We start from the raw sequence: 494,148 nt of genomic DNA, 5'->3' as shown, positions 1-494,148 counted from the left end.
AAAGAAACCAAACTTCAGCCTCACCTCTTAAAAAAAAAAAAAGAAAGAAAGAAAAAGAAACCAAGAATCAAGTCTCTGTGGGCTTACTGGGTTTTCTGTTGTTATTGTGCCTTTTCTACATTCATTGATATTTTTATTTTTTTACATTCATTGATATTTTTAATAGTTCATATATAAGTGGTACAAAATTCAAAAAGCATGAATGGGTATCTAGTAAAAAAACCGGTCTGCCTCCCTCCCCTCCCCTAGCAGCCAATAACCCTCCGCAGAGGCAACTATTTGAATCCGTTTTGCATATTCATTTCCAGAGATTCTCAGGCCACATAAAGCATTAACACACATATAAAATCTTTTTTTTACATAAATAGCCTATTATACATACTGCCATGCACATTGCTTTTTTCACTTAATGTTGTATCTTGGAGATTTACACTGGATAGTAAAACTTCTTCAAGTGAGACTATGAATACTTTATAAATCCAAATGCACACCTCTGGTCTGCTTGAGCTAGGAAATGAAAGCCCTCCCCGGGAAGGAGGGAATGCTGCCTAGACAGTGATCTCAAAAGTTGAAACTGTGATCTAGTGGGTAGTAGTTGGGGGTTAGGGGTATGTTACCAGAGACATTCCCAGGCGGCCTCTGAATTTTTTTTTTTTTTTTGAAAGGCGTCCTTTAGATTATTATGCTGAATGTGTACCGTTTGATTAAGTTTTCATTTGTACATATAACTACGGCTACTAATTTGTAGTCGACTAAGAAAGTACTAATGGTTACTAAATACTGTGTGGATTCTGCTACAAGCCTAGCAATGCTCCTCTGTTCTATCAGAAAACTTCCATTTCCCATGTGCAGACCCAGAGTTGATGTGCCCAAAATCTGGGAGAAGGCTCTTTATCAGCACTTCATCAGTGTGGCCTTGAGTTGGTTGCGATTTGCAATGGCTACAGTCAGTCCTTTCTAATTATGAATTACTGTTAGCTTGGCTTTATCATTATCAGTTTATTTTGTTGTGGGTTGCTTGGTTAACCCTACATAGCGTACTGAAAGTTATTTGCATCAAAAGTCTTCTGGAACTATAATTGTCCGATAACCAGACTCTAAGACATGTATACATTGTGGTCCAAATATGAATTGTCCATACTCCAGTGCTAAAGCAAATGTATACATAATCCACTTCCCCCAAATTATCACTAATTTATTTTTCCACTGGAAAATGAGACTAGATGGAGTCTGTAGGTCAAGCAGTTTTGCCCTAAGTAGGGGCTGATCAAAAATACTTTGAGACCCACTGCATCTACTACAGCTCCACCTCAGGAACCCTACCTACATAAAACATCCTAGCTATTCAAGAGGGATAGGTCCTGAAGCCTCCACACATGCTAATATGGCATGCAATCACCGCCCCCCCCCCCATAAAATTCATTTAGGTCTATTGGAAAATTCAAGAGAATACTAAGAACAGGAAAACTGAATTGAAATGAAATGCCATGTAGGAGGTAGACTCTCTCAGCCACTAAGGGACCCGTGTCCACCCACCAGCTTCCCAACACCTGCAGATTCAAGTCTCAGCAAAAGACAAGTTCATATGTGCAGGTTTCTCACTGTTATAACTCCAAAGACCGTATCTGCAAACACCAAGTTATATCTGCAAATACCAAATTTAGATTGTTTTTTCCTCTCTTTTCCCTGAAAAATCTAAGCCCAGGCTAGCTCCACAATTTGCTCGCGCCCCCTGCTTTACTAGGGTGGTGAGTGCGGACGCGAATACTTGCCTGGGCATCCATGAGGGTGCTCAGCGCAGGATGAGCAGCCCCCACACCCAAGCCTGACAATCTGGAGTTTCGGACTTCCCAAGTCCAAAGCCACCAGTGAAGCATGTCTTAAAGTACATTTGCAGGATGTTAGTAGATATTAAGTGAAAAAAATGTCACATTCAAATACGTTTGGGAAATGTGAGGCTAAAGAAAAGTAAACTCGCTTTCTACAGCTTTGGTTTTATTTTTGGCTTTTTGTGTTCTAATTGGAGCGCATCTCAGTTTCCTGCATGGACGTATATTATGACCCTCTACAGGGAGACAGACTAGGGCACATCCGGATTGCATCTGACCCTGGGACCTGTTTGCCCCCTGAGAAATTTGCAGAATGAGTGCTCTGTGGAACTCCTCGGTTCATAAAATTTAGCCAGTGGGCCTCTATGACGTCTTAGTCGTTCTGTGCCCAAGTGGTGAAGGAGGCTCCCTTGCGGAGCTCACTCAGAGAGATGCACAAAAAATCATCACAGATCAGCGGTACTACAAATGGTGATGGCCGCTGAGAACAAATACAAAAGTCTATGAAAGAGGTCTCATTCAGGTTTTGAGGTCAGGAGAGGTCTCTGGCAAAGTGAGGCTTTCAAGGGACACCTACACAAGAGAAGAGCTCGCCATTCAAGGGAACGACGGCTCAGGTGAGGATCCCAAGCCAGGATAAGACTTGGCTCCCTGGAGGAAACTGCAGAATGGCAGGATGGCTAGAGGACAAGGAATGAGGCAGGGAGAAGAGGTACCAGACTGGAGGTAGCAGAGGCCTGTGGATTTTATCAGAAAAATGGCAAGCAATGTATACATAAAAGCCTTCTGGCCCGTGTGTGAGAAAACTGGAGAAAGCAGTCAGCGTAGGGGGTCTGAGACTGGCCTTCCATCTGCAAACCAGGATGACAGTTGGAGAACAAAGGAGACCAGGAGAGGGGATGGAGCCCCTGCCCAGCCCCAGTCTGGTCTCCAGCCCGAGCTGGAAGCCTGGGTGTGCTTAGGAAAGGCTCACCCTCCTGGGGCTACTGGCAGGGCAGGAGGACCTAAGCCATCTCCAAGCCTCCTGCATTTTGCTCCGGAACCAGAAGACAGGATGGGGCTGTGTGCATGAAGCAAACGGAAGGACTTAACAGCCAGAAAGCAGATCCCTGGGGCCCAGTGCCCCCAACCTTGTCACCACAGAGGACTGTTGCTGTTTGGTCCCTGTGCGGATTCAGTGAGGGACGGGGTGGGGAGGGAGAGGGAAGTGGAAGGGGACCGGGGGAGGCAGGAATGCGGTCATCCAGCCTGGGGGCAGGACAAGGTATAGGTATAGGTTTCCTGGAGGTGGAATAATAATTTCATTTTCCCAGTTCACATTAGTCAGCATGAATTACTGTTAGCGTGCCCACCACGTTATATAAAGCCACCAGAAGTGGATCACTTAGGCTTCACGGTTAGGGTCTTGTGAAATACCTTTCATTCCTATGGTACGTTATTTTCACTGGGAGTTTTGAAATCCCGGAAATAGCCCTGGAAACCCCCGCTGGGGAGCAGTTTGGCGGGAAACCAGTGCCTTGGGTACCTGCCCCCGAAGGACACTTCTCAGGAGGCTTTTGTGGCCTGAGCAACCCAGGCCTTGGCGCGTAGTGCACGTGGGCCCTGGCTTTGACGCTGGCATTTCAAAGGGCACTTAGGAAATTCTGAGAAGCCCCTCAGATTAAGATAAATGAGGTTTTATCAGTGAAACAGCCTTTTCATTTCTTGTTATCGATTTTCATGTTTTCACATCTTCAGATGCGATTTGCTAGCCCAGGGCCACATTCCAAGACACACAAACGTCATTAAGACAGCCGTTTTAAAGACTGCCATGTTTTATCGAGAAAGACAGGACAATAGATAAACATTTAATCTGTTACACATTGGCCTGGTATGGGAGACAGGGTTGGGACTGCGCGACTCTGAGGCTCTCACATGTCTTTCCGGAAACCCTGACAATGGCCTCGCCAACTGCCCACAGAAACACAGGGCCCGCCCTTGGCAAACACTTGCCAGTGTTTCTGAAAAGCAGCTTCTGGAAGCCTTTTTCCACTCCAAAACTTCAGAGGTTACCCCGTCTTTCCTCATTTGTCATGATATTGGAGAATACAAATTCTCATGGAACTGGGGGCAGTTGGCTTGAAATAATGGACAATAACAATGGTGACCAGGGAGCATGCGCTAAGCTAGGTTCCCGAGGCCACAGAACCCTCATCTCATCCACGCTCTGAGTCTGCAGTTAATGCGGTGCACTCGTGGGTGGTGGCTTTCTATGTGCTATCCCTGAGCCTCGACTTCTTGCATCTTCAGTTCTTGCAGCTCATTCCCATAATATCCCTCTCTCACATTTTGGAATTACTTGTTTTCCAGACCCATAACCAGGTCTGTCATTGCCTGTGAGAGACCAAGCTCACCAGCAACCACCCTGATCAGGGGACCTGCCAAATTTATTTCATTCATAAAATTCACCCATCCGGATTAAATGGCTTCCTGACCTGCATGCCTTCGGTGCTATTTGTCAGTAAGATAGAGAGCTTTCTCTCTGGTTCTTTTCACGAGGATTCCCATCCCCGCACGAGGAGTATGCCCTGGCATTGTTGAGTGGGACACCAAACACCAGAGGACAATAGGAATCCCAGTCAACTCCCTGGGCCAGGCCCCAAACTGCACAGGATCAGAATGCAATCAAGTCGGGGAATATGTGTAGAATCCTTGTTCTGAGTTCAGCCCCTTTCCATGCACAAAATGGAATCGGGATGTACAGGGTCCCTTCTCACATGGATTCCTCCATCCCAATGGAGGTGGGCGACAGATGCAGCTCATTTAAAATAATTCAGCGACATGACAAGACAGGACCAGATAACTCTGAGTAGCCCTAGGTAGATTCTCCCAGAAAATAACCCAGCCCCAGCTGCCATATAATCTTTAGGGGCATCTGCCCCCAGGATCAGTAATTTCATGTTCCAGACAGATTTGTTGCTACAAGAGAACACACAACTCACCCTAAAGCCAAATGGAGATTTAGGGTCATTTGTCTAAAGTCATACTTGTTGCTGAGAAATCATTGTCTTTATTCTGCAAACAGCCAGTCAGTCCCCCAAAGTCCAGGCCGGGCTCCATTGCCAATCATTTGAACTCTGTCCTTGCACTCAAAGCTTCCTTGCCTCTCCAAATCACCTTCTGGTCAGCTCCACTAGTGGACATTTTTATTCTTGTTCCCCAGCATAGAATTGCTGCAGCAAATCACAGAATGGACACATACCAGCAGACTACGCAATTGCCATTAGATGCTCCTTGCCTTCTCTGAGTCCTCTGTCTCTCTCATGGATTCCCTTCACCTCCCCCAAACACCCACTCCCTACCTTCTCCCCAGACCCCTCCTCCTACTTCCTCCCTGCACGAGGTCTTCACCTCTTCCTTTACTGAGAAATCAAAGCCGTTTTCTTCCTGTGTTTTTCAGAGCATCCCAACATCTCACTGCCTCTCACGTCTTCCCGTCCCAGTTCTCAGGCTGCTGCCCCTCCTCCAGGCCTAGCCCCCCTTCTCCTCCAGCATCTGGGCTTTCGCTCCAAACCATGCAGATTCCTACAGCGAAAATCAACCGGCACTTGAGCCAGTTCTCCAGGCAATTCCACCGTCTGCCCCGGTTCACGTCTTCTCTGGGACACTCCTGGAGGGATACAGATCCAAGCTGGTTCCACTTCCTCCCTTCCCCCTTCCTTTTATGAACCCCGAGAATCCACTACTAGTTTTTCAGCGGCTGAAATTGCTCTCTGCGTGGTCAGCTCTTCACACCCAGGGCTGGCCGCGACACCTCTTCTCTTGGCCCTGCAGCCTCTGACCTTGCTGGCCGTTACCTCCTTCCAGGAACTCAGCTACAAAGGTCGCACAGACTATACTTTTCTGCTTCTCTCCCGCTCTCTGTTGCTCTTTTGGCTCCTAGCTGGGCTTTTTTCCATCTCTCCGGCTCCACAAATGTGAATGCTGCCTAGGGGCATCCTCCATACTTTTTTTTTTTTTTAAAGATTTTATTTTATTTATTAGAGAGAGAATGAGAGATAGAGAGCACAAGAGGGAAGAGGGTCAGAGGGAGAAGCAGACTCCCCGCCGAGCAGGGAGCCCGATGTGGGACTCGATCCCGGGACTCCAGGATCATGACCCGAGCCGAAGGCAGTCGCTTAACCAACTGAGCCACCCAGGCACCCTCCTCCATACTTCTTATGTCTCTGCCTGGCTTCCACTATGGCCTGTCTCCTCCCCAGCCCCGACATAGTCACCCAGCCGGTTGGGCATTTCCAGCTTCACATCTCCCCTCCGCACACCCACACTGAATCTTTACCTGCCCCCCACCCCCATACCTGCTCCTTCTCTAGACATCCCTTATCTCTTCCAGAGGTGCCATCTCCTTCCCAGGTGCTCTCAGATACACAAAGGAGTTCTGAGTTTTCTGCTTCTCCTCCCCTGATCTTCCCAACCCCAACCACAGCCAATCCGTTCTATCAATTGCTTCTTCATGAACCACCTGTTTTGCATTGCTCTCCTCTTCAAACCCCGAGTATTCCCCTAATTTAGGCTTCATCCCCTCATGCCTGGATTTTGCAATGACCTCTTAACCAGTCTCCCTTTGAGCTTATCCATCCTGCACCCGTTCCCTGCCTCCAGGTCTTGAAAACCAGCTCAGATCATCTCACTCCCCTCTCCAATAATACTAACAGTGGTACTTATTGCACGCTTACAGCGTGGACTTTCTACAAATAATCCCATTGAGTCCCCTCTGCAAGACTGTGAGGTACATCCTATTACCATCCTCATTTTACAAAGGGAAAACTAAAGGCCCAGAGATTCAGTACTTGATACAGGTCATGTGCCCCACGGGTGCCAGAGCTGGGCCATGAACCCGGCCAGCCAGGCTCTAGCGTTCAGGTTCTAACCTCTTGAACTCAGTAGGTCTTCCTCGGTCCCCTCAGCGGTTTGCCTGTCCATAGACCAGAATTCCTTTGCCCTGCTCAAGGCCTCTAGAACCCGCTTCTATGCTGCCTGACCAATCACTAACTCCCTGCATCCAGACAGACCCGTCTGTTTGCCAGAGGACCTCTGTTTCCTGCCAGGAGCTGTTCTCCTTTGCCTTGTCTCTAGAAGGAATTCCTGAGGCAACCAGGCTCTGACTGATAAGGCTGTCATTCATTTATTCATTTGTTCAATAAAGATTTAAATATTGCCTGCGCCACCAGACACTGTGCGAGGTGCAGAATACTGCAGATAACAAAACAGGCATGGCCTCGTCCCCATGTGCCTACAGTCGAGTGACTTCCAAACCCTGCTACTGTCCTCTGACCCCCCGATTCAGACCCCACACAGAACCGGGCTACATCTCCTCCCAGGCTTCTGCGTGACCCCCTCCAGTCACAGTCCCTGCTAGGGAGTTAGGGGGCTCAGACCCTCTTTGCATGTCAGGTACAACCCATGTTTTGCCAAAGCTGTGAGGGTGTTGCCAGGGGACGGATGCTCCCTCTCAGGAAAGCTCAGCTCCAAGCCCCTTTGTGGTCAGGAGGCCGTGAGTCAGAGATGAGCTCCAGAGGTCAAGCAAAGACTTGAGACAAACTCTTGTTGTGTTGCCACCCTGTGTCTAGGCAGAGGGCTGGCTTTTGCAGAAAACTGGGCAAGCACCCTCTCAGGGAGGGGCAGCTGTTATCCCCATTTTACAGAAGAGAAAACGGAAGTTCACTAGCTGGGACTCAAACTTGGTTCTGACTCTGAAGGCTTTATTCTCCCACAATTCCCTGCTGCCTCCATATTCCTAGCATCCTAGATTTCTGGGGCCACAAAGGCTAGAGATGGGGGTCAAGAGCAAGATCAGTGGAGTTTGACTCCAACTGTGGATCAGTGTTCCTTTTCACATCTCAAATACTGTGTTTCCTCTTGACTTTGTTTCATGTATTTATCTAGTTGGTTGGTAGAGGGGGGAATGGTGCAGCGTTCCTTAACTAACTCTAGGAAACTCTGAAAGAAGAAGGATTTAACAAAACTCTAAAGGTGTTCTTTTGAAGGTCCGTTCTGTGTCTTTTCTCGCCAAACACCTGGTTATTTGGGGTGCTCTGTGAAGGGGCGCAGGTGTTAATGGCTGAGGGAGCCTCATTTTCTCTCCAAAGAAATGGCCTGCCTCTGCCCTGGAGTGGGGATTTGGGGGGCTGTCTGGCCTTGGGCAGAAAGCCGGGGACAGGCTGAGCATGAGGCTTGTGTCTGGAGGGAGGGAAGGGGCCTGGGGGCTAGGGCAGCTGAGCACTGCTGTGCCCAGGAGAGCAGCCAGAACCGCTGATGTCTCACAGGTGAGGCTCCCACGGGCTGGACACGGTTCAGGCAGGAGGACTCCGGCAGATAGGGCTGAGCCCGGGCAGTAAGCAAGGCTTGAGATCAGAGGGCATCGTTCACAGAGGGGACGGACAAGCTGGTCTCGGAGCCCCACCGTGGGGTGGGGTGGGGTGGGGTGGAGAACCGCAGTGCAGGGCAGGGATGGAGGCAGGCGCTCAGCCTGTGAGCTGGACAAAAGAGCCAGGGAGGAGGGCGCTGCCATCAAGGTGCCCAGGTGCTCCAGCTAGACTCTGGGTCTTTAGCAACCAAGCCTCTCCAGGGCTGCCAAGCTGCTGCCCGTGAGCCCTCTCTCCACCCTTTCCAACCTCCCTCCCTTCCCTGTCCCCCCCACCCACCCCGTGGTCAGGGGGTGGCTCCTGCATCTGCTTCAGGGAATGCGTGTGGACCCAGCCGCAGGCAACCAAAGCAGCGTGGTGACAGCCATCCTGGCACACCATCCAGGCCGGGCCCGGCCACCCTGCATAGAGCGCACAGTTCTGTCGGCCTGGCCTATGCCCCTCCACCGAAAGTCTCTGCTTCCTCCATTCACAACCAGGATTACTCACGCTGGCCTCTGTGTGAGTGCTGGTTGTAAGCTGAAGGTGCCACGACCATGCATATTTACAATAACTCCATGAGAGATTTCGAAATGGAATTCCAGGGAAAAGCAAGCAAGCCACTGAGCAGCCATCTTCTTCGACATTTTCCCCGAAGTGTCAGGGAATCAAGTTATACTGCCCCAGGATGGACCCACGTGAGAGTGCAGAAGCACATGTTTTAGGTACAGTCAGAAGCCCTGGAAACTTCTACTTAGAACATAGCACCTGGGCTCAAGGCCTGGCACTCGCTAGCTGTGTGTTATTGGGCAAGTCACTTTACCTCTCTGAGCCTTTCTTTGTAGTGAGATAATAAGGGGGTCCTATCACATGTTAAGTATGGGGTTTGGTTCTGCTTGCCTGACTCAGGTGTCTCCTTCCCCCCTCACCCTCTTCGGGCTTGAAGCTGTGCTCCAACTCTGACAGTGACCATCCCAGCCTGAGCAGGACCATTGTATCACCCAGTGCTTGTTGAGGGGACCGAACGAAAGTGTTGCTGTGGACATTGGGTAAAGCTGAGAGTTCGTGTCACATATGAATTCTCACTGCTGTTATTGCTCCAAGCACAGGACCAGAGTTGGCAAATAGCGGCATGCTTACTGTGCTCCTCACACACCTGTGGCAGACATTACTAATCAATCCAGCAAATCCAGCACTCTTCCTGGCCATTGATGTCTGCAGTGGAGTGGAGGGAAGTGAAAATGTAGAAAAGAAAGCTATTGGCCATTGTGCACAGTATTTATAGCTTAGGATACCAACGTGGGGCTCCAAATAAGAGCCTGAATGCTAGCCCTGTGTGGGTCAGATGCTCACCCCTGGGCCAATTAGCTGCAACTGGGGATAAGGGTAACAGGCAGAATCTGTAAGAACATAGTAGCTACCATTCAAAGTCGAGAGAAACAGCTACTAGAAAAAAGCATGTTATTCTACTCAGATTTTGCTCCTCTAGAAAAGACACTACCCAAAGTTCTCAGGGGTAGCGAGCCATGTGAGAGATGAGCAAAAAACCCGGAGAAGTTAAGTGGTGTGGCCAAGAAAGGGCTAGAACTGCTAACTTCAGTTTCTGTGCTTTTTACCTTGGGGCAGGCAGCAAGGTTTGCAAACACCCACGCATTACTCAGCCAACCTTACAGAGGCCCAGACCCTACAGCCAGAGGCCAGCCCTGAAAAGTGAGACCCAGGGAGCCCTTGGCCAGGATCTAAGAGCTGAGAAGCAACCACAATGAAATCCAGAAGGCTCTTTAGAGAAGCCTGCAGTTTGGGAACAATCCCGCTAAGTCATAAATGCTTCGAATTCCTCAGCTTTTGCCTCCAGAATTTCTGGCAGCCCCGTGCAGAGGGCGAGTATTCACGGACAGACACTGATTCTCCTCTGCCGCAGAAGGCCAGGCCAGGCCAGCCCCGAGACCGGGAAGCCAGCACACCAAGTCTCTCCTCTAGAAATGACCAGAGGAGGGCAAGGCTGTTGCTGAGGGTGTTGGACGCCCACCCAGATCTCCCTCCGGACCTGGCGCTGATTCCCCTCTTCTCCCCAACCTCCCCCAGGTGCTCCCACTGCACCAGCGACCTCAGACAAGGAAGCCTCCCCACCCCAGGGACACAAGGACCGGTACCTTGCTTCCATCCATCCAGGGCGTCTCGGCGCTCCGGTGAGAGGGTTGAGTCCTTCTGGCAGGCGCCTGGCAGGTTGGCTTCTCTCCCCGGCCTCACCGCAGCTGCCTCCTCATAGGGGCTGTCCCTCACAGCTGCTGGTCCTGTGATCGGTGCTCCCGACAGGTGTATCTCATTCGCTCACAGGTGCTCCTGCCATTGTGCCCCTGTCTGCCTCGTGCGGCCTCCCTGCATCTCCAAGCCTGCTGCCCGGGACCCTGGCCCGCTGCAGCCAGGGCACCGAGAAATCACCGCATCCAGCCCTGCTGGCTCGCAGGTGGACAGCCCCGCCCAGGGCCACAGAGCCCCTTGGTGGCTAAGCTAAGGTGGCCCTAGGGGCCTCTGACCTCACTGCCCTCTGCTTCTGTGGGATGATATTCAAGTTGCTAACATGCTTGACACCCACTCTGTCTATAAGCATTTCTGCTAATCTTCACGAGCCCATAAGGGAGGGGTAATTAGCATCACATTTTGCAGATGTCAATGAGCTGCCCCAGGTTGCACAGCCCAAAGTAGTAGAGCTCAGGTCTGCACTGCTCTCCAGCGCATGTGCTTTGCACTAGCCACACTGCTTCTAGCTCTTGTGGGACAATGGAGTCTTCGGCTTGTTCATGACCCATGCAAGACCCACATGGGTCCTGGCCCAAATGTGGCCCATGGGCAGAGTCGCTCCTTCTGCAGGTCAAGTTCTCGCCCATTCCTCGGGGCAGCCCTGCCCACTGCCCTTCCAGCCCAGGGGAGCCAGGGGTTGCAGGGTCAGGATTTAAATCAAATGCCCAGCAGCTCCCTAGGGATGTCCCCAAAGGGGATAGAAATATGTCACACTCATGCTCTATCTACTAGACTAAGTCGGAATTATTGCAACTCAAGACGGGGCTCGATGAGGAGGCAGTAGGATCCTTCCAGGATGACATTTGATGAGGGAGATATGAATATAAAAGCCCCATTGATAGGGGCGCCTGGGTGGTTCAGTTGGTTCAGTGTCTGACTCTTGATATCAGTTCAGGTCTTGATCTCGGGTCATGGGTTTGAGTCCCATGTTGGGGGCATGCATAAATAAATAAATAAATAAATAAATAAATAAATAAATAAGTTTTTTTTTTTAAAAGCTTCATGATAGACCAGCGGGGAAAGAGAAGGGAGGGATTACCCCTGCATAGGGGAACAAGAGAAATGGGCAAAAAACCAGGTGGGCAGGCCCACCAGTCCCTGTAGGCCACTGCTGTGCTCCCACACGTGCAAACACACCCCTGGACCATGTGCACCTCAGACAAGGAGGCCTCCACGCACACGCTCAGCCTCCTTCAGGCCCAGGGCCCACAGGGGGCACCCTCAGCGCCCCAGTGACATTATTTTACTCATGCCTAGTGGCCAAGGCCTAAGAGGCTGTGATCTGAGCAGTGGCCGATCACCATTCCCCCAACACACCCGAGTTCTGCCTCAGTTTCCCTTCCTGGCACTCTTATTTCCCCACGGAATTGTTACTGATTATGGGTCCACACGGCCTGACTGAGATTCTGACAGCATGCCCAGACAGGGCTCCCTTCACTAGTGGTCAGGAGTAAAGGATGTCGGTATCTGCTCCAAAATCTGGCCATTGTTTGTGGTCCTCCTCAAGGAGACAGAGTTCCCAGAACTTCGCCACTGTGGATGACAGCAGGGTTCTGGCGATCAGTAGCCCAACCATGAATGGTGGTCAGAGGCAGCAAGCACTGTGGCTTCAGAAGCTCAGACAAGATTTAGGTGGGGTGGGCCTGGGAAGAGACAATCGTGGTGGCTAATATCCAACATCAGGCAGAGAGGGATGGTTCTGACCCCCTGCCTAGCTAGTGACCAGGAGCTTGGCAGATTCAAAGCTTCAGGGAAATCCTTAAAGGGCTGAGACCCGGGCCAGGAAAGGCCCTTAAGGGCTGGGCTCTGACTCCTAGGCTAAAGGACTGAACTATATCTGGGTCAGCAATGATAGCCCTTGAGAAGGTGGGGCCAACCAGGGGGAAAAGTGAAGGGTCTTGACCCAGGGGTATTCTTGCATTCAGTAATGTTGACCTAAGAAGAGCCAAGGGTAATCAGTCCCCAAAAAGTAACCCAGAGTAGGCAATGGTATACCCCAGGAATGCACGCAGGAGACCTGTGCTCGGTCTTGGGCAGAGAGGGTTCAGGCTGGAGAGCATGGCTGGCCCAGGTATAAGCAGTCCTGAGCCCCGTGTTCAAAAACCAACTCCACCTCTCAGTGGCCAAGAGACCTTGGGTGAGTCACTTCACCTCTGTCTCAGGTGAGTCCCTGCAGGAAATGGATGGACCACTCCAAAGGAGTGAGCAAGATTAACAATGAGATGGTTCATGGGAATTTAATGAAGGAATGATTTTCAAAGTTGGGGGCAGGCCTGAGGGAATCACTGAGGGGTGGTGACATGCTGGAGACCAGCAGCCCTGGGCAGCCGGTACCATGCCAGGGCCAGGGGCACAGGGGTCTTGTGGGGACCCAGTGAGACTGATAGCTGCAAGGAAGGGGCCGCTGGACAGGAGCTCTGGCTTTTGGTGAAGGAATCTACTTACCACCAGCAAACTGAGGCCAGGCAGGGAGGAAGAAAGAGAGCATGAACAACCTCCTTTCTACTCTAGTCTCCAGTCTTCCAGCCTCCTGCCCAGAGGCCAAGGGAGGCCAGCTGTTGCAGCCTCCTGGAGCACAGAGAAGGGTAGGGAAAGTTTGAAAGCAGGACTGCAGGGGCAAATGGAGAATATCACACATGCCCTCTCTGAAAACATTTTCTTACTCAAAAAAGAAGGAAACAATACCTGTCCTGCCTACCTCCAAGGAAGCTGTGAGGATCAGGCAAGAGGTTCAGGCTCCAGGGGAGGGGGCACTGGTTGACTTCTGAAGGCCTGTTCAGCTCTCAGAACCTAGGATTCTCAGCAAATAAAATCACTAGGAAGAAGGACTGAGCAGAGCACCTGGGGCAGAAGAGTCTGGAAGCTCAGTAGAGCCAGTCTGGAGCCATAGCAGAGGTCAAGCTTGAGTTTGAGTTTGAGTAGCCACCAGAGTAGCAGCCAACCTCCTTAGGGGACTGTGGGTATATGGGAAAGTATAGGTGGGGTTAGAAGGCCAGGTTCAAATTCTGGCTTTGCCCCTTACTAGCTGTATAAGGAAAGGTACTAAATCCTTCTGTCTTATCATCCTGAACTGTAAAAACGGGAATGAACTCTCAGAGGCTTGTTATAAGGATTAAATTCAAAGAGATGATATGTCACCATGCCTGGCATATGAGGTATTCTCCTGAAATAGGAGCTCTTTCCTTTCTTAGGGACACAGGTTATGGGAGGAAACGGCACAGCCGTAATGAGGAGCGGTGGAAATAAAAGTGAAAAAGCAAGTGAGCTCAGTAGGGGTTGCCTATGAAACTGGTCCCCCAAAGGAGGTTTGGGAAGGTCCACAAGAACCCCAGAAATGCTATAAATCAAGTAACATGAGGCCGTAGAGTGACCCGATGTGACTGTCTGCAGATGACTCAGCCTGGGGTGGAACAGGACTGTCCGTCGTCCAAAGCATGTACCAGCCAAAGCCCCAGGTCCCCTGGCGGCTGGCTCATCATGTCTCAGTGACCACATGCTTTTTCAAAGGGCAACCAGTGGCTTCCAGGTATCCTGGCGGTTGGGCCAGGCATGGAGGGCAAAGCCTGGAGCTTTTACTGTCCTCTGGGTGAGGAGCCAACTCCTCATTAGTTGGATGAGGGACACAAGTACCAAAGTAGCAGCTCTGGACAGAGCCTGCGGTTCCCGATTCAGCTCCGGCTTCTCCCTGAGGCTCCTTCTGTCTTCTCTCACCTGCAGAATAAGAGTGATAATAGCCTCCCAGAGGACTCAGAAAGAGCACAGGGACCATGGAAGAGAGTACGCCACCGAGGGCGTAGCTTGATCCAACGGCCATGCCATGGCTCTTAGCGCTCCCCGAGGCTGCAACCACAGAGAAGCCACAGTGGAGAAATGACTTCTCCTACCAGAGGCCCCGGCGAAGAGCTAACTCTTGCCCAACCCAGAGCAGGAGGGAACACACATGGTTGGAACTGAGAACACAAACATCCAGGCCCCCAGACTCTGAGGGCCATGGTCATGGAAAGAAAAGAAGCCCCTTCCTACTCTTTGTCGGGGAAAAATGACATCTGAGTTAGATTGGTTCCTCTCTGGGTGTGCTTCTTGGGCCACCGGCTCCCAGAATGATTCCTGGCTCCTTGCCAGCACTCAGGAACTGCTTGTGCTCTCATTCCTCAGTAGGATGCACTGGCATCCGCACCCGGGAAGACGGACACTCACAGTCTATTATTTGTGCCCAACTCTTTGGAGAAGGACTCCTGGAAACAGCCTGGACCTAATGCCCTCGACAGCACCAAACTCCAGGCGCTAGAACTTAACTTGAAGGAGAGAAGATCAAGCATCCCAGGCCCAGGATCTCTTGAACTCAGCCCTGGAGTCAGAAGGGGCAGTCTGGACCTTCCTCTGTGTGTGGCCTCCTTGCCCTACGTCCTATGCCCCATCTCTCCTGTTCCAGCTCTCTGGACCCAGTTGACAAGAGGCAGTTCTTCTGGCAGTTCCTGGGCATCACAGCTGCTCTGGATGCTGGGCCAGGACCTGGGGGCCCCAAAAGGCCTAAGATTCGATCCTTGCCCTCAAAATGCTATCCTGGCCCCTGGCAATAGGTGTGGGTGGGAACAGAAGGTACAGAAAAGGAGTAAACGTTGAAAGAAGAGCAGGAGTTCGGTCATGAAGGACCCCAAACGTCAAGCTAAGGGACTATCACTGTCCCCCATTCAGGGACCGGAGAGGGTCTCTAAAGTTGTCTAAGTGGGGAAGGGATAGGATCAGAGAGGAAAGGAGGGGCCCCACCTGCTCTCTGAGCCCGTGGCTCCCTAGCCACCAGGGCCGCGCCAGGTCAGCTTCTCCAGTCCAGAGTCCAGGGGCCAGGCCGGCTTTGCCCTTGCTCTCCGACTCAGTTTACCCCCCATCACCCTCCTTGCCAGCATGACCAGGGGATTTGGATGGTCTTGTTGAAGACCCAGAAGTCCACTAGGCTTCACAGTGTAACACAAATGTGAGAGTCCTGGCATGGAGATAGGTGAATTGGGTTTGAGAACCAGATTTCCCCTCTGAATGACCTTGAACAGGCCGTGACCCCTTTCAGAGCTGGGTTCTATTTCCAGAGGATAGCCGTGCCCATTGCTGTGAGGGTACAATGAGATCATGTGTGTCAAGGCAGGTAGTATGTGGCCTGGGGACCCAGAAGGAGGTCAGTTCATGCTTGCTGCATGTGAACCTGACTAGCAGTTCAGGCTGGGGTCTCTGCAGGAGGAAGCCCAGCCAGGCCCAGCCCAGCAGGAGAAAAGTCCCTTAACTGGGAGAATCCCAGGGGTCACCAGGGTTCTGAGACCGTATCAGGCAGCGCTCTGACCCCTCTGCTGTCCCGGGGGGTGGCAGGGGCCGGGGCTCCACTCCAGAGGTTTATGGGCTATTAATAGTTGGTAGCAGTGGGGCTGCAGGCCACTGTCCAGGGATTCCTCTTCCTCGTCTGCTCTCAGCTGTACTGCTCTTTAGAAGCACTGAGCAAGAGTGGTGTTTGTTGGAAAAGCTGGTGGGGGAAAGAGCATGAAATCTTGCCTGGAGAAGACCATCATTTTCCTCAAATTGTTTCCCAACAAATGTGTTTATATTTCACTTCTCTGTTTCCAGTGAGGTAAACAAAAGCCTTTCGTTTCTGCTCTTTGTTTTGGCTTTTTCTTGAAAGTAATTATCTATAAATAGGAGTTCACGAGGAAAGGCACTTTGATGGTTTTCTCATTTAATCCTCATCCTGAGGTAGGGGCTAATTTTATCCCCATTTTGCAGGTAAGAAAACTGAGTTTCTGAGAGCTTACGTGATGCAGCCAGAGCTGCAGGACTGGTAATGGAATCACCAGGATGTGCCTCAGGATGTCTGCCTCCAAACCCCGCACTCCTCCTGCCCCCCACTGCCTGCCATCTCCCTGAGAAACTCCCTCCAGAGGCTGTGCAGAGTTCCTCTCTGCAGAGCACAGGAACAGAGAATTCCAGGGTTGGAAGGGACCTGCTGCATTTCCCCACACAAGGCAGGAATCGCTCCGACAATATTCCTGGCGGATGCATGTCCTGTTTCCCGGAAGAGGAAGTGAGGGGAATCAACATTAACAAGGCCAGGAAGGAGTGTATTATCTAGGTGGCATTCACCTACAAAAAAGTACAAGTTCTGACCTGACTGGACTAAACCATAAGGAAAACTCATCTACGTAACAAGAAGTCCAGCGCTGGTTAATTCAGTGGCTCCATGATGTCGTCAGCAACCCAGGTTCCTTCCCGCATTAGGCTCGGCCCCCCATCAGGGGGTCGGTGTTTCTCCACATGGGCTTTCAATGGCTGCTTCCGTTCCAGGCTTCATAGGCAGCCTCAGCGATAGCCAGTGGAGGGCGGACAGGTTTTTTTGGTGTTTTTTTGGGGGGAGGGGGGGTGAGAGTTTGTTTATCCTATGTGTCTTCTTCTTCCTGGCATCCTTTAGTGACGTTCCCTCCCCGTGTCTCCTTGGCCAGGACAGAGCCTCGTGGCCACCCTGAAGCCACGACTCACAGGCAAAGGGAATGAGATCACCAGAAAGACTGGCCTGAAGAGTGAGGATTGCTCCTCCCTGAATTATGGAGAGGGGGCCTGGAGCCCTAAGTACAACCGGGATTCTGTCTGCGAGGAAAAAGGAGAGGGTGGCTGGGGAGGTGACCAACTCTCTCTGACCCTGGGGGATACTCTTTTCTCGAATTTGCAGGTGAAAATCACCAAAATTGAGAACTCCATGACTTGAATCCTTGTCTATTGGACTTTGTCCTGCATCTCACTCACTGCTATAATTCCAAGAGGGTTCAAAACCATGCATGTAGATGGTGCTCAACCAACCAGCTTGGTTTAATGCAACAAACATAGGGGTTGCCTTCTACGTGCCACGTGGTTGGTAGCGTGCTGGAGATACAGCGGTGACCAAGGCAGAGCCTCTGCCCTTGAGCTTATCATCTGATACCTTGTAGTTATCACTATCATCATCATCATCATCATTATTAAACAGTACTATTCTTGTTATTTTCAACCAACATTTACTCAGCACACATAACATGCTAGACATTTTGGAAATATAGAACATTCATGCCGGGGCTCGGGATAATTTTTGTAACCTGTTTGGCAGATAGGAATGCTTAGGGACAAGGACTGACTTGCCCAAAGTCTCACAGTTCATGGGTGTCAGACCCAAGAACAAATTCACGTATACCTAAGTCAGAGACCACCTTCTTTCTACCAACTGTATTCTCTGTGCCTCTCAACCTACTAAATGCTCTAGTTTACTAATTAAAAAAAAAAAAACATAATATTAAGCCAGTATATGGATATGTAAATCCCAAAAGTTATCATAAGTCCGATTTTTGTTTGTCTCTCCTTGTCTTTTTTGCTCTACGCAGTGGAGATTGCCCCTCCCCTACCAGGACATGCAAAATTGGGCAGTTTTATTATTTTCTTCTGACTTCTAATACCTCACATTAAGTTTCTAACAAAATAATCAAGAGATTAAAATATCTCCTCTCCCTTGGCTGGAGACTTTGCCAGGAAGAACTCACCATCAGGGAAGTGGGACTCTTCTTCTCTCTTTACTTTTTAGATAATGAATTTTCCTCAGGTCATTCCATTTCTGGAATTGAGCAATTCCTCCATTTTGAATGTTAGACCTTTGTTACCAGCAGCCTTCTGGAGCTGCCTCAGCATGATCCAGAGAACATGTTCGAAGTTGCCACAGGTGAAAAAGAAAGTCATTTATTAACCAGCTTTGCTCAGAAGTGTCCTTCTTGACACATCATGTGGTTCAGGATCCCCCAGCTCCACTATGAATCCACCCTCCTCTTTGTCACCAACACAAGTTGCTGGGTGTTGCTGAGGTGCACTCTGCTCAGAGTCCATCTCCCTGTCTGAGTTGAGGATGCTTTTTGCCCTAAACCAGATTTGCTGCCATCCTCCTGGGAGCCCAGAATTTAGGGGACAGGCAGTGAGCCATCTAGCCCAGGAAGGCTGTTTCAAAGAAATTATAAGAAATTCAATAAAGGGGCATCTCGGTGGCTCAGTCGGTTAAGCATCTGCTTTGGCTCAAGTTGTGGGATCGAGCCCCGCATCGGGCTCCCTGCTCAGCGGGAAGTCTGCTTCTCCCTCCCTCTCCCCTGCTTGTGCTCTCTCTTGCTCTCTCTCTCTCTCTCTCAAATAAATAAATAAAAGCTTAAGAGAAAAAGAAATTCAATAAGCAGTCCTTCCTAAGCCTGTCATTTTTTCCATATACTGTACCCATCTACCTCTACCTTCTCTCATCTGGGTCTGTTTCCTCCCTTTTGTTTGCCTTAGTTTTTCTTGTCCCAGTCTCTTTTCCTGGACTCTAAATAAGACCTTCTTGCCCACAGCCAGTGCTATAGCCTAGCAAGAATCAGCAGACGCCTGAGATTCAGGTCACAGGTTCAAATTCAGCTGTGAGTCCTAAGGTAAGAGACTCAACCTTTCTAAGACCCAATTTTCTCTTTAGTAAAATAGGGATAATAGTTCCTAGCTCATAGCGCTAGGTGGATTAAGTGGGATCTTTTGTGTAGGAAGCCTGGCATATTGTCAGATATACAATCCATAGTAGTCAGCCCCATACCACATAGCCCACCTAAGTAGACTCACTCAATAGAGGTTTCTTGAATTAATCTGAAATAAACATTTCTAGATTTCCAGGCTGCCCTGGAAGGTTTCCTCTACCACCCTTATCTTGGCTTAAAAAAAAAAAATCAGAAGCAGGGTGCCCAGGTGGCACAGCTGGTGGATCAGGTGACTCTTGATCTCAGGGCTGTGGGTTCAAGCCCCAGGTTGATTGTAGAGATTACTTCAAAATTTTTTAAGAAATTAAATTAAAAAAAAAAAATCAGAAGCTTGAAAGTGGAGGAAGGACTGGAGAGAGGGCAATGAAGTAAACCGGATGCTAGAAGCCCGGATTGCCTTTGGCTCAGTCTGGATTTGAGGGAAACCTGGAATTACTGCGATTTCATCACAGCAGCTGGTCCAAGATAAACCTGCCAGAACTGCTCAGAGGCCAGATCTGGATTGCAGTGATAGCTGGGGCCTGCTGAGAAGCAAGGAAAAACTATTTATCTGACATTTTTTTCAACCCCAACCAAGAATTTTCTTTGGCTCGAGATGTCGCTGGGACCGGTTTTCATTTGCATGGAGCTCATTTGAGGATCCGCGCCTCTGACGGTGGAGACTTCTTAGAAAGACTTCCATTCCCCTGCCTCCTTTCCTTGTGTGCTTTCTCATGATTCAGAAATAATTACCCACCCAGGAAAACTAATCCCTGAGTCTTAGTTGTGCATGGATTGTGCCAGAACCTCACATATAGGTTCTCTCTGATTCAACTCCACACAGAGCCTGTGTGGGCCTGAGCATCAGCAAAGATGGCCACCAGAGAACATTTGCCCTACTTCCAAATTGGCAGCCTTCATCTCATTGAGGCCATGTTAACTGATGTGGTACATTTTAATACATTTCACCGTCTCAAGCTGTGGCAGCAAATTTAGAGTGTGAATCTTCCTAACAGCTGCTCCTAGACTGGCTGTCTGGAATCTCTGCATCCTTGACCTGTTGGTGTCAACCAAAGAAAAACTTGTCCCTGTATTATATATCTTGGGGGGAGAAGGGGCTTAAGACAATCCTGTCTGAGCTAAAATACCACCGTTCTTATAATATTATGAAGACTCTGCACTTTTCGAACAGGTAGCATTTGGGGAGTGGTATAAATATTCTAGGAATTAAAAGAGTAAGTTTTTTTTGAGAAAACGATCCAGAATGTGTCCAATCAGATCAGCATTACCTGCCTCCAATCAGGTACTTTATTCTGATGATATTGCCTTAGGAGCCTTTTGCATGCCTTTGGTTTATCATCCTTAGTCAGAGCTAGGCACACGGATGGTCTTGGCTGCATTGTTGCCATGGCCAAAGATTAGACACAAGTGTTCATTGATGGGGGACTAGCTAAATCAATTAGGATACCACATCCAGTCAATAGAATGGCATATAATCATTAAAAAAAAAAGTGATAATCTGAAGGGGCACCTGCACCCCAATGTTTTTACAATGTCCACAATAGCCAAACTGTGGAAAGAGCCCAGATGTCCATTGACAGATGAATGGATAAAGAAGATGTGGGATATAGATATACAAAGGAATATTATGTAGCCATCAAAAAAAATCTTGCCATTTGCAACAACATGGATGGAGCTAGAGGGTATTATGCTAAGCGAAATAAGTCAATCAGAGAAAGATAATTATCATATGATCTCACTGATATGTGGAATTTAAGAAATAAAACAGAGGATCATAGGGGAAGAGAAGAAAAAATAAAACAAGACAAAACCAGAGAGGGAGACAAACCATAAGAGACTCTTAATCAGAAAACAAACTGAGGGTTGTTGGAGGGAAAGGGGTGGAGGGAGGGGGTAAGTGGGTGATGGACTTTAAGGAGGGCACGTGATGTAATGAGCACTGAGTGTTACGTAAGACTGATGAATCACTGACCTCTGCCTCTGAAACCAATAACACATTATGTATTGATTAATTGAAAAAAACAAAAAAGTAATTAAAAAATTTTTCTAAAGTGATTCACCAAGAATAAACAATAAGTGTTATTGTGAAATAGTGCCCAAGAAATATAGTTAACAGTTAAATCTGGAAATACACAAGATCCTGGTCGTATTGATCATCTCTGGGAGGAGAACCAGGGCCAGAGGCTCAAGAAGAAGTTTATGTCATTTCTGTACACTCTTGAGTTTTGTACCTTGTGTTACCCACATACATGATGATAAAATGGTTGATTTTTCAAAAACTGCATTCAGGGTCTAGCCCGAAGAAAGATGGTCCAACTAACTATATCATTCAAACAGTTATAATCACAAGAGCTCTCATTTGCTGAGCAATTACTCTGCATTGGCCTCGTGTTAGGGTTACTTACACATTTCATCTGATTTTCCCTTCAAAGCAATCTTAAGAAGTAGGTTTTACGGTCTTCATTTTAGAAACAAGGATACTGATGCAATGAGTTTAGGAAGGTTGCTTGAGGTTACACAACTCGCAGCAGGCTAACCCGGGATTCAAACCTGGGTCAAGCTAACTTTTTCCTCTGGTCCCTGAGGACCTTCTCCTATCCAACACTCAATGAGAGTGCATCTCATCATTCTGTCCCCAGGGCCTGGCAGAGTGCTTGGTACACAGGAGGTGTCTAATACATGCTGAACAAATGATAAACAGAAAACAAAACAGTGAGAGCAAGACTCAGCCAGTAATTCCTTAAAAGGAATTTTATACATGTCTGAGCATCTTGGAATTGCAGGATAATGCCCCACTGAGATTACTTGGAAGGCAACAACCTTTATTTAGATGGCTCTATTCTGCTGTGTTGGCTTTAAAAAAAAAATTAGTCACGTTGTTTTTAGTCACACCTCACAAAGCCTCATTACTTCAAAATGCCTTTCTGGTGGAAGATGATTTCACAACAAGGAGAACCAGAGAATGTGGTTTTCATTAGGCTACCTTTAAAAATAGCTGTTTTTCAGATGGGACCATAAGAATAAATAAATACTTCTCTTTTGTTTTATCTTCTGTGTTTCTGTATGATTGTAGGAAGAGGCCAACAAGCTTGACCATTCATTTCAGGGTGAGTTTGGGACCCAAACGGTTAAACAACCAGCCAATTTGGCTTCCTTGCTGCCTCCCAGCCAAGGAGATGAATGGAATGTTCATGAGGTCGCTTGGCAGGGGGCCACATTCCTATGGGAACGTTGCAGCAGTGAGAGCTTTGGGACACGAAGAGGCAAATGTGTGGGAGTTATGGAGCAAACTGCAAATGATCCAAAGTCTCAGAAAAATGCATGGAGCGCCATTGGTCCAAGGATGCTTTGCAGAGGACCAGCAAAGTCTCCGCCTTTGCTCAAATTGAAAATAGAGACAGGAACTGGCTTGTCCAGTTCTTTCCTACAGCTGCCCAGGCCTTGAATGGTACAGGCCACTTCCAGCACCGCTGCGGATATGAGTTCATTAAAAGAATCTCATCAAGGAGTCCCACTTCTTCAGCTGATCTTTAGATTCGGTTCCACTTTCTATTTTCTAAAGAAAATGACTTGAAGGGAATTGGCCCAACCCCCCCCTCCACCCCTCCTTTCCCCTGCCCCACCCTGCAGCTGTCCCTAAGGACTCAAACCCAATGCATTTTCATTTTCTTCAAGGACTTCCTTGTATCCTTTAACACGCACTCCAGAGACCAGGTGAGTCACTAAAATTCCACATTACAACTCGCTCGGGCTTTTAGAATGATGATGATGATGGATGTTACTTTCCATTTAAAATTAGAAACCTAGGATGTTCGCAGTCACCCTCAGAGAGCAGCTCACAAGAAAATTTCTTGTCACCACACTAAAAGAGAAGCTCAAGCCTAGAGACTTCTGTGTGTACCCCAAAATATCTCTGGTACCAGTCATCTGGAGAAATTCTCCAGCTCAGGGAAGGGAGCCCTGTGGCCTGATATCCGCCCCCTACTCCGTGGCATTGGTACCAGTGAATGGTAGCACTTGAACAGACTTCTCCGTAGTAACTCGGGCTGTTGAGAAAAGACTGTGTTATCCCAGCACCATTAGGCTAGGATATGGGGGAATGGAGATATTGGAAGCTGTTTGCAAAATGACCATTCCATATCCAAAGGCTAAGAGACAAACCAATAGGTCACTGGCTTTGTTAGTGAAGTCTTACCTAATTAAGTCCCCTGAAAGTAAAACTAGCAGTCTCTCCCAAAGCCAAGACGCCAGGCTAAGAATCTTACAAGGAAAGGACCATTTTGGGGAGAAACAGTAGCATCTAGGGAGGGAAACAGCATCCTGACTTTGTTGGTACCTCAGGGCACCAAAACCTTATAAGCCTTTTAGGACCAGAACAGAAAGAATCAAGGAAATATGATGGCATGGAAATGACATCAATGAGCTGTAATGATGAAGTCCTCTGCTCTGCCCATAATCTGCCTTCCAGAGAAGCTGCAGTCCTTTGGCCACAAAAGTAGCCCTTGGCTATAATATTATCTGAACATAGCCCTTGCTCCCCACCCCCGAGATAATTGATCATAAGTGGACACCTGACCCAAACTGAGTAATGAGATTCTCTCTCACAGGAGTTTAGATTTGGGGTCCAGAGATGCTAGACATACCAGGTCATCATTTGAATTAAAGAGATGTAATTTGGCAGCCATGGGGAATTCGTCTTCTATCCTGTAGATAGGAAAGCCTAAAACCCCTCTCTGTGGAGAGAGAAGGAGGGAAATGAACTGACCAGTGAACAGAGAGAGCAAGAGCCCCTGAAAGACCCTGAGCCTGGCTCCTAAAGGCATCTTTGTTCAGGCTTGGTTACATCCTTGGATTCTTCAAGGATTAGATTCTCCACCTATTCTTATAATAATCCCTCTCCCCGTTTTCTTTGGTTACGCTAATATGAGTGGGTTTGGGTTACTTATAACCAGAAGAACATTGCCTAAAGCCGAAGTATAAGGCCCACAGGCCAAGGTAGGAAGAGAGGGAGTTCAGGTAAGATTTGCAAGGTAAGGTTGTTCATCTGAGCATCGGGATCGTATTGCAACACTTTACCTGGTCTGGACTGCCCTCCTCAAACCCCAACAGGTTTGTTGTTGTTGCTTTCCTACACAAGTAAGTCACACACGCACTCTCTTAGTAAAGTTTCAAACAATATAAAAGGATATAGAATAAATACAGAAGTCTCTTATCATCTTTACCCAGCCTTAGGTCCTGCCTCCAAAATAACCCTTGCTCGTGCCCTATTTTATGCTAGCTGAAATGCCGTCAATTGTAAGACACATCCCCATTTTGGAGATGTGAAAAGATGGAATCAGATGTAGCAGTGTGTTGAGTATCTTTCCAAATATTTTCTCAGCGTTCCACGTATCTGTCGACTTTTGTATGGTTATTAGTTTTGATCATTAATAGATTCATTCTAAGCACATGGTTCTGCAGCTGCCTTCTGAACAACACTCCCCAGAGCATTTTCCTTTTCAGTAGAAGACTTTGTTCCATCCACTACTGGATCTCCAGCGCTGGAACTGTACCTGTCACATAAGTAAGAACAGTACCTGTCACACACTCAGTAAAGAAAGATTTAACTAATGAATAACCAGCTTCTTTGTTCTTCTAATGCCTACAGGTCTTCACTAGTATTTATTCAACCTTTCTCCCATTAAAGCAACCATTTTGGTTATTCCAATTTTTTTACCTTTATGAATAATACTGTTGTGAAGGTCCTGGCTCCATTGTGTTTATATAACAATAGTTATCACAATTGGGGGCTAACTATGGTAATATAAGCACTTCATATGCATTAACAGACTTAATACCCACAACGGCCATTTGAGCTTGGTGCTATTGTTATCATTCCCATTTTTTAGATGACAAAACTGAGAAAGAGACTGAATGACTCGCCAAAAAACTCAGCAGGGAATAAGCGAACAGGCAATGATTTGGACTCCAGGCTACCTTGCTCCCAAAGGCAAGGTCAGACTCCTATCACTGGGCTCCTCCATTTGGATGAATATTCTAAGGTTGAATTGTTATGTCTGAGAGAAAGAACATTTCACTCCAAAAATTCTGCATCAATTTAATTCACTCTATCATCATTTGAGAGCACCTGCTCCCCAATACCCTTGCCAATAATGGGTGTTATGAGTTTTAAAGTCATTTAAACATATAGGTAAAAAAATAATATTTCATTATTCATTTAATTCGTGCTTCCTGGTCTACTGGGACATTGCGCTTCTATCCATTGATTACTGTCCATTTGTATTTTTCCATGAATCACCAGCTCATTTTCTTTGCCCATGTTTTCTATTGGGTTCTCTGTCTTTTAGTTATTGATTTTTAGGAACACTGAATATTATTATAAATGTGGCAAAACGTTTCACCTAGGCTGTTTTTTTGATATGTTTTGTTACTCCAAAGTTTTTTAAAATTTGACATAATCAAATCCATCAGTTTCTTTCTACATATGGCTTCTGAATTTTGTGTCCTTTCCTACTCATGATGATAAAATATTCTTATTCTTTTCTTCTAACATTTAATTTTTATGTTTAACTCTATATTCCATCTGGAACCTATTTTAGTTTGTAACTTCAGCTCTAACTTTTTTAAGTGGAGACCCAGTGTTCCTATCACTATTCTTTGATGTGCTATGTTTGTCATAAATTAAATTTCCATAAATACAAGAGTCTGTTTCTAGACTTTCTATTATGCTTCATTGTCTTAATGGTCTATTCCTGAGCCACAACATGTGTGTAAAGCAGACAGGCACAGTTGGCACATAATTAACATCAATTATCTTCTTCATCTCTTCATAACCTCCCTGTATTTTTTTCTTTTTCACAGTTTCAATTTATACATTCATGCCTATGTTGCTTTTTATCTATTTAGAATCTTTCACCCTGAATTTTAGGGTACACATCTGACTACCCTAATCTCTAATGAAGTGAGATAACATGGTCACTTGACCAAATCATTTTTACAGCGTTATGGCTATATATAACTTGGCTTCCTCCCAGTCCCATTAAGCCAGCCAATCTCGCCTCATTGATCAGAATAAGAAACAGTTGAATTTCTTAGAATTCTTGGAGATGAATTCATTCACAAATCTGCTTGTCAGTCATCCTGCTGGCAGCTGAATGTGAGGTTGTGGGAAAGGATGCAGAGAGGTGATTCCCTCCCTATCTTGGCTACATGTGCCACTTGTGTCCTTTCTGTTGGTTGGGTCAAATGGCATCATTCAATGTCTCCCCATGGCCATGTGGCCAGCCACAGACTCCCACAGATATCCTCACCACTCCCAGGCTCGCTGATTCTCACCCAGATGACCCACATTCCATCCCTGCTGTCTCCTGAAATAAAGGTGACTCTTCTGTCACCATATTCTATTCTAGTCTCCACAGTGTCAATGATACCATGAGGTCCTCTCAAGTTCTGAAGAATCATATCAAATTTGTTCTGGAAGTTACCTCTATACATTGGTATTTCAATATTTGGGGCCATAATGATCCAGTCCCCATTCCAACTGTTTCTCCATATAATGCAGTGAGGCATCTGGTGAAGAGCATGGCCCTGAAGGTCAGTTGGCTGTGCCTGAACCCAGTTGCCCCCTCAACCAGCTCAACCTCAAGTTTCTGTCCACTTTAGTTTCTTCATTGGTAAAATGGGGGTGATAATGATAATATACCCATTTTTATGGAGTTGTTGTAAGACTCAATGGATTAATAATTCTAAAGTACTCAGGACAGCCTGACACATATAGTAAAGCCCTGGAAGTATTTGCTAAAATAAGTAAAATGATCCATAAAGCCTTTCCTACATTTTCATTAATCTCCCCACATCATTCCAAAATTGATTTGTTATTTATGTTTCTCTCTCTTTAAATAATTATGTGAAAATATTTACATCAATTAGGCTCAGAACATACTTTTTCCCATCTTCCATAGATTTCTGAGATTGACAATCTCAGTGAAAGAATAGTAGTAAAAATAAAAAAATAATAAAGAAACATGTAATGCCTATATGAAGAAAACTTTAAAAATCTCCTAAAGGAAATAAAATATTTGCCTAAGTGAGTGGCAAGACTCAATATCATAAAGATGTCAATCATCCCTGAGCTAACTTGTAAATTAACTCAACAAAACTTTCAATAAGTTTTTCAGAATCAGATAAAGAGACCCTAAAAGTTTATGTGAAAGACAGAAACAAACATATCCTGGAAAAGAAATGAGGCAGGAGCTATGCTAGGTTTTTAACGAAGCCTAATGTGGTCTTGGTACATGAACTCACAGACTGACCAACAGAACAGAGCAAGAAATGAACCTCTGATGCACAATAAAGGTGACATATCAAACCAGTAAGGAAAAATGAACTATCCAGTGGAGGTGTTGGGGCAGTTAGTAGTCATCTGGAAAATCCACATATAGTTAATTCTCATTAGCAGTAGTGCTATTCTATAAAGACGCTGCAAACACTAAATTAGTGAATACTGAAACATTTTCACTGGGAGAAATAAAGGGTTAGGTTTCTGCAAGCCTCTGGTCACAACGTTTTTATCAACTGATCAATACACATCTTGTTTTAGGTGTCTCTGTTTAAAGACACCTTGTTAATACACAGTGTCTACTCATGGTCTCATGGCTAACAGCACGGTAGCTCTTGCCTGAACAAAGCTTATCTAACACACATATTTCTCCATAAGGCACATCATAGCCTTCTAGGCTTGAAAACACTAGACAGCACTTCAGTGCTATACTTGGGGGCCATTTTAAACTGCAAAATTTACCAACAAACAGTGCAGAGATGTAAAAATTGTAGCACTAAATAGACCACAAGAAGGACACTTGTTCACAGTTCAAAAGCTGAAATACGACGGCTGAGTGTCACCTTGTTCAGCCTCAGCTGGGAACATGCATGTGTCAGGCAACTCAGATTTTTTATAATACTTGTCAGCAAATGACAGCAAAGGCACTGCAAGTATTAATTTGGGGTTACAAATGAATTTTAAAAAGGAAGTGAATTTGTATATACTGTATCTGTGAGTAGTAAGAATAGACTGTAGTTAGATCCATATCTCACACTATATTCCAGAATAAATTCCAAAAGATCAGATAATAAAATAATCATAAAGTTGTAGGAAAAAACTGTGATTTTTTTTTTTTAGGATCTTGGAATGGGGAAGGCCTTTCTAATTAAAGCATAAAATCTAAAAGCCAGAAATAAAGATTGTTAAATTTGACTACAGTAAAAACTAACAAACAACAACAACAAACTACTCTAAAGCAAGAAAAGAATTACTATAACGAAAGTCAAATTTAACTTACTAAATAATCAAAATAGCAAAAGATAAATGACAAGGGCAAGATGGTGGAGGAATAGGGGGCCTTGTTTCACCTGGTCCCTTGAATTTAGTTAGATAACTAGCAAACCATCCTGAACACCCATGAATTCAGCCTGAGATGTAAGAAAAAAATATCTGGAGCTGTACAAGTTGAAAAGCAATTGCTTTTTGCAAGGTTGGAGGTGCAGAGAAGTGAGTCTGATGGGAGATATTGGAAGATAAATGGAGGGGGGAGGAAGCCTCCCTAAGCTGGCCACTGGAAAATGATACAGCTCTGGAGGGCAAAATCGGAACCCTTGGAAATCTGCTCCAGCGAGAGACATCTGTCTGAAAGGGGCTCAGGGGATGAAATGGGCAGATGAATGGTGTGTCAGTGTGGTCTCAGGACCCCAGGAGTTACAGAACTAACAGGGGTGTCTGAGCCGGTGGAGTGCCCAAGCAGTGGATTGAGGAAACTGGTTATACCATGAGGGGACTCTCAGCTTGGTTCGCCATAAACCGCGAGCCAGGCCAAATCCAGTGACCATTCTCTGCCTGAGCATCCAGAAGCAGACTGGAATTCAGGGACTGTCTGCCATCCCCCGGGATTGGCAGAGCGGGTACGCACACCATCCTGCAACTGCTGTCAGCACCAGGGCCCTACAAAGGGCAGTAACGAGTGACACTCGGACTCCTTCTGGGAGGATGGCTGTGGGCATGCATCACAGGAGTCTGCAGAGTTTGGCACACACAAAGGTGAAGACTGTTTGTCCCAGAAGGTTCCCTGAAGTTAGGGGACCTCGATCTTTTGGCTCTGGGGCTGGAGATTGGGGCAGGGCCATTTTTATTTTGATCCTCTAAAGAGGTGTGGAAAGCCTTCAGGGAATAAAAGCCACACAGAGGACCAGCTTACACTGAGCCCAGTCCCCTGACAAGGGGCAGTGCAACTCCTCCCAGGCAAAGGTGCCTGAGAAGCTGCACAGCAGACCCCTCCCCCAGAAAAACCAACTGGAAGAACAGGTGCACAAGTTTACGGATCCCACAAGACTGTAAAACTCCAGCCCTAGGGGAAAAACAGTATATAGAACTCAAGGTTTTTTCTCATGATTCATTTATCTTTCAGTCTAAAATTTTCCATTTCTTTTTTTCTTTTTTCCCCTTTCAACTAGTTTCTTATTTTATCAACTCTTTGTTTTTAAGTTGCTTTTTAACTTTTATTTTTACATCTACCATTTTATAGATATACGCTTCAGTTTTGGCTTCCTTTCACTCTGTTCAATTTTATTTTTGTGCAGATAGATATAAAACATATATGTATATATAAAACATATATATATAAGTTTTCCTTTCTTTGCAATTTTGGGATTTAGCATCTTCTAACACACAGACAAAATTCACTCAGGAACAAGTGGATCACCCTATTTTATCCACACTGTAAGATTATATCCTCTCTTCTCTCCCCCCCCCTTTTTTTTTGGTTTTGTTTTGTTTTTGTTTGCTTTTCTGCTTTGGTTTCTGACCTCTTTGGATTTGTCTAGTGTGTATTTTGCTTGGGTCGTGGTTGATATTTTTGATTCTGCTCACTCACTAATCCATTCTTCTCTGGGCAAAGCGGCTAGAAGGAGGAATTCACAACAAGATAAAGAACCAGAGGTAATGTTCTCTGCCACAGATCTAATCAATATGGATATAAGTAGAATGTCAGAGGTGGAATTCAGGATAGCAAATATAAAGATAATAGCTGGGCTTGAAAAAAAGCATAAAAGATACGAAAGAATCTCTTAGTACAGAAATGAGATCTAATCAGGCCATAATTAAAAATGCTATAACTGAGATGCAGTCTACATTGGATGCTCTAACAGTTAGGGTGAATGAGGCAGAAAAGAGAGTAAGTGATCTAGAAGACAGGTTGATGGAAAGGAAGGAAGTTGAGGAAAAGAGAGAAAAACAACTAATAGCTCATGAAGAGAGGCTTTGAGAAATCAGTGATGCCATGAAACATACCAACATCAGAATTATTGGGGTGCCTGAGGGTGAAGAGAGAGAGAAAGAGGGCCAGAAGGTATATTTGAGCAAATCATAGCTGAGAACTTCCTTAATCTGGGGAAGAAAACAAGCATTCACGTCCAAGAGGTAGAGAGGACCCCTCCCAAATCAATAAAAATAGATCAACACCTCAACATATAATAGTGAAGCTTGCAAATTTCAGAGACAAAGAGAAAACCCTGAAAGCAGCTTGAGACAAGGGGCACCTAAACTACAGACAGAGGAACATCAGACTAACATCAGACTTACCCACAGAAACCTGGCAGGCCAGAAAGGGCTGGCATGATATATTCAGGGTACTAAATGAGAAGAACATGTAGCCAAGAATTCTTTATCCAGCAAGGCTGTCATTCAGAATGGAAGGAGATATAAAGAGCTTCCAGGATAGACAGAAACTGAAAGAATTTGTGACCAACAAGCTAGCCCTGCAAGAAATATTAAGGGGTTCCTGTAAGCAAAGACAGAGCCCAAGAGTAATATAGACCAGAAAGAAACAGAGACCATATACAGAAACAGAGAGTTGACAGGCAATACAATGGCATTAAATTAATATCTTTCAATAGTTACTCTGAATGTAAATGGGCTAAATGCTCCAATCAAAAGACACAGGATATCAGATTGGTCTACAAGAGACTCATTTTAGACCTAAAGTAACTTCCAGACTGAAAGTGAGGGGGTGGAGAACAATTTACCACGCTAATGGACTTCAAAAGAAAGCTGGGGTAGCAATCTTCATATCAGACAAATTAGATTTTAAACGAAAGACTGTAGTAAGAGATGAAGAGGGACACTATATCATACCTAAAGGGTCTATCCAACCAGAAGATCTAATAATTGTAAATATTTATGCCCCCAACATGAGAGCAGCCAATTATACAAACCAATTAATAGCCAAAGTAAAGAAAAACATTGATAATACTACATTAATAGTAGGGGACTTCAACACCCCACTCACAGCAATGGACAGATCATATAAGCAGAAGATCAACAAAAAAACAAGGGCTTTGAATGACACACTGGACCAGATGGACTTCACAGATATACACAGAACATTCCATCCTAAAGCTACAGAATACTCATTCTTTTCGAGTGCACATGGAACTTTCTCCAGAATAGATCACATACTGGGTCACAAATGAGGTCTCAACCAACAACAAATACGTGGGACTATTCCCTGCATATTCTCACACCACAATGCTTTGAAACTTGAACTCAATCACAAGAGGAAATTTGGAAGGAACTCAAACACTTGGAGGTTAAAGAGCATCCTACTAAAGAATGAGTGGGTCAACCAGGAAATTAAAGAAGAATTTTAAAAATTCATGGAAACTAATGAGAATGAAAACACATCTGTTCAAAACCTTTGGGATACAGCAAAGGCAGTCCTAAGAGGGAACTACATTGCAATACAAGCCTCTCTCAAAAAATTAGAAAAATCTCAAATACACAAGCTAACCTTACACCTAAAGGAGCTGGAGAAAGAACAGGAAATAAAGCCTAAACCCAGCAGGAGAAGAGAAATAATAAAGATTAGAGCAGAAATCAATGAAATTGAAACCAGGACAACAGCAGAACAGATCAGTGAAACTAGAAGCTGGTTCTTTGAAGGAATTAAAAAGATCAATAAACCTCTAGCCAGACTTATCAAAAAGAAAAGAGAAAGGACCCAAATTAATAAAATCATGTATGAAAGGGGAGAGATCACGACCAAAACCAAGGAAATACAGACAATTTTAACATTTTATGAGCAATCATGCCAACAGATTAGGCAATCTGGAAGAAATTGATGCATTCCTAGAAACTTAAAACTACCAAAACTGAAACAGGAAGAAATAGAAAATCTGAACAGACCAATAACCAGCAAGGAAATTGAAGCAGTAATCAAAAACCTCCCAAAAAACAAGAGTCCAGGGCCAGATGGCTTCCCAGGGGAATTCTACCAAAAATTTAAAAAGAAACAATACCTATTCTACCGAAGCTGTTTCAAAAAATTGAAATAGAAGGAAAACTTCCAAACTCGTTCTATGAAGCCATTACCTTGATCCCCAAACCAGACAAAGACCCCAACAAAAAGGAAAATTACAGACCAATATTCCTGATGAGCATGGATGCCAAAATACTCACCAACATACTAGCCAATAGGATCCAACAGTACATTAAAAGGATTATTCAGCACAATCAAGTGGGATTTATTCCTGGGATACAAGGGTGGTTCAATATTCACAAATCAATCAACGTGACAGATCACATTAATAAAAGAAAACACAAGAACTATATGATTCTCTCAATTAATGTAGAAAAAACATTTGACAAAATACAGCATCTTTTCTTAATTAAAACTCTTCAAAGTATAGGGATAGAGGGAACATACCTCAATATCATAAAAGCCACCTATGTAAAGCCCGCAGGAATATTCTAAATGGGAAAAAACTGAGAGCCTTTCCCCTAAGGTCAGGAACACAATGGGGATGCCCACTCTCACCACTATTGTTCAACATAATACTAGAAGTCCTAGGCGTAGCAATCAGACAACAAAAAGAAACAAAAGGCATTCAAATTGGCAAAGAAGAAGTCAAACTCTCACTCTTTGTAGATGACATGGTACTTTATGTGGAAAAGTCAAAAGACTCCACCCCAAAATTGCTAGAACTCATACAGCAATTTAGCAATGTGGTAGGGTATAAAATTAATGCACACAAATCAGTTGCATTTCTATACACTAACAATGTGACTGAAGAAAGAGAAATTAAGGAATCGATCTGACTTACACTTGTACCAAATGACATATCAGATAAAGGGCTGGTATCCAAGATCTATAAAGAACTTATCAAACTCAACACACAAAAAACAAATAATCCAGTCAAGAAATGGGCAGAAGACATGAACAGACATTTCTCCAAAGAAGACATAAAAATGGTCAACAAACACATTTAAAAAAATGCTCAACATCCCTTGTCATCAGGGAAATACAAATCAAAACCGCAATGAGATACCACCTCACACCTGTCAGAATGGCTAAAATTAACAAGAGAGGAAACAACAAATGTTGGTGAGAATGTGGTGAAAGGGGAACCCTCTTACACTGTTGGTGGGAAAGCAAACTAGTATAGCCAATCTGGAAAACAGTATGGAGTTTCCTCAAGAAGTTAAAAATAGAGCTACCCTGCAAACCAGCAATTGCACTACTGGGTATTTACCCCAAAGATACAGATGTAGTGAAATGAAGGGGCACCTGCACCCCAATGCTCATAGCAACAACGTCCACAATAGCCAAACTGTGGAAGGAGCCAAGATGTCCTTCAACAGATGAATGGATAAAGAAGATGTGGTTTATATATACAATGGAATATGACTCAGCCATCAGAAACGATGAATACCTACCATTTACATTGACATGGATGGAACTGGAAGGTATCGTGCTAAGTGAAATAAGTCTATCAGAGAAAGACAATTATCATATGATTTCACTCATATGTGGAATATAAGAAATAGTGCAGAGGATCATAGGGGAAGGGAGGAAAAACTGAATGGGAAGAAATCAGAGAGGGAGAAAAACCATGAGAGACTCTTGACTCTGGGAAACAAACTGAGAGTTATGGAAGGAGAGGTAGGTGAGGGAATGGGGCAACTGGGTGATGGGTATTAAAGAGGGCACATGATGTGATAAGCACTGGGTGTTATACACAACTGATGAATTATTGAGCACTACATCTAAAACTAATGATGTACTATATGTTGGCTAATCAAATTTAAATTAAAAAAAACATAGATGACAAATCAGGAAAATATTTGCAATTCATGAGAGCAGAAGGCTAATCTCTCTAGAATATAAAATATCCAGATATAGACAAGAAAGAGGCTAAACTCTAATAAAAAAATTTTTTAAGGGACATAAAAATTCACAGAAAAAATATATAAGGGGTTCACAGAACACATGAGAAGATGCTCAACTTGAGCATCTCATAATAAAAGGAATGTATATTAAACCTATACTTAGATACTATTTCTCACCCATCACACTAGCAAAAATCCAGAAGATTTTAGAATAGTGTGATGCTGCTGAAGAAATGTGTATTTTCATATATTACTACCAGAAATTTTAAATGGTACAACCTGTAGAGAGGACAAATTGCCTATAATTATGAGAATTCAAATGGACACAACCTTTGCTCCAGAAATTCACTCTTAGGAATTTATCATGTGCTTAGGCACATGTAAAATGACAAACAGACAGGGTTATTCGTTGCAACATTATCAGCATTAGCCAAAGATTAGAATGTCAATAAACTGAGAATTAAATATATCATGATTATTTATACAATGGAAAACTGTACAGCTGTAAAAACACATGATAAAGCTCTTTATGGATTAACACAAAAGGATCGCCAAGATATACTGTTAAGTAAAGAGTAAGATGCAGAAAAATATTTATGTTGTCCCTTGTGTAATAAAGGGGAAAAGAAAAAAAAATAATTAGGTGCTCCAGCTTAAGTACAAAGAAAAATTCAATGAAAGGATTATTAAGAAACTAATTAAAGTAGCTACCTATTGTGGGAACTGAGCAAATATAAGAATGAACTGGGAAAGGGATTGTTTTAGAATTCCTGATCTTTGGCTTGTGGGAATGTATCCCATATTCAAAAAATTAAATAGAAATTTTTATTTAAAAATGGAAGCTAGATAGATTGTATTCTAAGATAAAGGCACATTATCCTCATGTCAACACAAAAATAGAAATTAGAAACACAAAGACAGGTAATTAGAAACTCTAGGAAGGAAACAAAAAAGCTGTATAAGAAAGTCCGGGTCCAAACTGGAAGCAAACTAAAATTCACACTGCTCTCTGTAAATGGTATACTATATGCACAGTGACTCCATTTAACCTTGTTGCTTAGAACAGGATTATTCTGGACCCATCTCTTCTCAGAGTCCTAGATTCTTGAGCAGCCAAGTCAGGTCAGTGGATCCCAATTTGAATTCAGCCCAGCCTGTTACACCCCTGATGAAACTAAGATCAGTGACATTCAAAAGTGAATTTATCATAACTAGAAAATCACTCTTCGGCCTAGCCACCTTGTCTTTTTATAAAATTACTAAGCTAACTATTAATATTAAAACTAAGTCTAACTATTAAAAAAAGACTTTAAAACTTACACACTTTTCTAACGTATAATAAATATAAACTATAATCTCACTTTGTCATTCTACCAGGCCCACCAGGCTCTGGGATGACAAGGATGATTCCAAAAGTCTATGGAATATTATCATTATCTTTATGAAAAGCTCCCTGGCCAATACCAATATTTTTCACCTTCTCTCTGCAGTCAGGCTATGATAAGACAACAACTCTGGTGTGTCAGAGTTCCATCTCACTTTCTTTCAACTCTCTGGGAGCTCCAACAGTTGCCATCTACATTCTCTCTACCTGACTCAGCCTCTGAGAGTTTCATGTGTGCAACGGAAGCCTTGGTTTATTAATGCATGTATGTGATCATCGCATTTCATCATGGAATAGACTTATGAGCAAGGGTCAGCAAACTACAGCCCATAGACCCAAATCTGGCCCATGGTCTAGTTTGTAAATAAAATATAATTGGAAGATGACTACACCCATTCATCTGGCTATTGTTTATAGCTACTTTCATGCTACAACAGAATTGAGTAGCTGTGACAAAAGAACACATGGGCCAAAAAGCCAAAAATATTTACTATCTAGCCCTTTAAAAATTCTGCTGAGCCCTACTCAAGAGTGCTCAGGCCTGGCATCCAGCTGACTCCCACTAACAAAATCAGACAGACATGATAGCACAATGTTGCCTGGATCACCATGAAAAATCCTGCTTTGGAGATATAGAAATATAGATACAGATAAAATTATCATTATTATCATATAAATAATAAGTATCTATGTATATATGTATGTGAACACGTATATACATATATATGTAGTGTTGGTTCTTGAATAATGCAGGGGTTGGGGGACTGACCCCTCTTGAATAATGCATGTTACTTTTGGCTCCCCCAAAACTTAACTACTAATACCCTACTATTGATTGAAGCCTTACCAATAACATAAGCTATCAATTAACACATATTTTTTATGTTTTATGTATTATATATTTTATTCTTAAAGTAAGCTAGAGAAAGGGAAATGTTATTAAGAAAATCATAAGGGGGCATCTGGGTGGCTCAGTCGTGAAGCGTCTGCCTTCAGCTCAGGTCATGATCCCAGGGTCCTGGGATCGAGCCCCACATCAGGCTCCCTGCTTGGCGGGAAGCCTGCTTCTCCCTCTCCCACTCCCCCTGCTTGTGTTCCCTCTCTCGCTGTGTCTCTCTCTGTCAAATAAATAAATAAAATCTTTAAAAAAAAAAAAAAGAAAATCATAAGGAAGAAAAATACATTTATAGTACTATATTTATCGAAAAAATCTGCATATAAGTGGACCCACGCAATTCAAACTTGTGTTGTTCAAGGGTCAACTATATATGTATGTGTATTATGTATAGTAGCATACTCTTATTACAAAATTACAGTAAGATTAGGAACAAAATGTTCATTCAAAGAGAATATAATAATCTTACCTTTATTCTTCTTTCTCACAAGAATCCAATGTGCTCTACACACCTGAGAGGCAGCACAGTTTAATAGAAAAAGCAAATGGATCCAATTAAAATCAGCTCTCTTACATTCTGGTTCCCTGGGCTCCAGTTCCCTTCTCTGGACCCTGGGGTTACCATTATCTTCCCTAAAGGAAGTGTCAGTAAGACACCACATGTAAAGTGCCCTGCACATAGTCGGCACCCAATAAATGGTGATTATTAGGTTTACTACACCTATATCCTCATCTGCCTGACCCCATTCTTCTGTTCTTGCTTTTTTCATTCCCTGGTACCATTACCCAATCACCATTTCCTTTAATTTCTAGCAATATCTTTATTAATATCCTTTCTCTTACCTGTATTTAGATACTTGTTCTTTAACTTCAAATTATTTAAGCCTGGAAGCCTCAATAAGTCAATAAGTTTTGCCAATAACTAGCAATCAAAATATATAATAGAGTTATCTGGAAAAAAGATAAGAAATACAGTTATCTATAGAAAATATATAGTTATCTGGAAAGTGTGTGTGTCTGTGTGTGTGTAGTTAACACTATAAAATAGTTTCAAATGTATATTTTTTAAATAGCTAACACTATAAGAAATAAAGAGAAATTTCTACATCTTAGGAAACTGCAAATTGGAATAATAAATATGGAAACTGACTATGCAAAGGTTTTAGAGGAAGGAAAGAGATGTTATTTTTAGTAATCTAGGGATTTGGGTTTTAACTTTCTGTGAGGACAGAAAAACCCCATTAATACTAGGAGTTATAAATAAAATATCCACCTTCTAGCAAACAAAACAAAACAAAACAAAATATCAGCATGCAAAGATCATAAGAAAGTTTGTCTGTGTTGTCTTAGGCTCTGGATGGAAAAAAGAAAAAGTTTCTCTTGGCAATGCAAAAATGTAGGCCCACACCATACATGGGTTTGGACTTTGACTCTACATTCTCCACGTGATCTGAGGACACCGATGATGTCCAATGTCTACAAATGATTATTTTGCATATTTTGTGAGTCCATCTTTAATGGGTTTTTATCTGTGGGAATGCTGTGGAGTTGAGAAGTTAACATAATCTGGTAGAAGGGAACACAAAACTATCTGGAGAGAGATGCTCTCAATGCAGGCTGCACAAGATTCTGACCCAAAGAAAAGAAAAACCACAACTGAAAATGAGCTCCTAATAAAAAATAACAATACTAAACACTCGAAAACATAAATCATCATAATTGAACAATAGTATGCACCGCCTAGAATACAAAAACCTTAGATATGGTGTATCCATAAAACAGATACTTCTAAAGTTATTAAAGATAAAAATTTCCACTTAGGGCCAATATGGAGTAACAGAAAATTGGATTTGCCCTTACATCTGAAACAACCAAAAAAAAAAAAAGGACAGAATAATAAACAATGGTTTTCTACATTGGACATTAGTTCTGGACAGTGACACCGGAGAGAAGGGGAACATAGAAAAGGAGCCCAACAGTTGCCACAGATTATGGCTTGGAGGGAATTTCCAGGCCACAACAGAGGAAAGGAGAATTAAGGTGGAGGTTAGCAGACTCTGTGAGTTGAGAAGAGAGAGCTGGGAGAAAGGGAGGCTGAGTGGCTAGAGCACACAAAACAAGGAACCAGAGAAGAGAAAGACACACCAAGAGTGAGCTCCAGAGATCATCAGAGCCTCTTAAGTCTTCAGCTGAGTACATTTGTGCTTGTGAGGAATCTACCCAAAAGCTGGGGAAAGAATCAACCAAAAAGAGCAGAGAGATCAATCCCCAAAGCTCACAGAAAGCCAGGAATAGTTCATTTTCCTGCCAGCCAGCATGAAAACCCTCACAATTCAGGGCATTGAGTAGAATACTAAGAAAGCTGACATATCAGTAATGATATCAAGATTTAGAACAAAGACTATTGCCATGGATAAAGAGGGACTAAAGGGGTCAGTTCATCAAAAGGAAATAATCATTGTGTTAAGAATATTTAGCTGAGAGCCTGGGGAAACTAAGGTGGCTTGCATCTGTGGGACAGAGTAAAGAGAAAATGGAGTATCACAGAAAGAGAACAGCAGGGATCTGCAGAGGGTTCCCTTGAGTTTTCAGCTGAGTATAAGCACACCTGTGTGACAAAACTAGCCATGGCTGGGGAAAGAACTTCCTAAAAGATTTAGAAATAACAGTAGCCAGTGCTAACTTATAGCTAGGAATGGTGCCTGATCCCACCACCTAACCTGGGAGACTTTACGATTCTCAGAATGTGAGATAAAGTATACAAAAGTCTCTTATCTCAATAGTGGGGAATTATTAGTCTTCTATTGTGCACTACTTCAGTTTTGCCTAATAAATTTTAAAAGCAATACCTGAAAGGATCTAATTGTTTCAAGTATCTTAAGCATGCCCCAGAACAAAGGGGAAGAATAAAAAAATTCAACATGCATTAAGGAAAAATTCATAATGTGTAGAATCCAACCAAAAGTTCCCAGATATAAAAGAGAAAGAAAATAAGACCTGTAATGAGAAATTAATAAGTTAATAGAAACCAACCAGAACTGACACAAATATTATAATTAGCAAATGTTAATAGTTACTACAGCTATATTCTTCATGTTAAGAAAAATTAAATGGAAATATAAAGATTAAAAAAAAGAACCAAATAAAACTTCTAGAGAAGAAAATTGCAACATGCGTGATAGAAAATACACTGGATAGAAATAATAGCAAATTAGATTTTGCAGAGGAAAAAGCCAGTGACCTGAAGATAGAACAATAAAAAGTATCCAAAAGAAGAAACAGAGAAAGAAAAAATTTTTATTGAGCTATGGGAAAACTGTAAGTTGCTACTGTGCTTGTAATTAGAGTCCCTGAAAGAGAGAAAATGTGATAGTAGAAAAATATTTAAAGAAATAATGGCCATAATTTTTCAAAATTTGATGAAAACTCTAAGTCCACAGAGACAAGAATTTCAACAAACTCCAAACACAAGAAATATGAAGAAAACTATACCAAAGCCCATCATGATCAAATTGTTCAAGACCAGTGATAAAACTAAATAACTTAAAAGCAGCAGTTTAAAAAAAATAATAAATAAAACAGAACAATATATAACTTATGTGGAAACAAAGCTAACTTGCTAGGAACAATGTTAAGTGAGAAAACAACAAATAATATCTTTAAAATGTTGAAAGAAAATAAACTGTCAGCCTAGAATTTTATACCCAGCAAAAACATCCTTCAAAAATGAAAGTGAAATAGATTCTTTTCAGATATTGAAAAGTTGAAAAAATTCTCTACTAGCAGACCCACACTACAAGAAATATTTTTAAACACCCTTCAGGCAGAAGCAAAGAGATATCCGATGAAAATACAGATGTACACAAAGGAAGCAAGAGTATTGCAAATGGTAACTACATACACAGATATATAAGATTCTTTTCTTAATATGAATGCCTGTAAAGGTAATTGACTGTTTAGACAAAAGCCATCACTATTTAATGAAAGTTTAACAACATATGTAAAAGTAGAAGATATGAGAAAAATAGCACAAAGCTTAGAAGGAAAGAAGTGGAAGCTTATTTTGAAATGTTATTTTTCTATATATGAAATGGTATAACATCACTTGAAGCTAGAATATGATGTTAAAGATGTCTATTATAAACCCTAAAGCAATCTCTAAAACAATAAAGGGTCATAGCTAATATTCTAACATAGGAGATAAAATGAAATTACAAAAATATATTCAATTAATCCAAAAGAAGTTAGCACAAAAGAAGAAAGGTAACAAAGCATAGATGGTAGAGATAGGGGAAAAAAGGGAAGATAATAGGCTTAAACCTATCTGTATGAGTAATCATATTAAATGTAAATGGTCTAATTGTCCTAATTAAGAGGCAAAAATTATCAATTTGGATAAAAACATGTGAAATCCAGCTATGTGCTGCCTCTGAGAAACTCACTTCAAATATAAAGAGATAATAGAAGTTAGAGTTTAGGGTGCCTGGGTGGCTCAGATGGTTGGGCATCTGCCTTCGGCTCGGGTCGTGGTCCCGGGGTCCTGGGATCGAGTCCCGCATCGGGCTCCCTGCTCAGCGGGGAGCCTGCTTCTCCCTCTGCCTCTCTCTCTCTGTCTCTTATGAATAAATAAATAAAATCTTTAAAGAAAAGAAGTTAGAAATTAAAAGTTGGAAAAATATACACCATGTAAACACTAATTCGAAGATTGTTGGAGTGGCTTTTAACAGGGTAGATTTCAGGCCAATGAATGTTTCCAGGAATAAATAAGTTCACATTTAGTGGTTGCTCTAGGGATTACAATGTACATGACTAACTTCATAGGCTCCTTAGAATACATATTTCACCATATCAAGTAAAATGTAGATGTCTTACAACCATTACCTTTCTATCTTGTTTACGGTTGTCATATGTATTACATCTAGATGCACTGACAATTTTATAATATTTAATTTCAGCAGCCAGACATTTTTTTAAAAATTTAAGAGAAGAAAAAAAAAATACTTACAGAAAGAAAAATCATCTAGTCCATATATTGAGATATTTACCATATTTACCATTTCTGTTACTCTCCCTTAATTCCTGAAGTTCCAAGGATCTCTCTGGTGTCATTTTCCTTTAACCTGAAGAACTTCCTTGACACTTCTTTAAGACCAGGTCTAGTAGTGATGAATCCATTTTCTTAGTTTTTATTCAAGTGAGAATATCTTCTTTCACCTTCCTCCTTAATGAATATCTACTGGATATAGAATTTGGATTGACAGCTTTCTTTCCTTAAAGATTTCATTCCACTGTTTTTTGGCTTTCAAGTTTTCTGGTAAGAAATCCACAGTCTTAAAGATTATTATTCCCTTGTTTGAAATATGTCACTTTTCTTTGGTTGCTTTCAAGATATTTTCTTTTTCTTTGGTTTTCAGAAGTCTTGCTATGATGGATATATGGGCATGGTTATTTCAGTTTATCTTGTTTGGGATTCAGTGATCTTTTTTTTCAAGATTTTATTCATTTATTTAACAGAGAGAGAGAGAGAGAGAGAGAGAGAGAGCACAAGCAAGGGGAATGGCAGGCAGAAGGAGAGGGAGAAGCAGATTCCCCACTGAGCTGGGAGCCTAATGCAGGGCTCAATCCCAGGGCCCTGGAATCATGACCTGAGCCAAAGGCAGACGCTTAACTGACTAAGCCACACAGGCACCCCTCAGTGATCTTCTTGAAATACAAATTTATGTCTTTCACCAAGCCTAGGTAGTTTTTCACCATTATCTCTTCAAATACTTTTTCTGAACCCATCGTTTCTCCTCTCTTTCTGCAATCCAATGACATAAATATTAGACCTTTTGATATCATCCCACAGGTGCCTGAAGTTCTGTTCTGTTTTCTGTCAATCTTTTTTTCTTGTTTTTTAAACTGGATAATTTCTATTGCTCCATCTTCAAATTCACAGACTCTTTCCTCTGTCATCTTCTCATCCAGTGAATTTTTTATTTCAGATATTATACTTTTCAGTTTTAAAATTCCCAACTGGTCCTTCTTGCAGTTTCTATTTCTCTGTCTGAGACTTTTACCTTTCTATTCACTTCAAGAATGAATATTCAAGGGGCACTTGGGTGGCTCAGTTGGTTAAGCATCTGCCTTCGGCTCAGGTCATGATCCTGGGGTCCTGGGATCTAGCCCTGCATCAGGCTCCCTGCTCAGTGGAGAGCCTGCTTCTCCCTCTCCCTCTGTCTGCTGCTCTGCCTACTTGTGCTCTCTATCTCTCTGTCAAATAAATAAATAAAATCTTTAAAAATAAAAGACTGAATATTCAATTTACCTTTCTATTCATTTCAAGAATGTTTACCTTTACCTAATGTAGCATAGTTATAATGGCTGCTTAAACATGTTGGGATTAGCATCTGTTGTTGCCTTTTCTCTTGAGAATTGACCACGTTTGTCTGGTGCTTTGTATGTTAAGTAATTTAAGATTATATCCTGGATAATTTAATATTGTATTGTGAAGCTCTGGGTTCTATTAAAATCCCCTGTAGAAAATCAATTTTGGAAATCCAGTGAGATTCAGACGTAAATTCATATCATTTATAATTTATAAAATTATAAATTTTAAAAGCAGTTGAAAAATTACAAGAAATCTACCAACTGAAAATGGCGCTAAGTCCAAATGGGTTTAGAACTGAGCAAACAAATTATAACAATTCTATTCAAATTATTTTTTAATTCAAATTATTTCAAGCCACATAAATATATAGAGAACTCTCCAATTCATCTTATTAGCAAACATTGTAATAACCGAATTGGTTAAAGATAGTACAAAACAAAGAAGATCAAGATTGCCTGTTTATTTAAAAAGAAAAATTCTAAACAAAGTATTAGCAAATAAAATGAAGGAATATATAAAATAATAATACAATATGATCAATTGGGGTTGCTTCTAGAGAATCAAGGATGGTATGCTAGCAAGAGCTTGATTAACATAATCCATTAGAAAGAAATCAAAGGAGGAAAACTGTATCGCCATTCAGCATCCATCAAGATATTCAAGACTGATAAATATTTAAAAAGGATAGGGGGGAGAGAGAGAGAGATCTTTTCATTATCTTTTAAGTCTCTGAATTCTAATTGTATATGATCACTTCGTTTGTCCTTATTTACATAAACCAATACATTTCTTTTTTTTCCTTAAGCTAGTTTGAGTTGGAATGCTGAATGATGAACTGCAATTCTCACTTGCAATTGAGAGTATATACTAATACAAATGCCAAGAGAAAAACTATCAGGAAGTAAAAGATTATTCAATAAGGTAGTCACATACAAGATAAATATTTTAAAGTCAATAGAGAACGTTCATACATTGCTAGTGGGCATATAAAATAGCGTAGTCACTTTGGAAAACAGTTTGGCAACTTTTCAAAAAGTCAAACATGAAATTACCATACAACCCAACAATTCCACTCCTTTGTATCTACCTAAAATAAATAAAAACATATGGCCACACAAAGACTTCATGCAAATGTTCATAGTAGCATTATTCATAATAGCACAAAACTGAAAACAACCTAAATATCCATTGTTGGTGAATGGATAGAGAAAATGTGATATAAATACACAGTGGAATACTATTCAGCAGGAAAAAAAAAAAAAAAACAATAACACAGGCAACATCATAAACGAACCTTGAAAAAAATTATGCTAAATGAAAGAAAGCCAGACATAAGAAACTACATATTTCCATTTATATGAATTATCCAGAAAATTTATAAGGCCAGAAAGTAGATTACTGTTCACCTGGGACTGAGGATGGGAGCTGGGATTAACTGTGAATTGGCATGTGAGATCTTATTGGAAAAAGGAATGTATCTAATTTATGGCAACAGTGGCATCACTCAGCAATATTACTAAAAATCATTGAAATGCACACTTGAAAAAGGTGAATTCAACAATATTATAAATTTAGCTCAGTAAAGCTGCTTAAAAACCAATAACTAAAAGTTAATAAATTTTTGATATACAAACAATAATCAAGTTAAATATATGATAGAAGAAAACATTCCATTCACAACTACAGAAAATTATAAATTATCGAGGAATAATGTAATAAAAAATGTTTGGGATTTATAGGAAACCACAAGATTCTACTAAGAAACATTATGTCTGGAATAAATGTAGAGCAATATTTTGGTTTCTTTAAAGTAAATCTTATCATCATAAATTTTCCTTAACTTAAACCATAAATTCAATGTATTCACAATCAAAATCCCAGCAGGATTTTTTTGGAAGAAGGAATTTGAAAAAATGATTCTTAACTTCATCTAAAATTATAAACATGTGAAAATAGCTGGGAAAATCCTTTTTAAAAAAAGAAGTGCAGAAATGGGATCATGTCCTACAATACATTATCATAAAGCTACAATCCTTAAAATAGTACAACAGAATGTATAGACATGTCAATAGAAAAAAATTAAAAATTAGTAAATTAGAAAATAAATATACGAATTTAATATATTATAAATCAAATTTCAAAGCAAAGGGAGATATACAGAATATTCAGTGCATGGTGTTTGGACTGGTGTCAAGTCATTTGGAAAAACATAAAGCATGATTCTGACCTCACTTCGTGTGCCAAAATAAAATCCAGATGGATGCTATTTTTATCATGGCTGAGTGGAGAGGACTTCTCTGAGCATTTCACAAAGATCAGTGCCTATGGAGAAAAAGATGATAAATTGGATTGCATTTTAGCTAATAGTATCTGAGACCTCACTCTATACCAGGCACTTTGTTAAGCATTTTACAATTAGTAATGTATTTAATCCACACACTAGCCCCATGATGTAGATACTAGTAGTAGCCCTATAAACTGACCTATTTTTGTACATCCTTATAGTATCTCAGTCTCACCTGTCTCCTGGGCTCCCAGACATTTGCTCTGCTTCACTCACCACGCCAGCCAAAGAACTTCAGGCAGGACCTTGTGGATCTGCTGCTTGGGGCTGGCCAGCCACTTACCTAGAGTCTATGGCTCCTCCCACAACCTGCAGACTCAGATGAAATGCCACTCCACAGGCTATGGGATCTGACTGCCCACAGCAGCCAAAAAGCCTGATAATGCAACCCAGAAGTGAGGGAAAGTGAACTTCCAGTGGGGTAAATGTTGACTAGTAAAAGACAGGAAGCAGGAGGATAAACATGAACAACTTATACCTTTCATAGTCATGGACAACAGGACTATAGCCAGATAGTGGCAGGATGTGACAAGTGTAAAATTTGTAAACACAGATTAAACTTCACACATTACCTCTAAGTTTAATCAGGTCTAATAAAAAAAGAATCCCATCATCCCATCTATAACTACTTAATATGAGATTTCTCCAGCCCCTAAAAATTTTTTACCAATTGAGTTTATATTAAGAGTGTATAATTTCTACTTCATAACTGCATTCTCATCAGGACATCTATACCAAACATTTCTGTTGGTAAAATACTAAAACCCCATTCCTCAGCCTTCTGAGGGCTAGCTATCCCAAATAACAGAGGGGAGCAACCACAGGCAACTGCAGTTTTGTTTGTTTCTTTTTAAATTTCAGTATAATGAACATACAGTGTTGTATTAGTTTTAACTGTAGAGTACAGTGATTCAACAATTAAGTGTGCTCTTAATGCCCCTTCATATGTTTCACCCATTCCCTCTCCACATCCCCTCTGGTAACCACCAGTCTGTTCTCTATAGTTAAGAATCTGGATTTTTTTTGTCTCTTTTTTTCTTTGTTCATGTGTTTTATTTCTTAAATTCCACATGTGAATGAAATCATATATCTGTCTTTCTTTCACTGACCTGTCTCACTTAGCATTATACCCTCTAGATCCAACCCATGTTGTTGCAAATGGCAAGGTTTCGTTCTTTTTGTGGCTGAATAATATTCCACTGTATATATATGCACCATATTTTCTTTATCTGTTCATCTGTTGATGGACACTTGGGCTGCTATTGTAAATAATGCTGCAATAAACATAGGGGTGCATAGAGCCTTTTGAATTCGTGTTTTTGTATTATTTGAGTAAATACCCGGTAGTGGAATTACTGGATCATATGGTAATTCTATTTTTAATTTTTTGAGGAACCTCCATATCTGCTTTCCATAGTGGCTGCATTATGACCAACAGTGCATGGGGGTTTCTTTTTCTCCACATCTTTGCTGACACTTGTTGTTTCTTATCTTTTTTATTTCAGCCATTCTGACAGGTGTGAGGTGATATCTCATTGTGGTTTTGATTCACATTTCCCTGATGCTTAGTGATGGCAGTATCTTTTCATGTGTCTGTTGGTCATCTGTATGTCTTCTTTGGAGAAATGTCTGTTCATGTCTTCTACCCATTTTTAATTGGATTATTTGGTTTTTTGGTGTTGAGTTGCATAAGTTTTTATATTTTATATATTTTGTATAGTAACCCTTTACCCAATGTATCATTTGCAAATATCTTCTCCCATTCAGTAGGCTGCCTTTTTGTTTTGTTGATGGTTTTCTTTGCTGTGAAAAATCTTTTTATTTTGATGTAACCCTAATGGTTTATTTTTGTTTCTGTTTCCCTTGCCTTAGAAAAGTGTTGCTATGGTGATGTCAGAGAAATTATTACCTGTGTTCTCTTGTAGGATTTGTATGGTTTCAGGTCTCACATTTTGGTCTTTCATCCATTTTGAGCTTATTTTTGTAGGCGGTGTTAGAAAGTGGTTCAGTTTCATTGTTTTGCATGTAGCTGTCCAGTTTTCCCAAAACCATTTGTTGAAAAGATATTCTTGCCTCCTTTGTCAAAGATTAATTGACCATATAATTGTGGGTTTATTTCTGGGCTTTCCATTCTGTTCCATTGACCTCTGTGTCTGTTTTTGTGCCAGTACCATACTGTTTTGATTACTACAACTTTGTAGTATATCTTGAAACCTGGAATTGTGATACTCCCAGGTTTGTTCTTTTTCAAGATTGTTTTGACTATTCAGGGTCTTTTGTGATTCCATACAAATGTTAGGATTATTTGTTCTAGTTCTGTGAAAAATGCTGTTGGTCTTGATAGGAATTGCATTAAATCTATAGACTGCTTTTGGTAGTATGGACATTTTAACAATATTTTTTTTCTCCCAATCCATGAGCATAGAATATCTTTCCATTTGTTTGTGTTTTTATTCTCTTTCATAGTTTTTTATAGTTTTCAGAGTACAGGTCTTTCACCTTCTTGGTTTAGTATATTCCTAGGTACTTCATTATTTTTGGAGCAATTGTAAATAGGACTGTTTTCTTGATTTCTTTTTCCAGGCAACTGCAGTTTTAATCATTACTGTTCTTTTGCTTTTGACATTGGCTTTGAACTTTGCCCTTTTCCCAGGGATTAAAGCAATAGTGTCCTCATAAATGTTTGACAACCAGATTTCAGGAGGGCAGAAGCTGATTTGTACCATTTGTTGACTTTCATGGTGTAAATACTCCACAATAGGCCACTGCAAGAGACCTCCATAATATCACTGAACACAGAGTTAGGAAGAGAGGCAGAGTGGCACATCACTACATGTATTTTTACCATTCTGTTTCAATAGATACAAATAATTCAAAAGCATAGATAATAGAAAATTGTAGTAAAATAATTAGGAAGTGATGAGTTTCAAGTTTATATTATCTTCATTGTTAATATAGTTTTAAATTATAACTTTATAAAATTTAATTTTTAATAAAGGCTACAGCTAATAATCAGCTCACAAAGTTCCTCAAAATTTAACAGTCAGTTCTTATGAGCTGGCACACCACTGAATTCAATCTGCCAAGATATTTCATGGTTCCAATTTGAACTTAACTTCCCAAGATTTCTCTTGACTCTTTGCAGGTGGGAGACCTATGTACCCCACACTGGATTCCTTGGAGGCTGCCATACTCTGCACAAACAGGTGCCTTCATCACTTACCTTTCTCATCCAAGCAATAAAGTTCCCGAAGACTCTATTGTACTCATAACTTAGGTCATTTCCCTTTTTTCCCTTGAATTAGAAAAAAGGGAGAAATATGCCTACTAAATTAAGCCTAAAACTAGTTATATAGAAGTTGTAAAAGTTAATTATATTGGTTGATTAATACAAAAAGACATGGGTCTTAATCCTTATTCTTCTACTTATGAGCTATGGGACATCATTCAGCCTCCCGGAGTTTTAATATCCTCATTAGTGAAATGGGAGTAGTAACAACTTCACAGGTGGTTGTGAAGATTAAATGAGATAATGTCTACAGAGCAGCACAGTGTCTGGTACTGAGTAAGTGTTCAAATGGTAAATTGCTCTCATCCATTTTATCCATTATCCAAATTGCAATCATCCATTGCTATTATCCACCAGCTTTAGGTAGGTACACTCACGATTCAACATATGAAAGTTTAGAATATCAGCTCCTGATTAACCAGCTCATTACTAAGGCAAAGTGCCTTCCAAAAATCACATTCTTTTTTTTACGTTATTTCAATATTCACATGCAAATATTAAAAGCAGGAACTTGCCCTTCAGCCACCAAAACACCCAGCTCGCTTTTTCATAGAAATGCAATGGAAAGGTACACCCATTTATTACTCTAGTTTCCCAGGCATGGGAAATACAGCATTTAACAATGTTGACAAGTTTTGCCCTCATGAAACTTATGGCCTAGTGGGGGAAAGGAACACAGATTATAATCAGAGAACTATATAATATCATGCTGAAGTTGAAAAGCAAGGAAAAGATGTTATGAGGAATTACTTCAGGCATATCTTACCTAGTCTGGAGTGTTAGGGAGCTTTCTGTTAATAAGAGACATTTGAGCTAAGATCTAAATGGTGAGCAAGAGTTAACCAGCCACAGATGGGGAAAAGCATTCCATGGTAAGGGATCAGCCTTTACAGAGACCTTGAAGTGGGAGAGAGCTTGGTGTGTTCAAGGCCCTGAAGGATAGGAGCCACATAGCATAATAAGCATAAAAGAAAAACTACATTTGTTATTAATAACAACTATATTTGCTATTTCCCTCACATTCATTCCCTACACCACCTCTCCAACTCTTTCTAAGAGGGTAGATCCTATACCCTAAAGAACCCTTTGTGATATGTTTGACTTGCACCAGTTTGGAGGTAGAAATTGGAACCAAGATGAAATCAAACTTAATTGTTCAGGACATTAAAGGAATGGGAAATTTAACAGTGACCCAGAGGGAGAAGCTGAGAGCCAGTGAGGCTGCATGCCATACTGGGGAAGGTACTTCAAGCTAGTAGAAAAAGCTTGCAGAAGATCAGAGGCTAGAAGGAGGGCATAAGCCAGGGCATTTATTTCCTATCTCTCTGCCTCCAGCTGGGTCTCCAGCAGCAGCTGCATCTCCACTGTAACTTCAGATCCTGCCAGATAACCCCTCCCCCTTGATCCTAGCTCCCATCAGGAAGGCCTGACCAGGTTGCTAGCTAGCCCTTGATGGTACAAAGTTCGAGGCTTTGGAAGCATTGTCTCCTCCCAGTTTTCCTTTCAGTTCTAAGGAAAAGTATGTCTTCCTGCTATTCCTAATCTCTGGTTGCCTCAGCTTCCCCTGTTTCCTTGCTATTCATAAAGTGGTTAATGGGCCAGCAGCACTGACTTTGGGAACTTCTTAAAAAAGCAGAATCTCAGGCTCTACTCCAAACCTATTGAATTTGAATTTGCATTGAAAAAGATCCCAGGTGATTTGAATACTCATTAAAGTTTGAGAAGTAGTGGCCTATTTGCGTCTTCAAGAAGACCATCCCCTAAGAAACGAATCACCTGTATTAAACTCCCTCTGTTTGAAATGCCTAGATGGTTACTGCTTCCCGACAGGACCCTAACTGACAAGTCAAGTTTTTATGCTCAGTGTTTTATGTTCAACTTTGTTTTTAATGCTTACCACCTATCCTATTGTACAACAATTTAACATTCTTGGATTATTTTAGATTCATCTCTCACTTGGTTTCTCTGACAAAAACGTGGTTAACATTTTTCCCTTTAAAACTATGCAGACATTGCTCAATTTTCTTAAGTTAATCAGTGCCGCCAAAGAGAAATCTGCTTTTGGTTCCTTTGTAGATAATCTGGGGTTTTGTTTTATTTGTTTATTTTGCATGTATTCTTACAGAATTTTTTTTGTTTTCCTTAAAATTCAAAAAATATCATCAAGAATGAATATTAATGTCACCTGGAACATACCAAACCATGTTGATCTCCAATCACTTGTCTGTCTTCCCACTGAAGAATAGCTTCTTGATTAAAAGTTAGATTCTTCACAGATCTGTACCTCTGAAACAAATAATGCAATATATGTTAAGAAAAAAAGAAGAAGAAGATAGCAGGAGGGAAAGAATGAGGGGGGGGAATCGGAGGGGGAGACCAACCATGAGAGACGATGGACTCTGAAAAACCAACTGAGGGTTCTAGAGGGGAGGGGGGTGGGGGGATGGGTTAGCCTGGTGATGGGTATTAAAGAGGGCACGTTCTGCGTGGAGCACTGGGTGTTATGCACAAACAGTGAATCATGGAACACTACATCCAAAACGAATGATGTTATGTATGGTGATTAACATAACAATAAAAATTTTTTTTTAAAAGTTAGATTCTTGGGCCACCTGGGTGGCTCAGTCAGTTAAATGTCTGCCTTCGGCTCAGGTCATGATCTCAGGGTCCTGGGATCGAGTCCTGCATCGGGCTCCCTGCTCAGTGGAGAGCCTGTTTCTCCCTCTCCCCCTGCTCTTCTCTCTCTCTCTCTGTCAAATAAATAAATAAAATCTTTTTAAAAAAAAAGTTAGATTCTCATTTTTGTTTCATTTGTTCTCATCTTTTCTTCAGGAATGATTTGATTTTATAAAATTATGTCCAACACTGATATTATTCTTAGTCTCACTTTTGGAGTTGACTTGCAAGCTCCGTTTTTATCCCCAACCATTGCTGATAAAACTCACTTATCTCTTTTCAGAGAGACCATGACTTCTTGGATCTTACTGAAAATAATAAAGGAATGTCTTTCAAAACCTTTTCCAACTCCTGTAGTAAGTAATTTTTAGAGTTATGATTTTCCTCTGTGCCTAGAGAATAATTTTCCATGTCTTTTATGCTATAATAATTTGTATAGGATTCCTTTTTTACTGTTGTCTTATCCTTAGACAAGGCCCAATCTTTGCCAACAGGTGGGAACCATGGAATCTCCTTGATTTCTCTCCATATGCACGTGAGTGCTAGAGTGTTCCTCTTTAAGATCTAGACTTTTTTTTTAAAGATTTTATTTATTTATTTGAGACAGAGAGAATGAGAGAGAGAGAGAGAGAACACGAGAGGGGGGAGGGTCCGAGGGAGAAGCAGACTCCCCGCCGAGCAGGGAGCCCGATGCAGGACTCGATCCCGGGACTCCAGGATCATGACCTGAGCCGAAGGCAGTCGCTTAACCAACTGAGCCACCCAGGCGCCCTAAGATCTAGACTTAAGACAGGGATAGATGTACACAGCCCCTAGTCCGGGGCTGGGGAAGTGAGCCTCTCATTGACCGAGCAGGACCGAGGTGAGCTCTCCTCTCTCCCTGATGTTTGGGTCAGATGCTCCCATTAATTATTTTGTCAGAGCATAAAAGACTATATCCTTTATCCTGCCTTTGCCTCCACCACTACCCCAGCTCTACCTACCACACTGTTCCCCAAACTCTACCATTTCTACCAGAATGTTTTTTCTTGGATAACTACTCATTTTAGGAAGAAATATATCACACATCCTGAGAATTGTGGCTTTTGGATATGTGTGGGGTGAAATTTATGGAAATGAGAGGAGAGGACCACATTTATCAAGGTCAAAAGATAATCCCCAAATGCAGGAGGGGTGTAGCTGCGTGGTGTTTATTGATATTTGGGGTCAGTTTAGACTCCTTCCCCAAAGGAGGTTCCATGTTTTCTAAAGGAGAGTGTAGTCCAGATGTGTATCTTTATGAACAGTACAACGGGGAAATTCTCCCTCAGATATTGGCATATGGTCTTCTCTTTAGCTTCCAATGTTTGTCTTTTTGCATATCTCCATGGATATTTTAATGGAAGAATACCAGAAAATATGCATGACCCTGCTAATCTGCTGCCATCACAACAATCATAAAGGCTAACATTTGTTGAGTGCTTACTGTATGCCAGGCATTGTGTTTAGTATTTTGTAGATACTATGTCATGCTCATCCTCACAATAACACTTTGCCATAGGGGTTGGAGGCAGCCTCCCCTTCTGTGGCTTCATGTTTTCATGTGGAAGGATCTCCATTAGAATAAAACTTACGGCCTCTTGCTCACTCCCTCATCTCCCTGGGGAAAGTCACTCATCCCATTGGCGGGTTGGGGAAAAAGGAACTAGACACACATGGCTCAGCCACATCCAAGACCACACTTTGATCTGCCTTCCTAAAGAAAGGATGTATTTTGGTCTGCTTGGGAAGCCTCAGAGTAAGCTTAGTGGAGCAGATCTGCCATAGGAGAAGGTCTGGTAGTTTCCTTTTCTGCCTGTGCCTAGTGAATATGTTTAATGTTGGGACACAGTATTAGGAAGCCCTTCATTTCTAAACATCCAAGTTTTTGAATACAGTTTTATTAGTATAAAGCAGCATTTGATATTTGCCTATCTAATTTCTGCCCTTTCAATTAGCTCAACCCTATATGGGAAAGATGGGAAATTATTAATCTCTTAAAATCCCCAAAGTAGGCATTACTAGTATCTCCAGTTTAAGTTGAGTAAACACGAGCACTGAGCCAACTTCTCCAAGGTTTCCCAGCTCAACAATGACAGAGCATGGATTCTCACTCATTTCTGTTTAATCTAGAGCAAACATTCCACTATCATGCCCAGCTAATCCCTGCAACTTCATTGTTCCCCATAGCCGACCTTCGTAAAATCTCATCAGGCCATTAAGACTCAGTGATAGCATCATCTGAGAAAAACCCACCTATCCTCCAAAACTCTTCTGTAGACCCTTCCCCAATTCACCTGGACAAAGTTAGTGAGTCCATCTGTGCTCTTTGTATGGCCTTCTGTTGGAGAGTGAAGGTTCATTCAGTTACTGATTTATTCATTCATTTATCTCCCTAACCATAGCATCTAGCACAGAGGAGATGCCAGTTCAATTTTTGTTAAATGATACTCATAGAGGGGTATCTGGGTGCTTAGTCAGTTAAGCATCTGCCTTCAGCTCAGGTCATGATCCCAGGGCCCTGAGATCAAGCCCCACATCGGGCTCCCTGCTTCTCCCTCTCTCTCTGCTGCTCCCTCTGCTGCTCCCCCTGCTTCTGCTCTCTCGCTCGTGCTCTCTCTCAAAAAAATAAAATCTTTTTTAAAAAAATGATACTCATAGAAACCGATTAATACCAAATTCTCCAAAGCAATCACTTTTAAGTACAGGGTCTATACAGCTTCCAGGATGGATTGAGCAGCCCTCCAGCATTATTTAAGTTACAGGGCCTCCCTCTGTTCCATTTAATTTGGAGGAAGGTTTTTTGTTTTTGTTTAAGTTCCTTCTGTCCTTGCCCATAGAAGTTGTTGTTCTGGGAGGCAGTAAACTGGCAGCAATATGATGTCCATTTGCATTGCTTTACTGCACCTGGTTTAATCTCACCCTGAATTGCCACAAGAACCCAAAATAATTACAACATTTGCAAACACGAAAATAATAACTACCATCCATCAAGCACCTAACAGGTGCCAAACATATGGGTTGTATGAATTAGCTCCAAGCACCACAAGCCTGTGAGGTGAGTGTTATCACCACCATTTCACAAGTGAGAAAACCGAGGCTTGATGAGATAAAGATATTTGCCCATTGCCACCCATCAGTAAGTGGTTGAGCAGAAGCTGAATCAGTGCTGTCTGGCTCCAGCTGGATCTTTTTCCTTTATTCAGTGCCCTCCAGAACATATAGCAGCTGTTGTGATGGTTGGAGAAGGTAATGGGTGGGAAGGAGCTTGGAAAACAAGAACTAAGCACGTGCAAGATTATGAAGTTGAGAGCTTTGGGAAGGGCACTGTGACAGCAGCCCCAGAAGGGGAGCACATTGATCTGGCTGGAGTTGAGGGGCATCTCCTATTATGTAATTGCTCTGGATTCAGTATTTCTGAGATAATGGAGATGCAGACCCTCCTTTTTTTGTGAAACAGTCCTCACCTCTGGGAACAAAGACAGGAGAGCTTCAACATCGCTTGGCATCAGGGAAATCCAAATCAAAACCTCAATGAGATACCACCTCACACCCGTCAGAATGGCTAAAATTAACAAGTCAGGAAACGACAGATGTTGGCGGGGATGCGGAGAAAGGGGAAACTCCTACACTGTTGGTGGGAATGCAAGCTGGTGCAGCCACTCTGGAAAACAGTATGGAGGTTCCTCAAACAGTTGAAAACAGAGCTTCCCTACGATCCAGCAATTGCACTACTGGGTATTTACCCCAAAGATACAAATGTAGGGATCCGAAGGGGTACGTGCATCCCAATGTTTATAGCAGCAATGTCCACAATAGCCAAACTGTGGAAAGAGTCAAGATGTCCATCGACAGATGAATGGATAAAGAAGATGTGGTATATATACACAATGGAATATTATGCAGCCATCAAAAGGAATGAGATCTTGCCATTTGCAACGACGTGGATGGAACTGGAGGGTGTTATGCTGAGTGAAATAAGTCAATCAGAGAAAGACATGTATCATATGACCTCACTGATATGAGGAATTCTTAATCTCAGGAAACAAACTGAGGGTTGCTGGAGTGGTGGGGGGTGGGAGGGAGGGGGTGGCTGGGTGATAGACATTGGGGAGGGTATGTGCTATGGTGAGCGCTGTGAATTGTGCAAGACTGTTGAATCACAGATCTGTACCTCTGAAACAAATAATGCAATATATGTTAAGAAAAAAGAAGAAGAAGAAGATAGCAGGAGGAGAAGAATGAAGGGGAGTAAGTTGGAGGGGGAGACGAACCATGAGAGACGATGGACTCTGAAAAACAAACTGAGGGTTCTAGAGGGGAGGGGGGTGGGGGGATGGGTTAGCCTGGTGATGGGTATTAAAGAGGGCACATTCTGCGTGGAGCACTGGGTGTTATGCACAAACAATGAATCATGGAACACTACATCAAAAGCTAATGATGTAATGTATGGTGATTAACATAACAATAAAAATTTTTTTTTAAATTAAAAAAAAAAAAAAGACAGGAGAGCTTCATTTAGTTTCAGCCAGTTCTTTTCTATCCAGACCAATGAAAGGGGGGCGGTGGTGGTGTCCACTTGCTGTTGGGTCCCAGGCATTGATTGATTCCGGACCCTGCTCTGAGTGAGAGCAGTAACTTACAACATATGCTGAATGTTTTTCCATTTAAAATGCATTTCAAAAATACAATAGGCCTGCATGCTTATCCTCTGAAATATAGCACAGCAGAATGCACAGATTGTTACATATGTTCTGCATGTTTCACCAGACTCCGGAGGCAGAGGAAGGCCTTTTGTTCTCTCATTTACCCAATAAACACTTATTGAGTGATTTCTATATGTCAGGCACTGTGCTAGGCCCAGAGGAACAAGACAGGGGCCCTGCTGTCAAAAAATTAAGACTAGAGTAGGAGACAGACTTATAAACTAACATTTTAAATATTATGATACAATAAAGAAAACTGAATGAGAGAATAATGCTCTCCACCAGTAGAGTCTGCTTCCAAGAAGAGATGTTTGGGCTGACTTTTGATGATCAAACAGTAATATTAAGCCCAAACCCTCTTATATGCCCTGTCCTCCACCCATTTGTATCTGGTGCTTGGAAACACACTGAAATATTATTTATTTTAATAATTATTTATTAAGTACCTACTACATGCAGAACATTACATTAATATTTGTGCAGGATGCAAAGAAGAATAAAGTATAGTTCTATCTATTAAATCCATCAAAACAGATATTAGAGTAGACAAAACAAGACATGTTCCAAAATAATAGGAGAATGAGCAATAGTGGGGAAAATATTTACACAATAATGGAGATGAAAGATCAAGCAAACAAAACGTAAATTTTCTAGGCTTCCACCTTAAGAAGCTAGAAAGAGAAGAGTAAATTAAGTCCAAAAAATGCAGAAGGAAAGAAATAGTAAAACCAAGAGAAAATGGTAAAATTTAGAACAGATAAACAACAAACAAAACCAATGAAAATAACAACTGGTTCTCTGAAATGATCAATAGAATTGAAAAAACTCCAGCTAGACTTCCCAAGAATAAAAAAGAGTAGATACAAAGTGCCAATTCAAGAATGAAAGAGGGAACATCACTATAGATATTGCAACTATTAAAAAGATAATAAGGAAAGATTATGAACAACATAGTATCAACAAGTTCGACAACTTATGTATGAAGTGGACAGATGCCCTAAAAGAATGCAACTTACCAAAACTGACCCAAGAAGAAATAGAAAATTTGAATAGACCTATAGCCTATTTTTAAGAATTAATTTATAACTAAACACTGCTCTGAACTGAAGGTCTATGCCCTCCCAAAATTCATGTGTTGAAGTATCAATATTGTATGATTCCACTTACATGAAGTTCTAGAAAAGACCTCATCTAGAGTGACAGAAAGCAGGCTAATGGTTACCTGTGCTGGGGGTGGAAATGACCACAATGGGGCACAAGGGAACGTTTTAGGATAATGGGAATATTTTTTTTATTTTGATATGGTAGCAGTTACAAGGTATATCCATTTGTCAAAACTCATCAAACTGTACATTTAAAATGAGGATATTTTATTGTAAGTTAATTACATCTCATTGGAGTTGACTTAAGAAAAAAAAATATTTTAACAAGAAGGTGTGGTATAAGAGAGATTATAGACTGGTATTCAGACAGATTCGGTTCAAATCTCAGCGCTTTCTATCCCAGAGATGTGACCTGGGCAGACCATTTTACCTCTAAGATCTTCAGTTTTCTCATCTGTACTAGTGGAAGTACTGATAGTTGTGATGAGGAATAAATGTATATATATTTGTCCCTCAGAATAGGATATTTAACAGTGTTCCAATCACGTTAATCCTCTTCTATTTAACTTCTACCGGGGAGATGAAAGAACCGGAAAACTGTGGTATTTCTTTGAGATGTTTAGCAAGCCCTTTGGACCCAAACAGTCCAGAAGTAATTATGGCCCCAAGTCACGGATCAGGCCAGCAGACACTACTCTCGTCCCTGGATAACAAGACAAAACACAGGAAATTGTGGCTTGGCAGCAGTTCTTAGATAAAAAGAAGGCGTGTAGAACAAACCAGAGAGAGGGAGGAAGATGGGCAAGAGCAGGGAAAGGAGACACAAGTAGAACTGTGGATAATAAGGCTTTTCCTCTCTGCCGCGATTCCAAGCTTTTTATTCAGTTCTGTGATTGATAGCGTCTGTAGGTAACAAATAATTACTGTGTTCAGTGCAGGGTAGCCTGGTGGAGAGAGAACAGTCTTTGAAGTTGTCAGCGCTGCCCTCGAACATCAGCTTTTCCATTCCCTGGGTGTGTGATCCTTGGCAGGAGAGGGAGGGCTTCTGAATCACAGTCTCCTCATCTCGAAGACAGGGATAATGGAAGAACCAAGCTCACAGGGGTGTTCTCGGGGATCAAATAGCACAGGTTTCCACCAAAATTGAGTGTTAGAGACACGGTTCTCAAGGACAGGAGTTTGCTTGAATGCTGACCTAGAAAAGGCAAAGGCAGGACAGGGCTCTGGAGCCAGTCCCCCAGGGGCAGGTCCAGATTGGATGCGAATGTCCCTTAAGACGATTGGTGAGGCATGGAGACCCTGAGCAATATGGGTGAGCCATGTGAGATTTGGAGGGGTCACAAAGGCTTTGTCCTCCTCTGCCCTGGTCCTCAGCTATGTGTCTCCAGGAAGACCTCAGCTCAGTCCCCTATCACTGTTTACCCCCTTAGCTCTGGAATCCGAGAGCAACAGGTGAGTGTACCCTCCCCCTGGGGAAGCACTGCATCACAGCTGGGTATGTTCTGCGAAGGGTGTTGAGCTTAGAAAATGATTTCTCTCTTCCACGGGCCCCAAGGCCTCCCGGCCCATTGGGGACTGGGCCTGCCTCGCAGCAGCCACTAGGGGGAGCCTGGGCCGGGAGCTCTGGGGAGCTGGACACTCTGGAGACATTTTCCACACAATGGGAAAATGGAGGTGGCCGGCATCAGTTCCTGCGAGGACCTCATTCTACATAGACCAGGATTCAGAGAAGGTTTGAGAAAGGAAAATTGTCCAGTGCTGAAGGGAAAGGAATTAGGGAACATCCTGTTATCTCCACAATCTCCCCTCCCTGGCTGAGAGACTATTCTGTGTCTGCCCCCTGTGTCCTTTTAAAAGAGTCATTTCAGAAGCTGTGTAGTGCAGTGGAAAGGACAAGAGGCAGAAGTCATGCATTCAGGACTGTTCAGGACTCTCCCTACATAGGAGAACTCGGGCATGTCTCTACTTTTCTGAGCCTTTGTTTATTAATGATGACTATTACCATTCACTGGCTCTGTTCCATGTGTCATGCTGCCAAAAATTATCTCATTTAATCCTTACAGTACATGAAGCAATTGTTTGCTATCCCCATTTTATAGATTAAGAAACTGAGGCAGAGGAAGCAACTTGCCCAAGGTTTAAATCCAGTAGACTCGTTGAAATCATTCTGACTCCACAGTATATGCTGAAGTATTTTCCTATCTCCAATATAGTCTCACTTTTCAAATAAGCCTTGGTAATGATGATGGTGATGCCTTTGTCGGATATTTTGCCTTGCAAACTTGAAAGTAATTCAAATGATTATTTACATCCAAGATTATATCAAGAGAGGGGTACCTGGCTGGCTCAGTCAGGAGAGCAGGTGACTCTTGATCTCAGGGTTGTGGGTTCAAGTTCCATGTTGGGTGTAGAGATTGCTTAAAAAAATAAAATCTTTAAAAGAAAAAGATTATATCAAGGTCACAGAAAGACCCCGGGTTTCAGGGTCTACGGTCCCCTCCAGAGAGGGCAGTGTGTGATAGGAAGAGATCTGTGGAGAGGGCAGGAACCAGGACCGTGATCATGAGCATGGCATTGGCTGGATCAGAGCCCAGCGCAGGAGCACTCACAATGGCAACAGCCATTTGCCCCTGCCTTCTCCCCTCCCCGGCGCTGGTGCTGAGGCAGGAGGCCCCATCTCTTCCAGGCCATTCCTCTGCCCCAGGCAGAGGACTGCAGCCCTCTAATGGAGAGTCTAATGAAACAGTTCCCTCTCCTTGGCTAAGCTATGCAGGTTCAAAGTAGCCCATTGCTGACTTTGTTCTTCTTTTGAAATTCACCATATCTCCCTCAAAACAAAGCCTTTCCATTTCTGTAAATTCTTCATCCATTCTCCTTCTCCCCTTGGCCCCAGAAAGTTAGAGACTTAACAGCTCAAATGTGGAGCAACCTAAATGTCCATCTATAAAAGACTGATTAGATTAGTTATCCTTACTTTGTTAGATTAGTCTCCTAAAATTCAACTGTAGTTGAAATAAATACAACTCAAACTGCCCGAGGTCGAAATACAGGTTTATCCTGTAGCTGATGCAAGGATATATAGCTTCAGGTACAATGGGATCCAGGTATTCAAACAATGTTATCAGGGACCTGCCTCTTCCCATCTCTTGTCTCTGCTTTCCTCCACATAGGCTTCGTTCTCGGGCAGCAAAGACAGCCAACGGCAGCTCAGGATTTATTCCACAGAATTCACCACCCCAAAAGGTAAGGAGCCTCTCATGCAGTAGTCTGAGCTGTGGCTGCCCATTGCTGGACCAATCTCTGTGATTCAGACCAGGCCAAGTCCTACTCAGAGAGAGAGAAAACATAAAGCCTAGACCATTACACTTCTGAAAGAGAACATGATAAAATCTTTACAGCCTCGGAATAGGGAAAGGTTTCCTTAAAACACCAAAAGCGCAGTAATCATAAAAGGAAAAAAAATGACAAATTGAACTTAATCAAAGTTGAAAGCTGTGGTTTGAAAGACACCATTTGAAATGAAAAGGTGAGACTCAGACTAAGAGAAACAATAAATATCCCTTAAACAGTAGAATAACTTTGCTAGTGTTAAATGACACAGATCAATATGGAAAAATGGACTTCTGTTGTATTCTACATCTCTTTCACCTAAAATAGTGCACAATTAATATTTGTTAAGGTCATGAATATTATTAGATGAAAAAATAATGCTATGTACAGGTTGATCTCATTTATGTAAAAAAAATATTTTGTAGACGTAAATGCATAGAAATAGGATTCAAAAGGGGGAAGAGAGATCTAGGCTTTTACTTTTCACTTCTTAGGCTTATGTAGATGTTAGATTTTTCACTGAAATAAATAGAAAAAATAAAAATCATAAAGCTGTCTTATTTTGGGGCCTGGGCTTTCAGCCCTTAATCTGTGTGCTGCCTAGAGCAGAGGAGCCGTACCTCCTGGTTCTGGGAATTACTCCAGACTCTGCCTCCCAAGGCCACTTCAAAGTTTTGCTCATGATTGATTTTTCAAGTTTTAGTCCAGTTTGTACACAACCGAGCCTCTTACTTTTGACCCAGCTCCTTTGAATTGACAGATTGACTGCCTAGCTTTTAATTTGCTTTTCCTGTAAGCTGATGTCTCTCTAGCCCTTCTTTCAGACCATCCATTTCAGCTCTTTTATGGATGATACTTCAACATTGACCCAAGTTCCTGGACACTATATCCCCATCTAGCAAGGTCCTCAGCAGAAGAGGATGCAGAATCAAGCTGGGTCTCCTGCTAGGGCGAAAACTTTGCAGATGCCTTCAAGTCACTGGAATACTGTAAGATAAGAGTGTAAGGAATAACTACAGGTGTTTGGTGCATTACTGTTTTCACAGCAGATGAGCAGAACAAAGTTTCTTTATTATTCCCCTTTTCAAGAAAGGGGAAACCCCAAGTTTATTTATTTATTTATTTTAAGATTTTATTCATTTATTTGACAGAGAGAGACACAGCGAGAGAGGGAACACAAGCAGGGGGAGTGGGAGAGGGAGAAGCAGGCTTCCCGCGGAGCCGGGAGCCCGACGCGGGGCTCGTTCCCAGGACCCCGGGACCATGACCTGAGCCGAAGGCAGACGCTTAACCACTAAGCCACCCAGGCGCCCCTGAAACCCCAAGTTTAAAAACATGTCCTAGGTCATACAGCTAGTGAGTGGCTCCATTTCAAACTGAAGTTTCTTTGATTAAAGTAGATTCCCTCTTGTTCCAGTCTACCAAGTTGCTACCAAGGAATATGCACAGATAGCAGGATCCTCCTTTTCCCCAAGTCTCCTCATGAAAATTTGGAACAGAATTCACCCAAAGAATGAAGCAAGTTTCTGCCCTAATCTTATTGCCCCTGCCTATGCCACAGATGATGTTGCTTTGAGAGAGCCCAGGTACTAACCACCATGAGCAGATGGACATCGCATCACCTGGAAGGTGTCCCAGGTTGGCCTTAAGAAAACTTCTAAGTCTGTGAAGAAAAGAAGCTGATGATCCAAAAGAGCTTGATCGGGGCACCTGGTAGCTCAGTGGTTGGGCACCTGCCTTCAGCTCAGGTCATGATCCCAGGGTCCTGGGATCGAGCCCCGCATCAGGCTCCCCGCTCGGCAGAAGCCTGCTTCTCCCTCTCCCTCTGCCTGCCACTCCCCCTGCTTGTGTTCTCTCTCTCTGTGTCAAATAAAAAAAAAAAAATCTTAAAAAAAAAAAAAGAGCTTGATTATTTCCTCACTCACCCAAGTCAAGAGGAGTGGTTTCTCTGGAAACATAAAGATTTCAGAACTTTCAAAAGTGCTCCAAGGAAAGCAAGCCAAGATGTAAAATGTGCCTTATGAATAGTAGGCTCAGTACAAAGTGGCAGCCCTATATGCTATGTGACCAGGTGCCCCATCACAGCTGATTGGAAAATGGACACCTAAAATTGAACTGGTCAGACTCTACCTCCCGGTTCAGGTAATCTAAACTCAGGAACAACTCAAAAAAGTGGGGAAGAAATGGACTGAATATTGAAAAAATAAGTGAAAAGTCATTAAACTGAATGGTGAGACTTCTCAGGACATTGGAAGCCAGGAGTGTAGCCCCGCTCAAGGGAAAACCTACATATACTGCCATTCTGATGTCCCCTCAAGAAAATTGCCAGGTTACCCCTGATCAGTGAAGAAGCCTACTAACAATATCTCTCTCTCACACACACACACAAACACACATGCACACATGCATCTCCACTACATTTAGTGCCTTGTTTTAAAAATACATATTTTTTAAAAAAACAATCTCACCAGACATTTGGAGAAAGCTTATGTTTTAACATAACAGACTGTGATAAAACAAAGAAACAGGAGGAAGAACAAAGGAAGTGAAAGAGAGTAATATAGGGAAGTTAGAAACAATCCAAGAAATGAATAAACTTTTAAAAATTATAATACGCACAAGAAAATGGCAGGTGAGGTTAGTGTGGGACTAGATAATAAAACCACACTTCTGCTGAGAACATATTTAAAAGCTGGATTTGTAAACAAAAAAAAAATTTTTTTTGGCGAGAGAGTGCGTGCAAGGGGGCAGAGGGAGAGGGAAAGAGAGCATCTTTAAGCAGACTCCATGCCCAGCATGGAGCCCAATGGGGGGCTTGATCTCACAACCCTGAGATCATGACCTGAGCTGAAATCAAGACTCAGACACTTAACTGACTGAGCAACCCAGGTGCCCATGGATTTGTAAAAAATTTTAAACCTACTTAAGATTGTGAAGAACCAAGAACTGCTAGACAAAGATGCAGGAGAGGACAGAAACATGGAGGCAGCAAGGACCTCGGGGCCTCTTTAACCTAGAGACACCAACTCCAGAAGAAGTGTCTTAAAATAACAAAAGTTCATTCTCTCACAGTTCTGGAGGCCAGAAGTCCGAACTCCATTTCACTGGGACAAAATCAAGATGTCAGCAGGACTGCATTCTTTCCAGAAGCTCTAGAAGAGAATCTGTCCTCGCCTCTTCCAGCTGCTGGATGCTGTTGGCATTTTTGGACAATTGGTGATGTCGCTCCCATCTTCAAGGCCAGCATCTTCAGATCTCTCTGACTCCCATCTTCCTATGACCTTCTCTTCTGTGTGCCTCGTCAAACCTCCCTCTGCCTCTCATATAATGATACCTGTGATGGCATTTCTGGCCCATCCAGATAGTCCAGAACAATCTCCTCACCTCAAGATCCTTCACCTAATCACATCTATGAAGACCTTTTTTCCAAATAAGGTCACATCTGTGGGGATTAGGACCTGACATCATTGGGGGGACCATTTTTTAGCCTACCAAAAGTAACATCGAGAAACATCAAGTATCTAGTAATAAGTATAATGAAAGGTGTGCAAGACCTCTACACTGAAGACCACAAAATGTTTTTGAGAGAAATGAAACTAAATCTAAATAAATGGAGGGATATATCATTTTCATGAATGGAGAACTTAACATTTTAAAGACACCGATACTCTCCAAATTGATCTGTAAATTGCATCCAATCCTGACCAAGGTGTCACCAATGTTTTATTAGGGAAAACTGACAGGCCATTTCTAAAATGTATATAAAGAAGCAAAAACTGAGAAGAGCCAAGAAAAACTTGAGAAAAAAAAAAAGAACAATGTTGGAGGAATTAAACAACTAGAGGTCAATAAAAAGCCACAAATATAAACACATTCATAATACAACAGAATTCTTTTTTTTTAAAGATTTTATTTATTTATTTGAGAGAGAGAGAATGAGAGATAGCACGAGAGAGAAGAGGGTCAGAGGGAGAAGCGGACTCCCTGCTGAGCAGGGAGCCCGATGCAGGACTCGATCCCGGGACTCCAGGGTCATGACCTGAGCCGAAGACAGTCGCTTAACCAACTGAGCCACCCAAGCGCCCAATACAACTGAATTCTAAGGCAGCATTTTAAAAATTTTACTGCGTGTAGGGGGACCTGATAAGCATACCACTTAAATTCTATCTTTCTCCCTCACTGCCCCTCATTTCCAGAGGAAGCACATCCATTGCAGTGAGGGCTTTTGCTTATAATCAGCAGAAAAAGTAGGTGCTCAGAAAGTATTTGCTGAATTGACTCTCATAAGCCAGTTCTCTTTGCAATTTTTAAAATAATAAATATCATGTCCGCAAAAGGACTAACACCTTCCCATACATGTCCATTAGTGATTTGGGGACGTGACAAGTGATCATATACTAAACTTAGACACCGGATATTGGATATCAGATGAGTCTATGAAGACTTTTTCCCAATCTAATTATCTACAGACCAAGAAGACAGCGGGACCAATTCTGTATTTCAGCTGATATATGGAAAGCATGTGGCTCATTCAGTAATTCCCTCAGGTTAGGTGTGTATTTTACATCAGTATCTTTATCTACACAAATGGCTTTGGCACCTGACTCTATTGTGATTCAGCAAACAGTACTAGCTAGTGATCTGAAATCAGGTGCCTAAACCAATAATGGCTCCACTGGACATTATCTTTCTACTGTGGCTCCTAAAATTAGTATTTCTTTCTGTTATAATGAAAAAAATAATCTCCATTGATCGCAAAAAGCAATGCCTGATATTACAGCATGATTACCTGCAGAATAAATTGAATACTGTATTATCCAGTAATAATTATCATGTTAAAGAGATTTCAGTCTACAAAATAGGAAGAAATCCTATCAATTAGATAATATCCAATAAACCAATAACCAAATTGTACCAGTGCATTAAACATAATTAGCCTTAGATTTTTAAAAAATATTCAGAGGAAAAGTCAAGTCTTTCCCTGGGAAGATGTTGATTGACAAGCAGAGCTATAAGTCACCTCTGTTTCTAAGGCTGACTGAAGCCTAAAAGAGAGCAATCTTCGGGGCGGCTTGATTCCCACATCCCTAGATCTTGACCTGAGCCGAAACCAAGAGCCAGGCCCTTAACTGACTGAGTCACCCAGGTGCCCCCTGTTTTATTTTTAACTCCTTGTAATAGTTGAAAGTTCACATATTCTCAGACATATTCACTGTCTAGGATGATATCCATAATTTTATCTTTACCAACTCAAATTTTACTAAATCAGATAGATATTTGAGATAGGAAGGAACTATCTGGAGTGGTTTATTATTTCACCTCTCTGCTCAAAACCTTCAGAATTTCCATTAGTTATCCGTTCAGATTTAAATTCTAATGTTTGGATTGGCAAAGGTGACTAGCTCTCTAACAAAAATTTAAAAAATCCTCTTTCCCCTTTGAGAGTGTGGAGTTGCCACTAGGAAACAGCTGCCCAGCTCTCTTTGCCGCCAAGTATAGAGCAGGAGTACATTTTTTTATACTATGATGGTTGTTATTGTTTACATTATTTAAAAAACACTTATAAGCAGGGGCACCTGGGTGGCTCAGTCAGTTAAGCATCTGACTCTGGGTTTTGGCTCAGGTCATGATCTCAGGGTCGTGGGACTGAGCCCCGCATCCGGCTTCTCACTCAGTAGAGAGACTGCTTGAAAGATCCTCTCCCTCTGCCCCTCCCTCTCCCATTCGTTCTCTCTCTCTCTCTCTCTCAAAATAAATAAATAAATCTTTTTTTTAAAGGAAAAGAAAACACTTATAAGTACATACTATGTGCAAGGTATAAATAAGTGACAAACATTAACTCATTACTGCACATAACAATCCTATAAGGTAAGTTCTTCTATTGTTTCCATTTTACAGATGAAGAAACTGAGGGTCTGAATAGTTGAATAATACAGAAGAAAACTGCCAGTAAGTCAGAGGTGGGATTCCAGCCCAGGAAATCTAATCCAGAGACCATACTCTGAACTACTGCACTATCTTTCCTCTTGGGTCAGGGCCTTTAAAGAGCAGGTGGGGCTTCTCTGTCCAGTCTGCAACCCCAGGGGTAATAGAGCCACACCATTTCTTCTAGGATCCTGAGTTTCCAGTTAGCCCCAGGGAAGCAAACTACCCACTGACCACAAACTCCCATACTGGACTACCACATGAATAAAAAATAAACTTCTGTTGAGCTAACACACTGAAATTTTGGCGTTGTTTGTTACAGTACCTAAAGTTTTCCCCAACTGATATACACAGCAACCAAGACCCACCACAATTTGTCCTCATCCAGAGTCTGGAGACCTGGATTCTAGTACCAGCACAGACTCTGACTTAATCTATGACCTTAAGGATGCACTTGTTTTTTTTTAAGATTTTATTTTTTACTTGAGAAAGAGCAAGAGAGCACGAGCAAGGGGAGGAGCAGAGGGAGAAGGAGAAGCAGACTCCCCACTGAGCAGGGAGCCCGATGTGGGGGTTGAACCCAGGACGCTGGATCATGACCTGAGCCAAAGGCAGATGCTTAACTAGCTGAGCCACCCAGGTGCCCCAAGGATACACTTCTTTCCCTCACGCCACATTTGAAAAGTAAGAGAGTTGGATTAGATCAACATCTTACTGTCTGTACTTTATGGAACATTGTATCTTGACTATGTTGCTTGAATCTTCTTGAAAATAGGACTCCATGGCCAAATAAGGTAGAGAAATATTGGATATTGCATCTCCCTTCAGAGATTCATAAAGCATATTTGCTTAATGAAGACTTTGAGACATCCTGCCATAAACACTTGTTGAACAGTATTCACCATGTGGATTTGAGCACAGTTCTTAATTTTTTTTAATTGGGAGACATTTATTACTATTTAGTGGGATACAAGTGTACTAAGAAATGTAGTTCAGGGAATGGTGGACTAGAATTCTAAAGCCATTCCAAGTTCTAAAGATGCTCTGCATGGTTCCCTAAATTTTCCATGCACATCTCCAATCAGGTTATCTCTCCAATGCTACACATATGCAACATATATCTACACTTAGGTCTAGGAACCTCTTACCTTGTTTCTTAAAGCTGGAATGACCCCTCCTTTCCTCTGCAGGAAAGTTTTCCCTATACGTCAAGGCTCAACTCAACTCTGTGCCTGGTCCATGAAATTATACAGTGTGATTCAGCATAACTTACTTCTCTCTTACTCAACACCCATCAAACTGTCCGCACCCTCCACAGATATTTTAGGCTTGGACTCTCCTGAAAGGTCTCCTGAAAGAAGACATTTGTAGGGCAAGAGATAACTAGAAGGTGAGTTCCTTGAACCATTTCCATATGCACTGGTTGAAGAGAGACAAAAAAATCAGACTAGAAACAATCACAAACAAGAAAGATGTGTGTTGACTCAAAGGGGGAGAAATAGAAGAACAAGCTCGGTGGTCTATAGCCAAGAGAATCCAAAAGGATCAAACAAGGAGTGAGATATAGTTCAAGTTGGAAGTTTCCCAAAGACAGTCTGCAGATGGGAAGAAACTATGTTTGGAGATTCCCTTATAAGTAATTGCAACAAGATGGGTTTTCTGTCTAAACCAGGCTAAACATGCATTATCCGCATGGGCTTGGCTCTGTACTCAATGTACCTACTCTACATTATGATGGCATCTTCTTTGGCACTTTGGAATATCTGATCTTGTAGATATACCTGGGTGCCAGTTATATTCCATGTATTGGCCCACCATGCGTAAAACAAAGTTCTGTTTTTAATCAATTACTGGCTCCCCAAAATACATGAAGTAAAAACTGACAGATTTGAAAGAAGAAATAGATAATTCAACAATAATAGACGAGGACAGAGCACTTCCTAAATCATTCTTTGAGGCCAGCATTATCCTGATAGCAAAAATAAACAAATCACAAGAAAGAAATTATATCCTCCACAAATATAAATACAAAAATCCTGAACAAGACACAGGCAAACCAAATTCAGCAGCATAAACCATGACAGAATGAAATTTATGCCAGGAATTCAAGGTTGGTTCAACCTATGAAAATTAATCAATATAATACACCATATTAATGATGGGACAAGACCACATTATCATCTCAAAAGATGCAGGGAAAGCAGTAACAAAATCCAACACCTTCTCGTGATAAGAACAAAGTAGAAACAGAGGGGAACTTCCTCAACCCAATTAAAGGCATCTATAAAAAACTCACAGCCAACATCACGGTTAATGCACAAAGACTGACTACTTTGCCTCTAAGGTCAAGAACAAGACCAGGACCTCTGTCTCACCTCTCCTAGCCAGTCAGCATTGACGTGGAGGAGCTTGTCAAGGCACAAGGTGAGAGTAAGAAAGAAAAGTCAATCACATTGGAACAGAATAGGGAGCCCAGAAATAAACTCAATCATATATGGTAAATTACAACAAAGGAGTGGAGAATATACAATGGGCAAAGGATAGTCTCCTCAATAAATGGTGTTGGGAAAACTGGACAGCCACACGCAAAAGAATGAAACTGAACCACTATCTTACACCACACACAAAAATTAACTCAAATGGATTAGACTTGAATGTAAGGCCTGAGACCATAAAACTCTTTGAAGAAAAAAAATGGGCAGTAAGCTCCCTGACATGTCTTGACAATGATTTTTTTTAATCTGACACCAAAAGCAAAAGCAACAAAAGAAAAAAATAAACAAATAAACATCAAACTAAAAAGCTTCTGCACAGCGAAGGAAACCAACAGCAAAATGAATGGGAGAAGATATTTGCAAATCATATACCTGATAAGGAGTTAATATCCAAAATACATAAACAATGCATATGGGGTGCCTGGGTGGCTCAGTTAGTTAAGTGTCTGATTCTTGATTTTGGCTCAGGTCATGATCTCAGGGTTGTGAGATCAAGCCCCATATCAAGCTCTGTGCTGGACTTGGAGCCTGCTTGGGATTCTCTCTCTCCTTCTGCCCTTCCCCTTCTCTCTCTCTCTCTCCCCCTCCCTCCCTCTCTTAAAAAAAAAAAAAAAAGAACACATAAAACTCAATAGCAAAAAAACCCCAAACAATTTGATTTAAAAATGGTCATATCTGAACAGACATTTTTCCAAAGACATACAGATGACCAATAGATACATGAAACGGTGCTTAATATCACTAATCATCAGAAAAATGCACATTAAAACCACAATGAGCTGTTACCTCATGCCTCTTAGAATGGCCTTTATCAAAGAGACAAGAAACAACAGGTGTTGGTGAGGATGTGGAGAAAAAGGAACCTGCGTGCACTGTTGGTGGGAATGCAAACTGGTGCAGCCACTGTGGAAGACAGTATGGAGGGTCCTCAAAAAATTAAAAATAGAACTACCCTATGGCCTGGCAATTTCACTCCTGGCTATTTATCTGAGGAAAACGAAAACACTAACTCGAAAAGATATATGCACCCCAATGTTCACTGCAGCATTGTTACAAGAGCCAAGATAGAGAAATAACCGAAACTTCCATCGATAAATAGATAAAGAAAATGTGATATATATACACACATACACAGAGCCACAAAAAACAAATGAAATCTTGTCATTTGTGACAACATGAATGAACCTTGAGGGCATTAGACAAGTGAAATAAGTCAGAGAAAGACAAATACCATATGATCTCACTTATCTATGGAATGCAAAAAAAAAATGCACAAGCTCATAGATACACAAAACAGATTGGTGATTGGGAGTCAGGGGATACAGTGAGGGTGGGGGAGAAGTGGGTGAAGATGGGAAAAAGTACAAACTTCCAGTTATAAAATAAATCAGTCATGGGGATGTCATGTACAGTATGGTGACTATAGTTCATAATATGTATTTGAAAGTTGCTAAGAGTAGATCTTAAAAGTTCTCATCACAAGAAAAAAATTGTAATTCTGTATGGTAACAATGCTGACTAGACTTACTGTGGCAATAATTTCTCAATATATACAGATATTGAATCATTATGTTGTACACCTGAGACTAACATAATTTTATACGTCGATTATTCACTCTGGGAATTAGATAGTTATATAGCGGCGATGGTTGCACTTCTTTGTGAATTGTAAACTTCAAGAGGTGAATTTCATGGTATGTGACTTTTTTCTCAATAAAAAATTGTAATAAAAACCTAGAAGTCACGCTCACTCCTTGGAGAGCGTCCCGGCCACATGACTTAGGGCAAGCTCCTTGGTCTTCGCAGGCATCATTTCCCCATTTGACAATTCGATTCAGTCCCATCGTCCCCACAGCTTGTGGTGAGGTCAGTGTATGTGCACAGCTGAGCCCGGCGATCTCCTCCTGTTCCTACTCCTGGTTGAATCTGAACCTTTCTTCTTGTTTATAGCATTCCTCCCTAGCCAACCTATCATCCAACCTACCAGAAGTTTTCAGCTTCTTCGGTTTGGTATGGTTTTTATATACCCTCTCTCCTCTCTCAAAGTCCTGAGCAGGGAGAAGAAGAAAGAGTCAATGAGGACCTATCATGTGCCAGAGTCTGGTAAAATACCAGACTTAACTTAGAGCTCCAGACAATGCCCAATGCTTGGTGTGTTTATTTCCACCTTAAAGGAAAGGAAGCTGAGGCCTGGCTTGCAACAGCCTCTCCACATCATGCCATTCAGGAGACCGGGGATGTGGATTTAGATGGGCCTCAGCTCAAACCTGCCTCTTAGTAAATCTTATGAGATCTCCAGTGGGTTTCCTGTCTTTGAGCCTCAGTATCCTCATCTGTACAACAGGGAAAATGGGAGGACCTTTGTTGTGGAGTGGTTTTGAAATCCAAATGAGATCCAGAAGATGCACTTAGCACAGATCCTGAAATACGTGTTAGTTGTTGTAGTTGTTGTTAGTTTTATGTGAAGCTAAGCGGTGGCTAAATTTGGATTAGGAACGAGATATGTGGCATTCCAGCTCCTCTCCTAATTCTCCACGTTGCCTCTTCCCCATACCTACCCAGGTCAGCAGGCAGAAGGATGAAGAACAAACTGTCAATAGGCGTATACATCCCATTTCCCCCAAACTTGTCAATCACAGCAAATCCCTCACAGATGCGCGCGTGCGTGCACACACACACACACACACAACTTTCTTGCTATTTCTGAGTAGCCAGCCCTAACAAAGTCACAGAAAAAAAATGGACGTAGCTTAATCCAGCGTTTCACTGGAACATCCCCAAGGTTTCACTCGCTTGGCCTTTCATAAAAACTCTTGAGACACAATCAAAAAGCTTGCACAAACCTCTCCACTCCCTCTGTGTCTTCTCGTAAACTGGCTTCTGGCCTCTCCCAGCTACATCTGGTCTCAGTGGAATGTGCTTATCAATCTCACTCCAGGGGAATGAGACCAAACAGCCTGGTGCCCTGGTAGCTGAGGTGGCTTGTACAAGCTTGTGACATGTCATCAAGAGGTTTGACACAGGATTTCAACTTTTTATCTTCTGGTAACCTCCCTCACACTCAGAATTCCTCCACACATGCACCCACCTTCCCAGACTCATTCTCTTCTTCAGTGTCAAGCCTTCTCTCCTGCTCCCGTCTCATAACATACATTGAGCATTAGCTCTATGATTGTTATTAAGTACTGATATTATGGCTTACAGTAATCAGTGGTCCAGTCGGACCCCCTGGTACAACTCAGCCACGGGACTCGCCATTGCCTGGGAAACGGCACTGAGTGTGGGGAGAGGGCTTCAGTGTTGGACAGGCCTGGCTTTGAACCCAGCGCTCTTCTGAGAGAACCTGAACCAGGTCCTTCACTTGAACCTGTCTTCTCATCTGTACAACCCAGCTATTCAGACCCACCTAGCCAGGTTTTGGGTGGGAAATAAATGATATGAGTGGCACCAAAGTCATTATTAACAGTGTCATTGTCTTCATTGTTGTTGCCCTAAGGTTGCCAAGAGCCACCATTTCAAAACATGCTCTCCATGCAAACTATTAATCGGTTGTTAAAAAAATTAACCATGGGATGTCTCAACCTCACGAGTGTACTCACCCTTTATATCCGGACACACAACTTCTAGGACTTGAAGTCCTAGACATAATCATGGATGTGGGGCAAAGATGTAGCTACGGGAAGGACCATCACATTATTGCTCATAATACTGAAAGATTGGAAAACCTTAAGCTTGAAAAATGAATTCTTATACAGATAATTCAAGTTCAACTCAATGGGCAACTAGCAGCTCTTTTTTTTTTAAAGATTTTATTTATTTATTTATTTGAGAGAGAGAGAATGAAAGAGAGAGAGAGCACATGAGATGGGGGAGGGTCAGAGGGAGAAGCAGACTCCCTGCTGAGCAGGGAGCCCGATGCAGGACTCATCCAGGGATTCGGTTCAGGGATTCCACGATTAAGACCTGAGCCAGTTGGTTAAGCAGTCACTTAACCAACTGAGCCACCCAGGCGCCCCAACTAGCAGCTCTTTAAATGCTGTGGAAGAATGTCAATGACATGGAATGCTGGCTACAATGTATATAGTTGAGCATATAACCGACCTTGCAAAAAGCAGTTTCAAAACAGCATCTAGAACATGGTCCTGATTTTATCTGAAGGAGGATCTGGAGAGAACATCTGTGCATACACAGAAAAGGTGAAGATCATCATTAAAATGTTCAAAATGGATAGTCTTTTTTTAGTCTATTCTTCTGAATTGTTGGTAATGAAAATATTGGGGAAAAAAGTAAAAATCTGGGTAAATTTTACCAAAACATTTGCCAAAATATTCCTCCAGGAAAGTTGCACCAAGCTTAGTACAGCTTGATGACTTTTGATAAAGTGAGCCACCTGTGTAATTAGCACTCTGATCATGAAACCTAACTTGCCACCACCCCAGAAGCCACCTTCTTTGTCAGTCCAACCACTGTTCACCCCCCGAGGATAACCACTCTCCTGATTTCTAACAGTCTGGACGAGTTTTACAAATGGAATCACCCCTTACACTCTGTGTGTTTCTTTTATTCAACGTGGTCTATGAGTGTCCATGTTGTATGTCACTGTAGTTCATTTGTCCTCACTGCCATATTCTACTGCACGAACATACAAACACAGTGTATCAATCCATTCTTCTCTCAATATACATTTGCATCATGACTTACTTTTGGCATTATGAATAGTGCAGCCAGGAATGTTCTTACACCCTTTTAGCGAACTTATGTACACACAGAATTGTTGGTCATGGGAAATGTGTATATACAATTTAGTAGATACCGTCAAACAGTTTTCCAAAATAGTTACTCCAGTATACACTTCCACCAGCAGAGTGAGAGTTCTAGTTTCTCGACTCCAGTGACTTGTTCATACTTGGTATTGTCTGGTGTTTTCATGTTAGCTGTTTCTAATGGCATCACACTGAGGCTTTAATTTACATTTTCCAAATGACTAGTGGAGTTTAACATCATTTCAAATGTTTACTGACCACACTGATATTCTTGTGTGAGGTCCCTATTCAAGTCCTGTGCCCATTTTTCTATGAGCTATCTCTGTACACAAGTCACATACATACAGATGCATGTAAATATCTTTTCCCATTGTGTGGATTTTATTTTTTCAATTTCTTAATGGTGTCTTTTGATGAAAGAGGGTCTTGATGTTAACGCCCTATACTTCATAGGACCCTTGCTGTGTCCTCTGGCAAGAGCAAGCCCCAATCATATCACTTACCACACCATCCAGAGGCCAGGAAGGCAAACCCACATGCAGAATTAGGCATCTATGCCAGTGAGGACAAGAAGCCGCTCGTCCCAAAATGAAAGGGGCCGATAGTGCTATTACCCCACTCACTGTACTATTTTTGTTAGTCTGGGTCCTTGAGAAAGAGATGCCAAGATGGAATTAAATATGCAAAGATTTTCATTTAAGGAAATGGAGAAGGAGCTGTGAAAACCCGAGAGAGCCATCAGATTGCAAACGCAAGAGACACCTCCCGCATGCTGGAGTGAGGGAGCGAAGTTTGGACAAAAAGCATTCAACGGCCATGCAGTCTATGGGAGACTCCGCAGGGCCATCAGGGAGCCCGTAAGCCCAGGTCAGTTGTCAGAGATGTCCCTCGGCAAGCAGGAATGGATGTGCCCTAGTATCTTTGCCACGCTCAGTCTCCCGGGAGCAGCCCACGGGGAGCACGGTCACCGGGCGCACACAGCGGTGGACTCCAGAGTGCAGAGGCTGGGCCTTTGGTCCATTACAGCCCCTGTGATTGGAGTTCTGCTAGGCACACGCAAAGCCACTGCACCAAGGAGAGCAAATATGGGAGGAGGAGAAGGCAGAGGTAAATGAGGAAGATGACTAATGCAATCACTTGGGGGGGGGGGAATACTGAATTCGATACATCTTCTCCTCGAGGATATTCGGCAACCAGCAAAATATACAGGGCTATAGAATTCAGCAAGCGGGTTTCAGGTTGCTCAGGTAGAACATCAGGGTGCGAGCCCTAGAAGAGTTTGTGAGAGAAGGAGTTTTAGGTCTCTCCTTAAAGGAGATAGAAGGGCACCAGGGGAACCAGGCATTTCTGTGACTCTCTGCTCCTTCTGCTAATAATACTGAGGAGGTGGAGAGCAAAGAGAGAAGGAAGGAAGAAACAGGCCTTGCGCAGTGGGGCCATTTCCAGACCTAGGGCCCTCATTACTAAAACTCCTTCCCAAACATGGCAACCCACGGTTGCTGACACGTTTCAGCTGTATTTATCTGAGCAAAGCAAACTGGCTTTTCCCACCTTGAAACTGAATGTGGCCAAAAGTAATTTGTATCAGTGTTTCAGTGAGAATTTTAGAGGGGAGCCAATATGCATTCATTATACACACGAGTGAGCTTGCACGCATGCTTGTACAAACACACATACTCACGGTGCAAAGGATGTGAGCAGTCAGATGTGGCCAATCACAGAATCTATGTTCTGCAATCTGGGAGGGAGCGCATGTGTCCGTGAGTCAGGATTAAACACCATAGCGACCAAGTTACTGAAGCTTGCCGAGTCAGGCAGCAATTTCTGCTTAATAGAGCCCCTAGGTCTCAATAAGTGCTTTGAAATCCACACATCAGCATGCAGTTCTCATGACTGGGGAAGCCAGAACTGACAGCTTCTCCCATGAACATTCAAAGGTGCAAAAAAGACCCATGGTTCTGCCTCCTTCTCAGCATTTGTAAATATGCAGCTGAAACTATCTTTTTACTGATGTCCAGTCACCCAGGCTCACCTCCAGGAGTTTCACAGCAGATTGGGCTGGTTTGTGCACAAGGGTGAGAGGTGTCCCCTGAATTAAAATTCTGCATTTGCTAACAAGGCTGCTACTGACCCAAATAACCAACTAGAAAAATGTGCCCCTTCTCAAGACACTTTTCTTCTATATGCCTGAAAATTGTCATAATATACTAACTTTGTTAAGCAATTTACAGCCAAAAAAAATTGCTGTACTAAATATGCAAAGTAATTATATCTACTTCATGAATGGAAGACAGGCACTCTACAACCTAGACAACAGTTCATGGCAGCCACCTCAGATTAGTACCCAGGAATTGTCTTTCCTCTGCCCTTTGTTTTCACGCTGTTGAATTTAACACACTACATTTAAATGGCTGCTATTCGATAGAAAAACAGCTATTCCAACCGGCCAGGGTTCTGTGCCAGGAATTTCACATCCGAAGACACTCATGGTCTGTGGAAGAACCCTGGGAAGATGGAGCAGGCAAAGAATTCCAGAATGGGAGATACTCAAGAAACTTCAAGCAATCTGGGAAAGCAAAAGAGCATGAGTTAGGATGAGTTCCAAGCAGCCTAGAACACTACACCCCAGATGTTCAAAGCCTGAAACCTGCTCTGTGCCTGGATGTCTCCCTTGGCCCCTGCCTTTCTGGCTCCTCCCACCTCTCCCCCCAGCTACTTCTCACTCCCAGGATCCCTCTGCAGCAGCAAATGTGGGCTGCTTGAACAGAGAGGTCGTTGCTTGGGAAACAGTGGTACCCAGCACTGAGAAAGGGAGAGCTCTCTCCCCTGCTCTCCAGGACCAGTGGGTAGTCCCCAGGTGGCCAAGCCCAGTCTGGCCGGAGACTGCCAGGGATGGGAGCCTCTCTACAGGGCACTGCACAGCAGCCCCAAACATAGTTTTCGAATACTCTGATCCAGGGTTCCAAATTAGAGTTTTTAAATCTTTTTTTTCTTTCACATTTAAAATAGTACAACACCATTATGAAAAAATAACAAAAAGAATGATAAAGAAAATAAGTTTCCTTTAATCTCATTAACCAGAGATAAGCTGTCTTCTTTTTGTTCTGATTACAGAAATAATATATGTAGTCATTGCCTAAAATCTGGAAAATAAACAGAAATATTAAGAAAAAAAACTTCACGTATCATGCTGTGTCATTTTGGTGTGTTCCTTTCAGTCTTTTTTCTATGTTCATTATTTTAAAAACAAGGGGTGCCTGATTGGCTCAGTCAGTTAAGCATCTGACTCTTGATTTCTGCACAAGTCATGATCTCAGGGTCGTGAAATCCCTCTGCATTGAGTGTGGAGCCTGCTTAGGATTCTCTCTCTCTCTCTCTCTCCCTCTGCCCCTCCCCCACGAAAACAAAACAAAACAAAAAAACAAATGAGATTATACTATACATATGGTGGGGTTTTTTTTTTTATTTTTATTCTATGAGCATTTTCCCAGTGATTTTTAAAGATATTTCTATTTCTTTTTTGCTTTTAAATTTTATTTTCTATTAATTTCTAAATGGCTTATCTGTCTACATGGTACACAACTTGAAAGCTATCAAAGAACCTAATGCGAATAGTAAGTTTTCCTTTCCTTCCTATTCCCCAAAATAGCCATTAATAACTTTTTATGTTATTCCTGAGATAGTCTATAACTTCAAACACACACACACGTGCCATACTTTTTTCATTTAGTATATTTAGAATAGAGAGCTCCACAGCAGTCGTGAACTAAATGAACTCCCTCGTTCTCATTAACAGCCGAATAGGGGCACTGTGCTTCCTAAGTGTACACACCGTATCTACCCACTGCTCTCCTGGTAGACGCTTGGGTTGCCCCCCAGCTCTTGCCATCGAAATACAAATCTTTAGACACAAATGCAAAGGTATCTGTAGATAAATTCCTAAAAGTAGAATTGCTGAGTCTAAAAGTTTATACATTTAAAAATTTGGTAGAAACGGCCAATCATCTTGCAAGAAGGCTGTGGAATTTTCCCTCCCACTTGCAGAGTCTGTGGGCCTCCTAGATGGCCCTGATAATCCTCACCCGGTGCTCGTGTTCACATGCTCCCGCCCCGCACTGAATCAGAGCTTTTCGTGTTTTTAAGAGGAACTGTACTTTTTTCTCTGTGAACTATGTATTTTCTCTAGATAGGTCGTTTTTTGTGGAGAAATAAGACGTGAGTGTATGTGACTAATTTAATGTTTAATGTGACTGATTTACCCATTCCTTTATAATTAGACACTGAAGTAAATTTCCGTATTTCAGCATTCATGATACTGACAAAAACATCACAAATCTTTGTCCCTACAGCTGATCATTTCCTGAGAGGAGACTGTTACAGAGGGGATTACCTGGTCAAAGTGGGACCTGAGACAGAATATGTGTAACAGAGCTGTCTTGAAATCTGCCTCATTTTTTTGAGGCTTCTTCCTTATACAAACTGGCAAATTCCTTTTCATAAAAGTTTCATTAACATATACTCCTACCTGCAGTACCCACCTCACCTTCACCCTCCACCAAAGCAAATATTATCATTTAAAAAAATATATTACTGGGGTGCCCGGGTGGCTCAGTTGGTTGAGCATGTGACTCTTGATCTCAGCTCAGGTCTTGATCTCAGGGTTGTGAGTTCAAGCCCCATGTCAGGCTCCATGCCTAACGTGGAGCCTACTTAGAAAAAAAAAAATTATATATATATATATATATGGCTAATCTAAAAGACCGAACATGGTCTCCCGCTGCCAACACGGCTTTTGGGAAGCATCCTCACTGAAAACCCTAACTGATGTTGGGGTTGCATCAAGGCTTGATTATTCAATGGGCCCCCGCAGGGCCTCTGGCATCGTCCACAGATGCCCATTGTCACGTGATCGTCACCTGGACGACAGCATCAGCAAAGGCAGCAGTGAGGGCCGTGAGGACCATCACAGCGGGATCTCACTGCTCCAAGCACTGGCCACAATGGATACCAGATTTCTGGGGCAGCTCTGATTACACGCATTCTCGTCATAATCCCACAGGCACACGCCTGCTTGTCAGACCTGGGGCCCCCAGGTGGGGTGAGGAAAACATGGCCACAAATCTCCTTACACATGCCTTTCCTTGGCCTCCACTCCCTAAACCGGGAACAGCGGGGCAGGCCATGGGGGACAAGCGAGACGTCCCTCTGAGCGGAAGGGTGGCAGAGCCCGTGGCCCTCTCTGCTAGCTGAGGGGCGAACGGCTCCCGAAGGGAAATCTCAGGTGGCGAAAGCTGTGAGCTTCCCCTTCGTGGAGGTTTGGAATTCTCCAGGGCTCAGGCGGCTTGGAGAAAGCCTCATACCAAGAGAGAGTTCGTGTGAAACCAGCCGCCCGTCCCGTGCTGCTGAACACCCACGATCCTATCCTCTTATCTGATGTTTCCTTGCAGTCCTGCCCTGGACATTCTCACCGGCTCACAGCCAGCCCACCGCTTGCTCGCTCTGCTGTCGGCACGTCTCACTTGGAACGGGTGCCTTAGGGGCCTTCCCCGGGACCTGGGGGTATTAACGGAAGTAGGGAAATAGCCTTCTTCCCACACCTCAAGTTAGTTCGGACACTTTGGGCCAAGGCATACCAGAGGCCCCTTAGCAAAGGCTCAGCTTTCCTGAGAGTGGTTGTGAGGCAGCACTTCCCCAAACCCACACAAGGAGGAACCATGTTGTCCACGCAAAACCAACTAGGACACCTAACAAAGTAGGGTTATTCCTTTCCCTTTTTATTTTTTTAAATCGGGTTATTTCTGATTGTACTATTTCAGAAATTCCACTAAAGGTAAGAAATTATTTAGCAAGTTGCTTTTATGTGAGTAGGGAAAAAGTTCTCAAAATACTGATTTTTTTTTAAGATTTATTTATTCATCTTAGAGAGAGCTCGCGTGCGTGCGCGCGCGCACACACACACACACACACACACACGTGCAAGTGGGGAGGTGGGTAGAGGGAGGGGAAGGAACCTCCAGCAGACTCCCTACTGAGCTCGGAGCCCGATGTGGGGCTCGATCTTAGGACCCTGAGATAATGATCCGAGCCAAAACCAAAAGAGGGGCACTTTAACCGACTGAGCCACCCAGGCCCCCCTCAAAATCCTAATTTTTATCTTTCTTTCCAGGAACTTCCTGACCTTCACTTAGTAAGCAAAATCATCCATGCTGCCTTAAGAAGAAAGGTTCTGGGCATGTCTAACTCAGTTGGTGGGGCATGTGACTCCTGATCTCGGGGTTGTGAGTTTAAGCACCACATTGGGTGTAGAGATTACTTAAAAATAAAATCTTCAAAAAAAAGAAATAAATGTTTTGAAGGGGACAGATTCATAGAGCATTAAATATTAACCTAAGTAACGGTGCCAACAAGAGGTTCCCCTGCACCGCCCCCACGTGTGCATGAGCTTGCACGTGCGCGCACACACACACACACACACACACACACACACACACGTCATTGGCTTCTCCCCAGACACTCCAAATAGGAACACAATTTAAGTCAAAATTGAATGGTGCAAACTCAGTTTCTAGACATATCCCAGTCGCCCCTTCCTAACAATAGCGCTTCCTCTCTAGAAACCTCGTTTCTACCACAGGTCCCCACTCACCCCAAAGCAGCAAAGCATGACTGTACTGTTTAGTGATTCTATTTTCCGTGGGTCAAACAAGTCACGTAGGCCCCCAGGAGTGTTTGTTGGATTGAAACAAACCTTTGTGCATTGGTCTTGGTTCTGCCTCATAAACCTGTTGAATTTCAAAAACAAATGAACAAAACCCAGAACTTCAAATATGCGAAGAAACTATCACATTTTATCTAAATGTTCTCTAATCTAAAATTTCCAACCCCTTCAACTATGCTCCATATGATATTCATTTGTTTATCCATTCATTCATTCATCCAACCATCCCTCCATTCATTTGATAGTTGCATATTCCCGGCCAAGCACTGTGACAATCAACTGAGCTACAGCATAGACCACGGAGTGACAGATAAACGAGAACTGTTACAGTGGCATTGGCTTCTATATTTTATGTTTTTCTAAAAGACTTACTTATTCATGGGGCGCCTGGGTGGCTCAGTCATTAAGTGTCTGCCTTTGGCTCAGGTTATGATCCCAGGGTCCTGGGATCGAGCCCCACATCAGGCTTCCTGCTCAGCGGGAGGCCTGGTTCTCCCTCTCCCACTCCCCCTGCTTGTGTTCCTGCTCTTGATATCTCTCTCTCTGTCAAAGAAATAAACAAAATCTTTAAAAAAAAAATCTAGTCTTTAAAAAAAAGATTTACTTTTTCATGTTCGTGGGGGGTGGGTAGGGATAGAGAGAAAGGGAGAGAGAAACCCAAGCAGACTCCCTGCTGAGCGTGGAGCCTGTTGCAGGGCTCAATCTCACAACCCTGAGATCACGGCCCTGAGATCATAACCTGAGCTGAAACCAAGTTGGACGCTTAACCAACCGAGGTTCTGTATTTTATTAAATAATAATTTTAAATGGAAAAAGAACAAAAAGATCAAGTAAAGAAAGCCTAAAGAAATTACGTTGTTTTGGTATCTTAGCATTACACAGACGTTCCAAAAGTTCACTTGTAAGTCAGTTGTTTAGAATGCAGATCTTGTCTCCCATAGGCAGAAACAATGGCACACAGAGGTTACAGCCCCTGCCCCTGGTAATCTAATGAAGTGAGAATCACATACTGAAACTAACATGCTGTACATTTCCCACTGAATACTGTTAGGAGGCATTCTGTGGCTATACCTGTGATGATTAAACAAAACTAAAGCAACAAAATACAATAAGAAAATTCTTACTTTTTTTTCCCTTCCAATCCATGAGCATGGAATGTTTTTCTATTTCTTTGTGTCTTCCTCAATTTCTTTCATAAGTATTTTATAGTTTTCTGAGTACAGATTCTTTGCCTCTTTGGTTAGATTTATTCCTAGGTATCTTATGGTTTTGGGTGCAATTGAAACCTTGCCATTTGCAATGACGTGGATGGAACTGGAGGTTATTATGCCGAGCAAAATAAGTCAATCAGAGAAAGACATGTATCATATGATCTCACTGATATGAGGAATTCTTAATCTCAGGAAACAAACTGAGGGTTGCTGGAGTGGTGGGGGGTGGGAGGGATGGGGTGGCTGGGTGATAGATATTGGGGAGGGTATGTGCTATGGTGAGCACTGTGAATTGTGTAAGACTGTTGAATCACAGACCTGTACCTCTGAAACAAATAATACATTATATATTAAAAAAAAAAAAAGAAGATAGTAGGAAGGGAAAAATGAAGGGGGGGAAACTGGAGGGGGAGACGAACCATGAGACACTATGGACTCTGAGAAACAAACTGAGGGTTCTAGAGGGGAGGGGGGTGAGAGGATGGGTTAGCCTGGTGATGGGTATTAAAGAGGGCACGTTCTGCATGGAGCACTGGATTAAGTTATACGCAAACAATGAATCATGGAACACTACATCAAAAACTAATGATGTAATGTATGGTGATTAACATAACGTAATAATAAAAAAAAGAAAATTCTTCTTACTTATTTTGCTAGCCACTGAGGTTATGCAGGTATTGTTCATTCATTCATTCATTCATTCGACCACCATTTATTGGGGTTTATTTAGAAAAGGACAAAGAAACATGTTGGCAACATTTGCAGAGAGTCTGAAAGGCACTTCTGGGCACTGTCAAGGCACTCAGTGAGTTACACTACTTTTATTTGTAAGTAATTTCACTTCTGAATGCACTGTTTCTCTTTTCCTTGATATAGGTACACTACCAACAATATTTGGCACTGACTGGCATGGGCATGGCCATTTGGGAGCTGTGAGCTTAATAGAAACAAAATTATTATTGAGGAATTTTCCAGACGTAACTGGGAAAGAGCTAGAAAACAATGGGAGGAACTCTAATTGCCCACAGCTATGTAACTGACTAAAACAATTATCCATGTACTGAAAAAGAAATAAAAAGATGTATTAAGTGTCTACTTGTGCCAATAAATAATACAGATATGTTTTCATAATTCTACATGAGACAAAAGGAAGGTGGGGCTGGGGAGGAGACATGAGTCAGCATATTCCCTGTGTTGGCCTCCACAAGTTTCTTTCAGCCAGGATGTCTTTGATTTCAGAGAGAGACCGGAAGAAAAAAGGGAAGTGGAAAGTTCCCTGTTTGTGTTGGAATTACTAGAAGCAGCATCCTACCGCTGTCTCATTGACTTAAGGGTGCCTGAACTGGGCATCCAAACTCCAAAAGAATCTATATGCCCTGACAAAAACATAATTGCCTTAGAATAATTGCATAAATAGTGAAGAGATGAAAAGTAAAAAATAAATATTAGTAACTGTTGTATTCTTCTCCCGCTTTATAATACAGGATAATCTAGCATTGTTCTCTGTGTTAAAAGGCTCTATAGAAGATCGCTCAGTTTATCAGTCAAGTCTTTTTTTGAGGTCTTTGGGAATGCACAAGAGAAAACAATTCCTCGGGGAACTTACAATCAAATAGAGACGGAAACGTTATTGAATAATAAACAACTCATAACAACAAATTAAAGTATTACAGGTGTGGAAAGGAAAGTTCTAGGTTCAAGTGGAGCATTCGACTTACTCATGTCAGGACACAAAGAGAGGACTTTGCTGAAGTGTGGTGGCTTAGGCTGAATTCTCAACAATGAATAGAAATTAGCCAGGTAAAGAAAGGCTGACACACCCAGCCACAGAAATCAGAAAAGAAAAAGGAATAAAAGGCATCCAAATTGGTAAAGCGTAAAACTTCCACTATTGGCAGATGACATGATATTATATATAGAAAACCCTGGAGATTCCACTAAAAAATTACTAGACCTGATAAATTCAGTAAGTTGCAGGATACAAAATAAATGTACAGAAATCCATTGCATTCCTATACACTAATAATGAAGCAACAGAAAGAGAAACTAAGAAAACGATCCCAAAAGCAATTGCACCAAAAATAATACGATACTTGGGAATAAACTTAACTAAGGAGGTGAAAGACCTGTACTCTGAAAACTATAAAACACTGATTAAAAAGATTGAAGACAACACAAGCAAATGGAAAGATACTCCATGCTCATGGACTGGAAAAACAAATATTGTTAAAATGTCCAGATGACCCCAAACAATCTACAGACTTAATGCAATCCCTATCCAAATACCAGCAGCATTTTTCATAGAACTAGAACAAATAATACTAAAATTTGTATGGAACCACAAAAAAAAATAAAAATAAAAAATAAAAAAATCTCTGAATAGCAAAAGCAATCTTGGAAAAGAATAACAATGCTGGAGGCATCAAAATCCCAGATTTCAAGTTATACTACAAACCTATAGTAATCAAAACAGTATGGTACTGGCACAAAAATAGTCACATAGATCAAAAGAACAGAATGGAAAGCCCAGAAATAAACCCACAATTATGTGGTGAATTAGTCTTCAACAAAGCAAGAAAGAATATCCAATGGGAAAAAGATAGTCTTTTGAACAAATGGTGTTCAGAAAACTAGACAGCTACATGAAAAACAAAATTGAAACTGAACCACTTTCTTACACCATACACAGAAATAAACTCAAAATGGATTAAACATCTAAATAAGAGACCTGAATCCATAAAAATTCCCTAGAAGAGTGCACAGGCAGTAATTTCTCTGACATCAGCTATAATAACAGTTTTCTAGATGTCTCCTGAGAAGAGAGAAACAAAAGAAACAAAATAAACTATTGGGACTACATTAAAATAAAAAACTTCTGCACAGTGAAGGAAACAACCAAAAAAACTAAAAGACAATCTACTGAACAGAAGAAGATGACATTTCCAATAAAAAGTTAGTATCCAAAATATATAAAGAACTTATACAACTCAATGGGGTGCCTGAGTGGCTCAGTCAGTTAAGTGTCTGCTTTCAGCTCAGGTCATGATCTCAGAGTCTTGGGATCAAGCCCCACATCCTGGCTTCCTGCTCAGCTGGAAGTCTGCTTCTCCCTTTCCCTGCCCCTCCCTCTGCTTGTGCGCTCACTTGCTCTCTTTCTCTGTCAAATAAATAAATAAAACCTTAAAAAAAAAAAGAACTTATACAACTCAACACCCCCAAAACAATAATGCAATTAACAAATGGGCAGAAGCAGGGTCCCTGGGTGACTTATTGGTTAAGTGTCCAGCTCTTGGTTTCAGCTCAGGCCATGATCTCAGAGTCATGAGATCAAGCCTTGCATCAGACTCTGCACTCAGTGCAGAGTTTGCTAGAGATTCTTTCTTCCTCCCTTTCCCTCCCCCCCTATTTCTCCCTCTGCTTGAGCTCTCTCTCTCTCTCAAATAAATAAATAAAATCTTTTTTAAAAATAAAATTAAAAGTAGGCAGAAGACATGAACAGCTATTTCTCCAAAGAAGGCATACAGATGGCCAACAGACACATGAAGAGATCCTCAACATCACTCATTATCAGGGAAATGCAAATCAAAACCACAATGAGATCTCACTTCACACCTGTCAGAATAGCTAAAATCAAAAACACAAGTGTTGACAAAGATGTGGAGAAAAAGGAACTTTGTACACTGTTCGTGGGAATGCAAACGGGTACAGCCACTGTGGAAAAGAGTATGGAGGTTCCACAAAAAATTAAGAAATACATATACCCTACATCCAGTTGTCACACTACTGGGTATTTACTCCCCCTCCCCCCAAAAAACACCACTAATTTGAAAGGATATATGCACCCCTATGTTTATTGCAGCATTACTTACAATAGCCAAATTATAGAAGCAGTCCACATGTCCACTGATAGATGAATGGATAAAGAAGATGTGGTATATATGTACAGTGGAGTATTATTTAGCCATAAAAAATGAAATCTTGCCATTTGCAACAACATGGATGGAGCTAGAGAATATAATGCTAAGTGAAATAAGTCAGTCAGAGAAAGACAAATACTAATGATTTCACTCATATGTGGAATTTAAGAAAAAAACAAATGAACAAAAGAAAAAAAGAGAGACAACAGACTCTTAAATATAGAGAACAAAATGATGGTTACCAGAGGAGAACTGGGTGCGGGGATGGGTGAAATAAGTGAAGGGGATTAAGAGTACACTTAACTTGATGAGCACTGAGTAATATATAGATAGAATTGTTGAATCACTATATTATGCACCTGAAACTACTTTATTTTTTTTTTAAGATTTTATTTCTTTCTTTGAGGGGGAGAGGGGCAGAGGGAGAGAGAGAATCTCAAGCAGACTCCATGATGAGTGAGGAGCCCGGAATGGGCCTTGATCTCACAACACTGAGGTCATAACCTGAACCAAAATCAAGAGTTGGACCCTTAACCAACTGAGCCACTCAGGAAAGGGAGAAAGGGAGGAAGGGAGGAAAGGAGGAAGGGAGGGAGGGAGGGAGGGAGGGAGGGAGGGAGGAAGGAAGGAAGGAAGGAAGGAAGGAAGGAAGGAAGGAAGGAAGGAAGGAAGGAAGGAAGGAAAACACAGATTTCCAAGTACATGAAAGGTATATGGGTAGGTCCTAAGGCAGAAGAGACCTTGACATGTTTGAGGAACCGGGAGAGATCTTGTGTGGCTAGTGGGACACAATGGACTCAAACTGAGGTTAGAAAGATAGGCTAGATCACATAAGTTGGTCAAATTAAGAGTTTTAGATTTTATTCTAAAAGCAATGAAAAAATCCATAAATTCATGAAGCTGCTTTAAGTTAGAAAGAAGGAATAGTTTCAGAGCAGGAAAATCACTGATAGTTTTCCATTTTTAAAAGATCATTTGGAGGTGGGACTTCCAGAATGGCAAAGAGCTCAGTGGACCCTCTCCCCAGCAAAACAACAATTTAACTGGAGAGAATTATTTTAAGAAAACAACCATTTAAAGTCTCTGGAAATTGTCCTAAAGACATATAGCAAATGGAGAAACATTCATTTCAGAAAATCCATTAAATCTTGGTAAAAATAGTGAGCCACCATTCACTCTTTTACTCACTCCCAGCACCATGTTATATAAGCTCTACCCCAGGTTTTCAAACTCACACAGAGAAATACCTGTCAAGAAGCAGTCAGGAAAGTGAGGAAACCCTCTCCCTGCATTTCCCAGTCTGGGATTATAGGTTCAACCCAGTAAGGGCATGTTGCTGGGGTTTCTTATCCACCACGACTGACATCCCCCTACCACCAATCTTGTATTGCAGAAGCTCTATTCCAGGCAGGCATAGCCGCGTGGCTCAGACTCCCTTTTTCTATCCAGCACCCACTCACAGGATAGAAACTCTACCCCAAGCAAGGCTGAGAATACTGGTGCTCCATTCACCTCACACATTCACTTAACTACATGTACTCAATAAGCAGAATTTCTATGTCTGGAGGGTCAAGCTAAGAAGACAAGGGATTGACTCTCCCCCATTCCGCCCCTCCCCGCCCCAGTATCCTCTTGCACAGCAGGGTGTCAAAATAAAAGTAGATCTCTATCCCCAATTCCAGCGCAGCGGCACAGGGGTTATGCCCGGGGGAGAGGTAGGCTATGAGATAAAGAACTCCGCAGGTCTGCCTAAGGGAACTGAGTGCTTGCAACAGAGTGGAGAATGCTATGCCTAAGAAGGTTGTTGAAAATCATGAAGATCAGGTGGAGAAAAAAGAAGAGGAAGCTGGTAGCTCCATTATACAAACCAAAGAGCAGAGCAGATGAAAGTTTAATGGGGAGTGCCAGGGAAAGAGCTAAAAAGAGACCTCTGGGATCATAATCAACTCTGGTGTCAGGAAGGCTGTGGGCATGTGCACCATTGCACCCCTGCAGGAGCAATTGAAAGTAGACATGTGGCAGACAAGAAAGCATTCCCCAAGTCAATAGACCCATTGACACAAGGTGAAACTTCAATGGAACAAGGGGAGTGAATAGAACATCTGATCAAACACTGACTGAACAATAAGCTACTCTGCCCCAGAGTCAACTCCTAAGAAGCCAAAATTAAAAATAAAATGACACTCATCCCTGGCAATCTGAGGAATGTGTGGTGCACACAACAACACTCTCCCAGGAGTGATCAGAGAAGGAATTTCTAAGTTACCTGTCCCTGGCTGAATGTGGTAGAAAAATGTAAACTTCCTGAATTGTGATAGATTACAAACCACACACATCTATTAGTAAAAGTTAAAAAAAAAAAAACAACTAAGTGGCTAAGGGAAATAAAGCACAACCTTTGACCAATAAAGTGACTTACAGTGGCCAAGAAGTGATCCTTAGGAATCCAGACTAAAAGATAAAAACCAGGGGTGGGGGGAGGGGGGATAAGGGAAGATCCTGAGTAGGTAAATTAGAGGCTGCACCATACAGGGAAATATAAACTTTGCACAATTAGTTCAGCCAACTCACTAAAGAAATAAACAAACAAGCAAAGAAAAATAAACAACAACTCCCTGGGAAGGGGGAAATAAGTACCCAAATTGCTACAATATAATATCTAAAATGTCTAGTTTTTAACAAAGAACTATAAGATATGAAAAGAAACAGGAAAGTGTCACTCTATATATAGGAAAAATGCAGGCAATAAAATCTGCCATTCAAAGAGGAACAGATGGTAGAATTAGCAGACAAAACTTCAAAGCAGCTATTACAAATATGTTCCAAGAACTAAAGGAAACCACAATTGAAGAATTAAAGGAAAGTATGATGACAATGTCGCATCAAAAAAAGAATATCAATAAAGAAATTATTTAAAAGAATCAATGGAATTCTGGAGTTGAAAAGTAACACTTTAAGTAACAATAACCAAAGTGAAGAATTCAGTAGAGCACTTCAATAGTAGATTTGAACTGGCAGAAGAAAAAATAGACCAATTGGCAGATGCATTAATAGAAATTATACAATCTGGGGGCACTTGGGTGGCTCAGTCAGTTAAGCATCTGACTCTTGATTCTGGCTCAGGTCATGATCTCAGGGTCATGAGATCCAGCCCCATATCAGGCTTCATGCTCAACAGGGAGTCTGCTTGAGATTCTTTCTCTTCTTCTCCCTCTGCCCCTCCTCCCTCTTTAAAATAATAATAATAGAAAAAGAAATTATGCAATCTGAAGAATACAAAAGAAAAGGGAAGAAAATTAACAGTCTCAGAGAAATGTGGGACATCATTAAGTTCACCATCATATATGTAATAAAAGTATTAGAGAGGAGGGAAAGAAAGGGACAGAAAAAATTATTCAGAAAATTAATGCAAAAATTTTCCAAACTTTGCTGACAAACATTGACCTATGCATCCAAGAAGCTCAACAAACTCCAGTAAGATAAACACAAAGAGATACTTATTCAAACACATCATAGTCCAAAAGTTAGGACAAAAAGAAAATCCTGAAAGCAGGAAGAGAAGATGTACTGGGCACGTATAGTTGACCCTTAAACAACACGGGTTTGAACTGCATGGGCCCACTTAGTCACAGGTTTTTTTTTCAATAAATACAGTACCATACTGTAAATGTATTTTCTCTGCCTTAGGATTTTCTTAATAGCATTTTCTTTTCTCTAGCTTACTTTACTGTAAGAATACAGTATATAATACATCTAACATACAGAATATGTATTAATTGTGCTATTAGTAAAGTTTGCAGTCAACAGTGGACTATTCATTGTTAAGTTTTGTGGGACTCAAAAGTTATATGTGGCTAAACAACCAAAGGGTCAATAAAGACATCAAAGAGGAAATTAAAAAAATACACGGAAACAAACAAAAATGAAAATACAACAATCCAAAATCTTTGGGAAGCAGCAAAAGCAATTCTAAGAAGGAAATTTGTGGTGCTTATGGTGTGGTGGGCCCATCTCAAGAAATAAGAAAAATCTCAAAAGGACAATCTAACCTTACATCTAGGAGGAGCTAGACAGAAAAAACAAACAAAACCCAAAGCTAGTAGAAAGAAGGAAATAATAAAGATTAGAGTGGAAATAAATGACAGACTAAGAAAAAAATAGAAAAGATCAATGAAGTTAAGAGCTGGTTCCTTGAAAAGTTAAACTTGATAACTTTTAGCTAGACTCATCGAGAAAAAAAGAGGACCCAAATAAATAAAATCAGAAATGAAGGAGAAATAACAACTGACACTACAGAAATAAAAGAATTATAAGAGTATTATGAAAAATTATGTGCTGACAAATTGGGCAACCTAGAAGGAACGGGTAAATTCCTAGAAACATAAAATCTTCCAAAACTGAATCAGGAAGAAATAGAAAATCTGAACACACCAATTACTAGTAACAAAATTGAGTCAGTAATCCAAAAACTCCCAACAACCAAAGTCTAGGACCAGATGGCTTCATAGGTGAGTTCTATCAAACATTTAAAGAAGAGTTAATACCTGTTCTTCTCAAACTATTCCAAAAAAGGAAAACTTCCAGACTTATTCTATAAAGCCAGAATTATTCTGATATCAAAACCAGACAAGATACTACAAAAAAAGAAAACTACAGGTCAATATCTCTAATGCACAGAGATGCAAAAATCCTCAACAAAATATTAGCAAACTGAATTCAACAAAACATTCCAAAAATCATTCACCACAATCAAGGAGAATTTATTCCAGTTATGCAAGCGTGGTTCAGTATTTGCAAATCAATCAACATGATACATCCCATTAAGAAGGGGAAGGATAAAAACCATACGATCATCTCAATAGATGCAGAAAAAGCATTTGACAGAATTCAACAACTATTCATGGTAAAATCTCTCAACAAAGCTGGTAGAAAGGGAACATACGTCAATATAATAAAGGCCTTATATAATAAAGCCACAGCTAAAATTATACTCAATGGTGAAAAGCTCTAAGATCAGGAATAAGACAAGGATGTCTACTCTCACCATTTTTATTCAATGTAGTGCTGGAAGTCAGTCACAGCCATCAGACAAGAAAAATTAATAAAAGGCAACCAAAGTGGTAAGGAACAAGTAAAATAGTCACTATTTGCAGATGACATGGTACTATACATAGAAAACCCTAAAGACACCACCAAAAGCTATTTGAACTAATTAATGAATTCAGTATAGTCGCAGGATACAAATTCAATATTCAAAAAGCCATTGCATTTCAGGGCACCTGGGTGGCTCAGTCAGTTAAGCATCTGTCTTTGGCTCAGATCATGATCCTGGGGTGCTGGGAATGAGCCCCACATTGGGCTCCTGCTCAGAGGGGAGTTTGCTTCTCTCTCTCCTTCTGCCCCTCCCCCACTCATTCTCTCTCTCTCTCTCTCTCTCTCTCTCTCTCTCAAATTAATAAAATCTTTGAAGAATTAAAAAAAAAGCCATTGCATTTCTATGCACTAATAATGAACTATCAGAAAGAGAAATTAAGAAAACAATCTCATTTACAATTACACTAAAAAGAATAAAATACTTAGGAATAAATTTAATTAAGGAGGTAAAAGATAAAACTATAAGACACTGATAAAAAACTGAAGGTGATGCAAAAAAAAATAGAAGATATACCATAATCATAGATTGGAAGAATTAATGTCATTAAAATGTCCATCCTAACCAAAGCAATCTACAGATTTAATACAATCCCTACCAAAATACCAACAGCATTTTTCATAAAACTAGGACAAGTAATACTAAAATTTGTATAGAACCACAAAAGACCTCAAATAACCAAAGCAATCTTTAGAAGAACAAAGCTGGAGGTATTACAACCCCAGATTTCAAGATATACTACAAACCTATAGTAATCAAACAGTATGGTACTGGCACAAAAATAGGCACATAGATCAATAGAACAGGATAGCACCCAGAAATAAATCCACCCCTATACAGTCAATTAATCTATAAAAAGGAGACAAGAATATATAATGGGGAAAAGACAGCTTCTTCAATAAATGGTGTTGGGAAAACTGAACAGTTACTTGCAAAAGAATAAAACTGAACCACTTTCTACACCATACACAAAAATAAACTCAAAATGGATTAAAGGCCTAAGCATGAGCCCTGAAACTATATAGCATTGTATGTCAATTATACTTCAATAAAAAGAAGTTATACATGGATTTTGGACTGTGGAGGGGAGGCACAGCAGCCCAACCCCCTCATTATTCAAGGGTCAACTGCACTAGGCAACACCAATAAGATTAAATGTTGACTTTGTATCAGAAACAATAAAGGCCACAAGACAATGAAATGACATATTCAGAGCACTAAAAAACTTTTTCTTAAAGAAAAACCCTGTTAATGAAATATAACAAAAACACAATTTTTCAAAAATGAAGGTGAGGTAAATATTCTCATAGGAACAAAAGTTAAGAGTATTCACCACTAGTAGATATGTCTTAAAAGAAGTATTAATGAGACAGTAAAATAAAAGAAAACGGACCAACACTCTTCCTCCTGGCTTCAGCTTTTCTTAAAGGTGAGGCCAGCCCAGATCAGAGTGACATGCAAAATGGTGGAACAGGGAAGTTCTAAGAGTTGGTCTTTTCACCAAAGCAATATATGAACTGGAAAGAGCAGCTTGAATAAACTATTGTGAAACTGTAGAACCTGACTGGATACTTAGAATAACCAGAAAAGTGCTTGTTTCAGTAGATATTTCTTTTAATCATAGGAGAATATGATGAACAAGTATATGTTAATAAAGTGTTTTATGTTAATAAAATCTAAATGAAATTAACAATCTAGCAATCTATATTACCAAGATTGACTCCAAAAGAAATAGAAAACCTAAATAGACCAACCTGAAAAACCAACAAATAGCCAAATAATCTCTCACACAAAAAACAATATATGTTGGGAGTAAAGTTTACCAAAACTTTAAAAAGAGAGATAACCTTCTTTTATATAATCCTTTAAAAGAAGAAAAGAGAGGAACCTGGCTGGAGTAGTGAGAAGGGCATGGAACTTGCACTACAAGAACGACTCAAGGGAGTTCTTTGGCCTGAATAAAAATGACCCCAGACTGAAGCATTGAACTGAAAAAAAGAAATAAATTACCACTGGAAAGAATAAAACATAGATGATATAAATGAATTTTACTGCTTAGAAAAATAATGTCATGGGATTAAAACATAGGTGGTAATAAAATATGTTACAACAACATAAATGATAAGAAGGAGGTAAATGGAATTAAACTGTTCTAAATTGCTTCATTATTCAGGAAATGGTAAAAGTATTAATTTAAGGTAGACTTTAATAAATCAAGGGACATATTGTCATTGATCTGGTAAGCACTAAATGAATAATTAAAGAACTATGACTCAAATGTTAATAGAGGAAGAAAAGTAAAAATAAAAATATCTTGTTAATCCAAAATATAATGAATAAGAAAATATCCTGTAAATTCAAATGTAATGAAACAAATAAGTAGAATAAACAAACAGAAAATAGAAGGATGTTAGTCTTAAACTCAATTATATTACTAAGTGTATACATTAACTATAAATGGATAAAAAACTGCAATTAAAATATAAGTACTAAAAACTATTTTAAAAGGCCAATCCTAAGTTACTTTTTAAAAAGATTTTATTTATTTATTTGAGAGAGAGCGCACAAGCAAGGGGGAGGGGCGGGGTGGAGGACAAAGCTGATTGTTGAGCAGGGAGCCGGATGTGGGACTTGATCCCAGGATCCTGGGATCATGACCTGAGCCAAGGGCAGATACTTCACCATAGGCACCCTTACACAAAATACTTTTAAAGTTAAGACAGATGGAGAGGAGAAGAAGAAAGGAGACATAAGATGCAAGTACTAACCCCAAAAAGCTAAGATAAATAGATAAATAGATATTTATATATTTATATATATTTATTTCATATATATATATGAAATAGTCTTATTTCATATATTATATTTCATATATTCTTATTACATATATATTATTTCATATATTATTTTCCTTAGAGTCTTCTAAGGAAAAATACTAGTAAAGGTAAAAAGGAAATTTCATATGCTAAAAAGATAAACAGGAAGATTAAAAACTCTAAATAGGTATGCATCTAATAGCATAGTTTCAAAATCTATAAAGCAAAATAGAACTAAAAGCAGAACTACACCAATCTACAATTACAGTTGGAAATTTTAACAAGCTTCTTTCAAGAACTGATAAAACAGACAGACAAAAACTTGGTAAGGATATGAGATTTGAAATGTATGATTAAGCATCCTGACTTAAAAGACATTTATAGAACAGCACATTGAACTGTACAATGTACATTTTCAACCACAGGTGGAATATACACCAAAAAAAGACAATATGGCGAATCATAAAGCAAGTTTCAACAACATTTCAAAGAACCGAAATAATATGGAGTAGTGCTTCTCAAACTTTAGATATCAGCATAGATATCAGTTAGGATCTTGACAAAATACAGATTTTGAATTTCGAACAAGCTCCCAAATGATACCGATGTTACTGGGCTCATAAACCACCCTTTGAATAGTAAGAATATAGACTATAAAATCTGATCACAGTCAATTTAAACGATAAATCAATTTTATAAAAGATTATTAGGCAATTCCTAGAGATTTCAATTTAAGCATTTACTTTTGAATAGCTCATGGATCAGAAAAAAAATCACAATTAATGTAAGAAAATATTTTGAACAGAATAATAGCAAAAAAAATACTACATAAAAGAAGTTTTAGGAAAAATAAAGCAGTGCCTAGAGAGAAATTTAAAATGTTAAATGTGGGGCGCCTGGGTGGCTCAGTCGTTAAGCGTCTGCCTTAGGCTCAGGTCATGATCCCAGGGTCCTGGGATCGAGCCCCACATCGGGTTCCCTGCTCCGCGGGAAGCCTGCTTCTCCCTCTCCCACTCCCCCTGCTTGTGTTCCCTCTCTCCTGCCTCTCTCTCTCTCTCTCTCTCTCTCTCTCTCTGTCAAATAAATAAATAAATAAATAAAATCTTAAAAAAAATAAAATGTTAAACGTATGATTTACAAAAAAAAAAGGTTGAAAATAAATTATGAAAGCTTCCAACTTTTGAGGCTAGAAAAAGAACAGGAAATCAAACCAAATAAAGTAGAAAGAAGGCAATCATAAAGATAAAAGCAGAAATTAATAAAGTGGGAAGTAAGCATATAATAGAGAAATATAACAAGGTCTAAGTCTCTTTGAAAAGATTATTAAAAATCAATAAATCCACAGAAAGGTTGATGGAAAAAAGGGACCACAAATTATGAATTCCAGGAATTCTTCAGATCCTATGACACAAAGGTAAGAGAATACTGGAGGTGAATTTACAGCAAAGAATTTGACAATTATAATAAAATGGATAAATTCTTGTACAAACAAAAGTTAACAAAACTGAAATAAAAAAAGAAATTTTGAATGGTTCCATATCAATTTTTTTAAATTCCATTTTTAGTTTTAAAACTTTCTCCACAGAAAACTCCAGGTTTAAGTGTTTTTTTTAAAGTGTTTTTAAAAGTTTTTAAAAAAAATCTCTCAAATCCTTCTATGCACATAAATATTAACAATTTAGTTTTTTGGTTTTGGTTTTGGTTTTTAATATTTTATTTATTTACTTGACAGAGAGAGACACAGTGAGAGCAGGAACACAAGCAGGGGGAGTGGGAGAGGGAGAAGCAGGCTTCCTGCTGAGCAGGGAGCCCAATGTGGGGCTGGATCCCAGGACCCAATGACTGAGCCACCCAGGTGCCCCTAAATATTACCAGTTTTGTAAAAACAAAACAAAACAAAACAAAAAACTCTTTGAGATCATGAAAAGGTGAGCATACTTCCCAACTCATTTTATGAGTCTGCATAATCTTGATCCCAAAACCTGAAAAGGACATTACAAGAAAGGAAAATTATAGTTCCCTGTCTCTCAGGAAACTAAACACAATGATTCTATATAAAATAATAGCAAATCGAGTACAGGGATATGTAAAAAGAATATTAAACTTGTTCCAGGAATGCAAGTGTGTTAGTTATCTATAGCTGCATCATAAATTACCTCAATACTTGGGTGCCTGGGTGGCTCAGTTGGTTAAGCGACTGCCTTCGGCTCAGGTCATGATCCTGGAATCCTGGGACCGAGTCCCACATGGGGTTCCCGGCTCAGCGGGGAGCCTGCTTCTCCCTCTGACCCTCTCCCCTCTCATGCTGTTTCTCTCTCTCTCTCAAATAAATAAATAAATAAATAAATTAATTAATTAATTAAATAAAATCTTTAAAAATATAGAAATAAATTACCTCAATATTTAACGGTTAAAACAAAAAATATTTATTATCTCATAGTTAGTCTGGATTAAGAGTTTGAGAATTTCTCAAATGGGTAGATTTGGCTCTCAGAGTCTCTCCTGAGGTTTTAGTCAAGATGTCAGTGGAGGCTACCGTCATCTGGAAGTGTGACAGAGACCAGATAATCTGCTTCAAAGATGACTTACTTACATGGTCATTGGCAGGAGGCCTCGGTTCTTTGCCATTTGAGAAAGGACACAAAAGGCCACATATTTTATGGTTCCCTTTATATAGGATTTCTAGAAATAACAAAATTGTACAGAGAGAAAGCATTTCAAAGGTTACCTAGAGTCTGGAATAAGAACAGAATGAACTGCAAGGGGGAACAAGGAAACCTTCTGGGCAACAGTTTGTGATAGTCATTGCACAAGAGTGTACATTTTATTTTTTTAATTGATGAATTTTTTTAAAGATTTTTATTTATTTGAGAGAGAGAGAGAGCACAAGCATGGAGAGCGGCAGGCAGAGGGAGAAGCAGGCTCCCTGATGAACAAGGAGCCCCATGTGGGACTCGATCCCAGGACTCTGGGATCATGAGCTGAGCTGAAGGCGGCTGTTTAACCCACTGGGCAACACAGGTGCTCCCAAAACTGATGAATTTAAGGTATCTAAATTGTGCTTCATAAATTTGTTAACACACAAGCAACATCATTCACCACATTAACAAAAAAATGAAAAGAATTAGTGTCTCAATAGATGCAGCAAAAATATTTGATAAAATTTAATACCTATGGTGGCACAGTGGGTTGAGCAGGGGACTCTTGGTTTTTGCTCAGGTTGTGCTCTCAGGGTCGTGAGATCAACATGAGTGGGGCTCTGCGCTCTGCACGGAGTCTGTTTGTCCCTCTCCATCCCCTTCTGCCCCTCCCCCCACTCTCTTTCCCCCTCTCTCTCTCAAATAAATAAATAAAATCTTTAAAAATAATTTAACACTTATAACAGCATAAGGAATGTAGTCAATAGTATTTTAATAGCGCTGTATGGTGACAGATGGTAGCTATGCCTGCAGTGAGCATAGCATAACGTATAAACTTGTCAAATCATTATGTTGTACACCTGAAAGAAATGTAACACTGTGAGTCAACTCTACTGAATTTTTTAAAAAGAGGTTTAAAAAATTTAACACCTATAAGTGATATAATCTCACAGAAATAGAGGAAAACTTCCTTAATCAGATGAAGAGTTTATTAAAAAAAAATAAAGGAAGGAAGAAGGAAAGAGAAAGAAAGAGAGAAAAAAAAAGAAAGAAAGAAAGCTAAATTTAAAGACTGACACCAAATGTTGTTGAGGATATAAAACATTTGGAAATCATATATTGCTAGTGGTAATAGAAAACAGAACTACCACTATGATAAACTGTTTTGAAGTTTCTTATAAAGTTAAACATAGACTTACAACAATTCTGTCCTAGGTATTATCTCAACAGAAACTAAAACTTAATTTCACAAAAGAACTTGTATAGAAATGCTGATAGCAGCTTTATTTATAATACTCCCAAACTAGAAACAGCTTTAATGCTCATCAAATAGGAGAATAAATAAAAATTTATGGTATTTGTGGCATAGTAAAAATATTCTGCTGAGCAAATAAGCCCAACATAAAAGAATACATGCTTTACAATTCCATGTGTACGAAATTTTAAAACTAAAACCATGACAGAAATTAGAACAATAGTTGCCTATGTGCTATGTGTAGTGATTGAAAACAGGAGAAATAAAGTTTTGGGGAGACATAAAAATGCCTTAAATCTTAATTAGGGTACCAGAGATATGAGCATAAAATTTATTTAATTATATACATAAGATCTGTACATTTTTCTCTGTACCTTTTACTTTGATTTAAAATACTTTAAAAACTTAATTTATTTAAACATTTGCTACATTCAGGTTGTCTGGGTGGCTCAGTCAGGTAAGCACCTGATTTGGCTCAGGTCATGATCTCAGGGTCCTGGAATCAAACCCCGCATCAGGCTCAGCACTTAGTGGGGAGTCTGCTTTTCCCTCTCCTTTGCCCCTCCCCCAGCTCATACTCAATCTCTCTCAAATAAATAAATAAAATCTTAAAAAAATAACATTTGCTGCATTCTCAGTCATAATCAAATGTAAATTACTTATTCTTCATTGGTTATGTTTTTGACTCATAGCTAGCCTCTGAATTTACAGTAATAGGTCTTACTAATTTACGTGAAGCTGAAGGATATATTCAAAAATTGGTTCTGAATTTTACACATGAAGAAAAACACAAAAATCTGTAGTTGTAATCCTACCCAAAGATCAAATATTGGATGTTTTCCCACTGATTTCAGAAATATGATAAGCGTGCTCACCATCCCACTTTTATTCAGTTTTGTACTGGAGATCCTAACCAGTGCCATAAGGCAAGAAAAGCAAAAACAAAGAGTAGAAAAGAAGAATTAAAATTGTCCTTATTTACAGAAACATGACTGAATACATAGAAAATAAAAAAGAATCTACAGAAAAACTGTTGGAATTGTCAAGTAAATTTAGCAAGTTGCTGAATAGAGTCAACATGTAAAAAACAACTATTTGCATACCACTAACAAACATTTAGAAGCTGAAATTATGAAATAATATCATTTACAAAGAGATCAAATACATAAGAATAAATCTAATGAAAGATGTTAAGATCTTTAAATTGACAATTATAAAATACTGCTGAGAGAAATTTAAAACATATACAGATGAATTCAATATTCAAAAATCAATCAGTACCATCTACCATATTAACAGGCCAAAGAAGAAAAACTATGTGATCATATAGTTGATGCAAAAACAACCATTTGACAAAATTCATTTCCCAGTTCTGATTAAAAAAAAACATTTGAGCAAGCTAGGACTAAAGGGACCTTCCTCATCTCAATAAAGAGAGTCTATAAAAAACTGGACAGCTAATAGCATACTTATTGGTGAAAGACTGAATGTCTTCCACCTAAATTCAATAACAAGACAAGAATACTTGCTCTTACCACTCCTGTTCAACAAAATACTAAAAGGCCTAATCAGCACAATAAGGTAATAAGAGGAATAAAGGCACACAAATTGGAAAGGAAAAAATAAAACTGTCCCTATTTGCAGATGACACAATTACATACATAGAAAATCCCAAGGAATAATAAAAAAAAAAACAACCTCCTAAAATTAATCAGTGGGCTCAGCAAGGCCACTTGTATAGAAGAACACACAAAAATCTATTGTATTTCTATATACTAGAAATGAACACGTGGAAACTGAAATTAAAAATACAGTATCAATTACAATCACTCTGAAGGAAAACATAATAAATGGAAGCTAATTAAAATTAAATATTTCCTATCAAAACACATCATCAAGTGAGTGAAAATTGAAAATGCAAGCCACTGGCATGGAGTAGATATTGGCAGTGTACATATCCATCAAAGGAATCCTGTGCAGAATATAAAATATGTTCCGGCAATCATTAAGTAAAAGAGGACTTTCCCAAAAATGAGCTAAAATTTAAACAAGCAGATCACAAGAAGGGATGACCAAATCACAAACAAATGGATGAAAAATTGTACAATATCGTCAATCACTGGGGCAATGCAAATTAAAACAATAATTGGATACTGCTACACCCACCCTCCAAAAAGATAGAGAATACCAAGTGTTGGTGCTAACGTGGAGGAACTGGAATGCTCATACATTACTGAGGAAGTTTAAATTTGCATAACCACTGTGGAAAAGCTGTTTGAAAATGTCTATTAAATTGGAGTAAATTTATACTCTATGACCTAGCAATTCAATCCTTGAGTATACACCCAACAGAAATAAATGCTTATATCCACCAAACACATATCCAGGAATATTCAAAGCATGATTATTCACGATGTCCCCAAACTGGAAAGCACACCAATGTATATCAACAGTAGAATAGATCAATAAATAGATCAAAACAGAATAAATCATACAATGGAGTTCTACATAGTAATGAAAAAGTACTATTAATTGCTAAATACAGTGAAATGGATAAATCTTAGGAAACACAAAAGAGGAAATTCTATCTGATTCTATACAAATGAAACTCAAGAACAGAGAAAAATAATTAATAATGATTGACATCAGTACATATTGAGGGTATTGACAGGGAAGGAGCATAAGACACTCTTTCACAGTATCCTGATCCAAGTGGTGGTTAGACAGGTTTATATATAGGCAAACCTTCATTTTAGCTGTAAAATCAAGATTTGTGTATTTTATGGTATGTGAATTACCATTCTGTAGGAAAAAAAAAAAACCCTCACACATAAATCTACATGAATCTATAGTAATTCAAACAATGTAGCATTTGTGTAGGAATATGCATGCAAACGGATCGGTGTCCTATAATAAAGAACTTAGATCCACCATTATGGGAATTCATATTATAAAGCAGTATTTTTTTACATATCAGTAGATAAAACAGGAACTATTCAACTATGTGTTTCTGGGACATTAAAGTAGCCATCTGGGAAAAAATTAACTTGAGTGCTTGCTTTGCACACCAGATGAATTTTGGATAGATCAAGTGTTTGAGTTGAAAAGTTAAAGCTATCTGGATAGTAGAGAAAGCTATCCTAAATATGATATAAAATACAAATGTCACAGAAGATTGATATATCTGGTTCATTAAAATATTGTCCATCACAAAACCTTCAGAAACAAAATCCAAAGACAAAAACTTGGGGAAAACGTATTTGCAGCTCCTGTTACAAAGGATTAATTCCTCCAATGTATAATAAGCTCCTGCAAATTAACTGGAGTACAAATCCAACAATTCCGGAGAACAATGAGTAAAGGTTCTGAACAATTTTCATAAAAAGAAATACAGTTAAAAAAAGTAGTTAGCTATAAAACATATGACCATATTATTTAAACTTACTCATAATAAGAAAGATTCAAGGAGATAGCATTTTTTAACCCACTGGATTAGCTAAGATAAAAATGTTTAATTTTTAAGGCTAGGAGAAACAGGAATTTTCATATATAAATAAATATTTATATTTGCAACCTCTGTGAAATATATCTGCATATAAATATCTGCAACCTCTGTGAAAAGTAACTTGACAATATATCTCAAAACTAAAAATGTGCATATCTTCTGGTCCAATAACCCCATTTTTGATCATATATCTTGCATATATCCATGCATATATACTAAATAATGTTCAAGGTCATTTACTGTGGTATTGTTTGAAATCCAAAAGACTGGAAAGAATCTAAATGGCCATTAAATAAGCTACTTCCATACAACGAAATATGCAGCATGTAAAACAGATAATGAAGAGTTTTCTGTATTGGTGTGAAACAGTCTTCAAGGTAGAGTCATATTTTTTAAAACCTAAGCTATAGAAAGTTCATCAATACAAAACTGGATAAACAAGGCAATCAGTTGCAAGGTAACAGTTTAGAGGAGGGGTAGCAGACGGGGGGGTCAAGTGATAATCAATCCAATCAGTGGCATGGGGTAACAACTGTCCACAGCACAGACAAGAAGTTATTACCCTCACCAATACAGACACTATGGTTAACAACCAACGGCCTCCCACAGGGACGTGTAACATAATAAAATAAATAAATAAATAAATAAAATGTAAAGAAAGAAAGAAAAAAAGAAAGAGAGAGAGAGAAAGAAAGAAAGAAAGAAAGAAAGAAAGAAAGAAAGAAAGAAAGAAAGAAAGAGAAAGAAAGAAAAAGAGAAAGAAAGAAAGGAGTCAGTAACCTTGGGACGCCTGGGTGGCTCAGTTGGTTAAGCATTTGCCTTAGGCCCAGGTCATGATCCCGAGGTCCTGGGATCCAGCCCTGTGGTGGGCTCCTTGCTCAGTGGGGAGCCTGTTTTTTCCCTCTGCCTGTAGCTTCCCTTGCTTGTACTCTCTCTCTGACAAATAAATAAAAATCTTTAAAAAAAATGTCATCAGTCTTTACTAAAACCATTTATTCTGTTAACATGACAAAAGATTGTATGTATTTTCTGTTGGTCATAGTTTTACATCTGATTTCAGAGAGTGGATTATTAACTTTTTTTAACTTGTGACTTAAAAAAAAAAAAGATCTTTATTAGAGATGTGATGTTTGCCCGGAATAAATATTCCCCTAAAAATGTGGATTCTATTGCTTGACTTCTACCTCAGATTCTTCTTTGTTTCATGACTTAATAGTGCTTTGAACTTGGTGTATCTTTTCCTTGTTTGATCTCCAGGAGTTCAGTCTTTGTTTTACACAGAAATAAAAATTTTGAAGTAGAAAATGCTTGCTTTTACTTTCTAAGATAAGGGAATGTCCATATACTCAGATGGGCTCATTCCTAAATTTATACAAAAATTAGTACAATCAACTCATGAATGCACAACTATGCTTACTTGTAACGTATTCTATGTAACATCAGCAGTTGAAAGTTAAACAATTGTAGGATTTTTTTTTTTTTGGCTTTTGTTGTTAATGACCGTGGTATTGTGTAATTACTTACTCCAGGTGTGACTCAGCTCCACAATCGTTTTGGTCTCTTTTTAGAGGATTATCAAGAATAAAGCTATAACATGAAGAAGGAATCCTCAGTTTCAGTGTCTTGATCTAGTGATGGGTGGGATTAGGGCACACAATCATTTTATATAAACTGGAAGGCTTTTTGCTAACTTAATCTTTCATAGCAGGTCAAAATTCACCTGTTATAGTAAAGTTTAACTCTGTAAAGTTTCCCCTTTTGTAACTTTCTATTCTCTAAACACAATGATGCTATAAATTCCTTTTAGAATGATCATTTTATTTCCAATCATTTTAATGGCCATCAAATGGTTTTATTCAAATAAATATTTATAAGATAAAAACCAAAACTGGATAAACAAGATATGAAAATATGATATAATCCACAATGGAAAGAAATTAAATAGACCACCATATCAACATGGCTAGATCTCTGAAATTTAATTTCAAAATGCAAGTCACAGAATAGGATGTATAGTATAATGTCATGTTTAAGAATTTAAAATCATACTCTGAAGGCAATACAAATTTTTTTAAATTTTTTTAAAGATTTTATTTATTTATTTGTCAGAGAGAGAGAGCACAAGCAGGGAGAGTGGCAGGCAGAGGCAGAGGGAGAAGATTTCCCGCAGAGCAGGGAGACCGAAGCGGGACTCAATCCCAGGACCCCGGGATCATGACCTAAGCCAAAGGCAGACACAACCAACTGAGCCACCCAGGCACCCTGAAGGCAATACAAATATTATCTATGAATATATATATGACAAATCCCTGGCACCACACATACCAAGTACATGATGGAGAATGAAATTGGAAGAAGAGATTTAAAAAGTTTGGAATTGGCCAGTAATCTTTTGTTTCCTTCATTTAGAAAACAGAACGAACAGTATCACACTCACACCCAGGGAACATTTGTCTCTCCTTGGCCTTGCACTTTCAACTTTCTCACATAATCACAAACACAAAAATAGCAATGTATTTTTAAAACATGCACACAAGTCTTTCACTGGCATTTGGACTCAGTGCTATAAGATGCAACAAGCATAAAGAATGGCATCGATTCTTTATATTATTACCTGAAAATATTTTATGAGACTGTGAGAATCATCATATGAGTGGTAATACAAAGATTTTAAAATATCTTATGTTTTATGATAATGATTATTTCTTACATAACAATCTTATTACATGAACATATGTAAAATTTTTGGGTTTTTTGTTTTTGAAATTCTAAGAATTTTAACTGATAATTCCAGTGGAATCTGTCTGAAGTTGCCTAAACTGAAATTAACCAAAGAAATGGTCTAAGAACCCCAAAGACCGAAGAAAAGTTTCATTTGGCTTTATGATCAATAGAAGACAAAGTATGTGAAACTTTTTTTTTAAGATTTTATTTATTTATTTGAGAGAGAGAGTGGCCTGTGAGGGGGGTGGGGAGGAACAGAAGGGAGGGAGAGAGACAAGCAGACTCCACACTGAGCAGAGACCAACATGGGGCTTGATCCCAGACCCTGAGATTCTGACCTGAGCGGAAACCAAAAGCTAGTCACTCAACTGACTGAGCCACCCAGCCAGGCGTCCCTGTGAAACCCTTAACTTTACAACACTATTAGTGATTTTGCTGAAATGAAGGCAAGAAAAATAAATTTAGTGGAAAATATATAATTATTCATACATTATATATGTATATATACTTTAGTTTATTATCTAAACATCATAAACTTATCAGCAAACTCCTATACATGAATAGTAATAATTAAAATTAAATTTCCTTGTTATTGACTAAATTTTTAGTTTAAAAAAATATAGCTTTAGGGGCGCCTGGGTGGCTCAGTCATCAAGCGTCTGCCTTCGGCTCAGGTCATGATCCCAGGGTCCTGGGATCGAGCCCTGCATCGGGCTCCCTGCTCAGCAGAGAGCCTGCTTCTCCCTCTCCCTCTGCCTGCCACTCTGCCTACTTGTGCTCGCTATCTCTCTGTCAAATAAATAAATTAAAAAATATATGCATCTTTAAAAAAGTATAGCTTTAGGCAGCTCTTTCTGCCCATGGGTCCTGTCTCCGTGCTTTAATAAAACCACATTTTCGCACCAAAAAAAAAAAAAAAAGAAAAGAAAACCAAAACAAGTATAGCTTTATAATTTTTTGTCATAAAAATACATCTATCAGTGTAGGAGGCTGAAATATAGTTGAATAGTTTATTGGCTTGATTTAGATCTTAAATATTTAGATATAACATATGTGGGCCTCTATTTGTAATCTATCCTAGACTATGAAAATGTAAGGAAATGTCTAGAAGTAAATATGACAAAATGTTATCAATTTTCAGTTCTCAGTGGTGGAAACACAGCTACTTTACATTAAGCTATTTGTTGCATTTTATGGTCAGTTAAAAAAATTTATTTTATTTTTTTATTTTTTATTTTTTTTAAAGATTTTATTTATTTGACAGAGAGAGACAGCGAGAGAGGGAACACAAGCAGGGGGAGTGAGAGAGGGAGAAGCAGGCTTCCCGCGGAGCAGGGAGCCCGATGTGGGGCTCGATCCCAGGACCCTGGGATCATGATCTGAGCCAAAGGCAGACGCTCAACGACTGAGCCACCCAGGTGCCCCTCAGTTAAAAAATTTCAAACACTCAGTGGTTAGTTTTATGATATCGTACAATGGGTGATAACATTTTCTTCTTTATAATTTTCTCAATTTTAATGTAATTAACTTGTGTTATTTTGTGAATCAACACACAAAAAAAAGCATTCTAAAATGTAAGCAAACAGTTTGGAATGAAAGCAGTTTTAAGAACCTGATCCTTGTATGGGCCTGTTTAAGCTTTTTAATATTTAAAGGAAAAACTGCTCCAACAGGCCTAGTCAGTCCCTCACTGACATGTGCCAGTAGCAACTAGGACAGGGGGTTGGAATGCAGGAGTTAAAGGGAGAAAGTTAGGAAGGATCTGGTCAAGTCAGTGGACTTACAGGAAAACAAACACAATCTAATAGGATGGACAGTGAAAGTGGTGAGGTGGGGGACCAGCAATGAAGGATATTGTTGCCCAGTGTTTTAATTCCAGCCAGTATTCCTCCATAACTGGACATTATTTTTTAAATTTTATACAATGTTTACTTAGAGCTACTTGCATATTTATAAATACATTAATCGTTAGTTGATATTCCACACATTTCTGTATGGGTTCATTTTCCTTTTGGGAGAGGTAAATCCCTCAAAATTTCCTTTTGTGAAGATCTGTGGGTGGTATAATCTCTCATATATTTGTATCTGTCTAAAGTTTCTTTTCTTGGACGCCTGGGTGGCTCCGTCGGTTAAGCGACTGCCTTCGGCTCAGGTCATGCTCCTGGAGTCCCGGGATTGAGTCCCGCATTGGGCTCCCTGCTCGGCGAGGAGCCTCCTTCTCCCTCTGACCCTCCCCCCTCTCATGTACTCTCTCTCTCTCTCTCATTCTCACTCTCTCAAAATAAATAAATAAATCTTTTAAAAAAATAAAAATAAATAAATAAAGTTTCTTTTCTTACTTCTAACCTATTCTTGAAATATATTATATATATACATATATGTAGTTAATTGGTTTAGAATTACAGTTTATTTTCCCTCAGCATAATGAAGATGCTTTTACTGCCATCGGATCTTCTGCTGTTGAGAAGTCAGACAATAATCAGTGTTGCTCATTTATAGGTGATGTGTCTTTTGTCTCTAAATGCTTTTAAAATCTCTTTTTCTGGGGCATCTGGGTGGCTCAGTTGGTTAAGCATCTGCCTTCAGCTCAGGTCATAATCCCAGGTTCCTGGGATCAAGCCCAGTATTGGGCTCCCTGCTCTGTGGGGAGTCTGCTTCTCCCTCTCCCGCTCCCTCTCTCCTCACTCCTGCTCTCTCTCAAATACATAAAATCTTAAAGAAAAGTAATAAAATAAAATCTCTTTTTCTTTGGTGTTTTTCAGTTATCTGATGATGTGTCTAGATAAGGGTTTTATTGTTATTCATCCTGCTTGGGATTCATTGGAATTCCTGCATTTAAATATATGTTTTCAACACTTCTGGAAAATTCTCAGTTATTAGAATTTAAATATTGTCTCCTCATTTTCTTTATTTCTTTTTAAATAGCTTTAATGATACATAATATATATACCACAAAGTTCCCTTGTTTAAAGTGTACAGTCCTTAGAAGGACAAATATTGTTAACATATCTACTGCCCAAACAATCTACAGATTTAGTAAATCCCTATCAAAATACCAACAGCATTTTTCACAGACCTAGAATAATCCTGAAATTTGTATGGAGCCACAAAAGACCCCAAATTGCCACAACAGTCTTGAAAAAGAAAAACAAAGCTGGAGGTATCACAATTCCAGATTTCAAGTTATGCTACAAAGCTGTAGTGATCAAAACAGTATGGTCCTGGCACAAAAACAGGCACTAAGATCAAAGGAACAGGATAGAGAGCCCAGAAACAAACTCACAGTTATAAGGTCAATTAATCTTTGAACAAAAGAGGCAAGAGTATGCAATGGGGAAAAGACAGTCTCTTCAACAAATGGTGTAAAAGAAAAACTGGACCACTTTCTTACACCATACACAAAAATAAACTCAAAATGGATTAAAGACCTAATATGAGACCTGAAGCCATAACAATCTGAGAAGAGAGCACAGGCAGTAATTTCTCTGACATGGGTTGTAGCAACATTTTTCTAGTTAGGTCGCCTCAGGCAAGGGAAAGAAAAGCAGAAATAAAATAAAAAGCTTCTGCACAGCCAAAGAAATAAGCAAACCTAAAAGTCAACTTACTGAAAGGGAGAAGATATTTGCAAATGACATATCCGATAAAAAGTTAGTATCCAAAATATATAAAGAACTTATGCAACTCAACACCAAAAAAAAAAAATCCAATTAAATAATGGGCAGAAGACACAAACAGACATTTCTCCAAAGAAGACATACAAAAATGGCCAACAGACCCATGAAAAGATGCTCAACATCATTCATCATCAGGGAAATGCAAATCGAAACCACAATGAGATATTACCTCACATCTGTCAGAATGGCTAAAATAAAAAACACAAGAAATAACAAGTGTTGGCAAGGATGTAGAGAAAAAGAACCCTCATGCACTGTTAGGGGGAAGGCAAACTGGTGTAGCCACTGTGAAAAACAGTATGGAGTTTCCACAAAGAATTAAAAATAGAACTACCCTATGATCCAGTAATTGCCCTGCGTTATTTACCCAAAAAATACAAAAACCAATAATTAAAAAGATATGTGCACCCCTGTGTTTATTGCAGCATTATTTACAATAGCCAATTATGGAAGCAGCCCAAGTGTCCATCAACACACGAGTGAATAAAGAAGATATGGTGTGTGTGTGTACACACACACACACACACACACACACACACACACACAGAATAGAATATCATCCAGCCATAAAAAAGAATGAAATCTTGCCATTTGCAACAACATGGATGGAGCTAGAGAGCATAATGCTAAGTGAAATAAGTCAGTCAAAGACAAATACCATAGGATTTCACTCATATGTAGAATATAAGAAACAAAACGAAGGGAAAAAAAGAGAGAGACAAACCGAAAAACAGACTCTTAACTATAGAGAACAAACTGATGGTCACCAGAGGGGAGATGTGGGGGTGGGGTGGGGGTGGGGGTGGATGAAATACGTGAAGGGAATTAAGAGTACACTTATCATGATAAGCACTGAGTAATGTATAGAATTGTTGAATCACTATATTTGTATACCTGAAACTAATATAGCACTGTATGTTAATAATACTGGAACTAAAATGAAAAACTTAATAAACAAAGAAACAAAAAAGTGTGTAGTTCTATGGTTTGGAGAATATTTAGAGTTGTACACCATGATCATAATTTAATTTTAGAACGCTTTACCTCCAAAAGAATCCTTGAACCTGTTAGTAATCACTATGCATCCCCACCCCACCTGCTCCTGCCTAGTCCAAGGAAACCACTAATCTACTTTCTTTTCCCACAGACCTGCCATTTTGGACATTTCATAGATTGGCCTATTCTGGAAATTACATATAAATAGAATCCTACAATATGTGGTAATTTGTTAGTGGTTAATTTCATTCACCACAATGTTTTTGAGATTCATTCATGTTGTAGTACATATTGGTACTTCATTCCCTTTTATGGCCAAGTAATATCCTATTGTATGGATATACCACATTTGTTTATTCATTTATCTTGTGGGTTATTTCCACTTTTTGGCTATTGTGAATATGTTGCTATGAGCACCTGTATGTAAGTTTTTGTGTGGATGTTTGTTTTCATTTCTCTTGTGTAAATGCTTAGTAATGGAATTTCCTGGTCCTATGTTGATTCTATGTTTAGGACTTTTTGAGGAGCTATTAGACTGTTTTCCAAAGTGGCTGCACCATTTTCCATCCCCAGTGTCCCAGTGTGTGATGGCTCCAATTTTCCATCCCCATTACCCTTTTTGGAAATATGACTAGATGGATACTAGACATTCTCACTATATCCAACATAACTCATAACCTCTCATTTTTCCAATCTCTTTATATTCCATATAAATCCATTCACTGTATTATCCAGTTGACTAATTCTATCTCCAGTGGAGGGAACCCATCTTTTAAATGGGGTTTTTTACTTCCAACTATTAAAATTTTAATTTTGAAAATTTCTATGTGGACTTTTTTCAGATCCGCCAAGTTATTCCATGCACATATTTTAAGCTTGTCATATAGTTATTTAAACATATCATATCCAGCTGCCATAACAATGTACCATCGATTTAAACAACAGACATTTGTTTTCTTATAGCCTGGAGGCCAGAAGTCTGAAACCAGAATGCCAGCATGGTAGGGTTCCTGGTGAGAACACCTTCTTCCCAAGGGCTCAGATGGTGGAGAGAGAGCCAGTTCTCTGGGGTCTTTTCCTCCGAAGACACTAATCCTAACAGGGTCCCGCCCTTATGACCTCATTTAGCTTGATTATTTCCTTACTCCTAATACTGTCACATCAGGGCTTAGGGCTTTAACATAAAATTCTAGAGAGACAACTTGGTCCATAACACATATTGAACTTAGTTACTTCAAAGTGTTATATATAGTCTAGTGTCTGAATACATAAAGACTCTATTTCTGCCTCGTGTTTTTTTCTGCTGGTTCTCACAGATGATGCCTTGCTTCTTAGTATGTTTTGTGATTTTGTTTTACAATGAGTTTCCCATTTTTATTGGAAATTCATCTGTAAGAATTTTTGGAGGCCTGGATTGAGTTTGAATTTTTTCAGGGAGGATTTACAGTTTGCACTTCTCAGTCAACTAGGAGCCTAACAATAGGGGATCACTTTAAATAACACCATCAGCTTGCTTCTCTCACCTCCCCGCTCCCCCACCCCGATCAAGAAAACTGTGTGAACCCATTTGATGATCAATTGGTGGTTACAAATTTTCAGGTGATTCTCGTTTCCCTGACATCCAGCACTCAGGACAAGTCATGCAGGCAAGTTTTTCCTGCTGTCTCCTTTTCTTTAGTAACAGTGTTTTTCTCACTCCCCTCACAATGAGTGTAGGGTCCCAGCCTTATGTAAGGGTCTCACATTTGATTCCCTGCTTTTTGTAGTCCCCAGCTTTGCCTTCTGTTTCCCACATACCACCTATTAAGAGGTCAAGTTCTTTCCAGTTCAGAGAAGCATTTAAAATAATGTTTAAATATATATATAACTGACATTTTTATCATTTAATTAGGAAAGTGTGGCAAGTGCTCATACTAATGGCCCCAGTGAATTATGCCTCCCTGTGTCAGTGCTCCTTTGCAATGTAACTCTGCTGGTCAAACTCCTGCCATCAAGAAGTGAGGTCTGGATCTGAGCTGTCCTGTGACTTGCTTTAACTAATAGAGTCTGGTGTAAGTGATGTTGTGTGACTTAATAGGCCCCTTTGCTTTTGCTTTCCTGTAATACTTCCAACATCACTTGAAGTCCTAGATGAAAGAGCACACGAGGGGAGAGTCCAAGCCATCCTAGTCATCTCAGCTGGGACCTCAGACATGTGAGTGAGGACATCTGAGAATGGCCATTCTCCACCCAACTCACTCATTGAATATAGTCATATGAGTGAACTCACGGGACGTAGGCAAAACCTCCCAGCCCGTCCGTAGAATTTTAAGAAATAACAAATTATTTTGTTTTAAGTCACTAAGTTTTGGGGTGGTTTGCTATACATCCAATAGAAAACTGATGCAAAGGGTCATTTAGGATATCTAATCTACTAATGATGTACTATACAGTGGCTAACTGAACATAATTAAAAAAAAAAAAAAAGGATATCTAACCCACTGTTTTGCTGGAAAAGTATGTCCCCAGTGTGGAGTGTAGGAACCTCAGAGGAGTGAAGAGGGCAACTATGTTGGGGGGGAGGGAGGCAGGAAGTGGTGAAGAGAAGTTGGTTACAATAAGGGGATTGATCAAGTCATATATTAAGAATAATGTGAGCCAGTTTTCTCACAGGTCGAAAAGGGAGTTACAAATATGGGAAAAAAAAACTAGAATGAATCTAGGGGTATTTGACCAGAGTTGAAATTCATGATTGTAAGTAAGAGATAGAGAAATATAGATTTAAGTATATGTGTGAATACATACATATATTACCTAATTCTGTCCATTAAGATATACTGAGAAAAGTAACACCCCAGGAGCACTGAACCAGAAAGTTGCAATGTCCTCAAAAAATGATGGGACATATCAAAAGGACATGGAAGCCAGTTGAAGGGACTCTGGCCAAATACAGCATGATTTGACTAAAATAAATGATAGTAATGGCTTATAACCCATTGAATAAAATAGGAGTCTAAGCATCTCTATAGGTAGAAAAAAGTAATAATGAACAAAGTGAAAGTTTATTGAGACACAGTATAGTTACATAGTATCAAAGTATCTCCCCATAAATTATTTATTTAAACAGAGTGGCTTAACAGTGAAGAAGCATGACAGACATCACTTCAATCAAGTGATCAAAATTAACATCACCAATAACGTGACAAATTGCGATCAGGCATGACATAACAGGATGCAATGAGAAGAACACAGCATGACTACTGTGGCATGCCTGCCCCAAATGGGAAGCTTGTATCTAATCATGAGGAAACAGACAAACCTGTATTAGATGGCTACTGCTGTGTACAAAATTACCCCTAAACTTTGTGGATTAAAACAATATTTATTATCTTTCACGGTTTGTATGGGTCAGGAATTTGGGAGCAACTTGGATAGGCAGCTCTGGCTTAGGCCTCCTCTGAGGTTGCCAGAGAACTCACTTCCAAGATGGCTTATTCATATGGCTGGCAGGTCTGTGTGGCCACTAGCAGGATGCTTTAGTTAATCTCCATAGAGGCTTCTCTGCAGGGCTGTTTGAACATCCCCATGATGCAATGGCTGGCTTCCCCAAGAGCAAGCAATCCAAGACACCAAAGCAGAAGCTGAAGTGTCTCTTATGACCTAGCCTCTAGGTACATGTTACTTCTATAGTGTTCCACTGGTCACACAGGTCACCCCTGATTCAAGGTGGGCAAGAATCAGTGCGGCCCATTTGGGAGTCTGGCCACCACAAGCCCCAATGAAGGGACAAAATAGCTGACCTGCAATCTTCAAAAGCATTAAAATCATGAAAGTTAAGAAAATGCTGAGAAACTGACTCAATCTTAAAGGAGATGAAAGAGACATGACAACCACATGTAACACGTGATTGGGGATGGGGTCCTTAGCTCCCTATTAGATAACTGGGAAAACCTGAATTCAGTTTGAAGCTTAGAAGTGTCAATTTCCCAATTTAGGTGGTTGCATGTTCTTGTTTGGAGGAAAGACACACTAAAGAATTTGGGGGTGATGGGGTGTCATGTCAGCAACTTCCTCTCACCTTTTCTGAATATTTGAGATTATTGAAAGAAAAACATACATTCTGTTCAACCCAGAGAAATAATTCAAACTACCTAAAACAGATACTATATTGTAGTTCTTTAACTCAGATAATTTTTAAAACAGACCTTCTTTATAAAAGTCACAGTGCTTTAAACTTGAGAAACACAGAAAAGGCCAAAGAAAAAAAGAAAATCATCTATAATCTATAATATTTTGGCATGTAGCTTTCTGGTCTTTTTTCAGTGCATACATTATATATACTTTTAAAAAAATTATAAACACAATATCATGCTCTTCACATTTTTATCATAAACCTCCCCTCAGGCCAATAATATTCTGCCACAGCATAAAAAGAGATTACTTACCCACTTTTATACATCAAGTCAGCAATGAGGCTGAGATTCAGGACAAGATTTGCCCGCCTCCACAGCCTATACTTTTTCTCCCTGTCCCCCCACCCCACACCCTGCCTCCTTGCCCTCCCCCCAACCTGCACTGCCTCCCCACCCCACACCCTGCCCTCCCCCCAACCTGCACTGCCTCCCCACCCCACACCTTGCCCTCCCCCCAACCTGCACTGCCTCCCCACTCCACACCCTGCCCTCCCCCAACCCTGCACTGCCTCCCCACCCCACACCCTGCCTCCTTGCCCTCCCCCCAACCCTACACTGCCTCCCCCCCACACCCTGCCTCCTTGCCCCCCCAACCCTGCACTGCCTCCCCACCCCACACACTGCCTCCTTGCCCTCCCCCAACCCTGCACTGCCTCCCCACCCCACACCCTGCCTCCTTGCCCTCCCCCCAACCCTACACTGCCTCCCCCCCCACACACTGCCTCCTTGCCCTCCCCCAACCTACACTGCCTCCCCACCCCACACCTGCCTCCTTGCCCTCCCCCAACCCTGCACTGCCTCCCCACCCCACACCTGCCTCCTTGCCTTCCCCCAACCCTGCACTGCCTCCCCACCCCACACCTGCCTCCTTGCCTTCCCCCAACCCTGCACTGCCTCCCCACCCCACACCCTGCCTCCTTGCCCTCCCTCCAACCCTGCACTGCCTCCCCACCCCACACCCTGCCTCCTTGCCCCCAGACAGGGTAAGAAAAAAACAACAGCACAGATTTTTTTTCTCACCCACCAAAATGTATCAATAATGGTACTGGTGCTTGCCAGCTGTGTAGCTCTGCAGTTCCCAGCACCCATTCACTCCTGTCTTCCCAGCCTTTTCCAAAGAGGTGTATTATTTTTTAATGCATCAACTTCATCCTCAGGGCATTTACATAGCTAATTGCTGTCACAGTCCCCATTTTATGATCTCTTTTCAGGAGGTTATTTGAAATAGTGCTGCATGGTTTGCCACTGGCCCGTTTTGAATTGATGATGGGATATGTCTGGGAATAAGTCAATCAACCGTTATTTGAATATCCACTGTGCACAAGATTCTGCGTTTTTCTAAAAACTCCGGAGTGCAAAGATGTGAATGCTAATTCCTTGCTAGGAAGTATACTGAAATTCAACTGGAGAGAGAAGAGAAATGTCCATACAATAGCACACAGAAGCATCAGGCTGCCTGGGCTCAGTGATGGGAGTCAGACAAGCATGACGGGCCTTTATTGTCAGAAAGATGTCATCAGGAAGGAAGAACTTGAGCTCAGTCCCCGTTGGTGGAGGAATGTATGTGGAGCAAGTATTTCTGGCAAGAGAAAGAGTAATAAAAAAGATACAGTGGCAGGAATGTTTTAGACATGTGTGGGGGGTGGTGAAGAGATGAATGTGGCTAGAAGGTGACAGAAAAAAATGGGTAAGAAGTTAGGCCGGTGGGGGGGTGGCGGGACCTGACTGGCTCAATTGATAGAACATGTGACTCTTGATCTCAGGGTCTTGAGTTCAAGTCCCACATTGGGCATAGAGCTTACTTAATAAAAAAAATAAATAAAAAACAAGATTGGTTCAAAAAGGGGCGCCTGGGTGGCTCAGTTGGTTAAGCGAATGCCTTCAACTCAGGTCATGATCCTGGAGTCCTGGGATCGAGTCCCACATCGGGCTCCCTGCTCAGCAGGGAGTCTGCTTCTCCCTCTGACCCTCTTCCCTCTCGTGCTCTCTATCTCTCATTCTCTCTCTCTCAAATAAAAAAATAAAATCTTTAAAAAAAAAAAGATTGGTTCAAAAAAAAAGTTAGGCCAGGGACTGATTGTGGAAAGCCTTGAATGCCACATCCAGAACAAATTTTATTAAATGGGAAGCAACTGTGTTGGATGAGAGCCTGGCCCTAGGCGGGAAATGAGAATGTAGTCTTTTTTGTAGACAGCTCCCTAGAGTCAACTGGTAGGAAAAGGAAGGGGAAAATGGGATGAGTCTAAAGGGCCAATTAAAATTATTGACAGCACCGGGGAAGCCATGCCTACTTGAATGCTGGAAAAACAGTGCTGGTGGAGGGAAAGATGGAAGACAATGAAGGGGGAGAGAATAATTAGCAAAGTGAGTTCTCCAGTGAGGTGAAGGGGAGCCGAATCCAGAACACACATGTTGATAGAGAAGCTGGGGGAGGGCTTATCTTTGAGAAGGAGGGAAATCACATACTCTGAGAATGGAGGGTTGGAGACTGGCCCAAGTATGGAGAAGGAATGGTTTGGAGTGAAGAAAAATGTTAAAGTTGTCCTGGGCTAGGCCTAGGCTCAGTGGATTAGGGCAGCAGGCAAGGAGTGGTCTGGTTTGGAGAGTGATGGTGATTATTTAAAATGAGATCAGTAGGGATGCCTGGGCGGCTCAGTTGGTTGAGCGTCTGCCTTCAGCTCAAGTCATGATTCCGGGGTCCTGGGATCGAGTCCCACATTGGGCTCCCTGCTCAGAGGGGAGCTTGCTTCTCCCTTTGCCTACTACTCCCCCTGCTTGTGCGCTCTCTCTCTCTCTGACAAATAAGTAAATAAAATCTTTAAAAATAAATAAATAAAATGAGATTGGTAGCTCAGAGGTTGGATGGGAAAGAGGCAGAAAGCCTGATGAGAGAGTACAGACCTGCAAAGGCATATCCATGATCAGGGCCCATTTCTCACAAGTGAGTTGGGGCTGTCTTTGGGGTGGATAAATTCCTCCAGCCCTGGTTTTGTCTTCTCCCATGGCCTTGGAATTCCCTGGGGTTAGGATTACCCAGTTTCTCTGGCAGCACTGTTTTATAGAATTTTCAGTAACGATACAAATGTTCTATATTTGCACTTTCTATTATGGTAGCCACCAGCTACCTGGTGGCTTTTGAGCACTTGAAATGTGGCTGGTGCGATTAGGAACTGAATTTAAATTTTTATTTAATTTTAATTAATTTAAAAAGCCACAAATGACTAGTGGTCGCCTCATCGGACAGAGCAACTACTACTGAACAGTCGCTTTCTTCTTAGTGAAGGAGATAAGACAGGAGCGGAGGATAGGGGATCAGATAGGAGATTTTGCTGTTGAGAAGCACTAGCTTTTCCAGGAACTACTCTGGTTGACCTTCCCAAGAGTAGCTTTGCAGTTTCAGAAACTCCACATTCCCTTCTTTTTGCTCTTGATAAACAAACTCACAAGGATCAGTTATTTTGGAGAATTTCTTTTTCATGACCAGATTCTGGGTAGGTCTTTAAGGATAGGTCTGTCCTTGAATCCATACACCTGGAAAGCAGAATTAGCTATCCCAAGGCTTCTGGATGAAGAAATGTGGAAACCAAGGAGATCATTTCACTCAGGCCAAAGTAGCTTCTGTGGTCCTAGGAAGAAGTCTGGAGTCCTAGAAAGAGTTCTGACTTAGTGACAGAGACCTAGATTCAAACTCTGGTCCTTAAACATGTTATCCAACCATTTTAATTCCACATCTATAAAATGGAAAGAATGCTACCTACCCGAAAGGGCTGTTGCGGGTGTTACATATAATTAATAACATTCATATTTATTCTTTTTAAAAAAAGATTTATTTATTTGAGAGTGAGTGAGCATGTAGGTTGAGGGGAGGGGCAGAGGGAGAGTCTTTTAAGCAGACTCTGTGCTGAGTGCAGAGCTTGATGTGGGGCTCAATCTCATGGCCCTGAGATCATGACCTGAGCAGAAATCAAGAGTTGGAGCTTAACTGACTGAGCCATCCAGGCACCCCCACATTTATTCTACATTGATTGCCATCTAATGTGCTAAGGACTAGGAATAAAATGGTAGGCAAGGCAGATATGATTCTTGTTCCACTAGCTTATTTCACTGCCTTATGTTCTAGGGTGCGAAGATAGGCATTAATCAAATAATCACAAAAGTATACACTACATCTTTATAATATGTAATATAATATAATATAATATAATATAATATAATATAATATAATATAATATAATACAATATAAAATTACAGACTGTGGTAAGTCCAGGAAGGAAGAGTACAGGTAATATGACTTCTAAAATATATTTGCAGACTTTTTGACACTATCCCTCTAAAAGGTAGTATCTAATTCTTCTCCCATTGGATGTGGGCCAATCTTAGTGAATCACTTCTAATGAATAGAATGTGGTAGAAGGGATGCTATTTGGCTTTTGAAGCTAGCTCATAAAAAAGAAACAGCTTCTTTGTCTCTCCTTCCCCCTACTTCCCCTCTATTTCTTCCCACTTTTTTTTTAAGATTTTATTTATTTATTTGACAGAGAGAGAGAGACAGCAAGAGAGGGAACACAAGCAGGGGGAGTGGGAGAGGGAGAAGCAGACTTCCTGCTGAGCATGGAGCCCAATGCGAGGCTCGATCCCAGGACCCTGGGATCATGACATGAGCCGAAGGCAGCTGCTGAACCGACTGAGCCACCCAGGTGCCCCATTCTTCCCACTTTCTTAAAGTTCAGCTTTGACTTCAAGTCACCATGTTGCGAGGAGGATCAAACAATATGGAGAGGTGTATGTACAGAGAAAGAGAGTCCTCTTACCAACAGTCAACACAAAGTTGCCTGTGATATGAATGAACAGTCTTGAAGGGGAAACTGCAGTCCCAATCAAACCTTCAGGTAATTGCATTCCCAGCTGACGCGTGACTACCATCACATGAGAGACCACAAGCAAGAACCACCTAGCTGAGCCATTCCCAAATGCCTGACACACAGAAATGATGAGAGACAATAAGTGATTCTTACTGGCTGAAGACATTAAGTTTTGGAGAAATTTGTTACCCAGCATTCGATAACTAATACAATTAAAAAAAACCATGTGATAAAGTCTGGGATATTAGGAAAAACAGGGGAAAAATTAGAAAGAGAGAGTAGCAGAAGATATTCTAAGAAGCTGTACTAACACAAACAAGGGCCCAGTGGGCAAATGACCAGTTTGAGGACTAAAAGTTATCCAGGGTGCTAGGAGCACACAGTGGGATGGGAGAGAGGCAAGATGGCTTAAAGGGCAGGGAGGGGTTAGATCATGCAGAGCCATAGAATGACTTTTTCTAAATGTGGTAGGACACTCTTGAAGAGTTTTTAGCAGGTAGAGATGCATCAGGCCTGAAAACTTGGTTTCTGGCATTTTCCCTAGAGATGGGAAACACCTGATGAGGATCATACTCATAGTGGAAGACCATGGTTTTGGATAGGTTGTTTGACATGCTTTTGAGATGCCCAGATGATGGAGTTTCAAGGAGAGATATGGATTGCATGTGCATGTTTGAAAGACAACAGCAAACACACAGTGACTGAAACCACTGGAGTAAATTAGCTAGAATCAGCTGGAGAGGGGATATAAATTAAGAGTAGTAGAAAGCTTAGGATCTAGAACCACAAAATTTAACAGCTAGCTAGAGGAGAATGGGTCAGCGAAAGACAATGAGATACAGCAGAGGAGTGGGGGAAACCAGGAGATTGTGCCAAAGAGAGAGACTGTTTTAGATAATCAACCACGTCAAATAATCCAAGATAATTTAGATAATCAACCACATCAAATAATCCAAGATGGGGTCAATGAAAGGCACACTGAACGAACTAAACCGAGTCATGAAGGCTAGAAAAACATCTGCTTTGAAGGAAGAAGTGACGGAGACAAAAGATTGAATGGAGAGTGTCGAGGAATAGTGGGAGTTAAAGAAACAGAGGAAATAAGGTCAGACAACTCTTTTCAGAAGTTCTGTTGAGAAAGGGAGAAGAAGGCAGAAGCTTCGGATGAGGTTGGGTTTGTTGTTTTTAAGACGGGAGGAAGACCTCTGTTTAAACGCTGATGGAAATGATCCCATAGAGAGTGAAGTTTGTGATCTGGATGAGAGGGAATAGTGTACCCTGAAAGGATTATGAAAATGGGGGGGGGCGATAGGATTCAGAACCAGCTCAAGCCCTGGGCATGTGGGAGGCATTGGAATATTAGTGGCTCTCTTTAATATTTATTTTTAACTTAAAAATTGTGAAATACAACAGATGCATAGCAAAGAGTGTCTAAAACAAATACAGTAGCTCCCCCACCACCCCCACCTGATCCACGGTTTCTGTGTCTGGTTCAGTTGCCCAAGTTCAAATGTGGTCCTGAAGCAGACAATCCCATATTCAGAAGATCAACAGTAGCCCTAGCACTATGTCCCAATACCTGTGGCATTCACTTTGCTTCATCTCATCATGGGTGTATTCTACCTTCTTACACCATCACAGGAAGAAGGGTGAACGCAGTACTAGATATTTAGAGAGCTAGAGAGACCACATTCACATAACTTTATTACAGTGTATTGTTATAATTGTTCTATTTTATTACTATTGTGAATCTCTTATTGTGCCTAATTTATAAACCAAACTTGATCATAGGTAAGTACACAAAGGAACAAATATAATATATATAGGGCTCAGCACTATCCACAGTTTCAGGCATCAACTGGAGTCTTAGAATGCATCCCCTCAGATAAAGGGGGACTTCTGTGCAAAGTTTAATGGATCATTATAATAAACATCCATGTAAGCAGACACAGATATAACATTGTCCACATTTCAAAAGCCCCCTCTCCCATGTTTCTCTCCCTTGTTCCAATGCCCGGTTCTTGCTGGTAAGCACTATCCCAGATTTATTGGTAATTTATATTTTTCTATTTTTTCCCAGTTTTACCACTTCAGTATATACCTAAGTATACTTCAAATAATGCTGTTAAATTTTGCTTGTTTTTGAACTTCATATAAATACAATTATACTATGTGGATTCTTTTATTTCATGTTTCTTTCACTCAATATTATATTTTTAGCATTCATCCATGTTGTTGAATGGATCTCATTTGTTGTCAACCCTGTATACTATTCCATTGAATGATTATATCACAATTCATTTATTTTTTCTGCTATTAGTGGACATGTGGATTGTTTCTTGTTTGGTTATGTGTTTTTTTTTTAAGTTTTGTGAACCTCTATTTTTAAAAAATATTTTTATGTATTTTTTATTGTTTTTAAGTATTCTCTACATCTAATATGGGGCTTGAACTCACAATCCCGAGATCAAGGATCGGATGCTCTACGAACTGAGCCATCCAGGTGCCCCTCCTATTTGGGTTATTACAAAATGCCCCAATAAACATTCTTGCATGTGTGTCCTGGTGCACATGTACCTGAATTTCTCTTGGCTCTACCTCTAAGAAGAACTTCTGGGTCATAGAGTATGCATATCTTTGACTTCATTAGTTAATACCAAACTTTCCCAGAGGTTATACCAATTTACACTCCTGTAAGTTACTCCATTTCATTAGAAATGAGACAAACTGTATCATTAATATTAATAATACATCTTCACTTATTTTCCAAAGCAGTATCTTCCTGAGCCAGGTGCTTCCTTAGGGTAAATTCTAACATGCCAGCTCTCCTAGCTTCAGGCCGACTGAGTTCTATCTCAGAATGATGTGTTACCATTAAGTGGATCATTGTTTCTCTTATGTGTTACAAGTTAGGTTCTTCCTTGGTTAAGACTTGGAAGTAACAAACTCTCTTGCATTATAGGTGATACATATAATTGTTACATCTCAGGGTAGATCACCCCTGCACATGGTTGATTTTTTGCTATCAGTATAGTACTGCATTTGGGCGGCTAAGTGGAAGGTTAAGAGCATGAAATATGGAGCTGGACTGCCTGGGTTTGAATCCTCACTCTGTACTTTCTAGCTGTATGATCCTGATCAAATTATTTCACCTCTCTGTCCTCAGTTTTCTCATCTAGAAGATGAGAATGAGTACCTACCTCATATAGGGTGATGGTGGGGGATTAAATGAAGTAATGAGTGGAAAGTACTTAAAAAAGTGCCTGGCATTCAATTGCTTTATTATAGATCTGTTATAGTTTTGGGGGCAGTAGAGGTCAGTGGTTACGAACATGGGCTGAAGTCAGAGGAAATTCAGGTCTTGGCTCTACTCTCTCTGGACTGTGAATCATTGAGTGAGTCATATAATCTTCCTATACCTCAGTTCCTCACCTGTATAAACTGAGCTAGGAATCATTACCTTGTACAGGTGCCATGAGGATTGGAATGGCAAGTGCAAAGTGCCAAGTGCTGGGTGTGGGAGCAGTACATGCTAGTTGCTGTCATTTTAGCAGATGGCAGCTACTGTTCATGCCCTCAGATGCTGGGGGTGAACAGCTGCTGGGCCCTGACATCCATAAGTCCTATGCACTGTCCAGTGGGCAGATGAAGAGAGTGGAGAGACCACAAAAGTTATTCCCATTTATGTGTAGGTCCTGGGTGGTGTACACTTAGCTAAATGAGACCCAGTCCACTTGGGCTCAGATATGGGGGCATCCCAGCACACCAGTAACTACAGAATACAATAGTGTGCCTGGAGCAAGGCATTTTGAGGGTCCTAAGGAGGAAATATCTAGTTGAGTAGTGTTTTTAGAAGAGGTTTTTAAGATAAGTCTCAAGAAACATCCATGTAAATGGGAGAAGTTGGAGAAAATACTGGTCATGAAGAACTCTGAATCCCAGGCCAAGGTATTTTTCCTCAATTCAGTAAGAAATGGGATATTTTATATTGCCAGGTGGCCGTGAGATGAGAGCAGGAGTCTGAAAAATGTTCAGGTGCACTGGGCCAACAAACTGTGGTTTAGCAACCCTACTGTCTGGCTTGCACTGCCATCAGACTCTGGTGCTTTTAGAAGATGATATTTGGAGAGGGATATGCCTCGTTCAGTTTTAATGCCAAATTAATTATGTTTTTCTAACACATTTTCCAAAAACCAATGTGAAGGTGGCTAGTTAACCTCATTGTATCACATTATTGCATGCAAACTACAGATAAAATGCATTAGTATCTACCTGTGGTGGTGGATACCTACATGCATGAGAAAATTGTATAGAAATACAGGTACACACAAATGAGTACAATTAAGACTGGGGAAATGTCAATAAGATGGGTGGACTGCATCAATGTCAATATCCCGATTGTGCTATATTATAGTTTTGGAGGACTTTACCATTGGGAAGAACTGGGCAAAGTGAACAAAAGACTTCTTTGTACTATTATTTTTTACATGTGCATCTTCAATTATCACAACAAAAATTCCAATTAAAAAACATTAGTAAAAGTTATGTTTTGTACAAAATGTGCCATAGGAAGTCACATTCTGCTACCCTCAATTATCCATATTCAGGGGGTTTAGGGACACATAAAATAGGAGCCATTATTTATCTTGGGGCTCCAATTGGAAAGGAGAGCAAAGTGCCTAGAAGGAAAGAGGTCAACAGTACAGGAATTCCTTTGCTACTTTTGATCTCCGTGAAACTGCACATGACAGTTACCGTACACTTTTGACAAGTTCTGCCACAGAGGGCTGACTTTACCCTGCTGTTTTCTGATTTACCTACTGAGTCTACTATGTCACTTTTGCGCCTTCAAAGGTGGCGTTAAAGTTATTCTTTTATAATGGAAGAGAAGTTTATCCACACACACAAAAGGAGTGGTCTGAAGTTGCCGGATGTAGCACTTTAAAATTCGGGGAGTTTTTACCTAACCCATTACTTTCGAAAAGTACAAACCACACGGATGAGTGAACTTAATTTCTCGAGCAAGTTGGAGAAGACCGTGCTAGCAGGGCAGGATTATTATTAACTCTGTAATTATGCTTTCTCTGCTATGTTAAAGGTTTCCCTTCCCAACAAAAGGGCCGACTTCGACTTGAATGAGCGCCGCGAACTTTTATAAAGTGGAAGAGGGGAAGAAATGGCAGGCTGGGAATCGGCCCCGGGAAGGCTTCCACGGCGCTGGAGAACCACCACTTGAATTTCCAGAAAAAAAACTTCTCTTCCCCGAACTTGCCGACTTCCGCGAGTCCGGGAGCGCTCTAAGCGGTCGGCCGAGCTTCCGCGTCCCGGATGAGGGAAACTGAGGCAGGGAGGGCGCGGGGCGCGCCGCTCTGGCCTCGGCGCCTGCCCCGGAGGAGGGAACCCAGGCTTCCAGAGCTCTCCGCGCGGACGCAAGCACCTCGGAGCCGCCCGCCGCCCCGCCCTACTCGGGACAAAGCCCGAGCCCGCGCCGGGAGGCGGGGGGGGTGGGTTGGGGGGGGTAGGGCGGCTCCCGCGCGCGCCCCGCTCCCCCGTGGGCGCTAGACTCCGCCCCGCCGCCCCTGCGGGGGGAGCCCGCGCCCCAACGGCGAGTCGGCCGAGCCGGGCCCGCCCCGAATCCCCATGACGTCACCGGCGGCAGCAGGCCCCGCCCCCGGCCCCGGGCGGCAGGCCGCATGACGTCACCGAGGCCCCACCCCTCCGGAGCGAGTTCGGTCCTGGCGTTCATTTCATTCCTGTCCTCATTCCGAACATTCTTAGCATCGCTCGCGCCGCGCCGCGCCGCCCGAGCCGAGCCGAGCCTCTGCAGCCGCCGCCGCGGCCCCGCCGCCCGCCGCGGGCGCCCACCAAGCACTTTGCAGACTCGCTTCCACCCTGCGGGCCAGTCCGCGCGGCGGGGCCCGGGCCCGGGGCGGCCGCGTCCGGGGACAGGCCATGCAGTGAAGCCCCCCCACCCCGTCCGCCTTTTCCCGGAGCCGCGGGCAGCAGCCCAGTGCGCCCAGCTGGCCCCGGGGCAGGAGCGGTGCTAGACAGGGGTGGGGTGGCCCGGCCCGGGGACCGGGAGCCGGGGAGGGAGCCGGGCACCGAGCTGCGGGCGGGGGAAGCGGCGCCGAAGTTTGCCTCGGACTCGCCGGGCGCTGCGGCGGCTCCCTTCGCCGAGGTAAGTTGGCGCGCGGGGCTGATGCTGGGTGCGGGCGGCGCACGGGGCGCCGGGGGCTGGGGGCCGGCGGCGCGTTCGGCTCGGGCCGCTCTTTCTCTGCGGGCTCCGCTTTGTGTGCGGCGGGCGGGCACGCGGAGGGCCGGGGCCGGGGCCCCCGCGCCCCCTTCAAGGTGAGCGGCCAGGCGCCGCCGCGCGAGTTGCCGGGACGCCAAGTTGGGCCGCGCGCTGAGGAGCCCGCGCGGCAACAGGCGGCCCCCGGCGGCGGCCCTGGAGGCGCCCGGCCGGCCGCGCCGCGCCCCCCGCGCCCCCCTCGCCTGCCCGCCCGCCCGCACGCGCGCACACGCACACACCCTCACACCCTCGGGCAGTTTTTACGGTTTGCTCGGGGAAGTCAGAAGTTCGGAGCGGGCGCGGGCGGGGAGAGCCGCCGGCGCCGCCTTGGTGCCGGGAGCCGGCCGCCCCCCCCGCCCCTACCGGCCCCCCCACTCCAGGCGCCGGGGCCCCCCGAGGCCGGCCCGGGGTCCGCGCCGACTCGTGCTGCCCGCGGGGGTCCGCTCCTTCTCAAAGATGAAAGAAGGCACGGTCGCCTTTGCCGCTTCTCCAGGACTGTTGCTGCCGCCGCCGCCGCCGCTTCATTGCACATTCAAGTGGAAAATTTTCAGGAGTCAGCAGAAACATTGTGTCCAAAAAAGACTGAGTCGCGGTTACCACCAAACCCTGGAGGAGACTCTCCCTGGAAAACTTCCCTTCGGTAGGAAATACTGGGGGATTTGTTTGTTTATTGGAAGAGAAATGATCCCCAGGAGAGGAGAAAATCAGGGTGTACTTCTAGTCTTTGTTCATAGCAGCAACACTGTTTTCAAAAGTCCAGAGGCCCGCTTTCAAGAAAGTTCAACTTCCATGAGTTTCTTTTTTCTAAAATGCATTTGTGTGTGTATATATATATATATATATATTTTTTTTAACTGAAGCAACATTTTAAATGAGTTGAAAACAATGGAGGGCTCACACTTCCCTTATTCTCCTCCCACGAAAATAAAATCCAGATCATAATTTTCTTTGCTTTTTAATTGTCTTTCTTTTTAAAGATTTATTTAAAGTTGAATGGTGTCACTGTATAAAAATATTTATGAAACAATGAAATAGCAGCCACCAGCATTTCTCAGGAGGCTTGTTAACTTCTTAGAAGCAAGTGGCTGCCTGTGATTTGCAGAAATGAAAATTGACCTCAGTAAGCACTGGAAACTTAGAGACAGATGATGTTCCAGGAGCGGGTAATGTAAAAAGGCCTGTTTTTTTAAAACAGTGCCTTGGAGGGAGCCCAGGTCCTGGGACAGAAAGGTCTGCAAAACCTATCACATTTCAAAATGGTTAAGAAAATTTAAAATGCTACAGATACTGCAAAGGAGCAGAACACTTAACAGTTCAGGGCAACCACATGTTTCTTCCTCCCCACCCTTCTCCTTGAGGGTTATGTGGAAGTTTTAGTGGTCTCATCGCTTGTGGTGTGCTGGGTGCATGCAGGTGGTTACCTGAGTAGACGGATCCCTTAGGAGCATGTGATCTGACTGCATTGTCAGAACAGGCAGTGGGCTCCTTTCTCTGCAGTGTGCAGTGGCTTTTGCTGGTGTGTCATGCGCGGGGTTTCTCTGCCAGGGTTCTCTGAGGCAGTGGTTGGGGAACATATCTCAGGCTGTGCCCAGTGCTTCGTCCTTTCACTATTGGGCTTGTGCCCTTTTGTAAATAGAAGGATCTTTGGGGTCAGACTTAGATCCAACTTTGATTAAGAATCTTTCCTCTTCAGAAGGAAATAGTAGAACTAATTACAAAGTGACTCAGGAAAGACAAATGGATTAGTTGAACCTTTGTCAACAGCGAGGTTTTGAATCGTTGATTATTTTTGGGGGGGGAAGGCTTATTTTTCTAATCTCACTATTTCCATAAATGGTCACAGATATTTTTGTTTAGTATTTCTTTGTATGTGCAACTCCGTGTTGAGCTCTCAGGTTTCAGATTTTAAACAAGAGTTTGTAATTCTTTTATTTGTTGTTGGTATAAAAAAATGAACTGATAAGCTGTATTCATTACGGGTTCTTGCCGATGGTATAAAAGTGCCAATGTAGACCATTTTATTTTTACTTTAATGATAAGTATTATTTGGCCTGCAGTTTTAGGGGAATATTAGAGTAATCTTTCTTTTCTTTTTTTTAATTACAATTTTGAAACAAAACCCATGTGACACTTTGCTTTGACAGTATGATTTGAAAAAATATAGGAAAGAATCTTTGTACAGATTCCTCCTCTCTGTGATCTTTCATAAAGTATCAAATAGAACTCCATCCAGAGAACATGCTTGAGAGACTGTTGGAGTTTTTTGTTTTTTTTTTTTCCTTTTCCCAAAACATAAACCAAGACTCACCACGACATATACTTAATTTAAAGAGGGAGGGCAACTTAGTTTAGTTCGAGCTGGATTGAAACAAATTTCTCACGGAGAGGCGGAGAGGCGGAGAGGCGGAGAGGCGGAGAGGCGCTTCCTTGCATTGTGGTACAACTTGTGCCTAGGCCCCAGCAGCAAACTAATTATATGTAAGGGCAGGTTTTGGGCGGGGTGAAGCGGGGTGGGGGGGGCACTCTGGGGGAAGTCAGCTTCTTCCCTTCCCCTTTTCCTCTACCTCTCTGTTACTTTATACAGCAAGACTTATGTATTCATACACTCACTTTGGGGACTAATGTCCCCTTTTATTAAGAACAAGGACAGGCAAGTCATAAGGAAAAGGGTGTTGGGGTTTTTTGCTGCTTGGGCTTCAGTCATTTAGAAACAATTTTGAATTCTGACGCTGCACATCAGCAAGTATAGGAGGGCATTTCTCAGTGGGAAAATTTGAGAAGAATACAGTTGTAGTGTATCATCCGTTTCTAGATCATATTTGTTATATCTTCAGTAGAAGAGTATGTAACAGGAACAGTTGGAGAATGTAGATCTCAAATGTTAGGCCTTTGAAGAAGTGAGCTGTGCCATAACAATATTTTTAAGGTTCCTTTTTTAGAAATGGATCGATCTGTCATACATGGTGGTCAAACCAGAGACTGTGCATCTGTGGGATTAACTTTTTTCCCTAATCTCCTGTACTATTACGTGTTAATTGTGAGCATAATTATACTGCCTGCAAATGATAATCGTGGTGTTCTATCACTCAAAAGGTTGGTGCAAATAACTGCGTGTAGGAGCCAGCGTCTGCAAAATGACTGTGTTCACATGCAGACAGTAGGTAGATAACACTTTTAAGCTTGTATTTTAGGCACGTTGTCTTGTTTCCAATAAAGAGATTGCGAAAGAATAAAAATGCTGCCGAGTGAAAGCTCTGCCTAGGGGTTGGATCCATTTAGTGATAAAACTTTTTAGGTCTGTTTTTTCCAAAGACTGAGGACTACTGGCCAGAGCAAGTGTCCAGCTTTCTCTGCAGCACTGCGAAGAAATCAGAGCCCACCTTTCTGTCGATCAAGGGGTGCACTGCAGCTTCCTCTTTAGAGTTCGGAAACTGGAACTGCAGCAAGTGCTAGAGTCCTACTTCTGAACTCGGCAAAAAAAGTATATTGTAAGCTTCCTGCCCTTTGACAAACTTGGGCTCTGCTGCTGGGCTATTGGGGACTGACTGATGGCTGGAATAATCTTTTATAGCTGCCTGGTGCTTTTTCTTATTTTATCTGTAGACGCCACAGATTATGCTGTGGTAAATTAAATTAGATCCCAAATCATGTTTGAACAATATCAGTGATATACTTTATTCTTTCGCATTCACAAAGGTGATAAAATCAAGTAATTCAGGTCCATGTTAAGCTCTTAATGTTTCCGGGTTGGGCTTTTTGACAAATACCGGCTTAGACCCCCTGGTCTTGCAATGACTGCATACTTCTGAGATTGGGAAGTTTGGGCCTTCCCTCTTCTGGGATAGTTTGTGGAATGCTAGAATATTTGGATCTAAATATCTGGAGTATTTTTGTGTGTGTTTTTATTTTGTTTCAAACCTGTGAGTTATAGATTCTCATCATCAGCTTCTTTGACCCTATCCCATATCGGAACTTAAGAGTTGAAATTCAGCCATCTCTTCAGAGAGCTTCAGCTTTCCTTTGTGGTGCCGAATAAGAGAATTTTGGAATATGTATTTTTATTTTAGTGAAAGCAAATGGGATGCCCTGAAGGGTGGGTTTTGAAGATGGTATTTCTTACAGGGTGGGTCCCACTCAGCTCTTAAGTTCTGTCCACTGGCTTTTTGCATGGTTGGGAAGATTCTCAGAAAATAGTTTCCATAGTCTGGGAGTCCTAGCTTACTGTGAAACCACTGGTCTCTCTTCTGATTGGAAAGGGGAGGGGGATCTTAGAGGCTGTCTTTTCTACTTTTGTGGCAAGCTAAGGGAAGTCTCCATCTTGGCTGTATCCTGTCTCCACCCCCTCCCACGCCCCCATATTTACTATCCCCATCAGTATTTACTATCCTGATGTAATTTTCTGCTCTTTTTGACATTAGTTTTTAAGGCTTTGTCGTAGGATTTCATTAGCAGTTTTAGTTTGAGGAACAGGGCCCAGCATTGGAAAATGGGTTTAAAAGAAAAAAGCAGCTTATTAATGAACAAGTTAAGCACCACCATCATCTCCAGTGGGGAATTCTGGTTGCTTTTAGGCATTTGACAGATTTAGATATATGTGTACAGTGACTGAAACACTATTGACTGGGAATATACAACAATGACGAGTGCTGTTGTTTTTACTGATACATAAACTGAAAAACTGCTGCTAATGGTGGGAAATGTTAATTATGTGAGAACATATTGAACTTATATTCTCTGGCATGAACTTTTAAAAAAAATGCATGAACTGCGCAGCTTTTTTATAGGCACAGCTTTCTAATTATCATAATTCAGTTCAGCTCCACTCTTGGATGGAGTTCAAGTGCAATCTCAATTTAACTTGAAAGGAGTTTTTTTTTTTTTAACTGAGAATGTTTAAGAAAATTTGAAAAGTTCATCCAAGAATGTTGTCTGCTAAGGTGTTGGTAATTGGGGGAGGGGTGTGTGTGAAATGAGTGCCTTTTTTAATAGTTAACTAGATCTGATTGTTAGATTGACTGTCCTTTTTTTTTGTTTTTTTGCTTTGCACTGTATCCAAACCTGCATCTTGTACATTTTTGCACAACCAGATGCTCTGTGTTGCTGAGTTCTCTTTGAAAACCAGTGTCTTTTCCCTAATAGACTGTAAACTAAATAAATGAATATTTTATTACCATTAATGATTTAATCTCTGTAAAGATAGGAACCTCTTTAGAGGGTAGCAGAAATCTCAGGAATTCATTCAACGAAACCCACCATTAATCTTGGTTACCAACCAAGCCTTTAGAAGGTAGAGCTCCTCATTTGTTTGCCTTTACATCTTGACTTGATGGCATTCTGTGACAGGAGTCGTCTTTGGCAGCATTCATTCACTGTCTTCTGTCCTTTAAATTTTCTATGACCTCCGTGCCTTTTCCAAGAAAAAAAAAGTTAATGAAGCCCAGGCGCCAAATCCTCTGCGGAATGGATTTTAATTGGAAGAAAGAACAACTTCAGCTGGACCTCCCGACTTTGTCCAGTCTGACTTCTGCTGAAATGCAAAGGGAGCCCGCAGAAACCAAATGACTTCATTTGCCCTGGCACTTAAGAGCCGAATTCACTTCCATGGTGGTGAAATAAAAGGAGCCAAGTGTTTTAAATAGCCACTCCCCGAGGCCCGCCCGCCCGAGTGTTTGGAGAAAAGCGCATTGTCTGCTTGCAGCTCTCGCTGGGAGCCGGCCTGACTCGCCCTCCCCCACCAGGCAGCTCCATTGGCGGAGGTGACATCTGGTTTTCTCTGTTCACCTGCTGTATACCTGCGCGCGCACACCCACACATCGTGTGCATGCGTTGTGTCCTGTAGGTAACGCACATTTTTGATGTTGAAGGTGTGTTGTGTTTTAACTCCCTCCTGGGATGGGGGAGGCACAAGGCTAATAGCACAAAATAAAATGTAAACACAGCAGCCACCCCACATGCCGCTGCTGCTGGGTTTCTGTCCGATGGTGCTCTCTGGGTAGGCGTGCCTATTGTTGTGGCCGCAACAGGCGGCAGAAGTTGGGGCACCATATGGCGGATGTGGGCCTCAGATAAGCTGTCTGGTAATTTAGCTTATCAATAGCATTTTGATATGCTTCATTTTCAGATCACCCATCACTGTGGCTGGGGATGTCCTGGGGGCTAACTGATTGCAAACCATTGAAACCATTGTGAGCGATGCTTCCTTTGGTGGAATCCCTTTCAACCCTTTCTCCCTTGGCTGTCTTTTCATCTCAAAGCCTTTGGGAGACCGTGGTGGTTAGAGTTAGAAAGAGCCCCATCAGCTGAGGGGACGGCAGCCCTGTCCTGAAATCTGGAACACTCGAAGACATCATCAGGTATTTTCATGGAGAGCGAAACAGAAAACAAGCTACCTAATAGCACTTTTTATATAGGCAGAGCTGAGAAATTCCCGTAATTCAAAATCTGCCTTTGTTTTAAACACTGGAGAGCTAAGGCCGATATTGTTCTTTTCTTGTTTTGATAAAAGGTTTCTAGTTTTGTTCTTTCAAAATAACCTCCCTAATTTCTTTTCACCTTTGAGTTTTACCTTAATCATAAAATGTAAAATTAATTGATTGATGTCTATGTAACTGGAAACCGGGAGAAGAGGCCTGTGATTTGGAGGCAGGAAGCAGCTTTCTTTATGACTAGGAATTTGTTAAAGAGGGAAATACTTCCAGAACACCTCTACTCAGGTGTCTAGTGAAGCTGAATGAAAATTACGCTTCCAGTGGGGAACCGACAGAGGGACTCTTCCCCGAGTTGCTGGAGCCGACTCAGGGATTCTGCACACAGTAGGTGGCTCTGTGGAAATTTGATGGTGTGCGTCACCATGTGCTTATCAGCCATGTGAATCGCATTCAGCAAATCTGTGTGTCCCCGATACGTGCCAGGCACTGGGGGAAGAAGCCAGGATCAGACCGGCTGCCCCTTTCCCAGCCCACCCTCCCTGGATGTTCTTGCTCACCTTTCTAGGCCCCTCATCTTTTCCCACATTTTGACTTCTGGGTTTGTAATGCATTGTACACAGATCCTTTTGCGTGGCTAATTTCAGGATGATTCTGACTCAGATCCAGGTCAGCTACTTTCCACGCTTGCCCCAGGGAGCCTCTGCCGTACCAGTGTTCTTCCCTGAGCATGTGCCCCGCGGCCTCCACAGATCTTTCAACAGCCTGGACATTACCTCTGCAGATTTAGGAGGGCTGGGCTGGGTGCAAAGTTTCAGTATTTTTAAGAGGTCCGCAGTGGTATCCGCCTCTGTTTGGGAACCCTAGCTCTAGATGTTCTACTTCTTCAGATCCAGTCAGTCAAAATTTGGCCATCCCTCCTAATTCTGAATGTGGTATTTTTCTCTCCCTGTATTTGTGAACAAATACTGAATCTTTATGGAATTCACTAAGATGGACTTGGTTGGTTTTAAAAATACAGCCGTATAAAGATAAGGCTGCACCTTTCTATGCAGGAAAAGCAATAAAATGAACAAAACCATCTTCCTCCTGTTAAGGCAATCATCTGCTACCCCTTGGGAGTGTAGCAGTTGATTCCAGATGTGATTATAGAGGTGAGGTGTGTGTCAGGCTTGCCGGCAAGGGGTTTAAGGGACTAATTCTTGTCTGGCTGCTTGCAGAGGTGGTTTTACTTTCTGGGTAGTGAGGCTGCTCACAGAGCTCCTCGAGTGGTGTCCCTTGATGGAGCAGAGCAGGGGGGATGGGGAGGCTGATCCTGATAGCGTCCAAGGGATGAGCCTGCTGCTCCTAAACCACACTTGGCTTTTCATTCCTTTCTTTCTTCTTCCACCTTGGGCACTTTGAAATCCAGATGCTCCCAGTTTTGTGTAGAATTGCCACTTGCCTCTGGATGTTTTAACATTTACAGGTACTACCGGGTGCCAGGGATTTGGTGATCAGCCAAAGGTGGTCAAAGAATGGTGATCAGTGAACACCCCTGCAAAGTTTGTAGTTTGGCGAGGGAAACAGGCCTGTAAAGAGATCATCACCATATAGTGGGGAAGCTGTATGTTTCATCTTTCATGGGTTCCAAGATGCAGCTTTTCATATATTTGAAGTTGGGATGTGTTCTGCAGTCGTGGCTGGCCAGGCAGTGGTCATGGTCTGCCATGAGGTTGCACACACTCATCAAAGCCTGTGGAAGAGATGCAGGGAGAGGAAGGGAATCCTGGAGCCTGCTCTGGGGCATTCCTAAGGATGCTCTTGACGCCACCGGTGCTCTTGGCACGAGGGTGATAGTATGTGGAAAAGCATGGATGTTGATCTCTCTCTGAGAAGTTGTTTTAGGTATATCGTACCCAATTTATTTTGCTTATTATTTTCCTCATTATGTGCAAGATTGACGTATGCTAAAAAAAGTTACAATGTGTATGAAATTTGATTTTTGAGAGATGAGGCAGCATTCTCCATGGTTTTTTTCACAGCAATATTTTTTAGAAATAAAATCATGTTGCATTTTACAACCATTGGCGTGCTAGAGTTGATGAAATGTTGAAGAACCATGTTTGCATCTCTATCCATAAGGATCTGTGAGATTTTATATTATTGACAGGGGTTGTTTTGAGGGAGTGGTTTGGGAAGGGGCTTTTATTTTTTAAGCAGGTGTAGTTTCTAGGAGCATGAATTCCCTTGTGTAACAAGGGAATAAAGGGAAAATAACTCTGTTGTCTAAGTGCTCTTGATAATAGCCTAGCAGCTGTGTTGCTCAGTGGTAGGGACTGAGGAAAACTTTTAGAGAAAGTGATGTTGGAGTTGGGTCTTGAAGGGAAAGGGTTTATTTTTTATTTATTTTTTTGCCAGATGCCATTTTGGAAGTAGTGTGGAACTAAGTCGTTAAGAAACAAATGACCCCCTTCAAATACTCTCCAGAGTAGTGACCTCAACCCTCAAACAGCGATAGAAAAGGTTTATTGCTGCTGGTCATGAGCTCCTCTAGATCTGAACCTATAGATCTGAAACTCAGCTATGAGCAATTAATTGAAAAAAGCAGAGGGAACTGGTTGACAAGGGGAGTGGAAAGTTTCCTGATTCTGGTTTGGAAAAAGGCAGGATAATTAGTTTAAAAAACCCAGGTTTGGAGTAGGGCACACCTTGGTTGGACTTTTGGCTCAGCCACTTTCTGGTTCTGTGGCCTTGGACAAATTGCCGTCTGAGCCTTGGTATCCTCATCTCTGAATTTCAGTAGAATGCCTCCTGTATGCCTGACATGTAATACATGCTCAGGAAATAGCAATTTCTTTTTTTTTTTTTCTTTTTAGAATTTGTTTATTTGTCTCAGAGAGAACAGGTGGGGAGGAGGGGGAGAGGGAGAAGCAGGCTCCCCGCTGAGCAGGGAGCCCCATGCTGGGCATGATCCCAGGGTTTGGGATCATGACCTGAGCCAAAGGCAGATGCTTAACCGAGTGAGCCACCCAGGCGCCCCAGTAAATAGCAATTTCAGATGTTACCTTGAATGCTAGGTCTTCACGGATTTCCTGCCAGGTCAGCCTGGACAGTGACTCTTGAGGGGCATCCCAAGCTGACGCAGTTACTTAGAAGAGCTGGGCTTCAGGTCTCAGACAAATGGATTCAAATCCACGAGTGGCTGAGGTATCCCATGAAGTCCGAGACCATTAATTGCTTTGAACCATACTTCTATTAATAAGTGATGGAGGAAACCTATCAGTAAATATGTGAGGTTATTCCTTGCCAAGTGGTAGTATGAATTAAATGGAAATGCTTGCACCTTTGTCCACCCGAAAGGAAACCTCTTTCTTAGATTCCTTTTTTTTTTTTTTAAGATTTTATTTATTTGAGAGAGAGATAGCGAGGACATGCTGGGGGAGAGGCAGAGGGGGAAGCAGACTCCTTACTAAGCAGGAAGCCTGATGTGGCGCTTGATCCCAGGACCCCTGAGATCCTGACCTGAGCCAAAGGCAGACACTTAACCGATAGCCACTCAGGCGCCCCTCTTGCTTAGATTCTTGCTTGGAAGCCACACTCCTAACTTTGAGATAGTATGGAACTCATCTTTTCATAGAGAAACTATGCTTGGGGCCCTGCATCTGCCGGGGAGACCATTGAGGAATCGTCCCTGGAGTTTTGAAGTTAGGTCAAGCTTCAGGTGTGAGGGAATAAGAGACAGAGAGGTACCTCTCCCCTACTTTTGCTGCCCCATTGCACTTTTTTTTTTTTAATTATTTTTTAAAGTAGACTCCTTTCCCAGCATGGAGTCCAATGCAGGGCTTGAACTCAGAACCCTGAGATCAAGACCTGAGCTGAGATCAAGAGGTGGACGCCTAACTGAGCCACCCTGGTGCCTCTGCACTTTTTTTTTTTTAAACTTTGTTTAGTATTTTATTTTATTTATTTTTTAGAGTAGGCCCCACACTCAGTGTGGAACTTGAACTCAGGACCCTGTGATCAAGAGTGTATGCTATACTCACTGAGTCAGCTGGCACCCTGCCCCACCCAGTACACTTTTTAATGCCTATTTGGGAGCAGGCTGCTTAACTTCTCTGCTCTCAGTTTCCACATCCGGAAGATGGAGCTGATGCTACCTGCTCTGAAGGGTTGTGGGAAAGTTTAGTTAGATCAGAGTTAGCTCAGTAGGTAGAGCTGCAGGTGTGACCGCTGCTAGACCCCAGGCCATCCTCTTATCATAGTGCTCCAAGCTCTGAAATGAAATCTTTGCACTTTGTATTAGACTCCTTTCTGTGGACCTGAAATATATTTCAAATAATGATTCACACTTGTGTGAATGACAGCCCATCCATCCTTTTGCCAGTATGTTTGCATATTAAAGAGGATGTTGGTTAATCCAAGATGAGTGTCTCTTTGGGTTCGGACCCAGGTACTCCTTGGATAGATGAGCTGGATCTCTTCTGGAAGCTGGTGGGTTGTCACCTGGATTTTCAGAGTCTTCTGCCCAAAGCTGGTGAGCTACACTTGAGCAGGGTGTGTCATTGTCTCCACGCTTTTTGACTGGGGCCACTCCCAGGGACTGGTCTGAGCAGGTAAGATTGCTTTGTGTGAGCCTGGGCTGGGGACCACCTGCATTTTATGGACCTCTCTGTTGTCTCTTAACCAGGTTACCTGGAACTGTGTGAGTGAATCTGATTTCCTAGCCTTTAAATTAAGAATTAAAATGAAAGATTTCTAAGAGGGATGAGTGGACTTGGGAGGGATAGAGGCTTTTGGAGGCAGGCAGGCTGAGCATTGAGGAGTGGAGAGAGACATGTTTAAAGACAATTCACAACCTGTGACTCTGCTAAAAGCCACTAAATTCTATCATTTTAAAGGGTAGATTTTATGGTATGGTATATTTTATATCTCATAGAATCAATACGGCCCTGAACCAGTTATCACGCTGAACAACATTGGCATGACCCCCCGCCCCCCCCATCCCCGTGTGTACATTTGTTTTGCTGGTCAGATGATTAAGGTCGATATGCAGAGTGATGTCCTAATACAAGTTTACATTTCTGCTTGTATACTGGTTTTAGTGAGGAGCCTACAGGTATCCATTAGAAGTATCTAAGGTGGAAGACTTAGAGTGATTTCAATAATGCGGAATGACTTGCTCCTTAATGATAAATGCTGACTATGTTAACTGCCCGTGTGGCTTACACTTTAGCCATCCAAGACCTCAGTAAATATCAACAAGGAAAGACTGGGGGATCAGGCGGTAGAGAGACCCGGAAGGCACCTGCGGCAGCAAGTCAAGTATCGGATCTGCTTTGTAAATTGACTTAAGATGGGGAAGAAAAGAACCCGGAGTCAGGTTAATTTATACCCCAAGTTTCAGCTTCTGCTCTGCCCAGTTTTTTCTTAATTGTAACGTGGGCTTGCTCCTGTGTCCTCCCAGATGCTCCCTGTCTTCCTCATAATAACTGTTTGTGGCAGTTTTTATCCACTGGTATTTTGTGAAGGGTTGTTCTCTTCCGTTCCCGGTGGCTGTATAGGTGCTTGTCTGGCACAGTCCTGCTCCTTGTCTCTGAGCAGTAGCTGATAGCACCCCCTTTTCCTCTGCAAATCTCCGGTTTGGACGGTAAACTATACAGTCATTCTACTATTAGGAAACTGTTGAGGAAACTGGATGACCTCCTTTAATTAGGCAGAATGGAGGGAAAATCTTTGGGCAGGAGGTCTTTGTGCCCAGGGCTTGCGCTCCTGACAGCATTATTCTGGAAGGCATGTCCCAGGCTGTTTCTGAGAGCAGAGGTGCAATAGAGGAGCTTTTCCCTCTAAACCTGGGCTACTTTTAACCAAATTGCTTCAAACCCTGTGCTGTTCTGCAGATCAGTTCATAATGTATTAAAAAAAAAGTGTCCATTCATAGGAATGATTCAGCATTGGTTCATTTCCTTTTAGACTAGCAAAGTTTAATTGGGAAGTTTTTCCCAGTGGAATTCTGAAAGGTTTGTATTGTGTGAAATTCGGGGATTTCAGATTATATTTTTAGGACTTGTGGTCTCAGTGCTCTTGACATTCTTAGGTTTCAGGCTTGCTTCTCTTTGTTCTTTCAGAGACTGGGATCATGTCCTATGACGTTCCTAAATCTATAAGGCAGGGAAAGTGGAATGGAATTTAAGGAATTTTAGTACTTCGCCTAAAACCAAAAGTAATTGTAACAACACTGCTCAGTTCCAGGTGGTTGTTTTGACACCATTGTTTAGTTATTTTATCATGTGCTTTAGGCAGTAACTGGGGCAGGTGTTCAGTGCACTGTGGTGTCTTTCAGGTCTGGCCTTTGCTGTTGAGCTTGGAGAACTGTTTCCTTGTTGGGGCCTTTCCTAGGGAGAAGGCAATTTTGAGGGTCCTCCACAGGCCAGGGTCCCAGGGTCTTGGTCCCTCCACTTGGCAGCTGTGTAGAAGGGAAGGCTTGGTTGGACAGCCCCTGCCATTAGCCCTCCCTGTGCCCCTGGGCAGGCAAGTCACTTGAAAATCTTTTGTTTCCCTCTGGGAGGATGATGCCGGGCCACCTTCCCCCAGCCAGCTTTTGAGCTGAGCTTTAGATGAAAGTGATAAGATGTGAGAGCCTAGGCAGAAGGGTCCTGGAGAACTGCATCCTTATCTTGATCGGAGCCCTTCCATCCCCAGCCCCACACTCCCCCCCCAAAGGCAGGGGTTGGGGAGGAGGCACGGTACCGCTGAGTCCCCTCCCGAACTTCTGGTTGCGCCCATCCCCGGGCCACTCTGGAGAATTTGGTAAGTAAAGGAGACTGGCCAGGTTCTGTCTTAAGCCCATTCTTCAGCATTACCTCATCTAAACCTAAGACCTCCATTTGTAGTTGAAGGAAGGGAAGCTTGGAGAGGTTTAGGTACCCTGCCCAACGTCACACGGCCAGTGTAACATGTCATAGGGGCAGCGTTTGAAGACAGTTCCTTGGTTGGGGGCTTCACGGCTGCCAGGCCAGAAAGATTGCGTATTAAGTCACCTGTCAGGTTTTATTATTATGGCATTTGATTGGAGTTGAGATAGATTTTAACACTGAAACAGAGGTCGACTTCCCCTCACTTGGCGTATTTGTGCAGAAATGGTAAAGTACACAATGACTTTGTTTTGTGTTCTTGGTGGCCTGTTTTACTCTGTCTTCAAAATAAACATGTGGCTAAGGTCCTGAAAAATTGGGCATGACCCGGTCAAGCTTTTCATCAGGGGATTGTCTCACCTTAGTTTTGTTTTCTTGAGAAGGGGCAAGAGTTGCCACTGCCCCCTTGTTTTCAGTCCTCTAAAGACTGTGGGGACCCAGTACCCCTCCCCTCTCAGACTGGGTATACTGGCCATTGAAAATGGGAGGGTAAGGCTCCTGGGGGCTGGACTGATCCGAACTCCTTTATGTATGTGTGTATTGTGTGTGTGTGTGGAGGGTGGAGGTGAGGCTGGTGTGGTTTGGAAGTCTGGGTTGATGATCCATATTGGGGTGTGTGTGTGTGTGTGTGCGCGCTCGCGCGCGCGCGCGTAGGCTGATGCTCTTTGAAAGCCTGGGACTGGACCTGCCAGTTTCTCTGGTTTTTCTTTGGAATGTGCTCTGTTGGCAGACTGTCAGAATAACTCCCCCCCGCCCCCCACCTGAAGGCCTAGATATGGAAATGGCCTCATGCTGGGGGTAGGATTTAGGCAAATGACCTTGACTTCACTCCTTGATAGTGAGGGTGCTTGGGAACCTGGGAAGATGGGATGAATTCCTTCCCTTCCTTGCCCAGGTGACCGCAGGTGAGCAGGTGGAAAATATGCCTTAGGCTGTGAAACGCGGTGGGCAGTAGAGGGCCTGAGGGGGGAAAAGGTTAATGGGCTTGCCCAGAGCCCTGAGTAATCAGGCCTCCAAAAAAGGCATTCAGGGGACGCCTGGGTGGCTCAGTTGTTAAGCGACTGCCTTCGGCTCAGGTCACGATCCTGGAGTCCCGGGATCGAGTCCCGCATCGGGCTCCCGGCTCAGCGGGGAGTCTGCTTCTGCCTCGGACCCTCCGCCCTCTCATGTGCTCTCTTTCTCAAATAAATAAATAAAGTCTTTAAAAAAAAAACAAAGAACAAAAAACAAAAAAGACATTAGGGTCTTCAAAATGGGATTGCTCATGTGGTTGCTACCCATCTTTGACACCTTGGCTGGTTTAGTGAGAGAGACATCGGGCTCGTTGCTATTCTTTTCCTCCTGTTCACCTGGTTCTGGTGACTCTGGTCCAAAAGGGCAGGTTGGGGCCACTGACGGCCAGTTCCTGGGGCTTGTGCTCTTGTCTTTCCCTCCTTCCCAGACCACTGGTTTGCTCCCTTAGAGTCTTCACACCTTTCCCTGTGCCTTTTGGGTACTTCTGCTGTTAGCCATTTTGGTCTTGCCCTAACTTCGTATAGTTCTCTGTAGCATTTGGTATATTTAGCAAAGGAGCTGAAAAGCCTGGCTTTGACATCAGACCCTGGTTCCAGCTCCAGTCGTGCTTTTACTGGGCATGTGATCTCCAGTAAATGATTCCGTTTCCTCATCTGAAAAATAAAATAATAGTATGATAAAGTGAAATATGATGAAATACAGTGAATGGCCCGCAGTGAGCCATGTTGTCTCCCCCAACCAGTTCCGTTCCGTAGTCCCCTGCTTCCTCTGCCTCCAGCCCCCCCCACCCCAAGTTTCTGAGGGCTTTGTCCCAGCCAGAATGGCCCCGGCTGACAGGAGCTCATTTATTTGTTTTTCCATCTTCCTCTATTGGGTTTAGTTTTAAGCTTTTTCCCAGCTTCCACTCTTGCTGGATTTCCTGTTCTGTTGTTTTTCTCTCTTCAGACAATTTCCCTTTTGCTTTCCCATTTTTACACACAAGACACGCATATACACACATGCATGCGGCTTGGACTTTTCCTCTTTTATCCTCTGCTCTTATCACTGTGAGCTCTTAGAGAGACTGCCCCTGCAGTTCCCTGAGTTTCACCAAAAATGGTCATCAGAAAAGCACCACTTCTCAATTCTGCGGCCTTTAACACTGGAGAGCATCGAATGTTTTGGCTTACAAAGTTATCAGCACTCTCAAGAGTTGTTACTATTTTGAAAAAACATAACGCATTCTCATTCTCATGTTTGTGAACTTGTAGAATTACACACATTTCTTCTACTTATCTCTCTGACCTTGGGCAACCTCTTTAATCTTTTCGAATCTCAGTTTCCTTACCTATAAAATGGACATAGTAGTACACTGCCTGGCAGAGAAATAGTGTCCATTACGTCACCATCACTAGGTGGTCACCATCTCTGGGTAATCACTCTCACCCAGTAGCTAAAATTAGAATGCCAAGTACCTCTTCGTCTAGTATCTTTCTGTGTGAGGGAGGGGGACAAGAAAAGTATGTTATATTTTATTTCAGATTTTTCAGAATTTTTATTATGGAAAAATTCAGTACAATAGAGGGCAATGACCCTCCCGTGTCCCATCGTAACTTAGCAACAGTCATCAACTCCTGGCCATTCTTGTTTCTTCTAAACCCCTGGCTCCTCTCCCACTGGATTTTTGTTCTGAAGCAATCCCAGATGTCATACCATTTCATCTGTAAAGTTTCCAGTAAGTGCTTAAAAACTATGACTCTAAAAAAATACTAATATCATCACATTTTAATAATAATTCCTTAATATAAAATATCTATAAAAGTCACCGTTCAAATTTCCTTGATTGTCTCGACAGTGTTTTCCCACGGTTGGGTTTGTTTAAATTCGGGTCCGGACAAGATCCACAGGTTCTTTTTGGTTACTGTGTTTCTTAAAACTCTTTAGAGATCACTCTTCCCTCCTTTATTTTCCTCTTGCTGTTGGTTTGTTATATAAGCCTCACTGGGTCTCTCTCGAGTTCCCCTCATTCTAGATTTTGCAGCCAACATCCTCAGGGTGCCCTGTATCATGTTCCACTGTCCTCTGTAATTCCCATAAATGGGAATTTAGATCTACAAGTTCGATCTGGTTCAGGTTTAATGTTTTTGTTTGTGGGTTTTTTTTTTTTTTGAGAGGAATATTTCATAACCAGTATTTCCACAAGAGGCATGTAATCATAACGTGCAGTCGTCTCTCGTGATATTGACAGCCATTGGTTTATGATCTCTGACCATATCTGTTATTTCATATGGGCTTTGTAAACTTGTAATATTCCAGTCCTCTGGTTCTTTCTTCATTTATTAGCTAGTAGACTCTTAGAGAAGTGTTCTCTTATCAGTTATTTGGCTAACCTGGTGTATCGTTTGTACAGGAGAGGCAGGTTTCTGGTTTTGTTTTTTGTTTGAGTATCATTATGCAATCGTAGATTTTAAATTATTGGATGCTTTTGACTACATTATAGTTCCTCTTATTGATACTCAAATTGTACCATCTTTGGCCATGAGGAGTTTCTTTAGTGGGCTCCTTTGTCCTTTTGATGTGACCTGGATAGTTTTTGATAGCTGCCTGCTATCCAGTCTCTTCCTGTGTATTCTTGACTTAGAATGAACCATTTCTGCTGGGTTTTTGGTTCCTTGTAGTGGAAAATGGTATTTCAAGGCTACAGTGTGAGCGCTTAGGTCTCTGCTCCCCACCCCCTTGTTCAGAAATGGATCCCACCTTCCAGGTCAACTTGTTGGCCCATGGTAAATCCTTTCTTGTGCACCTGTCTCATGTTGGCTCCTTTGCCTCTTAGTCGTCACTTCATGCCCTTGCTTGTCATCTTGTCCTTTTCTCCCTTAAGAAAAAAGGCCAAACCAAAGAACTCCCCAGGGACAGGTCATGGTTTGACACTCATCATGAAGGCCAAAGCTCACATTAATTTCGGCTTTACAGAAGACTTCAGTCAATGCCCATTGGTCATGTCTACCCAGTAGTTTGTTCTGCTCCTTGTTTAAATAACCAGAAGGTGAAAAATTCCTTATGTTATTACCTTTCTGGGCCATTCAGACTGCAAGCTATATTTTGATGAGATGGTTGCGGTCATTTACACACATCTGTTTGAATAAATACTCCTTGAATTAAGTTTTGTATCTTCCTCTCTTGAAGTGTTTAAAATAGAATATAGTTAATCTCTCAGTCATTTAAAGAATTTATCACTAATACATTATTTTTATAAGCAAAAAAACAACGTTAAAGCTTTGTGGTTTTAGGCAGATTTATGCAGTGGAGTCCTTAGAACACAGCAAGTGTGATGCTGTTGTGGGAACACCATAGTATGCCTCTAAGCCTAAAGAGTGCTTTTTTCTTTTTTTTTTTTAAAGATTTTATTTATTTATTTGACAGAGAGAGAGAGAGAGCAAGAGAGGGAACACAAGCAGGGGGAGTGGGAGAGTGAGAAGCAGGCTTCCCGCGGAGCCGGGAGCCCGATGTGGGACTTGATCCCAGGACCCTGGGATCTTGACCTGAGCCGAAGGCAGACGCTTAACGACTGAGCCACCCAGGTGCCCCGAGTGCTTTTTTCTTTAACGGGTCTGCTGTCAGACTTATTTTTAGCAATTCCTATCTTTGTTTCTTGGAAATTGTTTTGATACCCATGTCGGTTCATCGCGGAATATGCACTTAAGGAAAAAGTAAAAATTAAAAAAAAATTAAAAGCTCATCTTAAGGAGAAGAAGCTATAATGCTCTCCTTAGAGGGTCCATTCAGGCCTGGAGTTTCAGCTTCGGTAATACTTTTTTTGTTTTGTTGATGAAACAAAGCCACGTGCATTCACAATCCAGCCAACCCAGCCTCACAGCAGAATGAGCCACGAGTCCTGAAATTATTGTCATTCATGACATCCCTGAGAAATTAACCAGCATCCTGGCCTGTGAAATTTTGGATACTCACTTAGTAACTAACTGCCTGCCCTCCCTGCGTTTTATTTTCATTTTTTTTTTTTTTTAAAGGCAGTGAGCTTCATTTAATGGTTCCTCTGTATTAAAGCGAAGCACAGCATTGTAGGGGTTCGTCCCCTCCCCTTTCCTCCATGGGCACAGAGAGAGGGCAAGGAGCCCTGTAATTCACAGGCAGGCTGGCCTCTGTGCCCCGAGGTAAACCCGGTTTCGCAAAGGGAATTTTCATTGTGGTCCTGTGGCTCCCTGACATAGTGGAGGCTTCAGGAGGCAAGTGGTAAAAAGCTACCAAAGAAAAAGCTGGGCTGGAGCCACTGACGTCATGTCAGTAAATCTGCTGGAGGAGCCCCGCCGAGCAGTGCCTGCCAGCCAGCCCCTGCACTTTGGCCTTGCCTGGTCAACTGTTCTCACTGTTTCCTCCACCCCTCACCCCCCACCCAGCCTACATTGTTGTTTTCCTTTTCCCTGTGTGTGCTGGGCTGGTGTTGAAACCCGTAAACACTTTGAAAGCCATCCCTGAAGCTGGTCCTGTGTTTGATGCCCTCCACTGGGGAGAAAGGGAAACCCAGGGATCGGTGGGCAGGGGAGGATTGAAAAAACTGGTCCCTCGTGGGACTTCTCGATGATGAACGAATCTGTGGGGACCTCGTGGGAAGCAGCCAGAGGTGCCAGCTCCTGACTTGGTCCTTTTAGAGAGCTTTGCTCTTCAGTACTGGGTGCGTGTGTGTGTGTGCGCACACGTGCATGTATCCACCCCCATTCGTCCACTTGTGCATGCATGTGTGCATGTGTGTGGTGGAACGAAGAGAATAATGTTCAGAGGCAGAGGACGGTGGAAGTCCTGAACTGCAATGTTCTGCAGAGGGTGATTTAAGAGAATGAGTTCCACTAGGAGTCCTTTATTACCCATTACTCATTGGTCAGCTAACCCTGAACTCTCCCTGGTTTGCAGCTCGCACAGTTAAATCTAGAGCTACATGCTTCTTCACATCTTGGGTATTTCGAGTCACAACCCAGATGCGCCTGAATTAAAATATTGCTGTGCTAAATCTATTTTTACATCGAGGGGAATGACATCTAAAAATAAACCTTATCCCACCTGTTACCCACTTTTGGGAAGTTTGAATGCTGTCAAGTCACAGCCCACAGACTAGGCTTTTGATCATGGCTTCAAATGGGATGTCCACATACCCTTTTTCCTGCCATTGGCATGATGTTTTATTTTATTAACCATTGTCCTCCTGTTTTTTATGTTGCTGTGAATATTCATTTGCAAATAAGAGTGAAGCATGAGTTCAGGTTGGTTTTGAAGTCCCTGCATCTTAGGGTCAGAAACATTAAAAGCAGTATCTTCTCCATGAATCATTAGATGAGTCAGTTCCTGAAACCACTACAAGCCTCATAGTTCTTGGCTACAAGCAAAAGCAGGAAATCCAGGCTTCAATAACTTCCTTTCCCGGTCCTGGCTGTAGTTGCATTGGTGGTTAGGTTCTGCTGCCTGCCTTTGTAAGCGGTAGGAAGATGTATGTCTGAGGAACAAAGGCACTCGAGTCAATTTACTGAAACTGTTTATAATTTGTGGTCTTGATCTGAATGTGAGGCTGCACTGGCATACCCTGCTCGGCCGTGCAGCTCTGCACACTCCGCCTGGGAAGGCGCGGGCCGGGTCCCTTGAAATGCCCCAGCAAATGCAAGGCGAATGTTGCAGGGAGCTTTAATGTTCCAGTGAATCCTCAAACTTGTGGGCATGGAAGCAGACATGAGGCAGAAAGCTCTGGAGTCCATATGTACAGCTGAAGTATCAACTTCTTTTGTTCTCTCCGTTAAGAGAGAGGGAGGGTGAAGGGAGGGAGGGGAGAGAATGAGAGAGAGAGAGAGGGAAAGAGAGAGAGAGAAAGAAAGAAAGGAGAGGCGAGAACACACCCATGCCAGCCCACCCGAGTTCTGGCTTGTCTTGCTCTTTCTTGCAGTTTACTTCCTTATAAACAGGGTCTTTTCCCCGCCCCCCTTTTAATTCCTTTTGCAGTGTTTCAGGCCAGTCTTACTGACTTCAAAATCAGCTTGATAACTATTTTGTTAAACACTCGAAAAAGTAAAGGAGAAACATGAAGTGCTTATCTCCCAATGTAGTGGGTCCACTGCAACTTGAGTATCTCCTCTTTTATGAGCAGACTCCAACTTGTCTGTGTTCCTCCATCCGAGCAGACGCAGGTTGGTGTCTCTCCCCGTGGGGCGGCTGCTCACTGCTACTTTCTGCTTTGCTTGTGGAGTTATGGACTTTTTCGATTTGGGGAAAAAAAATTAAATTAAGTGTGATGCATTTTCATTTATCCACTCCTCTGTTCTTTTCCTATGCTAATTGGTGTTAGCTGGCAGTGAGAAAATGGGACTGAACTTGGACTTTTTTTTCCCCCACTGAGTATATATGGAGTCATTGGAAGTTCTGATAGAAGTCTAAAAATAGAGTGGGTAGGCAAACCCTGTGAAAGAGATAAGGAAAAAGAAGGAGGAAAGGTGAAGTGATGAGCAGTCATATATATACGGACGCTGTCTTTTAAATTGAGTTTGTTTCCAGTTCATAGCTGGCAATGACTCAGGAAGGCCCAATTCTATTTCAGCCTTTGTAAAGGATAAAAGCAAATGCAAAAGTTTGCCTGCCTTTTTAATGAAGCCTGCCTGATTCAGAGCACAGATAGGCTGGTGAGTGCCACTTTGTTCTTTCTTGTCATTTGTATTTTGTGTTTGGGTAATTCTCTGTTCAACCTCAGTCTAGACTGAAAGGTTCGGATAAGCTGTTGAGAAAGTTAGGCTTATTTTGATTTTAGAGGTTTGACTGAGAGTCATGATATCAGACTTGGGTTTTCCAGATTTCGGGCTTGTAAAACAAAACAATGCAAAACAAGACCCTTAGTCCTAGGTGAGTTTGTTAGGAAATCACGGAAAATATATTCTTCGTATTGACGTGTGAGGAGTTACTGTCTAAACTTGGAAGAGATTTTTCCTTATGTCATGAGAGATACAAACCCAATTATTTTTATTTGTCCTTCATTGATCTGAGAGTTAACTTATTGTTAATGTAGATTTCAGGCTGGGAGTACAGACCAAAGCTGGATTGCTTACCTTCTCTGGACCAGGTTGTTCAAGGCCAGGGATTGATTCATTAATTAAAATCAATGTAAATGGATTTGTAAGCCTCCTGTACAGATTATCTTATTAGCAACCACACAGAGCAGCCTGTGATCTGTGAGGAATGCGTTTGTTGCCCTAGGTGAAATAGACCCCAACTGATGGACTCTTTGGGGCTACTTTATGAAAAACCCAGTGGCTTTTGTGTGGAAGGACTGAGCCTTGCTTTAACCTTTACACTGAACTGTCTCTTCCTATGGAAAATTACTTTTAGTACGTTTGCCCCAGAAAGCTTCCGTTCTGTGTGTGTGTGCTGTGGTGCCCTGGCAATGGCTGCGTCTCTCTCTCACCTTTGTGTTCATGATCTCAAAGACGTTTTCGTGTACTGGCTAGGTCTTGCCTGTTTCCAGGTAAGATTCCTGCTGAGAACCTTCCTCTGAAGAGAAAGTGAAGAACCAGAAATAAATTTCCATTTGATAACGACAAAATACTTTTTTTCTCGACCCAAGCAACCAACAAGCAAGCTACAGAAAAGACATTTATCTGTTATTTGAGGATCTGGCTGTACAGCTGTGCTTCCTTGGAGTGAGGATAAGAAGACAAGATGGTACCTTTGGAAAACCTTGTGGCTTTAACAAAGGTCAGAGTTCATTCAGCTAACATTTGTATCGTTATTTATTTATTTATTTTTTAAAAGATTTTTATTTATTTATTTGACAGAGAGAGACACAGCGAGAGAGGGAACACAAGCAGGGGGAGTGGGAGAGGGAGAAGCAGGCTTCCCGCAGAGCAGGGAGCCCGATGCGGGGCTTGATCCCAGGACCCTGGGATCATGACCTGAGCTGAAGGCAGACGCTTAACGATTGAGCCACCCAGGCGCCCCTGTATCGTTATTTTTTATAATTGTGCCAGGCAGGTAGATATCCTTTACAGTTAGACCAGCTTGCCCACCTCCTCTCTGATGTTTGGATCAAGGGGGCACATCTCACCCAAGCTGAGTTAAACTGTCTCCTGAATATTTTGGAATGGGGATGGCAATCCTAGCTTGTCTTTTTTTTTTTTTTTTAAGATCTTATTTATTTATTTGAGAGAGAGAGCATGAGAGGGAAGAGGGTCAGAGGGAGAAGCAAACTCCCTGCTGAGCAGGGAGCCCAATGTGGGACTCGATCCCGGGACTCCAGGATCATGACCTGAGCCGAAGGCAGTCGCTTAACCAACTGAGCCACCCAGGCACCGAATCCTAGCTTGTCTTTGATGTTCACATTATAGTTCAGGGAAAATCTCATTAGGGAGATGGTTGACTCGTGAGTAGAGAGAAGCATGGAATAAGACTACTTTGTAGAGAGAAAAGAACAGAGCAATTGTGCAGAGCAGGAGATGAGAGACCTTGGGAAAATTCTAATATGTGGATGGTTTTCCATTTCCCCTGTGGGCGGGCTCCGTTCTTGATTCAGGGTCTTCTGATAGACCCCTTGGCCTTATAATGAACCCATGTTATCCTCTCCCCCCCCCCCTTAGGTTTGCAGGAGTGTGTTACTGTTAATTGAAACCAAATGGTCTCTGGCCAACTAGTTTGCTGGGAAATAGGCCCTGTGTGGTGTTCTGGAGAAGCCCTGCTCACAGAGGCAGCTCCTTGTGGCAGCATGTGGCTTCTGCTGGCTTTGCCACGCAGGGCTGCTGTTCTGGACCCCTTGCTCCAGTGTGGGTTCAATCGCAGGGAGCATTAGTTTGTTCCCTGGGTGTTAGCCAGCTAGGTAGTAACTAGTGGGTAGTAACTAGGGTGACCGCCTAATGTGTGTCTCCGACTGGAAAATTTCAAGGTCTTACCTAGGCTTTTCTGCTGCTTGATTTGCCTTGTGGCTTTTAGGTTGTATGGTGCTTCGTTCAGACGTGACTGGTGAGGAATTCCCCCCCACCCCCATACCCCAGGGCGCTGGGATGATCTGGTCGGCTGAGCACCTGGAAGGAGGCACACCGGGTGTCTCATTAGACCTGAGTGTCCTGCCTAGTGGCACCACCCCTCTCTTCCTCCCCTCCCAACTCTGATCAACGTGGAAAGCATGCCCTCCGTGGCCTTCGGCAAATGCTTCCTGATGATAAATCCAATGTGTATATTGTGCACGTGCTTCAAACTTCCTCCCAGGGAATCTTCCAAACTCATTGGATTAGCAAATGCATTAAGTGGCAAATGCCTTCTTGAGGAGACCAGTAAGATGTGTGCCCTTGGGGATGGTGTCAGATACCAAATACTGCTTCCTCCACTATTCCCCAGATTTTTTTGAGGGGGGGGGTGTGTGGCGGGCAGGCAGTGTAAATGAGCAGGGACGAAGATTTAGATGAGACTTAACATTTAGAAATAACATAGTAGAAGCTGTTAAGAAGATAGAATTTGTTTTGGAAAGTCCTTGTCATGCACATTATCGCAGACATATATGCAATATTTGTTGGCATCTTTTACAAAGTTGAAGCCATTTTTAGTTCAGGCTTGATATGACATGTTATGTTCTACTCATTTAGTTCGTAAAGTTTAGTCTGTATATTTAGAAAGTAGAAATAGAAAGTAGAAACCTGGAGAGTTTTTTTTTTCTCCTGTAAATTGAGAGGTGGCAGGGAGGGGAAACTTTGTAGAACATTACCAGGACGTGGATGTGAGGAGTGTGGATTTATGGAAGTGCATTCCCAAAGGTCCCACATCTAATAAAAAATAACATTCGTCTGATGCTTTATAGTTCACGTAGTTCTTTCAGTAGGCTAACTCGCTTAGCCCTCATGACAGCTTGCCTTTCATAGATGAGGAAATGGGGGTCTCAGAGATTAAGAGGCTTGCCCAGGATCACACAGCCAGTGAGTGGGCAAAGGGCAGCCAAGCGCTGAAACCGTCCCCTGATGCCGCTGAATCGTGCAGGAGACCTCCTTTGCTGTGCCCTCTCCATCCTGGAGCGGGGAGGGGGAGGGGGAGGTGTTAGGACAGGGCTATGGAAGCGTGACATGGGGATCGGGGAAGGCGGGCAGGTGGGCTCTGGGGACAGGAAAGAAATAGTTTGAAGCTACCAGTTCAAACAGGTCTCGGCAGTGTTCAGAGCACAGAAAAAGCAGGAATGGACTCAGATGACCTGCCCACTGGATTGCAAACCAGGCTGAATGTCTTTGTCAGGCAGGGAAGGTGTGTTTTGGTTTGTTTGTTTGTTGTTTTTGTTTTTAAATACGGATTCCTGCTGTTGACGCTGGATCTTCTAAGTCAGACTGCCAATGGTGATGCTTGGGCGGGGGGGGGGGGGTGTTCAGAAACCTTCCCAGGTGATTCTTGTTAAGGTATCTGAGTCCCTCTTAATTCTGGCCCCAGGTTTCTTTAACTAGGAAAGTTCCATAAAATTTAGCTACTTAACATCTCCAGGGAGTTTATTAGACTAGCAGAATCTGAGATACCCCTCCCCCGTCATCCCCAGGCCTGCTGATTTCCAGGTGAATGGTGAGCACAGTACCATTTGAGATGCACAGCTAATATCTCAGGGAAACTTCAGTGACTGTGGGATGGGGTAATTGCCCATATACTTCCTAGGGTTGTCATATGTCTTCTGAGTTTCCTTGTCGTATAATGTTTCCATTCCCAGAAATTGATTTTATTTTATTTATTTATTTTTAAATCTTTTTTTAGATTTTATTTATTTATTTTTTAATGATTTTATTTATTTATTTGAGAGAGAGAGAATGAGAGATAGAGAGCACGAGAGGGAAGAGGGTCAGAGGGAGAAGCAGACTCCCTGCCGAGCAGGGAGCCTGATGTGGGACTCGATCCCGGGACTCCAGGATCATGACCTGAGCCGAAGGCAGTGGCTCAACCAACTGAGCCACCCAGGCGCCCTCAGAAATAAATCAGATTTATCAACTATTCCTTTATGGCTTCTAGGTTTTTTATTTGCATGCAGACGATCTTGCTTTGAAATTATTGGAAGAGAGTCTTCCACTTTAAAAAAAAAAGGAAATCATGATGTATTTGACAGAGCTGACTGTGTCTAGAATTTTTTTGGTGTATAAAGAGTGAGGTAGGGAATCCAGACTATTATACCTAATGCTTGGCTTGTCCCAACACTGTTCATTGAATCTGTAACACTGTTCATTGAATCTGATCCATTGTATGGATCCATGGATCCATACATGTTTTATTATCTACCTGGAGCCTTGATTACCATAGCTCTGTAATGGGTTTTGATATCTAATACAGCTACTCATTTTTCATTACTCTCCATTTTAAGATTTTTTTTTTCCCCTTGCCTGTTCTCATCAGTTTGGTTATCTAAATCCATTTAATTTCAGAAACACTTCGTCTAGTTGAAAAAAAATTTCAGAAACTATTTTTATTGGGGTTCTATTAAGTTTATAGATGAGTTTAGCCTCATTCTATTTTTTAACATTTTTGTCTTTTCTAAATTATATGTATTAGTTATTCAGAACATTTTCCAGTAATTGTTATGCCAGCCATGTAACAGCTATTTTGAAAGTTTTAAGAATCTATCTTCTGTGGGATTATCTTTGGAGAGACTCTCCCTAACCCGATTGTCCTACCCAGTGTCTGTTCTCTTTTCTCCTCAGCCCAGCTGCTTGTTGATCTGAATCACTACGTCCTGTTCATTTCTCTCAATAAAATTAGTTCGCTGATTATGTGACTTACCCCCTAGATTGTAAGCCCCACAAGGGAAGGTTCCATGTCTGTTTTTGGCCAGTATAGTTGCTCAGTGTTTAGGAAATTTCTGGCAGTTGGTGCTCAGTAAATATTTGTTAAATGAGTTGGAATGAAAGAAATCCCAGTAACCAGAGCTTCTGGCCCTTTAGTTGAAGGTTAGCTTTGTGTAGAATTGTGTGGACTTGAATCTCAGTTTGAATTCAGCCTACCATTAGAGAAATGATGTATGTCATATATAAAGAGAATGTGTGGTCTTTGGGGGAAGCACTAGTTATCTGTCACGGAAAGGAGGACAGGCCTGCGAGTGTTTTCATCTCGGAAAGCTGACAAGGTGGTATGAATTCATTATGGAGAGTGGGGACTGGCGACCACTGGTGTCTAGCGTAGGCCTTGTCACCAAGCAGGTCATTTTTTTGGTGAATAACACCCTGACTCAGATTCTGCCACTTGGAATGTTGCAGCATCTCCCTTTTAGATTTTTCTGTTTATGTTAAATTCTTTTTTAAACTAGGGAAAAGAATAGATTACTGCACAGAACTTTGGGTCTTTTTTCTAAAAGTCCCTTAGAGAAATTAGTATCACCCATTTAGTAGAGCCTTTCGTTTTAGGCACGGATACTTGACTTGTGGGGTCCTTATGGACAGGGACAGAATCTTCATTCATTTTAATAACATTAACGTCCAGGTGCTTGAAAAAATTTGGGGAGAGTCTCTCCAAAGATAATCCCACAGAAGATAGATTCTTAAAACTTTCAAAATAGCTCAAGTAGTGAGGGGCACCAAAGTATAAACCTACCGTATATTTTTACATTACTAAAAAAGTGACATTTTCCTTGGGGGAGTACAGTGGAAAGAAGTTCTGCGTATATTTTAGTTTCTGCTAGCATTCTTAAAAGTCACACTGGTTATAAAAACTCTTCCTTTGGTGATGGAAGGGAGACTTTCTAGAAATTCTATTTCTCGACTCATTATTTCCCATCACTCTGAGGCGAGAAGGGTGGGGTATTTGGATGGAGTTGGTCAGTCACTTGAAATACTGCTGCTGTTGCTTCTTAGTCCATGATTTCAGGTCTATATTTGGAATAAATCGAAACTCCTGTAGCATTTGAGGCCTTGAACACATTTGGTGCCAAGGGACTTGGTCTTGCAGATTATAAGTAGTTCAGTTGATTGTTTTTTCAATAAAAATTATTTTGAAAATAGTCACTGTGGCCGCATTGCCGGCCTCTGCAGACACCTCCTTGAGCTCCGTTTGAGGGTCCGTGGGAGAGGTTACCCTGGGAAGGACAGAGCAAGGAGCCCGTCTCCAGCAAGGCCCACCTTCCAGTACAGCTTTGGAGCAAAACCTCAACAGTGCCCACCGGGGCCCCAGGCCCCTGTGGTCCCACCCCCTTTGAATTTGTGTTTGCTTCTTCATGTGTACACTGTACACTATTTGAAGAGTATGTGTAAGTCCGTTGTGTTTTCTTTAATAAAACTGCGTTTATCTTGTGTGGACAGATTGTGTTCTTAGAGTCCACATTCTTAGAGAACATAGGGAACAGTTTACTTAGATTTTTTTCCCCCTTTCTTTAAATAAAGGCTTCCTCTGATTATCAACTCTAAAACTGTTGAAAGTCAGCAGAAAAAGTTGGTTGAGGGGAAAAGGCACTATTCTGGAGTGTTTTAATTTAGTAACTATATTTTGGAGTGGCAAGGGCTTTTACTTTTCTAAAACCTGTATCAAACAAAGTACAACTAAGATCCCAAACCTGAATTGGGCCTTGCTTTTGATCTGGGAAATTGGATATGTGGAAAGACCAAACAGGGAGGTTTGAATAAATGAGGTGCCACTATGTTGAAAGCTGTTTTTGACTAAAGGGGAAATTTGAATAATTGGAGTGGGTTGTGCCTGGGAGTCCTCCCTGTCTTTTTTGAGTTCCAAAAGATGGTGTGAACTTTCGATTTATTGTATGCCAGCATCTGTGTTAGGTGCTGAGGATTCAGAGAATGAGAACTCTAGGTTAATTCAAGGAACATCGAGGAACCAGGGTAGGGGGAGAGAGAGCTGTGTTAGGGGGTGATTCCAGTCTCCTGTGGTGAGTGATGTCATGGGGAGGGGGAGGGTCTGCCAGAGAAGAGACTTGGGGCTGGGGGTCCTGAGTTTGGTACTGCCAAAGCTAAAATAAAGACAGCTTACGTAAGGAATGTGAGCTGCTTGTCTTTTCACTCCCCTGGACCATGTAGATGACACTCAACATAAACAAGATGAATTTCTGTATGAAATTCCAGTGGCTGACAGTATAATGCAGGAAATGTGACCTATCGCAGGGTTGCCTGCAGGATCTCTCTCTGGCTGGCTCCAGACCCTTCTTTTGATCTGCTCATAGGCTCTATAACTGGAGACCTGGAGGAGGTAGAGCCACGCTCTGGACTTCCTTTATCCCCAGTGTGCCCTGGAATGGTGAATTCTGCTGCCAGCACTGAGAGGCTGCCTCTTGGTCTGCCCCTTGAACCAGACCCTTTGTGTGTTCTACTCTGTTCCACGGCGGCCTCAGGTGTCCGTTGTCCTGGGCTGGTACCTGCCTGCAGCCACACAGGGTGCCGGTGTTGGAACTGACCCTCGGTCTTACCCTCTGGGAACATCACAGTTGGGTTAAGTAGTTTCCCTCTCCTTCTACTCATTCCCCAGACTGGTCCCCATCACAGCTCTGTACAGTGCTTTGTGCCTTAATGTCCTATTTGATCCTCAGAACAATGCTGATGTAGAAAGTGTAAGGCTTGCAAGCTTCATTTTAGAGAAGGAAGATTTGAGGCTCAGAGAAATGCATCCAGATATGTAAGGGGCAGAGTCCAGCAAGGAATCCTGAGTCTTTGTCAAGTGCTCATATGGCTGAGTGGCACCTCCAACCTGCCCTGCCTTTCTCCCAGGCTCAAGCCTTGATGAAGTGTCTCTCTTCCCCTTCTGAGAACCATCTCTCATATCTGTAACTTCCTTTCCATTCCCTCTGAAGCTACGACCATCTTTTCTTGCCTAGATTTCCCTAGCTGTCTCTGAGATCTTCCAGCCTCAGTCAGTGTTTGCTGTGGTTAATAAAATTGCTACAGCATCATCATTATTACCCAGCCATACTTCCGTTCTTATGACCAGCATTATACTTAGCGCTTTGCAATTCATTTAATTTTCCAATAATTCTGTGAAGTAGGTGGAGGGTGGTATTATCACACCCCTCCCTCATTTAATAGAAGAAGTGGCGGAGGCACAGAGAAATGAAGAGCCTTGTCCAGAGCGTGCAGCTAGCCGCTTTCAGAGGTGGGATTCAAACCCAGACTGACTGGCTTCTGTGGCTTTTAGCCGCCACACCTGATCTCAGACTGATTTCTCAGGAGTCCCCTCCTCCCTCTCTGCTTCATCACCCAGCCAGTGGACATGTTCTCTTCGGCCTGGTATTTGAGGGCCCGGCCGTGTGGTCTCAGTGTGCCCTTCCAGCCTGGCGTCCTACAAATGGGATGTTGTCATTTCCCACATGTGCCGTCCCCATGCCGTCCCCTCCAGCAGGAAGGCTTCCCTTAGAGAATGAGGACTTTGGTGCTTGGCTGTGCCACCGAGGATGTGTGTGACATTGTGCAAGTCACTCCTGCTGGCCGAGCCAGGCTTTTCCTGCCCAGTCCATGGAGATAATGTCACCTCACCCGCTGGTGTTCTGAGATGTAAGTGGTGCATTGCGCATGCTCAGAGAAGAGTACCACCTTTTTTGTTTGGTCTGTCAAAACCTCCTTGTTTTCTCTGCCACCACCTCTGTCAGGAATTCTTCTCCCCGTCCCTTCCTCCTTTACCAGAAGAGGATCTTGATTTCCTGTGGCCCATCAGTGTCTTCTTAATGGCACCCTTACCATCCTGCATGCTTTATACCATTCTTCATAGCTGTTCTTCCCTCCACCTCCGCTGTAAGCTCTCTCAGGGTGTGGACTGCGGCTTGCACACCTTTGTCTCTCCATAGTGCTTTGCATACAACTGGCATTCAGAATATATCCATGGAGTGAGTGAATGTGGGGCCACTGGAATCCAGTTACTGTGTCCCTTGGAGAGCTGGGTGAGTGGTGCCCAGTGTGAGTTGACCTGCAGGAGCGGCTATCTGTTGCATGGGCTCTGGGTGTTCTTTTTGTTAAAATTCTTCCTAGATACAGGGGCACCTGGGTGGCTCAGTCGTTGGGTGTCTGCCTTCGGCTTAGGTCATGATCTCAGGGTCCTGGGATCAAGCCCCATGTCGGGCTCCCTGCTCAGCGGGAAGCCTGCTTCCCCCTCTCCCACTCCCCCTGCTTGTGTTCCCTCTCTCGCTATATCGCTTTCTGTCAAATAAATAAATAAAATCTTAAAAAAAAATTCTTCCTAGATACAGCTGGAGATTTTTCCTCTCATTTTCAAACCAAGGCTTAGGTAGGGGTAGTGCAAATTTGCATAACCATCTTCTAAACAAATTAACTAAACCTCCAAATCTCTGGAAGCAGAGTGGCCCTGGGTGTGCTTTTATTTTATTTTATTTTATTTTATTGTTATTTGGTGAAGACTATTTAAAAAATTTTATTTTGAAATCTAGTTGAAATACGATATGATATTAGCTTCAGGTATGCAACATGGTAATTCAACAGTCATATATGTTATGAAATGCTCCCCATGATATGTATAGTCACCATCTGTCATCACATAGCATTATTACAATATTATTGACTATATTTCGTATGCTGTAGTTTTCATGATTTACTTATTTTATAAGTGGAAGTTGGTATTTCTTAATTAACCCTTCACCTATTTCATCTATTCCCCTTCCCTCCCTGCTGTGTCTGGTGACAGTTTGTTCTCTGTATTTATGAGTTTCTTTGTGCTTGCTCATTTTGTTTTTTACATTCGAGATATAAATGAAATCTCACGGTGTTTACCTTTGTCTCTTACTACACTTAGATAATATTCTCTAGGTCCATCCATGTTGTCACAAATGGCAAGATTTCATTCTTTTTTTAAGGCTGGGTAATATTCCATTGTATGCATACACCACAGCATCCATCCATCATCCATCAGTGGGCATTCAGGTTGCTTTCATGTCTTGGCTGTTGTAAATAATTTGGCAGTAAACATAGGGGTGCGGATATCTTTAAGAATTAGTGTTTTCATTTTCTTTAGTAAATACCCAGGAGTGGAATTACTGGATTGTGGGTAGCTCTATTTTTAACTTTTTTGAGGAACCCCCATCCTGTCTTCCAGAGTGGCTGCACCAGTTTGCATTCCCACCAACAGAGCACAAGGACTTCCTTTTCTCTGCATCCTCGCCAACACTTGTTATTTCTTGTCTTTTTGATGTTGGCCATTCTCACTAGCATAAGGTGATATCTCATTGTGGTTTTGATTTGTGGGTGTGCTTTTTAAAACACTGCATGGCTTTTAGAGCACAGAAAGAGATATGTTAGAGAAACCTGGCTTCTGCCGAGTCAGACACGTATTATATTTATCCTCTGTTACGGCTGCATCGGCTTTGTGGTTGCTTTGTTTTGGGAGCTCCCCTCCATGTACCGAGACCAGAGGAAGGTCATGTGTGTACTGGACGGGCCTCCCACCAAGCCCAGGGAGAGTGCAGTGTGACCACTCAGTTTGGCATGTGGAATTTGCTAGAGGAGCCACTCTTTCCCCCTCTGAGAAGTTATGGGTGACTGAGGTGTCTGAAACCAGGTGGCCTGCATCGTGCTCACTCTGTTGGAGGAGAAGGTCCTGGTCCTCTCTTCCACCCTCCTGGCCAGCCACTGCCACTCAGTATTCCTCAATTTCAGCCGTGCTCAGTGGTCTCTGCTGCCTCTGCCTCTCTCCTACCTGCGTCTCCGCTGTGATCTACTCTCGCCCTTGTCCAGTTCTTGTTTCTAAAGAGAAGAATGTGCATCATTTTACAGAAGCCTTCCTGTCTCCTATAGGGCGATATAAGTAAGCCTGCCTTCCTCTTCCTTAGGCCCCCGTCGATCACACTGACCCCTGTGTTGGATTTATCCCCTTCTCTCCCTCTGAGCCCCCTTGAGGACAGGAACTTTGTATCCCATCTGGTACACAGGAGCTCAAAGCAGGCTTGCACAAGTCAAAATAGAGCTAACATTTGCCAAGCACTAGAACTGTTTAATGAGCAGGTGAGTCCTGGTTCTGGTGGTGGTCACTCATTTTCAGTATCTTCAAGTTCTCTTTGAGGACACTGCAGAGCTGTCCAAGATGAAATATAACATTTGTGCTGACAAAAGCATACACCATGTGTATGCCCAGCCGTTTGCCTTGCAGAGTAGATATCCAGCAGGTACCTGTGGAGTGACTGACTGACTGAATGAATGAATGAATGAAAAGAGCCTCCATCTTCAGGGATGGAAAGAGAAGTGGAAAGGACTAAACTTCTGTACTGCTTTTGCAGCTGAACTTGATGCTTGGCTTGAGGGCTGAGGCACAAACTGAGCTGACAGCTCTCTGGGCATCCACGTTTCTCCCGTGTAGTCATTTCCGTTTTTGAGACCAGCGGGTTTTCTGTATCTTCTCACACTTTCCCAGACCCCATGTTTTCTCCCCTATTCTTCAGAATCCTAGAATTCTACCAGAATTTCAATCAGACACAGAAAATGTACCCATAGCTTCAGAGTCCTCACCTCACAATCCTCTGTGAAAATAGTTGATGTCATCGTGCGTGATGCAGCACGGAGAAGAACCTGAACACTCGCCCTGGTTAGCGCAAGTCCCAAGGCTGGATTCTACGTGCCCCTGCGATCCCCCGCTGATAGAAGAGGAGTGGAGGATGTAGTCAGCGTTTTGCTTGCATTTGTATGTGTTTATCCAGGCAAACGACGAGAAGGACCAATTCTTCGAAACACTTGACACGTACAGAAATGAAGAAAATCTTGCCTTATACTCTGAGAACAAGGCAGCACAGATTGCTGAAATGCTGGGTTGTATACCAGCTCCTACCAGAAGTTGTGTGTTGTCTAGATAAATTCAGCTTATTAAGTAGATAGCCTTTTAGAATGGTGCTGTAGGTGTAACATACAATGTGTACATTATGCTAGGATATCTTTTATGAGTTATTTAGAATGATAATAATTCTTAGGGGTTATCTTTTTCATACTGCAATTTGTGGACCCTTCAAGGAAACTTTTCGCTAAAATATATCAAATGAGGTGATAAATAATTTTTTTTTTACATTGGCTGATGAACTCCGTTGCCTGAATCTCTCAAATAGAATCTCACTTTTTTAAAAAAAAAAAGATTTTATTTATTTATTTGACAGAGAGAGACACAGCGAGAGAGGGAACAAGGGCAGGGAGAGTTGGAGAGGGAGAAGCAGGCTTCCCATGGAGCAGGGAGCCTGATGCAGGGCTTGATCCCAGGACCCTGGGATCATGACCTGAGCCGAAGGCAGACGCTTAACGACTGAGCCACCCAGGCACCCCTAGCATCTCACTTTTGCCCCTTGTGTATCTTGCTGAAACTTCTAAAATAAATTGAATGAGCTCCATTAGGCAATACGGGCTTGTGTTCTCTCCATGCTTATTTACAAAAGCTGGTCGAGTGTCAGTGATGAAATTGAAACTTAGTTTGAACTCAATGTGTGAAACACAATGAATTTGACTCTTTTGAAGTTTTACATAAATATCTGTCAGAGCCTGGTACTGAGTATCCAGAGATTTTTAGAGCTGACCTCACTGAACATTGAATTATATCATAGGAGATACATTTTAACAGTGTTTTTCTTTAGAAATAAGAGCTTAAATTGGCCAGTGAAAGTACTTCAACTCCCTCTGAATTGAACATTTTCTGATAAGAAATGTTACCCAACTTTAGAATAAAAATTTCCTCTTGCCTTACCTTCAGGTTTCTGGGTTTTAATTTAATTGAGTGGATTTCTGAGGCTGCGAGTAGAAGGTTAACATAGACAACATTTGCAACTATTTATGAATCAGGACTTTTGGTATATTGTAGGCAAAATAAAAGAGAAACCTATTAGGAGCTTCATTTGTGATTTAAACCTATGTTCATGAGAGCAGTTTCGTTGTATTTGTAATAAGTACTGCAACTTAAGAAATTCTAATCCCACTTTTTATCCATTTTGTTGCATATCCGGGTCATTATATGTAAGGTTCCCTGTGACAGGGGATGATTCTGCTGTTCAAACCGTCACGGTAGCTATTTCTCAAGCAGGCAGGGGGCTTTTGGGCTGCAGGGTGCGTGTTGACTTGGAAACTTGTCACTGAGCTCCTTTCCTGGTTGCTTCTAGGACTCTCCAGGTCCTCTGGGGTAGCCAGAGCAGATGGGACACTCCCAGTGTCCTGCAGCTCATGAACACTCCAGGCTTGAGCTGGAGGGTCAGCCTGGCTCATGCCGGTCAGGAGAGCAGTGGTCACGGTTGGACCTCCTGACATTCTCCGCCACAGTCCCCCACATCCCCATCTTACACTAATGGGAAAACCAAGCTAAGAAAGGGCATGTGACTGGCCCAAGGTCCTCTCTTGACCTTGACCTTGACCCCAGGAATCTGTACACCATGCGAGGTGTTGCGCTTGTAGATCTCAGTTGCTGTGTCTAGGAGGAAAGTTTTGGTTTATGAAACTGCCTCCAGATCATTGGCTAGTTGGAGATTTTCCAGAACGTTTAAGTCTGGGAAAGAAATGATGTCTGTGGCCCTTGTTCCTTAACAGAAGCATAATGCCAGCAGAAGACTTGTTTACTCGTGCTGCTGTACTTGCGTGACTGGATGTTTGTCTCATGGTTTGTGGAGGAAAGCAGTTGATGTGTTTGTTCTTTTGAAAACACTGGACCGAGACCTAGGATCACCCCTTTCACTCCTCCTCATGCTTTTGCTTTGGTGGCCAGCCAGCTGCCTGCTGGCTGTGTCAAAAACAAAATCCTTCTACCCACGGACATGGTGGAGCTATCTGCAAGCCATTTTAAGGCATGTATTCAGATGTAATGATGACATTTGAGTTAGTTTTCACAGAGTGTACACCAGAACTTGAGGACTGCACTCACAGGCGACCTTCTCAAGCTTAGCTGCATCACTCGTAGGTGATTTTCTCTGTGCTCTGCTTGTTTATTCTTTTTTTTAAAGATTTTATTTGAGAGAGAGCAAGAGCACGAGCAGGGGTAGGGGCAGAAGGAGAGGGAGAAGCAGGCTTCCCACTGAGCAGGGAGCCCAATGTGGGGCTCGATCCCAGGACCCTGGGATCATGACCTGAGCCAAAATCAGACACTTAACGACTGAGCCACCCAGGTGCCCCAATACAATTCTTTCCTTAAAGTAACTTCTGTGAAGTAGAACTGCCCATCATAGAGTATGCAGATTTGACACTCTAATCCCTATTGTCAAAACGGCCTCCAGAAAAGCTATACAATTTAGACTCCTGTCAGTAGTATATAAAATTTTCCTCCACCCTTGCCTCAGTCAAGGATGTTTTGAACAATGGGGTTATAAACCTTCAGCAGGACAGTCTCTGACCCACAAAACTGTCCACGGCACTAATCCATACTCACCTCACTGATTCTGTGTCTTCAAGAAAAAGAGGCAGGGTTCTATTCTTGCTCAGGGTTCAAAAGCCTTAGTGGGTCAACTCTGGGCTACACTGAGGCACAAAGAACTGCACATACCTCAAGTGAAGACAACCACTTAGTTCCACATGGAGGTCTTTAGCTCTGGGCTCTGACCATAAAGCAAATCAATCACAGGTAGGACCCCTTGCCAACCCTGCGAGCCTGCAGCTCCCGCAGACAGCTGGAGCGGAGGTGTACATCCCTGCTCATCATTCCTGTCCTCTAAGGGACACTGGTAACAGTGAGAGCAGAGCTAGGACTAAGGGCACATATTTGAACAAAAGGAAATTTTTTAAACTAAAACCCACTGCCACCAATCGGTGTAGCCTAAGATTTCATGTTGCCAGTATCCTTAGGGGAAATCTGTTCTGTTTTTTTTTTTTTTAAAGATTTTATTTATTTATTTGACACAGAGAGAGAGAGACAGCCAGAGAGGGAACACAAGCAGGGGGAGTGGGAGAGGGAGAAGCGGGCTTCTCACCGAGCGGGGAGCCCGACGCGGGGCTCCATCCCAGGACCCTGGGATCATGAGCTGAGCCGAAGGCTGACGCTTAACGACTGAGCCACCCAGGCGCCCCAGATCTGTTCTTCGTTAATACAGTTTCAGTATGAATACTGATCAACACTTGGAGCAGCAAAACTTTATAATTTTTTGAAGAATATTTCTACAACTCCTCCCTGTCTCCTTAAACAGAGGATGCGTGGGAAAGATCACAGCCATATTATGAACACAGGTGCCCCCACTGTGCTAGATATCATGCTGACCACTCAAAGCAGCAGGGCAACGAGGGCTCAAGAACTCCAGTTTAACAAGCTTTTTAAATGTGCCTACTCCTGTGCTGCCTTCTTCCCACATGATCGGCTCTCACCTTCTCTCTTTAGCAGATGCTCCTGACTACCTCAGAGCCATAAATGGCCCCCTCCAGCCATTTTTGCTGTAGGGAGAAATTAAGCAGATTAGGAATGCAAATACATTAAGAATAAACAAGTAGAGGGACGCCTGGGTGGGTCTCTCTCACTGTCTCTCTGTCAAATAAATAAATAAAATCTTAAAAAAAAAAGAAGTTGTATTATGTATGGATAGGAATGGACCTCACCATACTGTTTGGTGTAGTGACAACCTGGGACTTTAAAAAATTCATTGCTAAAGGAATAGCTAAGTAAACCAGTAAAACCATATAGTGAATATTATGAGGCCATTGAAAGTGATGAGGTTGACTTTTGTCCTGTGATGGAGAGATGGCGGAGGGATTACGTGAGAGTTACAGATCAGTAGGTCATGTGATCCTATTTTCAGTATATGTGTGTGTGTATAAAATGAGTACATCTTATATCATGTTTTTTATATTCATTAATTTGGGGGAAGAATCTATCAGATGCTAATAATGATCATATATTTAGGATATAGGATCATGTGAAGACTGTCATTTTCTACCTAATACATTATTGTTTGACTGTTCATAAATGGAAAACCAGAAAAATGAGATTTTTAAATTTTACAACCAGCTTGGGCCCCTTTTTGCAATCTTCCAGTTCTTTGACTTACTGGATCCTTTCTCATCTTCCTTTTCAGAAGGAAGCTTTTATACATTTTAAACTTCAACACCGCAACACGTCTCTCCCCTTCCCCCCCTTAAAACTTCTGCAACAGTAATAAGCAGAGAAATAATAAAGTATTAATAATTCGTTTAAAAAAGGGATGGTATTATGTATGCATGCTTCATGAAAATAATATGGCAACTATCACTGGGTGTCCACTATGTGCCAGATGTTTGGGTCACAAGGGTGAATGGGACATGGCTCCTTGTTCTTCAAAAAGTTCATGGTGAAGTGAGGAGTGCGGTGGTCCCAGTGGAAGTGAGTATAAACCAGATGACAGCCACTAGCTCACGGAGGGCAGCCCGGTGCCCACTGTGGGAACGCAGTGATCCTGGTCATGCAGTCCTTCAGGGAGGACCAAGCGCCTGGTCTGGCCAAGCACCGTCCTAGGACAAGGCAGGTAAGATCCTGCTCTCGTGGAGCTCCTGTGCAGCAGGAGAGAGAAACGGACATGTCTTGAAGATCACGATCACTGTGGTGATGAAGAGTCGAGACGTGAGTGCCGGCGTTTGTCCCACATGAGTAAGGACGGGGAGGTGCAGTGAGGCTGTGCAGGGGAGAGGGTGGGGGTGAGCAGCAAGGGAGGCTGTGGAAGTGGTGGGGCTGGCATTCTGGACAGAGGCTCCAGCTGGCGCAGAACGGGCGGCCAGCCTGTGGCGGGCTTTCCAGGGCTTCACTGCGAATGCCGAAGTGAGGAGTGTGGGTATGTCTCTTGGTGGCTGGCCGGCCGGCAGGATTTTCACCTGGGAAGAGATGCGATTGGATTAGTGGTTCAGAAAGTTTCCTCTGACTCTGAGGCTGGATTGAAAGGGGAAAAGAGACAGGAGTCTTAGGGTGTGATCTCCAGAAGAGATGGTCTGGCCGCGTCAGAGGGTGGAAGGAAGAAAGTAGTAGAATGAGCACGACTAAGGATTGTAAGCAACAGAGATCCTGTGTAGAGCAGGAGCTAGGAGGGACTGATGCAGTTGTGAAATAATATTTGTTAACTGGAGTCCATGTTTGTCTGACGCCACCTAAAGAGTCACCACTGACCCCCTAAGGCTGCAGCTGGGGTTTTGCCCAGCCTAGCTTCTCGCTGTCCTCTGCGATATTGCATAGCATGAACCTTCCCAGGAACCAGATGGACCTTTTGTGCAGAGGTCCTGGCTGGCAAAGCTGAGGTCTGACGGCTAGACCAGGCCTCTGCAATTCACACTTTAGTCCTTTAGTGTCTGCTCCCCCCTGTGTGGGGGAGGGCATGAGATGCAGCTTCCTGTGTCCCCTCCTCCTTGTCCCTTAGAGACGGCAGACAGGCCCTTTACCCTCTCAGGTTTTCCTGAGAATCACTACAAGGAAACTGACACAGAAGCAAGGGTAACAAAGTAATAAAGGTAAAGTAACAAAGACAGCAAGGTAACCAATTAACCACAGTAACAATGAAGCAAACGTGGGGTCTGTCACAAGGTTCTACTCCTGCTACAAAGTCATTGTTCTGAGCCTTGGTCCCTGACTCCTGGTTAGGCTGCACCAAGCTTGCTCATCTGTCCCTGGGCTTGAAGGTGCCAAACCGTCCTCTCTTCCGCAGGTCCTCCCTACCTCTTCCCCTACCAAGGGCCCCCAGCCCAGTGCTAGGCCCGAAAGCGTGATTAAGGTACTCTGCGCTAAAGGTGGAGTGTCCGTTTCCAGATCCATTTGGGCAATCTGTGTCTTTTGAGGGACATTCTGTATAGTAACCCTAGATAGGGGCAGTCTTCTTGTTTCTTCATGGAATCATACTGGTCCTCCTTAAAAATCTCCCATCCACCCGCCCACTTATCCATCCATCCATCCATCCATCCACCCACCATTCCTTCCTCCTTCCACCCATCTAATGTGAGCTCCTGGTTGGAGCAAACCCCTGTTCTTGGCTGCAAAAAAGTCCGGGGGCTCTCAGGTCTCCTCCTACCAGTCTGACCATTTCGCCTCGGGATACTGGCTGGCCATGCCTCCTCCTCTGAGGCCCGTTCACTTTTCTGCACCCACATAGCTTCAATTAATGCTCGCGTGTGGATGACACCTGAGCTCTGCTGCTTAACTTGCTGTGTGGCCTTGGGCAGGTTACCTGGACGCCATCTCACCATCCTCATTTGGTAAAATGGGAATAATAACATACTTACCTCAGAGGCTGCTCTGAAAGACGAACTGAAATAATGCACGTCAAGTACTTGGCACGTTGGCTAGAGTTAATTCCTTGCTGAAATACCACCACTACCACCACTGCTGTTAGTATCACCGTGTCACCGCCGCTGTCTTTTCTGCCCTGGGGCACTGCGTCCGTCATGTAGGGACACTAGGGACAAAGTGAAACGAGAGGCCAAGTTTTTCTCTGGTGAGACTCAGTCAAATCCAGTGTGCTTGGGGTTGATGATGCAAGCATCAGAGGGCAGTTTTGAACTGACGGCAATTGAGGGATGGCAGCTGGGAAGCCTTCATGGGAGGGGGTGAGTCCAAGTGAGAACTTGGACCCAAATTGACGAGAAGCATCAGCTTTGACGCAGACTGAATTGGAAAGGCCTTTGGCCTCTGTCCAGTCAAGAGAATTTTCATTTGGGGGCCAGATATTTCTCAGGGGTTGGGGGGGGGAAGGGTGCAGTTAATGCTGAGGGTCCTCAAACCCATATGCACACCCGGGATTGCCTGCAGGCTCATTTAATGCAATGTATGTTATCTAACATGATGCCCAAGTGTTTTTAGATGTGTTAGAGTTAGCTGTCTAAAATGTACATTCACTTTAGAAACATTACTGGAGGGGCGCCTGGGTGGCTCGGTTGGTTAAGTGTCTGCCTGTGGCTCATGTCATGATCCCAGGGTCCTGGAATCGAGTCCTGTGTCAGGCTTCCTGCTCAGTGGGGAACCTGCTTCTCCCTCTCCCTCTGCCTGCCTCTCTCCCTGCTTGTGCTCTCTCTCTCTCTGTCAAATAAATAAATAAAATCTTAAAAAAAAAAAGAAACATTACTGGAAGTTGTGGTCCTCTGTTGGCCTTTAGATATTGGATACTAAAATTACTACTGCTACTAGGTGGGTTGTCTGTAGAATGTTTTGATGTTAAAAAGGGTTCCCAAACTTGAAAAAGTCAGGATCTATAGATTTTGCCTGGTAAAACGAGAAAGTCGATACTAGCAGCATTCTAGCTCATGTATTATAGCTGTAGGCTTTTAGCTGCAAGTGACAGACAGACATATGGCTTTAGAATAAAGAGATCTATCTCCCGAGATTAGAAGTCTAGAGGTCGGGTGATCCTAGGGTTGGTTAGCTCAGCAGCTCAGTGACCTAGTCAAGGACCTGGTTCTTCCTATTTTTCACCGTACCATCCTTTACATGTCAGCTTCTCTCTTTCATGGTGAGCAAATGGCTGCAGCAGCTCCAGGCATCACATCATTACATTAATGCCCAGAAGTATTTGTTCCTAGACTCTGTTCTGTCTGTAAGGTTGGAACGTACATGTGGTAGCCAGTGGAAAACTCTGAAGTAATCGCCTCTGAGGGCTGTTCACCTGCCACTCTGTGGTCAAGAGAATAGATGCCTCCTGAACAGCTGGTCCCAGGAGCAGGAAGGTCTGGGAAGTGGAGTGATAGAAACTGTGCCCATATCTGTGTCCCCAGCAGCTTCGGCCTGGTCAGCCCCCAGTGGTGCTCTGGGGAGACACTGGCATAAGTACCCAAGAGAAAATGGAGAACCAGACAGGCATGGGCTCCTCCCACTCTCATTCATTCATTTATTCATTAATCCCGGTAGTACTTTCCCAGGGCAGCTATCACAAAATTCCACAGACTGGGTGGCTTAAACAACAGAAATTTATTTTCTTCTAGTTTTGGAGGCTGTGAGTCCAGGGTCAAACTGTTGGCAGGTTTGGTTTCTTCTGAGGTCTCTCTCCTTGGCTTGCAGATGGTCACCTTCTCTTTGTGTTCTCATGTGGTCTCTCTGTGTGTCCACATCTCTTCTTGTAAGGCCTCCAGTCATGCTGGGTTAAGGCCCGCCTTGCCAGTTCATTTACGCGAGTTCTCTCTTTAAAGACCCTGTCTGCAAACACCATCACATTCTGAAGGATAGGGCTTCAGTATGTGAATTTTGGGGGACACTGTTCAGCTGATAACAACCCCAGTTATCCACTGAGTGCCAGAAGGTGCCAGGTACTGTCCTAGGCACCAGGGGCGTGGATGTGAGTAAAATCCACGTGACAAAAATTGTGTCCATGTGACAAAAATCCTTGCCCATATAGAGCTTAACCTGGGGGTAGGGGTGTGGTTGTCCTCAGTTACTATTTCTGGCTCCTATTCAGGACCATCTAACATAATATGGTTTCAACTCCTTCGTCTCTTAGATTCCTTTAAATTCATGTCCTGGGGGTGCCTGGGTGGCTCAGATGGTTAAGCATCTGCCTTTGGCTCAGGTCATGATCCCAGGGTCCGGGGATCGAGTCCCACATTGGGCTCCCTGCTCCTTGGGAGCCTGCTTCTCCCTCTGCTTCTCTCTCTCTCTCCCCCCCCCTCTCTCCCTCTGCCTCTCATGAATAAATAAATAAAATCTTAAAAAAAAATAAATTCATGTCCTGGAGTCTTTCCTTCATCAGAGACAAAGCCCAGGGTTGGAAGAAACACCTTGTGGTCTAGCGAACAGGCATGAGGGAGAGAAGACATTGTTTCCAGTTGGGAAGGACTTTTTAAAGGATCAGAGAATGGAATTGAGCCCAGGGGCCAAGGAGGGTGAGAAGACGTGTCTCTTGGGTTCAGATGGTGGCTGGGAAAAGGGCTCGGGGATCATTGCTTTCAATCAGGCTCAGGGCACAGGTGCTCTGCTCCTGGGGAAGCTTGTTTCTGGAAGCAGGCCACCCCTACACTGGGGAGCTGCCATCCTGTGAGTGCAAGCAGGGCTCCCCGAGACAGGACTTGCCCTGCAGTATCTTCACCAGCAGAGGCTGGGGGTGAGGAGTCGCCTCCCCATGCACGATTTGGATTTTAGTTGCCAGCTAAAATACAGGATGCCCTGTTAAATTTGAATATCAGTCAAACGGCCAGTACTTTTTTTAGTATAAGTCTTTCTCATTATTTGAATTTCCAAAAAGCAACATTTGTGACCGAGTTACGATAAAAAATTTGTTGTGGACCTGAAATTCAAACTTAACTGGGCATCCTGAATTTTTATTTGCTGACTCTGGCAACCCCAGCTCTAGGAGTTCCCAGATTAACAGAGCTGGTGAGGTGTAGGAGGGCAGAAGGATAAGGAGCATCCTCTATCATTTGTTGTTTTAAAAACTTGACAAGGGAATATTGTACTCACTTCTAGTTCACCCTGCGGACCCTCTCTTCGCACCTGAGACTGTCATTTGCCTTTTTTGCACTAAGAAACATCACAAAGAAGTCATAGCCTAGCGACTGAGGACAGGCTCCGTGTCCTCTGGCTGTCCGCTTCCTGCCCAGGGCTGGAAGGAGGTGGGGGGTGGGCTCAGCTCTGGTGAGAACTTGCGCTGATTCTTTCCATCTGCCTCCCTTCTCTGTTGCATTGGAGCAGCAGGCCATGCCGAATCCCTGGACCCCCATCTAGCCTTGCTTTCTCTCTTAGACAGAGGGGTGTCTCTGCCGTGCCGAGGGTGGCTAGAAATGCACAGGGTTTTCTCGTAGCCCTTGGACTACCCGTCTCCTCCTGACATCCCTTCCCCTTCGCTGAGGACCGTCTGCCCTTGCCGCTGCCGAACCATTGCATGTCAGACAGTGATCAAGAAGCGACCATTCGTGTTTTCCTCCTGGATTCCTTTTAGGTTTTTTTTTTTTCAAGGTCTTGTTCCTAGCAATGCTTTTAAGTTGGGGGTCAGCAGGCTTTTTTCTGGAAAAGGCCAGATAGTAAGTATTTTGGACTTCACGGGCCCCATAGTCTCTGCGCCACTGCTCAGCTCTGCAGTGGTAACGTGCCTGTAGCCATAGACGGCAGACACTATGCAAACCAACGGACATGTTCCAATATAATTTTTTTATGGACACTGAGATGTGAGTGCTATGTCATTTGTTGTTGTTGTTGTTGTTATTATTATTTTTAGGTAGGCTCCACGCCCAGTGTGGTGCCCAGTGTGGGGCTCGAACTCACCACCAGGAGATCAAGACCTGAGCTGGGATCAAGAATCAGATGCTTCACCGGACTGAGCCACTCAGGCGCCCTGTCATTTATTATTATTTTGATTTTTATTTTTTTATTATTTTTTTTTATTTTAACCATTTCAAAATGTAAAGACCGTTCTTAGCTCCTGGGTCATACAAAAAGAGATGGTGGGTCAAAATGGGCCTGTCCGCTCTCGTTGGGCAACTCTGTTCCAAGTCAGCAGCAGAGTGCTCAGCTCCCTACTTGGGAGTCGGATGGCTTCTTGCCCTAGAGTCACAGCCTCTCTCGCTTCTGGGTGACCAACCGGGTTGGGATCTGAAGCAGGATCTTTCAGCTCTCTCCAGTGCAGGTACAGACCCACATCCCATAGTTGGCTTTACTGAATGGTTTCTGAGTGAATTTGTAAATCTTTAGGGAATGAGCCATTGCCAGTCAAGTCTGCCCATATGATCAGTATTATATTGAATGCAGTTTATAGTGATCATAGGCTACAATATCAGGAGTAATTTTGAGCTAATAAATAAGTAAGCAGCAGAACTGAATATGGGACAATTATAGGTCTCTGTGATCGTGCTGCCTTCCATATCCAGCTATGTGTGTACCTTTGGTATTATGTTTCCAAATGGAAAGATCAGATTAGGTTTGACTTTCTGTCACCAGATGGGGTCTGGTGGCACCTGCAGCATGGGTCAGGAGGCAGGGCCTTTCATCCCTGGGTGTCCTGACTGATGGAGGTTTCGTGTTTTATGGATGTAAGATGTGCTGGGTGAGGTGGACAATGGAATTACACTTTCCGCAGAAATCACTCCTGGCCCGAGAATCAAGTTTGCACGTGTGCCCTGTAGCACTCATTCTTGCCGAATGCTGGGCGATGGGGTGGTTATTAGGTTATGTCAAAGTGGTGCTTGCCTTAATACACGATCCTCCAGCAGTAACCCAATAACGGGAGGTGGATGGGGGGAGGTGACCTGCATGTTTCTGAAAGTTGGAAGCATCTGGAAGTCAAGGAGGCTTTGTGTGGTATTACCAGTGAGCTGGGAGGGTTCTGTACCTCACCTCTCACCCCAAGTCCATGGCAGGCTTGAATGCACTAACATGGGGATGTCTTTCGAGGCAGTGAGCAGCATCTGGACTCACATCGCCTGGCTCCTGTCTAACCACTGGTTTCCAGCTCGTTGCTTTTGGGCAAATTACTTAACCTTGCTGTTTCCAGAATTGTACGGTATGGGCATTAATAGGCGTTCCTGCCTCGTAGGGCTGTTGTAAGAGTAAAATGAGTTAATGTATATAAAGTGTTTAGAACCATGCCTGGCTCATAGGCATCTTTATTGAGATATAGGAGGAAGAAGTGGCTTTCTTTTCCCCCTAACCTCATGCTGTGTGAGGTAGGGTAAGTACGGCTCTGGTAGTCACAGCTCAAAATAAGCTCACAACCGTACCGTCTCCTCCCACTATCTCTCATACAGAGCTGCCTGAACATACCTGGGAAAGATAAATCCTTGTGCTTCATGGATGATGCTTGGCCCCGGCATGACCCAAGGCTGAGATGCTGCACCTGTCACCTGTTGGCTGTGGGGACAGATTCCTCACCTCTCCGGGTTTGAAACAGAGATAAGCAGGCATCCCCACCCCCCACCCCCCCACAGAACTGTCTTGGGTCATCAAAGAAGAGGAAAGTGGAAGTGATTTACGCTGCACGGTTCCTCTTCAGAGGGAAGGAACGGGTGCTGTTACCACCCTCTTCCTCACTGTCCTTGTGGAGCCTCTGGCGTTCCCCACCCCCCCAAGCTCTTGTGGGTCAGAGGCTTTGGTGTCAGGTTTGTAGAGTCATGTGGTTCTTCTGCAAAGATTTTGATGTTCTCCCACTTCCTTTTCGGGTAGCATTATCAACATAATTCACATGTGGAGTTGTGTAAGGATAACATTTTGATTTTGTGTAGGGGTATTTTTGAATCCTGTTTCTTTTCCTTTTTTTCCCTCTAAATTACACTCTCATCTTATCCCCGTAGGGTTCTCAAGTAGAGTCGAAGGCCAGCCAGTAGTCAGACGCTTTTCTACGTTTGTTTTATTGCGATCCAGGCTTTTTTAAAACAGACATTTCATCAAATCCCATTATCCTCTGCACTAATGTTACCTTATGTAAGTATCTTCCTCTATCTGAATTTGGGTTGAGTAGTATGAATTTTACTTCCATAGGCTTTACACGTATCATTATGTTCAATTAAGGGCAGCTCTCTAACTTTTAAGAGTTTGAAAGCTTTGCCCTGGGGCGTTCTTGGGAGTCCGAGGACGTTCTTGGGGGTTCTGAACGTCTTCTGAACAGCCACCTCTGAGTTGTGTGGTTGCTTTCTGAGATTTTCAGGGCTGGGGACAGCTACTTCCTGGCCTGGATCATCCCGCGCTTCCTCCTCAGGGTCTCTCCAAGAGCAGCAAACCCGTGTTTGCTGACTCTGAACAGAGTAAAATGAGAGCAGTCTGGGGAGTGATGAAGATGTCTGGGGGTCTTCAACTCTGTCTGGAGGAGGAGGAGGAGGGGCTGCGTGGCACATTCTGAAGGATGTCCTTGTCGCCCAGTGGGATGTGAGGAGAGTGTCAGCAGATACCACTCACATTAACGAGGGTAAGACATTACCCCACAAGCTCCCTGAGAGGGAGATACCACTGCTGAGGCAGCCTCAGGCCTTGCTGAGGGCAGGCTGTGGTAGCTTCCAGCCACGCTGCGTACCCGTCAAGCTCTCAGACCCTGTGGTACGCTGCTCATTCCAGATGGCTTCCCAGCACATCTCCTCTCCTCTCCCACTTCCACTTTTTTGGCTCAAAGTTCAGGCCAGGCACAAGGATTCTTTTGCGCTGAAAAGAACAAGCAGTGCTGAGATAAATCTTAGCAACCTTTTCAGAATTGCATCTGGGAGAAGCTCTGGGTTGGATACGGTAGGGTGGGGTATTGGTTTAAACTGCAAAGAGCTTGACCAGCTCTACCAGTCTTGAGCTAAGAGCTCTGAGACTCTGTGACTTGAAAATTATGCCTTGGGAAATAAACAGAGGATAGAGGCTCCCCAAAGAGGCGAGGGCACGCCAGGAGGGAGGAACGCGTGCCAGGTAGCATTGCCTACAGTGGAAATTCGAACCCTTCCGCTTCGCAAGCCCAGGGTGTTTTGGTGGATGGAATAGGCTGTGGTTTCCATAATCTGAAAACTCCTCAAGGCATGACTGAGTTTTTGCATTTCCAGAGCCTGTTGCTCCATGAGTGGTTACTGAAGCAGTTTGAATTATGGATTTCTCTTCTTTGACTGGAAAGGATCTTTGAAGTCTCACTTCTTCATTTTGCAGGGGCCCAGACAGGCTAAGTAGCCTTCCAGACCTCAGGCAGCTATTGGCTGAGGTGGAGCTCCAACCCCAGGTTCTCCTCCTAGTGAGGGGCATTTCTCATCATATCATGGTGCTCTCCTAATTAAATCCTAGGCAATGTCTATGGCCTGCTTAATTTCTAATTAGATGACTTTATGGATCAATTTGCATTTAATGTTAAATCTAATGTGGAAATCATTAAAAAGTTAGATCCCTGGGGAGAGGAATAGGTACTAACTCCATGCCTATTAAAAATGACAAGTCTCTGCCCTGTGTTAATATGTGAAGCTTTTTATGCGGAATGGGAAAACGTTGGTAGAGAATGCAGACCCTCCAGGTGGTCTTTGTGCTTGTGAATTGGGGAAACATGTCATGTTCAGATCAGATTTTACAGGGCCCGTGCTAGCTGTTCCAACAGGAATCCCTTTCTGCGCCTTTACCGTGTGCCCGCCCTGTGTTAGGTCCGTTCAGGGATTGTCCTATTTAGTCCTCAGAACAGCTCCACGAGGGAAGCTTTTTACTATTCCGCTTTCCAGTGGAGGACGCTGAGGCTCGAGAGATGAAAGTCTTGAGGTCAGCAAATGGTAAAGGCAGGACTTGAATCCAGGCCAGCTTGATTTCAGAGTCAGCCTTTGAGTTGCCTGTGACGTGGCCCCCCTGGGGGTGCTCAGCGATTCTACCCGACAGAATGCTGCAGGGCTCGGAGGGTGATGTCCATCTGTCTGTTGGATTCTGAAGTGTCTGCAGCTGCTGGTGATTTGGGGGCATTGTGGGTGCTGCCGTTACTGCTTGAAGGCAGAGAGATGGCAGAGAGACGATCACCCGGGACTATCCAAAGAGGCACTTGCTAGCAAGGGCCACCCCCTGTGCACACCTTGGCTGAGACCAGCCTGGCGCCTCCTCTGGAAGCACCTGCGATCTTTGTGTGGCTTTCCTTGGGACTGTGGCTCCTTGAAGGGACATTATTTTAGACTTACAGTTCTTTCATTCTCTGGTGTTCTGTGTTTGACTATCCTCTACTTAGACCGTAAAGAATAAGGTTTTGAATCCCGTGTCTCTTCCTTACTGCCGGTGTCTTAGGGCAAACCATTTAGTCCTAGTTCCTTGTTACTAGTCTACTTGATGTAGTTGTGAGGTTTCCTTGAGGACGCGTGAGTGTGGAAGCACTGGGCCCGGGGCACGGTGTGCACTCGGTTGAGAAGCTGCCTATTTCCTGCTCCTTGTAGGAACGGCATCCATTTATGAGCGAGACGACTGGATCTGGGAGCATTCACCTGTTTTTTTTTTTTTTTTTTTTGTCTGCCTCTTGCTGGTGCCTGCTGTTCATTTCCTCAACTACTGTCTACGAGTTCACAGGACCCCAGGCCCGATTTGAGTGGCTGGGGCCGCAGTGGCACTGCGCAGAACCAGAGGGAGGATCTACACCCACCCCCTGTGTCAGGGAGCTTACACAGTGTGGGCAAACAGATACTAAATACAGTGGGATGCAGACACTACATACTACCTGCTTATTTATTCATTCACTCATTTTTTCAGCAAGCATGTCAAACACTTAACTGTGTTTCCAGCATTATGCTAAACACAGGGCGTGTGAAATCGGATACTATCTGGTTGCTCAGGAATTGTTTTGCCAGAAAAAAATGTGTCTGAGAAACACAGGTCACTCTCTTGTGTTCTATCTAACACTTTAACTTTGAGGTTAAGTGCTCTTTGAGCAAGTATAGGCTTCTAAATGTTTTTTTCCCCCACATCCAGCAGATTTTCTTTTTCGTCTTAGGGGGAGATGGACATTTGAATTTGGGTGTTTGGACTTGGCAGGTGTTTGCATGATTCTTAGACTGATATTCTCAATTATCCCCATGCCTAAAGAATTGCCTGGGCGCCTGGTGAAATTCACATTCAGGTACTCCAGTCCCGGATACTCTGATTCGCTAGGTTTGGGTTGGGGCTTTAACCTGCAGTGCAGGTGCGTTGATCTATGAACAGGTGCAGGTGGTCAGATTCACAGCTTCACAGATTCACAGGGGCTCACCCTCCGAGCCCTGCAGCATTCTGTCGGGTAGAATCGCTGAGCACTTACCTGAAAGTAAGTGTTCGTCTCTTTGTTTTATTGAGGAGACTATTTCCCAGAGAAGGAAGGTACCTTGGAATTAGAGACCACAGTAGAGAAGATGGGCCAGGGCTTTCGAGCAAAGTAGTCTGGAGGCTCATCCTCTGTCTGTCATCTGGTAGTGTCAGACAGCCTTGGATCGGTCGTGTGGCTTCTCTGAGCATCCCTCTCCTGGTCAGCCTGCCTTGCCGGCTGAGCGATGTGATTGGAGAGCCCCAGGCAGAGCACAGGATATGGAGACTCTGTATTGTCCCATGCCCAAAACTAGCATTTTGGTTTCCCAGATTCCTCATTCATCCTTTGAGTCCGAGTTGAGCTGCATATACACCCCGTGATTTCTCTTTATTTCACAAAATAAAATGCTGTAACCACAATAAAGGAAATGAAACAAAAGAAAAAAGTTCACCCATAAGCTCACCATCCTAACACAACTGTTTTCGTTTTTCTTTCAGCCCTTGTCTGAATGCAGGCATACTTCTATATAGCTGTAATCATATGTAGACCCAATTTTGTATTCTGCTCTTTTCAGTAAACCTTAAGCAAATGTTTTCCAAATGGTTACAGAGTCTTCAAGATGATTTTTAATGGTCTTATAATGTATCATCTCACAGACTGAATTTATTTAACCATTCATCTATTACTGGACATTTAGATTTTTTCCCCCTATGGTTTTGTGCTATTATAAATAATACTTGGAGATATGGCTTCATCCTTATTGTAGATTATTTCCTTAGGGTGAATTCCCAAGAGCAAGATTTCTGGGTTAAAGGGCACATGTTTTTGGCTCTTGTAGGCTATTGCTACATTGCTGTCCAGGAGGGCTGTAGCAGTTCACAGAGCAGTGCCACAAGGTGCCAGTTTTTCAGCAACTTGGCCTGCGGTATCTACTGTCATTTTCACAAAGGTCTGGCTTAGTGGTGCTTCATTGTTTCATTGGAATTTCTTCAGTTAGAGTATAGCTTTATTACTATTTTTTAAGATTTTGTTTAATTTGTTTCGTTATAGGCCAGGCCTCGCTGTTTGAGCTCAGATTTTCTGCTTAGAATTTTTCAGATTCTTGAATTTTACAGTTAAAAAAAACCAAACCAAATGAACACAAAGCAAACCTAGAGCCTAGCTGTATTAACGAATACTTGGGACGTATTTTACGGTTGGATTAGCTGTTCGTGATTGAACTTCCTTGCAGGTCACCAGGTAAGGGGGTGCTATTTGGAGAGTAGAGGGGTTTTTCCTCTTCTCGGAGTGTGCTTTGCTCTTTCCCTCCAGCACCCCCCGCATCCTGACCCCCTCCTCCCCTGGAAGCACTGGTTTTGTCTCTTTGGAGATAAAACATGAAAGGATCAACTTTTCAGCCATGCCCCCTTCAGCATATAAAACGTAGGTTGCCTAAATTATGTAGTACTGAGCCCTTGTAAAGAAAATCACGGCATTGTAACAAGTTGCCTTTAACTGCTCTGCAGAAGCCAATGTCTCAGGATTGAAGAAAGGTGTGTTTGAGGGTGTAAGCTTGTGGTGAAGGGGAGTCCAACTTGTTTTTCAAGTTGGTCTTGAATAACTTTGTTCTTTCTGGAATGCTCACCATCCTCAGCATGACAGAGTTTGCTTGATGACAAACTCCTTCACTCTGGGCGCAGACCACGGCCACCCAACTGGTTTGTTCATTTGCCTGGGGTAAATGACTGCACCGCCCTCCCTTTGCAACAGCACCTGGGATTTGATGGGCGAGTCTTGTCCCCCAGGCACCCACCCTTACAGTGGCCCCTGAGGTCACCCCCACCTGCCAGGACTACAGTAGAACTAAAGGGCAAGACTCTTGCTCTCTTGGGCTGGAGACATGGTTTGTCAGGGTCCGGGCTCTCTCCTGGGGTGATGCTGCCTCAAATGGGCGGCAGCGTCTTCTTGGGGCAGGACCCAAGTGTATGTTCATAAGAGAATGGTTGCAGCTCTATTTCAGTTTAATTTGTTAATGAAACAAGACGGAGCGCATTTTCCCCTCCCGCACACCTCTTGGGCTGTTTGAGATGAGGCACAATTAATTTATTTGTACTGTCTGTGGAGGCGTATGCCAGCTAATGTGCAAGGGCTTTTATCTTTCTGTGTGTAATGAAGAGGGGCAGGCTGCTGGCAAATTGACAAGGATTACTGATGACTCATTCTCGGGCTGCAGAGTGCTTTCTTCTGAAATAATAAAATGCGTACACACACACATATGTGTGCGCGCACGTACATGCAGGCCTAGTTCCTGTTTGAAATAGGCATAACCAGTTCGGGAAAGTTCAGGGGGCTCCAAAACACTGCCGGAGAACGAGAGAAGAGGTGGACGAAGCCATTCCTCTGGCTCCCTGGCTTGGCCTGACTGAGGGCAGGACCCCTCGCTCAGTGGGGACCCTGCCCTTTTGAGACAGAAAGTTCCTATCTCATGCTCCAGTAGGCAGCCCTGCTCCTCAAGGAAGCTGGCCCTTCTGGGCTGCTTCCTGCCCGACATCCCTAGGCATCCCCCTTGGGGACTTGGCTTTGTGAAGCCGTGGATTCTGGGCCTGTTTGATGTTAGCCTGCAACTTCTCTCTGGTCTTGGCCCGAGTCCCCAGGCCTAGGCCCTGGCTGTGACTGTTAATGGTGGGTGACTCTGTCACTTGACTTTGACATGCTTCAGAAGAAACAGTTTACATAGGAGCTAACATCTCTTTGGCCCTGTAGAGTATATAAGGCGTTCTGGTGTTACAACAACTCTGAGCTGGTTATATTGTTATCCCCATTTTATGGATGTGGAGATCCAGGTGCATAGAGGTTAAATAACACGATGATCAAGCAGCTAGCTGGCAGAAAGGTAGTGGTGATGAAAACCAGGACTTTAGAGTTGAAAACCTGACCTTGTGATCTTTTTACGACATTGATTCATTAAGGACAAAATTGAAAATGTTCTTTGTAAGAAATAGATAACCGATCGGCCAGGGAAGGTATTTAAGAATTATATGAGAGAATATATGTATGTCTCTACTTCTGTGGAATAGCAGGAGGCTCCCAGGATACATTCAGAAGACCAGAAGGCAACTTACGTTGCCCCGTTTTGCAGAGCAAGAAACTCTGCAGTGTACCTAAGAAGTGTTCCCTCCGGTGTCAGATGGCTGGCCTGAGCTGGTTGTGCAGTGGAAGGCTAAACAGAATGGCTAGGGCCGCACGAATCATGGTTGACTTGCCGAGCTGGAAGGAAGCATGGGACTTCTACTTCAAGGAAGCTCTGGCCTGGAGAGAGAGAGAGGTTCTGGTAGGAGGAATACCATCCATTTATCCGACCATCCATCCATGCATCTGGCAAATGCTTGTCAAGCCTGTGCTGGGCTGGAAGATAAGGCGTGGGCTGTGAATGAGGCCGACACAGTCCTGTCTTCAAGGAACAGACAGTGGTGGAGAACACGGCCGAGCAGGCCCTCCAGTATGGCTGCTAGGGCTACGGCGTGTGAAGCCAGGGTGCCCGGCACGGGGGAGGGGTACACAGGACTGTTGAGGACATAGTCAGGGAAGGCTTTCTTGACGGAGCAGTACTTCCGGGGAGACTTGAAGGGTAGAACTGACTGTCCTTGAACACGGAACACTGGGCCTCCCCATTCTCAGGCCCAACAGCAGTCTGTGCCAGTAACAAGGCTCTGTGTGCTTGGAGACAGCAGGCGTGTGTAGGAAATGTGCACTTGAGGCCCTCATGGGGCAGCATGGTCGCCACCTGCCCCCTGTGCCGTTCAGCACTCGGCAGGTGGCATCTGAATTGAGATGGTCCCCGAAGCATATACACTGACCGCTGGCCTTCAAAGACTTAGTATGGAAGGAGAATGTACAATCTCATTAATGGTTTTTTAAATATTGATTACAGGTTGAAATCACATTTAGATATGTTGGGTTAATAAAGGAAGTTATTTATATTAATTTCACCAGTTCCTTTTTACCTTTTTTAATGAGTGACTCGAAAACATACCTTGATACGTGGCTTGAGTTCCTTCTCTGTTGGGCAGCGATGCTAGCTGCAAGGAGAGGCCTGGGAGGGGAAGTAGGTTGCTGCTGAGAACACAGATTTGGGGGGGGGGAAGTGGTGAGACTCAGGTCCCAGGGCATAATAGGGGGGCAGTCCTTAACCTCTCTGTACCTCCCTGCCCTTCTTCCTCACGTGGCCCTGACAGCTGGGGAGACAGTGAAGTCAGAATGCCCGTGGAAAGCACATCTCACTTTGAGCTGGGGCTCTCCTTGTGAAGAGACAGGTTAGGATGGAGACGGTGTATACCATACAGTATACTGATAGTTTAAAAGATTAAAAAAATTTGGCCGATTGCAGAATAAGAGGCTGGTGTGTGGGAAATGCATTCTGTACACAATGGATTACAGACTGGGGGTGGATCTGTGTGAGATGTCGTGGATGAGAAAATTCCATTTCCATCGCCCTTGGCTTGCTCGGCCCCAGGAATTCCCTCACCCCTCACACGGGAGTTTCCCTCCAGGCTTTCATAGTCCTTGTTTCGTCTCGAAAGGCCATTAAGGGCTCTCCCATTTCTTTCTTTTTTATCTTCCGGTACTTAGTACAGATTCGGCCCCTCCTGCACCCCCATCCAAAAGTAGAGTGTTTCTGTGAATTTTTTTGTAAGCAGAAATGGCACAAAGCAGAGTATTCCCCGATTTCCGAAAGTTCACGTTTTGCTACTTTGCTTTTAGGAAAGACATCAATATCTGTTTTCTCCTACCAAGCAAAAGAAATCCGAAGAGGATTTTCACTTTTACGAGAAGAACCGTTCCTGTTCTCAGTAGATCTTTCATAAGAGCGAAGTGGCATAACTTGAACTTTGGGAAGGTAGGGGATACCTGTATTGTAATCTTAAAACTCAGCACTCATTAAATGCTTGTTGAACGCATTGACCTTCTGTCGCTATTTATGGAAACCTGCATGTGTCATGTATCTGCTGGGCTCCAGAGATGCTGTGTTGAGCAGAGCACAGCCCCTGCCCTCAAAATGCTCACCATTGGGAAGGAGACAGTTACCTGGCCGAGGGAGGGGACTGTGGGAGACGCGGCAAGCATTCCTAACTGCTAAATCCTGTGACTCAAAGGATGACTTGATGAGAGATAGCAAAGGCGGGAGCTCAGAGTCAGCTGTTAAGAGACAGCACACCTTCTTAGGATGCCCCTTTGGGCAGGGAAATCAAGGAGCTGAGTTTGCCTGGGATCCTACCAGCCTCTGCAGTTTCCAGCACTGTGACAGTGTTTGAGATTAATCTTGCACCCGTATATACATCAATGATGCTTTTCATTGTCCATTTACAGACCCCCAAAGATGGTGTAGAGCGTGTGGCGTGAACAACCGTCCTCCATCAGGAGTGACCCAGGCTAATTGCAAGGTTCTCTGAGGACCAGTGGGGCAGAGGCAGTTTGGCAGGGCCAAGCAGGGGGTATTTGAGGGGCATGAAGTAGCTCTGACCTGGCATAGGGGTGGCAGGCAGGCAGACGGTCAGTTCAGCAGGAGATAGCATCTGATACTCATCCCTTTGGGCTAGTCTTGTAATAGCCGCACATAAATAAGCTGCCTGCAGTGTGTTCCCAGAATGTCTCTGCAAAATGTCTTCGAGGGGATGTTTGACTTGCAAGCATGTGGCTGATAAAATAAATACATTTTAAAAATGTAAACCTCTCTGTGAGTCTCCTCTCTCCTCTGGGAAAAACAAGGCCCTTCTTTAACCTCTCTTCTTCCTAAGTGTAGAATTCCTGCCATGCTTTATAAGAAGAAATATTTTGGGAATGTAGCACCTGCAGAAATAAAAAAGGGGCTCTGCGCAGACCACTGGGCCGTGGCTATTGCGTGGGTGGCTTCTCGGTGGTTTGTGAGGAGATACCAGCCCTGACACCTGCAAAGCATTTGAGGCACTGGGCCAGGCTTGGAGGAGCTGGGATTCTGAGGGACTTGAGTAGTTGTTAGCTGAATTCTGTGGGCAGGCAGCTGTAATGGAAAATTCTCCCTGATACCGGAGGAGCCTTACCATGCAGTTACACCTGGTCAGAACAGAACTTGGCACCTAGACAGGTTTCTGGCATGATGTAGCAATTTCATATATAGTTGTTGAACAAGTGAGTGACTGGGTAAATGAGTAAACGAATGAGTGAGGTCTTTTTCTGGGCCTTGGAGCTCTTGTGGGATAAACCTGCCCCAGGTCTTCCCCTGGCTTCTTTATGGCTGCATGCTTGTTAGCGTGTGAATCACCTGGGGATCTTGTTAAAAGCGCAGCTTTTGATTGAGTGGATCTGGGACAGGCCCCTGAGAACCTGCCTATCCACCACATTCTGAGATGGTGCCAGTGGGGCAGGTCCACAGGCTACCCTTTAAGTAGCAGGGCTCAGTGAGAGTTCGGTCAAATCATCAGTACGTCTTTCAGGAGTGCCCAGCAGCACTAGGGATCGTGGTGGAAGGCAGAGGCTCTGATCCTCCCCTTAAAAAACCTGTAGTCATAGTGAAAAATCAAGACATCCTCAGACGCTGGAGAAAAAGCAATTCATTATTATACGCTATGGGATGAGAAGTGGTCAGGGGAAGCGGCAGGACTGGAGGGCCTTGCCGTGCAGATGCTGCTTGAGCCACAGTGCAGTAGGATCATACGGTCTTGGCATTAGAGTTGTGTCTGCTTCCGGTGGAGTGGGATGCCTATAGCTGGCCCTATCAGTTGGCCATCCAGCTTGAGCTTGACAGACGTGTCATCTTTCCTTTGTACAGGTAACACTTTATTGTTCACAAAGCGGTCCCACAGGCTTTTTCTTGAAATGTTGGCAGAACCTCTTGAGATCGTGTACATTTTACTGCCATTTGGCAGATGCGGAAACTGAGGCTTCTAGAGTTGAAGTGACTCGTTCGAGGCCCTGTTCTTCTTTCCAATGGTACCGCTGGGACCCGAACACTTTGATTCCCAGTTGAACATCCTTTTAACTGTACTCCACTTGGCCCTGACTTGGTGAGATAGCAGAGAGGTAGATCCTACAATCTTGGTTGAACACTTGAACCCATAGGAGAGAAATCGAGGCATTGTGCGTTCTGGAGCACCGATGGCTCTAGCATCCGTCAAGGAATTGGAGTATATAGATCAGAGGGAACCTTGAGGTCATTTAGGAGGAGTGAGCCCTGCACTTATGGAGGCTTCCCCTACAGTGCATTCCCAAAGAGCCTTAATGCCTCCTAGAGGCACATTTCTTTTGATGGGGAGCTCACTCTACAACAAAGGGCCATTTATTCCTCTAACATTGAGCTCAGACAGGGTCTCCTCAATCCTTACCCCCTCTCGTGCTGGAGCCAGAGAGCCAGAGCCTAATTGCTCTTTTCATATGCTAGCCCATTTAGATTTTCTTTTTTCATATCACATTTTTCAATATATGTTTATCATATATTGAAAATATATCACAGAAAATATGGAGAAGCAAAAGGAAAATTTAAACGTGTCGATAATCTCGCCACTCTTCGTGTTGTTGGCTTCACACTACATGGTCTTCCAGACAGGTGCTAACGCAGTTTTTGATGTGTATATATGTTGTTGTTTTTACAGAACGAATAATATTTTGTGCATAATAATTTATGATTTTCTTTGTCTTGTAAATAGAATTTTATTACTGTCTTTCCTACCAATAAATATTTGACATTGCAGTTTGGGAACATGTCGTAATGAGATATGTGATTTATTCCCTCTGGAAATGGGATGGTCAAGCCCAAGACTAGTTTGAAGGTGCCTCTCGTGGCCCCCTAAGATATTCATTCCCCAGCCTCCTCATCTTCATCCCACTTGGGATGTGGCTTCACACTTCTGACTGATCTCTGAAATGTGCTCACTTGTGACCATTCATCCCTCTACAGTCTCTGGTGTCCAGATTTGAAATCTCTATTTTCTTACTCTGAATGCAGCATTTCTAATCAGGGCAGCCTGATACTGCATTAGCTTTTATAGCAGCCCTCATCACACTGAGTCATTGAGCTTGTGGGCAAAACCCAATCCCTTAAGACTTTCTCATGTGATTTTTCTCTACCCTATACTTGTGAGTTGGGGTTTTTTTTTTTGTTTTTTTTTTTTTGGACCTAAGTGCATGACTTGACATTTATCCTTATTAAATTTCCACCTCGTTAAAGTCAGCCGGTCATTATATCCTTTAAGATAGTATCAGGAGCAGACTCTATCATTCTTCATAGTCACTGTCCCTTCCAACTCCCAGTCACTGGCAAATTCCAGTGTCAAATGATTCAGCAAATCCCAGCAATCCTTTACATCTCCATCTTCCTTACTAGATTGTGAGTTCCTTGGGGCTGAGACCATTATCCTGTTATTTCTCTTAAAAAACACAGTTTCTGCTTGCATATTATTATATGTGACCTAGCAGGTAACCCAGAAAATGTTGCCATGTGAAAAATTGTTTTGATTTAACTCTGGGGAGGGATGGGGCATGGTTGTGGTATCACAGTGATGAGTATAGAGAAGTCTCAGGCTGGGTCCCCGGGCGAGGTTGAAGAGACAAAAACTAAGAAGCAGGTGCAATGAAGATAAGTTCAGACACTCTGCTGAGGTTGCTCGGGGGTTGGCTGTTTGGGCTTGAGCTGATTATTGAGATGGATCTTGATGTCTTCCAGAAAGGCTGGCAATGGAGGGATTCCTTGGGGCACCATGGGCATGAATACCTGAGACAGTGGAAACTTGAGTTGGGACCCAAGGGATGACAGGGGCGATGGTGTTTGGTGGGAGAGCTGAGGACAGAAAACCACCTTACCTAGCCTTTGAGAATTGTGTTGAACAGTGATGGTATAGAGGGTTCTTACCTGACTCCGTTCTGTGAGTTGTAGAACCAAAGATGCCCTCTCTTTTTCTTTTTCTATTGTCAGAGTTTAAGGCTCACACAGTCAAGACCTGCATGATTGATTGATTACCCTTCGATCAGAGGCTGAACTGAAACCAGAACCCAGGAGCTCACGTCCGTCTCCTGCAGCCAGTACTCTTGAAGCCAGATCTGCAGTGTGAGACAGCATGATGGCTCCTGCATTTACCTGCTCTGGGGCCTGCCTTGGGCCCATCAGTGTTTCTGAGTCGCAGACCCCCCCACCTGTGAGAGGGGAGTGATAACCACCCCACTTACCTTCTTGGATTGTTGTGAAATACACACGAAGTACGAAGTATGAGAAGTAATCTCTGAGCGCAGGGCTTGGGACACAGCTGCTTCTAGGTAAAGGCCCATGGAATTGGATGACCGTCAACTTTGCAGCATCTCTTAACCTCAAGAGAGTAAAGGGGCAGGAACCTTACTGTCCCAGCTCCCCTGGTGTGGCTGTGATCTTTTCTAGGCCTGAAGGCATCTCTGAGGCCCTTGCCTCCCACCCCTCAAGAGGTTTAGGGATCCAGGTTAGGACAAAGGCTCTTGTTTACTAAAGGGAAAGCTTTCTTCCAGGGAGAGAAGAGGGGTTCTTCAGGGGCTGGGTCCAGTCACAGGGAGGTTGAGCCCCTCCAGCATTGCCCCTCTAGTTGTCTTGGAAACTTAAGGGCTTCTTCATTGGTTGCAACCTTAGTTACTTGTGCAAGATGAGCTTGCAGGTGTTTGAGGTGGACACACAATTTAACCTGTCCTGCCTCCCTCGGCATACAAGCAGGATCTCTCACACTTCCCTCAACCCCGAGAAGCCTAGTTTATATTTATACACAGATGCATACCTACTTAAATAACACATGCCTGTGTGTGAATGTACATACAGACACAGCCAAACGTGCATTCACAACTGGCTATACAGAAATATGCCAACACACACCTACATTATTTTAAAATAGGAAAAGATCTGAGATACTTAAGCTTGGTTTAGCCTTTTCTCTATGTTGATCAAGTGTTAACGTGCTGCAGGCACCTTTAGTTAAGGACATTGAAATGAGGAGATGTGGGGGAGAGGAATAACCCCTGCTAATTGTCAAGAATTGTCTGGAGAAGGAGTCTAGCCAGCAGAAGACAGAAGTCGAGGTGCTTCAGGTGTCTGGTTTGGGAGTCCTTTCCCCCTTTTCCACTGTAGAACCACTGAGGGCTTTCATTCCAAAGGATGGTAGCCTCTTCCTTCTGCACCCCTCGCCCCGCGTCGGTTTTGGTTTGTTCACGCTGAGTCTTGTCTGAGTCAGTACTGGAGAAGGGGCTTTCTACAGGAGGGATTACAAAAGGGAGAGGAAGAAGAAGTAGGAAAAAAGATCTTATCCTACTGTGGTGGTTCTGTCCTGCCTGGTCCTTGTCCCAGACTAGGATCTGTCTTTACTGGTCTTTGCCATTCCAGGCATTTCCATGTGTGTTAGCTCATGACCACTGAAGGAGGGAGCACATGTGGATGCTGAGCTGTGGCAGCATTGAACGCGCAGCCTGGTGCCCAGCTGCAGAGCGGTGGGTGGGGTGTGCATTCAAAGCCAGGCTTCCATGTGAGAGCCCGGCTCCCTGCCACACTGCAGCTCTCTGGGCAGGCCTCTGCCTGCCCTCCCTGCCTCCAAACCTACTTGATATCTTTTGGGCACCTGCTGTGTGCCATGCAGTGTTCTGGATTCTGGGTTTGCAGCTGACATCTGCCTCTCACTGGACTGTGAGGTCTTTGAGGCAGGAGCATGGTGCTTACCCATTTTCGCCTCTCCAGCACAGAGCCTGGCCTGAAGTTGAAGGTTGATTGAATAAATGCTTGCATGTGTTTCCTGACACCCAACTAAATTATGAGCAGTCCGTGCCTACCACTTGGGGGGCTCAGTCAGCCTGACGGAAGTTTGCCATGCTTTATCTAGACACCGAGAGAAGTCAGTGAGGCCGTCCATCAGGTACTTTGTCAGTGTGTGTGAATTGTGAACAGGAATCGCCTTTAAAATATTAAGATGATTGTGATACTGGTTTACTCTGGCAAATAGTTTGCCTCTCAGATGTCTCTCTCTCAGTCACCACACAGTGTCCTGAAATTCCAAGTGCATCTTTTTTTTCTTCCTCTCCTTTATTATTTCTGATCAAAACCAGAATACGTGAACATGTTTATAGTTTATTAGACCAAAGAGCTTATTTGTTTTCTAGCCCTTTTTTTTTTTTCACTACCCCACCTAGAACAAACTATTCAGGAAAGACAGGTTTGCATGGTAGCAGTGTAAGTTAAAATAAAAATGAATTCAATTTAAAGGAGGAATATGAATTTTGGAAATATTTTATTTAGAATTTTAGAGATCTTGTTGAATTGTAGTTGTAAAGTGAGGTAGAGGTGATTATCTCTCTTCCTTTGAACATATAGTTTATCAGTGATTCTTTAAATCTAAAAAAAGTCTGTGCCTATGAATATTCACTGTATTCTGTTTCAGATGAAGGTGTAATCTTCAAAGCTTGTTGGATGATGCTTGAAGTATTAATTAAATACAGAATTTTTGTCAAATTTGTTGGTCCTATGGAATGTGATGGGTTCCAGCTGTAACCTGGATTTTGATACCATTTGCAAAGAAATACCATAGGTAAAGCAGGAAAAAAAAAAACAACAGGGAACATTTCTTTGAGATAGGCAAATGAAGCTTACTTCTCTTTTATTTTTTCTTTTAAAGATTTTATTTATTTATTTGAAAGAGCATAGGAAAGGGGCAGGGGCAGAGGAAGAGGGAGGAGCAGACTCCCCATTGAGCCTATAGCTGATGGAGAGATGCAGGTCTCCATGTGGGGTCCCATCCCAGGACCCTGAGATCATGATCTGAGCCTGAGGCAGACACTTAACTGTCTAAGCCACCCAGGCATCCCAAAAAGTGCCATTAAAAATTATAATCACCATCCCCCCTGCCCCCAGAGGCGGGGGAGGGGCAGAAGAAGAGAGAGAGAGCGAGAGAGAGAATCTTAAGCAGGCTCTACGCTCAGTGCAGAGCCCTACTTGGGGCTCAATTTCACAACCCTGAGATCATGACCTGAACCTAAATCAAGAGTCAGACACCTAACCGACCCAGCCACCAAGGTGCCCCAGTAATCACCATCCTTTCTTATTTTGTTAGAAATAGTCTATGTCTTCAAAAAAGAATGGCGTCAGAACATATATAATATGGTCAATATATGTATAATATGGCCTGTATATATAATATGGTCTATAGTATTTATGGCACTTTAAGAAGATTCATGTTTTGGACAATCCAGTCATGCATGGGCCAGAAGTCTGTTTTTCTGCTAGACAGCTGAATGGAGTAGAAAGAATATTACACATGAGAGCTACCAATAAAAGTCCTGTTTCAGCTCCCTTGTTGACAGATGAGGAAACCGAGGCCCAGGGTGGGAAGAAAAGGACTTGCTCAAGGTCTTATTATGGCTGTGTCTTGTCTTATGCAGCACAGGCTCAGCGTCTCAGAGTGAGGCTGTGTGTTGACACATTTCTGTCTCCATAATTCACTGAACTTCTGTAACAAGGATGGTTCTACTAAATAAGTGGAAGACTAAACAAAAAAATAAAAGGGGATAATCATTATCTCCTTTTAAAAATGCTCCGAGTCTCTGCTTCTCTGTGTCGGATCCTCAAATATCCTTTACCTATGGTATTTCTTCCTAAGGTTCGGGCATGGATTTTTGCTTACTGGTCAAGGGTTTCCATACAAGGCACAAGCAGCTGTGTCTCTTAACGTCTGTGTTTACTTTCCTTGTCATTTCAGCATGACCTGTTTGGAGCTGTGAGTCACCCGAATGTATGAATGTCCCATGTTGGGTTTCCCTAAAGCTGAATTCGAGTCATGTTGGAAGTCGTTTGTGCTCTTCAGTTGGAGTTCTGTGTCCTCTGGGGGCTGGCTGCCTTGTGGGGCTCTGGCACGGATGAGCCTGCCTTATGCTTGCTTCACTCTTACAGTTTGCTCAGTGATTGGAGAGGGAGGGGAAAAAAGGAAATGTACTTTGCTCAGTAGCAGATTCAAAAATTTGTTCTCCTATGTGGCGCACGGGCTGAGAGTAGACTTGGAGGTGACGAGCAGAACGGCGCTAGGGGCAATTAAGTAATTGTAGCAGAAACACATACAAGAAAAAATACTGTGCTTGTACCAGCTGCCTTAAAGAATGGAAAATGCACTATGCAAAGAACAAGCAATTACCGTCCTTGCCTTCTGAGCTGACCCCTCAGAATCAATAAAGATTTAGCAGCCTTAAAGAATGTTTTCTGATTTTAGCCCAAAGCAAAAGTACCTGACAAATTAATCAAACTGCCATTTAAACTTGACCTCAAGAGAATTTGAAGAGGTGACCTAAGCCTTTGTACTGCACCTGGCACCTGAGTCTCAGCCCAGGGCATCGGAAGATGGGCATGGACCTTTAACTCGTGGGAGCTGTCGATGCTGAAAATCACCTGTTCACACATAAATCCCCCAAATCTAATAGAGGTGGCAGGGGGCCTCTGGGAATCTCTGCAAGTGGACCCTCTTCCTTTTAGTTTTAGGTTAGAATCTTCCGGTTTTCTGCAAGCATTGACTTGTCTTCTTAATCACCCTTCAAGACAACCCTGTATGTGAGCTTTGAAAACCAGAGCACTATTCCAGCCCCTCCTTCTTCCAGCAGTTAATTAATTGATTCACTGTTTATTAAAGGTGATATGTGTTGCGCCAGGTCCTGAGGACACACTCAAATAAGATAAGGGTGCTGCCTTCAGGGAGCTCGACATGGGGGCACAGACCTGTTGATGGGCACTTCCAAGGGTGCTCTGGGACGAGGGCATGATAATGTGGGCGCATGGGACCAGCCTCCCCCAGACTGGGCTTGGGGATTCAGGAAGGCTCCTGGAGGGAGTGATATCCCTGCTGAAAGGGGAAGAGTCTTGGAGAGATGCATCTGACATTTGTGTGATGTGTGCAGCATTGTGGGGTGGTGAGTGCTCTAGCATTGAGAGTTATGTTTGGATTCCACTGTCGTTATGCTCTCATGTGACCTGATTTCTTTGCTTAGAGGTTCCATTTTACCTATCTGCCTACCTATCTATGTGCCTGCCTACTTACCTATAATTTTAATTGTGGTAAAATGCACATAGCAAAAATTTATTATCTTAACCATATTTAAGTGTGCAGCTCAGGGGCATTAAGTATGTTCACTTTGTTCTGCTACTGTCATTGTTATCCATCTCTGTAACCTTTCTTTTTTTTTTTAAAGATTTTATTTATTTGAGAGAGAATAAGAGAGAGAGAGAGAGCATGAGAGGGGGGAGGGTCAGAGGGAGAAGCAGACTCCCCGCTGAGCAGGGAGCCCGCTGTGGGACTTGATCCCAGGACTCCAGGATCATGACCTGAGCCAAAGGCAGTTGCTTAACCAACTGAGCCACCCAGGCACCCCATCTCTGTAACTTTTCATGGAAAACTGAAACCCTATGCCTATTAATGCTGCATGGGAGCTCCGCGGAAGGCTTTGCTGAAGAGGTGGCAAGTGAATTGGCCTCTGAAATATGTGTGGGTGCTTTGTAGGTGGCTAAGGGGAGGAAAGACATTTTGAATAAGATGTACCAGCAGAGCGGCGGATGGGAGACTTATCTACATACAGGCCGTCTAGGTTGGTAGTTATCAGTTTAGACTCCAGAGTCAGTCTCTGTTCAGATCTTGGCTTTGCCATCTATCTGAGTGAGGTTGGGCAATTTATTTTCTTTTTCTGTATCTCGGTTTCCTTATTTCAAAATGGGAGTCATGATAGTACTTTCCGCATAGGATTGTTATGAGGAGTAAATGAATCGACATATAAGGTGCTTCTGGTGGGGCCAGGTCCAGAATCCATACTCTGTTAAGTGTTAGCTATTGTGATTGTTGCTGTAATGGTAGGGGGAGCATCAAGTCCTCAGGTCTCCCTGAACCAGGCGATCATCTGTGTGTCTGTATTTGAAGCTTGTGACTAGACCTAGAAAGTTGGAGATTGGCCTCTGGTGGGTCCTGGAGATAGAGAGCATTCAAGTATCCACATATGTGTGACCTCTTAAGTTTTCTTTTTGCATTCACGTGCTCGAATGTCTCAAGTTGTAGCTGATTATTTAAATTTTCTTAAAAAAATTGGAGTCCTTTCTTAAAAATCACAGAAATAGAACATGAAAAAAGTGTAAGACAAAAACCTGTAATGTCACCCTCCTAAGAATAACTTTTTAAAAAATTTCAGTTACTTTATTTCTGTAGATATGGGCATAAAACTCCAGTAATTATAAATATACACATATACAATTTCATGTATACATAATACATATAAATATATTTTAAATCTATATGAATACATCAATGCATACAATTTCGTATATACTTATATATACAAACGTATATTTTATAATATATACATAGACACACAATTTTGTATTTAGCTTTTTAAAATCAGGAATCTTTGAGAAGCTTTCCCTAATGTTTCAGTCTGTTTTTCTGCATTTTTTCTTATAAATGGAGACAGTTTTCCTTTGCATTCACATACTGTGATTTTCTTAGTCATTCCACTGTTCATAGTATTAGGGGTGATTCTATAAGGTATATCTTTGTGATCCTGATGTTTTTCTTCATGGAATTCTCTTTTCAGTAGATTTCTAGGGTGAGGATTACTGAGTCCAAGGATTTAAGCCTTTGAGGCTCTTGATAAGTATAGCCATTTGGATCTTCATCCATTACTGTGCTGGTATATTCCCTGTATCCTATTCACTGCAGATCTTTCTACCGGCTTTACAGCTTTGCTGATGAGGAGATTTAAAGTCATACCTTCAGCTCGCTGGAATTTGTCCTTCTTTCCCTCTCCTCCCCAAGGGAGGCAGTCACATGCTTATTCTCCTGTGTGACTTGTCCATTCATCTCCTTTTCTGGTTGTGTTCTCGATATTTTCTAATACAAATTTGAGTCGTTTATATACTGTAAATACCAGCTTTGTGTTGGCAAAAAGTTCAGGTGCAGGGAATTTAGAAAGAGAAGGGCCAGAACTCTTTCCCTGTGCTGCAGTAGCTAGGCTTTGCAGCCTTGCAGGTGTCTTCTGGGGAGGGAGAAGGAAACGTGCTCGCCATGTGCCACTGGGCTCACCGTAACCGGAGTCTGGACTCTGCGGCCTTACTTTTCAGTTGCCTTTTGTTGTGAGCAGAAAAATGGAGTGGCTCTGTGTGCTCACTTCCTTCACAGGGTCTCCTAAACCTCCTGTCCTGTAAGCACGTTGTATAGACCCAGCATACAGTAGGCAATCTGTCTTCATCTGTCATGGATCCAAGGTTAGATTGTACCTTCCCTGACATCCTTCTCCCCACTCCAGTTTCCGATACGGCATCCCTGTTCGGAGATCTCTCAGCTGTTCCTTGATTACCTGCAACGATGGGAGTTTCAGTGTGTCATAGAAACAGACTTTGGGCTCAAGATGTGGTGGATCTGGGTTTGGAGATCTCTTGTTTGACAAGTGGACAAATGACTTAATGTTTCTAAACTGCATTGTTTTCATTATCTGAATAATGGGGTTAGTAATATACATCTTTACTTAACATAGTTGTGATGAGGATTAGGAGAAATAATAAAAATAAAAGTCGTCATGATCCCTGTGCCTCACACACAGTAGTGTTAAATAAATCTTAGCTGTGAATATTATTTTCAGTTACTACTACAAAGTATTTCCTTAAGCTTTTGCCATTGTGTTTGATATTGGGAGTCAAAAATAGCTCCCATAGTGACCTGAAATTTGGTGTATATTCTTCCATAGTGGAGATGTGTATGGGCCTTGCCTTTGAGCTGATTCCAGCTTGGGTCACCATCCCAGCGGCTGGGCTGGGCTGGGCTGGGCTGGGTGGGGCTGTAATACATCCAGGCTAGCTCTTTTTTGGTTTTCAAAGTCTGATTTACAGGCTTCTGTTTGTTCTTTTTCCCTTTCCTGGCTCGTGTTCCTTCCCAGGCATCTGCAGTAGAGGATAGAAAAAAAACATTCAGAGGAAATGAAATTCTGTTCCACTCACTGGTTATCTATTCCCTTACACAGAAAATAATTCAGGTTAGCAAGGAGAGATATAGTAGAGATCGTGCTTCCAACAGCATAGCAATATACCCAGCTCTAGAATGTTGCATTTACTGGTATCATAGGTAAGTCAATACCAGGGCGATTGGGGCACAGGTTAGTTTGTACTTGACTCTTCTCTTTACCTCTTGATTTTAGCATTTTGATACTTTTGCTTTAGCTTCGTGAGAATTACAGTTGATGATGTGAGAGTTCCTTAAACTCTCATGTGATTTAAGCAGATAGCTTTGCCCCTTGGGGAGCTCATGTCACGGGTGTTAGTACTTGGTGTATGGATCTTATGCTTATGATGTCCATCTTTGTCTAACCCAACTCACTGTGCCTGGTGGAGAACAACTTAGTGGAAACACCTCCCTGTTAGGCGTCTTGGTAAGTGCTTCTCATTAATTGTCCATTTCAGCTTAAAAAAATAAAATATTAGGTAATTTAATGAATTTAAGAAAAGACTGCTGAAGTGATGTTAATTAAGATTTTAACCAGTGGCCTCTGAGGAGCTGGTTGGAAGGGAGTGATGAAGCAAATCTAAAAAGCAAATCTTGAATTGTAGGTTGTCTGTGAACAGGAGTGATATTTTAGGTATTTAATGAACCATAGGGACATGGACACACAGGCAACCCCTGGAGGCCTCCAGGTGTGCCAGGCACTGAGCTTTACTTGGTTGGGGAGGAGGCCTGGGGCTCTGGGAGAGGGCTGGGAGCCAAGGGGGCAGGGGCATTCAGTGGGCTTGTGCCACTGACTCTTCACAAACTCGGATGAACGTATTTCAGTATTTTCAACAACCGGTGTGGCCGTACGTACCAGGGAGGTACTCGTGGGGGCAGTGTGGACAGTGCCAGTAGCATCCGAATCGCCTTTGACAGGTGTTCAGAGGTGTTAGATGCACCCTTTGTTTGTGGCTTCCTCTGTCTCACTGCTGAGGGGACTTCTGTAGTGCTGGCCTCGTGATCTCCCGGTAGGTGCTTGGAAAGTGTCACATTAGAATTTAGGGTTATTTGGAAAGTGCCCAGACACATTCCTTTCTTCAGAAAACACTACAGTGTGACAGGCCATCCCTGTCTTCAGGGGTCCCCAGTCTGCACCAGTGGCTTCATTTTTTTCCTGCTCTTGTGGATTCCAGGAATCTGTTCGTAGGAAATGATTACAAGGATGTTTGCCGTTAACAGTGAACAGTTGCGCAAAATATAAATGTGTGCCCATGGGGAAGTAGTCAAATAGCAGTATATCCACAACGTGGAATACCATACCTCTTAAAAATCACAAATGCAAAGAATGTTTCTGGACTCAGGATAATGCTGAATGTGAAATGTTGGATGGGTAATAACAGAACCCAAAAACTATAGGGAGTCATAGTAATAAAAAAATAGCGTTAATAAGAATAATGTTATTAGTGTAAGAAAGGACATCAGAATGTGTTGTCAGCACTGACTATGAGCACAGTTCATTTCCTCCTGTGTATGTTTCTGTAGGTTCCACTTTTTTGGTCATGTGTGGGTATGAACTTTACATTTAGAAGTGTTCCATGGATATGATGTTCTTAAAATCCAGTTTAAAGTTTTTAAAAATTAACATATAACCAGAGGCGGAGCATGTTGACTTCAAACTTGGAGAAACACACGTAGAGCTCGCGCCGATCATCTGTGAAGGAAGCTGCTGACTTGGTGGGTTAAAAATAAGAGCCGAGGTCAGCCTCCTCAGGCCCAGGAGGTGTACCCGGCCCCTCCAGGTTTCTAGATGGTGAGGGCCCAGAGGGGCCCTAACGGGCTTGTGGAAGAGCTCTCCTTGGCTTCTCATTAATGTCCCTCCCTGAGCCTGCACTGCCCTGCTGGCTAACCTTGTCCAAAGGTTACCCAGGGCTCTCCGGGGCTCGGCTAATTTTAAACCCTGCCGGCCAGCGCAGCGGCGTGGCATCGCCCTGCGGACACACGAACAGCTCCCTGGGAGACACAGCTGGAGAACGATGAGCCGCTCCTCCGGCTTTTTCTCCTCCTGTAAGTGACCAGGCACGCCGAACAAGCAAAGAGAGCTGGGCTCATAAGGAGAGCTTTTATGGTTTAAAAAAAAAAAAAAAAAAAAAAATCAGCATTATTAAAGATCTTTTAGCAGTGGCAAATGCCGGTTGGTAATTGCACGGTGTGATGTGTCCTGCATGAACTGTGTGAATTCTGACAGCCCAAGGAGGAGCAAGCAGATGAGATCCTCTCTTCCGGGAATTAGACTGTTTTTAAAGACAGAATGAAACTGCTGGTAATTTCACTGTTTATGTGGTGTTCTTCTCCACTTGCAGAACTCAGAGTCAGCTGGTAATAGGTTCCTTCTCTGAAGTTTTTATTGATGGGATTGGGAGAGGGTTATTTCTTAAAAGTTAAAAGAAATGAAACACAGAATCTGCCTGTCTGCATGTTTACCAGCTGGTCTGGTTGCCACTTAAGATGATCATTTTAAAGTCATCTGTCATCGTTACCCAGCCCCCCCCCCCCGCCACCTACCCTTTTAAGCGTTTGCAATAGAGTCCTGCTCCGAGCACTGCTTGCCTTATAATACTCATAACCCTGATGTTTTAACATGAAACATCAGTCAGTAACTACAAAATAAGGGGATGTTGGAGAACCTTTTCCTCATGAAAATGAACCTTTTTTTTTAAAGAATATTGTAGAGAATCAGTCCCGTCCCCCGCTCTCCCCCATTTGGAATTTTTTCTTTCTTTCTCTTTCTTTCTTTCTTTCTTTCTTTCTTTCTTTCTTTCTTTCTTTCTTTCTTTCTTTCTTTCTTTCTTTCTTTCTTTCTTTGTCTTTCTGTCTTTCTGTCTTGTCTTTCTTGTCTTTCTTTCTCTTTCTTTCCTTCCTTTCTTTCTTTCCTTCCTTCCTTCCTTCTTTCTTTCTTTCTCTTTCTTTCTTTCTTTTTCTTTCTTTCTTTTTTTTTTATCTGCTTCCTTTTCAGCACCTTCGGGGAATCTCCTGTGCCCGGGCATTGACAGTGGAGGGGTTACAATGGGAAACACAAATCCAGCCCGACATGGCCGGGCCTCGGGGTTTACCTGCTCAGCTGGAGAAGGGCATTTCTTGTAGCTGGGTCTGTACCCACCCTCTTATAAAACAGTTGCTAGGAGCACATTAAAGAGGCATGGTCTACAGAGTAAACCCAGATGAAAGAACAGTGGATGGAGAATCAATAACCTGTTAACTCGCTGCAGTGATTGAAGTTAACTTTGTTTGAAGTATGCAGCCTGGGTCAGCCCACATCAAGCCGGCACTGTTCCCGCACGAGGGTAGCACGGGAGTGACCTTTGATTTCATTTTAGGGGGGGAAAAATGTGTGAGTGCTTTTTATTAGCCTTTTCTTTCTTGAAGGTCTGCCCCTCCTTCAGCAGAGCTAATTAGCTCTGTCATGTTTGGATTTAGTTTTGAGAAAACTAAAGCTGAATAATATCAGGGATTTGTTGAATGGGAATACTTGTTAAAACCTTCATTGACCCAAATCTGACTTTTATAAAATAAGCAAACTAAATAAGCAAACTACAAAAAAACAAAAAAAAAAAAAAAAACCCCAAAAAACCCATCCCCGCTCTGACTCTAAAATAATATTTTTAAAAGCACGCTCAAAGCAGGTAAGTATAACATAAATATGAGCTACTCTGGATGGGACACTAAATGAATGAGCTATTGTAGGGGCTATGGGGGTGATGTTAAGAGCGTAGTTGTGAATTTAAAGGATATTTCTTAAAACCCAGTTCCTCTTTGACTCAAACTCAAATGTCTTGTTTTTTTCTCCTGGGCTTCTCTTTCTGCACTTGGCCTCTACACTGACTGTGTAGGCCTACTGTTATTTTGTGGTAACCTGACACTTCGGCGGGCCTACTGCAGCCCCCAGGCCCTAGGGGGAGGACTGGCTGTGAGCTGAGGAGGCTGGAGCCCCTGGCTCAGGTGGAGTAGCTGTGGCTGGGGCTGTGGCTGGGGGGTCGGAGCAGGGATGCCACAGACCAGGGAGGAGGGGGCCTGTGTCATCACTTAAGACCTCGGGGTTGTGGCTCATTAGGTAACAGGTCCGACCTTGAAGGAGGAGCCCGCAGAATTGACGTTGAGCCTAGAGGCCAGCTAGTCGGGGTTTTTGGAGATTAGAGGAAGGTTTTCAAGCCAGTGATGTTTTAATTTTCTTCTGTGGGTTTGGTCTAGAATGTGCCTGAGGCTGTCTTTGTGATTCCTTAGACAAGGATGAATATCTTAATAGTCATAAACATTGCATTAATATTTTATGTTAAACTAAATCAGACAATTATTTATGGAGCTGAGGTGGGGATGAGGTACAGAAATGAATGGGCCTGAGTCCTTGCCTTCTGAAAACTTGTAGTGTAGCAGGAAAGGCAGATACGTAAGCAGTCATTAGTAATTATAGCTGCACACATTTGGCAATTATTTTGAGGACCTATAATGTGTCAGGCACAGTTCTAAGATGTGTGTGCACTCATACCCACTAATCTATAAGCATACAGATAATGATAAATAATGTACATAATTACTGCCAATAATTGCAACACCTGTACTTTACATAGATCATCTCATAGTCTTTATAACAAGTTGCTAATACTAATTCTCATTTGCACCAAAGAGGGGGAACCACTGAGACATAGCTAATAAGTGGAGACTCAAAATTCAAACTCTTTGGTATTCCAAAACCCTAGGTAGTCTTTATGTATATTTCACTGCTTTGCCATAAGGGCTCTCCAGATGCAGGGTGTAGTCCCTGAAACTCTAGGGGTACCTGCAAAGGAAAACACGTAACATTTTTTGAAGTTCCAGCAACTTGTGTTGAGAGATGTTATAGGAATGCCAAGGAACATACTGATGAGCTGGGAGACCGTATCTTATGAGGAATCATGGGGAAGTGTGCATGTGTGGTGTTGGAAGTTTGTCTGAGGTGCTATGGGGACACAGAAATGACATCTCCCGAGTGGAAGAAGCTGCTCAGAGAGAGCAGCTTCTTCCCAGAGAGAGGTTGGTGGCATTGGTCTTGAAAGGACCAATAGGTATTCATTAGGCAGAGTGGCTGGTGAGGGGAGCATCTGAGCAGAGGGACCCAGGTGGCTGAAGGGGTGAAGCAGGCAGCCTGGTATATCTGGGCACCAGGGACTGGTCATGTGGTTGGAATGTAGGGGACTGGACAGGCATCTGAGACCAGGCTGCAGTTAGGTGGTTAAGGCTATGGGGGCCCCTGTCATGCAGTTGGGTCCTGGAGTGGGTGGGGATTTGCTGAAAGATTTTAAATGAGCATATGATAAAAGTCATAAATGCATTTTAGGAAAACTCTGGCCAAAGAAGAGCACAAGAGAGACTTGCCAAAAATACATTTCCTGGGGACTCTGATTCAGTACTTCTAGCATCAAAGCTGGGATCGTATTTTTAAGAAACCACCCATGTTATCCCAGTCTCCATCCAGAGCTGGGAACTGGGCAGAACGTGGTTGTGGGGAGTGCTGGTGGTATGGGGACGCAGGCAACTGCCCAGTTCCGAGAAGTCAGGAGCAGAGTCCATGGGGATGGAGGGGTGTGGAGGGCATGCAGCGGAGGGATGGGGGGCCCAGTGGACGTTCTCAGGATTGAGTTGCATCGGAAGGTGTGGGGGAGCCTGGGTGCTGCTGCAGCCAGTTTCCCTGAGTAGCAGAGTCCCTCTGAGGGGGCTATGCAATTGGGTCCCTGCACCCAGGACCTTGGAAATCTTTTTTGGATTTTCATGAATGCTTTTAGAGAAAGATCCTGAGTGCCGAGAAGCAGCTTTGAAGGTGTCAGTGCCAAGTATGCCTGGTGTGTGGGTTTGGGGTTGTTTGGTGTCCTTTTGGGCCTTTTTGGCCTTCAAGTTGAATCCTACACATGGAGTCATGTCAGTCAGTTGGACTGATGGGAAATCAACACCAGGACAATCCACGAAAGAGAGAGCCCAAGCAAGAGGGAAGGCAGCAGTCGGATTCCATAGGTGGAATCGGGAATGGATTCCAGTTGGATGAGTGAGAGCTGAGGTGAAGGTTCGGCCTTCCGTGTTCCTCTAGCAGGGTTAGCAGATTGTGTTGGAGGAAGAAGAGATCCTGGAAGGAAACATAAACCTCTAAAGACACTCCTCCCGTGTGTGTGTGTGTGTGTTGGGGAGCTGCAGAAATGTCGATTGAATTGAGTTGTGGCCTTTTTGCCTTTCTTACTTGATATGGGGGACTCGTTTGCTGGTGAGGTGGGAGGAGGAGGAGTCTGGTGGTCTGCTTTCCTCCAGAGCACCCTAGGGCCTGCCGAAGTGAAGGCACAGGGAGGCCTGATTCCAGAAATGGGTGCCTCAGCCTTTCCGTAGGTACTTCTGTTTGCCTAGTGTTTGTGTACCACTTAGAGCTGGTACTGTGCACACAGTAGGTGCTCACGTGTTTATGTATTTATTTTTGAATGAGTGGCTTATTGTCTAAAGGGGGAATAATACTCTCTTATCCTGGCCAATTTCTAGCCAAAGTGCCAAGACTAATGTTCCCGCTGAAGTAGAACTGGGTATAGATTTGGAGGACTGGGATGGGGGCAAGGGTGAGGCTTTAATTGGTCCCTGAATTTGCATCCCTCCCAGTGTAAGACCTGTTTTGCAGCTGCTCTGTCACTGTGTCCTCATTAAATGGCAGATTGCATTCTCATTTGAAGAGTGGGAACTCCATGATATCCGTAACATCGGGAACCAGTGGACATTTGGGAACAAGCAGGGTATGTTTTTGGTCAATTTATACGTTTGCGTGTGTCGCTGTTGGGCTGGTGTTTCCTTGTTGGCCGTTCTCAGATGTGTGTGTCTCTGTGAGAGCACAGCAGTCCAGTCCCCGTGCGGGTTTTGGGGGCTGACTGCCATCAGCACATAGCCCTCTTTGGGGACCAGGGGAATAATGTAGGGTGCTTGAAGACAAAGTCTGATGAGCAGTAATTGAAGAGCTGAGTGACAGGGCACTAAGTGGAGGTCAACTGGCGGCTCTGGGCTGTTTAAAAAAGCACCCCTGTATACACTGTCTCTTGAACATCTCTCTAAAGTTGGAAGGCTTAAAGGATGTGTCCCATTGGAACACTTGACTTTATCTAGAGGACTGCTCTGGCCTTGGAGCACACTGAAAAATGCTTTGCTTAAAAAATTCTGATTTCAAATTTATAAAATTATCTGTTCTTCATCCTTCATGCTCCCAAATAAATGCACATACCCCTTCAGATGGCACATTCCTGGTGTTCCTGGTGTTCTCATGTTGGTCGTGGTCTGAAACAGCCCAGAGCTTTTGTCATGGCATGTGAGGGGCCCTGTGTGAGGTGGTTCAGTTTGCTTTTTTAAGCTCTGCTCCAACCTTTCTGCTTTCTTGCTTTGTCATTTCATCAGCACATCCCACGCATGGACCCTCTTCTCCGAACAGGGGCCCCTGAGCCCTTGTAATGGGCCTGGTAAGTCCTATTTAGGCGTCAAGACCAGCCTGGACCTCCCCTCCTGTGAGGCTCTTCTTGACCCGAGAGGCAGGATCAGCTCCCATGTCTGTGCTCCAACAGCACTTTGGCCATTCCTCCTTTGACGTCCTGCATTCATTCACTTGCTCATTCATTTTTTTAGACATCCACTCAGTCGTCATTTTGGGGGAGCGATGACTGTGTGCCAGGCATTCTGTTAAAGGCCAAGGACAGGGAAATGACTAAAGGCCTGGACCTAAACCTTAAAGATCTCACAAACCTGCAAAAGTGGCAGGCACTAAATTGTTCCTGTGCAGTAAGTGAGGTAAATTCTTTTGTCCTGGTGAGCAACAGTGCTTCCTGCAGAAACCAAGGGAAGTGAGGGCAGGCTTCCCAGAGGGGGGGCTAGAAGTCAGGAAAGAGAATGAACTTCAGTATCTGTCTCCCAGCACAAAAGCTGCTCCTTGAGGGCAGGGAGGATGGCATATTTATTTCACTCCATTTCTCTAGTGCCTGGCACGTGGTGACGGACATGGGAGTGGATGATTAGAAAAGAGAAATAATTTCTCCTTTGTGTTTCTACCCTCTTTTGTTTCCGAATGAATTTAAGGCAGCTTGCCAGGCTGTAAAATAACATAAATTAAAAGTAAGGAACCGCAGGAAAGAAGAAGGGGATGGAGGTGTGGAGGGAGGTAGGGATCTAAAGTGGATTTGGGAATGAAACCAAACTTGCTGACCAAAATAACCTCTGTGCTTTCTCTGAGGGGCCTGCCAGTATGGCTCAGAGCGCTTGGCAGCCAGTGAGTAAAGCCGAGGCCTACTCGGTTGACCACAAGGTAAAAACAAAAACAAACAAACAAAAAAACCCACCCACCCACCCACACACACACACACACACACACACACACACGGTGTCTTGTTATCGAACTTTCCTTTGGGATCTTTGTAAAGAGCACTCCGTGAAATGTGATGAAGGCCATCTTCAACTTCTTGGAGGAAATCCAGTGACTAATTCGGTGACTTTGTATGCCAGTGGCATCACATAAAATCATAATTCCATAAAAGTGATTTATTGAGGGCTCCTGGAATAAACTTTTTCTCTAAGGTAACTGTGGTATCAGAAAGGTTAGTTATAGCCGCTGTTTTGTGGTGTTCACTTTTATCCAGTCTCCTAATGCCACCTGCCACTGTCCGAGGTCCTAGAGGGCTCAGGGGCTCAATTTCTGCTTCCAGGGAGTTTTAGGATCATGTTTTGGGACTTGAGATACTCATGTGTGATTTGGGATGAGGATCTGTATGCTCGGATCCCTTAGAAATGGCCAGACCCAACCGCCACACAAAAAAAGCAATACCCTGATTTTTGATGGTTGAGAGGCTGGAAAGGGACAAAATGCATTGTGATGAGTTGTGTCCTTGGTTACCCGAAGGTGACATGAAGGAGTAGTTTTTTCCTCCTGGAGACACTGGAGCCTAGATTTTGGTGGTGGTGGTGGTGGTTCTGGTTCTTCTTCTCCCTTTTTTTTTCTTTTTAAAGATTTTATTTACTTAGGGGAAGAGAGAGGGAGTGCTAGAGGAGGGGGGAAGGCAGAGGGAGACGGAGAGAGAATCTCAAGCAGGCTCCATGCTGAGGCTCGATCTCATGATCCCGAGATCATGACCTGAGCTGAAATCAGGAGTCAGATGCTTAACCAACTGAGCCACCCAGGTGCGCTGATTTTGGATCTTCTAATGCCAGTGCCGATGAGATTCATGTGGGTCTGTTGGATCTTTAGACAGCATTTGAGTGTCAGTGTACCCAGTACAAGAACTGGAACAGAGCTTGGACTTACAGTTCAGCACTTTCAAATGCTTCAGTTCTTGATGATTGACTTATGACCCAGTCCGAAGTGAACTGTGGATTTACCTATTGCTTCTCTCTCCTTGCATGCTGTGTCAATAATCCAGGGTAGACATAGGCATGGTCAGAGTGAGAGAAGCACCCCAAGTCATAAGAGCTAGAGAAGGTGGATGGCCTGGGACCATTTCTGTGTGTGGACTAGGGAGGGCTGTTCCTGATGCAATAGAATTAGAACTCCAAATCAGCCAGAGGAACAGCATCTGGGCAGGTCAGCTGTTGGGACTCAGAGTCAGCCCAGAACCAACATATCATTAAGTTGGCTGGCAACAAGCTGTGCAACACTGAGTGAGTCCCCATGGCCTTTTGTAAGAAGGATGACACCCCAGTCATGACCTACAGACTTGCCACCCCGGGAGGCTCATTTCTAGGCACCCCTCCTTGGTAGGGGATTGAGATGGACCCTTTTGAAATGTTTGTCTTGCGTAGTGTATATATTTACCTGCTGTGTTGGTATCTTTTAAAATATAAACTGTCAACTCTTGATTTTTTAAATTTGTACTCTGCCATCTAAAACGAGAAGGCATCACAATAATCTGATGGTGAACCTCACCGACTAAGAAAGTAACATTATCTGTAACTTAGTAATTAAGGAGTATTCTCTTCATGGTGTTTGTTTTCTTTGTATTGAATAAGCATTATGATTGGCGAGTCTACCTTAAATATATGTTCACTCTACAAACCTGCTGTAATTGAGGGGGGTTAGTTTTGGGTTTTCTTTGACTATTACCCCTGGGAAAGGTCCTACAAGTTTTTCTTTTGAATGCCCATTGACAGCTACTTAGACTAACTCTTGTGGCATTTCTTTTTCTCGTAGAGTAGGAAAGAAACTTCTGTTTCTGGCTTTGAAATGTGATAAATAGTCCACCTCCTGGGGATCCATGACTCAGGCTGCAGGTCATGCCATCGAGCTCAGGCTTCCCAGATGAGTGCACTGTCTTGATATCTGGTCTTCACTTGGGAATGGTCAGATTGGATAGACTGCCTGGACCTGAGTCTATGGCCTAGTTCTTTTGAAGGTCTCTTAGGATGAAACAGAGCAGTGATTAGCTTGACTGGTGGTGATGGTGGCAGAAAGGAGAGGCCGAAATTTCTGTTCTCAGTGGCTAACAGATTCCTTAAGGGGATGGGGAAAGTGATTTCCCTAAAGGCTGGTAATACAGAGCTACATAGCATGAAATCACTCAAAGCCTTTCTTGAACTGTCACCTGGGCAAGTACTTAGGGCTGATGGAGCAGGAGTATTCATCAGGGAATCTCAGAAGGGTAATGCCAAAGTCCTCTCATGGGGTGGTCAGCATCCGGGTCTTGGTGAAGAGGTGTTGGCTTGTTGATGGATCCTGTTGATATGGAAGTGATTTTTTGAAAATGAGAAGGAGTAAATTATCCACTCCTTCCTGCTGAAATTAGAACCTGTTGGCAGTTGGAATTTATGACACCAAGGCTCACTGACTGCTACCAGCTTTATGGCAGACATGGCCTCAGTTCTCAGTGTTGGCATTCCTTGAGCATTCTGCGCTGACAATGACTTACATTCTCCAGTTCCGTTTCTCTGGAGGCTGCTTCCCAAATCCAGGCCATCAGTCCTGTATTTCTCCGGCCACTCGTTGGCAAGTTTGGCTAGTGTCTGAAATGATGGGGACTAGTAACTTGCCCCACTTTACATATGCAAAAGCAATGAACTATCATTAGTGCCTGACATTCCTCCCAACTACCCAGGGAGGTGAGTCAGCATCATCACTATTCATTAGGAATTAATTAGACTGTGCTTGAGGGTGCCAGTTGTAGACCGAGCTGAGCATTCAAGCACTGCCTACGTTCTCTCCCTTTGAAATCCAGCCTCCAACTCACTGTCTAGTGAGAGTGTACTTGAGGCGGCTAATCCCTTGGATGGTGCATTCTAGCTGGCGAAATGACTCCTGGATTCAAATTTTGTTGAGTATATGACTTTTGTCAACTTATTTAGGTCTCTGGACCTCGTAAGGTGGAGATAATACCCGGTGGGAGTAGGGCAATGATTAAAGATGCTTTCAGTGAAAGCTTCTGGCATTGTGCTTGAAACATGGTTTATTGGGAGAATGTTGAATTTGGATTTGATGTACCAGTTCACTTTGGAAGTAAAACATAATTTTTCCTAGTCTTTTTATTGGCGGTCAGCTTTTTTCTTATAAGAAAAATTTGGCTTTCACTAAAATCAGAGTGACCTTAGAGCCATCAGATGTGTAGTTGAGTTGTCTACTACAAATATCATTTCAACCATGTGATTCTTTCTTTAAATGGCTCCCACTGTTGCCTATGTCCACATTCTTCTGAGCTTCTAGAAATCTCTTTTGCTTTCCTTTTAGTGTCACGACCTATGTTGCCTTTTTCATTCACCTACTCACTCAGGTTTGCTTTGTTACCATTTCTCACCTCTTCACATTTCTTCCTTGGGCACCTCTTTGGCTTCCGGCCTTCACACCCTCACCACTCTGCCTCCCCTATAGCTTTTCTTATAGTTGTCATCTTCTGATTCTGTTTTTCTCTAGGGGCCAAAAGAAAAAAGAAAGAGAGAAGGTAAAATGTTGTATCTCAAAAATTACCACTCCACTCAAAATAATGTTTGTTTGTCAAAGCAGAAACTTACCTCCTCAAGTACCCAAACCATATTTGTGCCTTTTTCTTTTAAAGATTTATTTGAGAGAGAGAGAGAGTGTGAGCACGTGAAGACACGGGGTAGGAGAAGCAAAGGGAGAGAGAAAGAGGGAATCTCCAGCAGACTCCCTGCTAATCAAGGAGCCTGACAGAAGGCTCTCAATGCCATGACCCCGAGATCATGACCTGAACTGAAATCAAGAGTCGGCGCTTAACCGCCTGAGCCACCCAGGCACCCCCGTATTTGTATCTTTAACACAGAAGGACTGTTGGTTGTAATTGTGATTACTAAATAAAAAATTGGATCAGACAGCCAACTCTTGGTTATCCAAACTGCCTGGCTTAAGTCTGTCCTCTTACATTTTCCTAATTTGGTAATTTTCTTTGGAGCTCTTCTCATTGGAATCTTAACCAGAGTCAGGGTGAGGGATGGGAGGGATGGGAAAGGATGCTGAAACTCTTGCCCTTCTCGTGGAAGCTTGGGTGATAAGTTCACTCACACTGATGTCAAAGAATGTTCATGTCATCTGGTTGTTGGTTTATTCTTTCTTTCATTGAGTATTATTCCAGGTACTCTGCTAGCACTGGGGATACTATGGTCCTTGCCCTCAAGGAGTCTGGGGTATGGATGGGGTGCAATAACAAATCAGCTTACTAAGTTTTATTATAGGTAAAGTGTATATGGGAACACAAGGTGTTGATGAATGACTTAGTTGGCCTCCTTCAGTGTTAATGATGGAAACTGAGGCACGTGGGGGTCGAAAAGTGCTGTGTGGTCCTGCGCTACTCAGGTAGAGACAGGGTCCTAATGCCTAGTCCAGCCCTTTTCTGATTGCCTCATAGCCTGTTGAGACATTGGCTAAAAGAAGCTGTATGGATTTTTTGTGACCCTCATGTTCAGTGTGGTGTTTCATTAATCATGAGGGTTAGTTAAAGCTAACCCTTTTATTTAAGAGCTCTTAAATCACCTATAAGTGGGTGAGATGCTTACATTATGAGAGACCTACAGGAATTAAGATCAAGGAAGCAGCAGATTCCTGTGCCCTATGTCACACCCCTTGTGAGTGCGTCCCTTGAATGGAGTTGATGGCAGAAGCACCTGCATTGGACTGTCTCGCCCCCTTCTTCCCCCAGACTTTTATATTAAAATGTGTATTGGACAAATAGATATATGATGTCATTTCACTGTAATCATGTCACCTCTCCTCAAGTGTTAGTGGGTAACTGTGAAAGAATGATCCATTTAGGGAGTATAGCTGTTGGGGCAGTTAACAGGAATGTTTGGGTCACTGGTAACATTTCTTTCTGGAATTTATTATAGTGTAGCCAAGGAGGATTTTAGGGAAAAAAATGAGCCGTTGGAAAAGTGGTAATGATGGAAATGGAGGCACCCAGGGACCAGTGGTACACAGTATATCTCGATAAATCTCTGTGGCAGTCCTGTGAGGGGAGAGTCCCTCTACCCCTTAATGCCTTCCCTGTGTTGGGATTGAATTGAATTTATCTCCCTTTTTAAGTTAAAACCTGAGCTTCTGCAAGATTAACTCATTTAGCCTGGGTGTTGAGGCTCGCCAGTGAGCCGGGTTTGGAAGTCAAGTCAGGTTGAGTCTTAATACCGCGTACTCCGTCCTCCGCCCCCAATACTGTGTTCTTCATTTACTGCATCAAGTGAAAGGTGACTCCCTTGCTCAAAGGATGTAGGAGGAGGTGAGGATGTTAGCTCTGCAGGCACAGATATTCTGAGCTCACCTTGTTTGATTAGATCTTATTTACCAATAAGATAACCTGCTTGTTACCACCAGCAGGTTCTTGTTGCTATACATTCAGAAGCCCGGTAGATTGGGTGGTAGTTTACCCATTAGATGCATTTTTAGGATATTCCTAACGTGTGGCTGATACTCTCAGAGTCACTGGATACATGTTTCCAGGATGAGGTGGATTTTGAGCCGGGCTGGAAGGGACCTGAGGAATAGAATGCCAGAATGGTTATTTTGGTATCCAGTACGGGGAGCCTTTCTCAGCCAGCCCCAGTCTTGTGATCGGAAACTCTCTGCCCATACAGGGCCTCATCTTACAATTGGGTTGTAAAACCAAGGGCTGTATAACTTTGTGGATTATGTATGTGGTAGCTTCTGGGGCTATGTCCTGGCCCTTGTCCAGAGTAGGTAATTCCATCCTGCTGAGCTCCAGTTGACCAAATTGCAAGAGCCTGGACACAGAGTTCTTCCCTTTGCAGTAAATGAATAAAAACATGAGAGCATTTAGAACAGTGCCTGTATTTACTAAAATGGATGGATCAGGGACGCCTGGGTGGCTCAGTTGGTTAAGTGTCTGCCTTCGGATCAGATCATGATTCCAGAGTCTTGGAATCAAGCCCCTCATCGTTCTCCCTGCTCAGCAGAGTCTGCTTTTCCCTCTGCCCCTCACCCTGCTCGTGCTCTCTCTCTGTCTCTCTCTCTCACATACACACACTCTCTCTCTCTTTCTCAAATAAATAAAAATCTTTAAAAAAAAATGGATGGATCAGTTAATGCTAGCTAATATTGCATTCCCTAACCAAGGACTAGTGATTCTTAGCTTTAGAGGTAACTTGAAGGGGTTGTCTGCAAGACTATACTACCTGTCTTTAAGGCACTTCACCCCTCGTGGAAGTTTAGCTAGCTGGAAATTTTTCCATATGTTGTGTCAGAATCTTCTTTGGAGCTTCTACAGAATGGGTCTACACGCTCCCCATGTGACAACTCTTAGAGGTTGTTCAATGTCTAGGGACACTAAGCTTGGCAATTAATGATTCAGAAAGATCTTACCAGCTTGGAGTCATGGCTTAAGGGTAAAAATAATGGAATTTAATAGGAATAAATATAAACTCATGTTTTTAGCTCCTAAGCCAGTTGCATAAGAGAGGAATTTCGGGAACAACGCTTGGGAGCTTGGAGGTTTTATGGATCATAGGTCCCCCTCTCAGTGTCATTTATGGAGGGTGTGGACAAACTGGGATGCATTTATGAGGGCTGGGCAGAGGGACGATGTGAATTATGTCTAGTCTGGATCACAATCAGGAGCCTGGGGGCTGTTCCTGTCATGCCTAAATGGGTGTTGGGGGCGGGGGAGTGGATTTGCTCCCACAAGGGATGGCTAGACCTCCAAGGGGTGGATAGATGGAAGTTAACCAGGACATGGGTTTTAGCCTCCTAGATAGAAGGATTTCAGCATGCCAGTACAAAGGAAGTGGTATTGGGGAGGTGGTGGGTTCCTTGCCATTGGTGATGTTCACGTGTAGACTGTATGACCAGATGAAGGAAGAGGAAGAAGGCCTGTCAAGCATAGGCTCAGGGGTGCTGGTGTGCTTTGGTCTGGAGACTGAGGCTCTTACTTATACGGTGGTGTTCTTCTTAGGCAAATAGAGATCCCCTCATCCCTCAGCTGGCCCTCACTGTCCTGGATTCTGTACCTCTACTGTTGTGGTTGCATGCTGGGCACATCCACTGCTCATGCTAAAATGTGGCTCCCTGCAGTGAGTTCATACTGCTATGAGTGGCTCAGAGCTCAGGGACAGGCCTGGGCTTTTGTGTGTGCCATTTGTTTTGTTTTGTTCTGTTTTTGGGTCAGGTAGAGAGGGAGAAGGTGGATTAGCCACTACCTCAAAGCGTTTGCTCATCTTCTCATACTTTTTCCAATAAACTGCTTTGGAGGTGGAACAGACTTTAGGGCAGAATGGTACAGTTCAGCTTGAATTTTTGTGAGCCTCCTAAATCCCCACCAAAAAAAAAAATGTAATAATTCGAGAATTCAAAAGACCCACACTGGAGGCATCGTGGAGTTCATCTGCAGGTCAATCACGAAACCTTTTCTTGTGGCATAATTGATACCTCTCAACATTGGGTAGTTTGTAGAGTCCTGTGTTAATGTACATGTGTTGGTAAGAAGTAGTAAATATTTTGCTGACAAGTTCTTTGAATGATGGATCTATGGCAGCATTTAAAAGCAGACAACCTGAGGGTTTCTTTTATCCAGGTGCTGCTAGATCCCAAAAGCTGTCAGGGTACGAAGCCAAAAGCACCCACTAGTTACACCATTAATTGTGTAATGTTCATAGGCCCCTGAGTGTCTGCACCTGGGATCTGTTGATAAACGCAGCTGGGGGAGGGCAGGTGGAAGGGTGGCAGTTGGGAGAGAGAGTGAGAGAAGACAGGTTGCTTGCTCTCAGGTGACTGCTTCCCCACTCAAGCCTGGGGCCTCCCCTCTTCGATCCATCCCCAGGAGCATTCCTTCTCCCTTTTTGGGGAAGCCTTTGAATTAATGATCTGATGCTTTTTCAACAAAGGAATATTGATATGTTAGTGTGCAGACAGCAGGGGGTACTGGATTAGATCATTTTCACATTGGTGTTTGTGCCAGTTTGACATTTGTTTGGAAAGCTTATCCCATTATGACCATAGGTTACATGCATAATTTAAGGGGAATAAATCTTTGAGAAAAGTTTCTTTTGGTTCTGTAATCTTCAGTGCTACAGAAAAATAAATGAAAGACTCCCTATGGTTTTCATGTGATCAGAAATTCCAAGTAGGCTCCCGGACGAAGTGCCCCATGTAGGTGTAAAACATTTCTGCAAATGCGCTGGCCCCTTGTAGTCGGTGCGGGGAAGGCAGGAGTGGGGACAACTTGGTCCCTGCTTCAAGGTTACAGTCTAGAAGCAGAGAGTGGCAAAATGACCTGAGTGTGTAGGGCAGAAGCCCCGCTGAAAAATGCTGTCCAGGAGCAGATACAGGGCCCCTGGTATTGCTGTTTTAGTGGAATGAGTATTTGTGATAACAAAATTATCTCCTCCTTCCTCCAACCTGCCACCATCTTGCATTTCTGTGATCTCAGTGACAAATACTGGGATGGTTTGACATTTTCGAGTTATTGTGCCAATTGCCACAGCAATTGTTTTACTTTATTTTCTTTGAAACAGCTTGTTTTGCTGTGGACATTTGATTATCCGTGAGCGAAGTGCTCCTGGTAGGTTGTAGGCATCTGGTCAGTGTTTTTGCCGGATTCACGGTGAACTTGCAACTCTAAGGGAGCCCCGTTCTCACATCTGTGAAGATTATCCAGTTTCTGCCTACCTGTATGCATGTTTAACGCAATATGTAAAGAACAAAAGCCACTTGGATCCCCAAATTCTGTATTCTCCACTAGGAGTTCTTCTCCAAGCAAAGCTGGTGCCTGAAGAATAGGTAATAGAACGAGGAAGAGCAGTATTGTTGGTCATTACCTTGTCCTTATACTATCTTTTCATTTCTCTCTTAGGTTTATTTTCTTGAAAAGGCTCCAGGCTTCGGCTTGGAAAATCCAACCGCCAAAATTGAGCCCAGCAGCTGGAGCGGCAGTGAGAGCCCTGCCGAAAACATGGAAAGAATGAGCGACTCTGCGGATAAGCCAATTGACAATGATGCAGAAGGGGTCTGGAGCCCCGACATTGAGCAGAGCTTTCAGGAAGCCTTGGCTATCTACCCACCATGCGGGAGGAGGAAAATCATCTTATCAGACGAAGGCAAGATGTATGGTAAGTGGTCTGGAATGCTCCTTTGAGATGCTACGATGTGCTTTTATGATAAGGGGTGATTGCAGTTAGCCCTCTACTGAGATCCATTCATTGTATTGGGTGGAATGATCTTTGTAGAGTTTTAGTTGGCCATCCAAGGGACTAAATCTTAACCAACCAGAAGAGTCCATAAAGGACCATTGGGAAATCATTCTCTGGGGTTTTCTTGTTCTTCTACACACTCAACAGCGTTAGAGAAAAGCTCTCAGGGTCCAGGTAGGGATTTAGTTGTAGTGGCATATGCGGACCCCCACGGATGGAATATGGTTCTTCAGAGCACGTGCCCAATCTCATGGAAGCCTGCCGCTCAGTAGCTCCTGGTAATTGACTGGTGCCACATGGAAATGGGGCCTCATGTTGACAAATCTCTTGATTCTCCCCTTCCCACCCCCTACCCCAGGAAGAGCTAGCAATATAGATGCTTATCACTCATTTTTAAAAGCCAGCACTTTGTTTTTTAAACACAGCCCTGTATCAGCCAGATGAGATAGGTGTGTAGCTTGATCAGACCTTCAAACCACCATTTTACTGCTTTGTTGCACATTGGCAGTTGAGTGGCCAGCCAGGGGGTTAACCCTCAGGCTCTCACCAGTCTCCCCTTCTACAAGGGGATGCCTAGCAGTGTATTTTAAAGGAAACTTCAGGAGTGCCCAAGAAGACAAGACTGGTCAACTGAATGGCTTGGGATGCCAAAGGCAGCAGCACGTAGCCGTCGCCAGTCTGGGGCTTGTGTACTAGGTTCGAATATTCCTTATTCCTTCCATAAATGCTTCCAGCTGTAGACCTGTACTTTTTTGGCTGCTTACCTTTTGGGAAGCAGATGGCAGGTGGTGGCTTGTACATTCTGCTTGTCTAATTGGGCACGTTGAGTTGACAGAGTTTGCACTGTAGCTGAGTCTAAAGAGATGCAAACAAATAACCGAAACTCAAAGAGAACTGGCTCAGCAACCTTCCTGGGGTTGTTAACTTATCATGGAAGTGATTTATTTCCAAATAATTTGAAAGCTTTTCCATAATAGGGTGTTGTACCTTTAATACCGTGCCTCCTCTATCAGGGGCCGCAGGAGACTGCCGCTCAAACTGGCGCACGCAGCTAAGGAGAAAGCAGATGGTGGTGCAGCTGCTACCAGCTGTGGTCCCCGCCCTCCCCTTCCCCAGCCTGGATGATGTAATGGAAACAAGGGAAATGTTGCTTTCTGCAGCATCAGAGTCTCTCGCCTGTCAGTGCCACACACACACGGGGGAGAGAGAGCCCAAGCCTTCATTTGTTTTATGCTCCCATGTGATCCTTCGTAGCCAGAGAAGCTTCTTCGTGTCCATTCGTGAAATGGACTCAGGGTGAACCATGTCAGCTGCTGTGGGCAGAAAGTTTCAGAGCCTCTGATCGTGTGTGTGTGTGTGTGTGTGTGTGTGTGTGTGTGTGTGTGTCTGTCTGTCTGTCTGTCTGTCTGTCTGTCTTTGCTGAGCTACCCTTCCCCAGCCTGGTTATTGGCCTGCAAGGTCTTACCTTTGTGTCTAAAGATGCAACCCCCCCTGCCCGCCGCCCCATTTTAAAGGCAGAACAAAGTACTTTAATCTTTGAGCCTTCTTCGAAGCTGATTTCACTTCTACCTGTGAAGGTGGCTTCAGGCTGCTCTATCTTGTATAACTCCCATTTGTTTGCCCAGAAATTGTAATCTAAAATATCGGCCTGGTGTCGGACATTCTGGTCGGGGGTGACTCCCACCCTTCATTTCTCATCCTGGCACTTCCACTTTAGGAGTGAGGTTACATGCTGAGAGCGTGATTCAAAGCAAAAGTTAATTTTGTCAACTCCAGTGTTGTTGTCTTCTCTGTTGATTTTACTTTTTAGGTAGCAGCCATGGTAGGCTTTGCCCGTCTGCCTGTAACACCATCATAGAAATAATTTTTTGTGGAAATAAGTGTGGAAGAGCTCTTGGTCACTGGGTGTCAGAGGCACGGGGCTAAATATGGAAGAATCACTGAGAAGCTCGGGATTTGAGTCCTTTACCCCCAGTGGACAGTCTTATCCCTTGGCCTGTGTCTCCGTTTTCTCCCCTGAAGAAAAAGAGAGTCAAGTACTTGATGTCTTTGGGTCCTCGGGACCTGTGCATTTTGTGATGCTGTGATTTTGTGACTTGTACCCCAGCAAGAGTGAGGAGTATGTTGACAGACACAGTGCTCGTTGTGGGAGCATATCTTTAATACCCACGACAATCAGATTCCCAGTGCTTCCTGAGAGCTCTTGTTCTTAATATACGAATTCTTTTTTCCCTTAAATCAGCATTCCATTGACTTACTGTGTTAATGACCAACCTGATTGAAAATGGGGTGGTCTTTTGAGCAAGTAGCATTAGGAATTACAGCTGCATGGCCATGTGTCCAGATTGGGGGGGGGGGGGTTGGTGTGCAGGAAATGCATTTGCTTCAGGGCCCTCGAAGCTGTGCCATCTCCAAGCAGCTGCCTTGGGGAGAGAACACTGTCCGCAACCCTATCTCATTGGCCACCATGGAGGAGTTGTGCTGCTTTTGCTAATTTGAAAGGGAAACATGGTGGTTAGCAGGGATTTGGGAGCTGAAGACTAGGCCCTTAGGAGAACTGCCCCAGATGCCCACGAGCTGCCAATGACCTGCCTGTGACTTTGGGGGGGCGGGAATTTGCCTTGGGAGCCTCCATGGGGAAGCCCCCACCACCTGGGAACTGAGTCAGTGAGCAGTGTGGGGTGAGAGCCTACTGTTCCCTGGCTTCTGGCCTGCTCCCCATCTTACCTTCCACGAACCAGCACCCAAACCAGACCAGGAGTTGAAGTTTCCTAAGGTCCTGTGAGCGTACTTTTTCTTTTCAGCATTTTGAAAGTGAAAACCTGGAAAGCATTTTAGATTCCATAGAGTAAAATCAAAATAATTTAATGCCTTTTAGTGAAATACCAAGTGTTTTTGACGTGACGGGGCAGTTTTCCGATATTTCTGAGCATTTGTAGAGTGCATTGTGATGTCACGAATCCTGAGCCAGTTGAGAAGCAAGGTCAAGTGCAACACTGATTTATTTTGGTAATGACATTTCCTCCGTGGTTGGCAGTAGGGCAAATGCAGTCTTACAATGGGGAAAAATGGAAAGCTCTCTCTTTATGAGGAGGTTTGGGCCATTAGAAGAGATGGCTTAATTCTGTCTTTGCTGCTTGGGTGCATGGGGACACCGAGACTTGATGTGGTTGGCCTCCATGTGGACAGACTGCTTCTGCCCCGGGACCTTCTGTGTGGGCAGCTGTCCTTAGGGATAGTTAGGAGAGTGGGACCTCTCAGTGCCTGAGGGCGCACACGCTCACGCTCTTTCTTTCACTCTCTGCTTTCCTTTCCTTTTTCCTACTTTTACATAGCTGTATGTCTATTTTTCTGGTAGATAGTTGGAGAGGAGATAGCAAGAGGACAGGAGAGGAGAGAAGTTTTTGATCAGCAAACTTGCCTGAGATTGAATTTCACAGGAACAGGCCATTAGTTTAAAACAAAGCCGTGAACCACGGGGATACCTGGATGCCTTTTTGTTTTGCCGCTGAAAACTCTGGCCTACCATTGTGGTCTAGTATCTCCCATAATCACACCGGGGTAGGGATAGGAGCAAACATTCCTTGACTGATGGCTTTAAGGCAGATAAATGTAGCCCTTAAAATTTTGGACTTTGGAATCACAAGGAGGCTTGGCCCTGCCACTTCTAGATACCAGACTTTGGGCAAGTTGCTTTTCCTCTTTGTGCCTTTATTTTCCACAACCACAAAAGGGATTTAAGTAGATCCTACTTTGTGGGATGGTCGTAAGAGTTAAACAAATGAATTGTGCTCTGGGATTCCCCCTACCATGTTGGCACGGTGTCGGGCTTCAGGTGAAAGCTGAACTGAAAACGGAAAGTGCTCTTGCCCTGACCTGGGCTACAGGCTTTACATATGATTTCCATCTACTGCTCACAACAACACTGTGAGATGGGTATTCTAATCCCCGCCGTGTAGATGAGGATGCACATGAGGAGTAGAGCTGGAAGGGTTCAAATCCAGATCGGTCTGACCCCCGAAGCTGGGCTCTTTCCACATGTCTTCCTTCCTTCCTTGGTGGAGGTCATTGTATGTTAATGACGAATCAATATTGAGCACCACCTGTATTCCAGCCTGGGGCTCGGGGCTGTTGGGGATACACCCGTGAGCCAGGCAGACATGGTCCCTGCCCTCATGGAGCCGTGACAAGCGCCTTTGCAGGAAACTCTGACCTCGGGTCAGGGCCATGTGCCAGAGCTTTCTGGGAAGTCTGAGGGCCCTTTGAAGATGGTCACCTTCCACTTAGCCTTTTGAAGCTTGTTCTTGGCTACCAGCGTCCAGGGCACCTGGCCCAATGCTGGCAGGAAGAAAGCTTCTCAAATAACGCGGCAGGGAGGATCCTAGATCACAAGGCTGGCCCTGCTGGTGGCCAGGAAGCTGTCTGGAAGATTCTGGTACCCTGAGATCCTACAGGCGGCCTGACCAGAGCAATTGCTGGGCAATGGTTTTCTCCTTTTATGAGCAAATGTCTTCAAGGTCCTTGTCTGGGGACAGCTCCAGGGATGGCCCCTTTCTTTCTGTGATGCCAGGCCTACTGGTTAGCCCTGGAGAGAAGAACTGTGAGGACTGGATAAATTTGGGGGGGAGGTGGGTTGAGAAGGAAGACATCTCTGGGCCAGTCCTCTCCAGTTGCCGACCTGAGCCCTGTCAGCTGGGGGAGCACTGGACTTGGAATGGCCCCCTGCCTACTTCTTAGAAGCACTGACAGAAGAGGGAAGCAGACCACTGTGGTGAGGTGGTGGTGGGGGACGTCAGCATGGGTGCACGTAAGCAGGCACAAGTGAGCATTGCTTAGGCAGGCAGAGACTGAGATCTGTGGTCCCCAGGCTCCTCCTGGCTTAGAGAACTGCTTGGGAAAATGAGGAGCATCCCTTTTCAAGACCAGGAAGGTGGCCTATGTCTGGAGGCCCCAGAGGCCCTGATGTGGAAATGGCTATAAAATCCAAGCCCTATGGAATCTCCAGGCCACTTGGAAAAGTGATGCGTGGGGCCTGAGGTTAACTTGTTTTTCTGCATCTGGACATCATGTGGCATCTTTGATTTCCTCTTTCTGTCTGACCAGTGATTCAGGGTATTATTTCAAGTAAGTTGGCTGTGACGGTGAAGCACAAGGAACTGTGCCCTTAGAAGAGACTAGAAGCCCTATAAGGCAAGGATCCCACCCTGTCTGTCTTGTCGGACACAGAAGGTATCAGTAATGTTTGTTGAATACATGCATCTCAGAATAATAGGTCAAAACAAAGAAAGGCCTTTAAAACAAAGAAAGGTCGGTGAGTAATCCTGAGCCCAGAGGGCCTCTAGTGTTAGAGGCACTGGCTAGAAAAAAGGGAAAAAGCAGGGGAAAAAAGGAGAAAGATGTTTGCATATTTCATGGTCTTCTTAGATTGAGAAAGAAGCAGCCCTGGTTTTTGCTTCTTGTTGGCAGACTTTAGTTCAAGAGGTAGGAAGGATTTCTGCCCAGTAGGCACAGTAGTAGAATGAGGGTTAATTCTGGACTCCTCAGAACAAATGAGTGATGGGGGGTTTTGGAATAGTTTGGTTCCTGTGAGAATAGCAAAGCCAGCATCATCAGCATTTTGACCGGGGAGTTTAATGTGTGGGGGGGCATGCAAAGGTTTATGCACAAGGTATGAGCCCTTGTACAATCTGGGTAGAAAGTAGGATGGCTCAAGAATTGGTCATAAGAGAAAAAAAGGAAAAGAATGTTGAAGTATTACCAGGTTATGCTTTCTAACTGCTTTACCACGGCAGTGGATGAGCCCTGGGATTCAGGGAAGACATGGATTCAGAAGTCATTTATTGTGGGCCTGCACTGTGCTTTGTGAATGGGGACAGCAGATGTAAAATCTTTAACATAGCGGACCCACGTGACCAGTGACTGTGGGCTGTTTTGTTTTAGGATGTGTTGTCTTGTTTATTCCTCATGACAGCCCAGTGGTATAGGTCCTGCAAATATCCCCACTTTTTATAGCTGAGGAAGCTAAGGCCCAAGGTCAAGTTAATTGCTCAAGGTCACACAGTGAAAGAAGTGGTGGAGCTGACCGAATCTGAAACCAAGCCAGTTTATGCAATTACCTACAGTTGATCCTTGAACAACATGAGTTTGAACTGTGCAGATCTACTTCTATGCAGGTTTTTTTTTAGATAAATACAGTACAGTACTGTAAATGTATTTTCTCTTCCCTATGATTTAAAAAATAATTTACTTTAGCTTACTTTACTGGAAGACTGCAGTATGCAGTACATGTAATGTACAAATTATGTGTTCATTGACTGTTATTGGTAAGACTTCCCGTCAACATTAGGCTATTACTAGTAATTAAGTTTTTGGGAAGTCAAAAGTTATACTTGAATTTTTGACTCTGCAGGGGGTCGGCACCCCTAACCTCTGTGTTGTTCAGGGGTCAGCTGTACATACCGGTATGGAAGGAAGTCTCTTCTGCACTAGAGATATCCAGAGCTTAGTGGTAGGGCAATGGAAAGTGTGATCATTCATGACAGGGGAATGCACGGGTCTCTAGTTGAGAATGCAAGAGAATGAAAGAATCAGAGGTGGAGAGGCAGACTTCTCTGAGCTAACTTGGAATGGGAAAAGGCCACTTCTCGTTTGTTTTTTACTGACTTTGGACTCTAGACCCCTTTGAGAATCTGTAGAAAGTTGTGGCTCTTCTCCGCAGGAAGAGGCATGCTTGCGTGTAGTTGTAGGTTGCTGCGTACAACTCGAGGTGATGTCTGGAGCCTGGGTCTAGACTTGCTACCATGGGGAGAGAGAAGGAAAGGGCATTCAGGTCTAAGCGGACAGTGTGATAGAGGCACAGAGCCCTGGAAGGGTGCTCTGAGAAACGAGGGTGTATCCAGGAGGGTGACGGTGGGCCAGCCTGGAAACATGGGCCACCTCTGGATCATGGAGGACCTTGAATGTCACGCCATGGTGTCTGGTGCTCATTCTGAGGACAAAGGGAAGCCATTACGTTTTTCCCGGAGAGATGATGTGACTCAGCCTGTGTCTTACGAAGCCGGCTCTGCAGGCGTGTAGACAAGTTAGGTGACTATCACAGGAGCCCAGGGGGGAGAGGAAGAGGCCCGGACCAGGTACTGGCATGTTGGGCGGAGAAGTGTCAGACGTGGAACCAACAGGCCTGGCTGACCCGATGGGATTTGTGAAAGAGAAGGAGGGGTTGAGTGGTGTCAGGGTTCTGCTTCCGGGGGCCTGGAGGATGAAGTGTGGGCAGCGGAGACAGGAGAAGCAGGTTTGTAGAGAGGGGAAGAATGAAAGGTTGTGTTTTGTCATGTGCTTGAGGGTACTGGGTGGCCACCAAGGCTGTGTGGGGGCTCGCCAGCAGCGAAGTGGTACCCGGAGCTGTTGAGAGTGGTGGGGACGGCCTGGGGCGCAGGCTCGCTGTGGGTCACTGTGAAGCTGGCATGGATTTCAAATGAGGTGCCTATACAGTGGGAGAATGAAGAGATTGCCTTTGTATGAAAAAGCGAGACCCATCAATGGTTCCCCAGCCTGACCAGCAGCAGCAGAAGCACTTGAGAAGCTTAAAAAGAAAAGAAAACAAAAACTGACTCAGATGGATTGAATCAGAACCTCTGGGAGTACGGTCTGGGAATCTCTATTTTCTAAAGCTCCCCGGGTAATTTGAATGATCAGCCAGCTTGAGAGCCATAGGGCTAGGAGGCCACAGCCTGGGCCTGGGAGGACAGAGCACATTTTTAGAGTGAGTGAAAGAAAGAAGTGAGTAGCGAATGAGACTTAACATTTGAAACTGTCCTTTACAAGGTTTGGGTACAGGAAGTAAACTACATTATTCAGTTAATGTTTCCTCTCTACCAAGACGGAACATGACCATGGCCCAGTCTTTGGAGAGGTTTGGCCACACGCAGCAGTAGCTATGAGATGGTATCTTGAAGGACACAAATAGTTGAAGGAAGACTTCCCTTAGGACAGGGGAGAGACTGTCGGTTAGCAGGGGAGAAAAATTGATGAGGTGTGAGGATCTATCTGATGACACAAAACCCAGAAGTGGCTTTGAAGAGGGTAGAGCTTCTTTTACTTGGAGGCACATTGTAGGACCAGATGGGGAGTAAGGCCATGTGGGCTGAAATGGGTTGTGGGCTCTTGAAAAGTAGAGCAGGCTTAGTAGAGATGCTGGGTGGGGGGCTGGTGGCGTGAGTAAAAATTTTGGCCCAGCACTGGCAGGTGGCCCCAAGAGAACCTGGAGAGCCTTAGTTTCTTTTTTTAATTGAAATTTGTATTGAGATCATTGTAAATTCACGTGCCATTGTAGGAAATAATACAGTGATCCTTTGTATACTTTGTCCATTTCCTCCCAATGGTTAGATTTTGCAAAACTATTATATCCTGTCACAACCAGGATATTAACGTTGATATGTAATTCATTATAATCCATTGATCTTACTCAGATTTCCCCATTCCCACTTGTACTTATGTATGTGTGGTGTATGTGTGTGTGTATTCAGTTCTGCACAGTGTTATCACATGTGTGGGCTAGTGTGTCTGCTACTGTAGTGAGGATACTGAACAGTCCAAACACCACGAGTAGCCCTGGGGTTGCCCCTGTTTTCTTTTCTTTTCTCTTCTCTTCTCTTCTCCTTCTTTTCTTTTTTCTTTTTTTTTCTTTCGGGTGAGGAAGAGAGAGAATCCCAAGCAGGCTCCACGCCCAGCATGGAGCCTGATGTGGGACCTGATCTCACGACCCCAAGATCATGACCTGAGCCGAAATCAAGTTGGATGAGCTCAACTGACTGAGCCAGCCAGGCGCCCCATCTGGGGTTGCCCTTTTATGACCACACCCAACTCTGTCCCACTCCCCGCCACACTTTAATTCCTGACAGCCATTAATCCGTCTTCACTTTCTAAAATGTTGCCATTTCAAACATGTTACATAATGGAATCATACTGGATATAACCTTTTGGGATTGTTTTTTTCCACTCGGCATAATTCCCTGGAGATTCACCCGGGTTGTTGGTATGTTATCAATAGCTTGTTGCTTTTTTATTGTTGAGTGTATTCTGTGGTATGTCTGTTCAAGGGCATATGGACTGGTTCTAGTTTTTGGTTATTACAGATAAAGCTGCTATGACCATTTATATACAGGTTTTTGTGTGAACATGAGTTGTCATTTCTGTAGGATAAAATGGCCAGGAGTGGTACTTGTACTTTTCTGCTTTTTTTTTTTTTTTCTTTTTAAACTAGTCACCTGTCTTCCAGAGCAGTTGTACCATTTCATGTTTTCGCCTGTGATTGAGGTTGTCTGCATCCTCACCAGCATTTGGTGTTGTCACTGTTGTTGATTTTAGCCATTCTGAGAGGTGTGTGGTGATATCTTGTGTGGTTTTGATTTGCATTTCCCCGATGACTAATGATGTTGAACATCTTTTCATGTGCTTATTGGCCATCTGTATATTCTGTTTGGTGAACTGTCTGTTCATGTCCTTTGTCCATTGTCTAATTGGATTATTTATATTTTCACTGTTGAGTTTTGGGAGTTCTTTATGCTAGATACAAGTCCTTTGCTGGATATGTGGTTTGCAAATATTTGCTCCTGGTCTTTTTCATTTTCTTCACATGGGATCCCACAGAGTAAAAGTTTTTAATTTTGATAAGATCCAGTTTTATTAATTTTCCCTTTTGTAGATTGTACTTTTGATGTCATGTCTAAGAACTCATTGCCTAGCTCTAGATCCTGAAGATTTTCTCCTATGTTTTGTTCAAAAAGGTGTATAGTTTTATGTTTTACATTTAAGTCTATAATCCATTTTGAATTAATTTTTGTATAGGGGGAGAGTGTTTCTTTTTGGGAAGCCCTTTGGCATGATTTTGTGATACATACATTTTTTTCACGAGGACTATTTGTTCATCCATATTTTGACAGTTGTCAAAGCTTGGGACCTGAGACACCAAGGATCTAGTGATAGCATGGTTGTACCAGTCTAGGTTGGGAAAGGGACGATGTGAAGCCGGAGGGGCAAAATCTTGATGTGTGATGCGCAGAGGCTCTACTGAGTGAGGAGAGGAGGCAGGATAGGAGGCTGTGGTCATGCATGGGAGAGGCAGTGTCTGAGATTAGACGTGGAGAGATTTCAAGTGATGAGTTTCGAGGTGTGGCCGCAAATGTGGTCAGCTGATACAAGCGTGGGTGATGGCCATTGGAGAAGAGGAAGTAAAGCATGGTGAGCCTCATCAGTGTGTAGGGTTCATTAATCACTTTGATGTGGAAGTGCACACTCGTGAAGTATGAATTTGTAAATAAATGTATCAAAGTAACCAGATATTGGGAGAATTTCTTTGAGGACATGACCCCAAGGATGTGAATGGAATGGTATGGACCTAGTAAAAAGCAGGTGGTAGAAGGAATATTTGGGGTTACAAGAAAATGCTAATGTTTCCTACCTCCCTCTTCCCAATTTCTTTGGCTGTTCTCATACTATACCTATTTGTGATGTATCTTTGTATAGCCGTACAAGCTCTTTTGTGCTTTGTTGCCATCATCTGTAGAATGGGATGAGGAAATCAACATCTTTCTCCCTACCTTTCAACAATGCTGAGAGAAATGCAATTATGTATGAGAAAGTGCTTTGAACTGAATTCTAAAAATAATACTTCTGTGAGGTTAAGCCTTCTTAAGACCTGTTGGAAAGGTAGGAAAGAATATTTTGGAGCTGTCATGCCAGGATTGTTTCCCTGGCCTAGGTAGGGGGGTGTTTTGGTTTTGGTTAAAGGAGGGATTGATCGAGCTGCATGCTCCCCCTCCCTCCCCCACTGCCCCCATCAGGGTTTCTGCCAAAGAAGGGGTCAGAAAGGAAAGATTGAGGCAAACTTCTCTGGATCAGAGTCACACGCAATGCGGGGGTGGGGGGGTGGGGGGAGGGAACCAATGGGAGCCTGTCACACTGCAAAGGCTGGGCAGCCCCAGAGCAGTGGTGTTCCCCAGCCTACAAGGGCATATGGGCTTGGATGAACTTTGGTGGTCTCATCTTCTCCCACTGACTTCCACTTTTAGAGCTTCAGTTTCTCACTCCTGTGGCTCTTGCCTTGCCTTTCACTCCAGAGCTTGTCTCGAAGTTTTTAAACCATTGTTCTTTATTTGTATCCCACTCCATTGATAGTGCTTAAGGTGGTCATTTTAATAATAATTATTATGACTGTGTTTGGCTGATCTCTTTTTTTTTTAATGAATGATTTTCTTTTTTTTTAAAGATTTTATTTATTTATTTGACAGAGAGAGAGCACAAGTAGGCAGAGAGGCAGGCAGAGGGAGAGGGAGAAGCAGGCTCCCTGCTGAGCAGGGAGCCTGACGTGGGGCTCGATCCCAGGACCCTGGGGTCATGACCTGAGCCGAAGGCAGCCGCTTAACCAACTGAGCCACCCAGGCGCCCCTGGCTGATCTCTTTAGTAAAGGTGCTATCGTAGAGAATGTTCCAACTCTAAATTTAAATATATAAATGTATTGTGTGGTCAGGATCATAGAAAAAAATCTTCAGGAATTTACAACGTAGGAATAGTGGTTGCCACAGGGGATCGGATTATTGGAGACTCACTCCTTTTCTATTATATATGTCTGTATTAATGGAGTTTAATAGTGAACATATGTTGCTTTTGGAATTGGAGGAAAAAATAATTATATCAAGTTTATTTTTTTCTTCTAGTTCTTAGTAAGGAATACTCATTAAAGGAAAATGTGGAAAATACCAAGAGTTAGAAGCAAACCATATTGCCTAGGTCCACTTTGGTGTGCTGTTCACTAGGGATTCAGCTGGGGATGTGTGGGGGGGCAGGGCTTGGGCGTTACAGGGTCTTGGTGGGTGGGGGGGTGGTGCTGGGAGGGAAGCTGGTTCCACTGAGCCCTTCCTAACATGGATGGATGTCCGGGGCAACAGTCTTGGGGGGACAGGTGGTCAGAGAGTGGTGGTGCTGGGGCCAGGAAGCGGGACAGGGTGTTCTTATAATAGACTTGAGGACATGGGTCTGGGAGTTCAACAGGTGCCCTGGCCAGTTGGATCTGTCAGTCAGCTGTCCAGACCAACAGTGGCCTTATTCTGACAGTCATGGATCATGGTAAAATGGCGATGGGAGAGATAGAGGAAAGTGTTACCCATTCTTGTAACATCTCCATGCTCAGAGCAGAGGGGCTCACCAATATTAACAGGACTTAACACACCGCATTCCCTGCCAAGCCGGTGTTTGTCATTTAACTTGACTTGACAAGAGTAGTGGACACACTTTATGCTGGAGGGGGGCTGGGGTGGGGGAGGGGGCTCTTTTTTAAAAGTGTTTTTTTGATGATCATGTTATTTTTTGTAACAGATTTCTAGCAAATAGTCTTGTTCTTGCATTGCCTTTGGGCAGAGGTAGGTGGCTTTTAGACTATGAAAATACTCTGGAGACTATGGAGTGCTATAAATTTTCATTTGATATAATCATTTGAATTAATAATAGGTAGGTTTGATTTGCTTGATATTTACCTTTTGTGATAAACTGCAGATTATTCTGTCTGCCCACCTTCTCTTCTCTCAAATGCTTGAAATCTAGGTAAATAATAAAATCAGATTTGTTCTTCAAAGCCTATAGAGATATTATTTCGTTAAAGCCTCTTTCTGTATCACTGTACTCCCCTTTTCCTTAGCTTTTTAGGGCACAGTCTGAAAGGTGTGACAGTGAAACCTGCTGTAGAGGACATTCAATGTATTAAAAAAAAATTTTTTTTTTAATAGTCTTACAGTCTTTTCTTCATAGGCAGTGAAATTGGGCATTGGCTGAAAATTTGAATAGACATTGTTCCTTCTGCAAAGGCCAGAGGAACTTTTAGGCTACCTTATGAGAGAATGCTCTGGGGGAAATGTAATTGATCACCCCAAAGCTTTGCCGCATCCGGGGTAATATTTAACGTATGTTAATAAGCTGAGTTTTTTCCAATTACTCTGTGTCTGCCCTCTTCCCTGGATCTGCCTTGGCTGTGTGGCTGGCTCCCTATTGTGTTGAGACAGGCTTTGGCAACTGTCTCTTAGATGAATGGTTCTATTACAAACACAGGAGCTTCCATGACAGCTTAGAAGAGATTGTTGTTTATGACTGCTTTTATTGAGAGAGGTTCGGTGCACGTTAATGTCCTGATAAAGACATTTGTACCTATAAAGTAGCCACAGCCTTAAACGTATTTGATGATGAGTAGGTATTGGGGCCGAGGCCATGCCAGATGTGAGGTATCAGATTGCATGTTTATTCAACTGTTCCTGCCGTCCCTGTACTTCGATGTCCCTTTGTATTTGCTGTCTCACGGCAACGCACAGAATGCAGTGGCGATACGATCCCGATTATGGAAGATGCTATTTGGGTTACTGGGATCGTAAGCCACGTGTCTTAGGAGGCATTCTCTCAGTGCCCATGTGTCCTGAGATAGCAGCCACAAACAGTTGTTAGGTGAAGGAAATTGCTAGGCGGGATGACCACCTGCAACGGGGGTAGGGGACTTTTGAGATGGACGGGTCTTTAGTGTGAGGCCTGGACTGACCCTGGGCAGACGTGGCAACAGGAATTCACAGTAACGGTACCGAACATTTATCCAGGGCTAGCTGTGTGTCAGGGACTGTTGCAAACCCTTTACAACGACTCATGGAAGCCTCATTACAAATCTCATGAATAGTTCCTATGATCATTGCCCTGTGACAGATGAGGAAACCAAGGCCTGGGAAGGTGAATGAATGGCCCAGGGTTACACAGCTAGTGTATCTGGATCTCGGGTCTGAACCCCTGTCAGTTTGGCTCCAGCGCCTGACTCTTACCCTGTGCTCTCTGGTGGCCCCCGAGTTGTGACAGAAGAGTGGCCTGCGGGTCTCTGCCCGTGGTGTCCCTGTATTGCCTGTCTCATGTGGGAGAGAGGGCTGGTTGCAAGCACATGACGAGAAGGGGACAGTGTGCTTTCCTGGTGGCTGGGATACTCTTGAGCCTGTTTTCTGCCTGGTAAACTCCTACGGGTTCTTCTAAGACCCTGTAAAAAAGACTGCCCTCTTTTCTGAGCCCTTCCTTGATCTCCATAGGCAGAACTAGCTGCTCCTTCTTTGGTGTGTGTGTGTGTGTGTGTGTGTGTTTAGTAAGGTATTTAACCCCGTGTCAAAGCCTTTCCAGGTGCAGTTTTTACACGTGTGTCTGCATCTGTCTCCTTGGAGGGCAAGTGCTGTGTCACTGGCATGTCTACCTCTCTAGTCCTTTAGCGTTGTGCCTGGTACACATGAAGCCCTCAAAAAATGTTTCAATTGGTGAAAATTGTTGGTAATAATAATTCCATCTTTCATCTCCAGAAGGCATTCCTTCCTGCATTCTTACCACTGTTGTCACATGTCCAGCATTCTAATGAAATGATGAGGGCAACAATTAGAAGTTCATAGATAAGAAACTGAGGCACAGAGCCCAGGAGGCTTTCCATTAGGACCTCCAATTTTGAGGAACCTCCTGACAAAGCAGAATGTAAGGTGGAACGCATAGCACCCCGTCCCCATGTCTGCGTTTTTCTATTCGACCCATGTTGACCCTGAGAACACTTTTTCTTAGTTCACAGTTTTATATCCATATCACAGTGATTCTGCCCAAATGGGACATTCAGTAGTTAGAAAGGATTGCTGAGCCTGATTTGGTTACTGTATTGACTGAACCTACCCTCCTCACATCCTGATTTGATTTTTATAACAGTAGTAAAACATATTCCTAGAAAGCTAGCCTTTGACAACCCCCCCCAGTATATACCTGATACAAGATGTTTATAAGTTAATTTGAGGTGTCCCTAAATGGTGTGTATGTGTGCACCAATGTGTGCATTACTTTTTTTCAGATTGACTCTGGATTTGGTTTTAGCTGTCTGAATGTTACTTCCACAGATTATTCTAAGATGACATTGTTGATCCTGAATGATTCACTTAAGTGGAACAATGAACTAAGTAAACTACCACTGTGGAGTTTAGAAGGATGTTAAGTTAAGGTAGGTCACCAGACCTTTGTGACCAGGTCACAAAATCTGGTTAGTGTAGATTGAACCTACCACTAATCTTGTTAGCTGCTGATTTATATGGGGGTTTGTCAGTCAGCCCATAGGAGTAAGTTTATCATGGTTATTAAGGGCATGGAGTCAGGAATGAGGGATATTTGGGTTTAAATCCTGGCTCTGCCACTTCACTGGATATGTAACCATGGACATGTTGATATTTGAACCTCCATTTCCTCATCTAATAAATGGGGCTAATATTCGTGCCCATCTTACAAGGTTGATGTGAGGATTCAGTGAGATAATGTGTTAAAATGCTTCATATTTCAAGGGAAGTATTACCTTGACAACAAAATCAGGCAAAGACGTAACAAGAAAACCACTGACCAGAACCTCTTATGAATACAGATGCAAAAGTTCTCAACAAAATATTCGTAGACTAAATCCTGCAACATATAAGAAGGATTACATGTGATGACCAAGTGGATTTATTCCAGGAATGCAAGGTTGGTTTAAAATCTGAAAGTAATATAATACACTTTATCAATAGCATAAAGAACAAAAATCACATTATCATCTCAATAGATACAGAAAAAGCATCTGACAAAATCCGGTCCTTCTTCGATAGAAAGAACAAACTTCTCTGCCTAACAAGCTAGGCACTGAACAGAGAACTTCCACACTTGGTAAAGGGCATTTAGGAAAAAATCTACAGCCAACATCATAGTAATGTTCACTTAATAATAAAATACTAAATGCGGGTGCCTGGGTGGCTCAGTTGGTTAAGCGACTGCCTTAGGCTCAGGTCATGATCCTGGAGTCCCAGGATCGAGTCCCACATCAGGCTCCCTGCTCAGCAGGGAGTCTGCTTCTCCCTCTGACCCTCTTCCCTCTTGTGCTCTCTATCTCTCATTCTCTCTCTCTCAAATAAATAAATAAAATCTTTAAAAAAAAATACTAAATGCTTTCCTCCTAAGATTAGGTTCACTTCTTCTATTCAACAGTTTGTTGGAGGTTCTAGCCAGAACCTCTTAGTCAAGAAAATGAAACAAAAGGCATCTAGATTAAAAGGAAGAAGTAAGATTACTTCCTTTTGGTATTCTATATATATAAAAAAAACTATTACAGCTAATAAAGGATTTTGGTAAGGTTGTAAGTTATAAGATCAATATACCAAGTTAATTATATTTCTCTATAATGAACAGTCTAAAAATGAAAATAAGAAAGCAGTTCCATTTATAACAGCATAAAAAGAACAACATAACTCAAGAATAAGTGAAACTAGACAAGTGCAAAACTTTTACTCCCTGAACTATAAAACATTGTTAAAAGAAATTTTAAAAGACCTAAAATAGGGGCGCTTGGGTGGCTCAGTTGTTAAGCCTCTGCCTTTGGCTCAGGTCATGATCCCAGAGTCCTGGGATCGAGCCCTGCATCGGGCACCCTGCTCGGCAGGAAGCCTGCTTCTCCCTCTCCCACTCCCCCTGCTTGTGTTCCCTCTCTTGCTGTCTCTCTCTCTCTGTCAAATAAATAAAAAAATAAAAAAATAAAAGACCTAAAATAAAAGACATTCTGTGTTCACAGATTGGAAGACTTAATACCACCATGATGATAGTCATCCCCAAATTGATCGACAGATTTAGCGTAATCCCTATCAAAACCCCAGCTGACTTCTTAGTAGAAATTAACAACCTGATCCTAAAATTCATAGGAATTAAGGGGACTCAAAATAGCTTTGAACTTTCTTGAAGAAGAACAAAGTTGGAGGACTCATGCTTCCTGATTTCACAACTTAGTACAAAGATAGAGTCTGAATCAAGACAGTGTGGTACTTGGATCAAGTTAGACATGTCTCTGTGGAATACAAGCGAGAGTCCAGAAACAAACCCTCACACTTAAGGTGAATTGATTTTCAAGAAATTGCCAAGACAATTCAAAAGGAGAAGCAGTAGTTTTTTTCAGCAAATGATGCTGGGATTGTTGGATATCCACATGTAAAGAATGAAGTTGGACTCACATCTTACAGTGTGATGAATTAAAAATGGATCTTAGACATAAATTTAAGAGCTAAAACTATAAAACTCTAGAAGAAAATATAGGAATAAGCCTTTCTGGCCTTGGGTTAGGTAAAGCCTTCTTGGATATGACACCCGAAGCATAAGTAATAAAAGTAAAAATAGATAAATTGATACTTCATCAAAATTACAAACTTCTGTGCTTCAAAGGATACCATCATGAAAATGAAATGACAACCTGGAGAATAGAAAAATATTTTCAAGTTCATAAATCTGATGTAGGACTTATATCTAGAATATATAAAGAACTCAAACAGCTCTGATAAAAAGGTGAGTAATCCAATTAAGAAGAATCTGTATAAACATTTCTTCTAAAAGATATACAGGTGACCAGTTGCACATTGTAAAGATGCTCAACATCATTTGACATCTTGGAAATGCAAATGAAAACCACGGTGAGATACCACTTCATATCCACTAGGATGGCTATGGTCAGCAAGACTGACGATAAGTAGTGCCATGGATGTGGAAAGTGGGAATCCTTATGTACTATTGGTGGGAATAGAAGATGGCACAGCCACTCTGGAGAATAGTCTTAACAGTTACTCAAGAGGTTCAACATATAATTATCAGAAGACCCGGCAATTTTACTCATAGGTGTAAAACTAAGAGAAATGAAAAGAGATGTCCCTGTAAAAACTTGTACACGAATATTTGTAGCAGCATTATTCATAATAGACCAAAAGTGGAAGGACCCCAAATGTCTATCAGCTGAAGGACATATATAAATATGGGCATGAAGACAATGTGGTATATCCAATCAATGGATTATTACTTGGTGATAAGAAGGAATGAATTGCTAATCCACTGTGACATGAACAACTCTTGAAAACATGATGCTGTATGACAGAATTCAGTCATAAGACTACATATCATATGATTCCATTTATGTGAAATACCCAGAATAGGCCAGTCTGTAAAGATAGGAGATAGATGAGTGGTTACCTAGGACTGGAGGATTTGAGAGAAATTGGGGAAAAATTGCAAATGAGTATGGGGTTTCTTTCTGGGATGATGAATATATATTATATATATGTGTGTGTATATATACACATACTGTGGGAATATACTATAAGTCATTGAATTGTACACTTTATTTATTTATTTTTTAAAAAGATTTTATTTATTTATTTGACAGAGAGAGACAGCGAGAGCAGGAACACAAGCAGGGGGAGTGGGAGAGGGAGAAGCAGGCTTCCCGCCGAGCAGGGAGCTCGATGTGGGACTCGATCCCAGGACCCTGGGATCATGACCTGAGCCGAAGGCAGACACTTAACGACTGAGCCACCCAGGCGCCCTGAATTGTACACTTTAAATTGGTGAATTGTATGGTATGTGAATTATATCTCAATAAAGCTGGTTTGTAAGTGTATATATAGTTAGCATCCTACTTGGCCCATTGAAAATGGCTTGAAAACCATCAGGAAATGTTAGCTACCATTGTAATAATCTCTTCCTTCATTTTTATAGTAGTAAAGATGGAATGAGAGGATGATGGTGAGAAACTAGGTGAACATACCAACTAAGGGGGTGGAGGCCTCGGGCAGCTCTAGGCTGGGAGCTGAGTGCTGATTTAGGAGAGCAAATGTGAAGGTTAAGTGAAGTTAAATGGTGCAAGTGCCTGGCATATAATAGGTACCCCAAAACTGTGAGGTAAATCCTAATTGAGTTACCCTGAAAATGTGGTAGAACTTAGGGCTCAGGACCCAGATGTCACTAAACCAGATGTTCTTCACCATTTGTGTGGTGAAGGCCAGGGTGTCTGTCCAGGAGTCACTAAACCAGATGTGTGTGTTTTCTTTTTAAACTGCAGTACGTCTGATAGAGACCAGGGTTTTAACTCTGTGCTATACATTTTTCTTTTTAAAAAAAAAAAAAAAAAACATTAGAGAGAGAGAGTGAGAGGATGAGCAGAAGGGAGGGGCAGAGGGAGAGGGAGAAGCAGACTCCCTGCTGAGCAGGGAGCCTGATGCAGGGCTCGATCTCACAACCCTGAGATCATGACTTGAGCCAGAGGCAGACACTTCACCAACTGAGCCACTCAGGTTCCCCGTGCTATATATTTTTCTAGGTGGTGTCTGGAGAACCTCTGTCTTCCTCTCAGCCAGTGGTGAACAGCTTTGCTCTTGACAGGCTGCCTTTGGGCCTGAGTGTTGGAAGCCCTCAAGAGGAGACAGGCAGAGCTCAGTCCTCATACTGTAGAAGTCAGTCCTTGTGAAAGCTTTGTGGTCAGCAACCATAGATGCTCCATGCTAGTTACCACGGGCTCCTCCTTTAGGACTTGGAATACGTGTGCCAACTAGGCAGGAAGGCTCTCTGCTAAGATGTATTTGTCTCCTAACACAACTCACAGAACTTTTTCCAAGGGTTTACTTATGGAGGGAATTTCCTATTTCAGTGTTGGGGAAAACCAAGTGAACTGCTTTTCAGATGTTTAGCTGGACACACTGGCACCCAGGTTCACATGGTACTGAGTGGTAGAGCCAGGGCTCAAAATATCCCCATGTCCCTCTGACTGCTACGACAGTTTGCTCTTAGTCTTAACCACTAGGCTGGACTGCCTGTCAGGGATGGACAGCAGAGGGAGGGAGAGGTGGGAAAACACATGTCTTCAGGAACAGTGAGTCTGGTAGGGCTGGAGTGTGGGGTGCCGAGAAGGATGGATGGAGGGGTTAATGCTGGGAAAGGGAGGATGAGGTTGGGTGATGTGCCAGACGATTGCATTTGAACACTGGAGATCAACTTTTCTGTGTGAGTAGCACATTCCTGGAAGAGGGATGGGAACCATCATTTTTAGGATATTTGGCTAGTGTTTAAGGAGAATTATTCTGGGGCACCTGGGTGGCTCGGTTGGTTAATAAGCGTCTGCCTTCGGCTCAGGTCATGGTCCTGGAGTCCTGGGATCGAGTCCCACATCAGGCTCCCTGCTCACCGGGGAGCCTGCTTCTCCCTCTCCCTCTACCACTTCCCCTGCTTGTGCTCTCTCACTCTCTCTCTCTCAAATAAATAAAAACCTATTTAAAAAAAGAATTATTCTGGAAGCCTGATGACTGACCCACAGGGAGGCCGAGGGACGGCACGGCTCCTGCAGGAAAGGAAGAAGGCTTCATTCACCTCTAGGTCAGGGGCTGTGGGAGTGGCAGGGAGAGGCTAGGATGGGAAGGTAGGTTAGGTTAGTGTATTAGTGATCAGGCATTTAGATTACATGTAGGAGAGATCAGAAGGCTTGCTAGGGCTTGCTGGCAAGAGAAGGGATGGAGGTGTTTCATGTGTGTGAACAGCAGTGTGTGTCCAGACACATAAGAACAGATTCTGTGAGGTAGAATTGGAGTCATGTGTTTGAGCTGTATGGAATTGGCAGGGCTTTGGGGCTCTCCATGGGGAGGAGATCAACAAGTACTTGGAAACTCAGCATCCTGGGTTGAGAACAGTTTGGAAGATAACATCTCAAGGTTTGGAGTTAAAGCCTTAAAAGTGAATGAGCTTGTCTGGGAGACAGAGAAAAGGGGGGGAAAAAAAAGAAAGGAGGTTTAGGTGAGAACCGTTTGAGGCAATAAGAGTCATTATCTCAAGCCCCCACTCGTGCTTGTGTGCACATCTTCTTTGTAAGCATCCTGCTTGTCACACAGAACCTTACAAATGCTGGAGCCAGGGAGCCTGATTTCCTGCATGTTTATTGTGCTAAGTATGCTGAAATATTAAAGTTCGCCTCTTCTTGGTGCATTGATGGAAGCACGGGTACTTTTCCTATAGGTTAATGGGGTGCTGAGTCTGCAGACATGTTCTACTCTGTGGTTCCCGAGAGTGAATTAGTGGGTAAGACCCCGATTCTAGTTTAGCTCCTTCTTTTTTCTTAAACCAGATCTGTTCTGGGTCTGATGTATGATTTCCTTCCTCCCAGGCTCCTGGAGGGTGTTGCCTGGGCCCCCTTTGGTAGTTTGAGTTGTAAGGCATCAGCCCCCCCCGCCGACCGCCCCCCGCCATTAAGTGTAGCTTCTGTGGCTAAGAAGTGCAGACTGCAGTGGGCCAGGGATAGAAGTGAGAAGCTGCCTGAAGTCCCAGGCAGGCATGTTGGGGGTGAGGGTGAGCCTGGGGGGACCAGCTTGCTTTCTTGGGGCCAGCCTGGAAAACCTAGGGACAGGAGGTGGGACCTGTCAGCAGAAGCAGGGCCTGCCCACTCTCTCTGTGTCAGATCAAAGAGGGAAGTTTCAGTCATTTAACACCCTAATAGGAGGATGTTTCTGAGCCAGGACTGGGCTCCTGGTGGCCTGTGCCCACGAACAGTGGGGGACGTGTGGGCCGGGGTGGGAGGAGATGGCGAGTGCCTTTTCCAGTCGCTCTTTTAGAACCCAGAGCTGGAAGGGTCTGGTCTCCTTGGTTTTCATACTGGAAGCTGCTGCCCATAGATGCCCTTTTCCCAGTTCCAGTCCTGGGGGCGAGCTGGCCCGGCGGCTTGGTCACAGGGGCTCCTACATGCGGTTCCCTCCTGTCCACAGATCCTGGGTTCCAGGGCACAGAGGTCACCCCCTCTGGCTTGTGCCTGGGATGACCATGTATTTTTTTTTTTTATTTTTTTACCCTTTTCTTTAAAGATTTTATTTATTTATTTGAGAGAGAGAGAATGAGAGACAGAGAGCACAAGAGGGAAGAGGGCCAGAGGGAGAAGCAGACTCTCCCCCGAGCAGGGAGCCCGACGCGGGACTCGATCCCGGGACTCCAGGGTCATGACCTGAGCTGAAGGCAGTCGCTCAACCAACTGAGCCACCCAGGCGCCCATGACCATGTATTTTAATGTCCAAGCTAAAACACTTCAGAGGGTCAAATGGGACAGGATTAAGCATGACACCAGGAAAACAGAAATCAACTGGGACCTTCCCAGGCACACCAGGGTATATGATCTTCCTCCCTGTGCTTTTACTTCTGGCTCAGTTCTTATGTGCCACACACCCCTAAACCTCCCACCAGTTCCCCCGATCCCATGACCTATGTGACTTTGCGTGCCAGGGACTTCTAGATCTTGGTCCTTTGAGATTTGGTCTACATCACGGGAGCCTCAGGGATCTCCTACTTGGGAAGGCCCAGCGCAAGGGAAGCCTGGAAGTAAACACAGGAACATATACCTGAAAATCCATGACTATTGAGAACCTCAGTCCAGGAACTTTTTCAGTAGGTTTCCAGTAGATAGTGTGGGTATGTCCTCATTCACTAACTTAATGTTTATCATAAGCACTAAATTGTTTTTCACATATATTTAGTCTTCTCTCACATGCAGCACGAGGGGGTCTGCCGGGAAGGTCCAAGTAACGAGAGAAACATCCCACTCTGAGAGCCCGTGGCCCTCTGTAGAGCGTGAGACCCACCCACTGTCTTCTGACCCAGGGTTTGAGTCAGGGGTCCGGGCTCTGGGCTCTTGACAGGAGTGTGAGGGAGCAGGGGAATCAGTGACTTGTTTATGCTGTGTCTCTTTGGTTTCCACAGTTACAAGAGGAGGGTGGGAGGGAACATGAGCGTCTGGGCCTCTTCTGAGACCAGGCCAAATGGGGATTTAGGAAAAGAAGGTGTTCCTCTTTTGAGAGTCGAGGAGGTGATGAGAGTTTTGTCTGGTGGCCTTCTCAGCCTGCATAGGCCCGCTTCTCTGCCCACAGCTGGCAGCACCCACATCACCATGGGGCCTCAGGAGAAGGTCTGAGGAGAGGAAATAGCTTTTTGCTTGGTCTTCTGACTCTGTCCTTGAACCTCTGTCTTCCCCAGGTGACCTGGATGGCCTGGATTTGACCACTGTGGAGGGAGGAGTAGGATTGCCAGATTTGGCAAATAAAAACAGAGTACCCTGTTAAATTTAAATTGCAGGGAATGAGTAATTTTTTAGCGTCAGCATATCCCACAACAGTGGTTGTATTTAAATGACAACCCTAGTTAGTAGTGCCTGGCCAGAGTTTGCTTTCTTCTGGAACATGGTGTAATCATTCACAGTGCTACCTTCATTCAGCAGATAATTTATTGAGTCCCAACTAGTGTGTCAGATGCTGCTGTAGGCACTGGGGTTATGCAGTGAGCAAAAGCCAAGAAGAGTTCGTGGTCTCATGGAGCTTTCATCTCGTGGACGTGATAGACACTGAGGATGATAAATAAGTATGTTAGATGGTGAAAGTGGTTAAGAGGGAAATAAGGAGAGGAAGGGGGATGGGAAGGAGTGTGGGGAGGGGCTTCGCACCTGAAGAAGGGGAAGGGGTTGAGCGACTAGGCCAAGCAGACGTTTGGGGGAAGAGCATCCCAGGCCTGGGGCAGCGTACACATCCAGCCCTGGTGTGCCTAGTGCGTCTGCCAAGCCATGAGGACCAGTGTGGCCGGAGTGGAGTCAGTAAGTGGGGAGAGAATGGGAACAGAGCCAGCGAGGTCAGAGAGCAGAGCTCGTGGAGTCCTGGAGGCTTCTGTAAGGATTTTGGTTTCACTCTGACCTGGAGACCTTTGGAGGGTATTGAGCAGGATGGGGGTGTAATGTGATGAGGGTTTTGTTTGTTTGTTGATTCCAGTATAGTTAACACATGGTATTCTATTGATCTTGAGGTTTTAGTAGAATCGCTCGTGGTTGGATCATGATGAGGTTTTAGTAGAGTCGCTTGCGGTTGGTGGAGAACAGACCAAAAGCTGGCCTGGGGTCCTGTTCTGTCACCCTGCCGGCAGAGGTAGGCAGTGGGATTGGAAACCCGCATGTCATTTGGAATAAAAGGACATTGCTGTGGGGATGCAGCAGCACTTTACAGGATCTTTGCCTTCTTTTCTTCTTATTGTCTTCTCCATCTGAATGAAACCTTCCTCCTAAACAAGGGGAAGGATGTGTTGTAATTAATGATACATTTTTGCCATCTACTGTGTGATATACCTGGCTTGAGGGATGGTCCTGTAATGTTTCTTACTAAAGCTTTAAAAAGGCCCCGCTGGACACAGCTTACACATCTGAAGTTCCACAGCCTAAAATACATCAGTTTTTTGTTGATGTTGAAGGAAGTCCTTTTTCTTTGGACTAATTAAGTTGAAATTTTTTGAGATCTTGAAGAACTCGAAAGCATGTCTTTTGTTTCCAATCTCTGAAAAGGAAAGAGAAGAGTTAGCTGGCCATAATTTGGGTGCAACTTTCTTCTGCTTTACCTGGCTGAAGTCTGATTTTAAAATAGAAAAAAAAAAAAAAACCCAACACATTTCACATTGACTATGAAAGCACATAAAAATTAAAGCATATATGCAATTTATTTTTATAAAATATTTATGTTCTTTGGCGATAAATATTGAGGCTGTAAAAGCTTGACTTTTAAGTAAATAAGATCATTTTAAACATCAACAATTTGGGTGATGAGAGTTATAATTCTAAAAGGGGTAGCAAATATTTTCTAAATACCTTTAACAAGCCTGTTGACTTAGAGACAGCATACTGGCAAATTAACTTTGGTGAATAATATGAATAAGTGTTTAAATTTTTACATATATCCCTAAAATTTATTTGAGAAGATGCAAAAAGGAAACACTTTTTAAAATGTATAGTATAGACAGATATTCCAAATGAGAATATGGACTATTTTGCCAAAGTTGTGAAGAATATATCAAGACCAAGTTGATATTTAAAGAAAGAACTAAACAGACTTTTTTGAGGGGCCATCCTGCGCCAAGTCATGCGATGGGCACTAAGAATACAGAATCTCAGGGCTGACCACTGTAAAAAAACATCAGATAAAGTGTAATGAGTGGTAAAACACAGGTATGTAAATTGTGCAGTTAAAAAGAAGGGCATTTTAGATCAAGCCTGTTGTAGTGATTTTAACTGTTTCCTTAAGCAGTGGCTAGAATCCAGTATAAACCACGTTATTTGTAATTGAGCCCCTAAGCATGATAAATTGAGATTTTTGCCATCTCAGCTTGGAATTACAGTATGGAAGTACATTCACTGTAGGATTAGAAGGATCTAGCAGTATCATTTCCAACTGTAGGACCTTGATATCTTGAGGCTTATTTTTCTCTCTGTAAAATGGGGGGTCTTGAAACCTACCCAACGGAGAGGTGACTTGTATGGGGTCCTTGGGCAGGACCGGCACACAGTAAGCTCTTGGTGAGTGGTGGCCCGTGTTATTCTTACCGGTATTGCTGACAGAGACCTACAATTTATGTTAGTTAATGATTTCCAAGGCCACCCAAGTTCACATTTTGGGCAGGCAGCTAGCATCTTTGAATGCCTTGAGAGAGAGGGAGCAGACAGGGGAGTTTGGCTCACAGTAGGTGGGAGCTGGGAACTCAGAATCCCGCCGAATGTGCCATTACACTTGACATGGCCCTCCAGATGGCCGTTCAGCCAGGTTGATAATTAGCTGCAACAGACGCGCGCCGAGAGTCTCCTGGGCTGCTCTTCTGTGGCGTGGCTGTGTGCTGCGAGGGGTATGTGGCATCAGGAGGCCCGAGCTGGGTTGGGATGTGCAGCCGGCCTCAGCTGGGCCGGGGCAGGCATTGTCCTGGTTGGGTCTGCCTGGGTCTCAGCTGGTGTGCAGACACTGCCCCCACCCAGCAGGCTTGCAGGAGCAGATGCACCCCTGTGGGGGGGCTGTGGCCTCCAGCTGCTTTGCAGCCTCTGTCAGGCCAGGGCTGTTCAAGCCCTTGCTCTGCTATTTAAATCCATCATTGCTGGTGACTGCTTCCAGTCCAAGTGGAGGCCGGGTGTGTGTGCGTGCTACAGGTCTCAGCTCATTACCTCTGCAGGGCTCCTGCCCAGAGGCCCGGTGCGGGAAAGGCCAGCCCGACAGCCCCCTGCATTAGCCGCCAACCCTACAGAGGGGGTTGCTGCACCTGGGCCCAGTGTGGCGCCCCTCTACCCCTGCCGTGCCTTTGCTGCCTCAGTGGGCCTCTGAGGATGTGAACTCTGCCACCCAAGTTAAGTGACCTTGTGCAAGTCAGCTTACCTCTTGGGGTGCGTTTTCTCTATTAATAGGCAGTGGGGGCTCCTGGGTGGCTTAGTCAGTTGAAGTGTCTGCCTTCGGCTCAGGTCGTGATCCCAGGGTCCTGGGATTGAACCCCATGTCTTTCTCCCGGTGGGGAGCCTGCTTCTCCCTCTCCCTCTGCCTGCCACTTCCCCTGCTTGTGCTCTGTCTCAAATAAATAAAATCTTAAAAAAAAAAAATAGGCAGGGAATTTTGGGGGGCTAGTAGTGTGTCATCTTCATCTCCATGTCCCCTGGACATAGTCAGTGCTCAGTAGACAACAACTTAAATTGTAAAATGAGAATGACATTGATCAGATCCCTGGATTGTGCTGAGGAGGAGAGACAGTTCATGTATTTTGATTAAACTGTGGCAAAGGGGACACTCTGGTTTTCCCTTAGGTTCTGCTCCTTTCATGTCCCCAACATAAAAAAAAAAAACAAAAAAAAAAACCTGAGACACTCAGGACTTAAAAAGAAACTCATTTGTCTATCTTCATTAACTAATTCAAACTTGCTTATTTTGCCAGTGGATCTGAATAGACATCTCTTCAGAGAAGGTATATAAATACTAAAAAGCACATGAAAAGAGGCTCAACATCACTAGCCATTAGGGTAGGGAAATGCAAATTAAAACCACAACGAGATAGCGCATCATCCCGAGATAGCGCATCATCCTGGCTAGGATGATGCGCATCATCCCGAGATAGCGCATCATCCTGGCTAGGATGATGCGCATCATCCCGAGATAGCGCATCATCCTGGCTAGGATGACTGTAGTCAAAAAGACAGACACTCACAAGTATTGGTGAGGAACAGCTAGAACCCTCATCCACTCGCTGGAGCGAATGTGAAATGGCGTAGCCTCTTTGGAAAACAGTCCGATGGTCCCTCAAAATGTTAAACACAGGGTAATTCCACTTCTAGGTATCTGTCCAAGAGAAATGAAGACATATGTCCACACAAATATTTGTGTGCACATATTTATAGCAGCATTATTTTTTTTTGGTTTTATTTTTTTAAATTTAAATCCAGTTAATTAACATATAATGTATTATTAGTTTCAGAGGTAGAGTTCAAGTGATTCATCAGTCTTATATAACACCCAGTGCTCTTTACATCATGTGTTCTCCTTAATGTCCATCACCCAGTTACCCCACACCCCTCTCCCCTCCAGCAACCATCAGTTTGTTTCCTATGATTAACAGTCTCTTATGGTTTGTTTCCCTCTCTGATTTTGTCTTGTTTTATTTTTTCCTCTCTGTCCCTATGATCTTCTGTTTTGTTTCTTTAATTCCACATATGAGTGAGATCATATAATTGTCTTTCTCTGATTGACTTATTTCGCTTAGCATAACACCCTCTAGTTCCATCCACATCATTGCAAATGGCAAGATTTCATTTTTTTTCGACGGCTGCATAATACTCCATTTTGTGTGTGTGTTTGTGTGTGTATGTGTACACACATACCACTTCTTTATCCATTTATCTGTTGATGGACATCTGGACTCCTTCCATAGTTTGGCTATTGTGGACATTGCTGTATAGCAGCATTATTCTTACAGGCCGTGTGTGAATGCCTTGGTTTCTGATATGGGCTGGGTGTTGGGACATGCTGTAGAGATTTTCTGAGGCTGGCTGCTCTCCTGTTGGGTCTGTTCTATGGGCCTAGCTTAGGCCTTCATCACTGTAACTCTCAGAGAACAGCTTCAGTTGGGTCTGTGTTTTAAGAACACAAATTCAAGAAGTCTCTTGTAGGGCTTCTGTAGAAACCCTTATCAACGGAAGGTATCTGGTGTCTCTCAGACTTTGGTCTCTGGCATTCCTTGTAATCAGCATGGGAGGACCCCTTCTTGTTGTGATGTGAGTTGCTCTCAACACATCGGGCTTTTGAAGATGGATTCCTGGTCTGATGGAAGGTTCTGGCAGTAATGGGATATCTCTGGAAGGTACTGATAAGGGCCTTGCCGGTTTCAGGCGTGGGCAGGTCCTTCTTATAGAGGTTTCTGGTGACTGGGATACCTGATCCACAGGCTTTTTTCTGGGCCCTGACCACTGATGAGTTACAGGTGGGTGGGTGTGGGGTTGGAAGATCTTAGATGCGTCTATGAAGTTTAGGAGTCAGTGAGTATCAGCCTCGAGGAAAGGGCTTCTTGATTGAGATTTCGGACCAATTTAAGCCAATTCTGTAAGCAGTTATTTTCTTGGCATTAGAGAAACAAGTATGTTCCTCCTGTAATAAAACTATAATGGAGTAGGGGGAAATGTTTCCTTAATAACAGGCAGAATAAAGCGAGATAACCATAGGCAGAGAATGGCAAGCACAAGGCAAGCAGCCTTATTTATTTGGAGAACATAGGTGAAATGTTTATTGTACACAAAGCAAGTCAAACAAATTTCTGCACGAACCACTGCGTATAATTACAGAAACCTAAAGCTAAAGGAATCACAGGAATTCCAAAGGAACAAACAAGCAAGACATGGCTCTGCTCTTCCTGGAAACTAAGGATTGGGGTGGGGGGGGCGCGTTTAGAGGTGCCCCTGGCGGGAGATTGGGCTACAGGGTGATATGTGTGGAGCAGGTGCTGAGGGCAGTCCTCCAGGTGCATGGAGAAACTTAGAGGTCCCCTTACTGATTAGAAAGTTGTTTGGTGAGTACAGAAATTGGACAAAACCGAGCGAGTATTTTTAAGGGAGATCTCTATTAAGCTTTGTTTGGTAGGTAAATAGTACCTCTCTGCTCCGGGGCTTTTTTTTTTTTCTAGGCAGCTGTCACGGACTCCACATCTTCGGGGAGGGGGGCAGTTTTAAGGGTGTTAACAAGGGTAACCAGGAGAGGAAGGGGGGAAAAGTTTAGAATGTAATATATAGTACTATGGAGAACGTTTTGGCCCAGACACAAAAATGGAAGCAAATCTGAAAACTTGCTGATATTTTCTTTAATTTGCCCTCTTTGATATAAGCCCGTGTATAGTCATGTCCTTGTGATGGGCACTGAAATGGAGATACGGAGCTGTTCTCAAACCCCCAACACATTGTTCTGTTAAACGATGTCCTGGTTTTAGGACATCAGGCCTGGATACATACAGCCAGCTGTTAGCCGAGCAACTCTGGGCAAGCACCCCAGTCTCTCTTTATCTGTAAAATAAGGGGCAGTTATACTGAACATGTAGGGTTGCTGTGGGGATTAAATTAGATGCTTAGCACAGGGTCCACTATCATGCCAGGAACATGGTAAATGCTTAAGCGTTACTTCCATTTATCTCGTATGTAGTTAGTTGTCTTGTAAAAGTTATAATTGGGAATGTCTAGATTTAGGTTTCATTTCATTTCTTTCATTTATTTTCTTCTGGCTTTAACATTAGAAATAATTGAAAAACGTAAAAACCAAGAATCAAATTCCTATCATCTGGTAATTAATCGATTTAACATTTTGCTCTATATTTGGTCAGCTTTTTTCTATGCCTATATACCTTTTATTTTATATAATTGAACATTGAGATCCTAATTTAGATTTTTGCATATCACTGAAAAAAATCTATAAAGTTATTTAAAATAAAAACACTACCTAGAATAGGTGTGTGTATCTGTGCATGTAGACTATTCAACCATTTGCCTTTTTTTTTTAAAATAGCAATTAAAGTAGTTTTCCCCTTCCACAAATAACCAAAGTGAACTCTCTGGAGTAATATATGTGATTATTTCTTTAGGACCAATTCCAAGAAGTGGAATGGCATGGTTAAAGGGTAGATTGTTTTCTTTAAGAGCTATGTGGTAATATTCCCAAATTACCTGTGTCCACCTCACTAAAAAAGTAATGGAATGCTCACTTCTCCAGTCCATGATCAGTGCTGGGTATTTAATTTTTTAAATGTCTTTGCTATCTTTTTTTTTTTTAAAGATTTTATTTATTTATTTGAGAGAGAGAGAATGAGAGATAGAGAGCACATGAGAGGGGGGAGGGTCAGAGGGAGAAGCCCACTGACTCCCTGCCGAGCAGGGAGCCTGATGTGGGACTCGATCCAGGGACTCCAGGATCATGACCTGAGCCGAAGGCAGTCGCTTAACTGACTTGAGCCACCCAGGCGCCCTGTCTTTGCTATTTTGATAGGTAGAAAATACCTTATTGTTAATTCAATTTGTACTTCTGTTGTTACAGATGAGCTTAAATGATTGTATATGTTTACAGTGTATTAGTATTTTTCATAAATTACCTATTTAGTATTTTTCCCAATTTTTCTGTTATAGTATTGTTTCCTTATTAATCTGTAGGACGTTGACCCTTTTCATGCATGTTACAGATATACTGAGTTTGGCATTTCACTCCACTCACCCACCCCCACCCCCACCGCCTGCCCTGCACTTTTTAAAGCATTTTTAGGTACCCACTGACATGGTAAAGTAAGACTTTGTTAGGAAAGAGGCATGCAGGATGTGGAATATGAATACAAAGAGATCTGTCCTGGATGACTTTTTTATTCAAGCCAAGGGCTGTCTGTGTTGCAGTGGGGTAGATGGGAATCTTGCTGAGTGCCCAACATTGGGAGCTTCATTTCTCGTTGTGATTTCCCTGAACTATTCAGAAGCCTTGCTCACTGGGAAAATCAGGACACAGGATATTCCTTAAGGATACCCCAGGTACATGTGCAGTGCATTGCTTTGAAGAATTGGTCTGGGATGACTATATGGGATGGTGGAAGCATACCTTCCATTCTTAGGGCTCTGGAGTGAAATGACCGTGACCTTTGGTCTACCCCAATTCATCTTAAATTTTGTTTGGGTTCACCAAATCTGATGGGAAACAACTGTGGGATGGTGGTGAGGGCGTGGAACCAGTAGTTCAAATCCTACCTCTTCTACTTAATCAGCTTTGTGCCCCTGCATAGGTTATGTAATGTTGCTTAGTCTCAATTTCCTGGGTTTGCTGTGTTTTAAAATGAATGATCTGTGTGATCCACTTGGCATGTCCTAAGCATCCAGCGAATGCTTGTCAACTTATTTTTTCTTCTCCCAGACCACGAGCTTCTGTAGGCCTGATCTGTGTCATATGCATCTCTGTATCCTCATGCATATAGTGCCCCCTTTGTGATTCTGAGTAGCAAGTGAATGGGGCCAGGGTTGGGGTGGGGTGGGGTGGGGTGTGGTGGCTTATATAAGAGCAAGGGCTCTCTGAAGAGTCAGAATTGACTTTTAAACATTCTCTGTATATTACTTTTCTATACCTATGTAAGACCATAAAAAACACCTCTTTGAGGTAATCGAGGTACACCGAGTTGGGAGGATGCTGCATAATTGGAGGCTTAGAATCCTCCCTCTGGGACTTGGGACAGGTTCTCTGTGGGTTCCGGCCGGGGCCGATACTGCACCAGTGCTGATTGTTCCTCCCCAGGAGGGCCCTCTGACCTTGAGTCTCCCCGCTGTGTGGCCAGCTGTCTGTCTGTCAGGACCCCCTGGGCCAGAGTGGGCTGCCAGGACCCAGCCGGGCCTGTAAGTGTTCCCACTCATGACAGGGGCAGAGCTACTCCTGTAACCCACTGGGAGCTCCTGAGCGGGTGTGCTGGTACATGACGGGCCCCGCCGCCAAGGCTGCAGTCTGGGGAAGCCGTCGGAGAGGCAGGTTCTGGAACATGTCTCTGGGCACTTACTTTTCCTTGAAAGGAGAATGCCCATCGCCTGGTGCTCTCCACTCCGACTTCTGACGAGGAAAGGAAATCTGGCCTGCGCAGATGAGCCTTGCAGGCACCTTCCCCAGTGATGGCCAGATTCGGTCTCCCAGCAGCCCTGTGAGTGGGTTGGCGGTGCTGCTTTGTATCAGTTTGCCAGGCCTGCCACGACGAAGAACGACAAGCAGGGCAGCTTCAAACCACAGGAATTTATTGTCCCACCGTTTGGAGGCTAGACGTGTAAAGTCAAGGTGTCAGTATGGCCAAACTCCTTGAGGCTCTAGGGGAGAATCTGTCCCTTGCCTTCCTCTAAGCTTCTGGGGATCCCCATCAGTCCTTGGCCTCCCTTGTCTTGCAGCTGCATCATTTCGGTCTCCGCCTCCCTTGTCACATGGTGTTTGCTCCAAGTGTGTCTTTGCTCTACCTTCTTATAGGGACGCCAGTCACATTGTGTTAAGGGCCCACTCTGGGGTGACCTCAGCTAATGACATCTGCATCCATCCTCTTTCCAAGTGAATTCAAATTCTGGTGCTGAGGGTTAGGACTTCAGCATAACTTTTTGGGGGGGACACAGTTCAGTCCACAACGCTCATGTTGTATACAAGGACGCCAGTCTAAAGAGGATCAGTAATTTGGCCACAAAGTGTTGGGGTCAGGATTGTAACCCAGGTCAGTTTGACCCTGAAGCAAATTAATTCCCTTTCCACTAAACGTGGCTACATCACAACCCCTTGGAGAGCTAAAGAACCAAAGAGGCCTTGGCTCTCCATGGTTGCTCCTTCACCTGTGGTCTGTGGACCAGCGGCATCACGCTGTCCTGGAAGCTGGTTGGAAATGCAGATTCTCGGGCCCTGCCACGGACATGCTGACTCAGCGCATGCAGTTAATGACCCCGGGTGTTTGTGTACACACTCAGATCCGTGAAGCACCTGGCTTAGGGCAGTGTGCTGCTTTTTCCATGCTGACTGCATATTAGAATTATTTGAGAAGCTTTCAAACAAGCACACAAACACAAACAATGACAACAGCCTTGCCCCAGGCCATTTGAATCAGCTCTCTGATGAGGCGGTGGGCATTGCATTTTCAAAACACTGCCTAGGCAGCTTTGGTTGAGTGTGCGAGTCAAGAACCACTGGGGGCTGGAGGGGCTCATTTCTGGAAGACCGCCAAGAACCTTCAGTACTCGAGTTGAGAATTCTGTGTAGGGTTGTCTTCTTATTTCCATAATAAGACAAACTTGGTGGGGAGGGGATGTATTTTAGGGAAGGCTAAATATCAGAGCAAAGAAAATCACACTGCTTTTCTTTTCTGACTTTACCTCTTACAAATACTAAGCAAAAGGTAGCAATCTATTTCTTGGGACCGGGAGCTCACGGGGTGCATGAGAGGTGGTATGGAGGTCACCACAGAGCAGGCAATCAGTATTTGTCTAATTAAATTGCAGAAAGACATACAAAAACAGCCTGGTTTGTCTGAGTTTTGTCATTTACAGAGAAGTCCCTGTATTACTTTGGGGTACAAGGGAAAGTTGCAGAGGTAGAGGGCTGCCCCAACACTTCAGATAAGCTTAGTAAGCCTTGATATATCAGGAGACATGAGTGAGTTATTGGAAGTTTTGATACTAACATGTGAATAATTCTTAGTACCTAGAGGTTTATTTCCTTCAGTAGGTGCTGCCCTCAGGATGATGGGAGAGATCAGTATTCTTGGGGTGACCTCTTAGGCTTTAATCCTTCACCACAGTAGGCCTGGAGAAGGAAGGTGACCATGTTCAGAGCATCTTGCTTCTGCTTTCCCCTCAAACTCGGCCTCATCATTCCTTCTCCCCCCGGCTGATCTTTGGAAAGTTCCAGTGTGTGGGGAGAGAGCCCAATTCAGTTTGGGTTTTGCTTTAGCATGCCTTCAGGCCTGTGAGCAGGCTTCTCAGAGATGGTGGGAACCCCTTCACGGACAGGGCTGGCGTCCTCTGCTCATTCCTTGGACTTGTTGACTTTTGTGCCGCATTTTGTGTCCATGATGCCTGCCTGCTCATCCTGACCATCTCTCCTTTGAATTCCACCATGTAGTCCTTATATCTATTGGGGGCTTTCTCTGTCTTCTTTTAAGGGATTTTCTTTCTCTTCTTAACTCCGTTAACTGGTTATCTTCAGGGTTTTATTCTCCTCTTTCTAGGAGTTTCCTCCCCTCGGCCAACTTTATTACCATCTTTATGCAAAGGACTGCTGTTTCCCTGCCAGGTGGATGTCCTTTTGTCTGCAGAATGTTCCACACACTCAAAGTGGAACCTTCTAACTTCTCTTACTTGTTTTCCAACTGTCTTTTTTTGTGTCAGTGTGTGCAATCTCCCATTTTTCCCAAGCGCCTTGTCTTCGAAACCTCCTAGTGAGGCCTACCATTTGATTGACGCTGTGAGATATTGGTTCAGTGCCTGACTGCTCCATTCCTCCCTGGGACGTCTTGCACTTGCGCATCTTCCTTATCATTCCTGCCACCCAATCTTAATTGCCTGATACCTGATGAGCCTCTAACCATGCTTTCTGTGACTATCATAGAAATTGCAGCTCTTCCTCCTCCTTCTTCCCCTTCGTCCCCTTCCTTCTCCCTCCTCCCCCTCTGTGTGGTGCTGTGTATGACCTTATTTTTTTTGCATAAAATGTAAACTCTACCTCTATTCCCACTTTTCTCTTCCTCTGTTGTCTTGGTGGCCTCAGCTCTCACCACACTATTCTTTTCGCTTTCCCCGCACTTGCCTTCTGCACCTACACTCTGCGATTGGCATTTGGGAAGCCCCATGGAAGTCTGCGGACTGCTGATTGGAGGCGATGCGTGCCCGTCCTCTAGGCAGTCTGTCTCCCCCCTGCCTCGGCATGCTTTTCCTGTCTTTGAAGACTCCTCATTCCAGTTCCATTTTTACCAGGCCTTTCCTGGCCACTCCATCCTCCCTTGATTTCTCGCTCTACCCTTCAGGCCTGAGGAGTACTCATCTTCTTGAGCACCTTTTCATGAACTGTTTTGATTTCACTTGTATTTGACTTTTAACTTGTAATAGGACTCGTGTTCCGTTTCCCCAGTTAGACTGGAAGCTCCCTAAGGGCAGGGCTTGAGTGGTGTTCTACTGTGTTCTTCTCGGTTATCTGCCTGTGTACCTCCAGTCCCCACACACCGGCAGAGGCCTCTTTTGCACAGAGTGGGAACTCTGTGCCTCATGGTCAAATACATGGAGGGAGGAAATTGGAGCCTTTGGTGGGTATATTTATTTAAATATGTAAACCAAGCATGACTATGATGTGTATGCCAAAAGTGTAAAGTTCTCATCTGTAATTACCAATTAAAAAAAAAAACACTTTGTATTTACAGTTGAGTTTGGCACCAGACCAGTCCTTGTTTCTCCTTCTTTGGTACGAATGTTATAAAACCTTGAATGCTCTGTTTCCGTAAAAGGAACACGAATTTCTGTGGAGGTGGTGATTTATGGCGATGTCTCGAGGCAGTGCCGTCCCACCGACTAGGGAAGCAGGAGTAGTGTTGATCTAGGCTCAGTCTGTGGGTTGGTTTGCCCTTTCTCCTCCTCCCCCTACCTTCCCACCTGAAAAAGAAAAAAATCTGGCATTCTGCTTGCTAGTCCAGTATTAAAGTAGAAAGATCTGAACACTTTGTATCTGTTCACTCCCTCAGGTGAAGTTTGAGGTGTCACACCAGGCCTCCCTCATCTGTGAGGGAGTTGAAATCTGACGGAATAGATGTGGTAGAAAAGTGAAGAAAACAAGTTTATCCGGTGTTTGTTTGCTGGTTTATCTACCTGCCCACCTTGGTTATCAAATTAGAAATGTCTGGCGCAGTTGAAAGAGCATGTGACTCTTGATCTTGGGGTTGTAGGTTCAAGCCCCACGTTGGTATAGAGATGACTTAAAAATAAAATCTTTAAAGAAAGAAAGAAAAATATGCCAGGTATTGGTCTGCGTGTTTTACGGATATTAACTCATTTAAATTTCATAAGAGCTCCATGACATGGATACTCTCATTATCCTCATTTCACAGATAAGGAATCTGGGCACAGAGCTGTTTGAGGGGCTGGTGAACGATCACACATTCAGGTTCAGGGCCATTATTTTTAAAAAGACTCTTTAACAGTGACTATTTTTCCAGTAACTATCAGGGTGACTAAATGTCTGTTTACCCCAATCAGACGTCCAGTTCTACAACTTTTATCCCTATCGATCATTCTGGTTCCTTTTTATGGTTATGGCCACACTCTCTTTCTCTCTTAAGGTTGGCAACGACTGTGCGTGTGTCTGTAGTTCACTACCTACTGAAAAAAATCCCCTACGGTGCTTTATAGTTTATAAGGGCTTTATTCACATGTTATTTCCCTTCGTCCAACAGCCCTGGTGAGTAGAGTTATTATTAATTTCCATTTAACGAGCAAAGTAAGTGGCTTAGAGGGACGAAGAGATGGGGCTGTGATTTTAACAGGATTAGGGTGCTGGAATTTGAACCCAGGTCCTCCTAATCCGTTGCTCTCCCCGCACCAACTGCTGCTTGTAACTTGGGAGGTCCTGTCATCTCTATTTGTTTTTCTCCATGTGCTTTGCTCTTTTAACTTGGATCAAAAATGTCTTTTTACCCATATCCCAAGCCTGTGTGGTAGACGGTGAAAGTAGGGGTTTGAGAATGCCAACCTTTCTGAAAGAGGGGAGATTCTCAGATGCCATGAGGCATTATTTTTTTATTTTTTTTACTATTTTTCTTTGGTAACTAAAGACTGAAAGTTTTGCCAGGTTTTTCTTGATACCCCAGGGGAATACACACCTAAGGCTAATAATTAAATATGGTTTCTAATAAGGGAGTGCTCTCAGTTTAACTGCACAGGCCTACAAAATTGGGTGAGAGGCTTTTAAGGAGATATTGGAAGTTGGAGACCCCAATTGCATGTAAATGCCCAAGTCTGAAGATGATTACCTCCTGTACTTCCAGAGCTAAATAATCTCCTCTCCAAAAATACTGCTGTCACCCCCATCCAGAATGAATGAGTCAGAGTTCTGGGTTCCTGTCCAGTTCCACCACTTAGCTTTGTAATCTTGCATCAATCACCCACATGCTCTAGACCTCAGTTCAGTTCAGTGTAGGAGCAGCTATGGGCCACGCACTCTGGTAGGTGCTCCAGATGGAAATATAAATTAGATAAGGTGTCTCTCTCTTGGAGAGCTCCCAGACCAGAGCAGGAGACTGCCAGGAAACACGGCGATGTTCCTGCTGCGCTGGAGATAGGCCCAGGGGCCTGAAGAGGTGGTGGGAGGCAGTAAGCCATGCTGTAGAGCTGGGTGCCCATGAGGGAATGCTCCCTAATGTGTTGAGTAAAGTCAGCTTTCCTCCTCTTCCTGCCCCCCAACGCCACCTTCATTTCCCTATGGTATCCCTCCATGAACCCTGTGTTTTAGCTTGTAGACGGGGTTGGTAGGGAATGTGATAAAAGTGAATGGTGGTACAAAAAGGAAGAAGAGCCTTGGGAGCCATGGTCTTCTCCTCTGGGAATACTGTGGGCATCTCTCCCCCATTCCCCCATTCTGTGCCCCGGAGGACCAGGTGCTTCTCCCAGCACAGAGCTAACCTAATAGGTTGATAAATTTGATAAATACCCTGTGCAGATGACTGTATCCCACACTGGCCTAAGAACCCTTGCTCTGGAGTCAGTTAGAGCTCTGTTTCTCAGGGTCAGCATGGTGCCGGACACAGAGCTGGTGGCTGAAAATTCTGTTGAGTGGATGGTTGGGTGGGTGGATGGATGTGGATGGTCGGAGCTTGCTGGAAGCACTACTGGAAGGCGCGAAGGAAAGAGGCTGATGAATTGCAGAGAAGTGAGATGCCCTTGGGCAATGGCTGATGAAATTTAACCCATGCAGGGAGGGGCTTGGGCTAGAACCTTATTCAAAAGCTGCCATCTGCAAAGCAAGAATTTAACTCCTTGGTTTCACAAGAAAAGACCGAGTTTCTCCCAGAAATGGTTTGATTTGACCATTAGGACTAATACCTGCAGTTTGCCCTTTAGTGGAAGCTTCCCAAGTTCTAGTTGGTGCCTGGTGTGAAAGGGCCACAGGGGAGAGACCTGGGTTCCTGGGGTGGTGGTGGGCGTCCCCACTCAGCCTGAAAGTCCTCTCCTTTTCTCTTTTCATGAATTGGTCTGAGGGGGTAGAAACCAGAGCCTCCAGTAGTTTTACCCCATTTTTAAGGAAAGGAGTAACTTCAAGGAGGCTTTAATTAATAGCTGCAATATCTTGAATATCTGCCATAGGCTAGGGACAGCAGTAAACACTTTAATTCACTGAATTCTCCGTGTAACTTTCTGAGGTAGGTTTTTTAGTGTCCTTACTTTGCAGGATGTGCAACTGGGAGCTCGAACGTGGTCCCTGTTGAATAGCTAGTCACGTAGGAGCCGTGGTTTGAATCTAGGCCTGTTTGCTTCCAGAGCTCGCGCTCTTAAATGGATTCCAGGGAGTCCCGATCGCTGGACTTTCCTGAAGATGTTTATGTGCATTATCACCACAGAGCCACACTGAGAATCATATTATTGTATTTCATTCAGAATCATAACATGCCTTCATCCACATTCTGCCTCGGATAATGAAGGTGGGTGGCTCACAGGCTGTATTGATCTGTACTTCTGACTAGCAAAAAACAAAACAAAACAAAACAAAAAACAAAACCAAAACCAACAAAAACAAAAACAAAAACCAAACAAACCAACCCATTTGATTTCTGTTCTGGGGAGGCACAACGGATCACACAATAGGCTGGTTGAGTTTGACATTTACTTAATGTAGATACATTTAGTGTAAGCTGAAATTAGGCAGAGGGCTGAAGTAGGTCCTCTGGGGTTGCTGTGGAATAAGTAGAGGCAGTTACGCTCGACTCTCCTCATACTTCACGCTTGAGTTTAAATATTCGTGAAGGGAACATAGATCTTTGGTTTTAACTGGATGTAGCTCAAAGGTCAGCCTTTCAGAACAGATCATTTCAGTCTCAGGGCACCCATTTTAACCTCCAGAGATGAGAGCACGTTTGAGGCAGCCAGCTTGATGGTAGAGAAAATCCATCAGTGATAAGCAGATTACAATTAAGTTTTGTTTTTTGTTTTTTGTTTTTTGTTGTTATTATTTGTTGAGTGTCCACAATGTGTGGTGGGTCTTAGAAATAGGAAGTGATTATGGGTTTTGTTGTTTCTTCTTGAGAAATAACCAGTCACTTTTTTTCCACAGGAGGGAGATCATCCTAGAAAAGGGTAGATTTATCTGTTCCCCTTTGAATTTACGAGTTTTGTTTTCTTTATAATGAAGTGTATAAAATAAAATGTATCCTTGAAAACAATCATGGCCTGCCCCCCCACACCCTTCATCCACATGGTTGAGTTTTGTCTCTGGACAGGGAGGGAGATGGTCTTTATGAAAGTGCCTGGCACGTGGTGTGGGGGTCAAGGTGGTGCCCGTGAATCTTCATTTCGCTGTGCAACCTGCTTCCCCAAGAGGGACTGGTGGCCAGGTGCTGTTCACCCCGGTCAAGATGAAGAGAATGGACTTTTGTCATTTCTTCAGGCATGTAGCAGACCCAGGCGGGTCTCAGGTATTCCAGATATGAGCGATGTGCCGATTGCGCAAGGCTGGAAGCATTGCTCACTCGGAGATACAGAGGCCTGCCTGCCCCGAGCCCTTTGTTCTCCTGGTTGAAAGCAGTTAATTAGCAACTGTCTCCATAGCAACTACCTCATAGTCCAAAAACATTGTCTAGTTTTTCAGTTTAGCTTATCACACTGTTTACCTGAAGGGCTTTTCACTGCTCTGAGTCTCATTTGAGTTGGCGGCGTGCCTGTTGGAGAAGTGAATTGTCAAGATAGAAAAAACACCATGGTAGCCAGAAGCCGGGGAGCCTTCTCCCTAACACGACTGACACGGGCTCTGGATTCTGTGAAAACAGAAGTTGCGAGGGCCTAGCATTTTCACCTATGCTTTCTGTGTTTGCCAGAAACCTGCCACTCTCTCCATCAGGCCCTGAATTAGAGGATTCCCCGCCCCCTTTCCCTGAGAGGCTTTCTGAGCTCTTTAATATTCCCTGTTTACAGTACGCGTCCGTTATTAGTCATCTCGAAACCCTGGGTGCTCCCTGTACATTCGAGGAAATTTCACTTCCCTGAGGGTCTTGGCATTTCTGAAGGTCCTTGGATGAAAGATTAGGAGGCGGCCTGTGAATTAGTCAGGGCGGCTTTGTTTTCAGTCCTAATGAGGAAAGGGTTCTTCTCACCTGTGGCTGAGGTGGTTGAAGTCACCCGTGTGTGAGCAAGAAGACGTCAGGTGGCTTGTTGGTAAAAAGGAAGGGGAACTCTGTCTCTTCATCGGCTGGGCAATGAAGATAATGATTTCCATGGCTTTTGTTGATTGAATGCCACCGCGGGGGCCACTGTGTTGGGACTTTGAGGAGCTTCATCTCACACCCACAAAGGGAAGGTGGGGGGTGGGGGGGGAGAAAGACCACTCTTCCTGAGTGCCTGCCGCGTCCCTGTCACGGGGCCAGATCTTTCACAGAGTGGGGTCTCCTGAACCCCTCACAGCAACCTGGCAAACTGTGTTCTACTCAGTATGTTACGGACAGGAGAAATCAGTGTTTTTGAGGAGTTGTTGCCTGCCCAGGATTGTGGAATGCCAGCCCAGGTCTGTTGGTTTACGCGGCACACGCTCTTGCCTTGAAGTCAAGCAGCATTACGGATGCAGGGCCTTCTGACTCAGGATTTGCCCATCTTTGGTAAAGGGGCCAGCTGTGTGTATCACACATTGTAGTTTTCTGGGAGACTACTGCCCAAGGGGGCTGGCTGGGATATGGTGGTGCATGCGTGCAATCAGATGCCTAAGTGATGTCCAGAAAAATCATGAAGCCCGGGTCTTTTGTGAGCTTTTCTTGGGTCCAGTGTTAGAGTAGTGGAATTTTATTTTTAGGCACATGTTCCAGAGCTTAGGTACCTAAGGAAATGTTGTTCTCTTCAAATTATTAATCTGGAAATGCTTTATGACATCTCCATTCTTCAGACCTCTTTAGTCACCTCTGTGGCAGAAAGTATGGTGTCGTATGGCTTTGAATTCAGTTCAACAGAGTATTGTTGGGCACTGAACTCCTATAACTGTGGGCTGAAGAGTGTGGCTTTTCTCTCGTGGCGATCACTTGGACCTAGCATGGATTCACTAAGAATAGCTCATCCCAGGGAGTGTCTTTCTTTGAAAAGCTTAGTAGACCCATAGAGCAGAAAACGTTGGTTGATATGGAGAATAAACAAGGCATTTTGGATGATTTTTAATCATATCTACTTTGTCAAAAATAGAGACATAACCTGTGTGCTGAATGCAAGGACTCTGAATTCTGAAGCACACCTGGTTTAAAGCCTCAGGGTGATGAGCAGGTAGGAACACAGTGTCCACCAGATCTTGTGTCCTGGCCAACATTTGTATGGTGTCCTGGTGGAGATGACATGAGGCCTGCAGAGGGTGAGCATGCTTGGTGTGGGCCTGATTCAGAGTCCAAAAACTCTGTCCATGCTGGTAAGTGAGTCCATCTAAGAAAGAGGGTATTTTAGAGGAGTAAAGGTACCCAGAAGTCCCAGCGTGATGGTAGACATGTGACTTGGCAGTACTTTGTGAGTTTTTATTGACCGTGAGATGACAGTAAGTTCATAAATGCGGCCTTTGCAGAAGGGAATGTTGTCTCGGGCTTTGTTGTTAGAAGAGAAGAGGATGGTCACCCTATTAGATGATGCTTGGAGTTGGGTGTTCTGCTTTCTTCCTGTCTTCCTCCCTTCCCTCCCTGGGCCCCTCCTTCCTGTGAACTCTGTGCCAGGCCCCTTTCCATGTGTTGGGGATGAAAGCAAGCTGCCTCCAGAGGAAATGTAGGCATTGCGGACCTCGTTCAGAGGGCGATAAAGAGAAGAAGAAACCACATGCTACCGAGAATCATCAAAGGGATTGGGGGTATTTGGCCCAGCTTAGAAAAGACTCCTAAAGACGGGAGAGTTGTTTTCAAAAAAGTGAAAGACGCTCATGGGTCAAGAGGAAGCAGTTTTGGGGCACCTGGGTGGCTCAGTCGTTAAGTGTCTGACTTCGGCTCAGGTCATGGTCCCAGGGTCCTGGGATCGAGCCCCGCATCGGGCTCCCCGCTCCGCGGGAAGCCTGCTTCTCCCTCTGCCACTCCCCCTGCTTGTGTTCCCGCTCTCACTGTGTCTTTCTGTCAAATAAATAAAATCTTAAAAAAAAAAAAAAGGGAAGCAGTTTTGTCCTGTAGGCTCTAAATATAATGGAAGCAGTCAGATTTTGGCCTAGTTATAAAAATACTATTTTCTAGGGGCGCTGGGGTGGTTCGGTTGGTTAAGCATCCAGCTCCGTTTCAGCTCAGGTTGTGATCTCAGGGTGGTGAGCTGGAGTGCTGCTTCCAGCTTCAGGCTGGGGGTGGAGCCTGCTTAAGATTCTCTCTCTCCATCCCCCTCTGGCCCCTCTCCCCCTTAAAAGATATTATTTTCTAATCGTCCTACAAAGGTGGGCTTAGGCTTCTGTTTTAGAATTTGGTGAGAGGTGCTCAAGCAGGGGTCAGATGACTATTTGGTGGTTTGCTGTGCAGATCAAATGATAAAGTGAGTCTCCTTTAAAATTTCTAGTCATAAAAATGTTGTCCTAGAGCAGGCCTGTTATCTGCCCAGGAGACAAATGCTAGCAGTGAAGGAGGATGGGTATCACCATTAACAAGACTACTTCTTTTTTTTTATTGCTTATTTATCTCTTTTGGGAGGCAGCTGAATATGATCCATTGAGAGACATTGGGCATTTTTTTTTTAAGATTTTATTTATTTGAGAGAGAGGGGGCATGAGCAGGGGGCAGGGACAGAGGGAGAGGGAGAAGCAGACTCCCCGCGGAGCAGGGAGCCTCACATGGGGCTCGAGCCCAGGACCCTGAGATCATGACCGGAGCCAGAGGCAGACACTTAACCGACTGACCCACCCAGGCGCCCGAGAGACATTGGACATTTGTAACTATAGTTTACACGATGGGCACTGTTTATTGCAGGAGGATCCTTTCCCTCAGAACCGTAGCACAGAGCCAATTCATGATAGTTGTTATGTCATAATTACATGCCGTGGGTGGGGGGCATTCCTTTTTGAGTCTAGGAGGGAAGTTTGCATAACATATATCCTGGCCATTTTATTTTATTATTACTATTTTTTTATCCTGGCCATTTTAAAAGCATTGCAATGATTATATAAAACAACCTTTTGTGTAGAAACTCAGGTCTCTCTATAATGAGTTTGTCCTGTTTATTTTCAAAATGCTTGATCCTAAAGATGGTACAAATTTCCATGCATGGTAGATGGAATAGTGATCCTTTTGCTTTTGGTAGTAATTTATCATTTTCAGAGAACCCAGGGAGTCTTAGAAATTGAGACTATGTCTGCAAAATCAGGTGTTGAGTGATTAAAGATAAGTAGTTACAGAAACTTGTTGAATCATTGATTCACCTGTACCATCCAAAAAATTGATCTATTTAAATTAAGTTAGTTTCACAGCTCTGTTTGGTGTTTCTTTAGGTTGATTGGATAGTTTTATGGAGTTTCTTATATTCTTTCACTAGGAGTTCTGCTGACCACGTTTTAACACCTGAATTGACAGACTGGTTTATAAATTTCAAGGGTCTGTGTGAGCTGCTCATTAGTCTGTTCACAGTGGTAGCACTCTCGTGTTTGAATGTGACCAGACCTGCCCCTAATATTCATGGAACCTGAAGCAAGAGTAGAAGTGGAAGCTCCTATTCCCTATGTCTAAATATTTAAAAGTTATAAATCGAGGAAATAAACTTAAATTATTTTCTAATCTCCTACTTAGATACGTATACCTTGAAAATAACCTGGAACCACAAAATTTGGGGCCTGCCCCCTTCGTGTCCCACCTCTGGGTATGTGGATACTCCAGACAGCACAGGCAAGCCCTCCTCCACTCCCTGCTCCCCCATACAGGTGCACCTTGGCCATTCCTCTCCGATGGTCCACAAGCTAGTGACCCAAGTGCCCTTTGAGGCCACATTCAGGGAAGTGGTCTGTGAGGGCCCAGGATGTGGAATGGGGATCTTGGTCTGGGAATTGTGAAGCCACGGGTCCTTGTTCCGTGGTCCAAAAGGTAAGCCTGAGCAGGCTGTCCCCATGACCTTCACAGATTGTACCCAGAGAGGAAGAGTATGGCCGACTTAGAGACCAGAGCAGGGCCTTCTTAGCCTACAGCTCCAGCTGGGCCCCTCTAGCCTGGGTGTAAGGACACTGCTGAACATGGGTGACGACACGACCAGTTTGTAACTGACTGGTTACCACTGAGTAGTTGGGTTGGCCTAAGTAACTCTTGCCATTTAACCTTATAAATGATCTAAAGATCATGGTTTGAGAGTTGAGTAAAAAATAGGTGGGATCGTCAGGTCAGATCTGAATTCTGTCCTATTTCTTATTTTGTGGGTGTGCGGACATGTACTGTGAAATCCCTGCAACGGTGAAATTGCCTGTAAGAAGTGTAGGTCGTGCCGAACAAACGAATTGGTGGATTGGCTCCCGTAGGCACAATCCTGAGGCTGTTTGGGGGGAAAGAAATTTTACAAAATATAACTAGTAATACGTGAGTTGCAGTAAGAATCAAATATAATAACATTTTTCTGGGGGAAGCAAATTACATTGCAGGTTGTTTTAAAGAATGATGTGAAAAACTGAGCATAATAGCACAGAAATGTTATGCCAGTTTTCACAATAAAATCCCCAAATGTGAAAGCTCTCTCTCTCTCTTTTTTTTTTATAAAGGTTATTTGGAAGCAGTAATGTTGGTATGCACATTGAGTTGGTCAGAATAAGACCTGACTCACAGCTCCCGAATTTTTGGTCTTACTCATTTTTCAAGGAAAGTGCAGCTGATCAACCTTTAGTATATACAGGGGGTATAGTTAAGTTTTTGTCAGCCCAAAACACAGTCTTTATGAAGACTAAGTCTTCATAGGGTGCCTTAAAATGTCTTCCTACAAAACACATGGTTGAAGACAGTGTAGTATCATGGTTCATGTGGTTGGTTGGGATCTTATTCTTGGCTCTGCCCTTTCTTGGCTACCTGTGTGACCTTGAGCAAGGTCGTTAACCCGTCTTCAAGTTTTAGTTTTCTCATCTGTAGAATGGGTTGAATAATAGCATCTGTATCATAAGGTGGCTGTGGATTAGAAAATACAGATATAGAGCTTAGCCCATAGTAAACTATTAATAATAGCTAATTCATAGATTAATAAATGGAAACTAATCATCACTGGCTCAGTTGTGTGAAGAAGGTCTGAGGGTTTCTACAAAGGCAACATTTCATGGTAAAAGAACCTTTTTCCATGAGAACCTGTGAAAACTCCAAAGGGCTGCAAGGAGAAGCCCACTGTGGATAATTTGCCTTCTCCTGGAGTTTACCGGTTCAGGTGAAGTCAGTAATGCTCTGAAGTGTCTGGGAGAGGTGCCGAGGGCTTAGTGGTGCCTCACTACCTCCTGTCCTCGAGAGCACACTGTAGTCCTCATCTGTCCACAAAGAGTCCTGAGTAGCCAGAGCCCTAGATGTGATTTAGTGCTTATCCACAATGTGGTTTTGAAGGATACGATTTTTCCTCTTTGAGTATAAAACGGAAGAGGATGAAGGAAAAACTAGAAGTTTCTTTTTCTAAGTGAATACAATGCACAGCCTCAGAAAATATGGGGAAAGGATGAGAAGGAGAATTATTTTTGTTTCTAAATGCCCTATTCATCCCACTTCCCAAGTAACTTGTAGCTATCATTATTTTTAGTGATTTATGCTTATTAAATAGTCTCCCTCAGGAATAATCAAATACTGGCCTCAGACATAGTCGGGGAAGTTACAAGGCATACATAGCAGGCTCATACAGTAGTGCCTAGAGGGACTTCGGGATTGTGCATGGAACGGGGCAACAGACTTCTACCTTTCCTGTGTCCTCAGCTCTGCCCTGGGGCCTTGTCCAGTGGGGGATACAGGAGTCCGACCTCTTTTCTGGAGCAAGTGCTACTTAACTCGTTTCTCGCAGCCCTTCTGAATGCACCTCTCCTGTGTCCTGGTCTTCTGTAAGCCTCAGTTTTGCCCTTTGTAAGAAGGGAGACAAGTGTCCAGCTTCCCTGGCCCCCCGTCCTCCTCAGATCCCCCAGATCTTCAAAGGCCATATTTCTTGATCTGGCCACAGGGACCCCCTCCACTGGCAGCTTTAGACACAACTGGGACGTTGGGCGCCGCTTTTCTTCACTTCCAGGAATAATGTTCTTTGCAGCAGGTATAAAATGGCAAGGCTGCACTTAAGCCTAAGGTGGGGCTGCCAAAATCCAACTTCCTGTGCTTTACCACTGGAGGCCTGTGGGCATCTGCTAAGATGTGTGGAGACTTCTATATGCAGGAGAGATTAAGGAAAACCCTCTGCTTCAGCTCTAGCTCCAGCTTCAGCTGTGAGGAGCTTGGCTTTACCTTGCGAGCCCCCAGCCCTGTGCCTGATAGATAAGTCGGCCATGTTGTTTAGGAAATGCCCCTGAGGCATGAAAGGCGTCTTCCTTAGACCGACGATAAAAGGAAGAAATACAGAAAAGAAAGAACTCTTCTGTTAATCCTAAGTAACTGCTACCAGGTGAAGGCTTTTTTAGAAGTGAAGGCGCTTGGGAATTTAGAGACAAGTGTATGGAAGCTGGAACATTTTCTCTGTTGGGGTTTAAGCCTGGGAAAATGTCCAGATTGAACTTAGAGACATTTTCCTATTTTCTCAAACTAGGGGTGTGCTGGGAGAAGTCTGGGCTTGTTGCCCACAGGAGAGCTGAGGAAGCTTTTGTCTTGCTTGACCTCTCTGGCTGAGGCACGTTTTCCTGCCTCTCCACGTCCCTCTGAGTCTTTTGAGTGTCTTTGTAGACCCGGGATTTCTGGTGCTTTCTGGCGTGCACAGGAGCAGTGCTGTACCTCCCTGGGTCTGGCAGTGGCACCAGCAGTGGGGTGAAGCCCAGTGCTCTGTCCTTCACCTGATGAGCACAGTAGAGATAACGTTACTGCACTACTGTGATTTATAAGGAAAATACATATTTGCTCACTCTGATGACCAAAATGTGTTTCTTGTGTGTATTTGGTCTCCATCCACAGCTCTTGACTCACAGCTCCCCAAACCCTTGGAGTTTCCTGTTGAGAGTGACAAAGGTGTCTCTAGCTAGGTTAATGAAGTGACATTTGGGCCCCACCTAAGGATGGGTGGGTGCTGGTGCCGGGAGAACCAACCAGGTGATCAGAAGGTTGGAAATTTCAGTCCCATCCTGTCCCCCACCACCTCTGGGGTGGGATGAGGGCCTAGAGGTTGAATCAGTCTTTATTGGCCAATTAAATAATCAGCCATGACTGTGTAGGGAAGTGGACTGGGTGATGGGCATTGAGGAGGGCACTTGATGTAATGAGCATTGGGTGTTCTGTGCAACTGATGAATCACTAAATTCTACCTCTGAAACTAATAATATACTATATGTTAACTAAATTGAATTTAAATATATGTGTTGCTGAAGCGAGCACATAAATTGAATTTAAATAAGAAAAAATCATGACTGTGTAATGAGAAGCCTCCACAAAGACTCAAAAAGACAGGCTTCCAAGAGCTTCCAGACTGGTGAACATGTAGAGATTGGAGGAAATGGTACATTCTGAAAAGGCACGGAAGCTCCATACCCTTTTCTTCGTATCTTGCTCTATGCATCTCTCCATCCAGCTGTTCCTGAGTTTCTGTCCTGTGTAATAAAAATAGGTAAGCTAGTAAGGAAGGTGTTTCTCTCAGTTCTGTGAACTGCTTAGCAAATTAATCAGACCTGAGGAGGGGCTCATGGGAACCTCTGCTTTTACAGCCAGTTGGTCAGAAGCCCCGGTGATCTGCCTGGGCATGTGATTGGTATCTGAACTCGGGGGTCCCTTTTGTGGGACTGAACACTTGACCTGTGGAACCTGATGCTGTCTCTGAGGAGAATTGTCTAAGAATTGAATTCTTAGACACACCACTGGTGTCCACGAATTGCTTGTTGGTGGCGTGGGGTCTCCCTGTACACATGGGGATTTGGGTTCAGGAACCCAGTTAGTCACCATGGGGGTTTCTTAGGACCTTATTCCCAGAGCTTTTGGTCATAGAGGTCTCAGATAGGTCTGTGCCCCAAAAGAAACTGTCTCCTCTCCCCTGGCCCTGAGACACATTTCTTTGGGCTACTGATTCTTCCTTGTCCAGTGGCTGCCTGCAATTCTTTAAAGAAGTTGAAAAACTTCTTTCTCTGCACTGGTGAGATGGTTGCTTTCAACTTTACCTGTGAGGCTGGGAGTTGTTCGTACAGAGGTGGCCCAGGGCAACTTACGCACTCCCTTAAGAGGCTGTAGAGGACATTTTTTGGAAGGCTCCTAGCATCAATTCTGCTCTTACCAAAAGCACACAGGCTAGCCTTCCCCCTTATCCTTTATATGATTTGGGAGGGATTGACTCCACTCACAACTGTGGAGGTGGGCCATGATTGACATAAGCCAACCAACTTCTGTACACGGTGACTGGTTACCCAGTCAGAGTCAGTGAAGTAGATGAGATGATTCCCTGCCCCCCCCGCCCCCCCATCCCCCCGGCTTCTGGAAAAGTAAATGTTTCTTTTGCTGAAGATTTTGGTTGAATGCCTCACATTCTTTGGATGGTGTGTGAGGACATGAGGTCTGTAACTCTGGTAGCATTTTTCTTCTAAGGAAACTACATGTGGACTGGACTGGTACTGGTGGGAACCAGTAGCTAACCCAGTAGGGGACAGATTTGTGTTGATGTCATCTGAAGCTGCTAGAACAAGACTTCTTAGTTAAAAGAGCCACTAATCCCCCTTCCCCAGTTCTTTGCTTAAAAGCCAGTTTTAATTGTTCCTTGGAATGTAGTAACCTGATATGAAGACTCTTCCCATTGAGAATTTGTTGAAGAATTTCCAGCAAGATCTTTCCAAGTCCTTATCCTGGCTCGGTGTCAGCACTCATGGGGCAAGGGACCCTCCCTCCCTTCAGCCATGCAAGGTGTATTCAGAGCATGGCTTCTACCTTGTGCCAGGGAGGCCAAGGCCAGAGATAGGCATCTATGATTCTGGAGAAAGGCAGCCTGACGTGGAACCCAGAAGCCCAGGGAGCTGGAGAGGAAGAGTGGGTTGGAAGAGAGCAGTGGGAAGTCTTGGACTGGTAGTAGGGAGTGGCCCTGCTCACAGTGGCATCTACCAAAGATCCCAGGATAGGTATATGTCATTAATTTGTCCAAATCCATAAAATGTCCAATAGCAAGAATGAAGCCTAATGTAAACTCTGGACTTTGGATAATAATGATGTGTCAGTGTAGATTCATCAGTTTTAGCGAACGTGCCACTCTGCTGGGGGATGTTGATAGATAAGAGGGAGCTATGCATATGTGGGGACAGAGAGTCCATGGGTAACCTCTGCACCTTCTACCCAGTATTCCTGTGAACCTAAAACTTCCCTAAAGTCTGTTTTTAAAATAAAGTTCCCAGGATGGAGGTGTAGGTCATCAGTTGTCATAGACTGTATGGGGGTGGGGGTGGGGAGGTCCAATTTCTATCCTGTTGGGGAGTCTGGGTTGTTACAAATGTATTTTTCCCAAAGAGAGCTGCACTTTTTTTTTGCTTTGTGAAGCTCTGGCCTCTGTGCTGAGAAAAGCTCCTCAAAGCCCCCCTTGGGGTATGATAACTGACCCATACATATGATTGGATAGACCATCTATCCCTCAGCAGTTAGACACTGGCCAGAGCTAACCACAGGGCCGGGGCCGTGCTCAGAAATACTGTCTTATGATGCACATGGGCTTTTGAGCTTGTGGCTTTGGGCTTGTGGTTGTGGACTGAGAAAATTGCTTCCTGGGTTTACAGGGAAGGTAGGGGAATGGCCCTCTTGCCACCACTTACTCAATGATGGCTTTCTGGTGTGGGCACGTGGGGATGGATGTGAGTGACAGGCAGGATTTCAGGGGTTTACAGAGAGATGACTGGGTAGACAGGGTGGAAGAGTACCTCCTCATGCAGGGATAATCCCTACTTGGTATTCTTTCAAAAATTAGAATCCTAAAAAGGTGGCGGTTAAAAGAACACTTTCTGTGTGTTGGTCCCCGGGGAGATGGACTGATAGGGGTATTTGTCCCTATCCCGTAGGAGCCTCAGCCTCTTACGGACAACAGATGTGTCATAAATGTGGTCCGTGATAACAGAGGGACAGATTCACACCGGCACAAGTTTTTAAACAATGAAAAACTTTAAGGAGAATTCTGAATTACTACTGTTAGCCAGTCTCTCACATATAATGTCTAATATGAAACTTAAGAAATTTATCAGGAGAAAGCTTAATCTTGGAGATGCCGGAGGCCTACAGTTTTTCTTGATTCCCTCTTGGTAACCATGAAGCCTCTAGATTCAGGACCAGAGAGAATCAGCTGTGCGTCGTCACTGAATTCAGACCCTTTGGGGAGGTGGTGGCTGCGTGCTTTCCTGGAGCGCCAAGCCGGAGAATCAGCCCTAACAGGCTTCAGAGCAGGTCATCTCTATACCCAGTGAGATTGTGAACACAGCCATAAAGTGATAGAACGATACCTCTGAAGGCATGCGGCTGGGCTGGAAGAAAGGGCTAATGTGGTAGCTGGTATAAAGGAAAGGGCTAGTGACCATGATCTTCGAGGCAAGTATTTGTGGGCAGAAGAGCTGGTGTCTGAATGTTCCTGCCGAACCTCTGTCAGTGGGCTCTGCTGGACGGACGTGGCCTTGGAAGAACCACTGAGCCAGATGGCTAGAGCCGGCTTTGGGCTGGAAGGGGGTTCCGTCCTGGTGAAGACATTCCCTGAGCTGAGGGTGTTGGAGCTGCAGAGGCAGTGGGGGCAAGCGGGGGGCTCCCTGGGTGTCCCGGCAGCAGCTCCTACCACTTTATTTATTTATTTATTTATTTTTAAAGATTTTATTTATTTATTTGACAGAGAGAGACACAGCGAGAGCAGGAACACAAGCAGGGGGAGCAGGAGAGGGAGAAGCAGGCTTCCCGCTGAGCAGGGAGCCCGATGTGGGACTCGATCCCAGGACCCTGGGATCATGACCTGAGCCGAAGGCAGACCCTTGACGACTGAGCCACCCGGGCGCCCAGCTCCTACCACTTTAGATGCCTGAGAAGTGGAATGAGGCCAAGGAAGCCTGTTGGCTGTTTTTTCCCCAATAAAATAGTAGAAATGCTATCTTTCCATCTACTGTCGGGGAGCCAAATTTGGGAAGGAGGGAGGGAGGAGCTGCTGTGGTGGAGTGAGCACCATGGGTCACTTTCTGCCCTTCTGCTGCCTGTATGGACTGTGCATCCCAAGTCTGGCCTGGGAGAATAACAGTTCCCATAGCGTGTGCGTGTGCTTTCCATTCCTTAGAGTGGTACTTTATTGATAAACGTGTAATGTTAAAGCCAAGAGCTGTGCTTTTCATTTCTGGAAGTGAAACATGAGGACCTCGGAGGCCTCTGACAAGGGATGAGCTGTGTGACTTTGTGTGAACTACTTAACCTCTCTGAGCCTCTGCTCCTCCTTTGCAAGCTTGTGTAAGGCCTCGAGGGGATCCCCTCCTCAGTGGTGCCAGAGGACGGCGCGCCGAGCCGCAAGTGCACCTGGGATCTCCACGTTGTGTTTGGATTTAGCGGGGGGGAGTCCCCTCCTCCGGCAGGCAGAGTCTTGGAGGCACTGCCCACGGTGGAGGAGACAGGGTGGGGTCCCGCCTGGGTCCGGCTCTCTTGGACAAGGTTGAGAGGTGCTAACCACAAGTCTGAAGGCCTGAAGAAGTGCCACAAGGAAGCTGTTTCTTTCCCTGTTGGCCGTGCATCCAGGTTCTCGACAGTTGGACACAAACAAACTGTTCTGGAAGCCGTTTCTCATTCCCCTGTGCCTCCTGCTTGCGGTCCGCCGCCCTTGCTGGTCACTGGGGCTGAAAGCAGCCGTGTGCTGAGTGTGTGTGTCATTGTCTGCTCTCCATGGAAGGACGATGTCTGGCAGAGGCTGGGGACCGCAGGGTGTGCTGGGCTCCCTGGGCGCCCTGGGAGTGCACCGGAGCTTCTGTCTTTGGAGGGCAGTGTCCTGGGCCACTGTGCCTGTGTTTGAGTGCTGGTTCCGCTCCTGGAGAGTTTGTTCGCCTTGGAAGCACATAAGTATGTAGCCAGCGGCAGGGATGAACGTGAGAGTGTGTGAGGGCTCTGGCCGGCCCTGAAGAGTTGGGGTTCACATGCTTGGATGCTCGCCCCCCCCCTTGAGCCCCTGCTGGCCTGGCCAGAGAGCTGGCATGGGGGGTGGGGGGCCTCTGGGGCTGGGCCAGGGAGGGCACTTTTGGCTTCAGGGAACCTGAGGGGCTTGGCCTCGTCAAGGATCCCCAGGGTAGTGGTGGGGAAGTCCAGACCAGAAGTGATGGAGAAGTCAAGTCAGTGAATAAAGCAACAGCACGGGAGAACATGTGTGCATGCGGCGGGGAAGGGCACAGAGTGAGAGAACCGGGAATTCTCCTCTCAGGTCCCGCCGCCCTCCGATGGACCGAAAGCAGTGTGTGTGTGTGTGTGTGTGTGTGTGTGTGTGTGTGTGTGTGTGTGTGTGTGTGTGTGTGTGTGCGCGCGCGCGCACGCGCCCCCACCCACCCATCACTGAACGCTCCCTCCATGTACACAGGGCACACACTTTTTCCTTTTATTACTCAGGGACGAGCACCCAGTGCAGAACTGGGCCCCATAATGGCTGCTGACTAAGTGCTTAATGGAGATATTGCTGCTGATAAACCACAGTTGAAAAGGGAAAGAGGCAAGCAAGCTGGCCAACATCAAAGCCAGTTTTGTGTTAGAGAGAAGAGTAGGTTTCATTCTCTGGGCTCCAGAGCCCCTGTCCCCAAATCTCAGGGAGGCTGCGTTTTAAAATGGACGCTGTGTCTCTCCCAATGAGCTGGAAGACAGGCCTGCTGGGGCCCGGAAGCTAGCTTCTTTCCTTCCTTCCTTCCTTCCTTCCTTCCTTCCTTCCTTCCTTCCTTCCTTCCTTCCTTCCTCCCTCCCTCCCTCCCTCGCTCCCTCCCTCCCTCCTCCCAGACAGCCAGGCCACTGCCCTCAATTGCAGCTGCCTCTGGAAGAAACAGTGTTCTGCCCCCACCCCCCAACAGTTTCCATGGTGTGTGTTCGTCAGAATTTTTCATTCCTACTTAACACAACCTTTAAAATAACTCAGAAAATATGGATATTAAATACAGGAATCTGGAGAAGAAAAGAAGTCCCAGGATTGTAATGAGTCCACACTGCAAAAAAACACACGTGTGTGGCTGTGTGTGCACCGACTTTCCTCCTTAATTAATACGTAGCGTGGACGTGAGGCCATGTCCCTGGTAACAGGTGCTCTAGGTGAAAAATTGAGCTAAACATAACCAGGTGATAGGCAGTTTCAGTGATTGGGTGATGAGTGGACCTCATTGTAATCTCAGTGGAAGCATAGGGATTTGGCAGTTTTCGGGCATGTGTGTGTTACGTGCACGTGTGTCATGTGCACACGCGTGCTCGTGGCTTCCCTGCTATTCAGTGCAGAGGCGGATGCGTTCAGCACTGCGGCCCAGGAGAGAGCAGGTGCCGGCCACACCAACACATTAAACCTTGTTGCCTGACTTAAAGGTTGAAGGATTCTCTTCTGTTACTTCACTGGCTCAGGGGAAAGAAGGCAGCAAGTTAGGATCATAAATATGACATAAACCTAATCTTTTTAAAATTGCTTTTTATAGCACTTCAGTTTTGATTTGGCCCTGACTGAAGTCCTTTCCGCTTTTCAGAAGATGGAGGGTTCTTAGGAGCCCTGGCCGGGCCTCTGTTGAGCGTGAGCAAGCTGCTGACTGCCCTGTCCTCTCTTTGTTGGGAGCTGCTAACAGGCTGAGGCCAAGGGTCTTCGGGAGCCTTCCACATTCACGCCAGGCCTGCTCTTGGGTGTTTTTGTTTTGTTTTGTTTTTTATCAGCATTAATACCCTTGCAGCCATGTTGCACCTGGGGCTGGATAGAACTCAGACTGCCCACCTTGCTGTCACCCTCTGTCATTTTAGTGCCTGTGTGACCACATTCCCACCCAGCCCTCTGGAAAGCCCCTGTAGGGTTTTGGAAAGGCATTCTAGCAGTGGTTCAATTTTTAGGACACTGGAACCAAGGTTGTCAATCGTTTGCCCCTGGGAGCCTCTTTTCTTCTGCATATTTATTTTCCAGGGGATTTCAGGGTTGGCTCAACAATGTAATGCATGCAATCCCTTTTTGGTATTCCTAATGGCTTAGAAGCCCTAAAGTAACAAAAAGCATTTGTCGGCTTATTAGGGGGCATTTCTACATTGGGCCCCCAATCTGGGAGATCTGGAAGATGGCCCTTTGAGTGACTTTTCTCTCCTGGCGATGCTATGGATCTGTGCAAGAAAGAGGATACATTCAGTTTCTACACACAAGTCAGATGCAGGACTCACCAGAGTGGGAGGGAGAAGCCACACCCTGTGTCTATTCGTTTGCCATTCATTCATTCATTCATTCATTTGGAGAGCATGCACGGGGGGACGGGTAGAGAGAGAGGGAGGGAGAATCTCAAGCAGGCTCCATGCCAAGCACCGAGCCCGACGTGGGGCTCAATTCTGGGACCCTGAGATCATGACCCGAAATCAAGAGTCGGATGCTTAACCAACTGAGCCACCTAGGTGCCTCTCATTTACCATATCTTTTGTGCAAATCTCCAGTGCCAGGAAAGGGGGTAACAAGATGAAGAAGCCTTGGTTCTTGCTCTTGATATGTTCATGATTTGGTAGAGGGAACAAAGTTGGGCCCAATTCACTCTGTAGCATTCTCACGTGGAATTCAAGATCTGAGAACTGCTGCACCCCCTGCCCCGCCAGCTCTTCGATACACCTACCTTTGGTGGGGCAGCCTGTGTGAAGTTTATGTACACTGCACAACTGAAGAGAAAAGTCTCTCCTGGTCACTAGCTGCCAGATCAACAAGAATCTTGAGCCAAGTGCTCCATGGCCACACGCAAGCCAGGAGATACTCGTTCTTTCTTGGCCAACTGCTAATGTTCTTGGAATCAAAGGTACTTCAGAGCAAGGATAAGTCAAGATAATTCTTCTGTTGTCTACAAGTTAGCAGATTTTACTTTTGAGAAAGGTGGGGATGAACAGATGGTGGTCAGCCAGAAGGGGCATACATTGCCGGCATTTGGGATTTTTCTATTCTTGTCGACAGAGAGACTGCCACAGATTTAATTCCCAACTTGTTGATATAGTGTACCCTATTTTTATCATTTTGCCAGATTTAAACATTTTTCTTCTTTTGTGAACAGTGTATTCTTATTACTCCGTCTATCATATTTAATGTATTCTGTGCATGTGAGCGCCGGCCTCTTCAAAACTGTCGACTTCATCATCCATGTGCTGTCTCAAAATGAGATCTTGATGCCCCCCAAGTGAATTATGAAAAGCTTTTCATAGTAATATAATTGATCCACTGTTGGCCACACTTATAAAAAAAATCAATGTAACGTGTTAATATTTCATGAGTGCCCACGTTGCCAGCTCCTTGCGATGGGACCAAACTGTAAAGAATGAGGATTGTTTCACAATAGCCCAGCACATGGACAGAGTGCCAGGAAAGAGAGTTTGGGGTTGACTTGAAAGTTTGAAGTGCACAGGGCCATTGAAAAACAATCCTCTGACTCATGTCAGATTGTTATAATTATTTAATGCCTACAATGCAGCCTTGTCCCCATGGATTTATACTGGAGAGGTTTCTTACCCACACATTGTGGTTATTAGCTGCAAAGAAAGCAGCGTTTGTTTATAGTGACATGGGGTCTATCTGTATGGCAAAGAAAACACTGCCGATTCTGTCTTCTTGTGAAGGAGGCAGGAATTTGGCAGACAACCTATAGGAAATTGGGAGACAGGCTCTCATTACTTTTCATATATGTGGGTGGTTGCACCTAATAACCATTAAACACCTTTTATTTTTAACCTTTGTTCTAAACTCCTGAGAGAATGAAATCGAGTGCCGACTTTTTGTCCACACGATACTGTGAGGGTGATGTGCCCCAGTTGTCCTGCCTCTCTTAAATGTGGGGTCCCACGCATGGTCTGTGGAACCACTGTTAACATTTGTATAAAGAGTGGATGTGTTTTGAGCAGTTCTCTCAGATGGCCACATCTCATTAAGCTCTTTCAAAGGACATGGGATTTTTTTTTTCTCAGAGTCAAAAACTAAAAGTTGAGGAAATAGTGGTTTGGGGGCCCTCTGGGGACATGTCTGGTTTGGAGATCAGTGGTGGTGCTAATGACCCAGAGTCGGGGCGTCCGGCTCCTCGGGAGATGAAAGCCCTTTGAGTCCGGAGGGTCAGTAAAGTCCGGCTCCTCACAACTGCCCTCTGTCCATGCCTTCCTCGGCCCTCCCCTCTTCCCTCACACAGAACTCTTATAATTGCCTTTGCTGTCAAAGGAGATTCAGTATCAATGGGTTTCTCAAGCTTAGAGGGCGACAGGGAGACATTGAACCAGAGTAGTGTGAAATTGTCCTGAGGCACTCACAAGCTGGGGTGTGCAGATGCAATTTATAATTGTACCGGAAATACTTGTAACCTTTATCACGCTTAGTGGTGGAAATGAGAAAATCTATGTGAGTCAGCTTAGGACTGGCTGGGGACCCATAGTGAAGCGACCGAACCCTCTTAGGTTTGCAAGAGAACTACAAATAGCAGACACAGAAAGTAGGCTGGAGTAACAGCAGCTATAGTTCGAACCCCAGATTGGGGCTTCTGGTATGTTCAAGGTTGTTTTGTTTTGTTTTTTTTCATGTCGTTTCTGGCTCAACAGGAAGTCTGGGAGATCTGTAGGAATGAAGTTGGGGCACTTTTGATGGTTTATGGAGACAGAGAACTGAAATTTTGGAATTGGGACTGTCCTGGGGAACCTGGGATGTGTGTTGACTGCAATCCAGACAGTGGGGTGCTGAGATAAGGCAGATGACTGACCGGCCAGTTGCGAGAATGGTTTGTGCTCCAGGGTCGTCCCCCTGCCCTTGTGCTGGCTGCTCGGTCTCGGTGTCCTCACCAGCAGGAAACCCTGATCAGCTTGGGCGGAGGGGAGTTTCTGTTGTCGGTAATTCAAAAAATGGAGTCACCTATATGAGTCTTCACTTTACAAACTTTCATTCAAGCAGTACCCTTAGGTCTTTTACGTGTGTATGTTCTAGTTCGCGGTAGAATATGTTTGAGAAGCAGTCGTATTTTGTAACACACAGGATCAGTTTAAACCGTTGGAGATGATGAGTTAAAACCATGTCACTTTTTTTTTTAAAAGAGTTTATTTATTTGACAGCGAGAGAGAGAACATATGCAGGGGGAGTGGGAGAGGGATAAGCAGACTCCCCACTGAGCAGGAAGCCCGATGCAGGGCTTGATCCCAGGACCCTGGGATCATGACCTGAGCCCGAAGGCAGATGCCTAACGACTGAGCCACCCAGGCTGTTTTACAGACAACTAAATGGTTTATTGATTTTCTTGCGATAAACATACACCCAAAACCTTGGCTTTCTCACACTGATTGTGAGCTTCTTGAGGACGGGGGCCAGTTTCTCGATCATCCAGGTGGCCAGGAACATGGTGGTTGGAGCGTAGGGCTTGTGCGGTGAGGGGAGGAGGTCGAAGGCCAAGGGGACAGAGTGTCAGGGCTTTGGAGGGACACTGTGTGCCAGGCTGTGGCTATAAACTTCTCCATCAGTGTGGAGCCGGATGGCAAAGGTTTTAAGCGGGGAAGTGTGTTTGGGGTGTGACGTGATCCAGTTTGAATGAAGTTGCTCAGGGCCCTTGGCCGACAGTCATTTCCTGCAACCCACAGGGTGCTGCTATTGCGGGGCACGGAGAGCAGCTTCATCCTGTGGCAACGCCAGGGCGCCCCCTGCCCCCACCCCCCCTTGGGGGCATCTAGAGCCTTCCCATCTAATAGCACTTTGTCTCCCGAGAAGAAAGGCACAGTTGTGTTTCCTTTCTTCGTCTCCTCCCGCCCCCAAAGCGTTCTCCTTCTCACCCAAACCATGATCTCAGACCTTCAGAGTTACAAGTCAGACATGTCACGGAGCTTCTTTGAGATCAGTTGTCTGCATGGGTGATGAAATCGAAACGCTACAAGAGGCCTTTGGAGCAGGAGCTCACCAGGGTCGTTAGGCATGCTCGGCGTGAGACAGGAAATGAGATTACATGGAAAAAGTGGGGTACAGAGTAGTGCCTAGTCCAGGATCATGGCTCCTGTTACAGGGGACAAGGACCAGACCAGAAGGGAACCCGGACAAATGAAATCCCTCGGCCTGAAGGGGCCGTGGGACCGCGAGTGCAGGTTTCCCAAGTTAAAATAAGTTCATTGTTGCACTGATTTTGTTGGGCCATTGATGTACATTGCTTTAAAGAAATCAAATGTGAATAATTATTATGAGATGGCAGGCTTGAGTGTGAAAATCTAGCTGAGAGCCCAGGAAGGTATATCACCCATCATTCCAAGACTGAAGACAGAAGGGGAAGCAAGGGAAGTGTTTGCAGCCGTTTGGGGGCACTGTACCTCTCCGTGTGCTTTGTTTAGTCTTTGCCTCGGTCTCGCCCCTACCCTGTCTGCCCTTAAACTTGGGGAACTGAACGCCTGCTGCTTTCAGATCAGGGCTTCCAGAAGCAGAGCCCCTGTTCTTCAGTTTGTCCACTTTTCCATTGCCATCCAAAGCCAGATTCCTGGTGGGATGACTTTCTTCAAGGCCCCAGCATGATGAGCCATCGAGGTGAAGTGTGTGATTTAACACCCAGTGCTTTAGTAGCATGTGGTGCTTGCAGACCAGTGATTTGCCATTCCTTATTGTGAATACGCAGGAGGCCAGAGTTTTGAGCTCTGTCCCATCGCTTACTTTTCTTGCCCCCTGACCTCGGCCTAGTCCTGAAACCTTCCTGAGCCTTCATACTTTAAAAAAAGGCTTACTGGGGTCCCATGAAGTGATACAGATGAAATATTCAAAGCTGTATCCACCTGTGAGAGCATACTTTTATTTATAATTGCATCATATCTTTTCTTTTTTAAAGATTTTATTTATTTATTTGACAGAGAGAGACAATAGCGAGAGAGGGAACACAAGCAGGGGGAGTGGGAGAGGGAGAAGCAGGCTTCCCGCCGAGCAGGGAGCCCGATGCGGGGCACGATCCCAGGACCCTGGGACCATGACCTGAGCCAAAGGCAGACGCTCAACGACTGAGCCACCCAGGTGCCCCTTTAATTGCATCGTATCTTAACGGGGACGGAGAGGAAAGTTAACTTCTTGCAGAGCTTAGTTTCTTCAGTAAAATGGGACCATGACAGGCCTTCCCTGGTAATTCCTTCAGCATGCACATGGAAATTCAGAACCTCGTCTCCATGGCCCCGGGATGGTTGGAATGTCTTCTGGATGGAAGCAGGTTGCCTCCTGTCTTGTGAGGAAACAGTCTAGGGGTAGCACTGGGTTTAGAACAGGCCTCTGAGTCCTACAGGGGGGCGGCCTCAGAACGGACTGCAGGCCGCATCTCATTTCATTCATAGCTTATCTCTTTGGATTCCACTTGGACACGTGGACTGGAACTGTAGTTTCGAGTGCACTGCTTTTGTGTGGTGTGTCAGAACCATGTCACCACAGAGATGAAGTTGGTCAACAGTGTGGGCATCCTGGCAGATGAGTGGGGAGCACTGATACCGTGCATCTCGTCAGGCCCGAGTCAGACTCACGGAACAGGAAATCCCTGTTTCACGTGGGAGTGGAGGTAGCACAGGGCCAGGTGGACGGCTGAGGTTGCAGAGCCTTCGCTTCACAAATCTGCCACACTCTGCTTGGCTGATGTGTCCGTGTCCCCCCACCCCTGGCAGCTCAGGTGATTCATCCAGTACGTGTAATGACAGATATAGGGAGATCAAAAGAGACAAGATGAAATGTTAGCAGTTAACCTCTGTGATGGGGGAATTCTTTTGGACATAAGAATTTAATGTTTTTCATGTGTGCTGTCTTGGCTGTTTGCACTGCTGTAACAAAACACCACAGACCCAGTAGCTTTTATATGACAGGAACTTACTCACTGTTCTGGAGGCTAGAAGTCTAAGAGCAAAGCACTGGCAGATTTGGTGTCCAGTGGCGAGGGCCGGCTCCCTGGGCCATACATGGCTGTCTTCTTGTGTGTCCTCCATGGCAGATCGGGAGCACTCTGATCTCTTCAGCCCCTTAGAAGGGCACTGATCCTGTGCTTGAGGGCTCTGCCCTCCTGACCTGATTGCTCCCCAAAGGCCCCACCTCCAAATACCATTATATTGGGGGTTAGGATTCAATATGAATTTTGGGCGGATGTGTGACACAAACATTTCGTTCAGCCTGTACATTGAGGAAACCATGTACATAAATTCTCTCATGATAACATTTTTACATACAACTCTATATACAGATGGACTTGTTTTAATCCTCCTAGCTACTTTACGAGATGGGTACTGCCATGTTCTGGTTTCATGGAAAGGGGAACCTGAGAGACACAGAGATCAAGTCCCAGAACTAGGAAGTGGAAAAACTGGAATTTGAACCCAGGCGGTGTGGCTGCAGAGTCCCTCCTCTTCACCACTACACCAGTCTGTTTCAAGTTAATGCACTCCAAATATGCTGGGTATGATATTCTTCCCCACTTGATGGATGCCCATTCATTTGGCAACGTGCAACATGTGTGCACCACCGTGAGAGGAAACAAATCTCGGTAATGGAGTCCTAAGTTAGAGTTCCATGCTCAGTAGAATCTCTCACTGCTCCAGGGAGCCCGTGGTGGTAGCTTCCCTTTGAACAATGCCCAAGTTACATGGTGGGCCGCATGGAGACTGGCTGTTTAGGTACATTCTTGGGGACCGCATAACCTCTGGAGCTTGAACAACTATGCCTTTGTATACTAGGGATATCACAGACCACAGCTCCTACTGCTTTCTCTTAACCCGGTTGTAGACATCCTCCTTTTTCTATGCAGCATATAGGTCCTGGCCCCTGGCTTTTCCAGCACACACACACACAGCCCCCAATACCCCTTTCTTGCTGGTTATACATAGCAGCAAACAATCTGGAACCCTGACCTACCAGCTCTTCTGGAGGACCGTGATTTTTGTCTTTTGACTCCATGGTGCTAAGGACGTCATAGGTACTCAGTGGAAGCTTTTTGAGAAGGTGAAAATGGCTTTATAGAAAATGCAGGTCTATTTTCACGTATTTTTAAACTATTGATCAGCCTGCATAGAATCTCTGGCCAGATATGAATTGGCTGAGCACCGATAAAGTGTTTCGGGGTGCCCGCGTGGGTGCGCACATGCTCTCACTGGACCTCCCGCCCCCTCTCTCCACCTCTCCTGCCTCTGTTCTCTTCCTGTGTTCTTTGCACTTCCTCCTCCTGTTTCTCCTCTGCCTCACCTGCAGGGAAACGAGACATCTAGTTTCCCACACACTTGTCCTGTCAGTGAAAACCTAGAACCCCCCCCCACAAGCGTAGAGCAGCTCTTCATTATTTCGAAGGAGCCACTGCATTCCACGGTGCACCTACCTGTTGTTGCCAGGTGTGAGCTTTGGGAGAGACGGGAGGTGTGTCAAATCCTCTCAGGCTGAGAGCTCAGATCGTTTATTCTAAGCCTTCCATCCTTGGAGTCTCCACAGGAGTCCAGTGGAAAATGATGGGATGGAGGCCTTGCCTGTGAAGTGTCTCTCCTGGGAGGGGGCAGGGGCAAGGGAGGCATGTAGCTGGGGGGGGGGGGGGCAAAGTCTTCTTCCCGGGACCGGGCCTGGGAAGGTGATCTGCACAGGCACTTTGCTTCCAGCTGAGCAGGGGCCCCCAAGCTTTCCCCAGCCATGCTGCCTTGCGGAATGGTGTGCGGTGGAGCTCTGCTAAAGGAACGTGCATTTTGGAGGGGGGTGGGGAGATGGGTTAGCCTGGTGATGGGTCTTAAGGAGGGCACGTACTGCATGGAGCACTGGGTGTTATACGAAAACAATGAAGCGTGGAACACTATATCAAAAACTAATGATGTATTGTATGGTGACTAACATAACGTAATAAAAAAATTTTTTTTAAATAAACCCTTCACCCATGTTTAAAAAAAAAAAAAGGAACCTGCATTTTAGGAGCGCCCTCATTCTGCTATCAGTGTTGTTGCACAGATAAAATTAGCATCCGTATTAGTAACGCCCAGCCGTAAGAACCAGCAATTATCTCATGATTTTATTTAATGACTGTGCTCTTTTCAAAGCTTATTGGGGTAATCTTCAGAACATATCCTGATTACATGTTGTACGGACTACATAACAAGTGAACTAAAAAAGCAATTTAAACCTAGCTCCGGTTTAATTTGTAGTTTTTACATTTCAAGACAGCATTCTTAATAGGTAATTGTCCAGCTTTTTTTTTTTTTTTTTTTGCATGTGTCGGATTTTCACTTGTTTTGTCGTTTCCATTCTCCCAGCACGCCTCATCTTTGAGGGTAACAGTGAGGGAGAGCGAGCCGCCGTCCTGGTACTCCCTCACCTTGCGAACCGGCCGCCTCTCTGAGCTCTTTAGGAAATGTTTGATGACGATAAGAAGACCTGGCGGAACCTGTGTGTGGAGCCTCGGGCTCATTTCTAAAATGCAAAGCCAAACTGCAGGCACTTGGCCAGGTGTGTGTGATCCTGGGCAGTTTACTTGACTTCTGAGCTCTGATACCCTTGCTTATAAAATGCTTCCACTTTATAGGTGGGGCCTGCCTCACAAGGTTGTGCTGAGGCTTAAATGAAGTCGTTCTGTGAGAAGCACCTGTCCAGAGCAGGCATCTGAAGGCCCTTTTCCAGGGCCAGGCAGGTGCCGAGGCTGCCCAGGCTGCTTCCCAGGTGGGCTGCTGGGGCCCTTCTAGGAGACCCTGGCCTCTTTGCCTTTCCATCCGGAGATGCTTTCTGTAGCTGGGAGGAGCAGGACGGAAAGGGGAGCAGGTACTTCCTTGACACAGATAATCAGTTCTTCTTCCAGATCCTTCTGATAGCAGACCGAGCTCTGCGTGGGGAGGGGTACGAGGCTGTGACATGCACACCGCTCGCGGCACGCGCTCGTCTTACGTGACGAAAGCACGAGCCCTGATGGGACCCGTCCAGGGTCACATTTATTGTCCAAAATACCATTAGCAGAGAGAAGGAAAGGGAAACATTTGCTTGGCACTTCCGAGTACCAGAGAACAGGGGTGACTCGGCTGAGAGGGACAGGTGCAGTTGGGGGTGCAGAGTATGAAAACCGGGGAACTGCAGGGTTACTGTGGAAAGTGTGAAAATGTGTAGTGAGCCAGGAGCCCCAGAGGACCCCCAGAGTATTGACAGTTTTCCCTCTAGCAGATGGAGGTTCACCTGCCCCACCCTGAAGGAATATTTCTTGGGGAAGCAAAGTGATTATGGCTTTCTACCCTCTCTGAGATACTGGAAAAGGAGAACTTCTATAAAATTAGGGAAATGAGCTCTAGTCCTGCCCACACGCTTTGTTTTTTTCCTCTGTCTCCAGCTAGATTTTAAATCCTTTGAGCAAGTGTTTTATTTTGAAATTTATTTCCTACGAGATCCCTACCTGTAACGTCTAGCTTGTTGATTCATCTGTCAGATTGATTGCACCGCGGGATGGAATAGGCAAGTTACAAATAACCAAGGGCACCCTGTGGGCCCCGGGTTCTGCATACAGTCGGCATTCAGCCATTGTCTGCGGACCTGACTGGTCTGAGAGTGTCAGCAGTAGTCCCTGCAGGCAAGTGCTGCGGTCCAGGTAGCGTATGTGTGTCCAGCAGTGGGATTCTGAACCCCCATCTGTGCCTCCTGCTGGGGCATTTGAACTTTCAGTTACCTTTCGGAGAAAACAAGGTCTTTGGGGCCCTAGCATCCTTTCAAACAGTGCTGGATGCTGCCTGATGGTTTCTGTCCTGGAACCAAGTTTTGTTTTTTGGTTTTTGGTTTTAAAGAAGCCTGCGTGCCTTGTTAAGATAAGAGACCCGCTGTGTGGAAACAGTGGTGGGGCAGGTCCCTGGCCTTGAGAGCCATGCTGACCTGGGGGGGCTGGCAGTGGTGCCCCTGTTTGCCCTTTCCTAGGTCACCTTCTCCTCACTGTACACAATCAGTGCATGACACAGCGCTGCTTCTCCATCTCTTTAGTTTTTCGTAACTTTTTATGTTTTATCTATTAGGTGACATTTTTGGTTCTCTGTTCTTAATCTAAAACATGCGTTGATATTTTTTTTCAAGATGTGAGTATGTTTTTCATTTGCATGGGATCATGGGTCATCAATATAAGAAAATATTTATCCAGCTCTCTTTTGTAAGGTCCTCAGGAAAGCGCGACTAGACTACTTTGGGCAGATTATGATCCGCTTCCTCCTAAGAGCTGAACAGGCAGGGACGTCCACTGCTGCTGCTGCTTCCGTTCAAAATTGTACTGCAGGCTAAGGCCTTAGAGACATTCGGATTATACATGAAAAAGTAAGACTGTCTTTATTTGCAGATGAATTAAGCCTGTATGTAGAAAGTCTTAAGGAATACACACACCACACTATACCACACCATGTGGTGTGGGAACCTACCAGAACTAGTAAGTTCAGCCAGTTTTCAGGATACCCGCCAATATACAAAAATCAGTTGTATATGCTAGCAAAAAGCAATCTGAAAATGAAATTAAGAACATAATCCCATTCAAAATAGCGTCAAAAAAATAAAATTCTTAGGAATAAGTTTCACTAGAGGATTATAAGACTTGTACACTGGAAACTATAAAATATTGCTGAGAAAAATTAAAGAAGATCTAAATAAATGGAGTGGTAGTCCGTGTTCATGGATTGAAAGAAGCAGTGTTGTTAATTTTTCCCATGTTGGTTTATAGATTCAGTGTAATCCCTGTAAAAATCCCAGCATGGTTTTTTTTGGTAGAAATTGAAAAGCTGTCCTTAACTTTTTACACAGAAATGGAGAGTGCCCAGAATAAAAACAGGGTTTTGAAAAAGAAGATATGATGTTAGGGAACTTACACTTTTTGGTCTCAAAATTTACTACAAAACTAGAGTAGTCAAGACTGTGTTGTTGCTGATGTAAGGAGAGGTTAATGGTATTGAGTTGGGAGTCTAGAAATTAACCATTATATTTCTTGTCAATTTTTTTTCTTCTTACAAAGATCTCAAAGCATTTTTTTTTTAAAGAAACTCAAAGCAATTTGGGGCGCCTGGGTGGCTCAGTCGTTGAGCGTCTGCCTTCGGCTCAGGTCATGATCCCAGGGTCCTGGGATTGAGCCCCACATCGGGCTCCCTGCTCAGCGGGAGGCCTGCTTCTCCCTCTCCCACTCCCCCTGCTTGTGTTCCCTCTCTCGCTGTGTCTCTCTCTGTCAAATAAATAAATAAAATCTTAAAAAAGAAACCTAAAGCAATTTAATAGAGAAAAGATAGCGTTTTCAACAAATGGTGCTGGGACAACTGGATGTCCACATGTACAAAATGATAAATTTAAACCTTACCTCACATTATACACAGAAATTACCTCAAAATGGGACCTAGACCTAAATGTAAAAGGTAAAGCTAAATCTTCCAGGAAAAAAAGCACAGTAAACAATCTTTATGACCTCGGATTGGGCAAAGAGTTCTCAGATATGAAACCAGAAGCACAACTTGCCAAACTGCTTTCTAAAAGGTTGGATAGCAGTGCAAATGGGACCATCTCAGCATACATTTGCTAGCATTAAAGATTGTCGTTTTAAAAATCTTTCTTTATTCAGTGGGTGAAAAGTGAACACATTAGGTAACTATTTTCTCTTGTTCAGAGTAAGGTTGAATTTTAAAATTTATTAACCAGCCACCCCAAATTAAAAACTCTCTGGGCTATTCTAGATCTTTGTCCTATCTTCTCCTAACTTACCAAACTTTTCAGGAGAAGTATTTCCTTGGAGAAGAACATCAAGTTGTTGTGGGGCTTTGTACTTTGGATTACACTTTTCCTTGTCAACTGTGGGTCCAGTGGGGCCTGCACAGAAGGAAATCCATCGTGGTTTTTGTCCTTTTGCAAAGAAAATAATGTGAGTAAATAGTTTTCAAGAAATGAGCACTAGAGTAGGAAATGCACACAGACCAGACTAATACAGTAATCAGGTGTGATAAGAACTTGCACGGGATTTGAAACCAACCTGTGGCTTCAGGTCATGGTCCACTTCTTACCAGCTGTGCAAACTTTGGGCCAGTTACTTTATTTAGCCTCTTCAAGTCCTTACTTTTATCTGTAAAACAGAGATAGGAAAATTACTTTTCCCTTAGTGTTGCTTTGAACATCAAATGATGTAATGCGTGTAAGGGTTTAGCCCTGTACCTGGCATCTAGGAACCCCTTATTAATTAATGTTGTTATAGATTGGATTTAGGTCCCTGGGCTTGGAAGTCTGACTGCTGAAGCTTCCCGAGCAAGGTTTTGCATGCAGAGGCTTCTTCTTAAAATACCGTTCATTCAAAAGGTTGGGAGCACAGTCTTTTTGTCATTCCAGACGTGATTTCCTTTGGGGCTGATGTGCTCCCTATGGTTTAAATTCATAGAGTAACTAACTAAAGGGCAAGGGGGAATTCGTCTCAACTCTGTCTCCGAGAATACCTCTGGGTGCTGGTGAGATACTGCTTGTCAGTTCTATTACTATTGTTTTTAGGGCCGTAAGCCTTCCAGATAGAATCTAGTGGATTTTCATGAATGCAGAAGAATTAAGTGAGGTGAGGGAAAAGCATTTAGACTTTTATCTCCAGTGAACCCTGCCTACTCTCATGTTAGCCCTAAGCTTAGATATCCTGCCTCTAACTAGCCTGTGAGCTCTTCATAGCCAAGAGCTGTACCTTTTACTTCTCTGCATCTCTAGACACCTTCCTCATTGCTCAGCGAACAGTAAGCCATCATGAGATGCCGGGATTGTGCCTGGCATTTTCTGAGTTTCCAAACAGAAAGTTCTGGAAACTTACTCATGTCAAATGACGTTCAGAGACATCTCATTTCATTCTCTCAACAGTGCTTGGTGGGAAAGATTCTGAGAGGACATTTATTGTCTGTATTTTACAAATAGAAAAATTAAGGCCCAGAAAAGTTAGCACCTTGGTAAAAATGATAATAGCTCTTAAGAAGGGAGAGCATATATTTGAACTCAGATCTACTGACTCTAGGCTGTAAGCTTTATGGTGCTTATGTTACAGACTCTCTCTCGTTCATCAGATATGGCCAGATCAGTGGGTTTTGTCCTAGCAACAGACTACACAGCCTGCTTGCTTCGTTCCAGTTTTGCCAGGGGAAGAAAAAAGTTTTTTCGCGTTCAATGTGTTGGGGAATGAAAAAAATCCTAGGACCAAAGGTAGTTTTACTCCTAGCCCCCTCCTCGCCCCCTCCTCCAACTCTCTGGATAACCGCATAAGAACTTGACATTGTGTTTTGCCCTCTTTGTGCCAGGACAACTCCAATGGATGCTTTTGTCACCATTCCTCCTTTTTTTTGGGCAGAAGTTGGATCCCTAGCCAATGAAAAACTAAAATGAAATTTCCTGGTAATGGAAAGTAGCAGTTGGTGAAACTTTAGAAGAGAAGTGTGGTGCGTGTGTGTTTCAGCGAGTAAGAAATGGTCACAGTAGAGTGAGCGGTTGGTTGATTTGGCTGAAGAATGTATTTGCTTGCATCATGATTGTCAATAAAGATCTTAAGAAACCCCCAGCTTGAGTCTTGAGGGCTGAGGGCGCTGCCCTGCCACTGCTCCAGGACCGAGCTCCCTTCCTGGTGGACACTTAATTCACAAGTACGCTGATTATTCATTCTTCCTCGGCGCAGCCTGCTGAAACAGTTGCCCTGCTTGTTTGGTGCGCAGTGTGGCGTCGGACAGCAGGCCTTTTTATGTAACTGATGGCGCTGTATGTTCATATTGTCCTTTATGTACTTATTTTATAGCTTATGCAGCAGACATCGGAGTCAATTAGCTTCTTGTCTTGCAGACTGGGCACTGCTGTTCTAGAACCCCGTTAGAAGGGTGTGTCTGTTGGAGGGCGACCTCTCTCCTTTTCTTTCTGTGCTGTGTGGGCTGGTTTCAAGTTACAGCATTTTTATTGGCTCTTCTTTGCTGAACCTTGGTTTCAAAAGCTGGCATTTGGGAGTTGGATTTCTTAAAGGCATAGCTTTTCTTTTCACCGAACTGAAGCCAAGAAAATACACACATAGCCCACCCCACGGCACTGTGATTTCCCCACCCCCCACCCCCCCGCCGGATGATACATATTTTTTTACAGTACACACTAACCAAAAATCTGAGTGAATGGTTTCTCCACTCACAGTTCTTTCCTGGTATCCCTCATCACAGACTCTCCAGGAGAGTTCTTTGCGTTTTTCTGGATAATCTCACTCCTGTCTTAGTTTTACTCTTGTCTCGTTGTTTGTGTATTTTGTTTGGAACCTGCCTCAAACCCTTTTGGGAACAAGTTGGAGTATACATAAATTAGTTAAATTCTGTTATATCTGTCCCATGAACTATTTCTGCAAATGATGATGTTTATGAAGTGTAGATTCACTGTTTTCAGCTTGTGAGGATTTGTAAATACTGGAAAGAAAATGGATCCAAAAAAAGAAGAAAAAAATTTCTTTCCTGCTCCTTCTTTCTGTCCTTTTCTGTGGCTTTATCTCTCTGGCTGCTGAATATGTGTCGCCATGGTGGATGTGGAGGCCCCCGTGTCAGAGGACCTCACCCTAGACCTGGCAGGATTACCCAGTGCACTTTGCCCTAGTCGACCATACAGTTCTGCATGGCAGAGACTCATGGTTCCTCTTGAATCCTGAGAGCCTTTCATGGTGCCTGGCCCAAGACGAGAGTTTCAGAAAATATATGAGAAAAATGAATGAGGAGATGAGCCCACTCGACCTTTCCCTCCCTTGTGTAAGCATCCCTTAAACCTCACTGACAGCAGAGAATCTTACCCCCAAGCCCTTTGGCGGTGCCATGTAGCTGTGGTCACCATGGGACCGTGGGTGTGCCTTGGGGAGCAACTGGATCCTCCAGAGCAGTCCACACCAACTGTGATTCAAGCATGCATTGCTGTGACCCTGCTATTTGTCTTTAGAAGAAAAACTGAACTCAAGAAAAGGATCTTGATTTCTTCCTTATTCTTGCTGACTTTGAACGTTGACTGATCATGCTCGTACTGATCCTCGAGACCAATAGTTTTCTTTCTTTATCTGTGTACTTATTGAGCATCTTCTACATTCGAGGCTCTGCCTCAGCATGGGAGCTGGAGAATCCCCCAATGCGGTGTTCTCCTGGCCCCTTACTATAGTTGTACAGGTTAGTGAACTTGGGTGTTCGCAGTACACTCATCATAAAAGCTACAAGAGTTAGAGTATGTTGAGCACCTGCTAACGTCCTGAGGACAGTGCCTGGGCCTTACCTGTAATCACTCAGGTGATAGGTAAGGCAGGGCAGGACGTACACATGTGGCATCGTGAGACTGCTGAGGCCATCTTTTTTTCCCTCCATGACACTCACCACAAGACATTTAAGGACTTTTTAATGAAAAGGTTGGGCCGGGAGAGAGTTTGTCACTGTCTGCCAAAGAGGGCAAGATCAGAGAGGTTTGATGAGTTGTGCCTTGGGAGTGGAGAGATTGAGGGAGAACAGGTTCAAGACATGGGGGCCAGGGGAGCATCAGAGAAAGGACTTTGTGGGCGGGAGAGGCCCCCTGGGTCCTTAGGGAATGGAAGAGTTTAGCCTTGTGGAAATTGGAAGAGGGAATTGAGAAGAAGATGAGGTGGTTGAGAGTGAGGGTGACCACATAAAGAAAAAGAACATGGGCTGGGCCTCACTCACCTCATTTGGGTTGGGAAGGCCGGAGGACAGCGTGCCCTGCAGGGATTCACAAAGGCTGCTGGGGGTGCGGGAATGTTCTGATGGACAAAGTGGGGGTGAGCAAGGGGCACAGAGGTGGGGAGACCCTGTTGTGCTTTAGGGAGTCAAATTATTCTCCCATGTCTGCAGATGCCAAGATGCGTGGTTTTTCCAGTGAGTTCTTGAGCACTTCTCTAATAAAAAGAAATACAGACTGAATTCTAAAACATGAATTTTTTCGATAATTATTTTAATTTCTGAGTCCCTTGGTGAAGTCAGCACTGCTCGCCCTGTTATTTCTCTACTTATATCGTATCTACCTATATTGTCTTGGCAGGAAGTGGGCAGCCCCCCCTTGGTCGGCTTGCCTCACTGTTGGGCTGCCTGGGCACCACATCCCCTGAGTCCTGGGCCCTAAGGAGGACTCAGCCCAAACCTGGTCACCCGTTGGGGCAGGCTGAGAATTGATCTGTCCTCATCACAAGCCACCGAAGGGAAGGCTTCACCCCGTTACTTCCTGGCCCAGAGATCCTCATACTCAGAGGTGGGCAGGGAGTGGTACCCAAGGTCGCAGAGCCTTGTTGCATGTGGGAGAACTGCCTTCTGTGCAGTACAGCCCAGCCCCACATGCTCTTTGGTGTCTGCTGCTGGTGTGTGTTTAATAAACAAGACCTAGAATGTGTTCATTCTTTAAAAAAAAAGAATCTGTTAGCTTGTGTGTAATATACACACATATACATATACACACATGTTTTTGCACATTAATTATAAATGAATGATATGTATATTCTATACTAATTATATTTATCATTACGTCACACACACACATTTTAGTTCCTATAGGTGACCAGTGTAAAAGTGAAAAAGTGAACAAAAAGCCAGGGACTGAGGGAGAGGGGGTGAGCCACCCTCCACACCCACCCATGGTCTTCTTGCCTGCACTGTTTCTCTGGCTGAGCCTTCTGCCATGGCCCTGTCATCTGAAACTGCACTCCCCCCACCGCTGCCGCTGTGCTGATGGTAGGAAGGTGGCCGCCTCTCCCACCCGCCCCGCCTTGTGAAGGCCAGCTCCCGCCATTCAGTTCAAATGAAATCTCTTTGGCAGATGAAGCTCTCTCTGCCCGAAATCCCTCCCCTCACCTAGGCTTCAGTCACTGGACTTCAACAAACCCCCGCCTCCAAGCCGCCGGCCTTGTCTGTCTCCCTCCCTCCCTCCCTCCGACTCCCTCCCTGCTTCTCCCGTCGTCTGCATTTCTACTTTCTTCAGGGGCTGTCTCAAACACTGCTTCTTCCGTGGACTTCCCTACAGAGCCTGCTCTTCTCCTGGCCCTCCGCCACCTAGAGGCCTTCTCCTTTCCCCGAATTCTCCCAGTGACCTGGGCCGATCTCAGATCTGCTTTGTTTACCATTAATTGGGTGCATATCCCCCTCAAACTCCTTGAGGGCAGAGGCTCTGCCTCATTATCTTTGTGTCTCAAAAATTTTGCTTTTGTAGAGTCAAGAAATGCTACTTTGGATTAGTTTTTTATTGATTCTGGAAAGTTAGTGTTTTTTTAAGCAAGAGGAAAATATTGTAATCTCAATTTATGTGTAACTACTTAAATTGGCTTTGCATATTTAAGCTTCACATTGTACTTACTATGTATTTCTTATCGAAATATGCCACTTCATTTTAAATAGGAAGGAAACATTTGCACTTCTAATGGATATGCCAGGCTGGGATATCCTCTCTGGGATACCCTCCTCTGCCCGCCTTTATAGCATAGGGGATAACTGATTCTAGAATGGTCATGTGACTCGCCCAGAGGCATAGGACGAGGAAGCCCCAGGTCCCAGATTCCCACCCACGTCTCTCTGACTCCTTCCTGTGAACCACACCGCCCCCTAGTAATGATTAAGCTGGTTACTATGTACACACAAAATGCATTAGGTCAAGTTTTACTTGTTTACAGTTCTGAGCTCCCTGTGTCTGCGTCGGAGCTTCATAATTTGGGGGCATATGAAGGATTGTCTATCCTTAAATTAAAAAATGAGGCAAGTAACAAAAATTAAAAACGAGGCAAGTAACAAAAACCAAGATGGAGCAGTGTCAGAGATAGTCACTCAGCTAATCTAGACACTCAGCAAGGGTTATAAATTCAATATAGACGACTGGGGGAAAACACTCGAAGTTTTTGGTAAATGGTCTCCCAAACCAGGCTGCTTCTTAGTAAAATAAGAGAAAAACAGTCGTGTTCCCAAGGCTCTGTTTAATCTGTACATTCTTGGTGAGACCTTATCTACACGCCTCTTTACGTCGAGTTTTAAGGTTTCCTTTTGGTCCTGGCACTAATCATTAATAACTATACTGTTGTCACAGCTCAAAACTTCCCTATTGACACTTCAATCATTTTTAAAGATCTTGAATGTTCAACCTTTATAAAGCTAACCTTTTGCACTCTATTAAAATTTAAGAACCGCTTGATTCTCAGTGAATGCCCTAGCTACTGGATCATGAAAGCATTACCTTGTGCCAAGGGCATGATTCAGTACACTCATTCCTTTTTAACAAATAATAAGAAGTTTGACTTTTCATTTACACATCCTGCCAATCGCTAACAAGTTTCCATCTCGTTCAAACACCAGATTGATCCTAAGAAATTGAAAATATTGATTTAACCCTCTGTCTGATTTGTACTGCAGGCACCTGCTAGTGCAGTCTTAGCACATTACAATTGCTTGGCTGTAATTCCTCAGGGGACCACTAATAACTACCACATCTGTCTTTTCATCTTCCGAAATTATGCTAGCAGTTGTCCAAGTCAATTGTGATTCATTTGATACTGCTCTCCTTCAAGACATATTGCAACCAAATAGACTTGCTCACCAGTAATATATCTGATGACATAGTTAGTTCTCGTTAATTGACAGAATGATTCAGGCTTTTATGGATGGCATTAATTGGTCCCTTGTGTCCATGCAATAATTGACCAGACAGAAGAAGCAGCATTAGCTTTCACCCAGTCAGGAGAGTGTTGAGATGAGGTAAATGTAGTAAGGATGACAAAATGTCTGTATTTTTAATCAAGACTTTATCAATGATTTGGGGGGAAAAAAAGCTTTGGGGGGAATTCAGATCATCTTAATTATGAACATTGTATTCCGACCCGCAGAGGTGTGCTGAAATGCAGGTCTGCCTCTCCCCTCACCTTCTGGTGTTGAGATGCTTGAATACAGGGTGCAGCTTGTATCTGATAGATGCAAGGCAGGAAAGTGCTGTATCTGAATTAAGATAATGAAAAAGGAGAAAGATGAACAGTGCTTTTTGACATTCATCATTAGCAGCCTAACAAACCAGGCATGTGAAATCTGAAGATGGGGAATTTGTTGTGCCTCTTAGCGAGCCAGTCAGCCCCCAGAATGTTGGGATAAGGTCTCGCATCTTCCCGAAACTGTCGCTATGCTGCTGAAAAGAGCTTTGGTTCCCTTTTTCCTGCGGGGTAGAGTTTTTCATGGTGAAAATAAAAATGTCCACAGCCTATCACCACTGTTGAGTCCCCTGTTCTTTGAGCTCCACAGAATCGCTTGGTATTTCCAAGGTCTCTGATGATTTAGCCATTTTAGAATTTCTCCGACCAGATGAGTTGCTTCCTCCTTTGGCTTACACATTTGTGCCTTGTTTCCCCAACCGGAGTCAGAGCTAGCCCTTGAGCTGGGACCATATCTGTGTACTTGACACATACAATTATATAGCGACTTAATAAGTGTTTTTCAAATTGAGTTGCAGTATTACATCTTGAGGAATGAGAATTTGAAGTTTGAATGGAAGAAAGAAGACGTGGATAAAATTGGACATCAAGCAATATGTATTCTAGCCAATGTCAACAAGTAGCTAGCAACCAGTGTTGGGGGTAATTATAGTTTGGTGTAAGACGGACCCTTGGAGGTGTGAAAGAAATTACTCAGTTCCCATTTGGAGAGGGGAGGGTGAGATAGGAGGTAGAATAGATTTTCTAGCGTTTGACTTAATTAAGTGATTCGTTCTTTTTAGGTCATCTGTTACTTAGGCTGGACAGTGGCTGGAACAGATACCCATGGAAGCTCTGGACTTGTGAACGTCTGACACAACCTCTGTTTAAGGGCAGCACAATATGACAGACCTGGGCTCAAACCCCAGTTCTGCTGTTTATTCGTTGTGTGCTTTGAGGGAGTCTGTAACTGCTGTGAGGCTCAGCTTCCTCGTCTGTGAACTGGGAATAATGATAGCAGCTGTCTTACAGAACTTCTGTGTTGGGGGCACCTGGGTGGCTCAGTGGGTTAAGCATCTACCTTCAGCTCAGATCATGATCCCAGGGTCCTGGGATCGAGCCCCGCATTGGGCTCCCTGCTCCGCGGGAAGCCTGCTTCTCCCACTCCCCCTGCTTGTGTTCCCTCTCTCGCCGTCTCTCTCTGTCAAATAAATAAATAAAATCTAAAAAAAAACAACAAAAAACTTCTGTGATGGTGAAAAGAGATATTTGGGAAGTGTGTTGCATAGTGACTGGTATACAGTAGGCACTCAATAAATGATACCCATGACTGATTAAAAATGTTTTGATTCTTCCTTCTGAGAGTTCAGAAGGATGGTGAGTTAAATATAGGTGTGTATATAGAGGAAGTGCTTTAGAGTTTTGTGATTTTTTTTTTTTTTTTAACCTTGCCTCTAGTTGCATCCGATGGTCATTGTCTCTGTGAGATTACGGGTCACTTCCACAGGACTCAGAGCATCGTGTCATGTAGCTCAGAACGGAGCAGAGGGAGGGCAGGAGGGGATGTGCCAACACAGGGTAGTGAATATATGTAATATCAAACCTTGTTTGTTTGTTTTCTTATACTAGAAAGCATCATATAGACAGTATTTGATTTCCACTGAATTGGAGGTAGGCTCCCAATCTAGGTCTAGCATTTCATACTTACCAAAACATTTTCTTATTCATAGGAGAATAGATGTGTTTGGCAGTGAGATTTTAAATGGTGCCATTCATACAAACCTTGGCTTCTATGTATTGTTTTTCTGTTACCTGCTGGTTTAGCAATGAGACTTCCTCTACAAGGAGGCAAACTCAGAGACCTGGTCTTTGGGAAACTAAGGCAGGTACTTACCTGTGGACTTGACTGACACTGCACCTTTCCAAATGAAAGGGTTGGCACAGAGTAGGTTTTTAGTTGTTGGATGTATGGATGGATGGATGCCTTAATTCTGCTACTGGAGTTTCATTTGAGAGTCATGATGACCTGCAATGACAAATAAAGGGCACTGAGTGTTGTGTAAATGAGGTCAGTGAGATTGATTCCTCCCGACCTCTAGCTGGGATCCGGGCATTGCAGGAATGCTCTTTTATGTTGCAGCAGAGAGGGGGCTTTGTAATTTTTGAACCTAGCTGACTCTTGAGGGCTAGAGTGCTTGGCACCGGGAGAAAGAGGAAATAGGATTTGGAAAAGAAGTTAAAGGTAGAGGGGAGGAGAACTAGAAAAAAACCATCGCTTCCTCCTAGATCAAGGAGCAAGTGGATGAAGCCCCCCTTTTCCTTCTAGTACCTTGGAAAGGAAGGACAGGTGGTCATTGTTCATAGTCTCGCTCTTATGGGTTGGATAGATTTTTGTGGACTGGTCTTGGGTTTATGAGCTCAACAAGATTTTGTGGACCAGCTGGAAATGTAACTCTGCACATTGTCTTTCCAGGGGCAGTTAATACTACCTTTCAGTTTCTGATTTCAAGCTATAGAAAACAACCCATTCTTATGCTGGGTACTTCCCCTCCTCTTTTCTCAGCCTAGAAGGTTATTTTGAGAAATCTTCACCATATTGCAGACAACGGGGGAAAGGTGGAGTGTAAAGGCACATTTGTCATAAGAAGAAAAAGTAGGTCTATTTTTCCCTTGGCATAGATCACCTTTTGAAAAGTGTTGTATTATGAAATGTAGTTTCCTTAAATACAACGAACTCAGCCTTAGTGTCTGCTTTTTTTATGTTCAGCAACTAAGCCCAAGTTAATGAGTGCTGCGCATCCCACAGTGACTCTCTCTCAAGCCAGGCACACTCACATATACCCTAGTGCATAAAGGCAAACAACTTAATTAACTTACTCTCCATCCATAATTATCTGGAAATTAACTAGTTATAATGTCCAAGAGTTCACACTGCAAGCATATTTTAAAATCTGCTTAGAACAAAAGGGACCGACATGGTGGGCTACCTCCGCATCCCCCTCTTTGCCTGTGTGGCCCTTACTATGAAGCCCCTCCCATCATACTCTAAGGCTGTGTGTTTGTGAAGGTAATTTTAATTTCTGCAAACACTTTCTTCTTCTTAGAAGGATGCCAGTCATCTTGGATTAGGGCCTCACCCTTCTGACCTCATTTAACTCTAATTACCTCTTTAGAGGCCCTGTCTCCAAACCCAGTCATGCTGGGGGTTAGGGTTTCAGCTTATAAACTTGGGGGTGAGTGGGACCCACAGTTTAGTCTGTAAACCATGTTCATTGTCAAGGGCTGTCTAAGATGGGAATTGACATAGGATTGGGAGTTGGCCAGGCAGAGAAGGAGGGGAGAAATATCTCAAGCTCCATGTTTAAAGGCCCAGAAGACATGAGAGAGAATGCGGCACATAATCCAGTGTGACTGGATTTAGAAATAGCTTACTTTTTTTTCAGTCTTTAAAGATTTCAGTCTTGATTTTGAATGCATGCACACACGAGTTATAGTCTTGAATTGTATCAGCTCTATAGAACTCGGTGTACCTTGTCCTTGGAATTGTGAGCAGTGCACAGTGTGAAAATGGGATTTTATCCGTGGAGAGTCAGGGTTAGGCAATGGGATTGACGAAGTAGCCTTCTTCCTACACACCTGTGCTGTTCTGGTTGGGTTTCAGGTCTGCCCTCTCATCCCCCCCGCCCCCCCCAGCAGGTGCTGTCCCCGTGTAGGCATTGTGTTCAGCAGGTGCACATGGTGGGGTGAGACGGAGTCCCCAGACCCAAAGTAGGAAAATAAAGAAGGGGAAAAAACCTACCCGTGACACCTACCACCCAGAGCCAACCACTGTTAGCTTTCTGTGTTATTTCCTTCACATGAGTTTATTTTTATTTTACAAAGTTACGATCATCCTCTATGTATCTTTAATTGTGCTTTCTTCCTGTAAGGCATAAACCTTTCCTATTAAATAATACTTTGAATGCCTGTTTAACATTCTGTCCAGAGAGAATTTAACAATTCCTTATCTTGAGTTTGTTTCTCTTATTTTCCCCCACCAAGATAACTGTGGACAGACACCTCTTAGCACATTTCTTCCCCAGGATTCCAGATTATGTCCCTAAATTACATTAGGAGCAAAGTTCATTTTAAGGCTTTTCATACATGTTATCGAACTGTTGGCCAAAAGGATTGGATCAGAATATCCGTGCACATCTCCAACAGCCACATGTGCTCTTGGGAACAGGGAGGATTATGGCTATTTTGCGTTGCACTGACTTGACTACCCATGAGGATGAACCTTTTCTCATTTTGTCAAATCATTTCTGTTTCTTCATTGAGCTAGCCTTCCAAGTCCTGAGACCATCTCTCTGTTGGTACGGGGTGCTTTACGGGGGAAGGAGTGTTCGCCCTTCCCCGGTCTAACTGGCAGCAAGGAATGCTGGAAGCACATGGGCCTGTTTCTGTTTGACTGAGGGGAGTAATTGCATTCAGATTGCATTGAAAATGATGTGAATGAGAAATCATAGTGGTAATGAGAAATGAATTTTATTTATACCTAGTTTTGGATTCAGCCAAGGGGTACATTGTGTTTGTGATGTGTCAGATACTGTGCCCACTGATTTCATAGGAATGTTCTTTATTGATCCTCACAACAGTTCTGTCAGGGAGTTTTAGACCCTCTTTACCTATAAGAAAACTGAGGTTCAGATAAGTTCAAACTGAAATTTGAACCAGGTGTCCCTGCACGCAGGCTAGGGCTCCTTTTTCTAAACCGTCTGCCTTTTCTATAAGATCCGGTGTCTGTGTTTTTATACGAGTATTTAATCCCCCCATTTTCTGTTGGCCCCTGGAATAACATGCCCAGTGTTAAGCTGCTCTTGCAGGAAGTTATGAAGAGACAAGCACACTTCCTGGCAATGACAGTGATCCTGGGGATTGCCCTTGGGTAAGGACAGACTGAAGACATTGGCCCTTCTGTCTGGAAAGAAGAAAGTTGGAAGGGAGATATAAAGGAAGCTTAAATTCGTCAAGGGTAAAGGTAGATTCATCCAGTATTGTCCTAAATGCTTGAATGTAGATGCCATTAGAAATTACAAAGGAAGATTTTTAGGCAGAGGGTTGCATAGTACATTTCAAATCTTGTTACTCTGCATATCTCAATAGCTGAAATTTAAGTGATTCAGATATTTTGTGGATGAAGGAATGATTTGTAGAAAATGGTTCGGAGACTGAATGATTCAGAGAAGCAATGTAGTTGGGGAGAAGACTCTAACTTCTTAAGGCTGAAATTATGGATGGAGGACCAGAATGCTTCCCCCAGCAGAGAAGAACATCGTAGGTGCCCATCCAGGGTGGGCTCGGCCTGAGAGGACGGGGCAGGAGGGATGAACCCATGGACACCCTGGAGGATGACTCTTAAGCAGGGACTCACATGACTACTTTAGTCCTCATCTTTCATGTTTGAGAATGCACTTTGGATTTGCTCAAGAGGAGTCATTTCACCTCCTGCTGTATCATCAATCTGGTTGAGAAGATATTTCATTCTTTCTCTTCAGAGGAATTTTAGAACCTATGGGATTTTGAAAGCAATACTGTTGCCTCCTGACATGCAGTATATCCCTACGAATCCAAATAGTAGAAGTGTTCAGTGTTGATATGGGACCTCCTTTAGTGAAACAGGCTACATTCGAGAGGAATGTGTGACAGGATGCCACTGTGGAGGGGCACTTGGAACAATGGATTGTCTTTGGATAATGTCAAATGCGGACGATGCTACGTGGCACTGAAGACCTCTGATGCTTTAAGGGGAGAACAGCCTTTACTTTTTGATTATGTAATGGTGATCAGAATAGATTCTGGGACGTAATTCCACATATATCTGGATTAGTTTTTTCCTTTCTAATTAGGAAGAATTTTGGATTTAAATCCTGTTGGAAGCAAAGTTTAGGGCCTGTTTTATGCATTTACTAAATGTTAATGATGAGATGCCCTTGAAAGAGAAAATTTAACATTGGAGTAAAAAGTCAATACAAAACAAATGTTTATTATAGAGTGGATCTCAACTGAATATTGCCTCAGAGTCGGAAGGCCTCAGTTCTTCCCCCCTGTTAATTCAGTGAGTGGTGTGGCCATGGACATGTCTTTTGGCTTCTTGCTTTAATTTTCTCACCTGCAAAAAAAAAGTTGAAATTCTTAGATGAAGTTATCCCTCAAGTGTCTTCTAGAGCCAAACATTTCTGATTCTCTTAAAGTGTTTAAGACAGTTCTTCCAAGAGAGTCCAGGCAATATGGTGACAAATATTTTCATTGTTTTTTGTTGGTTTTAGTGATAATATTTTGTAATTAAGAGACTTGAGTAGATGAGAAACCACACACATGGCATAAAAGGGTTTCTCAGCAGAAACTCTGTGTGGCTCAAAGTGGAGAAACAGACTTATAAATTTCTCTTGATAGAAAACATGTTACCACACAAGGAAATCATGAAAGACCTCTGAGCAAGTCTTTTTCATAGACTTGGGAAAATTCTCACGTAATATATTCTTTTTCTAAAATAATGATTTCCTTCCAACTTATTTATTAAAACAACAACAACAACAACAACAACAACAAAAAACTTTTTAAGATCCTAAGCTTCAGAAAGAAGTATGATGCACACTCTGTGTATATCACTGGTCCATTCATTCAGGCAGTGTTAATTGATCATCTTGCATGTGCTAGGTGATATCCTGGGGGCTGGGGATGGAAGAATGATGGGAAAAAGCCCCTGACCCCCTGTACCCTGGATACTACTAGAGAAGGAGGTTTGGAAATAAATGATGGATGTTGGGGGTGGTTATGAGAGCAGGAGAGCACAAGGAGCTGGAGCAGAGAATACCCAGTTGTGGGTTGTGGAAGGCTTTATGGATAGATGGATAGCAGTCTGCAGGTGCCTGTATATATATAAAGAGCTGGCATTCTAGATGCAGGGAACTGCACTGATACACAAAGCCCAGGGATGGGAAGGAGGCACTGCAGGCAGCTGGAGAGGACTTGGTATTTTGATTATGGAAGCTCACTCTGGTGGTAGCCTCGAAGGAAGGGTGAAAGTGGGGGAAATGGCAGGAAGCAGTTGGGAGGCTACTTCCTAAGGAAATGACGAGGCCTCGGAAAAGGCAAGGAGGGTTGGAGGTGTGGATGGGCATGAGGGATAGGTGTGTATGCAATTGCATGTTTGTGTATGGATTGTGCAAGGATGGAGAGCCAGAAGAGGAAGCCAGGTGTGACTGGGCGGTTTCTGACTTGTGGGAGTTGGTTGTATCACCCCTGGGAAACTTGCCGGCAAAATATCACTGACATCTCTAGCTGACTTGGAACCTGCTGCCCCTTTGGTGGAACTCTTCGAAGCAGTGACTAGAATTGAGGGTGGTTAGCCAGTGATATGCTGACAGGTATTTATTTTGCTGACAGATATTTTCAAACGCGCACGCACACACAAACTCCCTCATGCACACACATACGCACACACGTGTTGATGAAAATTTTCACTAATTTAAAGCACGTGTAGCACACAATCTACAAATACTAATAAAATGTACAGTGCTTTTGGGGGTAGATTCCATGTAGCCAATTGATGCTCACAGAATGTTTTCACTATGATCTCTCATGTTCTTAGCCAGACCGATGGCAGTGAGCAGAGACTGGAGTCACCCTGCACTCCCCAGTCTCTGCTCAGGTCTGGGAAAGTAGGCCATGCTGCCTCACCTCCCATACGTACTCTACCAGAGGGCTGCTGGACACAGGCCTGCTTTGTTGACACTCTTTCCCAGACCACACCATTCAGTAACTGCTCTTGGATTTTGTTTCCATTCATTCCCTCCACATCCTAGGTCAGTGACCAGAGTCCAGCATATGAGATGATATGAGTCATGTAACTTCCAAAGGGGCCCTTGATCCTTGGAACCCCACTTGTGAAGCCTTGTCTCAAACAAGACTCATCCTGCATCACACTGATGGTGGGCAGCACGTACAACCACAACTACTTCTGTCCGTGGGCCTGTGTATTGTAGCATTTAGGAGACGTAATTTAATGTGTCCCGTCGTGCACACTCGAGGCTCTCATCCTACTTGACCTTTCTGCAGCATTTTAAATGGGTGACTTTTTAAGGTCTTTTGAAACTTTATCTGACCTTGCCTTCCATGATATTACTTGACCACGTCTATTTCTTTTTTCTATTTCTCCACCTCCTCTGCTGATTCCCTTTCCTCTGTTCCACCCTCTGTTTTGCCCAGCTCCGTTTTCCTTCTGCATTCTGCCCGGCTGTGATTCGTAGCTCTCAGGGTTAGTTATCAGCAACAGGCTGACCGTTGGCCTTGTGCCTCCTGCTCAGCCTGAATCTCTTTATCCCCAGCTTTGCATATCTGGCTGCTTGTTGGTTGGCCCCACATAGACCTCCTTTTGTGTGTGCAGACGATGGTTGCCTCCCTTGCTCCACTGTCTTGCTTTTCCTGTATTCTTTGTTTCCAAGATGCCTTACCATCTTGGAGCCAAGACCATCCGCTGCCATCGAAGTCTGTCCCTTCCCTCCGTACCAGACCTGTCAAGAAGACCTGGTAGCACCAGCCCTTGATCTAGTCCTCTGTCTTGCTTCTTCAGAGCTACTTCCCAAATTCTGTTCCCCTTGCCTCCCGCCATGCCTCCAGTTAGCCCCCTCCATCTCGTCTTCATTCCAGAGTTAGATTTCCCTTCCAGAGCCCAGATAGGATGTTTAAAGCGCTCGTTCGCCTCAAGCACAAGTGATGGCACTTTGCATTTGTCCACAGGGTGCAATCTGAACTCTGCACAGCAGCCAACTTAGCTCAGCTTCTGCTCTTCTTCTAGCTACTCATTTCATAAACCAAGCTAAATAAATACTCCCAATTGCTCATTCACACTGAAAGGTCTATAATTAAATTGCAGAGGAAGGTCAATCAAAATTCATACAATGGGGATGATTGTGTCTGAGTAACAGTCTTTCTCTCTCAACTTTTACTTACTTTAATTTTCATAGCAAAATGACTACCATCTCCTGACTCCTGATGGCTGGGTCTAGGCTGAGATGATGTCATTGTGACTCCCCTCTGGGTGCTCTTCACGTAATTTGGAAGTGCTGTGTCCATAGGCATGTCCAGCTCCCTTCACATCTCCTCCCAAGGAGAGAGGGGCCCCATTCGCTTTGGAAGCTTCTCATTTTTCTTGGAGGTGGAAAATCTTCTAGCTCCAAGAAAAATGAGTTGGAGACTTCATGTTAAGGGAGGTCATACATACCTGGTGGCTCCCCAGATGTGACCTCGTGAGAGGACCGGAATGAGATTATGCGTGGCTTTCGGAGTTGGGGTGGACGTTTAATTGCTCCACCCGCCCTCCCCCCGCCAATAACAACTTCATGGCTCTCACGGGAGAGGGGAGGGTCGTCCCGGAAATTTGCCCTCCCTGTCCTTCAGCTGCTTTGTTGCTGAGCCAGACCTGTCTGCAAATTGAAATGGAATACTGGAATACTTTTTCTCTTCTCGAGTTACTGGTGGTAGCTGTCAGGAATTTGTTACTGCCTACTAACACCTTTTAGCATGAGAACAGGCTAAAGGCAGTCCAGGTGTGGGAAGTTACATTATTCTGTGGATGCCAGGGAGGGACTTCAATCCAGACTCTTCACGTGTGAAAGGGAAAAAACAGGGGACAGAATTAAGAAGGAAACCCTTAAAAATGTATATAACCACCACTGGTCTGCCTCCCCCCCCCCCCCCCCGCCCCCAACTGTATCTCTTATCCACCATTACGTAGAGAGACTGTAAGTTCTTCAGGTGCAGAAGTGCTACCTTTGTCCTCCTTTGGTCCTTTTAGCTGTCTACCTCCAAGTCATGCCCATAATGGGTGCTCAGAAGCTGTTGGCTTTAGAGAGTATCTCTCTGCTCTTAGCACAGCTCTTGAGATAGCAGGGATGGACGCTGGCTAAGAACTGTGTTCCCTACCTTAGCATACAGACCGTACTTAACTCTCTTCAGTCATTTTTCCCCAAGGGAAACTCTATGGTGAATGCGAGCTTTGCGTTGTTTTTGGAAGGGCTGGTTTATAATTCTCTTGGGCTTTTCCAAGAATCCCTCTAATCCCAACACCCCACCCCACCCCCCACCCCTGACCCGTTCTGCTCTCATAGGAGCTGTCCTTCATGTACCTACGTGCATTTACTGGGAAGTATGCCATCTTCCTTTGGTTCAGACCTTGGAGCCGCCCGTCTTTCAGTATTCAGAGGGAAGCAGAAGGTGGAGGACTAGAGGACAGCAGTGTTTTCGGATGTTCTCTGACTGCTTGTGTTCAGGAGGAACGCAAAAGTATCTAGATCTCATCCCCATTGTGGTGTCATAGTGTTACAGGGTCCTAGACCTTTGGGGAAACTGAGGCTCAAAAAGGTTAATAACTTTCCCTAAAATCAGTGACTACTTAATGGCAGAGTTCTAGAGGCTGTACTTTTCCACACTCCCCTGTTTCTGTGGAGGGATCTGGAAAGCTCTCATTTGAAAATGTGTCATGACCTCACGAAGTCTAAGCCTCAAGGTTAACATATGTTAAAGAAATGTAGTCGGTTTTCCCCAGGTGCTGAATTCTGGTGAGCAAGCTGATTCTGAATTCCTCAAATCATTTCTACAGAGCAAAGAAAAACCAGTCAGACTAATGTTAATCATGGGAGCCTATTATAATGATATATAACTTGTCATAACACACTATACTATTACAGCAAATACATTTAACTCACAGAACATTCTCAGGGGGCCCTTAACTCCCTTTCACGTCGTGTTCCAAGAGTCTGTAGCAAGATGGAGCTGCAGAGTTCTGTGATGCCACCCCACTATTGACCAAGCCAGCGTCACGAGAATCCTTTTTTAAAAACCCCTGCACCCTTTCCCCAGGCTTAAAAGTGTGTTTGGTTTTGTCAGCACCTCGAAACGGGAAGTTGAGATTTGAGGAAAAACCTTTGGTGGTTATGCACTAAGCTTGCTGGAGAGTTGGAGTCTTGGTTGTCATGGAAACCGCACTGCTACCTCATTTATTAATGGAGGCTTGGTGAACTTCCGGAGGTACTTTTGCCCTGTCCTGTAAATTCATTCTGGAAAAATGCAGGCTGACTTTTAGAATATTTCTCTGTCATTTCTCAGGCATTCGTTCCTGGATCCTCATGAGCTCCAGAAAATTGCCCGTATGCAGTTTCAGAACACTGACTTTTATCTGGCAAGCGTGTGTGAAGGCCGTTCCCTTTCTTTTCATGCTTAGATCTTGTTTATGCCTGCCTGCCTTGTTCAATAAGTGAATTTTTTTTATATGCCGCCTTTAAGAATTATGTGGATTTAAAATAAGGGAAGAGGGAATGGAAAAAATCAGTAATCAAATACACTGAAAACCTTGATAGTGGCTTTAGGAGAGCTAGAGGTTTCTAAGCCTTTCCTAAGTTTTACAATTCTAAACTTTGTCTTTTATCCAAAACGAAAGGTTTCTTTCTTCCCACGTCAGTAAAACACTTTCAGAAAATGTCTCAGACAAATGTTCTTAAAGTAAGTCTAATTTCACTAAACTAACTCTCCCCCGCCAGGCATATATATTAACAGTAGTGGAAATTGCCTCCAGAAATCTTTTTTTTTTTTTTTTTAAAGCTAATTGTTTATCTGGGAGGATGCAAATGGTGGTTTTAAGCCTTGAAGTCATTCATCATGCCTGGCAGCCTCTATTGTATCATTGTTGAGTCTGAGCCAAGTGAGACTCTTTCTTGGTCTTGGGAGAGAGGTCCACGGATCTGGTTCTGCCAAATCCGTGTTCTCGGGGAATCTGAGCCCTGCTGTAAAGGACGGTGATGTAGGCAGACCCACAGGTCCCTTCCGATTGGGAGAATGGGTCCCCATTTTCTTCTGTCCCATTAAAGTTAGGAAGTCACTCTGTTCAGAGTAGAAATGACAGGACTTGTCCCCTCACTTCTTCCATTGTCTCTGCATTACTGCTAGTTTTTAAGCGCATTTTTGTGGATGTAATAAAATATTGTTTATAGTCAGCTACAAAGTAAGTAATTACAGTGTGGCAAATGAAATTCAATATAGCTTTGTCGTGGTTGTTTGAATTTTAATTAAACCAGTCTTAGAGTAAATTATAAATGCCGCTGCTTTTGTTGTGACAAGTGACATTGACAAAATATTAATCTAATGGATAGTTATTCACAGAAGCTAAATGTCTTCTCTAGTCTGCGGGCTTTGGGTGTTTGTTTTTGTTAATTTTCAGTTTATGCTTAAAAAAAAAAAATCCAGAGAAAAGAATAAAGTTTTAAAACCACATGAAATAAGAACTCCATGTATGGAATATTCCATCACTGATATCTTGCCAGCCCCCAATTGCGAATGTCTCATTTATGGCACTGAAAACTTTTTTTTTTTTCTTTAAACCAGATGTCTCTGTGGTCACTTTTTTGGTATCGTTAAAGCTGGGATGAATAACCAACTGTTGACTACAAAGCCTAATATTAAAGGAATAATCAGCCCATGTTCCTATTAGATCATTTCCCTTTTATTTTATTTTGTAAATTACCGTGTGGTGTTGCTTAAAAATGGCATTTTGTTGGTTATATGTCCCTTTAATAGCTAAATTATCCACGTTATTTTCTTTGGAGATTCTTTTAACTTGAATTTATGTAATTATCTGGAAAGAATCTATATATATATGTATTTTGAGTGTGTTACATATTCAGAAGCTAATTTTTCTTTCTGTCATTTTATGTGCTTCCCTCCGTCATGGCTCAAAGTTTTTCTTTGTTTTAACATTCTGATGTTTAAAAATGAATGTGAAGAATTTAATTACAAGATCTTTACATTAGTCCTGCAGTAGTTTTTAATACGATGGACTTCAACCGAAGGACAAAATCTTTACATGTTGATTATCTCCTTCTGCCCTTCAAAGCTGACACCCCAAAGGTTAGAGTAGAATCAGTTTCACCCACAGTTTTTTTTCTTTCAGTATGCTAGAAATTCCCATTTGAAGAGTAGAGCCAATTACTCATGTGTGTGTGTGTGTGTGTGTGTGTGTGTGTGTGTGTGTGTGTGTGTGTGTGTGTTGGGGGTGGGGATGGTAAAATCACGTTGAGTCAGTTTCCAAATATGATTGTAGCCTGTATTTCTTTATCCGGGGATTAAATTGTTGCCACCACCACCAACAACAACCACTATCGTTAGATCGTGGGGGGCAAGGGTAGAGAAGGTGTGAGACGGCCGTTTGTAGACATCCAAATATGACAGCAGAACAATCTCTGCAACAATATGGCAATGGAGCATTTGCTGACTTTAGAGTGCCAGATCAACCCCAATATTTTTTCAGGGATGCTAAACCTCTTGTAACTGCTAAATTGGATTTGTCACTGAATGAAGTATCAGCTGCTGTTAGACAAGGCCATAAAAGCCAGCCGGCTGGCCCTTTGTAGGCAGGGCTTACCCAACGATTGATATGTTTTAGCACTTTTGGGATTATTGTGATTAAGAGGAAACCATTCTGAATGAGAGAGAAAAGGGGGTAAGGATGCACAGCCCACAGCTGGTGAGCAGCATGTGTTTGCTGCTGAGGAAGTCACCATTATGGCTTTCTCTGGGTTCCTGCCCTGATTGATGAGTATGAAGTCTTTATATGAAGAAGCAGTGTCCTTATTTCCTCCAGTTGCAACTCTCTTTTGCAGGGCGATAGGCATCTGGAATGCTGTGGACTTGAGAATTCTGAATGCTTTTAAAGCACTCACACGCATGCTCACACACCCACGGTGCCTAAATGCGTTAGTCTGCACACACCCCAGTTAATTGAGTTAACATGTAGGGATTTCAGGAATAACAACAGAGTGTCCGCTTTCGTTTCCCAGACTCAGAGCTCTCTGACAGCCATTAAAAAGATACCTCCACATAGTTTGTGTCTGAGGCATATTCGTATGTGTGCGACGCTACATGGAAACTGCACAGCCCGTGGATTTGTAAACTCAGGCTCCTGGCCGAGGGCTTATTAAGTACGGGAACCTTACCGTCTTTTTAGAACGGGTTTGTTTTCAAGAACTACCTTCTTGAAGGGGAGCAGTAGAGCTTTTTCATGGGTCTTGACTGGCCAAGGCAAGCCCCTGCAAGGGGCAGCTTGTTGAGTAGACTGGAGCTTGAAGCTGCCCAGTACTTGAAAATGCACATGGAACTGGTCGCCACTTTGGCCATCCCTAGGGGACCGTGCCCAGTTCATGCTCAGAGTTTGCTCAGCATACCGCACAGGAAAGAGGCCGGCTTGCCAGGTCCTGCAGAGCGTCTTTCCAAGCCTGTGAAAAGCACGAATCATCCAGCAGCAGAGCATGCTTACAGCTGGCCCTTTGCTAGCTTTGATCTGTGAATCAGGCCGCTCCATGAATGCCCTTATTGTCATGTTATGTGTACACAGTGTGTGAATTATTGAAAATAGGGAGGCCTGAGCCTCATCTGGTAGAGATTACAGTGCAGGCATGCTGGGCGAAGGTCTGTAATTGAAAATCCCCAGATGCTGTTTATTTGGCCTTTGTCACATGACCTGCTGCAGGAAGATTGTCTGAACAAAATGTTGCCTGCATGGAGAGTGGAGCCCACCCTCCCCCACCCCCGGAGTCTCCATAGGCTCAGTCTGTACACAGCTTAAACACCTGCCCAGAGGATTTTTAGAGGCTTAAAATAGATTCGCTCATAGCATTTAAATAGAGGGCATCTTGCTTGTTGGTTTAAACTGCTTAAGCGGTTGTTGACTTGTGGAACCTTCTATCCACACAAGGGTTTGCTGGATAATTTCACTCAGATATCTTTGCAAAGCAACCTTCAGGGCTAGAGCCATGTAAGGATAAGTAGTTTGGGCTTTGCCTTTTCTTTAAAAAAAAAAAAAAAAAAAAAAAAATCTTGTGTGTGGTGAATGAGTTTGCAGATGAAGCCACGTTGACTGTGTGTATTCCTTGTCTTTAAAAATACTGTGGCTACCCAGAATATGCTTAGTTGGTTCATCTGCATTTTATCCAGTTCATTCTTACCTGTTCTACCTATGAAAAAGTTGAGATGTCTCTTAGAACATATGTTTTTTTCTATTACATGCTGAATGTTACCTTCTATGCAGGTGGCGGACTGAAGCAGGAATGTAAATCTGAAATGGATGAAGATCACAAGAATTAAAAACATTGTAATTTTGACGAAGGAAGGGCTTTGAGTTTTCCAGGTTCTTTCTGTTAGGGAATAAAATAACGACTCCCCTTCCCTTTGCCCCACCTTCTTGTGATTATGGGTGCCTCGTACACTTCTCGGGACTTAGGAAGAGGAAAGGTTCATGGCTATTGGGCATCCCCCGAGCACTCACCTGGACTGTGGGTCCCTAGGGGCAGGAGCCCAGCCGTGTTCTTCTTTATATCCCAGATACCTGCCAGCACAGTCATTCCACCCCCCCAAGTCCTGCCAGTTCTGTCTTCCTCCCTCTCTTCCTCCTTCTTCAAAGAAAACATACAGTCACCACCTCCTGTGTGCCGTGATGTCAGTTCTTCAGATATGTTCCCTTTCAGGAGGTGGCTAAAATCAGCAGTGATGCTATGATTAAGTAGTACATTCCCAGTCCTGAGCTGGGAGTTGGGGGGTCGGGGTCCCGGAGTAGGATGTGTCCCCCGCCTTCAAGAAGCTCATAATCTGTCAAAGAAGGCAAAGGAAAGCACCCACGGGAGGACTGCAGCACGGCAAGCCCTGTGCGAGCCGCGCGCGCAAAGTCTGATGAGCCGCAGGGGCAGAGTGGGCTCACTGGCGGGAAACTGGAACGTGCCACTTGACCTGGGTTTTGGCAACTCAGAAGTAAGTGTTCAGCAGATTTGGGCAGGACCGTGAGGGCAGGGATGGGGCGGTGGCAAGTTGTTCACATGGAAGGAATAGAAGCCAACATGATAGGACGGTATATGTAGAGAGTGATGGGGGGAAAAGGCACCCCCCCAAAAAAGTGGGGGTGTGTGTGTAACATTTTAATCTTTTTTTTTTTTTTTAAAGATTTTATCTATTTGTTTGACAGAGAGACACAGCGAGAGAGGGAACACAAGCAGGGGGAGTGGGAGAGGGAGAAGCAGGCTTCCCGCCGAGCAGGGAGCCCGATGCGGGGCTCGATCCCAGGACCCCGGGATCATGACCTGAGCTGAAGGCAGACCCCAAACGACTGAGCCACCCAGGTGCCCCAACATTTTAATCTTTTACAGAGAGAACATATTACATATCTATCACCTGGGTAATGTGAAATTTTTAAAGGAGAATAAAAAGGAGTTGGCGCTCCTGAAACTGAAACTCAGCTGAAAGAGGTAATCTGGTTTGCTCGATCATGATCTCAAGGAGCCCAGTGCATAGGCCACTGGCCTGTATGTTGTTGCCTTTGGCTGCTTGCGGTCTGGGGACCGGTCAAGTGTGGCCAGAGCAGGTGGGTGAATGACAGAGAGCGTGGCAACCACGGGAGGAAACATCTCTGGATTATTTATTTATTTATTTTCCTCAGACTGTTCTTTAGTTGTTTCTCACATCCTCCTAGTACCCTGCCATTATTATCGTCATGTGACTTCTTGCCTCAGTTTCCCCTCTTATACTCTAAGCACCTCGAGTGCAGATAATACGTATTATTCCAGCGTGTATCTCCTACGGTGCTTTGTGCAGTGCCTTTTATATAGAAAATATTCAGCGGGTGGTGTTGAACAGGGGAGGGGAGCGTATGGGGGCCAGATTATGAAGGCCTCGAATGCAGAAATTGGAGTTAAGTTTGATCCTGTGTTGTAGGTGGTGAATGGAGAACGTAAAGTCTATATACGGTTCAGTCCACTTCATGGGTGGGTTGTGCCCCCTCCTCGTAAGATTGTGTTCTCACGAAGCACTTAGTAATGACCTTGCAGGAAGTTAACTGTAGTGTCTAGGCTTTCTTCAATGCAGATGGTCTAAAGTTAAGGCATGATGAGCTTGGAAGTCAAAACCGGGTTGAGATCCCAACTCTGCCACTTACCAGTTTGGTAACTTGGGTAGGTTTCTTCGTGGTTTGAGCCCCAGGCTGCATTCATAAACTGGGAGTGGGGGGGTGTGAAGGCGAAGCGTCTGCGGGTACAAGCCCAGGGCTTTTCCCTGGTGCGGACGCATGGGGAGGTCTTCCCCCATCTCACTGTGTCTCTGCCTGCCACAGAGTGGGGTTTTCATGGCGTTTGACCCTCAAATTTCAATCTCTTCAGTTGGAGCGCACTTAAGAAAATGTCCTTTATGAACGTGGTTTCCATATGATTTTTAAAAGAATTACCAAGTGCCTGGGCATTTAGAATCCTCTGTTTTTTTTAGCATGTTTCCCCAGCAGTGGCTCATCCCGTGTGAGTGCCGTGTTGACTGGACCCGTGGGTTTACTCACCTTTGTCCAGCTGCTGCTGCAGGAGCTACGGAAGTTCTGGCTTTCTTCTTCTAGCCAGAGTTGTTTTTACAGTAAGAACTAAATTCTGGAAATCCAGTGGGGGACATGCTATTTAATGCAGTGCCGCCAGCCTATTCATAAAGATAATTTTACAATCTGCCACAAATTACAAGAATTTTGGCCACACTTAGCCCTTGGCAAAAACCTAATTCCTGCTATCTTATTCAATGAAGAATCTATTCTAAATTAGAAGGTTATTGTAGCAAGTAAGTAGCTTGCATGATGCCCTTTTAATGTTAAGATATCACAGTAAAGGACTCCTTTTACTCGGAAACAATTTCTGTGGCCGTACCATTTTGAAAGTTGAGGGTGCTGCAAAGATTTTGAGAACATGTTCAGTGCAGCATGGAAAAGCTGTTCGGTTTCAATAACCCTGAAAGTAGAAGCATTGTAGGTTTATATAAGATGCCAAGTGGTATGGTGTTCTGGACAGAAACCTCATATATCAGTTCAAGCAATGAGAACGTATAAACCAAGTGCAGTGACATTATGTAATAGCTCCAGGGCCATTTTATTTTTTTATTTTATTCTATTTTTTAAAGATTTTTATTTATTTATTTGAGAGAGAGAGAGAGAGAGAACACGAGAGGGGGGAGGGTCAGAGGGAGAAGCAGACTCCCCGCTGAGCAGGGAGCCCGATGCGGGACTCGATCCTGGGACTCCAGGATCATGACCTGAGCCGAAGGCAGTCGCTTAACCACCTGAGCCACCCAGGTGTCCCAGCTCCAGGACCATTTTAAATCACTTGGAGGTACGAGAAGCTTCATGTGTTATTGCTAATGCACATAGCAATCCTCCAGGGTAGGTTCTTTATCCTCATTTCACAGGTGTGGAATTAAAGGTCCAGGGACGTTAAGCAAGTTGCCCACATTCACACAGCTAATAAGTACAAGTCCAGCTTCCCCAGAAAGATCGAGGTGTAGGCAGCCCTACTCCTGAATCCAGAACAAAAACCAATCTGCAGCATCGCCACCATTAAAGATTCTGCAGCAAAGACCAATAGTTTTTGGCACTTCGAATGTGTGGATTTCACACTTCTTTAAAAGGCCAAATAACTAATAAATAAACAGAGTGTTCTTAGCAAAGTTTTTCATTAACAAGACTCTCCTGAATTGATGTTGAGATTAGCTTTTTTTTGGACCAGGTCCATAGCACCGTGGCATGTGGAGGTCGGTGCGGGTAGAAAGGGGTGAGGGGGGAAGGAGCATGGGTTGGTCTCACTGGTGCCAGGTTAAGAGAGCAGAACGAAGGTCTGGAAAATTGTGCTGCCTGTCCCTGAAATTGTCATTAACTGTAAAAGGGCTTATAGGTTTCAGGTGATACTGCCGGTGTTGTCCACTGTATATGATCTTTCTCTAGATCATTTTTCCTCTGTATAGGAGAGGTCACTCATCCTTTCGTTTATTGAAAGCCTTTATGAGTACCTACTTAGTAGATGCCCGATCTATAGTCAGAGAGAACTAGGTAGATTCTATCCATGGAACAGTCACAGTTCTCAATGGGGGATGCATGGTCCCCCGGATAAGTAATGGTGGTGTAGAGCGGCAGGGGTTATATGCTCAGCATGTGAGGGTACAAAGGAGAAAATGACTAATTCCGTTTGGTTGGCTCCCAGAGGACTTTAGAGAGGAAATACTTGAGTTGGGGCTTACAGGGTTGAGGAGGAGTTTGTAGGCAAAGGAGAAGGGAAAGGACATTTTAGGGCCATATGGTCTGTACAGAGGCATGGAGGTGTGGAAAAGCATGACAGGGACTTGGGGAACTCTGTGAAGCTTCTTGTACCAGAATAGAGGAGCCCTCTCCAGGAATGAGCTATTAGGCCTGGGTACCGGGTAAAGGAGGGTGTGTTTTTCTTACAGTGACCAGGGACCTTATGACGCAGGAAAGCAACACAGTCAGATGTGGATGTGAAAGAAAAGGCAAATGCCCAAAAGATGGGCAAAAACTTCCCAGAGAGCCTGTGGGTAGGGGGTCTATTTAGGTTGTTTAGGGAGCAAGAAGCATAGGTTCCATTAAATCCCATACACACACTGAGTGTGTGGTATACAAAGATGCTGAAGACAGAGACCCTACCTTTGAGGAGCTTGCAGTCTTGTTACACAAGGAAGTCTTACGAGAACCACAATTTGGGCAGGGCAGGGCAGGATGGTGAATCTCTGCTCCTTTCCCAGAGCCAAGCCATACTAAGTGGTTCATTTGTAACTCTCACAATCTTCTGTGATCAGTTTGCTTTGTCATGTTGTGGTCTTTCCCAACCACTGGTCTGTGAGGTGGGCCCCAGGCTCCAGGCTCCAGGCTCCCTGGCTCACTCTTCTTCACACATTCCCTGTCTAGTACATGTTTAAGGGGTGGGTGGTTCATGGAGGAGATGCCCTTTGACCTGGGTCTGGAAGGATTTTGACTGATCGTCTTAAGAGGTATTGCAACAATGAGCAAAGTCTTAGAATGGCAGGCTAGTTCGGGGAACTGAAAGCCGCGCGTGCATTTTGATGGTGGTAAGATGGATTCAGGTGATGGTGGACGTGGTGTGGCATGAAAACAAAACGTTAGGGCCAGGTGGTGGGACAACATTGAATACTATACTAAAGCAGTTTGACCTTTAGACTGCAGACAGTGGGCCCATGAAGGTCTTGGGGCAGTAGAGTGGCTAAGCCAGAGCTATGCTTTGTAGGTAGCTGTGTGTAGGATGGACGAGAAAGATCAGCAACCAGAGGCATAAAGTATTAAGGCTAGTGAAATTATTCATTAGAGAATTAAGAAGGTGATTCGCTAGCGTCTCTTACTGCTTCGTAGAGAATGAGCCATTAGAAAAACTGACTTCATTCATATTTATTTTCCTTCTAGAAATAATGCCAACAAAGAAGAATTTATCTCCAATGTAGAAGGATTGTATTTCGTATGAAGCATTGGACAGTTTTCCTTGCTTGTCTCTTTTTGACGCTTGTAAGTCTAGGGCAAGCACGTAGTTTGTAAGCTGTCCTGCTGAGATGAAGGAGCACACGGTGTTTTATGGGGCCATCACTCGATAATGTTATCAGCTGCCGTTGACTGATAGGAATGCCGAGAAGCAGGATTTGAGTTATTGCCAGGCATTTTGAAGGGATGCAAGGAATAAGTTCTGGTGAACCAGAGGTTAACACAGCCTTCCTCTGTGTAGTCTTTCTTCTAAAGCTATTCCTTATAACCCCCCGGGTGAACGCAGATGCAGCTTCTTTCAGGGACCTGCCAGTGTTCACCTCCCGAAGGCCATCAGTCCATTCGGTAAACCTTTAGATCGGGAACACACAGTACCAGCCCCTGACAACCCAGAACAGGCTGTCTGGCCCTTTCTGGTGATTTTCCATATGGGTGCTGATTTTTGGTCAGTGATTTATATCAGGGATTGACCGAGACACTGGTGTCTAAAGTTCCTCGTTGGCAGTGCTCTGGGGTTGGTTCAGATTCTTTTTTTTTGGGGGGGGGACTGGGGTGAATCCTCCTTTATCCCCAATCTTAGCTTTGTACCGCCCTCCCACTCTGGTCTCCATCCCTGTCATTCAGTTGTTCATTCCATCAGTGTGTACTTCCCCTGAGGACCTGCGATGTTCTTGACCCTGCGTGGGGCCGTGGGGGGGCACGGGTGTACAGTGATGAGAAAACCCAGTGTGTGGTGGATGCTCCTGTGGAACTTGCTGCCTGGAAGTTGGAGAGGCAGGCGTTTATCATGCGAGCAGTCAGATAAATGGGACGTGGCAGCTGGGATGCAGATGTGGGTCAGTACGGGGTGACTTGACCCCGTTCCTATGGGTGAGAGTCTCTCACAGATGTAGGTTCCTTGAAGGCAAGATGGCATCTTTATGCCCTCCTGCTTCTCTTCTAGGTGTTATCCCTGGTCTGACTAGAGGGTGACTGGTCAGCTTCAGTAGACCTCCGTTTTCCCCCCATTGTTGCTGGTACTACAATGGCAGCAGGGTGGAAGAAAAGGTGAATTATTAAGTCTTCCCCCGGTGAGTTTATACTCTCTGCTGCCTCCTCTGGCGGGATCCAGAGATATAAACTCCCTGTATATGCAGCAGGGCAGGGTCATTAAACATCCCCATTCTGTAGACCCTTCTCTAGCTGATGGTGCTGAGCTCCCACATTGTCCCCTGCACCTCTGCTTTTTGGTGTTGGCTTTCATAGCCTAAGATATTTTTTACTTAAGATGAAGCTCAGCTGGTTAAAAAAAAAGGTTGATGGCTAGAAAGTATTTTACCACCGCCTTGGAGAACCATGCTGAGAAAGTACTCTCTGCAAACCGTTCTTTCTGTTGGGCACTGCTGTTGTGTTGGAGGACAGAGCCGTGTCCCGCGGTGTTGTCACCTGGTGGAAGGCATCATTTTTGCTGCTTTTCACTGGGTCATCTTTTCCTTTTCTGTTTTCACTTTATGTCAATGATCCAGAGTGAAACTGGATTCTAGGGAAGAGCCCTTCTTCTGCCCCTACCAGTGACTCTCTCCACAAACAGTGAGCTGCTTGGGAGAGGGAAACAAAAAACATGAATGTCATTGGTTCTTATTCTCAGCGACTCCATCATCTGGTTGGAGCCGTGACATGGACTGAAACGATAGAGTATAAGGCAGAAAGGATATAAGCCAGCAGCAAAGCAGCCCAAGTCAGAGGCTGTAGATGTTTAGGGAAAGAGGAGGCCTCTTCCATCTAGAAGGCTCCTGAAAGACAAGGCATTTGAAAGGTGGGCAGAATCCGGATGTGCAGAAATGGACTGGAGCAATACGGGGCATGAGAGCAGTTGTGCGTGCAGGTATGAAGCCCAGAAAGCTCAAGGTGTTACCAGGGAAGCTTCTGGTAGTCTAGTAGGGCCATTGGGCTGAGTTAGGGTTGGTGAGGGTGTGTGGAAGACTAAAGGTTATAACCAGAGCATCAGTGCCTATTTGATGCAGCTTTGTTCTAGCAATCAAGGGAAGTTTTAGTTTTCTTTCCGATTCTCATTCTTTACATGGTTAAAAGATGGGGGACATCCTCAGGTGTCCCTCTCAGCCAAGGGAGGACTGGTGTGCATCAGCTAGAGCCCCCGCCCTGCTCCTGGGCTCTTCAGCCCTCCCCTGGCCTGAGTTTGCCTCTGTACTGGGCTGCAGCCAGGAAGAGGAGGTTCCATTTGTTACTTCTTTCTTTGTGGCTCCCTGCCTCCATTCAATTACAAAGTGGCTCTTACACTGTGAAAGCCCAGCGTCTCTGGGCTACAATTTCTAGCCACAGACCCTGCATTTGCTGTGCCTCAAACATGACCTTGAGGCCACATCCCATCACACACCCAGGCCACAACAACGCTAACCAGGCTTCTGGCTAGGCAAGGCAAGCCCAGTGCAGACTCCACGCCTTTCCGTTGGTGTCTCGCTCCCCTTCGCCCCTTTAGCGGGAGGTTTCACGGCGACCCTGGATGCAGGAGAAGCCGCGATGGCTCACTTTCAACGGTGCTGTGTTCTTGAAGAGAAAGGGGAAGGATGAGATAAAAGCGGGATTGCAGTGCCTGGGGAAGGATCCCAGTATAAAAGTGGCAAGGCAGGCTCTGTCTTTCCTGCTGCCTACTGCCTCTGGGAACAGCCAGGGCGGCCACGGCTGCAGAGCCTCACACAGAAAGAACAGGGTGTGTGTTTCTAAAGGACATTTGATGCCACAGAGAAGCTGTAGTGTAATGATGCTTAGTGGTGGAGCGTGGCATTGCCACTCAGCTCTATAAGCTATTCCAAGTACGTATAGAGAAGTAAGAAGGAGCTGATGTGTGCAGCATGCAGACCACAGAATCTGGAAACTCGTGGGCTCTGAAAGGAAGTGTGCAGTGGTCACAGGAGCCTACGGGTCCGCAGATGCCAGATTCCTGCTTATATGTGTAAGGAAATGCAGCTCTTCCATCTGGAATGGCCTTCCACCCATGCCCCTCTGTTCTGCCTGTCAAAATCCGTCTGATCACTTTAGTTAGTGACATGCATACTGAAGTGTTAGGAGGGCCGTCCTCGTGCCTGTGACCACCACCGCAACACGGAATGCAACAGCACCCATAAAATAAGACAGCTTGGCGGATGGGTAGAGGAATGGAAGGACGTGTCAAAGCAAGTATAGACAAAGTGAATGGTGGGATCCAGGAGGAGGGTCTGTAGTGTGCACTGTGAAATTCTTTCTGTAAAGAAACTTCTGTGTGTCTGAAATTTTTCATAATAAAATGTTGGAGAAAATGCCATCGGTCCTTCAAGGCCTAGATTATGTTCTAGTATTTTTGGGAAGAAGGCTTTCTAGACTTTCTCAATTACTTGTGGCCGAGGACACGTGCATGTTATCAGGCCCTCTTTCGTGGCAGTAGTCGTAGTAGGACCTGGAGAGCTGGCTTGCTCTTTTTAGATATTATGTTGGGCAGTGCCCTCCCTGTGGGCAGGCAGGCTGACTTCTCTTTCTATCCCTGATGCACCAGGCAGGCATAGTGTAAGGCACAAAGGAGATGGTACCCAGTTGACAGTAGGATTAATTTAGGAATGTCACGCATAACTTTGCACTTATCTTTGTTGAAAGTCACGTTTGTAATGTAACGTTTACTGGATCAAGCACCACGGTGTGTGTGTGTGTGTTTGTGTGTTTTATTTTTTAAACATTTTATTTATTTTAGGGAGAAAGTGCGAGCACGAGTGGGGGAGGGGCAGAGGGAGAGAGAATCTCAAGCCAACTCCGTGCTGAGCACAGAGACAGATGCTGGGCTCAATCTCACAACCCCAAGATCATGACCTGAGCCGAAACCAAGAGTCGGACGCATAACCAACTGAGCCACCCAGGCGCCCCCTGTGTATGTGTTTTAGAAGAGAGAGTGAGAGAACTCTCTCAGAGAGAGAGTGAGGGTTAACATTTCTAATACCTATAAAACAAGACTATGCTCTGTGGAGCCAAGGCTAACTGCCAGTTAAGTTACATCAGTGATTGTTGGTACCCTAAGCTCCCAGTCCTTAATAAAGGAATTCTGCACTTTAGTGCAGAATTTGAACCAAAGTTCAAATCCAGGGCTCTGGACTATATGGATTCACCCCATTTGGAGAGCCATGCTGTAGAAATACATATAAATCCTGTTCAGGATGTTCTGTCAAGGTCACTGACAAAAATCCATTCAGAACCTACTTGATTTCCCCAAAATACGTACAACCCCAAGTGCCAAAAAGATACTCCTAAATCATTCGGAGTGTCATACTTGTTTCCATAGGCATATTTTAATTCTGGGAAGATTTAGAATTGAAAAATAGAAGATTTTAATAATCAAAGCCACACTGTTAATATTTGACTTAGAGGTTCTACACATATTTGATGTTTTTAAGTAATTATTTAAAATAATTTGGCCCATGCAACAGGTCAGCCAGCCTGTTTCCCCAAATTAAAATGTGCAGTGAAGTAATTGATTTAGACTTGATTTTTGGGAGGGTTGAAGTCTTACTAGATTCATAAGCAGTATGAGAGTATTTAAGATAATTTATTAGGTTTCTTTTTTTTTTTTAAAGATTTTATTTATTTATTTGACAGAGAGAGAGAGAGACAGCGAGAGAGGGAACACAAGCAGGGGGAGCGGGAGAGGGAGAAGCAGGCTTCCCACCAAGCAGGGAGCCTGATGCAGGGCTCGATCCCAGGACCCCGGGATCACGACCTGAGCCGAAGGCAGACGCTCAACAACTGAGCCACCCAGGCGCCCCAATTTATTGGGTTTCTAAGAGTTGTTTAAGGAAGGTTTTAGAAGTTAGGTCAAACAGTTCTAATAATTAAAAGAATTAAATATATTCTAAATTAAATATGGAATTTTAAATGTTTAAAGGACCAGACATTATTTGAATGGCCCTTTGAAAGCAATTATAAGAGGCACCTGGGTGGCTCAGTCGTTAAGCATCTGCCTTCGGCTCAGGTCATGATCCCAGGGTCTTGGGATCAAGCCCCCGCATCGGGCTCCCTGCTTTGCAGGAAAACCTGCTTCTCCCTCTCCCACTTCCCCTGCTTGTGTTCCCTCTCTCGCTGTATCTCTCTCTGTCAAATAAATACAATCTTTAAATAAATAAATAAATAAAACCCCCCAAACAAGAGAGTGATTATAAAAATTATAGGATATATAAATTGAGGATGAACTAGGGTGATTAAATTTGTTTTTTAAATAAATGAATAAGGGTGCCTGGGTGGCTGAGTCTGTTAAACAGCTTCCTTAAGCTCAGGTCGTGATTCCAGCGTCCTGGGATCGAGTCCCATGTCAGGCTCCCTGCTCAGCGGGAGCTGCTCCTCCCCTGGCTCATGTGCATTTCTCTTTCTCTTGCTCACTCTCTTTCTCTCTCAAATAAATAAAGTCTTAAATACATACATACATACATACATACATACGTACGTACATATACACACACACACTTTTAAAAACCAGGTAAGTCCAAATAGCGTTTCTGTATACAGAGCTGCCCTCACGGTGATTAGAAAATTCACATGAAATAAAGTGATTAACAAACACTGTTCAGATCAGGTAGATACTCAGAGTTAGTTGAATTTGAACTTACAGTTGGAATCAGCGGTATTCCTTATGGAGGCAAGAAATACAGAAACCTCAAGTTAATTACCCTTCATGCCTTCAAACATGGTAGGGAAGAAAGAACACAGTGTTCTGAAAGGTGATCTTACGTTAAGAACGGGAAACAAGAGTCACAACAAGTTTCGGTGAAATGGTGGCTATGACGTAGTGCTCCGCATGAGTTAGCTGTTCAGTGAGGGCCTGTTGTAGACGTAATAATTTTCAGACGTGCTTTAATCAGAGTTTGCGTTGACACTGTTTAATTCCAAGGGGTGTCATCTGCATGGACCCCCAGGTGGTGTACAGTCAGATGTGGCTGTCCTGGGTGTTGATCTCACCATTCCACCCAGTGCCGTAAGGAATCAGCTCTAGAGGTTGTGTGTCACGCACATCACACAACTTCATCTCCTTTCACGGAAAAAGAGTAGGGGGCCGGGGGACGTTTTTGCTATCTGGACAAGGTTTGGATGAAATTGCACATAATACTGAACCCCAGATTTATTTCATACTGGCCACTCAGACAGCCCTGAACAGGACGCACAGGGAGGCCCTGAGTTTGGAGGATGCTTGGCTCTCCTGCAGACATTGTCATTTAGGTCTGGCTTCTGGTAATTAGGCACTCCTGGCCGAACTCTGCTGTCAGCACGCCTTTGAGACAAATTGCAAAATCTGTACAACCATCTGAGAGATAGAGAAGTAGACCCCAATGACACTAGAGGGGATATTGGTAGTTCTCAAAAGTTTGAGAGAGAATGCTTAGAGAAGCAGTTCTTTAACCTGAATTTAGAGGTCCTTTTGCTGTGGTGAAAGGGTAAGTTCAGACAAGCATCAGGATCTGAGAGGATCCTGCCAGGCTGCAATGATAGGCTTAACCTAACGGGATGAAGTGCAATTGGAAATAAATGTAAGGTTCTGTATTTGGATCAGAAAAATCCCAACTATGTGTGAAAAGACTGGGTAAAGAGGTAGGGATATATCTGAGGAGTAATCTACATGAAAAAGACCTCTAGGAGTTCAAATGACATAAATTTGACAGTTTATTGTGGTTCCCCAAAATCAAATGCAGCGTTAGGCTGCATTAACAGAGGTAGAGTGTTTAGGATGAGGGAGGTGATAGACTTCTGCTGTGGACTTGTCATAGGAGGAGCACCACTGTAGTTCTGGGCTCCAGGCTATGAAAGGAAACGAGACAAAGGATGGTCCCTGGATGGATATGGTAGTGTTCCAAAGCTGTCACAGGTAACAGAGGAACAGAAGAGGTTTGGCCTGGGTACAACTCCAGGAGGAACTGAAAGCTGTCATTAGTATCTGAAAGTCAGTCATGTGCATAGCCCTGTTCTTGTTAAGAGGAACAAGGAGAATCTGGGGATAAAAGTTATAAGAAGCCCCAAATAAGAAGGGTCTTTTTTTCCCCCTTAAATATGTTTTAAGGTAAGATGGACTGCCTCCTTAAATCTAGAAGTACTTGGTTAGGCTTCTAAGAATTGAGGCTTCTACTGGTGGGAGCACATGACCCGGAAGAACTTCCCAGCCCCAGGATTCATGATTCCTCCGCCTTCCAGTGGTGACCCTGTCCTGCGTGGTCCTAACACAGGCAGGCCACGGACAGAGCCATAATGACAGGAACCATCTGGGCAGTGCTGAGGGAGCCTTTAGAACCCTCCGACAAGATTTCCACGCTCTTGGGTTGGTCATCATTCGTGCGGACAGTTCTTTACTCTTCTAGGGTAGGTCGGGGGTGGGGGGTGGGGGGTGGTGGGGGTTGGTCCCTATCTTTCACCAGAGGCTCTGTTTTTTCCTCATTGGTTCTTTCCACGTGCCCAGCAGTGTGCTGGGTATTGGGGAGGCTTTGGGGTGAAGGACAAAACTCTTGCCATCTTCAGGTATGCAGCCTTTTCTGGGAAGTAAGACAGCACAAACAAACCCTACAGTGAGCCTTGCAGTTAATGATCGTAGGTAACTGCACGAGTGGGTTCTTATTAGTGTAGTCGTAGCGATACATACCCCACTTAGCTCCAGGGACACCTTTTCCCATCAGATTCCCATCTTCGAAGTTAGATGATCTGTTTGAGACCTCTCAGTCTCCTGGTAGGCTGGGGCACGGAGGTATATGTTTGTGTATACTTGTAGTCATTTTCTTTCCCTTACAGGTTATAAAGTTTTGAGGAGGTTAAGTCATTTTTTTTTTCTTTTTCATGAACATGATCTTACGTAGAGTTAGTTCCTAGCACAGTGACTACCTGTAGGGAATGTCTGCTTTCATACTGTTAATCTCCGTCTCATGGTAGGAGCAGTTCATTCTGCAGTGGCCATACTGACTCTAAGTGGAGTTAGCTAGAAGCCTGGGTGAGGGGGGGCGGGCATGAAAACTTAGATGGGAACAGAAATGAGTTTGTGGATTCCCACTGCGCATCCTGTGTTTGTTGCTCATACATGTTAGGTGCGAGCATGTAAAGAAACAAGAAGGCACATTTCCATCCTCAGTTGTTAATCATAGTTCGTCATTAAATGCCCTTCATGCTAAATTTCCTCTAGTAAATATTATTGCAAACAATTGTACTGTTTTATTTTTCTAGCATTAGTGAGTGTACAGCTCCAGCTTAAAAAGTCTTGATTCAAAATTCTTGGCTTTCAGAGGCTGTTTTTTGGGTTTTTTGTTTGTTTTTGTGTGTGTTTTTTAAGGTAACCCATCTTACTGTAAATTCTTTTTTCTTTCAGGTAGGAATGAATTGATAGCCAGATACATCAAACTCAGGACAGGCAAGACGAGGACCAGAAAACAGGTAAACTGACCGGCCTGGACACTGTGCATGTCAGCGAATGGCCCCAACGAGGCATTTTGGCTGCAGTGGCTGTCTGTGCTTTGGCTCCTAGGAGCCCCCAATTTGAGTTCCCTGTAAGGACATCAGTGTTGTAGGTATTTTCAATTGGCTCAGTTTTCACTGTTCATCATTTCAGTGACCCCTCGCTGTGTGGTCTACGGAGTCCTTTTCATACCCAGCTGGGAAAGCATCACCACGAAGGACAGTGTAAGCACTGCTCCTGTACCATATTTTAATACCTCTAGTTCTTTCCCAAACTGCGCATCTGTAAACACTGCAAAAGCTGCAGGTGCAAATACGCCCAGAAGTCGTGAAACTTGGAGATTTTGCGCATTGTAAAATCCTGGAACCATTACCCATGAGTCATCATTTCGATGAAACAGTAACCCCAGCAGCCGTGAGTCTTGGCCTGAACATAATACTGAATGGTGTGCGTCCAGGGAATGGTTGCTCCTTCAGCTACGGCTTTTTGTCAGTAGCTGCCGTGACGGAAATGAAGTTACAACTTAAATACGTTTGTGCAGAGCAGTGTTAGGAATTTTGCTCTGCCCTTTGTCAGGGCTCTGGCTCTCCTTGTTCCTTCTGATGCAAAGCAGCCCAAACCCCTGACCCAGTTCAGAACTGGAAGGGATGAGAAATTCATGTTTAACAAAAAACAGAAAAAGAAAGAAAGGAAAAGCGGGAGGGGGGGAATCAAATCAACCTCGTGGGTGAGTTGTTAACAGAACAAAATTATTTTTTAATGTTGACCTATGCAGATCTATCTGGCATGGATTTTTAAAAAACTATCATCATACCGAAAGGCGAGCTCAACTGTGGTCTCTTTAAGTGAGAGCAGCAGATTCCAGTTCTCTGCTCCGTGATGAGTTGTTTTCATGAGTGTTTATGGCGGGGAGAGCTTTTCCCCAGGAATGCTTACATGTGCCCCCGCCAGGAGCCTGGCTGCTGAGTCAGCACAGAGGGCCATGGCCTCCTGCCAGTACGCAGAGGCGGGGCATTGTCTGTTCAGTGGATGTCCCCCCCCCCTCCCCCAGCAGTGGACAGTGGCCCTCTGCAAGTCAGAGAATCACCTTAGAACAAAACTCGGGTGAGAACAAGTAAAACCAGGAGCCGGATGGAGGGGTGAAGAGGATGGGGGAGTTCCTGCTTCTCCGTACTTTAAAAAAAAAAAAGAAGGCAAATTGGAAAAAAAAATTAATCATTGAAACTCAAAGATAAAAGGATCTTTTATTACCCTAAATCCTGTTTTTAGAATCAGTATTTGAAATGAAATAACCACCTCTCAGTCTGAGTCGCTGAACTTTTAAATGGAAGGTTCTAAATTTCTGAAACAGACAGATCTGATTCCCAACATGCTGAAAGCCCTGGACCTGAGCTGTGTGCTGGTCTAGGAGCTCTGGTCATGTGCCCAACCCCTTCACTGGGGGACTCTTCTAAATTTAACCAAGTCCCGCTGAAAGAGATGCAAATTTGTTTACCCAGTGGAATCATTGTGTTTCAGAAGCTGGGCTTGGCTGGCTTTCCACACCCCGGCATCCTGGGGATGTTTTTAGGCAGCAGTTGGTGATACCTCTCCAATGTGAATTTGTTGTTCAGCAAATCGTGTGGTTTTCAACCCAGATTTTTAACAGGATGGCTGGCTGGCTGTATTCACACTTTTCGCTTTGTAATAATATGCAAATCCACTTGGCACCCAGTCAATATCCAAAAGAGTGGAAGGATTAAAGATATTTATAAGGGCAAAAAAGAAAAAAATTGCTCTGCTAACTGGGTCTTTCCATTTCTCTTTGAGATCTAATTTACATGTCAGTATTATTTTAACATTTGCTACAGAATCCAGAGCTCTTAATGAGATCAGAATATAACCGACGGCTTCAGCTTTTTGATTCTGCAGAATGTGCTAATTTATGGATAGTCTCTTCTAAATTGAGAAGAAGGGATTTTCCCTCCTGATACTGAGAAGCTATAAATATTTTCATTTACCTCTAGCCCCACCTTTTAAATTTCAGAAAGAAAACAACCCCACTCTCTCCCTCTCATCCCGTGCCCGTGATTTCTCCCTGATGAGAAAACTAAGAGCAGCCTAACTTTCATCCTGAATCAAGTCACTGCAGTGATGACCCAGTCTGAAAAGCTTAGAGCAGCGCTGGGGGCTTGGTGTCTGGCTGGGACTGTGTATTCCTAACTGCAGAGCTTTGTTGAGATGCAAATAACCTCCCCCCCACCCCCCACCCCAAAACCCTCCCAAGGAGTAGCGATTTTATATTTGATTTCCTTTTTTTGTTTTGTTTTGTTTTGTTTTGTTTCCCCTCATAAACCCGAACAATGTAGGTGTCTAGTCATATACAGGTCTTAGCAAGAAAGAAAGTTCGAGAAATTCAAGCCGCCATTAAGGTACGTCTGGCTTGCCCAGTTGTAGGGGGCTTTTCATCTCCATGGTTACAGGCTTTTCCTTTGTTTTCCTCCCTTCCCCTACCCTGCAGGTGTCTAGTCACATTCAGGTTCTTGCCAGAAGGAAATCTCGTGATTTTCATTCCAAGCTAAAGGTATGCGCTTTCCTGCTTTTTGGCTTGTGGTTGCTATGCATCTCACTTCCTGTTTTCCATGGTGACTGGTGAATGCCTGGTGCTGGGATTCTCGTAACCTAGTTTCCTCGCATGTGAGAGCTGTTTACATTTCTTTGTGTCTAATCTCTCTTTCTGTACTAGCCTCACATTAAGCTCAGATGTGTGTGTGTGTGTGTGTGTGTGTGTGTGTATGTGTGTGTGTGTCCCTAATAACAATGCAAATGCAGCAGAGAGCTGGTCTTGATAACTTTTCAGCACAGAAACATGATTTTTTTTTAACCTTCAAACGTCCACCAAACAGCCCTGGGCTAGGAGAGGGGAAAAACAGTCCAGAGACACAAAGTAAGTGTAGAAATAGTAAATAAATAAAATAAAATAAGAATCACTTCCAGAGTAGTTATCATGAAATTACTTTAAAAGAATATTTAGAAGTTGTTTTACGCTTTTTATGTATTTTAAAGAATACTTATGAAAAACACGTCTTTTTCACTTAATTTTTCGAAAAGTGTGTTCTGTAAGCACAGAGAGTATTTTCTGCCAGATTTCTTCCACATTGCTCAATATTGTTTTTTAAGTATACAGCTCTGTTATTAAAAAAAGAAATTTGAAGTGAGGCCTTAAAAAAAAGATCATAGAGATGGGAAAGCTCTTAATCAAATCCATGTTTGCGATTCCATTTATACGTGAGTTTACTTTAATTGTTCTTTACAGGTGTCTCATTTTCCAGTCTCTGAAAATATATTTCACAGCGAAAATGGAGGCACTGACAGTTTTTAAATGCAAGTTCTCCTTATTTTCTCCCCTTCCAAAATTTGCAGTAAAACATACATGACTTTTTTTTTCCCATAATGCCCGATTTTAGAAATGCAGAGGGATTATAGTTTGCCCAGAAGAGCTTTGCTTTATAGTAAAAATGAGTTTGGAGCCCATATTGTTGCCTTTCCCACCTGCCTTTTTTGTTGTTGTTCTGTTCCGATTTTTTCCATACATTCATTAAATTTGTTTTTGTACTAAACCTAAAGAACAAAGTGTGATTTCACAGCACTGAATGGTGAACACTGGGATCCTACCCAAAGGCCTCCAACTTTTTTTTTTTTTTTTTTTTTTAACGCAAACAAGGCTGGCTGTGGAACAGGACTAGTGCCCAGGAAGGAGCATTTGGTGGCCCTCTGCAGTGGGCAGCATGCTGGCTCGCTCGCACGTGTGGCTGATGGTGGCTGGCTTTTAGCTGCACGGGCTGAGCAGTTGGAGGACTAAGATAACTTCATAGATCCTGCTTTTTAACCAAAGGTGCCGTCCTCTCTATGCGGATGTAACTACCCCAGTGTTTGCTCAAGTTCTGACTCTGTTTCTGGTTTCTCTGCGCTAACGAATTAATGATGTACAAAAGAAGTTTACAGACATCAGTTGTGTGTTTCCATCTGCGATGTTATGAATTGCTCTTATTTCTGTACCATCCGTGTGGTTCCTACCATCTCACCGGGGCACACAGCCCTGGACCAGAATCCCTGTGCATGGTGAATAAAGCTCTCCTGTCCAGAAGGGATTCCCCATGGGATGCAGGAAGTGCTCTTTTTCTCATTTGGGAATTTGAAGAGTCTTCCTCGTTGGAAACAGTTTACCATTACTTTATACATACATGTACACACAAACACACGGTTGTATTCATGTTTGTTCTTACAAAATACGAAAAGGTGACGTCCCCCCTCCTTTCAGCCGTGGCCCACTCGCCTTGGGAGCTGACCTAAGGAGGCGGAAACAGAGGCAATAGGGTAGCAACCGGCTCAGCCCCAAGAACCACCTCCATCTTCTTGCAGTTACTTGCCTTCCTCCCTGCCACATTATTCTTGGAAGAAGGGAGGCCTTTGTTCTTCCCATCAGATAATACCATTTGAGCGCTCTGGGCATGGTGTTCATCATGGTGGGCATTTAAGCAGTCAACCCCCTATTCACAGAGCTGGCCGTGGAGATGGGAATGGGAACTATAGGGCACCGTGGGATAAGTGTTAGCGGAAAGAGCCAAGAGCAAACGTGGAGGGAATCCCAGGACACGCTGCCTGGTGATGGGGATGCAGAGACAGGAGTTAGTGTGCTGCAGGCCTCTTGGAGGTTCTTTCCATTGAGCTCACTGCCAAGTAAGTTCCATTATTCAGAGTTTGGGGAATAACAGTGAGGAAACCAGGGCTCCAGGAGTTTAATGGATGTGCCCAGAGCCCCCAAGCCTAGCACACGTCACTGTCAGGATTTGAACTCAGATCTTTCTGAATCTTAAACCACTGCTCTCTCAGGCGGGGTTGCATCCAGTGGAGGTGGGAGAAGGTTTTCAAGCAGCAGGCCTCACACTGGCACACCTCGTGTCACCCCTCACATCCCTTGTAGCTGGGCGTGCAGCTCTTGCTACCGACCCTTTCCTCAGCGCCCACATTTTAGAAGCAAGGTGAATTTTTAACACCGAGCCCTTGGTCCACGTGTGGGCTTCATGTGTGACTGACCCTGTGGTGATCGTCCGTAACTTGGGGCCATGAGGTCCTAGCCACAGAGCTGCTGTGTCACCCACCACTCAGAGGACATTAGGACAGTCCAGGAGCACGAGACTGGCTGTCACCTACCTGCAGAGATGTTGCCGCCTTTGCCTCCCATGGGCACTTGACGTTAGCGATGCCTTCCTTAACCTTCCTAACCAGCCATCACCGGGAAGTGGTCTCGTAGGAGAGGTCAATCTCACCGGTTTCTCCGTGCTCTGCCGTTCAGCTCTGGAGTCTAACAACAGCACATTTGTGGGAGGCAGGGATGAGCCTCCTGGCTGAGTTCGTTGTGGGGTCAGGCTGATAGCCACATCGTCTTGGCCTCCCACATGAACTAACGAGATAAAGCCGCTACAGAAGGTTGAAGTCATCCCAGCAGACAAGGATAGCTTCTGGGTGGGGGGGAGGGGGTGGCAGGAAGTATCCAGACTTAACAGAGATGTTGTGCCCTGCCTGAGAAGATGTAGCAAGGCCTTCTGGAAGGAAGGTGGCTGTCCACTGGCCACTTCAGGACCTGTGCCTGCCTGCCGGCCTTAGCCCGCTGCTGGGCACTTTTCCATAATGTTTACAAGTCAAGGATTTGTATTCTCTGGGGGTGGATAAAGGCCTGTAGCCCTCCTTTGAAGAATGAAGCCAAGCTTCATCCTTCTGTCCTCCCTCAGAGTTGGAAAAAGTAGTTTGCTCACCTGTGCTAGGTGTGGCTTCCCTATGAGCCCTGTTGCCTGTAACCCTCCCTCCTTCCTGGGGAAGGGTGTGCTAGAATTCTTGAGGCTGGTCGCTTTCCAGCCTGTTTTAAGCCACAAACTCATTTTTCAGATTGAAATCTTAGTCAAAACATTTAATATATAAATGAGTAAATGCTGTTCTTTTTTTTTTTTTTTTTTTAAGATTTATTTATTTGGTAGAGCAGGAGCAGCAAGGGGAGAGGGAGAGAGAAATCTGAAGCCGATTCCCAGCTGAACGCGGAGCCTGGCACAGGGCTCGATCACACCACCCTGAGATCAGGACCTGAGCCAAAACCAAGAATCAGACATCTAACCCACTGCGCCACCCAGACACCCCTAAATGAGTAAACGCTGATTTAATTGAAGCTCGTGCTCTTTTGTCCTTAGCAATGGCCTCTTTGGCTGTTCCACTGAATAAGGTGTGAAAACCCCCCTGCTTTAGGCCAAGGGAGAAGGAGGTAACTTCCTCAGCTGTCCCTGCAGCCTTTTCAGGACAGCATGTGCTCTGTGTCGTGCTCCGCCATATTCCTCTGAAGCAAACAGAGTCACGAAGACAGTGGTCATTCTCATGTCACAGTTGAGGAATCATCCTAGCTACGAAAGTCAAGCTCTTGAAAATCTGTTAAAATAAGTTCCAAAGTCAGCTTTATGCTTCTGCTAATTGCAGAAGTGGTTCTCAGAGTGCTTGTTTGTGAACCAGATCGCCCCAAAATGTGTGGGCTTTAATTTTAACTTTTTTTTTTTTTTTTAAGATTTTATTTGAGAGAGAGAGAGCACACAGAGGGAGAGGGAGAAGCAGGCTCCTCACTGAGCAGGGAGCCCGATGTGGGACTCGATCCCAGGACCCTGAGACCGTGACCTGGGCTGAAGGCAGACACTTAACCAGCTGTGCCACCCAGGTGCCCCTAATTTTAACCTTTGTAACAAAATTTGTTTTGGGGGAAGTTTAAGATTTCCACAAAGATTTGAACTTTATAAAGCACAGAAATGATTAATTCAGTCCAGCAGACTTTTCATTGAGTATCCATTGTGTTCTAGACCCTCAAGTAGATGCTGGGCATAGAGAGTCAAATAAGCAGAGTCTCTTTTCTTGAGGACCACTAAACTTTTCTGTTGTTTTTGGCCACATTTGGGGAAATACTAGATTTCCAGTAGATTGCCCCGCAGTTAGGGGAGTCTGCAGTGGAACAGAGTGGTGAAAAGAGTGGGCGGTTTTGAGTGTGGGAGAATTAAGGAAAGCCTCATTGGAGGAGGTGCCATTAGAACTGGGCATTGAGGAAGGCAGACAGTTTCCCCTGAGATATGGGGGTGTTTGGGGAATCACAAAGAACACCATTACTTGGAGGCACGAGATGGGAATGAGTCTGGAGGAGCCCAACAGGAAGGTCCCAGATCATCTGTGGGAGAGTGAGGGTCACCTCTGGGCCATGGGGAAACTGTGGGGAGCACTCACATGTAAGCTTTGGAAGACAGTGGTCTCTCCCGTTGTTTTCAGAGGAATGGCCAGGAGGGAGGCAGAGCTGGAGGCAGGGGGCCTACTTCAGGGGCTGCTGTAGTCTGAGAGAGAGAGAGAGAGAGGTGAGGGCTTGGACCAGGCAGCCACATCCCCCTGGGGCCCATCTCTGTGGTTCACAGCAGCGCTCCCCGCCGTCTGCGGCTGGTTCCCGTTCCAGTCCACTCTGACTGCTGTGAACTCTTCCTTAAAGAGTAGATTATGTTTAAAACTCCAGTCCTTACTAAGTCTGAAAAGTGTACACCAAAACTTTTCAGTAGCAGCATTGAACTAGGTTTTTGAAGGTTGGGTTCTCTTAAAGTAATGGCAGTTCACTGAGGGTGTGCATCAAAATTAACTATGAATTTGGGTTGCTAAATTTTAAATATAATTAAGTTAGAAAGTGCAGAGAATTACTATTAAATATTTATATTCATACCAACCAGAAATGATCATTTTCATTAGGAAGTATTTCCTTTAATTTTTTTTCCAGTGGAATGCATCAAATGGCAAAACATTATTCTTAACTTTTTCTAATTTCCTCTCCCCAACCTCCTTTCCCAGCCAATCTCAATCTCCCTCTTTTCCCCACTCCCACCAACAGTATCTTTCCTTACCATTTATTTCCCTAAGAAAACAAATCTAGTGAAGACTATTTTCTCCTTTTGCCCTTGTCCTAAAATGAATCTAGGTTTTTATCCATCATTTACTCTGAATTTGTGCTAAAGCCATTGCCACCAACATGAGACTCTTTAACATACAGCAGCCTAAGCCAAGATAGATTTGACCAACAATTTGGGATGACCTTGGACACAGACTGTAACCATAAGGGAGGGATGCCAGGGGCGAGCAGATGGAGGGAACAGTTGAAGTGGCCGGGGAGTGATGTAAGGAGCTGAAGAACCAGGAGCAGAGAAACTGGGACAGCAGCAGGAAGGGGCGAGGAGGTAGGCGCGGTGAGTGCAGTTGAGTTTCAGGTGCCTCCTAAGATGGATAAGGAAATACAAGGCATTGGTGGCCAGTGTGCCAGAAATTTGGACATTAAACACAGTTTTTTGTTTTAATCTTCTTGACTAAAGTGCCTTACGGGACAAATCAGAGTGCTAACTGCTGATCTAAAATAGAGCTTAGCTTTGAGGAATCCTTTCTCAACGATGGGCATGCCATGTTGTGGTCCCTGCCCAGACAAAATCCTTGTGGCCCACTGCTCTCCAGGCATGAGGTCGGTCTTCGGTGGCTTCGTAACTGGGCCCGGTTCTAGTTCTAAGGTAGAAGATAACAGCCTTGTAGGTACCTAGCGTTCCCGTGACCTCTGGGTCTGTGGAACGTGCATTTGGCAGTTCCAAGGATGCAGACTTTTCTCCCTGGGAGCCCGCGTCACCAGCTGCATCTGCAGTGACATCCCCCATAGCAGGTTCGTCCCCCCTCATTCCCCTGCCGCCTCCGGCCGAGCATTGAGGAACAGCGTCCTGTCTGAGAAGGCAGTGTGTGGTAGGTCTGAACACCAGGCTGCCCCTCCAGAAATTGTTCCCTCCTTTGAATTATTTCACTCACCATTAATTGACCGAGAGGCCATGAACTATTTTTTTTTTTTTTTAAGCTCCAGGGATTTATTATCCCAGCCCGTAGAACAAATGCAGAAGTGTTGTCCACGCAGGAAGCAGTCTTTCTGTGCTACTCAGAGTTCCTGCTTAGACTTTCCCGCTGAGTCTGTGTGTGTGTTCGCTTGCCCTGCGAGGTTGTCCCGCCCCTGCCCAGTGGCCTCCTTCCCTCACGCCAGCAGAAGGGCACCCTGCAGACCTCCACCACACTCTGGACCTTCATCATCTTCTTGAGAAGATGGACCAGGCCACTTGTGTGGGGTGTGTTTTGGGGAGTGCACAGGTCCAGACGGTACCCCAAGGACAGGAGGTCTGCATTCTGCCCTAACCTCAGCAGGGGGACATCTTGGGCAGTAGACGGGTTCGTGTCAGGCTCTGGAAGAAAAGCCCATACTTGCTGACATTGCGTCATGCCAGTAGAGCAGAGAAAGGCCTGAGACTGTCCAATTGTGTCCAGTCGTTGGGGACCAATTTACGAGCTACATGTGCTCCCCGGGGCCGTTTTCTTCATTCTCGCCCTGCTGGCCTTTTGTGATTTGATTTCTGAGCAAGCCATTCTTTCCAATCTGCCATTCCTTCCAATAAGCAGAGAGCTTAAAGTTCAAATTGTTGATTTAATTCTCCCGAAGAGTTCAGGAACTTCGCTGGGGCATTGCTGCCGTCCACACTGCTACTCCCTGGTTGTATCACCACTGGTTGCAGCCAGGAGTGGGCCTGTCCACAGGGGAGACACACTTCACCTCAGACACTGGGGCTCCCCGCGGCCCCCTGAGCCCCTCTGCTCCTTCAGGCGTTGGCTGTCCATGGTAGCCAAGCCCAGGAAGCCCGAGCCGACCGCCTCCTTGGTCTCAGCGCCAGCACCGAGACACTTGGCCTGGCCGTGGGATTTGGGAAATGATACAGTGCCTCTCCTGGCATCTCCCGATCTTCACGGGGTTCTTTTGCATTCATGGCATGCGCCCTCTCTCCCCAGCGATATTTTCACTGCCTTGTTTTTAGTTTAACTAAGTTAAAGCTAAGATGGGAGACCGGTAATTTCTCGTGCTTGGGTGTGATGGAATTAGAACCACTCATCAGCGGTGTGGTGACGCAGAGCTCACAGTGTGAACTAGAGGACTGAATGCATGTACCTTTCTGTGTGAACCGAGCCAGGTCTGGGTTTGCTTTTTAAGGGCAACAGAAACAGCCTTGTTTTCTACTTGTATCCCTTTCTAGAGACATCCCATTGTTAATGGGCCTCCAGTGTAGACAGTGCCCTAGAGGAACATGGTGCCGAAAGGTTATGGAGTTGGTACCAGGGCTCCTAAGCCTTTCTGGTCACCTGGGCCCCATCAGACTCCCACGTTCACTGAATGGCAAGGCTGCGGGCACGATGTGGAGTGCTTAATGCAGTTCCCAAAGCAGTCCTGAAAGTGGGTGTTCTTGTCCTCAGCTTAGAAACGAGGAGGCAGAGGCTTAGAATGGCCAGGTGACTCACCCAAGGTCACAAGTCTTAATTTGCTCCCAGGGCTAGCTAGCACCAAAACCCAAACTCCCTGCCTGATGATGACCTGCTGCCTCCCCAAAGAATGCCGGTCAGGGATGAGGGCTGGGCTCATTTCCCTGACTGAAGATGCTTCCGCATTGTCTCCCTCACCGGAGCCCCCTCTTCATGCATATTTGAATTAAACAGAGCAGATGAGTGGTGGGAGCTGATAGTCTGGAGCCAAACTTGAGCCTGCTGCCGGCGTGCGTTCCTCTGACTTCTCAGGGGAGATTGACTTCTTGCCTCTTGCTGTCGCCTCCCAGGGGAAAGGGGGCCGTGGTCAGAAGGGTGCCTTCCCCCTCCACCCTCCCCCACCCCCGGCACCCAGACCTAGCTGTAGTTGACCTGAATGCCAGGCTTCCTGGTAGAGTCATCAGAGACACCTACAAATCACCTGGCTCCTCATCTATAATCTTTTATGATGCTAAGCCCCACATTGGAATTAAAGGAAACACTATTGACAATTATAAAATACTAAATATAGCTTAGTACATTTAAAAATCAACAATGGTAAAAGCCTTGAAAATTTTTTCTTTGATGTGAATGGAGTCTTTGGCATTTGGAAATACAATAAGATGAATTAATTGCTACTCATTACATGGGAAGTCAGGAGAAGTATGAATGTGCCTTCCCTCCTTGGCAATAGCTGTTGCCCGACCGAAATAGCCCCCTTTTGTATTTACTCGTGCTTTCTCTAATAATAAGCAAATTAGAGATCATGGCTAGAAAAATTCAAGTGCCCTCCATCTTTTCTCCCAAACCATCATAGAGTTTTGTGATGTTTATCTGCTCAGGGGCTAGCGCTAATAATTGCAGAGGTCATGTGAATCCACATAGTGCAAGATGAGAAACAACATCTGCAAGATGACTTTTACAAGAGTATTCTGTGTTTTGTCTTTTTCTGAAAAAGTGATTTTGCAAGCAAATTGCTATCTTTCCTCTTTTGTATTATATTTTTGTATTGCTGGGGAAAGTATATTTGGGGAAACACATTTAAGGGCTATCCAGAGTTTTTGAATCCATAGTCTTTTTTTCAACGTTCCATATTTTTCCTGATGTATTGGTGGACTTCCCCATAAATAAAGTAGACTGGAGTCTTTACGTGTTAAATTGATGGCTCCTGAGCAAGCTTTTTGGAGTATGTTGATGTAGTTTGCTGTTCATTAACATTCCAGATGTAACAGCTATAAAATGGTACACGCAAGCTCATGAACCTTTTAATATTCTCTTTAAAATTTGTTGATGGCTAGTGCCGGAAGATGATGAGATAGTTGATTCCTCGGGATAATCGAAGGCCGAGGAGGCAGAAGGAGGTGGGAATAAGACTCCTGTCCAGTCTGGAGGCTGACTTCATAAAACGTCCTGGAGTTTGAGACGCACACTGCTCCAGCCGTGTGCATTTCTGATATGGCTGCCTTCCTGTATATTCCATGTAAACACTTCCCAAACATGGCGCACATTTAAACCGTAACGAGGAGTCTGCAGAGCCCAGAGGCATAGCAGCCGCCGTGCTCTGCTTCATGAAATGTGAAAGCCTCTTTACTAAGTGACAATAACCATTTGAAAGGTTTCGGGCTGAGGAGTTTATGCGTGACACAGCCTGCTGGACCCTGTGTGGCTGAGGTGGGGAGGCCATTGACAGCATGGCGTTCCAGAAATTGGACAGGCAAGAAAGGCAAGCGGGCGCTGAGACTTGCGTCCCTAGGTACATGCTTTATCTGCCTTTGTCCTCAGGTCAGACGGGCCATTTGTTCTTAGCAACCCCCCATGTTTCCTGCCCCATAAATATTTTTCCACGTTTCAGGTCATGGGCTTGAGTTAGACTTCTGTTGGAAAAGGGAGATTTGCCTTTTTTTCCCCCACTCCCCAAACATTCAGCTTTTTGTAGCCTCTTTCTTTGTCATGTTAGGGATGGAGGGACTTCAGATCAGTTCTGAGGACTCCGTGTGAAGTTGTCCAGGCTTTTTGCTAGGACACAGCGTTCTTGTTCATACATGTTTGTGTAGAGACATACACACACTGAGAGTATTTCCCGTAATCTAAGACATCATAGGCGGTAACTCAGTATTGACTTCATAACAGTTTTTCAAGATAAGACAGTGTGCTCAAACTTTGTAAATCTCATCTGCATTTCAGAAGTGTTGGTGTGAAAACCTCTTAGAATAAAATTATTCTGGTGTACAAATGCAGCCTAGATTTTTTAATTTACCTTATCATCAGGTAGATTAACAACTACTTCCCTTCCCCCTTGATTCTGGGGTGAGCAGTGAGAATGGAGTGGAATGTCTCAAAGTCCAGCATCTTAGACCAGAGGGTCACAGAGAAGCAATTTCCTCGGGTCTGACACTTAGAGTTATAATTTATTCAAAGCCAGGAGTGTATCTCTGGGCTGAAAATGACAATTTTGAGGCCCTTCCGTTGAAGTCTCTCAGCTTGGCATCCTTCCGTTCTCCCATTTCAGATTAAGTGGGTCTACAGTGAGGCTCTTGGTTCCGATCTCGAGATATCGCTGGCAGGCCATATTATCTGCAGCGTTGCTTTAGATTTTAAACAAAAAATTTTAATCCTTTTAATTTTCAAATATGTATTTTAGATAAAGGGGGAGATGTTATTAAATGAGAAGGTAGAGAGTCTCCACTTCAAAAGGTAGGAAATCATGGGTATAGACGTTTTAGTCCATTTGCATAAAATTGCCTATTCTCAGATAGCTAGGTCAAGTGCAGAAAGAACCTCTACGTGAGATAAAATTTCCTCTCCACACTTGGCTTCCTCTCTGTTAGGATAGACAGCCAAGAGCTGCCCAAATTTTAACGTCTTGCTGTCTTTTCACCAGTACTTTCGGGCTATGTGTATTAAGATGTATTTGCTTATAAGTGGAATGCACACTCACAGCAGCTGATACTTTCAGGGCCAGAAGGGCTTTAGGGCATAAATGCGACCCTTTATTTCATAGGTGAAGAAAATTAGAGGGTTAAATGACTAACCCAAGGTAATGCAGCCCATTAACATCAGGCTGAGGCAGGTGTGGAGCTGCATCTCCAGACTCCCCTTTATAGGGATGGAGCAAGTTGGGGAGACAGGAGTGACTGATTTGCCCTCCTGCCTTTGAGCATCTGTTTCATTCAGGTACCTCCTGCAATGCTGGGTTGTAAGTGTCCAACCTGACTTTATTTAGCAAAAGGAAATGGCCCTGTCCCGAAGCTGGGTGACCTAAAGAGCAAAGCTGGTGACTTTTCTCCTTTCCTCATTGACTGATTTCGTTGTTTAAAAAGGAAAAAAAAAAAGTATCAAACTTTTGTGAGCATCTTCAAGAACTTTTCCATCAGCCTAGCATAGGGGAGCATCTCTAGCACCTCTGATAGAATAAAAGCGGGCGATGGAGATGTGGGGGACTCCTTTCCATTCATACCCCGACTTTGGATTCTTGAGTCCCTACCCCTGAGGGTGCACAGTCACTGTGTCTGGGGGAGCCGGGTCACCCCGCCATCAGCGTTTCATGAACGTGGAGGCCCATGATAGACTTCTGGAATAGAGCCAAGCCCACAGCTCTTTTCCTAGTTATTCCTCAATTTGAATCAGCCAGACCAGCAAGAAGACTGGGCTGTCACTGTCCCAGCTCCCTGAGCCTGGCCCCTGGCAAAGTGGTAAGGCTTGTTCCTTGTGGTGGATGACACCTGTGGTTATACCTGTGATGTGATGTTAGCTCAGAAGTCATCCTGAGGGCGTTTATAACCTCTCATTAGGGGTTAGGTGGCTTGGGGGCTGGAGTACAAGGGGACGGATCTAAAAAGAACCCCTCAGTGAGTTTGTATTGCTGTCAAGGCACTCCTGACAGAGAAGGGTGTTGTGGGACTGGAGCTGGGTTTTCTGTTCATTAGCCTGGATCCCCCTCTGCGGGGATGATGAGACAGGTGGCAGGTGCAACCACAGGACCAGCGAGGAGTAGATTGACTGGCACTGAGATCTGCGTGTGTCAGGTTCTGTTTGGCTTTAGGGCATTTGCACACTTAGTATATTCCACTAACATCAAGATTTGTCTTTTTTGGGCATCTCAGTATCTGAAATGATTCAGCTCGTTTAAAAAAAAAAAGCAAAAACGTTAACAGAGGAAGCTAGCTTTAGGTAGAGCATTCAGATGAGCAAATGGGGGCTCAGCTCAAGGAATGCCATCTGACCCGAGGCAGCAAAGCCCCACACTAGTGCCTGGAGCCATTCTGTTGGGGACGAGGGATCCTGCAGGCTTCCTGGGCCTTCACCCTGTCCTTAAGCTGCAGCATGTGCCCTTCGAGATGATCCCAATGACCATGGACAACCCCCAAAAGCTGTTACATGAGGCCCATTGCTTTGTCAGTTGAGAGCCAGAGAAATGGATAAAATGTACAGTTCTATGCAAGTGTTAGGCTCTTTTCCAAGGGGTAATGTAAGCTTTTTGAAAATTCACATGGTGTTCCTGGCAGTTATGGGACCAAGTGGTGTTTCTACCTTGGGAGCACCTAACTTGATCTTTTTTAGAAGCCCCTAGTAGTTATTTTGTAGGCTTGGATTTTTTTTTTTTTTTTTTTTTTTCAATTTCTCCCAGCCTCTGGTACCTCAGCATGCTTATGAGTCACCTTTGGGTAAATCCGTACACATTGAAGCCAACTCTCAGCTGTGTCTTAGCCTGAACTTTCCCTTGACCTTCACGCACTGACTCTGAGTGGCAGCTGTGGTGGCCACTTTCTTTACTTTGGTGCCACCATTTTGTTCCTGTTCTGACAGAGTCTGGCCTGGTAGAGATTGTATAGACCTTCTGTGAGCAGCCAGGCACCTTGACATATTTACCAAGCATGAATCTCTGCCTGCACCATCAGGATCTGTCACACACCTGGGGGCTGACCATTTCTCCATCTACACTGGGGAAGCCACAGAACCAGCTCAAAGGGGTTGGGAGTAGTTTTTGAAATGGGTGGACTGGTTGGTAATTGCCTTTCTAGATGGTTATCTGGGTCATACATTCCTGTTAAAATGTGAAAAAGACCCAGAGTCCTATGCATTCTATTGTACCCCATATTGTGTGTTTGTGTAAATATGTGTATTTTTTAAGTGAAGAAGAAAAATACCCCTGCCTTTGTCCACAATTCTTTTAACAAACTGTTTATTGTTGTATCCAGGTAACAAGCATGGTAAGTATTTTCACCACATTGAGTATTCTGTATTTTAGCTGTGCTTGGCAGACTTTTTGGCTAGCTTTGTGTTACCAGCCTTGGCTTTTCTAGAAACGACCCATTTAGGAAAGGGAGAAACCACTTGCCGGGTAGCGTCCCCTGTGTCCTTGGCTATAGAGAGAACCCGTGTAGCCTTAGACCTCCATGGTGGGGGTACCTGAGAAAGCATGCGCCCCCGCCAGCATGCTGCTTGGCCCCGTCATGGCCCCCCACCTGCCCTGCTGCTTCTGAGCCTCCCCACCAGGTGTCTGCCAGGGCTCCCGGGCCTCGCATGCCTCCAGCAGCTCCTGGGACTGTGGCCCCGTGACAGCGCCCACAGATGGGGCCTGCCCACACCCTGTGGACGGTCCTACCCCAGAGCCACCACCCCCCTCTCCTCTCTCCCTCTTCCACCTGTATGCTTTAGTGCAGGGCCTTTTGGTTTTTTTTCTCCCTTTCCTTGAGTGTGTTAAGTAATTGGAGAAACCTCCCTTTGGAAGCTGGAAAAATAAATACACTGCCCACTCTTCTCAGAGGCTTCCCATTCTGTTGGAAAATGGATTAAAACATTTTTTTAAAAAAATGTTGCCACTGGGTAGTCTCCGTAAGGGTTCAGAGTACGGTAGGCTGAGTGTGTTTTAGCCTTTTGGCTGTGTTTATTCATCCGTGCATGTTTGCTTCTCCAGCCTCCTCTGTGGCTCTGGGTTTAGTCCATGTGCTCGTGGCTGTGCAAGTGAAGCTGCCTGGTAGCTATGTGTTACGTAGTAAGTCTGTGTGTCACTGTCACCTTCAAGGATCAGACAGCCAAGGATAAGGCCCTGCAGCACATGGCCGCCATGTCGTCGGCACAGATCGTCTCAGCCACCGCCATTCACAACAAGCTGGGGCTGCCTGGGATTCCACGCCCCGCCTTCCCGGGGGCGCCGGGGGTAAGTCACAAGCCCGTCCGGTAGGGGTGGCCCCTACAGGTGAGGGGCGGCGTGAAGCCATCCACCTGGTGCTTGTTCTTGGGCCTGGTGTGAGGGCGGGGAGGACCACCTGTGGTTAGCTGATGATGCCAGGTGCACAGTGGTGAGAGGGAGGGGGCCGGGAGAGAAAGCTAGAGGCTGGGATCCTGGGTCCCCACAGGCATGGAATTAGGTATCACTTTGCCGGTGTCCTTCTGGGCTCTGACCTGCTTCTGCTTTTTTTTTTTTTTTCCTGTGTCCTCAAGGCCCCTTTAAGGGAACTAACCGTTAAAGGGGCAAAGTATTCTATTACCGTTTTCAGTTTGCGTCTACCAAAGGCTGAGAAGTTAATGTTATAATCTCATTCATCTTCGCAATAATCTTAAATGCCTCTCATTGTTATTGCCGTCTTGAGGATGATGAGATTAGTGAGTCACAAAGCGAGTTAGGTAATGTGATCATGGCTAGTGCCATCAGGACTCAAACCCAGGGCCTTGTGACTTGCTCTGCAGCCCCTTCTACACAGGCTGCCTGTCCCCAGGGGGTGGCAGGCACCAGAAGCCTCAGGGAGGTGCACAGCAAAGGGGGTGTCTGCATTGCTCCTCGGAGCTCTTGGCCTCTGGTTCAGAGCTCTGTCCTCTCCTGGCCGGGCCCATGGTGCTGTGAGCTGCGGAGGCAGAATGTCACACAGGGAGCATTTGCGAATGGAGGGAGGAAGAGGAGGATGGGCAGGTGGGTGCGTGGATAAAGCGGCCGGATGAAATATTTGTGAGCCCCCTGTCATGTGCCCAGATCTCGGGTGGGTGTCAGGAGAACACGGAAGAGCTGCTGTCTGGTCCCTGCCCTCAGGGCAACCATCTGGAGGAGGAGCTCCGGGGAGGCCTGGGCTGCTAGGCCAAGGAAGCAGGTTGCTCTCTGGTGCACATCGGCAACCACATCTGCATCTAGACAGGGTCACTCAGCAGCAGACGAACGATCTGAGCCCACTGTCTTTAGCAGGGGTTGGAATGTGTGGATGTCCTGAACAGTGCTTTTGTGTGAACTCACAATCCTGATGCCTCTTGCCTTTTGCCTTCCAGTTCTGGCCAGGAATGATACAAACAGGGCAGCCAGGATCCTCACAAGAGTAAGTCTGGGGAGGGGCTAGCAGTCACAACAAGGGTCTGGTCATAGCACCGCCTCGGTGGCGTTTCCCCAGGACCAGACTGCCTGGGAGCTTGTGGGAGAAAAGAGATTGAATCTGAGGTCCCCAGAGTCATCTCCCATCATCCACTGAGGCCAGCAGCAGGAGAGAGACTGGAGTTGGTCTAGAGAGGCATAAACGGCTCACTGCCACCTTAAGTATTAGTTGCTCATCCAGCTGGAAACAGGGAGAGGGGCCCCGGGCCTTCGTGGCTTTGGAGGGCAGAACCTGGGGTCTTCCTGAGAAGCCCCTGTCTGAGAGAGGACAGTGAAGGCGCTCCTAGAGCCTGGCCCATCCTGGCTTTCCTGGGGGGTGAGGGCAGCTAATCGACAGTCCTGCTGGTGCTTTGAGGGCAAGGGGAAGCTGAGGATCATCTGGAGATAAAAGCAGAAAGGAAGTCCTGCCCACCTGTTCTCAAAAGAACTGAAGCTGTTCAGCCAAGAGAGGGAGAGCCCGAAGCATGTCCCAAACCTTGCCTGGGAATGGTGACCCCTGACCTTGGTCACCACAGGGACGAGAAGAGAGATTTGATTAGATGTCACAGCATACGGGAATCAGGCTGATGTCTCTCCAGCTCATCCCGCTGAAGTGGTGTGAGGCCTGATGGTTTGGTCCCCAGCACCTGCTGGCTCCTCTCAAGCAGAGAGGGTAACTATCTCTGTCTTGGCGGAGCTCTGCCTGGGCTGTGTCAGCACCTGCAGGCCGGGAGCCTTATGGGTGGTGGGGTGGGGTGCAGGTTGGGCCCCTAGCCCTGGGAGGCCAAGGCCAAACCTGGGGAGTAGCCACTGCTATAGGCTCGACTTCTGACTCTCCACCCCTCCCTCCCCAGCGTCAAGCCCTTCGTGCAACAGGCCTACCCCATCCAGCCAGCGGTCACAGCCCCCATTCCAGGTGAGTCTCCAAGGGAGTTCCCCTCGGAGGACCATCCTGTGCAGCTGGTGGCTGGGCCCGTTGCTTTGCTCCACAGAGCCTGTCCGCTGTACCTGCAGTGCCTTGGGCGCCCCCTCCTCACCCCTACTCTCCTTAAGCCTGGAACTCAGAAGGGTCACAGACGTGTTCAGTGCCCCCAGCCAGTTCCCCGGAGTTCTTCAGATGGGTTTTTAAAGGAAAGGGAAGCCAGCGGTGCCCAGCTGGCTCAGTCCGTAGAGCATGCCACTCTTGTTCTTGGGGTCGTGAGCTCGAGTCCCACATTGGGCATAGAGTTTACTTAAAAATGGGGGGAAAAGGATTTGGATATGTTAATTATATCTCAATTTAAAAAAAAAACCTGAAAAAAAAAAAGGGAAGCCCGATCACTTTCACCAAGGACCCTGGGTCACCCTTGGAAGGGGAAGTAGCTATGGTTCCTTCCTCGTCATAAACAGGCTGAATGGGACAGTTCAGATCTTGAGGGTGATAGGGGATTAGCCAGCCTTTATTATATAAGTAGGTTTCAGTTCCTTGTACCCTCTCTTTAACGAAGAGCTTCCAGGGAAGCCTTGACTAGCAACCCGGAATCTGGCCAGCCCACCTGCCCCCCCCAACACGTGTGCACGTGGAGTCACTCCGTTGAACTGCTGTCTGTTATTGAGTCCTCTGAAAGGACATGCATTCACATGTTGTGCTCTGTTCCAGTGTCACGGAGCATTCTGAGTAATTCTGTAGTGCTGGTGACCACAGTCTTAAGGAAGGAGATGGGCAAACACAAGAAATTTCTTGGGGGATCCTTGCAGAATTCACTTCAGGCTGTTCAGCCACTTTGGCCTTGGACCCCAGCCGGCCCCTTGTCTGGGATGGGGGGTGCTCCAGCCCTTAACCTGGGCCGAAGTTGACATTGTGAGGAGCCCCCTAGCGTTGTGCCTCTGGGTCCTTGGCCAGAATCCTCCCACTACCTGACTTCATTCTGCCCCTGGACTCTGGTGGAGGGGGGCAGCCGTTTTGCAGGGCCCGGTCCCAGCACTGGCCTCAGGCCCGAGGGGAGGCACGGGGCCTGCTTTAAAGGTGATGATTGGTCTTTCAGGGTTCGAGCCTGCGTCAGCCCCAGCCCCCTCGGTCCCTGCCTGGCAGGGCCGCTCGATTGGCACAACCAAACTTCGCCTGGTGGAATTCTCAGCCTTCCTTGAACAGCAGCGAGACCCAGACTCGGTGAGTGTGCTGCAAGGTGTGCCTTGAATCCCATTCCTGTTCACCTTCACACTCCTCTGCCTTCCTTCTCCTTTCCCCCTCGCTCATGCCTGCCAAACAACCTGGGTCAGAAGAGCCAGACTTTCACTTAAGTAAAAAGGTATTTCTATTGACAAGCAGATAGAATTGTAGAGCCGAATATTTATGAGTGCTCTGGACCTCAAACTCCAGGGAATGCTGGAGCTTGAAGGGAAAGACTTTAACAGGGCTCTTGTGTTTAGGAAGATTAACAGCAGGTGATGGTTCTTGAACCCTGACATGTGGCTGGCACCGTGGAAAGCTATTTATATATATAGTCACGCTTTACACCCACAAAAACCCCTAAAGTGTCGGTACCGTCGGACAGATGAGGAAACAGAAAGGTTAAGGAATTTCTCTGAAGTCACACAGTTAATATCTGATAGATTGGAGATTCAAATTCACGTCTTTAAAACTCAAGCCTTAAGCATTTAGCTGTTGCTCTGTCCTGCCTTTGCAAGTCTATCTTTGCTCAAGATAGCAAGTGGTTCTCTTCTTACGGAGAAGTAACAAGCTGGTATTCTAGCAGTTCGGTACAGAAAGCAATGCTTTATGACATAAGCACCAGTCACGTTGGCATCTGGACTCTGTCATTTTTGTTCTTTGCTGTCTTCCCTGCCCCGTCTAGTTCCCATCACGCCATTGTTTCCCAGCCCGGCCCATCACTTCCCATACATATGTGAGCCCCCCTTCTTTCCCACCCAACAATCCCCAGACCCTTTCTTCACTCCCACTCCTTTGCTGTGCATCTGTGCATTGCATCTGTGTGTGGGTGAGCCCTAGGCAAAAATGCAGGAATCAGGAGTTTGTCTTCAGGATCCTCACCAACTCCTTTCCATGAGCTCTCTCTCACCCCACCGCCCTGATCTCTGGGGCTCCCGACGCGCAGAGGTCCCACGCTCTATATGTGTTCACTGCTTTGCTGTCGTTCTGTCATCAGGAGAAAGTGTCATGGATGATTTCACCATCTGTTGTAAATACCGACATACTGAACAGTCGGAGTTGACCTCTCTGGGGTCTTTGTACTGTAGCTCAGTGGAAAGCCTCTGACTAGGGAGACGCCACAAGCCATCACCATAGTGGAGACTCAGTGGACCCCTGACATTTCTGTTTATGAATTGTGAACTCTGGGTAGAAAAATAGAGCCTGTTCCAAAATTAGGAGAAAAAATGAAGAAAGAGATGGAAAGTAGGTCATTAGGCCCATTGAGGCAGCTTATTGGGACGAGGAGGGGAAAGGCCAGCTGGATCGATCGCTCTTCTCGTGTGGCTGAGTGGTTTTATAAGAAGGGTGATGGTGATGGCATAAAATCCTTCTCTGTGAGAGGCACTGAGATATAAACAAAAACGATTACCCTCCTGATTCTTTGTTTCTTGTTCTTTCTGGAAAGCATAGGGGGTTCTTTGGCCGAAGACTGGGTTTCAGCCCAGCGATGCTTTTCGCTTTGCGTAACTCGGGTTGGTAGGACACCTCGTTGCTTACAGAGTACGCTGTAGTTGATTATTTCATTCTGTCTTTGTAGTGCTCCATGAGTAGATTCTGTTTCCCCCGTTTTACAGCTGAAGAAACTGAGGCCCAGACACATTAAACAATTAAGGATGGTTAGTGAATAAGCAGAGGGATCAGGAGCCCAAATCGATTTCATTATACTCTTTTCACTACTATAAACCACCCCCAGTTTTGAAGTTCTCTCTCTCCAGTCTACATATCTCCCGTGTGAGCCAATCTCTCTCTTTGCTTTTGACCGTTTTTTAAAGAACAGAGCTCTTCCCTGTTTCCCTGGTTAAAAGACGATAGAATATTTTATCACAAAAGTTTTATTTTTGTTTTTGTTTTTTTTAATTAAAAAAGCCCATGGCAGCCCCCTCTTGTGACTGTTCTCTCCATTTATGGACCTATTAGGGCCAGGAATGCCCAGTTCCTCTTTCCGCTGTTAGCGTTTATTGGGCTTCACATTGAGAACCACTGGATTCATTCAGTCCAATCCGTAAATGCTTAGGAGCACCTGCACGTGCGTGTAAGGCGCTGCACAGCGCGGCACAGACGGGCACCGTGTCTGCCTGTGTGGGGTGTGACATGTAGCACGAAGACACACACGAGGTCATTGTGAAGTGTGGTGACTTCCATGAAGGAAGAGCACTAAGCGCTGTGAGTGATTAACGGGACAGGGCAGGCTTCCTTGAGGAAGTCACCCTTACCCTGGAAGGTAAGGAGAATAAGGGAGAAGAACATTCCAGAGGTGATGACTCTGAGTGTAGAAAGCAGTAAGAAAGTTGGTGAATAGTTTCGTAAAGGCAGGGCCCCCCGCCCCCTTGGAACAAGTCCAGAGATACATCATGTTTCTTCCGTGTTTAGGATTATGCATGATAATCGGACTGGTTCAACTGGATTTGGCCTTTTATTGATGAATGGAAAGGTTTGGCTCTAAAGATTGGACTTGAGCGCATGACTTCAGAGGCCCTAAAGTAAATGCAAGGCCTGCTGTGAGTCGACACCCTTGGGCCTCTTGAGAACATAACTATGCTTTATGGGGGGCATGAGTTGGGGACTGAAAAAAATTGGAATTCATTCAACAAATACTTTTTAAACACTTCCTACATGCCAGCCACTGTTCCAGGTGTTAGGGAACTAATCCTCATTCTCCTGGAGCCTGTGTTCCAGAGGAGAAGAGGTGAGAAGTGCGCACGCGCACCCATTACGTAAGATGATGTTAAGTGCTTCTGTGGAGTAAACGGCCCTTCTTCACCATTTGAAAATTACTTGCTCTTTAGATTAAAAATGTATAATTTCAGAAAGTAATAATACCTTCTAATATATATGTTAGTGTTTCTGGCTTGTGTCATGATTTTTTAATTTTTTATTTATTTCTTAAGAATTTATTTATTTATTTGACAGAGACAACGAGAGAGGGAACATAAGCAGGGGGAGTGGGAGAGGGAGAAGCAGGCTTCCCCGCTGAGCAGGGAGCCCGATGCGGGGCTCGATCCCAGGACCACAGGATCATGACCTGAGCCGAAGGCAGACGCTTAACAACTGAGCCACCTAGGCGCCCCTGTGTCATGTCATTTTAAAATTAGGTCTATCAGACCGTGCCAACCAAAGCTCTATCACTGTTGTGACATCAAGTTGTTACATTGTAACATGTGTGTCACTTTTGATGTGGCTTCCCACATTCCTATGTCATAAACACTTAATTTGCAGCACGAATACACTTGTTTTCACAAAAACGCTTATTTTGCAGTGCATTTGCACAATTTAATGGATACAAATGAATACATGGGGGATTGTGAATAATAGCATATGAATTTATTTAAGTAGAAATGTGAGGGTTTGAAGGATGGTTCTCATGTGAGAAGGAAGTGAGAGGACCTTGGGAGAAAAAGGTGATTAATTGAAATGGGATTCATCGAAATCAATAATTTACAAAATTATTTAAAGCACTGTGACAGTGTCTCAAGCACCAGCTTCTCAAGTTGCACAATGTGTGCTTTATTTTGCAAACACAGGGTGCTGATACAATGAGTGTGTAATGGCACTTCAGGACCAACGTCACACTGAAAAACTTGGAGCTTGTGGATGGGTTCTTTGGTTCTCAGACTTTCTGTGGCTTCTCAGACTTTAATTTTACTCTTTTTTTTCCCAACGACAGGAGAACTTAAAGCCATCTAAAGTAAATTCAACTGCTGCCTTTTAACAAAGCTGGATATACAGTATTTAAAATACAACATGAGACCTTAAGCTTGTTAATTTGATAAGGGAGCCAGCAAAGTGACAACTACTTAAAGGTCCCCAAACCATTTCAATTTTGTGTTTGTTTTCTCCAAATCTTTGTCTCCATACAGACATAGATACACAGTTTCCCCTACCTGCTTCCAAAGACTTTGGCTCTTTGGAGTCAGGGAGCTTATAGGTAATGGTGACAAACGCCAAACAAATTAATGAGCAGGGTGCTGTGCTGGTTTTCATGAGTGATCTCTTTCATCTTTGTCACAGCCCCATGAGGTAGGTAATTCTGTTCCTTTTTATGGAAGAGGCCTGGAGAGATGGCCTAAGCTAGTCCGCGGCCGGGGCTCGAACACACGCTTGTGTAGCAGCAAGGGCAGGAGGAGGACCTGGTTCGCTGGGTCCCCAGGCTAGGGTGGCCCCCCTGGTACCAGCCATTCTGGAAAGTCACTCTTCGGTTGACAACGTACGTGCCCATCGCCACCACTGAAGACGTCGTCACGACTCCCCTATCCCTGGTGGCGCTAACACCGGTAGACCCGCAGGACAGTAGTGGCGACCGCAGCACCGTGCATCATTTTATTTAATCCCGGGAGACAGCGTGCCCCATGGTAGCCCGTCAGCTGTCATTGGAAACAGGATTGCGGCCCAGGTCTGTTGACCGCAACCCGAGATGATGACCAGAAGGCTGCAGGAGCCGGTTGTATCCAAGATGCAGCCTGTGGCCCGCTGTAATCTGTAAGGCGCTGAGGAAGAGTCGTCTGGGGGATGAGCGCCCCCTGCTGGCTCTGCATCGTGTACGAACCAGACGGTAGCATTGCCCCCCAAATCGGGGGTTGTTTACATTGGTGGAAAACCAGCAAGTCAGTCCCTCTGTTACCTCTGGCTCCACTTGAAGCTAAGAGAAAAACAGCAGAGGGTGAAGAAAGGAAGGAAGAATCTAAACAACAGAGACTATTTTAGAAGTGGTTAGTAATGCTTGGAAATAACGCTTTACTACATGATTTCACTGTTACATAGCAAAGGACTTCAAGTGTTCGGTGCAAGATCCTCCACCCAGCGTGGGCCATTTAAAAGCACCTTGCCTGAAATGTGGCCAAGTTAGGCAGCTGCTCCTTTAGGCCAATGAAAATCTGGGCTCTGCGTGTGTGTACGGGGAGTGGTTTTCCTGATAAAGCCTAGCAGCCTTCCACCACCTCTACCCGGGGCCATGGCAGGTGCCTCCGGCCACGTTCTGCTCTACAGCTGGCTCAGACTTCCCAGGCACAGCATTGCACATTTCATGCCTGTGGTGTGCTGGATGCCGGAGCGAGCAGCTCCATAAGCAGGAGGCGAGTGTGTGCGTTTCCTTAGGTAGGAGTTCCTACAGCCAGAGAGGGGGAGACCATGGGATGGAGAGGGAGGGACAAGGTGGTGATTCTCTTTAGATTTTGAAGCAGCAGGGTCTTGCAGAAAAAGGAGGTGCATTCTGTGAGGGGTACAGGAACAAACTTGAACAGGGAAGGCACAGCTCAGCTCACTCTAGGAAATACCTTTATATATCATAGTAGTGACAGCCACCAGCACTTCCTGAGCTGTGTTACAAGCACCGTATGCCAAGTATGTTGACGTGGATCCTGTGCTTCTCTCTAGTCTGTCAGTAAAGGAACAGAGGCTCAGAAACATGAGGGTATGTTATCAAGATCCATCGCCAGGAAGTGGCCGTGCCAAGGTTTGGCTCCACTCTGTGTTCTTAACCACCTACCTGTACTTTTGAAGAAATAAAGAAATTCTTCAAACAGAAAGACAGCTGCCTTCCAATGTACGAGCTCCCTAAGCACAGGCTGGCTGTCACAGTGCCCTTCGCCTTGGGTAGAGAGTTGGGCTGGGTTTTCCCTGAGCTCCTTTTCCAACTTCTGCTGCTGTGATTCTTCTCAGGGTTTGGGGCAAAGAAGGGAAAGAAGCAAAGAAGGTTTCCACCTGGGCTTTGAACACATCTCCCCTCGCCCTGTAGTGGCAGCATGTTCGTTTTAGTGGAACGAGAAGGCTGGTATCTGGCTAGCTGTGTGAGATTTGGGGCAGAGGCGCTCAGCCTGACTCTGGTCTGTGTGTGGGCACTAATGTTCTCTTGGTATTGCTCTGACAGTTACGGGGAGTAGCGTCCCTGGACCACACCGAGGACGCCGCAAATGTATTTGCAACCTGAACATCTTGTAGTAATGTAGCTGAAAATCAGGCCAGAGACATGGAAGGAACCAGGCTTGAGAGGATATGCTCGCCAGGTGTTTTGGACCCTATTGAAATTCAGGTGGAAACCAGAATATTTTTTTTTAATTAATTATGATTCGAATATGTAGTAAATTCACACAGTCCAAAATCGATAAGCATAAAAGAATGGAGAGAGACTTCCCTTCCTTCTAACCACTGTTACTAGATTCTTATGCATCTTTTTGTTTTTGAGAGAGAGAGAGAGAGAGAGCGAGAGCGAGCGCGCGCGAGCGCGCGCACAGAAGCCAGCAGGGAAGGGGCAGAGGCAGAGGGAGGATTCCCCACGGAGCAGGGAGCCCGATGCGGGACTCCATCCCAGGACCCTGGGATCATGACCCGAGCTGAAGGTAGCTGCTTAGTGGACTGAACACCCAGGCACCTCTCTTATGAATCTTCCCAGAGGTTTTAATACATACAGAGCATAACGTGAATCTGTATTCTCCTATCTCACTCCCCTTTTGAAAGAGAAGCTGTGGTCTGATGTGTGTTTCAGGAGGCTGACAGGTCAGAGAGTGGCTGGGGTAGGGAAGAGACTTTCTGGTCCAGGTGTTGGGTGGCAAGGACCAAACCAGGGCAGCGGCCTGGCCATGCCCAAGGGGGACAGAAAATAGGGAATGTCGGGGGAGAGACATTGTGTTGAGAAAACTAAAAGGCCTTGGGGACTGGTTAGCTCTGGGAGGAAGAGTGTAGTGGAGATAACTGTTTTTGGGACCGGGGATGGTGCTGTAATTTGAGGAGCCGTGGAACAGAGAAGGAAGCAGGATTGCAGAGAGCCGCCTGTGTGATGATGCTCTCGCCTCTTGTTGAAATAAACTTGCTGAAATGGGTATTAGAAACAGAGAGGCTCAGAGAGTTTAAGTAACTGAGCCCAGGAATCAGCCCATCGATGGCAGGGCTGGAGATTGGAAGTTTGTCTGAATCCAACGCCTGTGGTTTGAGGAGCTGGAGGGAAGGTGGCAGCAATAAACACCCTTTGGGGGAGGTCTTATGTACCAAGTGCTTTTTCGTGGATTCCCTCCCAGCGTCATGTGGAGGGGACCAACCAGGAGTGGAGTGATCATCTGAGAAGAAGGATGCTTCTCCCAGCACCTCCCCTCTGGGGAAAGAAATGGCAGGCCTCTGAGGGAGAACACCCTGTAGTCCTACAGATCACCTTACTCTTCTCCGTAAAGGCGGTTGGTCAATGTGGCCCCAAGAATGATTTAATTTTCCTATTTTTATAGCTCCTTTCCAAGGCCTAAAGTCATGGTTCAACGAAATTTCCTTTGTTAGATCACGGAACCTGGTTTTGGTTTGGAAAATGTGACCAGTGCAGCTCTCAGGAAGTATAAAGTTGATGAGGCCTGTGGCGAAATGAAGGGCAGGTGGTTTGTGTGGGGACTAGATTGGAGAAGTAAAGTAGTACGGTCAGCGGCAGGGTGAAAACTCCACAGAGCGCCAGGAGAGTCCTTGCCTGTGTCAGGACAGGGTGGAGAGGATGGGGTTTCTCTGGAGAAGCTTCCAAGCCCTGCTGGGGCTTCTGAGGCAATGTATTCATGTATTCGTGGGGAGATGGCTGTTTGGGCAGATCTGGTTTCGGGGCCTTCTGAAAAGAGGCCCCCTCTCCCACCGCTGTTCCCAGCTCGCGGGTGGATCTCCTTACTAGTACACCTGCGTACCGGCATCTCTGTGGCACCCTGGGGCGCGTACAGAAGCGTCGTGTTTGCTCTTCCGTTTAACCTTCACATGGACCCCTGGAGAAGAGCAGGCCCGGTGTCAGCCCTGTGTTCAGATGAGGAAGCCAAGACCCAGAAAGGTTGAGCCCCTTGCCACAGGCTACACAGCTCAGAAACAGCAAAAAGCCTGGCTTCTAACCCGTGTGTCGGTAATGTACGCTCCGCATGCTTAGAATGGATGGTCAGAAAGCACATTGGGCCTTCCCGGGTCTCAGAGGAAGGCTACAGCTCGTCTGGCGGTTGGCTTCCCCCACGTTTTTCGAGTAGGACCCAAGCAATGCAGTGTTTTTGGGTGATGGAGGGGTGGCTCAACCGTGGTGTGGTGTGGTTTCTCCTGCTCTGTCCCTCGCGGCGGCTGAGCCATCCTAGGTGCTCATCCTCACCCAGCTGCACCCTCTCACGGTGGTGCCTGGTTTACTCCTGTGTCTGAGCAGCTCTGGGCACTCACCCTCTTTTTTCATTGCCATCGAGGGATGAGGCAATTGAAAGCATCTGGAAATCTGGGTTTTATGGATGTTTCACAGAGGCCCAGCCAGGCTCCATCTGCTTTCCTTGGCAGGTCGGCACCCCACGAGCCTGCTTTCCCAGTTGCTGTCCCTGCATGTGGCCCGTGGGCCCTTACAGCTGCCCCTCTGGGGGGGGGGGGAGACCCACTTCCTGAGAAAACAGTAGCCCCTCTGTGAAGATGGTGGTGGAAGTGGGAGGCAGGGGTGAGGTGGTGCCTCCTGGTGTGAGATCTGGGCAGGAAGGACTTACCTGCTCCTTATTCTTTGCTTTCGGTGCTGTTTGTTTCTGAGAAGAGTACAGGGGAGGGGATGAAGCAGTGCCCAGGTGCCAAGTAGCCAGAACAGGGCCGGTGCCTCTGAGCAGTTAGCTGAGAGGCCCTGCTGAAGTTTGAGCCCAGGCAAGCCCCACCGCACAGCCCGCCCTGCTCCCCCCAAGCACTGAATATGCAGGTCCCTCTCCTTGGCTTGGCCCCACAGCCACTCCCTGTCCCTGCAGGGCCCAGGGGTTATCACAGGCTGCCCAGGCTGCCCTGGGGGTGTCTGGACAGAGCCCAGGCAGGAGAGGGACAGGAAGCAATTGTAGGTGATTTGTCCCTCCCTGTTCTGTTCCAACTTGTACATTAGCATCCCTTGACAGGAGTTATTTGTCTTGGTTTCTTTAAATTCCTAAGTGGATTATAGTTCTTCTCTTGGTATTATTTGACAGCAGTCATTTTTCAAGGTTTTACTGCGTTCTTCAAATACTTGGAATTTTTGAAACAAATTTGGGAAAAGACCGCCCTCTTCATGTCAGACTGTGTAGTGCAGCTCTGGGCGTGTCTCAGGAACCGGCAGCGATGCCAAGGACCTGCAGATTTGTCGGCTTTCTCTGTCCTTTTTCACAGAAGTGAGCTGCCTCACCAGACGTCTCTGGAATAGAATCTATTAGCCGTGCTTTCAAAAAAGAGGAAAGAAAGAAAAAACCCCAGTGGTCGCTTTTGGGAGTTGTGTTGTTCCGGTTTGTCTCATGGGTAGTGATGGGCACTTTCAAGGACAGGCTGTGTGTGCTTCAGAGAGCAGGCACTGATGTGTCTGAAGGAAATTCGGGGGCCAGATCACTCCAGGCTCTGGGTGCACATCACCCCCACCTCAGCCACCCTACATTACAGTGGCTAATGGCAGTTTGGGACTAGTAGGAATCACCCTATATGTCTCAAATGTTCTTCTCAATTTCTGCTTTGAATTTTGGTATTTCCATTTCGCTGCCATCAGAAGGACAAGCTTAATTTCACATTATCTCATGTGAAGTAGAGAATTATCATGATTACTTGGCAATAAAAGCAGTAATAGTAACAAATTATGTGCAAGCAACAGCATTATATATTTTCCACACATTATCTCATTTAATGCTTGTAACACTCCTTCAAGATAGGTACTAGGTTGACCCCTGCATTACGGATGTGGAAGCTGCCCCCGGGGGCTGAACTTGCCCATTTTAGATGACCCCACCAGGAAGTGGCACCTGCACCAGGAATCAGACACGGACCCCAGCAGGCTCCAGAGTCCCGGTCCTCCTCACCCCTCCCTGCAGCCTCCCCAAGCAACAGAGAGGGGAGGAAAGGCGGGAGCGGGAAAGAAAGTGACCTTCGAACAGATTTGGGAGAGGAGGAAAAGTCCTTCATTAAACCCCCAGGGTAGCTAAATAAGCCATTGCAAGTAACTGTTTGAGTTTTTAGAATTACATTCACCTTTGTCCCTGTTTACAACCACTGTGAAGAATAACTGGAAGGATTATAACGATGAAAAGAGAACATGAGCATTTTCCCAAGTCAAAAGAGAAATCAGTGTATTAAGATTGTGTCAGGTGCCGCTGAGCCGGGGGACAGTCTTGATCCAGGTGGGATTTTGCTGGTGCAACGTTGGTGTTTTTGGTGAACCCTGCAGGCAGGCAAGAGTCCCAGCTTCTGCTCAGTCATCCTGTGTATTCGAGCCATAGGAAGGCTCTGTGATCTGACCAAGTTCCTTTCAAGTCCAGGGAACTTGTGACCAACTAGAATAAACATCCTGAAATACAACTCTTAATATTTTTGTTTCCCTTTATAGTTCTTTCTCTTCCTCAAAAAACTCCCATGATGTTCCAAGACAGTTTTCAGTTGACTGTTTATTTAATTTAATAAAGTCATACATGTGCTTTGTGTATAAGCCAAATTGAACCAGACTCACAGCTGGTAAAGAAAAGCAGCAGTCCTCTGCCCCGTGTCTCCCCACCTCCTGGTCCGACTCCTTAGCGACGGCTCCTTACAGCCTTTTCAGCCATTTCTTCGTGTATTATCTACGTATTTCCAAATAACCTGTTCATACTGTATATTTCAATCCATTAATGTCAAGACATTTTCTGTTGACTTCTTACTATGGGAGACCAGGACTTAGCTCTCCGAATACGTGGAGCCCTCGTTCTCTCCCCTCCCTATCCCCCAGTCTGGTTATATCACAATTTTTGGTTTAATTGACACTGAGTGTTTGTATTACAAGCCTGTAAATGCCACATACAGCATGGTTAATGTGTGATGTATTAGAACCATTTTCTTGATTGTAAAACTTTTTTTCCTAGGATTTGTTATTGCTTCTTTTTTATCTCGTTTTTACATGCCTGTACAAATTCATCTCCAGCGTTTCTAACAGAGTTCTCAAACTCTTCTCCAGGTGGTCAGGTAAGTCAGGGAGTCTTTTCAGGTCCATTGTCCCTTTGGTGACACCCCCCCAGCAGCCCTCCAGCTCCTTGTCCACTCCAGACTGGCTGCTGTCCAGGTCAGCTCCCCAGCTACTGGGCCAGTGTGTTCTTTAATCCCTCTTCCGGATTAGGGCCCCATCTCCCTCTTGTGATGTATTCCCTCATTTTGTGAAAACATCCTCCTGTGCCTAGCTGAGAATAGTTGCAAGAAGGGTTAATTTTCTGAAACCTTACAAATCTGAGTGTGTTCTACTCTCAGATGTGATGGGTACCTTGGTTCTCATCATGTTTTCCACCTTAGACTTGTGAAACTTGATGCACATTTTCAAGTGAGTTCCACATGTGTTCTCCTTGCTAACGAATAACACTGTTTAGTGCTGGAGAATACAGCCATTCATATAAAAAGAGCAGGTGAATGCTGACTTAAGTCATGTGGTATATAGGAGAGGGGATGTTGACTCTTTATTACCACTCTTCTCCGTTGGGATCATTGAGAACATATATTTACATGGGAAAATATATGATTCTGACTGTAGGGTCAACAAGCTAGCTCCATACATTCAACTCTATAGGTTCTTTGAAGGGAGGGATTTTGTACTTATTAGGTCATGGATTCCCTGTGCCTAGCATAGAATGTGTCATAGGAATGCCGGTTTGTTCTACTGAAATCCATAAAAGAAGTAAGCAGAGTGAATACCTTTTTTGTTGTTGTCATTGATCTGTTAATCATCAACATATCTCCTGAGTGCCTAAGGAGACTTTTTTATAATTGAACAAACCAACATTAACCTCTATTTTGGATATCAAGGAAATTTAGTCTTGGGCTTTTAGTATACATGACTTCTTGACATTTACCCTGTTTCTGCTTATGTATTGCCCCTAATACTTGGGATTTTAGTTGTTGCTGTTGGTGTTGCTTTGCAAATATTTGTTTCCTGCCCTATAAAATAGAATTGCCCTTTTTTGGTTTTGCGCTTCACCTTTAGTTTTGGGGAAACCACCATTGCTGAAAAGAAAATGGGATTTATTTGGGAAGGAGAGAGGGAAGTAAGGTATTCACCCTGGCCTTCTTCCCTTATAAGGAGAACTGACGGGATGGGAAGTAGTTAGAGTCTTACCAAATGGTTTTTTTAGAGTTTGGGTTTTATCAAAACTTGAACCCAAACATATCAGGTAGATTTCTTCTTTTCAGTCTTCTGGATTTGGGGGCAGAGGGATTCCTGACCTACCCAGGTTGAATTAAGGGGAGAAGGGAGGGCTGTTTGTCTCACTGCTGTGGTCTCCAGGATACCTTCTTTAGTCCTTTGTATTCTTAGAAACAAAGTCACCTCTTGGCAGGAATAAAGGCACCCAGATGCCAGCGGTCAGGGTTTGGTTTCACGTCACCAGCCTGGGAGAGGCAGTGCCCGGTTTCCTTTGGCAAAGACAGCCTGCCCTTCTCAGTTCATTTCAGCCACTGGCGTACAAAGGTAACTTCCTCAAAATAGAAACCTTTGAAGAGTCTGTCTGCTGTATCTGCGAATCATTGTATTTATCCTGAATTCTAATTTAGCTTCTTAGAATTTTGAAAACATTAGTTAGCTTTTTTTTATCTCCTTCTTCTTTTTTCTCAAGTCAGCTTTCAGAAAAAGTAGAAAGTAGATCTGAGTGAGAAGGGTCGAGGCATTTTCTGCTGGGAGACAGTGTGGTTGATATTTGCAGCAAATGCACGGTCTGTGGCGTTGACAGGTCCAAGTTTTATTCTTAACTCCAGGACTATTCCCGGAAGTGTGACCTCAGGCTAGTCTGTTCATTTCTGAACTTCCATTTCCCCCATGTGTAATGACTTTAATAAAATGTCCCTACGGTGTCGTTGCAAGGCCACGATTACCTGAGGTCACGTATGTAGAAAGCACATGGCACAGAGCAGTGAGTGGACACAGCTCTTTTCCTTCCTTCAGGCACAGGAGAGACCCACACCCCGAGAAGCTTGTTATGAGTGGGCCAGAATCTAGGATTTGAACAGTCACATGGCTTCACAACTTGCTCCTAGCTCTTGGCTTACTTGTGTTTATTTTTTCTTTGCTACGCAGGAGGGGTAGCTAAAGCAGGAAAGTTCTTTTCTTCTCCCCCAGGATCTAGTAATCTCACATAATAATAAACCACAACAATAGTAATCTTAGCTGCTGCGATTTCCCCAACACTAATTATATGCTGGGCCCTATGCCGAGCACCCTCTGTGCATTATTCCCTTTCATCTTCAGTCCTGTTGCGTATTATACATACTGTATCCCCGTTGCACATATGAGCAAAATTGAGATTTCAGATTCTCATCTGGCTCCAGAGTTTTTGTGCTTTGCGCTCAGCCCTTTGGTTTTCAACCATATCTTCAAGGCCCCTGTTAAAGTGTGATAAATTTTTGCCCTCCCTTCACCTTCCTGTCCTCTTGACATGTAGAGGTCCTGCGTTCCAGCAGTGCACTGCAGGGGCCTTTGGATGTCAGGAGCAAAAAGAAAACGCAAGTCTCAGCTTCTTACCTCCGTCCCCAGCTCTGCCTGCCCGTGGGCGGCTGCCAAGGAAGAGGAGCTGAGAGCATGGTGTTCAGCAGACAGACTGTGGTTCTGGCTACAGGTGTCCCCATAGCTCTGCTCGTGTTGCCTCCTTGCCCATAAACTCACTGCCTGCAGGTGGCACACGACAGGACAGAAACGGTACCTCCCCAATGGAGCTGGGAGGGCCCAGGAGCTTGCTGCCAGCAGAGGTTAGTAATACAAGGGTGGGATGGATGGACCTGCAGAAGGCCAGTCGTCCCGATAATGAAAGAACGAGGACTTCTGCCCTCAGCTCTCAGAATGGTGGGTAAGTGGAGAATGAGCAGAGGAGCTAGACACGAGACACACACTACTCACTCATCTTTGCCTCTCTGGCGGCCTTTACGCCAGTGTCTGTGTCCCCAACTGTGTTTTTTCTCCCTCTGCCCACTAATGAGAATGGAAGCTCATTAGCAGGAGTGCCTCATACATCTCTGTGGGCTTTTGTTTGCTTATTGTTGAAAAGATGATGTGACAACAACATTTGGGAACATTTACGAAAAGGTCAAAGACATTCCACTGTACCCCATAATCTCAGCTCCCCAACCTGTCAATGGCTTTGACTTCATTTTAAAACAAATTCTCTTCCGTCATAGGCATACTCTGTCCCTGCAGAGTGCTTCCCAGCCCTCAGTTTCACCTGAAAGCTAGCAGCTAGCTGGGTAGAGGCTGGGTCGATGGCAGAGCTTGACAGGGTCCCCTTCTTCATTTCACCTGATACCTCTTAGGCGTTTTGAAGCTTTTGTAGGGATATCACTCTGATGTTGAGCAGGAGAGGGGCTTAGCCCTCTCCCAGAAGATGCTGGGCCTTGGCTCCAATCCCCAGGTGTTAACACCGTGGACCACTGACTTTGGATGGGGTGTCGGGCCTCCTGCCCGTTGGTCCTGTGGCCAGAGATCTGGTGCCTGTGTTGCAAGTCATGGATTTAAACCAGCATTTCTTCAGGGTACATCTGTAGGCTTTTGTGACCACATGAGCTTAGGAAACTTTGGGTTATACCAAGTTAAGAAATGTTTTTTAACTATGCTCAAAGAAGGGGGGTTTTACAAAACAATGATAATAGCTAGCATTTATCGTTTGCTGTCCGTTGAATCTGTGAGCTCTTTATATTTAGTTTCTCATTTAAATCCCGAAGCATCCCTAGGAGGCAGACGCCAGCACTTTCCCCATTTTACAGACAGGGGAGGCACTTGCCCAGTGTCTTAGCTAATTTTCAGTGGGCACAAAGTTTTGTGCTCGAGCAGGCTGAGTCCAAACCCCAAACTCTTAACCAGGATACAGTACTCGCCTGGTAGGCAGCTTTGACCAAGCTTTCTTTTATTTGGGACTTCTCATTTCTAATGGAGTCAGTACTCTGAAGGACTCTAGTTGGGGAAATAACCATTTAAACTTGAAAAGTAAGTAGGGACTGCCAGGTGACTTGGGACATGGAATTTCTTGCATGAGCCCTGTTGGGTTCTGATCTCCCCACAGCCCCGAAAGCCGCAGATGTCTTTGTGTCTCGTTAGGTTGGTGTTACAGTTTAATTAGCCCGAGAGGCAGGCATGGAGGGTCTGGAGTAAAAAGTGTAAGCCAGTGGTTCTCTAACTTGGCTGCATACTGGAATTCATTTAATGCCCATTAAAAATTACTGATGCCTAGCCTCATTTTCTGGGATTCCCCTGTAGTCTGGATGGCCCCAGGCATTGGTGATTTTTAAATGTTCTTTGAGAACCATTGGTTTGGATAACTCCTTTGTGGTCCAGTTAACATGTTTTATACCAAGCATGGTATAAAACAAAGCAAGGAGAAAAAAGGGTTTTTTTTTGTAAGTTAAGTGACTTAACCGGGTTTTGGTTGGTTGGTTTGTGAATGAGTGACCTGTGTTCTCTGATCACTGGCCCCATATGACCTGTACCATGAATCCTCTCCATGAACTGTTCTCCTGACCCTAACTTTGCACTGACAACCATGTGCTGACCGGCCCTTATGCAGAAGCTTTAGACTGGTTACTAAGCAGACTGGTGAGAAAGAGGCTCAGCACTCTTACTCCTGTTGGAGGGAGTACGTGGGTACCATTGCCCAGAGCATTGCATCCGTGCTGTTGCTGGGGGAGCTGGAGCAAGAAGTGCATTCTGGGTGATGATGTTAGTGGACTACACACATGCTCCTCATTGGGCTGAACTGTAAATATTGGGCTTCAAAGGGTGTTGCTGTCATTTTCAGTTGAGTTAGGTGAAACTGGGTGATAGAATAGTTTCTTGGTTTGGTAGTCAGGTAACTTCAGGTGTTATTTACTACTATGTCTACGAAAAGCCTTTTTGAGGGAGAATAGATACCCCTGTCAATAAAAGACAATGATGGTTTTAACCCTGAGCTATGATGGGTTTTTTTTTTAAGATTTTATTTTTTTATTTGACAGAGAGAGATAGCGAGAGAGGGAACACAAGCAGGGGGAGTGGGAGAGGGAGAAGCAGGCTTCCCGCGGAGCAGAGCGCCCAATGTGGGGCTCAATCCCAAGACCCTGGGATCATGATCTGAGCCAAAGGCAGATGCTTAACCAACTGAGCCACCCAGATGCCCCTATAATGGCTTTTCTGAACATCTTCATTTTTTCAAAGGCACAGACCCTAGGCTATTCAAGGTGTAAGTCCGGGATTTTGAGACCACTGCTCTCCTTCCAGTTCAAGATGGATGTGCCCCAGGTTGACCAAAGGGTTTGTAATGGGACTGTTTCTGTTGGTTTCTTACAGTACAACAAACACCTCTTCGTGCACATTGGGCATGCCAACCATTCTTACAGTGACCCATTGCTCGAATCAGTGGACATTCGTCAGATTTATGACAAATTTCCTGAAAAGAAAGGTGGCTTAAAGGAACTGTTTGGAAAAGGCCCTCAAAATGCCTTCTTCCTCGTAAAATTCTGGGTGAGTAAGACATTGCTGTGGTGGCGGTGGGTTTCGTCTGAGTGGGCACCTCCTGTACGTGAGCGCGGAGCAGCGCGGCTGGTTATGGGTACTCGCTGACTGCACCTGGGGGGCTGTCCTCAGGCTGGCCTTGTGGTCCATCCTCAGGTACAGACGCACCCAGGCAGCATTTGGTGTCCCTGCCCAAGAACAAGAGAGCCCGGAGGCCTCTGTGGGCTTCAGGGCTCACTCCTGCAATGGCTGGAGACTTCACACACGGCTGCAGTTGTGATGGAAGACACGGGGCACTAGCCCCTCTTTCTGTTCTCACTCCATTAAGCCGAGAGACCTATAAAATTCCACTGGAGCCCAGGACCTGAGGCAGAATGGGGCTGGGATGAAGATAAAGTTTCATGCTTCCAGATTTTATACGTGGCAGAGAGAATACAAAATGGCTTCACCCAGTATGTGCCTCATTTGGGCTTTAAAACAGCAAGGGTGGATTCCCCCAGCTGCTGGGGCTTGTTGCCGTCTCACGGCCTCCGAGGGGAGCTTTTCTGTTCTTTCTCCACTAGTCACACTCAGGCCAGGGGACGGCTAACAGGTCACAGGCGTAAGTACCACGTGTGTATATGGAGGTGAGGATACCAAGGCTGCACGACAGATGACCTGTTAGCAATGAGTGTTTCTAAGGCTTCAGTCTCTAGAAAAATAGAAAGAAAATCTCTTCAAGTGTTTGCACCCCTGAGCATAGCATTTAAAGGCCCCAAGTGAGCTGGTTGCAGGGTGTTTTCCTTGCTAGCTGCCCTGTGCCTAGCTGCTCTGTGTGTCTGATGGACTTCTTCCCTTTCCTTCTCTCCCATGGGGCCAGCTCCTCCTTCCTTTGAGATGGTGGCTCCTTTATTATTTGCACCTTCATCCCTTAGGCAGACCATTGATTTTCCTTTTACTCCCAGTGCCTTTTGTAGTTAATCAGTTCCCATGCTGGGTCATTCCTTCTATGTGTGTCCTGCTCCCCCTCTGGACCTGGGACTGCCTCGGGGGCACCTTACTCCTAACAGTGGCTACCATTTATTGACCTGCTGGGGGTTGGGGGCCGTGCTGAGACTTTCCACGCACTTCCTCCACTCCTCACAGTGTTAAATGGAATTTGCCTTGTGTCCAGCTAAGAAAACAGAGACTCCGAGATTACAAAGGACAGGCTACCTGTAGGGTGGGGCTCCGGACCTTGTAATTAGATAAGTTTGGCGGTAGTGCCTCTGCTTTGTTTTCTGGTTGCTTCACACCCTGTGAACTCAGCTATTGGGGCGGGGGGGTGGGGGGGGGGGGAGTCCTGTCCACCGAGGACTCTCCATTTCTCCAATACCAAGCAAACACCTTCCACAAGAAAGCCCAACAAGTGGATAAATGAAGGAAAAATATATGTTTTAGGTTTCTTGGAGAACTTCCATATTAAATTTAGTTTGTTTAGTTTCTTGTATTCTTACGTGGTAACTAGATTTCATTTTTCATGGTTCTGTTTTGAATTTGGATTGTGGAAATAGCCTTCCACTTACATTAAGGTTCTTGGGATGGGTAATACATGTGGGTAACCTGAACAAGCAATAATACCTTTCTAAATTGGAGGCTGCCACTCGTGATTTGAATGGTGTTTGGAGGTCAGTTATTATGTGGTAACAGGGCAGTTTTCAAAGTATGGCCTGGGGACCCCCAGGGAGTGCATCAGTAGCCCTTCAAAGGACTGAGAAGGCCAGAAATATTTTCACCACGACCCTGAGACATTATTTGGCTTGTGCAAGCTGCTGATATGCACGCCAGTAGTTCAAAAGCAGAAGGGTGAAACTGCTGAAGCTTCAGCTTAATCGGGCGGGTGTGTGCACACAGTTTAATAAAAAAAGAGAGAGAGAACGAGTTACACCAAGAATGTCCTTTATAAATTTTACGACATCTTGGACCTAGAGTACACATTGCAAATGAATGCATTGAGCCTGCCTGCCTGCCACCTCAAGGAAAGCAACTGACACTATGACCAAAGAGAAAATTCCAGCTTTCTAGTAAAAATAAGAATTTTGGAAAACTCATATCCACCACCATAAACTTGACAGCTTCCCAATACTTAACAGACTTTTCTGGTGAGATCCACAGCCATATTAACGAGTGATTTTATTTTATTTTTTTTTTGGTATTATGTAAGATAAACCAGTGGATTTTCATGTAATAGAGTTTGAAAAGTTCATTGATACAGTTTCAGATTCCACACTGCAGCTAATTTTTTTAAAAAGATTTTTATTTATTTGAGAGAGAGAGAGAGAGCATGAGCTGGGGGAGAGGCAGAGGGAGAGAGAAAGAGACACACAGACTCTCCACTGAGCAGGGAGCCCAATGGGGGACTCGATCCCAGGACCCCAAGATCATGGCCTGAGCCCAAGGCAGACGCTTAACCAAATGACCCACCCAGGCACCCCTACACGGCAGCTAATTTTTAAGAAACTATCACTTGTTAAGTTTTGGTGTAGTATCAGAGAAAAATGACCACAGTTATCTGAAGAGCCTATTAAAATATACTTCCCTTTTCTAGCTCCAGATTTGTGTTAGGCTGGATTTTCTTCATGTTACTTCAGCCAAACAACGCCATCAGGACAAACAGTTAGAAGCATGTTTGAGAATCCAGGTATTTTCCATGAAGGCACACATTAAATATATTTCCAACGTGTCAAACAGTACAACCCTTCCAATTTTTCTTTTGTTTTTGAAAGTATAGGTATGTCTAATTTAAAAAAAGAGAAGATGTAATGAGTTTTTTTTAAGTAGGTAATAAATATTTTAAAAATGCTCTCAGTTTAAATTTCCAATACAGAAAGTATAGAGAGCTATAACCTGCAGTAACAAAAGCTCTTGGAGGCCCTCAGTAGATTTTAAGAGCAGAAGGGGGTCCTGAGATCAAAAAGTTTGAGAGTCACTGTTGTGAAGGATATAAAAAGAGGCCGTTCTACTCAAGTGAATTATAATTAATCAGAAATGGTAGGATATGATGAAAGGAAACCATTTTCAGTATTTTCAAATGAAACGGTATTGGTTTTTAGTGATAATAAAATTTCTTATAATTAGCATGTTATTTGGATATAAAGTGGAATGGAAAGTCCTGAGAAAGTTGTTCTTGTTTTTGCTTCCAAAATTTCCCATTTTGCTTGGGATGATCTTAATACATGCTTTCAGTGACGGGGCCCTTTGGTCATGGATCCCCAAGTAATGAGGTCTAGATTGCAGATGTGTCGAGTGTGGTTGCTAGTGTAAAGTGTCCAAATGTAGAAACAGTTGCCCTGAGATTAGATATATATTTATTAACATTCGAAGGATTAAAATTGAGCACTTCGATGAATGTGGTGGAAGACTTCACTCCTTCAGTATAATTGTGAGTGGTACTTAGCCTTTATAAAAACATTCAGTCGCAACAATGTTAGATGAGGAGAGGCCATTTGAATTAGGTTTACAGTTTGCTGCAATTTGACATCTCATTGGCTTCCTCTAATGCCTCAGTGAGAATAAATTATACTTAGAATATCTATCCTTGGATATCAGGAACGGGTGTTTCTTAAGTAGATTCAACACTCCCTTTGAAATATTTTGTGTATCAGCAATTTGCTTAGCAGATTTCCTTGGTTTTGTGTGAATTCAGTAAATTTCAGCAGAGGTCCTACACCTGATCTTTATTCTCCCCGCTTTTTTCCTCTGTCTCAAAGTTCCTGAAGTCTCTAGGTTGTCAAAATCAGGCTGACTCTTGATTTGCTCCTAGGATTGCTCCTGAAACTGTTTTCCGAAGAGCAGCCACGTGCAGCCTGGGCTCAGTCGGGCTAGACAAGGTCAGGAGTTGGCTGTGGAGGATGTACTGAGTGCTACCCCATGTGAGTGCCTGCACCTCAAGGTGAAGGGCGTGGTGGCACCAAGTCGCAGTCACTCCGCTGTTCTCAGGCTGGAGGATCCGAATGGCACCCGGGGCCTCGGGCCCCAACACGGAAGTGACTGGCAGAGGCAAAGAAGCCAGTGTGGGTGCCCCTACCCTGTTAGCCTTATCCTCTCTCATGCCTTAATGGTGGGGGACACCCAGAGGCCCCTGTGGATGGCTGTGTATCTGGTGAGATCTTTTTTTATAAGAGCCATATTGAGGTATAATTTAGAAACCATAAAATTTGCTCCTTAACATTCAGTGATTTTTAGAAAAATTTACAGAGTTGTATAACCATCACTATAATCAAATTTTAGACTATTTCTGTCATTCCAAAAAGATCCCCTGTGCCTATTAGCAGGCGATCCCTGTTCCCACTCCCAGCCCCAGACAACTACTAATCTACTTTCTGTCTGTACAGATTTGCCTTTTCTAAACATTTTATGTGAGTAGAATCTTTTGGCGTGGGGTCATTGGCACCTGACTTCTTCCCTTACATTGTTCTGAGGGGCATTTATGTTACAGCATGCCACTAGTTGGCTCTTTTCTATTGCCTAGGACTAGCCCGTCGTATGGACATACCCCGTTTTGCTTATCCGTTCACTATTGATAGACTCGTGGATTGTTTCCACTTTAGGCTTTGACCCAGTAATGCTGCTCTGAAGTCTTTGCGTACAAGTCTTTGTGGGGACATACGGTTTCATTTGCAGCATTTTTCCTGGCATTTTTCCATAGGAGAAGAATCGCTGGGTCACATGGTAACTCCATGTTTAACTTAAGAGACTGCCAAGCTATTTTCGTAAGTGGTTTCTACCATTTTACCTCCCTGCTGGTGAGACCTGAGGGGTCGCTCACCACCTCCTTCGACCACCGTGGCTGCCAGTATTAGGGGAGGGAGAAATGACAGTGAGCAGGGTAGCTAAGGGCCTGGCTAGCAGGAGCACCAAGATACAAGGGTGAGGCCCATGCGGGGGAGTTGAGGTGCTTTGCAGCTGGGTCTTGGCTTGTATGGAAAGCACGGGTGGGTGGGAAAATTAGGAAAGACAAAGAATCAGGGTTTGGTTGTGTCAGCAGTAGGGAACAGTCAGTGGTTTTAACAACTTTTGAGCCAAGAGTATTTGGATTCTTCTTACTGTTACAGCGATTTTATTTGCATTTTGCCTTCTCTATTATTATTCCTTATCTTTTTCTTTTCATGACCTCCTCCTATTTATTTCCTTTCTCTTCCTTCCTGCCTACTTTTCATTCACTCTTGTGCATTTTAATGCTACATCATATTTAATTACAAAGAGAGGAAAAAGGATTTTGCGGGAATGGGAGGGAAGGGGCTTCTCTCTCTTTCAGTAGTTGAACTTGACTTAATGAGTCTTTTTTGAGCATAAGCACATACTTGATATTATTTAATCCTTGTGAGCCACATGTGATTATCCCCACTTTACACAAGAAGAAATCGAGTCACAGAGAGGCAGAGTGGCTTCCACAAATTCACACAGCTGATCCGGGCCGGGTGGGCTGGACTCCAGAATCCATGCCTTTTCTGTGAAATCTGTGCGTGGCCTCTGCATGGAGCACAGCCATGTCCCCAGCCCTCCCCCCGCCCCACCTGAAGTCAGTGATGGTGATGAAGGGGAAGCAGAGCGGTTTCTTTCTGAGGTCCCGTCACCACGGGATGCCCTCATGCGTATTTACGTGGGGGCTACAGTGAACAGACTGCTGGTACCAGCAGGTTCAGGTCGGATCCTGAGACTGTTAGAAAGATCCACACAATGCTGTTAGCTGCCTTTGGGGTGGGGTTAGAGGAGCGGCATCGTGTTTATGTTACGATTACAAAGGCAACATCATAGTATTCTAGACAGTCTTGGAAATATATAATTTGTAACTGATTCCTAAATGCACCATGTATATAACCACAAATGTAATACATGTTTATGTAGTTTGAACCAAGGAGTGCATTAAGTCTGGTGTCCTGCTGTTCTTCCTTATCAAACCCTTTCATGCAGCCATATGCCATTACATCGCTAATTACCATTTTTAATGACTATGTGATGTCCTATTTACTGGGTAAATTCTAATTTAGCTGTTTTTATTTTATTAAATATTGATAATAGTACTTTACATATGTGTGTGTGTGTGCACGTGTTTGTGTGGTGTGTAAATAACCAAGCTGCTTTTCTAAGGTGGTCAGGCACTGAGTGAGTAAAGCAGGCATCCTCATCAGCTGGCGTGGCATAATTTAAAACAACTTTCTCTTGTCGCTTTGCTTTTTGAATCCCCCTTCATCTGTCTTTCTCCTCAAAGACTTTAATCCTTCCTCATTCTCCATAGAAACTATTAATAAGGTTGAATGTACTGTTCTCCCTCAATCCTAAGACATATACATGTTCCTATCTCAGCAGTTCTAGAAATAGGATGCTTCTTAGAGCTGACACCGTAAGTGCCTTGCCTGCCCCTCCAGAGATGGGGTTTTCATCGTCTACCCTTGGGGACCTGAGCCAGAGTTGAAGGCATCTCATCAGCCCCCCCCCCCCGCCCCCGTCGCCTTAGTTGAGTTGTTTGTACTAGTAGTACTACAGATGACATTTTAGTGCACATTTTAGCTTAAATTCGAATCCCTACATAAAATGGCCCAGAAAAATTACAGTTTGAATCCAGTATTGAAGTTATGATCAAGGAGGAGTGTGGAACCAGATCTGTGATAAATGAGACAAACACTTGCACTGGCAGAAAACCAGACTTCTTTTCTTCCCTTAGAAAACAGTGATCAATCAGGTGCTACGTAAGCCCTAAGAACAGAAGAGGTCCACCTGCAAACAAAGTCGTGCTCCATTTCAGCACTGAGACTCATGCAGATGGGTTGCTGGCGTTATGGCAGACGACGGAGCTAATTTAAGATAAAATGCCAACTGTCTTGAAATTGACCATAGAATTCCCAAAGCTAGACAAGGTGTGGGTGTGATTCCTTCATGAATCCTGAAAGACAGAAACCCAAGTCCCACTTGAAGCTGACTTTCTAAAGAAGTTCATTTCCAGCCACCTGTGGTTTACTGAAGGAAATAAACAGAATTAATGGGTTTAACCAAATAAGAAACATAGTGAAACTAATATTTTTGAAGGGGCCTCAAAATTCTATTCTCTGTTCTACCAGGATGTTCGAAAGTGTCAAGTTTGGGGACACTGGTTCAAAGAAAGCCATGTGTTACTTGTAACCTTATAGCCAAAATCGATATAGAAGAATAATTAGTAGGAGGAAGACTTAGTCTTAAACTTTGATTGGAATAATAAGCAATATGAAAATGAAATTGTATGGATATGGATCCTGTGGTTAACAAAAAATTTTATACACATTTATATAATGTTTCTTTTTTCTCTCAAGTTATGATTACGTTAGTGTTATTTTAGAAGCCAGGATTTTTGATGTTACCCTGTGGTCATTCATAATGTTTTGCTTTTTAAAATTCTTGGAAGTTTGATCATTCAGTCTAAACAATTAACAATAAATACATTTATAGTTGTTCAATTTTCTTAATCTGTTTTTCTAGGGGAAGGAAAAGAAAGGCTAGTTTTACTAACTGGAGCAGGTATGAGAAGATTTTAAGAAAACAGAGAGAGGGATAGAGAGTTATCTGGAAAGAGGGCAGCCTTTAGAAGATGCTTTTATCTTGGTAGGAGTGAAATCGCATTTGTTGGACAAAATGACAGGCACTATAAATAAAACAACTGGGCTTTATGTAAGGAGACACCGGGTGCACATGGAAGCTGCCCGAATGGCCCCCTCTGGAGTGGCAGCCTGTGTCTAATTGGATTCGCATGATTTTGATTGGACTTGTAGACTTGAGTCTGTCATTTGGAGCCAAACCTGCCAGTTGCTATTCATGGAAAAGGAAGTTAGCAAAATGGAATGATTTGCTCCCCACATGTCTTAAACTGCTATCAGCAAGGAAAGGGCCTTTCAGTTCAATGAGCCTTCTGTGTGTCTGTACTTTGGTCTCATCTCAAAATAGCATTAAGTCCTGAAATTACAAGACCGGTATCGAGCAGTGGCATGATGTAGGTGGAAGGAAGGTTAGCAAGTAAAACCACTATGTTCAGAAGTATTTATAAAGCTAATACATAATAAATATTCTGGATAGACTGTGGTTATATGATCATCTTCACCAGTGGTCTGTTTTGTTTTGTTTTGTTTTTTAAGCCATCTCTTATGGACAGGTTCTGATACTTCAGGTTGGGGGACAGGGGAGTCAATAAACCTGCACATGCATCCATTTTGGTTTGATTTCATAAGAAAAATAATCTGAAGCTTGTTAGCATTTGCTGCTTTGACTGCTATCTGTTACTGTGTCCTTCCTGTTTTCCCAGCCCTGCATCCTAAACTTCTTTGTAGGTCTCCCCCAGGGAGCAGGGATCCCATGTGTAGCTTTTGTTTATCCGGCAGTGCAGTGTGTATAGTAGATTTTTAACAGTTCTTTTAAAAAAATCTGTTGGCTGAAAAGTCATTTTGTTTCATACAGTTCACCTAGAGAAATTGCCCTATATCAGGTGCCAGGATACACCTGCCAGGTAGCCAGCTCGGACATCATGTGCCGATAGAGGAAGCACCTGATAATTTATTGAGTGATGCTTCTGAAGGAGTGTACTGAAGCCAAGGAGGACACCTTGAGAGATTCACACCAGAGCTTTTCCAGGCTATCTCTGGAGTTCGTTAGCTTCTTATAGAAATAGTTTCATCATTTGCATTAGTAATAAACATACATGTCACTAGTGAGTCATTCAGTCAACATTCAGTGAACTCTACTTTGATCCTAGAGAGCTGGAGCTGGGAAAACAGACCCGAGTAAGAGGCACACCTTAGGGTCTTGTAGGGGATGGCAGACACACAGGCGGGTAAGTGACAGCACTGTGACAGAAAGGTGGGAGCACAGAGGTAGAAGGAACCCTTTTGTCCTGAGAACATTCCAGAAGGCCTTACAAAGCCCTGGCATTTGAGCGGAATCTTGAAAGAATTTGGTCAGTGGAAGGAGAGTGGGAAGGAGTTCAGGGGAAGTGGACATATGTTCAGAGACAAGGAATCCTACTGGGAGGCATTGGAAGGTCCCATGGCCGCTGGGCCTTCTAGAACTTGGAGAATGGTGAGGGTTGAGGTGGAAACATTGATCTCTGTGGCCATCACTGTATTTGAAAGACTTTCCGAATCCACCTGAAGACATAAGGCAGAACAGGACAACCTAGAAAGTGGGAGCAGAAGCTCACTCTGCTTTTCCCCTAATCCCTTAACCTCACTCACAGTATGGATACCTTTTTTTTTTTTTTAACTTGAACGCTTGCACATACCTAGGCAGAATGTAAATTGGAAGTTCGCTTAACCTCTTGGGAGAAATCCATCTGACAGCTGTTCCTCTAATGCTTTCTGTCCTGGGTCATTTGGCTCAGTGGTTGCTAACAAAGCCAAGGTCAGGGCTCCATCTTTTCCTGGGTGGAGCTGTTTAACTCCACTCCCTGCCATGGTTACAGGCTGAGATGCTAAGCTACTGTCCTTGCTAATCCGTGGTCCAGGGGCAAGCAAACACATGATGATGCATTTGCACTTCCCAGTACTTGCCCTTTGATGGTGGCATGATTAGCTCCTCTGTAACCATACCTCAAGAAAAGCCCGAGAAGGAAAGAACCAAGGTAGCACTCTCTGGCTGGTTCTTATTTCCAGACCCAGGTTTGCAAGGAATAAGTGGATTATCTGGACATAGTCATAAACCCCTCATGGGTCTTGGTCATTTGTCTAAAATTAGACCTAGGCCCTTGGTGGTATATGAGATCCTTCCTCCTTGTGCAGGTGGGGATCCAAAGTACATCCGACCCACCCACCCTATTTTCATTTTCTTTTTACCTTACAAAAGCAATATAAGCTTATTACAAATAGTCCAAGGAGATCAAAAGACCACAGAAGAAAAACTGAGATTTCCGCATGTATCCTTCTGGACTTTTTACTTGTATCTGTAAACATTGTACATCATTTGATTTTACTAAAAAGAATTATGCTCTGATGTGAAAATGTTGGGATTTGAAGTGAACAGTCAAAGAATTTTTGAGATGTCTTGGGTGTAAATAGGAGGGTTTTTGTTTTTTTTTTTTTAAAGATTTTATTTATTTGAGAGAGAGGGCGCAGGCGCCTGCGTGTGTGTGTGTGTGCAGGTGCACGGGCAGGGGAGGGGCAGAGGAAGCATCTCAAGCAGACTCCTTGCTGAGCATGGAGCTGAGTGACTCAGGCCTCGACCCCACAACCCTGAGATCCTGACCTGAGCTAACATCAAGAGTCAGACACCCAGCTGACTGAGCCACCCAGGTGCTCCAAATAGGGTGGTTTTATTGAAGCCCAGGGACGGGACCCGTGGGCAGGAAGAGTTGCGTTGAGGTTATGATGGATGGCCGATTACATACTTTTAACTTGGGAGGGGGTGAGGGATAGTGAAAGTCTCTTAAGAAATTTTGGAAGGTTTCCAGGACCTTGAGGGGCTAGCTCTTGTTAGGAAATGGCCATTTATTACTGTCTAATAAAACCTTAGTGGGCACCTGGGTGGCTCAGATGGTTGAGCGTCTGCCTTCGGCTCGGGTCATGGTCCCAGGGTCCTGGGATCGAGTCCCACGTTGGGCTCCCTGCTCGGCGGGAAGCGTGCTTCTCCCTCTGCCTCTCTCTCTCTCTCTTCCATGAATGGATAAATAAAATCTTTAAAAAAAAATAAAACCTTAGTCATGTGACCCTCCAGATATGTAGCAATGGGCCATATGCTTGGAGGATGATTGCTAACATTTATCTTGCGGGGAGAGGGAGGGTAGAGATAAAGGAAGTTTCCAAAGGAATTTTTACATGTTATAAAGTAGATTTACAGCATCCTGGAAGTCGGAAGAATGTTAGGCTAAGATTGCCTTTTGCTCTTAGCCAAGTATTAACATCAAGGCAGTTAAGTTTCTAGAGAAAGATCACTCTACCTGTCAAAAGGACTTTCAATGGGCTGTGAGTTTTAGGGAAATTTAGTTTTATTCTTTTGCCTTTGTTCTCCACATCATGCTCCATGTATTATTTAGCAACTTCATTTTTCTCTTCAAATATCTTGAGCAGAAAATGTCTTCTTACAGTGATGAGATTTGAGAGTAAGTCCCAATTTTTGTTATTCTTTTTGGTAAACATGACTTGTTAGAGATGCCAGATTTAGTGAATAAAAATACAGGACACCCAGTTACATTTGAATTTCAGGTAAACAACACACACTATTTTAGTTCACATAGGCCCCATGCAATCTTTGGGACACATAAATAATAAAAAAGTTTGTTTATCTAAAAATCAAATGTAACTGGGTGTCCTGTATTTTATTTGGCAACTCTACACTTGTTAATTGATCTGTTGTCATTCTCTATAGGACTTTTCTTGCACAGAACCTCCAAGCCAGAAAAAGGTCCTGTTTCCGATTTGGAAAGGGTGGTGTCTGGCGGCCAGTGTTCACACACCTGGTGAATGTGACGTGTGCAGGGCTAGCTCAGCTGGGAGCCCAGGACTCATTGACTGCCTCCATTGGAAAGAACTGCCCCGTGCAGCAGCTGCTTTGTACGTGGGGCTGAGACCTTGCCTCTTTCATCCCAGCTACTGTGTAAAGTCACCAGTACTAGTTACCTGAAGTTGTGTGGGTGATATCAATTGAATTTTTTAAAAAATGAATGCTGGTATTTGTAGGAATTTGCAATGCAAACAGCCAGCCCCTCAAGCAGTGCATATTGTAATTAAAGCAAGCTTTTAAGATTCTTTGAAGTACTAAATGTTTATGAAATTCAAATAGGGGTGCCAATCTGCACAATAAAGGGGCTCTTGGTGGTGTTTTTTTAAAATCTTCTATTTTGCAGATGTAAATATATGCCATAATTAGTGGAAAGTAACTTGAAGAGCGAGGCTGAGTTTATTCCTATTATTCTTATTTAAAACAGCTGTGGCAGGAGCCCTACAGCTGCTGTCCGGTTGTGCTGGGCAAGGGCACAATGGTCCGAGCTGAACGTATTCAAAGACTTGCTTCATCGCTCCCCCCCCCCGCCCAGTGCAGGTTGCCTTGTTGGGGAGTTGTCGCATGGTCATCCCAGCGAAATTCCCCCACCCCAGTCTTCTGATGCCAAGGGGGGAGGCTGGCTTCAGGGGTCTGGGCCAGGGGGGCAGATGCATGCAAATGAGTCCTCAAGCCCCCCACCCCCACCGCCCAGCACTGCCTCCCGGGCTACGCCTGCCCGCCCGCCTGCCCGCCGGCTTACTGCCCAGTGCAGAGCGATTGTCCTTTGGCGTCTGTGGGAGCAGCTGCAGGCCCACGTGGTGCCCTGCCTGGCCGAGCCTGGCCATGTGGCAGGCCTGGACGGCCGCCCACAACAAGGCCTGGCTCCCAGTGCCGCCTGCCAAGGAGCCAGATGCTGCCATTGGAAAAAATTGCTTCACAATTTGAAGTCTTGGTCCTTTGATCATAGCTCAGAGAGGATGAAGAGGAGAGGTTCAAAGTGGTGGTTTGAAAAGGCCCGCGTCTCCTTGCCTCCATCAGTGCCTATTAGACTGTCTCTTGTCAGGGACGGTCCTCTTGATGTTTTCATTTCTGCATCCAAGCCATTCCCACCCAGCTCTTCCAAGCCTGCAGGGTGGAAGGGAGGCCTGCGTGGGAAGGGGGTGTCCAGCTGCTTCTTCCTTCCCTGACCTGCTGCCCCTGCCTTCTCCCCTGCCTGTGGGCTTATCTGCTGACTCTCCGAGCCGGCACGCCTTCTCCCTCTGAAGCCCATGGCACAGTGTCTGTCCTCAGCCCAGCGCCGCTCCTGTGGGAGCCATGCGCTCGGCTTCTTGGCTTGGCAGCTGTAGTGCTGCCCACTGGGGCCGCGGCCTTCAGCCACCACCAGGAGCCCGGTTTCCAGAGCCCTGGGGCTCAGCACGGAAGACCCCCCGGGCCCCGCCCTCCCCTCTGAGGACTCTGCATCCTGCTTAACAGGGCTCAGCCTCATTTTTCCTCACCCATAAAATGGGAAGCATCATTTCTTTGAAGTATATTGCTTTTTTATTTCAAATTCCAGGAACATAAAATTAAACAGTGGAAGACATGTGAATAAATGGGCTCACGGAATGAGAAGTAATAGAGAAGAAACAAATCCAGAGTCTCATCTGGTGACTTACATGTTTCCGCTGCATTTGAGGAGTGTGAGACAAAGAGGTTGAGGGAAGGTTTCGGGAAAATTTGATGTTGCCTTTTTTTGTTGTTCTTGGTTCTTCGCTGTCTGTTGCAGTCCGCTTTCTCTGCCTGGCACTGGGACCCGCTTCTACTTTGACCTTGTATCGATTTCCAGGACTTGCCCGCAAGTAGACCCTGAAGTCTTTAATTGATTCAAAACACTTGTATTAACGATTGCCTTCTTTTTTATTTCCAGAAAGAATTCTGTAACCTCTCTAATCATCTCTTTGTGGGAAAGATGGTAATTTTGTGCTTGTTTGAGCAGTTATACACAAGACATGAGACTGATCATAAACTCACAGATCAGAAAAAGTGCTGATTTTTGCTCTTTGGAAAAAGCCATCATTGTAGCCGTCTGCACACCTGATCCTTGTGGACTGATGCTCACACAGGCTCTGTGGGGACTGTTTGTGTTTATTGATTATGAACCACCGTTTTTATGGGGTCACATCTCTGTTGATGGCCGTATCTTCCTGGGGTGCGTTTTAAATCACCCAGTTACTAGCAGCGGTCGTCAGCGTTGTTCACGGCTACCACTGTGTCTCCCCTGCATGATCTCTTCCCGTCACCGGGCGGCTTCACGAAGCAGGTCTTCTCTGTGGGTAAGGAGACTCCAGGAAGTCTCTGCTGTCCACGCGGTCGGTCAGAGGGCTGGGAGACAATAAGGACAGACGGAAAGTCAGAATTCACAAATATCTGAACTAGCTAGAAGGGAGGTCTGAAACCAGGGTGGGGTTTAATCAAGAGAAATGTAGAACTTGAATCTGGGGGAGCAGACAGGGCCCGAAGAACCTTGTCGGTGAGAAGGGGAAGGGGACAGGTAAGAGTGAGGGGGAAATGAACGAAAATTGCAGAATTGTCCAACAGAGGGGTTCTGGGGTCTGAAGGCAGAGCTTTAGATGCAAATTACAGGGGAGCCAGTTGCAACTTGAGGGGTGTGGAGGCAGAGTCCCATCCAAGACCTTAGCCACGGGATCTGTGAATATGTCACATTGCACAGAAAGGGGAATCAAGGTTGCTTATCAGCAGCTAGGGAGAGTATCTTGGATCATCTGAGTGGGCCCAGAGCAATCCCCAGGTTCCTTAAAAGCAGAAGAACGGGGCCTGGGAGAGATGACAGTGGGCAGCCAGAGAAGGACCCAGCCTTCTGTTATAGGCTATGCAAATGTGGGGAGGGGCCCAGAGACAAGGAATGTGGGTGACCTCCGGACTCTGGAGGAAGCAAGGAAAGCACACCGCCCCCCCACCCCCACCCCCAGAGCCTCTGGAGAGGCTCGCAGCACTGCCGGGACCCTGACCTTAACCTGGGGAGACCAGTGTTGAAGTCTGTCCTGCACAAGTGTGAGATCATCAATTTGTGTTGTTTTAAGCCACTTAATTTGTGGCCATTTGTTAAAGCAGCCAATAGAAAACTAATACAACAGGAGAAAGAGCTTAACAAGTCTGCCCAGCACATAGTAGTTTCTTAAATCAGTGGTTTTCCTGTATCTTAAAGATACTTAGCCCGAAGGCAGCACAGTTCAGTATACTGTACAAAGGATTCCTGCATTTGGTAGTAGGAGAAAGAGTTGGCCTCTAAACCCAGTTCATTTTTGGGTCTCTATTCTAAGGCAAAATGGGCCAAGACTCCTTAGAGGGGCCTGTTTGGACTTCCCTCCCCAGCCACATTTGCGTGTGTGTGTGCACGTGCGTGTGTTTAACACTTCAGAGCCTGGCTCATAACCATTTTAGGCGTTCTTGTCCCCAAAGGAAAGGATAGAATATGGTTTGAATTTGGGATTTGTTGGGAAGGTAAGTTTGCTGGGATTCGCTGTCTCTTGGGTTTTCATATTAATTTGCTTTTAGAAACTATCCCGTGGTCAGATAAAAGCTGATGAGGCAGAAATAGTTTGTATCTCTGATACCAGCACATTCTTTCTTATTTTCTTGCCTTCAGAACTCTATGAAATAGGTTAGCCCTGAGTTTTCAGTTGGGAAAAATGAGTCGAGAGGGTGGGTAATAAACTCAGCGCGAATCTCAAGCTCATCACAGAGTTTGCCTCCTTTGTTGTTGATTCAATGCTAGCAATTCTTTCTTTGATATTACCTTTGCTCCATGGGAGCTCAGAGAATGCATTTCTTTCTGGGCTAATCGTAACATCCTCAGCTGACAGATGATTATCTTTCACATCAATACCTCCTCCCAGAGAATTCCCGAAGAACAGCTGTGATATGGTTGGATGGCTACATGATTATTTTCCATGTTCAAGAGTAATTGCAGAGCAGTTGTAATAGCAAATTGGTTATTTACTGTAGGTTGAGAAGCCTTTTAAAAACTAACCTGTTAAATTTATACTAATAATTAAAGTTTTCTCAACTGTTAAAAAAAGAAAAGTAAGGGAGCGCCTGGGTGGCTCAGTTGTTAAGCGTCTGCCTTCGGCTCAGGTCATGATCCCAGGGTCCTGGGATCAAGCCCCACATCGGGCTCCCTGCTCAGTGGGGAGCCTGCTTCTCCCTCTCCCACTCCCTCTCCCCCTGCTTGTGTTCCCTCTCTGTCTCTGTCTCTCTCTCTCGGTCAAATAAATAAATAAAATCTTTAAAAAGAAAAGTAAGATAATTCAAAAAGCATCTGTCCCTCTTATCTAAATGGAAGCTAAAATGTACATGGTCCTCATTTCCCAGCAGTTCCACTCCAGGAAACACCCAACAGAAATGAATATGTGTGTTCATCAAAAGTCTATGCAAGGGGCGCCTGGGTGGCTCAGTCGTTAGGTGTCTGCCTTCGGCTCAGGTCATGATCCCAGGGTCCCGGGATCGAGCCCCACGTCGGGCTCCCTGCTCGGCGGGAAGCCTGCTTCTCCCTCTCCACTCCCCCTGCTTGTGTTCCTGCTCTTGCTCTCTCTCTCTTTCTGTGTCCAATAAATAAATGAAAATCTTAAAAAAAAAAAGTCTATGCAAGGATATAAAGAGTAGCACTCTTTTTTCGGTGTGGGGGAGGGGCAGAGGGCGAGAGAGAATCTTGGGCAGCCTCTGCGTCCAGCATGGAGCCCAACATAGGGCTTGATCTCACCACCTTGAGATCGTGACCTGAGCCAAAACCAGGAGTCAGATGCTCAACCGACTGAGCCACCCAGGCGCCTCTACAGAGTAGCACTGCTCATGATCGGTCCAATTTGGAAACCTCACCCGTGCCCATCAGTAGTAGAATGAATGGATCATGGTATTTTTTATTCAGTGGAATACTCTGTAGTAACAAGGGTGAATGAGCTACATACAGCAGCATGGATGAGTCTCATACTACGATGCTGAGCGTATGAAACTGAAGACGAAGGAGTCAACACTGTGATTCCATTTATTTAAAGTTCAAAACACCGGACAGAACTAATGTACAGTGTTTAGCCTCAAGATCACCCCTGGGAGATGTGGGGGTGATTGAACTGGAAGAGAGCATGGGTGGGAGGGCTTCTGTTTCTTCATCTGGGTGCTGGTTACATGGGTGTGTTCACTTTATGAAAATCAATCGAATTGTAAACTTGTGACCTGTGCATTTCTCTGAATGCATGTCATTTAATTTTATGTAAAAAAAAAAAAGTTAACTTCCATAACTGCAGAACTCATAATTTATTGAGCTAGTTTCTGAGGTTTTCATAATGCATATATTTAAATAGCTTCATTTTTGATACTTCCTGTCATTAAAACTACAGATCATTCATTCCCAGTTAAAACTAATGAAAATTATTTTGGAAATTCTAAGGGACAGTGGTGAACCAAAGGTAAGGTGGTGGAGCTGGTCTGCCCAGGTGCAGGCAGTAAGGAGGCCAATGTCTTAGAGAAGTTTAGATGGCAAAGCCCTCTAAAAATCTGTTCTCATTTTTATTATCACCATGTGCCCACAGTTCTAAACAATGCCATTGATAAAATACTCTTAGAAAAAATCTTGTTGACCTAAGTCCTAAACAGTTGGTGAAGTTAGCGTTTTTATTTCATATATGCACGTGTATATGCTTCAGATTAGCACACTTCTGTTACTTAGCCGTTGTGTTACTTACTCTTTAATGGCACATGGGGACTCAGCCTTGTGTCTGTCCCTAGAGTCATGTGAGCCGCAGCTCCCGCCGCTTCCCGCGGTTGAACAGTAGATGGGGAAATGAGCCGTGATAGCACAGTCATTAGGAAGATGGGAAAACAGAACTTAAGTTACTTCAGTTCTGTCATTCTCTTACCACTTTGGGAGTTTTTGTGTTTAACGTTTAAAACCGTGAAACAGAGCGCTGGTTATTCCTGAAATAATTTTGCCAAATAAAGAAAACAGGGTCTTAAAAATGAATCCGGTCCAATGGTGTCTACGCAGTGTGCCGCCGCAGTGGGACAGGGGCTTTTCACCAGCATCACGTAAGCACGGAGACTCAGAGAGACGGGAGCACGGAGGCTGTGGACATTTCCAGCAATTGTGCTAACATCCCATCACGGCAAATACCATTCTAAACTTCGTTAACGTTTTCCGATTGTGTATAGGGACGGATGATCTTGTCTGTTCACTTCTGTGCTTGCTTCAGGGTTTAAGTGTCCGAGTTAGTTTACATTGTTAATGTCACCAAACTGAATAAAGGAAAAAAATGGAGCATTTGAAAAAAGGGCAAACAAGAAAGCATTGTGCCTAGGGACCTGAGGTGCCGTTCTGAAGAAACCTCCCTCCTGGTTATATCACTGACATAAGTGGAGGTTCGTGGTTTAAAAGAAGTATCCTGTTCTGTTGCCTCTCCCCCTGACTCCCCCCGCCCCCCATGCTCCTTCCCGCCCCACTCACACCAAAAACACCAGACTGCTTTTAAATGTTCACCAGGCTTTCAAAACAACTTGGTTGTATCAAAAATAATGAGTTTGTTAAAATATTCACTCTCCGTTTATTTATAGCCCATTAAAACCCTTTCAATGCTGGAAACTTTTTAAAGTTGAAAGAAAGGAAAAGTAGAAGTATTTTTTTTTTAAGATTTTATTTATTTAATTGAGAGAGAGAGACAGCGAGAGAGGGAACACAAGCAGGGGGAGTGGGAGAGGGAGGAGCAGGCTTCCCGCTGAGCAGGGAGCCCGATGTGGGGCTCGATGCCAGGACCCTAATGCACCTTTCCTGCTGCACCTAAACTCATTATTGCATCCATGTTGGGAAGCACCGAAATGTTCATCAGTAGAACACATAGTAATTATTAGGGTGCATCTGTGTCATGGAATAGCATGCCGCCACTAAAATGTGGGACTACCTAGGTTTTTAAATGGCTGTTCTTTTCAAAACTGATATTCCATATCAGTACTATATGAGTTCTAGGATGTAGCTATATATCTAAATATAGTCTATATAATATCTCTATTTTAAAGCAAGGTTTCGAAGAGTGCCACTTTTTGTGCAAAAAAGAGGGGATGTAGATGCTTGTGTATCTAAGTGCCAACTATCTCCAAAAGGGCACTTGAGAAACAGTAAACATGGGTCACCAGTAGGGAGGATAGCAAGTTCGGGGGTAGAAATAAAATGTATACTCTTTTTCCAGTTTGATTTTTTTTTTTCACTTACCACATGTGTGTTTTTAGTTTAAAAAAAAAAAAAACTTGTTGGCACAAGCTAACAAGCTATACCACCATTATGAGAGCATAAATCTCACCACCAAAAAGTACCTGAGCTGCTTCTCAGCCATGTGTTCTCGGCTGGTGGCAGAACAAAGCAGTGGTTCTTGAAAGCCCACTTTTTTTTTTTTTTTAAGATTTATTTATTTGAGAGAGAGAGTGAACACGGAGCGGGGCACAAAGGGAGAGGAGAGAAAGAATTTTAAGCAGGCTCAACACTGAGCACGGAGTCCAACACGGGTCTCAGTCCCACGACCCTGAGATCACCACCTGAGCCGAAACCAAGAGTCAGATGCTTAACTGACTGAGCCACCCAGGTGCCCCTTGAAGGTCCATTTTGAGTGCACGCCCCGCACTTTGAGTGCACGCCCCGTGGTGGCTGCCCTGGAAAGCTGGATACAATGCCGGGTCAGAGTCCAGAATTCCTGTGCATGGAGGACACATGGGTAACCTTCTCTGGCAGCTGGAGCTCAGTAGACCCCAGGGAGGTGAGGTGCAGATCACAGTCAGGCTCAGACATCATCATTTCTTGCTACCCTGCTCTTCAGAGAGCCGACATCAAACCTTCAAATGTGAGAAAAATGTACACCTGGGTATTTTTATTTATTTACAATTTGTGCCCCATATAATTCCAAAAAGCAAAATTGTGAGGGAGTGTTACTACCTTTATGGGCAATATAAAAGTGGACAAGGACAAGTAAAAGCAGATTGTAATCCAGTAAAAGGGGCTGTACACTGGTTGTTAGTAGCTATTAGAAATACCCGGGATAGGTAATTACTATAGTTGAGCACTGAATTTAGCTTTGAATTTCTTGGCAAAGGAGGAATATAAAGCCTATGGTTCTTTTTATTTGAAGCCAGAAAATGGGAAGTTTTGCCTCAGAAAAGGGACGTTTTCTTGATAATTCAAGAAGGAAATTCAAATGCAGATCCTTATTAAAAATATATATAGGATGACTCAGGTCTTCCTAGTGGTTAGTGCACATCAAGGTTTTAAGATCAACTGGTCAGAATGTGCCAGACCTCACAAACTGTGGCCTCGATTGTGTGGCAGGTCCCCCGTCCCTCTCTAGTCCCCACGGCGGTACAGACACCGGCCCTTGTCTGTACTGCTCTTTTGACCTCCTGACCTGTCTGCCTGTGAGCGCTTCCAGAGTCATCTCCAGGCTGCGTCACGGTGCCTCTTAGGAATGCAGATCTATGCCTTGGTTTTAGGATATAAGACCCAAACCCTCCTGCCTCTCCTGCCACCCTCTCTCCCCTGCTCCCTTGATCCCAGCCTTTTCTTGGCCTCGATTCTGCTTATGTGCCCTTTATACACACTCAGGGCACGTCCACCTGCCTCAGTCAGTGCTCCTTCCTTTGGATCTGAGCTGCCTCATCCTTGAAAGCTTCCCCGACCCCAGGGTTGGTTCTCATGGCCCTCTCTGCCTCTTTGAGGAGTGCTTATCCCTATGGTGATGTCCTTCCTACTCAATTGTGAGCCCATGGCAGTAGGGACTGGCCCAGGTCTTGCTCACTCTGACCCCCGGCTCCACACCCAGTGCCTGGTGTGCGAGAGCAGGTTGGTAGGTGTTGGAGAGGAGGGCGCCATCCGTCAGGGGTCCGGCCACTGCCGTGGCCTCCCAGCCTCCCTCTGCAGTGGACGCTATCCCACACTGAGACCTCTACCTCTGAAACACAGCTCCTGTCACATCGCCTCCTTGTGCCAGAACTTCCCGAGAGTCCCCATTTCCTGCAGCATGCAATCCACACCCCCTTTTCAGCCCTCCACAACCTGGGTCCTGGCTGCATTTCCAAACTCACTTTTCCCAGTGGCCTCAGTCCTTGCTCTGCTGCTGGAAGGAGGCACCTGAGGCCCCTTCTGCCCGCCCCCAGTGTCCCCTCAGCCCATGTCTGCACATCGTAACCATTCCGTAAGTAATACCTCTGGCTAAAAGCATGCCTTCCATTGTCTGGACTCCGAACACCTTTGACGTGGTACTATTTGTATCTCCGTTATTGCTATTTTATGTACATAGCTCCCGTTTGTAGTCCTATATAGTGTCTAGCATGAACCTCACATAGTAGGTAATCATCAAATACCTTAAATGAGTGGGAAATACGAATTATTTAGCATCTTCATAAGCCAGTCTTTACTAGGAACCATTTCCCTTCTGGATGCTGTAATTTGTAATGAAAAGTTGCTGTTTTTACATCTATAATAAATGGCCAGTCAGCTCTAGATCTCCCGTTCTTTTTTTTTTTTTTAAAGATTTTATTTATTTATTTATTAGAGAGCGCGCGAGAGAGAAACGGCTTGAGAGGGGAGAGGGTCAGAGGGAGAAGCAGGCTCCCCCCTGAGCTGGGAGCCCGATGCGGGACTCGATCCCAGGACTCCGGGATCATGACCTGAGCCGAAGGCAGTCGCTCAACCAACTGAGCCACCCAGGCGCCCTCCCGTTCTTTTAAATACATCTACAGATTAGGGCGCCTGGGTGGCTCAGTTGGTTAAGCGACTGACTCCTGATTTCGGCTCAGGCCGTGATCTCAGGGTCGTGGGATAGAGCCCCATATCAGGCTCTGCGTTCATCACAGAGTCTGCTTGAGATTCTCTCCCTCTCCCTCTCCCCCTCCCTCCACTCTCCTCTGTCTCTCAAATAAGTAATCTTTAAATATATCTACAGATTAGTGACTATGAACCCCATTCATATACTGCTTTCTGCACACATTGCAGAGGCCTCATGGATCTTTTCTAACAAGGGTACAGTATTATTCTATACTGAACACAAGAAAGCAAACTGAAGTAGGTGTGCGTCACATTGCCATTGTTCAAGGGGAGACTGCTGGAGTTAGCGTGCTCTTCAGAAAGTGACCAGTGGGCCATGGAACTTGTTTCTGGATGAGCATCACCTCACCACCTCCTCGAGCCACACCTGCCCTCCCCTCGGCCTGAGCGGTCAGACGTCCTAGCCTGCCGCTCACTGGTCGGTCACTGCCATGACTCCGGCCACAAGAGGATAACCCCCACCTCCGTTTCCTTCCCAACAGGCCGACCTAAACTGCAGTATTCAGGACGATGCCGGGGCTTTTTACGGTGTAACCAGTCAGTATGAGAGTTCTGAAAATATGACAGTCACCTGTTCCACCAAAGTGTGCTCATTTGGGAAGCAAGTAGTAGAAAAAGTAGAGGTAAGTAGGCCTCTGTCCCCCGCAGTCCTCATTCAGGGGCAGACTGTCGCCTTCCTTTCGACTTTACATGGGGGCGGAGAGTTGTACCTTTTTGGCATCTCCTCCTCTCCCTTTCTGCCACGGCTTTCCCCTGTTACTTCTGAAATGACAGAATGGTCTGAAAGTGACTGGAAGAAGGCAGGGAGGAAGCCCCATGCCAGGCCTCCCTGACTGGTGCCCCTGCCTTGTGCAGCCAGCAGCGTTCAGTCCAGTCCGAGGTGTCGTGGGGGTGCCCGCTGTGAAAGCGGGTGCACGCAGGCCCTGCCACCCACCGGATGGTGCCCTCCCCACCCCCAGGTCCAAGGGCACTTGTAGGCGTTGTAGAGAACAGCCAAGGTGGGATTCAGCTGATCGGCACCTGCCTTCAATAAAACCTGACACCTCAGACGGTGGTGGTACTTTTGCCATTTCCACTCCTTTAATCCTTTTAAACAGATGACAGCACATACTGGGGTCAAATACCTACACATAGTTTTTATATTTCATGGCCTCCCTCCCTGTCAAAAAACACATGTTTTTTTTGTTTTGTTTTGTTTTTACCAGGGTGGGTTGCTTGGTGTGAATAATGTTTTGGAATTGACCTTCCTTGTAAAGTTGGGTTTTCCAATGCCTTCTGCCCATCCTCTAGTCGATCTGTGTTCAGTGAGCAGCTCTGGTTCACAGTGGTCCTGGAGCTTGCAGGTCCCAGAGCCTAGCCTGAGTGCGGCCGACCTGGTGCTGCGGCGAGAGAGAGAGAGAGAGAGAGAGAGAGAGAGAGGGAGAGAGAGAGAGAGGGAGAGAGGGAGGAGGGGCTGGGGAGGAGGGAGGAGAGGAGTGCGGGAGCGAGCGTGTGGGTTTTAAGACTTGGGCCTGGACAGTGAGGCCCTGGAATGCTGCAGGCCCTGTAGCTTCCTGAGCACTGGATGGGCCTCCCGAGAATGGTGTTGAGGAGGTGACGCTAGCCAGAGAAGATAGAAGAGAGGGGACCAGATGGTCAACAGGAGCTTAGGCATCCTGAGCTTCACTGAAATGGTAGCAGGGGCCATCCAGTAAGACATTTTGAATGGAACTTAGAAACACACTGGATATTAAAAACCCATGAGGAGGAAGAGTCAGAGGTCACACGTTTTGTGTTTGCAAGGACAAGAGACAAGAAAGGAAGGTGCTCAAGAGCACACGGGATGATTCTGGGTGCAAGACGAGAATTTGGAAGACGGGTAAAGACTGAGACTACCGATCAGGAATCCTAACCGTTAAGGATCATTAAAGCTATGGGAATGGAGAACTAGGTGCAGAGAGAGAGTAGCAACAGCACAAGAATAAGGGTTTAAATTTGGGAAGCAGTACACAGCCCTGGGGTGACAGGGAGACACCAGCAGAGAACAAAAGTGGATGTGAGAGGAGGGGAGCCGGCTCAACACATGTCTGGGAAGCCCAAGGAGAGGGTAGATGAGAAGGTGGCCTTGTTATGAGATGGGCCTGGCAGGCCTGTAGCCCAGATGACCTCCCAAATCCTCGGAGAAGGAGGGAGCACACTTACCTGTCAGTGGTTGGGAATGTGGAGTGTTCCTGGTAGGCATGGCTGCTGAGTAGCCACACTGTCAGGGCTCCCCAGAGCTGGACCTCCCGCGTGGATGAGACAAACCGGGCCGGTTACTCAGTTTCCCAGATTCCAAGCTCTTTTTCTCGTCATGTCCTCCAGTAACACACCGAAAGCCTTCTGTAAGTTCAGGGAGCGGGAAAAGGTTGCCTTCGATTGATGAAGTCCCAGGAATTTTCATGGATAAGGTAGTGTGAGTGTGGCAGGTGGAGCTTTATAATTAAGCTTTTAATTTACTTAGAATGTACTTCTTCTGCATTTGGTGTGAGTTGGGAGTCCGCTTCTCTTTTCTTCCAGATACACAGGTGTTTGTGTCAAAACCATTTATTCAACGATTCATCCTTCTCCCACTGAGTAGATCTGAGATCTGTCTCCCTTAAGTTACTGCATATCCTGGGAGCCATTCCTGGAGTCTCTCTGATTCTCCCCTTTGTTTATCTTGACATGTCCCAATCCCATGTTGATTTGATTACAGTGGCTTTTATAGCACATTCTTACTTCTGCTGACGCAAGTCAATCTGGCTATTGTTTTCCATATATTTTCTAGGCTAGTAAACAGCATTTATTCTTCCAAAAAATGAGATCACTTAAAGAAAAAAAGTAAAAGAAAACCAAAATCCTCGCTTGATCAATCTAGTTGGAATTGTACTAGATTTAGACATTATTTTAAGATAAATCGATACATTACCAATACTAAATCTTTCCAATTGAAAACCTGTTTGCATTTCCATCTCAATAAGATTTTGTAGTTTTCACATACAGGTTTATCCCTTTTTGGTTAAATATACTTCTAAATATTACGTAATTTGTTAACGCAATTTCCCATTTCTAGATTTTAATTACTAGAAGAGAGGAAAGCTCCTGGTTTTTGCTCATATTTGTTTTATCTGGCCAACTTGCCATATTCTCTTATTTATCTCCAGTGGTTTTTTTCCCCTCGATTCTTAGATTTTTTAATGTATATGGTTATAGTACCAGCAAAAAGAGAAGGCTTTATTTTTATCTCTTCTTTTCCAATGTTTTTGCCACCTTTTCTATTTTGGTTATTTTCTCACCTCTTTCCATTTGCTAAAACCTCCAACACTGTCATGAAAAAAAGTAGGACAGTGAGTAGTAACTGCTGCCCAGAGTTGGCTTTGGAGTTTTGCCATTTCGGGTTATATATATTTACTGTTGGATTTTATAAATGGTCTTTGTTTTGTATTTAAGTGCTTTCTTTCTGTTCCCATTGTACCTAGGGTTTTTGTTAGTAACAGCTCTGGTATTTTATCAAATGCCTTTTCAGCATCTCTTAGTATGATTTTTCTCCCAATTCGTGGGCACCACGAGTTCATTCCTGAAGAAAGTCCTGCTTTGGACACAGTGATGTATTCTCTTCGCTATTCTACATAAGATTTTTGCATCTCCTAAGTGATATTAGTCTGTTCCTTTTTCTAATCTCCTTATGTCCATCAATTTCATAAAAAGAATTGGGACACCTGCCTTTTCCTATGGTCTGGCGTCGTTTGCGTAACAGTGAGAGTAATTATTCTTTTAGAGTTGCATACAACTCAGCAGTGAAACAATTTGGTCTTTGTACCTTTTTCGTGGTGAGTCTCTGAAAAATTTTTTGTTCATTTCTACTGTAATGGACCTACTAGAGTTTTCTCCTTTGTGATCAGTATTAGTAATTCATACTTTGCTGGGAAATCATCCTCTCCTCTAGGCTTTTTTGCCTTAGAGTTATGTGAAGTAACCTTTTACAGATCTTCCAATCTCTACTGTAATTGTGGTTTTGTCTCTTTTCTCTCTTAAGCTTGTGAAGGCTTGATTTTGTTTTGACTTTTTAAAGAACCAGTTTTTTAATTTATTTTGCCCACATATTTTATTTCTGTTAATTAACATCAATTTGAGCTTTTATCTTTATTAATTTCTTATTCCTGGTTTCCTTTGGTTTCTTTGTGACTTGGGTTTATTTTGTGGAGGGGGGGTTTATTTGTTTGTTTGTTTTGAATTTCAGACATGGTTTAATTCTGTAATTTTTTACCTTTAATGATGAACTCATGAAGCTGCTTCATTAAGTTTCCTCCAAGTACAGCTCCTTCAGGTCCCCTAAGTTTTGATGTCAAGTATTTTCCTTTTCATTACTCTTGAGATAGTTTGTAATTTCCTTTTTAATTCTTCTTTGATCCAGGGCTATCTAGGGGTGTGTTTCTTATTTCTGAGTGCTTCAGTGGGATCTTCAATACGAGTATTTTCTTTCTTTTCCTTGTTTATTAAAGACATAAATAACTCACCATCAGGAGCTCATGATCAGTGTGAAGTCGTTTTTCCTGAGGTAGAGAAATTGGCTGCATTGGTCGTTGGCCTGTGAGACCTTTATAATGGTGGAGGAGGATTTTCTCTGGGCTCTTTGAAGAATTGTAATTGGCTGGGCCTTGCTCCCCCAGATTTCCAGGCAGAAAATCACTAAGTAGGTGATTATATTTCTTTCTGACCTTTGCTTTCTTTTCTTTCTGACCTAGACAACCCTTCTTTAAAGCTATCCTGTTTCCACTCTTTTCTTTCTTTCTTTATTTTTTTTTTAGGTCTCCAGAAAACGAATGGATTTCTGAGTATGCCATTAAGTTTGGAGATAGGATTTCTTTTAAATCAAGTCAACTATGTAAATAGTACAGCATCTAGTAGGCGACTCCTGTTGAAAAAGGAAAAATGCTTTTGCAGGCAGCAATAGCTTTTTCATGTATTTTGGAATCAGAAGTGTAAACGTGCTCAATTCCTTTTTCCCCTCACAGACGGAGTACGCAAGGTTCGAGAACGGCCGATTTGTGTACCGAATAAACCGCTCCCCGATGTGTGAATATATGATAAACTTCATCCACAAGCTCAAACACTTACCAGAGAAATATATGATGAACAGTGTTTTGGAAAACTTCACAATTTTATTGGTAACTGTTTTTGCCTCTTCTTGTGGCAGACGCAGTCTGAGGCTGGAGGGGAAGGGGACAGGAAGGTGGCCGGGTAGGGGTGCTGAGCAGGCTGTCGGTCGGTCACCATTTGAATCCACAGCGCCCAGGGCAAGCTGTCCTTACAGACCAGTTCTGAGTCTGTTTCAGCATCTTAAGGACTATGCCCTCAGTCCCTAACCCTACCTCACACAGCAGAGCCACGGGAAAGGAGGCCTGGAAGAAATTGAAAGCATCTCTTTAGCCACAAAACCCATGAAACGAAATCAGTAGTGCTCTTTCAGAACATGTGACTTCAAGCAGCCTAGATGTCCAGAGAGCATTAAATTAATTCCAAAATGTATCATTAAGCAACCAGAGAAATTCCTTTGCTATGAAGAATTAGTGGCTCTCAATAAGTATCGGCTAGAAATAATATTTTAGCTTTTAGAAAAGCTGAAATTAAACCAGCACTCTTGGATTAGGAGAATGAAATCATCTCATTGATAAAGGAGAAATAGTACTTTTCAGCTCTTCCTCAGGGGCAGGGTGTGGCAACACGGTCAGAATGGCAGCTGCTGGACGTAGTTGCAGGCGTTTTACTAGGGATTGGATTACAAAGCCTGTGTCGGCAAGATCAATTCCAGACCTTACTGGTCGGTGAGCTAAACTCTGATTTCATCAGGATGATACAGAAATTGAGGTGAACCTGTAAATGCGGGGCCTTAGTGACAATATCCAGACAGACCGAGGAGGAGTCACTGAATTATAGGCCAAGTATTCCTATCATCTTTGGAGGTTGTATTCAGACATACATACAGGTTACTAGAAACATTTTTTTTTCCTTTTCTCCCTTTGAATCTTACTCATGAAGTCTAGGACATATTTAGGGCACCTGGCTGGCTTAGTCGCTAGAGCAGGCAACTCTTGATCCCAGGGTCGTGAGTTCAAGCCCCATGTTGGGCCTAGAGCCTAAAAGGGAAAAAGATAAATAGGACATATTCTTTCCTAGAAAGTTTACAAGAAAATAAGGTAAATCATAGAGGTTCCAGGCGCAGTGCTAAATCTTTTGTAAATGTGATATTATGAAATTCTCACTGCGGAAGTATGAGGTTATATTTATTCCCATTTTATGGATAAGGAACATTAGGCCTCCCTGAGGTCACAGAGCTAGTGACAGACATAAATGAAGACTTAAAAGGATAGGAAAGACACTTTGCAGGATATTTCATGACCACGGAATCAGAAGAGTGGGGTTTAAGACCCACCTCTCTTGATGACCTTGGTTTGGGTAAGTCATTTAAAGTCTCTAAACTCAGCTTCCTCCTCCATTTACAAACAAAACGCTCAGGTCTTTATGCTCCACCTCAAAGGTTACTGAGAATATTTGCATTCATTCAGCTAAACTCTGGAGAGATTATACTCGCTGCCAGAGAACGATGCAGATAAAACACAGTGCCCATCCCATAGTAAATCTTGGCCTGCTCGGGGGACACAGGCAGGCGAAGAAATGGTTATAATACATTTGTATGATGCATGGCTGTGGTATCCTTGAGAAACAGACGCCTGGACGTCCAGAGTAGTTGAACTACCTGAGCAGGTACCTGTAAGTTGGATTGAGGTGGGGGCATCCTCAGGCATGTTCAAAGCTGATGTTTAAGTTGCCTTGATAGATAAACAGACATTTTTTCAGATTTACCAAGAAAAGGACCCTTCCACGGGTGTGTGCTTAAGTGTCAGGTGCTGGGATGTGAACTAGATGGGGGTGGGGGGCAGCCATCCTGGAGGCTCCTGAGGGAGGCAGGCGTTCCTCAAGAAATACAAAAAGAAACGATGGCTGGTGGCTGGCAGAGGGCGGTACATGGTGCCAAGAGAGCATATGCCAGGAGTATCTGAGCCAAGAAGGGAGGTCAGAGAAGGCTTCTCTGAGGAAGAAACAGTGGAGGCATCCCTGCCAGACGACTGGGCGGGGAGGGCAGAGAAAAGTACCGCAGGTGGGCGGGCAGGTGGGAGGACTGGAAATAGGGTGGTGTGGCTGGCATGGAGAGAGAGAGCGAGAGAGAGAGAGAGAGAGAGAGAGAGAGAGAGAGAGAGCAAGGAGCAGGGAGCTGGCTGGGTAGGAACAGCCAGACGGGGTCGGGGCTCCTGGGCCTTGCAGGCTTGAGAGTTAGGGAGTTGAATACAGGCCATCAGGGTTTTTAAGCAAGAGGGCGATGTTGTCGGAGTTGTGTTGCTCACAGGGTTGTTGTGGCCGCTGTGTACCGACCCGAGTGGGATGAGGCAGGGCGCCTCGTGGTGGGGGAGTCCAGGTGCTTCGCTGGTACCCTGCGCTGTGGCAGTGGAGAGGGGGGATGGATTCAAGAACTGTTCTGGAGGTAGAAGCAGCATGACATGGCATTTCTTTGCATATGGGGAGAGAGGGAGAGAGATTTCCAGGACGGAAGGCCAGCATGCTTGGAGTCTTCGATCTGTGAGGGAAGGGGCAGGAATTAAGACTAGGAAGGAAAGCAGGTGGGTACCAGTATTCAATCAAATCTTTATGACCCAGGGAAAAAAATGTAGGTAATCTATTACTATATCCATTCATTGGTCTAGAGCTGCATGGCTTCATGGGTAGGTAGAAAGGTCTTTGAAGTCAGATCTGCATTTCTTCATTGTATAAGCTTCAGTCCACTCCCCGGCCTCCCTCTCTGTCAGAGGGGAGCTAACAGGGCACCTGCTCATGGAGTTGTTGTAATATTATACCAGACGACGTATATGAAGCAGTTCATACTGAGTAGATGCAGGCTATGCGGTTACTATATGTTGGCTATAATGTCGCTTGTCCTTCATTCGGCACATACTTATTAAACAACTGTTGTGTGCCAGGCTAGTTACTAGGAAACATGGTCCCCGTTCTTCAGGAACTTACAGCCCACTGAATGACATGGGCATTAAAAAAAAAAAAATCACACAAATCTAAGTGTAGTTACAGACGTACTGTGTGCCCTGATGGGAAAATTTTTAAGTGTGTGTGTTTTTATTCTTCAGTCAGGGACCACACCCTCCGATGCCTTGAGGGTAAGGGAAACACAATGGGTGAAACAGCCGACAGAGTGGGGAGCAGGCCTCACCCCGCCAACGTGTAGGACTAGGCCCTCAGATTCACAGTGTTTGAAGACACTGAGCTGTCTTCAAACAAAACACACACATAACAGCATCACTGAAGGTGTGGGGAGGTGGGCTAGATTTGGTTTTAGAAAGTTTCCTTCTGGGAATGGCTCTGGGAAGCAGGCAGGGTCCAGTGGAGACCTGGGTCAGATCTGGTTGCTTAAGATAAGAACGTAGGCTAAGGCCACGGGCACAAGGAGGAGAGAGCTGGAGTCCGGTGACTTGAACTAAGAGGGGAAGCAGATGAATGTTGCAGAGTGCATTTTGAAAGGTAAAGCCTGTGTAAATGGAAAGAGGGATCATTTGACATGATTCTACTACTCAGCATCCATGTTACTGAGCCCCAGCCCGGCTGGTTAACAATGCTGAGCTAAGTATTCATGGGGCTTCTGTCTCTCGTGGGCTGTTGTGAAACAAATCTAGTAAAAAGTTTAGGAATAAGACAGGAAGCAATTCCTAGGAGAAACGACTGTCTTGTGAGACAGAATTCTAGAAAATGGTCTTCGTTGTAAAGAAATCGACCCTCCCAAAAAACCCACACTAATTCTCGTGGCCTCGGATTATGGGTGAGACCCTGTCCATGAGGTATTTCTTACACGCGGTAACTAAGTTCAGCTAGGATTCAGGTCAGACCCATAATTATCCTGAGTTTGTGCTGGAGGGGGGCAGTGTGAGGCTGGGACATCGGTGCTAGTCTCCCTGCTGGACTTGAGCCTGTCCTTCTCCAAGCAACTAGGATTTGCACAGAGGGACTGTGTTTTCACCCACATGGTATTCTCTGCCCGTCTGTGTATGTGTGTGTGTGTATATATATATATATATGGACTTTTTTTTTTTTTTTAACAGGTGGTAACAAACAGGGATACACAAGAAACTCTCCTCTGCATGGCCTGTGTATTTGAAGTTTCAAATAGTGAACATGGAGCACAACATCATATTTACAGGCTTGTAAAGGACTGAACATGGTTATTTATATATATAGATATCTGTATATACACACACACACACACCCATGTGCACACACACACACTCTCTCCATTATTGAATGACTGACTGTAAACCTCGCCACAGAGGGGGGTGCCCTGGCCCTGAGGTCACCCTGACTTTTTCTAAATCCTGTTTGAGTGAAGTCATTATTTTTTTCATGTGTTCATACTATCATTGTAGCTGTGAAGTTCTGGTACAGTTGTAAAAAGAGAAATCTGAGTGGTTTCTATGTGTTCTTCACATCCGCAGCCCACAATTCCTCGGGAAAAGGTGACCCTTAAGAACCCGGGTCTCCTCTGTTTGCAGAGACCCGTTTCTAATTGTGGTAGAAAAAAAAATTTTTTTGAGACAGAGCATTTGCCATGGGGCATTTACAACCTTTATACAAATGTATTTAGTTCTGTTTTTTTTTTTCCCAACATAAAATTCTTGTCTTAAGATACAAGTAAAATTAATCTTTAAATGTAAATGTAAATTAGTACACAAAACTAAGAATCTTTAGACTTATCTTTGTAACTAATTAGGGTGGAAGTTATGAAAGAATGTAATTCACTAAATTATTTTTTAAATGAAACTTTTCTTTCTTTTTGAAACCAAATGTTAAAATATAGCCTTAAATGCTTGGTAGAAATATTCTAATGAGACAAATTTATACTTTTTTTTTTCCTCAACGTGAAAACTAATCTCTTAATCCATTAAACTCTTGAACAGGTATTACAAAGGAAGAAAACTTCACCCCTTATCCTTAACATATATAGTATATTTAAAAAATATAAAATTGTATTGTACTAATGTGATGATTATTTAATGAAAAAAAAAGATGGCTCTTTTTGCAATAAGTAGATAAATACTGAAAATCTAAACGTACAATGTTTATAGTCTTGTGTGTGCAGTTATATTTTCTATGGACAACCAAATTTTTTATTAAGATGAGTAAATGTTTGAACCACTGAAATTCAATAACAAAAATTTAAAATTGGCATGAATACTGCACTGTGAGCTGCAAAATAGAGAAAAATCCTGTGGCTGGGAGAAATTTCATCAACCAAACAAGTAAAAGGCTCATCAGTTTTAGCATCTCTGCTCCCCGGAAAATTGCAAGCATCCTCACCAGCCTGTGGATAAATTCTTTCTGGTGAACCAGTATGCATATTAACCTGCTATAACTATGTGTGTACATGTGTGTTTGTGTACACATCCACACACATATACACATATACAGTTATTAAACACATATTTATTGAACATCTATTCAGTGTCATCAGTTTGCTAGGTGCTGATACGTATGTATATCTCTATCTGTGTCCATAGATCTAAATATATTCTTAAAGGACGTCTGTTTGCTCAACATCTCTCAATAAGTCACAGTACTTGTTTGACTGAGGTTTGAGAGGCCCGGCACTCTCTCTGACTTTTTTCAAACAGACTCATTTGGAAGGTTCTCTTCCCAGGAGAAATTCAACTTTCCAACCCAAATATTCCAAAGCATTGCCCAGGCAGAGTTGGTTTGAAGTGGCCACGTGTCCTGGGTTATTTCCATAAGTGCTTCATTGGGAAGGTGACAGGGTTATACTCCCCAGCTTCCCAGAGGAAAGTGACATTTTTATAATTGCCAGGAATAGGTCAACACAATAGAACATGAAATAAGTTTTGTAAGTTGTGAAGCCTATCGTGGCTTTTTCATCAAGCCAGAAAAGAAATACTGTGTTCTTTCACATCCAAGTAACTTACCCGCTTCCCTGTCCTACCACCTGCTCTGACCCTGCTTGGATATTGATTAGAGTGTCTGGCGGTCGGGAGCACGAGGGTGTGGCCGGCTTGTGGCAAACAGGAGGCCACCGGACCGAGCCTGACCTCTCCCAAACTCATGCCACTGGTTCCTGGAAAGACCAGAGGAGAGAGTACAAAACTTCTCCCACTTGGAACGCACACCCCTCATGTAAACCAGTAGGCTGATGTCTGTCTTCCCTCTGTAAAGAAACTAACATTTATTCTCTGATTCTAAGGGGGCCTTTGAAGGATTGCCCTCGTTGTCTGCCCTTCCATCTGGCCTTCAGCCCGGGCACTGAAGCTTCTTCCGTGGTCATCATACTCAATGGCTTCTTCTGGGCACCCCTCCTAGGGATGTTTCTTTCACTCTTGTCTCCCTCATCTTTCCTCAACGGAAACCTCACTCTCCCAGGGCCAGGACCCTGTGAAGGGGGGTAAAGGATCTTCTATGGCCGGAGCCAGCCCAGAACTTCTGCGAGAGAAGTATCTGGTTCACATTCCCACACAGGAATGGGGCTCTTCTGTCTGCCAGGAGGACTCTTGGGATTTACTTTTCAAAGCACAAATAGACCCAAGAAGAGCAGCTGGAGGGTTGGTTCTGTTGGCTACAGGGAAGGGGATACCCTGGGCTGCTGAGCCCTCCTCCCCCCTTCGGAGCTGAGTTTGGGGCATTTACGTGAACAACCTGGAGGATTGCGTTTTGCTCTTAAAAACATTTCTAAGAGCCTTAAAAATTTTACTTCTCGTGTTGTTCTTCTAAAACTTTCTCCAGGGCGGATATTTTCCCTATCTTAACCACTGATCCAGTTACCCAAACCCTTGGCCCTCTCTCTGTCTCTGCCAAGTTAGGTGCTGGGGTTGGGGTTCCTGTTGCAGCACCTCATCCAAGTCTGTCTGTGGTCTTTCCTCCTTTGTCGCAGTCTTCTCCCTTCAGCTGTCAGGCTTCCCAAAACCATAAAGAAGCCTTTCTAGGCCTCTGTCCTTACAGCTTTTACAGCTTTCTTTTGGGTGCCGGATCTCCTGGCAACCCTGCATTACCAGCCTTGAGTCAGGGGCATCTCGTACTGTTACTGGGGAGTGTGGAGGCCCATCTTCCATAGCCGACACAGGAGGGAGCTGAAGAACTGGACTCCGGTCGGTAGGCATTCGTTTCCATCTTAGCAAGAGACCTAAAATTACTATCAGGACTTCTTCAGAACAGGTTCTGGAACCCCAGAAGGTCTGTGCTACTCTAAGTCAGGGGTTCTCAGCCTCGACACTGTTGACAAGTTGGGAGCAGTTCTTTGTTCTGTGGGACGATCCTGTGCAGCGTCCCCATGGCCTCCCCCACGCCCTCCCTGCTGGTGCCACAACCCAGACTATCTCCAGACATTGCCACATGTCCCATGGAGCCCAGTATCACCCCCAGTTGAGAACCACTGCCCTAGATCTTACAGGTCACAAATACCATATTTGAGATTTTCTTTTTCCCTTCTGTTTCACTCCAAGAAAGCTGCTGTCCTGGGAGCCTTGTTTCAGGTCTTGAAGAGGCAGGTAGGAATGTTCCTCAAATGACATTACATCCCGGTCTCCTCCCCTTCAGAGCTTCTTTCACGGCAGAGTCTGTCTGGCTACAGAGGATTCCTTCATTCATCCCCAGGGATGTGGGGAGGAGCTGGTCACCATCATCCCCATAATCATGTTAAGGTGTTTCTGTGATTTGATCTTCATTCCTTAGTTTACCAGCTTTAAAAGAAGTCCCAGCTATGTTATGATTCTCATAAGCATCTGGGTCTCACGATCAAAGCTTTCATCATTTCGGTAAACTTACTCTGGTCTTCTGCTTTCTGCCCTACACTCAGTGCTGTTTTTAGAATTTATGGAAGCCTTTGGAACACTGCATCTTTAAGGATGGAGGTGAGAGGACCAGATCTGGCAGCGGGCTGATAGATTTTTCTTTATTGAGCTAAAAGAGAGCACAAACTACTCTCCTTCATTTAGCGGATGGGGAAGTTGAGGCCCAGAGGGGAGGTGACTTGCCCAGAGTCACCCAGCTGGTTAGTGACACAACCAGCGTGAGGCTCCAGGACCTCGCCACTTAATCCTTGGCCTCTCCCAGTGGAAGTTGTTCCTCTTTGGTGCTCATGCCTCAAAGATCCCTACGAAGGTGTGCACAGGTTCAGTGCAGAAGAGAGAGGGGCGCTAAGAACCCCCCTCAGCCAGAGCACGGCATTGCCCCGATGCTGACGCCGCTTCCCCCACGGAGCCTCTGGTCTGATTGGAGCTACATGAGGCAGCCGCAAGCAGATACAAAAGCTGATGAGCCTTTTTGCTTACCCTGAGGACAATGCACCTGCCACAGACTCCGAGTCTAATTTTTATCTGCTAGGCAACCCAGCCGCCATGTCCCACACTCAGACCAGCCAAAAAGCAGCCCCCGTTCCCAGCACTTGGTGTGAGAAGTCCCCAGATGACTTCAACCCAAGTCTTCTTTAGGTCTCGATACTGTAGTGGCTTTAGCAGTCTGTTTTTGTACAACCGTAAATTATTTAAATCATCTGAGATGACAGTCAGTCTTACAAACCAGGTACACGTGATTTGTCTCAGTTTGTATATGCTCTGGTACCCTACACCTGTCCTCACGAAGGGTGGAACCAATTCTGTGTGTTGGCGTTCACACCTGTGACATTGAGAGCATATGTCTGCATCGCTTCTTTCTTTCTGTTGATGTTTCTGTGGCAAAGCCCTGCACCTGTCATTTCTGAAAAGCCTTAAATCTTTGAGACGTTGCGTGTAGGGTGTGCAGTGCAAAAGGCTGCCTCGGAACTGTGAGCCCTTTTGTAAGCTGGAAGCATTTCTCTTACTACTGTTACTTTTTTAGGGAGTTTTAAATTCAGAGCTGCCAAAGCATTCCAATAAGCAGTGCCTTAGTGATTACCTAGTCATACCTAGCCCTCCGCGTCCATTTACTAATTGGCCCCGCACAGGCAAAAATTGTTCTCATTTCTCTTCTGTAAGCCCATTTTTTGCTCCAGTTCTATAGGACACTGACCGCTTGGTCTAAAATCGGAAACTGAACACGAGTCGGTTCTTTGACCGCACTCTCAAATGTATATACCAAAACGGAAGGTTTTCCAACTTCGTAGTTTACTATGAAAAGCAAATTGTACTTTTAAAGTTGCCTTTTCAATTCACGACCAAATACTTAGCTATTTATGAATCTTCTGCGCTCTAGCATGGAAGTGCCTTTGGTTTGAGATTCCAGCTTAGAAAAGTGCTGCCATATAACGATAATTTGTAGAGAGACCAAAAATATTCTGAGATCACCGTAATGCCTTTGGTTTACCAGGATGAGTAACCAGCCACAGGCCTCTGTCCACAAGGGCGCGACGCGGACCCTACCTGCCGCCACCACCTGGCGCTCAGCAGTAGCAGCGGCAGGAGGGACCCCAGGAACTGGTGTGTGTGTATGTGTGTGTGTGTGTGTGTGTGTGTGTGTGTGTGTGTGTGTGTGTGTGTGTGTGTGTGTGTCCGCGACCCCGGGCGTTCTCTTGGCCCGTCACCCAGCCCTGCGTCCGTGCAAGGGGACTGCCACGCAAACGACAGACTTTCGGCCGGTGGACAGATTTGTCCTTCCCCTCATGTTCGTGTTCAGTCTCTGTGGAGGCTTTCTTTCCCATTCAGACGACAGCGCGCACTTCTCTGGTCTACGCAGTGACACCACTCTGGAAGTTGGAAGCCTCGAACTGAGATGCGAGTGCAGAACAAAAATGAGTTAGGGTCATTACAATTGAAGTGTTCTTCTTATGGCGGAAATGTTGACTCTGAGTGTTGTGTAGGAATGTGCTATGAGAAACTTCCAAAGAGCACCATTCACAATTCGGCATTTTCAAAGAATGTTCCAGCCCTCAAAAGGGCAACCCTTTAGAGTCCGTGTTGGCTTTTATTAAAACCTTGTAGTGATGGGGAATACTGATAGAGGTAAGGAAGAGGCATGGAAAGGACCAGAAGGCAAAAACACCAGCCAAACAAAAGCCAGGAGGAAAAAAAAAAATGTTCTTTATCGATATAGACTTCACAATGCCATCAGACATCTTTGAAAGTTAGCCTCTGAACTCTTAATGCGTATGTTCTTTCGTCTCTCCCTGGTGTCTTTAAGATTACCCTGTCTGGGCTCTGAAATTTCAGGAGTGATTTCTACCCACACCAAGTTGTGAGTATTTATAGAAATTTCTACAAGAAAAAAAACACAAAAACAGTCAAATGATGAAAAGGAACATGAGCTAACACGAGCGATGGTCAGTCGCTTGAGTTCAGCCTTCCCTGTCACTACTGAACCACCCCTGGAAAGAAATGAATCAAATGCTTGTTTTCCTGCCTCTCTTTTCAACTGTTACTGTGCTTTGTTTGGCAATAGTTTTCTCTCATAAACTCATTGCTTCTGTTGTTAAGAATGAAGGTTTTGTGTTTAAAATTTACTGCATTTGCAAGGATAGTTTCGCTGAAGTCATGCACCATTAACTAAGATGAAACATTGGTATTTATTGTCCTACTTCCTAAGGCTGTAGCTTGTTTTACTCTTTGTGAATTTGCATCGAGTCAGTCGTATGCCACACTACATCATTTTAGTTTATTTGAAATGGCATTTATGTTCCCTCATGTTCCTCATCAAATGGGGTCAGATTCTAGGAGATGCCACCCCTCTCAGGTAGACTCTTGTCTGCCTTCCGTCATGAGACGGTTCTCCCTTCCCCTGTCTCTCAGAGAGGCTGACAGAATCTAGGCATAAATCAATTGGAAACCAGTCTCTTATTTTATTATTATTATTTTTTTGGATCAGTCATTTTCTGTGATTAGTTTGTGTAAATTAGATATTAACTGCACTTCTTTAAAAAAAAAATACACCTCCCTGTTACCTCCTTGAAAGATTCACTCTGTAGGCCTTTGTCAATAGGCTCTAGCCTGCAGATAAGGAAAAAGGAAAAAAAAAAAGAAAAAAAAACAGTACGTGCCTGAAAAACAACAAAAAAATTTTGTAACATTTAAAAAAGAAACCCGAATAGCCTTTAATTCTTTAATGTGCTTAAATTTTATGTAAATTGGTTTTGCCACATGTGTTTGTTCACGTTCTAAATGACTTCATGGGATTCTCACAGTCGGTGTCTTTGTGTCCCGTGCATACTATGGGCTTGTGACGTAAGCGCTTCATCTGGTCAGTGGTCGCTTTGATATTGTACTGCAGCTGGGAGGGGGCTCCGGAACCTGCCCCCGGGTGATAAGGTTCCTCTCGGTAGATTGGAGATGGGGGTGGGGGGGCAAATTCTCACACACGTTTTCTTAAACTATTTGCAGAAACTTTCAAAAGGCATTTGGTTAAACCTCTTGGCAGTACAGTATTCTTGTATTTGTTAATGTCTGTGTTTAGGTACTGGTACCTTTTTGTTTAAAAATGTTCTAAGTGTTGGCTTTAAAGTGAATTTATCTTTAGTATGATAGTTATATGAAAATTATAGGGTTTGTGTGCAGAGAATTTTTTTATAAAGTGCTTTGTAAAAAAAAAAATGTATTCTAGCTTTCGCGGTACATATGTGTGATAACTTTAATATCCATGACAGTTAAGTGCAATTATTTCATCACTCTAAAAATGCTATTTTTGTGTCAGTTCCTGCAGGTGTTTTCATGTCTTTGCAAAGTGACACATTTTGATGCCTTCTTGATAAAGTGGTAGACATTTTGTAGCTTTCTAGAAACTTTGTATTCATACGGTATCAATGAAAAATAAAGAAAATGAAAGTGTGGGTTACCTTTTTTATCTGCAAAAGTGTATGTTGTTGAAAATAACATGTGATCATGTGTTGTGGGTGAACTGTGGGGTTCATGATTCAGGTGTGTGCAGCACAGCCCTGCATGAGAAAGCCTTTGATTCACTAGGTGTTTACTGTGTGCTGGGCACTGGCCAAGTGTGTTGATACGATGTGGATATATTGTTTCCTTTGATTCTCACAATAGTTCCAAAGACGGTGATATTATTACCCCCAACCGAGGCTCAGAAAAGGTGGATTATCCAGTCATGACTGGTGAGTGGTGGAGCCTTAAATAGGTCACCCTGATGCTCAGGCCTGGACTTGTCCACACCTTATTGAGGCCCTAATGTATGTCAGGCAGTGTTAGAGTCACTATTTTCTCTAAACCACATTTTCTTGAATAAAGGAGTCATTTCCTATTTTCCAATAAAGAAATTGAGGCCCAGAGAAGTTAAGCCCTTGTTAAAGTCATGAAAGCTAGTGACAAGAATTGAGAGGTGGTAATGCCGCCTGCCTTGCAGTTCTAGTTCTACCACTGTCTGTATGGCACCTCTTGCCCTACCCCTCCTCCTCTAAAACAAGATGCTTTAATACATTAAAAACATCTTTTGTTCGTGCCTGTGGTTCGTTCCAGTCAACTTAAGTTCAGCAAAGATGGGGAGATGCACTAGGTAAATATCACTGAGTAAAGGGATTTAAAGAGCAAAGGGGAGGATAAATAAAGGCCTCTAGTAAGTTGAGGGATCAAGCAACTTTGCTGTGAACGCCTGATCATTTTTTTCTGCCTTACCGTTGCAGTAGACTAATAAACATAGCTACTACTTATGGAAAGCCAAATTAGCTGCTGTTGTTAGGTTGTCAGTGAGCAACTGATAAAATTCCAATTAAACCCCAATGTTGTGTAATCCTGTGAAGCCTTAGGGGTTTTTAAACTGCCTTTAAAGACACCTTTGTTCTGTTTAATATCCTATATGTCAGATATATCTAGGTGGTTTTAACTAGCAAATTGGCTACCAGCAACCTAACTGCATTTTTTTTTTATAGTAAACATTCTCCTATTTGCTTTGGCTCCCAAGAAGCCCAGACTTATAAGTTGTCTTCTGTGCTGATAAGGAACCAACTAGAATGTAAAGGCATAGAAAGGTTGAAAACAAAGGATGAAAAATATACTGTAAAACAAAAGAAAGCTGATGTAGCTATATTATTTTTCACACTAGTATATATAGCTCGAGGAAAAAATTATTACTAGAGCTCATGGGGATTATTTCAAGATGATACAAGTTTTAATTACCCAGGAAAAATAAGGTCTCTAAACTTATATGCACCTAATAACAGGTTCAAATTTATAAAGCAAAATTTTAAATTCCATAGTAGGAAGTTTTTGAACAACTCAACTCATTGGGTTATTTATAGATAGAGCAAACCAAACACACACAAAAACACAGGTCAGACATAGGGGATTTGAACACCATAATTTAATGTGCTGTTCTAGTTTATAAAATATAAAGCAATGAACACAATTGGGAGCCTATACATTATTTCCAAGCACACACTGAATTTTTATGAAAATTGACTGCATTCAAGGCCAGGGGTTTTGAAATTATAGTCTGTGGGCCAAATCTGGCCTGCTATTTGTTTTTGCAAATAAAGTTTTATTAAAACACACTACTAGCCCTTACTGTTTACTTGCTGTCATGGCTGCTTTCCTGCTACAATGGCATAGTTCATTAGTTGTAACAGACCCTGTAGCTCACAAAGCCCAAAATAATGAATTGCTACGTGGCTCTTTACAGTAAAAATGTTTTTCCAACTCCCATTCTAAGCCAGAAAATCCAGGTCCTAAAAAATGTCTGTTTCCCATCCACCAGTATGTAGGTATTCTGGCAAATGGCTATCTATTTCTTTGATGTCCTTGATGTGGCATCATAGTATTCTTCCTCAAGTATCCCAGCCTTCCCTTTGATCAATGGGTTATGGGTCTAAGAACAGGCTTAGATCTGGAAAGGATGAGTGATGCATCGTGATTTTTCATTGCAGCAGCTGACATCTTCTCACCTAATCTTGGTATTTTATGAATAATACAGTCAACCAACACCTTTGACGGGTGCCCACCTGTCTTGTCCCTATCTTGCCATGGTCCACTAGCCATCTTCACAGATCCCTGTGGGGCCAGGCTCCTTGGTTTCCATCCCTTGCTGCCTATTATGGTAACTACTGCTTTGCCTCTTGACAGCTAATTGCTGCCACTTGGTCTCTGCTGTTCCAGAATCTTCCCTCTGCTCACACAAGGGACCCCAATTCTGTATCAGTATCTCCTGCCATCAGCCTTGGCTTGCAGGCTGCCCTGAGTTTCTTAGCAATGTGCATGCCCTATTCTTAAGTGCATTTGCTATTTTAGTGAAGGAACTATTTTCTTGGCCTTCTGGGGCACATAGGTGGTGGATGTTCTGGTCTTAAATTACAACCACCACCCTATGCCACCTCCCGCCCCCAAGTGTTGCCTCTGAACTTTCTGAGCTCTGCCTCAGTACCAAGGCAGTTCCAACACCTCTGCATTTCCTCTACATCATTGTTTCTTCCAACCTTCAAAGAACTGTCCAGCTGACCCAGGATCATCTCTAGATGTTCTTGCCAGGATATTAAATTCTGAAGTGTAGAAGAGTGTGACCTATACCAATAAACCCCTTAATCTAGCCCAGTCTCATGTCTTCAAGATTCATTTCCAGGCATGTTCTGACAGTTCCTGCAGGGAAAAAAGAGTACAGACGAGCCAAATCCTGCATTCTTGGTGATGAACCATTTCCTCCTGAATTACAGACCAAATTTCCCCCACTAGACAAGCTGAGGCTTTACCCTTATAATTGATGAGGTGGGGCAGATCTTGGGCAGGCAAGTACTTCATCTTTTGAGGCATCCATTTCAGTTGAGGCCTTGACATGGTCTCCCCATGTAGGGTAGGCTGCTATCCCGGCAAGGGATAGTGGACTTAGTAGCCCAGAGGGTTCAGAGGAATTGGGTTCAAAGCTCTCAGTGTTTCCACCCTGACGTCCCCACCACAACTTTCAGGGTGCAGCTACTTACTTTTAGGGCCTGACTGTAACAGATTTGTGAAGGCTGTGAATTCAGCTTTATTTGTAATTTCTGGCTTGGTTTTTGGCACGGGCTGTCATCCAGCTGCATGAGCTAAGGATTTTTTCAAACGCTGCCAGGAAGATCGTTTACACCATGCCCTGAGTTGAGCATGACATTTTCTTCTTTCTGTGCACTGATTGCACTTAGCAATAACCAGCCTATTCCACAATTATAAATTAATACCACCCTCACATGCTAGAGCTTGCATAAGTTAGTGCATCCCCTTGCTGATAGATCCAGTGCCAATTTATCAAAGGTGGCTGTCTTAGGTATTGTGGTGCTACAACATCCCAGGGGACCAAATGTCTTAATTAAGTCGTCCCAGAAGTGGACCTTGAAAAAAAGACTTGAGTGCAGTTCATTTGGGAGCCTTAAGAGATATTAAGATTAAATCTTAAAGATTTCGGGGCACCTGGTGGCTCAGTCGTTAAGTGTCTGCCTTCGGCTCAGGTCATGATCCCAGGGTCCTGGGATCCAGCCCCGCATCAGGCTCCCTGCTCAGCTGGAAGCCTGCTTCTCCCTCTCCCACTCCCCCTGCTTGTGTTCCCTCTCTTGCTCTCTCTCTCTCTCTCTCTCTCTCTCTGTGTCAAATAAATAACATATATTTTTTTTAAATCTTAAAGATTTCACTTCATAAGATACAGTGTTAAATTTGCTATGAAGATGAAATATTGTACTTTGGTATGTGCTTAGTAAAACTGTCTTGACATAAAACAAAAATGAGAGAACCATAAAGAAAAAAATAAATAAATCCAGAGTCATCTTTCAGTAATTGATGGAACAAGCGGTCAAATATCAGGAGATACATAGGAAAATTGAAGTCTTGATTATGTGGGTGTGCACACACATTCTGTTATCACAACATTGTCATTCATAATTTTTCAGTCACATATAGAACAATATGAAAACCATGTTCTTGGCAAATTAAGCAAGTGTCAATATATTTCAAAGAATTGCTGCAATACACAATATTCTATGGCCACAGGCAATTAAGCTAGAAATCAGTATAAAAAGGATCTTTAGAAAAGCCCCATGTATTTGGCAATTATTAAACATTTTTAATTAACACAGAAAATTAAGTCATGGAAATTAATAAATATTTGAAACTATATATTAAAGAAGTACCACCTACTAAAATATGTAGAATGCAGTTAAAGCAGTATGTAGGGGGCACTAGACCAACATGCTTAGAAACATGCATATTAGAAAAGAAGAAAGATGGGGGGCACCTGGGTGGCTCAGTTGGTTAAGTGTCTGCTTTTGGCTCAGGTCATGATCCCAGGATCCTGAGATCAAGCCCCATGTCAGGCTCTCTGCTCAGTGGGAAGCCTGCTTCTCCCTCTCTCCCTGCGGGTGCTCTCTCTCTCTCTCTCTCTCTCTCTCTGTGTGTCAAATAAATAAAATATTAAAAAAAAAAGACTAAAAACTAATGAGCTAGGCATTCAATTCATGAAGTTTAAAAGAAAAAAATTAAAAATGGAAGGAACTAATAAATATAAGGGCAAACTAATGACATAGAAAACATGATAGAGATCAACAAAGTCAAAAGTTCATTCTTCGAAAATACTAATAAAATCTACAAACCCTTAGCGTGATCGATAAGGGAAGGAGAGGGAGAGGGAGAACCAACCAAACAAAAAACAGTAATAGCAATGAAAATAGGAACATCACTACAGATCTTAAAGATATTAATAAAAGTGCAATGAAATAGATAAAAATATAAATTTTATGCCAATAAATGTGTAAGGATAGATAAAAGTGATGAGTTCTTAGAAAACTAGAACTTACGAAAATTGCCTCACAAAGAAGTAGAAATTCTGAAGAGAGTAGTCTTAGAGCCCTTAAAGAAAATTAAACACTAGTTCCCAACAGAAAAACCCAGACCTAAATAGTTTACTAGGGAGCATTATCAAACTTCAAAGAAACAAAATCCCGCAATCTTAAACAAAATACTCCAGTGCATAGAACAAATACTACCTGGTCTTAGCTTAGGTCTTCTAGAAAGCAGAGCCTGAGGCAAGGATTAAGATACTAAAACTTTATTTGGGAAATGCAAACTCAGCAGAGTCAATGAGAGGAAGTAAAGCAAGGGAAATCTTACGAAGTGCAATGTGATGCATTAATGTATCACTGCCACTTTACAGTGAGTTGAAACAGACATATTAGGTCATTCGACATGTGAGACTATTGTGTGGATTTTAGGAAAGTTTCTGGGAAGAACAGTATCTTGAAGTAGTCAATGGGAGAAGGAAAAGGGAGTAATTTGGCTATCAGGTAACCTCCATTTCCCAGTTCTCACTGGTCATCACCCCATAGGGATACAATTGCATGTCCCTCTGCGTGGCATCATCCACCTCTTAGGAGCTGCTCGGGAATTCAGATCCCATATCTTGTAATGTGGTGGTGTTTCATTGAAGTCTAAAAGAGGAGAGAAACCCTGGCATGTGTGGGATGCCAGTCAAGGCAGGGAAAGGAGGCAGTCAAGGGTATATGAGAAGATTGATTCTAAATATACTCCCCAACTTATTTTATAAGGCTAGAATACCAACAAGGATAATATGAAAAAGGAAAATGTTAGGTTAATCTCGCTTGGGAGCATAAATTTGACAAAATATCAATTTGAGTATAACAATGTGCATAAAGCATAATGACTGATGACAAAATTGGGTTCATCCCCGGAATACAAGGTTGGTTTACATTAGAAAATAACCCATGTGAGTCACATCAACAGATGAAGAAAAATCACAGGTTATCTCAATGGATGAAGATAAATGTGTCTGATAGAGTTCAATGTCCATTCATAATTTCTAAAAAACTTCTTAGCAAATTAGGACTAGAAGAAACCTTTCTGAACTGATGAAAGGTATCTATAAAGTAATGAGCTAAGGGCAGTAACATTTCTTTTGATGTTGGGAATGTGGCAAAGATCCCCTGTATCTACCACTTTTACTCAACATACTGAGGCTCTAGACAGTATAGTAAGGCAAGAATAAGAAATACATAAGGGAATCTACTCTTGTCATTATTCTTGGAAGATAAACTTGTACATGCAGAAAATCCAAAAGAATATATAGATATATTACTAGAATTGGGAAGTAAGTTTAACCTGTTGCTGAGTACAAAGCAACATACCAAAAATAAATTGCATTTTTTTGTATAATAGTAAGAAATAGAAAAGTTTTAAAAACACCATTTGCTTTAAAAATATGAAGTACTGAAGTATAAACCGAACAGAAGCCGTAAGAGCTCTTTATTGAGAAAATGATAAAAATGCTACTGGAAAGCTTTAAGGAAGACCTAAATAAATGAAGAGATCCAAATGTTCACGAACTGGAAGAATCAATTGTGTAAAGCTGTCAGTTCCAACAAATAAATCTATAGATTAAATGAAGTCCAAGTAAAAATTCAATTCCCTCCACTCCCCCACTTAGGCGCATGGCAATGCAAGGGACCAAAAATCGTTAGGAACTTTCGAAGGTAAGCACAAGTTAGAAGATGGTGCCAGTAATCAATTTCCTCTTATCTCTAAGTCCACCTTCTTGGCCCTCTTAGTGAGCCCGTTGCTGGACGCTAACGCTTAACTCCTTGCAGCTGGCACAGTGTTTTGCTTTGCCGATAGAGGGCGCTGGAGTTACACTGCAAAGGCAACAGTGGCCGGAAGGCGTTTCTTTCTGGGCTCATTCCTCCATTATTATCATTCAGCACAGAAGCCCAGTAGCCCTGGAGAAGCAGCTCCAGCTGTGCCTTCAGGCCACCCTTTCCCCCACCGTGGGTGCTTCTGTGGGGCTCCAAGAGGCCATGTCTACAGTGGCTCTGACTGTGCCCTCAGGCCACTGTCTCCGCTAAGTAGGTAGTTTCTACAGACCAGCTCCACACCCTATGGCAATGGTGGACCATTTCTATCTACACTTCAGCTCTGGCCCATAACCCCCGTCAAGTTTCTCTGCAACAAGCTGGCTGCATATACCTCAGCCTTTGGTTGGGAACGCGTGTGATTCTCCAAAGGTCTAGTTCCTTCTTTGTTCCCTCTTCTTCATCGTGGAGGTAGTAGCAGCCTGCTACATCTGGACTCTTGGAGTCTTCCTTTACCCCTTTTACGGGTTAAGCACTTCCTATTCGTTAACAGTTCTTTATATTACATTTTTCCCTGTTAAAGTAACTGCTGTGGTTTCTGTGTCCTGATTCTGTGACTGATACAGGAGTCTATATCAAGACACTGACATTTTTTATAAAGCCCTAAATAAAACTGTGTGCTAATAATGCAGGATTAGATAAATTCACTAATGGAGTAGACTAGGGAGATCAAGCCTTGATACATGACGGAAATGGCACTGCGGACTAGTGGGCTAAGAGACTATTCAATAAATGCTGGTGGAAAAATTGCTTAACTACTGGGAAAAGTGAAAATGTATCTTGACTTCACGGCATGCCCTGAAATCAATTAAAGGTAAGTTAAAGATGTACATAAGAAAGGCAAAACTATAAAGTTTTTAGAAGTAAACACAGAATATTTTCAAAACTTTTGATTAGGCAAGGAGTTCTTAAAAGAGATTTAAAAAAAGGCCCAAAGGGGAAAAATTGATAGACTAATTATAATTCATAAATTCTGTTAATTATAAAGATAGTGAAAATAACTGCCATAAACTAAAAGATATTTGTAATTATGACAATAAGGGATAAAAACATACAAATAATATACAAAGGACATTATGAATCACTATGCAAAATAACCCAGTCAAAAATGGAGAAAGATTTGGTCACTTCCCCCCAAAAGAAATCTTGGCTAATAAACATATGGAAATATACTCAGCTCTATTAGTAATAAGAGGAATGCAAGTTAAAATAAGATTTGCCCAGCAGATTTAAGATTTTCAAATCTGATGATACCAAGTGTGGGCAAAAATATGGAGCAATGGAGCTTTCAGACATGCTGGTAGAAGTATAAATTGGTACAACCATTTTATTTTTTTTTTTAATTTTATTTATTTGACAGTGAGAGCACAAGCAGGGGGAGCAGCAGAGAGAGAGAGAGAGAAGCAGGCTCCCCGCTGAGCAGGGAGCATGATGCCGGGGGCTCGATCTCAGGACCCCAGGATCCTGACCTGAGCCGAAGGCAGACGCTTAACCAACTGAGCCACCCAGGCGCCCCTGGTACAACCATTTTAGAAAACAATCCAGCATTACTTAAGGAAGGTTAGCATATATCATCTACAACCCAACAAAACTGATACCTCTGTTTATAACAAATACTTTCAAAAGTGTTGCAGGCACTGTACAAGAATGTTATAGCCCCATGGGTCCAATCAGAAAAAAAGAAGGAAGAGGAGAAAGAAGAAGGGGAGGAAGAAAATATGGGCCAATATCTTGCAGCTATGAGACAGAGCCCACTGGCTGTGATTTTGTTTGTTTGTTTGGTTACTCTTTCTCCAATTTTATTGAGATACAATTTACAATACAGTAAAATCCCCTCATTTTTAGTGTAGAATTTGGTGCGTTAGGACAACTACATACAGTTGTATAACCATCATCACAATCAAGATATAGAACATATCCATCACTCCCAAAAAGTTTCCCATATCCCTCTGCAATCAATACCCTCCCCTCACCCAGCCTCGGGCCAGCACAGGTCTGCTTTCTCTCCCTGTAACATTGCCTGTTCTAAAATTTCACAGAATCATTCAGCATGTAGTTCTTCGTGTTTGATTCTTTTCGCATAACGTCTTTTCACTCGAGAGTATATCCCATTTTTCTGGCTCTTCCTATGTTGGGTAATTTGGATTATATATATTATTAATGTTAATTGTGGAGGCTCTAAGTTCTGATTTTTTTTCCTAATAGCTTTTATTTCATTTTGTTTTAATAGGTGTTTTCCTGGATTGAACTCTAAAAGCTGTGTCTTGGGCAGCAGCCCCAATGACTCTTTTGCCTTTAGCTGAGATGCTTTGCGTCTGTTCTCTGTAAGCATGGTCCAGGGGTGGGCCAGAGATGGAACCAGATAGAACTGGGGTAACCCCTCTCCCGCTCTTTCCCTTCCAGGACTCCCTCTCCTCCCTTTGGCAGCTGTAGCTGCTTCTATTTTCAGAGGCCAAAAAGATGGCTCCTTTTCCACCAGCACCAACACTGGCCCACACAATGTGGCCTGCACCTGACCCAGACTAGAACCAGAAGAAACGGGGAGCTCACTTCCTCTCACTTCTCTCTCTCTCTCCATGCACTTCCCACCAAAATCTACCCGTTTCCCTTCACTGTCCAGTGCTTTCAGGGCTTCCATTTTGTGTGATGTCTGTCCAGTAAAATCTGGGGCAATCATTACTGCAAACAGAAGGCTGACTGATGTTCTAGGGGCAAATATCAAGAGGCTTATTTTGGGGGGAGCAGGTTTTGAGCTTCTGTATGGGTTTTCCAATCCTGCTGAGAAATCAAGATGCCATCCTGGGGCTTGGTGAAGAGTGGCCTGGTTTCCATAGGTTACATCTGGATTTGGGGTCCACTAGGTGTGGTGGTTGTGGGGGGTGGAGGTTAATGGGTACGGTATGTTTTAATATTTTGTTTTTAAGAACTACTTATTGGAAAACAATAACAGCTAATAAACGCAAAGACCTCGACTTCAATCTGCTCGTTAATACGCAGGAAAGAAAGGAGGGAGAAAGTATGCAAAAGGAAAGAATGGAAACAAGGACGAGGGGAAGGAAAAGTAGGAGACGCATGGAGGGAGGAGAATGCGGGGCAGTGGACGGGGAAGGAGGAGGAGAGAGAAGGGGGTGGTGTGGACGAAGGACGTTCCAGGAGAGGGAGCGAGGTAAGAATTAGGGAGTAAGCTGACAGAACAAGGAAAAGGGGGTAGGAGGACATGTGGTTTATTTATAAAGTGGTCTGGCCTGTGAGAGACCTCTCATGGCATGGGGCAGAATTTACCTCCTACCCAACAGGCAATGGGCAATCATTTGAGTTTGTAACTGTCGAGGGAGCCTTCTGTCCAGGGCCGTCCTGTGCTCTAGAACGGCGGGGGGAAATGCAGGGGAACGGATCCCTGTGGATTATCTTCTCCAGGCTCCTGCATCAGGTGCCTCTCAGCTGAGTGTGTCCAATGGAAGGTCCTAGAAGGAGGGGAAGAAGGCAGGGGCCATCGTCCCCCCCCCCCCCCCCCCCCCCGCCTTTCCATTTCAGGAAAAGCCACAGCCATATTTCCCCCATGGCTCTAGTTCCTGTCTGAGGGACCGAGTGGTCTGCCGCCTCCCACCACCCCAACTTACCCCTTCACCCCTCCGTCTGAAAAGTGGGGGTGACTTCCTCTCTTCCTGTTGACCTTGTGCTTTCACTTCTCAGCACCTCTACCACCTGTAAAACCAATTCCAGCCTCAAATTCCCTTTGTTGTAAATACTTGGAGTGGTTTCTATTTTCCTAGTCAGTCCCTAACTAATACGGGAGACACACTTTCCCTCCACGGCTCTGGTTTCCATAGACAGGGATTTTTCTCTAATGACTCTTGGTGTCTTGCTCTACTCCTTATTGTGCCCATGGAGGTACAGGCAATTCCCTGGTTCGTGGGTGACAGCAGCCACTCCACGTTCTCATTTGGGTGGGTCTCTGCTGCGGGAGTGTGAGGGTGGATTTTAGCACATGCTTTAGTTATAGGTAAGCTCTGTCCTCCAGTATAGTCTGTACTATAATAATGTTGATATTTGACTCTCCATCTGTCCAATTCCTGAGTCTGAATTGGTTCCCAAGGCCAGGACAAGGCGTGCTATGTTTTTCTGGCTTCCTCACACTCCAGCAGTGCACAGGGGAGAGATGAGATGTGTGGCTGCGTGAGAGCCAAGAGAAACTCACCCCCCACCAGTCTGGCTTGCAAGGGGAGGCCCTCTCCCCACCCCTTCTCCCCAAACAACTTCTACTAAATTTCCGTTCCTCAGAGAACTATTGAGACTATGCCATAGATCCAGAAGTTCAATGTCAGGAGCAGGCAGTAATGAAGGAAAGCCAGCTTCAGGGGCAGGGGACACACGCGTCTGTATAGGGCACCCCCCTCAAAAGTAAGTGCCCAGCATTTGGTGTAACGCTCTGTTGTCGCCATCTTGAAATCCTTAATACACTTTCTAACAAGATGCCCTGCATTTTCACTGGACCCCTCAGATTATATAGCTGGTCCTGGTCCTACCCTGGTCTTTGGGGTGCACTTTTAAGAAGGGTTGGGCGAGTGCTGGGGGCCAAGCTCCTTGGGATTTTAAGGGTGGCCAAGGTGCCGGCCGCACGCGGAGAGTTTTCCAGGTGGACAGCAGAGGGCAGTAAAGTGCCACTTTCAGGCTTCCTTGCCCGACAGGCCTAGGACTGAAGTCCACTTTTCCCAAGCTTCGTGGGGCGGGTGGGCAGGCGACAGGGGTTGGGGGGTGCTGTTGGTTGGTTATCTGTTCGTTTTTGTTTTTTGTTTTTTGTTTTTTGTTTTTTTCATTGAAAGCCAGAAACTATGCTCCTGAGCCCCAGCACCAGTAAGGTGGTGTGGGGCCTGTAAATCAGAGCTGTTCCTTTTACTGGGGAGGACAAGTCCCCCCCCACCACGCTGCTCCTGCCAACAGCCAGACCGCTGTGGGGTCAGGCAGGGGCTCTTCCCCGGGTTGCCTCGAATTCTCAGAGCTCGCCAGCAAGGGCTCTATTTTCATCTGAATGTAACCGATGGGAAACTGCATTCGAAAATGTTAACCTGTTGTCACTTGCCCATGGTGATACAGCTAGGAAGTGAGAAAATGTGGATTTGAACCCTCATCTACCCGCTTTCAAAAAGGGACACTCTTTGCTTAAGTTCTTTCTGCCTCTACAAAAGAATAAAAAAAAAAAAAAAAAGGAAAGTACCTTTCTTTAGGCCTTTGCTTTGTCAGGTGGAAAGAAGTTCCCTAGGGCTGTGCCCCCAGCGCTCGCTCCCAGGGAGGCCAGCAAACAGGAAAATTCACATCCGCCCAAGGGCTGTGACCTGGACTGCATGTCCCACCAAGCCAAGAAAGGACTTTTTAACCTCTTCCCCCCATCCCCCCTTCTTTTTTAACAATAACCCAACGGCTGTCCCTGCCCTCTCATGGAGCCCCGTTGTTCTAATGAGAGCGCATCAGTGATTCAGGCCCAGGGAAAACCGTGTTGGGTGAGTGCTCTTCCACATTCCCGAACAATTTCTAGCAGCTCCATAGAACTGGATTGCAGTGAGAAGCTACTTAGAGGACTCTGCAGCCTCCCAAGGCCGGCCCGAAAGCACACAGGTGTCAAAATAAGGGAGAGCGCGGAGATTTCTCACAGTTAATGGAAATGTGAGGCAGGGATTGTCAACTCAAATGTACACCAGGATCAGGCAGCCACCACAACTGAGAAAAGTGTGCCCGATGGGAGGCATCGATGCACACTCACAATTAAAGCCAAACAAAACCAGAAACCCCACACTGTGCTCCTTCGCCCACCTGAGGAGGGAGATTCATTGAGCCTGCATATAACTTAGCTTTCCTCAGTAGCCAGGGCGTGCAAGGCTGAATGGTTCAGGCCGTGACAGCATAGACGAGGCACTCTCTGCAGTGGCCGGGCTGAGGGCTCTAGACGCGCCCATTCTGGATTCCGACCCTGCTCTTGCCGCTGACTAGCTGTGGGTCTTTGGGCAATCCCTTGCATTTCTCTGAGCCTTACTGTCTTTGTGAGATAGAGGCGGTGACATTTGTCACTGTGGTGCCGTTACAAGCAACAAGGGCAACGGATGCCCAGTGTTGAGGGGACCCATGAACGGAAGCTCCATGCCCACAGCAAATATGCTGCTCCAGCTGAGGAAGCCACTTCCTAAGATGTGTACATACTTTCTCCTGTGTCCTGCTTTCTGTAAGCCTTCTCAGATGTTTCCAGAAGAAAGGTATACATTTTAAATTTACAAACAACAACAAAATAAGAAAAACACCTCTTTTTTGCGCCCATTGCCCTCTCTGTGGCCCTTTGAGTGAGGAGGGAGCTGCTCTGGCCCTGAGCCCCCCCCCGCCGGAAACAGAAGGCCCCTTTCTTGCTCCGAGGTAAAGCGGCACCGAGGCAACACCTGTTGCAAGCCCCAAAGCCACCTGTGTGAAGGTAGGAAGGGGAGCCTGCCGGGTTCCCACAGCACGAGGGTGCCCAAGGGTGGGACCGCATACAGCATGCCCTCCAAGGACAAAGCTGGACTCTCCTCTGTTGAGCTGGGCTGTGGCCAAGAGGCCTTTCAGCAAAGGATTACAGGTCCCCCAGGGATTGACCCAATACCCTGTGGGACAGGAGGCTCGTGGGGCTGAGGAAGGTTCTGGGCCGGCAGGATACCAGGAAGATCCCTCCTGCTCTGGTGCCCCTTCGGCTTGAACCAAACCTCTCTCTCCAACAAAACCTTTGCACCTCTTTTTTCGTCTTCATTTAATGAAAGAAAGAAAATCAAGAAGGACTCCTCTGGACGTCCCAAACTCCAGATCCAAACTCCAGCCCGTACTTGTGGGAGAGCCCATCCCGTCTCTCAGACCGCACTGACACAGAGCTGGCTGGGATGCCCCATACCGTCTGACACCTTCTTGGGATGGTAAGTAAATGCACATGTCTTAAAACCTGGAGCCAGATTTCAAAGGCACTGTGTATGTGTTTTCACAATTAAACTAAAAAAGAAAAATCATCTACGTTTTGTGGATATCGGCATAGCTATTTTGAAACAAAGCCAGATTTGTTAAAGTCATTACCACATTGAAACTTTAGAAGCTGCCTCCAATCCTCAGGATGACGCTTGGTATGAAAATCAACAGGTAAATACAACTGTAATTAAAATATTATCGTGAAAATGTCGATCAGTGTCACCTGGATCCAAGACAAGAACATGGACAGGGGATTTATGCAGAGCAAGCCAGGTTGTTGGGACCATAGGGAACTGGGGCATAGATAGTCTAGATTGGGAGGTGAGATATGTAAAGTACTGGGCTGGGTCTTGAATGCTTTCACTCTCAAGCTATCACCTGTGAGTCTCTGTTGGTGGGTGGCCTGGGCAGACTTGGGGACAGGCTGATGAGGTCAAATCCATGATGGGACTTTAAGGGGGACTGAATTTCCCCTGAGGAGAGCCTGCTATTCTCACCACTACTAAAGAAGAATTTGAGAACTTGACCCTTGACTCTTCCTGCTCTTTGTCATTAGGCTTCTTTCCCCTCCCCCATCCCTTGCCTGCAACCCTCTTTGAAGCTCCAAATGGGGTTTGAGCGGCACTCCGAACACCGGGATCCCTCCCCAGCTCTCTGCGTCCAGACTTAGGAGACACTTGCCTTCGTCATTGCACCCCCTCTTCCACCTTAATTTAGTTATTGTTTCTTCCTTTAATCAATATTTTCTGAATTCCTATACCATGAGAACTCTTTTCAACTCGGACCTGTCCACAGAAGAGCCAAACCTGAGAATCCTGGCGGACTGACCACCACAGGTGAGGTTCCTTTCTTGCCCTCGTGGGGAGTCTTGTCCTTACCTGCTTGTTGTCTTATTACTGACCCCATTTGGGGACTCACAGTTTACCTCTTAATACCACTCTGGGGGGCCTGCATAGTTTTTTAAACTACAGCCATTTATTGAGCACCTGCTATGTGGCCCAGACTCTGCAGCCTCCCCAGAGGGTATGGCTGGCCCCATGGTGGAGGATGTGTCCTAGTTGAGGATTTCAGTGTCGTGTCCTCATACTATAGAATTTCAGGAAATCTCTATTAAAAGAAAAATAATCATTAAAATAGGGGGGAGGGGTGCAGTCTCCTGGCGCTGGGCTGCTTTGGAGAGGGGGGGACAGTGAGAAGGTGTAGGCGTAGCCCCTCGCCAGTTTGCCGGGAGGTCATGGAGGGTCATCACTGCACCAGGTCAGCCTTTCCTCGATGGACTTTCTCCAAGAAGCCTTCCACCTGAAGCCGGGGCTGCAGCACCTCCACGCCTCTGTGATCCCATCCAACACGGAATGATCCTGCAGGGAGTAATTTATAAGGCGACTCCCCTGCCATGGGCTCCGGCAAGTCCTGGCGGGTGTCTGCCTGCTTGGGTGGGGGGCCAGTCCTCGCCGTGCAGCCGCTGCACACCTGCAGGCCCCCAAACTGTCCCCAGCCCGCCCTCTCCTGCAATCTCACGCTGCATCTCGCCTTCCAGCTCAGATGCAGGGGAGGGAGATCAGACATTAAATTCCGGGGGTTGAAAATTCCTCCCACAAGGACATTCCCGCCCCCCCTTCCCAATGAAGCAGAAATTTTAACTCTTCGGGGCAAATTTTCAAAGCTGAGTAACTACCTATTACACACTTAAATCCTGTTATTTGTTAACAGCATTTGAATGAGTAACTTGCTCCCATTGCTTTGAAAAATGTCTCTTTTAATAGGGGAGCAGGGGCGATTAGAGATGAAAAGTACCTGTACAGGGTCATGCCAGAGGCTGTTCTGAGCTGGCATTCCAAGGCTGCAAAAAGAACTTTAGTAGGATGCAGAAGGAGTGTGGCTTACTGGGCAGAGAGAACAAAGAGCATACCCGTGCGGTAGGAAGGATCTGGGAATCACCCACTTGCCCACTTTGTGTGTTGTTCAGCGACCTGTCCCGTGATCGTCAGTTGCTGGCGAGTGTCTGTTAGAGAAACAGACATAGGCTTTCAGGATAGAACAGGGATGTCACCTGCAAGAAAAGGTCCTGAAAGCACCCTCTGGACTCCCTCTGCCCTGGTCGTTCTTGCAGAGGGTCACCTTCACACAGTAATGCACAACCCCCACCCACTCCCCTAGTGCTTAGCATGACTATAGAAATCCTAGAACAGATGAGCATCTTGGTGGTGCTGGAGGCCCTCCAGGATGGACACTTCCAAGCCCCTTGCCGCCCTGTGTCCCAGATGGGACTGCAAAGCCATCAGTCAAAGAGAGGTACTCACCACAGCCAAAGAACAAAGCCAGAGACCAGGGGGATGAGCTCAGCTCAGAGCAGGCGGTAACATGGCGTAGCTTAGTGGGTTCTCCAAACTGGCTGCATGAAAGAATCACATGAGGGAGTTTTTTAAAAAATCCTGATGCCTAGGCCACCCATACCCAATGCTCAATGATTCAGACTCTCTGGAGGTAGGACCCCAAGCATCAGTCATTTTTTCAAGCTTTTCAGGTGATTCTAAGGTGCAGCCAAATTTGAGAATTAGTGATGTCAAGTGGTTGAGATGATTATGAGACGCTGGGACCCAGTAGGGAGAGAAGGTTTTTCAGCTTCTGGTTGGAAAAGGAAGCGTTCAAGCAGAAAAGACTCAGAATCCTTCCTTTCATATGAACATTGTAATGTCCTGTGGGGGTAGAAATATTTCTACTTCTTCCTTTGGAAGTCTACAGCTTCACTAGCTTAACTTTCAGGGGGTAAACTTGACTTTGTAGTGTTTATAAAATGTTTTTAAAAATTTGGGGGGGAAACAATTTCATACTTCACATAGGATTTTCAAGAATAATATATAAAGCCCTTGTATACTTTTTTAAAAAAAGATTTATTTATTTGAGAGAGAGAGAGAGGTGGGGGGTGCAGAGGGAGAGGGAGAGAGAGTCTTAGGGCAGACTCCATGCTGGGAGTAGAGCCTGACGCGGGGCTCAATCTCACAACCCTGAGATCATGACTCTCCCCTACCAGGAAGTCAAAGCTGTAAACAAATGCAATGTGTGATTTTAGATTGAACCCTGAATTGGGAAAAAAAAATCTATAAAAGCCATTATTAAAACAACTGACAATATTGGAATATGGACTATAGATTAGATAATAGTACTGTAGGGTTGTCACACTTCCTGAATTTTATCATTATACTGTATTTTTTAATTAATTAATTTTTTAAAAAGATTTTATTTATTTATTTGACAGGGAGAGAGAGACAACAAGAGAGCACAAGCAGGGGGAGTGGGAGAGGGAGAAGCAGACTCCCCGCTGAGCAGGGAGGTCTATGCGGGGCTCGATCCCAGGACCCTGGGATCGTGACCTGAGCTGAAGGCAGACGCTTAACGACTGAGCCACCCAGGCACCCCGTACTGTGTTTATATAAGATAATAAAATATATGTTCCTGGGAAATATACACTGAGGTATTAAATCTAAAGGGGCACAATGCATAGAGAAGGGACATAATGTATGCAACTAATCCTCAAATTGTTCAGGAAGAAATATGTACAATGCACATATATGTGTGTGTGTACGCACATATGGATTGTACACGTGTGCGTGTGAATATGTAGGGGTGTGTATTATGTATGTATACACATATGTGTGCGCACACACACATGGATTGTACATGTGTGCGTGTGTATATGTAGGGATGTGTATTATGTATGTATGCACATATATGTGTGTGCACACACATGGATTGTACACGTGTGTGTGTATATGTAGGGGTGTGTATTATGTATGTATACACATATATGTGTGTGCACACGTATGGATTGTACACATGTGCGTGTGTATATGTAGGGGTGTGTATTATGTATGTATATACATATGTGTGTGTGCGCACACATGGATTGTACACGTGTGCGTGTGTATATGTAGGGATGTGTATAGGTATGTATACACATATGTGTGTGTGTACACACATATGGATTGTACACGTGTGCGTGTGTATATGTAGGGGTGTGTATTATGTATGTATATACGTGTATATACGTGTGTGTATGCACATATGGATTATACACGTGTATATGTAGGGATGTGTATTATGTATGTATATACATGTGTCTGTATGCACATATGGATTGTACATGTGTGCATGTGTATATGTAGGGGTGTGTATTATGTGTGTATATACATATATGTGTGTGTATATATATGAACAAATATGACAAAATATTAACAATTAGTGCTTCTAGATAAAAGTATACAAGGGCTGGGCTGCCTGGGTGGCACAACAGGTTAAGCGTCTGTCTTTTAGTTTCGGCTCAGGATGTGATCTCGGGGTTGTGGGATCGAGCCCCACAGCGGTCTCCACATTCAGTGTGGACTCTGCCTAGGATTCTCTTTCTCCCTCTGCCCCTCCCCCTGGTCTCTCCCTTTCTCTCCAAAATAAATAAATAAACCTTGAAAAAAGTTTCCTCAAAAGTTAAAAATGAAAAACTTTCTCATGATCTTTCAAACCTTTAGATCTCAAAGAACTCACAACATATTAGCACATTTAACCTTTTTTTCTTATAGTATGAATACAACATTGTTGTTTAAGGTAAATCTCCCACAATATTGGTGTGACACAGGAAACATCATCTGCAGTGATATCTTCTCAAGAGGTGGCCAAGAAATGCTTGTTCCATGAATGAATGAATGAATGAATGAATGAGTGAATGATCCCTTGCCCGGATAACTGTAATAGACTCCTAGCTGTTTTCTTGCTTACATCCTCCCCAGTCCTGCACCCCCCCCCAACTTTTTTTCTTAACCCAGCAACAAGAATGATCTACTTAAAACCGTAAGTCAGAGAGTGTTCCTGTTCACACTCTCAGCACCTTCTATGGCTTCCCAGCTCATTGAGAAGAGTCATCATCTTCAAAATTACCTACAAGGCCCTGTGTGATTTATCCTCTAGGACCCCCCATCCCCATCTGCTCTCCCTCTCTGACGGCATCTCTTTCTACTCCTCCACCCCTTGTTTTCTCTGCTGCAGCCACACTGGCATCCGTGTGGTTTCTTGAAGGTATGAGGCACACTCCTGCCTCAGGGCCTTTGTACTTGCTTGTAATTCTATTCTTCCCCCCGTCGATCCACCTAGCTTGTCCTTCACTCTTTCCAGGTCTTATTCAATGATTAACCCTCCTATCCCTGCTCCTGCCCCTGCCCCTGCTCTGCTCTCCAGGAGCTTCCTCCTTGTGCATTTATCTTCCTCCTCTTGATGGGCTTTGGGGGCCACACAGCATTCTTAGCCCATTTAAATTGTATGGAAAGTTGGGGTCCCAGATTTTGACCCCTTTTTTTAACTCCTGTTAGCAAACCAGCCAATGCTTTTGGAACCCATCTCTTTATTGAAATTTTCCAATGCAGTCAAGGGCAACACAAAGTTAACATTCTGTTATCCAAACTTTTTCCTTAGACCAGAAGTTGGCAAACAGGCCAAGTCCAGCACACTTCTTGTTTTTGTAAATAAAGTCTTATTGGAACATAGCTGTGCTCATTTGTTTACATATTCTCTATGGCTGGTTTCATGCTACAGTGGTAGAGCTGAGCAGTTACAAAAGAAACCATAACGTTCGTAAAGCTGAACATATTCATCACCTGGGTCTTTACCAAAAGTTGGCTGACCCCTGCTAAGCCAATGCCACACCACTTAATTTTTCTGTCATGGCAACCTGGATGGTGTGACCTCCAAAGTCGCTCAGCACGTCAAGGGAGAGGTGGAGGAAGAATACTGTTCTCAACTGCCTTTCCTTCCGTTGGCCAGAGGAGTTATAAAATCCCAATGTAAATATAAGGGAGGGTGGTCGGGGGATCTTTAGAGGACTGCTTGAATGTTTGATGAATTCCAGTCAGTCTTTGTAACTTTGATCCTTTACCTCCAAGCAAGATGGGCTCTAGCCTCACCTCCACTAAGAAGATCTTGGAAAAATCCCATTCTATGGGATTCCACACCTATTCCAGAGGGCCTGGAAGTCTTTTTTTCATATCCAGCCAAAGCAAGGAGTTCCTCTTATCTTGAGAACTCTGGGTGCATAGGAAGACATAGTTTGAGGGAAGGGAGTGTGAGTAAAGGAAGCGGGGAAGGGGAGGAGAGGTAGGTGGGTTACTTGAAGTCCCAAAGAGGGGCGACCCCAATGACTGAAGGGTTTCAGAAGCCTGTGAACGGTGGCGCCTTGCAGAGTGCAGGCACCATCTAAATCCAAGCTATCATTATGACTACAAAGCTATTTACCTATTTCAATGTGGTTATTTAGAATAGTGAATCAAGCTTTTTATGACTTGAAGTAACTTCAAAAATAAACTTTGTTTTCCCGCCCAAGTAATTGAAGAAGAGTTTAGAGTTCATTTCTGCTTAATAGATCAAGGTAGAAAATTGCATTTTCTATTTAAAAAAAAATGTTTAGAGAGCTTTAGGGGAAGGCTGGGTCCTCAATCTGTGAGACAGGAATCTGGGCTCCGTGCCCAGCTCTTTTTTTCTGACCCTGTTCATGACCCTAAGAAGTCAAGTCACATAACCTTCTTGAATCCTCAGTTTCTCCCTCTGAAACAACCACCGCTTGCCTCTCTGGACAAGTTGGATGATTAATAATGACACAGTGTTAGCAAAGTTACTTTGAGGTCTTTGGATGAAAGACAAACTATAAACTGGGCTGGAGATTTACTGTCTTATTAAAGAAATAACAGCATATAGTACTCCACTAATAAAGGTTGACAAAAGTAAACATTCTCCATTCATCCTGGCAAGGACAGGCTATTCATCTATTGCAAGTATGGGGAGAGAGGCTGTTTCCAAGGTTATTAAATTTTATATTAATATTGCCTAGAAACATATTTTGGATCTACATCTGTATTATCACCTGGTAACTAATAGTACCAGCTATCTAGATTTATAATGACATGATGACTAATAATGAACAAAATGGGTATGTAGCATAGCTTTGTCCCTTGACTTGGGCATGAAGAGAATAACAAGAATTACCACCCAACACATTTAAAACAGAATTCTGGTAAAACAAGAAAAAGCTATGAGAAAAATACAGAGCGTTGTGTGAGGATCACCTTTGCCGAGCGTCCTGAAAAATTAGGCAGGGAGGCCTATGTTGGTTCACATAGGCATAGGGAGATTGCAGAGCTGCTATTAATTCCTAATATGCAGGCTTCTCATCAGTCCACCCCAAACACAGTCACATCCATTTCTTCGGGCATTGTGGGTGAGTCCTCTGGTTATGTGGAAAGACTTAAGGAATGTGAATCTGAAGGCTAGCTGTGCCATCTTGAGCCAACTATTTTCTGGGCCTCAGATGCCTGATGTGTAAAATGAAGGCACTGAACTAATAACAAAAGCCACATTCACTAAGCATCTACTAAGTACCAGGCCCATTTCTGTGCATGGCGTGTGCCTTCTTTTATTCAACCCTCTCATGTTGATGCTCTCACCTTCATTTAACAGATGAGCCATTCTGTGGCTCAAAGAAGTTACAAAGTATTTTATGCACAGCCATTTATTTGGTAAACAGTGAGGAGTGTCTACTATGTATCAGTTGTCAAGAATCAAGGGGGAGCACCTGGGTGGCTCAGTTGGTTAAGCGACCGCCTTCCGCTCAGGTCATGATCCTGGGGTCCCGGGATCGAGTCCCGCGTCGGGCTCCTTGCTCAGCGAGGAGCCTGCTTCTCCCTCTGACCCTCCCCCATCTCATGTGCTGTCTCTCTCTCAAATAAGTAAAATCTTTAAAAAACAACAACAACAATAAAAAGAATCAAGGGGGAAGCCTAGGTGGCTCACTCAGTTAAGCGGCTGCCCTCGACTCTGGTCATGATCCCAGTGTCCTGGGATCAAGTCCCGCATCGGGCTCCTTGCTCAGTGGGGATCCTGCTTCTCCCCCTGCCTCTGCCCTGCTTGTGCTCTCTCTCTGTTTCTCTCTCTGACAGATAAATGAATAACATCTTTAAAAAAAAAAAAAGAATCAAGGAAAGACATTTTGTCCTCACCCTTGAGGAGCTCAGAATGTGGAAGAGCCTCACGGTGAGAGTCTGTCTTAGTCTGTTCATGCTGCTATAACAAAGTGCCATAGATTGGGTGGCTTAAACAACAGAAGCTTGTTCCTCACAGTTCTGGAGGCTGGGGGTCTCTGTGAACTGGTTCTGGTGAGAGCCCTCTACAGAGTTGCAGACATCAGACTTCTCACCTTGTCTTCCCATCTGGAGAGTGGAGACAGAAAACAAGCTCTCTAGTGACTCTTGTAAGAACACAAATCCCATTCGTAGGGGGTTCCAACCTCACCACCTCATCTAGTGCTAATCATTTCCCAAAGGCCCCAGCTCCTAGTCCCATCAGAGTTGGGGCAGGGTTTCTACATGTGAATCTGGGAGGGACACATTCAGTTCATAACAGAGTCATTACTGGAAGATGGAAGACTGGAGATTTGACCTTAGGTCCAAGATCTTAGCCTTTTCAATTGTGCTGGGTCAGTATGAAAACAGGCTGGTATTTTTCCCATCTTAACAAACAAATGAACAAACAAATGGCTCCTCTCGATCCCATTTCCCTCACCAGCTACTGCCCCATCTTTTTACTTCTCCTTCCAGCACTTCTGTAACCAAATGTCCGTACTTGTCATCTCTAATGCAACTCCTCTTCTCACTCACTCCACCCAGGCACTGGGCCCCACAAAACCACCTGAGTCTCCTCATGGTGACAAGCATCTCCACATGACAGTGATTTTGTTTCATATCTGTTTTCCCCATGAGACCACGTGTTCCTCCACGTGCCAAACCCAACGGGCAGGCGCACCTGGCTGGCTCAGTCAGTTAAGTGTCTGCCTTCGGCTCAGGTCCTGATCCCAGGGTCCTGGGATTGAGTCCCTAATCGGGCTCCCTGCTGAGCCAGGGAGCCTGCTTCTCCCTCTGCCTCTGCCCCTCTCCCCTGCTCATGCTCTCTCTCTCTTTCAAATAAGTAAAATCCTAAAAAAATAAATAAATAAACCCAACAGGCATTTCTCACTCCTCATCTTACTTGACTCAGCACAAGCATTTGACACACTTGATGCCTCCCTCCTCCCTGATATGCTTTCTCAACTTGACTTCCTGGACTCCCCTTTCTCTCATTTGTTTTTGTTGCTGTTCTTTTTGTTGTTGTTGTTTGTTTGTTTGATGGATTGTCTTTTGTTCCTCAATCTCCTTGGTTGCTCTTTATCGGTCTTACTTGCTAGTGTGTTCTCTCCTCTCCGGCTTTTCAGCATGGCCATACTCCGGGGCTCAGACCTTGGGCCTCTTCTCTTTTCTGTCCACACTCCCCTGGTGATAATGCCCATGTTCAAAGTTTTTCATACCATCTTGATGCAGATGACTCCCAAATTTATATTTTTGGTCCAAACCTCTCTCAGATTTCAAACTTGAGAAACCACTGTCACTCGACACCTCTACTTGGATATCTGATGGACACCCAAAATCATTACGCACAAACTTGCCACCTGATTTTTTTCACTGAAACCTGTTCTACTTGCAACTTTCTCCAACTTAGATAATTCTAACTTTATCCTTCCTGTTTCCTAAGCCAAAACCCTTGAATCCTCCCTCACTCCACTCTTGCTTGCATACTCCACATCTAAACTAGGAAAACTGCATTGGCTTTACCTTCAAAATGTATTTAGGAACTGACCAGTCCTCACCATTCCCACTGCTCCTACCCTGGTCCAAAAGATCCTTAACTCTTACTTGGGCATCTACTCTGTGCCAGCTTTTGTGCCAAGTGCCAGGAATATAGATCAATAGGACCCAGTCCCTGCTGCAGAGAGCACGTAGTCTAGCGGGGAAGGCAGATATACAGCGAAGGGACCGCAATGTGTTGCATGCAGTTAAGTGCCATAACAGAGACATGGAAGTTTAGAGAAGGGAATGCTTTCTCTATATTCCCTTCTAGCTCACATGTTAGAGCTGCTCATTCTAGCCTTATATCTTTCAACTAAACAGACCCACAATGTTCTAGGCAACCTAAGACCAATGAGAACAAGACTCAGTCTCCATTCTTCAAACCATGAGAGATGATGGACTCTGAAAAACAAACTGAGGGTTCTAGAGGGGAGGGGGGTAGGGGGATGGGTTAGCCTGGTGATGGGTATTGAGGAGGGCACGTTCTGCATGGAGCACTGGGTGTTATGCACAAACAATGAATCATGGAACACTGCATCAAAAACTAATGATATATGGTGATTAACATAACAATAAAAAAATTAAAAAAAAAAAGACTCAGTCTCCATTCTTGGCTTCTAGACCCATTTGCTTATAATGTGTCCATACCTAGTTTTCTACCTTTTTTCTTTGCCTTCTATTCCCTGTGTCACACTCACCCGTGAGCTTAGAGATAGAACTCAGCAGTTCCCAGCATTGACATTCAGTGTGTGTTTCTCAGGATGTAGCCTACACTGACATCCTTTCTCCCGGTAACTTTGGCTAATTTCTCACTGGACCAGCTCTGGCCCCAGGGACTCGGCCCCAGTGGTCTGGCTGGGGCTGAGCCCACAGAACGTGGCAGTGCTATAGACCCTGATAATAGCTCAAATTCCCACTGAATTGGTGCTTAATTGAGAACAACTGGCCTTGGCACCCTTAGTAGGAGAAACGCCTGCTTATTGATCCTTTCCATTTGCTTTTCACTGTTTCCCCTTAATCCAGGCCCACTAGTTTCTCTCCTTTCTCCATTCCTTCCCAGCCAGTCTTGTACACGACTTCCCCTTACAGAGTCCTCAACCACTGCCGTGGCTACATCTTCTCCAGCTAAAAGCCTTCAAAGGCTCTTTATTACCCACCCAATATGGTCCAAACCTGTTAGCAATCAAGGCCCTCCATACTTGGCCTCAAAATTCTGCTGTCTTATGTCCCAGCCGTCCTTCTGCACAGCTATGCCCTATCTACTCAGGGAGACCACAACACGCGTGTGCTTTCTCACCTCCGGGCCTCTGCTTTGCTCTCCCCTTTGTCAGGGATGTGCTTCTCCACTTCTCCACTGAGACACTATCTTCAAGTCCTCTGCCGAGGCTCTCCCCCTGCCAGCCCACTAGGGCCCCTCTGAAGGCATAGCCCCCTGGCCCATACCACCAGCAATTACTCACGGCCTTACTTCCTTGGAATAACTCTTGCAATATGGTTTTTAGTGTTTTATCTTTCTAGTTTTATATTGTATTTAGCTTTTTTCTGGGCATGTTTTCTCTTGTATGAACCCTCAGCCTGACACAGTGGGAGAGCATAGACTTTGCAGTCAGACAGACATGAGTTTAATGCTGGTTCTCCTATTGACTAGCTATGTGACTCTGAGTAAGGTACTGGATCTGCCTCTGTTTCCTCATCTGTAAAATGGGGATAATAACTATCTTGTAAGATTGTCATGAGAATCAGGTAAGACAACATAATACAGCTGCCTGAGGGTGCGTGGCTCAGTATTTTCTCCCTCTTTGTGTTCCGTGGGGAGGCTCACGCATAGCACATTTTGAAAATCTATTGATTTAGTTTTGAAACAGTGTGTCTATTGCGAATTATGAACGATTAGAGCATGGTCATTGGGTAGAGACAGACGTCCATTTTGCAATACACCAGAAATGGAGTGAAAGCCAAACAAGGGAGTTTCAAGTGTTATCTGGTACTTTGGCAATCCTTGGGGGTAGTGGTGTCAAGTTTGGGTTCCACCGCCCATTCAGGGACAGAGACAAGGCCCTAGATGAGGACCCTGCAGAGAGCCAATCCCTTTTAAGGGCACATTCCGGGAAATTCAGCTCACCTGTAATGGGCTCTGGGTAAGAAAAAAAAAATTGCCTCCTGAGAAATTGTAACCAGAAGCCAATTGTAACTAAAGGGTTATACCTACTGGGGTTGGAGGCTCAAATTTATACTACCTGAGTGGCAGAGAGTCCCCAGTAATTCAACACGAGAAACATCTTGAGCTGGTAACAAGGCTGTTGTACAAAGCAAATGCAAAAGCCACTTTGAAGACACACTTGCAACCCAGGCTACACAGAAATCCCACAAACACCCCTGAACATCAGCCCACAATCAAAATAATAGAACACACAAGGAAACGGTCACACAGGAAATGACAGAGACGAACCACAAAGCAACAACAAAAGCAGCAAAATTAGACCCCCGAAGTGGCGATGATACATGTACTGCAGGGGTGAGACTGGAGCCTGTCCCCAAGGAGCATCCAATCAGCCTGGGAAAGACTCCTTGAACAGTGTAAGGCAAGACAGACAAATCCCAATTTAGTAATGGCAAGTGTCCCACAGGTGATTTGAATATGGAATTCAGTGTCAGAATGTCATTTTCTTAGAAAGCACCGTTTTACACAGTAGATCACAAAAGCGTTTGGAATTCGCAAGTTAAACCTCTTGAGGACACAGAGGCACGCTTTCCAGCGCTAATTTGTGCTCAATAACCATTGGCTAAATGAATTCGTAAGGAAATGAATGAAGAAACTCCATCTGACCCAAGTTCCAGGACCACTGAGCCTGGGGCCAAGGGATGTAGAAGACAGAGAAGGAGAAACAAATTGTATTTTCTTTCCAAGGCACGAGCCCAGCTGTCGGAAGCCCTCGTGAATACATTCACTTAGGTACAGGTCCCCCCGGGCACTCGCCCGCCAAGCTGCTCTGACTGCTGGAGCTTTCCCCTCTGGTCCTCAGCCCAGGCCAGCAGGGGCTCATCAAGGCTATTCTACTCTCCAGGGTCCTCCTGCTTCTAACGCCCATGTCTTCAGGCTGGGGATCCTAGTGCTGCGTCCTTGGGAAGCACTCGAGCTGGGATCTGGGTCAGATACGGACGGCCACTAACCCCCAGCCAGCGACTCCTGATGGATGGCACACTCAGGGATGTTTGTTTCCCCGGATGAGTCTCCAAGGGGGTGAATGCATTCCAGCTGCGTGGGCTGGATGGCGCTGAGGCAGAAAGCCTCTGTCCAGGGCCACTTTCCCAAGTCCGCCTTTGGGGTCACCTTCATTCATTCGCCCATGTGGTCAGCAGATAGTTACGGAATGCCTGCTGCCAATCAAGGCTCTGGAGACGCAGTGATGAACAGGACCGAACATAGCTCTGCTCCCAAGGAGCTCTCATTTTAGGAGAGGAGACGGACAATAATAGAAACAAATGCATGGACAAAATGAAGCCAGGTGATTAACGCCATGGAAAAAACCAAGAGGGAGAGGTGAGGGGGCCCATCCTGCCTTCCCCCCTGTTTTACACCTGCCCTGCCACCTCTGCTGAACCCAAAACGGTTTTGGGTTTTTTTTTTTTCTTTTTAAGCTTCAGTTTCTTTTGAGTTGCCTGTTTTGGCAGCTGAGTCTGTCTTACAGGCCCAGGGGGAGGGGAGTGAGTGTACGGAGGTGTCAGAATGTTTTTAGAAATGTTTAACCCTGCAATTGATAGCTGGTATCGCTCCATCTGACTCCCTCATGGCTCACGCACACATGCTGGAGCAAAGTTCTGGCTCATTGAGAGTTTTAAGGTTCTGCTTATCAGTGGACTCTCTCTGCCTCGCTGTGAATTTCAACATAGAAAGGACAGTTTTCCCACCGGTAACCTTTCGAAACAAAGGCAGTGTTGGAGTGGTGATCAAGGCAATGGTTAAGCAGGCACAAATAAAACGTGAGCTTCCGTTCATTTCGGTCGCCAGCAGCCTGGAATCCTTCCTGGAGACTGTTGACAAAGGAACTTGAGAAGGCAAAAGAGCGCTTGGAATCACAAGAGGCCGCTCTGAAGTGCGGGGACAACATTCTGCTGGTGGCGGCTAGAGGATCACTCCCCTCCAAGTCCAAGATTAGAGGGAGCTCCGTCTGCCCACAGACCCCAGACATCAGAGCAGCTGAGGGACCCCAGGGGAGCCTTCTGCCCACCCCCTCCTTCGGACGGTTGTTCTCCCCGAGAAGCCACTGTGTCTGTGTTCCTGTAGGTTTCCAGAAACTCCTTCTCCTCTCCAGGTGCCTGGCAGCCCTCGGGGTAAGGAAGCCTCAGGTGAACCCCGAGCTCTTGTTGCAGCCTAAGCCCCTTCCCTCTTATCCTGGTCTCTGCAGTCCACTGACCTCGACAGTGGGCAAGAAAGCTTTCATTCTTGAAAACCCATAGTGAGGAGAGCTTAAACATCCCCCTTGTACAGAAAAGAAAAAAAAAATTGTTTTTTTTTTAGAAGATTTTCTTTATAGGTTCTTTTAATGTATTCATTCCAGGTCTTTTCCTCTGTCTTGAGAACAAAAGGACCAACAAATCGGGGTCCGTGGTACCAGGAGTACTCTCCGCCTCTGTCTCTGTCTCTCCCCCACACATACCTTCTGTAGCGCCCCAAGGTTTTCTGCTGATTCTATTCCATATTGTTAGCTCCTCTCCACCCCCACATCCCTGCCCAGCTCCAGGCTGCCCCATCTCCCACCAGGATGAGTGCAATAAGCCTCCTAATAAGTATCTATCCCTCTGGTCTCCTATCATTTTGGAATGGGGGAGAGGGCGGGCAATGTGGGCTAAACATCAGATTTCAAATGACTTCTCTTTTTTTCTCATATGTAGCATCATGAGCAGAACTTGGGGTATGTCATAAAGAAATTTTAACAATTGAGAGTAGCCAGTATTCAAGAACTAAGGACAATGCATAAGCCATTAGGTCTGATTTGATAAAAATCCTTTGCTTTCACGGTTGTTCACTTACAATGACAAATGAATGCTGTCAGAAATCATTCCAATTCACACTTACATGTACACATCCAGAAAACCACATATTGTTGATATAGATACATACTGGAATGACAGAAAATCCAAATCATTTGTATTTCATTTTATCCTGTATGTTAGAAATAGAGAAGAGCAGCTCTAGAACTTCTGGCATACTCGTCAAACATGGATTGTGTCTACCAGACGTAGGGCAGCCGTGCAAGAATAAATACATAGTTATCATTTCTCTTAAGGTGTTAAACATGGGATTTTCAAAAAAGACAGGATCATTTGGCCACTTTAGATCTACAAACCGTATCACTTTGACTTCATTTGGTTCTCGACCACGTTGTTGTGGGAATCAGTAGATTCTTTGCTGCTGTGTGCACGGTAGTACCACTGTTGCTTTATCCATGCATCCGTTGAAGGCCACTGGGGCCGTTTCCAGTTTTTGGTGTTTATGAATAAAGCCATCATATAATATACCTTTCTGTGCAGGGTTTTGTGTGAACGTAACTTTTCATTTACCTTGGGTAAATACCTATGAGTGCAGTTGTAGGAGATTTCCGGTTTTGCCACATCATTGCCAGCACTTGCATTTTCAGACTTTAAAACATTTTTTAAAAGCTTCGCTCATCTCATAGGTGTGTATTGGTATCTAAGTGTGATTTTCATTTGCATTTCCCTAATAGCTAATGCTGCTTATTTTTTTCATATGCTTATTTGCTTGCCATTCCCGTATATTCTTTGGTGAAATAACTTCAGATCTTTTGCTCTTTTAAAACTTGGGTCATTTATTTTCCTTACACCATTTTTAAAAAAAAAAAAATCTGTCCTTCTCACTGCCTTGGTCCATTAACGCTATTGGTCAGCAGCTCTTTATTACCTATAGGATAGAGTCCAGACATCTTATGATGACGTAAACAATGAACTCATAATCTAGCCTCTGACAGCCTGCCCACCCATTTCTTTCTGCTCCTAAACATATTCTTTTCATGGCAGAACCATACTATTCACAAGCTCCCAAGTGCTGCATTGTACTCTCTAATTTTTGCACCTACTGTGTTGGATGCCCTACTTTCCAGATGAATTCCTACTCATCTCTCAAGGCCCAGATTAGAAACTTTGGAATTTTGAGAAAGATAGGAGGTTTCTGATCTGGTGTTGTTGTATAATCTTATATTACTCATCTATTTCTGCATAACAAATTGCCTAAAAGCTTAGTGGCTTAAAACAACAAACATTTATTAGCTCACAGTTTCTGCGGGGCAGAAGTTTGGGAGTGGTTTGGCTGGGTGGTTCTTGCTTACAGTATCTCATAAAGCTGCATGACTCCACAGATACAGTTATCTGAAGGCTTGACTGGGGCTGGAAGATTGACTTCCAAGCTCACCCTTGTGGCTTAGCACAAGGCCTTACTTCCTTGCTCGATGTTGGATGGAAGTCTCAGTTCCTCATCAACTGGGTCTTTTCTCACAACATGGTGGCTCCCTTCCCCAGAGCGAGTGATTTAACAGGAAGAGGCAGAAACTGCAATGTGTTTTATGACCTAGACTCGGAGGTGTCATACCATTACTTCCATCATATTATTTTTTAAAATTTTTTATGTAACCTCTGTGCCCAACATGGAACTTGAACTCACAACCCTAAGATCAGGAGTCATGCGCTCCACCAACCGAGTCAGCCAGACACCTCTACTTTTATCATATTCTATGGGTCACACAAACAGTGGGGGAGGGGAAAACAGAGTATGAGTACCAGGAGGCCCGGATCATGGGGCAACATCTTGCACTCTGGGCACCAGGAGACGTAATTAAGAGTGTAGACTTAACAAGACCCTTAAAAAGACACATCTCTATAATATGGACGATAGTATTAACCTTATGAGGTTGAGGTTGGACCTAAAAAGACGGTTTACAGAAATCAGCTGGTTTATAGTGAACATTTAATAAATGTTAGCTAGTATTAAGGCAATCTCAGTTCACAGCCTCCTCAAGCCAACGGCCCCAAGGTGCCCCCGCATAGCCCTTCCATGCTCTTGCCTGGCTCCTCCACGTGGGTACTCACTCTCAGAAACAGGTGTGTTCAGACTTTCACTTGCAGGGGCTCTCTGCCCATCCCCTTCCTTCACCCTTTCACCTTGAACAGGCTCAGGCTTCTCTAACACTATTAAGCTCTAATGCCATTCCCCCACATCCCAAGGATGTGAGTGAGATAATGTGTGCATCCTTAGATCAAAACTCCAAGTTTGGCCTGTTTGTTAACTCCATCCCACGTGTGGCCAGCAGCTCCAGACCTCTTCTCTCTACCTTTAAGATGGTTTCCATGCCACTTTTATTCATGTATCAGCCCTGGGTGATTGGTCACTGCCAGGCCCAGGCTGGGTGCCCAGGAAGCCAGGATCAAGAAGACAGGGAGAACTTGCCCCTGAGAACCTCATTGTCATCTCATATCATTATCCTGTTTTTTTGGTTATGTATGTTTCCTCTTCCTTACTTAAAGTGCAGTTTTATTATTAACAACCAATGATTGAGCGCTATCTTCATGCCAGACTCTATGTTCATGCCATCTCTCTGACAATCTATTACCACCGGAAGAAGAAATGAGCACACTCATTGGGATCCTAAACCCTTCCATTTCCTACCTAGGACTTCAAAGCTGCAAGAGATCCCTTCCAGATTTCTTTTGCGTGAATTATTCTTTCTATGTGTTGGTTACACAACCCCCCCACCCCCCATCACTCCAAGTCCACTATCTGTCTTTCTTTGCCCTGCTCTGGGCCCTGGATGCCTAACTCCTCTGAAAGGCATCACTGCAGCCCTTTGCTTTCTGGTTTCCTTTGGGTTTAGACAAAGGGAGGCACTGGCTAGAGATCAAGGGGCAGGAGAAGATGAGGTTGGAGTATTTTTTTTTCCTGATTTGTCTCTGCATGGGTGCTATGCCTCTGGCAATAGCTGGGTCCCTTCATGGCCACAGCTCCTGCTGTCTCTAGCTCTCACCTGGCCCAGAAACACTTTCTTCTCCTTGCTTTCAGGCCCAGTGGCAGTGATGCCTTCCAGCTGTTACAAATTATACCCAATACTGAGCTATAAGTCTCAACTCTATGAACTTGCAAAATACATTATTCACTGTAATGGTTTTCGCCATAGCATTATTTCTGATCAAGGAACACACTTCACAGCAAAAGAAGTGAGGCAACAGTCCTGTGCCCATGGCGTCTACGGTTCTTACCTCATAAGGAGCAGCAGGCCAGCTAGATGGTGGAACAGCCTATCGAAAACCTATCTCTGGCAACAAGTGGGAGACAACATCATGAAAGTCGAGGGTTCTATTTTACAGGGTGTGGTATACACTGAATCAGCAACCAATATCTCTTTCTGTTTTTCCCACAGATAAAATACACAGGTCCAAGTATCCAGGGGTAGAAGCACTGACGCACAGAACTTTGTTCTGTTGTTTTGGAGGTCTGAGTACCCCAGGGAAGAAGGCTTCCACCAGGATATACAACAGGTTCCACTGAAGTCAACCATCATGGGCTCATTGAGTCCCTAAACTGAATGGCAAAGAAGGGAGTTACTCTCCCCGCTGGGGTGGTAGGTTCTAGTAACCAAGGACAAGTTGGATGGCTGCTACACAGTGAGGGCATAGAGAACCGTGTCTGAAACCCATGGGATTCTTGGGGCACCTCTTAGTCCTTCCATGTCCAAAAGTAATACATAGTGAAAAAACAGGCAGAACCACTGAAGATTCAGACCCTTTAGAAATGAAAGTTGAGGGCACTCTACCATGTAAAGAACCCACACCAGCTGATATCCTGCCTGGGGACACAGGAAGGAAACATGGAATGAGTAGCAGAGGAAGGAAGCTATAAATATCAATTCTGCCTAGTTATCAGCTACAGAACCAAGGACTGTCACGACTATGCATGATTTCTTTCTTACATGCTTTGTACACACCTATATATACACACCCTTATTTCCTCTCTTGCTTCTCTTCCTTCCCTTATATTTATAATGTATATAAGGGGGCACCTGGAGGGCTCAGTTCTTTGAGCATCTGACTCTTGGTTTTGCCATGGGTCATGATCTCGGGGTTGTGAGATTGAGCCCCACATCGGGCTCTGAGCTGGGTGCAGATTCTGCTTGGGATTCTCTCCCTCACCTTCGGCCCCTCCCCCTGCTTGCACACACTCTCTCTAAAATAAAATAAATAAATAAATAAATAAATAAATAAATAAATAAAATCTTTATAATGTATATAAGTATCAGTGGCAGCAGTGAACTTTAAAGCTTGGTCTTTGGCTACAGAACATTCAGGTGGGACAGATACCCACATCACCCTGAGACAGATACTGTGACTGTCATCCAGTCACTTTTGACATTGTGTGTCTTTACCCTCTGGGAGAGGTAAGTGTGTCTTCGTGTGTACCAAGGATAGTTGCATTTTGTTAGGCAGATGCATAAAACTGTATTATTGTTTACATTTCAGGCCAGTACCAGCTCCTACAACAATGGGTAAAGAAGCCCTGAAAAGTATTTTTTACCATAAAGTACTAGTTATTAATATGCGAAAGTACTTTGTAAACTGCCATGTGCTAAATAAATATCCATTATTACTATTATCATTATTACATTGTATTTTTTTTAACCAAAGAAGTGCTCATTCAGTCCCACTTTTTCTTCTTCAGTTTAATTCAATTCTCTATCCAGAACCAAATAAAATTTAGAATGTTTTTAATACCCTGGGTATAGAGCTTTGTTGATGTATCTTAAAAAGCTCAAATAATCTTTGTCCACTTTTCTGCCTTCTTCCGTATTACACTTTCCGCTTCCCTCACCCTTTTGCCCCCAAATCGAGAAACTCAAGTGACCCTGAGACCTCAAATTGGCAGGGGCCTTAGAAATGGAGTTAGAATCAGAGAGTCATGAGTGTAGCAGCAAATTTAAGACTGAAGTTGACAGGTGACGGAGCTCTGACCCAGAGAGGTGAAGCCACTGCCCAGGATTTCAGAGTCCAGAGTAAAAGACAGGACTTCGACTCCTAACCTTTGCTCTTCCCACTGCCCCAGGCCCTCCAGCGTGGTTTCTCCTGCCCCACGGTGTCAGACCACTCAGGTACCGAGATTTCATCCATATTCAGAGCTGACCCAGTACAGCTCCCTGGGTATACTTCGCAACCCCTCTAGGGACCCTCTCATGGATGGAAGTCACCCTGTCACATGGTGACAATCTGCCAGGCCTTGAGACTAGGGGCTGGTGAGAAATCAAGGAGGCACATGATGTAGATCAATAATCCCCAAATGTTTCTCTTGAGTTCCTTCAAAATTTCATAGTTTAGCCATGGAATCCTGAAAATTTACCTATGTTGACTTATGCACAGAGTCAGATTTTTAATGTTCGTAGCACCTTAGAGCCACTTGGAGAGCTTTTTGAAAATAGTGATACCTAGACCCCACTTCAGACAATTGAACCGAATCTCTGAGAGAGGGGTCCATGCATTGGTAGGTCTGAAAAATTCCCAGATGATTCTGGGTACAGCCAGGGCTGGGAATCAGACCTCTGGGATCCAGAGATCATACTAAACTCTCTGCAAATATCTGGTCTTTAATTTGTCTAAAATCTGTCTTCAAACACACTGGTATGCATTCTTGGGGATGGCCTCCTTCCCTCGTGTTCAGAAAAACCCACAGTCTGCTCCAATGGAAAAGTTCTAACTGCTCAGCCTCCCAGGTCACCCTCAGTGCTGTCCCTCAGACAATGCCCCTTGTCCTCTGGTGAAGCCCATCATTCCTAGACTGGCTTTCTTCAGCCCCAAATACCCTCATCTCTCACTGAACCCTAAATCTGCCTCCTTGCCTTTTACAAACAAAGATTCCTCCTTAGACAACTGAAAATCATAGCTACTCCTCGGATAAGGAAATGAGACAAATATGGCTCAGTTCTTCTAAATCCATAATTTGTACTAATTTCCACTACATCACTTCCTCATTCCTTCATTCTCCCATGGAATGACTTCTGTCAACAGATTCAGCCTCTTCCTTTTTGAATAACTTGAATAACCCCACGTGAGGATCACCATGTTTGGAACCATCTGGCACATCACTTCTGGTGGCGTTGGCTACCACACAGCCAAGGTATACGAACAATGAGCACGTCTTCAAAGCAGCAGCTAAAACGTGGCTTCTTTTTCTGCTAGTCTGATACCCTCTCTCCTTTCCTGGTATCCCTATCTCCTCAGAAAAAGAAGTTGACCATTTGTCACTGCTGTTTATGTGTCACACTGTATGCTCTGACAGAAAGACGCTGTGATTCAGCCTGCGCAGTGGCATGTGAACTGGTTCCTCCTAAATGAGTCACTCCGGAGGGTGACATTCACATATTTCAGGGTGTCAGTGTCGGTCTGTGAGAGGAGGCTGGTGTGCTGCCCCAGTACGTACCATACAAAAGTGCACTGGTCAGTCAAGGGCCCGAACGTCTCATCTGCCCAGACTCATGTTACGCCTCCAGTCAACAATGATTAGCTCCCTGACTTCTAGTTTTCTCAGATACAGGCTTCAAATGCAAACTTGTCTTCATGCAAAATCATTTTCCCTATAATACATTATAGTTTACAAATTTTATAGCTTGACTCCCTGGTGCACCTGTCCTTCTGGGGAAACTTCTAGAACTGGCTGTGACATAGGCATGCAGAGATGTGAAATATGTGGTGTGTGGCCTGTCACTCTCCCCTTCAACAAGCTTGACAGACATCTCTATTGTCTTTTCCTCTAGACCTGGATAAGGCCTCAGTCTTCTCAACACTAGATCCAGGTGGTCAGTATTATTTGGAGCTGGCAAAAAAGAGGGCAAAGCCTACAGCCCAATACAGCAATGGAAGGAAATGTCTTTGGAACTGCACACGCCTAGGTTTGAATCTTAACCCTTCAACTCACCCCTTAGTTTCTTCATTTCAAACTGAGACACTACTACCTACTTCTCATTGGATGGTTGTGAGAATATCTATAAGGCATCAAAGACCTCTCCTAGCACAATAAATGTGCGTTCCTCTCTCTTTTCTCCCCATCACATTTCTTTGAAGAGCTAATGAACATTTTCTTAAGTAATTTTAGGGTTAGAGATAAATAACACAGTCCCAAGGAAAAATAAGATCAATGTTTGGGTGAGAGGAATGGATGTGTACAGATAAAAATGATACAATTTTCACAGTTTACAGAGGAAGAGCCTGGAAATTCTGGCAATTCTAGCTGTAGAGGGGGCCCCAAAGATAAGAAGACAAGGCAGTGAGGATGTGCTTTTGAAAGCTAAGAAATGGTAATCGGGATGATGAGCAAGAAGTGAAAGTACATGTCAAGTTTATAAGAAAATGGCAAAGCAGCATAAGTTGCTGGTAAACTAGCTATAAATTGAATAAAATTCTTCAATGAGGTTCCCACACCTTGCTCCAACTATTTGATGCTTTCTTCTTTCTAATGAATCATCAGGACCCATAAGACACGGGGTGGCCATAAAGCAATGAGACTGATTGCCACAAGTCCAAGGTGAGGAAAATCAGTTTCAGCACTTTGGAGCACATCCAATTAGTGCTTAGTAATAAGGAAAACTAACATTGTATTCACTGTTGCCAAAGTCATCACGAACATGCTCTCAAGGACTAAAAGAGCAGAAAGGAAAAGGCCTGGGACTGGGACGGCCATGCTTCTTAACTAACCAGGTAGCCTCGGTGGGACTTCGCTTCCCCGTCTGCAAAATGAAGGGGCCAGCTTACATGGATGACGTATCAGGATATTTTTGGTTCTAGGTAACAGAAAAGCTGGCTCATACTGGCTTGAATTATAAAGGGGACTTACTGGCTCATGTCATTGAAAAGCCCAAGAAGATGTGAAGAGCTTCGGGGCTAGCTCGAACACCTTAACGGGGAACTAATTTCCCCCCTCACCATTTCTTGGCTCTGCCTCCTTGGTGAGACCTCGGCCAACTCTTTGATGGTAAAAGGGCTTCCAGCTGTTCCCCGGGGCTACAAGCCCTCATTCAGGGACAGTGCAAAGGGAAGATCTTTGCGCCAAAGGGCGTTACCAGCAGAAGTCCTGAGACGTACTCTGACCGCCTCTTCTGAGGTCACATGACCCTCCCTGACTCAATCACGGCCACAGGCGATGGAATGTGCTGATTGGCCAGGCCTAGGTCATGTGGTACTAGGTCCATTCCCACCGCTGAGGGTGGATTCAGCCTCCGGACCGCTGCAGGGGTTCCCACGTGGAACTGGAACGGTGGGAGAGCAGGAAGGGGAGAAAGAAAGGTGCACAGTCAAGCAACACACTTTCATGACCAGTGAATTTCAAACATTTTGGGGGTGAACAGAACCCCAATATACAACATATACACAAATGGAGTTTCACTTGGTGACGTAGGAGTGGGGATTTAGAGCCCTGTCTTCTGTTGCTCTTAAGAGCCCTGCTTAGAAACCTAGTGCTCCAGGAAATGGATAAAAGTAATGTCTTTGGGTCTGTTCAGCTCTGTTCTTTGCTACTGCTTAATAAGCAAATATCTACTAGGATAACATGTCAACTGTCTTCAGGCACTTCCGCAGGCCTTGTGCTATTTGTTCTGTGCACAGCTCTGTGAACTAGGTAGGACATTAATCTCTATTAAGAATATGTTTTATAACAGGCTTCTCAACGTAAAGATTGATCAGCACCCAGCTATCATTTTTCAAGCTTACCAGAGCTTGCAACCATCTACCCCAGTTTCTGATAAAGACCAGACCAATGAAGCCACACATCACCACAAATAGCTAAGAAATCTGACTATACGTGGAGCCAGGGGGAAAGGGCATGAAAGCAATAGGAAGACAAAGGCTTTCTTCAAATGAACAGTGATGAGAAATCTAGTTTCCTGAAAGACCCAGGGAATTAACAAAATATTGTATTTACTTTGAAAGTCATGTGGAAAACATTTTACGTTTTGAAAAAGTGGAAGTTTCTCTTAATAAGTAAGAGCTTTGACATAAAAATCTGAAATACTTAGGAAAATTGTTTCTTTTTTAGTTCTGGTAATGTGGTGTACATAACATAAAATTCACTTTCTTAACTATTTTTTTTTTAAAGATTTTGTTTATTTTTAGAGAGAGAGAGAGAGAGAGAGATTGAGAGTAGGGGAGGAGTAGAGGTGGAGGGACAGAATTTCAAGCCGACTCCACGCTGAGCCTGGAGCCCGATGAGGGGCTCGATCTCACCGCACGAGATTATGACCTGAGCTGAAACCGAGAGTCAGAGGCTCAACAGACTGAGCCACCCAGGTGCCCCTCCTGTCTTAACTATTTTTAAATGTACAGCTCAGTGGCATTAAATGCATTCACACTGTGTTGCAATCCTCACCACTGTTCATCTCCAGAACTCTTTTCATCTTGCAAAATGGAACTTCATACCCATACCCACCCGCACAGCCCCTTGGTAAGCACCCTTCTACTTTCTATGAATCTGACTACTACAGGTACCTCGCATAAGTGGAATCATACAGTATTTCTTTTTTATGACTGGCTTATTTCACTTAGTATTCACAAAATTCATCCATGTTATAGCATGTCAGCATTTCCTTCTTTTTTTAAGGCTGAGCTCTATGTATATACTATGTTTTGTTTATCCAGTATCTGTCGATGGACAGATGTAAATAATGGAAAGAATGCTGCTATGAACAGAGGTGTAATAGATCTTTTCAAGACCTGTCTTCAATTCTTTTGGATATACACATTCTGAGAAATGAAGTTTCTGAATCATATGGATAAAATACTTTTAATGACACAGTTTTGTGAAATTCTTATATGTATATTTGTAGGTAGCAATGTATAATGTATATATTTGTATATACATGTAAATATAATGTATATTTGAAGGTAGCAAATACTCATTGAGAATTCAGTGATTTCATTTTATAGTTTGACAATAGATATAAAATGTCTATAGATATAAAAGAGAAAGCAACCAGACAATCTTTCGGAAGATCAAGTAGCTTCTTTCCTGTTCACAGAGATTTAAGCTATTAAGCGTTCAATTGTGTTCTAGGTTTGCATCTGTGTAGGTCTTGCAATCACAAAATCAAGTGTAAGAGATCCATAGTTTAATCCAGGTTTAACTCAGCACAGGTCCAAGAAAACAACGCTGTGTTTCAGGCATGAGACAAAGAGGAGCTTCTCCGGCCAGCAGGGAGAGACGGCTGGGTTACTCAGATGTAACCTATTTTTGCTTATCTGTCCCACAGCCTTCCTTTTCAATCCGGACGGGCCACAGTGACGATGGAAACATGTCCCTATTTCTTCCTCAGTGGGGAAAAGAACATCTCCTTGTGAAGATGGTTTCATAGTCTGAAAATTATTTGTATCAAAGGTTCCATTTAATCAAATTTTAACTTCTTCTAAACATTATTTCTTAAAGCGAGTTGGTGAGTTCTCCGCAGTTGATGCCAGCTACTAAAACAATCATGCTTTCAAACCAAGAGCTGTGGTATTGAAACTTCTCCCAACTCAATCGACTTCACTGAAAAAAGAAAGCTAGCATTTTGCTCACATAAAATGGCAGTAACTCAAGCACAGGCCTCATATTGTGTCCTGGGTGGTGAGCAGCTGACACATAATAATTTGGAGTTGGGACGGTTGGAGAGAAAGAGTGTGTATCTCTCTACAATGAAGAAAGGCCCCACTTTGGGTCAGGGCAATTCTACGGTGAAAAGGCTGGGGAATGTTTCAGATGTGGCAACGAAGACACTGTCTCGTTCACACACTCATTAATAGTATCACCTTTCATTAATTGGGTAACAACAGATAATGAAAATTAATCAAACAAAACCCCTTTGACATAGTCTTCAAAGGTGATGTCATAGACCATTGAGTGAACCATGCTTTTTTTTGCTCAAGAGACTTCTCTCTGACTGTAAGTCATATATTCCCAGGATGATTTGTGAATCAGGAACTAGGCTGGTTTTGTTGGAACAAAAACTAAGAATGCTAAATATCTTCCAGAATGTCTTTCAGATGACTGAAGTCACTGCTACTTTAGACTCTCTTACCTGAACGTTTCTATGTTATCACCTTGTAACCTAGGTTTCCAACTGAAGATACAGGCTTCCACCAAAGATACAAGATTGCGGAGTACAGTGAATGAGCTGCTCCTCCCCCACCCTCTTTCTTCCTCTCTTCCTCTTCCCAAGGGCATCTCTTTCTCACCTGTCATATGTTGCCAACATGCTATTGTGTATGTATGTCCTTTATATATCATTACTATCTTTGGAGCCAAGATGGCTAAAGAGCATTCTTGCTAAGCGCATTCTTGTCTCTGTGTTTTTCCTCCTAGTGCAGTCCAGGTCAACTTCTAGTGTGTATAAGAATCCCCAGGGGGGATAGTTTTATTTTTATTTTTTTAAGATTTTGTTTATTTATTTGTCAGAGAGACAGAGAGAGAGCCCACAAGCCGGGGGAGCGGCAGGCAGAGGGAGAAGCAGGCTCCCCGCTGAGACTCGATTCCCACGACCTGAGCCGAAGGCAGGTGCTTAACCACTGAGCCACTTGGGTGTCTGGGGGCAGGGGGGGTAGCTTTAAATGCAAATTCCTGGGCCTGCCTCCAGAGACACCAATTCAATAGGGGTAGGGAGAAGCCCAGGAATCTGCATTTTAATAAACACCACAGGCAATTCTGAGCAGGTGACTGGGTGACTTCATGTCCCCAAGGATGACACCCAGCTTCTCTGCCCCAGGTCAGTCTGGTGAGGAATGAGTTCCCTTGGTGGAGTGTGGCAGTTCCCAGACTCCCCCCAATGCATTTGAAGTCGACCACACATATCTGTAAACACAATTTGCCGGATTCTTTTCTGTGGTTAATCATTGAGAGGAACTGATTCAGGCAGTAAGGTCCGGTCACACTTCTGCACGGCTCAGTGTAATTAAGGGCGGAAGTTCCTGTTTGGGGTGCTCCACAGCTGCCATGAACCGTGACTGACAGATTGGACAGGTAGAAATTCCAGACAGAATACCAGCTCCTACAGAGCTTTGTGAGCTGGGAAACTGGCCAATCCCTGCCCTTTGGTCTCAGTTTCTCCTGGGCAAGGGAGCTATGTCTTACCTCTCCTAGGTGTAAGGAAGATAAATGATTAAAAAACCAGAGTCGAATGACATGTCACCCCTGAGATCCAACAATGGGACATTTAGTAAAGGGCTTTGCCACCACTGTGAGAACTTCTTAGAAGTTCTACTGTGTTGCCTTCTTAGAAGCTTCCTAGAAGAGACAAAAAAAAAAAATCCAGTGTGAAGCACATTCTTTAAACCACGTGCTCAACTAGACTCCTCCTCAGCCAGCAGTACATATAATCCTTTTTTTTTAAGATTTTATGTATTTATTTGATATTTATTTATTTATTTATTATTAGAGAACATGGGTGGGGAGAGGGGCAGAGGGAGAGGGAAAAGCAGACTCCCCTCTGAGCAGGGAGCCCGAGGAGGACACGGGACTCAATCTCATCATCCTGGGATCATGACCTGAGCTGAAGGCAGACGCTTAACCCACTGAGCCACCCAGATGCCCCCAGAAGTACACTTATTCTTCACGACCCTTTAAGATAAAGGAGTAGGTTATATAACTTCCTTCAGATTACAGGGAACAGAGAAGCCACCACTTCTGGGACTGCATCCATAGCCAGGAGACCCTGGCAGGTGGAGAAAAGGTCTAAAGGAGAACCAGAACTCACTGATCCAACCTGAGCCCTTTCACTTTTTAAAATCACACACTGTAGGGATGGCTGGGTGGCTCAGTTGGTTAAGTGTCTGCCTTCAGCTCAGGTCACCATCCTGCATCCTGCTCAGCGGGGAGCCTGCTTCTCCCTCAGCTTGTGCTCTCTCTCTTTCTCTCTCAAATAAATAAATAAATAAAATCTTAAAAAAAATAAAATCACACTGTAACTGTATAATTAGGTAATATGTGGCTGAATTATTCTTGTAAAATCATTACGGGTGAAGCTAAATTCCTCTTTGAGCCTCTTCCTCTGCAAATATCTTATTCCTTCAGGACAGATCCATTGCTTTCAGTTGGTGAATATCCTTTAATACCTGGCTCTCCGCATGCACATCCAGATACCTGTACCCTTGGGAAACATACAATGTGGTTTTATGTACGTGTATATATGCTTTGTGTATATGGTCTTTAAACAGAAATGGGATCCCAGCATATACATCACTCTGAAACTTTCCTTTTGCACAGAACAATGCATCCCAGAGATCTGTTATTGCCTGTGCATATAAATCTACTTTACTGGCTCTAGCTGTTGCCAAGCCTTCCAAACTATGGGTGTCCCCCTGTGCATTCAGGCAATCCCTTATTGGTGGACACTTGAATTGTATCCATGGTTTTGTAAAACAAAAATGGTATAGTGCACACACCCCCAGGCATGCCTCCTGAGCATATGTAGGTTTCTCTAAGGTAGATACTATAAAGTGAAATCACTGTGACATGGGGTATGCCTATTTTTATTTTTAATAGATATGACCAAATTGTCTCAAAAATAGATGTATTGATTTACACCAGTGGTGTAGGAGAGAATGTATCTCCTTGTCTTTGCCAACAGTGTTATTATTGATTTAAAAAATTTTGCTGGCCTACCAGCAGAGAAAGTGCATCTTGTTTTACTTAAATTTATATTTTCCTGATTTCTGGTCTGGTTGGCCATTATTTCATGTTTGTTGGCCACCTATTCTCTTATTTATGATATCCTCACATATTTTTTCAGTCAGAAGTTTCAGATTTTGATATGGTCACATTTATTGATCCCTTGTTTTATGAATTTTGCTTTTTAATGTCCTTTTTAGGAATGCTTCCCCTAGGTTATAAATATCTTTTTGTATATTTTCTCCTATTTCTGGATCAGAGCGCTGCCTGAATCTACACGTCTTCCACTGGGGCTGGTAGATGAGGCAGGATGCTGAGCTGCCATCCAGGAAGCAACAGTGTGTGCTTTCAATGGGATCCAGCTGCAGGGCAGGACCTAAGAATGGGCTTCTTAGGCTGCCTAAGGGGACCGGCTTATGTGACAGCAAGAAGCTTTTCTGGGGGACATCATAAAGCCAAGAGAAACTTTCCAGCTATCCAGAAAAGGTATGCAGTGGCTTTCTCTGGAGATGACCATAACCCAAGACAGATACGCACAGACACTTAGGGTAACTCCACCTGGAGAGGCTCAAACAAGATTGAGGGTCTTCCCATAGACAGCATTGTCTAATGGAAATACAACGTGAGCTACCTAAGTATTTTTAAATTTCTGGTAGCTACATTAAAGAATCAGTAAAAAGAAACAAGGAAACTAATTTTAAGGATTTAATCTAATATTTCCAAAACCGTGTCATTTTAACATGGAGTCAATATAGCATATTATTGGCGGCACCTGGGTGGCTCAGTTGTTGAGCGTCTGCCTTTGGCTCAGGTCATGATCCCAGGGTCCTGGGATCGAGCCCCGCATCAGGCTCCCTGCTCGGCAGGAAGCCTGCTTCTCCCTCTCCCACTCCCCCTGCTTGTGTTCCCTCTCTTGCTGCCTCTCTCTCTCTGTCAAATAAATAAATAAAATATTTTTTAAAAAGTAAAAAATATAGCATATTATTAATGAGGTATTAAAAATCTTTTTGTACTGGGTCTTTGACACCTAGTGTGTATTTTACACTCACAGCACATCTCAATTCAGATAACCACATTTCCAGGGCTCGACAGCCACCTATGTCCAGTGGCTACCGTGCTGGAAAGTGCAACCCTGAGGATTAAGAGCAGAATGTCCAGGATGTGTTGGGAGGCATCTTCTATGTGAGTATGAAGGTGTTTAGGTGACCACAGTCTGAATGTTCGGTCCACTCTTCACCCTCCCCTGCAGCCCAGTCTTCTTCCTGGCAAAAGTGTATCATAAATTCAATTATTCCCACCTACTGATGTGGATTAATCATCCCAAAGCACAGTTTTGCTTGGGTTATTTCCTGGAGAGGATGCTGTTGACTTTTAGGAGGAGGTGATCATTCAGCTGAAACTTGGAGGGTAGGTGGGAATTAGCCAGGGGGTCAGAGAGGACAGTATGAACAAGGGGGTCGCTGGAATGGACGGGCTGGGGGAAGAGCAGACATCAGACCCCAAGTCTCTGCTGACGTTAATGGCGGTCATCCAACATTTGTCAGTAGGGGGTACGGGAGAAAGGCAAGACCAGAGACAAGGAAACTAGTGAAGAAAGTGCAGATCCAGATAAGAATTACGGAGGGTCTGATCTAAGGCAATTATTCATTCATTCATCCATTCCACAAACATTTGCCAAGTGCCTGTTGTGTGCAGAAAACAAAGCAAAGAAAATCCGTGACCTCATAGAACTTCAAAATCTTGTAGGAAAGGAGGTAAATGGTGAGTGATGGAGAGTGTTCCTCAGTTTCAGATCTCACATGGTGAATGTGGGACCATTAATTCTCTGAGACAGAGAATCAGGAGGCAGAGCAGGCTCAGAAAGAAAGTTTCAGGTTTGGCTTATCTTTTTTGACAGATGTTTGGGGTGTTTGGGGGACACCTAAGTGGAGCTGTGTGGCAAGCAGCCGCACAGACATATTTGGAGATCAGGAGATCTGGAAGGTGTTGACTTGCTAGAATGCAGGATTCATTCATTTGTTCATCCACGTATTTATTTGACAGCTACTAAGGAAACCTAGAATGTGCCATGCACTGTACTAAATGCAGAGGATTCCTAAGTGAGCAAAACAGATATGATCCCTACCTTTGTAGAGCTTCAAATCCAGTAGTGATCGTGGCTGATAAAAAAGCTCAAACCATCATGTGGCGGGGGGGGGGGAGGAGGAGGTAGGGATCTAAACATATGAGGGAGGACTTGGGGGAGTGGGCTGGGCCAGACTATCAGAGACCCTCAATACCACACTAGGGAGACGGAAATCCGCCTCGATCTGTTACCAAGCCCCGCCTCCCCAACAGTGCTCACTTTTGTCCGGTCCTCTCACTGCCCCTTCACTCAGAGCAGGCCACCGCCTCCTCCTTGAAGGGAGGTGACAGGTTCTCTAAAGGGCCTCCTTGCCTCTCATCTCCCCCCGCCCCCCACCACCTCCAATGCAAACAGAGTGATTTTTCTTTTTTTTTTCTTTTTTTTATTGTTATGTTAATCACCATATATTACATCATTAGTTTTTGGTGCAGTGTTCCATGACAAACAGAGTGATTTTTCAAAATGAAAAGATGATGTTACATTCTGTGGTAGGCAGAAGGCTAAGATGGCCCCATGATCTCCATCCTTCTGGTGTTACTCTGGTGATTATGTTACGCTGTGCAGCACAAGGAATTCTGCAGATACAGTTAAGGCTACTAATCAGTCCACATTAAAACAGGGAAGTTATCCAGGTGAATCCACCTAATGAAGTGAGCCCTTTAAAGGCAGGGAGTTTCTCCAGCGAGGAAAGGGCAAGTCACAGATACTCAAAGCCAGGGAGGTTTCGAAGGATTCGACATGCTGTTGCTGGCTTGAAGATGAAGGGGGTCATGCAGAAAGGACCTAAGAAAGGTTTCCAGGAGTGGAGAGCGAGCTCCAGCAGCCAGCCAGCAAGGAAACAGGGACCTCCCTCCTCCAACTGCAAGGAACTGGATTCTATCAACAACCTGAGCGAGCTTGCGAATGTGTTCCCTCCCAGAGCCTCCACATGAGAATGCAAGCCAGGCAACAGCCTGCCTATAGCCTTGGGAGACCCTGAGCTGAGAAGCCAGCCGTGCCATACGGGACTTCTGATTTCCAGAACTACGAACTCATAGGCGTGTGTTATTTCAAGCCACTAAATTTATGGTGATTTGTTCCACAGCACTAGAAAACTAATACATCCCGTGGTTTCTCACCCTCCAGCAAAACTTCCTTCGTGGACTTGCCAGGTCTCAGCATCTAATCCTTATTAAGAGTCCTACTAGGTGGGTATTTTATTATCACCATTTCACAGGTGAAGAAACTGAGGCTCAGAAAGGCAAAATACTTTTCCTAAGGTTACCAAGCTAGTGACAGGGCGAAGATTTTCACTCAGAGAGTCTGAACTCAGAATCCACACTCTGTGGCTTCTCATGGCCCTTAGAGTAGGTTCAAATCCCCATGCGAGGTATTAGAGACCCTTCCTGATCAGCTCCTGTTCGGTCATCCAAGCTTGTTCTTCCACCCTCCTCTCACCTCGGCTCCCTGTAGCTCGAGTAACTGCCATGCTCTCAGTTTCTTGCCTTTCCACGTCCTGCTCCTTCTGCCTGGCATGCTGCCTGCCTCTTCCCTCTGTTTTTCCTTTGGCTGACCCAAGTGGTGATTTTGGCCTTGCCTAAGATGCCACCTTGCTGGGGGAGTCTTCCTTGGCTTTCTCCGGCTGGGTAGATACTACTCCAGCATTCCCCTAGCACCTCATACTTCCCTTATCAGAGCCCGGGAGACCCTGTGTTGGTCGCCTCTACTCAGCTGGGCTCTTCACTAGATTGTGAACTCCTTGCTGGCCAAGACTGTGGTATGTTCATCACCAAATCCCTAGCACTGTGTCTGGAGCCAGTGGGTACTCAGTATTTCCCGAGTGAATGAGTGAATGAATAAAAGCACTTTATTCAGGAGGCAATGGCAGCCATCCAAGGTCTTGCAGTAAGGGAGTGACCTTATCAGACCTGTGCTTACAAGGACAGGCTGAGGGCAAGTCTGGCAACCAAAAGACGATCCTCACCAACATGTGAGGATGAAAAAAATTCATTTACACCATGGTCTTGGATTTCTGGGGCTGTGAAACTTGTTTCTTTTCTCTTCTTGACCACATCTGGATACTGGACATGTCAGAAACTGTCACGGTCCTCACTAGTGTTCTCCTATGGAGGTGGGAGGCTCTCCTAAAGAGCTCGTGACTGGGGCTTAGGCCCCGAAATCTTGCTAGAATTAGGCGCCTCCGGCCAAGAAGGCTGTGCGAAGCCAAGGCTATGTGGGGAGCCACCGACATTGACCATACGGGGAACCTGGAGGGGTCTCTGAAGATCCCACTCACACCTAGACCTCCCCATCTCTACACTTGCTCGAGGAGCTCACGGCCCCTCTACTTCTCCCAAAATGTGTAAATATTGCTTCCTGATGAGGAGGGCTGGAAGGCCTTCCGCGTTCCAGGCACGCGGCGCTTACTGCTCCCAGCTGGGGGTCGCGCGACGCGGTCGGAGAGTCTGTTAGAGACGCGGCGCATCTTGGTTTCTTCGTCTGCGCAAAAGACACTTCCCAGACGGCGCGGCCTTGAAGGACCGGGGGGCGCCGGGAAAGGTGATAAAGTCCAGGTGCGTACAGCTAGCTCTTCACGCAAGGAGGGAAGGAAGCCAGTGGGCCGACGGAGACGCCCCGCCTAGGCACGGGCTCCAGCCCCTGAGCAGAAGGGTCTCCGAGTCCTCCGTCGTACCGATGCGAAACCGTACGGAGCGTCCGCGGAAGGGGCCGAGATTCCCGCCGCGGGCAGCCGCACAGAGGCCTTGGACAGGGCGCTCCGGGAGCGGCGAGGCTGCGAGGGGCGGGTCTGGGCGCTGCGCCTCCCGCGCTCCGGCCGCAGTTCTGGGCGCTGGGGGCGGGCGGGGGAGGAGCCATGTGGGGAGGAGCAAAGCCTGGAGGCCCCGGGAACCTTGGGCAGAGCCAGAGCGGCGAGAGCCGGATCCCGGGCGCACGGCCCCGGGAGAGCGCGCCGTCCGGGCTGAGCGCCGCGGCGGGTTCCGTGCGCAACCGGCCAGAAGGACTAGGGCTAACGGGGCGAGGCTCCCAGGCTCCTAAACCGTCGCAGAGCTGCTGGGCTGCCCGCCGCCCCCGCCGCCCCGCCGGGGCCCAGCCCGACCTGCCACCTGCGTCCCGGTTGCGCCATGGATCCTTCGGAGAAGAAGATCTCGGTGTGGATCTGCCAGGAGGAGAAGCTGGTGTCTGGTCTCTCTCGCCGCACCACCTGCTCGGACGTGGTGCGGGTGCTGTTGGAGGACGGCTGCCGGCGGCGACGGAGGCAGCGGCGGGGCCGGCGGCGGGGGGCGGCCGGCGACTCGCCAGACCGGGAGGAGCTGCGGGAGCTCCTGGACGAGGACGACGGGGACGACGACGAGGCGCTGCCGCAAGGCATGCTGTGCGGGCCCCCGCAGTGCTATTGCATCGTGGAGAAGTGGCGGGGCTTTGAGCGCATCCTGCCGAACAAGACGCGCATCTTGCGCCTCTGGGCCGCCTGGGGCGACGAGCAAGAGAATGTGCGCTTCGTGCTGGTGCGCAGCGAGGCGTCACTACCCAACGCGGGCCCCCGCAGCGCCGAGGCGCGCGTCGTGCTCAGTCGCGAGCGCCCCTGCTCGGCCCGGGCGGTCCCGGCGCGGCCCAGCCTGGCTCTGACCCAGGAGAAGCAGCGGCGAGTGGTGCGCAAGGCCTTCCGCAAGCTGGCCAAGCTCAACCGGCGGCGCCAGCAGCAGCCGTCGTCGCCCTGTTCGTCCGCTTCGTCGTCCACCGCCTCGTCGTGTTCGTCTTCGCCGCGGGCCACGGAGAGCGCAGCCGTGGAGCGCATGGAGACGCTGGTGCATTTGGTGCTCTCACAGGACCACACCATCCGTCAACAGGTGCAGCGGCTCCGGGAGCTGGATCGCGAGATCGATCGCTATGAGGCCAAGGTGCACCTGGACCGCGTGCGGCGACACGGAGTCAACTACGTGCAGGACACTTACTTGGTGGGCGCCGGCATCGAGGTCGACGGGCCCAGCCCGGGAGAGGAGCCGGAGGCGGCTGCGGCTCCCCTGGACGGCGAGGCGCAGGCGACCGCGCTGGAGGAGCTGGCCCGGCGGTGCGACGACCTGCTGCGCCTGCAGGAGCAGCGAGCCCAGCAGGAGGAGTTGCTCGAGCGCCTCTCAGCCGAGATTCAGGAGGAGCTGAACCAGAGGTGGATGCGGAGGCGCCAGGAGGAGCTCGCGGCGCAGGAGGAGCCCCTGGAGCCTGACGGCGGCCTCGACGGCGAGCTGCTGCTGGAGCAGGAGCGGGTCAGGACGCAGCTCAGCACCAGCCTCTACATCGGGCTCCGGCTCAACACGGACCTGGAGGCCGTCAAGTCGGATTTGGATTACAGCCAGCAGCAGTGGGACAGCAAGGAGCGCGAGCTGCAGGGCCTTCTCCAGACTTTGCACACGATGGAGCTGACGGTGGCGCCCGATGGGACTCTCGGCTCTGGCGGACCCTCCCGGGAGCCCCGGCCCCAGGGCTGCGCCGAGGTGTGGGTGGATCAGGCCCGCGGACTGGCCAAAAGCTGTCCTGGCAACGACGAGGACTCGGATACCGGGCTGAGCTCTATGCACAGCCAGGACTCGGACTCGGTGCCTGTGTGCGAATCTCTTGTGTAAGAGGAGCAGGGTGGGAGAGGGGGACGACCCTTCTCCCTTCCTCGCAGAAAGCACTGGCATGGCGGGCTCAGGGACTTGAAACCAGGCTGGGGGTGGGCCGGGGAGCCTTGCCTGGCAGCAGCGCTCCCACCGGGCGGGCGGGGGCGGGGGGCTGGGGACACCTGTCCTGCGAGGGCGCTCCTCTGGTTCCCCAGTGAGTATAGAGGGGTGCGGGACAGGGAGGCCAGGTCTCCATTCCAAGCTCTTTCTGGGGAAGGAAGGAGGGAGGTGGTGAGAACCACCTGTACTGGAAAACAAAAGCCCCAGGGAAACTGACGTGGTCCGAACCCATTTTCAAAAAGAAAAAGAGAGAGAGAGAGAAAGTATTATGAAGATTTCAGCAATCTTCTGTACGGGAAGGACTGATGGCAGCTAGAACTTTAGTTTGTGGCATAAAGTGCTTTTAAAAGAAACTCTTGGATGAAAAGGAAATTCCTTGAATGTTAATTGTGACTGTGAACGTGTTAAAACTAGCCAAAGAGGAGTGCTGGTGTTGGTCTCAGCCTTACTTACATCTCTGATAAAACCCGCAGGCACCCAAATCCTGGCTCTTTACCTTTCTGCAGACTGGGGAATTACCCCTCTGCTAAACTGCTCATCTTTTATTTTCTTTCAAAGGCTGAGCTGTATGGAAGTCTAACCCTGCATTTCCTCCTTGCAAATACAGTATGTGTTAAAATAGAATCCTTTCCCTAAAATAACCTTTTATTATTACAAAAGCCAAACATAACGCTTTTGAGATAGAGAAGCATGGCAGACATAATCCCTGGTTACTGTTTAATCGAGACCCTTTGGGATTTGCCCCTGCAAAGGGACCTGTGCTGTCCTTTCTTTTCATTCATGTTGTCGCTTCATCCACTGAATCACTGCTACTCCAAGAAAAATAAAAGGGAAGTTGCAGAATTCAAGTGAAGTGCAACTAAAGTTGCTATTTAATGAGCACTCTGGCTGAAACGGAGACTTGAAAGCAAAGATCTTTGTTAGTGTTCAGCTTTTGAACTAAGCTATATGATTAAAACCAACCATGACCTCAAGGTATTTTTACCCCAACCCAAGTCTAACTTCAGTAGCTTTGGTCAGAGATTAGTTACTTGTCCAAGCCTAAACTGAGAGTGCAAATATTAACGTTTACTAGATAAGGCCCCCAAAAGAAAACGTAAAATAAAACAATCTAATAGTACACCGTGGGTGAGCAATTTGATAAACCAGGGCATGTAGCCACAGATAAATGCATAGAAAAGTAAGCTTAAAGGTGACTTGAATTACTCTGGTCTGGCTCATGCCTTTACACACACCCGGAGATACAAGTGCAACACCTCTCTCTTAATAGCTGGTGATGGAGCCCTGGTGGGGAGGCAATGTAATTGTTCCAGTTATTTCAATGAAAAGTTATCAGTTGTAGCTAGTTGTTGCCCCGTGGAAGGAGCCTGTTGGCCCTGTTCCCTCTGGAGCTCAGGACTTCTGAGGAATGTGGGATCTAATCTGTCCTGAGGAGGTATTAACAATGGGGTGTGTGTGTGGTACCAGCCTGCTGCAGAAGCCTGGTATCAGCCTAACCATGGAGGGGCTGGCTTCAGTTTCAACACCACATGTGAAGATAACTTAAAAGGTCTTGCTTTATCAAGAAATTTCTTTCCTTGGAGAGATTCTCTGTCTGCTTCTTGCCAACGGGGACCTGCCCACCTGACCCCCTCAAACCATTTGAGCTATCTCCTTTTTGGAGACAACCCTCCTCCCCCCCCCCCCCATGCTATTACAGCACACGTGGATAGTTCAGATTTTCAAGTAAAATGGGAATGAAATGGCCGTTTTCTTAATTGATGTTTTCAAAAGGCATTAGCTGGCATAATTATGGTTTTTTACTTTCGTCGGATGCAGAAAACATCTATGCATTTGGTCTTGATTGATTAAATGATTAAAATGAGGAGGGGACCAAAAGAAAGCCACTGTCCCTAGATGATCATTTGATCTGGTAAACACAAAGCCTAATGATAGCTTCCCTTTTGAGGCAGAGGTAAAATCCTCATTAGAGTGTGACAAATGCTACTTGTCTGAATGGTTTATGCTGGCAATGGGCTGACCTGGTGGTTTTAAAATTATTGTCCTTTTTTTTTGTCCCCCAGAGTGGTAGGGGAGGTGGTTCTTAGATGTTTATTAACTCAAAAGAGAACACAGAAGTTGGCAGAACAGGACGGCCTGGCAGAAAGGGGCTGTTTTCCTTTTCACTATTATTATTTTAAACTCTGACAGGCTGCTGACATCAGCAAATATGCCTGAAGCCTGTAAAGCAAATTAAGCCACATCACAGGGAGAAGGCCTGTGGGATTCTCTGGTGCCTTCTTTCCAGAACCTTCCTGTCCTGTCCACCTGAAGATGCTTCTCCAGTCAACTCTTCAGGCAGCGTGGAGGCTCTGTTTATAACAAACGGCAGCCCATTTCTCCTTTCATCCAAATCAATTATGTCCCCAAAAGGCACTCTGTGTGGGTAGGAGAAAGGAGAAGGGGGGGGAAGGGGTGCCAAAATAGGAGACAATAGCTCCTTTTACTAAGAGCTTTCGCAAGGCTGAGAGAGGCGGGGCATGGATACAAAAAGGGCCAGCCCAACACCTGTGCCTAGAAAGTGCCTAATAGATTCTAGAGGTTGAAAAAACATGATTTCACTTAAAAAATAATCATCCTGGCACTAAGAATGAGAACGAATATATCGAGGTGAAAGCCTCAGCCCTAAGGATGTCAGAGCCCCTGGGAGAAGTGACCTGGTATCTGAGCCGAACGGAAATCCTGGGGAGGAACCAGCAAGCTCGCGGAGGACAGGACCAGGCCGCATCCTTGTCGGAAACTGATAGAATGTATCATGGCTTTGATCTTAAGCATCTCTTCCTCAGCCGTCTCCCAAACCCGGAAGATTTCATCTGGTATCTCTGTGTGTTTGCTTATAAAACGTGATGATGATAATTTGCTAATTAGACAAGTTACATACTATGGTCCTTAAGATGAACCTGAAAATAGCAACAGTAAAAAGAAAGAAAAGTCACTCAAGATCCTTATCACTGCTAAAATTTGACATATTTTCCTTCCTGACCTTTTGAATTGTGAAGGTTTCATATTTTGCTTCTTTTTTAAGAAAATAATTTAAATGAACTTGTATAGATGCTTTTATGGTCAGGTTTTGACTTTGTAAAGGCTCCATCCGTCTTTTGGATGTTCCATTGTGCCTGTAACTCTTCTCAAGTAAGTAGGTTGTACCTGATATTATTTTACTATTATAACATAACACTGTGATAGGCTTCTTTGGGCATGTGTACATTTTCCCCAGTAAAATGGAAAGAGACTTCCCAGGTCAAAGAGTACAAACATTTAAGGACTTGATACTTAATTGCCAAATTGCTTTTCGAAAATTTGTTCTAATAACAACCTGCTATGGGTGATGGGGCCTATTTCCCCACACCTTGGCTTTCATTAGATACTACATTTTGTTAAGAAAACATTTTAACCAGAATTAATTAATTAGTACTTTGTGGCTCTTGGAATGCAGGGCTGGCAACCACTGGCTTAAAATATCCTTACAACAGAAATGTGGATCGTCTGACCAGAAGTGTTAAGAGGATGTGGTGCTTTCTCTCCTTCCTGTTTTCCTTGTCTTCCCTGAGCACCTGCTTTGGAATAGCGATCTTGTCTCCTATCAAAGCTTGCCAACAATCTGAGCAGGAGGGGCAGAACTCCACGTGAGCGAGAGCTGGAGAATTAACACGTAAGAGAAAGAGATTTATAAAAAGTAAATGTTCTTTAACTTTTTTTCATCTTTAGTCCATGAGAAAAGGTTATTCTTAGAAGATGATGTTATAACATGTATTTGATTTTGTGCTTCTCCCTACCCACTCCTATTAAAAATTAAATCAAAATAAAATAAATACATTAGCCCACTATTAACAGCCTCTCAAGAACAGTTTTGATTTTTCCAGGAATTTCTTTCTACCTATGAAATAACACCTGAGCTCATCTTTGAATTCTTGGAAAGGGAAAATTTGGCCATGAAAATTTGTAAAGTTTCCTGTGTGGAAATGTTTGTGAAACGGATTGTCCTAAACAGAAAGAAAGGAGGACAAGGAGAAACTATTTTTTGCTGAGTACTTTCCAAACGCCAGATCCTTGTGCTGAGTATTGTCACATGCATTTCCTCTGCATTCATCTTGTGAGATAGAACTCTCTAACCTCTAATTTTTTTTTAATATTTTATTTATTTATTTGAGAGAGAGAGCATGGGCAGTGGGGAGGGGCAGAAGGAGAGGGAGAAGCAGGCTGCCTGCCGAGCAGGGAGCTCGATATGGGGCTCGATCCCAGGACCCTCGGATCATGACCTGAGCCGAAGGCAGACGCTTAATCTACTGAGCCCCCCTAACCTCCAGTTTTTACAGATAAAGACACTAAGGCCATCTAGCTGGTAAGTAGCAGAAGCAGGACTTTAACCCTAGCCTGACTCTAAAACCTGTGCCCATTTTGCTCCATACACCAGGCACATCGTACCCATGAAGGGGTGCGCGTGTCGGGAAAAGAGATTCCTCACCTGTTCTAGAGTGTTGGCACTGGAAGGGCCTCAGAGATGATCAAGTCTAGTCCAAGTATTTCCACCAGGAAGGTGGAGTGACTCTCAAAATCATGGAGCCAGTAAACATCTATAAGATACAGGAGGAGAAATTCCTGTGTAAATATCTGGGTGTCTATCTTGTCAGAGATGAAGTCCTTGCCAGTGGAAAAAAAAAAAATTTCTCTCCCCAAATTAACGCCCTATGTATCAGCATGGAATTTTTGACTGAATGCCCTAAGGGCACAGGTGAATAGTCAGCAATGGAGACTCCTTGGCCGTCAGCTGTGTGCTATTCACAATCACATCTGGAAGGTGGTACCAACCATGGCTGTGCTGAAACTGCGCCCCCCAACCCCCGGCATTTTGAACCACACCTCATTTCCGGTTGAGACTGGGCACATGAAGAAAAGGGGGGTGGTGGTGTCGAGGGAATGCTAGGCCTTCTGAGGACTTCTGTGCCTGTGGAGTTAGGCAGGCACACTTGATTCGGGGCATCTGTGGCCACACTCACGTCCCTGAACACGTGTAGCCCAAGCATGGATGGCTTTGAAGGACCGCTGCCCTAGCCTCTGCCCCTCCCCTCCATTCCCTTGACAATTTTTTTTTCTGTCTCAGACACCTCCAGGATTCCCCATAGCTTTCAGGATAAAATCCACATTTCTTAGCAGAATTTATCAGATTGTTGGTTATCCAGCTCAAGACCACTCTCCAAGTCTCACCCTATGCTGCCTTCAAACCACAGAAGTAAATGGATCCTGTCTCTTCATTCAGGTCACACCGCCACCCTCTGGTTGTGCAAGGGCCCTTTTCTTCTTGTTTTACTTCATGTTTCCCTTCGTCCCCCAGTCCCACCCCCATTTCGCTTCTTCCTCTTACCATCAGCTATTATTCTAGTGTATTTAATCCATGACCTTCCAAACCACCTTACATATTCAGGGCTGTCATGCTGCACACCTCGAGGGGGCACCATTCATGGTGTGGTCTGCAGTTGTGCTCCAGAGGGTACCATTCACACGGGAAACGGTGTGAACGGTAACCCTGAGGTTGAGCAATGTGCTAGCTCATGTGGGTATATGTATCCTTGAAAAGTAGAATGAGGGGCGCCTGGGTGGCTCAGTTGGTTAAGCGTCTGTCTTCGGCTCAGGTCATGATCCCAGGGTCCTGGGCCTGCATTGGGCTCCCTGCTCAGTGGGCAGTCTGCTTCCCCCTCTGCCCCCTCCACCTGCCGCCTGCTCACATGCACACACACACTCTCAAATAAATAAAATCTTCTAAAGAAAAGTAGAATGAAATGATTGTGTGCTTATATCTAATATACATGGCCTTTATTGGACTATAAATCTCACTATATTTCTTTTTTTTTTCATGACATAATGTTTGTGGGAGCACACCACATTGTAATATGTAAATGCGGTTCATCATTTTCCGACCTGTGTGGTATTCCATCACTAATGTCTACATTTCTTTGGCGAAGGAAACCTAGGTTGTTACCAATTCCTTGCTTTCTCAAACAGTGTTACAAGGAACACAGGCAGAAATCAGTGGTGCTACGTGAGACTTTGAGGTTTAAAACCCAGTTGTTAAGCGTCTGCCTTCGGCTCAGGTCATGATCCCAGGGGTCCTGGGATCGAGCCCCGCGTCGGGCTCCCTGCTCCGTGGGAAGCCTGCTTCTCCCTCTCCCACTCCCCCTGCTTGTGTTCCATCTCTCGCTGTCTCTCTCTCTCTCTGTCAAATAAATAAATAAAATCTTTAAAAAAAAAAAAAACCGAGAATTTTGAGTACTGCACTGCTGATCACTCTCCCAAATGGCTTCACCAGGTTGGGCTCTTACTGGCCGTGAAGATTCCCTCTTTTCCCCACAGCCCCTCCAGCACTTGATATTATCCAGCTTCCTACTTTTTACAAATTTGCTTTAATTTGCATTTCTTTGAATTCTAGTGAAATTGACCTTCATATGCTTATTATCCTTTGGGTTCCCCTTCTGTTTATTGCAACCATTTTTCCTGAGGGTCTCCCTTTTCAGGCAGATTTGCAGGAATTCCTACATGTCCTGAACATTAGTATCTTGTTAACTATAGAGCAAGTATAAATACCTTATTCTAATTTCTCTCCATCCTAACTGTGTCTATGGTGGCTATTGTTGAAAATTGTCTAATTATAATTTGGTTAAATGTAGCACTCCCACATCCCTTTATGGTTTGTGGTCTAAGGTTCTTATTGAAGAAATAAAGTCACAAAGATAGGCTTCTGTATTTTCTTCTTTTAGCATCATACTTTTTCTTTCTTTCTCTCTTACTTTTTCCTCCCCTCCCTTCTTCCTCCTCCTTCTCTCATTTCTTCATCATCAATTAACTAGAGTACTTCTGTAGAAAGACTCTTCCCCTTATCAAGTGTCACTCCGAAGGACAGTTTAAATCCTGATAATCCTGAAATATAAAATAAAAGCAACGTTCTTACCTAGTGTCCAAAATAATGTGGTTGATCTCTAGCGTTCTCCAAGGTGACTAGTAGGTTTTTTCTTCTTTGTTCATCTTTTGGGGGGATCATTATGAAATTTCGAATTTAAAATATTTAATGTGTTTCAAACCATTGTAATTATTGTCCCATCTTTGGCCAGTGGGAGCTTCTTCAGGTTGGCTCCTGGATCCTTTTCCTGGATATTTTTCATAGTCTTTGAGAGCTTCCTTTGCTTTCTAGTGTGTCAAGATGTTCTAGGCTCATACTGTACCTTCACTGTCCCAGACCTGAAATCAGCCATCACTACACAGAGACTTGATTTTTTTTCAATGGCAAGTGATATTTAGAAACCACAGTCTGGGTACTAGGGATGCTCATTGCCACTGGGTTGGTTTTCTAGTAGAAATAAAAGAGTAGATACATTGTTTTTTTGTTTCCTTTCAATTTTTTTATTATGGTAAAATATAGATAACGTAAAATCTACCATTTAACACTTGTTAAGTATACAATTCATTGGCATGAAGTACATTCACGACGCTGTACAGCTATCACTACTGTCTGTTTCCAGAACTTTTCTGATCGTCCCAGACAGAAACTCTGTATCCATTAAAGAATAATTCCCTATTCTCTCCTCCCCCCAGCTCCTGGCAACTTCTATTATCTTCTTTGGAGAAATGTCTTTTCAAGCCCTTTGCCCACTTTGATTGAATTTTGTTGTTGTTCTTGTTTTTGAGTTGTAAGAGTTCTTTATATAATGTGAATATTAATCCCTTAACAGAAACATGATTTGCAAATATTTTCTCCCATTCCATTGGTTGCCTTTGTTCATAGTGTCTATGAGGCACATAAGTTTTTAAAAATTTTCCTGAAGTCCAGCCTATCTATTTTTTTTCTTTTTGTTGCCTGTGCTTTTGGAGTTGTATCTGAGAAATCCTTATAAATCCAAGGTCATGAAGCTTTTCTTCTGTTTTCTTTTAAGAGTTTTATAGTTTGACCTCTTATATTTAAGTCCTTGGTAATTTTTTGCTGGCATTCTTGTTGTTTTCATTGATGAGTGAGTTTTTGGAGGTCATTGGTCCTTACCCTGCAATTCCCACTATGTCACTTACCAGGATTACCTACTCTTTTCCTTCTTTCATTGGATGGATAGACTTTTCTTTGGCTGGTTTGAAAATTATACATTTAATTTTGCTCTTCTGTTTCTCCAAACTTACTAGGAGCCATACTTATGCTTCCTTTTCCTGAGCAAGACAAGAACCTTAATACACTACTCTCACTTCTCTGGTGTCTCTCCCTTTTCATTTTGGTGTCATCTGTAATTTCAGTTATAGAAAATCTCATTTAGCTAATAATAACCCTTCTCAGTATATTTTGTTGGGATTGTATTAAATGTGCATACATTTTCTTGAGTAGAATTGACATCTTTATGATGAATAAGGTAATAATAAAATAAAATATTATTACCAAGAATAAGGTAATAATAAGATACAGCAAATCACCCCAAGTTCATGTGGCTTAAAATAATAATTTATTCTCGCTCATGCATCTGTGAGTCAGATGGGGGTTAGTTGATCCAGGCTAGATTCAACCAAACTTGGCTTCAGTCTGTGGGTTGGGCTTAGGCCTGCTTCATGTCATTCTCCTTGGACAAGAGGCGTAGAACTTTCCCAAGTGTCCCTTGGAGTTGTTACAGAGGCATTAGCCTAGACTTTTTCTTTTTTACATATACTTCTGTGGGCCTTGACTCTCTCAGTCTGGATCAACACATAACTATTATGTGCCTACTAGGTACCAGGCCTAGGATTTAGGCCTTCAAAAGCAGGGATCAGTAAAGCAGGTAGTGTTCAATAACTAAAAATACTCTCTATGATACTAATATTGGGATTGTAAATTGATGAAGCCCTTTGGATTCATACTTTTCAGGTGCTGATTCCACTTTTAGATATCTACCGAATATTTGCACAAGTGGGCGAGGATATAAGTTCATGATGTTAATTACAGCAATATTTATAATAGTGAAAAATTAGAAACCATCCTAAATAGGACATATTATAATCATATTATGGACAATATACACTTACTAAAATCATGTGGATCTGCATCACTGACATGGAAAGATATCTAATATATTGTTAAACAAAGAAGCAGATCAGTGGAAATAGTACAAGCTCCTTACTTATTTTTATAACTCTAAAAATTACACATTTCTTATCTTTGTCCACTGAAAAGGTCTGAAATCAATTACTACCTAGTAGCAAGGAGTACCTACTAGCACCTATATCGTGGTATCTAAATACCATTTTCTATTTAAAACATAAAGGCTCCTTGAAGTAATCACTGATTCTAAATCCACAGCAAGAAATAGATAAGATGGGCTTGCCACCTCTTGTGTACTAGAAAGCAAGGAACTGTAAAGACTTCATTGTTTTTTCTAAATTCAGGGGCAACCTGGAGGGGCTCCAATGGCTAAAGATGAGAAAACAAGAGTATCAATGAGAATAACAACTGCAATGGATTGAAGAACATCAAAAATATAAAAGTCTAGGGGTTCACCATGATACTGCAAAAAAAAGAAATTAACATATTAATCACCTTTGGAAATTGCTACGATGCCAAGTCGTCCTCCTGGAAATCGGTAATAAAGAGAACATTTATATCTTGTTTGTACACACCATGTTTCTAAGTCATCAAATTGGTCTAGGAGGGAAACTTATTCTTTACAAAAGAATTTTAACTAAAAAATGCAGAAGGAATGATTACCTGTATGTAACCAAGCCCTAATGAATTAATGCATCTAGATAGTGGTCATTGATAGGTACTAAAATGAACAGGTGTCAGGTTAAGGGGAAGCTGTATTGGATGATCAGCTGATAACACTGACATCCATGGAACATTCAGTTACAGTGTGCCTCCCAGTATGATAAAATAGGAAGCATTCAGCCCCACCTATCAAATATTCCAGCCCAAATAATGGCATCTGAGTCTAATCAAGAGTTTAGTTCTATTGAGGAGGTTACAGGAAACAGGGAGAATAGAATGTGGAATGATATTCTGAGTGTGTAATCAGCCAAATCCAGATTGTGGGAAATTTCTACAGGACAAAAGCCCTCATATAAATGGCCTAAAAGAGGGAGTGGAGATATAATTATTGTAACTATTATGAATTAAAGGGAACTGAGACATATCAACCAGTTATGGACTTTATTTGGATGTTAATTCAAATAAACCAAAGGTAAAAAAGTTTAAGGACAATCAAAGAAAATAGAAAATAGACAATTATTAAGAGATTATTTTTTTGAGATATGATAATGGCAAAATGGTTATGTTTTTAAAAGATTTTACCTGGTAGAAATACATAACAAAATATTATGGTGAAATAATACGATGTCTGGGAATTGCTAGGATATTCCAGAAAGAAAAAGAAACAAAAATTTCTGATGTGGAGAAGAGCTAAATAAAACAAAATTGACAGACGGTGGATATTTGCTGAAGCTTGGTCATAGGTGTATGGCCATAGGTGTATGGGATTCATTATGCTGCTGTCTGTATTTATGGGTTGGTTTGAAGATTTCCATAATAAAAAGTAAAAAAAAGGGGGGGGGCACAAGGGCGGCTCAGTCAGTTGAGCATCTGACTCTTGATTTAGGCTTGGGTCATGATCTCATGGTCATGAGATCGAGCCCCAAATCGGGCTCTGCACTCAGTGGGGATCCTGCTTGAGATTCTCTCTCTCCCTCTCCCTCTGCTCCTCCCCTGGCTTATGCTCTCTCATTCTCTCTCAAAATGAATAAATAAGTAAAATCTTTTTTTAAGAAGGTTAAAAAAAATTGTAAAAGAGAAAACAAAAAGGAAAAATCAGGTTGTAGAACAGTATGTATGGTATGGTTTATGTGTTTTTCTTTTTAATAAGCCAAACAGAGGGGTGCCTGGGTGGCTCAGTCGTTGGGCATCTGCCTTGGGCTTGGGTCATGATCCCGGAGTCCTGGGGTCGAGCCCCACGTCGGGCTCCCTGCTCCGCGGGAGGCCTGCTTCTCCCTCTCCCACTCCCCCTGCTTGTGTTCCCTCTCTCGCTGTGTCTCTCTCTGTCAAATAAATAAAATCTTTAAAAAAAAAATAAACCAAACAGAACAAAAGACTGTGTTATATTATTATCTGTGGTTATATTTGGGAAATGGGATCAAGCAGTGATGTGGGAAACTATTTTTTTTTTAATATAAACTTGTGGGTCATTTGAATTTGAAATAAGTGCAAATAACTTAAGTTACTCTAAAAAAAGAATGAGGGGCACCTGGGTGGGTCAGTCAGTGAAATGTCGAATTCTTGGTTTCAGCTCAGGTCATGATCTCAGGGTCGTGAGATCGAGCCCCATGGCAGCCTCCACACTTAGTGGGGAGTCGCTTCTCTCCCTCTCACTCTCCCTCTGCCACTCCCACTGCTCACACTGTCTCTCCCTCTCTAACAATAAATGAATTAAAAAATCCTTTTAAAAAAGAATGAATAAGATGTCATAATTAAGGTATGAGCAAAGCACTGTGGGGGGATTGTTTACTGTGTCCTGGTTGAACATGGCTGCTGAAAACAGGACCTAAAAGTGGTGAGAGCAAAGGGTGCACTTGAATAACTGGAGTAGGCTCAGTGTGAGCCCCAGCCAACCAACAGGCCATGCCTTGAGGGATTAACGAAGCGATCCATGCTCTCTGGAATAGATGGTCTTCTCATCTCATCATGTGGCAGCAAAGTAGGTTTTCCAGTAGAGTGACCCCATGATTCGTTGCCTAAAGGAAAATATTTAATCTGCTCATTCTGGGTTAAAACACAAGTTCTTATAGTTTGAATTAACCTTTTAATTCCTGAATAGAAATACTTAGTTATGAGGGTCTTGTCAGTTAGGTCTCCATTTTCCAACCATGTCTTCCATGTCAGTGAGTTTCTTGAGTCGGTCCAGATCCAGGGGGAAATGGTAGCAGGGGGTGTAAAGGGCTGGCATTAGCATCAGTGGGTCAAAACTGTGGCATCCTGGGGGGCTGTAAAGATTTTACAGGGGGTCCACAAATCCATAGCCTACATAGTAGGCACAGTCTGAGGGCACCTTTCACATGAATGTACTGCTAGTTTGGGAATTTTTGTAAATGGCATTGTAATGCATGCAATCAGAGTCTTAAAATCCTTACTGAACTTAGAGGAGCTTTAGGATTTTTTGCATCAACTGCTCTTACATGCTGTTACATCTAAACTTTTTAATATTAGAAGGGGTCCTTATATGGAAAAAGCATAAGGACCATGGTCTGGTGTTATGAATTATTCTTAAGCTGATCTTCAGGGCTGGAAGTTTGGATATTCTTTCCATTTGCTACTTTTCAAAAAAGTTAACATTTCAGACCTGTATCTGCCATGCCTTCCACTGAGACATCCGAAGCTGCTGTGGTTCCCTTCTCCTTTCTCCCAGGGTACCTTATTATGCAACTCTGTTATGGTTCTTATAACATTGACCATGTGGGTATTTTACTTGTGTCCCCTCCACAAGTGGGGGAAAAGGAGGAGTTGGGAGAGGTGAGGACAGAAATTCATTTATTCAACAAGCTTATGAACATCCACTGGCTCAGGAGCTAGAGGCAGAGAGAAGAACAAGATACATCGCAGGTTGTCCCAGAGCTCACCAAGTAAGGAGTGTGGTGGTGAAGGATAGACGAGCAAATAGACATCACAACAGTTTATGGGAAGGTGCTATGGCTTCCATGGTAGAAGAAGGCATCTAACCCAGATTGTGGGAGCCACAGACACTGGGAGCAGATGATGCGTAAGCTGTGATTTGAAGGGCTGGTTGGAGGTGGTTAAGTTGAAGTGAGGGAGGGAAGGACCAGTAAGTGCAATGTGCAGAGGAAGAGAGAACAAGTTCAGAATCGAGAGGTAAAAAGTGGGGAGATTGGTGGCGGCCATGTGGGCCTTGTGTGCCATGATGAAGACTTCAGACTTAATCTTGAAGCAAATGGGAAGACACTGGAAGTTTAAAGGCAGAAACCTGACCGAGCAGATGTGCCTACCTGAATCATGAGTTGGGTTAGAGTGTGGATGGTGGCTCGGTGTGTGCAAAACTGGAAGTGGGCAGAGGTGTCAGGGGGCTAATTCCTCATGCAGGACGCCCAATTACCTGGACGCCCAAGTGAAGGCTGTCATCATTGGAATGCAGAGATAACAGATCCATGGGACACTGACGAGGTGGAATGGATTGGCTTGGTGCTTGGTTAGATGAACAAAGGGAGGAATCAGGAGGACTCAGATGATGACCAAGTTTCTGGCCTGAGAAATGGGTGGCTATTCACTGAGATAGGGAATATGGGAGGACAGGAAGGCTTGGGGAAACATGGTGCAGGATATTAACTCTATTTGGGTGATGTTTTATCTATTTCAGCCTTTCTAAGCGATGCCAGAATCACCAAGGAAGTGAATGTCTCAAGCCACAGAGGAGTATATAAATTGTCCTGCCTTTGGTGAGTGGTACTAAATTTTGAATATACATACCAGGTCTAAAATCTCTGCCTGAAATTTTACATGATCACACATTCTCTGGAACAACAACAATGAAAACAAATTTTTGTGCTTTGAAAAAATGAATACATTTCATTTTCTGAGGGCAAAAATGTGTCATTTAGAAAAAGTGCTGCTAAGTAGAGTAGATAATCAATTTGGCTAATACCAGCTTTACGGAAGGACTTAAAAAGAAGCATAAAGTCACTGAGCAAAGCTCTATAATTTGGTGGAAAGTTTAGAACTTGGACCCACAGGTTCAAATCCAGGCTTTTCCACAGACTAACTCTGTGACTCACTAATTCTATGGTTTTGGTCAAATTATTTAACCAGAGAAGTTAAGGAATAATAATAAGCATTTCACAGGTTTGTTGTTCAAGTGATCTGTGAATTTTAAAGATTTATTTACTTACTTTGGGGGCGGAAGGGCAGAGGGAGAGAGAGTCTCAAGCTGGCTCCCTGCTGAGCATGGAGCTTGATGTAGGGCTCCATCTCATAACCCTGAGATCAGGACCAGAGCCAAAATCAAGAATCAGTCGCTCAACCGAGCCATCCAGGCACCCCAGTGATCTGTGAATTTCAATATTATAAACTATTTTAAGTTGTATTGTAATATTGTAAATTATTTTAAGCTGGACAGTGTCAAGTGCCTTGTCTCATTTGTTCCTTTTTTATTCACACGTTCATGTACTCACTTCATTCATACAGTCAGAAACACCTACTATGAGTACATACTATGTGTCAGCACTAAAGCAGACCCAGAGGATAAGAAGTTTATTAAGATGTGGTCCCTCATAGTCCAGTGAAGATGAGAAATTAACAACAAAAGCAGAGAATATAGCAATCAGGCAGGTTAACAGTTTGAAAGAGAAATGAGGAGAGACTGAATTAGGGACGGGGGGAAAGCAGAGATCTGACACACTTAGAAGCTAGACTAACTAGGGGAAGGGAGGGAAAAATAAAATAAGACAAAATCAGAGAGTAAGACAAACCATGAGAGACTCTTAACTATAAGAAACAAACTGAGGGTTGCTGGAGGGGAGGTGTGTGGGGGGATGGGGTAACTGGGTGATGGACATTAAGGGGGGCACATGATGTAATGAGCACTGGGTGTTATATGCAACTGATGAATAACTGAACTCTACCTCTGAAACTAATGATACACTATATATTAATTAATTGAATTTAAATAAAATAAAATTCTGAAAAAAAAAAAGAAGCTCGACTTACTCACATATAGTGATTATTCATTGGTAGAGGATGAGGGGGTAAGAGTAACCTAAATTGACTCCCAGGTTTCCAGCTTGGGCAAATGGAAGGATAGGGGTGGGTTATGTCCTTGGTGGTGTGAAATGGGTCTTGACAAGGGGTGGGAATGGGAGGTGGTGAACTCAATTTGCACTCAGTGGAGTTGAGGTGCCTGTGGGGGTCATCTGATGGGGGTAGGGGAAGCCAGAGACAGGGATCAGATGCTTAAGGAAGAGTGCAGAGTGCGAATAGAAGGGGACTGAAGACAGAACTCTGGAGAAGACCAATACTGAAATAGTAGACAGAGGAAGAGAAAATCACAAAGACTGAGAAATAACACAGAAGTGAGAAAAGAAAGAGAAAGTAACATCGTGGAGACCATGTTTGGGAGGAGTGAGTTTCAAGGAAGGGTGGCCACCTGGACCCATGTGATTTGTCAATTTATAAGTATAACCTTGGAGAGAGGAGCAGCAGTGGATTGGTGGGGGATGAAGCCACATTTCGTGGCTTGAGGAGTGAGTGGGAAATGGAAAGTGGGGACAACAAGGGATGAGAATTCGTTTGAGAAGTCTGGTATGATGAGGGTGGAGGTGTGGCTGTAGTCTAAGGAAGGAAGAATGGACGGTGAGGAGGAGAGTGGCCCAAGATGTGATTGGAGAAGAAGTCAGGGGCCGGAACATGTGGAGTCCAGACGGCCACAGGAAGGAGTTTGGATTTTCATTAGCAATGCCTTGGGAATCACTGAGGAGCACTGAACAGTGTGATTAGATTCCTCTAGCTGCTCAAAGGATGGCAAAGGAAGGGTAAAACTGGGCTTTGAGTTTCTCGAGGTAGAAAAGGTCCATGATGTGGCTCTGGCAATAGATGGCTAAAAAGAATGGCCCAAGGCCAAGGTCATCAAAGCTGGGAGGCCAAAGGTGTTGGGAGGTATGCCTACATGGATGCTGATATATCCAGGGTCAGGAGTTGGGAGAGTGAGGGGAAAGGTCTTGGGGTGAAGGAACAGAGAAAGGTAAATCAATGGAAGCAATATTGTGATTATAGGGAAGGCTTGCATCAGAGCACTGATTGGGGAGGAGAGGGGCGAATGACCCTGTGACTCTGATCGTGTCCCTTCCCTGCTCAGAATTCCCTGCTACCCACTGGAGAAAGTGCAAACATCTTAGCCCTGCCCTGCACAAGGCATCTTGACAGACTCATCTCCTACCTCCCCCCTCCCCTGGGACTATTTGAACTGCTTGAGTTTTGCTGTTCACACCCCTGTCCCTTTGCATACACTGATCCTTTCATCCCACATGTCTGTCCCTTCTTCTCACCCTTGCAAGAACCTCTATTTACCCTTTATTACTTAATCAAATGTCATACTTCGACACATCTTTTCTCAAATGCCCCAGCCATTCAGGGAGCTGATATTTATTAAAGATCTAGCATGTGCCAGGCTCCAAGCAAGGCATATTTATTTGGTCTGCCCTCTGTGCTGTTCCATCCAACCTTTCCAGGTCTGCCAGCAGAGTAGAGATTGGCCCAGTGTTAGACCTTCCAGACTTGGCTCAATAATCACTGAACCTGAGAACCAGGCTCCATTGGAATTTCATCAACAGGAAGGGCTGGGCAGGTTTCTTCTTATTCCCTTACCTTAAACCCAACCTCAGCAGATTTTACAGCTATAAACAACAAAGGGTACTTAATGTGTGAGATGCATTGGTCTGCGAAGTGCTGTTTCTGATTCATTAGGAAGTTATGGTCAGGTTTTATTGCAATATGTACTTCCTATTTTGATTTCTGGATACCTGTGTGCACAGCTCTGTCTGTAGCTAGACACCAGATGATTTTTCACCAGGAGTCATCTGTTTTGTTCTAGGCAGAATGAAAATAACTGAGAGACTCTGTTTGGGGGGCATTCCTCTTTTTTTTTTTTTTTAGGATTTTATTTATTTATTTGACAGAGAGAGACACAGCAAGAGAGGGAACAGAAGCAGGGGGAGTGGGAGAGGGAGAAGCAGGCTTCCTACAGAGCAGGGAGCCCGATGCGGGGCTCAATCCCAGGACCCTGGGATCATGACCTGAGCTGAAGGCAGACGCTTAATGACTGAACCACCCAGGTGCCCCTGGGGGGGCATTCCTCTTGTGGCAGAGATTACATGTTAGGTGACGTAAGCACTCAATCTGAGGCCAATTTTTAGTTAATAAATATGTCTTGAGATGAGCATTGTGCCCGGTTCTGAGCTGGACACTGCAGAACAAAGATAAACTTGGACCCAGCCCAACCATCAGGGCTGTTGTTCCTTTCCCTGCAGCAGTGTTCTTCCCCTTGATCTCCTCCTGGTCTGGGCACTCTTACTCATTTTTTGGCTGCTAGCCTAAGCCTCCCTGTTCTGGAAAGTCTTTGATGGGCCCCAGTAGATATGGTGAGTTGTCTATCCAAAACCATTTTTCCTTCTTCCTTATGAATCAACTCTGGTTATATTCTGGATAGCATCATACACAGCTGATGGATTGGATTTGCCAGTCTCCCTTACATTTAGGGGCGGCTATTAAAATGTAAGAGGAACAGGTTGGGTGAGGTTTCTGGCAAATAGCCTTAAAAGAGGTGACTTAGCTGAGAGGTGCCTTCTATTTGCCCTCCCTCCTGTTCTCCAGCTTCATTTCTGGGTCTCAGATGTGATGAATGGAGCCCTTGCAGCCATTTTGAATGATGAAGGAATCCAGAAGATATAAGACCCATTAAAAATGACAGAGAAGAACAAGGGAGCCTGGAAACTATTCTAAAATCACTGGACTGCCTACCTCTGTATTTCTTCATTTCAGAGAAACAAACAAACCTCATATTAAGCCATCCTTATTTATTTTGCCTGTTCTGTGCAATTGAACCTCATCCTAACCAATACAGCCCCAGACTGCTTTATCCCCTTATCCTGATTGATTTTCCTTTATAGTATTTGCTACTATCTGACATTTTTATTGCCTGTGTCTCCCATTAGAATGTAAGCTCCATGAGAATTTCTCAGAGTCTAGAACAGTGCCTGGCACACAGTATATCCTCATTAGAAAGCTGCAGCACTGTTATTGTGGTTCTACATGGCCCTTTTGTCATCATACTCATTGTACTTGCAGCCATATTCTTAATATCTATCTTCCCCAGCAGACTGCACACCCATGTAGACAGGGGATATCTATTTTCTTTCTGTTGTATCACCAGCATCTAACTTAATGCCAGCATATCAGTGATCAATAAAAATGCAACAAGTGGAGACAATTTTTCTTTGCTAGAATCCTGGGGAAGCCAGCCTGGTTTGCCAGGGGTGGTCCCAGTGAGGGAAGCAATCCGCGTAGGGGTGGGAGTGAGAACTGGACAGTGTCTCCCAGAGAGCTGGAGGCACTGAAGAAGATCTCTTGGAAAGATCCTGGGTTGGAAGTTGGCCAAGGTTCTGGAAAAAGTTGGAGTGAAAAATATGACAGGTGCTTGGTGAGACCTTTCCATCTGAAAGGAAGTTGCTAAATGCTTGGAATTCCTGATCTTGTTGGATTAGTTGTTGAAAATATTGAAGGCATGCAATTATGAGGGCTGTGTATGGGAACTGAAATAGTCTAAACACAGGAGAGGAGATAGGGAGAAACAGCAGGAAGTAAGCCACGAGGATCACAGAACTTTGGTGGAAGACTTCAGACTGCCTGAGGGTCAAAAAATTGTTTCTGGATGAAGCACAATTTCCCATGGTTATGAGGTGAATTATATCCCCTCAAAAAATATAGGTTGAAGTCCTAACTCCTAGTACCTCAGAACGTAACCTTATTTGAAAATACGGTCTTTACAGAAGTAATGAAGTTAAAATGAGACCGTTAGGGTGGGCCCTAACCCACCCTGTAAAAAGATGTTCCTATAAAAAGGGGAAAGTTAGACAGAGACAGGCATGTGCAGAAGGGAGATGATGTGATGACCATGGAGGATGACCATGGGATCGGAGTGATGCGTCTACAAGCCACGGAACATCAGGGAGTGCTGATGGACACCAGAAGCTGTAAGAGGAAAGAAGGACCCTCCCCTAGACCTGTCAGGGGGAGCATGGCCCTACTGACACCATGATTTTAGACATCTGGCTCCAGAACTTTGAGACAATAGTTTTTGTTGTTTTAAGCCACCCAGTTGGTACAGCTTTGTTACGGCAGCCCTTGGGGACTCATAGATCCGTGAAAGAGGGATACCCAGCTGACACCTGGCTACAAAAATTAATTGAATTGCATTGAATTAGTGATACTTCCTTTTTGGTGGGGTGATAGGTGACACACTGTGTCCCAGGGGCAGTGGCAGCATAAAGGAAATGGACCTAATCCTGTCCGAGGATGTCAGGGAAGGCTTTGCAGAGAGGTATCATAGAGCCTTACTAGATGGGTAGCTGTTCATTGAATAGGTAAAGAGAGGGAATTTCAAGTTATAGGAACAGACTGGGCAAAAACATGGGAGGGACTCGGTCATGAGTGTGTTCAGAAAATGACTGCTGATTTTTTTATGCAGAGTGTAGGTTACCTGCAAGGGAATAGTAGAGAAAATACTGCAGGGCATAGCAGGGCCAGGTTAGGAAAGGCCAATATTTCTAGATAAAGAGCTTGGATAGGGGCGCCTGGGGGTGCTCAGTCAGTTAAGTGCCCAACTCTTGATTTCTGCTCACTTCATGATCCCAGGGTCCTAAGATGGAGGCCCCCATCCAGCTCCTTGCTCAGTGGGGAGTCTGCTAGAGATTCTTTCCCCAACCCTCTCCCTCCCCCTGCCCTTCCCCCTACCCCTCACTTGTGTTCTCTCTCTCAGGTAAATAAAATCTCTTAAAAAAAAGAGCTTAGATAGCATCCTTTAGACAATACAGAGTTACTGAAGGACTTTAGGCAGCAGAATGATATTATTTCATCTGTGTTCTAGAAGACTAACCTCACGGCAAAGAGGAGGATGGGTTGGAAGGATCAATGATGGTCAGGAGACTTGCCGCAGTGGCTGAGGGTGATAATCATAATAGCTTACTCTTCCATTAGCATTTTATCATCTACAGCTGTATCCACTTTCTAAGCTTTGCTACTGCTTCCCCAAAGCTTGAGGAATAGGTGTTAATGATAATTATCCAGGTTTTGAGTTGGAGGAACAAAGAAACTTACAGTCGGGACAGGAACATAAACCTCTCAGTGGGGGACAGAAAGGGGAGTGGTCAAGTGCATGGATTCTGGCACAGACTCTCTATCAGAATGGGCAATTCTGTTTCCTAGCTGAGTGATGCTGGACAAGGAACTTAACTCTGGTCTCAGGCTCTTGATCCATAAAGTGAGGATTAAGATAATAATTACCCTCTCTCTCATTGTTGCAAAGATTAGGTGAGTATATAAAGAGGCCAGAAAAGTGCCTGTTGTAAAGTCTGTGCTATAGAACTGCTATTACTAGAATTGTTTTGAAAGGTGTGATGGTTAATTTTATGTGTCAACTTGACTGGAACGCAAGCTGCCCAGGTATTTGGCTAAATGTTATTTCTGGGTGTGTCTGTGAGGAGGATATTTCCAGAGGAAATCAACATTCAGTTGGTGCCCTCAGTAAGGCAGACTGCCCTTCCCAATGTGGGTGGGCATCAGCTAGTCTGTTGAGTGCCTGAATAAAACAACAAGTTGGAGGAAGAAAGAATTCATCCCTTCCTGCATGATTGCTTAACCTGGGACATCTATCCCATTCTGTCCTTGCTGTTCCTGGGTCTCAGGCTTTCAGACTCAGAATGAGTCACACTACTTGGCTTTCTTAAGTCCCCAGCACACAGACAGCAGACTGTGGGACCTCTCAACCTCCATACAACATGAGCCAATTCCTTATAATAAATCTCTTCCCATATATATCTCATATTGGTTCTATTTCTCTGGATAACCCTTACTAGTTTAGGAGGGCATTTACAGAGGGCTATAGAAGAGGAGAATGTTACTCCACCTGGAGGGATTTGGAAAAGCAGAGGAGAAGACACATAAAAGATGTATGTGAATGGGATGGGTGGCAAAGAGGGGGAAAGGCATTCCAGACAAGGGGAACATGGAGTATGAAGGCATGGAGAAATAAGCCCACCATGGTGTGAAATGTAGGGTATGCGTGAAGTTAGTGGGGAGGACATGATCGCACACGATGGGGCACATGATGTTAGCCTGAGACTGGGACCAGCTCTGAAGATCCTAGAGTTGGAGTGTGTACCATCATCAGATTTGTCACGTCGAAAGACAGCTGTGGTGGCCCCGTGTGAAGGGAAGAAACCACGTGCAGAAAGACCAGGGAGGAGGTAAGCAAATGGCTTGGGGTCTGAACTAGCACAGTATTTGTGGACATGAAGAGAAGGAAACAGATGTGAGGCATTTCTGATCTGGAACAGACAGAGCTGGATGCCTGGAGGTGGGCAGTGACGATGAGAGAACTGAACAGGAGTAAAAGATGGCAGGTACCATTCATGTGGACAGAAAGTTGAGAGGTGCGTATAGACTGGGAATAAGATGATAAGTTGCTCTTTGGACATGCTGGATATGGGGTGTTCTTCAGGCATCCCGGTGGAGGTATGTGGAAGGCAGTTGCAAAAACAGGTTTAGAGTTTGGAAGGCAAAGTGGGGGAGGGTGATACTGATTGGCAAGCCATCTCCGTGTGACCAGTAGCTGAAGCTATGGAATTAAAAGGTCTTGCCCAATAAGTACACCATGTGAAGAGGAGAGGGTATCAAACCTCCCACAATAGGTCATGATCTTTTAACTTGGCTCATTCGTCAAAATCCACATCCAGAATGGAAATATGGAACTCACCCAATATTTTCTTAACTCTCAGTATGCAAAAGGAAAGGAACTGGGGATGACATAGGTTTCATTTTTGACTAGAGAGGTCCAGGAACCGAGGGGCCTTGTACAGAATATCAAAGGGAATGAATAGCAGTAAATGATCATTATAATAATACTTAATAATACCTGGCATTTAAAGAGCTCTTTTCTCCAAAGAACCGGAATCTCTGCTCACACGTCATGAATCTTCATAGAAAGTTTAGGAGGTCTGTAAGGGGCAGAGGAGATTTTATTAACTTTTGACACACAGTAACAATGGGGTTCTGAGAAGACCAGAAAGTTCTCTTCAAGCACAGAGCCAGAGAGCGTTATGGTCTGCCACGGGGCTCCAAGCCCCCTCTGTGTGGCCAGCACGCTGACCCTGTCTCCTTGTCTAGATCTGACAACACCATCACTTGCGCTCCTGATCTTAAATCCCATCTCAAGCCAGCCCAAGCCCAGAGGATGCCTGTGTTCCAGAAGACAGCCAGTTCCAACAAAGCATTCCCTAGTGGAGAAAGTATAGGATTTAGAGTCAGACATACCTGAGTCCCAGGGTCACAGCTGCTGCTTATTAGCTGTGTGAAGCTGGGCTTGTCATTTTCTATTTTGGGGCCTCAGTTTTTCTAGCCTCAAAATGAAGGTGATACCTGGTACCTCAGGGTTGTGTGAAGATGTGTTCATTCAACAAATGTTTATTGAGCATCTGCTATGTGTCAGGCATTGTTCTAATTTCTTAGGATACAGGAAACAAAACAAAGGTCCCTGACCTTGGGCTCTTACCTTCCTAGGAGGCGAGGGGTGGGAAGGCAGGAGAGACAGATGATCAATAGTGACATAGCGAAGGAACAAGTTACCTGCTATGTTAGACGGTGATAAGCTGCAGGAAAAGGAGAGAGAAAGTTATATCTGGCGCTAGGCACACTCTGGTCAGCACACAGTAGGTTCTCCAGGAATCGATGCTACTAGTATCATAATTAAGCAAAGATGAAGGGCCCAAGGCAGAATAACAGGCTATAAATTTTTATGAAAACGTATCTATCTCTAAAACTTCAATCAGAAGTAAGCAGAAAAGTTGCCAGGGAAGGATAAGAGTAGATTACAAAGTGAAAAAAAAAAAAAGGACCTGAAATGCTTTCAAGTGATGTGTAATCAGCTGCATCTATTCTAATGACCACTAATTAAGCTGTCTCTTGCAGGCTCCCAGAGAAAATCACTTGCCCAAACAGGTAGACTATGAAATACACATTATAAGACCTTCAGCATTTAAACTGAGTTTCATTTTTACCATAACTCAGGGAGCCGTTTTGGAAAGGTGAGGCCATTTTCTCTCAGCAGGCAACCTTCACAAGTGATCATGTAAAATACTTGTGTGTTTTTAGCTGTATTTTTATGGAAAAGTGAACCCTATGTCAAGGACATCTCCTCCTACACTTCATCCATGATGCCTTCTTTGGTTGGCATAAAGGGGCTGTGATCAGAAGTTTGGGTCATTCATTTATTAGTTTGGCCAGCAAACATTGATGCAGTTAATCATAAAAATGAGAGTTAAAGATTCTTCAGCATGATGAGTTGTCATGTTGAACATTTATGTGCAATGCCTAATTTAATGTTCTCAACAACATATGGGTAAGTGTCTTTTCGAGGAGGAAATTGAGGTGTATAGAGATTATGTAACTTCACATGGTCAAATCGCTAGTAAGAAGTGGAGTAGGATTCAAACCTGGGTCTGAATGACTATGGAGTGCGCATATTTGACCACCATTATGAATGACAGACGTCATGCTAAACCAAGTAAGGTATGGTTCTGGCCTTGGAGGACCTTGTTATTCAATGGGAGAGATATATATATATAAGCAAACAAATAATTGTAAGGCAATATGTAACCTAGACACGATAGACATGCTCTGGGAACCTAGAAAAAAAGAACAGCCTACTCAGATGGATTACACTGGGGAAATTTTCCAGAAGTGATATTTAAGGTGGGTGTTGATGGATGAGTAGGAGTTTGTCTGGAAGCAAAGGGCAGGGCATGAAGGAAAGAGCATATTGAGCAAGTGTTCTCTGACTCTACAGCCCATGCTTTAAACACTGTGCTAAACTATCTACCTCCATTCATGTCATAATTAGTCAGATGTTTGCTGAGTATTTTCTTGTACACTCAGGTCTTTTGGGGTAACAAAAAGGAAGCTGGCTTGAGTTCATATCAATAACCAACCTAGAGAGTGCAGGTCTTACAAACACATGTTTTCCTTGCAGATTCTGCCCTGAGGATTTTGAAATGAGTCATTTATCTCAACTGTGCACAAGGAGACAAGAAAGCTCTCAGAGGCAAGGTGCACAGTGTGCTGGGCACTTGTCTGGGTATCCCAGAAACTGCTCACGCTGGGCTCCAACTCTGAAGCTCCTCAGTGAGGTGCCCAGCAAACCCTCCAGACACAAGAAGTTAGCAACAGGGGAGAGTTTACAACAGGGTTGATGCAGGACTCTCAGAACCAGTGGTCAGTGGGAACATAGTGAAAATCATTTGTGTTCTGGACTTGTACTTGTCTCTAGTGTGAGGAAAATGATGGCAGTGGGAACCACTTAAGCCTTGTCCCCCCAAGTGGGTGGTTTATTATAATAGAGTTCCTCTGTTGTGTGTTTGCATTTCCACTAAGTCTCACCCGTCACAGAGCAGAGCTAGGCTCAGTACAGATGTTCCTATACTAGGGAATGCCATAATCAAAATGAAAGCTCTTATGTAAACCTTGAAGCAATTGGGCTCGAGATGTGGAAATTGAACAAAGATGACATAACATCGATGGTAGGTTCAGGAACACAGTTGGTATTCAATAAGTGTTTGCTGAATTAAGTAAATAAAGAGCATATTAAACAAATAAAACAAGTTGATCTGATCTCAGTGTGGACATTTTAATTACATTAATGGGTTATTTCTGATTACAAAAGGACAAGGAATCAAGCATGCTCCCACCGTGGAGCGTGGACGTACTCCTGAACAGCTGGAGTGCAGGGGTGGAGGAGGAGATGACACCTGATGAGGCAGGGGAGGGTGGGAGATCTCAGCTCGTAATGAAGGAGTTGAGAGCAATGGGAACATTCCTAGGGTTTAGGTAGGGGGTGATTTATGGGACCACTGGCTGCTAGATGGAGAATGGATTGTAGGGAGCAGCAGTTGACACCTGGAGAGCTGGTTGGGAGAGCCCTGCAGGCTCCTGCTGGGGGCCTGAGGGACTGGGGGCTGGGAGGGGAGCCGGGGATTAGAGAATGGGCAGGTGGGACCTATAGGGCTCGAGGGCCATGGAGAACTTGTCATTGACTCCTGGGATTGCCACCTGAGCAACCCATGGCTGATGGTGTCGTGTGCTGAGATGGGGAAGAGAAGGAGATGACAGTGTCTGGAGGGAAAGGTCAAGACGTTGGTTAGAGACACACTCATTTTTTTGATTGCTTGAGTGATATCCAAATGGAGACTGCAGGCCCTGAAATGAGGGTATAGCCCAGGGGAAAGGTTTGAACTGGAGTGTGTGCATGTGTGTATGTATACTATATTAAGCAAAAACAGATTATGCTTTCGTACTATACAAAATAACAGCAACCTGTTATTTTGATCTAAAACACCGCTTGCACATACTCTTCTGACAACATACAATTTTTAAATTCTTTTTAATGGCTGCATGATATTCCACCATAGGGCTATACCACTCTTTTCTAACTTAGACTTTTAAATTATGAAAAACAGAAAAGTACAAAATCTATAACAGGTATCCATGCACCCATCACCTAGGTTTAATAGACGTTCACATTTTGACGTATCAGACTCATATCCCTTCATTTTGGACTTGAAGAAAAAAAATAGTTCAGATATAACTAAGACCAACTCCCATCCCTCTGCCTCTCTTCCTTCATCCCTTCATCCTTCTCTAGAGCTAATTAGCTGTCCTGAGGTTGGTATACGGGATTTCTGGGCATGTTTTTGTACTTGCTGACATGTGTTTGTTTCTGTAAATAATATGTAATATAGTCTTATTTTAAAAATTCACCTCAATTGCTTCCTGGAGTTATATATGCCCTTTTGCAACAGTACGTGTCACTTCACATTATATATATGATACCCATCTTTAAAAAGTCCTCTATTAGAGGACACTTTAATTTTACTTTTAACCTGCGTTATTCCAACATGAATATAGGGCGGTTTCCACAACCTGGGGGACATAAGCCTGAAGCTCTTCAACCAGATGCCAAGTGTAAACACTGGCATGAGAACCACTACATGTTTACTTCCGGAGCCTAACACTGGAATGCCAGTCTTGGATAGTAACCCGCGACGCCCGGAGCCGGCCACACGGAGCAGATGTTATGTAATGTCACGTTCTGGTAAGAACGCGCCGATGCTGCTTTCTCATCACGTCGGCTCAGAACAGGAACAAAGCTGTTGAATAAGAAGGTCGGAGCACAGCCCAGGCTATTTTCTGGGTTGGGCGTGGATGGAACTGTTTGCTCGCCTTGGCCCCTCTTCATCTTGGCCCTTTTAAACCTTTCTTAATTGCTTGACTCTGGAGCCGACCAGCCAGTTCTTACATCAAACACTCATCCTGCATCCACAGGACTTCTCGCCTCCTCCTCCTTTTTTCTTTTCCTTTTTAATGTACACCCAGCACCTCCCAGCTTTAAAAAAAAAAAAAAAAAAAAAAAAAAACTTCTGAATACTTTCAGTCTCAAACAAAGCTTTATAGATTTCTTGGCAGGAAATCCAGAGTGGAATTTGCCATTAAATTTTAGTAAAGCAACTCTTCAAACAACATGTACTGAACAATCAAACACTCTTAAATGTCAATCCCCAACAAAAGCATGCATTGTCCCCAGAGAGCCCCAAGTGGCACTAACCTGCTTAGAGTAGGAAGAATTCACAGAAACGTAACCTATTTCATTTCACAGGTTGCCTGCTGTACAGAACTTTCCACACTCCATCAAAAGTAAGGCTTCCTGATAGCACATTTCAACTCAAAGTAGCTCCTTAATGGGCGACTTTTGCTCCTCTTAGGGCAAAGTGACACTACTTTTGTTTTTTTCCAGTTGAGAAAGTTTTTTCATAATGACAAAGTCAAATAGAAAGTGTAATTTTGCTCCAACTCACACTTCTCTGCTTCTGGAAAGTCTTAGCTAATATTTATGGAGCATTTACTATGCGCCATGGACTGCTGTCTCAAGCTTCACAACAACCCTATGAAATAAGTTGCCACTATCCCCACTTTCCAGGTATGGGAACTGGGGCATAGCAAAGGAACATGTTCAAGGTCATAGGGCTTAGAAGAGAGAGAAGCAAGATCGAAGCTCAGGAAGTGGACTTCAAAGCTCATGTTCTCAAGTTGTACTGATTTAATGAGTTCTTAAAAAAGCTTCCAAATTTTCAATGAGATAGAAAAGAAGACTAACTTATAATGAGCACCTACTATGGGTTAATATTACACTCATGTTCTCTCTCTCTCTCTTTTTTCTGGAGAGAGAGAGAGACAGCACATGAGCAGGGGTGGGGCGGTAGGGGGTATGGGTATGGGTAGAGGGAGTGGGAGAGAATCTCAAGCAGGCCTGAGGCAGGGCTCAATTCCATGACTCCGAGATCATGACACCAGCTGAAATCAAGAGTTGGACACTTAACCAACTGAGCCACGCAGGTGCCCCCATGCTGTCTTTTTAAAATCTCTCCATATCTTTATGAGTTCTGTCATCTTCCTTAATTTATACATGAGGAGATGGAGCCTCCAAGGCTCACCTGCAGAGGATAGACAAGCATCTGGCTTAGGATCTGAACCCAGGTTCAGTAGAGAGAGCTAGACATCCTACCTCTCTAGAAAAGGATTGAGTATGTGGAAGGTCCTCAGTTATGCCTTAGATTTATGTCTTTTCCCTCTTTTGCTTCCTCTACCTAATGCAAAGGGTACACATATGATTCAGTGGGAGAATGTTTGACTTTAAGAGTTTAGAAATTTGTTTAAATGAAGTATTAATTTATGGCCCAAATGTAAGAACCTGCAAATAAATCAAAATGTCTTATTATAAGAGAATAAAAAAGAGACCAGCTCGTGGAGAAGACCTTCTGTGACTCTGATGATTTACCAGCCCTACAACTGTCTATTTCTTCAGTGTTGTTGGAGGGATACATGGCATATGCATCTATAACGTAAGTCAGATACCCACGCATATGCAAAATCATCCAGCTCTCACCTTAACCCTATGCCCCCAGCAATTGGGACTTTCATTTCCCTTATTTTGGATGTTCTTCAGAATCTTCTCATAAATCCCCACACAAGTTCAGAGTCCTCCCAGTGAGTTATTTGGTACATGAGCCAAAGTTATGTAAGTTAACAAAACAGAAGAAAGAAACTGTGAGACTAGGTGACGGGATGATGCAACCAATATGGGAGCCACTGGCCTTTGGTGGCTGGTTGGGCTCCAGCGCAGGTGAGGAAGGCAAATCCCCACCTTTGTTTTCTTCAGGCTCCAGGGCAATTGTCAAGGGAACTTGGTCAAGGGAACTCTGACCAAGCTAACCTGTGGGGGAGGCCCTGACCCCTGGCAAGGTCCCGGTGCACTCTCCTTGGAGGAGGTCCCCAAGGCGGTGGGTGGGGCCGCCAAAGAGAGGCTGCAGCCCCCTCTGTCAACATGCGGGGAGGATGTGTCATACGTTGTTTCAGTCTCCAGGGCTGGCACGGCGGCATTCAGGAGGAGAAATGGAGAAGGAGGGGCAGGTGAGGGAAAGAATTTGTTCCAGCTCCAGAGCTGGCTAGGAAACGTTGCTAGAAAGGCAAACAGAGGGAGTTTTTGCAATAAAGAGTGCTCTCATCATGGTTTAAAGGTGTATGTGTCCATAATAAAAATACTCAGGGAAAAAAGTGGCCCCGAGTAGAGTGTTCACGCTGCCGTGGAAACAAAGAAGCCTTCAGCTGCTCCCACTCTCTTCACTCAGGAAATGTACCTGGCCCCAGGTGACTCAGCAGAGCCTCTTTTATTGGATGCAGAACCCCAGAATATACTTGACAGACTTTCTTTGAGCTATGAGCACTAAGCAGCGAGTTAGACTCCCGGTTTTCATTTTTTCCCACCCAAGAGCGGAATACAAACTACTCTTGAATTCCAGCAGAGAAGTCTTGTTGAGGGCTTTGAGAAGAGTGAGAGCTGTGGAAGGGTGAGGCATTTGGACAGCACATAAAAGCTGAGTTGACCCAATTCTAAAATTCTCATTTTGCCAAGTACAGACTTAAGTCTCCCTATTCCCGAGCAGCTTCGTGACACTTAAGACATAGACATTTTAAAGCAACTGCACTCAAGATCTTTTCACTCCATGGGAGGTGAAATTTTTTACTTTTAAAAATCTGACACACAAAGCAAAACACCCAATTGCCAATTGAGTTATGAAGTCAAACTTTTCAGGATTCAACTAGAGTGGCCTGGGCACCTTGTGGCTCTCAGAGACATATCCCAGTTCCTATAGGGAGAACAAGGAAGCTCATCATGACCAGGAGTCTGGGAAGCATGCAGGCTTCAAGCAAGATGATGTCTTAGAAGACAATGTTTGTGCTTGCTGGCCCCCGGGCTGTGTTTTGCAAGTGTTTATAGGCTTACAGAGGAGGAAGCCATTCATGGGGTGAGGCCAGGGCAGTTCACATTTTGTTTCCCTCATCCCAGTGAGTTTTCTCAGTTGAGGGGGGAGGGGAGTATTTTCTAATTCATTTCTGTATCTCCTCAATGGAGTGGCTTGGTACACATTGGGACTCAGGTAATGGTTCCTAAATGCATTAAAGAATACACTTTTTTTAAAAGATTTATTTATTTATTTTGAGAGAGAGAGAGAGAGAGAACCAGCAGGAGGGACAGAGGGAGAGAGAGAATCTCAAGCAGACTCCATGCTGAACGCAGAACCTGAGGCGGGGCTCAATTTCCCGACCCTGAGATCACTACCTGAGCAGAAACCAAGAGTCGGATGCCTAACAAACAGCACCACCCAGGCACTCCTAAAGAATACTCCTGATTAGACTTTTGGTAACGAGTTTTGTGGTTGCTATTCCCCAGAAAAGGACAAGCCAACCACCTGAATCCACTGATCAACCTCAGCATGGGCAAGAGCGGGACGGTCAGCACTGTTGCCTCCTGATATGGTACGATGTGAAACACACGCACCATCTCAAAGAATCATCACCAAAAACCCGAAGGAGTCAAATGTTTAGTGCCAACTTCTAGTTCGGAAGGGGGGTGGAGTGACGGGGTTAGGGGCAGGGTGTGAGCAAGTTAAATTTCACCACAAGGAAACAAATAGACTAAGAATGGGGGGGAACCTTCTTAGGACAGTGGATCTAGTTCTCTCAAGGCGTTGGCATCAAAAATCAAGGAGACACTTGGGAAAGAGGAACTCCCTAGCTTAAAAAGGTTTAAGAGACATAACAGCCAAATGCAGCGTGTGGGTTTGGAATTGTGGTTCAAACATACCAATTGTTAAAAAAGAAAAAATCAAGAAAGATAAAAAGCAAGACAGAGAAATTTGAATATAGATTTGGTGTTAGGTGATATCAGGAGATTGTCAAGCTTGCCAGTGTAAAAATGGTCCTGTGTCTAGGTAAAAAAAAAAAAAAAAATAACAAAAATAAAAATAAAAAATAAATGCATACTGGGGTGGGAAGTGAAATAACAGGAAGTCAGGAATTGCATTAAGAAAAGATAGATGCAGCCAATGCAGCAAAATCTTGCTAATTGCTCGGTACATGGGTTCATTATACTGGTTTTTCTACTAGGTCATTATACAATTATACCACTGTAATTGTATGTTCAAAATTTTTCATTAAAATGTTAAGAAATAAAAAAAGGGCAGAACATATAAAGCAAAAGATTCCGTTTTTCCCTTGATCTTGCTACTCTTCCTTTTCTGGCTGCAGTCAATTTGGGCAACTCAGCTCTCCGGGGCCTTTTCAATCACGCCAAAACTGGATGGTGAACTTCGCTTGCTCAGTGATCACTTACTAGCCTTTAGGATGATAATTTATTCTCTTTATATATTGGGGTCTTGAAAATAACTAGAACGAAGCCTTGACACCTTCTCATAGTAGTGCTAGACACTTTCGACAGGCCCGGGGGTGGGCAGCGGGGGAAGAAGGAGGGCAATGCTGGTTGGGGGAGCAGTTAGGAGAGGCGAGCAGACCACCAGGCTTCACACCCTCATGAGGCTTACCCCCGGTTCTCTAGGCAGTATCTCAGAGACTGGCTTAGAAACCAGCCTGTGGGGAGGGGAAAACCACACAAAAGACAAAAGCAAAACGCAGGAGCTGGGAGATAATGGAAAGACACTGATGTTGGAATGAAGGGTTGGCTTGGAGGTTCACCTTTATCATTAATGGCTGGATGACTTGACCTCTCTCAGCTTCAGGAACTTCTCCACCCCCTTCCAGTGTGGCCTTGAGGAGTAGGGAAAGGACGCTGGTGAAAATCCCTAGCTCGACAGCTACTTGGTGGAGAAGAATTCGATGTGAAGGTAGAAAGCGAATATTTATTGAGCCTTTACTCCATGTGCCAGGTATTGTCATAGGGAGCGGCAACATGAGGGTTAATAAAACAAGATGGTTGCCTTTAAGAAACTCATTTCTGCTTGGACTTGGTCGTGGTAGCAAACTGAGCAAGGATATAGTGTGTGAAAGTCACTTTGTTCTATGTTTTATCAGTTATCTCAATTTATCCTCACAAGGACACTCCAAGGTATTATTTACTTCACAAAGGCGGAAACCGGCTCAGAGATGCTCCCTACATTTGCCAAGATCACACAACTCCTATGGAACTGACTGGGGGTATAAAATCTCCTCAAATCTCCCATCCTCTCTCTTTCTCCGCAGTTAGAAGCCAGCTGTTAGGAACTTCCTCATCTTACCATGGCCAAGCCACAGATCTGTCTATACCAGCCTCTAGCCTGTTCTTTTTCCTCTTCAATGGAGAAAGTGTGCTTCTCGGTATCACGTGGATTCTGGGTCCTGTAACTTCTCTCGGATCTGTAGGTATGCTGTATGGATTATCTTCTTTCAGTTCCTGCTACTCCCACTGGGGCTTTCCCAGCAGACCCTTCCCATCAGCACTCAACACTCCAGCCCCACATGTCTTTGTAGCGCTCATGCCATCCCTCAACTTCCTTCCACATGGAAGCTCCTTGAAAGAATTGTCTGTCCTGCAGTGTACTCTGTCTGCTTCCTCACTTCCCGTTCTCCTGACCCAGTCCATTCTGCTTTCTGCCTGTATTTCTCCACCAGAGCTGCTCCTGACAAGTTCACAAATGGCCTCCATGCTTCCCAATCCATTCTTGTGTGTATTTCTTTATTTTTAAAATTTGCTCTTTATAGAGATAAATCATACTACTGAAGTTTGTTGCTACGCAGATAATTTTATCTTAAATGTAAAAAAAAAAAAACCACCAAACTTTTAAAACCATTTTTATTGAGATATAATTCATATGCTATAAAATTCATCCATTTAAAGCATACAATTCAATTGTTTTTAGCATATTCCCAGAATCGTGCAACCATCGCCACAACCTAAGTTAAGACATTTTTATTGTCACCAAATAAACCCTTCACCTGTTAGCCATCACCCCCACTTCTCCCCTAGTCCTAGGCAACCACCAATGCACCTTCTGTCCCTGGAGATTTGCCTGTTCTGGCCATTTAATCATATGGTATGTGGGCTTTTAGGACCTGTTTCTTTCCCTTGGCATAATGTTTTCAAGGGTCATCCATGTTACCACCTGTGTCTTCATTCTTTCTCATTGTATGGCTACACCCCTTTTTGTGTATCTGTTCATTAGTTCATGGATGTTCACCTATTATTCACTTTTCGGCTATTATGAATAATGCTGTTATTGACATTCATGCACAAGTTTTTATATGGATATATGTTTTCATTTCTTTCGGTTATACATGTAGAAAGGGTTACTTGGTGACACCGTAACTCAACATTTAAAATCTGAGGCACCGCCAGGCTGTTTTCCAAAGCAGCTGCTCCATTTTACTTTTCACCAACTGTGAAGGAGAGTTCCATTGTCTGCACATCTTCCCTCACGCTTGTTATCATCTGTCTTTGGTCTTTGGTCTTTATCCATAGCTTTTCTTTGTCGTTTATGATATTGGCATTTTTGAAGAATTCAAACCCTCTCCCCTTGGTGTTACCAGGACAGCCTTCATGTTAGGTTTATCTGATGTTTCCTCATGGTGAGACTGCGGTTGCCCATGGTTGGCCAGGACACTGCATAGGTGGTACCATGTCCTTCTCATGATGTCTGTCCAGCTGTCCCTCTTGGTGATGTTAACTTTCATCATCTGGTGGAGGTGTTGTTCAGTTCTCCACTCTATAATTACTATTTTTTCTTCCTTCCAACTAATGAACATCTGTGGGGAAAACACTTTAAGATAGCTCAAATATTCTGCTCTTAGTCAAAATTTCCCCAAGATTTTGCTTCCATTATTGGCTCTTGCCTAATCCTATCTTTATCATGGGCAGTTGCAAAGTGAGCATTTTCCAGCTACAGCCCTCCTTTCGTATTTACCAGCTGGGTCTCCAGCAAGAGCTCTGCCTTCTCCATTTATTTATGTATCTGTTCATTAAAGGGCAGAACATATGAATTCCTGTCTTTTCCAATGCTTTATTACTCATTACTCAACCGATTTAGCCAGTGGGAGTTCCTCTTCTCTGGCTCCTGTGTCCTTGAGATACACCCCAATCCTTCTCTCTTTCTTAGCTTTATCAAGGCTTAATTGACTAAATTGTAAGATATTTAAAGTGTACAATATGGTGATTTGATATATATCAGGAAAGGATTTCCAGCATCTAGTTAATTAGTGCATCCATCACCTCATATTTGTATCCATCCGTATTTGTATGTTCTTTCTTCTGTAGTGAAAACCCTGGATCTCAACATCAATGTGTTCTCTCACTTCTCAATCTTACAATACATACACAATAGGGTGCCTGGGTGGCTCAGTTGGTTAAGCGACTGCCTCCGGCTCAGGTCATGATCCTGGAGTCCTGGGATCGAGTCCCACATCGGGCTCCCTGCTCGGCGGGGAGCCTGCTTCTCCCTCTGACCCTCTTCCCTCTCGTGCTCTCTGTCTCTCATTCTCTCTCAAATAAATAAATAAAATCTTTAAAAAAAAAACAATACATACACAATAGCATCAGAATTGCTTCACCTGTACCATTACAATAAACAAACCTACGAAAACGAGTTTAGGATTTATTTATAATTCTTAAAATTCATAGTTTTTAATGGGCATAATGAGATATCTGAAAAATACCCTGGGGATTCAGAAATCTTTGATAAAAATCTCTTATAAGCCTGAAATACAAGTTCAGTTCTTGGTTTGGAGTTGGATTTGGGGGTATTTTCTTTCTAGGGTGGAAAGGCAACTGTAATTTCCTGAGAGTAGCCTTTAATTGAAGACATGTTTGCAAATCCACTGTGTGATCCCAGAACTCATTCAAATAGGCATTTATGCTCAATATGTCTCAGGTTTCGCCTTGTTGGAGCACGCCAACAGACAGCAGAACCACCAGCTACATTTTGTTAAGAGAGATGGTGCCAGCTGATCACGGCGGTGGATCCACTTGACTGCCCCAGGAAACAACACCCTGCTCTTTCAGGTGAGACTAAAATCTGCTTACACCCTTCTCTCTTCAAAAAAGCCACAGAAACATCAAAAATTGTCTTAAGCTAGACCTAGGCCAATCTGGAGATAAACTCAATCCCTGACTACTGCCCCCCTCCCTTGTTCCATAATTACTAGTTTGCATTTTTTGACTCACTTCATTTATCATAAATCCCTCTACATTTGACTTCTAGCCTTGACGGCAGAAATGCTTAGCAATTAAGAAAGGACTCAGAGCTGTGAACTAGAAGAGGAGACCCTCCTAGTCTGGATAATACAGATTGTAATGGGTTCGAGAGTTCAGGAGCCTAATAAATTCCTTTCCTCTTTTCTCACCCGTGTAATATACCAGTTGAGAGATAGGAGTCAAGCAGATGGAAATTGGCATCTCTTTATTACCGATATATCTAGGTTGGAGGATGTTGGTGGGTGTTATGTTGCACAATCAAAACCCCTTTCGGGAAGGAAGGACTCATTCCCCCAGCTGTACCGTCTTCCAGAAGATCACCTTCAGCTGACAGCCCTCTTTGGGAATTATCTTGGCTGAAGGAAACTATCTTGCCCAAGGTTTCACCTTCCAGAGGCAGCTTGCATCCAATGACTGATCCAACTTGGGAACGCAAGGGCTTGGCCCCCTCACTGCAATTTGGGACAGGTCTGTGGGGTTGCTGAGGCTTCTGTTGGGACTGCATTGCTGCTCAACCTCTCCCTCTACCCAATTTGCTTCCTCCTCCTCCCTTCCACAGGTATCAATCCCAAGAACACTGCCTTATAAATTTCCTCCAGGCTAATCTCAAAATTTGTCTCCAGAGGAATCCAGCCTGGGATGCATGCAGGCAGGGAAAGCATCCTGGAGGTTACATTTGGCTGAATTTTAGAGACAAAAAGTGAGACAGGCAAACCGACAGTGTGTGTGATTCATTCCAGGGATCGACGTAAGTGAAGACCAGAGAACTTAAAGACTTAGCTCAGGTGTCCTGAGTCCCATCTTTCTTCCCAGTCCCACCTAGACCCATCTAGGGCCTGACACAATTTGGCTGTAAGCCTCAGTAAGGATGAGTGAGCTTTTATTTCAGACTGTGGATTGTGCTTGTTTGTTACAACGAAAGCACCAAAACAAACCATGCCAAACAGGAATAATAATGGCTATCGTTTATTGAGCTCTTACTGTGTGCCAGGCACTGTACTTAACGCTTTATATATATTCTCTTATTTAGTTCTCCTAAGATCCTCTAGGGCAAATACTATTGCTATTCTAATTTTATAAATAAGAAAATAGGCTTAGCCAAGTAAAAGAGACTTTTCTGTGCTCAAATATCCAGGGAGACTCTTGACCACCCACTATAGACTCCCTCAGACAAAGAATCGTGAAGGAGAATATAGGAGAATGGCAGAATCCAGAGCGGGTTTTGACCTCTCTTGGATGTGCATGGGGGCCAGGCCTGGCCCGACAGTGGGACCTGACTCAGGCAGTTTGTGTCTGGGAGGCCTGACCTCGGTGTGGCTTCTGCCTCTCCAGCTCGGGTCGGGGTAGCTGGTAAGCAGAAAGGCCTGGGAGCTGGGGAGAGAGCCATGGTTCTGAGGCTATAGAGAGTTGCTCCTCCTCAAACTAGGAAACTTGATAGACCAGTTTTTCTTGCCTTTGGAAAAGAAAGTGCCAGCATAAGGCCAATGCTTAGAGATCATTCAGAGATGTTTTTTCAGGAAACAGTATGTGTTGAAGAAGGAATTGGGACTAGCAAGGCGTAAGGGGAGGCCTTTTTAAAAAGAAGACCTGTGTGTAAGTATCCCTTGCAGATGGCATTTTGTAAACACAAGACACACCATGCCTCTTGGTTCTTTTGCTCAACCATCCAATCATGCCTTTTAACAATATCTATTGGGTGCCTACTATATGCCAGGCATAGTTCAAGGTGCTCAGGCACAGCAGTGAACAAGACATTCAAGGTCCCAGCTCTTGTGGAGTTCATATTCTAGGGGGAGAGGAGAGAGCTACTTGGGTCCTAGCCATCTTCAACCCTGCCAACTCCTGCTAAGCCTGGTTGGCCCCATTGCTTGCTCAAGGGATGGTACCTAGGGTTCTACTCGATCACGGTCAAGAACAGGCTTGTCACCCGACTACAACCTCCCTGTGGTAGGAGACTGAATTCTATATCATTCTCTTAATGGAAAGGGCTAATGCCAAGCCTTAGCCTCGGCCTGTGGGTAAGAGGACCCCACCAGGCCAGCCCCCATCCCTCTCTATCCTACTCCTGGCAGGAGCAGTGAGATGAGCCCAGATGACCCTTACACATGCATCAGATGCTACTCTGTGGCTAGTTCTCCAACACCTGGGAACCTGCTGAGACGGTGCCTCTCATGAGCCCAGGCCTCCAGGCCCTGTTCCATGAAACCAAGTTCTTCTCCTCATCAAGGACTTTCTCTTGAGTGGTCAACTCTGCTGAACTTGGGGCCCCTGTTCTTTAAGGCTAGAACGACCACTGGAGAAACAGGTGTAGTGCAGGAAACAGCACTGAAATAGGAGGAGAGTGTGTTCCAATTCCGGGATTACCGCCTCCTAGCTGAGTCATTGGGCAAGTTGCTTGATTTCTCTCAATCAGTATTTTGGAGTATGCGATAGTCCGTAATTCACAAGGTTGTGGTGAAGACTACATAAGATAATGTATAAGAAAGGCTCAGGCCTGTTGGAACACTTGGTGAACACTGGTTAGCTGTCAAATATTAATTGAATGTGAAGTGATCTCAGATCAAAGTAGTCACTTTTTTGCCGGGCACTGAGGGAACTGAAGGAAGTAGAAAGCAACATCCCTGTCCCCAAGGAATTTCCCCACAAGTTGGACTGTACTCTTGCAGAGTTTTCTAATGACACTATCAAGTGCTCAACATTGCAAATAACAAGCATGTGGGTAAGTGTAAAGGGTAAGAATGGCCTTCATCTACATATGCAGAGAATTACAGACTAAGCAGGAAAACACACGGAGGGAGCAAGTGGGCAACTTTAAGTCCCCGTGCTGTATCTGGCAGGACACTTATTGGTGGGACAGAGACACTATTCAGAGTAAAAACTTCTGAATAATGGAATGGGGGGAATGGAGGCACCTCGCCTGGGAGTTCTCCTCTTTCTACCAGGCGTTTGAAAGAAGGCTCTGTTCAGCACCGATGGCAAGAGGACATTCACTGACCTTTGGCATCAGGCACCTGACCAGGTAAGAACTACAGCTTATGCATCAGTGGGTTGTACAAATAGAAACCAAACCAGGGCTGGCCAGAGTTACAGAAGATGAAGACTTTGCAGGTGGAAGGACACAGAGCTTACTGATTATGATCATCTCAGCTCTCATACAGTGAAAGGACGGGCCCTCGGGAACCAGAAAGGATCATGGTAGAACATGGCCCAGCATAACATGCAAGAAATTCATGGAGGAATCACAAGGATAACCCAAGAAAGGAATATAGAACAGAAACAGGGAAGAGACTGACAAAGTCACCGTGGCTTGTCCTCGTGGGAAGGGACAGGTAGCGAACACCAGACCCATGTAGTTGTGTTAATTGTATACTATGTTTTCCTACTATAAATATATGCTTAAGTTAATAGTTTTGTAATGTAATGTGTGTATAGTTTATCACATACAGTGGGCTCAGTCATTTTAAATAAACCATTTTGCTGATATAAGCCCTGTAGATATTGCCAAGGAGGGGAAGTGAATGAGCAGGTCCCATGTCCATGGAAGTGACCCGGTTCCCACTGTGGGTAGCCTAGTTGAGCTACTCCTTAGACGGTGGTTCTGACTGAGGGTGGATTATGGGCTCCTCTCTCTAAAGAGGAGAACAGAATAATTGCCAGAGGAACCCACCTGGTCACTCCTTGAATTTCCTCCTATATTCTCTGCAGTTGTGAAAACTGCAGTCAGCTCCATTGGTGGGGGCTTTTGGAATGTGACCCATCCGACCCTGCAGCGACTGGTTCCTTGGTTTTTTAAACATTGCTGAGATTTTTGACAAGTGATTTCATCGTTCCTTTATTCCTTTGTGTCAGAAGCAGAATATTAACTCTACACTCTAACTTGGATGCACAGAGAAAATATCGTTTGTTTTTCTTATATCTAAAATATCCTTTGTTTTTCTTATATCTATATCTTTCCTGCTTCAGGCCCACAGCCAACTGTCTAGCAAAGAGAAAAGGTAAGTGTTCAAATTTAAGCATAACTCAATATTAAACCTAAAATTAAAGTTGATTTAGATTAACCTCTTTGGGATAAAATTGCTCAGTCCCTCAGATAAAATTCTTCCTCTGTCTCTTTTGTTCCCAAAGATGTGTCCAGACGTATCTATGAGAGGTGGTGGTGCTTTATGCAACCTCACGGCCATGGGGAAGAGTCAGGGTTTTTGTTCCTTGTCACATCCCCCTCTCCGCCCTTGGATTCAGCTTAGTCAGGGCCTTCAAGACCCTCTGGCTGACTCCCCCTTATCTTGGCTCTCTCAGGCATTGGAAACTCCTCTGATGAGACTCCCATTTGGCTTTGGCTTGAGTGTTTCCCTCAGTAGCCTGAGTACCAGGATCCCTCATCCTTGCATGGTGATCCTTCTGGAAAACTCCTCCACTGGACTCCCAGGTATTTCTGAAACCTGTCTATACCACACTGGGGACAAAGATGACTCGGGAAAGTTGAGCCATAGGGCCTGCCTCTCACTGACTGTGCTGGGCCATCGGGTGAGAGTTCGGTCCCCCCGCTCAGTGTATACAGCCTGGGATTTAGCCTCCTCCTCCTCCCATTCTTCAATAGGTTGCAGAAAAGAGCCTCCAGTCTTCTTGGCTCTCTTAGACTTATCTAATACATGGCTCTCCTAAGTCCCCCAAGAGGTAACGGGCTAGACCAACAGCTCTGTTCTGCTACCTCCACATGCTCCTTCTGTCTCCTGCTATTCCCTAGACTAGAAAGTGGAGGACTTGTCTTTTGCTTCTGCTCCATTTCTTCTTGCATGGAGTGCAGCTGGCTCCCATCAGGGCAAGAGTCTCTTCTGCATCCCATGGAAGCACTCTCTGAGATGCTGATACCTAGGGAGAGAGACAAAAGAATTTGGAAAACCATCTTGCAAGACAATAGCCTTGGTTGCAAAGCTATTGTCCTGCTGCCTAAATTATGCTTGCTGGAGCTGATTACTACCTTGGTAATTCTTTTTACATTCTCTCTGTTTTGATATCTAATCTTCTGGAGACATTTTATGATAAAGGTCATGTATTTGGGAAGGTTAGAAAGAACAATTTTAAAGAATTCAAAATATGAATTACTCTTCTTAGGCCTGCTTCTCTGTGTGATGTGTGACTGTGTGATGGGAATACCTCCAACTAGAAAATGTCTTTGTCCCTGAGAAATCTTGGTACCCACCAAGGATGGGATGACAGCGGCTGTAGCCGACCACAAAGGGAGATAAGAACCACTGAGTGGAAAGACAAGAGGGAACAGTACCTCACCCAAAGGGCATCTTCAAGGGGAAAAAAAGAAGCTTCAGAAAGCATAGCACATAAAGAGCTGAAATGAGCCTCATCAAATAAGAACTACTCGCTCCTCTATTCAATAAATAATCAGCTGACTGGCAGTCACCCTTTATTTAATAGATATATTTTAATAACATCTTAATTAGAACTTTCTTCTCCACCTCCTCCAATTTCAACCTCCCATTTTCATGTATTTGGACTGTTTCCACTGCTCTACCTTTCCAAATGTCACCTGTATGAATGAGGCACCCTCTCTCCTCTAGGAGGAAAATTTAGGGAACAGTATATTGCCCCTTGTTATTCATTAGGATTTCTGGCAGGAGCCTGGGTTTCTGCAGGGTCCTGGTTTCAGAAAAGTTCACAACTCAGCAGGGTCATATAGTTCTTGCCCATTTTCCATGTCGGGTAGATTTGCAACAGGCCCCTGGAAGAAGGCTTTGTCTGCTAGGAATATGCTCTCTTTCACGGGAATATCTTAGGGGTCAACTTCAAGCACCATTAGCTGGGACGTACTCTCTTCATCTTCCCCATTTCCTCGCAAGGTGTTGTCTTAACTGGGTGGGTACAGTACCATATCTCCTGGAAACAAGGACGCCTGAGACTTAAAACTGGAAGGAGAGAGAAAACCTAATCACTGATTTCATACATGTGTATCGTGTGCCAACCATGTGTAGGCACCATGCTCGGCATTGGAGATACATAGTGTGCAAGACAGACACAGTCTCCCCTCTCATGGGGTTTATGGGCTAGTGGAGCAGACAGCCATTGTCAAGATATTTACTCAAACAAATGTATAATTACAGGTAGTCATAAAGGCTGTAGGAAAAAAAATACAAAGTGCTGTGAGTGGAAAGAGCTGACCGAGCTTGCAGGGGGAGGTGAAATAGAAAAGTCTGCCTAAGGAGAATGAGTTTTCAACTGGGATCAAGAGGATGACAGGCTCGGGTAGGAGACTGGAGGCTGTGGACAGCATAGATAAAAGGCCTGAAGCAGGATGAGTGTGAGTGAATGCCACCGTTATGGATTAAACCGTGTCCCCTCAAAAAAGATTTATTAAAAAAAAAAAAAAGATGTTGAGGTCCTGAGCCCGGACACCTCCAAATATGACCTTGTTTAGAAATAGGGTTGTGGCTGAGGCAGGCAGTTAAGATGAGGTCATCCTGAAGCACAGTAAGGCCCTGAATGCAAGGTGACCGCTGTCCTTAGAAGAAGGTAGTCGTGTGAAGACAGACCCAGCGAGAAGGCCATGTGCTGATGGAAGCTTGGAGTGATGCCTCTGCAAGCCAAGGAGTGCCAAGATGGCAGCAAACCACCAAAAGGTAGGCAGAGGCAAGGAAGGAGTCCCTCACGGTTTTGGGGAGAAGCCTGACTGTGTTTGTGGATGCCCAGCCTCCAGGACTGTGAGACAATGAGGTTCTGTTGTGTAAGTCACTGGGTCTGTGGTACTTGATTCCAGCAGCCCCAGGGAGCTTTCAGAGCCAGTGTGTAAAGTGGAGAGCAAGGGAGGAGTGCAAGATGAGAGAGAAAGTAGGAAGGGCCCCCATTCCTGTGTTCAGAATCGGGGTCGTTAGCCTTAAGGCAATGGGGCAGTACTGAGGAGGTCACCTGCTACCATTCACTCACACCACACCCACATCACCATGGCTGCGGTATACGGGGTGGAGACAGGATGAGGGGTGTTGCAGGCTGAGTTCTCCAGGAGGAGACAGCGTGATAGAGCCTCTGCTGACAAGGGCTCGGCCAACCTACTGGAGGGCTCTGCAGTGTCGTCAACTAAAGTTGTGCCACAGCCAGCTGAAAGGACCATGCATTCGCACTTCCCACTGTGCCCGGTCACCTATACGGGATGCCCTGGGAAAGGCATGACCCCAGGTGAGGTGGCTGTTGGCAGCTGTGGCCGACTCTGCGGGAACAGTGGGAGGCCGTCTGCTGTCGACACACCCCACAGCTGGTCAATAAGTCTTCCCTTGAAGGGGATCTGGGCTGCACATCTCTTCTATGGCAAGATATTACAGGGACCCCAGTTATCACGGGTTCCGGGGGAGAGGTGATGGTGGTTTGAACCAGTGTGGTGGCAGTGGAGAGAGAGAACGTGGCCTGATTTGGAGATGGTTAGTAGATGAAATGCTACAGATTGGATAGATTGAATGAGGAGAGGATGGAGGCGTTGAAGGAAAAGGAGGCATCAAGAATAGCTCCCAGGGGCGCCTGGGTGGCTCAGATGGTTAAGCGTCTGCCTTCGGCTCAGGTCATGATCCCAGGGTCCTGGGATCGAGTCCCGCATCGGGCTCCCTGCTCCTTGGGAGCCTGCTTCTCCCTCTGCCTCTCTCTCTCTCTCTCTCTCTCTCTGTCTCTCATGAATAAATAAATAAAAAGTTTTGAAAAAAAAAAAAAAGAATAGCTCCCAGGTGTCTGCCTTTGCCCAACTGGAGGGATGGATGGTACCGCTCACCAATTAGAGAACTCTGGGAAATATTTCTCAAATATGAGAAAAGAGAAGATCATGCTTTTGGACATGAAATATTGGTGAATGACCTGAATACTCTGGGAAGTAAAAACCCTGAGAGAGACACACGTGTACACACACGCACGCACGCACACACAGTTTGGTTTCAAGAAGAGTCCTGTGCGCTTACATCTCACTCTTGGAAATGCCATCCCGGGGCGCCTGGGTGGCTCAGTCATTAAGCGTCTGCCTTCAGCTCAGGTCATGATCTCAGAGTCCTGGGATCAAGCCCCGCATCTGGATCCCTGCTTGGCGGGAAGCCTGCTTCTCCCTCTCCCACTCCCTCTGCTTGTGTTTCCTCTCTCGCTGTGTCTCTCTCTGTCAAAAAATAAATCTAAAAAAAAAAAAAAAAAAAAAGGAAATGCCATCCCTTGTTGCAGTACTATGGATTTTACCTTTATTTGCTGGAACTTGAAGCAGTATCCATAATTTACCTGATAAGCACACTGGAAAGCTTTAGTGCAGAAAGATATCAAAAGGAACTCTGGCATCTGAGGAGTGAGGACGGGCCCACACACCGCCCAGGAAATAATTAGTCAACACCCCAGCCAGCTGTACCACCCTCAGATGGTATCGCTCGCTAATCTGGGACTGAAGCAACTCCAGAGGTGATGGGGGTAGGTTTGGGAGGTGAGAGAGAGCGGCGGGATGAAAGACTAATCTAGATTAATTTAGAACTAGGAAAGAGTTTTTACCAGAAAACCACTTTGCAAAGCAGAATCTGCTGACAAGCCCCAGCAGAACTTTCAGTCCAATTGAAGTTCATCAGCTGAATTGGGCTCTTCTAATTATGCTCCATCCCGCCGCTGGCTGGGACTGCCTCCGGACCGCCCCTCTGAGATGTTGATTTTTCCCTGAATATGTTCATTGCCTTTGACTCAGTGAGTCCAAATTTTGAAACTGATCCTAAAGAAAATATCAAATAAAAGGAAGATGCTGTAGGCATGATGATATTATCAGCATATTTTTATGATAGTGACATATCAGGAAACTCCCTTCATGCCAAGAATGCACATCCACTTTGTGAAAGGTGTCGGACTGTGATCGTCAGGAGAGCGGTGCTGCAACAGAAGATGCTCGCCCCGGTCTTTTCACTGAGCAGCCACCGTGAGAAGCAGTGATACATCTCAACATAAAAGTATGATCTGGTCTGGAAAGGAAACCACAGAGATGATAAGTAGCCTTTACAAGGTCACGTAATAAGAAAGATTGCTGAGATCTGAACCCAGGTCTGGTCTTTCTATAAAGCCGGGTAATTCATACATTTAACCAACAAATATTTATTGAGTCTCTCATACGTGCCAAGAACTGTTTTGGTGATATCATAGTCCCTGGAAAGAAAGGGAAGGCAGCTTTTCATATGCAGATATAACTTCTAATCAGAAGATTGCAATGAGAAGAGCAAGACTTAGATGTTTTAGACGTGTCTTACAGTTTTCAGAAACTCAGTCTTCTCTATCCTCCACCTGTTTGTAGCCCTACCCATCTTCAAGACTTCAACTCCTTTCCCATTTCCTCCAGCTACAACTGGCCTCTCCCTGCACTAGGTCCCTTTGCCACATAGTTCACACCTAATTAGATCTTGCTGGAAGCTGATTGCCAGCACTAGTATATACTGGCTTGCTCTTTACTTATATGCACACGTGCACGCGCATGTGTGTGTATGTGTGTGTGCGCGCGTGCGTGCGTGCATGTGTATTCTTCCCATTAAGGCTGTAAGCAGCTCAAATAATTGAGAATTGTTGAGGCTGAGAGTTCTCTTATTGGTAGGCTTCACAGTGCTATTGCCTCAGCAAAAAAGATTCCCATATCCAAACTAAATAATTTGTGACTTTTTTACATTATTCAACTCAGCCACATCAAGCCCACAAAGACTTAAAAATTGACACAGACATTTTATTTTTTTAAAGATTTTATTTATTTATTTGAGAGAGAGAGAGTGAGCATGAGCAGGAGGAGGAACAGAGGGAGAGAGAGAAGCAGACTCCCTGCTGAGCAGAGAACCTGACATGGGGCTCTATCCCAGCACTCCAGGATCATGACCTGAGCCAAAGGCAGACATTTAACCAACTGAGCCACCTGGGCATCCCTGACACAGACACTTTAAAAATATCTCACTTATTTATCTCAACAACCTATGAATATTTCTATCAGTAAGACAGTTTGGTTAAGCTGTAGTAGCAAACAACCCCCCAATCTTAGTTGCTCAAGACAACAAAAGGTTAGTTTTTTTAGGTCAGTGGAGGGATCTGTTACACTTCATATCCACTCAGAGACCTAGAAGATGAAGACGTCACCTCTGAAAAGTTCCCAGTCTTTAGGGTAAGAGGAAGAAACAGTAGCAAATCTTATACTAGCTTAAAAGCTTCCATATTTCATTGGCCAAAGTCAATTGTATGACCATGCCTGAAATCAAGGGAGAAGGGAAGTGTAGTCTCACCAAGTACCCAAAGAAGATCCAAAAATATTTGGTAAAGAGCATTAATAATTACTAATTACTACATTATTTTTATTGTTACTATTATTATTATTTCTCCCTTTTTATTTTTTAAATACAAGGAATGCTCGGATGATATAACAACATGCCCAAGGTCCCACATTTAACCACAGATGAGGTAGGATTAGAACTGAAGTCAATCTGATAGTGAAGTCCATGCTCCTTTTGTGCTACCATCTGCTTTTTTCAGAGCTGCTTTCCAGAAAGGATGCCTTATGTGTTCTTTGGGTTCTGAATAGCCTCACTTAAATTATTCTCCTCAATAGGGCTGTTAGTTAGCTAGTCTTCGACCTCTGATCCACTTCAAGTGTATCCTTACTAGGTATGTCCATTTACTCTTCCATTAGTCCATTCATTCAAAGGGGTCTTATTACCTTTTCTTCAACATAGCAGGTGTTGGTAATATCAAGGTGAATACTATTTAGTCCTAGCTTTTAAGGGTTTCATCTTCTACTGGAGCAGTCACTAAAAATAACAAATAATTCCCAAAGCAATGTGACAAGCACTATAATGAATATCTGCCCAGTCTTTGGAGACAGGCATCTCCCAAAGTGGAATTAGATAGACAGAAATGTCACACGTGAGAATCAACATCACTAGAAGTAACCCAAACCAAGTCTGCAAAGAAAAGTTTGCAAAGATTGCAGAACACACAAATTCAGCTAAGATGCCCGAGCCTGCCAAACCCAGATTTTTTTTTTTTAATAAGAATGCTGAAAGCTAAACAATGCTATACTAGTGTGGGATAGGACTGCTAACAGAAGGTAGGTGGTTTGATTGGGATTTCTAAAAGGGAGATATTACTGATGTAACTGTATAACTTGAGTATGTAGTGATTTCAACAGTCATAGAAAAATATAGCCTGGGGGAACTGAAGTTGAGAGAGAACTACTGATGGGCCCCAGCTCAGAGAAAAAGTAAATGGTGATGTTGGGATTTCACCCCAAGGCTGCCTTCCCTAAGAGCCGAACACCCACACATGTTCCAAGTTGCCACCTGCCACTCCGTGAACCACCCTAACCACTAGCTCTGCAGCTGCCCACGGGCAAGAATGTTGATGGCACTGTCAGGGGCCCCAGGAAGACTTTAATCTCATGTTCTCCAAACCCAGCTGCCACCTTAGACTATTTGAAACTAAGATTATATCTGTATTAGTGTCTTTCAAGCCCCTGCTCTAAATCTCTGAAGATAAGCATTACAGATAAATTTATGCCTCCCCATTTATCAATCTTTTGAAAACTCCAATTTTGGGATGAACATGCTGGGTTGTGTGCCCCTTTCTGGCCCCACCCTACCCTTCTCTCAGCCCACAGGCTACAGGGAGAGGTGCTACATCAACTTCCGAACAGTTTGGATGACTGAGTAGTTAGTCTTGCTAGAGCCGTTCATTAGTATAGCCATGGCTCCATGAGAGTGTGAGTTTCTGGAGGTCAGTAGCCAAGTGTTGTGCCTTTTTAAAATTCCTCATGCTCCCAGAAGAGTCAAGTGAGTTTTTTCGTTTGTTTATTTTATTTCTTTTTTTTTTTTTAAGATTTTATTTATTTATTTGACAGAGAGAGATATAGTGAGAAAGGGAACACAAGCAGGGGGGAGTGGGAGAGGGAGAAGCAGGCTTCCTGTTGAGCAGGGAGCCCGATGTGGGGCTCGATCCCAGGACCCTGGGACCATGACCTGAGTTGAAGGCAGATGCTTAACGACTGAGCCACACAGGTGCCCCTGTTTATTTTATTTCTTAAATCAAATGCTGTCTTATTATTTAAGCGATCTGGATTAATGGAGAGTGACATGAGCCTTTTGACAGCTTATGGGTAATTTCTAAGGAATCTTCCAAACACAAATCTCATTGTAGACAAAGGGAAATAAAATGGAGAGAGACTCCACTTTTGACCCAAGTGGCATAATAATAGGGACTGGATACACCCTCCAGCCTGAAACAACTAAGAAAAGACGAAATACAGAAGACAAAAATTTTCAAGATATGGATAGCAGACAAAGAAAGACAGTGGTCCCAGAGATACAAGAAGCAAACGGTGAGCCCTATAGTTGCCCAAGCTTACTTGAGAGTTTCTAGGCCATAGCTCAGACAGGGGGATCCCAAGCAAAGTCCAGCAGACTCCCTGAGTTGGGAGATGAAGACAGCTAGAATATGCATCAAGAAAAGTACCAAACAGGAGAGAGCTCACGGAGAAAAAGACACTGAGATCCACAGAGAGGCCCTCTCAAGTTTTTAGCAGGGTATGATGAGCACATATATGTGACACCAAAGATCAGAGAAGGAGGCATTCAAAAAGATTAAAGGAATAGTTCCTAGTACACATCTAGGGACAGAAATAGTCCTGCTTCCATAAGCCACACAGGGAAAACTCATAATTCATGGGGCATCGAGTAGAATATTCCAGAAGGTCTTGCCTCAGTTGTGGAGATCATCCCTAGACTGGATAGTACCCTCTAATGAAGCATAAAAGCAAGACCTGAAAGGGTCAAACTGTTTCCAAGTAACTTAACTGTATCCTAAAACAAAGCTCAAAAATAGTCACAGGAATATAAAAATATCCTGCACCCAACACAATAAAATTCACAACATCCAATACAATAGAGTTCTCACTCGGATTCCCATCCTGAGTTCTCTCCACAGACCTCTGCACAAGAAAGATGCCTCCCCTAGCCTCTCAGGCGGCCATCCGCAGAAATCAAGAGAGCACCCTACAGGAACCCTTGTTCTCTGTGAGAGGCTTTCCTCCAGCCCTCCCTACCACCATTCCTCAGGAGTCCGGAGAGCAGTCAAGAGATCTGTGTACTCCCAACAACCCCTCCTCCCTACTCCTGTGTGATAATTAATTTTATATGTCAACTTGACTGGATCATGAGATGCCCAGATAGCTGGTCAAACATTACTTCTGGGTGTATCTGTGAGGGCGTTTTGGGAAGAGATTAGCATTTGAATCCGCAGACTGCGTAGAGCGGATAGCCCTCCCCAAGGTGTGTCTTGGCTTCATCTAATACCTTGAGATTCTTGAATGGCACAAAAAGGCAGAGGAAAGTCGACTTTGTTTTCTGCCTGACTGCTTGAGCTGCATCGGAGATCTGCCTTCAACGCTCCTGGTTTTCAGGCCTGCAGACCTAGACCGGGATCTGTACCATTGGCTCTCTGGCTTTCCTGAGTCTCCAGTCTGCAGACAGCAGATTGTGGGCCCTCTCAGCTTCCATAATCAAACGAGTCAATACCTTATAATAAATCTCTTCGTGCACACGCGCACGTGTGAGCATGCACACATGTATGTACGGATAGATAGATAAAAATAAAATAGGATATATCCTATTGTTTCTGTTTCTCTTGAAAAACCCTAGGTTAATACAGCCTGTCTGGCTCCAACATTGCAGCTTTACCACCATTGTCTGCTTGGAGACCATCAGAACTCATCTCATTAGTCCTTTGTATAGCAGTCACTGCAAGCTGCCCTGCTTATTCATCGTCCCTTAGACTCTCATCCCCATGTGGCTCAGACATCACTTTACCGGCGAGGCCTTCCTACCATGATAGTTAAAATTGCGATCCCACCCCCTTTACACCTCAAGCCCCTTTCTCTGTTTTATTTTTCCCCATAGCACTTACCACAATTGAATACACTATATATTACTTATTGACTTGCCCACTAGAAATAAGCTCCATAAGGGTAGGGAATTCTATCTGATCACTGCTGTGTACCCAGTGTTTAGAATAGTGTCAGGCACTTAGGAAGCAGTCAGTAATTATTTGAGGAATGAGGAACACACACTGTGTCAGCATTTAACTGCTGGAGAGATGTGTCTGTGAGTTTCCTCTCCAGAAAAGGTGGCCCTGAGTTTCTGAATGTAACCTGACAGACAGTGGGGCTGTCTCTGAATTGCTCACAGGTGCTTTTTGGTCAAGCATTTTACAACATCTCAAGGATCATGTGTTAGCTGCTTCTGAGTGCTTAGCCAGATCTGCCTGAACCACACACTCCCACCGTTGAAGTCTCCTGGAAGACCCAAAAGGCCGGGCCATCCCATAGCCAAGGGCGTTCTCCCAGATCTGTGGCTCCTGCTGTTCCCTGTCTCAGTAAACGGCACCACTCTTCACCCAAAGGCTCCATCTAAACACTAGGAATTACCTGCAGTCCCTCTCCGACGGCTCATATCAGATCCATCTCCAAAACCACTCTGAATCAGAATACTTTCCACCGTCTCCACCTAAGTCCCAGCTACCGCTGTGGCCCTGAAGTGGCCTGAGATCTGTTGCTGCTACATCCACCCTTGACCCCTACCATTCATTCCCATGGAGCAGAGATCTTTCTGTTTGCTTACTTCTTGTGTTTTCAAAGAATATTTTAGTGACTTAGGAAATTGATAAAATGAAGTACTTGATGAAAAGAGCCAGATATAAAATAGAATAAACAGTACTATCCAAATATGAAAATATGTACAGAGAAAAAAAGCCTAGAAGAAAACACATGGGTATTTTAAGTGTAATTAGCTCTGAGTAGTGGAATTATGGTTTGAATTTCCTTCTTTATGCTATTTAGTATTTTACAAATACAAATACTCCATAATGAGTGTGTACAGTCATTGAAAAAGAAAACAAACTGATCAATGAGGCAGCACTAACGTGGGTCAAATTTATTTAATAGGTTTAGAATTTTTAGTTTATGAATGTAATGAAAATTGAACTCAATTCATTTTTACAGATCTCCTCTTTCATCCCAGTCACTGTGCTAGACATTTCCCCCATACTTTATTTCTGTGAGGGAGGATTTATTCTGGGTTTATAGATGAGAGAATGAGTTCAGAGTAGGCTAAGTCATTTGTCCAAAGTCACTCAGCTAGTAAGAGACATGGCAAATGCTAAAGCCAGGTCTCCAGATCATATACGCAGACCCTATTCACTGCCCCTCACCATTCTTTTCTCTTCCCCAAAGGCTGGGGGCCAGGCAGAGATGGCTGGAGAATTGCTGGGTCAAAGATGGCAGGAGTGAGGTTATTAACCCAACCACGGGGGCAAAATGGTTTGGTGAAGACAGTGACAGTCAGTGTAAATCAAGTGACTAGAGCATCATTTTACAGACATACTTGAACTTGGAACATATTAGCAACATGGACTTAATTGTCACCTGTAAATGCAGCATGAAGTTAAACCTTTACTCGTTCTGCCTCCTTGCACTATAAAAACAGAGCTCATGCTCCGGGAGTCGATGAGTCTGGAAAGAGGGGCAGGGCTAGACTCTGGCATCTCCACATAAGTCCTGACCTCTTGAGGAGAGAGGGAAAGAATGGGGGATAAGGGGAGCAGCTGTGGTTTCCCTCAGTGCTCCCAAGAGACTAACCTTTTACAAATGAAACCCACTTCCCATTACATTCAGAATAACATCCATATGCCCAACACCCAAGATCCGTGCTTTCTACGTGGCCCACCTCCTTTCTTTCCTTTGTCCAGAGCTCTCAGTCCCTGGGCTCCAGACTTGCCAGCCTCTGTGTTTCTAGGACTCCCCAAGTCATTCTGGCAGGGTCTTTGCCCTCCCCTCCCTCCTGATGTCCCAATGGCTCCTCCCTGGGACCTGTACTCCGCAGTCTCCCTCTCCTCCTGATTTCAGCTGAAATAAATGCCTGAGGAGAGGCCTTCCTTGGTGACTTCATCTGAGACACTCCCACTCCCCATCATGATCACTCTCTGTGCCCTTAAACCCAATCTTTTTATAAGCAGAACTTTTAAATGATATTTCAAATACAAAGAAGGTGCAAAGAATATATGAAAAGAATAGGTAAGTTATGAAGCATAACATAACACTTAGGAACCCACCAACCAATTTAAGATCTAGACTCGTAACAATCCCTGATTATCTTTTGCCTGGCAAATTATCATCTAAAACTATATTATGTACTTATTTCTGTATTTATTGTCTGTCATACCTCCTGGAAGGTAAGGTCTGATGCCTGTCTTGTTGATTGCTGTATCCCAGAGCTTAGAAGAGTGCCTGGCAAATAAACGTTCCAGAATGAATGAACGAGAATGAGGCACAGAGGTCAGAGGAGTGGGGTGTTATTGCTGGTGGTGGTGGGTGGCCTGCGCTGTCTCAAGCAGAGATCCACGAGCCCACCAGACACGGCTGCCCCCCCTCATTTCTCCAAAGTCTAGTTAATGTGCAGTTATATAATGTGAAGTGTAATGTCTGGCTATGAAGACAAAAGCACACCAGGCGAGTTGTTTTGCCATTTCCATCTCTGGTAAAATAGACAGTAATAGCTATTTGCACGATGCCTGCATGAGAGATACAAGCATTCTTACCTCCCTCTGTCATACCTGGGGGGCGGGGGGTGCAGGGCCATGGGGGTAGGGTCTGCTACTGGCCGCAGGCAGCTTCAGACCTGGAGACAGACAGAGAGACTGACAGATCCTGGGTGGGCAAAAACTTGGCAGACAGACAGCCAGGCCACCCTGGGAGCAGGAAAGAGCACCTCACCCAGGGGGCCCGCCACATGGGCCCAGGAGCAGGCCAGGAGCAGGCCCCTGGAGTGGTGGGCTGGCTGGGCCTGGGAACGGCCCACTGGCAGATGTGGAAGTCTCTCAGGGAACATATAGGGTCCTGGTGCATGAGGGGAGGATGCACAGTAACTGAAAAGAAAAATGAAATAGCTTTTCTTTTCAGTGAATCAGCGAAAAACAAGTAGAGCCTGTTTTTTGTTTTGTTTTTTTCCCAATACAAATGCCCTGATTAAGCCAGTCTGTGCTAAAATTATACCCAGAAGAGCCAGGCCTCAGGACATTCTTCAATGCCTCCCTGTGCCTGGCAGGTTAATTAATCCAACCAACATTCACCAAGCGACTAGTGTGTGTCGGGAGGCCTTTTGCAGGGTCAGGAGGAGGAGGAGGTAAGTGCACAGGGGCACAAGAGGGCTCTCAGTATTCTACCCTCCCAGGGAAGGTGGAACCTGGAGGAAGGAGCACCCAGCTCTGTGAGGACCGGGGGTTTTACAGAGTGTCTCTCCATGCAGGAGGGAGATTTTGCATTGTCCCTGAAGGAAGATGGAGGGACGCCCACCCCCCACCCCCCAGCCAATGGAGGGTGGAAGTCAGGAAATGTGTGGGCATGGGGGTGGCAGGGAGTCATTTTAGAGATGTAGGCTGCGGCCACATCGTGAGGGCCTGGCTCACTATGTCCTGAAGGCAGAGAAGGAACGAGAACAGGTGTGTGCCTCAGATAATCGTTGCAAGGAACAATCATCCCTCTGCATCTCCCACCTTCACTCACCCTGCGGCTGATCATAACACCTCTGTTTTCCTTAGGGCAGCGCCCCACCCCCACTCTCAGTGCGAGAGCTTCCTTCTGGTTCCCGAGCGGGCCTAGAATTCAGGCCCCGCCAACCAGCATAGTTGATTATTTTATTCCAAGGGATTGATTTAGAGACGGGCATATACTCCTGGCGGTCCGGTGAGACCCAGTTCTCGGACTCTAACTGGCTCGCTTGGGAAGAAGTCCTCTTTCTGCCTGCTAAGCTGTGGCTGTGGGGCCACCAGAGGAGACTGAAACCAGCATGAGGGGAAGTGGAGTGAAGACAAGGAGAGATCAGCGAGGCTCCCACGTTCTCCCCACCCCATCTCGAGCATCCTGTCACAGCAGAGCAGGTCCTGTACCACTGAAACCACCTAACAGACAGAAAGGGGGCTTTTTTCCTGCTCTGTCTACAGAGGACTGACCTTCTTATAGTACTCTCATCCCATAGGCACCCTGAAAACAAACCCCTCTGAAAACAAATGGGCCATTTGGGAGGGATTTCCAGTTCCTATAATCATTCATTCATTCATTCATTCAATTCTACAAATATTTAATGAGAATCTACTTGGTGTCACACTTTGCGATAAGCCTATAATTGTGAGCAAAACAAACACTAGCCCTGTGCTAATGGAGTTTGCAGCCTATTAAAAAGACAGGTGGTGAAATATGTAATTAGAATGAATATATAATTAAAAACTGTGGAAACTATCACAAAGGAGAAGTATAGGTAGCTATGAAATGTATTCAAGGGATACCAGATCTTAGAGGGGGCAGGGTAGGTAGGGGTGAGGGAAGGTTTTCCTGAGGAACCAACAAATGAAAATGGAGTGAAAAGAGGTGTACCAGTTGGCTGGGTGAAGGACTGGGGGCAAGGAACTTCCCAGGCAGAGGGAAGAGTATGTTCAAAGGTCCTGGTGTCCTGTCAGCCATCTTGAAAAGCTTTCTCATCCCCACAGGCCCTCCTGGGGACCTCGGAATCCAGATTTAGTTTTGCTTGGCCCTTGGATGCAAATGCAGCACACATAAGAGCCTTACTTCACCTCTTCATATCTCAGTCTCAGGACATTTTCACTCTTTTCTCCCTTAAAGAAAGCCCCCCTGCAAATATCTTGCATTGGTGGTGGTGAGGGGAGCAGGTGCATTACTAGCTCACCTCAACTGCCATCCTGCTACCTTGAAAATGCCATCCTTCCCCCATTTCTCCCACAGCAAGAAGGTTTCAATTGGGCTTATTGAATTATTGTAACTTGTTTAAGGTTATAGTGATGATTCATTGATTTTTTTTTCCTGATTTGGAAATAATGCTGGATATTTAGTATCAACGTCTTGTTTAAATAATAGGCACACAAAAATTTAAAAAGCAGAGCCCATTTAAGTAGACCTTACATGACACCAAAAACATAAGCAACAAAAGAAAAAACAGAGAAATTGACTTCATCAAAATTTAAAACTTTTGTGCTACAAACAATACACCAAAAAAGTAAAAAGACAAGTCACAGAACGGGAGAAAAATATTTGCAAATCATATATTTGATAAGGGGCTTATATTCAAAATGTATAAAGAACTCTCCACTGATAATAAAAAGACAAATGACCCAACCTAAAATCGGGCAAAGGATTTCAATAGACATTTCTCCAAGGTAATACAGATGGCCAATAAGCACATGAAAAGATGTGAAACATCGTTGGTCATTAGGGAAATGCAAACCACAGCTCTAAAGTGATATCACTTCTCATCTACCAGGATAAGTTTAAGCAAAAAGATAGGAATAAGTGTGGGTGAGCGTGTGGACCAATCGGAACCTCAAACACTGCTGGTGGGAATGTCAAATGGTGCAGCTGCTTTGAAAAACAGTCCGGCAGTTCTTCCAAATGTTAAACACGGAACCAGCAGTTCCCTGCCCCGGTATGTATCCAGGAGAAAGGAAAACATAGGTCAACATAGAAGCTTATACTCTAATGTGCATAGCAGCATTTTTCTTAACAGCCAAAATAACCCAACACATTGGGTGGAAATAACCCAATGTCTCTTAACAGATGATTACCAAATAAAATTTGCTTTATCTATGAAATGGAGTATTATTTAGCAATAAAAAGAAAGGATCTATTAGTACATGCTACAACAGGAACTGAGAAAGCACTATGCTAAGGAAAAGAAGCCAGTCTCAAAAAACAATTCCATTTTTGTGAAAGGTCCAGAATAGACAAATCTCTGGAGACGGAAAGATTCCTGACTGCTTATGGTGGGTTGTTGGGAGGGACTGGGTGTGACTGCTAATGGCTGTGGCGTTTCTTTTAGGGGGGAAGAAAATGTTCTAAAATTAGATTTGGCGATGGTTCTACAACCCTATGAATAGACTAAAAACCATTGAACTGTATACTCTCAATGGGCAAATTTTATAGTACATGAATTTTAACACTTAAAAAACAAGCAGGCTAATGATGCAGAGTAGATCAGTCAATATTCTCAGAGCCTGCTGTCAAAGTAAATTATTACCCAGATTCTGGCATAATAAACAGATCAGGCAGAGGACACCCCCTGGGTGGAAAAGTGTAGCTATAATAATAATAGTGACATTATTCACAGTCATAACCAAAATTGATATGATCTCTATGACTTTTGCATTTGCTTGATTAAATCCTTTCACTCACTTGAATCACAGGAGGGAGGCATCATTACACAGATCTGACACCGAAGGGAACTGAGGTTCAAAGGGTTTAGGTGCAGGTAAGATCACCCAGGGTGTAAATCCTAGGGCGGGGAGCAGAGTCCAGGTCCACCCGTCCCAAATCTCATGTCACTTCACTAAGCCTGGCAGGGCGGAGGTCATGCTCTGTCTTGCTGCAGAGTATCCCCAGTGCCTGGCAGGGGGGAATGAATGAATGAATGAGGAATAAGCTACTTCTCTTTGAACTCTGCGACCAAGTAATACAAAGTGTGGCTCCATCCCCTCCTAGAAAAAGAAGACCAAGGAAGATAAGCCAGAGGGTCCATCCTAAGAGCACAACTTCACCAAGCGCTGGTCAACAGCCTGGTCTCCAGAAGTCATACTGACTTGATCCTTTAATGTGTACAGAAAACAAGGCAGGAATTTCTCAGAGATGAAGTCTTCCCATTTCTATGGGCCTTGTGCATGGTCCTCAGCCACCCAGTGCCCTACTGGGATCATCCTCGGGGGCACATGGATTGCCTCAGCCCCACACTTCATGTCCTGCCGTCTTGAATTCCTTGTCAGCATTTGCACCCCAGAGAGAGGCTGCATCTCCCAAGGCTGAGGCCTTCCTGTAGCTAGTCTGTGCTGTCCAGAAGATGGCATGGGGTCCCACATAGGAGGTACAATCTCATACAGGCAGAGGAGACTTTACTGATACAACCTAAATGGGACAGAGAGAGCTTTGACCTTCTGCCAAACATGTTGGGTTGGCCGGTGGTTGAGTTCAGTTGCTTGGTTGTGTTCCAGATGGTAGTAGGAGAAGAAGCAAAGATGCTCTGCTTTCTGAGGTTTCCCCTTCTCCATGGACCAGAGGTTCTTTTGGAAAGAGCCTTGGATTTGGAATCACACAAACCTGGATGTAAAACCCTTTTCCGTCATTTACCCTGGTGCCCTCTGTGAGCCCAGTTTCCTCACCTACCCAGTGAAAATCTCACAAGGCTGTAGTGGGAGGAATAAATGACTCACGACCAACGGCTAGTGAATGGCAGAGCTTGGATTTGAACCCAGGACTCTCGACTCCACCTCTACCTGTGGTCAAATGAGATCATCGATGGGAAAGAGGTGTCTCAGCTGCAGGCAGGATGCAGGCTCTGGTAACCGCAGATGCTTCCTCCCAGGGCTGGAAGCTAGGAAGGATTGCGGGAGCGGATGAGGTTGTGTCTCCCATAAGTCAGGGCCCCCTTACGAGGGCTTATGACTTGGAATTGCTCCTGCTTCTCAGCCTGCCTGTGGCATGGCCTGGGCTGGAGCCCCAGGTGTACTGAAGACGTGGCCCAGATAAGTGTCTGCTCACCCACATCCCCAGCCCGATTCCTTTTACAGTCCTTGTATTTCACAAGCATTGCTGTGTCCAGGCCACACCCAGAAGGAACGGGATGCACACCCAGCCATTCTGGGTTCTGTAGGTCTAAAGCACACTTTGTTCCTTGGTGACTCTGTCTGGAAGACCACATGGAACTGAATGACTTACTTTCCTTCTTTGAGCTATTAATCAAAGGGATGGCCACTCCTACCCAGCCAGGCATGGGGGGAGGTTTTATGAGATCATGGGGTTCAGAAGGGCCCAGATGTTTGAGTCAGACAGCCCCCTATTTGATCCTAATCTCCGTGGTTATTTCTGTGTGACCTTCAGTCGCGCCACTTGACCTTTCTATACTTCATTTCACATTTTCTATAAAGTGTGGCAATGATACCTTCTCCTGGGGCTGTGAGGACTCCACCAAACGGTATGGTGACATGCTTGGTATTGAGCAGAGGCCTCAGTACCCGGGAGCTTCTCTCTCCTTCCTGATTCTGTCTCCTTTCTTGGCAGATCCACTCAAAGAAGGAAGTAGATCCACATTGAACCTGGGATGGTGTGTTCACACTGCCACGGAGTCCTCAGGTCTCTGAGGAGGAGGATTAACTCTCTTAGATGAGTCTTTAGAGGGGAGGTGAGGGACTGGGAAGTGTTGGAGGTATTGAAGGCAAGGGGAGAAAAGACCAGATGGGGATGCGATAAGGATCATAATAAGCAGTCATAGTGATAGAGTACCTCATTTAGTTGAGCACTTACGACGTGCCAACATTGTACTTGGAATGTACATGTATTTCTTAACTTATTCCTCCTCTTATCATCATCCCCATTTTACAGATGAAGCAACCAGCTGACAAATTTCTTGGTAAGCCAGTAACTGTGATTTGAAGCTCCATATCACCCGGGTGCTCTGGGGAAGGGTGAGGGATGTAGAGGCGGTGGCTACTCAGGCTGGCCTGGAGGTCCCTGCCCTGGGGGCATCTCAGGTCCTCCCTGGTTTGTGACCCAGCCTGGTTGAGGCAGGAAGTATGGGGCCTCCTCAGCCAGAGGACCTGCCTCCCCTGCTCAAATGTGGGCACCTCAAAATCAGGGCCCATCTGCCTGCTCTCTGGATCTGCCAGCTCCTAGTATGGGGTGCAGTCTATGTTTAAGGGCAGCAACAAACACTACAATTTTTCCCTTTTCTTTGTGGGGTCTTCCTATGTGAAATGACACCTTTGACAGCATGGAGCTTGTCCGCGGTCAATAAAGCACTTTCGCATCTGCTATTCTGGAGACCGCCTGCCACCTGGGATGCTCTACTCCTCCACACTGATGGCACATAAGTGATCACCGAGTCTGGCCAATTCTTCCTTTACAGTTGAACTCACCTGGTCCTTCCGCTCTTCCCCCTAGACTCAGTTCTCTGTCCCTTCTGCCCATGACAGCCGTGGACCTGCTCTCCTCACTTCCCATCTTGCCCAGCCCTAAGCCCCGTTTCCATCCAAGAGCCAGAGCGAGCGCTCTTGAATAAAACTCTGCTTGTCTCTCTCCTCCCTGCCCTGAGGACCAAGCCTGCCCCTGCAAGGCACTGCGCCCCTCACAGCACCACCCTTACCTCCTCCGTCCCACTTCCCCTCCCCCTGCCTGCCTGGCCAGGAGTGACCCATGATGCCACATGCTCGCATTACCTGGCAGGAGAAACAGGGACCTGCAGGCACATTTCATCCCTCCATTGACGTCATCCCCTTGCCCAAACAAGCACGTCTGTCTCTCCTGGTGATGTCACAGGCCTGGGTGGCTTGCACCAGTGCTCCAAGGCAGGGGTCGGGGTGGAGAGCAATAAATACCTGGTTTCACTTCACAGAGATGATTCCAGCATGGAGGAAGGGGAGGCAAGACTTGGCCCCAGGCCCAGTGGGGATTGTCCTCGGGCCCCTTATTTCTGAGCTGCCACAGAGTCCCCCCCAAGCATCCGGAGTAAGAAATGAACATGCAAACTTGGATCAATCATGTCACTCTTAGCTAGCGTAGCGCTTAGTAAATAAAATACTGACATGGTGCTTTCTTCATGCCAGGCACTGTTGTCAGCAGCCTACATGAATTTATCTGATTTAGCTGATGATTTATTCTCACAACAACTCATTTTACAGACCCCGCCCCCCCCCCCAAAAAAAACCAAACCAAACCAAACCAAACCAAACAAAACAAAAACTGAGGCACGGAGAAATTAAGTAACTTTCCCAAAGCAGCACAGCTAGGGAGTGGTGAAGCCACGATTTGGCTCTTGCATCTGTGCTCTTAAGCCCGCTGCTCTTTTGTCAGCTTGTTCCCTGCCCCTGGGAGCCTCATCCTCCCGCAGCCTCATGCTCACTGGTGCTTGAGAAAGTGTCTGCCGAACCTCCAGCCCAGACGGGCCCTCGCGGCCCCACCTCGCTGTTGGGTCACTTAATGTTTCATCACTGGGAAGCCTCGTCCTATTTCTCCGCTGGGTTTTATTGTTCCCATCTTGTGGGGGTGTCCTGCAGGACAACACGGCACAGCACTGCGAGGAGTCCAACCCGAATCTGTCTGTCCGCAGGAAGAGCATCCCTTCTACTCCTCCAGGAGAAGGGGGTCCGCAGGCCTCGGTGGGCGCGCTGGGCCCACAGCCCCACGCAGGCATGCCAGCCGCACAGCCTGGCTCGGGGCTGCAGAGAGAGGGCATCCCGGCAGCTGGTGGGCAGGATGGTGGGCAGCGGGCTGCAGAGAGAGGGCATCCCGGCAGCTGGTGGGCAGGATGGTGGGCAGCGGGCTGCAGAGAGAGGGCATCCCGGCAGCTGGTGGGCAGGATGGTGGGCAGCGGCTGAGTCCACGGAAGACCGGGAAGTGAGGAGAAGTGAGGAATTGAGAAGAGCAAAGGCGCCGGCCTTGGGGAGGGCCTGTTCCTAGGGGAGGAGAGGAAGAAGAGCGAGCAGCGGGGACAGAGAAAAGTGACAGAAGGAGCACAAGAAAGCAAGAACTCCTATTGTGCCTCATTTTCCAGGTCATCGTGAGCCTTCGTATTCCTTACCTCTTATCACACGTAGACACATGCATGCACCCCTACACACGTCCCCCAAACCTCCAAATCCAGTGTTCAGAGCAGGCTAGGTAGGATTCTTCCCACCAGTTTCTGGATGTGAAAACTGCAAGAGGGAGAGGCATGTGCCCCTCGTGCAGTAGCCTGCACACCCAGCACCGAGTGGGGGTCCGTGTCCCATCGGCAGCCTGCACAGGGCAAAGTCTTGAATTCATGGAAGGAGATGATGTGGGAGGGGGCTACCCTGTCAGATCTAGCCTTGATTCGAGGAGGAAGTACCTCTGGCCTGTAGAAGGAGCAGGCTCAGTTGGGGTGGGGGGGCATCCAAACCGAGGTGTGAGTTGGGTGAGGAATGGTGGGAGTATCGAGGAGGTGGAAGGAGCCGGAATAGACCCTAGTCGGAGAAATTGATGTTGGGAAAGGAGAACCAGGGGCCCTTGGGAGGGGAATGTGCCCTCTCTCTCCGCGGTCTCTCCCTCCCCTGGCACTTACTGTCTGCTCGCCCCTCACCCTTTCCCTGCCTGCTGCCTCTGCCGTCTTTCCCCTCTGTCTCTCTGTCTCTCCCCTTTCTCAGGGATTCTTTGTTGTCGGGGCCCATTCTGTGTCCTGATGTCTCCATTTTTCCTCATTTTCCTTTTCCCTGACTCAACTATGTATCTCTGGAAATCTAAAACCTATCTAGCATTAGGTTTACTAACTGAATAAAGTTTTATGCTACTTGCTTTTATTTTAAAAGCAGGAGAGCTGAAATTTTTTTTCCTTTCTCTTTAAAAAAGAAAACCTGTCTCCAAAAGAGAGGTTTTTTTTTTTTAAAGATCTATTTATTTATTTATCTTGGGGGGGGGAGGGGAGAAGCAGAGGGAGAGGGAGAAGGAGAGACGCAGACTCCACGCTGAGCACAGAGCCCCATACGGGGCTCAATCCCATGACCCCGAAATCATGACCTGAGCCTAAACCAAGAGTCAGACGCTCAACCGACTGAGCCATCCAGGTGTCCTGGGGAGGTGACTTTTAAATGTCATCCTGATGAGTTTGTGGGCAAACCAGTGTGTCTCAGGAGAAAAGAAGACAGGCTCCTCATCTCTGCATGAAGGTGCCAGAGAAAGACAATTTCTGAATGAGACAGGAGAAGGGAAGCTCTTTCACACCTTTGTTCCAAGTGAGACAGGCACTCCTGGGCTCTTCCCCATGATGAGATCACCCAGCATGCCCAGCAAGGTGCTAAAAAATAATTGCCCTCAATGAAGACGTACGCATAAATCATTCTGCCTGGCAGAGAAAATCTGGGTGTGTCAACAAAACATGCAGGCAATGCATCCCTCCAGCTCCCGGGCTCTGAGGACAGACCCACCCCATGCAGATGGGGCCGGGAGGCATGCTGCTGCAGGGCCTCCCCTCACGACAGTCCCCGGGCCCCAGGCTCATTCTGGGAGCGGAAGTGGAAGCCACAGGCCAGACCCCTCCTGGAAAGCGCACACGCACATGCACACGCACACGCACACGCAGTGGCTGGATGTCCTGCACCAGCTGCTCAGTGGGGAGCTGTCCGGGGCTGAGCTGTCACAAGGATACTTCCACCTTTCCTTGATCCCATCCCCGGAGGGCTGCAGTGTCACACAGTCAGTAGTAGTGGCTCTCAATGGCTGCGATTTGGCTGCAGGAACAAGCCCTTCAGGCCACCCCTACCCCCCTCAGAGGGCATCTCAGAACACTTAAGCTTTCTGCACGAACTCATGCACAGAGGAAAGAGCAGCCTGTGTGATGCCGGCAGGCTTGGAGGGCGGGCTGGGGCCCTTCTCCCGCCCCATCACTGCTGTAGGAGGCACTTTTACTGGCTTCCAGCTAAAGCCCTTTTAAATCACTTTTACCAATATTAAGTAATGAGTTAGTAGCTTTCTTGACACAGCTGATGGAGAGATAAGAGATTTCCCATCATCTAAAAAAAAAAGAAAAAATGCCAAGGTTCGACTTTGGATTTATTTCCTAAGACCAGATTCTTCCATCAGCGAATCACTTACCTGACTTCCTTCCAAAAGACCTGAGCCAATGGTTGGCACTTCGGGGCATGCTCAGCGATGATGGCATGCTGGCTGCTCCTGAGGGAGAAAGGGGACAGACACCTGCTTCCAGGGCGACTGGCGGTGGGGGCTGTGAAGGGGCGAAGGATGGGCTGAGTTACAGAGCCTGGGGTCGTGCTCTGAAGGTGGGAGGCAGCAGACAAAGAGGGGCAGGAGGTGAGAGTGTGAACAAAGGAGGAGGAGGAAGAGCACCCTTTCCTGGGTGCCCGCTTCTAGGTTTGTTCTGTTAAAGGTATCCCGTTGACACACAGCCTTATATTGAGAGATGCGGTCCAGACTTGGCCTACACCTCAAGGCCTTCTCAGTCTTGTCAGACTCTGGTGGTCCTTCAATCTGCTCACCATATTTTCACTTCTGGCTCGGATACTTTCTTAGTCTGGATTGCCCTGGAAGCACATCCTGAGACACCACTGTGAGTGCTGGTAGGGTAGCAGGGGTGGCAGGGTAATGGGGGGTGGGCGGTAAGAAAAGTCGGACAGGGAAGGGAGGCAGCCAATAAAGGTGTGGCAACTGAAGCTTCATCCTGCTGAGCACCTCTGGGAGCCAGCGTAGAATATGCATTTGGGAGGTAACTACAGAAGGAACAAGGTTAAATGGGTTCCCATCCGTGATTGGGTGAGAGTTGCTCCTGGGGGAGAGGGAGGGTGTTCATCCCCAGCACCTAACTGGCTCCAGGTGTGCTCAGCAGCTGGAGCAAGCCTCCAGGCACAGGGGCCAGGTGCTGCATTTGGAAATAGGCTGGCACGCATGGGGATGGGAAGAGTAGAGGAGATGTGGGTGGGAAATCAACGGCCTTTGCCAAAGTGATTACAGCAAATAAGTGGCCCAAAGCTGGGCATAGGGGGCCCGATCCAGCCAGAAGGAGCAAAACCATAGAGGATTTGG

The 494,148-nt window shown here is 44.5% G+C and overlaps 2 protein-coding genes across 7 annotated transcripts; both read left to right on the top strand.

Annotated features, from left to right (window-relative positions):
* The first annotated feature begins 146,970 nt into the window (after positions 1 to 146,970).
* On the top strand, positions 146,971 to 375,586 carry TEAD1 (TEA domain transcription factor 1). 6 transcript variants are annotated; one of them, XM_088018138.1, is made up of 14 exons: positions 146,971 to 147,118; positions 162,137 to 162,141; positions 206,555 to 206,810; positions 308,606 to 308,670; positions 311,041 to 311,103; positions 311,193 to 311,255; positions 325,122 to 325,256; positions 326,354 to 326,400; positions 327,287 to 327,348; positions 328,457 to 328,581; positions 344,843 to 345,016; positions 366,794 to 366,934; positions 371,327 to 371,479; positions 375,473 to 375,586. In XM_088018138.1, the coding sequence occupies exons 1-14, from the start codon at positions 146,971 to 146,973 to the stop codon at positions 375,584 to 375,586; spliced, it is 1,551 nt and encodes a 516-aa protein (XP_087874264.1). The 6 variants fall into 6 exon arrangements, with proteins under 6 accessions (XP_087874264.1, XP_087874266.1, XP_027972634.1 ...); XM_088018137.1 differs by lacking the exons at positions 146,971 to 147,118; positions 162,137 to 162,141 and adding an exon at positions 324,295 to 324,306 and having other exon boundaries at positions 206,639 to 206,810; XM_088018140.1 differs by lacking the exons at positions 146,971 to 147,118; positions 162,137 to 162,141; positions 311,041 to 311,103 and adding an exon at positions 324,295 to 324,306 and having other exon boundaries at positions 206,615 to 206,810.
* A 54,926-nt stretch (positions 375,587 to 430,512) lies between these two features.
* On the top strand, positions 430,513 to 432,009 carry RASSF10 (Ras association domain family member 10). The gene has a single exon (XM_028116752.1). The coding sequence runs from the start codon at positions 430,513 to 430,515 to the stop codon at positions 432,007 to 432,009; it is 1,497 nt and encodes a 498-aa protein (XP_027972553.1).
* The last annotated feature ends 62,139 nt before the right edge of the window (positions 432,010 to 494,148 follow it).

Source organism: Eumetopias jubatus, unplaced genomic scaffold, assembly GCF_037043125.1.
Source record: "Eumetopias jubatus isolate StellerSeaLion01/CBP00866 unplaced genomic scaffold, mEumJub1_p1.0 scaffold_13, whole genome shotgun sequence".
Classification (NCBI taxonomy): domain Eukaryota; kingdom Metazoa; phylum Chordata; class Mammalia; order Carnivora; family Otariidae; genus Eumetopias; species Eumetopias jubatus.
Note: the sequence above shows the minus strand (reverse complement) of the source record. Positions and strands in the feature narration are given on the sequence as shown.

Coding starts and splice junctions, on each gene's coding strand:
- TEAD1 (XM_088018138.1), top strand. CDS start 146,971: ATGCCCTCCGTGGCCTTCGGCAAATGCTTCCTGATGATAAATCCAATG. Junction 206,811..308,605: donor AGACGAAGGCAAGATGTATG/GTAAGTGGTCTG, acceptor TTTTTCTTTCAG/GTAGGAATGAATTGATAGCC. Junction 311,104..311,192: donor AAATTCAAGCCGCCATTAAG/GTACGTCTGGCT, acceptor CCTACCCTGCAG/GTGTCTAGTCACATTCAGGT.
- RASSF10 (XM_028116752.1), top strand. CDS start 430,513: ATGGATCCTTCGGAGAAGAAGATCTCGGTGTGGATCTGCCAGGAGGAG.